The sequence below is a fragment of the Molossus molossus genome, unplaced genomic scaffold, assembly GCF_014108415.1.
Source record: "Molossus molossus isolate mMolMol1 unplaced genomic scaffold, mMolMol1.p scaffold_m16_p_11, whole genome shotgun sequence".
Lineage (NCBI taxonomy): Eukaryota > Metazoa > Chordata > Mammalia > Chiroptera > Molossidae > Molossus > Molossus molossus.
Genome location: NW_023425346.1, coordinates 49310570 through 49872613, shown reverse-complemented (window position 1 = coordinate 49872613; position 562044 = coordinate 49310570). Strand labels below are relative to the sequence as shown.

The 562044-nt window shown below is 41.2% G+C and overlaps 6 protein-coding genes across 10 annotated transcripts; 2 read left to right on the top strand and 4 right to left on the bottom strand.

Annotated features, from left to right (window-relative positions):
• Positions 1-24192: 24192 nt before the first annotated feature.
• On the bottom strand, positions 24193-44448 carry DHRS9 (dehydrogenase/reductase 9). 2 transcript variants are annotated; one of them, XM_036255007.1, is made up of 6 exons: positions 44262-44448; positions 36405-36465; positions 33164-33538; positions 31762-32020; positions 28560-28723; positions 24193-25265 (listed from the first exon to the last, which is right to left on the bottom strand). In XM_036255007.1, the coding sequence occupies exons 3-6, from the start codon at positions 33483-33485 to the stop codon at positions 25045-25047; spliced, it is 966 nt and encodes a 321-aa protein (XP_036110900.1). In that variant the 5' UTR covers positions 33486-33538; positions 36405-36465; positions 44262-44448; the 3' UTR covers positions 24193-25044. The 2 variants fall into 2 exon arrangements, with proteins under 2 accessions (XP_036110900.1, XP_036110903.1); XM_036255010.1 differs by lacking the exon at positions 36405-36465.
• Positions 44449-82654: 38206 nt separating this feature from the next.
• ABCB11 (ATP binding cassette subfamily B member 11) lies at positions 82655-155712 on the top strand. Of its 2 annotated transcripts, none has more exons than XM_036254511.1 (27): positions 82655-82730; positions 84256-84277; positions 86889-86940; positions 87737-87975; positions 100530-100617; positions 101726-101859; positions 103153-103324; positions 107148-107272; positions 108851-109025; positions 114517-114630; positions 116702-116812; positions 118748-118873; positions 120278-120481; positions 122023-122193; positions 122926-123127; positions 124051-124120; positions 128420-128522; positions 135712-135876; positions 138928-139032; positions 139118-139279; positions 143567-143770; positions 145088-145329; positions 148092-148248; positions 149370-149567; positions 152119-152325; positions 154273-154419; positions 155512-155712. In XM_036254511.1, exons 1-27 carry the CDS (start codon positions 82655-82657, stop codon positions 155710-155712), a joined length of 3972 nt encoding a protein of 1323 aa, XP_036110404.1. The 2 variants fall into 2 exon arrangements, with proteins under 2 accessions (XP_036110404.1, XP_036110403.1); XM_036254510.1 differs by having other exon boundaries at positions 124045-124120.
• A 9674-nt stretch (positions 155713-165386) lies between these two features.
• Positions 165387-172863, bottom strand: G6PC2 (glucose-6-phosphatase catalytic subunit 2). 2 transcript variants are annotated; one of them, XM_036254342.1, is made up of 5 exons: positions 172556-172863; positions 171836-171945; positions 169783-169894; positions 167521-167636; positions 165387-166741 (listed from the first exon to the last, which is right to left on the bottom strand). In XM_036254342.1, exons 1-5 carry the CDS (start codon positions 172771-172773, stop codon positions 166230-166232), a joined length of 1068 nt encoding a protein of 355 aa, XP_036110235.1. In that variant the 5' UTR covers positions 172774-172863; the 3' UTR covers positions 165387-166229. The 2 variants fall into 2 exon arrangements, with proteins under 2 accessions (XP_036110235.1, XP_036110236.1); XM_036254343.1 differs by lacking the exon at positions 167521-167636 and having other exon boundaries at positions 166640-166741; positions 172556-172826.
• A 10230-nt stretch (positions 172864-183093) lies between these two features.
• Positions 183094-193914, top strand: SPC25 (SPC25 component of NDC80 kinetochore complex). 2 transcript variants are annotated; one of them, XM_036254581.1, is made up of 8 exons: positions 183094-183185; positions 183941-184093; positions 184192-184257; positions 186883-187029; positions 188533-188637; positions 189552-189650; positions 191920-191969; positions 193865-193914. In XM_036254581.1, the coding sequence occupies exons 1-8, from the start codon at positions 183143-183145 to the stop codon at positions 193880-193882; spliced, it is 681 nt and encodes a 226-aa protein (XP_036110474.1). In that variant the 5' UTR covers positions 183094-183142; the 3' UTR covers positions 193883-193914. The 2 variants fall into 2 exon arrangements, with proteins under 2 accessions (XP_036110474.1, XP_036110473.1); XM_036254580.1 differs by lacking the exon at positions 193865-193914 and having other exon boundaries at positions 191920-192127.
• Positions 193915-201833: 7919 nt separating this feature from the next.
• Positions 201834-257942, bottom strand: NOSTRIN (nitric oxide synthase trafficking). The gene is made up of 16 exons (XM_036254624.1): positions 257880-257942; positions 247342-247427; positions 234237-234320; positions 231117-231179; positions 230853-230934; positions 228571-228633; positions 225716-225814; positions 220261-220386; positions 215096-215194; positions 214876-215001; positions 211099-211207; positions 210174-210256; positions 207197-207322; positions 205557-205671; positions 204350-204439; positions 201834-201997 (listed from the first exon to the last, which is right to left on the bottom strand). The coding sequence occupies exons 1-16, from the start codon at positions 257904-257906 to the stop codon at positions 201834-201836; spliced, it is 1542 nt and encodes a 513-aa protein (XP_036110517.1). The 5' UTR covers positions 257907-257942.
• Positions 257943-287714: 29772 nt separating this feature from the next.
• On the bottom strand, positions 287715-559006 carry CERS6 (ceramide synthase 6). The gene is made up of 10 exons (XM_036253461.1): positions 558673-559006; positions 476127-476232; positions 469948-470078; positions 408478-408535; positions 352239-352289; positions 347932-348024; positions 332123-332251; positions 329299-329405; positions 291537-291693; positions 287715-288451 (listed from the first exon to the last, which is right to left on the bottom strand). Exons 1-10 carry the CDS (start codon positions 558840-558842, stop codon positions 288311-288313), a joined length of 1143 nt encoding a protein of 380 aa, XP_036109354.1. The 5' UTR covers positions 558843-559006; the 3' UTR covers positions 287715-288310.
• Between the last annotated feature and the right edge of the window lie 3038 nt (positions 559007-562044).

Here is a 562044-nt window from a genome sequence, read left to right as displayed (position 1 = left end):
TCAGTTTTCATACATAGCATTCCTGGGTCTCTGTGCTAATATTGCACATGTTTAAAACAATGAATGAATGAATGAATGAAGAATGAATGAATGAATGAATGAGATGTGTACTACTGATTATTTTATGCATTTATTTGTTGCTCAAATTTTGAGTGCTCATTGTAATTACTTTGAAATGTATTTTGATTAGAAAAGCAAATGGAAATGATGCTGCTGAAAAATTTCTAATAAATGTGTATTTTATCAGACTGCTCTTGTGTGCTTTGTGTGTGTGTGTGTGTGGTACATGCCCCTAGTGGGAACCGAACCCGGGACTCTCTGGTCCGCAGGCCGATGCTCAACCACTGAGCCTAACTGGCCAGGGCTCTTGTGTGCTTCTTAAGCCCAGGTCATGCATCTTGTGTTCTGCTGTGCAGAGAGCGTGTGGCTTCCAGTGCTAGGGAACAGGGAAAGGGCTCAGAGATGCAGAGGAATGTCTAGAGCATTCAGCCTATCAGGCCTGGCGGGGGACCTTAGAAAGAAGAGTAAACCAACCTAAAAGAGGCTTCCTCTAGGTTCCCACCTGAACTCTCTGGATGGGCAGCGCCTCAAATTGCCTTTCAAAGTCAATCCCACCACGCCTTTCCCTTCCTCACACCCTAGGCTGGGAACCAGGTTCCCCATTTCAGATCCAAGTGTGTTCCAGAGCGTAGCGTGAAGCACCCACTGAGGGTCTGGGGGGTGGTCACAGCTGAAGAGGGTCTTGTTCAGAACTGGGATTCTGCTTCAGTGGGTGTATGTTGATGCCTTAACTCTGGGGTGTGAGGGCTGCCTCAGAAGCTGAACCCCAAGAGTGGAAGGAAGCCAGCTTGTGCTGGAAATGGTTACAATTCCCAGCTTTGTATTTTCTCTGGGGCTTTAAGCTTTAATAAGAAATCATTCTGGAGGATTTATTTTTTGAAAATGAGTTTTCCGCTTCAGTTCATTTCTGGGTGTACCCCAGAAAGGAATCCAAGCTGCTGCTGGGATCCTATCCTCTGGGGCCACCCTCCGGGGTGGCTCTCCCAGTTTGGGCTGTGCCGACGCCCGCCTCACCAGCCACAGCGGCTGTCCAGCTCCACCAGGTCAGGGCACTGAAAAGCTGATGTCACTCATCATTGCATCACATGAAGCAGGTGAGATTTTACTAGCAGACGTGCATTAGACCGCACACTGTGAAATCACAGCCGCAGCAGATGTGCCCACTGAAGGCTCTCGCCTCAAACCCGTCACCTGCTTCTGGGGTTTCCCATTGATCCTTTTCTTCTGCTCCCTCACCCGCCCGCCCGCTCACCTGCCCACCTGCTCCCTGCTCACTCACCCGCCTGCTCGCTCACTCACCTGCTCGCTCACTCACCTGCTCACTCACTCACCTGCTCACTCACTCACCCGCCCGCCCGCTCACCTGCTCGCTCGCTCACTCTGTGTTCTACCAGCACCAGATGCAGACAGAGGCAAAGTCCATGGCTTTAAAGAAAATGTGAGAGAGGAGAACGTTCTTTTTTATTTTTATAAATGGTACATATATACTTCTAATCCTTACCAGAGGATATGCTTATTGATTTTTAGAGACAGAGAGATCAGTTGTCTCCCAGCCTCCCATACATGCCCCGACCAGAGACCAAACCTGCCACCGAGGTATGTGTCCTGACCAGGAATTGAACCCGTAACCTTTTGGTGTATGGGACAATGCTCCAACCAACTGAGACACCCGGCCAGGGCAAGAGGAGAACTTTCAATTGAGAATTCCATCCATTAACTTGTTTTCTTCCTCTGAATTGGGACAGGACCACTATTATTTGATTTTCGAAAAGGAATAGCTCAGGCTGACTCAAAGATAATTAAGAACTACTTAGGCCTGGGGTGGGGGATGTGCAAGCTTTCTGGGTGTCCTGGAGAGACCCCTGGACCTGCAGCCTGCAGCCCTTGACTGCCCTTGACCTCCCAGCCTCTCTTCGCCTTCCCTCCTGCGTCCATCGAGCTCACAAGGATCGAGTTGGAACGAGGATAATGGATGATTACGTGTTTCCTTATTGAACACTCTTTTAAGAACATAAAGCATAAAATTGCTTTCTTCACATTTGTCATTTGCTTTGAAATGATCCAGTATGTGTTTTGTGGAGAGGACAAGGAGCAGAGTATACATACAAAGACATGGGCCCCGAGTCAGTGATTGCTGAGATGGGGTATGGGGTGCATGGGGTGCATCATACTGTTCTCTCAGCCCTTGTGTATGTTCGACATTTTCCTGAATGAGTTAGATACTCACATCTTTTGATTGTTACTGACCTCATCATCACTCATGGATCCCTTCTTTCAGGATCCAAATCACACACATTCACCGGTTACCACCATAGCACTCAGCTCAGTATTCTCACCTCTGTTCCAGGCACCAGGGATACAAATAATAAAAATAATAGCCAGTGGCACGTTTACCAAGTGCCAGGTTCAGTTCTGAGGACTTGACATGCTTTCTCTCATTTCGCCTTTAAAACAATCCTATAAGGTAGGTACTATTATCCCCGTTTTACTGATGAGGCAGAGAGTGGCTGAGCGTCCCAGCGTCACACAGTAGAAGTGGCGGGGCTAGAATGTAAACCCGGCCTCAACCCTGCACGGTGGCGCTTTCTCAAGGCCCTCACAGGCCAGTGGAAGAAACGAATCCCAATGACGTGGTTCTGAAACACAGGAGAGCGGGCAGTGCTCACCACAGATGTTCAAGATTGACCTTGATGATGGATTTTGCCAGCAAAGGAGTTCCAGGATGAGGGGAGGCAGAAAAGACAACGTGGGCTAAAGCAGGGCAGGGGGGAGACACACCGGTGTTTCTGGATAGCAAGGAGACCCGTATCAACACAGGCAACGGCGCTTGGCTTCAGAGCATGGAGAGGGGTGGTCACCGCAAATCAGCTTGGGAGGAGGTTGGTTGGGCCCACACTGTGGAAGGTCTTTAGTGCCTTGGAAAGGAAGGCCAGCGTGGGAGGGCATTGTCTCGCACTACCAGGGCTGCTCACCATGGCCACCGCAAGGGGCGGGTCCCAAACAAAGTCACCCAGGCAAGTCAGCTCGGGGAGGTTACCACCTGCTGGCCCCTGCAGCTGTGAGCGTGCTCAGTTGCACCTCGTCTGTGCCGCTCCTTCCTGGACATGAACCCAGGGCACTTGGTCTGAAAACCAACAAGCATCTGCACTCGCTTGGTGTCCATGCTACTCTGGGCTAAGTGGGAGGAAACAAACAGATGGGCCTCTAGAAACATCCGTAGCCATTGGGTCCCACTTAGCTGCAATGTCGCGTCATGGAATGCTGTCCCCGGCTTATGCAGACTAGAGAGAAAGGGCACATATTCCTGCCCCTCTGGTAACTAGTTTCCTTTAATGATAGTCAACTTTGCAACCAATTACTGTCATCACAGGGCCTAGGACATCTTCCGGCCGTCAATCTCCCTGCGCCTTACCTGCTGCTTCTCACCTGCTGCTTCTCTAAAGGAAGGAGGCGGCCCTAGGACCCAGAGTGAAAACAGGCTTATGAGGAAGCCTGGCACAGAGGGAGCCCTCCACCCACAATAGCCATGACGGTGATCATTTATTAAGTGACAGTGAAGAAATGAAGTTTTGTTTTTTTTTAAAGGAAATGTATTTATAAAAGCTCCTTGGGTGATTTATTTATTTACTTTTAATGGTCACCCGAGGACATTTTTGCATTTATCTTCAGACAGAGCAGGAGGGAGAGAGGGGGGAAGAGAGAGAGAGAAACATCAATGTGAGAGAGACACATCAAGTGGCTGCCACCCACACGACCCCAACCAGGGCTGGGGACAAACTGCAACCGAGGTACATGCCCTTAGAGGAACCAAACCCAGGTCTTCCTGGTCCACGGACCAACGCTCTAACCCCTGAGCCAAACCAGCCAGGGCTCCTTGGATAATTTTAATGTGCAGCCAGGGTTAGAACTACTAATCTAAATAGAAGTGGCTAAACTTCTTTAGATTTTAAATGAAGGATGTTATGGGGTGGTCGAGATTTTATCTGGCCCTTTGAAAGGGTGTGCGTATCCCGTCTGCAATGAGACTAGAGTGGAGCTGATAAAATGTCAGGTCTCCTCTTATTGTCATTCATGGGTGACAGGGAAGGTAAAACACACGCATGGACATGAAAGATGGCTGAAAACCAAGGCTGAGAAAGGCAAGGTGCCTGTCAGGTCAGGTCAGGGGACAGAGCCACTTCTCTTGTCCCAACAACCCAGGCGTGGGGCCTCCCACAAAATTCCCAGCGTCTGGCCCCAGACGTCCGCTGAATTAAAGAGCATGCAAGTTTCCAGACTCCTCCAGGCATTTCCTTTAGGTGCATCCTATCCTTTGGTTTTCTTCACCCACATTGTGGCTGTATATGTCCAAGCTTTCCTGGCACTAAAGAGACTTTGACTCCAAGGCAGGTAGGATATGGTCTATTTCCAAGAGGGAAATGGTATATTTACTCCTTCTAGGTTTTTGTTTGTTGAGTTTTTTATGTTTTGGCAAATTCTAAAAAGAAAGCATCTGAGAGCCAGCCTTTCATTTTAGAGAATCAGTGTCCTGAAGCTGTCCTTGGGGCAGTGCTTCGCCGGTCTCCCACGGCGCAGAGGGTGCACTTGGCAATGGAGACTGTTTGCAGCAGACAAGATGGTTACCCACCTTGTGAAGGCAGCGCCTGGGTGCAGGTGGGGCGAGTGGGTTCACCAGCGCCGGCCCTGGCCGTGGGCCTCCCTCCGTGCAGCTGACACAGACCCCGCCCCGGTGGCGAGCGGCACTCCCGGACAGAGCAGAGCTGTAACCCGCAGCCCAAGTGACCTTCAGCGGGTCCTTCCACCCCCTGCAGATTGGAAGCTTTACCTGGGAAATGAAGAGGTCGGGCAAGGTTATCTCCAAGTTCTCCTCCAACTTTCAAGCGTTATGTTTCCAGGCTTTATCTCTACTTCAATCTTTATTTGAGATATAGTTTGTTTCAGACTCACTGCTGCTGTTTCGGTAAGTTCTAAGCTTGATGCAGCCACTCCAAAGAAGGCAGATTCAATGACATCATCTCGATTTCTGTCCTCAAACCCCGACTCTGTCTGTCTGTAGGTGAGCTATCAGAGGTGCACTTTAGGGAGTTCTTTTTGGAAGTACGTGAAAGCCCGCCTGTCCACTTCAGGGCTGAAAGTTGCCAATCGGGGTTCCTGTTTGCAGGAAACACATGCAAACGTCATTTACAGTTCCAGGGCTCAGGGGCCTTTCATGGGGCCCGGGGCCCATACCATTTCCCAAGGCACGAGAAGGGACCCTAGGCAGAGGGCGAGAATGGCCCCGGGAGCAGGCAGCCACGTGTGAGGAACTAAGGACACCCTGTGGACTTCTGACGCCATGTGCGGCCCGTGAATGGTCTTTGGACTAAAGGACAAATGAACCTAGGAGTAAAATAAATGAGTCATGATTTTCCGTTGTTTGAAAGTTAAACTTGATTTTTTAGATTGTGGTAAAATGCATTTTTAATTAGCAGTCTAATATCTGGGGCTCTTTCTGTTTTTGTCTTTCCAGATGCCCTTAGAAGGCCGCCTATAATTACTTCTCAGAATGCGTCTAGACGCTGGCGTTAGTGTAAAGCCGCCAGTGTCGGTCCCTTAAGTAAATGGCCACCAAATCCCGGTTTAGGACTCAGCTTTGGGATCTTGGAAAGTGAATTAGAGTTGGAGTCACGGCTATTTCCCTAATTAGCTGGCTGACCTCGTACAAGCTGTTCACTTCTCTAACCTTGTGTTTTTTCCCTCAAAAAAAAAGGGTGATAGTGAACCCTACAGGGCTCTCTTGAAGGTAATATTATTTATTCATTCACTCAATAACTACTGAATAAGCATCTACTAGGTACCAGGGGATACTCTCTAACAGTAACAGCTACAATTTACTGAGCACTTTATAGGAAGTAGCTCATTGAATCCTTCTGGAAGCCTCATATCTAATTTTTTTTTTACCATTTTACAGATCAGAAAACGGAGATAATGAGGAAAGATTCTTTGTAAACTAGAAAGCACAACATAACATGCTTTAGCACAAGATTGTGACCTAGGAAAGATTTTCCTTTATTTCCTTATTATAATTCTGTGGCTTCTTAGTGACCTCCCTGTCTAGCAACAACAATAACGGCAGGTATTTACTGAACGATTATTACATGCCAAGACCTCTTCTAAGCACCTTCCAAGTATTAACTCATTTCATTCTCCCAACAACACTATGGAGTAGATCATTATCATTGCCACCATCCCCATTTTACAGACGAGGAAACGGAAGTAGGAGAGGTTAGATAACATGCACAAGGTCTTACAGCTATTAAATGTTGGATCCAGGACCCTCACTGAGCCACCTGCTCCCTGGTGTGCTCTCCACACCATTACACCACCCTGAGTTCTAACCCAGGCTGGCAAGGGGATACCCCGCCCTAACCCACACTGACCCACTCTCTCTCCATTCCCGTTCCACTCTGCTCTTCCTGCCCAGCAGCTTCCTAGTCTTCAAATCTTTCTTAACTCTCATCAAAATTCCTGTCCGAAGGAAGCTTTCAGTGACTTGTAGCCTACCAAGAGCAGAGAAATCAATTCCAGCCCACATGCATTATCATCTTGCCTTCAGTTAATACAAATGCAATTTAATAAAAACCCTTGGAGGAGAGGGCTTCGGTCACACGAGGGGCCTCCCTGTGCGAGACTGGCTTTGGGGTGCTCCTTCCCAGGTCAGGTGCTGGTTTCTCCAGCTATGAAGGGCCAAGCCAACCCTGACTGGCTGTGCCACCAGCATTACCTTATTCTTTGCACGAGGTGTTAGCATATAAATATATAACGAAACAACGCCCTGGTTTATTCTGTGGAGAAATAAATCTGCTAGGACAGGCTGACTGTTAGTGGTATGCCTCCTGCTGTGTCTGATCCTGTAAGACAAGACGCTTGTTGCTGGGAGACAAAAGAAGCAGATACATGTGAAAGGGAGCTCCTATCAGAACGGAAGGTGGAGTCAACGGCTCAGTGAGCTAACCCATCCTAATTTTTATTAGTACTTTCCTGGGCAGATCTCTCTTGAATCAAGTGAATGCATGCCTTCTTTTTTACCCTCACAGACTTTCTAAGCTCACCTCTATCCTTGTCCCACATTATAATCATCTTTGATTCTCTCTCCTATCCTGGGTGAGTATCTCGGGGTCAACGGCTAGCTTTCACTCCTATATCCATAGCCCCTAACTTTGCATCTGCCACTTAATCGACGCTAAATACACATCAGCTAAGCACATAAATACAGTCATGCAATGATTAATAGTGGGGATATGTTCTGAGAAATTCATTGTCAGGTGGTTTTGTCATTGTGTGATCAGAGGACGCACTTACACAAACCTGGATGGCATAGCCTGTTGCTCCCGGCTACACGCCTGTACAGCATGTTACTATACAAACACGAAATTAAAACAAGCGCAAGAGAAAGCGATGCAATAAGGTGACACAGTGAAGATGTATGAGGCGACTGCTGGCGTAGCACGGCACACTGTTTTATGGCCAACTTTTTTTTGTAAGTAAAGAGAGTACACCAAAAACTAATGATTAAAAGTACAGTAAATACATAAATCAGGAACATAGTCCTTTATTATTATCACCACTATTATGTACTGTCCATAAATGTGCGGCTACACTTTTACATGATTGGCAGTGCAGCAGGCTTGTCCACATCAGCATCACCACAAACACGTGACTAAAGCGTTGTGCAGTGACGTTAGGATGGCCACGATGCCACCAGGCCACAGGGACTTTTCAGCTTCATTATAATTGTGGGACCACGTTGCTAGGGGACGCCTGATTGTAAAACAATGGTTAAAGGCGAAGGCAGGAGAGAAATCCTTTCGATGGATCCGGAGCCTGCAGGGAGGGAAGTGACGCCAGGGGCTCACCCCCCACCCCACCCCCCAGGGCGGCTCAGAGAAGTCCGTGCAGGTGATGCTTTTTTGGTCGCAGAAGGTACCGTGTAAATTTATATCTTGACTTTTTTCTTCTAAGCTCTGGGACTTATGAAGGCTTTTACTGGAATAGAATGGTCAAATGTTGCTTAAAAGACATCTGAGGAGTCCGCCTTGCAGCACTCCAGGAGGATTGCCGAGAGGAGAGGAGCCGGTGGTGAAGACGGGCCTCGGCGCCCCAGAGCCCGGGCTCACACCCCCAGCTTCGTTCTGAGCCAGCGCTGTCTCGGGCTGTTACTGAGTCTCTAGGCACCTCGGGTTGTCACTGAGAAAAAAGGGGACGCGAGAGCAGCCGCTTCTGGGTGGGTGTGGCCACCAAGTGAGACCCTGCCCGGGAACGGACGCTCCCCAGGACAGTCCTGCGCTCACTGCTCTCGTGCGCGAGGACCGCCGAGGGGCGCTGGAGGCAGACCCCTCGGCCCAGGGCCTGGAGCCCCGCCAGGCCGCCGAGCATCTGAGCGGCCGCCCGCGCACTCCTGGGAGGACCGCAGCACGGGCAGCCCTCACACTCGCTCTCCAGAGGGTTCAGCTGCCCTCCTTCTGCGGCTCAGAGTGAGGGCGCGTCCCGGCACGGGGTCTGTGGCAGCAGGGCTAAGGCTGGCGCCTGGAGCTGGCTCCGAGAAGGCCCCAGCCTGGGTGGGGTGACAGGCTGAGGGTTCAAACAGCAGGAGCCCTGGAATGCTTGAGGGGGGCCATTAGGTCCTGGGGGAGGGGTGCCTAGGAGCGAAGGCAGGAAGCCAAACACACAATGTGCTTGGTTTGTTTTAGGAACTTTCCCAGGGCCAGCTCTGTACCCAGAAGAGGAGAAAGATGTTTTCTTCTTATGTTTCCTATATTCCCCTCCCTCCGGATTGTGTGACTTCTGTAGCCAAGTCACAGAAGAGGGCCGACTCCATTTAGTTGTACAGCTGAGCCACGTTTGGTTCAATGGGCTCTTGCTGACTGGAGAGGGATCCAAACCACCAGTTGACACATTGTTTCCATGAGAAATTTATTTTCAATTCCACACATATGATTAATGGGATCGGTCTCAGAATGAAACCCATTCTATACCCTGTCCTGGATTTGTCCAGACAAATCGGGGCTTGTTTCTGGTGGTGGGCACTGGGGCTTCTGTTTGCATAATAAAGACCTGGCAGGCCCCCGGGGAGACTGCAGGCAGATCTGACACTCAGCCCCTTGGCAGGAGGTTCTCTGATACATTGGGAGGGAAGCAAACTGCAGGCCAGAGACACACCTGCTCCTTAGCATTCTAGAAGAGTTCTAGTAGGAGAGGAACTCAACTTGAAGAGAGAATGAGGGCACACCAGCTTCTCTGGAGGCTAGCTGAATTCCAGCAGCAAGGGGCACCTTGAGAGTGGCAAGTCTAAGCGTTCATGTTCTCTGCCAGCCAGGCTCCTAAGGGGCCTTGGGCACATGCCTGGGGAAAGACACTGAACAGCAGGGATGGCCGAGGAAAGATGCGCAACCCTGTGGGTGTCCAAGAGACCCAGAAGGAGGTCCTTTATGGGCAGGGTTCTGTCCCCTGGGAGAGCTGATACAGGGACCATGTGGGGTGGGGAAGCGTGAGGATGACCAGGTCACTCTTCAGCAGTGGAGGACTGACCCGGTCACCCAAGGGATGCAGGCTGCTGGGAGAGGACCATGGGTAGGTGGCAGGACTGTGGGTCCCCTGGCTGCCTCAGGAACCCTGAGCCTCACCCACCCCGCTCGAGTGCAGCCTAATTGGCTCCTATCAGAACTACAGCTACTCTTACAAAGAAACTTCTGGGATACACAACTTTTGAAATGTGGGGATTTGCCCATGGGTTTCAGTTTGGGTTCTCCTCCAACCTTCCCTCTAATGAGGAAGACAAGGAAAGACTCTGAGGAGCAGGTCAGGTGGGCAAAATGGACCAATCAGGTTCTGTAAAGTAGGACTGTCCAGTTCGTTGCCTGCCTTTTCGTGGTCGCTGCGGCAAACCGATTTGACAGCGTTTCACCCAAAGGGCAGCCAGACGGGCTCCCCACAGCTCCTTCCCTCCTCCTGCCTTTAATAAGAATGCTAGGGCTTGTCCAAGGATCGGAGAAAAAGGAATGGGACGTTGGGGGCGGACCCAATGCAGAGATCCCAGCGCGCTATGGGGACCTTGTGTTTCTCTAGAACATTGTGGTTCTGTTTACAGATTACAAAATATGAAATTATCTTTAAAAAGCATGCCAGCATGTCCTAATTAAGGCCAACAACGAAAGCCTAGCAGGAAAGTTGCATAAGAGAAGTTAAAAGAGAAGTCTGACGCTTAAATTAACCAGTGGTTTCCACCCCACCGGCACCCTTGCCCCACCCCATAAAGCGAGCTGGCAGGAAAAAGGCACTTGTGTCCACTGCCCTGCAGGAGCTCAAGGCCCTGCGGTGCTGCCATTGCTCTTCAGGGGCAGACAGAAGGCCAAGGCCAAGGGTACCTCCCCTCCGCCAGGAGTTTGCTGTGCCCTACCGGGCTGGAGGACAGCTCAGTGCTCAGTGTTGCTTGTGATCCTCTGTGCCCTTGACAAGGTCTTTTCTGGTCCCTGGGTTCACTTTTCCCGTCGAGAAAATGTGACTCCTAATACCTGTCCCGATCTCAATAAGGAGATTAAATCCAAGAAACATTGAAAGGTGTTGAAGGCTCAGAGAAGGTTTTCGGGAAGGGTGTGCCTAAGAAGCAGCAGGTGCATAGTGTTTGTTTCACACAAAGGCAAGGTCAGGTGTGAAAGACAGGAGGAGAACTAGGGGCTGGGAGCTGGGGAATGTTGTTGGAAGGGTGTATGGGGGTTGGGGACACGGCACTAATCTGCCAGCCTGCAGAGGTGGGGCCTGGGAGGGTTTCTACTTTATTCGTGTTGGCATGATGGTCATGTTCCATTCAACAGGAAGGCTGCCTCTTCTTGGTTCTGCTCTAGCAGATACAATGCAGTCTTTGCCCCATCTCTCCCCTGCAGCTGATGACTCTGTCCTTACGGAAAAGCTGAAACCCCTGCTCACCCATATCAAGGCAAAGACATGCCCAACATGCTGATTCCTTTCAAAGGGTGCCAGGAATTTTGAAGATGGGTGTAATTCATCTTCTAAACACGTTTTTTGTTTCTTTACCATTCAGCTGTTTGTATTAAGTTTGGTCTGACAGTTGATTCGGGCTTTATTTAAATCTCCCTGTCTGCACAGGCAGGGTGGGTCAGTCTGTCAATACCTGCTGTGTGCCTGCTCCTGCCCTCAGGGTGGTAGTGACAGGGGAGCCTTACTACTCGTCCGTGCCTTGGAAAAGCAATGGATAACGATGCAAAGTCCTTTTTCATAATTATGTTTAGCCAGCAAATTCCCCAAACTCATTGTCACATCTTGTTATAAAGACGTGCCTGCCTCTGAGGTGCCTCCTTCCAAGCCCATCTCCAGAGAGCAGGCGAACAAAGGAAGGAGTATGGAAGCCAAAGTGATTATTGGGACCGGAGTGACAGGATGGGGAGACTGGAAGGAAATGATACGCACAATTAGCGGCCTGGCAAGTTTACAGACATTGCTCATTAAGCCTCCCCATGATTTCGCTGAATGCGTTGATGGGGGCTTTGTAGCAAACTTTAGCTTTTTTATACGTCTTCGTAGCAATGAAAATGGTGCAACGGAGGTTGATTGACAGAACTGAGTGGTGCCCATTTATCCATCCTGAAGCTTTTGTTAGACAGGGGAGGTGGAAACGTCTTTAGCACTTAGTGGCCCCTGCTTCTCCTTGAGACCCCAGCCGTCTTTCTGTCTCTTCTGAAAAGTGCTTTGGCTCCAGCACAGGAAGGTCAGTGGGAGAAACTAAGTGAAGGTCAGACCATTTTTTCTTTCTCTTCTATTTTTTGTTAGTCATGGTTAGTGGCTGAATATTTAAAAAAGATCCAAAAGCATGAAGTGGCAGACTTGAGTATCTGCATATTCATGTCAAACCTGTGTTGCCAGCACTGTGTTATTTCAAAGGGTGTTGCCAAGAGCCCAGTGTTGAAAGGCCTCAGCATGTAGGGGGCACCTGGGGCCTCTGCGTGGGGCTTTGCAAAATGAGAACACCCTGCCCCTCCCCTCCTTTCTTCAGCTCTCTGGGCTTCCCCGGGTAGAATGAACAACAGCTTCTCCAAGTGGCTGACTTCACCCATCCATGCTCCTTTCTCCATGAAGACATGTAAGCACAGTGCGCTGTGGGTACAGGGGAGGGGCAAGACTTTGGAGATGGGGGTTCTTTTCCCTTTATGCCTTGAAGTACTTTTGATCACCTTTTTAAAAAATTACATTTATCATTAGCTGCTTGTGATCTGTGTTATACTGGGTTGTCTTAGAGACTAGCAGTAGCAGGGCTGGGAGGAAAATGGTTTTTCATGAGACAGGGGACCTGTTCTTTGATGGTGTTCTCATAGCACTGAATCAGGGGCATGTTGAATTTAGATGGTCTAAAAGGAAGAATTCTCCATTAGGAAAAGCTATTTAAAAAACCACGAGTTTGTTGCAAAACATGGTAGATTTTGATCCATTAGAATTGATACTTCTTAGAGGTAGAGGACAGATTATGTTCCCAATAAAATAAGCAGGAACTGCAGGACCCTTCCTGGGAATCCCAGGGATTTTGTGGGCATCAGGCGCCCCCTTGTGTCCAAGTGGCAGCACTGGGCTCGCATGCTTTGATTCTGACCAAAACGGAGCACAGTTGCAGGAGTAAGGAGAGGGACTCTCACTTAATTTCATTTGTTCTTGGGGCCAGGGATGTTGGAGGGAGTACTAGAGGTAGGGAGGGAGTCGGCTTCGGGATGCGCCTTGGCCAGTGCCGGGAGCCGCCGCGCCCTGCACCCACACCGCTAAGCCGGCGGTGCCCAGGCTTTCTCGCCGGCACCGCAAGGAGACCAGGCCCACACAGTGGAAGGCGGTGCATCTGGGAATTAAAGATACTAGAGCCCAACCCCACTTTAGCTGCTAACAGACGGTGTGACCCTGCACTAAACACTTTCTGGTCCATAGCAGCACCTTCACAGTGGCGGCCAGAAGAAGTGTATTTGCAACTTGCTGTGGGGGTGAGAGGACCGGGGAGGCCCTCTCAGTGAACCCAGCCCCTCCCCTCTTGCCTGTCCCTCGTCCCAAACATGAAACAGCGCCCTTGATCCCATTCCCTCGACGCTCGACGACCCGGGCTGGCTCCATGAACACGCGATTTCCGTCTATAAAAATAGTGTAAAGGTTTGTGGGGCTTTTTTGCTGCTTTTATTGATTTTTACAAAGTAAATCTCCCTCAAACTTGACCCTAAAAGAGCTCATGCAACCATTTCCCGCGGAGATGGGGCCGTTGGCTCTCTGACAATGAAGAGAAGCGGCTGCGCTTTTGGCCTTCGCGGTGGGCGGTGCGCGGTGCGCGGTGGGCGGTCAGACGAGGTGCGAGGTGCGAGGTGCGGGTCGCTAATGGGCTGGCCGAGCTGCCCCGGACTTCCCGACGCGATCTGGCCCACACGTGCCTCTGGCCGCTCTGGGAGCCGAGGGTAGATTGCACTCCAATGCAACATCAACATATTTTCCTAACAAGTGTCACACCCTGTTTGGTTTTTAGTTTTCCCTTATTTTTATTTTGGGCAGCTTTCTATCACAGAAGAGTCCAGATGGATTAGAAATGCTCTTCCGCCTTTCATGTTTACTAAGGAGGCAGAAAAGAGGACTTGCTGGCAGCTTAGGTGGTAGAGCTAAATGTGCAAATAGTTGCCCTGGCCAGTGGTTCAGTGGTTAGAGCCCCCGCCTATGGACCAAAGAGTCCGGGTTTGATCCTGGCCAAGGGGCCCCAGCCCAGGTTGGGGTCCTGCCGGAGGTAACCAATCTGTGTGTCTCTCTCACATGGATGTTTCTCTCTCCCTCTCCCTCTCCCTCTATGTGAAAATCAATGGAAAAATATTCTTGGGTGGAGATTTTTTTTAAAAGGTGAAAATATTTTACTGACTCACTTCTCTTATTGTAGCTTTATCTACTTAAAGAAAAGGGGAGAAATTAGAACACATAAATAGATCACTTTGAAAGCTTGCCTTGTGTGTGGAGGAAGAGGCAACAGGGCACCCACTAGTGTCTGATGTACCAGGACTGAGTTTCAGGTCGATCAGGTGTGTGTGTGTGTGTGTGTGTGTGTGTGTCTTTGGGCTTGACATCCAACCTTTCCCAAATCCCTAGCTTTCTCTTCTGTAAAATGAGGCATTATGAGAGCCCCTACCATAAAGTTGTGGAAAAAATTGTGATAATGCATTATGGCACACATTTGCATAAAAAGTTTTCAATACATGGTATGTCTACTATTATTCATTCACACTTTCTGCGTTAACTTATTCTGGGCTCATACTGTAACCTTCACAAGCTTCCTTGGCAATTTACAGAAGTACAGGTGGTCTTACTTCACTTCCTGCTGAAATTGAAGAACAGTTGCTACTTTAACCATCTAGGGATGAGATACAGAGGGAGGTCTTAAGCAATCTTGCAACAGGACACTCTGCCAGCCCCCCACTTGGCTCTGAAAACAGAAGGTGCTGAGGAAATGCTTGTTACTTAGCCTAGAGCCACACACAATGCTGTCAGGACATATGCCAGCACTTACAGGTGCCGGCACCCTCCCATGTTCCCTCCTGCCAGCACACTGCTCTGAGACCTAAGGGGTGTCCCAAGTGGGGTGCCCCTGGTTTGCTCTTAGTTTGGGTTTTAATGGAGACATTTGTAACTAAGAGCCATAAGTCAGGTCCTCCAAGTGATGGTTTTGTTGTCATCCCCAGGCGCTGCTTTGCCACCTAAAGAAGAACCAGAACATCTAATTGTTACCCTGTTTATTTATTCCACAGTGTTCAAGTGCACATGATGGCTCAAGTTCAACACCCAATCACAGTATTCCCTGTGGTTTCCACTGCACTTCATCGCACTGTCCTAGGAGAGTACAAGAAGAAATACAGCTATGTCATTATCTGAATGAACAGTGAAGACATCAACAAGCTGATGGCAGCACAAAGATTTTGTATGAGAACCTGTTCTTGCACCAAGATGGTTGTGGTGGTTGCTTTTTAATAATGATAGCTTTCACAGTTCAAAACGCTATATGGAAGACCCAGTGAATCAACTTTACTGATAAAATATATAACCTCTCATTGCTGAGACTTGGGTGTTCTAACAATGTGCATGAGCAGGCATGAGCAGGCATCTGTTGCTGGTGGCTGCCTCTGAGAGGCTGTCCAAAGAGGCAGTGATGGCCCTCACTGCTACCCCCAGCTCTAGGCACTGGGTAAGTTGAGTAAGCTATCTGAGCCCTGATCTATGTAACCACTTTGCAAGGTTGTTGTGTGAGAATTAAACAAAGTAACAATGTATGCATGACAATGAACACAGTATGGTAGTTGCTCGGTATTTGGTAATATCATCATCATCATCATTTCTACAGCTCTTCAGGGATGATGCTGTTGGGCTCTTAGCCTTGTATTTTGTCACTCTCTGGGGTCAGTCTTTCTTCTACATAACAGACCTCTCTTACCTCACAACAGAGGAATATATTTCCTTGCTCTGTTCCCTCTAGTCCCTTTCCTTTAAAATGAGAAGTTGGGTCCAAGATCCGAAGGGCCTGTGACTCTGCCACTCTCGATTCTAACACCCTTCAAGTAACTGTCAGGCCAGTTCTCCACCTTCAGACTCAGTCCTCTGTGGTGACACACCTCAGGTGGGACTCTCCACAGAGTGGGTGCCAAGGGAATAGTTACCAGCAGATATTTTGAGTGGCTGGACTCCTCCCTTTCAGCATCGAGTGCTCTCTTGTAGGTCCAATCCCTTCTTACCACACCAAACTCATGAAATGAAGAACAGAAGCTGCTCTTCTCCTTGTCCTTGGCCATCGACTGAAATACCAGGCCAGGAGTGGCTGACCTACAGCCAAGTTCTGCCATGAACCTAAGCTAATTCAGAAAGTTGCCAACACCTTTGACAATGAAAAGGAAAATAACAATAGCTAACGTGCATTGAGCACTATGCTAAGCTTTGACATGAATTCATTAATTTAATTCTTATAACTGTCTGAAGTAGGCACTCTTGTTATTCCCAGTCTACAGATGAGGAAATTAAGGTTTGTAGAAATTGAGTAACCTGCCAACTGTGAAGCCAGTGCTAAGGGAAGAGATGAGTTTTGACTCCAGCACCTTGATCCAAGCATCTTTGTTCTTAACCACTCATGAAGCAATTCTGGACAGATTTACCACAGTTTTTAAAAGGTAGTCATCTGGGAAAGACGCTTAGAGATAAGCAGGTGGACTAGACAAGCTCATAAGGGTTTTCACTCCATGATTCTGCCAAACCAATGCCACATGATTGCCATCACATAACTGTAACAAAGTACCACACACTGGGTTGCTAAAAAACAGAAATTTATTGTCTCCCCATTCTGGAGGCCGAAGTCAGACATCAGGGTGTGGGCAGGGCTGACTCCTCCCAGAGGTGGTGAGGGAAGGGTCTGTTCCAGGCTTCCTTCCTTGGCTTGTAGATGGTGGTCTTCTCCCTGCGCCTCTCCAGGTTCATACTGTCTTCTCTCTCTGAGAATTTGCCTGTGTCCAAATTTCCATTTCTATGCAGACAACAGTCATATTCAATTAGAGCCTTCCCTAATGACCTCACTTTGACTTCGTTACCTCTGTCAAGACCCTGTCTCCAAGTAAGAGCACATTCTGAGGTGCTAGGGGTTAAGACGCCAACACATCTTTTTATTTTTTATTTTTGGCAGGGGGTAAGGTGGGGCACACAACTCATCCCTAAACTGTTTCCTTCTCTCCTTTCAATGTAATAATCAGCATTGTGACTCGATTTCCCCACAGCAGGGAAGTGGTTTACTCACCAGGGAATTGTCTAAGAGGTTTAACTTTTGGAATCAAACAGGACAACTTTGTTAATGGCTCATTTGCTACTCTCAGCCAGTAGTCAAATCTCTGGGCATTCAACTCCAAAACTAGAAAGAGCAGGTTTAAGAAAGAAAGCAAAGGAAGGTTTCAGTCAATGTCTAACTTCTAGAGCCCTTGACCGTTGATGAAATGGGATGGACTCGCAGTGAATCAAGCACCATCCAGGAGTTAGATATCCCCAAAAGAAAACATAATGTTTTCTAACTGTTTTCCTAAAAATGATCTAACCTGTCCGAGAAGAGCAACTGATTTTCATAACCATGTGTCAATGTTTCAGTGATTCCACTTGCAACTGTTGTGCGGATGAATAGCATTACACCCTTCAGAACTGCTTCCAATCAACACAACCATCTTTATCATTTTACCCAGGATAAGAACCATTCCTGCATTAAGTTAGAGAGGGAACCAGGGTATAGAGAATACAAACTGTAGTCTGCATTTAATGAAAAAAAAAAAAAAAAAAAAGACAGCACCATGATGTAATGACCTCATAGTTGGTTTAAGGCAGATGCTGAAGAAATAAAAGGATGGGCTCTCACCTGTCTACGGCTGGGCCAGGTTTAAACAGGAAACTGTGAACATTTGTTTGAAACACTTCTGCTCTTTCGTTCATTAAATTTGAACACGTTATAGAGAAAAGTGTGTGGAGTCCAGCACTGCCATCATTTGTGTGAAAACAGATGCAAAGGGCATATCTATGCATCAATATCTAGCGACGTCTCTCAGGAAGGACACACAAGGAGCTCCTAGCCAGCGACTAGAGGAAAACTAGGTTTTCACTGTATACCTTTTGCATAGTTTTATTTATTTAAACCATAGTCATTTTTTAAAGTAAGCACCTGTTTTGGATAACTGCACAAACACAACTAAACTGACCACTTCAGACATGCGGGTTGCAAGGTCCTCGGCAGCTTGAAGACCCTTCCAGCCTTCCCTTCCCGGCGCTGACCGGAGCTATCTCTGAGCACAGACTGACGTTTAGCTGAAGTTCATCTTGATGTCTATTAGCTCCGCCTTGAGCATTCATTCTCTCCTTTCTCCTTGTCATAGGCTAAGGCAAGCTTGCGAACCTTGAGGAAATAAAAGTTCAGGCCTTGTGAGAATGGCGTGAGGGACATTTGGCTTATTTATTCCTCAGGCTTTGGAGACTGGAAATTCTACACCTAATGGTATGTACCGTACGTTAGGAGAGCCTCCTGCCTCAAACATAGAATGTTGGGTTTGTAAGAATCTTCAAATGTCACTAAGTCAGCCACCCCGACCTCATATTGCTTGTGTCCCTTCCCAGCATCCCCACCCACAGAGCGGTCCTTCCTGTGCCTGCCCCCCGGCTGTGCTTGCCATTCAGTCAGGTTCTTACTGGCAAAATAACTCCTCCTTAAATGGTGCTAAACTGGACCTCTATGTGACTTCCACCCATGACCCTGGCCCTACCATTGTCTGCCACCTGGACCGAGTTAAATTCCTGTTTCACTGGGGGGCCCCTTCAAGTGGGCTGCCATGTCTCCCATCAGGTTCTTCTTCCAAGTAAATGACTACATAGTCTTTAGGTTTATCGCGCCTAACCTGGTCTTCGCATAACCTTCATCTCCTGGCCACCCTCCAGAGTGTCTGCGGCTACATGAGAGTGAGCTTCTCAGCAGCAGTGGCCAAGTGTTACCGGTGCTCTGAGCAGTCGCAAGTACGCATAACCATCACCAACCTTGCTCTATATGTTGGTCGTGTAAAATTTAAACCAAGATCAAAGCATCATTTACCTTCTCTTTTTGTTCCCTTGCACGGACAGGGTTGGGAGTAGGCAGTTACATTACACTATTGCATCACACTATTGACTCACTTGGCATAAAATGCCTCAATTATTTCCACGGTGTGGCTCTGAATCCCATGCTTGCTTTTTGGGGAACCCCAGGAAAACCCCAGGTCTTCCCCTATATCATCATCTTATTAACCCATGGTTAGAACTCACAGAAGCATTTTAGACCCAGATTCTATCATCTCATATTTCCCCGGTGGGTTTACAAGCCTGCCTCTGTGTCTTCATTTAAGTCAATGATAACATGTGCTCCTCTCAAGGACAGAACGCAGGTCAGATTCCATTACATTTTGCAGGTGAAGTGGCTGGTGGGAACAGGGGGTCCCAAGGAAGACATGCATGCTTAGAGAGTTTCCTGACCAGACACTTTTATTTATCTCATTCAGAACCTGCATTGAAATGTTTAAAGTGTGGAGACACCTTTTTGCATGAAGGAGATACTGGCTCACGAAGAAAAGCCCTGTTTGTTAGAGGGTGTTAGCAGCAGGGGCAGACACTGAGCAGGAAACAAGGAGCACCTGCCGTCCTCGTTTCTCTCAAGAGCTCAGGAGCCTGCAGAGCTGACGGGGTCACTGGCCAGGGGGCTTGTCTTATACTTTCAACACTCAGAATACTCAAGTTTTTCATTTAGGACAGCTCCACAGTCCCAGAATAAACTTTAAGAAAGCATTTTGGGTTTTAAAACCCACTGCCTAATTTATTTTCTTTTGGTTTTTATCTTCCCTTCCTCCCTCTCTCCTTCCCCCTGCTCCCTTCCTCCTTCCCTCATCCTCATAAACTGCGGCTGATTTTAAGTTGTCACAAATGATTTCTAGATATTAAAAAACTTTTGTTTTGAGAATATTTAGCTATTCCCTCCATGGGTTGGACTGTAATCTCCCATGTTCTTCAGAATTATTGGGAGTAATAGTTTGGAAAAGAGCCAAAATTAGTCATTTTTCTTAGAAGCTCCTGGAAGTTTTCCTCATTAAGTATGAGCTGGGTTGCCCACAGAAGTTATGGAGTTTCTGGAAATATTTTAAATCGAAGAGATTTCCTTCAGCCTGGATGTCTTGGACATGTCCTGTCCACAGGCAGAGAAATGGATAAAATGATCCCTGGTGTTCTGTGACCGCTGGGCACCAGACGGCTCAGCGTGGAGGGAGGCTCCTTCACAGTGTTGCCGGACTAACCGGTCATGAGACATCACTATGGCAATACTGACTATTCTGTGAGAGGAGGCTGATAGCGAACCAGGGGGAAGGGGCCCCAGTAGAAGTACTCAAAGGCTTAAGGAAGTTATAAGATTTTAAATGACACATTGATGGCACAACTAATGAGGTTGGCAAGCTTGATCTGAGGAACAGATTGTCCCCTTAGTCAGAAGGCTGATATATGCTGACTTCTGAATTCATTAAACTGATGTTTATTGAACACTGATCTAGGTGCCAGCAATGTCCACCGCAAGGGCATTCAAAGATAAGCAAAGCACCCTGGTTCTTGATTTCATGAGAGTTAAAATCTGATAGGGGAGGCCAATATTAACTCACCGACCACACAAATATATAATTACAGACTTGATGTGTTCCGATGTAAATTACAGGACACGGTGAGAAGGTATAAGAGCTTAGTTGGGATGAAAAGATGGTGTTCAGAATTTGGAATTGTACGGGCTCCCCTGAGGAAGAGAAAGAGATCTGCAGGTCAAAGGGGAACATTATGGGGAGGAGCATGGCCAAAGACCCTGGGGTGGCAAATGTGGAGGGTAGTAGCCTAAAATGAGGCTCAGGAGGAGTACTGGGCCTTGTAGTTCATGTCACGCATTTTAATCTTTAGCCAAAGTGCAATGGGAACACATGGAAGGGTTTAAGAAAGTGGTGGTGGTGAGAAGAGCAGAATGATCAGATTTCACTTTGAGCAGCTCTGACTGTGAGGGGAAATCAATGAAGGTACACGGAGTGAAGATGCTGTAGTTGAGATAAGAGCTGACGGAAGCTTGAACAGATGATTGCACTGAAGGTGAAGAGTAGAGGGACTTGAGATCTCCTTAGGAGACAAAGTTAACAGTAGCTAATTAACAGTAGGGTGAGAGAGATAGAAATTTCAGATCCGAATACATTGTGGATGTCCCTATAGAGCAATCAAGGACACAGATAGAATTTTGGATCAGATCAGAGGGAAAGTCTGGGAGATTCTCCTGGTCCCTCTAAACTAAGTGAGGAAGGATCTCTCAAGAGAGAGGTGGCAGAGGACAACAGCTCAGTTCATCGTGGCCATGGACCTGGAGAAGCTCCTCCCAGGCATCCTAAGTAGTGGCCTCATCCTTTGGCTGGTATGAAGCTCTGTGAAGAAAGGGCTCATATCCATTCTGTTCCATACTGCAGACCAATACTTAGCAGAATTCCCAGCACATGTGTCTCCAAAAGTATTATAGATGAAAATAATTTTCCCAAGAGCACCGAGAACACAAGCAATGGCAAGCTGGAGAGAGGTCTAGGAACTCATACCTCAGGCTCCTGGTGCAGTGACCTTCCGATGTCTCTCCCACCTTCCTCCCTGGACTTGTGTTTTTGTTGAGACTCCAAACACTCCACCTTTTAATTTAGTTTTAAAAGCTTTAAAAGTTGTTGGGTGACTATATTTTGAGGTGCTACCATATTTGGAAGCTTTTATTTAAGTAGGGTTCTTTTTTGGTTGGATGAAACAGGGAGTCACCAATGGGAGCTGCTAGGAGAAATGAGCACAGAATACAGGTGTGGCCAAAACAAAGGACATGACACCGTAAAGGCAGGCCCCAAAACAGGGCTGGCATGGTTGAAGTTCAGCAAATTAGGTTCCTGCAGATTCCAAGTCTTGGCGTACCTGGAGGCCTGGAAGGCCAGTGAGCAGCAGGCCAGACATTATTAAAGCAGCAAAATGAAGCCAAGATCTGGGAATTCAAGGTTAGAAGGAGCCCCAGCAAACAACACTGATGAACTTCAGCTCCAAGGACAAGTTGAGTGAAGGTCACCTAACCCACAGGTCATTAATTGTAACCAGAAGAAATCAGAGATAAACAGATGAACTGTCTTTAGAGCCGGAGCCAAGCTGTGGTGGACTTCACAAGTAGGTAGTGACAATACTTTAACTAACTTTGCTTGAGAATTTTTCTACCTGATTCTTGCTGTGATTTCCTTCATTTTCATGCAAAAAAGGATGAGTGTATTTTCCCTCAAAACCATGACATGTATGTCCAGGTGCACTGATACCATTGGTAATTTGATTTTCAAGGTCATCAGTATGCCATACACTTGAAAGAAGGAAATTACCTCATAATTAGGTCTTTCCAGAAAGGTGAATAAAAGTAGATAAAATTACTGATATATTTAAGTGAACATGGTTTTAAGCTGTAGATTTAAATATTTTCTTCACAATAAGTGGTGTGTGTGTGTGTGTGTGTGCATGTACACTACATTTCTCTGACTCACCCTAAATGGTATTACGATTGCAAGAAATGTTCACAGAAAACTGCAGGTCATTGAAAAAGGAAATAGAGGAAGATATAAAAAAAAAGTGGAAGCGCGTACCTTGTTTATGTATGGGAAGACTTAACATCATTAAAATGTCCATATTACCCAAAGCAATCTATAGATTCAATGCAATCCCCATCAAAATACCAATGACATACTTCACAGAACTAGAACAAATACTTCAAAAGTTTATATGGAACCAAAAGACCTCGAATAGCCACAGCAATCTTGAAAAAGAAGAACAAAGTAGGAGGGATCACATTACCAGATTTCAGGTTATACTACAAAGCCACTGTAATCAAAACAGCCTGGTACTGGCACAAGAACAGGCATATAGACCAGTGGAACAGAACAGAGAACCCAGAAATGGACCCAAGGCAATATGTACAATTAATATTTGACAAAGGTGGCAAGAGCATACAGTGGAGTAAGGACAGCCTCTTTAATAAATGGTGTTGGGAAAATTGGACAGCTACATGCAGAAAAATGAAACAAGACCATCAACTTACACCCTACATGAGAATAAACTCAAAATGGATAAAAGACTTAAATGTGACTCATGAATCCATAAAAATCCTAGAAGAAACTGTAGGCAACAAAATTTCAGACATCATACACAGCAGAATTTTTACTGACACATCACCTAAGGCAACAGAAACGAAGGAGAAAACGAACACATGGGACTACATCAAACTCAAAGGCTTCTGCACAGCAAAAGATACAGTCATCAAAATGGAAAGGCTACCCACTGTATGGGAGAGAATAATTGCCAATGATATATCAGACAAGGGGTTAATTTCCAAAATATATAGAATACTCATACAACTCAAAAAAGGAAGACAAAGAACCCAATTAAAAAATGGGCAGAGGAACTAAATAGACACCTCTCCAAACAGGACATACAAATGACTAAGAGACATATGAAGAAATACTCAACATTACTAATCATCAGAGAGATGCAAATTGAAACAACAATGAGGTATTACCTCACACCTGTCAGAATGGCCACCATCAACAAATCATCAAACAGCAAATGTTGGCGAGGGTGTGGAGAATAGGGGACTCTAGTGCACTGCAGGTGGGAATGCAGACTGGTGCAGCCACTATGGAAAACAATATGGTGTTACCTCAAAAAAATAAAAATTGAACTTCCATTTGACCCAGTGATCCCACTTCTAGGAATATACCCTAAGAAGCCTGAAACACCAATCAGAAAGAATATATGTACCCCCATGTTTGTAGCAGCACTATTTACAATAGCTAAGATCTGGAAACAGCCCAAATGTCCATCAGTAGACGAATGAATAAAAAAGTGGTGGTACATGTACACAATGGAGTACTATGCAGCTGTAAGAAAGAAAGATCTCTTATCCTTTGAGATGACATGGAGGGACCTGGAAAGTGTCATCCTAAGTGAAACAAGCCAAACAGAGAAAGACAAGTATCGTATGATCTCACTAATTTGTGGAATATAATGAACATAACAGTCTGAGGAATGGGGTAGTCCTAGGGATGTGGAAGTGGGGAACAGACTGACTATTTCTAGAAGAGGGGGTGGTGGGGGGAAGATAAACCACAGAACTTATATGCATGTATGCATGAACAACAGACATGGACAACAAAGCTGGGGAGAGGGCAGGGAGGGTGGGGGAGGGGGAAATCAGTGGGGGGAAAAGGAGAAACATCTGTAACAAAAATAAATTGATTAATTAATTAATTAGAAAAGAAAAAGAAATGTTGAATTCTGACATTTCAGGCTTTTCCATATAAATATTCAACAAAACTCTGTGAGTGATACCGGGTGCTGGAATCTGGGGAAGCATCCGTTTAGAGAACCATTCTTTGGGATGCTGCGTGGGTCTAGGGTCAATGAATATGAGCAAGGACAAGAGCTGCTCACACTGTAACTATAGGATTAAAAGTCTTTTATTTAGTTCTCTATCTTCATGGGGCTCCAGAGACACCTCAGATACAAATTTGCAACCATCTCAATTGTAAATTATATCAGGTATTTTTAGTCTTGTCGTATTTACAATCACCAGAACAGACTTAAATATTCCCTACATTTTTGTTCTTTGGGAATATTTGGTTGCTCTGTTGTTACCACTTTTCTAGCAGGTGGCTATGCGCATCAGTGTTCACAGCGCCTGGAGTGGGCTTCTATGGCCCTTAGCCCCTCTGGGGCAGGCAGGCTAGTCTTGGAGTCTCCCTGCCTCCACTTCTATACCCATTTCATTTTTCAGTTCTCTATTCCTTTTTCTTCCCTCCCATGTGCAGTCTTCCCTTAGCTTATACCAGTCACATAATGCTGCATTACTATTCCTTCTCCCGCCCCCATCAAAGCTTATAGAACTCAGTTCCGGTCCTTCCGAGTCTTATTCTCAGCAAGATAACAGGACAATCTAATCCTTTTAGGAAAGTATTCTACTATCTCTGAACATTTTGATAAGGGACAGATATTTAACAGTCAGGAATAAGGGAGGGGAGCGTGGGGTAAGTTGTGGTGAACATCATTTTGGATGAGAAAACCTTTCAATTTCTCTTACATCAGACCAAGCAGGCAAAACCTAAATACTGGGCAAGTACCATGCCTGCTCTTGTTTTCGAGGAAGGCTTGAGAAGGGATCCAGGGACATTGCCAGGGATGGTGGGATCACTTAATTATCAAAAGAGGCATGATGTAAACGAGTCCAGGTTGAATTAGATAAGGAATGAGATTAAAAAGGAAAAAGGAGATGTGTCCTTGATATCAGCCAAATGCATAGCCTGGGGCAGACATTTGTGGCCAGCTGAGTCACACCGCCCTGGGATTAGCCAGCGCGACTTTCTGTTTCAATAAAATGTCTTGCAAAAATGCTGGCATGTGAGACAGAGGTATCCAGAAAGTCTTGGCATCTTTTCCAGCAGCATAATGGGTCTTCGGGAAGAGACTTGTGAGGGCATGGTCCATGCACTCCACCACCAAGGAGAGGTCCATGTTCATAAAGGATGTAGTGCCTTTCAGTTTGTTTAGACCTGTAAAAAGAGGAAAAAAGTATATTTACTCTCTGGCGAGAGGGGAAGAGGAGTATGTGGAGGTTAGAGTACAAAGGGGAAGTTGTGTCTGTGGGAATTTTGAATTTGCCATTGTAACTGAGGCCCATTGTGATGGGTTTCTATTTCTCAGAATAGGAGGCAGCAATGCTTTCTTTAGAACACTGGCTCTCAAACTTGAGTGGGTAGCAGACTTTTCCAGAGGGCTTGTTAAAGCCCAGATTGCTGGGTCCCGCCTCCAGTAGGTGTAAAGGGGGCCCAAGAATCTGCATGTTTATCACGTTTCCAGGGGGATACTCATAGCTCTGATCCAGAGACCAAACGTGGAGAAGCACTACTTTAAAGCAACGAGAGCAGATGCTTCATAAAGTCAGTGAGGCTCCTGAGTCTAGGAAGTTGATGGGTTTGATTTTGAACTTGTTTTGAGGGGTACTGTGTTTACAGGGAATGTGTGTATGCACGTGTGTTTGTGCATGTACGTGTGTGCACTCATTCACCATGTGCCTCTATAATCCAGTGAATAAAGAGAGAATCAACCCGGCCAGTGTGGCTCAGTAGTTGAGCATTGGCCCATGTACCAAGAAGTAGCTGGTTCGATTCCCGGTCAGGGCACATGCCCAGGTTGTGGGCCAAATCCCCAGTGGGGGGCTTGCAGCAGGTGGCCAACTGATGTTCTCTCTCATCGATTTTTCTATCTCTCTCCCTCTCCCTTCTTCTCTCTTTATAAATCAATAAAGAAAAAAATTTAGAAAATAAAATAAAAGAGAGAATCATTACCCAAAAGCCCTGGCTCAAGAAGCTGAAGATATCCTGGTTGTCAGGTAAATGAAATGTTTGAGTAATGAGCTAAGATATTTTTGAAGAGGCGGGTGTGTTATCAAGGAATTGGTAATAACTCAGAGCATTCCTCCTGTGCTCTTAAAACATACCCGAGTGACGTCTTCTCGGGGAAATCTATTATTTTAAATCTTCCTTTCAACTCCAGGCCTCTGTAGCCACAAGTTGTTCAAAGAGCCTAAAAGAGGTTACCTAATAAGCCGTAGTGGCTATTTTAAACTCCTATTACTCCAGCCTGGGAACTGAAGAAAGGTGAGCTTAAATTTGTGGTCTACTTTGGAATCGTAAGTCTGGCTGATTTCCAAATCCTGACTTGGAAAACTTTAAAAAAGACAACCAGTGTTCAAAGCCAGTTGGTACCTCTGAGACAGGACACTTGAACCAGGAACAATAGAAAAATGATTTTGAGATGGAAGTTGCTGCTATACTCACGGGCATTTGGAAAGTATCAATGTCAATATCACATAGAGAGAGCTCTTTTAAATGAGCGTGTTGTTTCTGAATCTACTTAGAACCTTCAAAGCTGGTGAGTGAGAAACAGCATTTAATGGCAGTGGTTTCAAACCTATAGTGACATGTCAGCACTGGGAGGTTTGTCGACCAGATGTTCTAGTTGATATATATGTTTGCATTTCTGTCTGTCTCTCCGTGTATGTGTATGCGTGCGTGTGCATGTGTGTATAGTGGGTGGGGTGGTTAAGGGAGTCAGTCATTCTAAAAACCTGCCCGGGTCATCTGGTTTGGTCTTGGCTCCACTTTGGGAACTACTGGCCTTGAACCTTACCATAGTTGGCTGTCTTACCAAGCCCACTGACGAAAGAGGCAGGATCACAGTGTGGAGGAATCGAGTGACACACAGTTAGGTGGGGCAGGCCCAGGAAGTTTGAGATGGAGATGGAGCCCTAATACAGGAAGTTCGACCGGCTCCTTAATGCCTGTTGACATTATAGTGTGGTGCCCAAGAATCAATGGCAACATCAGGCTACCTGGGTTCACATCTAACACTACTACTTACCAGTTGTGCAACTTTGGACAACTTACTTCTCTGTGCCTCTGTTTCTATAAAATTAAGGTGGTATCTACTTCATTTGGGCATTTTATTTTTTGATTTTTTATTTAAGCATCTTAAATGAAAGTGCATGTAAAGCTCATAATAGAGCAAGTACACAGTAAATGCTCACTATATGTCATTCATCACAGTCTAATCTTTAGTATTATTCCTTTATCCCTGACTCAGTCTCTGGATTTAGTTACTTTTTCTCTCTCCACTCCCCATGCATTCCTGCTCCAGAACGTTTTTACCCAAATAATTCCTTCCTGTCCTTTAGGCTTTATTCAAACCTGACCTGGCCCACGAATGGATAAAAAAGTGGTGGTACATGTACACAATGGAGTACTATGCAGCTGTAAGAAAGAAAGATCTCTTATCCTTTGAGATGACATGGAGGGACCTGGAAAGTGTCATCCTAAGCGAAACAAGCCAAACAGAGAAAGACAAGTATCGCATGATCTCACTTATTTGTGGAATATAATGAACATAACAGTCTGAGGAATGGGGTAGTCCCAGAGACATGGAAGTGGGGTACAGACTGACAATCCCCAGAAGAGGGGGTGGTGGGGGAGAGATAAACCACAGAACTTATATGCATGTATGCATGAACAGTGGACATGGACAACAAAGCTGGGGACAGGGCGGGGAGGGAGGGGGAGGGGGAATCAGTGGCGGAAAAACATCTGTAACAAAAATAAATTAATTAATTAATAAAAAAGTAAAATAAAATGCAAAAACAAAAACAAAAAAACCTGACCTGTTCCATAATATCTTCTCAACCAGCTTTTTTTTTTTCCTGGTCTGAATTCTTTGGGCAATTAGAGACCACACCCTTCTAGGCTGTTGGGTTATGTCTAAGAGGTAAAGAAAGGATTACTTTTCTTTGTGCTGTACAGTTCATTGTTCTATAGTCTCACTTGGTTACTTTTTGCTGTCAGCTAGATTATAAACTAGTTAAAGGTCAGAGTCTGAGTCTTTATATTTTGTAACCTTCTTAAATCCTGGAACAATGTGGAGTGGTTGATTGGTTTTACCAAAAAGAGGAGTTTTGTGTAGAGGTGAAGACCATGGGCTCTAGTATGTCATGACCAGGAGGAGTTGTATTACCTTGGGTAAGATATTTCACCTTCCCAAGGCTCTCCTCACTACTCCTATAGTTTTATTGAGGAGCAAATGATATACATAATTTATAAGGTGCAGGTATAGAACTTGACACTTAGTAAACGTTCAGAGAAGGAAAAGATGACACTGGACTTAGTAGGAATACTTGATCCATAGTTAAGATCCCTATTACTATGAGAACCTTATTTTTTCATTTATGTTTGAGTCTCCTTCATGCTGTCGAAAACAACGAACCCCAGAGGACCCTGTGTCCACTCCAAACTCACATTTTTCAACGTAGCCTTCTCCGTATTGTTGTTTGATATCTGGAGACAGATGCTTCCAGATGGCAAGTTTTTTTTCAGCAGTCTTTACTGGATCTGATAATCCTGTTTTGAAAAATCCTGGTTCGATGCAAGAGACGTGCACGCCAAATGCTTTCATGTCCCGTCTGTGGAAAAACAACCACCACCCCAAGCCCCAGACCATTAATGATGTTCATGACACTTTCCTGTGAATCTTTTAGTGGAATCACTGAATCAGAAGCATCTCGTTCTACCCTCTCAGTCTGCAGATCTGAAGGTCAGGGTGGTGGAGTGAGGTTGGGTTTAGTGACGGAACAGGTAAGGACCTGGGTAGACCCAACTCCCGCCCAGGATTTCCCCTAAGCCACACTCTCATTGAATTGACAAGCATCTGGGCTAAGGACAGGTTCTTTTCAGCACTCAGGGTACCTGCTGTGAAACTGACTGATGACTGGCCTGGCTGGACAAGTTTACCTCCATTCTAGCAATGTGAAGAGATTGCAGCATAAATGAGGACATGCTGAGGGACATGACGTGACAAACCTATCCCATATGCTACTCAGCAAGCTCTTTTATCACGTCACTGCAGACGAAGAAAAGTCTGTGCATTTACTGGGCAACAGGTTTTGTATAAATCACGGTTCCCCTTTCTGTAAAGCAACCCAATATACGGCAAACCATTATATGGAAAATTACTTCCTATATTTAATTTATATTTCTACCAGGAATATATAAGAAAGTAATTATTCATTTTACAGAAGACTCCACCTACCACAAGACTTTTAAAGAACTATACCAGTCACTTTAAAATGTGATTTAATTTATCTTAGATTCTGGTGGGTTTTTTTGCAACACACCTATTGTTTAGTTTGAAGTATATTTTACAAAAATGAAAATTAGCTTGATTTTGAAATATTTTGAAGGGTATGTTGCTTGCATCAAAATAAACAAAGGTTATTTTTCAACTTAATTATATTTTACTCACTTCTGATCTCCTTTGGGTTTGGAAAGTAACAGTGCTGAGGATGTATTTGGGAAGACTCACTCCACCCCCTCATGAAAATAACATACTCAAGGGACATATGGTTTTAAATCACCCAACTAACCTTACCAGGTGAGCAAAACCAGTATGAAGCCAGTATGCTTGCTGTGCAAATGCAGCTTTAAAGAGCCCCAACCCTCTCCCAACAGGTCTGCTGCCCTGAAACCCTCCTGGAGCTGCCCCTGGACTGTGGTCTGCATGCCCAATACCATGTCTAATACTAGGTCCGTGACGTAGACATTAGCATAGTGTAGCTGCACTGCAATCCCACAAACCCTTCAGTTTAAATATATTTTTAAAAGTAAGTAAGTCTAGCCCTGGCCAGTTTGGCCCAGCTGTTGAGCGTCGGCCTGCGGACCAGGGAGTCCTGGTTTCGGTTCCTGTTAGGGGCACGTACCACACACACACAAAAAAGAAAAATGAAAGTAAGTAAGTCTAGAAGTATACTAAATTTTATTATGATACTGTTGCTGAAAGAGTGGCCACAAAGGGCAATGATGGAGACTAATGGAGGTTCTCCATGACCTTGCTACTCAAAATGTAAGCCCGGAACCATGGGCAACACTTGGGTGCTTGTTAAAAATGCAGAAACTCAGGACCCACCCCAGACCCATTGAATCAGAATCTGCATTTTGAAAAGATCGAGGTGATTCACATGCACATGACATTGAAAACGCACTGTTCTGGTATTATTGTGTTTATTTCCTGGAAGAATCAAACCTGGCAACCTGATCAAATGGCAAAATGGAGTTGCTCTATCTCTATTAATCTCAGTAGAATAATCTAACCTTTAATTAACAAGCTAAACCTAGATCCATGGTGTAGATCACCACTCTAACACGTAGTTCAACAAATACTAGTTGAATAAATAAATGGGTAAATTGAAGAAAAGACTATATGTAATTTTGTCTTTTCCCTTGCCTGTCATTGTATACTCAACTGGATACTTTCCATTTGCTTCTCTAGTCTCCTCCAACCTTCTGCCCGAACCCCATCCTGGAGGGCTGCCTGTATTAACTATATTTTGGCTCCTGTAGGGTACTGCCAACTGGGAGTACTGGAGGGAGGTCAGAGGGAGTAATGGGAAGAGGTTGGCTGGTTATTCCTGCTGTGATGTTGACACTGGTTAGTTTCATCCCTCATTGGAAGGTGACAGCCTCTATGCATCCAGGTTCTGGAAACTGCCCTGTCTTCTCCCTTCAGCCCCCTGGATAGAGAGGCCCCTGCTGCCATTAATCCCTACGTATTACACTCTCCTTTAGGATTTCCCTACGCAATGCCCATGTTTGCTAATAGTCCTTTAAGTAAACTCTGCTCCATTTACCCAATTTTAATGTGCTTCCATTGCCTGCCAGTACCTTGACTGATACAACCTCTTGCAATTTAAGAGCTTTGAATTGATAGGGATAGCTTCTGGTTCTCAGTAAAATAGATTAAGCATCCCCCCTTCCCCCATCTCTCCCACTAAATGTAGCTACAAAGCCTGGACAGAAAGCATGGAATGGCTATTTAAGAACTCTAGAATGCAGATGTTAGTAGGTGAGGTAGGGAAGAAGACCATATTTTGAAGTGCCACTAAATTACTTAGAAAGATATAATAACCAAAATAAAATATTTATTGGTGGGACTCAATAGCAGAATGGAAATAAAGGAAAGTCAGTGCATTTGAAGATAGATCATTAGAAATTATCTAATCTGAACAGCAGAGAGAAAAATAATTGAAAAGGTGATAAGAACATTGGGGATCTGTGGGACAAAACCAAAAGTACTAACATTTGTGCAATAGAGTCTCAGAAGGAGAAGAGACAGTGAATGGGGGGGGGGGGGAGTTTGAAAAAATAATGGCTGAAAACTCCCCAAATCTGGCAAAAGACATAAACCTACAGATTCAAGAAGCTCAGTGAACTTGAAACATTATAAACTCTAAGAAATCCATGCTTGGGGGCACTGAGTTGGGGCACTTATTTACTAAGTTGGTTCTTTGTTTTGAGCTCTGATGTTTTCTGATAGCACACAGCAAAATGATATGATAATCTATAAAATAGGAATCATTTAAAGCACTAAATAGAGTGTCTGGTACATAATAAATATTCAATAAATGTTAGCAGCTATTATTTCCTAATATATCAATGTTTGCTTTACCTTAAGCTGTCATTGAAGCCTTCTACTGCATATTTGGATGGAACATAGCCTCCTCCGCAAAATGCAAGACGACCCCCAATGCTGGAGACATTGATAACCCTCCCTCGAGCTTTTTTGACCAAAGGAAGCATGTTTAACGTCACACTGATGAGTCCGAACAGGTTCACTTCTATAGGTTCTCTGTAGTCCTCCACTGTCAGCCAGTCAGTGGGAGCCAGCACGCCAAGAACCCCAGCATTGTTGATCAGACCCCAGAGACCTAAACAGAGAGAAAAGAAAGGAGATGTGGTCGACTCATCCTTAATGAAAATACAGCCTCTGCTTTTCACAATGGTGCCATTTCCTCCTCTGTCGCACTCAGCTTTGAAATACTCTGCAGTTTGGGGAAGTGATAGCAGATGGGGTAGGAGGCTAAATTCAAATAGCTGAAGTCCTGTTATTGAAGCTAATATCTCAGTTATTCTGTTTTCGGTTCTGAATGCCAAATGCTGATACACAGTGAGAATTTTTGTTTTTTAATCTCAGATGTAGAGTAAATTGGTCTATTTTTCTTACCTTGCTAGATGGCAAGGCCAGAGAATATTGATGAACTGTTCTATATGGGCAAAGAGCAACAACAATCTACTTCATGTCTACTTTTGGTAGAAAAAAAAAAAAGAACCATCATTCACTTGGCTTATTTATTCTGGGAAACATTTAATATGTGCAAAGGTGTTTGGAATTCAAGTTTTAAAAATTATGTGGAGCCTTATCAAACCACTGGTTTTGAGGATCAGACTCATGATGAAGATGTGACAGAGCAACACCTTTGGTTTTGTTTCCTTTGTGGATCCATCAGATACCTTCCCCCATGAGACTTATTTCAAACTTCATTCAAGCCGACACAAGTCCTCTAGTTCAGAATGCTGCCATCTTAGCAGAATCTAATGCAGAATGAGGGCCAATGGCTCACTACTCTTCCGTGACTATCTAAGATGCCTACACTCAAATTCTCAGGCCATTTTCTGCCTTCACCACTTAAAATGTATATGCTCTGGAACCATTTTGTAGTGAGAAGCAGGTCTCAGGTATCCAGATGGCAATTTGGGGATTGTTCTCATATTCTCTTGCAGATTGTAGCCCCAGGGTTCTTTGCTGTGTATGTGGCTAGCGGAACACTTCGCGAGGGAACGAGTCAAACCTCCATCTCAGTTCCAAATTCACCCACTTGGACTTAAGACTGAGGATAAGCTGGGCTGTGTCTCTTGTGCACACAGAAAACTTGCAACCAGGAACTACTCAGGGGCTATCCTAAGATTTCTCTATCTTCTCCAGCGTATAATGGGTATCCAAACACTTTTTACTTAGTTTTAGTTATTTCGCAGCACCCCGTCCATTCTTCCCAGCATCCCATGTCATTCACCTTTTTCCCCAACGTGGCTTTTCACCCACTCGGCAGTCTTCTTGACATTGTCTGGGTCAGTGACATCCATAAGCACAGTGTGGAGCCTCTCTGAGGTTTCTGCCCTTAAAGCTTTTGATGCTGATTCAGTCAGACAGGCAGCAATTACACGAAATCCTTTTTTATCGAAAGTCCTGGCTGCCAAGTTTCCAAAGCCCGTGTCACACCCAGTAATGAAAACATACTTGTCAGTGACGTTTGCGATCTTTAGTTGTCTTTTATAGTTCCATAGAAAACCACAAAGGAGTAGGAGGAGTAGGAGGGCTAACACCCAGAAGAACATTGTTTTCCTGGATACAACAAGGTCACTTCTTTCTTGAACGATAAACTGTGGTCCTGAGTATGCAAAATTAGAATATTCAAATTAGAACCATCAAAACATGATAACCCAGGATTTATAAACTTGAGATATTTTAATGCATTTGAGTGGATAAATAGATAGTTTAAAAAGTAACTTATTTGATGGGGAAGATAGTCATTTAAGGGCTAAACCACTTCTCTAAAGTAATGCAAAAAATAACCAAGTAATAGAAAACATAAATCGGAGAGAGAAGAGCGCCAATCCTGACCGTTGCCACTCAATGCAGAGAGCATTAATGAGTGAGGCCACCAAAGAGTTCACTGAGAGAGGGTGAATAAAGGGAAGAGATTAAAAGAGAGATAATGGCCAAGGGCACAGCGTCCCAAACCAGGATCAATCATCCTCAGTTTCTGTCCTCTCTGGATTCCAGCTTCCTGTGAGAAAAAAAATCACATGTACAGAGGACAAAGTAAAACAAATTTGTACTTTAAAACTGTGAGGCTTGGACCATGGGTGCAGGAGAATGACCTGGAAAACCAATTTTTTCAGGGCTGGAGATAACCTTGGGCCTCAAATCCAACAGGCAGAGAGAAAACTGCACCTGCATCTCCCCTTAGCATAAATCACTTACATTTTTTTAAAGAAAATTTTATTTCATGTAAACTTACTGGAGCAATTTAAAACTCTCGCAGTTATTTTTGGGTTAAAAAAAACAATGTTAAAGAAACACTACTATATTCATTCTGTTGTCTTGACCATGTAAATGTATATGCCTTGAAAGTTCCACTAATTATCATACAGGGTTTGGGTATAAAATAATAGTTGTGGATGATTCAGGCAATTGTATCATTGAAAACAAGTATAATATTTATTTGGAAGTGTAATATCAAAAGTAGCACAGGGAGCCCTGGTCGGTTTGGCTCAGCAGTTGAAGCATTGGCCTGCGGACCAGAGAGTCCTGGGTTTGGTTCCCGCTAGGGGCATGTACAAAAAAAGAAAATAAATAATAAGTAGCACAGGGAAAGATTTCAGACTATCGTAGGATATAAAATTCCATATATAGTAGAATATCTGTTGTTTGCAAAGACAGCCAACACTAAACTTTTACTGTGGGTACTGACAGCCCGGGACGAGCAAGCCATTCGGTAGGAGGAGGAAGTGAATGAGAATTGTAGGGCTTTGCCTGCTAGCCTCAGGTCTGAGCATTAGGCAGCCCAGGCCTCCTAACTCACAGCTATAGGGCAGCCCCAAGGAAGGCGATGATCAGGTGCTGCCGCACGCAGGAACAGCCCTGGTCTTGTGTTGGCTTTCGCTGCCTCTGGAAGGAAGGGGGGTCACAGAGAACATCTTACGTGTGAAAGACCTTATTTCCTTCCACTGTGGGGCCTCAGAAGGTTTCCTCATATCTACATATCTTGTCCTGCGTCCACATATCTCTACCCTTGATCCCAATGCTCCCTTGGAATCAAGAGAGGCCTTAAGTGCCTCATAGAGGATGATGGATACATAGGCCCTGAGTTCAAGCTGAGGCCTCAGGGATGCTTCTGGAGTCATGGCTCTTCATAGGCACTGTGTTAAAAAAGTACTTGGAAGACAAGAAATCTTGTAAACTTTGCTTGGGTTTTCTAATTTATAATAATTTTCTGGCTTTTCCTTTTAATCATTTTTAAAAATTACTCTTTTTCCTGCTTGTAAAAGTGACTTGTGCGCATGCTAAAAAATATTTAGCAGATACAGAAAAAAAATTAAAAGAAAGTAATGATTATCACATTTGACTCTTGGTATTTTGGTAAATTTTTTGTAGTTTTTTATATAATATATATATGTAAATATTTTCCCCCTAATAAAGAACATAAACACACACACACACATAGCATTAAACATATACACATACTCATGTGCACACATACACAAAACTTTATTTCTACTGCTTTATAAGAAACAGATCATCTCAGATATAAAAATAACTCAATGTAATATATCTTCTTCGCTTCTCAAAGAAATTTTAGATTCTGCTTTCAATTTTTCCCTCTGACAAAAGATCTATAGTTAAAGAAAGAAAGGGTAACAAAAATTGTCGATTTATAAAAATTAGTCAGAGGTTAATATTAAAATACGATAGGTTTGAGAAAACTAGTTGATGCTTGTGGAATAGCTGTGGTTATTTTTAAAGCAGTCAAGTTTTAGACTACCCTGGCTTAATAATTTGGTGTCGTTTCCCCAAATTCTTCCTGTGTAGAAGTTACTGATTTGTTACAAATCAATCTCCATGTAGCAGGATTTCCCTTTCTCCAATATATAAATACTGTACATTAAAAATGTATAATTGGGCCCTGGTCGGTTTGGCTCAGGGGTTAGAGCATAGGCCTGTGGACCAGAGAGGCCCAGGTTCAGTTCCAGCTAAGGGCACATACCTCAGTTGCAGTTTGGCCCGGTTAGGGGTTGTATGGGTGACAACCACTCGATGTGTTTCTCTCACATCAATGTTTCTCTCTCTCTCTTCCTCCCTCTCTCCTTCCCACTCAATCTCAGGATAAATGCAAAAATTTCCTCTGGTGAGGATAAAACAAATTTTTTTTTTAATGTATAATTGGAGGTATGTGATTAATTCTTACAAAATTACATATGTAGGCATTTAAAAAAATTATAATTATAAATTAAATGAGTGTAGTGTTTTGCTTAATTCTGGCCTTGATAAATAATTATTGAATGACTAAATATTGAATATGTTCCCTGAAATGCATTTTGTAGGCTTCATTGCAATTCAAATCCCATGGAATTATTTGTGAAAGGCAAATGCACCTGGGGTTTAATGAGTCCTAGAGCAGGGATTGGGGACTTTCTGTACTGTCATGTTTGCCAGGGGCACCCACGAGGAAGACAACATGAAACATGGCTCACCTTCCTGCAGCCTCCCACACTGCGCGTCTGCACAGAAGTCTCGTTCGATCCTCTCAGCAACCTGTGAGTTAGACAGGACACATTATTTGCCTCATTTTATAGAAGAACTAACATTCCAATTAATAAATGCAAAAAGAATGATGGAATTAGAGAATCACCATTTGGCAACTGTCATAGAATCATTATTCAGGTATAAGATGCATAATAATTAAAAAGAAAAACAAACAACAATAGTAATTTCACAGTGGAGAAATCCAACCACCACCTGAACCAACTTGTATGTACAAACGCAGTGTAGAAGGCTGCACAAAGGTGAGCCATTGTTTCACTGTTTCTGCCTCATGGGTGCCCTGGCATTATCAACACTGAGAGGAAATCCCCACGCGTTGCTCTAGGACACATTAAACACCAAGAGTATTTGCCTTTTACAAATAATTTCCATGGGATTTGCATTACAATGAAGTCTACAGATTCCATTCAGGGAACACGAATATTTACTCATTCAATAATTATTCATCTAGGCCAGACTTAAGCAAAACACTACACTAGTTGAATTTATCAATATAAAATTTCCTTAAAATGTCTACATATGTAATAAAAAAGTAATACTACTGATTATGGGACAAACCAAGGTCATGTGCCTCCTGGCACAGCACACTCTTCACAAACCTCAGAGTCATGAAGGAAAAGAGAGACAGGAATAAAGTGTATCAGTCTGAGTCATTATAAGAATGACGGAAATCAGGAGTATAATATAGAATTAGGGCTTACATGAGTGTAGGAAAGGCCTGGAGAGATGAAGCCAAGAGATCGGGACACAGTGGTGTCAGCCTGAAGTACTGGAGCAGAGAAGCCCAGCTTGCAGGGAGGGTTGAGAAACCTCTCCCATCATGACCATGATGCAAGAGCTCATAAAGTGCTCTGCAAAGCCACCATGCCTTGACGAGGCAACTTCAAGAGCATGGTTTCCACTTTACTTCCTTTATTCTAAACTCTGTTAATAAACTTTGTATTATTATTTTAAAAAATACTGAGGACTGTTCCAGATGCCACACTGGGAAGGATGCAGAGCACTTCTGTGCATGACTGGAAGCTAATGTTGCATGGGACGTCTCTTTCCATTCTACTCAATGCATGGCTTGTACATGTCAAAGTCATGAAGGAAAGGAACAACGGAGGACTCTTCCTGGTGAATGGAGACGAAAGAGATGTGATAACCCAATGCAACATGTGATCCTGGACCAGAAAATAATTTTTTCTTTGGCCAGCCAGAAAGAACATTATTAAGTTACTAGTGATATTTGAGTGATAACTGTAGATCTGATAAATAATATTGCCTTATTATTAGTTTCTCAACTTTGATAATTTACTATGATTATGTTGAAAATGTCCTGCTTTTTAGGAAATACCCAATAAAATATTTAAAGATTAAGTAGCACTGTATTTTTAACTTACACTCAAGCAGTTCATAAAATAATAAGAATATTATTTTATTTAATAAATATATTAAAAACACATATATGTATATAAAGAGAGAATGAGAATATAAATGTGGTTAAATGTTAATATTTAAGAAATCTGGGTTGCTACTCTTTGAACTTTTTCATAAGTTCTAAATTGTTTCAAAATAGAAAGCTGAAAATCTCCCTTCCCTCCCCTTCCCTCCCCTTCCCCCCTCCCTTCCCTCCCCTTCCCCCCTCCCTTCCCCTCCCATCCCCTCCTCTTCTCTCCCCTTCCCTTCCATCTCCCCCTCAATCCACTCCTTCCCTAGCCAAACCCACTTTTACCTGGTAACAAGAAAACAGAGGAGCTTTGTAGTTGTTAAAAACAGGTTCACATTAAATTATGCTGTCAGGCCCTGGCCGGGTAGCTCAGTTGGTTAGAGTGTGATCTCTCTCTCTGTCTCCCTCCCCCCAGGCCCCCCTTCTCTCTCTTTCTAAAATCAATCAATCAATCAATAAGAAAAGAAAAGAAAAAAAAATTGTGTTGTTTTCATGAAGTTCACCTCTGGGCTAGAGGTCATTTCAGATGCTGGTGTCCTAGCCTACAGCCTGCATCCAAGGGACTGTCAACCTTGACCTAGAGTTTTTCAAAGCCAGTCCTTACCCTAAATATTACTGTTCAAAAATACTGGTTCTTCCTCAGTCCCTAAGGTTCACATTCCTTTAGGTCATTGGACCAAGTCAGCCACAAACCAACAGATACCTATGACCTCTAATAGTATTTTAGCTACAATGCCACCTCTGAGCAGTAGCCCTCGGTCAGAATCACTGGGAACATGACCTGTACACAGAAGGTGATTGATGGCTCATTGGTTCATTGACCACCGAGAAGTAAATGAGTAACAGTGACCAACAGGGCTGCCTCAACCATACTCTGCCCCTGTGGTCACCTCCACATGGCTCCCTAATCCCAGCAATTCAAAGACCCAGAGCACTGACCTTAATTGCTTGGGTTGTTTGCTTATATGGTGTCTTCCAATTTATCTCACAACAAACTGCTTAGTAGAGGTACAGATCTCTTGGCTCAAGGGAATAAGCACCCTGGTCTGTAACAGTCCTCTAAGCAGCTGGGCACTGGCAAGGTTGAGAGCGGAGTAAGAGAAAGCAGCCCTGCAGCCCCAGGGCCGCAGAGCATAAGGACAGGCGCTCCTCTGATGAACTGGCCACGGACATTTTTCTTTTTTTTTTTATCCTCACCCGAGGACATTTTTCCATTTTTTGTTCAGGTAGAGTGGGAGGAAGAGAGAGGAACAGAGAGAAAGAGAAACATCGACATGAAAGGGACACATCGAGTGGCTGCCACCCCCACGACCAACCAGGGCCAGGGACAAACTGCAACCGAGGTACGCACCTTAGCAGGAACCGAACCTGGGTCTCTCTGGACCGCAGGCCGACGCTCTAAACGCTGAGCTAAACCAGCCAGGGCTGGACATTTTTCTTAAGCCAAAATAAACAGTAGCCACTTTGTTAGTAAAATCTGGGCAGCAAGGACTGAGCCACCCCCACCATACACACACACACACACACACACACACACACACACAAACACACACACACACACACACACATAGGGTTAAGAGCTCAGGTCTCAGAATCGGGCAGGCAGAAAGTCCTGTCCAAGTTCCTGTATCATCAGAAGTTCTTTGGGCAAATTATTTATCATTTCTTAGCCTCTATTTCTCTATCTGTAAAATAGTGACAATAGCTACTTTGGGGAGCACCTGGTAAAATATAGTGACCAAGTGCCTGATACACAGGAAGGTCTTCATCATGACAGCGGTATCTCTGGTTTTCACTGTGAGGGGGCTGCTCTATGGACTGCTCATTTCTAGGCATGGTTCTGTCAGCCTCAGTACTTTTGATATTTTGGCCAGGAAATCATTTGTCCTGTGTATCACAGGATGTTTAGCAGCACCCTTGGCCTCTACCCATTAGATGCCAGTAGCCACCCCCACAGTTGTGACAACCAAAAAGTGTTTTCAGACATTTCCAACTGTTCCCTGGGAGTCAAAACCACCCACAGGTGAGGACCACTTGTCTAGAGCTTTCTTGTCTTGCGGGTCCAAAACTTCACAGCTCCCAGAACTACTTACTTTTCTGGAAACATAGTCATTGATTCCTTGGCTACGCCATATGGACGAGAATTTACTTTTTTATGGCCTTACCAGAATAGTTTTGTTGCTTATAAATATTACTCATATCCTGCTGCTGTCAGCATTAATTTTTAGGATTTAAAAAAAGCCTTTTTGTCATCAAGACGATAGGAGGCAATGAACAAAGCCAAATGAACATATGATGCTATTTTTGAACTTAGAAATTACTAAATTAGCACTCACAGCAATTGTGAGACCTACATTCTGGCTGAGTTTTTTGAGTTGGGGCCACTCCAGACTCCCCTGGGGGTCCCCTGCAGATGGCTGACCTGTTCACTCTACAGGATTCAGAATATGCTCCTAGACAATCCATGGTCCTTGGGCTTTGCAGGTGACCAAGTCAGGTAGGAATGAGAATAATGACTGTGATTTACTGAGTGCTTATGGTGTTCTAGGCTCTCTGCTAAGAAGTATAAATATTTATGTCACTTAAACCTTAGAATAAAGTTATCTCTGTTTTATAGAAGAGAAAGAAAATTAATAAATGCAGGTTAATTGGCTCAAAATACAGTCGTAGTGGTGTTTCCGGAACTGATAACTCAGCCACTCTATTCCACCATCCTGCTTTGACCCTCTGCTCCGCTGCCCCCGGATTCTCACTCAACCCTGGAAGTCTGGGCTTGTGTACACTCCTCCACAACACCAGTGCCTGGTGTGGTACTTGGCATTAGCTAAATACGTGTTGTGGCAGGAAAGCAGAAAGAGAGGAGGAGAAGAAAGAAGTTTCCACTGTAACCCCAGAACTCTGGCAGTAATTAGATTAGCTTTTGAGTCCTCTCTATCATCAGGGAATAATAATAGTAGTAATAATAATAATAATATTCATACTTCCCATTAGATAACTTCAAAAATTTTTGAAAAGTGTTCAAGTAATATTTATCTCATTTAACTGTCAAACTAATTCTGTGAGCTGAGTCGGGTGGGTATCACACATAAGGTTATTTGCCAGAGAATGGCTAGAACGAAAACTCTGGTCTCTGAACTCCTAAACTGTGAAATGAGAACTGCAAAGAGATGGACAGGTGATCAGTCAATAGGAGGAATGAAAATACTTTATCAAAACTCCCCACCATGCCATAAAGATGCAAAGGAACAGAGAAAGGAGAACAAGTTTTCTCTTTCATTTGCTGTGCAAAGTGCATACAAATAACCACCCAACAGCAGCTATAGGGAAATGTTGCAACCTGATTGCCGTCTCAGCTCACTTCTGCTTCTTCTTTCTCCTTCTGGCTTTCTTTTCCTAGTAAAAAACCTAAAATAAGATCCTTCGATTTCACTTCTTTCATTCATCTTCCTCTGCCCTTTAAAAATAAATGACGCAATTAAAAAAAACAAAAAACAAAAAATAATGTCTAAATGTCAGTATGGGGTATACTTTTTATAAGAAACATAGAGTTCTTTCTACACCACTTGATTTTATTTCCAAATAATTCTATGAAGGGCGTTGTTTTAGAAAGCAGCACTAAAACTAGTCAACACTGACAGGAATTTGTAGAATCTTTATTTACTTTTAATTAGTGGTAACTGTGACCTAAGTTGAATCACAAACTCAGTCATTTATCTACATCTAATAGGCAGCATTTAGCAATAGCTCTAACATACTCTCTTTTTGAGATTTTCTGGTGCAGCCTTTCTTAATACTGACAGCGGTCTAGACGCATGAGTCTCCTTCTTGTACATTTAAATATTGTAAACCTGGTTAACTTACACTGAATTCATTTTTGTGTTGACCTTTTCATTGAAGTAAAAAATTCTGTTTTTTTCTTTAAACCCAAATGTCATTTCCACAGGTTTCTGCTGTACTTTTATTGAATAAAAACCAAATTTGGGCCAAATGACACAAACTAAATGACTCATGAATTATGTTTCTGTGAAAAATAAAAATAAAAGTTTAAGTTAGGCACCCAGAAATCTAAAGAAAAATGTAAGATGGAGCCAGGGGTTCTACACGGAATATGCTTACATTAAGCAACGAACAGCCCTTTGCGGGTCTGATGACAACCACAGTAATAATGATTACGATGCTGCTCATAACAGTGGAGATGGTATTCATCATCACAGAACATGAAAGTCCCTCACGCAATGGGATGAAGAAGCTCCTGCACCCAGTCCCTTCCCTTGCGCCCTGCTTCCTTCAGGAGAAGGTGGCTCACGGCGCATGTACCTGGGGTCCTTTGCGCGGCGGGGCGGGACGGTGAGTCCTGGCAAAGAGCACCTGCTCTGCAGGTGCATCCAGTCTCCGCGCAGAGGTGCGCAGAGGTGCGCAGAGGTGCGCGGCCGCTGCCAATGCAGGGAAGACCTGCCGGCTTTATGTTCGCCGTTTTTATTCTAAGGATAAAAGTAACTGATTTTCTTTGGCCTCCTCTCAAAACTTCTAAATCAGAATTCACCATAATACCCATATTACTAATGAATTATTCCCAGTCCCTCCAAGGTTTATTACTTTGTCAGTATGCCTCCTGACAGTATTGGCAGGGTAAGAATTATTGTCAAAGCCATGGTTACTTTATTTATGGTTACTAAATTTAAAAAGTGCAAACTGGAAGATATTATATATTGTATTTTATGATAGTTCATAGTTATAAGGCTCCAAAAAGCTTAGAATACAGAGAGAATGCTATATACAGATGCAGAAAGTGTGTTCAAATATTCAGTATATTTCTTTCAATCACTGTTATCTTTAAGCAAAAGAAAAGAGCTGAGTTTTTAAAGATGGTACCTTAAGAAAGTGAAATTTGTTATAAGAGTTTTAAGACCAATTCCCATTTTTTTTGCATTTGAAATATATGTAATAATAATTTTTTCTTGTATTTAAAGATTGAGGTTTGTTCTAAAAATTGGGCAGTTTTTCAATCTCAAAAATACAATGCAAAGATGGTATAACATTTCAATTTTGTTTTATGCATCATGTAGCCAAGGACATTTTTAGAGCACCTAATATATGCCAAAGGATACTAACACCAATAAAGCACAAGCCTTACCTTTGAGCAAATAATGTAACAGAACATTTCAGGAACTATTTGTACAACCCCACATTGATTTTTAATCTAAAAATGTGTTTTATTGAAACTCTTCCCCCAGCTGCTAAAACCAGCCCATGGAGAGAAAGTACTGCAGCATCATTTGAATCATAAAGCCTTAAACAAGGGCTGCCAGGATTAAGTGGCAACAAGACCACTAAACTGACTTTCTCCTTTAAAAGAAGTCCAAGTGAAAACACACTTTAACTGGGACCTCAACCCAATCAATGTGTTTCAGGTAAAATACCAACCACCGGATCCTGAAATGGAGAGTGAAATCTGAAGCAGCTGATTGCCCCGTGTCCAGGAACCCAGCGCGCACTGGGAGGCATTTCCCTGTGTCCTTCTGACCTGGCAGGCATTCCCATGCAGCATCGTGTGCATGTGTGCATTGGCTACACTGGCATCTGCTAATATTAGTAAAGCAGGTAGATGCAGATCAGCCTTGCAGCTGGAAGCAAATGTGTTGTCCCAGTACGAAACTCAGCTAAGAGTCCTTCTCTTCTAGGAGCCCCTCCTCACTCGTTTCCAATTAACTATAAGATTCACAGATGGAATTGAATAGTCACAGAGAGAACAAACACACATAAAAATTTTTTTAAATCCTCACCCAAGGATATTTTTCCATTTATCTTCAGATAGAGGCAGAGGGAGGGAGGGAGGGAGAGAGAGAAAGAGAGAGAGAGAGAGAGAAAGAGAGAGAGAGAGGAGAGAGAGAAACATCGATGTGAGAGAGAGACATCAGTTGGTTACCTTCTGCACAACCCCGACCAGGGCCAGGACTGGGGACCAAACTGCAACCGAGGTATATGCCCTTGACAGAATCGAACCCGAGACTTTTTGGTCTGGGGGCGATGCTCTAACCACTGAGCAAAACTGACTAGGGAAGTAGACATAAATTTAATTGTAACTCTAGGGTGCTAAAAAACATTCAAAGAGGGACCTGCGGAGTTCAAGGCAGGGTCCTGGGTGACACAGAGATCACTTCTACTGTGAGACGGACTGGGTGCCCATCACTGCCTTCTAACGTATTACGTTTTTTGGTTTTTTTTTAATAGCAATAATTGACCACAGCATTAAAGATACCTTGATTAATTCTGTAAAAGTGAAGAAAATCAAAGTCAGTTTGAAGAATGACATGAGCAATGAAGGAATAAAGGACAAAACTGAGCCATCTGTTACCTCTTTAGAAATGAACTGGGATGTGGAGGCTGCTGTGGACTTGCTGGGTTGATTGTGATCTGTCCTCTGTGCTGGGGAAGGAAGAGTTGTTCAACCCAACCTTGACGGTCCTCTTGAGGTGGAGGTGCTCTGAGTACCTACATATGTAAGGAGGCCTCCGGTTTCCTCCTCACTCTGTGAGTCACCCTTGTTGTGACACTGGATGATGACTAAGTCTTTTTTCTATCAGTGTAGGAAGCCAAGAAACTGTGGGTCATGTGTTTCCAAAGAACAGCATCTTTAGCATATTAAATTTAACACCTTTCAGGAGGAATTTAAAAATGACCAATAACATTTAACTGTGAATACAATCTCTTGACTATATTCAGCAGCTAAAATACTGTAACACTGAAGCATTTTGTAATCTGCCTGGCAGATTCAACAGGGTTGAATTATGATTATTGTTCATAATCTCTAGGTCCTTCCCTTCCTCTCTCTCTCTCTCTCTCTCTCTCTCTCTCTCTGTCTCTCTCTCTCTTTCTGTTAAGGTGCCTTTACTGATTTAGTACTCTTCAGTACTAAGAGAGTTGGTAGGGGAAATGAGTCTCTGATGATTCTTTTTACCACTTTTTAAAAACTGGTGGTGAGCAAGGAGACCAAAATAATTTAATTAAACAAGGTTTTGAATTTATTTATGAGTCTTAATTTATTAACATTTTAAAGTATGACAAGAAGATCTTATCGAAGTAGTCATGGGAACTGAGATGGGAAAGGATGCCCCTCCCTTCCCAGAGTTGGTCAGTTTCAGAGTATATCACAGTTGATTTGGCCTATCCTGGGACTGCGAGGGAAAGTACTGAAGATACAGGTGATGAGGGGAAGACATGGTGCATATGCACCACCCCCTCCAGCCTACCACCTCCCCCTTGGCACACAGGCTGATGGACAGGCACAAGCTCCACTGGCTATTTAATTTCAGTTTTCTATACCAATTTATTGTTATACATCTCAGATTTCCCAGGCTTCTTCTGTGTTCCTTCTTCTTCTTTTTTTAATATAGTTTTCTTTGTTTACTTTAGAGAGAGAGGAGGGGAGAGGAAGAGAGAGATAGAAACATCAATGAGAGAGAACATTGATTGGCCGCCTCCTGCATGCCCCTCACTGGGGATCAGCCCACAGCCTGGGCATGTGCCCTGATGGGGAATCAAACTGGCAACCTCTTGGTGCATGGGTTGATGCTCAACCACTGAGCTACACTGGCCAGGCTGTGTTCCTTCTTTTCAAAATACAGTTTATTAAGGTTTAATTGGGGTGAGTAGATGAATAAACATATCTGTCTGGGTTGAGTCCAGACACCCTTCTCGCCCTGTACATCAAATGGGGATCTTTTTTTCTCCAAAAGAACAAAACAAGACTAAAATTTCCACAGGTAAAGATTTAGGGTACCAAAAAGGTGCCAAATATACTTTTTCCTCTTTAACATCCCATAAATCAAAGTAAGGCTTAAAGAGAAAACCTCTTAGAGAAATAACACATTGACTTAAATCCACATGAAGAAAGGTATAAATGATTAATATTGGACCCTCCTTGTGAGCAAGTGATTGTCACTGAGAGGTGCAGAGTTGCAGGCACCTGGATGGTCATGGAATGGAGAAGAGCCAAGGGCATAGAAGAGGCTCTAACATTAGTAAGTTTTGCTGATTCAATACTCTTGTCTAGTGCAGCCCTGTTTAAAAATTTCCCAATATGGATGAAAAAGTGGCCACATACTAAACCTGACAAGCTCATTGGAGGTCTGGGTCCAAGGCCCGTTGCTTCCGTGACAAAGGTTAATTTTTACCTTGAGTGAGCCTGTCTATTGTCTTTTTGCATCTAAGATAACATAGTTTTGAAATGTCGAGTCAACTCTTCTTCCAGACCCCTCAGGGCACAACCGCCCCACCATAGCACCAGACCACAGAAATCCTCATTGTCCTCTTGTTGCCAAATACCAACTCTAGGTGCTGTAAATGTTATTAACAACCCTGTATCCACTGATGTAAAAGAAGTATGTGTCTCTTTGCTGTATTACCATTATTTTAACTTATTTTTTGTTAATCCTCACCTGGGGATATTTTTTTTATTGCCTTTTTTTTTTTTTTAGAGAGAGAACAGAAGGGAGGGAGGAAGGAAGGGGGAAGGGGAAGAGGGGAAAAGATAGAGAAGTATCGATGTGAGAGAGACATCAATGGGTTGCCTCTTGCATGCATCCCTGACCAGGGCTGGGGATGAAACCCGCAATCCAGGTGTATGCTTTGACTGGGAATTGAACCCATGACCCTTTGGTGCCTGGGGCCTACACTCTAACTGCTGAACCACACTGGCCAGGGCTCTCTATCATATATATATATAAATTTTTTTTATCTTCACCCGAGGGAGAGAGAGGAAGAGAGAGAGAGAGAAACATCAATGTGAAAGAGATACATCGAGTGGCTGCCACCCACATGACCCAACCAGGGCCGGGGACAAACTGCAACCAAGGTACATGCCCTTAGCCGGAACCCAACCCGGGTCTCTCTGGACCACAGGCCAATGCTCTAACCGCTGAGCAAACCGGCCAGGGCTCCATTTTATATTTTTATCCAATCCCAGAGATTTCCTCCGTTTGGTTTCTCCCATCCCCTTACTCTACCACCAATGTATTTCATGCAACCTTTCCCACCTCTCTGCCTTTGACGCTCATGTACAAAATGAGCTGCAGAACTGCCATTCTCGAGAATTTGGTCAATACACTACGATGTTGCTTCCTGGCAATTGTCATCAGTTTGGCTAAAAAAAATAAAAAAAAATCTCATAGAAATTCTGTACAGGTTTAGACATTTGTTACATTGACACCAAATAGACTTTTAAAAAATCAGCTGTTTTGGCTGCTTTGTATATTGAGAACTAGAATTCTTGCCACGTCTTGATACCTCATTCCAGTGCACCCAGTTTGCAAGAGTTCAGTGTCAGCAGCCCTGGCACGGGGTTGGAGCATTTGCTCTCCTTGTCAAATGGTCCTTTTTAGGTGTTCAGTTAATGGAATCATTTGTCAGCAGCACTTTATCCAGACTGAAACCATGTCTGCATTCAAATTCACATCTTAAGTGCTAAATTTTCCTTCATGCCATTCCTTAATAAAGCAACCTATGAAAGTGCTACTTTGTTCAGAACTCTCCTACATTAGACTTCTGATCAACCAAGGTGATGTAAAAAATCCGGAACTGAATTGCCATTGTATTTTCTTCCTAATTCCTTTTAAAAACAGAAGATTGCACTGTGGATTTCATTCAAATGTAAATGTCAATGTTGACAATTAGATGGTAATTATATAGGGGCAAGTCTGGGTACTGCCACAGACAAAACGCTAAACATATGACTTTCTTTTTTTTTCTAAATTCATAGGTCCCCACATTTCCCTCCAATTTTTTGCTGAGGGTGCCTTCTCAGACACCAAAACACAAGGAGAAAATCCAGACTCATAGCTGTCTCAGATGACACACATCAGGCTTCTTAGTAACCTCACAGTGCTGGCGGTGGACCAAGCCACAGCTAATCCTGAAATGGGAGTCGAAGGGAGAGAAGCTCTTCCAGCCCCGGAGGCTGTGGTGGGTCCAAGTGCTGCGGCATGGCTGGTGTTACTCGTTACTCTTGTAAGGGCGCCGGGAGGGGTGGGGGAACAAGGCTGGTTATGGAGTGTGCCTGCTGACCTACCCCTTCCTGGCAAATAGTATAGTCCTCGCTCCAAGGTCACCCTCGGTGGAGTGCGTGTCTTTGAATAACTATGAATCGGTATTATCACTGTATATTTTTATTTAAAGATTTTTTGTTTAATTTGAAAAAAAATTGACATGACAGTTTACATTTAATATTTTGTATTAGTTTCTGTTGTACAGCATAGTGTGGTTAGCCACTCATATACTTTACAAAGGGTTCCCCCTGCTATTTCCAACACCCAACAGGCATCACACACACTTATTACAATATCATCCACTATATTTTCTATGCTGTACTGTGTATCCTCATGACCATTCTGTAACTTCCAATCTGTACTTCTCAATTCCTTCACCTTTTCACCTTGTCCCCCAAACCTCCTCCCCTTTGGTAACCATTAGTTTGTTCTCTGCATCTGAGTCTGTTTCTGTTTTCTTTGTTTGTTTATATTGTTCTTTAGAGTCCACATATACGTGAAATCATGTGGTATTTGACTACATATTTTAAAAAGTGTATTATTACTTCCTCCGTTTGTCAACAGCCAGCTCTCTTATTTCCACTATAAAGGTCTCCCTCACTCAACCAACAATGCCTTTGACATTCAAGCAGTTTAACTGCAAACGATGCCCTGAATGTGGAGCTGGGTCAACACTCGGAGCTTTGCTGCTCATTTGGGTTTCCTGACTCTCCCAACTGTAAAATGAAGCTGGGCTAATCTTTTGTTCCTCTGCTTTGTAAGATCCTTGGATATATTTACTGTTAGGGACCGAGTCCTGGGAACGTTTGTAAATTCTTTGAAGAAAGATTTTTCTTATTTGCAGAACCCACAACCTTTGAGCTGATTCAAACAAGAGGCCTTAGTTTGAAAGGCGGGGTGAGGAATATTATATTGGGAAGCATTGTCCTGAAAGGCCAACAAAGCAAGAGAGAAGACGGATGAGAATGGAGCTAAATGACCAGAAACACTAGGGATCCCTGGCAACGGGGAGACTTGCAAGAAATACGATTGGAAGCTTAATAAGAAAATTATGATTCTCCCACAGGGGAGGAGGTGGGTACTCCTTCTGTTGTGACTGTAGTCGGTGGAAAACAAGCTCTTTCATGAGATCTCGAAAAAAGCATTTCAAGGATCCACACACAGGAGATTGTGGTCTCCTGGCAAGATGTATTAGGGAAATCTGCCCCTGCACTTCCAATGTTTCATCTCCCTCCATCCTGCCATGGAACAGGTCCAATCTCTTCTTCAACAAGGCCAAGGAAAAGGCTTGGCCCAGAGTTTCTGCTTCATGTTTCTTTGGAGCCGCTCAGTCTTCTGTGGGCCCCAGGTGGCCACGAGACCTGCATGGTCCTGTGCTCCCCAGTGAAAGAGAGAAAGATCAAAAGGGTGAGTGGGGGTCTCTGAGAGAGACAGAGAGACAGAGAGAGACAGAGACAGAGAGAGAGAGCGCGCATTCTTAGTCTCCTGGGATTATAACCTTTTCAAAATAACCAATCAAGTTCCTAAACTTTCCAGGGCTTGCACTGGAGTCCACCCCCTATCAACTCTCTTTTAGACTGACAGCCTTCTATGGTTGAGTACCTCCCCCTGCACAATTTGACTTTATTGTGCATGTGCTTATGTTACTCCCTGCCCCTCAACAATTCAGGAGGAAGTTGTAACTTGCTGGTGAAGCAAACAGATTCAGTGTCCTCAGCTGAATACATTCAACAATCTCTGATTTCCCTTGCTCTCTTCCTTTTAATAACTGGCCAATGAGGGTAACATAACCATCACACCTACAGCATTGAAGAAAATGTTCCCTGGCTTAAGAATGATTCTCTTGCTAAATTTTCTGGTTTCTTCTACTCCAAAACAACTTTCTCCTAGAATTCTAGCACAGATAAATAACGAAGCAAATGAAATTCAGAGCAGATGATAACTACATCCTATTATGTAATGTGCTCACTTGGATCTATAAAGTGGAGAGCAGCTAGAGATAACTCAGCAGTCTGAGACAACTGTCTTCAGGCCCTGTGTGTGGGTATTCAGAACTGTTTGTTCTGTACCTGGGCTGTGTTAGGCTCATGAGATACAAAGGTGAATAGAAAGGGACTTTTCTATTCAGAACTCATTCATTAGGGAACCACGTGGAGCTTTTTCCTCTTTTTGAATAACTCCCGCTTCTTGCTGGCTCCCAGCTTGTGACTCTCATTGTCACTATTTTTCTGCTCCTTGTGACTGTGTTAGATTATGTGGGAAAGAATAATCTCGTCTTTAGCTGTGAACCTCTACAGCCTTTTATGAAAGCTATTTAAAAACATCTATTAAAATAAAAAATACGTATTATTGTTTTTGTTGTTGTTGTTAATCCTCACCTGAGGATATTTTTCCACTGATTTTTAGATAGAGTGGAAGGGAGGGAGGGAGAAAGAGAGAGAGAGAGAGAGAGAGAGAGAAATATCGATGTGAGAGAGACACATCAGTTGGTTTCCATTCACACAACCCCAACTGGGGTGGGGATCAAACCCGAAACCCAGGTATGTGTCCTTGACTGGGAATCGAATCACAACGTTCGGTCTGCAGGCTGACGCTCTAACCACTGAGCAAACTGACCAGGGCCATATTACTTGTTGATCCAGCAATCCCACTCCTAGGAATCCATCCTACAAAAACAAAAGCCTGTATATATGTATATATGAACAAGATGTGTCAACAAAAACCAGGAACAGCGTTATTGTCACTGGAAGTGTTGCTGGTGAGACGCCGATACCTCAGTTTTTGTTTTATTGAAGGAAAGATTTTAATCAAGAGACAAAATGCAGCAAAGTAAGTAAGAATTTATTGGCCACAGCAAAAATATATTTAGGAGAGTGAAACAAGGATGGGAAAGAAGCAACAGGAGAGCCTGGGCTGGGCTGCTTTGGCTCACTGGGGAGCCAGAGAGAAGGGGGCCTTAGAGACAGGTTCAGGGGCTAGATAGGGACGAGCTGCCGCTGTCGCACATTGCTCTTCTGGGTGCAAGTCTCGAGGGGTCCCTTAGAGGGAAGAAGGATGAAAAGAAATGGCGTTCTCCCCTGGGGGAGGGCTCACACTGGGTCCTTCGTGTTGAGGGTATTTACCTATCTCCTGTATGTGGGAATCTTCGGGGGAGGGGGTCTCAGAGTGGGGTCTCAACAGAATATTCATCAGCTTTGCCTGTGTACTCTTCCGGGGTCGTGGCCTCCACTGGTTGGTCGGAGCCAGGACAGGGCGTCATTAGTCAATGCAGCTGGTCCTGAGGCAGCCACAGAATCACTTGTCTGGTTTTGCTGCTTTTCTGGGCCTGGAGCTAAAATACAGTTGAAGCTTAGATGTTATCTTTAAGGAGGGAAAGTCAGGGGGTCTAAACTGCGTGACCAGCGATATGCTAGGAAGGAATGGTTATCCTGGGGTGAGGTTCTTGTTTTCCCAATTTTGCCCCTTGCTGGGCACTTGGGGCTTTCTGCCTGGCGACCTTCCGTATCTGGCTGAGCTCATGTCTGTCTGACTGCCCACCACAGAGGTGGACTGGTGAGCGAATCATGGTAGAGATACACATGAATATTGTTTTGTAGCCATTTAATACAACAGATTAGAGCTCTACCACTTGGCTTGGAAGGCTTTCCATGACCCCATATTTGTAAAGCAAATATGTGTGCATGTGTATGATGACGTTTAAGTGAACAAAAAGAAAGTATGGAGGGATACGCACTAGGTTGTTAATATGGGTCATTTGCAGACAGGTGGTGTTGGTAAGACAAGGACAGGATGAAGCACAAAAGAAAATATTTTTTTTAAACTGCACTGAAAATCATGATCCGACAGAACGCCAGGAACCAGTCCAGCTGCCTCCCCCTCCTCCCCCCCAAGAAAAACCACAAAGAAAAGGCTTGACTCTAATGGAGTGGCAAAGTAAGAAATGACCAAATCTGTGAGAATCTTTTATGAGTTTATTTGAGCCAAACTGACAACTGCTGGAAAGCAAAATCTCAACGGATTGAGAACATACTCAGGAAAATGGCAGTTTTACCATTTATTCTATACATCAGAATCAGGGGGACGATGGAAGGGGGTTACCTGAAACCCACTGGTGATAGATTAGGGGAGCAGGAGAAAGCAAAGCGGGAGATCTCTAGGATTGGATACAAGAGTAAAATGATAGACACATACATCTTTTACAGAGGCTGGCATAGGATAGTTAACAGTTAGCAATTAACATGATAATAATAACAATGAGGGGGTTTGTGGTCTCTGCTCTGGATGGTGGTTGTGCTTTGAGGGGTCTGGACAAAAGGAACATACTTTGATATTCCAAAGGTATGTTACCAGCTAAGTTATTGTAGAGGCAAACCAAGGGGGAAACTCTAAGAATAAACAACTTGATTCCTTTAATAAAAATAAATCTCACACACAAAATTTGAAGAAGGAATCAATTTGACTAAAGGAGACAAAAAAAATATAATAACCAACTGCAATATACAAACCTTTTTTGGATCCTGATTCAAAGGAATATACTTTAAAAAAACAATTAATTCACTAATGACAATTTTTGAGACAATTGGAAATTTAAATAATGGATAGTTGATTATACTAATTCTTGTTAATTGTTCAGATGTGAAGATGGTGTTATGGTGATTTAAAAAAGAGCCCTCGTCCTTGCCAGGGGACTCAGTTAGTTGGAACCTTGTCCCGTACACCAAAAGGCTGCAGGTTTGATGTTGTAGGTGAGGATTAAAAAAAACAAAAACAAAAGGACCTTGTTGTTTAGGTTCATTACTGAAAGATTAATGGATGAAATAACATGATGGCTGGAAATTGTTTTAAAATACTGAAGCTGTAGGAGGCGTGGATGCCGAAGTGTATGGGCCAGGATTAGCTGTGGGTTTATGGTGGGGCTGGTGAAGGGTACATGAGGATACTAATCTACTTTTATGTATGTTTGAAATATTCTATTATAAAGAGTTTAAAACATGATGTAACTACACTTAATTACTTATATTTAAAATGTGAATTATTAGTTTGAAAGCAAACTGCCTATAAACTAAATTGAATACAAAACATCACATCCTGGGAATGGCAGTGTTGTTAATGAGATTACCAAAAACAAAAAACCATGTTGTTATAATACCCTGTTGAAGTTGGTGGGCTGTAGGCACAGATAATGTCTCATAGTGAAGTAGGTCTGGCCCAATGCAGGTTAACTCCCCAGCCGTCAGCGACTCACTAGTGCAGTGGCAAATATTTGCTAAGCAAATGTCCCAAATGAACTTTGTGCCTTATATTTACAATGCACAGGAACTACTTCCTGGCTGGAAGCTTCTAAAAAGTTTACCTTCAACTTCTTGCAAACATTTTCTGATACTAATAAATATTCTTTTGTTAAGTGATTTTAAAAAAGTTGTATGATATTCCATCATATGTGTTTGCTTGGCTAACTTCCTATAATTGAGCACTTTGACTACTTTCAATTTTTCATGATCACAAATAATGCTTCAAAGGACATATTTAAATGAACATCTTTGCATACATCTGATTGTGTTTACTTAGAATAAAATCCTAAAATTTATACTATGTAAGCATCTTCATATGGTTAACGTTTACGATAGATTGTTTCAGTAATAAACAAGCCTCCTCCCTAACCATTCCTTTGTGTGTGGTTCCTTCCCATACGGAATCTGGGTTTGGCCATGTGACTTGTTTCAGAAAATGGGACATCAACAGGAATAATCCAAGGAGAGGCTTTAAAAGAAAGAGAACACCTGCCCTCTGGTAATGCTGCCACCAGCAATCTGCCAACACCAAATCACTGAACATGTGAGTGTAGGGCAGTGGAATTTGCCACCCTAAAATATGTCTCTTTGGCATAGGATTATTGTTGGCTGGTTATTTTTAAGAAACAGCAGACATAAAAGAAGCTCTGAAAATCAAGTTGGAAGTTTAAATAGAAGAAGTAGGTGGATGTCTGGTTGTTCCAGCACCCTTTGTTGAAAAGACTATTTCTTCTCCATTGAAAACTGAAAATTTAGTTTTTCTCTTTCTAGAATCTTTTTTTTTTTTTTTTTTGCTGTGGGCCCTAGTTGTTCATTAATGACTTTTCCAAGCTATTTTTTGTAACAAATGTATGTTTTGGTTGATCCCTGCAGTCACTATTTCTTCAGCTTAGTGGTCAGCTAGTTGTTTGATAGATATTTTCTTAAATGACTAGAGCCAGGAAAAAGGGACAGAAAATGGTCTCCAGGTCTTTGCAGATTGGCTCTGTGTTGGGCTACTCCTTGATGCTTAGTCACACCACTTACAACTTTGCATTAGCCTTCACTCCCTGCTTGTGCTGAGCCTAAAGATCAGCTACAAGTGATGCTTTCAGTCTTCTCTACTATTCTCTGTGCTTGCGTGATGCCCTGAACATGTAGATGACTTTCTAGATTACCTGGTATACTCAGGAGCTTTCCGAAGCCCTCATTACTGAGTCTCATCCTCCAGATTATTCTCCCTGGCTTTTGTCTTACCTCGTGTTTGCTTCAACTGTTGATTGTTGTCTCAGTGGTTAATCCTCACTTGAGGATATTTTTCCACTGATTTTCAGATAGAATGGAAGGAAGGGAGGGAGGGAAGAGAGAGCCAGAGAGAGAGAGAGAGAAACATCGATGTGAGAGAGGGATATCAATTGGTTGCCTCCCGAGTGACTCAGACAAGGGCTGGAGATCAAACCTGCAACATAGGTACATACCCTAGACCAGGAATCAAACCCGAGACCCTTCAGTCCACAGGCCGACGTTCTAACTACTGAGCCAAACTAGCCAGGGCTAGCTGGCAGCATTTTTAAGGATCATCCTCTACCCTGAGAAAATTTTAAGTTAGGTGAAACAAAGACAGCCTTCACATTAGTTCTTCAGGGAACCCCCAGACAGGTCAAAACAAACATGATTCCTTGGGAACAAGGTGTTCTCTACTCCCTCCAGTACCATGTATTTACTCTGGGGATACAAGCTGCCATCTTGAAGACCTACATCATGCTGGGGAGGGAGATGGAGATGGGGTAAGGGTAAGTTAAAAAGTCCCAGAGTTCTGAGTTCCAGTGGCTTTTCTCCTGGTTACATGTTTACTTGTTTGTTGTAAACCTGTGTCTATCTTCAAGAATTCTCATTTAGGTTGATCCTTATAGTTTTGCCAAATCCTCTGTTGTTCCTGGGGAGGTACAAACCCCCTGAGGTCCCTACTCTGCCATCTTCACTGATGTTACCAATCAACTTGAATGTTTGAATCCCTGTTGCACATCTCCAATTGGATAACAGATTGATCCAAATACTACTAATTTAACTTCTGTGGTCTACCATACTTTCTATGGTGATTATGAAAAATAATGACAAAATTATATTTTTCTGGCTTAATGTCTGACACTCTGATATGCTGAAAAGATGGACTATCTGAAAAACTTAGTTCCTAGAATCCACTACTAAAGACTCTTTTGGTTTTTATTATTTTATTTTTTATTTATTTTATTTTTAATTTTATTTTTGTTACAGATATTTCTCCTTTTTTACCCCATTGACACCCTCCTCCCCATTCCCCCACCCCATCCCCAGCTTTGTTGTCCATGTCCATTGGTATTGGTTATGCATACAAGCATATAAGTTTTGTGGTTTATCTCTTCCCTCCCTCATCGCCCCCTCTTCTGAAGGTTGTCAGTCTGTACCCTAGTTTCACATCTCTGGGACTACCCTATTCCTCAGACTGTTATGTTCATTATATTCCATATATAGGTGAGATCATGTGGTATTTGTCTTTTTCTGCTTGGCTTTTTTCGCTTAGGATAATACTTTCCAGGTCCCTCCATGTCGTCTCAAAGGATAAGAGATCTTTCTTTCTTACAGCTGCATAGTACTCCATTGTGTATATATACCACTGCTTTTTTATCCACTCATCTACTGATGGACACTTGGGCTGATTCCAGATCTTAGCTATTGTAAATAGTGCTGCTATGAACATGGGGGTACATATATTCTTTCTGATTGGTGTTTCAGGCTTCTTAGGGTATATTCCTAGAAGTGAGATCACTGGGTCAAATGGAAGTTCAATTTTTAATTTTTTGAGTAACACCATAGTGTTTCCCATAGTGGCTGAACCAGTCTGCATTTCCACCAGCAGTGTACTAGAGTTCCATTTTCTCCACATCCTCGCCAACACTTGCTGTTTGATGATTTGTTGATGGCAGTCATTCTGACAGGTGTGAGGTAATACCTCATTGTTGTTTTAATTTGCATCTCTCTGATAACTAGTAATGTTGAGTATTTCTTCATATGTCTCTTAGTCATTTGTATGTCCTGTTTGGAGAGGTGTCTATTTAGTTCCTCTGCCCATTTTTTAATTGGGTTCTTGGTCTTCCTTTTGTTGAGTTGTATGAGTACTCTATATATTTTGGAAATTAACCCCTTATCTGATGTATCATTGGCAATGATGCTCTCCCAAACAGTGGGTAGCGTTTCCATTTTGATGATTGTATCTTTGGCTGTGCAGAAGTTTTTGAGTTTGATGTAATCCCATGTGTTCAGTTTTTGCTTTGTTTCCATTGCCTTAGGCGATGTATCAGTGAAAATTCTGCTGCGTACGATGTCTGAAATTTTGTTGCCTACATTTTCTTCTAGAATTTTTATGGATTCACGGGTCACATTTTAAGTATTTTATCCATTTTGAGTTTATTCCTGTTTATGGTGTAAGTTGATGGTCTACTTTCATTTTTTTTGCATGTAGCTGTCCAATTTTCCCAACACCATTTATTAAAGAGGCCGTCTTTACTCCATTGTATGCTCTGCCTCCTTTGTCAAATATTAATTAAGCATAATGTCTTGGGTCCATTTCTGGGTTCTCTGTTCTGTTCCACTGCTCTATATGCCTGTTCTTGTGCCAGTACCAGGCTTTTTTGATTACAGTAGCTTTGTAGTATAACCTGATATCTGGTATTGTGATTCCCACCTACTTTGTCTTTCTTTTTCAAGATTGCTGTGGCTATTTGAGGCCTTTTTTGGCTCCATATGAACTTTTGAAATATTTGTTCTAGTTCTGTGGAGTATGTCGTTGGTATTTTTATGGAGATTGCATTGAATCTATAGATTGCTTTGGGTAAGATGGACATTTTAATTATGTTAATTCTTCCAATCCATGAACAAGGTATATGCTTCCACTTTTTTATATCTTCCTCTATTTCTTTTTCAATGTCCTGTAGTTTTGTGCAAAAGGGTCCTTTACTTCTTTGGTTAAGTTTATTCCTGGGTATATTAATTTTTTTTGCCATGATGGTAAATGGAATTGTTTTTTCAGTTTCTCTTTCTGCGAGTTCATCATTGGTGTATAAGAATGTCATAGATTTCTTGACGTTAATTTTGTATCCTGCTACTTTGCCAAATTCATTTATTTAGTTTAGTACATTTTTGATGGAGTCTTTAGGGTTTTCTATGTATAATATCATGTCATCTGCAAATAATGACAGTTTCACTTCCTCCTTTCCCATTTGGATCCCTTTTATTTTTTCTTCCTGTCTGATTGCTGTGGCTAAGACTTCCAGTACTATGTTAAATAAGAGTGGCAAAAGTGGGCATCCCTGTCTTATTCCTTTTCTTAAGGGAAATACTTTTAGTTTCTGCCCATTAAGTATGAGGTTGGCTATAGGTCTTTCTATATGGCCTTTATTATGTCGAGATATGATCCCTCTATTCCCACATTGCTGAGCATTTTTATCAGAAATGGATGCTGGAGTTTGTCTAATGCTTTTTAGCAACTATTGATATAATTCTGTGGTTTTTATTCTTCATTTTATTTATGTGGTGTATCACATTTATTGATTTGCAAATATTGTACCAACCTTGCATTCATGGGATGAATCCCACTTGGTCATGGTGAATAATTTTTTTGATGTATTGCTAGATTCGATTTGCTAGTATTTTGTTCAGGATTTTCGCATCTATATTCATCAGGGGTATTGGCCTGTAGTTTTCTTTCCTTGTAGTGTCTTTTTATGGTTTTGGAATTAGAATTATGCTGGCCTCATAAAACAAGTTTGGAAGTCTTCCTTCTTGAATTTTTTTGAAATGGTTTGAGGAGAATGGGTGTTAGTTCTTTTTTGAATGTTTGGTAAAACTCCTCCATGAACCCATCCGAGCCTGGGCTTTTGTTTGCTGAGAGAGTCTTGATTACATCTTTAATTTCCTTAGTTGTTATTGCTTTGTTCAAGTTTTCTATCTCTTCCTGGTCCAGTTTTGGAAGACTATGTGTTTCTAGAAATTTGTCCATTTCGCTTAGATTGTCAAATTTGTTGACATATAGTTGTTCATAGTAGTTGTTAATGATCTTTTGTATTTCTGTGGTGTCAGTGGTTACTTCTCCTCTTTAATTTCTGATGTTTTGTATTTGGATTGTCTCTGTTTTTTGGTGAATCTAGCTAAGGGTCCATCAATCTTGTTTATCTATTTAAAAAACCAGCTCTTTGTTTTATTGATATTTTGGTGAATCTAGCTAAGGGTCCATCAATCTTGTTTATCTATTTAAAAAACCAGCTCTTTGTTTTATTGATATTTTGAATTGTGTTTTTGGTCTCTATGTCATTTATTTCTGCTCTGATCACTATTTCCTTCCTTCTACTTGCTCTGGGTTTTCTTTTTGTTTGCTTTATAATTCTTTAAGTTGTGAGGTTAGATAGTCTATTAAAAATTTTTCTAGTTTCTTGAGGTAGGCCTGTAGTGCTATAAACTTTCCTCTCAGAACTGCTTTCGCTGAATCTCATAGATTTTTTGTTGTGTGTTCATTTTTATTGGTTTCCAGAAAGTTTTTTATTTCTTCCTTGATCTCCATGGTAACCCATTCATTGTTTAATAACATGCTATTTAGCCTCCATGTGTTCAAATGTCTTTGCATGTTCTTGTTCAAATTGATTTTTAGTTTCATGCCATTGTGATCTGAGAAGATGCTTTATATGATTTCAATCTTCTTGAACTTGTAGAGATTTAGTTTGTGTCCTATCATGTGATCTATCTTTGAGAATGTCCCATGTGCACTTGAGAAGAATGTGAATTCTGTGGTTTTGGTGTATAATTCTCTGTAGATTAGCTATTAAATTCATTTGGTCTAGTGCTCCATTTAGAGTTTCTGTTTCCTTGCTAATTTTTTGTCTAAAGGATCTATCCAGTGATGTCAACAGAATTTTGAAGTCCCCTGCTATGATTGTATTGCTATTGATTTCTCCTTTGAAGTCCTCCAGAAGATTTTAAATATATTTTGGTGCTCCTATATTGGGTGCATATATGTTTATCAAGGTTATATCTTCCTGTTGGATAGATCCTTTCAATATTACGTAGTGGCCTTCTTTGTCTCTAGTTATGGCCTTCAATCTGAAGTCTATTTTATCAGATATAAGTATTGCTACCCCAGCTTTTTTTTCTTTTCCATTTGCTTGGAAGATTTTTTTCCATCCCTTCACTTTCAATCTATGTGAGTCTTTTGTTGTGAGGTGGGTCTCTTGTAAACAACATATAGATGAGTCATGCTTCCTTATCCAATCAGCTACTCTGTGTCTTTTTATGCGAGCATTCAATCCATTTTCATTTAAGGTGATTATTGATATGTAGTTATTTATTGCCATTGTTGTTTAGTGTGGCTCCATTTTTCTTCCTATTTCTTCTACTAATCACAGGAGCCCTTTTAACATTTCTTGCAGTGCTGGTTTGGTGCTAATGTATTCCCTTTGCCTTTTTTTTTCTTGTCTGGAAAGCTCTTTACATGACCTTCTATTTTGAATGATTGCCTTGCTGGGTAGAGTAGTCTTGGATTCAGATCCTTGTTTTTCATGACCTTGATTACCTCATGCCATTCCCTTCTGGCCTGTAGTGTTTCAATTGAGAAGTCAGCTGAGAGCTTTATGGGGGTTCCTTTGTAGGTAATCTGTTGCTTATCTCTTGCTGCTTTTAGGATTCTCTAATTGTCTTTAATTTTTGGCATTTTCATTACTATGTGTGTTGGTGTGGGCCTGTTTGGGTTCTTCTTACTTGGAGCTCTCTGTGTTTCTTGAACTTGAATGCCTTCTTCCTTCACCAAATTAGGGAAGTTTTCTGTCACTATTTCTTCAAATATATTCTCTAACCTTTGCTCATTTTTTTCTTCTTCGGGGACTCCTGTGATGCGAATATTATTACGTTTCCAGTTGTCCCACAGTTCTCTTAAGGTGTCTTCCTGTTTTTTAATTGTGTTTTTTTTTTTTTTTTTTCCTTTTGGGTTTCTCATTGGTTGATTTTTTTCTACCCTGTCTTCTAATTCACTGATCCTGTCCTCAGCTTCCTCTACTCTGCTGGTTAGTCCTTCAAATGTGTTCTTAATTCCTGCTATGTCATTCTTCATTTCCACTTGGTTGGTTTTCAGTGTTTCTATATCTTTATTCATGGTGCTGATGTCCTTAGTCATGCTGTTAAGCTTCCTCACGATCATAGCTCTGAACTCTAACTCTGATAATTTGCTTAGCTGCATTTTATTGATCTCATCTTTGATAGAGTTGCCTTGTTCTTTCCTTTGGGATTTGTTTCTTTGTTTCACCATTTTGTCTATCTCAGTGGGTTTTGGAGCCTGTAAATTTTCCCTGTGGGTGTTGGTGTTCTGCTGTTTGTGGCTTCCTCTACTGGGTTTGGATGAGCGAGGGAGGACCCACATTAAACACCATTGTCAAGTCTTAATTTCCTGGTTAGAGTTTCTAGCCCAGAAATGGCACAGTAATTCTCTAGCTTTTTGCCTGGAGGCTATCAGTAGCAGTTACTTGAAGAGCCTTGGGTTCTCAACTGAATGAAAAACTCCCTCAAGTGCTCAGTGTAGGGGGATTTCCAGAGCGTGGGACAGACGCTAGTTGTTAAGGAGCCTCAATTTGCATTTCAATGGCCCACCTGGGTGAGGTTGAATCTCTGAGGGAGGGGCCACTGCCTTTCCCCAGAGCCCTGGGAAGAAGTAAGATGGCCACCGTCTTGCATGGCTACAACTCAGCAAAAGCTCTGAGCCCCTTTCAAATCCCGACTGTCCCCACACAGTTCCAGTCCCACCTACCCTCCCTGCTGGAGCCCAAGGTGAGTGGCTGTGGCTATTTTAGTGTCTGTCCCAGCTCTGTGCTGTGGTGCTGCTTGGAGTTTAACCCAAGAGTGCTGCTCACAGCTAAGGCCGCTGCTGTCTGTGGGCTCCCAGCCCCCCTCTCACGACTCCGCAATCCTACCAGGATTGAGTCAGTGTCCCTGGTTATACGATCCTCACAAGCTGCTTTTCTGTTGCTTTTTCCCGTCAATTTGTCTTCATTTTAGTTGTAATTCCAGTTTGGTCCTGGGAGACGGTCTGTGTAGCTTCTATTCACTCCGCCACCATTTTGGAATTCTCCTCTTTTTGTTTTTAATCTGCATTTCTAGAAGTTGGTTTTAATCTTTTTGGTTTATCTGCCCCTTTTTTTGTCCCAATCCTAAATGATGTAGTCCTTTTCTTCTTTGCTGTCCTATGGGATTTTATATTCTTCCAAGCCAATAAATACCACAGATACCTCAACAACTACAAAATTAATATCTCCAGTCTGGAGTTACTTGCTGAATTCCAGACTCAATTGCTACTTGACATTTATCTTTACTATCTCACAACATCTCCAAATAGACATATTAAAAACTGAACCCTTAATTCTTACTCTTGTAATTATTTTTCTCCCCAGATCTTACTCATGTTGCTAAATGACACTTCTGTCTGTCTAGTCATTTATTCTAAAAATGTTGGAGTTGTCCTTGACTCTCCACTCCTGCTAACTCACAAATCTATTACTTTTAATAATTAATAAATAATAATTAATCCTATGTGTATTTCTTAAAAGCAGCCAATTCTTAACAACTCTACTACCAGCACCATAAAATAAGCTGCCCTACCATAGTTTGACTCCACTCCAATACTCTCTACCTGTGCCTCTGCTTCCAAGAGTGCCCCCTCAAGTCACCTTGCAATTAGAGTGAATGTTTAAAAATGCAGATCCAGCCCAGCTGGTGTGGCTCAGTGGTTGAGCATCCACCCATGCACCAAGAGGTTGCTGGTTTGATTCCCAGTAAGGGCGCATGCCCAGGTTGTGGGTCAAATCCCCAGTGTGGGGCATGCTGGAGGTGACCAATCAATGTTCTCTCTCATTGATACTTCTATCTCTCTCTCCCTCTCCCTTCCTCTCTCTCTAAAAATCAATTGAGAAAAAAAAAAATGCAGATCAAACCACAGTAATTGTCTGCTCACTCATATCTCATTAACGTGGCTCACAATCTTGCATGACCAGCCTTCCGTCCTCCTGTCTAGCCATAGCTCACACCACTCTCTCCCTTTCTCACCATTTTCCAGCCACAGTGGCCTTCTTTTACTTACTCTATTCCATAAATTCTCTCCTGACTTAGGGTTTTCTATGACCTATTTTCCCTTAGCTTTTGTTCTCTTCCTCCCACCCTTTCCCTGGTCAATGGCCAGCCTTCTCCAAACAGTCCATCCAAATCCTTCTGCTCAACTTTCCAATAGCCTCTTGAACTTTTCCTTAATAGATCTTATGACCTTCATCATCATTTCTGTGATTATTCTTATGATTATTTATTTATTGGTTCTCTTTCTGACTATGAGCTTCATGAAACCATATCTTTTTTGCTCATCATTTCTATCCATAGTGCCTATCAAGATGCCAGGCTACTTGTCATTGATAAATACATATTTATTAAGTGAATAAATGAAAGAGGGGTGGATTAGGTGTCAGAAACAGTTTTATTCTGGTTCTTCCCAAGGGCTAGCAAGCATGAAGTGTTTCCTGGACACTTGCCCACACTCCAGCAGTGAGAGTGAACCCCTACTTTTGCTTGTTCTTCTCCTCTTTGTATGTATCCAGAATGTGGTCTGCTTTTTGAAACACTTTGCTGTGGGATGGAGGAACTGAATGCCAAGACAACCCGAGGGCAGGAGAGGAGATTTATATGTGAGGGCAAGAGAGGAGTCTTCTTTTTTATGTTCATGATGAACCAGCAATTACTAATAAAGAAGGAGAGAAGCTAGCCCTATTGGATTATTTAAGAAGTTCAGAAGGCCATGGCTTTATAAAAGGGATATACCAGAAATGTTATGATGATGTGAATGAAATAAAAATGAGAGCAAAGGACATTGGAGTTAAAATGAAATCTAACAACTAATTCACAAACCACAGCTACACCTTTGCAAGGGGGAAAATGGTGAGTCCAGTAGAATATGAAGAAAAGAGGAGGTGGTTTCTCAGAGCTGGGAGTTCTAAATAATTTAGGAATGCAGATTTAAAAGTGATGATTTAGAAGCAATGTTGGAAATTATGAAGATGTGTACACTTAGCATTGCTATGAATTTTATCCCTATTATATAATTTAAATGTGAATGTTTTGGACTTTAGGATATCGTAGGAGATATCAGAATTAATAAATGAGGTTCATGAATGAAAAAAATAAAGGTACTTTTTAAAAATTATACATTATTTTATTTTGTTCATATACCAGTCTGATCACACATGGTTCAAAAACACTCAAATGGCCCAGCTGGTGTGGCTCAGTGGTTAAGTGTCAACCCATGCACCAAGAGGTCCCTGGTTTGACTCCCAGTCAGGGCACATGCCCAGGTTGTGGGCCCAATCCCCAGCAGGGGGGCATGCAGGAGGCTGCAATTGATGTTTTCTCTCATGGAAGTTTCTATCTCTCTCTCCCTCTCCCTTCATCTCTCTCTAAAAATCAATAAAAAAATAAAACACTCAAATCATAAAACAACATAATCAAATCTGAAGATTGGTACTCAAGCATTATAACCAATGATGCCACACTTGTCTATGATCTCACTGATATGAAACCACATCCACACCTCAGTGGCCGCCAAGCCATTCAGCACAGATTCCTTAACTGTGAGCTGTTTGCGGCTACTGGTTTGAGCTCACTTGATTTTTTTTTCTTCATGCTTTAATTATTTATAAGAATAGCAGCAGGTGTGGAGAAACCAGCTCAACCTTAAGATTGTGCCAAACCGTGGCTAATCCAGGCCTAGAGTGAGTCACAGCAACATTATCAGCACCAGAGCCTACTCAGTGGTTGACCGTGGTTCCAGGATAAGAAGTTTGTCACCCAGAAGGGCTGACTGAAATGGACATTTCACAAGAAAGAGGACCAGGAAGATGTAGAGGAAAGAAAAGCTTCATGTTTTCACAGTAGATTTGAATGGGCAGTGATATACCAAGAATCAGGGTGAGGGAGAAGAGGGAAGTTAGTAAATGCTTAGGTGGGGGTATCACTCAGAGAGGTCACGAGAAGTCATGGCAGAAAAGATTTGAGATGAATCATTGAAGAGTCACTTAGCTGGACTGTTTGTTTCTCTTACTTTCTTGTGTTATTTTCTCAATTCCTTATGATCGTATCTTCAGCACGTATAAAACTGTGTGTGTGTTTGTGTTTTTCTGTGTCTCCTCCAAAAGTAACAATGCAATTTAGTTTCTGGAGCTCTCTAGGAATGTTCAGGGATATCAGTTAGCATACATCTAGTTGCAATAAAAAAAAATATTTTGGTAAAGGTGGCTTAAGTAATAAAAGCAATTATTTCATATGCTATGAAATCTGGAAGCAGTTCGTCTCAGGGTTGGTTTAGTAGTTCCGTCATATCATCAGAGCCAAGGCTCTTTCCATCTCTGCACCCTGCTATCCTCAGCATGTGGCTCTTCATTTTTTAGTATGTCACCTCCTAGTCACCAGACATAATTCCTTAAATTCTGACTTGGAGGCAAATACTGTAATTTAGAATACAATACGTGGTGGTGCGTTTGCTTTTGCTTGGTGTGTGCACACACACACACTCATTTATACTAAAAATAAAGACAAAGCCTTGGTTGGGTGGCTCAGTTTATGTGAGCATCACACAATACACCAAAAGTTTGTGGGTTCAATCCCTGCCCAGGGCTCATATGGGAGGCAACCAATCGATGTTTCTCTCTCACATAGATGTTTCTCTCTCTCTCTCTCTCTCTCTCTCTCTCTCTGCCTTCCTCTCTCTAAACATAACTTTGGATGAGGATTTAAAAATAAAAATAAAACATATTCAATAACCCAGAAGAAAAAAATTGGTAACTATTACTAATATATATGCCCATAATAACATGTGAGGGTCTGAAATTTCTGAGAATACAGGCAATACTCTTCTACACCCAATAAGGCGGTAAGGATGTGGCAAGTCAGCTAACATGGGATGGGTTGTGGTCTAAGGGTAAGAATGCCTGACTGTATCCTGAGAGAAATAAGTGTGGACTCCAACAGGAGGTCTGCTGAAACCACTGTGCCAAACGGGGACAGAGTCCCTAGTGTAATGGCAGCCACCTTGACATCTTTATCGGAGTTTCATGCAGGTTGAGACTGACTGCCAGTCCTTTATTTTATCTCACCTTAGTTTGAGGTTTGATGCTCATGACCGGGATCCCCTTGTTAATCACTCTTAATCATTGTTATTTAAAATTGTGACATTCCCACGTGCCTAGCCATGTGTCATTGAGAAGCATTGAATTAGTGAATCAGGTTGATAGCTGACTACTTAGAGCAGTGTTTCACAAGCTATGTTTCCTGATGTATTAAGGAGTGACCCAGAGTTAGTAAGAGTAGAAGTGGGGAGCTCAAACAGCCATTTACAAAATAGCAATAAAAATTATGTGTCTACCTTCATTTTTTCCCCTAAAAACTAAAAATATTAGTTTACCAACATCCACCTGGATGGAAAGCTTACATAGAGAACTACTTTTTGGATTTATGAGGCTATTAAATTGTCCAAAGACACAACTGACTGATTTGGTAAAACTGGTTTATTGCTGCAAAGGTATGTTGTATTAAGAATGAATTGCGGTCAAGATGGCTGCGTAGCTAAACGCGGTCTCACCTCCTCCTACAACCACATCAAAATTACAGCTAAACTACAGAACAACCATTATTCAAAACCACCTGACATGCAAGTCCTACAACTACGAAATTCAAGAAGCTACTTCGAGACTGGTAGGAGGGGTGAAGGTGCAGATGAGCTGGTCCCACACCCACGTGTGGCGGATAAAAATGAGGAGGACACTTCAGCTGGGAAGGTCCTCCCTGAGGAGTGAGGGGTCCTCCTCCCACACCAGGTGCCCAGCTCAGGGTTCTAGTGCCAGGAAGAGAATTCCCCATAACTTCTGGCTGTAAAAACCAGTGGGAACTGAAGCTGAAGGAGGCTGAGGCTGCTGGATCCCCAGGCAATTCCTCTTTAAGGGGGCCCGCACATGGACTTACTCGGACTTTCTCCTTCCAGACTCCAGCACTGGGGAGGCAGCTTGAAAGGCACCAGAGACATGCAGGGAAGAACTGAATTGTTTGGCATTGGGGCTAGAGCTGGAGGGGCAGCTTCCTCCTGGACAGATGTGCTGTCAGAGGCCTTTGTTCCTTTGGTGAGCCCTTCCCTGGGGTAGCAGAGGGCAGCCATATCTGGGACTCCAGCAACCTGGCTCACACTGTTTGCCCCTCCCTGGTGATTTCCTGAGGCCCTTCCCTACCCAATCTTCAGGCCCACCCAAGCTGTTTTCAGTGGCTTTACTATAGAATTGGTCTGTCTTGGATCCTGCTTCAGATTTTCCTAAAATCTCTCAAACAAACAGCATCTGGTCTCAGTGAACCCCTCACCTCTCACTAAGTGGCCCTAGGCCTAGCACTAGAAGCAGCCAGCCTTGGTTCACAACTTGGCTTTTCCTGGGTACCTCCAAGACCTCCAAGGAGCAGGCATCTGCAAATCTCTTTGTAGCTTATGCTGGGTGGCCCCGAGAAGAACACAGACAGAGGCTGACCTTGCTCCAGAGGCAGCACAACCAGTGGTCAGCTTCAGACCACATGGAAGCACCACCACCCAACCACCTCCACAAGTGACACACTCAAGGAGTGCAGTCAGTGGTTACTAGAGCCCTGCTGAAGTAAGTCTTGTTCTGTGTGTTGGGCCCCCACACTGCTGATCCTCCAAGGGAGTCAGAGGCCAGTGGTCAGTGGGCACAGCCACTCTTTGCAGATGGTCAGACTGAATAAATCTCTCCCCTTGATGTGCCAACAGCAACCAAGACTCAATTACAACAGAAGGGTGTACAGTCCACTCTAGTGGTGCACCTCGAGGGCCCAGCTAGGGTGATCAGGGAGGCTGTGCCACTGGACCCTACAGGACACCTACAATAATAGGCCACCCTATGAAGCCTAGAAGATGTAGCAACTCTACCTAATACATAGAAACAAACACAGGGAAGCAGCCAAAATGAAGAGACAAAAAAACATGTCCCAAGTGAAAGAACAGAAGAAAATTCCAGGAAAAGAACTAAAGAAAATGGAGATAAGAAATTAATCAGATGTAGAGTTCAAAACACTAGTTATAAGGATGCTCAAGGAACTTAATGAGATCTTCAAAGAATTTAGTGAGACCTTCAGGGGACTTAAGGAAAACTCCAAGGAACTTAGTGGGAATATTAACAACATAAAGAAGTACCAGTCAGAAATGAAGGATGCACTAATTGAAATAAAGAATAATTTACAGAGATTCAATAGCAGAGTAGGTGAAGCTAAGAAGCAAACCATCAAATTGGAATATAAGAAAGCAAAAAATACCCAATGAGAACAGCACAAAGAAAAAAGAATCCAAAAAAATGAAGATAGTGTAAGGAGCCTCTGGGACAACTTCAAGAATACCAACATTCACATCATGGGGGTGTCAGAAGGAGAAGAGAAAGAAGAAATTAAAAATCTATTTGAAAAAATAATGACTAACTTGGTGAAGGAAACAGACATACAAGTCCAGGAAGCACAGAGAGTCCCAAACAAGATGAACCTGAAGAGGTCCACACCAAGACACATCATCGTCAAAATGCCAAAGGTTAAAGACAAAGAGAGAACCTTAGAAGTAGCAAATGAAAAGCAGATAGTTACCTACAAAGAAGCTCCCATAAGACAGTCAGCTGATTACTCAAAAGAAACTTTTCAGGCCAGAAAGAAGTGGCAAGAGATATTCAAGGTGATGAAAAGCAATGACCTACAACCAAGATTACTCTATCCTGAAAAGCTATCATTTAGAATCAATGGACATATTAAGAGTTTTCCAGACAAGAAAAAGCTAAAGAAGTTCATCACCACCAAACCAATATTATATGAAATATTGAAGAGTCTTCTTGAAGGAGAATAAGAACAAAACTATGAACAGTAAAATGGCAATAAATACATATCTATCAACAATTGAATCTACAAACAAAATAAACAAGCAGAACAGAAATAGACTCACAGATACAGAGAACTTTTTGTTGCTTGCCAAATGGGAGGGGGCTGGGGGATGTATGAGGAAGATGAAGGAAGTAAGAAGTACAAATGGTTGTTAGACGGATTAACCTAAAAGGGAAGTGGGGAGGGAGGGAAGGAAGAGATTAACCAAAGAACTATGCATATATGCATAACCAATGGACACAAAAAATAGGGTGGGGAAGGCAGGAGTGGGGCAGGATTGAGGACGAGGGAGTCAATGGGGAAAAAAGTGGGGGACATCTCTAATACATTCAACAATAAAGATAAGTTAAAAAAAAATGAATGAATTGCCTTGTTTTAGGCTAGGGAGTAATAGATACCATTCATACCTTATTAATATAACGACTTGGCACAGATCACCATGACCTATCCTTGACTATTAACACCCCAACAAAGGAATGGTTTCCAAGACTGATGCCTCACTTTAAGAAGGGAGGTGTCCTGAGTGAAGCTGAGACATGAAAACCCAATCCACCCAAAGGTTCCAGCAGGCTTGAGCCTCTCCAGTGAGAAATGAGTACATTTGACTGTTCAAATGTCTACTCAGCACCACAAGCACAGCCACTTAAGAGTGAATTTTGTTTGCTTTTCTTCTTTATTTATTTCACCCATCCCTCTCCTTTCTCCTATTACTGATGTTCTCTCATAATTTTTTTTTTCTTTTTAGTATTTGAAATGATATGTGCCATGATGAGCCTTCAGGAATAGACAAGAACTACTACACTAAAATGAGTGTATTCTATTTTATGCCAGTTTGCCTCACTGGAGAGGCAAACCAAAACAGAAATGCTGACCACGTACTGAGTTCTGAAGAAGATTAAAAACTGGGGCGATCAATGCATGTATTTCATTTAGATAATTGCAAATTACAACTTGATAAGAGTGTGATTAAATGGTCTTATTTGGTGTTGTTAATTCTACAGAGGAGCATAAACATGTAAAATATATATTGAGGTTACTCAGCTCACTACTTCTAACTTTTGTCCCCATGATCATCTTGAAGAAATCATGCTTTGAAGAGCATAATGAAGTGTTGCATGTATCAAGAGTTTTACTCTAAATAACCCAGCCCATGAGACTTGGAGGGGTTCCTGGAGCCAAGGCCACACCTACCGGAGGGTTGGGACCGACTGCACAATGAGCAGGGGGATCTTGTGCTCTTTGCACTGTACCTTTCTGCTCCCTCTGACGAGAACTGAACTACGGAAGTTGTATCCTTCCACACGTCTTGCTTTATAAGCACAATACTCCCCAAGGAAGCTTTAATTTAGACACTTTTTTCTGCCACAAAAACACAACCAATTATCTTATGTCAAATATCTGGCTTTTCACAACTTATATTGATTTGCAGGGTGGTAATGACCAAGCAAAAGAGTCTGTCATTGGTGTATATGTGCGAGACTTCCGCTGGACTGCAGTTCCAGGTATAGACTGTCTGGGAATCATTCTACTGGCACTGAAACCCTTCTTTGTCTGTCTTCACTGACTTAGATGCCACTGTTTGCCAGCAAACAAAACACTTTTCCAGCCTCTCCTCCCAGCAGGCATTTGGTTCTCCGTGCTGCCAGGGTGTGTTCTATGACCTTGCCCATGCTGTATTTCTCACCCGGTCCTTCTCATGCTCCAAGAATCTGTTCTTGATGACTCCTGTCCCATTGCTATGCCATTTGTTTCATACCTAAGGTCTACCTTGAACATTTTGACATTTGATGTTGCTCTTTTATTTTTCTCTTAATTGCTTTTTACATTAAGCTTTATTTGCTCTTTAAAATGTAAACTTTGTCAAGGATGCTAACTGCATTGTGTACCAGTTGGTAACCAGCATGACACATGACACAGTGTCTTACCAATAGAAGAGGCTCAATAATTTCTTTTTGAATAATTCAAGAACTAAAGTAATGGTGACGTATTTTGTCTCTTCCACAGTGCTTAGAATGATCTTCAGAGCAGAGCTTTACAGATAGCTGTTGTCTGAATTCTATCTTTATGGTTTGGGCCCTCCCTGAAGTATTTTTAGCTAGGATTTTGAAACATGGTCCAAACTGGTCTACAGTGACCTCTGAGGCTCTACAATAGTGGTTCTCAAGCATGAGCATGCTGGGTGACACCCCTAGAGTTTCTGGTTCAGTAGGTCTAGGGTAAGCCCCAGACTTGACATTTCTAACAGGTAATGCTGATGCCTGCTTCTAGTAATCACACTCTGAGGGCCCCTGTCCTACTCCTGTGGCACTGATACCATCTACTACTGCTATCTTACTCTACTTCAGCGACACTGACTTCCTTGTGGTTCTTTAAACATGCCAAGCGATCCCCTGCCCTACCTGGGGCTTTTGCATTTGCTGTTCTCCCAGATGCTTATGTACTCACTCCCTCATCTCCTTCAGGTGGCTCCTCATATGCTACCTTCCCCGTGAGTTCTTCTCTGACCAGCTGATCTAGAATAGCAACACACTCACACCTTCATATATACAACACCCTCTGCCACAGCCCTTTCCACAGCACTTACGCCATCCGACATAGCATGCATTTTACTTGTTTACTGTCTACCCCTTGCCCCACTAGAATGTAATTCCTGAGGGCAGGGATTCTCATTTCTTTTGCTTTCCTGCATCTGAGATGTTAGAGCAGTTTGGGCACATAGTAAACACTCAAAAAGTAGTTGTTTTAATGGGAGGACAGCAGGAGCCATAACATTACTGGTTTTCAGACCAGAAACCATAAAGAAAACTCACCCACTGCTGAAACAAATGAGGAACGGTTAACTCTGTATCTCTGCCCAGGCCTGTCAAGGGGCCAGACTGAAGGAGAACGGGAAGACATCATTAACCCCCGGGGGGCTCAGGATAGGTTGCTGCTTTGTCGTCACTTTTCTGATCTACAAGATGAGGTGGCTGGAGATGAAATACAGCAGGTCCTGGAATCACATCATTTCAACCAGTGTCATTTCATTACAATGTTGATGAGAAAAAAACATTGATTCCCAGCCAGTGCCACTGTCTACGTGGAGTTTGCACATTCTCCCATGTCTGCCTTTTCTCTGGGGACTCTGGTGTCCTCCCACACCCCAAAGACCTGTATGTGAGGTGAATGGGTGTGTCCACATTGTCCAATCTGAGTGTGTGCGGGTGGGTGGCAGCACGGTCCTGTCCAAGGGGCTCCTGCCTAATGCGCTGGCTGCTGGGAGAAGCTCCGGCCACTCGCGACACGGAACTGGGGATAAGTGGGTTGGAAAATAATGATCTTACTCATTTTTATTCATCTTCCTCAAATGTACGTGGAGCTCACATTTATTTCAATGTTTAATAGCAGAAGTGTTTTGGGTCTTTATTTAGAAATTTGGTGATGTTTTTGTGACCAGAAATAAGCCTGAGGAGCTTAACTTTTGTTTGTATCAGTCTACGGTAAAAATTGGCTTCATTATACGTTGGTTCACTTGAAGTCACGGTTTTCAAGACCTATTGACCATGTGAAGTAAGGACTTACTGTCTCTGCAATGTTTCCAGCTCTGAAACTATGCTTTTATCTTCCCCTGGGTCTCCGTGCCACACGGAGGGAAGTCTCCAGACACCAGCACCAGTGAGCGGCTCCGCTCTGGTCCTGAGGGGGCAGTTTTCTCCTTTCACCCTTCAGCTGTTGTCAATAACTTTGCCACCACAGGTAGCAAAATTCTATTGAGAAATTTCTCCCAATCAAAGCTACAACCTTACAGCAGTGCTGCCTTTTTGGTTTTGTGTAAAGTTATTTCTTCTGGGTCCTAGTTGGTGTCAAACCCAATATTATTACATTTGTGTCACCTTACAAGTCATCCCATTCTAGGACTTCTCACACCGGGTCCGAAAGGGGAACATCTAGAAATCTTTCTTTCCTTTGCTGATCTTGATATCCTGTGATTTAAAAATATAACTATAGTAATAATATAAAGAATCTGGGACTAAATAATAAATCATCATAAAGACAAACAGAAGTGGATGCTGAATTTTAAATGAAAGTTTTAGATTGAGAAAATGTATTCTTATTGTTTAATACAATCTTATTTTCTGCAGACTGAGAAGCACTACAGCACTCACTGCATTTGAGAGCATGGGCAGAAAAGGTTAGCATAGCGTGGTCAAGAGCTCTGGTCAAGGCTCTGGACCTATTAGTTACAACCTTGAGTTACAACCATGCTTCAGTGTCTTCAATAAAGGTGATAGCACCTAACTTCCAGGGTTCTTGAGAAACCCAAATAAGGCAGCACAAACAAAACTCTTCAACTGAGCCATGTACCCAACAATGGCTTGACCACTGTTGGCTGCTACTCATCGTGGAAGGCCACAGTAAGGCACACTTAGGCAAGGGTTAGCTCAGGCACAGAGAAATTAAAAATATGAGCATTTTGAGAATGTGGAAGGATTAGCAAAAAGGAAGAGAAACAGATATGGGCAACACGAAACATTGGGGAAGCTATACATGTTTGTTGGGTTTAGATTTCTGTTCATCTGAACCTTTAAAAAACCATTAATCTCTACATACACAGGGCTTCATCTGTGGATGTAGCAGAGCTTGAGGCTACTGACCGCTCAGGCTGGGGTGCAAGGGTCATCGGAGCAAATGGCTATTTCAGGTGTTCTTTTAGGTTATCTGTCTCCAGGAAACTCTGGGGACCTGCAACCTAAGCACTTTCCAAGAACAATATTTCAAACCGAGCAGAGAAGTTGAAAGTTATTTTTTTGCCCTGTTATGATTTTAAATGACTTTTCAAAAATAAGGGCCTATAAAAAGCGTTGGACAGAGCCCAAATCACAGTGCACTGGCCCGAGGCCCCTTGCCTGTGACTCGCCTCCCTTTCCAAGGCAAATCAGCACTTTCTACCGCCCACTGACCACGCAGAGGGTTTCCTCAGCACACTCTGTGTTTGGGGTTATTACTTTGAGCATGCTCAACCTTTTCTCAGATGTCACTGAACTGTGCTTTAGGCTGGCCTTCAGGGCATTGACCCTTGAGTAAACAGATCATGTTCTCGAAAATCTTGACTTCTGTTCAATGCTTTATAATGATGAACACTGAAGTTGGAGAAGGTGGTAAAACCCGTTGCCTCTCCACGGTGGAGTTCATTGCTTCTTCTGGCTCCCTCGAGTGCACTTTCACAGGTAAGCGGCTTGTACTGTCAACGGCATTTGAGGACTCAGTTCTGCAAGTCCATTTCCTCTAACACTCATGTAGTGGGGCATCGTGTTTCTGATTTACTAAATGGTGGCCTCTTGTCATCTGACAAATAATATGACAGAGCTTGGATAAGAACTTGCAGAACACATGAATGATTTCATGATATTATATATAATACAGACGACATTTAGTTGCCATCTCATTTATGGTATTTTATTCATCGATTCTCTTGAGAATCTCTGTTGTACGGGAATGTGTTGTGAAAATGGGTGAAGAGATTGAATAACCTACCAAAAGTAAAGATGCCAGTGCAGTTTCTTAACTTGGCTTTATGAGAACATGATTCTGTTTGCACTGAGAAGCACAAATCTTACCCCGGAAGGCTGCCGTTGGTTTAATAAAGAATTATATGTGATTTAGATACTGAAAACTACGAGCCCTGGATGCCTGGCTAGAGGGGGGAAAGTTGGTTTCTAGTATCTAATTTCAGTTTGTAGGTTTCCCTAGCCAGTAGAAATTGCATGTTGCTGATGATTTGAATGCATAAATCAAATATCATACACACTTAAGACAGGGAATGAAGTGTGGTATTTCTAAACGTTCTGAGGGAGGAACAGCTTTCTAGACATTTTAGAGACACATTATAATGACTCTTAATATTGAGGTCTAATAGATGTTATAATTAAACTTAAAGTATTGACTTATTTATAAGCTCTTGTCTAAGAGAGTTCTTTCTGTGTGCACCTCCCCACCCCACTATCCCCACATAGGCCCCCCTGCTCCAGACTCGGTTGCCCTGTGCTCTGCTCGGGACCTCTGCAATGGTCGGGAGCCCCATTTCCCTGCTGAGGAGTAACTGTTTACACGCCCTCCCCACACCTGACTGCAAGCCCCTTGAATAATTTGTGTCCCACTACTAACAGTAGTGCTGACTACAAGATCATATTTTTCTTGCTTCTTAATATAAGTTGATATTTCTTTTCTCCTCTAATGATCCTTGAGAGAAAGAAATTGTTTGCTAGGTTTTGATGATGACAAAGGGGCCCAACCTATATCCCCAAATGTCAGCAGTGAAAGACATTTTAAGGGCTTTTTAGAAAAATAGAAATCTGTCTTGGAAAGTGACTTCCAAATTAAAGGGAGGCAGGAGCAGTTTGGCTTTTCTCTCTGAGGAGCTCAGGAGTGGGGGTTTGTGGTGCTGGCAGCCTTACAAGGTTTACAGAGGGGACGTCTTCGGAAGAGCAAAGCCAAAAAGACCATTCACAGGTGACGTGGGGTGGGGGAGGGCCACTCTGCTCCTGAGCCTGGCCCTGTCCCCTCGCTGTTCCTCCAGCTCCTCAGAGGCTGCTTGGGCTCCTCCTGATCATCTTGCTTTGGATGTAAAAAAAATCCTCAGCCTCTTCCTCCTGAATTCAGTCCAGGCAAGAGCAACATGTTTTAAAAATAGCATTTGGGAGAAAATAAAATGGGAAGCAGAACAAATCTCCCCAGAAAAAATCCAAAACCCCGAACACTGAGTCAAGAAGCCATTTCCTGTGACAAGGTCCAGGGCACAACTGGTGTGGCCAGGTCACATCACACAGCCTGTTTCCTTGGGAGTGATTTGAACTATATATGCTCCAGGGCTTAGTGAATGAGTGTGAGCTGCTGATTTATCTGGGGGGACTTCTGATCTTCCCAACATTATTTCCTTCTCTCTCTCTTTCTCTCTCTGGGTGTGGGCTTCGCAGTCTCAAGCCTTATCAGTTTTGGGGTTTTCAAAAATATGTAAATGTGATCAAACCCTTCTTTGGCCTGAAAGCTTTTATTGGTTCCTGCTGCCCTGAGGAGCAGGTTCCAAGCCCTCACTGTTAAGGATGACCAGGTCCCGAGGAATCGACCAGTCCCATCCTCCAAGGTTACCCCATCCACTTCCCCCCAGACTCTACCTTTTGTAGTCCTTAAACTTCCTGTACTGACCTCGGGTCTGGGCCTTTGCATGTGTTCTTCCCTGCCTAGAACAGTCTTCTTTCTCCTCTTCCTCGGCTAACTTCCCCTCATCTTCAACGTCTCATCCTAAATGCATGGCTTCCAGAGCCTTCCTTCACCCTCTAGACGAGGGCAGAGCTTCTGCTCTGGGTCCAGGAGATGCACATGCTTCCCCTTTATTCTTAGTCATGTGTGTAATATCTTATCTGCTGTCGCCTTCCCTGCCACACGATAAGCTCCACAAGAATAGGGCTGATGGGAGGGCTCGGGCAGCACACAGGTTTCGGTTGGGTAAATCAGGTCCTTAAAGATTTCTTCCTGGGCCGCAGGTTGTCCTTAGCTGACCTCAAGTCACAGGGGTCGGCACACATATTCTGTCAAAGGCTAGAAAGTACATGTTTTAAGCACTGGGGGTGGGAGGGGTGGGGTGGATATAGTCTCTGTCATAGCTACTCAACTCTGCCATGTAGCCAAAGAAAAAATGAAAACAAATGGGCATGACTGGGTTTTAAAACAACTTTATTTACAAAAATACGTTCTGGGCTGAATACTTCTATTGTAGTTATATCATTTGGCCTGGAAGTATTCCAGTTCCCAGGAGAAGTATTCTCACCCCTGACATATTTCTCCCCTCCTCCCCTCCCCTCCCCTCCCCTCCCCTCCCCTCCCCTCCCCTCCCCTCCCCTCCCCTCCCCTCCTCTCCCTCCCCTCCCCTTCCCTTCTCTTTTCTTTCCTTCCTTACCTTTCCTTCTCCTTTCCCTTCCCTTTCCTCCTCCTCCTCCTCCTCCTTTTCAGAGCGTCTGCAGTGCCCCCAGTCTCTGGTGGAGGTCAGCTCCCTCATCTGTGCTCCAGGCTGGTGTTTTGCAGTTACACCAGCAGCCTTGGTGCAATAGCCAGAGGTGGGCACTGACATTCTGTACTCTCAGGATATTTGATTTGTCCCTGGCATGGCTTGCAGAATCCTGCATCTCCTCCAGTTTTGACATCCTCACACCCCCGTGGCACAGCTCACTCAGCCCCGCCTGAGGTCTGTCAAAGTCCCAGGTTCTCCTGAGTGACATCCTGCTACTTCTCTCAGCCCTCTCTCTCCCCTCAGCAGAGATCTTACAGAGTGGTTTTGCTAATGTTCAAAGGTAGAAAAGTCTTTGCGATGTCTACCAGTAAAGGTCAGAAGACTGTCCTCCAGTGTGGGTTTCCATGTTGATAGTATTACATTGCATCAAAGAAAAGAAAACTTCAACCCAGGATGGTTAAACAGAGGCACATGTAGGACACAGGCTATAGGGTACATGCACTTCGCAAAGAGAAACACTGGTGTTGGCATAGACAAGTAAGAATTCTTGGGCAATTTCATGATTCGGTGGCCAAAGTCTGCCAGCCAGTGCTTAGAAATTTTGATTTCCTACTTTTTACTCCTAGATTCTCAAATTTATTGAAAGATGCGTTTTTCTGAAAGACCCTGGAGATTTGTTCCCTGAAGTTTTGGGGAGATTAAAGTAATTTGCTGCATCAAAATCCAGAGTGAGAACGAAATAGTACGGTGCCTTATTTTAAACCCCAAGTTCTTTTGTGTTGATCAAGGTAAAATTTTGGTGTTGTCAATTGTTAAGAAACCCTAACTAAAGCTTCCTGCAACATACAATACTCAGGTACCTTTCCCATGCTTCAGCAAGTTCAAGAACACATTGTTAGCTTAGGCACTGAGAGAGTAGAATTAAATGACATGGCACCTGCTGGTATTGATGGGGAAAAAGAATGTGACAACATCTAGCATAGCATCCTTAAATCATAGCATGCACCAAGTGAGGAGGAGACAGTCTCAAAACCCTGGAAAACAAATCTGTTTATCCCTGAAAACCAGACTCCTACCCTGTTTCCAGGGTTTCAGAGATTAGCACAGTTATTCTCCAGCATCTGCTATATGATGTTCCCAGGATCTTGTCTTATAGAAAAGGAATTAACCAGTGGGAGGAAACATGGTCCAATGATATATCAGAGTTTCATTCTACACCTATAATAATATGAAGCAATTCATGTGACATCTAATTCTGGAAACATTGCCTTTTCTGGAAAATATTCTAAGCAAGGCCTCGTTTATTTTTTCTAGTGATTTTGGTACCTACACCATTGCACTTTCCTAAACTTAGTATTATAAAATCGCCACTGACTTTGTGGTGCATGCAGGCAATGAACATTTTCAACACAATAGTCTTCAAAAGTCACCACTGCTTCCAAATTGGCCTGAGATCAGGCAGCCAGCCTCCATTTCTATTGAGCAACAGGCAGAGGCTGCGCAATGCATGCCCAGGAGCAACGGAGAGTAGACATCTTTCCAAGGATAGCTCCTTGTTGTATCAAAAGGGAACATGCCCTGGCCAATTTAGCTCAGCAGTTAGAGCATCAGCCCACGGACCAATGAGTTGAGAGTTCGATTCCAGTCAGGGGACAATTCGTCCCCGGCCCTAGTCGGGTCGTGCGGGAGGCAACCAGTCAATGTGGCTCTATCACCTCTCTCTCTCTCTCTCTCTCTCTCTCTCTCTCTCTCTCTCTCTTTCTCTCTCTCTCTCTCTTCCTCCCTCTTACTCTATCTGATGATAAATAGAAAAATATCCTCAGGTGAAGAATAAAAAAAAAAAGGGGAACATGGACTTCCAAAGTCCAGAGTGAGGCACCGAGTGCTGAAAAGAAAGCAAACAAACAAAAAATGTCCCAGATACTCAGCAGCTGGCCTGGCATTCACACCTAAAGCATGTTACACTCTTTTTAGAAATAAACAGTCTCACAGAATACAAATTGTAATATTCAGGGTTCTCCAGAGAAACAGAACCAATACGATATATAAAAAGAGATTTGGAGGCTGAGCAGTCTCACGGGGTGGAAGCTGGAGGCCCAGGGAAGCTGGTGAACCAAAGGCCGATGCTGAAGTCCCAGTCTGAATCTGGAGGCCTAAGAAGGGAAGCTCTGATGTCCGACAGCAGGAAAAGATGGTTGTCCCAGTTAAAGCAAAAGAGCAAATACATCCTTTTTCAGCTTAAAAAAAAGATTAACTTTTTATTGCTATATAATTGACATGTATATTGTATAAGTTTAATACAACATACTAAGTTGATACATTAGTATACTGCAATATGATTACCACCATAACATTAGCTAATACCTCTAGCAAGTCACACATTTATTATTTCTTTTTTTGTGGTGAGAACATTTAACATCTAGTCTCAGCAATGTTGAAGTATACAATACAGTATCATTGACTATAATCGCTAGACTGTGTATAAGATATCCAGAACTTACTCATCCTCTAGTTGCAAGTTTGTACCCTTTAACAACACCTCCCCAACTCCCCCACCCACCAGCCTTAGGTAACCCCCATTCTGTTCTCTGTTTCTATGAGCTCACATTTTTTACTTTCCTCATATAAGTGACATCATACAATATTTGTCTGTTTTTGTCTGGCTTATCTCACTAAGCATAATGCCTTCAAGGTTTATCCTATCACAAATTCATACATACTATCACAAATGGCAGAATTTCCTTCTTTTTCATGGCTGAGTAGTATTCCATTGTCTATGTATTTATTCACCACATCTTTATCCATTCATTCATTGACACACTATTATGAATAATGGTGGTTTTTATATCTTGATTATTATGAATAATGCTGCAATAAACATAGGAGTGCATATATCTTTTCTATATCTTGTTTTAATTTCCTTTGGATATATACACATTAGAGGGATTTCTGAATCATAATATATATATATATATATATTTAAATCCTCACTTGAGGATATTTTTCCATCTATATTCAGACAGAGTTGGGGGTGGGGGTGAGAGAGAGAAACATCAATTAGTTGCCTTCCACATGACCCTGACCAGGGCCATGGACCGAACTGCAACTGAGGTATGGGCCCTTGACCAGAATCGGGACACGTGACTCTTTGGTCAACACAGCTCTTTGGTCTGTGGGCCGACGCTCTAACCACTGAGCCAAACCATCCAGGGCAATATATATTTTTAATTTTTTGAGGAACCTCCATACTGTTTTCTTTAGTGGCAGCACCAATTTACATCTCCACCCACAGTGCACAAGAGCCCCCTTTCGCTACATCCTCAACAATACTTGTTATCTCTAGTCTTGTTGGTAGCCATTCTAACAGGTGCGATGTCTCACTGTGGTTTTGATTTGCATTTCCCTAATGATGAGTGTTGAGCATCTTTTCATTTACCTCTTGGCCATTTGATGCCTTCTTTGGGAAAATGTCTATCCAGTTTCTCCACCCTCAGTTTCACTGCGTTTTTGTTCTGTTCACGCCCTCAAAGGATTTAATGAATGATGTTCATCTACACTGGTGAGAGAGATCTTCTACTGATTCAAATGATAATCTCTTCTGGAAACACCCTCACAGACACACCCAGAAATAATGTTTTACCAGCTATCTGGGTATTGTTTAGCTGACTTAAGTTGACACATAAAATTAACCACCCCATCAACCTCAGGCAAGGCCACTCTGAGGCCAGGATAAAATGTGAAAAAGCAAACCCACTTCATAATTTTGCACAGGACAAAATAAGATCACTGTGCAGCCTACAAAATACCCAGCATCCCTCTTTGTTAAATGAATGACTGCTGTTTCTTTCCCCAATCATAACATTGCTCTGTCTTTCTGACATCATTCAATTTGCAACAAACCCCCACTCTTTTGCACCCTCTCCCAAATCACCTAACTAAAGCCCAAGTCCTATAATTGGTTCTTCCTAACCACCCTCTACTGAGACACCTGTGGTTCCCCACAGTCTGTTCTCTCTTGCTGCCACAAGTGACAAATCCAGATTGTCCAACTATAGGTGGAGTCTTGGTGGTCTTTGGCTGAAGGGCATGATGAGGCTATGGGGATAGAATCCATGCCATGCATAAATTCTCATCTGAGAATACTATTTTTAATAGTAAAATAGAGATCACAAAAATCATTGCATTTAGAAAGAAGGAAAATGTAAGTGAATCTAATGTACAGAATTGCTGAAGGTACGGAGAGGGAAAGGGAAGAGAGTAGGTTGGTTGATCAGCATTTTGGGTCCTTAATAGAGCCTGTGTTACTACAATTAACCTCAGAAGGGAGGGGCAGTCAGTGTGTGTGAGGGGCTGGGGGTGGGGAACTCAGTGGGGAAATTTGAAGGGCAAAGGGAACTTGAGCTACCTTCTCCATTTGTCCCAGCTGAAGTGCAGACACTGATTCATTTCATTTTCACACCAGTCCTGCAAGGCAGATAGTATCATCGCCACCACTCCCTGACTTGAAAGATGAAGAAATCTGGGCCTGGAGAGAATTTAAAAAACATATCCAATAATATAGAGTGAATCCATGGGCAGTACCAGGATCTGTGAAACTTAGAAATTCACGGGCAAGACACTACACCAATGATCTCTAAATAATGCCAAATATGCATACACCAGGAGAAAGAAAACTTTTTAAATAAAGAGCTAAAAATACAATTAGAGACTGCATTTTTAAAAGTGTCTCATTTTAAAATTAGGAGATGCAATATTGTAATTATTGTTAGAGTGGTTTTATTATTTTCCTATTATTAAACAGTATCTTTGCTTTTTGGAAAAAAAAAAAATTTCTTTTTTTTTTGCCCAGGCTGGTTTGGCTCAGAGGTTAGAGCATCGGCCCATGGACCAGAGAGTCATGGGTTCGATTTTGGTCAAGGGCACGTACCTCAGTTGTGGTTTGTCCCCGACCCTGGTCGGGGTTGTGTGGGAGGCAACCAGTTGATGTGTGTCTCTCAGATTGATATTTCTCTCTCTCTCCCTGTCCCCCTGCCCCACTCTATCTGAAGAAAAATGGAAAAATATCCTTGGGTGAGGATTTAAAAATGTGGGGTTTTTTTTTGGTTAAAATTGCAAAATTGACACAGCCAGCAAACATTGAATGTAATACTGCTATATTAAACAAATTTTGTTGTTGAATAAAATAATTTTGAATCTGGTTCATCCTGTTCTTTTGTTTGTACTGACCTCATAAACAACTTAATTATATCATCTTATTAGTGCCTTTGATATGATGTAATGAGAAGAGTGCTTCACCTCCATGTCATTCTTCCCAAAGTCCACAACTCTTGTCCAAGCTGACAAAAAAATATTACAAATATCATTTTAAGGAACATTTCACAAAATAACTGCTCAATACTCCTCAAACTTGTCAACATAATCAAAATAAGAAAAGTATAAGACTTTGTCAGAGCCAAAATGAGCTTAAGGAACTCGGACAACTTAATGTCTTTCTTTTACATCTTTACAGCACTTTGTACTACCGATGTTTACTCTTTGCCAGTATTTTAATGAATGGTTTTAGTACTAATTGCTGATCATTTTTCAAAATTTATTTATTTGGGTACAAAAGAATATTTTTCTAGGATTTTGAAAATCAGGAATGAATAGTAATTATTATTGAATACTTTTTCTTCATGTATCAAAATGATCAAGCATTTTCTTTTTTTTTTACATTGACCAATCACTGCATTCCTGGGATTAGCATTACTCATTATATGTTTTCATAAACTGCTAGATTATACTTAACATAATGTATTTAGTTATTTTAAATCTATTTTGAAAAGTTAATTATACTTTTTATAATCTTCTTGTGTTTTTGATGTCAAGGTTATACTTGTTTTATAAAATGAGCTGGAATGCAGTTCTTCTGGTCCACACGGGACTTGCTGTGTCCTGGATTGGGGGCCTTATTCCCAAAGGAGCAGTGAGGGTTCTCCGCCAGTGTTTGAGTGTTGTTGGTCAGACACGCTGACCCAAGAATGTCACCAAATGGTTGTGTCCTTCTAGTGGTTTTTATTTTTACTGATAAGAAAGAAACAAGAAAAGGAAGGAAGGAAGGAAGGAAGGAAGGAAGGAAGGAAGGAAGGAAGGAAGGAAGGAAGGAAGGAAGGAAGGAAGAATAAGCAGAAAGAACAGATAAATAAAAAGCAACTATTCATTCTTCATCCTGGGAAATCCATAATCAATGGTTTGGGTTTATGTTTTCTAATCTTGAGACTCTTTCATGGAGTTATTAATCACTTTAAAAATCTGCCTTTTATGAGATAGTTAGTGAAGGTTATTTCTTGAACCAAGTTGTTCTTTTATTTGGCTACTTTGGTTAGAAAAGAGATAATTGTCATGATTCTTTTATTTGATTCTACAGGGTTACTGGCTGCAGATTACTGTTAACATGTCTGACTCAGTCATTCTTCGCAGTGTGAAGAAATTTGGAGAAGAGAATCATGGTTTTGAGTCAGATGGATCATGTAAGTGGCCTCTTTCCCTCACTGTCTATTCAACAAAGAAGACAAGTGGAACAAGCTAGTGAGGTTTCAAGGGGGCAGAGAAAAATTATTGGCAATATTTAGAGCTGTTGCTGAACATGTTTCTCACCCATGAACGGGTGGCTCTCCCGAGAATCCATGTAATGGAATGTCTGAAGGTGTTAAGGTAAAAATGCACAAAGTATGGGAGAGTGAAGTATTTACTCTACAAACATCTCTTTCCTGGGCGAAGGAGGGTTGTTCCAGCTTTGGTTAGTATGATCTTTATTCACATATTGTGATTAATCACAGCAGTAATCATTCCATGAGCACTGCTCCCTGAGAGAAACTGTACCAGGGCTGTGCTGGCAGAATGGAAGAGCAAGTACCTAGCATGTAGTGAGCGCAGATGATTCTAAGCAAGTCTTATTTTTTAAACAAATCTTATGATTTTACAGGAGAAGCAACTGAGACTCGAATAAATTTTTTAAAACTTGACAAAGATCACATGACTAATAATGGAGCCATAATTCTAATCTAGTTCTGTCTGATTCCCAAACCCATGATATTAATCTCTATTTATATTCTAATGCCTCTGCTCTTAAATTAAATTAAATTAAATTAAATTAAATTAAATTAAATTAAAATTCTGGGAGAATCAGGATGTGTGGTTCCATGGTAATGGTTGACATTAGCACCTTGGATTCCTTTGACTGTGGCCACCCTACCCCAGACCCTTATACTTCCTACCCTCCCTCTGCTCTGAGCTATGCTGGGGAAAATAATATGTGCCTCAATCCTGTGGCTTCTACTGGCATGCAAGAGTCAATGGCATCATACTGTCCCGTTAATTTGTGATCTTAATTTTACATAGATAAATTCTGATGTTTCTAAAGAATCAAATAACAAATAAACCTTCATTTTTCTTGGTAGTTAAAAGAATCATATTTTCTTTAGCTAATTTAGAAATGTTGGTCTCACCCTGGCTGGTTTGGCTCAGCAGTTAGAGCATCTGCCCCGGGACCAAAGCGTCGTGGGTTCGATTCTGGTCAAGGGCACGTACCTCGGTTGTGGTTCAATCCTTGGTCCTGGTTGGGGTTGTTTGGGAGGCAGCCAATTGGTGTGTCTCTCTCACATCGATGTCTCTTTCTCTCTCCCTCCTTCCCATTCTATCTGAAAATCAATGGAAAAGTTCCTTGGGTGAGGAGTAAAAAAAAAAAAATGTTGGTTTCTAGTTAATATTCAGAAGACACAAATATTTTATAACCTGGAGAAAAGTCCAGAAATGTAGTCAAGCCAGCAGTCCTGATCCTGAAAGAGTATCTTCTTCATATATATGGAGAGAGAGAGAGAGAGAGAGAGAGAGAGAGAGAGAGAGAGAATTAAAAGAAAGGAGAAAAAAATCATTTTGCTATGTTTCATGAATAAAAATAATTTATAGGAATCATTTTTTCCAGAGCAAACTGTAAGTTATTATGTTGCATTTTGTCTTTATTAACTGCCTTATGTATTATTTTTATCCTGACAGATAACAGTGATAAGAATTCACAGTAAGTGACTATTTCAACAATGCATCTTTTCTAGAATAACTTCACAATATTGCCATAAAAAACACAAAGCAGAGGAAATTATGTACTTTGCTATAAAATGGGATAGATAATCCATTATTGTTCTATTTAAAACATTACTATAATTTGATTTCAAAAGCCTTGTAAAATATCCCTTCTAGATTAGGTCCAAATCTCTCCTGTGTGCCCAGGAACAGCACAGAATTTCTGACCTAAACTGTAGAAGAAAAGTTGGGCCCCCAAAAAAGTGGGTACAGGGGACGTTCCCAAGCCCCAAATTCTTCCCATAAGCAAAAAATAGAAACCTAAAATTTAATTATTAGATATTCCTCTTTAGTTTAAAAGGTAAAATTCTCATATAAAACAAATATCAATTAGTCACACTTTGGCATGAGGGCAAAATTAGATGGGGTCTAATTTAAAAGACAGAAGGAAGGTGCCAAGCAAGTTCTTGAAATAGAGATGGTAGAAGGGAGAGGTTGAAGATATTTAAGAAATTTTAAGTGATTCATGACCGAGGGAGTTGTTGGGTATGGTAACATTAGTTTTGGACTAGGAGCCTTGGGACCAGCCTGGGCTTAGAAGAACCACAGTGGGTTGGGAAAGATAAAATGGGTGTGAATGTAGATGAAAAGCAATGAAAGAATGAGCCGGAAGTTTGAGTAAATTCTTTGGTCTTTATTTTTATTTATTTTTCAGTTTACTATTTTTTAAATTGAATTTATTGGGGTGACACCGGTTAACTACATTATACAGGTTTCAGATACACAAGTCCACACACATCATCTGTACATTGCATTGTGTGTTCATCGCTCAAAGTCTCCTTCACCTCCTCTACCTCCTCACCCCACCCAGCAATCACCTGTGTCCATGAGACTTTTCTTTTTTTTGTTCTTTGGTTTTTAGAAAAGATGAATCTATCTCCTGATAGATGTGATCACGTAGAATGAAAAGAGTGAAAGTTTGATAAATCTGCTGAAGTGAACGGGAACCATCTCTGGAGGAATGGAGTACAGAGTGTGAATTGAGCTAAGGCTGAAGACCATTCTCATTCATTCATTTCACAAATACCAACTGAGTGCCTACTAGGTGTCAGGAACTGAAATTAGTGCCGAGGATGCAGAAAAGAACAGATTAGGCAAAAATTTCTGTCGTTGAGGAGCTTACATCTTAGTGAGGGATACATAATAAACACCATAAATAAATAAAATAGATAGCACGCTAGCTAATGATAATCTATCACTTTCTTTCTACAAAGGAAAAAGTAAACATGGAGTGGAGTTATGAAATGATGTGGGGAAAAGTTGAAATTTAATGACTTTGGCAAGAGAGGACCCCATGGAGAAGGTGACTTTTGAGGAAAGGTCTGAAGGAGGAGAGGGAATTGACCATGCAGATATCCGAAGAAAATAGCAAGAGAAAATAGCAAGTGCCAATGCCCAGGGTGGAAACAAATTTGGCATGGACAAAGGTCAGCACAGGGGTCAGGTGGCAAGAACTGGAGTGCAGTAAGGGGAGCCAAGGTCAGAGAGCCAGCTGGCCAGACCATGGAGGGCCTTGGATGTTTTGCCGAGGGCTTGGGATTCTACTCTGAGACGGAAGGGAAACTCCAGGGAACTGAGTGCTAGGCATGGCATGTGTTGGCATCAGTTCACATGGTGAGGATGTTGTCTCCAGCCAGCCTGGCAGCCTGGCTTCAGGAGAAGAGGGCAAACATGCTGGATAGAGGCCGAGATGATGTTTCTAAGGAAAGATTTGAGAAAAATGGCTGAGGATGATGTTAAGAGTGTGGTTCAATTGGCAGGAAGTGGGAGCGGGGATGCATGGGGAAGGAAGCAACATCTTGATGAGGTTTAGCAATTAGAAGTAAATGGAGAGCTTAAGGGACTGTATGTCTCAACTGAGATGACAAATAGTTGTGGAAGAGGTAAGCAAGTGAGAAAACACGATGCCTGGGCTGTCCCAGCATTCCACGGAGGGAGTACTTAAGGCAAGGTCCAGGGTGTACTCATGAATGAATGACTCAGCTGAAGTAGAAATCCTTGGAGTTGAAAAGGTCAAATATGGGTTAAGTATAACTTTATGAGAAATAAAATGAATAAATACTAAGGAAATATAACTTTATGGGAAGTTTAGAAGTTCGAGGGAAATTTTTCATTATATCAACACTATTTAATGTAGTTGTAAAAAATTTTAAGTGCTAGAAGGAAGTTTTAAATCAGCTAACCCAACCACCTCAATTTACCCACAAGGAAATGTATGTAGAAATAAGCCAAGGGTCAAGGCCGAACTCCAATAGTTATTTATTAGTATAACTGAGAGTAAGGAGTGCTTTTGATTTTCTTTCGGGGCCTTCAGAAAAACCTCAGTAAATCTCTTCTGAACATGAGATACAGCTATATTGAAATCTCTGTAAGAGGTAGATCTGAAGAACAAAAGCTTGTTTTTAAGATACCAGCTTTGGCAAGAATGTCTCAGCCAGAGAGGGGCTTTTTTTTTTTCAACTAAGGAATGACTCATTGAATCACCACCTAGGGAGAATTTCCCATGGTTTGGAAAGGATGGTCTGTAAATTCCTAATTTTTCTCCACAGGTTACAAAATGAGAAGAAAGGTGACAGCAGTCAAGTTGGCTTCTTTCAATTGGTAATAAAACTGTGCTGATTTATGACATGTGTTCTGCAGCCATGAATCATTCAGACATGGAGGAAATGTTTAATCTTTAGTCATAATGGCAGGTTTTAAACTACCGTGATTACTTTTGCAGTCATAAACTTTGTCTATGTGATAATATCCTGACTAGCAATTAGAAACATATTGCTAATTAAACACAAATCTTATTTGGTAGATCAGAAAAGTGTCCTGGAAAATAATTACTAAGTTTATAATGATCATTTTAGTGTGGAAAATCATCACATTTTAATAATCATATTCTGTATATTTATCCTTATGATAAGACTTTAGAAATTCTACAGTATAAATATTTTCCCCAAATTTGTTCAGGGTGGAGGCATTTCTAGGCACAAATATATATATATATATATATTGACTCTTCGTTGTCAATATTAGTTCTGGGAGCCAATTTGTGCTATTACTGAACATCCCACACTGTATAGATACATGGCAATAGTATTGGTACCAGTGACTATTCCCCCATAAGTTGTGAATGAATAGCTAAGAACTACAGTCAGCTCTTGAGATAAAGAAAGTGAATTCAGAGACCAGGAAAGAAATAACATGGATGGACAACATAATGGTCAAATATTTTAGATAGCTGATATGCCGTTCATTTTGATAAAATTAGTGAGAACTCTGTTATTCATTAAGGTAATCCCACAAAATTTGGTGTTACTTATCAGAATCTAGTAACTAAAATTAAATAGTCCTCCTACCTCTCCTGCTTTTCACCCATAGATGATCTCTGAATCCTTTGTTTTTCAAGTTTCGATTTTCTTCAACGACTGACATTTGGCTGATGTTTATGGGAGGTTTATGTGCATTTCTCAATGGACTAGCCCATCCAGGTGTGCTACTCATTTTTGGCACCATGACAGATGTTTTTATTAACTATGAAACTGAATTGCAAGAACTCCAGATCCCTGGAAAAGCATGTGTAAACAACACCATAGTGTGGACCAACAGCTCCCTCAACCAGAACGTGACAAATGGAACGCGTTGTGGGTAGGCTGCTATCGTTTATTTTTTACTTCTTTGTTCACATCTTAAATTGTAATTCAAAGTGTGTGAAGGGGATGTTTGGACTGAGATGGAATGGTATCCAATATAGTGAACAGAGACATAAATTTACCCATATTTCTACAAATTGCTCTGCCCTGAGGTTCTCCTATCCTACCAGGTTTTAAAATCCTTACGAAAAAACATAACTGGAAATTACCCATTAAATATATCTCCCAAATTTAACCACTTTGTAGACTATAGGGTTGAGGATGGACTACCAATACTTACTGCCAAAAGGAGATGATCCATGAATATTACTTGAGTCCTACGTCATGTCTTATATCCAAAACTTCCTTTTTTCTCTTTCTTTTTTCTAACTCTCTTCCCTCGTTTCTGTGGTTATGGCTAATGATTCACTAGATCCCTAGCTTTCCTCTATCGTGAGAATTTCATTAGTGTGCTATAGGCCTTGGGGTAGGGGCCACAGGTCTCAGTTAGTAGATGAGTTTCTATGGAAGAGTGGTGTGGTGTCATGAATAGCAGGCAGCCATGCTGAGTTAGCCAGAGCTCACGGTGCTACTACTGTTCTGTTTATGACTAGCCCAACAAGCCGCCTTGTAATCAGTGAATCCGTAGAGTACACAGGTTGACTGACTCACTGTTACGGCATGGACTTTGCAGCCTGCCTCACACTGCTTCAGGGCCAGAACACAGTCATTTGCACATTTGAACCCATACAATCAGGTTTGAGAACCAAGGGTAGGGCACATTCTGGCTAGAAAGACTCTTGAAATATCTTTCCCAGGTAAATTTATATTTTTCACCTTCATGTTAAATTTTTTCTACAGGCTTGATTCCAGATTATGAAAGAGCCTTCTAAATCACTGACTCTCTTCTATAACATTATCTACACTTATGGTATTTCATTCATTCACTCATTTAACCAATAATTTTTGAACACCAACTATGTACCAGAAATGTGTGTAAGCATCAATGATACTGTGGGTTATCTTAAGAGTCATGGTCCTTATTTCTGAGATGATCATTAAATCAATGACAATTCAAATAAATACATAGTTGCAAAGTGATTAGTGCTTGATAGAAAAGTATAAGATAGCCCAGCCAGTGTGGCTTAGTGGATTGAGCATCATACCATGGACTGAAATGTCCCGGTTCGGTTCCCAGTCAGGGCACACGTCTGGGTTGCGGGCTTGATCCCTGGTGGGGGCCGTGCAGAAGGCAGCCGATCCATGTTTCTCTCTCACATTGATGTTTCTATCTCTCTCCCTTCTTCTCTTTCTAGCAAATTAATAAAAACATATTTTTAAAAAGTATAGGATAAGATACAATATGCAGAATTACCCTTTGAAAAATACTAAGCCTATTTATTACAAATATATTTTCTAATGTCTAAATATGTATGTTTCTTATCTGAATTAGAAGTAAGACTGAGAACAGTTTGTATAAAAGAGAGGCTATCTCCAGTGACAGTCTTTTAAGTCTTTCACTTATGTTGGAGGACAGAGATGAACTGCTTTTTACAAAGTAAAATGACTACAAAATGTAAAATCAATCACTCCTTGCCTCTGAAGAAACAATGCACTCAGATGTAAATAGACCCAGATCATTCATAACACTCACAATGATACACTTTTTTCAAGGGAAAATTTCTAAAAGTATATTCTGTTATGTTTTAAAATTTGGAAATAACTGTTAGAAGGGCCAAAATTTGAGACATATCCAAAATTCTAAATGCTCATAAGTATTGATTTGATGAATTAAAGAATGAATCTACCTTTATTCTGCATCACTAGCATCCATTAGGAAGGAATTCACTTGGCTATCCATTGCTCATGCTTCATTCACTCTTACTGGGTCATGGATGCTAAGGTGCGCAAATAGTGCAGAGCAAATAGGGTTTTCAGAAGTTCACTAGCTTTAGCTGAATCCACATGATACCAAACATGTAAATGGACATTTCTCCTTTAAAAAAATTTTACATATGATAACTCATGTTGTGTAGACCACACCTTTCTTGGGATATTCTTTACTAGGCACTCCTTTGATGATTTAAATATTTTAATTATGAGTTAGTATGGTCACTGACATGAATACTGTTACATATCTGAATTAATATGTTTGTTTAGCTTTCATGTAGTAAGATCACTGAGAAAATGGAGTTGGGTGGGACAGAGGAGAAGGGAGAGGACATTTTTCTCCCTGTAAGTAGTTAATATGTCTTCCAAGTGGCCCAACTCCTTACAACTTCCTTTTTGAAAAAAGTGTATTATTAAAAGTACAATTTCTTCACCTTTTATAATAGGTCTATTGGTCTTGGACTATACAAAGTAACTCAATGATTTTATGAACATAAGCGTGCATGTTTAATGATAGGAGCTAACTTTTCTCTTTCATTATATTGGTTTCCACATATCAATTGTAATCTATTGGATGGAATTTATAGGCTAAAACCTTTCAAATGCCTCTAGTGGATAATGCTGAAAAAGACCATAGAACATTAGGCCTCCTGATTAGCTTATCGGAATTTATTTGCTCAGACTAATCAAACAATAAGGTAAAAGAATAAAAGAAGATGAGAACAGGGAAGTCCAATTATCACAATGCAGTTTACTTTATCCAATTAAAGTGTAAAAACTCAAATGGAAGTCACAGTCTTGTAATGAAATCATGGAAGTGACATACCATCATTCCCGCTATATTCTGTTGGTCACACAGACCAACCCTGGTACAATTTGGGAGGGCACTACAAAACAGTATAAATACCAGAAGACGAGAATCATTAGGGGCTTCTTGGAGGCTGACTACCACAGCCATTGGGAAGTTCCTGTCCTCAATTCCCCCACATGCATTGACGCAGAAATTCGAGTCTCTGTTTTCTCTTGGATTTCAGTCTATGTTATTAGCAATGTATATGTAGCTTATGCACTCAAGCACTTTTTTGAATTTAGACACTTTAAGACCACACACTTAAAAACAGCACATACCATAGAATTTACCCATTTAATGTGTAGAAATTAGTGTTTTTTGTTATATTCACAGAGTTGTACGTCTATTACCACAATCAATTTTAGAACATTTTCATTATCATAGAAAGAACCCCTATCCCTTTAGCTATCATTCCCCAATTCTCCTTCTCCTCTCAGCCCTAGACAACTAGTAATCTATTTTATGTCTCTGCAGATTTGCCTATTCTGGATATTTCACATAAATGGAAACATACAATGTGTGGTCATTTGTGACTAGCTTCTTTAAATTAAAACATTTTCAAGGCTCATCTATGTTAAATCATGAATTAGTATTTCATTTTTTTATTGCTGAATAATATTCCATTATATTGATACTTATCTATTCATCAGTTGATGAATATTTGTGTTGTTTCCACTTTTTGGTTATTTACATATAGTGCTGCTATAACCATTTGTATATAAAGTTTTTTGTGAACCTATGTTTTTATTTCCCTTGAGTATATACCTACAAGTGGGAGTGTTGGGTCATAAGGTTACTGTATATTTAACCATTTGAGGAACTACCAGACTGTTTTTCAAAGTGATTATAACATTTTACATCTCTACTAATAGTGTATGGAAAATCCAATACCTTCACATCCTCATCAACTTGACATTATCTATATTTTGATTGTAGCTCTAGTGGGCTGAATAATGGCCCCCAAAGATATGCAGGTCCTAATTTCTGAAATCTATAAATATTACCTTGGGTTATATGTTGTTAATATTATTATTATTGAGTTGGAAGTGTTCTTGTATTCTAGATATGAGTCCCTTATGCAATATATGGTTTTCAGAATTTTTCTCTCATTCTTTGGGTTGTCTTCATTCTCTCAATGATGTTTTTGAAGTACTGAAGTTTTTAATTATAATAATGTACAATTGATTTCTTTATTTCTTTTAATGCTTGTGATTTTGGTGTCATATCTAAAAAACCATTGCCAAAGGCAGGGTCATGAAGATTTATATCTATGTTTTCTTTTAAGCATTTCAGAATGTTGCTCTTATATTTAGGCCTATGTTCTACTTTGAGTAAACTTTTGAATATGTTGTCTGATAGGGATCCTACCTGATTCTTTTCCAGTAGTCCCAGCACCATTTGTTGTAAAGACTATACTTTCTTCACTGAATAATCTCAGAACCCTAGTCAAATTTAATTTACCATAAAGGTGATGGTCTATTTCTGGACTCTCAATTCTACCACTTGGTATGTCTATCTTTATGCCAGTGACATACTATTTTGGTAACTGTGATCTTACGGTAAGTTTTGAAACCAGAAAGTCTGAGTCTTTTAACTTTGTTCTTCTTTTCCAAGATTGTTTTGGCCATTATGGATCCCTTGGATTTTCATATAAATTTAAAGATCAGCTTGTTTAATTTCCACAAAGAAGTTATCTGAGATTTTGATAAAGATTGCATTGAATCTGTAGACCAATTTGGGGAGTATTGCCATGTTAATGAACATGAGATATCTTTCTATATATTTAGGTCTTCCTTAATCTCTTTCAACAATATTTTGTAGTTTTCAGAATAAAAACTTTGTACTTGTTTTTATTAAATTCATTGCTAAGTATTTTATTCTTTATGATGCTATTGTAAATAGAATTGTCTTAATTTTATTTTCAGTTTGTTCATTACTACTGCACAGAGAAACACTTAATTTTATATATTGATCTTGTATCCTACAACCTTGCTAAATTATTTATTTATTTATTATCCTCACCTGAGGACTTTTTTTTTTTTTTTTTCATTTTTATTTTCAGATAGAGTGGGAGGGAGAGGGAGAGGAAGAGAGAGAGAGAAACATCAATGTGAAAGAGACACATCAACTGGTCGCCACCCACATGACCCCAACCAGGGCCGGGGACAAACTGCAACCGAGGTACGTGCCCTTAGGGACCCTCTGGTCCATGGGCCAATGCTCTAACCGCTGAGCCAAAGTGGCCAGGGCTATTTATTAATTCTAACAGGCTTTTAACTGGATTCTTAATGATTTTCTATACAAGATTACGTCGTCTGCAAACAGAGATTACTGCATTTCTTCCTTTCCAATCTGGATGCCTTTTATTTTACTTTCTTACCTAATTATTCTGGTCAAAACCTCCAGTTCGATTTTGAACAACAGTGGTGATGCACACATTTCTTATCTGGTTCCTGATCTTAGGAGGAAAGCATTCTATCTTTCACCATTGAATATGCTATTAGTTGAGAGATTTTCATAGATATCCTTGATCACATGAAGGAAGTTCCCTTCTATTCCTAGTTTGCTGAGTGTTTTTAACATTAAGGGATATCGAATTTTGTCAAATGCTCTTTCTGCATCTATTAAGATGATCATGTGGTTTTGTTTATTTTAATATTGATTGGTTTTCTTATACTGAAACATGCTTATATTCCTGGGATAAATCCCACTTGGTCATGAGGTATAATACTTTTAATATGCTGCTAAATTTGATTTGCTAGTAATTAGTTGAAGATTGTTGTGTTTATAAACATAAGATATATTGGTCTGTGTATATATATTTTTTCTGGTGGTGTTTCTTTTCTGTTCCTGGTATCAGGTAATACTGAACTCATAGAATGAGTTGAGAAGTGTTTTCTTCTATTTTTTTTGGAAAAGTTTGTGAAGAATTGGTATTACTTCTTTAAATATTTGGTAGAATTAATCAATGAAGGCTTCTAATCCTGGAGGTGTTTTTGTTGTTGTTAAAAGCTTTTAATTTTTATTCAGTCTCTTTATCTATTATAGCTCTAGTCTGATGTCTTATTTTTTAAAAATCAGTTTCAGTAATTTTGTGCTTTCTAAGAATTTTTTGCCCTTCATCTAGATTATCTAATTTGGCATACAGTTGTTCAAAGTGTTTGCTTATAATTCTTTTTATTGCTCTAAGGTCAGTTAGTAATGCCCCTCTTTCATTCTAATTTTAACTATTTGAATCTTCTCTATTTTTTTCTTGGTCAGTCTAGCTAGTTAAAGGTTTATTAACTTTGTTTATCTTTGTGAAGATAAACAGCCAGCAGATGAGCGAATATAATAAAGATTAAAAAAAAAAACAAAAAAACACCATCACAGTAAAACAGTACAGAAAATCAATGATCATTTGAAAAGATCAATGAAGTCAACAAAACTTTAGCAAAGCTGATAAAGAAAAGAGGTGGAAGACACAATTATCAATATTAGGAATGAAAGATGAGATCACTACAGATATTGTAAATATTTCAAGGATAATAAGGAACTACTATAAACAGGTCTACACACTTCAATTTGACAACTTGGAGAAATGGATCCATTGCTTGAAAATAGAAATTACTACAGTTCATCAAATATGATATAAATAATTTTAATAGCTCCAACTATTAAGGAAATTGAATTTGTAATTTAAAAACTGCAAAAAAGAAATCTCTAGGCCAATATGTTTTCACTATAGAATTCTACCTATGTTTAAAGAATAATAACAGCCCTGGCCAGTTTGGCTCAGTGGTTGGAGCATTGGCCTGCAGACTGTAGAGTCCCAGGTTCAGTTCCCACTAGGAGCATGTACCTTGCTTGCAGTTTGTCCCCAGCCCCAGTTGGGGTGGTGTGGGTGGCAACCACCCGATGTCTCTCTCACATCAATGTTTCTCTCTCTCTCTCTCTCTCTCTCTCCCCGCCCCCCCCCCCCCTTCTATCTGAAGATAAATGCATAAAAGGAGGTCCTCGGGTGAGGATAAAAAAAAAAAAAAAAGAATAACACAATTTTATACATTATTTTCTGGGTAATAGGGAGGAATATATCCCAATTCATGTTACAAAGCTAATATTACCCTGATACCAAAACCAGACAAAAATATTACAAAACCCTCCTACAGATTACTATCCCCTCATGAATATAGATGCAAATTCTCAACACAATATTAGCAAACAGAAATCAGCAATATACAAAAAGAATTATACACCATAACCAAGTGGGCTATATTCTAGAAAAACAAAGCTTGTTTAATATTTGAAAAAACAATCAATGTTATTTACCATGTTCACAGGCTAATAAAGAAAACCGCATGATTGTCTCCATAGATGGAGTAAAAGCGTTGGAAAAATTCAACTTCTATTCATGACAAAAACCTTCAATTACAAAAAGAGCATGTATAAAAAAAATCCAACAGCTAACATTTACTTAATACTGAAAGATTGTATGCCCTCCCCCTAAGACAGGAAACAAGGTAAAGATATATAAAGATATATACTCTCACATCTATTATTTAACATAGTTCTAGCCTATACAATAAGGAAGGAAAGAGGTAAAAAAAAAAAAAAATACTGATATAATACTTAACACTACTGAACTGTATACTTAACAATGGTTTCAAAGTAGAAAAAATTGTGGGGTTTTTTTACTACAATTAAAAATGTGAAGATGTAAAGGAAGTAATACTACCAACTTTATTGGCAGCTGACATGATTTTCAACACAGAAAATCCCAAAGAATCTACAGAAATCTCCTAGAACCAATAAGTGAGTTCAGCAAGGTCGTAGAATACCAGACAAAGAAAATTCAATAGTATTTCCATATACTAGCAACAAAAATATGGGAACCAAAATTCAAAAGATAATGCTTATAACTGCTTAAAATTTTTTGCTTAGGTGTAAACCTAGCAAAACATGTACGGGATTTGTACACTGAGAATTGCAAACTGCTGATGAAAGAAATCAAAGAAAATCTAAATAAATGGAGACACATAATGTGTTAATCAATTGGGAGATCAATATATTGGTATCAGTTCCCCAAAATTGATATACAAGTTTAATACAATTTCTATTAAAATCTCAGCAAGATCCTGGCCAATTTCACTTAGTGGTTAGAGCTTTGGCCTTTGGACCGAGGGGTCCTGGGTTTGATTCCCCATGAAGGGTAAGTTCAATCCCTGGCCCTGGTGGGGGTCATGCAGGAGGCGACAAATCTATGTGTCTCTCTCAACACATCCATGTTTCTTACTCTCTCTCTCTCTCTCTCTCTCTCTCTCTCTCTCTCTCTCCCTCCCTCCCTTCCACTCTATCTAAAAGCCAATGGGAAAATGTCCTCAGGTGAGAATTAACCAAAAAAAAAAAAAAAAAAAAATCTCAGCAAAACTTTTTGTAGATAATAAACAAGATTACTCTAAAATTTATGTGAAAAGGCAAAATAACTAGAAGATCTAAAACAATGTTCAAAAATAAGAATAAAGTGTATGAAAACAATATATTCACTTTTAAGACATATTATATAGCTATTGCAATCAGGGTGATATGGTACTGAGAGAGGAACAGAAGAGAGAACTCAGACCCATGCAAATAAGACTAACTGTTTATTGACAAAGGTGGAAAAGCAGTTTAATGAAGGAAAGATAAAGTTTTTATCAAATGGTGCTGAAGTAATTGGACACCCAAAACATGCATCTATACAGAAATTAGCTCAAAATGGATTATAAACTTAAATGTAAAAAATAAACTCTAAAATGTTGGAAAAATACATAGGAGACCATTTCCAGGTCTTGGGCTTGACACCAAAAATAATCCATAAAAGTAAACTTTGATCAACTGGACTTTATCAAAATTAAAATCTTGTGCTCTGCAAAAGACCTTGTTTAGAGGATGAAAAGACAAACTACAGACTGGGAGAACAGATTTGCCAATTATATATCTAGCAAAGGACTAAGATCTAGAAAACCTAAACAACTCTCAAAACTCAGTGGTTAAAAAGATCCAGAATATGGGGAAAAGACATGAACAGACATTTCATTAAGGATATAAATATAGCAAATGAGCACATGAAAAGATGTTCAACAATATTAGTGGTTAAGGAATGCAAATTAAAATCAAAATGAGATATCAGAATGACTAAAGTAAAAATAGTGATAATACTCACTGCTGGTGAGGATGTGGAAGGACTAGAACACTCTTACCTTGGTGGGGATATAAAATCGTGCAGCAGCCATTCTGGGAAACAGTTTGGCAATTTTTCAAAAGCTAAATATACAACTATTATATGACCCAGAGATTCTACTCTTGGGGATTTATCCCAGAGACATGAACTCATATGTAAAAAATAGAAGCTTTATAGACACTTTATTTGTAATAGATGAAAAAGTGGAAACAACCCAGACATCCTTCAATAGGTGAGTGGTTAAACAAACTATGATACACCAACACCGTGGAATACTACTTAACAATAAAAAGGAATGAGCTATTTATGAAACATGGAAGAATTATGCTGATAGAAATAAAAGTCAATCCCAAAGTTTACATTCTGTGTAATTCCATTGAACATTCTTCAAATAACAAAACTATAGCAATAGAGAAGAGATTAGCGGTAGCCAGTGTTTAAGGGAGGAATGGAGCCAGATGAAAGTATGTGTGGGTGTCAAAGGGCAACATGAGAAATCCTTGTGGTGATGACACTGTTCTGATCTTGACTGTATCAATCTCAACATCCTGATTGTGATGTGAGCCTATAGTTTCACAGGATGTTACCACTGGGGGAAAACTGGAAAAAGGGCATATATAATCTCTTTCTATTATTTCTCACATTGCATGCGAATCTACACTTATCTCAAAATAAAAAGATTGAAAATAAACAAACAAAACATAGCTTCCTGGATGAGAAAAATGATTGTAGATTCTCTGAAATTAAGATCTAGCCATTCTGGCAGTATGCTACCTTAGTGAAGGGATGTTCTAGCAAATTTAGCCAGTGATAAGTCATTTATCCATAGGTCAATGTCCTTTGTATGAAGGAATACAGAGCCTCCAACACTCTGAAACTAGGACATGCACACATTTCTGCAGGATTGCAATGCTCAGTTTAGAGCTGACACAGATGTTCACTCTAATGTGTTAGTGCTACTATGTCCACAGTGCATGAGAACTGTTGAAAGAAAAACTCCTTGTGAAGCAATGCACCTTGTCATAACCACCTTCTATGGATTTTAAATGAAAAACCTATAGCTTTAGTAAAGATGAGACCTTGAGGTATAAATTGAGTAATTCAATCTTAAGATGAATTTATTTTTTTTGTAAAAACCAAGGTAAGAATCCTCTTATATTAATAATTTGTAAAATATATCTTTTCTTTTCCTCTGATTGTCATCTCTCTCTCCTCTTCTCTCTTTGACAAATGAGTCAGGGGGATCTTAATTTGTTCAAGTAGACCTAAGTTAATTTTTCTGTTTTATTTATTCATTTTTTTTATCCTCACCCGAGGGCATTTTTGCATTTATCTTTAGATAAAGCAGGAGGGAGAGAGGGAGAGAGAGAGAAACATCAATGTGAGAGAGACACATCGACTGACTGCCACCCACAAGACCCCAACCGGGGCCAGGGACAAACTGCAACTGAGGTACATGCCCTTAGCGGGAACCGAACCCGGGACTCTCCAGTCCGCAGGCCAACGCTCTAACCACTGAGCCAAACCGGCCAGGGCTAATTTTGCTGTTTTAAAAAAAAGTGCCCATTCTGGGCTCCAAATCACCTGCACAATTTGTAGACTCCTTTCCTGGATTTTATAATCACAAGAGCTTTCCACCAGGCAGATGATGAAGAGTTTGATGTGCAGTCAAAGGAACTAAGCTAGTCTGCTCTTTTCCTTCCTGTTGGTTTTTCTGATAGGTTTGTCCTTTTGTTCCAGAAATATTCTCAAGTAATCTCTAAAACTGATAACTTTTCTTCCCAAGAATAAAATGGAAACAAGTCAATCGTTTATCTCTGGGGTGCCTCAGGGGTGAAAAGTACCATACACTGCACATGTCCTCACCCAGGCCACTCAGCGATGACATAGTTCTCCTGAACTTTGCTCCAGCGGATCCTGGGGCTGGCTCCGTGCCAAGCTCTCTAAATGCACGTAGGTCTGTTTATACCTGGCAGCCGTGTTTTCATGGCAGGAACTTTATCATCTCTGTTTAGAGTGTCTGTAGAATGAATGCACCACAGGAAGTCTAAGCAAGATTTTTGACAAATGCTCATAGATTTCTGTGTTTGGACACCCAAATTTTATTTAACAATCAGAAAACTAAGAGCATGAACTCATTTATACATTAGAAGGCTTTACTCGTAATACTACAATGTGCACTCTATACAGACATCGTTAGCTTTTGTAAGAGCTTCTGATTGCGGACACTTACATATAAGTTTATGACTTTCTAGGTCTTGTTCATTCTCAGAGTTGCCTTAAATCATCACACACACAAAAAAAACCTGGGAATGTGGAGAATGTGGACATATTACCGAGTTTAAAGAAGGTCAGAGAGTTGACCAAGGCAGTTATTTCCCCTCCTCATTAGTATTTTGAAAGTCAAAACAAAATCAAGAAACATTTATTGAGTACCTACTGTGTGGAAGATATTGTACCAGGGTTCAGGCAATATGAGCAAGCAGCTTAAACCCGGCCCTTGCCTGCAAGGAGCTTGCAATTTACTAGCAAGGGGGAAAAAAAAAAAAAAAAAAAATATATATATATATATATATATATATATATATATATATATATTACTCAATATAAAAGTGTTCAATAAAGATATTGAATAATAGTACAAGGTGGCAATAAAATCTGTCGTGGATGATAGTTTGTTCTGAATTAAATAAATGATACTTCGATACTTGGTTTGAGGTCAGTAGAGAAAGAGAACAATTCAAGCTCGGTCACAAAAGAAGTCCTGATAGAAAGCAGAGAGCATGTAGAATGAGAACATCTATGCTGATTTTCTAAGGAAATGGACTCCATATCATTTAACTTGTCCCTGAGGATCAGAGTTGTCATCAACCAATATGCTCACTTTCTAATTATAAAATGCCTTATTTCCCAAAAGCTGTGCCCTCCCCTCTCTGCCTTGGCCCTGCCAATCCCAGACCCTCTGCTGCAGCATGATGGTTGTGCTGGAAAATGTGGCAGAGCGTTCTTGCTATTTCCCAAAAGTTCTTTGGCTTCAACCTTAGAAATTGCCCCAGAGAGTGAAGCTTCCTGGGCTGCAGTCAGCAGAAAGACTATGCAAATAAAAGTGTTTTTCTGCCTCTATGAGAAGAGGACATGCACATTCCTCAGTGTCCCTCTGAGACGGAGGACTTGAAAAGCTGGCGTAGGTTCCTAAATGAGGAACAGCAAGCCTCCTGATTTACAGCACACAGCTCTCTACTAGTGTCTGGCTGTTTAAACTGTTCTGCAGCTGTGAGTGCTCCATCGCTGCACAAGGAGCCTACGCGAAAGGGGCCCCAGTGGACAGAGCCAGGAAGGGGCTGCCATCTAGGGCCCCTGGGCTTCCAACAACTGCAGATTGACTATTTCACAACCCTAGTGTCTCTGCCTGTAAAAACAAAGGGGTTAAGCATCTTGGCTGTGATTGGTACCATGAGATCTACTTAGGGATTTTGTTGGGTTGATTATAATTCTACATGGATAAAATGCTTTACCCATATTTAATAGAAACTTATAATACATGTATTTTAAATTCCTCTGTATCCACAGATGTAATCTTTGGTAGCTTGAGCATACCTGTGAGTCTTAACAGTTTTCCTCTCTTTTGAAGGTTGCTGGACATTGAAAGTGAAATGATCAAATTTGCCAGTTACTATGCTGGCACTGCTGTTGCAGTTCTCATCACGGGATACATTCAAGTTAGTAGAGCCTCTGCTTTACTTCTTGACCAACATCTGGGTTCAAAGACATTACAGTGAAATGCAAAGTGTGCTCATCAACTTTTGCATTGTTCACAAGCCCTAAGGAGTACTGGATTTTTTTTCAAGGGGACATGAGAGAATGAGAAGTTTTTCCTCTCATTCGGAGAGGAGGATGTAAGCGGCTGTCTAGAGAGATGAAGACTGGATCTTTTATTTCAACATCTGTCCTTCCCTTCCCTCCCCACTTTACCCTCTCCTCCAAACTCAGGAATAGACAGTATGGGTGTGTTTGTAGAGGAAGAAGGAGTGGTCTGGAGAAAGCCGGGCATTGGGAGTTGGAGGAAAGCAAACTATTTTTTTTCTCTTTCATTGCTAACGTCTCACCAAACTGCATTCCAACCCAAATTCTGTAAACGGAATAGAGCACATTCTAAACTTAAGCCATGGAAAGACCTGGAGTTACTTAACCCTTATTAAGAAAAAAAGTATTTTTTTTTTCCACCTCCTGTAGGAAAAATAATAAACCTCCCCACAATTCATTCAAGAATTCCAGGAAGTTAGTGCTAGTTGAAGAGAGACACGCATCACTTTTTCCCATTCTGGCACTGGGAGTTTTACTGACATGCTACTTTGCTTGGTGGGGGGAAACTATTAGCAGATTGTCTGCTTGTGTCATAATTGTTAGCTTATTTTCTCTGAAAATCACTGACCAACAGCCTGAAAACTATGCATAAATGCTTGCTGGCAAGCCTCTCAGGGGAAGAAGTGGCATGCAAGACTAGTGAGTTAAGAGCAATAATCATTGTTGGTGCTGTGAGCCGTATTTTACACACGAGGAAAGTGATGCTCAGTAAGGTTAAGTCTGAAAGCGGCAGAGCCGGATTCAAACCCAGATCTCCCGGCTTCCCTGCTCCCAGCTGCTCTGCTCACCTCCACTGCTAGGAGCAGGTGTCAGCTCGCACCTCAGTGCCCAAAAAGAGGCGTTTCGTGAATTGTTTTCCTCCTTTTCTCAACGGTTACGTTGAAAGTATTTTCTTCTGAAAAGAGAAGGAATTAATAAGTGTTGTTAACATGGCAATGCTAAACATCTTTGCTCCATTTCCAGATATGCTTTTGGGTAATTGCCTCAGCTCGTCAGATACAGAAAATGAGAAAGTTTTACTTCAGGAAAATAATGAGAATGGAAATAGGATGGTTCGACTGCAATTCAGTGGGAGAGCTGAATACAAGATTTTCTGAGTAAGTGGCTGGTAGGATATTTTAATGTATATATATTTTTTTAAATAATAAAACTCTTATTTTTAAATTAAATAATGATTGGAAACATTTTCAGTTATTTTGTAATGTAATCTATTGGGGTGACATTGGTTAATAAAATTATATAGGTTTCAGATATACGATTCTATAATACATCATCTGTATATTATATTGTGTGTTTAGCACCCCAAGTCTCCTCAGTAATTCTCAATGAGCCCCGAGTAATTAGAACCAGTTCGATGGGATTAAACTTTGAAGTCCAGTGAAAGATGGTGTGTAGTGGAGTAAAGGTAAAAGTAGACTGAATGTTGGGACCCTTAGGTTCCAGCACTATTCTGCCTCTTACTGTGACCTTGGACAGACACATAACCTTGCTAGAATACAATTGTCCAATCGCTGTGTAATGGCTTAGGTCCTTTTTTTGCTATCAAGTCCTAAACCCTGTTTGCTCCACCTGGACAAGAGATTATAGTAATTATATTCAACCAATATTCCAGAGCACTTACTCTATGCAAGACATGAAGATAAACCACAGAACTCCTCATCTCAAGGAACTTACAGTCTAGTAGGAAGATAAAAGGTGCAAGCAAATAAATAGAGCAAACCCATATTGATTGCTTATTATAGCCTAGGAACTGTTTTAAGTGCTTTACATATAACTAATCCTCATTACTACCACTGAGGTAGGATTTGTCATTATCCCCATTTTACAGATGAGGAAACTGAGGCACAGAAAGGTTAACTAACTTGCCTACGAACAGCTTGTTTCGATTCAGGGTCTGGCTCTAGAATCTGTCCTCTTAATTACTATTCTGTTATAGCAGAATGCGATATTTGTATACACATACACACACATGTATACAGATTAGTACATTGGTATGGAAACACAGGAAGGAAGATATTACTTCTTTCTGGGGAATTATATAAGTTTTTATGAATTAGTTGGTATGTGAGTAGAACCTAAAAGAATTTACAGGTATAAAGAAGGAAAGAATGTCTCTTCAGGACAGACCAAGCATACTAGCTATAAAAACGAGACAAATAAGATGGTTTCCAAAAGCCTTTGCCAATGTTTAATGGACACCAGTTGGGAAAACTGGTGAAGGGCAAATTTGCTGCAGCAAATTTTCCAAGACGTGAGAGTCAGTTATGTTTCCCAAGGGCAATGGGGTTCAGAGGTAAGACTATTTTAGAAGAGAAAGATGGAGATTCCTTAGTAAAACATTTGAATGGACCAAATTCCATTTTAGTGATCAAAGCCTCTCTTGTTTCTAGTGATATTAATAAAATCAATGATGCCATTGCTGACCAAATGGCCATTTTCATTCAGCGCATGACCACGAGCATCTCTGGGTTCCTGCTGGGATTTTACCAGGGTTGGAAACTGACCTTGGTTATCATCTCTGTCAGCCCTCTCATTGGGATTGGAGCAGCTGTCATTGGTATGGTAAGAATGTCTTCTTATTTCTCTCCATGGGAAGACATCGGCTCTGAGAAACAGACGAAATTGTAAGCTCGAGGCCTTTTTCTCGAGTATGGTTAGTCAACGCCTTGATCACTAATTTAATTGATTATTCCTTAGTATCAAACAACATTTCATAAGTTAGGGATTAATGACATTTTAATAATATAAATATTATTGTATTAATAACAATAACAACTACATTTATTGAGCATTTACTGTTGGGCTAGGCACTATGAGGAACTTTATATACGTTATCTCTAATCTTTATGAAATCTTATAAACGGGTGGAGAACCCTTTTTCTGCCAAGGACTATTTGGATATTTATAACATCATTCATGGGCCATACAAAATTATCAACTTAAGAATTAGCCTGATGTATTTGGTCAGGCTAATTTGGTGAGGCTGTGATGTTAGCTGGTATTGATTTCGAGGCCTTGTATGGCCCGTGGGCCAGATGTTTTCCACCCCTGTATAAAGTATTAATGCCATTTTAAATATAAGACACAGAGACTCAGGGGGGTACTCTAAAGGGACTTGTCCGAGACTGTACAGCCAGTGACTGACAGAACAGGATTCGAATTCAAGGGAGACTGACTCCAAATGTCCACCCACTCTCCAATATGCCTATCTGGTCTCCCAAGCTCAGATGCTCCCCTCAGAAAGGCCCAACAAATATACCCATATCAGTAACAAGCACCTAAAAGAGATTTCTACAATCACAGCTGTGTTCTCCATTCCATCTGATCAGTTTCAGAGAGATTACCTGGCCCATTCTGAGCAGTTTCCCAGTCATAGTCTCCATCCCCCAGGTACACAGGCCAAGAAAAAGCATATGAGTCGGCCCTGGCCAGTTTGGCTCAGTGGTTAGAGCATCGGCCTGCGGTCCGGAGAGACCCGGGTTCGGTTCCCGCTAAGGGCACGTACTTCGGTTGCAGTTTGTCCCCGGCCCTGGTTGGTCGTGCGGGTGGCAGCCACTTGATGTGTCCCTTTCACGTCAATGTTTCTCTCTCTCTCTCCATCCCCCCCCCCATCACCCCTACTCTATCTGAACAAAAAATGGAAAAATGTCCTCGGGTGAGGATAAAAAATAAAATAAAATAAAAATTTTAAAAAAGCATATGAGTAGGAATTTGGGGTTATCCTAGTGAAAACACACTCCCAAGGACCAAGAAATTATTATGGTTTACTTTTAGAGCAGCCACATTAGATAGCAGGTCCTGGGACCAGGCACACTAATAATTTGCTGTAAATGAAAGTAGAATTGAGGTGCAAAGCTCACATTATTGAGCAACAGGTACCGATCTTCATGATGATATTTTTCTAGAGGAATATTCTCTACAACCCACTGGCTCTATTATTCAAACATTTCCCGGCTAACACAATAGCAAAGAGCTCATTCCACTTAACTAGATCACCACCTGGCTCTTTCACCTGGCTTAAGAAAGAAATGTTTAATTCATCAAAACTTCAGTTTCCTCATCTTAAAAACAAGGATAATAACTTCCAAAGTCATTGTGATGATTGAAGACAATCCATGTTATACACTCAGCACAGCACCTGACACAGAATTAACTACTAAAGAGATATTAGCTTTTAGTTTTTTCCAATCCACCATATCACTCAAGCTTTGCAAAGGTCTTTTCTACCAAATGCTTTCCGGCTGCACTCCAGAGAAGCCTCGGTTTCAGGGAGGGTCTTTGGCTCAGCCTCCAACTGTATGTAGTCATTTTGCTATGTCTACAAACATTTTGATTCATTTTTCCCCCTGCCAAATTCATTTAATCTCTTTCTTTAAGCCCATCATAAATTAATATTTACACTCTAATGGATCACATGTCATACTTTAACATATTGGAGACCAACAGCGTGGCCTGGTTTGCCCGGTTTTATTCAGGTTTAGGAGCACAGTCTCTCTTGTCTCAGCACCTCATCTGAAGTTCCTGGGAGTGCATCACTGATTTGCAATGTGGCAGCTCTGCACTGGTTTCTTCTTGAATTCAAGTCTGTGCAAGTTTGTGTAAAATGCTACAAGCGACTTCACTAGGCAAGACAAAAAAACGTGGGGGGGCAATATATGACATATTGGAAGTTTTTTTTTAATCCTCACCCAAGGATATATGTTTTTCTATTTGTCTTCAAATAGAGTGGGAGGGAGAGAGAGGGAGAGAGAGAGAAACATTGATGTGAGAGGGACACATTCACTGATTGCCTCCCGCATGACCCAGACCGGGCTAAGGACGAACTGCAACCGAGGTACATACCCTTGGCCAGAATTGAACCCACGACTCACTAGTCCTTGGGCCAACGCTCTAACTGCTGAGCCAAATCAAATAGGGCTGTATTGGAAGTTATTATGGGTTTTACTTGCCTTCAAATTTTACACTTACAATGAGAAACACGAGCAATTGTTAGATATTCCCAATCTATATTTTCAAAGCTCTTTTGTCAGTTTAATTGAAATATTCTGAGATTATTTAATGTGCCATCACCACAAAAACTGATAACATTTGTAACTACTTAATCATCTCATTGCTGCGCTGCCAGTGCACATTTGTGCAATAAGTTAGAAACAGCTCGCAGTAAAATCTGCAGTGTCACCCATAACACCCAACTTTTCATGTTGATGAAAATAGCCTCACTTTTTTTTATTGTTGCCTTTTCAATTCACAGAAGTTTTACCAAATGGGGACTTGTGAAATAAATATATTGCAATAAAATACTGCTTTTACGTCTTAGAATTGTGCTTAAGATTTTGTTTGATAAGAGTTTTACTGCTAAACATTTGGAAAAACTTGGAAGATAAAACCTCTTAGTGTGGGCACTATATGTTTTTTAGGTTTGCTGAGTGAGTTGATCTTCCACAATATTTGCTTTTCTCCCCCTTCTTGTTTCTTCATCTGTACCAGGATTTTCTTTGGTGGTTAATTCTAACTGGGACTCAATCTAAGTCCAATTTTGGAAAATGTAACTTGTTTAATATTAAGTGCGATGTCTTTTTATTTCCTTTCATGAAAAGCAAAGTTGTTGAGCCCCTACAGTCAAGTGAAAATAGTGTAGTATTTATCTGACGCTTTCTCCTGTGGAATTACCTCTGCCTCATCATGAGTTTGTGTGCTCAGTAACTCTCGGTCATTCTCTATTCTAATAATGTGAGATCTGTACTTTCCTCTGGTCCTTGCCTCTTGATGTTTGTCTGTGAATTGTGCAATGGTCTTTGGCCAGTAGCAATAAAATACGATCCGGTTTGACTTCATAACTTCACTACTGTAATGCCTGAGACACTGCAGTCTCGCAGAATGCCCTATTTGGGACTTACTCCTTGAGAGGGTTTTTGAGGCTTACTTTTTGTTGTTGCTGTTATTTATCCTCATCCGATGATATTTTTCCATTGATTTTTAAAAAAAATTTTTTAGGGAGAGGGGCAGAAAGAGAGAGAGAGGGAGAGAGAGAAACATTGATGTGAGGCACATTGATTGGTTGCCTCCCGCTCAACCTCAACCGGAGCCAGAAATCAAACCTGCAGCCCTTTGGTCTGTGGGTCTCTAACTGTTGAGCCAAACTGGCCGGGGTGGGGTTGACTTTTAATGCAGTCATTTTGGTATGTCAACAACCAAACACCTGTGGATGAGGCTTAGCATGGATCAAACTTGGGCTAAATTCTTCCTCCGTGGATGCTGTGACTATGAGAATCTAGTCTTGTTTTAGGCATACCACCTAGTGACTCACCTAAACATATCCCTGAGTGAGACTGACTTACCTAACTGCCTGGTCTTCACATTTTGTTTTCTTTTTTATTTATTTTAGAGTGTGTCCACATTTACTGACCATGAACTGAAGGCCTATGCCAAAGCAGGGTCCGTGGCTGATGAAGTCATTTCAGCCATTCGAACAGTAGCTGCTTTTGGTGGTGAAAAAAAAGAGGTTGAAAGGTTGGTGAATTGAAATAAATGTCTGCCACTTTCCTGAATTTCCTTCATCCAGCTACTCCGACGCTTCCTCGTTTTTTGTACAAAGTGGCAGGTTCACCTTGGTCTGTGGTACCCTGAAGGGGCTTTTGTTCAAGAGGTAACTTGGCAGAATAATAAAATCAATCCAAGCACTACAAGGACTCCGAGGTCATTAGCTATGTGGTTTTAAAGATGTTCGAGTTGATAAGTTAGATATTTATTTCAAATTCTGGTGCAATGTATGTATACATACTGTACTGCCTGCCGGACTACAACACTGTTCACTGCCTTTAAGGACAAGCCTATGATGCTCTAAAATGCAGTTTCATACATTTGTATTGAACACGTTTTTATTCAATGTGTCTTATTCAGCTACTCTACTACACACTCTTTATTAAGTCTCAGATTTCAATTTAATCAAACAAAATTTAGCATTGGTATATTAAGACCATCATTCTAGGAGATTAATTCTTAATGAAAATAAAAACCTAAATGAACAAAACAACACAGCTATAAAACAATTTATTTAGCTTATTCTTTCATTTATCCAGTATTTATTGAGTGCTTCCATGTGCCACGTTATAAAATAACCACCGACTTAATTAAACTCCTATTTCATGTGTTATAGATCTAGTACGATTATATCATTCTCAACTGCTACCAAATTCACCAAATGAAAAAGAAAACAGGATTTACAACCTCTAATTATCTCTTTCCTTCTTTTATTTTTCATTTGCTTCTTTTGGTTTGTGGAATGAAGTTCTCTTATTTCTCATAAAAATTTTCAGTGGCATGTTTTCTTCACTATGAAAGATATTATCTTCTATTGTTAATGAAACAAGCAGTGTAAGTGCTTAAAAAATGTAACAAACATAGGGCAGACCTTCAGTCTTGTTCTGTGAAATGTTAAAAATTCTCCATTAATTTTTTTTTTTTTTTTTTTTGAGACGTAGGGAGGCAGTTGCAAAATGCCCAAGCTTTAAGACAATGCACATGATTAATGGCCAGGTGATAGAACTGCTGAAACTCAGTGCTTGGATCGAAATGTCCACAGCTATCCATGTCCCGTGACTGTGAATCTGACCCATCATGTTACAACATAGCATTCTTGGTCACAGGGTAGGTAGGGGAGTATGTAAACGTAGATGAGATGGTGCAAACACTAATTTCAAAGCTGCAGGGGAGACAGTTGCATCACTTTCTGATAGAAAGCATGTCATGTGACTTAATAAAACAATACAAGCACAAGTAGTACTGGATCTCTCATGTCCAAACATTTGTGCTGAAAAATTCTTCTCTCTTGGGGGCAAAGCTTACCCCATTGTACTCATCCCTGAAGTAATCCAGGGCATCGTCCCTTCAACTGATGTCATTGCCAGGTTGAAACAAACTTTACATAACTACATAGAAGTTACTGTTTTATTTCCCAAAAGCTGTCCTGTGTTTGGATGCTTCATCATCATTGAGGAAAGCCACTGTGCTGCGTGATCTGTATTAAACACTCTAACTTGAGCTGCTACCGCTGCTGATGAAATAGACTCAGATGTTTTCTCTTCACAGGTATGAGAAAAATCTTGTGTTTGCCCAGCGTTGGGGAATTAGAAAAGGGATAGTGATGGGATTCTTTACTGGATTGATGTGGTGTCTCATCTTCCTGTGTTATGCACTGGCCTTCTGGTACGGCTCCAAACTCGTCCTGGATGATGGAGAATATACAGCAGGAGCCCTTGTCCAGGTACTTTGGTCATGATGACCAATATGGAACATTTCCTGTTGGCATCTCAGAAAAGCCCACAGTTAAGGCATTTTGTTTGTTTCTTTAGTGTCTGAGGGAGGAAAGTGTCAATGATTTGGTGGAGTCCATCTGCTGAAACAAGTAATACATATGCATTTTACAGTGAAGGGATGCTGAGCATTTGAATGGATGAAACAAGCAATTTAACGATTCTCAATTAAATGAAGATTTTATAGCTGTAAAACAACATATTTTTTTTCTGACTGAGTCCAAAAGATAATATGCCATGAAAATTGAAAGTCAGTGATGTATCAACTGAAAATTAACAGCTCATGTAGTTGAGCTTAACAATAGCGTCAGCTATGTGCTAATGGACATATTTGTGAAAACATAGTGAGTTACTAAAATGCCAAGCCAATAACATCCTCAACTGAACAAGTAATGCAAACACATGTTATTGGTCACTGTGCTATAATGGTGCTCTAGCTGAGGCCATGACTCTAATTTTCAGTGTCCTTTCAGTTGTTCTGTCAAGAATTAGTTACTGAGCATCTACTATATGCCAGACTCATACAAAGTACAGGGGATGCAATGGTGAGCAAAACAAATGTGATCTTTGCCCTGATGAAATTTATAGTCTGGGGGGGAGACGAGCAATAAATTCATAATGGCATACGTGCATAATGACAAAAGGTAACATGTTATAAAGGAGAGGAGAGGGACCCTTTAAGGTGAATAGCAGGAACACCAGGGGTGGTTGGGTCAGGGAGAGGGCTCCTCCTGCTCACGCTCCACAGCCTTTCCTGCTTAGCTCACAGGCACTCTTGTTACAGCTGAACTCTTGTCATTGTTTGGATCCTCAGTCACCCGCACTGTGCCAGCCAGGCCTTCCATGCTCACGCCATCTTTTATTCTCCTGTATGGCTTTGCTGGACTTTCCCTTCAGGGCACTTGAATGAAATCAAACGTTTGCTTTTATTTACGCTTCTTCCCCTCCTTCCCACCCTCACACAGTAAGCTCCATGAAACCAGCGAGGTAAAACATGCAATATATGTTTCATTTGGCCTAGTACTTATTTAATAAAGAATATGAATTTAAGTACATTGATTCTTAAATAAGATATTTTGGTTCCGGACTCTAGGTAGGACAGGCTCCAATTAGACAATAAACAACAACAAAAAACACCAAAATCTTGTACACCAGAAATTCGCCAGCTGAAAGCCTGAGGTTTCAGATGTACCGCTTTAATATAAATACATTTCTAGGGAAAGCTGAGTCTTACAAATAGAAATGATTATCAGAGGCCAAAATATAATTGTTCTACTCCACTGCCTTTTTCCATGAAGAACACGATACACTAAGAATGGGTTTTAAATTCAGTTCTTTGCAAGATGAACAGTTGGCAACCCTTGAACTTGGTTTATAAAAATTAAATATGATAGCACACGTTAGACTATTTTTGTAAACTTTAAAATGATGGTGTAGATGGAAAGTGTTATAATTATCATAATTTAACCACGTTCTTACCTTTGACACAGCTTTGCACATTTGAAAAGCCGGGCAAAGTATTGCAGATCTGAAATCTGACTATAAAGTCTCCTTTCCTTATCGATCTAAAGACTCTTCATAATTTTCAACATTTATCGAACTAGAGACACCAGTAGTTGATTTTAGTTCCACCTGCTTATATCTGCTCATTCTGCAGAAGTACATGCATTGAGAAAAGACGTCTTTCTTTTCATTCCATGCCTGCAAGGAGCGGACGGAGAAAATAAATTGGTAAATTGAAAATTAAATAATATCTTATTCCAGTTGGAAACACTGAATTTAAAAACCCCTTGGTAACACGCTCTAGCAGGAATCCAATTTTATGTTTTTGTTAAAAGAAAAACTGAGGCATCTGAAAACTTTTAGGAGTTGACGTGAGCAAAAATAGCACCAATTAGTGCCAAAAGAATTCGTTAGAAGGGCTTCCCTGGTAGAAGTGAGGGGAGAGACTGATAAAGAAGAGGTGGAAGCAAAACAAGGAAATTATTTGGTTGGTTATAGCTTAAGCAGTTGTTTTATTTGGAAATGCCTAATTGGCTGTTTGTGATAGATTGTCCTTAGCTTTTGATTTCTTAACCTGAGGCAGTTTCAGGTTTAGGTCTTCATTTGCTCCCGTAGGCTGCTGAGGCACAAAAGCCACCTCAGTCTAATGACTGCCTTGCTTGATTAATTTAACAGTTCTCACCTTTGAGTTTCCTGCCAGTTGGATTGTGGGCTACTCCGTACCTTCTGTAAATAATTCATTTTCTCAATTAATACTTCTTGAGTACTTCCTACGTGCAGACATGGCACACTGTGTGTCTCTAACATTTCAGCCATCAATTATTTATTTTATTTTTTAAAATTTTACTTTTTGATTATAATATACATTTAATATTATTTTGTATTTGTGTACAGGTGTACAGGATAGTGGTCAGACAATAAGCTCTACAAAGCGCTCCCTCCGATACTTCCAGTGCCCACCTGGCACCACGTATAGTCATTAAAATATTATTGACTATATTCCCTATATTAGTTATCAATTATAAACTCACCTTCTACTTCTAACCTCTACCTGCAAGCTTATTACCAAGTTTATTACATATGGTAATTTTATTAAATACCTCACTCAGTGCTTCACACCTTGTATACAATGAATAATGTTACTCTCTATTACTGCTATTATTTTTTGTTGTTGAGTCCAGAAACTTAAATTTCTTACACCTTGAGAAATTTTTCTTTGGAAAGGTGAGAGACATCCTTAAACAGTAGTAGCGTGGATTGTTCTCTCCCTCTCCCTCTCTCTCCCTCTCTCTCCCTCTCTCTCCCTCTCTCTCTCCCTCTCCCCACCCCATTCCCTCTCTTTTCCTTCCCTTTCTCTCTTTCACTCATGCGTGCACACACCTTTTTGCCTCTACTTCTGAGCAGCGAGCTATGGAGACAGAGTATGCATGGGTTAAATGTTTTAATCCACTAAACTAATTAACAATTAGGTTAATCTAACACATTTTGTGATGCACAAAATCATTATTGGCTGCATGGTAATTGGTCATAAATGGTAAGGAGTTCACATAAATGACTGTAATTGGTACCACTTGTACCCAGACAACGATCATACTCTGCGATCTATTTGGAAGAAAGATAAGAGGGAACTGAGTAGTGCAGAAGGCTGCTCTTTCATGCCCCTCTTAAGCTTCTGGACTCAACAACAAAAAATAATAGCAGTAATAGAGAGTAACATTATTCATTGTATACAAGGTGTGAAGCACTGAGTGAGGTATTTAATAAAATTACCATATGTAATAAACTTTATTCTGTAATTGATGTTATTACACTACCACTTAAAAATGAAATGGAGCCATGAGGTTATGAAATGTGTGCCCTGTGGTATGCTGGGATTTGAACTCAGATCTCTGTGACTCTGAGGCCTGACCCATTAACCATTGTTTTCTTGCCTCTGGATTTGTCTTCCAAGGTCACAGATTCCCTTTACTTTTGCACAGCACAACCCTAGGTAGATTATATCCCAGTGGTCCTTCCTGCCCTCCCTTTGACCCCAAACCTCAGTTTAGGACCATAGGGAGTCAGTCTAGATCTAGACCAGGAGTCAGCAAACTGTGGCTTGCAAGCTAAAGCCAGCCAGCTGCCTTTTTTGGTAAATGAAGTTCTAATGGAACCCAGCCACAGCCATTTGTTTAAATTGTCCATGGCTGCTTTTGTACTAGACAGCAAAGTTGAGAAATTGCTTCAGAACCCATGTGGCCTGAAAAGCCGAAAATATTTACTATCTGGCTGTTCACAGAAAATGTTTATTGACCCCTGAGCTAGGACATGTGGAAGGCCTTCTTTCCTCAGGTAGGAAGGCCTTGGATGGAGGTGACCTTAACTCAAATTACACCACAATCACAGTTCACCTTATCATTTCCTAAGTGCAGAATCTTGCTTCTCTCATCATCATCATTCCTATTATTTATGTGACTGAACTGGATTAATCACCTTTTCTGCATTATCTATTTAATGCTCATAACTATCCCATGAGGTATCTACTCTCATTATCCCTGTAACAGATAAAGAAATTAGTGTTTGAAAGATTAAGTAATCTGCCCATGGGAGGAACTGCCTGCCATGATTAAGGAAAAGGAACAGGAAGGACAGATGAAGAGTGAGGAATTCAGGGAGAAGCCAACAGGGGCCTGGCCCATACAGTCCTGGTGTGTGGAATGGAGAGGTGACTGAAAAGGGAGGGAGATGGCTGGGGGCTCCGAGAAGCCCCATGATCCAGCCATAAGGAAGAGAGAGAGCAGAGCAGGACTCTGGGAAGAATCCAGCTCATGGAAACCACCATAGACTAGGATCATTTGATTAACTGAAAAAGACAACATTCATGCAGAAGTCAACTTTTTCTTTTTCTTTTTCTTTTTTTTTTATCCTCACCTGAGGACATTTTCCCATTTTTTTGTTTAGATAGAGCGGGAAGGAGAGAGAGGAAGAGAGAGAGAGAGAGAGAAACATCGATGTAAAAGGGACACATCGAGTGGCTGCCACCCGCACGACCAACCAGGGCAGGGGACAAACTGCAACCGAGGTACGTGCCCTTAGCGGGAACCGAACCAGGGTCTCTCTGGACCGCAGGCCGACACTCTAACCACGGAGCCAAACCGGCTAGGGCCAGAAGTCAACTTTTAGCTCAGCAAATAACTGTAGTCCTTGATAGATGGTAGCCATGGAAACATCCTCCACAGGAATCAAGTGAACAGCAATCAATCTCTGGTTGAAAGGGTGGAGGGAAGGAGTCTTCTGCTTCTCCTAGTGGCCAGTGCGAGGAATTTTCTCATTACCTCTTCCTTTATAAACTGATAAAAACAGAGTGCTATTTGGTAGGAATATCTAGTCAGGATCAGGTAGCCTTTACCTAACTTAATGGGATGGCTGGGTTGGTGAGTCAAGGACAGCATCCCCAGTTCTGCACAGGAACCTGGCCACTCCACCTGCATGCAACCTCAGCAGAAGAGCCTGGGAGGTAGACAGAATGTCAGTCATGAGTGTGGGTTCAGATACTGCTGTACCACTTAATATATGTTGTGACATATGTTGTGTTAGCTAACCCCCATACACTTCTGTTTCCATAAACCTCTTTGTGAAGATGAACTGAAGTAATACAGGTTAAAGCACTTAGAAACACACCTTATTATATTGTTATTGTTATTATTATTGCTAGTAGTAGATACTACCAGCAATAGCAGATCTATATTGCATGTACCAATCTCTAAGACAATCAAGCTAATCATAGTGTCTTGATCGTTATAGAGACCCTTTAACCAGAAAAACTATTATAAGGCTATTCATATAATGAATCAAATGATCTCATCACTATTCTAACCCACTTTGTGTTGACTGAAATCATGAGTTCACATGAATAGCCCCAAAACACATAAACACTGTGTTTATCTCTTCTCATTTCAGATTTTCCTCAGTGTCATAGTGGGAGCTTTAAATCTTGGCAATGCCTCTTCTTGTTTGGAAGCCTTTGCCACTGGACGTGCAGCAGCCACCAGCATTTTTGAGACAATAGACGAGGTATGTAAAAGCCAAGAGTAAAAAGATCATTCGTAGGTCGGGGGTGAGAAGAAGAATGAACTGAGGAATTTAACCTCACTATTAAAAAATGTGGGGAATTACCACAATGCCCTAAATTCGGCAGTGCTTAGTAAGTGCTGTCATGGGCCGGACCCTTTCTGAAATGGGAGTGCAAGGGTGAAACAGAACCAACAAGTCCTCTGCTTTCACATCATAACCGAGAAGCAGGCAATAAGGAAGTAAGCACATTCAAAGATAAGATAATACAAAAGAGTACACTGAAGGCATTAAAACAGGTCAAAGTGGTAGCAATTGGGAGTGGGAAGGAGTATTTTCATGGTTCTGTGTGGGAAGGAGTATTGTAATTGCGTGATGGTGATGACGTCATTTCTGGGGAGGTAGTATTTGAGCTGAGAACCAAAGGAGGAGAGTTGGTCATGCAAAGGGAGAGTGGGGGTGTGCATGGGAGGTAAGAGCAGGGAGGGTACTCATGGAAGGAAGGCCTCCCATTTGGAAAAGAGCTTGGTGAATGCAAGAAACTAAAACAAGGTCAGTGTGATGAAACAGTGAGCAAGGGACAGAGGCTGGAGGGATGAGAAGGGCCAGATCATGTAGGACTTTAAGGCCAAGTTCATATGATTGGATTCTCTAAGTCCATATAAGCTTGAAAAGGACACTGGTAGTATGGTTAGGATTTTTCTGGTTAATCTATTGAATCATTGGAGGTCAAGCTAGAAGTCAAAATCCAAGAACAGAAGGGGTAGGTGGCAATATGTTCTTTACCGCTGAAAAGATGCCCTGGGCTAAGAGTCTGAGCCTGTACATCCAGGGTGCTTTGTGGGTTCCCTAAATCATAACAATGTATGAGGCATATAACCTGCCTAAGAAAATTCCTCATCACTTTATCTGTTTTGTATTTTGGGGTTTTATGTAATGGGATATAAAGAGATTGTTGAAAATCACATAGGCTTGTTGAGCGATCCAAATCCTATTTCATTCTGGGGTTGTTATATGCTCAAGTAAGATGATGAGTCTAAGGGCCCCTGAAACTATTTTTTAAAGAGTTAAGGCATTAAATAAGGTATTAAATGATTCATTATTACCTTTACTAGAGACCCAAGAAGAAAGTAGGTCACCCTATAGCTCCAAATAGAGATATGATAATGAGTTTTCCTCACTAGGGTGGGAGAGGGAAGAAGTTGACCTGGGGTGTTCGGGCAGCAGGAGATGACCCTCATTCTTGTCTGATTAACTGGAATGGTTAAGTCCAAGATTAGGCTCACTACTAACAACAGAGGTGAAAATCAGCAATTGATTGAAAGTTGGTAGTGTTTGAAGGCACAACCTGAGGACATTCAGTTAGTTTTAATAATCATATAATAGATACTCAAATGTTAGACCCCCAGCTTGGTTGACTAGTTGTGTGGCCTTAGGCAAGATACTTAACCTTTCTGAGATCCTTCAAGTTTCTCAAGTGAAAAAAATGGGCATATCATATATTGTTTGGTTATAGTGACAATTATATAAATGAGAAAAGCACACTAAAACACCTGGTTCATTGTCTTTCATGGTATCTTAATAATATAATTATACATAATAATCTTCATATGTAGATCAGTACTATATACAGTATTTTGTTAAACAATGTCATAGTAATATATCAATAACTAATAATTAAATTATATTAATTAATGAAATATAGTATTTTATTAATTAGCATCATCATATTTTATATTAATTAAAATTAATTATATATTAGTTATTTATATTATACATTATACCTTAATATATAATATAATACAGATAACATATATGTTACTATATAATATGGTACACAACATATATGTATTAATATATTATATGTAACATAATACTATTAATATATAGTAATATAATATCTTAATGCTAATGATTATTGTTACTATCATTTAATGTGGAAGCAACTGATCTTTAGCATATCTCTGCAATGTTTTACCTGGTTGTCATTTTCTCTTATGAGCAAATTCAAACTGAGATGGACAGTAAATGCGTCTAATACATGTTGCTTTATCCCTTTTATATTCTACTCCAGAAACCTGTTATTGACTGCATGTCAGAAGATGGTTACAAGTTGGATCGAATCAAAGGTGAAATTGAATTCCATAATGTGACCTTCCACTATCCTTCCAGACCAGAGGTGAAGGTAAGTGCCAATCTTGCCCCAGGAACAACGGCAGCATTTTCTTCTTCCATGATTTATTTCCAGAGCTACTAAGTGCTTGTTTTTCTGAAGCATGATTCAGTTTCCAGGAACATGGAACAGAAACACATTTCTCTGGATGTGTCCTTGGGTGTTGTGTCATTTCTCAGACACCAAGCCTCATTGCTTTGTGATAATGACAATGTGCAAGTCCCTCTGGTAGGAACACAGACGGGCAGCACGTTCCAGTTAGGTCACCTTTATGATACCCTGTTGAAATGAGTGTGTCAGGTCTTGTCACTGTAATTAGAACAATTAAGAAGTACAGCTGTGTCAAACTACCTGCTTGGAAACTGCAGGAGGTGGATACCCGGAGTGGGTAGGGAACGAAGTAGCAAAGGAAACTGTTGTCTACAGCTTTTCACTTCCTACCTGTAATTTCACCAGGGCCACTAGATCAGTCCCTGGTGCAAAGGGAATCTTGTGATATGCTCATATGTCACCTATGGTGAAGAAAATTTAGTTTTCCTGTACCTACTGAGCAAGTATCTTTAGAAGAAATTCACTCTACAGGAAAATTAGGATTTGTTCCCCTTGAACAAATTGGCTTTGAAATGAGACTTATTTCTTATTTTTAATAGAGTATCTCTAGCACCCTTTCTTGATAATATTTCTGTTATCCCCACCGAACTAAATTCCATGCAACTTAACTTTGATACCACATACTTATAATGTAGGTAAATACACACACACACACACACATCCATCATAGGTATATGTAAAGCATAAGTATATATATATTATGATTACATTTATGAAGTATATTTTTATTAATGTTACATATTACATATGTATATAAATATTAACTGTCATGACATATGTAAAAGTACTTATAGAAAAGAAATCACAAAGTAGTGTTCACTCAGTAAATATTTTTGAATGGATGGCTAAAAACTTCCTTTATAATATTTGTTCAGAATCAGGTCATAATAGCTGTGCAACAAATGCCAACTGAATTGAAACACAGTTATTTCATTTCTGTTTTGTCTTCTATTCCCAATACCAAGAGTTTGTTTTAATAAACTATTTTTGCTTAGACCTGTAAATATTCTTCATTCATACTACAAGTATATATTTAGCCTTGCTGGGTGCCAAAATGTACTGGGACTATAGTGATTAAAAAAAGAAAAAGAAGCATATCCATGGCCTGCCTGCCCTGGGGGAAGAGTCCAGTCCAGTCAGTACAAATTTGTAAGCCTGACCCTCTCGTGTGAAATGAAAGACACATGAGATTTTGTCACACAGAGGACCCAAACCACTTCTACATAGTAAGTACAAAAATTACCACTAAATTGGTGAAAATATCCAACACATGGTGATGAATACATTTTTTGCTTCCCTTTCTAGACTTACCAGCATTCAGTCTCAACCTTGACTAGAACTTTGTACCTAGCAAACACTTGTTAGATAGTTATTCATTCAAGCAATGTGTTCACGTACAATAGAAGTGTATGACAGCTTAAACTTTGCAAACTGGCTTATTGTTAATATGTGATCAATAAATTAGTATATTTTTCTACCTTCATGGCTTTCTTTCTCCTTAACTAATTGGGACAGTCTTCTTCAGGTATCCTAGTATGTCAGAGATGTTTTAAATTAAATTCTGGAACATTTAAGAGTGAGCATGGTTGATTTACTTTAACTTCAAGTGTTACCACACACCACTCTATTTTTTGACTACAGCTATCAGCTAAGTAACGAATAATGTGCTAAATGCTAAAACCTCCTCCTAGGCACTGTTTACTAAATTACTACTTGTACATGGATATCGATGGATATTGCTTACACGGCATAAGTAAACAAAAGCAATGTCCTCACAAAGCATCCTAACTTGTAGCCTAATTGCTGACAATATGAACATTGTTCTTTTCGCTGCAGATTTTAAATAACCTCAGCATGGTCATCAAACCAGGAGAAATGACGGTTGTGGTGGGATCCAGTGGAGCTGGGAAGAGCACAGCCCTGCAGCTCATTCAGCGATTCTACGACCCCAGTGAAGGCATGGTATGTGTCTTCCAGAAACAATACAGAGGATGGGAGAGTGCGAAGGGTGATAACTTAATCAAAGACAAAGACCTAGCATACACAGAGACCGTTCTGACGCACACGTAGTTGACTTAATGATTTTGATCGCATTGGCTGCACTGATTCCCTGCATGAGCGAGTTCACTGAATAACCAGTCCATTTGCTGAGGGATGGAATTGACTATGCAGATACATTCTAAGTGGCATTGCTGCCTCTTCATTGAACTAAGCTTTTCATTTATTTCTTTGTATTATAACAAAATTATTACTTTTCTCCCAAAGTTCTTCAAATGCTAAGTATTGGAAAGCTTACATGGCTGGAATGAACAGAGAACAGCTCTTGATTCTGCTTGGAGAAGTTAGGTTTCAAAAAAATTATATAATTTCACAAACTATGTAGTCTTTTTTCTCTTGTTCATTTGATGATAAACACAGACTGAAACTAAGATAAAAATATTAATACTTTCCACTCATTTATCACATATTATAATTAAAGTATTTTATAAAAATGATTACTTATTTTCACCATGATTGCCAAAGGTAAATGTCATGTTACGAATGAGAAGGAAAAGTCAGAGAGGCTGAAACTTGCCCCTGATTTTGAACCCAGATTTGCTGGATACCAAAGGTCTTTTACTTTCTAAATCATTCCCATCAATGTCTCTTTGATGCTTTGAGACAGAATCATTTGAGGACATATCAAATGCTTCAATGCAATGAGTTCTCTATAGTGCATATACTGTCACACTAACATGGCACACAACCTAGAATTTTCCTTTGTCACAGACATTTCATTCTCTGATTGGGCATTCTTTGCCACATACCAGCATAACTATCCTCTAAATATAAAAATCATGGTTTCTTGATGTAAGATTTTTATATTTTTGCTAATAGTAATTTTAATTTTCTCATCCCACTCACAGTGTCCATTACTGTTGAGCAGCAATAGTTCTATTTTGGTGAATATGGCCAGAAACTAAGATTTACAGTAAAACATATATATAAGATAGGAATCTGCTTATTTTCATTACATCTTTTGAAGTCCATTTTTGGGTCACAAGTCAAAACATAGTAAAAATATTCAAAGTACAGTGAATAACTGTTTCTACTCTTTATTGAGGAATTAAAACCTCTTGCCAATCATGTTAAATAAGGTGACCTTTACATCATTTGTGCTTCTCCAATGAATTGTCCTACAGCTTTATTTGATTTCAGGTACCTTTTGTCATTCTTATATAAGCAACCATATTATACGAGGAATTGTTTCTGTTATAACCTTGTTGGTCTCTATATTTTCTCCCCGTGGGTTTAGTACAACGTGGTATTATGATTCAGAACCCTGAAGGATTCCAAGAGATGTGATGTCGTGCTCATGTTCTCTAGGTGACTCTGGATGGCCATGACATTCGCTCTCTTAACATTCAGTGGCTTAGAGCTCAGATTGGAATTGTGGAGCAAGAGCCTGTTCTGTTCTCCACCACCATTGCAGAGAATATTCGTTATGGCAGAGAAGAGGCAACCATGGAAGATATAGTCCGAGCTGCCAAGGAGGCCAATGCCTACAACTTCATCATGGAGCTGCCACAGGTACCCCTAGCCTCTCATTCCAGAAGAAATCCCATGAGTTGTAGAAGGAAAAAAAGTTCTATGATATGCATTTCTTTTTATGTGAATCCTATATCATTAAACTCCTAATGTTGTATTTTAGTTTCATGCCTGGAAATGTACCGTGAGTGTTCCCTTTTGTTTGAAACCATGTTGTTAATCTATTAAAAGTCCAACTAGCTGGGGAACTTTCTTTAAAAAGCTCCTTTTGACAAAGATGCAATTTTCTTATTCTATGTATTAAGCATTTGTTTAAGCAGATGATAAATTTGTTATGTGGCAATAACTTGCACAATGCTCTTTCGATGTTTCCCATTGTTATTTAATTTTGTTGTGCTTAGGCAGCTAATATGTGTCCTCAGCACTGTACCCAACATATTCAAACATTCCTCATTTATCTTCATTATAAGCAGCAATGACAGCAAAACCAATTCCATGTGATTATATGGATTTTGTGACTAATGGGTAGCTGAGTCAAAGAAGAATTATATAGTGCTTACTACAAACCAGGCATTGTTCTAAGCATTTTACATCTGTTAATTTATTTAGCCTTCACAACCATCCTTTTAGGCAGTTACTATTATTCTCCCTAACTACAGATGGAGAACTAAGGTTCTGAGAGGTCAAATAACTTGTTAAAAGCAGGAGAGACAAGGTTCACCTCCAGGTAGTCTGGCTGCAGAGTCTGTGCTCTAGAATAATTTCTATTCTACATTCTAAATTGATTGTATGAATAGGATTACACCCAAAAGTATAACATAGTCTAGTGGTTAAAGCTTTAGCATCAGTCTATCTCCATACAAGTCCCAGCTTCTCTACTTGAAAGCTTTATAAACTTGGAGAAGTTACTTTACCCCCTTTATACCCTAGCATTTTCTTATCCATCAATTGAAGAGAATTAGTAGTACCTAGCTCATGGACATCTGTAAGAACTGAATGAGACATTATGTATAAAGCTCAGCTCTGTGCTTTCTTTATACATGGTAGGTGCTCAGCTCACATCGGCTAATAATGTGCTAGGCAAGAGTCTGACATGAACGCTTTGTTGGGAGGTTCCAGTATAATGCTAGACATGCAAGATACTCAGCAACTATTTGCTGTTGATGGTAATGACGACAAAGGTAGTTTGGTCTTTCATCCAACATAGGAAAATAGTCTTAGCATTGTGTTTTTCTGTGTTGTCTAGCTAGAGAAAAAAATACAAGATTTGATATGTGCTCTAACCCTCTAAAATGGATTTTCAAGACCCTGATCAACTTTTAGTTTGGCGAAAACATTTTATCTGAAGTTGAGCTAAACAGAAACACTTATACAGCCAGTGGACCTGGGAATAAAAGAACTAAACAATGTGTTTATCTTAAACATAAATACTGATGAGACCTGTTTCAAGAAAGGGTATTTCAGGGAAGTTGGACCTATGAAAAGTCATGCTTGAGGAGAAAGCTAGAAAGGACCTCATGATGGATCACTGTCAGGAGTCATCAAATTCTTCCCCTTCAGTTCTTGTGTCATTTTCTTCTTAGCAATTTGACACTCTCGTTGGAGAAGGAGGAGGCCAGATGAGTGGCGGCCAGAAACAAAGAGTAGCCATCGCTAGAGCCCTTGTCCGAAATCCCAAGATCCTGCTTTTGGACATGGCCACCTCAGCACTGGACAATGAGAGTGAAGCCATGGTGCAAGAGGCACTGAATAAGGTTTGTTGAAAGTCTGAGTTCATTTTACATGTGGAAATGTTTGTGTGGCTGTAGGAAAGGCTGCCCGTTGAGAGGAGAGAAAGAAAGGGAGAGGAGAGAGATGCCACATGAGTCAGTGTATCCAGTCTGACTGTGTAGAAAATATTGGCTGACTACAATATTCCTTACAGTTGAACAGAAGTCAGTTATGATTTACTTTCAAAAGCTGCACATATAAAATTTAAAATCTTTAGTCTAACTTAAAATCTGTGAGTTTTAAATTTCTCTTTTTTGTGTGTTTAGCTGTAGATGAATAGCAGCAACTGGACCAACAATGTGAGACAGTGTACTGGCCATTTTTAATGTCTGTACAGCCTATTTAAGGATTTTTCCAGGGCCCTGGCCAGTTTGGCTCAGCAGTTAGAGCATTGTCTTGCAGACCAGAGAGACCAGGGTTCAGTTTCCACTAAGGGCACATATCTTGGTTGCAGTTTGTCCCCAGCCCCGGTTGGGGTCGTGTGGGTGGCAGCCAGTTGATGTGTCTCTCTCACATCCATGTTTCTCTCTCTCTTTTCCTCCCTCTCTCTCTCCTGCTCTATCTGAAGATAAATGCAAAAATGTCCTCGGGTGAGGATAAAAAAAGTATTTCAGGGACCAAGGCTCTGACTTATTAGTCAATTCTGAGATGATCCAAAGGTCAATGTCAGCTCTGTCTTACAGTCTCATTTAATGGTGCACTGTGCATTGTTACAGATTCAGCATGGCCATACAATCATTTCAGTTGCTCATCGCCTGTCCACGGTTAGAACTGCAGATGTCATTATTGGCTTTGAACATGGTACAGCAGTGGAAAGAGGCACACATGAAGAATTGTTGGATAGGAAAGGAGTTTACTTCACTCTAGTGACTTTGCAAAGTCAAGGAGATCAAGCCCTCAATGAGGAGGACATAAAGGGCAAGTGCCTTTTTCATTATGCTTACACATTATATTAAATACTTATCATATATAATGCTTTATGTGTTCCTATGCATTTTAATATACACTGTCTTATTTGTTCTCTCAAAAGCCCTTGGAGGCATTATATAAATAATAAAGGAAAGAACAGGAGCTCAGGAGATTCAATTACTTGATCAAGTCATACAGCCCAGGTCTTCTGTGGAAGAGTATTCAACTCCATTTCCCTTTCTTCCCCATCCCCCCACATTTTGCAAATAAGAGGCTTCCTATAGTGTCCTCACACAGTAGGAGCTCTGTTCTTGTCCGTTGAGTGAATGAATCAATGACTAAAATGTTTTGTGCTTATTTTTACTAAAGTAAATAGATATCTCTGGCCCTAGGGTACCTTCTCTTTTTCAATCTGAATTTTCAGATTTTATGGTTTATCCCGATCTACATTATCAACTGCTCTATACTTTTTCTACCATACCACTTATGAATTTTTGAACTCCACTGGGTATAGCTGTATAGTCTGTAACTGCATATAACTGTATAACTATATACATTTAACATATGTGATTTATTCTGAAACATTTTTTATAAAACAATTAGGTGAGTCTATTATTTTTTTTCTACTTCTAGTGGGCTTCCCTTAAGTTTTTATGATTCATGCTATAAGGTATTTATTTCTATGGTGATAACACATGGGCTGTAATACATATATGGTTTGAAAGATTCGATCTTGATGAGTGTTTTGAAAACTTTTTCTTAGAATATGCTGGATAAGTACTGTTTTACTTAGTGCAATAAAGTCAATAGAGTGTTTTAGCATCAGATGTAGTAATGATGTGCTACGCAAACATAGTAAATGATTTTATTTTGATATGGTTCTGCTCATTGCATACACTAAGAAAACTCATGCTGTGTTAAAATAGGAAAAGATGACACCGAAGGTGCTTTACTGGAGAACAAGCAGACCTTTAGCAGAGGGAGCTACCAGGCTAGTTTAAGGTAAGTTCAAGCCATGGGGCAGATACTAAGGTTTTCTGAAGTTTTTAGGAGTCTTCTGCAGCTATGATCCATAGGCAGTATTTCAGGTACTACCAGGACAGCCCTAGGTCTTGTGTAGTAGGAACATACAAATGAATCCTTGGTTGCTATATTGATATTCCTGTTTCTAATTTATGGGTAGTTTTGTTTAACTTTAGCTTCTCATCTTATTGGGGGTAGGGCCATGATAGAAATGCTCTATAGGGAAAATGTTGTTTAATAAACTTAGAAAGGGGATTTTTTTTTTTTAAGAGAAAAATCTGTATTTAGTTGTTCCCCCCAAAGCTAACTGTAGTATGAATGGCCATCTTACATGAAGGTCAAATTTATTTCTTCAGCTATACTCTTTAATGTACTGAGTTGCAATTGAATTCAAATATTTCTTCTTCTAGAGCAACCCATCCAAAGTCAAATTATGCGTTACTTAGATGGAATAAGAAATGTATCTTTTAATGTTTAAAGAGGACTTTCCTAAACAACTACTTCTTTTTCTTTAATTTTAGCTATTTATTTTTCTGTGGATAACTATATGGGTAGTCATTCTCAAAACATTTTTTTTTTTTTTTTTGGTAGCATGCTATTAACAAGGCTGCATATTTTAGTCTTTCATCTTGGTTTAAGAGTTTTAATAAAATAGCTCTTTTGATACTAAAAGACTGTTAATTAAGAAGAATTCTGCTCCGGAATATTGTCTATATTTATAAAAATGTTATTAAAGACTTTTTTCTTAAGTTAAGATACTATAGTAGGCAATGAGGTGACAGCATCTTTCTCTACCATTTTCTTACCATTTCCAGATCATTTAATTCAGGGCAGCTCTCTGAGCAAAGGCTCAGTTACAGGAGTTGCTCATTCAAGATAGTTAGCTAATCATCTATTGAAAAATGGTTAAAGAGCTTAAAACAAAACATTCAGGTAACAACTTCAAGTAGTTCCAACACTAATTTATTTATTTTTAATATTCAAAGGATAGTTCACTAAGTTTATACTTACAGTGTTTTATTTTTCCTTTTGAGAACAAGACTATTCAGACAAATTTCATGAAATATTAGTTTTATTGAATTTATTGAATTTGGAAAAGAATAAAATTATAGCTTCAAGTTATTCTATGAAGTTGCCAAAATTATTAAGCAGTTTTTTTAGACACCTGGCATTATGTTTCATCATGCTTTTCTGATTGGAAGAAAAAATTAAATTCTAAGGATCATTAGAATCAAAACCTGAAGATCAACTAACTTCTTAAAAAAAAAAAACAAAAAAAAACTAGGCATCTCTTTTGATTATTAGGCTTACGGTTGCAAAGAGATGTATCTCATGGTTATGTTGACAAGAAAATAAATATTTTCTTAACTTTCCAGATGAACCAAATTCCACCTATTATAAGTAGTTTACTTACAGTCTATTATTAGGATCAGATAGCTATTTTAATACAAGCATTTCCTACTTGACCATTTGTTCTCACAGATTCTACATTTTGGTAAGATGAGAAATCCGGAAATCCAATCTACACACAGAAAGAAGCTAATAACCTCCTGCAGAGAAAGATTTATAAGTCTGAGTGAAAAGGATGGTTAAAAATATCTCCTTGTGTATGCTGACAGATTTTTTTTAAAAGATGACTAAGTAGAATGTGAATTTGTGTCTTATTCCCTTGCCTACAGTCTTTCTGAAGGCTAAGTCTCTCTTTAGTCATATATTTTAGGTTCAAGAACAATTTAATGGATGGTAGTAATTAATTTCCTAAATAGTGCTGTTGAGAGAAAGCAAGCATTTATTCCCCGAATTAGCTGTTTTTATTTGCAGAAGGGGGAAGGCAGCTTCTGAGAAAGGCAGCGGCAGATGTCCCAGCTTTCTGAACGGGGTGAGATGAATTATAACCCTGGTGTTTATGGTAGATCAGAGCAGGGACTGGCTGGCAGGTAGGACGCCTGCCTGGCTATCTCATTGGGACAGCTTATGCTAGACACGTGGAATGGTTTGGGGGGCTAGGGAGGAGAGAGAGACTTAAGAAATGTAAGATAAGCCCATCTGGTGTGGCTCAGTGGATTGAGCACCATCCAAGATTGGGAGGTCCCAGTTCGATTTCTGGTCAGAGCACATGCCTGGGTTTCGGGCTTGATCCCCAGTAGGGGGCGTGCAGGAGGCAGTGGATGGATGTTTCTCCCTCACATTGATGTTTCCCTCTCTCTCCCTTCCTCTCTCTCTCTAGAAAATCAATAAAAACATATTTAAAAAAAAGAAATGTAAGATTAAAGGAGTAGAAATCCAAGGGGACAAGAATATAGTTCTGTCATGCTCAGAACTGGAAGTTAGTCAGCTATATTTTGATGCCTTCTCTCCACATACCCCTAGTATGGCTTCTAATGCTTTGAGTTTTATTTTAGCCCCATGAACTTAAATCTCAGCCCTATCGTGTACTCTGCTCTCTCCAGGTGACACGTGCCTATTCCTTACACCTCTGGAGAGGACAGCTCCACCTTAGTTACCTGCTCCCCCCCAAAATGACTCCATTGCTGTAGAGATTAGGTCAGATTGGGAGGGAAATGAGGTGTCCCAGAAGAAGCCAGTTTGGTAGCAGGCAGCAGGGGTGAGGAGTGGCTTCATGCCTATTTATAATGAGGTTTGGCAAGAGTTTGAATATGCAGGAACAAGAAAGAGGGAGGAATTGAGATAAATGCACCTTGTTGGACCTGGGTGACTAAGAGCATGGCAGTACCATTAACAGAACATGGTAGCAAATTAGAGTAATTAAGTTGATGTGTTACTGCCTTTTCAAGAAGGCTAAATGAGCATATACAATAGGCAGGCACCACCTTGATACTAGTTTTAGTCTAGTTTCACCTGGACACAAATGATAGAGACTTGTGCATGGTTCTATCTAGATTGTACTAAGCAGTTGCTAAGGTCTCTTCATCTCTCTCTTTAGACCATATTACTTCCAATTAAGTGCTTGATAAGAAACTTTCCTTCTCCCAAGTTTTCAGCATGCCTTTGTCACTGAAAACTCTATTTGCAAATGAATGAAAACCTAACCCAACTTGGTTTAACCTTTAAAGGGAGAGAATTCCTTGACTTAACTAAATATTCCAAGAGGGATGCTTTGGCTTCAGTGACTTGTCCAAGTCTCTCTCCTCTTCTCAGCTCTACTCCACACCCCCCCCCAACTATTGGCTTTATTTTTCAAGAAACTTCTTTCCTTAAGAGTTTTAACATCATTGACAGCAGCTCCCAATGCTACATATTTTCATTCTTAACCTAGAGGAGAGCAGGAGTCTCCCTCCCAGAAAAACAGCCTGAACCAATCACTTTCTACATCTGTCCTGTACTAGGTATGCATAATGTGTGTTCCTGTTCTCTCCCCTCTTCCTGCTTCTGTTTCTCTGTTCTCTCAATCAGAAATGCTTTTTCGTCTAGCCTCCAAAACTCGAACTTGCCACCTCTTCCAAGAAGCCTTTCATGGTAACACCTGCCATACATTTCTTTTTCCTTTATATTTCCATACTCTTTATTCAAACCTGCCTTACAGCACTTAGCACATCCTTTCTCCATTAGGACTGGGTGTACATGTGTTGCTCTTCTATAGACTGAAGCTCCTTGAGAGGGAAGTCTGTGATTGACCGGTCTTTGTACCCCCCTCAGCACCGGGCGTTGGTCGGCATGATGCAGGTGCCCAATAAAGCTGTTGAATGAATGAATGAACACATCAAGCTAAATTACATTTCAATAAGATATTTGTTAATTAAATGCATCCCTAGGGGTGATAATAGCCTGGAGAAAATCTCACTAGAGGTTCTTTTTCCTTCTACTAGCTCATTTGTATCCAGGTGGTATTACTTTAAAGTAAACATCAGATGGAGGTTGATGGGGAGGGGTGGGGAGAGAGAAAGAGAATCAAAACTACAACTTACAACCAGAAGGGAAATAAAGGCAATGACCCATTGTCATTATAGCAATTAACAGAACCATGTGGGTTCAGAATGGATTTGAGTTTTACACCTTTTCTGGTAAACTAGCAGGACAACGTTACACCCTTTCTCTTTCTCCCTCCTGGGTCAAGGTCTAATTTGGGGCCCAGAGCACTGCTTAATTCTGCCCTAAGAATAGCTCTGTTAAGTCTAAACAGAAAGCTCCCTTATCTGCTTACCATGTGACCTGGCAAACATTTCTGTTTATTTGACATGTGTTGTAAATTTGGATACATGTTGAATCCTGTTCCAACCTGCCCACAATCTACAGCCTCTTTCGTCTTTTTATTTACAGAGCTTCCATCCGGCAACGCTCCAAGTCTCAGCTTTCTTACCTGGTACATGAACCTCCATCAGCTGTTATAGATCATAAGTCTACTTATGAAGAAGACAGAAAGGTCAGGCCCCAGCCACTCGTGGGGAAATGGAAAAAGTCTCTCCTGGGACTATTGTATGCCCTTTAAATCTAGAATATGAGTTTTCAAGGCCTGTATCTAGTAATATTTCACTGTAGGACTAAATGGGAGAACACACCAGGGCCTGATGGAAATTCTAAATTTTACACAATGTTTTTAAAGAAAGATTAATTAATTACTTTTAAGAATATGTGGTAACTAAAACCGGACTATTAAGGGTTAATTAATAGTTCTTAAATGTACCATTCTAATAAACACAGACAAATTACATGTACTTAGTAAATTACTCATTATGTAGATATCCTTTTACTTATTTATTTATTTTTAATTTTATTGGATTATGGTTGGGGAGCATGCTCTGTATGATAATGATTTTTTTTTTTAATCCTCACCTGAGGATTTTTTTTTCAAATATCTTCAGATAGAGTGTGGGTGTTGGGCGGGGGGAGAGAAACATCGATGTGAGAGAGACACATTGACCAGTAGCCCCCCACATGACTCCAACCAGGGCTGGGGACGAACCGCATCCAAGGTACGCTCCCTTGACCAGAATCGAACCCAAGACTCTTTGGTCTGTGGGCCGACGCTCTAATCGCTGAGCCAAACCAGCCAGGGTTATGTAGGTATCCTTTTTAAGTTTTTAAGAATATCTGAAAACTTTTTTCCCCCGATTTTTAATCTCTTTCTTAAATTGTAATAATCTAGGCAAAACTGTTTGATCAACAAAGGTATTTGATAAGGTTAGCCTTATACAAGTTATCACAAATTGTTTTAATTGACATATAATTATGTACAACATACCTTACAATATGATCCCCATGATAAGCCTAGTTACCATCTGTGGTAACTAATCAATACTGTTAATTTTAACATAATTCAAAACAACACAAAGATGACAGAGACAGGAGAGGAGCCAACCCACACAGCAATATACAACTTCCTTCCTCAGGAGGCATGTATCCGGAGCTGCGGGGCGCTAACCTGCACAGAGTGACCGCCCTCCTCCTCAAAGCCTTTCTTAAGCATTGCACTTGATTCTTCAGCCCTGACACGCTCACTTGTGATCCCTCATTCTTCACTTGACTCATTTCATGGCACTTTTCTTATTGAATTTTATTTGAGGTTGTGTTGTCTTATCCCCTTACTAAACTATAAGCTTCTTAAAGTTAGTGACTAGATAGCATTTTGTTTGTATCAACTTGGGCACCTTACCCAGTGCCCTGCACCTAGTAGGACAGCAGAAGATTTCAAAACTAGTAGGAAAAAAATGGAATTTCTACAAAAAAATTAAAGCCTAAATTATAAAATGTATCAAAGCATATAAGTCAGAGACTGTTTTAAGTACAAGCACATTTATTATGTATGATAAAATTTCAAATTGTCTTTAAAAAGTTCAACATGAGAATTCATTTTGAAAGTAATTGTAAGCATTGGTTCACACTGACAAATTTGAAAGAAAGTACAGTACTATTTATGGTCTTATGACCAAAGGATTCTTCAGGTTCTCTTTTGGTTTCAATGTATTAATAATGAATAGATAGAGGTTCCACTATCTAATGGAGTTGTTTTAAGTACATTTCATAGATGAACTTTTTTTTTTTTTGGAGTAGCAAGATGAATCCCAGTGAGAGAGAACATTTAGCTGGCATACTTCTTGCTGTGCTTTACCATAAGGACACAAATCCTCTTCTAGTTCAAGAAACGGGTATTTTCTTTACATGCATGGTGCTTCCACTAATAACTACAAGAAACATTAGGTAAGGCTTTTAATAGAGCCTTCAGGGAGAAAAGAACCAAACATGACATTGAAATTTCAAACATAGCAGCACCAATCATATTTAATTTTTGCATTTTTATGTTTTCTTTCTAGTTTCTGGGTAAGCATAAACAATAAAAGCAGATGAGTTAGGAAGCAGAAAAAGAAAATCTGATTTTGCTGTTGTTATTGTTGAAGCTGGTAGATGGCTCAGCGTAGCTGCAGAAAACAATCAGATGCCTGGGAGACAGATTCCCATGGAGTTCTGATGATGCAGGGAAAACTCAGGAGGGAGTCACTGAAACAAAAGGAAACAAATCAAGTATAGAGATTAGTTTTAGAGATATAAAAAATGCTCCATATACTAGTGTAGTCATTAGCATTGTCAACGAGAATGGAACGATTAAACTTGATTCAATGTTAACCAGTATAATTTTCAAAAGAGCCCCTTTAGATTTTCTCTCTCGTTCAGGGAGAGAAAAGAAGGAGGAAGAAAATGCCAGGGAAACCATGTGATTTTGCTGAAGCTCCAAAGGGAAAAGATCTTAATGCTTCTATTACTACTGCTTGCTTGTATGATAATTATATGAGTCTTTTAGATGTATTTATGTATTTTTAATGTATTTTTATTTTTATTTTGAGAGAAAGAGAGAAAAATATATATTGAGAGAGAAACATCCATCTGCTGCCTCCTGCATGCCCCCCACTGCCTGGGCATGTGCCCTGACTGGGAATTAAAGCCGCAACCTCCTGGCGCACGGGTCAGTGCTCAACCACTGAGCCACACCAACCAGGCAAGAGTCTTTCAGATTCAAAAAGTTAAGTTGTTTAAAGAAAAAAACAGTGAAATTAGGGTTAATACATGTTAATTTATGAAATTTCTAATCCCAGTAAATTTTAAAGTATCTTAAATATTTGGGTTATTCTAATTCCAAGTAAATTTTAAAATATTTTAATAGTTAACTAAATTCTGCAAACCCAAGCACTGGTGAAATTCTCCTTTTCCCATTTTGATGTAGAAGCTCTGACCTTATCTTCTGTTAACTGGGAAATATTCTCTTATGTTGCAGTGCAAAAGGTTTAATTACATGAAGAAGTTATCTCCACCTTGTAGTCTCTTAGAGTTTTGACTGAAAACTTAGAAGAGAGAGCTTCCTAAGTCTGTGTTTCCAAACTCTAAGTGGTGTGTCTGACTCAAGGTTTGTAGTTGGCTGGGAACCGAGCTGGACTACAGCCCATTTCTCCTCCCTCTCCAAGCCGCACTTTTGGCTCCCAGAAATGGTTCTGATCTTATGTTCATGCTGATAAATTCAGTTTAGGATTAGGGGAAACCTGCAAGCTGGAGGTTTCCGTCTCTGATATTTAGGCATCTCTTTCAGGGAAACTAGAAGACAAGGTAGAATACAGGGGTGGGCAAAAGTTGGTTAATAATAATAAATAATGCAATAATAAATAACAATACTACGAGAATGAACTGTGTCTTTCCATACTCACAGCTGTAAATCTACCTTTGCTCACCCCTGTATATATGAAATCAAGTCAAGCTTGTTGGAGAGGGGAAAAAATTCTCCCTACCCCTCTTGGCTCTTTGGGCTTTGTCTAAGAATTAAATTGACCCGTAGGGGCTCTGTAAGAATATGAGGCCCAAAGACAGTCAGACAAGTGAGGCTTATCTGTCATCCAGAGCTGAAGAAAAGTGATTAGGGGTCTGGGCCTTCAAAGGTCAGGAAGAAGTTCGCAGGGAGATAAGAAAAGCAAATGTTTGCTGGGCTGTGCAGAGACAAAGGGACACAGGGGGAATTTTGAACAAGCAGGCCCTGCCGAATTCCCCTGTCTCCAAACCCAGCTCATATTCTTTGTACTTGTCTCTGATGATATAGCTCCCTTCCTGGGACAGGCCGTCCACCTACATTCTTTTAGGCAGTTAAGGGGGAAATAGAAAGCTATTCCTGAATCTTTTGTTTCTTAAAATAGCCTAAAATAATCCTCACGCCAAAAAGATATATTTCGGGGTTGTGAAATCCTGTTCCCCTGAAGTGTCAAATATTAGAAACCCATCACTGCATCATAGCTACCTTATAGGATAGGGTTTAGTAATTTGGTTAAAATGTACAACAGAGACAGGATCCATAAAAATTACTATTAGGATCAATTCATTTGAAGAATCTCTGCTTCTTTGTCATAGTTACCATTTCTAATCATCAAAACTTAAAGTCAACATCGAGGCAGAAGACCCCCGTGATTTGTCCTGCAGAAACCAGCGTAACAAAGTGTAGACAGAACGACATAAAATTTAAGTAGGAAGTTATATTTTCGCCTAATCTATACTAGGAGATGGAAAGAAGGAAACTGGGAAAAGCCCTGGGTCTAGTATTTAACCATCAACATAGTAGGTGAGCAAACAGTATATATTTTTTAAAATAAATGTTTTGTTGCATGTAAGCACCATGGGCATAAAAGCTTCATTCATTCTTTCATCTAATAAACATTAATTGCATGTTTATTATGTGCCAGGTATTGTGTTAGGGATGCAAGGATGAATGAGAGCCACTGTCCTTCTCCTTGTTGGCAGGTTACTTCTTTACATATGATAAACCAATGAGCACCATGCAACTTGACATTGATACAATAGATGCAGGAACTCTGCAGCAAGGAAACACATTTTTATTATTTTATCTCTTTGAGTTACTGCTTTGCCACGAATTTATTCATCTTTCATTTATTCATCTTAATTCATCTTTAGCTTTCTTTGGATGAGTAAATTTGTTGTCAGCTTTACAAAATCAGAGAAGAACAATCTGTACATAGTGACCTTAATTATATTTTGTTTTATTTTATTCTCCTACTGTGCTTTTAGCATTGTCAAATTAAAGTGAATCAAAAGTCAATTACTCAGGGGCAGATTTTCTAGCTTTTGCATCATTCAGTCTTCATAGCCACATCTTTTTTTGGGGGGTTAGGGTCAGTTTTCTTTAAAATCAAACTTTTAGTGAAAGTGGACAAAAGAAAAGTATTCAAATTAATTAAAATTTGCTGCTTGTTAGTTTATCTTGGAATGAGAGCTACGAGGAACATTCACTTCATATTGCTTATAAATGTTTTACATAGTGTTGTTTAGGGTTAGAGAAGGCCAGAGACATTTCTGTCATGTAAGGTCACGTGTGGACCATTCTGTGGGGAGGAGGTTGCAGAAAATGTTGGAGTTTAATGTTCTAGCTGATACTCACATAATGTATAATCATGGAATCCCAGACATTAGTGCTGGGAGGGGTCTTGGAGATTATAAACAGTACCACTGAGGATCTCACAAAATGGGCTTTATCACCAGAGTTAAGAGAGGAGTAATTTTTAAAACAGACTCATACTTAGGCTTACTAAATTAGAATTTCTGGTGACGGGCCCCAGGAGCTGATATATTTAATCATAGATCCACAGGAGTCTGGCGTGCATGCAGATCTGCACACCAGCCATGCTGAGAACTGTAAAGGGTCTGCTATTTTGCTCTATTGCAAGTTATCAAGTTAGACTGACACAATATCATGGATGCCGGCAGGATACACGACAGCCCTGAGTCAGAGTCAAAAGATTTTGTCACAGCAATAGTGGTAGCCAGAGTACAGCATTTACCTCACTGGTTCCCTAGTCCAACCCTCACTTTCCATAAGCTAAATTGTGTCAAGCTCCAAGGGCATTGAGAGTTTGCATCACTATGGCAAATGGCCTTTTTCATGGGACATCATGAAAGCAAGGGAGGTCTCAGCTCCTGACCTGGGAAGCCTGGTCTGTGGTGCAGAGGGCCAGATGACACCAGTAAACGAAGGGAGGTATACCACAGGAGAGGAATCTCAGGCTTAAGGAGCCCGACTCTTACAGTGAGCAGTAAGCACACCTGCCCTTTTCTTGGGGTGGAGACGCCATCTGTGTCCTCCAAAGAAGGCTATTTGCTATACAGACATCCTTAAAAAAATAGTCTGAACAAAGGCAATCAGTGCTTCTGTTCACAAGATGTGCAGAAACACGAGAGACCTATAGAGGACTGTCTCCTCAGAACAACTAAGTCCAACTCTCTCATTTTGAGGATTAGGTAACTGAGACCCGAAGAGCTGAAGCATTGGGTGATATATCCCACTGCTGGCTCATCCAAGAACCCCGCTCTTTCTACCCTTGTTCCACTCAGCTCTCCTCTCCCCCTTTCTTCCTCTCTGGCATTGATTCCTAGAGTTAGTAAGTTGTCAGAAATAAAATCATTGACCAGAAGGGTTCACTGTGTGAGTGAGTAGTAATGACAAGTGCAAATGTGGAGGACAGGCGAAGAGAGAACTGGAAATGAAGGCAGTAGCATCCATCCCCAGCGAGCTGCCGCCCTCCACCTGTCTGGCTTGCAGTGATAATGATGTAGACATGACACAGGCTTTTATTTAAATTGGATTCATAATATGGTTATCAATTTTGTAAGCAAAAGGAAAGCATTTGAAGTTCCTTGCTCTTGTCTTTTCCTGACCCTTTTGGGGTAATTACATGTTCATGAAAGAGAACACTAATTAATAGTTTTATATTCAATTTGCTATAGATATTTTTAGTATATTTTAATGGAAAACATAAAAAAATTATTATAAGTCTATATAAGCCACCTAAAATTCTTTCTCAAATAAAGTGAGCAATAAATTTTAAAGTGTTTGAATAAATGGCCTATGACAAGACACTGAGTCATATCTATAGCAAGGAAAAAAGATGGTAAAAATGAGGTTCTGAATATAGTATTTGCCTTTAAGAAGATAAAAATTTGCTACCTCTAACACTTTAATGGCAAATAAATAGATCAGAGTAGGGAAATAGTAAAATGATTTTCACTTCTTGTGAAGAAAATGTGAAATTTAGAAATCCAAATAGATTACACTTTACTTTTGGGCACCAATTAAGGAAAACCTTACAGAAAACATGTAAATGATAACTGTTAACATCACTTCACAAATTTTAAAAATTATTTTACCTCATTTAAAATACACTGGCTTACCTTAGGAGCTTTGACATTTATGGAAGACGTGGAAAATTTCACAAGTCTGCAAACTATAACACAATTTTTTAAAAACTGGGGGTCTATTTTTTTCAAAGATCCAACATATGTATTACTCCCCAAGAGTTCGTACATATGCAGTTGTGAAGTGAGAACTGTGAACTCCCTTCCAGAGGAGTAGGTCCTCCAGGCTCCCTCCTTCCAGGACGGCAGGTCTCAGGACCATTCCTCACAAGATCACAAATCACATCTTCTAGATCTTTGCGGTCACTCATAACCAATCAAACCATGACTCTTATGTCTGTGAATGCCCAAGGTTCTGCTGTATAAAAAAGGGAAGTATGTGAAAAAGCATCCGTGTGTACATTTGGATGATTAGTCAAACCCTCTCTCCCCTCAAGGACAAGAACCTCCCTGCGGAAGAAGAAATTGAACCTGCCCCAGTTAGGAGGATTCTGAAACTCAGCGCTCCAGAATGGCCCTACATGGTGGTGGGGTCTGTGGGTGCAGCAGTCAATGGGGCAGTCACACCCCTCTATGCCTTTTTATTCAGCCAGATTCTTGGGGTAAGTAAACAAGCTGGACTCGCTTTCATCTCCTCACCTTTCGTTCTTCCACCAATTGTCATGTTTGATAGGTTGGCTCTTTAGTGTGTTTAGTTTTTTTTGTCATCTCTAAAGAATTAGAAATGCCTCAAGAGAAGCTAAGCACTGTCCTGTGGGCTGGCAGGACACCCATGTAGTCGTGGAGTCCGTAAGAGCTGCACTAAGGCTGCACACTGAGTGTTCGAAGAGGGCGGTTTACCTACATGCAACCAAATCCGAATGCAGTCAGGTCGTGGAGCACTGCAGAAGGCTTGTAGGGCTATTTTGATCCTGCTGAACAGCTGAGGCACCAAGTTTTACTTATAACAGCAGGTATTATGGTAGATTGTATAATGCTCTGCTTTTCTGCTGAATGTATCATTGAAATTGGGAGGTAGAGAGAAAATGGGAAAAGAAGAGAGAAGTAAATTAGAAATGGGAAAAGATGAAATGTATTTCAATTTTTCACTTTCTAGAAGTTCTGATATTCTCCATCTGGCTTCATTGCTATAATAAAAAAAAATAACTACCAACATTAATTAGACACCGTCTATACACTTTCTATAAAAAAGCTCAATAAACTCTCCTAATCACCATCTGTGGTAGGTATTCTTATCATTCCCATCTCACAAAGGAGTAAACCAAGGCACAGAGAACTTAGGATGTGGATCTAAGATTCAAATCCAAGCAGTGTGACTATAGAGTCAGGTTCTACTAAAACCTTATCCCTGCAAAATTATTTATCAAAATGTATCAAGTTTTCTTAGTTGGAATTTATGCGCACACACACACACACACACACACACACACACACAGTCTTGTGAGGTCAATAGGAAGGCAAACCTAGAATCTAGAGAACTTGATTCACTTTCTGTTCCAGGTAATGTAGGCATTAGGTGGTGGGACCGGGACTAGAACGCAGCCTTTCGGAAGTCTAGTCTAAAGGATTTGTGAGCACACCACACAGTCAGAACTTAGTAAGAGTCCTAAGTTTTAGTTCTCTCTCTCTCTCTCTCTCTCTCTCTCTCTCTCTCTCTCTCTCTCTCTCTCTCTCTCTTTCTCTGTTTCTCTAGTAGAGGTCCTGCCCAGAAAAAATGTCCCACAGGCATCAGTTGTACAGAAAGACCCAAATAGTCCACAAACAAAATTAAGTGAAGTGTATAGGGAGAGTCCCAAAGCTTCGGTTTTCACACTGCCCCCCTGTGGTAAGTGAGAGAATCATGTTCATTTCAGAGAGTGGAAATTCACTCTGGTGAATTGAAGTACTGGTTATGTAACACCTTTATGCTGAAAACATTTTAAATCATTCATTTATGTTCCCTAATGTCTACTAAGTACAATATCCTAAAATAATAGAAATTTTTGTTCACTCAACAGATATTTGTTATCTGTCCTAGACACGGTGCTAGGAACTTGGAAATGCAGTATCAGTTCTAGTATCTTCCTTATGGAGTTTCGAATCTATGAAGAAAATAGACAGGTCTTTACTCTGTACTCTCCGTATGCACTTGGGCAAGTGGCTTCTCCTTAATGAACCTCAGTTTCCCCATCTGCTCTATGGGGCAAGAAAATGTGCCTCACTGAGTCAGTAAATCTCATTAATCTGAAACTCTTCCTCCCACTTTGGAATTTGTGATAGAATGGGACACTTTGGCTTGGGGAAAAAAAGGATCTGTTAATGGAGTAGTATACATTGTTTTCAGGAGATTTCTTTTACGTATGGCAAACACTCAATAAATATTTATTGAATAAACAGTTCCCTTTGAGCTTTATAAGGTATACTTTTTCCCCTGAACTCTCATGTAGTCTGACTTAGGAAGGTTTTGTTGTACCTATAAAACCCCTTACACTGCAGGGCAATGTCATCAGAATATACAGCTGTCCTCTCCATCTTCTTATTGCAATAGCTTGGTCCCCAATTCATCACTTGAGTGTATGTGTGTAAGTTTATAATATAGTTACTTCTGAGTACAGTTTACTACTTATTATAGGCTAAGAATACCCACTCACAATTTTTGTGGTTTTTTGAAGGAGTGTTTCCAGTTTCTGGTGGTGTAGAGGCAACAACTTCACCCTCAGATAGATGGAAACTTTTTCTCTCCTAAACCAATTTCAGTCAATTCCTTGATAGCCAGTTGCTTTCTTAATGATGCTGTTACTTGGATATATAATCTATACAATTAATGACAGTCAATGTACCTGAGTGGGAACATCATCTATATTGCATCTATTATTGAAAAAAGGCAGAGGTCATAAAAATTTGAGTTTTGTCCCAGATAACATTCTCAAATTCTTATTTCCTTCTTCCCTCCCTCCCTCCATCTCTTCCTCCCTTCTTTCCTCCCTCCCTCCCTCCCTTCCTTCCTCCCTCCCTCCCTCCCTCCCTCCCTCCCTCCCTCCCTCCCTCCCTCCCTTCCTTCCTTCCTTCCTTCCTTCCTTCCTTCCTTCCTTCCTTCCTTCCTTCCTTTTCTTTGCCTTATTACATAAAGGAGTTGAGGCATTTCATCTTATTTTTCATCATATCAAAAGAAAACCAGCCCTGGCCGGTTTGGCTCAGCGGTTAGAGCATCGGCCTGCGGTCCGGAGAGACCCGGGTTCAATTCCCACTAAGGGCATGTACCTCGGTTGCAGTTTGTCCCCGGCTCTGGTTGGTCGTGCGGGTGGCAGCCACTCGATGTGTCCCTTTCACATCTATGTTTCTCTCTCTTCCTCTCTCTCCCTCCTACTCTATCTGTGCAAAAGATGGAAAAATGTCCTCGGGTGAGGATAAAAAAAAAAAAAAAGAAAGAAAACCAACACAATTGCCTACATCAAGCAAAGAAACAAGACAAAAATTCTGTAAGTCATAACCATTGGTTTTCACGCTCCAGGCTTACTTCCCCACAGGGAATTCAAGTACACTTTGACTTAATTACTAGTATGTTTAAAGTGAATTCATTTTTAACTCGATGTTTAAGAGAATTTCTAAAAGAAATTTACTTTTGCTATTGTTTGTAATAATAAAGTTACTTCCTTGCTTACTGTCTTGCAAAGACTTTTTCACTTCCTGATAAAGAAGAACAAAGGTCCCAGATCCACGCCGTGTGCCTGCTTTTTGTAGCAATGGGCTGTGTATCCCTTTGCACTCAATTTCTGCAGGTAAGACATTTTATTTCTAAATAAGTGATTTAGCTGTTTCCCTCTTTTTCACATTAACATATCACTAAAGACTCTCATGTTTTAGGGATACACTTTTGCTAAAGCTGGAGAACTCCTCACAAAAAGGCTACGGAAATTTGGTTTCAGAGCAATATTAGGCCAAGATATCGGCTGGTTTGATGACCTCAGAAATAGCCCTGGAGCACTGACAACAAGGCTTGCTACAGATGCTTCCCAAGTTCAAGGGGTAAGCTATGGGCAGGGTGGGGGTTGTGTACTGGGCATGAAGTAACTGGAGTTTGAGCCTTTGGGCAATCACGGGACCTCGCAGGATTGAGCTGCTCAGAGCCTCATTTCCCAGCATTTCCAAATCTAAGAAACAGGCAGTGCCCAGAATCAGTGTTACAGTATGAGTCAGATATGTTGGGGTTTTGCATTTCCTCTGAGTCTCGTAATTAAGAAGGATTTTTCTGAGACTCTTAGAACATTTTTAGGCTCAAAGACCCAGATTCCACAGGACTGAATAGCAACCCCCCGAGGGGGAAGCAAAGAGTGTGTGGGAAGAAGCCTCCTTAGCTTAGCACATCCTTCATTTTTCTTTTGTTCTCAAAGTGTAATCATTGGATTATACTCAAAGTATAATCATTTTTAAAGGTTTAATGTGCATTGTCTTACTGCTTAGAGAAAGTCTATACCAATTTCGCTCTCTTACCCAGAGTATTCTAGCGCCTAGTTCACCTTACTCTGGAACTTAGGTTAAATACACAAACCACAATTTTTTCTACTTTTGTGTCTTTCAGTCTGCAAGGAGCTCTGAAAGGTTATTCACTCTCACTAGAAATCAGAGGGTAGCATCTAATCGTCTCACAAAAATTTACCTATACTTTTTTTAAAAAAAAGATTTTTAAGAGATTTTCTAATATATTTTTAAACTGAGAATACTTAACCTGGTCAAATTTATTTTAATATTGGTGTAAGGTAGAAATTTGGCTTTTTTTCCCCCCTTCAAGATGAATAGAAAATGGTCCAAAAGTATTTAATATAGATTCCATTTCTATTGATTGAAAATTCTCCTGCCTGTTGTGAATAATATCAACTTTCGATATACACTTAGAACTACTATATGGGGAATCTCTATTCTATTTTGTTGATCAATTTTATTTATTCTGTGCCAGAACCCTCGTGTTTTAATTATTATAACTTTATAATGAGTTTTTATCATCTGGTAAGGCAGATCTCTGCACAATAATTTTCTCTTTCAAAAATTTCATTTTGATTCTGATTAAACACGCATACACATATTCACTCGCTCACAGATTGCTTTGTGGAGGTACTAAAAGTTACTAAGAGAAGCATACAAACAAGACTCTTTAGTTTTTAGCAAGATTTATAGCTATATTAATATATCTTTCTATCTTGTTCCTCTAATATGTGTAGTACTTCTAAAATTGATAAGAGAACATAAATGGATTAATAAAAAAGGTTAAAAATAGGTATATGGACAGGAAATTCCCTGACCCCCAAAAAGAAATGTAAAAGGTAATTAACAAGTGAAGCATTGTTCAACTTCACTAATTGAGCCACACTAATAAAACAATAAGATGTCATTTTGCACCTATCAACTCAGTAAAACTGTCATGAATTATAACTTCCTATATTTGTGAGGACCAGAAGAAACTGGCATATTATATTGATCAGAGTATAAATTCTTTCAACATTTTTTAGAGAGTAATCAGGTAGGTAAACCAACTGACCAAAATTTATGCATAGTAAATTCTCTCCTATTGTGTGACTATGTGCATTCAAAGATATTTTTTGTATTGACCAAAATTTTAATCAAATTCCTTGAAAACTACTTAAATATCTTCCAATAGGAAAATAGTTGAATAAATTATGATATAATCATACTAAAGAATATTAGGTAGCTATTTTTAAAAGTGCCATATATAATGATCTGGAGGGATGGTTATGTTATACTAAGTGGAAAAAATCAAAATACAAAGTAATAAGTAGAGTATGATCCTTTTTTGGATAGATAGATAGATGATAGATAGATAGATAGATAGATAGATAGATAGATAGATAGATAGATAATAGATAGGGAGATAGAGAGATAGAGAGATAGAGTGTCTTTGGCTACATTACTGAAAAAAATATTTTCTTTATTGATTTTAGAGGGATAGGAAGGGAGAGGGAGAGAGAGTTGGAAATATTGATGAGAGAGAACATCAGTTGGCCGCCTCCTGCATGCCCCCAACTGGGAATTTGACCCACAACCTGGGCATGTGCCCTGACTGGGAATTGAACTGGCGACCTCTTGGTGCATGGGTCCACACTCAACCACTGAGCCACACGGGCCAGGCCAAGTAAGACATTCTTAATTTAGATTTTACTCCTGTCTTCAAAAGAGTTAATGCCAACATATGGGAATTTTTTGACCACAGAGTTCATATTCTGTTTGAGTCTTCAATACAGCATGAAGCTGCAGATTATTCTTGAATAGCACCTATGGTTACCTAATAGCTTACTTTTGGTTGTTGTATTTTCTTTGTCTTAAATAATGCTCAAATCTTTTCAATTTTGATAAGCAGTCCTGTACTTGTACCCACCCATGTATCTTCTACACAGAAGGCACCAACCTTTGGTCATATTTGCATAGCTGAAAGTAAAATGAAGACTTGGAATTATTGAATACTTTTGACTAGTATAAATAATAATTACCACAGTGGTCAGATATCTGCATATATTGAGACTGAATCCATTTTGTTTATCTGTGTTGACTAAACAGCTATATATTATGTCTGTATGTAGCTTTGTACCAATGAGCAGGCTAACTTTAGTGCAAATCAAAGTGGTGTATTTTAAGAGTCTTGTATGAATTTCAAAATAGTAATTATAGAGCAAGCATCAGTCTTCACTGAATAATAAATCATATTATCACAAGCCCAATGCCTGGGTATTTTCAAGGAAGCCAAGTGCATAGATACCTGATAGACATGCAGCCCATGCTTAGGGCTGAATTAATCTCACACGGCCTACTCTAGCTCTGCCAGCCATGAAATGAGATCAGTCAATAGATGAGTTCTCGAGGAGCTGGGAATAAAATAAACTTTTATTAAATCAGCCTTCAAATGCATTAGGGGAGCCCATTATTTAAAAGAACCTACCTTTTTAAACATAGAGCTACCATATAACCCAGTAATTCCACTCTTAGGTATATATCCAAAATAATTGAAAGCAGGGACACAAATAAATATTTATACATCAATATTAATAGAAGAATTATTTATTATGGCCAAAAGGTAAAAACACCCAAGTGTTTATCAACAGATAAATAGATAAACAAAGTGTGGTCTATATGTACAATGGAATATCATTCAGCTTTAAAAGGAATGATTCAGCAATTCCACTTTTGGGTATTTATCCAAAGAAAATGAAAACACTAATTTGAAAAGATACATGCACCCTTTAATTGCAGCATTATTTACAATAGCCAAGATATGGAAACAACCTAAATGTTCATCAACAGATGAATAGATAAAGAAGATATAATACGTATATACAGTGGAATACTACTCAGCCATAAAAAGAATGAAACACTGCCATTTGCAACAACATAAATGGACCTAGAGTGTATTATGCTGAGTGAAATAAGTCAAAGACAAATACTGTATGATTTCACTTATATGTGAGATCTAAAAGACAAAACCAGTGAACAAACAAAACAAAACAAAACACAAACAGACTCACAGATACAGAAAACAAACTGATGGTTGCCAGAGAGGAAGGAGGTAGACAGATGGGTGAAATAGGTGAAGAGAATTAAGAGGTATAAACTTCCAGTGATAAAATAAGTAAGTCACAGGGATATAATGTGCAGCACAGGGAATATAATCAATAACACTGTAATAACTTTGGATGGTGACAGGTAGAAGGTTACTAGACTTATCATGGTGATTATTTCTTAAGATATTTAAATGTTAATTCACTGTGTTGTACCCCTGAAACTAATATAATGTTGCATCTTAACTGTACTTCAATTAGAAAAAGAAATAAAATTCTGATGCATGCCACAACACAAATAGGTCTTGAAAGCATTATGCTTAGTAAAATAAGCTAGACACAGGAAGATATTGTATAATTTCACTTACGTGTGGTATGTAGAAAAGGCAAATTCATAAAGACAGAAAATGACATTGAAGTTGTTGGGGAGATTTTCTTCTTGATTCTGATTTGATTCTCTTGGGAGAGGGAGGCATGGGGGTTCTTATTTAATGAGTACAGACTTTTTGTTGAAGATGATGAAAAAGTTTTGGGAATAGATGATGGTGATGGTTACACAACACTGTGAATGTATTTAATTCCATTGAATTGTACACTTATGAATGACTAAAATAACAAACATGTTATATATTTTTTATCATAAAAATTTTTTTAAAAACTATATTCTTGGTATAAAGGAGCCTTTTCACATAACGGTATTTGGTAAAAGAGACTGTGTGTCTGAGGTTGCTTGATTGCTTTTGGTTTGCAGGCTGCCGGCTCCCAAATCGGGATGATGGTCAATTCCTTAACTAACGTCACTGTGGCCATGATCATTGCCTTCTTCTTTAGCTGGAAGCTAAGCCTGGTCATAGTGTGTTTCCTCCCTTTTCTGGCTTTATCGGGAGCTATACAGACCAGAATGTTGACGGGATTTGCCTCTCAAGACAAGCAGGCTCTGGAGAAGGCGGGGCAGGTAATGTTACAGTCCTGCTTTTTAGACCAATTATGGCTGAGTGACTGTCACGTAAACTATTAAGAATGAGTGTGTAGTACAAAGAGACTGAGGAAGCTGTTCGCCTACAAACTTTTGTGGTTAGCAACCTCCCACTGGCCCTTTGCCCATGTGCCCGTGCCCAGAGGCTGTGACAGTGAAGCTCTGATACAGAGTGTAAAAAGGTGTGGACCACTGGGGCGTGTGCAGTTTGGTTACATGTTCAATTCCCTCTCAAAGAGTTATTTTTTCCCATATCCCAATTTGATGTATTCTCATTTGCAAGAGCAGATTGTTCAGTTTTCCATCTGTTCAGTTTTTTTAGCTCAGTGGTTTCCCCAGGTCAGGCTCCCCACACGGAGAGGAGTTGTCATCTTTTTAATGCACACACTTTTAATTTCCACACGTTAGTGTCTGTTAGGCTTGTGGTAAGTGTCTTTCCTAAGTAGAACCGTGAGCTACAGCTTAGATTTCAATTACACTTAGAGTTTAGTCATGCATTTTTAAAAGTATGTTCTAATTAATATCTGGTTTTCAGGGGCAAATGAGGGGATGGCGGCACGGACATTTATTAGGTATAAGAAATCATGCACAGACACATGTGCACACCCGCACTCTTTCAACAGATTGACCGTAATCTAGGTTTTTTCTCTTTTAAGAGGGAGAATGTGAACACTGCCGAAGCAGGCAGAAGCCAAAAGGATTTTGTATGCCAGTGGTGGAAAGCAGTCCACCTTTGTGTCTTTTTTTAGGACAGGACCCTAATTCAGAAACAGTGGTTATTTACCCTAGAGTGTGGATTGAAACAAAGTGAGAGTATAGACCCAAAGATAAACTTTATACTTAATGTTAATTTATTTTAAATAATATTTGGTCAGATTAAGTTTTTAAGAAAATAGAAGCTAAAACATTAAATTTATATTATTAAATAACTTTTTGTCTCAGGAGACATCTAAAGATACTAAGTTAGACATTTTAAGTGAATTAACAAAGACGCTAAAAAGCTCTCGAAGATAACCATGTGTATATCTCCCCTCTCCCTGCCTTCCACAACAAGTGGAGGCCACAAAGCGATGTTGGTATGAAGCAGAACTTGAGTTCAAATGGCAGAATGTCTCATGGTCCAGTTGAGTTGATGTCCAGCAACTTTGATATGTTCCCAGATGATGGTTTTGTCTCTGATGTGTAGTGCATTCTGCCATTTACACTAGATTTAATTCTAATTCATATAGCAGATGAAAGGTCACGAAAGTCATTATTTCTGCTCTTTCATTCCTAAGACTCTTTTTCATTCTTCAGATTACAAGCGAAGCCCTCAGTAATATCCGCACTATTGCTGGAATTGGAAAGGAGAGGCAGTTTATTGAAGCATTTGAGAGGGAGCTGGTGAAGCCATTCAAGACAGCCATTCGAAAAGCAAATGTCTATGGATTCTGCTTTGGTTTTTCCCAATGTGTTGTGTTTGTTGCTAATTCTGCTTCCTACAGATATGGAGGCTACTTAATCTACAATGAGGGGCTCCATTTCAGCTATGTGTTCAGGTGAGCAACATTCTGAGAGAAATAGCTTGGTTCTATAAGTTAGCTTTTGCTGCTTAACAAACCATCCCAAACTTGGTGTCTTAAATGGCTGGGATTTATTATTTCTCAAGATTCTTTGGATTCTCGGGTGGTTCTTCTGGACTGGGTCAGCTCAGTCAGGCATCTGTCTCCACAGGGCCACTCCAGGAGGCCAGCTCCTTTTCTTTGCAATATGGTCTCAGAGTTCCAAGGGCAACAAAGAGAGCAAGCCCTGGTGTGCAAGCCCTTCTCACGTCTCTGCATGCAGCACATTTTCTATTTCTTTGGTCAAATAAAGTCATACAACTAATCCCAGATATAAAGAATAAAGAAATGAAATCCACCCTTTTTTTTTTCTTTATTGATATTAGAGAGAGAGAGAGGAAGGGAGAAGGAGAGATAGAAACACCGATGAGAGAGAACATCAATTGGCTGCCTCCTGCATGCCCCCCACTGGGTATTTGGCCCACAACCTGGGCATGTGCCCCGCCTGGGAATCAAACCAGTGACCTCTTGGTGCAAGGGTGGACGCTCAACCAGTGAGCCACACTCGCCGGGTGAAATCCACCTTCTGATGAAAAGATCTGACACGTTTCTCCTTCATTCTCACTCTGCTGTCACACTCACAGCACTTCTGACACCTGATGGATATCCTACAATTCAACTTCATTCTGACTCCATGTGCCTACAGATAGTGTCAGAGCCCACAGCGAATGACACAGTCCTACAAGACTGCCGATCACCCCACCCGTAGATCCCTCAGACACTCTACCCTTCCCTGGAGGTGAAATGCAGGGGGAGAGACTGAAAGTTTCACCCCTTAATCAAATGATTGCTTCCTCTGGCATCTGCCCCATCCTTGGGTCACCTAGGGGCTTTCCAAACAGCTAAAAACACCTAGATTGCTCTTTTTTCTTTTCTTTTTTTTTTTTATCCTCACCCGAGGACATTTTTCCATTTTTTGTACAGATAGAGTGGGAGGGAGAGAGAGGAAGGGAGAGAGAGAGAGAAACATCGATGTGAAGGGACACATTGAGTGGCTGCCACCCGCACGACCAACCAGGGCCGGGGACAAACTGCAACCGAAGTACATGCCCTTAGCGGGAACCGAACCCGGGCCTCTCCGGACTGCAGGCCGACGCTCTAACCGCTGAGCCAAACTGGCCAGGGCCCTAGATTGCTCTTGAGATACAGGAAATTCCAAGGGTTTAGGTGTTCTGTGTTTCTTATTATAAATCACAATATCATAGGGGAGTCATGTTGCAACGGGGTGCATACATAGTAATAGGATGAATTAACCATTTTCATAGCTACATACTGGCTAATGCTGAGAAAATCTAGAGGCCTTGACTGAGATAGTTCAGAAAACTGCCTTATTTGAACTCTACTTCTTACCAGAAGAGCACGTTTCCAGCTGACTCCTCCTAGGTGGAGACAGGAAGAGGTGGTTCAGGGGAATTGTGCTCCTTTCTTGTAGCTGGTGCCTGCTCTTCTAGTAAGGTTAGCTTTGAGTCCAGTTTCTCACATCTTTGGGTGAGAGCCTAAAGGTGTCAGGGAACCAAGGGCCATGTATATGGGTGTGATGTAGCGGGGAGATATGGGGGTAAGGCAAAATGGTCTGAGAAAAGATGGTATGGAGGGCATTCAGGAAAGTGGTTCCAACAGAAATCTGTTCTCTCGGGTTCATTCTCAAGTCATGAGTTCTGTCTTCTTGCCTCTGATAATCAGTATGGAAGATGTTTTTGCCCTCCTGCCCCATTGCGCTGACCCCAACCAGGAAAGTCTCTTTTCTAAATGCTTGCACATTTAGAGCTACTAACTTAAATCCGAAATCACAAACAGTTGACTTGTTTAGTTTATGGAAGATTTTTGAAGAATTGTTTGCCAACACATAAAAATTCAGAGACTACAGAAAGCTCCTAATTTCTATCTTCTCTTTAAAAACTGAAAGATCACCCTCCACCATTTCCCATTTTATTCCAGTTGTTTTCCATTGTTTTAAGCTTTGGACTGGACTCCTAGAGATGTTTGGGTTTGCAAGTCTGGCTCAAAACAATGTCTGCTTGTGACCTGAACAATAAAACACACACCACTGCTCCCTACCACTATGGAGGCAGAGCCTCTGTGCTTGGCAGTGCAGGTGGACAGCTTTGCCAGGTGCCCCTCATATCATAGTGTGTATAGCAACAGAGCTGTTTCTTACCGTGTTTATCTTTCATTTATTCATTTACTCATTTGCTCATTAACTACACACATGTTAAATATAGTTAGAGACTGGGCCAAGTAGGAGGATACAAGCAATTATATCTTTCCTGTGCTGTCTGAAACATGAATTACATGCATGCTTGGTATAGATTGATGCATTTATCACCAATCACTCTCTCTTATGCACTTATGATAGACTTAAAAAATGTTATTAACCCAATCTGGTGATTTTTCATGCTCTCTTCTTCTTCTTCTTTTTTTCTTTTAAAGAAGTCTTTTCTCGAACATATTTTTTTAAAAGAGGCTATTGTAGTTGAAGCAGGGTTTGGAGATCTGAGCCTCCCTCATTTAATCCTCCCCTAACTCTTTTTTCATAGAACACAATTTGAAAACTGCTAATCTCTCCAATCCCATCTTCCCAAACAAGTCTAAAGTAACCTGCCCAAAGCTGCTCAGCTCTTTGCTAGCAAACCCCTCTGCCTCTTGGGCCACCACACCAACCATACCACACCCCTGTCTACATGGGTGTCCAATTTCAGGGTGATCTCTTCAGTTGTACTGAGTGCAACAGCTCTTGGAAGAGCCTATTCTTACACCCCGAGTTATGCCAAAGCTAAGATATCGGCGGCACGCTTTTTTCAACTGCTGGACCGACGACCCCCAATCAATGTATACAGTGGTGCAGGTGAAAAATGGGTAAGTACTGAGGTGGGGGTACAAGAGCAGTGGGGGAAGGTCGTGCACACTCATGTAAGTGTGTATGCACAACAGCTATTGGGGCTGATCATACAACAACACTTAGCTTCTAAATTCCTGCAGTACATGAGTTCATTCATATGCACTCAGAATGGACAGATTTATAAATGTAAATAAATGAAGTAAATTAGCATTAAAAATGACTCATAAAGCAGGCATTTAAAGAAGACAACAATATCCAGTGACTGGTAAATTCTGTGTACTATAAAACACACTTAATTCCAGAATAATGAAGCTACCCAAACACCATATTTTCTACTGATGTTCTGGTATGGAATGTAGAAAAAATAGGTTTTTTTCTGTCCAATAATATTGATGTAATTCATGTTTATCTGGGTTCAAGTTTTAGTTCCTTCATATGGACTGCCAGAAAATTAATTTGAGCTTAATAAAATAGCTTTTTTTCTAATTGATAGTCTCCACAGGTGTTTTTTGTTCAGGAGACAAAACAAATCTAAAACTAAAACTAAATTTAGATTTCTAAAACTACATTTAGAAATATTTTTAAATTGGCCAAATGACCCGCTTCTCCTTCAGCTTCAGCTCAATACAAGTAAAGTCTCTGTATGGGCTATTAAATGTCTATCCATTTCTAGAATCCATAATTTAGATAGTACAACTGAAGGTGTCCATATTTGCAATACAGGGCTTCAGTAAGTTTCTAAGTCGCTCCAAGTGTAATGCTATAACTTTGAATCTTTGAGGAAATAAAGATATAGGGGTTGGGGCAGTTCCTGGCTTCTGTGATGTAATCATATATTCTAGCTAGTCTCTTCCATTTGACATTCTTCCAGAATGTCAAGTAATGGATGACAAGGACATCCCCTTACGTTAGAATGGGAATAAGAGCTCAAATGTCTTTAATTCCACTGCTCCAGCCTTCCTTTGTTCTACACCTGCTAGAATAGGGAATTCATTAAGCTATTGTCTTTATACCTGGCACTTTGGCAGCATGGCATTGAAGGTATCTTAAGTAGGGATATAAAGCTCAGATTTAGGTGCATTTTCAATATTCTAGATTCTAGTAGGAATATATGTAATTCCAATCTTTCTGTTCACAGGACAACTTCCAGGGGCAAATTGACTTTGTTGACTGTAAGTTTACATATCCTTCTCGACCTGATATACAAGTTCTGAATGGTCTCTCGGTGTCGGTCAAACCCGGGGAGACACTGGCATTTGTGGGAAGCAGTGGATGTGGTAAAAGTACCAGTGTTCAGCTGTTGGAACGTTTCTATGATCCTGACCATGGGAAGGTGGTAAGCAAAGCAGATGCTTTAGAGAAGTTTACTTTCTGCAGAATATCTCTAACCCCTGAAAGTGGTCTTCAAGATTGCGCCTTGCCAAACTCACTCTAAAGCACTAGCCTTGGACACTCACCCCTGTGGATTGTTTTCAGTACCAGTCATGTGCTGGTTGACCTGATTCTACCTCACAATTTCTAATATTATATTCCTCCCAGTTCCAGATGGCCTGCTGACCAGTTAGGCAAAGAAAACTGGGCACACTGCAAAGCTGGAGATGAGCGTATTTAACAGAAGCATTCGCTTACCCGTAAATGGAGCAGAAAGTGCAGACTAATCAGGAGACTAATGACTGGGAACGGAAAAAGTGGGGGTGATAACAGACACAGTGATAGATGAGCGAGAAAGGGGACTTAGCGTGAAAAAATTAGAGACAATCCTGGTTCAAGATGCTTAAGTCTAAATAGTATAAGGAACTCAAATGGTAATCATGTGCCATAAAGCTTTTATGAGATTGTTTGAAAGTTGGTGGATTCTTTTGTTGCTTATTTTCTACAGCATTTCTTCTCTTTTCTCTCCTCTGTTTGTTTGTTTCTAAATAATATGTGCAGAGGAGTACAAAATAAAATAAGAAAGATTGGTAATGAAAAGCAAGTGAAATATTTAACTAATGCATTTCTGTTTCTCTTCACCACCTGTAGATAACATCTCTTAAATTCTCCCTTTCTAAGATGAGACTATTAGCAGTTCAACCCTTATTTTCGCTTCTTCCTCCTTTTACCTGTCAAGTCCTAATAACTACACTTTTATATGATCAAGAATATAAAACGCTACATTCGTTTATAACATTCATCTCTCATGCTTTCACTCTAGGCTGGTTCTAAAAGTTGAAAATCAATTAACAACTTTTATTATGATTATGCAAATAAATAGTGTTTATCACTTAGTCAAGTTGTGATGTATATTAGCATTACATTTTCTTTCTTGTTTTTCTGAAAGGCTTTTTTTTTTTTTTTTTATCCTCTGCCTTGTAAAATCTTTGTGTTCTTCCAATATTTTTATCTTGCTACCTATTCTGAGGGACCTGCTTCTTTCCCTCATTTCTGCCACTGCCTGGGCTAATTACAACCTGTACATGCTGAAAATTGTCTCCTGTGAATTTCCTGCAATATTTTCTTAGATTAGGTGCTTCATTTCCTAGTCTCTATATCTTCCTCTCTCTTGCTTTTCACTCTCACTTTGTTAGAGTGCATGCACAGTAGTTTTCCAACATGTGATTCAGAGGCATGGGTCTGAAAATGATTTATTGTGCTCCACACTTGATTGATTGTTTCATCTTAATATTTTGAAAAAGGCCTTTTTTATTTCCCTGGATAATTTAATCTTCATTGAGGATAGATCATATTTTGAAGAGAAATGCTGAGAAAAACACATACATTAAGTATATTTCTCTGAATGTACTCTGTGAAAATTCTGGTCACAGGTAGAAAGCAATGCCCATGAAAAAAATCAATATAATCAATATAATTCCTTGCATTTCATGGGCCCAATAGATTTTGTCATCATTGTAAAATATTTCCATAAACATTTTTAAGTAGAAAAAATACCACCTTTTATGCAATTTTGAAAAATTCTCTTTGCTCTTAAGGAAGACACCAAATGCAAGCATTCAACATTTTCAACATTTATTTGGAGGCCAATGATGAGCAGTCTGCCTTGGGCCCTGCAGGAGAGTCTAAGGAGTGTGAAGCATGTCTCCGTCTTCTGGGAACTTACTAGCACATGCACAATAATGAGCAAACAGCTCCAGCATTTAATTAAGTATTAAATTGTGCTTTGCAGACTTTAAGTACTATGGAAAATGAGCAGAGGAAAATGAGAGAGGGCTAATTGTTAAGGAATGCCTTATGTTTTTTCGAATAGTGTTTGCTTTTCCCATTGCTGAGATATTATCTACAATATAATATGCTCACACTATTTACCCTAGTCTTTTTCAGAAATCATAGGGCCAAATACTTTACAATAATATGTTAGACATACTGTATCTTAACTATTCTAGGGCTTTAAGTGAACTAGCTCAAATGGTAGATATATGAGTTCTTATACTTAACTGCTTGACTAGGGGGTGAGTTCCTAAGAGATTATATTTTCTTCCTAAAGCAGACAAAAGATGTTGACTGCGTAAGTGAATAAATATACCCCTTTCTTACGTGGGTTTATTATCTCACTTATGCGGAGGCTAGTGTTCAGTAAGATCACAGAAACAGGTCTGATTCTTATGTTGTCCAATTTTATAACCCATGGGGTCTCAAACTGAGTAGTTCTGCAAACTTGTAGAGGATGTCCTGCACCAAAGCATAAGGGGAATTTTTTTTAAAAAACTAAATACTGTCCTCAATACCTTTCTCATTTGTACCACCTGCAGAGCTAGAGTTTGGGAAGCAAACAAAACCATAGTCTGATCTTAAGCAAAGCAATGTCCTACATAACACTAACTCTAGAATATAAACTTTCCTCGATGCTAGAATTCTAAAACGCAATGCCCTGGTTGTCACCCCGTTGGCAGATGATAGATGGGCACGACAGCAAGAAGGTAAATGTCCAGTTTCTTCGCTCGAACATTGGAATTGTTTCCCAGGAACCAGTGTTGTTTGCCTGTAGCATAATGGACAATATCAGGTATGGGGACAACACCAAAGAAATTCCCATGGAAAAAGTCATAGAAGCTGCAAAGCAGGCTCAGCTGCATGACTTTGTCATGTCACTCCCAGAGGTGAGTACCACATCAGAAGGACTCCCTATGGGAGATGGTGATGGCGTATATAACCAAAGAGTATTATAATTTGGGCTCGAAGAGAAGGTCAAAGGCAACACAATTTATTTCCCAATGCCTGGGGTTGATCTCAGTTTTTCAAGCAAAATAAATATGCCTCATCAACATTCTCTTTAGTTTTGGAAAGTATTATATTATCAGGTGCAAAGGATGCTATAGAACTCGTTGTACATAAAAGCAGTAGCACATTGAGCATCAACTTAGCATAGTGAAAAAAAGTCCTGAGGTTTAAAGCAGACATCGATGTGAATCCAAGCTCTGCCATTTGCTAGCTGTGTAACTTGGGGACAATTACTTATCTTGTCTGAGACTCAGTCACCTGCAAAATGCAAAAGATAACATTAAAATGAAAGAATATACATAATAGCCACACAAAGAAAGCTGCTGCTGTTATTATCATCGTCGTCCTAATTTCATTACTTGGCAGCATGCACAGCAGCTGTGGGGTGAGGTGCCTCTGCCTTAGTGTGTCACACTTTTCCAGAGCCAAGTTTGACTGAGCACAGTATTGACCCTGAATTTTTCCATCAACCAAGAGTCTCTCTTGGCGATTGATTACAGAGAAAATTAAGACATGGACACTGAATTTTAGCAGCCAAATATTACAGTTAACATTTTCCACTTCTTTCTTTTAAATACCACTGGGACATTGCTTTTCTTTGCAAGTGATTCTACGTTTTGTGGCAATTGTGCTGGGCTTTTTTCTTTGTTCTTTTCACAAAGACTTCTAAGTCTTAGGCTCCTGACCTCATCTAACTTGGGTAGCCTAATGTGGGAATTACTATTTGCTGTATCCTAAACGCAAAGCAAAGCTCGTGTCCATGGGAAGATTCATGTATTCCACAAATCTTTGTTGAGCAACTACTCATTTTGTGGGAGACACTGGCTTCAAGTTAATTTATTGCCTCTTTCTCATATAGACTTACTTACAATACCTTTTACTGAGCACTTTTTCTCAGCAGTTAAAGTAAGACAAAGTAGGTTATTACGTGTCTCACTTGGCTTGGTTGAGCATTTGTCAGGAGGTGAGGGAGGCGGAGGCAGACCGAGTATGATCAAGGGCAAGGGCTCAGAAGCTAGACGCACCCGGACTTCGATGTGACTCTTGCTGCTTTTTATCTGTTTGTCTTTATACAATTTGCTTACCTGTGTGTGCATATGTTTTGTCATCTACAAAATAGGGAAACAAACAATTTTTGTGAATATTAAATGATAATCTGGCTAGAATAGTTAGCACAATCACTGATGCATAGTAAATATTCTACAAATGTTAACTATTCTTTATATAGTCATACCAGGTATCTAGCTAGGACTTTTTTCTTTATAATTTCACCTAAAACTCAGAACAAATACTAGTTATTAATATCTGCATCCTTCAGACTAGTTTGTACCTCAAAAAAATTTAAATAATTTTCTCATGATCACAGAGCTAGTGAGCAGTGGGGTGGAGATTCACAGCCAGGCTTGTGTTCTGGGATGATGTCTCCTCAGCAGGGGCTGGACTGGAAGATTACCCGCAAGGTCCTTCCATTCCGAGGATTATTCTGTCGTAGAAAGATCTTCCTGAGTTTGAAAATCAAGAAATCTTGAATCAGGGAGGAATCTCACACACAGGGAGAAAGAGAGAAAAAATACAAAGCTGAAAGAAAAAATACAAAGCAGAGAAGGGTATATAAAGTCCCCTTGGTTCCCAACAAAAAAGGTCACAAGATCCACATTGTCTAAGATTTCTAAATGGATTTGACATCCCATAATGAAGGACTCATTCTTTTCAATTTTATAAAGCAGCAAGTTACTTCAATTCCCAGAGGGGTCACTGATGGGGACTCCGTGCAGCATAGGAGCAGTGTCTGCTACTGGTTTTCAAATGTATCATGCTTTTTGCAGAAATATGAAACTAACGTTGGGTCTCAGGGGTCTCAACTCTCTCGAGGAGAGAAACAACGCATTGCTATCGCTCGGGCCATTGTGCGAGACCCTAAAATCTTGCTGCTAGATGAAGCTACTTCTGCCTTAGACACAGAAAGTGAAAAGGTAGGTATTGATTTCCTGAAGTCTTGGATCACTATAAATGAGTTTTTTCCCTGTAATATTTGTCCTTGTAAAATGGCACTGTTTTCAATTTTCTGATTCATTAACAGTAGAAATTGCCAATACTTTGTGGAGACAAGGACAATAATCTAGAGCAGTGATTTTAACCCTTTTCATCTCATGGCACACATTAACTAATTACTAAAATTCTACAGCGCACCAAAAAAATACATATTTTTTGCCAGTTTGACAAAAAAATAGGTGTAATTTTGATTCATTTGCATCAGACGGCTATTGTTGTGTTGGCTGTTGTCATTTTTTATTTGACAATCTAAGAGAAAAGAGGTCAGTGCCCCTGACTAAGTAGTCAGGTATTGCATGTTTAACAATTCTTGTGGCACACTAGTCAAAAATCATTGATCCAGAGAAAGTGATTTAAAATAGGGTTCCTTCAAATATAAATTTTTTTTAACTTTAAAATAAAAATTGTTTTTAAGATTCTCTAGTCTTGGTGACATTTGTTCAAGGGCAAATAATTAACTTTCTTAAGTAAAGTAAAATAATCTAGGTCACCTGTTGGGCATTTTAATTTTTATATTCCTAAAGTCATGTGGCAGAGCATACAACACCAAATAAGAGGCTGTATCTGATACGCAGTTTGCATGAAGGGAAATGCAATCGGGCAAAACACAATTATGAAATTTAACATTTATTAACTCCTTAGAAACTGGGATTCCACTTTGGAGACAGCTAAAATGTCCTCAGTGAAGAACAAAATCAGGAATGGTCAATGACTGCTACCTTCCCTTGCTTCCTGGGTCTCATTAGATCAAACTAGACCATCGGGTATTTTGAAATTGCATAATGACCTCATAGTTTGATTGAGTCTCACTTCCCTGAAATTCTTCAGCCTAGGGACTGCAGTGCAAACCCCTGATGCATTGTATTCAGCAAACACTTCTTTTATGCCAAGCCTTTGGGTTTAACCCCTGACTATAGCAATGTTCCTCAGGTGGTATTGCACAGAACTCTTGCAATGGTGGGCCAGGGAACATGCATGTATCTTTGCATCATCTTTCTACCTTTTCTTTGCAGACAGTGCAGATTGCCCTGGACAAAGCCAGAGAAGGTCGGACCTGCATTGTCATTGCCCACCGTTTGTCCACCATCCAGAACTCGAATATTATTGCTGTCATGTCACAGGGGACAGTGATTGAAAAGGGGAGCCATAAAGAACTGATGGCCCAGAAAGGAGCCTACTACAAACTAGTCACTACAGGAGCCCCCATCAGTTGACCTGACTCCACACGTGGACGATGCACCAATGACAACGTGCTGTGGGTTATCTTTTTCTTTTTTCCTTTAAGAAGACATGATGATTATTTTACTTTTGCACATACTGTCACACACTGGGATCCAAGCTAACTTCTAATGACCTTCAATAATAATTTAGTTTTAATTGTCTGTATATAGAAAATGAAAGGAAGTAGGTGCAGTGTGAGTGAGCAGCCAGTGAGGAGCAGCTTCTCCGGCACCGCCCAGTGATTTCTCTGTGCGGAGCCGGTCCCCATTGTCACATGGCATCAGTGAGAAGTCTCGGAGTAAATGAGACTTCGAACTCCTCACGGGCAGAGGAGGTTTTTATTTTTTCGTTTCTGAGCCCATAATTTGTCAGCCCTGAGACAATAAAAGTGGTAAATGTTCCTTCTTCCCACTGGTATAGAGCAATGCCTTCAAATGGAAATACTATATGAGCTACTGATGTAAATCACATATATAATTTAAAAATTTCTAGTTACATTAAAGAAAGAATAAGAAAAAAGGTGAAATTAATGTTAATAATATATTTTATTTAACTCTATATATCCAAAATATTATCACTACAACATGTAATCAATATAAAAATTAATATTTTAAATTATTTTATCATGTTACTATGGAAAACAATATGGTGCTACCTCAAAAAATTAAAAATTGAACTGCCATTTGACCCAGTGATCCCACTTCTAGGAATATACCCTCAGAAGCCTGAAACACCAATCAGAAATAATATATGTACCCCCATGTTCATAGCAGCACTATTTACAATAGCTGAGATCTGGAAACAGCCCAAGTGTCCATCACTTGGATAAAATGGATAAAAAAGCAGTGGTACATATACACAATGGAGTACTATGCACCTGTATGAAAGAAAGATCTCTTATCCTTTGAGACGACATGGAGGGACCTGGAAAGTATTATCCTAAGCGAAACAAGCCAAACAGAGAAAGACAAGTATATGATCTCACTTATTTGTGGAATATAATGAACATAACAGTCTGAAGAATGGGGTAGCCCCAGAGATGTGGAAGTGGGGTACAGACTGACAATCCCCAGAAGAGGGGGTGTTGGGGAAGAGATGAACCGCAGAACTTACATGCATGTGTGCATGGACAATGGACATGGACAACAAAGCTGGGGACAGGGCGGGGAGGGAGGGGAAGGGGGGAATCGGGGAAAAAAGGAGAAACATCTGTAACAAAAATAAATTAATTAATTATTTAAAAATTTATTTTATCGTGTTGAATATCCAAACACCAATATGTATTTACACTTGCTACATATTTCTGTCCAGACTAGCTACATGTCAAGTTCCCAGTAGCAACAGGTGACTAGAGGTCACTCTATCAGACAGTCAGGGTTAGAGAATCCAGGTTCCTGTATGTCGTGGTCTGAGCCTCAGTTGTTCCTCTACAATGTGAGTCTTATAGAAACATGAGCTCAGCCCTGGCCAGTTTGGCTCAGCAGTTGGAGCATCAGCTCACGGACCAAGGAGTCACAAGTTTGATTCTGGTCAAGGACACGTACCTGGGTTGCGGTACCTTGGTTGCGGTTCATCCCCGGCCTGGTTGGGGTCATGCAAGAAGCAGCCAGTCAATGTGTCTTCCTCACACTGGTGTTTTCCTCTCCCTCCCTCCTTCCCTCCCTCCCTCCCACTTTATCTGAAATGGAAAAATACCCTCAGGCAAGGGTTTGGTTTTTTTAATCATAAAAACATGAATTGTTTCTTCCTTGAAATGTGTTTTTATACTGTACTCAAAAACTTTGGAAAACTTGTTCAGACAAAGATCTAAACATAGAAGAGTTGATCTCTAGATCTTTTGTCTAGAAACTCTTTTTCATGTAGTTACTCTATATCTATTCTACATGTGTTATTATGAAATTATTTTAATGAAAAGACACTTTGAATTCAGTGGTGTATTCAATGCATGCAATTTGGGGCAATTAAACGCTCACTAAAAAAAATGTAGATTCTGAAATATTTTGATACTATATCCAGAAAAAGAAAAATACATAGCATCATAATTAAATATGGTTTGCCACATATTTATTTATGAATGATGTAAATTTCTTATCCTAAGGAAGTATTAGAACATGCTCATCAGGTTAGTTTAAGATCCCTCCTCATATTTCCAACTAAGGGATGGATTTATTAATGTCTCCTCTGCATGTAGACTCTCTCTGTAATCATGTCACATGAGGATGTCAGTGGAAATGTAAAAATTGCAAATTTTATTGCTGTTTTCTAACACATTTTGAGATAAATTTACACATATGTGCCATTATAAAATAACTATGATGTTCATTTGTATTTGCTCTAAATTTCCAGATCAAGTGAGTTAATTTCACCTACCTGTGAAATGAAATGGCAGATGAAAGTAACTTAAACAAACTGAGAAACCCAATTCCAATTTCTTTCACACTGTGTTCAATTAAATGCCCAATTAATTTAAATAGATGGACTGTAAATAAAGCAAACACATGATTATCATCTAATTGGCACTGGCCAGCATTATAATGTGCTCATTAGTGAGTTGTATCGTATCCTAAGGCTCATAATGAGTAATCAGGGTGCACATGATTGGCATATAGCTCTCTGGGTACAACTACTCAATGCAATAAATCAGCACTTGGACAAAATGTGCAGCAGATTAAGGAAGAAGAATACATAGCCAGCTGGTGAATTGGCCAATCCCTCCTGTTTGTAATTCAGGTACAGCTTCTATTCTCAGATACAAAGAGATAAATGTGAGGACAACAAAATAGCTGGAGATAAAAAGGAAAATGTTCACCTGAGGTGACCCAGAACAGTACCTACCGGTATTAACAATGATTACTGAAAAGAGAGGAGATAATGCTATCGTATTGGTTAAGACTATATATTTCTGATATGCCAAGTATGGAATCAAAGTCAGAGACAAGCAATGTTTTCATAAAATTCTTTGGAAGTTACAAATTCATTTAATCATTTAAATATACCTCAAAGATAATCATTTAAATATACCTCAAAGCATTTTATAATTTAGAAAGCATTTTGCCTTTATAATCTTTGTACATTATTGTGAAACCATCTAGTAGGCTGCAGTCACTGTTACGTATAAATGGCAGGCATCATAGGCTAGCTTACTGACACCCAAACCTACGCCCCTTTCCCTTGCTTCCCTCTACTACAGAACCTTCCCAGATTCCCTTGTAGCTAGGGTAGGCCATGTGACTCTGTTTTAGTCAATGAAATATAGGCACAAATATCTCTAGAGGCTGTCCCTTCAGGATCAAAGAAATCCTGTTTTCTTTCTTTCTTCTTTCCTGAATGCACAGCAGCCACGCTGTGGTCACTTGGACACGACTGTGAACAGCAGAGCAGGAAAGTGAATTGAGCCTGATCCCTGGACATCCTTGAGAAGCTGCCCCAGCCTGGGCTTCTACCTCCAGTCAGCAGCTACACAAGAAAAAGACACCTCTCACTCGTTTAAGCCCTGCAGTCACTCTTTGTAGGAGTTGTTAATTTTGGATTAACATAATTAATAGATACAGCTAGATTTTTATTAATAAAAAATGCTGAAACACAAGTATAAAGAAAATAATGCAATATTGAAGTATTGATTTGTGTCTAAGTGATCTTAAAATATGACCTTTACATCTAGAGGTTTTGCAGAAATATTGATTAAAAGAAGGAATAAATCAGAGTCTTTTTTTTTTTTCTCTTTCAAATGGCACTGCTATGAAAAGGAGATATAATTGGATGGAAATCTTCATAGCTCATTCTAGTGATTTTCCAGGAACATTTCATGTACCCTGGTTTACATATGCTTTAAGTGAAGAGGTTTTTACTTAAGGCCTTGGTGTTTTGTGATTATGCTTTCTCATCCTCTCATATGATCAAATTGGTGTTAGACTAGGAACGATCCAAACTCCATTGGCAGCATACAGCCAGAGTTGAAAAGAAAGTGATTCTAGAAGAGAATGAATTTGAAATGGGGTGTGTTAGAAAAGATGGGGACTAATGTTACCAGCTAACCTATAACCGGGTATAGTCTCAATTCAATGTCTCCAAGTCCACAAGCCAGAGATAGCCCTGGTGTCCACCCACAGAGAGAAAAGAAAAACCTGGGCAGAAGGGGCCCTGTTTGAGCCTAAAAAGATCTTAGAAGCTATTTGGAACTGGATCTCTAACTTTCATTTAGCATGGTCACCCTCAAAAATCTTGGCATCGCATAGTTTGATGTTAGAGTTGTACATTTAAGAAACAACAACCATGAAGAACTAAAAAGTAAACTTTATGTGTTTGAGAGATCCGTAATAACAAACTCACTAAAGTGATATTTCAAATTTCTAGACAACTTCCTTCACACAGTGCAGGAACTCCAACTCCCTACTCACTGAGCAAACTTTTTCTTCTCATTCAGCCTGTTATTATATATAACCCCTTAGTGTCTCTTCCAGCAAGATGCTGTTCTTCTTCAGGGTGTTAAAAAAAAAAAAGGAAATGGACCTGGTAATTTAATTATAGTATTTCTTTTCTAAGATAGGTGAGCAGAAAGTCTATGAATATTCTCATGTTAATAATTTTGCCCTATATAACATCATTCACATTATTTCATGTCTCCATGCATCTCTTTTCATAGCTATAAAATTTAGATTCTAACAGGAATAGAATTTTTTAAAGACTGAAATATATTATATAAATATAAAATTGTTTCTTTAAAAGCAAATTACCAAATGGGAATACTCTTTAGAATTTACAGCCTCATTCATTGCATGTGAGTAAAATGTAATATGCCTGGCTCTTCTTCCAATTTCATTGAGTAAGATCTTGAGAGTTGCAGAATGTCAGCGCTGGAATAAATCTTCCATTCTAAGCCCACTGTATGGTCCTGATTTGAGAATTAGTCCATTGAACCTACCAATGTTAGAAGGCCTCCCAGCATCACAGTGGTTAGATGCAGAGACAGACTAGAACCCAGGTCTGATGACACCAGTCCAGAGTGCTTGCTGCCAGACTCCATGAAGGCTTTTGTACATCTCTCTGTCCTTGAACTTGCTAGCACCTACCCCCTTGTGACCTGATACCCTTTAAGATCTACATGAGGATGTGTGGTACCACCACCTCTTGATTGACCGGTCAGCATGAGCGGGGCATCAACGTGCCAACACTAGCAGAATAAGATGCACAGTAGAATCTCACAAACTCAGAGACATTTACTTTCCCTTCGCTAAGCCAATCCAGTCTTTGTATAGAACAATAGCATTTACCATTTCTGTTATTCAAAAAATTGTTAAAAGACAGAGTTTAGAATGATTCTGCAGAAAAAGAGATCTCGAGGGCCAGATGCTTTTCGTGCAGTTGTGAAGCTTGAGGGCAAGGGTGTTGTCTACGGAAGGCAGGGAGGGGTGAGTGCACTGTCCACCTTTAGAAAACTCCTTCCGCTGCTGGCAGAATGTATGAATGAAGATGGCAACCTGGCCAACACTGTTCATAAGGCACAAGCTGCATCCAGGAAAAAGTTACATCTTTGAACAGAAGTTAGAGTGTGATTGGCCCAATTGAGGTGCGAGGGCAGTTAGAGCTACAGGAGGAGAGAGGCTCTTATTAGTTCTGGATTTCTTTTCCAGACACGCATATGCCTGCTCCCCCTGCAGAGCGTGCGGATCCCCCCAGGGGAGCGGTTTCTGCCCTCACCGGGGCTGGCACTGGAAGTGGGTGAGGTGCTGCGAGAGCGAATGCCCCTCCTGGAGTCCCTGGTTGTGCCACAGCCCACTCAGCAGGACCACAACTGCTGCCCCTCACCCGTCACCTTCCCCTGTCCTGGCAGCCTCTTCGGAACATAGGGCTCTGTGGCTCTTAGGGCTCTTGTCACAGTTTTTTAAACGGAGGCAGATTCCTTTCAGAAATCACATGGCAAAATGTTGGAAGAAAAAAGAATCTAAGAAATTTTAAAATTCAAAATAGAAAATAATTAATCAGCTTTACGCTAACCTTTAAAACCCCAGTCTTTGAATTTTCCCCCCTTAAGAACAATCACTTCTGTGCTGCCAAAAGAAACGAGATGTGATCTCTTCTAAGTCATTAGTGTGATTTCCATCAAAGAACAGCAAAGACAGTAATTAGTACTCCACATCAAATCACCCTCAAATTTGACAAAACCACATTTGTCCTTTGCAGAGCTAAAATAAAGCACTTCTAATTCTTAGAATTTCTCCACGAGTTGCTGTCATTAAGCAGAAGATTCTGGAGCTGTTGCTTCTTTTGGAACTTTCTTGCTGTTAACATTTTTAAAAGAAAAACCAAATAAAGGATTTAAAAAAAAAGTTAATAGGTAGTAAGTACCACATTACCTTTAGTGTGAAATCGCCATTGGAAAGCATTAAATGTAAGGGGACGGGGAAAAAATTAGAAACACCACCTTAGTTTCTTGGCAACACTAAGGTCCAGTTATTCATCCAGAAAGCTGGTTGCTATTTTCAGAGTGACAGGACAGTCAGTCAACGAGGGCAAAATTCTCAGATGCAAGCGGACCCTGGTAATTCTTTTTCAAGCAGTTTCTCAATAGCTACAGAAGCACTGGTGTCCAGCATGCAGATATGGTAGACCCAGGCAAACAGGACAACTTGGTCAGAAAGTCATCCAGCCATCCAGCATGGTAAAACTTCACCCAGCTCTGTGGCCCTATGAAGGTTTCCAGGACCCGGCGCAGGGAAGGGGACTCAGACTCCTTGCTTTGAGGCAATGGAGTTAAGAGTCCCGAGAGACCAAGGCGGCTAGAGCTCACAGGACAGAGGGAGGGAAAGGAGCTGCACGGAGAGAGTCCCAGATCTATAGAGGGTCTCCCTGAAAAATACAGCAGAGCCTACTATTCACATTTTATAGTCACTTTAATCCTTCAAGCCCCAGAAATGCTCAGTGTCAGTTACCCTACAAGTTACATTTTCTTTATGAATGTGTAAAGATCACAATGGGATTTACCCATCATCACTATTGTTTTTTCACCTGGAAAATAACATCTGTGAGCTAATCAAGAGCTCCCCGGGCTGCCAACAAATCAATTTTCTCATATGAAATAAAGCAATGAATAACGATTCATGTTGTCTCACAGGAATGTGGTACAGGTGATGATATTTTGAAAAACACTTTTATTATTTTTCAGGGAAAAGCATTGTGGGACTTGATCTGTGCTATCCAATCCAGTGGCCACTAACACATAGCTACTTAAATTTAAATTAAAAGTAAGTAACAATTTAAAACGCAAATTCTCAATTGCATTTGCTGCATTTCGAGAGCTCAGGAGCTATATGTGGCAGCAGATGGCCGTTTGGACAGCACAAAATACTTCCATCAATGTAGAAAGTCCAATTGAGAAATGCTGGAATATACACTTTTAATGTACTCAAGAAATGAATCACATTTAAAACCAAGTTTTGTTTTGTTTTGTTACTTTCTCTTATACCAAGGCTTTTCTGTATCTATTAATTTAATCTTCGATTTATTTGCAGATTTTGAATAAATATGAAACCTTTAGAGATACAACTGAGTTTCAAAGGCATCTTATAATAAGTTTTTAACCACCCTTCTGGTATACTGAACTAGGTCCAAAGAAGGCACCAATTTAACCTTCTAAGACAGATGTCCAGCCACTAGGTTGTCAAAGGAAAGGGACCCAACACTCTTCTTGATAGCTAGTTTCAGCAATAATAAATTCCTTTGCTTTTCTCTTCAAATATGTATTTGGACAGTTTTTCAAGTCACTTGTCTAGATTTTTCTCATCCTGAAAGTTCATGATGTTGACATTTGTCTCCTGAATATGACGGTGTGTAGACAATTTGAATGCACGGATGTAGTAACAGCAAGTCAAATGAACTAAATTCCACTTACTTTTGGCAAATAAATCGGAAGCAGAAGAGTCTTTTCCATCATTATTAAAAGCAGATTATTCTCCAAGGCTGTGAGAAGCTGCTCCTCTTGCTGCCTAAGCAGTTTCGACTGCAAAAGCCATTTGCTTCCATATGGATCCCTCCAGGAGACGTCAACTAGAGTAAAGAGGGAAATCTCACCACGTGGGGATGCCAGGGCTTTATGGCAGGTAAGGTAGAGCTTTGGGAATTAATTCCAGAAAACGAGGCCGCACCATGGTGTATTCCCCTTCTGAGGATTGTGGATTATCCAACAGACAGCACTCACTGTGGGTGGCTGAAGACAACGGAGAGGGATTTATGATGGAGTCATGCATTGTAGCAGAATTCCTCAGCTATTAGCGCCCAGCTTCCTTGGGCCTTGGTAAGGGCAGGCTGAGACTGTATTAGGATGGAAGATTCTTCAATGTTAACATTACTAATCTCAACAGAAACTTTGAGAACGAGCTCTTCTCAGGAATGAGATCTCTGACAAGTGCAGAAGAATAAGTGCTGAGGCATATACATCATGACGTGTGAAAGGCTTGATGTGACTTTCCAAGGTCACTCCAACTGGGAGGCTGGAACCAATGAACAAGGCTCACACGTTAAGAAGCATTCTTCTCTCTTTCACCCCACATGTCACATCAACATGAGACACATTTCATTCTTAAGATAATGTTTCTTTAGTACGGCATAGGAAATAGAGTCAATAATATTGTAATAGCTATGTATGCCAGGTGAGTATTGAAAATATCGGGGTGAACACTTTGTAAAGTATATCATTGTCTAACTGTTATGCTTTACACCTGAAACTAATACAAAATATATTGAGTGTAAACTGTAAGTGAAAAAGAAATTTTTTAAAGATAATATTTCTTCATACCTCAGCTTTTTGCTTAGGAATCACCCAATCACCAAAATCAAGTTCAGTTACTTTTTAAAAAGACAGCTATTAAGTGTGATTTGTAAAAGCAACAGCATATACTCTACAAATACACCTAGAAATGGACCAATAATTTCTTTGAGTTTTAGAGGGTTTGTTATCCTCAATACATTGTCAAATAGCACTTGCTCGAACTGTTATGTTTTCAGAAACATGCATGGACTATTTAATGTCATCATCTAAAATAAATCATGCATTGATATCCTTGAAAAAGAGTTACATGAAACAGATCACAGGTCAATAAGATATGTAGCAAAATCTGACTCAAAATGTAATTGATTGAAATAACAGAGTTAGCAACCTAAAGTCCAGAATTACTGGGTCCAATAAGAAAGGAAAAAACCTTACTGAGAAATTCATAGTATAACATTAATATTGCATCAGTAATAATTTTCTAAAGTAAACCTGTAGATTTTAATAATAGTTCAGTATATATAGAAGTTAACCCAGCTAACATTTAATAGTTTTTCTTGTTGGAGTATGACCTTGAAGAAGGCACTTGATTTCCCTAGTTTGGAAAATTGACTCCTAAAGACAAAGTATGTTAGAGTACAGAGATAAGCCTTTTGGGTCCGGCTAGCATGGCTCAGTGGTTGAGCATCGACCTATGTATCAAGAGGTCGCAGTTTGATTCCCAGTCAAGACACATGCTCAGGTTGTGGGCCCAATCCCCAGTAGGGAGTGTGCAGGAGGTGGCCAATCAATGTTCTCTCTCGTCGGTGTTTCTCTCTCTCTCTCCTCTCTCTTCCTCTCTCTCTAAAAATCAATAAAGAAAAAAAATAAGTCTTTTGGGGGTAAATAATGTTCTAAGCAGACTATTTTCAGCAGCATTTATTGAAATATTAGAAATCACTTCCGTAAAACAGAGACCAAGAGTTGTGCAGAAATTCAAGTCTACAGTGGCCTGGCCTGTTTCCTTTCCCTTGGATATGTATCCACACCTAGAGCCATCGCTGGCCCCCTCGAAGCCCTGCGTGCATGGTTTACATCAAACAGGACGTGGCATTTTAATGTTATTTTTGGAAAAATAGCTGATATACATAGTAATTGTTGTAGAACCTACATAACATCTTACAAAGTATTACCTATTGAAAATGAATAAACAAAACATAGTGTAATGCAAATATTTGTCAGAAGACTTGGGTTCTAATTCCTGCTCTGATGGTAGTGGGACAACAGTGAGTTCTTTTACCTGACTGAGCCTCCAGGACCTTATCTGAAAACTGAGGGGTTAGATTCGGCTGTCACTGAAGAGCCCCCAAGAGCCAGAAGCATCTGAAGGTGAGAAAGGTATCGACACTGGCTCCTGTGGGGACGCTGCAGACTGTGATGGATAGTGCCTGCCTCCCCTTGGGGACAATCTGTATCCCGCTGGGAATCCAGGTTCTCTATTGCCATAGCATCAGATTTTTCCAGAAACTAACAGAAATTCAGATTTCTATATCAAGTAGCCTGGTTTTTAAATGTTGACAACTAAAGAGAGAGAGAGCAAGCACTGCGAAGGCCAACCTAAAAATACGTGAGGGTGGGAGGAGGCCTGTGGGTGCCCTTGTGTGGCCCTGGGTTGAAAGCCCCCAGTCTGCCCCCGCTCTGTGGTTCCACTGCAGGACAGAAGAGGAGGAGCCTCCTGGGCCGACAGAGCGCTAACTCTGCACAGCTCTAGTTCATCTTCTTTTCGCTTGGTTGCATCAGCACATGGATACAATAGGGAATCAGAGCAACCACAGTCATTGGGATGGATGCACTTTTACAGAATGAGAGCACATAAAATAAATGCTCTGCGTGAGTGGGGATCTTGATGAAATGGTAGAGCTGGAGTGTGGTCAACGAGGCCACGACACAGAGCAGCCGGAAGCTCCGCTTGTAGCCATTTTCCCCTCGGCAGCTCCTGAAGAACATCTCTGAGTTGATTGCAAAGCCCAAGCCAAAGAGGACCCCGAGGTTTCTCACGAGTCCAGCAAAAGGCGTGGTGTCAATGTGGATCCAGTCGGGGTTGGCACACCACTTCTTGGCTATGGGCACGGACCACAGCAGGTCAATGTCAAGCAGTCTGAGAAACAAGTAAAAGCCAAGAGCAAACAGGAAGAGGAAGAGGTTGGTCTTCAGGTATGTGCTCAGGCTGGCCGTTTGGATGCCTGGAGTGTGTTCAAAGGCCTCTGCCACAAGCATGCCTAGGGATTAGAAAGAGACGCTGAAGGTGACTAGTTGCCCTTGAGCTCCCAGTGAATCATATCTCCCTGCATTAAAGAATTTAGCTGTAGTTTCCAATGATAAAGGACATTAGACACCTAGGTTCTATCCATTTTCCAAAGCCTTTCCTAAAGTAGTAACTAAACATACACACTTGCCCTATGGTATTTCACTATCCACATTAGGACGGGGATCTTTCAGGAATCCATGGCACTGAGTGACAACCCACTTTACAGCAGAGCACTGGCCTAGGTGCTTGCAATTAATATTTCCATTGCCACAGCCAACTAACTTAGAGAGGCTTTGAACAGCACATGGGGCTGAATGGCAGAAACTCTATCATGGGGAATGCCGCTTTAGGAATACAGAGCAGCTGCTGTATGAAGTTCATAGTCATGTCATGATCATTCCAGGTGTTTCGGAGAGAGTGGCAGGGTACACAGGTTGAGGGACCGTGATGACGTCCCTCCAACCAAGACACAAGCAGGTTGTCTGAAGTGGTGGTTTGAGAGTTGGACTTAGCTCCAGTCACACTTCAGAGAAGCCCATCTCACTAAGAGGTTAACGCGAGACTGTGCATTGGGTACGAGCTGGATTTGAGAGGTGTGTTAAACCACTTAAGCTCTCAGGGTAGCATTCAGTATCGGTGACTTAACAGAAGTACCTAGAATGGGGAACTGATGACCAGGAAGAATCTGAGAACATAAAATAAATGAAAAGCTTTCCAATGACACAATCAAAAGTAAGTGATCATATTTACCACCAATTACTCCAAGAATAACTTGATGAGGAAAATGTGTTGCTATGAATACTCTGGAGATGCAGACACTGATTTGAATCAACCAAAAAAGACTCCAAAGAAATGACCAGGTCAGTCTACGATGGAAGAATAGATAAAAGTGTAAGAAGCAAAGAAATTGTATTGCTCATAACATTAGGCGGGGGGCGGGGTGGGGGGGTGACAGCAGAGGACCTGAATCAGAGAAATCATCTGACAAAACAGCTTGATTCTAGAGTCTTATTTTCAGAATGTTTCCATGTGCTTCACAGGATTTGAAAAACTTTAACAGAAATGTCTACATTTATTAACGCATTTATAAGTGCTTTATCCTGAGAGTTTAATAAATATTATAAAAGGAAGCGAAGTTGACATCTTAATAATTATTTTAATGGAATAGGGGGAATTCAAGTTTGGGGAATTACTAGCATCAGAATGATCAAGAATGAATTATGGATATTGTCCTCTCTGTTGTACATGCTTCCTCTTTACTCTCTCTCAGCCTTTCTTTGCTTGAAGAAAACTCCCAGGGCAGCTATAGCTCTGATGAAAAGCACATCTGCATTTTATCAAGGGCACATTTTCATTGGGTTTAATTTCAGACTCTCAAAGGAGTCCTGATTCATTGTTTTTTGAGATATAGAAAATAAGAAATAAGGAAATTAACCTACAGATTATGTACTTTGGATTAGAAACAACAAAGTAGGCCCTGGCTGGGTAGCTCCGTTGGTTAGAGCGTCATCACAATACGCCAAGGTTGCAGGTTCAATGTCTGGTAAGGGCACACACAAGAATCAACCAATGAATGCATAAATAAGTGAAACAATCAATCTATGATTCTCTCTCTCTCTTTGTCTCTCTCTAAAAATCAATACATAGAAATAAAAAAGAAAAATATACAAAAGCATAAAATACTAAAATTAAAGCAACACTCATTATTTTAATTTAAAAAAAGAACTAGCAATATTGAATTCTAAGAATTTGGGGGGTTCTCAGTGGTTTGTTCCTGGTAATCAGACCAAACTTTGGTTATTGAAAAAGGAATAGAGAGAAATGAGACTTCCAAAGAGGAAGAATAAACAAGAATTTGGTAATATTAAGGTAAGGAGTAGGTTCTAAATAAATTTTGATGAATGATGTGTTGTTGCAGTTATAAAAATTAAAAAAGGGTTATGGGAATTTTTTTAGAAGAAACAAACATTTTTCCAGGTTTGGAAATTGGAGAAAGAAATAACCTATAAGAAGGTAAGCCTTATCTAGATTCCTACTTTGAGAAATAGTCTATGGATAGGAAATGCTAATTTCTTTACATTTAACAACTTTCTACTGTGGTTGTTTTGGCTAATGAATACATTAAGCCATACAGGTCACAGTCTCATTAGAATAAAATTTGAATGTCCCCAAATTTCTTTGGTCATTTCTTTCATATGTTATCTATAATACTACTCTAAAAAGTAGAATATATGATGGAAATGTTTTATTTTAAAAGAATTTTCATATAATGGCATATGTTATCATGTTTTTTAACCAATTAACAGACAAATCTTATCTCTGGTAGCCTAATAATTTATGATTAAAGTGGTGCTCAGAATTGTTTTAATGATAAATTATTTCAGGAAAGAAGAGAAGGAAACAGCTTAATTCCTACAAAAATTTTGAGTAATTTTATATTAAAGTTCAAGGCCTTTCTAAACATTACAAATCTACTAATATGAGATCTGCTAATATTCCGATTTAAGTTTGCCTCTAGAATGTTTTTAATTAATAAGGTTGCAACGTCTTTAAAGCTGGAATATGTTATTGATGTCAAAAACATTGGCTAGTCAAAGAAAGAAGCATAATTATACTAAATTAACTGATGCATTCAAGGGGAATGATGCTTCTTAAAGTGTCTAGTTAATCTTACAGCAAGAGAATGTACATGCAAAATGTCCTTATGTAATTTTAAATGACTTATTTATGAGATACCAAAGTGACTATTACATTATGGAAACCCAAAGGCATAGTTAGCAAATCATTAATCAATTAAACATTTTCAACCCTGTAATGTGGCAATAACTGTGAGATAATTAGGACATTACCTTAAAATACAATATTAATTTTCTATTCACTTGCTATTTCGTTTATAATAGAATAGAAAAAGCACATTTCAATATCTAAAAGTATACTGAATGAATTTTTAAAAGGACACTCTGTGTTCAAAATTGTTATATTCCAGTGCGACAGAAACTGGACAAAGCTGACCTGTGCAGAGTGGTAGATGACTTATCCATTCGACTGACAGTGTAGCTCAGGGCAGCCGTTACCATGACATACCAGACACATGAAGAGCCCATCGCATGACCAGATGGACTTCCTGCAAAAGCAAAGTTGTCACTTCTTTTGAAAGGTAGTTAATAGAGTATCATTATCAGAGATGGACAGTAAAAAAGCATATTAGCCATGAAAATTACAAATTACTCAGAGAAAAACCATAGCACACAGGCTATATGTAATGTTTAGACATAAGTAGAAATTTAAAAAAAAATGAGCCAAATTGAGCCTCAAAACACTACTTCAAAATTTTTTCCTTATTTTTCAAGTTCATCAAATTCCAGAAATTAAAATGTTGAAGGCTAATTACAAACTCAGGGTGTAACACCAAAATCTGCCATATGTCTAGTCATTGTTCATATCCAATTGTTTTAAATTGATGATAAAAATAAAGTGCTTGTATTGGACCTTAAATCAGTTCATTTTCCTTGGTCTGAAAAGTCAAATATCTAGAGGATATGATTGCTACATCTGATTTGCCAGTTGACTGCTACACACTAGCAGCTACCTCTATGCCTATCCTATGACCAGTAGCTTCATGAAAGTCTTTGTTTGGCATGGAGATGCTGTAAAGAGGGCATCAGTATTGGCAGAAGAAGCCTGGAGACAGCTAGCCTTTCTACTCCTAGAATGTCTTTCCCCTGAAGCTTGAAATTTTTTTTAAAAAATCACTTTCCTTTGATATTCTCCCTGAGTCTTTACCAAGTAGAGATTCATTCAGGTTAAACACCAGTCCCTTTTTGAAAAAATGCTAGATTAAACAAAGACAAATCTATTTCTTGTAGATCTATTTATTTCAAATCTATTTCTTATGCAGGAATTTTCAGAGCCTTTATATGCTTAGAGTTGTAAGTCTCTAAGGAGTGAATGTAGGATGCAATATATCCTTCTCCCCTCCACCCATGAAAATGTTTCATAAGATAGAACACATGCTGGAAAGTGATGGAATAAAACAAAGTAGCATTTCAATCATCTCAAAGGTTATTCATTCATTTATTTATTCATCCATTCATCCATCCATCCATCCATCCATCCCACATTGATTTCACAAAGATAAAATATACACCATCCCCATCCTGGTGGAACATAGCCTACTAGGGGAGCCAAATATATAAAGAATTAAGTATTGTAATATAACAGAACTTATACATTCACTATTTTCGGAGTTAGTTTCAGTGGATGTCAAATATGAATTTTCAGCTATGTAACAAGCTATAATATGAAGTATTATATATTGTTATATTATACTATAATATAACACAGGTGAAGTATAATATAACACAGTCTTATAAATTAAACCAACAACATGTAGTCTTCTTTATATATATATATATATTTCAAAAAATATTTTTCTAGTCTTAAACTCAACTTCCACAGTAAAGATTTTACACTCATACAGAGTCTTACTTATAATAAAAAGGAAAGTGGCCCAAGAAGGCTACTTACATACTATATACACAAGAGAAAAAAAATAAAGTGTAAAGAAATCATTCTAAGATCAGAGATATCTTTACTGGCCATAGTAATACCAGGAAATCCTAACCTTTCTTGAGAAAGCTTGTCTATTCTTTCCTCATTTGTGAGATTTTTCAGAAGACCTACAGTAACTTTGAAAGGTACTCAGCAGTAGATAAATAAACATTTCTAGGATTTTAATATAGTTCTTTGGCAAATTGTTTTAGCTAACATTTTTGTTTGTTTTAGTATCAAACCATTTCATTCTTTCAAAAAATAAATGCCAAATATAAAAGTATTTAAGGCATATTCTCCTAACTTACCCTTTTACAAATACACAATGAAATTTGATTGCTCATAAAACTTTTTCTCTTTAGCAATTTTTATGCTTATGAACTTTTAGCATCCTCACTCATGATATTTTCTTTAATATCCTGTATATGATATCATACACTTATTAGATGATAATCATACATAATGACTCCCTGTTGGAATATCTTTATAACTTGAGGCTGCTATAATTACTTACCTGGACCTGTTTCGCATGTAGTGGGAAACTGTTCAAGGCATGGACTTGAGCGATTTGGGTAAATTTGAGTTTCTTGGATCCACCAGTAAGGCCGATGACCAAACAATATCCTGTATTTGAAGAAATATGAATATGCATATATATTTAAATACACAGCTATTACCTAAATGGAGACTAGCTGTTTTCTCCTACGAAATAAAATGATTTATCAGAGGGTTGATGAGGAAAATTCATGATTAAGAAACTTTGAAAAACTTGGGTTCTGCTCTCTCTCTCACTATAGAGAATGACACAGTCATTTGGAGTTTGAGCATCCTATTTTCAATAAAAAACAAAGACTTTTTTTCCTTCCATGCAAAGTCCTGTGGGTGCTTTGGGTACTTAGACTGGGAATATCGAAGTGGTCCCTGGACTCACCAATCAGTTCAGTGTGGTACTGCTCATTTAACTAACCTCTTGGTTAATCACAGGTATGTGTTACAGGGTTTGGGGACTTACTTATAAATTAGTATACATTTGTATATGAATGTACATTTGTATGTAAGTATATATTTCTATCACTTTTGTAAGTTCTATTTATGAATACATGTTTCAAGTTACCTAATATGTTTGAAAGATTTTCCAAGTAAAACTACACACATCTAAAATGTGACCATTAAGCCAAAGCTACAAATTTAAGAATAAACATTAGGAAAAAATGAAACAAAATAGAAGTCTTACCATTTAAAAATAAGATTGAACCAATCCCCAATGACTGCTACCCATATCATCTTAGTTCCAACTGTCTGATTAAGTTGAAACCAAAGTGGAAAATAAATAGAAAAGATATTCCGGGGGTCTCCAACATTGGACATAAAATTTAGATAATTGTAATAAGCTCGGTAGTCCTTCTGCAAATGCTGAATAATGAGCACTCCATTCCTATGAAGGAAATCCATCGTGAACGAGAGACAATCCTAAACATAGAGCGATTGGAGCTGAAGTGCTCTGGGTCCCACCATTTTTATACGGTACCCTTGTGGCGTGTCCAGCCATTACTGCAACATGTGACGCTGACCATCTGTGGAAAGGGCACGTCTGCCCTCGTCTGCTGAAAAGCTCATCTGTTTATAATTTTAATTGGAGCCAAAGAGGTGAAGTACATGCTGATCTGTGACAAGTCAAGGGGAAATTTGGGTAAAGATACAATGAATTTCTTATGCAACCTCCCTAAGTGAACAGTTGGATTGTGTTTGCTTGAAATTTTTTGCACAGTTCATTTCCTTCAAGGGTAGAGACATTAGCAATTTCTATGCTTGGCTAGAAGACTATGCAGATAATTACTGCATGTCAAATAGCCCTTAAAGCTATGCATTTTAATTTAAAATAGACTGTGGCTGTTTGACTATTTTATTGGGCCTTTGAGAAAAACAGATGAATAAATATCTGGGCATGAAAAATTTATGTGATAACGATTATTTTCTTATCACAGACTTTAAAATAAATTTTTTTATTTTTCTTTATTAGCAAAGAGAATGATATGATATATATATGGAACAGAGAAGGAAATACATAGAATATATGAAATCTAGAAGGAAATGTGTTGCTTTTTAATTACAAGGCAAGAAAGCACAGATGGAGGTCACTTTGCTAATAGACCTGTGTTAGGAATGAGTAATATTATTATTGACCAGAGAATATAATTGAGCTCATTGGGTGTGCTCATGTGAAAGAAAGATAGGAATAGACTTTGGGCCAATCAGGAAAATGGTTCCTTGAAAGCAGGGTGTTCAATAGAATTACATGGGACACACCCAAACATGTAGATTGGGAATAAACAGAAGGGCAGCCCAAAGAGAATTATGGATCCAAGTCAAAAGTGAGAGGCTGGCCTAGCCGGTTTGGCTCAGTGGTTAGAGCGTCGGCCTGCGGTCCGGAGAGACTGGGTTCGGTTCCCAATAAGGGCACATACCTCGGTTGCAGTTTGTCCCCGGCCCTGGTTGGTTGTGCGGGTGGCGACCATTCGATGTGTCCCTTTCACATCGATGTTTCTCTCTCTCTCTTCCTCTCTCTCCCTCCCACTCTACCTGAACAAAAAATGGGAAAATGTCCTCCGGTGAGGATGATAAAAAAAAAAAAAAAAAGTGAGAGGCTGGATTTAGAGAGCCAAATTACATCTTCAAGGATTCCTGTGAAAGCAGTTAAGCCTCTCCAAGTGGCAGATGGTGGAGGTAGTAACCATACTTACCATTCAGATTGTTGTCTTTGCTAATCACAGCTTCTTTTACTGGGAACCTCTTCACAGGCTGTAAATATCACTTTGGACTTCTCTTGGAGTCCTGCCCCATCATTTAACAGCACCATTGTTAGGGGGATCCAATGTCTGTCAGTACCTTCCCAGGCTCTCTTAGCGCTCCTGGAGGAAATGCCTTGACTAACCATTAAACTTTTTAGGGTGATTTTTTTTTTTTTTTAATGCCATACCTTAGTCCTTCTCCAGACAAACTAAATTTCTGGACTCAGACATTGGTATTTTAAAAATACATTTCTAGTGATTCCAATGCACAGTCAGGGCTGAGATCAACATGATGAAGAAATTCATTCTCTACCTGTTTTCCTTTCAGCCTAAGCCCCTCTTCTTGCCCCAAGACAACCTGGAAGAAACTTCAATGACATTTAATATGTTAATGATTGGATATAAATGGATTTTCCTGTTAAATCTGATTTTTGCGCTAACTGATGTATCTTGTCAAGACTTCAGAGAATCGGTTTCTGGAGTAAATTTAAAAACCTAATCTAATGAGAAATTATTCAGCTGGTATACAAATTCAGTAATGTGGGCCAGAGGAGGTGAAGCTACAGTGACAACTGAAATACACACCTCTTAAAACACGGCATGGCGATGGCAGTTTTCCTCGCTGTTTTCTGTGATGCTCCCCTGGAAGGAGCTTAAAATACAGCCTGGTTTCTGGGAATAAGAACTCTGGTTTGACGGCACCATGCTCCTTCGTCATTCTTACCATTTCAGGAGGAGGGAGACGAGGAGGTAGTCAGCCAGCAGGGGCCCTCCCCACACTGTGCCCTTCCTCCAGGCAGCCCGCGCATGACGCCTGCTCTCAGCTCTCCCACGAGTGTGCTAAGCTGATTCGAATGATGTATGTGTTGGGGTAAAATTAATCGTGCTGAAAACTCAATTGTGCATTAAAATTTCTTGCATTTATGCTGTTCCAATTATTTAAAATACTCTGTTTTATTATCCTTTAAAAATACTCTTATTATCTGATTTTAACTCCACAGTGGTACAATAATCCTTGTTTTAGTGACAAGGAAATGGACAAGTAATCTTCCCCAGGTCATTTCTTTAGTACAGCACTTCTGTTTGAAGACTAAATTTTATTTCCAGAGTAATGCTTCTTCCTAGACGAGGCTGTATCCAGGTTGCCTAAGGCCAGCATTGGTGAGATGTAAACCAACTGCAAAAGGAATAATAGCTGATGCTATAACCAGCTTGTTTCAAATGCATTAAACTACCCAGACCTCCAATTCAAATGTGTCATCGTTCCAACTATAAGGCTTTTCTGTGTAGTCTTGTGAATCGGTTGTTACATAAACACACCTGGCCAGCTGCCAGACTGGTAGAACTTCATAGATATAATCACCACTTTGAATTTCTATTGGATGGCTTATCCCATGATTTGACAGCAAAGATACTGTTGTTATGGGGGTTTAGTGGCTACTGTTACCTTCCTAATATCTTCCTGGGAGAAATATCAAGTGGCACTATGATGGGCACCTCCAAGTTAAAAGGTGGCTCTGATTCCTATTCTCTTCCGATGGCCCTGGGATCCAGCAGACATTTTTTTCTCTGGAAACAATCAAGTATGGAAATAAGTGAAGGCCCCCCAAATGAGAACAAACAGAGTCTATTTATTCTGAGCTTGCTATGGCAAGATTTGGCCACCATCATTTGCATTTGACAGACTCAGAAGCAGGCAGGGGATCAGGAAAACTCTATAGTGAACACAAGGAAGCCTCGGGTATGCTCTGGTTAGAGGTTGTTGGCATGGGCAAGAGGAGCTGGTTTAATTACAAGCAGAGCATCTTGTGTGATTGGCTAGAATGCATATTTTGCCTTCTCTGGTTGATTCTGACTTGGAAGGAGGGGCAAAAATATAGTGAATCTGGCAATCTTGACCAAGTCCTGACCATTCTGGGCAGACTGCTGTAGAGGTTGTGGATCAGAGTTCTAGTGCCATATTTGATCTTGTCATTGTCTATTTGCATATTCAATTTCTCAGAAGGAAAAATGAATAATCATATGTCAGAAGTAGTTTGTGTGCCATCCAACCAAGAAATAAGGCAATCTCTTGTCTATCCTGTGATTTTTATCATTCACTGAGTTAAAATGAGGGCATACAGTTACTTACCAAAGAATAATCAATTTATTCAGGTATACCACTACTCTATTTGAGGTTTTAACCTTGACTGATCAGTTTGTGCTACTGGCTTTTTGTTTTCCACATTCAGGTTCTACAATTTCCATAATCTCTTTGATGAGTCATAAGGAAGAACATTACTTCCCTTTATTCTTTTTCTAAGAAGTGTTTGAGTTATGTATTTCATAATTTTCTTCAGAAATGTCTAGTTCTCAAATCAGGGTGTGAAGAATATCAAATACATTTTGTCTTACAATGAAAAAGTCAACTTTATGCTCATTCAATGCTTCAGTCTGTGGACTGTGTTGAGTTGGCGGCACATGCGCTCTTCATCTTAGGCAGTTAACTTAAAGAGACTGTCTTGGCTATCTAAATTCTTAGATTTGACTTTGAAATCACATAATTATTTACATAATTATTAATTAAATTAAATTTAAAAAGCAATTTATACAATATTTAGAAAATGAGACAAACATTAATAATGAAAATAGTGTTTAGTTGACCATCATACTTGTGAGCTGTTCACACCTATATGTGTTTTATGATTTTTTTCCTGTGGGAGATCTCTTTGTGTTTCCTTAGTCTTCCTCAGTTTGCATTCTGTCACCAGAGTTGTTTGGGGTGGGGATACTTACCGGTACTTTTTCTATGAAGGTCCAGCAGGAGGGAGATAAGGAGGTTGATTCTTTGGGGTACTAAAATAATCTTTGAGTGGAGTTTTTTTCCCTCCAATAACAGAGCCTGCCTGATATGCAGAATCATTTCAAAGTCAAGGTTGTGAGAGTTCAAAGTCTCTCCCAAATCACCAAATGATGGGGCAAAGCCATGTTTAAGCTACAAAGATCAAGATCCCAAAATGAGTAGATCTCCCTCTACACTCCTCCTTTTGAGGTTGTCTATCTCAACATGTGGCCCATGAACCAGCTGCATGCAGATTACCAGCCCCACCTCAGATCACAGAGTCAGAGTTTTTGGGAAAACGGTCCAGAAATGTGCATTTTACTAAGCTTCCTATGTAGTTCTAAAGCATATCAAATTTCTTGGAAGGAGGACAGAGCTTTCCCAAGATTCTCAGGGGAATCCCTGAACTGAACAAGTGCAGCATAAGGTTCACTGGAATCCCATCCACTGTCCACAGAGCCTTAGTCCAAGGAGCCCTTCATTTCCCCAGTTTCTTCAGAATTGTCTTCAGTACGCCAGTCTCCCGAGCATAATTTGCTTGCCTTGATGACCTCCTTCTTTGTAATTATTGCTTTTTTAAAAATCTTGTAATACTACAGCCAGTCTCAAAACTCCATATGGTTGCCTTGTTTTTAGTTAATTTCAATAATTGAATAATTTCAGTTCTTTCCAGAATGTCCTTATTTTGATTCATTTAAGATTTTCCCAAGGTTTTGACTTATAGTGAATCCTGCCTTTTTAATTTAAATTGCAACCTGTAAGACATAACCTAGAATTTCTTCAATATGTTTGTCATACTAAATATCGCATAATCATAAAATATATGCTTATCATAAGAGGAACTATTCACATCTGAGTTATAGTGCTCACCTCAATTCAACTCCGCAATGTTTGACTTTAGCTTATGTCACTGGTGCAGTGGCAGCAAACAAAACATTGGCCTTTAATGATGTCTCTGTTCATGGTCATTATCCTTTTACTACAAGTTTATCTGCCTTGTCTACAATAAATTGTATTTGAGGTCTCTCCAGTGTCACCTTGTGTAATGGATTTATTTCAGATCAAGTTTAGACCCCAGGGACTTTCACAGAATAATAACCTCCATTCTGGCTAGCATCCCAGGAATATTGGCATTCCATAATGATACTATTATAAGTGACCCAGCTACAGTGGTTCTAGGTACCCCAGCCATAAATCTCATAATGTAGTCTTCTCTGGAAATGTCATAACTTTTTGTCTTGGATCACCAAAAGACCCAACAGAGTTGCCCATTGATCAGTACTATTAATCTTCTTCATGGCAGAGTTAAGATATTTTGTAGCTTGGTTTATATGTTATAGGTGGCTTACAGAGTACCTAGTGTGGTGAGGCAGTGTTTCTCCAACTTTAGCGTGCATCAGAATCACCTGGGGGGCTTGTTAAAACACTGATTACTGGGACCCACCTCCAGAACTTTTAATTCAGTAGGAATGGAGAGTAGTCTGAGACTTTGCACGCCTAACAAGTTCCTAGATGAAGGTGATGCTGTTGGGTGGAGAACCTCACTTTTGAGAAGCACTAGTGCAAGACATTGATTCTCACAGTGGGCAAGATAACTCATATATCAAGGAGCTTGTGGTCTTACAGGGAAGATAACATATTTACATAAATAACATAAAACTGTGCTCTTAGGGGCTGACAGAGTAAGCAGAGAAGAGAAAAGGTAGATATAACTTTCTGTTTTCAAGGATAGGGAAGCCTTTGTGGATGAAGTGGCAAGTAACTTGGATTTGATATGAGTGGGACCTAGAAATCCAAAGCTGCAGGATGAAATGGAGAACTATATCCCAGTTGAAATACACTGCATTTAAAAACAGGGGAAAAAAATCCCCATTTTTGAGACGTATGAGACAATTGAAAATTTTTAAGTTATTAAAATTTGTAATTGTATCATAAATGTCAAAAATTGTGTTTAAAGGTTTTAAATGCAATATGTTAATTAACGTCAATATTTTTAGTGTAATAATGATATCATGGTTATGCTAAAATGAGTCTTTATCTTTTAGAAAGACATACTGAGATATTTATGGGTGAAATGACATGTTGTCTGGGGAAGTGGATGGATGTGGATAGAGCAGATTGGCCAGTGGTTGATAGTAGCTGGTAACAGGTTCATGACAAGTTCATGACGTTATTCTACTTAATTTTGTGTATGTTAGAAATTCTTTATAATACATGAAAGAAAAGGAACTGTATGAAAGAATAGAAGATCTAAAGTAGTGCAGGGCTAATTGTTTATTTCTACTAGAATATAAACAGTGTAGAGTAAACAATGGAACAATAAGGATAAAATAGTAAATTGAAACATTTGACGATTTGACTTGAATGCCAGTAAGGAATATCGGCTATATTTTTAAGATAATGGAGGAATGCTGAAAGTGTTTCAGACAGGGAACTAATATGACAAAAATGCATTTTGAAAATATTATTGTGCAAGCAGATTGGGAGGGCAAAAGTCTGGGGGTAAGAACCAGGTGGTAAAGGTCTAAATAGAGATCTAGAAGATATGAAAAGGGGAGGCTGGGGTAATGAGTATATAGACAAAGCTGTTGGTGATGGCAACCAGTGAACTATGAAAGAGCCATGGCAGATTTCAAGATTCTAAATTTGAAGACTAGGAGAACACCAGTGCCACCGAAAGAAAGGGGATATTTAACAAGAAAATGGTAGATAAATTTTGTTTTGCAATATTCCTAGTGGGGAATTCATGTGATAGGAATAGCAGATAGCTACAAATATGTGATTAGAATACAGAAAACCAGGCAAACAGGGTTGAGTCTGAGAAATGTCTATATGAGATGGGATGATATTGCCCTGGAAAATAAGTTAATGGGAAAAGGGGGTCAAGGACTTTGGGAAGCTACTAAATTTAGGGATTCAGAAAGAGGAGAGAAAGGACTAGTAGAAAGGTTGAGGCATAAAACTTCACATTCAGGCAAGTATTTTACTTAGTGCAGTGATTTTTAATCGGTGTACCACAAGAATTTTTAAAACATGCAATACCTAACAATTTAGTCAGGGAACTCTTTTCCCTTAGATTGTCAAATTAAAAAATAACAGCCAAAACAACAATAGTCATATGATTTGAATGTTCTGTCTTGAATCATAAATATATAGGTCACATAACAGAATTGCATCTTATTGGTCACATCGCATAATAAGGTTGCATTTGATTGTTTAAGTCTAGGTATCAGAAATCCTTATATACAAGCATAGGCACCTGATTTTTTAAAATGTCAATATGGAGCAAAAGGGTAGGTAATTACTATTATTATTATTTTCTTGTAAATCAATTTAAAATTATACCTATTTTTTTTCGGATTGGCAAAAATTATATTTTTTGGTGTACTGCAGAATTTTAGTAATGAGTTTATGTGTGCCATGAGATGAAAAGTGTTGAAAATCGCTGGCTTGGTGGCATGAACTATTCTGCTCACAACAATTAGACCACAATTTAATTATGATAAATTTAAAACAATATTCTTTGTGTATCCATGCTCATAGCAGCATTATTCACAATAACCAAACGGTAGAAGCAACCTAAATGTCCATCAGTGGATGAATGGGTAAGCAAAATGTGGTATATGCATATGTACTAGTCAGGATTCTCCAGAGAAACAGAACCATTATGTGAGTTTATCTGGCTCATGTGAGTTTATCTGGCTATTCCTGCCCACTCATAATTGGAGTCAACTTAACCAAACTGGCCAATAAAGAGAACAGAAAAATGAGTCAGCTACAAGATGGTCGCCTTAGTCTAAGAGATGGAGTTGCAGCCTTGTGTCAGTTCGGAATATCTCAAAGCCTTGCTAATGAACCCTTTTTCCATTTTGCTCATGGATCAGTCATGCTCTGCCAGATTCCATCAGGAATGCATTAGAGAGATTGTCCAAGCATTAAGCCAAGCTGAGGAAATAATTTGTGATCTTGAACTAGTGATGGCCTAAAAAAATTACTAAAACTGTTTCCTTACAATTGTTAAAATTGCAGTATCCATTATGCTGAAACTGAAATTGTTGAAATTGTGAGACACTGACTAATCATTAAATGGATAATGCTGAATAACCATACCTAACTTATTAATTCAACTTGGCTTGGGGTGGAAGGGATGTACAGGCATACCTTGTTTTATTGTGTTTCGCTTTATTGTGCTTTCTAGATACTGTGTGTGTGTGTGTGTGTGTGTGTTTTAATAAATTGAAGATAAGATTCTCCACCAGCAAAAAGATTACAACTTGCTAAGGCTCATTTAGCAATAAAGTATTTTTAATTATGGAATGCACATTGTGTTTTTAGACATTATGCTATTGTACACTTAATATACTACAGAATAGTGTAAACATAATTTTTATATGTACTGGGAAACCAAAAAATCTAAGTCTTGCTTTACTGTGATTGATATTCACTTCACTGTGGTGTTCTGGAACCAAACCTGCAATATCTCCAAGGTATGCATGTACTCTGTACTTAATCAGACATGGCACTGTTCATGTTTCCTTAAAATCAGGATTCCACAAGTTGTGTGATTGTCTTATAATGGTATCTATATGCATTGCCTTAGCCAACGTTAGTGTTCAATTGCAACAATTTCTCTATTTCTTTGCTAACTTAGACTTTGTTCTATTTAAAGCCTTAGTTATATATATTTTAATATGACAACCTATTACATAGAAAGTAGGTAGGCTATAAATAATAAAAACAAGAAATCATTTTTGAGTACTTATGTTGTAGGGACCTATTCTAAGGCATTTGTATTTATTATCTATCTCTTCTAGTCTTCAGATAGGGTCTGTGCAGAGGATATTATTATTATTATTATTATTATTGCTACAGTCACTTTAGAGATTAGGAAACTGAGGTCCAAGAGACTAAGTAACTTGCCGACAGTCACACTTAGTAAAGCATGGAGCCTGGATTTCAAACCCAGGCAGTCTTATTACAGAGTGGGAGCAGTTAGCCATTGTGTAACTTATTAGAGAAGTAAACTTCCTACAGGACATTAACACTTGGTTAATATCTCCAAAAATATTCTCTAAAATTTAACAGATTAAAATAATAACTCATCATGCCTCTGATTCTCCACAAACCCCCTTCCCCAACATACCAAACCTACTGTGAAGACCATTTCAGTTCTTCTAGTACTATCTACACTCTTTCAAACATCTATATTAGATACCAGAGGTATCTGACTACTCCCTCCCCTTTTCACTTTAATCTGCAAAACAGCAATAATCGAGGGCAGGTACCAAGAATTTTGACTATTAAAAGTTTTGTGTCATTGTCTACTGCGGCAGATACTGCCCTTTAATGTTTCAGATTTCATTTACATCTTCAAATACAGAGAATCAGAAAATTCTGGAAGTGTTAATATTAAAAGCCAATAAACAGTCATTTTCCTTTTTTTTTTTTTTTAATCCTCACCTGAGGACATTCTTGCATTTATCATCAGATAGAGCAGGAGGGAGAGGGGGAAGAGAGAGAGAGAAACATACATGTGAGAGAGACACATGGAGTGGATGCCACCCACATGACCCCAGCCAAGGCCAGGGACAAACTGCAACGGAGGTCTGTGCCCTTAGCGGAACCGAACCCGGGACTCTCCGGTCCACCAGCCGATGCTCTAACCGCTGAGCCAAATCAGCCAGGGCAATAAACAGTAATTTTCCTGCCACTTTCCAGTGAAGAGTTATTAAAAGATGAGACCAATTTAAAAAATAGTATTTTTGTTAGTTTTTAATTAGCTTTATTTCATCTATGGTGGTATCAAAGAAGAGAGTATATACTTGGTAATAGAATACAATTAAAGTCCAATATTTATATTTGTTGCAGAAACCTATATTTGAAACTGATGAATGGCCTGTCTTGGGGACAAGCCCTCCAGGAACTATTAATACTTTCCTAAACCAAACCGAGGGTGGGGCTATGTCTCAAAAAAAAAAAAAAAAAAAAAAAGAACTACAAATCCCAGAATGCCATTTCACCCATCTCAGCCGCGAGAATCTGGGAGGGCTACATCAACCAACCTCTTCATTGAAAACCTATGCTACCAGCCAATCAGAAGGCGAGCGGGCGCTCGAAATCGGGAGGCGGAAGGCAGGCGTAGGTTTGAAATAAAAGTTGGCGCGGCGGAGGGAGGTGGGTCTGCAGCCCCGCGGTTTGCTGAGATCGATTCATGTCCTGCGCGGGCTCCGCTGCGGGGCTCAAGCCTCCCGGAGGTGAAGAGGGGCGTGGGGAGGGCTGAGCCCGACTCCCGATCCGCCTGTCGCGACCGAGGAAAGTGGATTTGGGGGCGGATGTGCGTTTTCGGGGCCAGCGTTTGAACCGCGCGTCCTGTTGTTTGTGGGTCTGGGCCTGGCGGCGTGGGCAGCGGCACGGCCGATCGAGAAGGCTGTGGCTCCCTGGGAAGATTGTAGGGCTTTTGGGAAGGTTTTAGCGTTCCGGAGAACGGGTGGGACCTGGAGTCGTACATCGAGGCCCGGGGGGCTAGGTGACTGTGCAGGTCCTGGACCTCACTCCCCCCCCCCCCTCCTTTTTCTGCTGCCTTCGCCGGTCCGGGCTGGGGCAGCTGGCGGGTAGAGGTGTGCGGTCTCGGCCCAGGGGAGGGGCCGGCCGCCCGGGGCTTGGCGATTCAGGCTGCAATTGAAAGTGTCAGAGTTGGGAGTTTCCTTAAATGTCACCAATTCTACTTGTGAGAAATGTAGTCAGAGTCATTTTCCCAGGGTCTCAGAGCCTGTAAGTGCCCAGTGCAGTTACACTACTAACGAATTTCCAGGAGGTAAAGGTTTCCTGAATCTTGTTGCACCTTAACCACAGTTAAGCCCAGGTGGCTTGATCTGCCCTGGAATATGTAGAGCTAAAAGTTGCTAAGCATTTCTAGCAAAGGTCAAACTGCAATAGTATAGTTGATTGGAGTATGTGCCTGATGTGATTGAAGTAACTTAATACAATGTGTGTTCTATTTGTTTTGTAGCATTGTCTTACAAAATGGTAGAGGATGAACTGGCACTGTTAGATAAAAACATAAATGAATTTTGGAATAAATTCAAAAGCAATGTCAATGACACCTCCTGTCAGATGGTGGCACTAAGAGATACCTACAAGGACATCAATAAAGCATTTGCAGGTACCTAAAATTAACTTGTAACATGCTGTTTATGTTGTTCTTTGTTTTTTAGTGTTATTTCATCTGAATAGAAACATCAATTTCAATTTCTCTTTCAGAAAAGCTGTCTGTGAAATTAAAGGAAGAAGAACGAATGGTTCAGATGTATCTAGAATATCAAAACCGTATGTGAAAATCTGTAGATCCCAGAGTTTTGTTTAGATTAAACATTTTTATGAAATCCCTGATACAAGTAAAACAATGTATTCTGTGTGTGTACGTGTGTGTGTGTGTGTGTGTGTGTGTGTAAACCCATTATGTATCTATAACCCAGCTTAATAAATAGAACATCCTGTGTTTTACCTTCCTCTTCTCCCACCTTCCAGACTAACCTGTCAATATTTTATTTGGTATTGTGGTTTTGAATGTTACATAAATGGTATCATTTTGTATATATTCTGTCCCTTTTTGATAGTCTTTTTTTTTTCTTAATTAATTTTTGTTACAGATGTTTCTCCTTTTCCCCCCACTCATTACCCCTCCCCCTCCCTCCCTGCCCTTTCCCCAGTTTGTTGTCCATGTCAACTGTTCATGCATGCATGCATATAAGTTCTGTGGTTTATCTCTCCCCCACCACCCCCCTCTTCTGGGGATTATCAGTCTGTACCCCACTTCCACGTCTCTGGGACTACCCCATTCCTCAGACTGTTATGTTCTTTATATTCTACAAATAAGTGAGATCATATGAAACTTGTCTTTCTCTGTTTGGCTTGTTTCACTTAGGATGATACTTTCCAGGTCCCTCCATGTAGTCTCAAAGGATAAGAGATCTTTCTTTCTTACAGCTGCGTAGTACTCCATTGTGTATATGTACCACAGCTTTTTTATCCGTTCGTCTACCGATGGACACTTGGGCTGTTTCCAGATCTTACCTATTGTAAATAGTGCTGCTACAAACATGGGGGTACATATATTCTTTCTGATTGGTGTTTCAGGCTTCTTAGGGTATATTCCTAGAAGTGGAATCACTGGGTCAAATGGAAGTTCAATTTTTAATTTTTTGAGGTAACACCATATTGTTTTCCATAGTGGCTGCACCAGTCTGCATTCCCACCAGCAGTGTACTAGAGTCCCCTTTTCTCCACACCCTCGCCAACACTTGTTGTTTGCTGATTTGTTGATGGCAGCCATTCTGACAGGTGTGAGGTGATACCTCATTGTTGTTTTAATTTGCCATCTCCCCGATGATTAGTGATGATGAGCATTTTTTCATATGTTTCTTAGCCATTTGTATGTCCTGTTTGGAGAGGTGTATATTTAGTTCCTCTGCCCATTTTTAATTGGATTATTTGTCTTCCTTTGTGGAGTTGTATGAGCACTCTATATGTATTGGAAATTAACCCCTTATCTGATATATCATTGGCAATTATGCTCTCCCATACAGTGGGTAGCCTTTCCATTTTGATGATTGTATCTTTCGCTGTGCAGAAGCTTTTGAGTTTGATGTAGTCCCATGTGTTCATTTTCTCCTTTGTTTCTGTTGCCTTAGGTGATGTGTCAGTAAAAATTCTGCTGCGTATGATGTCTGAAATTTTGTTGCCTACAGTCTCTTCTAGGATTTTTATGGATTCATGAGTCACATTTAAGTCTTTTATCCATTTTGAGTTTATTCTCATGTAGGGTGTAAGTTGATGGTCTAGTTTCATTTTTCTGCAAGTAGCTGTCCAGTTTTCCCAGCACCATTTATTAAAGAGGCTGTCCTTACTCCACTGTATGCTCTTGCCACCTTTGTCAACTATTAATTGAGCATATTGCCTTGGGTCCTATTCTGTTCCACTGGTCTATATGCCTGTTCTTGTGCCAGTACCAGGCTGTTTTGATTACAGTGGCTTTGTAGTATAACCTGAAATCTGGTATTGTGATCCCTCCAACTTTGTTATTCCTTTTCAAGATTCCTGAAATCTGGTATTGTGATCCCTCCAACTTTGTTATTCCTTTTCAAGATTCCTGTGGCTATTCGAGGCCTTTTTTGGTTCATATGAACTTTTGAAATAATTGTTCTAATTCTGTGAAGTATGCTGTTGGTATTTTGATGGGGATTGCGTTTGAATCTATAGATTGCTTTGGGTAGTATGGACATTTTAATGATGTTAATTCTCCCAATCCATGAACAGGGTATGTGCTTCCACTTTTTTATATCTTCTTCTATATCTTTTTTCAATGACCTGTAGTTTTCTGCGAATAGGTCCTTTATTTCTTTGGTTAAGTTTATTCCTAGGTATCTTAACTTTTTTGCCGCAATGGTGAATGGGATTGTTTTCTTAGTTTCTCTTTCTGTGAGTTCATCATTGGTGTAGAAGAATGCCATCGATTTCTTGACGTTAATTTTGTATCCTGCTACTTTGCCAAATTCATTTATTAAGTCTAGTAAACTTTTGATGGAGTCTTTGTGGTTTTCTATGTAGAGTATCATGTCATCTGCAAATAATGACAATTTCCTTTCTAATAGTCTTTGGCGGTAGGTTTTATTTCTGTATTTGAAGGGGGGGGAACTGCAAAGATCATGATCATCTTTTTTTAATACTTGGTTTAATTTAGTATATTTTTAAAAAATTTTTGTCTTTTCATTTCTGTTTTCAAAGACTAGATTAGGATTTTTTTCTTTTTAAAATTTTTTAATCATTAGGAAATACTTGTCAATTAAAACGTGCTGTATTAATCTTATGAAAGTCAATATTTTGGTCTTACCTTGGATACGTATTTGTGAACAAAGCATGTATGTTCTAGCTAATACTGTGTGCTTTTTACAGAGATCTGCAGACAGAATAAGCTCATTCAAGAAAAAAAAGATACCTTGCTAAAGTTGCTTGCTGAAGTAGATGGCAAAAAGCAGAATTTGGAAGTGCTGACTGCAAACATCAAGGATCTTAAAGAAGAATATGCTAGGAAGACGGAAAGTAAGTTTTCAGTTGTACACATGTTTAAAACATCAATCTAGCCCTGGCCTGTTTGGCTCAGCGGTTAGAGCGTCGGCCTGCGGTCCAGAGAGACCCGGGTTCGGTTCGGTTCCCGCTAAAGGCATGTACCTCGGTTGCAGTTTGTCCCCAACCCTGGTTGGGTCATGCGGGTGGCAACCACTCGATGTGTCCCTTTCACGTCGATGTTTCTCTCTCTCTCTCTCCCTCCCACTCTATCTGAACAAAATATTGAAAAATGTCCTCGGGTGAGGATAAAAAAAAAAAAAAAACATCAATCTAAAATTCAAAGTGGTGCTGGCTCACGTATCTTGCCTTCTCTCCAGGTTATTGCCAAATAGATATTATTCCCTAGGGGCATAGCCAGCCTCTCATATCTGTAAGGTATCTATGGGAGACAGTAGCTCAGTGGGTTTTATTTTCTGTTTTACATAAAGGTTCTTTTGATTTCTAATATAGCCAGAGTAATAATGAAATTAATATGGGAGTTAAGCATAGTGGAGACAGTTTCACTAAATAAGATTTGCCTGGGAGAAACCATAGTGTAATTTAGGTAACAAATTTATTGATCACACATCCTCTGTCAGGAACTATTGAGCACTCTCTTTACACTGGAAAGTCTCTGTCTAAAAAACCTTTATACTTAAATGTGTGCTTCTGACCATAAAGGAGTCTTGTTTGCCCACAAATGAAGTTATCAATTCTCAAATCTCTTGAAAATAGCAAAGTTCACTTTGTTAATGCTTTTTCTTATAGAATTTGTATGCCAGTCTACATTATTTTTCTCATCTGCTATGTATTACTTAGGAAATAATGTGCTAAGTTTACAAACAATTCTAAACTAGCATGAAATAAGGCTGACTTCTCATGAGAAATAGTTATATTTAAACGAATAGAATATTTTCCCTGGCTGGTGTGGCTCAGTTGGTTGGGCATTGTCCTGTGCGCGCCAAGAGATTACCAGTTCAATTCCAGGTCAAGGGCACATGCCCTGCTGCGGGCTCGATGTCCAGTAGGGGGCGTGCAGGAAGCAGCCCAGCGATATTTCTTTTTCTCTTTTCCCCCTGTTCTTTCTCTAAAAATCAATAAATAAAATTCTTTAAGAAAAAGAGAAAAAAGAATAGAATATTTTCCAATGAAACAGTTTCTTGGCTAAGCAGGAAAAAAGCAAAATAATGTAAAGGAAGTCTATTTCTCTGCTAGCCACGCAAATCCTGGCCTATGTATTCATGCTGCTAAGTGATACAAAAGAATAAAACATTCCTCTTACTCCTTGTACATATTTTCTCACACTGTTTTTCCTTACATCTTAAATGAACAGAAGCCTCTTTTGCTAATTGATAGAAAAAAAATTGAATAAATGTAAGCAGATTCATTTGTCTGGCATGATTTTTATAGTTGTTTTCAAGTTTTTAAAGAATTAATTAAATGAACGCTAAGTGTCATTTACAATATTTGATAGTGTGTATGCTCTTTTAATCGTAGCTATTTCCACTGCTAAAAAATCTAGTGAAGAGAGGTTGCAACGGCTACAGAAATCTGTAGACATGTTTAAAGATCGACTTGGACTAGAAATTCGAAAAATTTATGGTAAGTATGTTAATGTAAATAAAGCATAGGAAATTAGAAGGTGTCTCTTTTTTTTTAAGTAGAGGAGAATTTAAAAGAGCATTTTCAAAGTAAAATATTTCATGTTTTAAAGTAAAATAATGACTACATTATTACCTTTTTAGGAAAAAAGTTACAGAATTTTTATCACCATAACATAATCACTAGTGCCTTGGTTATGTATTATCCAGTATTTTAATACATATATTTTTGGCATGGTTGCCAACATGCAAATAACTTTTGTTCTTTGCTTGTACTGGTATTGTATGCTTCACATTTCTCCAGTTATTATAGCCTTCACAGTGGTAAATTTAAAATGGTGGTGTAATAATTTATTTCTTTAATGTATCATTAATATATGTATTGTCGCTAACTTTTGGATTCTGCCTGTTTTATAGTTTTAGAAGTACTACAGTGAATATACATTCTTCCATTTCTTTTGTATAATGTCCATGGAATTGGTTCAAGAATGTAAATATTCTAGTGGCTGTTACATGTATATATGCCAATTTACAGCACTACTTAATTGCATTGGGAGTCTCCAAGATTATCATCAGATTTGGTGATTTTCCAGAAAGACTTGGTCATGTTTAAACTACAATATATTTTAAAACTAATTTGCAGTATGCATTTGGAGACATTGGTTAAGTGAATTTACAGGATGGGGCAAAAGTAGATTTACAGTTGTTCATATGGAAAATAATACAATAATTAATAAATAATAATACGAGAATAAACCCTGTATTTTGCCTACACACAACTGTAAATCTACTTTTGCTCCACTCTGTATAAACATAGTGTTTAATTATTGATCAGAGACAGAGGTAAGCACATCCCCATCGAAAGCTTTGGCACAACAAAATGTTCTCATTAAATAACTGAATCTCTTTTTTCAGGTGATAAGTTGCAGTTTATATTCACTAATATTGACCCTAAGCATCCTGATAGCCCATTTATGTTTTGCCTGCACCTGAATGAAGCAAGGGACTATGAAGGTATGCCATCCTCTCTATAACTGGTAAACATTGGCACCCCAGCCCTTGCTGGTTTGGCTTAGCGGTTAGAGCATCGGCCTGTGGTCCAGAGAGACCCGGGTTCGGTTCCCACTAAGGGCATGTACCTCGGTTGCAGTTCGTCCCTGGCCCTGGTTGGTCATGTGGGTGGCAGCCACTCGATGTGTCCCTTTCACGTCGATCTTTCTCTTCCTTCTCTCCCTCCCACTCTATCTTAACAAAAAATGGAGAAATGTTCTCGGGTGAGGATAAAAAAAAAACATTGGCACCCCAAAATGTTATTTGAATCAGAATATAAAGTAACATGAATGAAATAATATTCCTACAGTTATTGTTTTCTTTTCCAGCCTTGCTTTTTGGGATATTGTCTTCTAAAGGCTGTGACTGTAATAGTAGCTTCTCTTCAGGATGGCTTAGTGCGTCAGTGGCAGAAAAGTCTAACAGACTAAAGATCTCTGTAGTTCATATGCAGGTGTGGATTATCCTTTCGGAGAACTTAAAGCAAGTCTGTAAAGGATATGACTACCTGAATATGAATACTATTATAGTTTATCCAAGTAGGTGGTTTTCAAACCAAATGTAAAATCATTAGACTCTGGTATTTTTTTTTTTTTTCACCAAAGTCAATTTTACAAAATTATTCCATCCTGAAAAATTCTACATGTTGATAATTTAGCTGAGTTACTGATTCTCCAACACGCCAGATGGTTTTTGGTTTATAGGGAGTATATATGATTGGTAATAGTGTGAACAAGAACAGAATGGAAATATATTTCTCTCTTTTTTTATTCGTTTGATTCCCCTTTTAAAGTTATTACTTTATTGGAATTCAGGAAATGGTTCTCGCTTTTGATACCTGTGTTCTCATTGAAGCTTTACAGGAGGCACAGGGGATCGGTTTAGTTGGCTCTCCAATGTGCCCTGATGACTCAATTCCTAGTCTGATGGACTTCATATTTTAGGAATCATATTCATGCACAAATGTTTGGCTTTTGTCTCTCTAGATAAATATTTCCTAATCTAATGAGTGCTAAATTTTAAAAAGCAATCCTCCCAATCCTCTTACTTAGCTTCTAAATTTTCTCCAAATTGGATATCCTCTATTACTACATAGTGTTATAGTATTTGATAGTGTATTAAAATAGAATCTATAGTTTAATTTTGAACCAACTAGTATTTTCTCTTTTTTTCTCTACTTTGACCATGGGCCTTGTTTCCTAAGCAATTTCTACTAAAGAGCAGGAAACCTCATGTGGTCAGATTTCTCCCCCCTGAACAAAGGACACGATTGATGATGGTAGAGAATGCTGGGTCGTTCTTTCCTTGGACCAACCTCTCTGGTTGCTTGCTCCCAATATGTACTATCTGGTTCAACTGCATGTGATAGCCATACTGTTATTTGTGACTTTGAGTATCATTGTTGAGTAGGCCCTGTAAATACCACTTTTGGAATAGTGACCACATTTTCTAATAACCTCTATTTCATTTGTGAAACTTCAGATTTTCTCCCCCTTAATTTGTAAGTTATTAAGGATTGGCATTGAAAGTTGTTGGGTTTTTTTTAATTGATCCGGTGGTTAGACACTAGAAGTCAGGCCAAAGTTCTAGAGAGAAGACTGACTTAACAGTTAAAAAACAACAACAAAAAAAACCTGTTAAAATAGTTTAGTTAGAATGCATAGGGCCCTGGCCAGTTTGGCTCAGCAATTAGAGCGTCAGCCTGTGGACCGATGAGTCATGGGTTTGATTCCAGTCAAGGGCACGTACCTCGGCTGCGGTTCTGTCCCTGCCCCTGGTCGGAGTCGTGGGGAGGCAATCAGTAGATGTGTCTCTCTCGCGTTGTTGTTCCTCCCTCCCTCCCTCCCTTCCTCCCACTCTATCTGACGAAAATGGAAAAAAATATCCTTGGGTGAGGATTACAAATTAAATAATAATATAAAAAAATGTATAGGAAAGATAATGAAAAGTGACATTCTGTTCCTTATTGCTTAGCTCTTCAATCCCTTGACTGCCATCTGTTTAAATGTAAAGCAAGATTGTAGTACAAAGATTTGAATATTTAGAGATTAAGCAAGAGGAAATGTCCAAAAGATAGTTAGGATATGAAAATCAAGTGTATCTATCATTCTATGCTCAAATCAGTTCAATAAAATGGAATTAAAATGATTTGAATCAGTTGAAAGCATCTAAATTGGAAAAACTTCTCTTCCATAAAAAACCTCATTCAAATTGTTTTCTTTTTTCCTTCTAGTGTCAGATTGTGCTCCTCATCTTGAATGCCTGGCAGAATTTCAAGAGAATGTAAGGAAGACCAAAAATTTTTCGGCCTTTCTTGCCAATGTTCGGAAAGCTTTCGCTACTGTGGTTTATAATTAATGTATAAATAGTATATAAAAATTGGTGGGGCTCAGTGGTTGAGCGTCGACCTATGTACCAAGAGGTCACTGTTTGGATTTCTAGTCAGGGCACATGTCCAGGTTTTGGGCTTGATCCCCAGTAGGAGGTGTGGGAGGCAGCCAATCGATGTTGGTGCTTCTCTCTCTCATCCATGTTTCTATCTCCCTCTCCCTTCCTTTCTCTCTAAAAATGTCAATAAAAAATTTTTAAAATTATTTTAATTGAAATCTTAGGAAATAAAATTTATAGTCAAATGTGTTGTTTTTTTTAATGAAAGATATATATACACACACACACACATAGTTGATCTTTGAACAACTTAGGTTTGAATTGCACAGGTCCACTTATATTTGGATTTTTTTTCATTAAATGCACAGTCAGCCATCTGTATCCCTGGGTTCACATCTGCAGATTCAACCAAGCATGGATGGAAAGAAGTATTTTCAGTCTGCAGTTAGAAATCCTCAAATACAAAGGCTAATTTAAATTATACCCGAATTTTCAACTGTATGGGGATTGGAGCCCTTAACCCCTGCAGTTATTGAAGGATCAGCAGTATATATACCAAGGACTTGGCTCAGGGCTCTGCTCATGTGGCTGGAATCTATCTGGAAGAATGCTATGGACTGGAGTAATGTTCACTGACACATCCTGGAGTGCAGATCGGCTTTTAGGAACCACTGGTTTGTATTATCTCTGCAGACATGAAAGGCCAATAAACTGCCCTAGAGATTGGAGCATGTTCTACTGATAATGGTCTTACCTGTTTTAGCATGGGCTTGTCTAAAGGAGCACAGTGAGCAAAACTATGTAGTTTTCCTAGGCAGATCTTTACATTTGGCCTTATTTTTCACATACCTACATTTAAATGACTGCATAAAACCATATCAAAACCCAACTTTGGTTTGTGTGGACCTGGCTTGATTTGGAGCTCAAATTATAGCAGCAGGATCCATTTCTCAGCTGTTTATTTCTGTGCTGAGGCTCCATTTGGTGGACCCCAGCAATTTCAAATTCATCTCAATCCCCAAACCACTCACTGATGATAAAGGGGGTAAAATACAGGCTTCAGATTAGACTAGGTGTGCCCTGAAATCCAGGTGTAGAGGTAGACCGACTACAATAATGAGCTAAGAGTAGGGATGTTATAGTTCTCAAAAGGGTAAGGGAGATTAGATGTTTGACATTAAAGAAATAGCAGTTACTGCAGTATGCATATACCGAATTCCCTGCTTGAAATATATCCACAGGGAACAAACAAAACAAGGAAAGATCTTTATTTATTGAAATTAAAGACCATATCTCATACCACAAACTCTTGATAGGTTTTGAACCACACAGTGAAAAGGCATTGGCATGGCTTGACTCATTAAGAAATTCTGAAGGACCCCTGTCACCTGCAAGTTAGAACAATGATGATTGGGGGTGAGAGAAAAAATGGGGAGCACCCTACTTGGGTTTTATTTCTCAAGGACAGCCATTCTAATGATGGTGGAGGTGAGACGAGATCTGGGGACGACCACATAGCAGGAGAGTCACAAAAGGACAGTGTAGGAACCAGCTTTGCTGCTGAGATCCAAAGTCAAATGGACCAAGAAAAGCTCACTAGCATGCCAAAAAAGGGCTTTAAACCACGGAACTTTATAGTGATTTGTTTTCTCAGCTTTGATTCATTCCCAAACTGGAATTGGTTAGGGTTGACTACCTTAGAATAATGGCTAATACTTGACAGATACATACTCATTTATATTCCCTTGAAAACCTGTGTGATAGATACTACCCATAACCTTGTTCTGCAGATGAGGAATCCAAGGTGACAGAGTTAAAGGAACTTCAAGTCTCACAGCTGGTGAGTGGTAGAGTTGGGGTTCAAACCCGGGTGGCAGCCTGGCACCTAGTCCATGAGCCTCCCCAGAGGCCACCCGATGCCTGTGTATGTTACATTGCAGGGAAAGCATGGAAAGTCGAAGTTCTTAATGAAGATTCTAAACTGAATTTCTGTAATGTAAACAAGCTTTTGTGTTTCTGTAGAAGTATAATGATTAAGGGGGGAAAAGGTCAACTGTCTTGAAAGCAGGGAAATAGTCTTTGCCTGGGTCCTTAGAAATAGCTTCACTAAAATGACAAAACGGCCCAGGAAAACGATGAGTATCTAGAGTTTTAGGCGCATAGGCCTCGTCACCTGAGGTCTTTATGGAAGTGCCGGCTGGACTTGTACGTGTCTTTATCTGTTTAGTCTAATATAGCGGCCTTAATTTTTGAGTTTTACTATGTGCCAACCTAAGAAGATTCTGGAGCTAATATTATTAATATATTAGCTTAAATTTTAAAGTTGATACTGTGGACAAAAAGGGGGGGGGGGCACGTTCTATGGAAAGTAACCTCACAGGGTGGTCTGATCATAAATTCGTTACTGGGCAGGTCAGTGGTGGATAGTCACTTCCCACGCCTGTAATTTTTTAGAAAAAGGTTTATCTTTGCTTCAAGAATTTCTGTCTATTGTTTCTGTGCATCTAAGATAACACACCTTTGAAATAAACCTCACCACTCTATCAAGAGAGTACATAATCTTGTTAACAATCCTGTAATCCAATCCCTGCTTTGCTTCAGCCTCCACATAATCTTCCTTAAGTACCCTCCTTAATTCCAGAGGAGTGAAAGAAGCTCACAGCTGTTATTTTCTGGAGCATTTGTGATCTTGCTCCCCAATGTATGTTGTCAGTTTGGCTCAAATAAACTCATAAAAATTCTCCACAGGTTTGGATGTTTCTGACATCGACAATACATTATGAAAATTATGCTTTGAATGATTATCGATACACATGAAAGGCAAACTTGCTTTATTTATCCATTTTATCTAGGAAGGTATATTATAAAAATGAAATAACAATTTTAAGCATTTAAAATCTTCCTGATATGGAAATGAGGCATAAGATTTTTTTTAATAAGAAACAAATATGCTCATGTAGTAAAACACTTTGAAATGGATCCAGATGAGGTCAACTAATCTATCCACATTTTGTAATAAAATGGAACAATGAGATTTTGAAGATAAAACTCAAAATCACTAATTGTTTAAGCTAAAAAACTAATCAGTACAAAATCGGCTAAACTGTTCTAATAGATTGGAAATTTAATTTCCAGGCTAATGAGGATCAGAAAGTTGCTTCTCTTCTACTTCAGAAAATGCCTGTACAGAGACAATGATGCTTTAATTTATGTGCCAGGGCAGCAAACTGCCTATTTGGCTATCACTAAGCATAGTGTCCGGCACATAGTAGAAGCTTGATACATACTTGTTAATGTTGAACACATTATGTAGACCCAATAAAAAATTACTTAATAGGAAATCAAAAGTTACACCTTGAAAAGGAGCTGACTGTTCAGTAATACCTGCAGCATGTTGCTGAGATGTTCAGTAATTTATAGAAGGTAAAGATGTTTCTACCTGTAATTCTTGACTTAATGATTAGTTAATAGCATGATTCTTTCTGAATAAAGACAAGGGTTTTATCTAGGTAGAAAAAAGAGTTGGCCAGTTAAGTAAGTAAACTAGAGGATATATGTGATCTATCTAAAATCAGTTCCTGTCCGGCCAGTGTGGCTCAGTGGTTGAACATCGACCCATGCACCAAGAGGTCACCAGTTCGATTCCCAGTCAGGGCACATGCCCAGGGCACGATCCCCAAGGAGGGGCATGCAGGAGGCGGCCAATCGATGTTCTCTCTCATCGATATTTCTATCTCTCTCTCCCTCTCCCTTCCTCTCTCTCTAAAATCAATAAAAAAAAATAATAATTTAAAGTAAAATAAAATAAAATCAGCTCCTTTCTTGGTCTTGTTAACTAGATTGCGATGTGGAGTATGAACAGTATCTGGTGTGCATTGATGTGAAGAATGTCTAGAATTTAGACACAGATTCTCTCCTCCCCTTGGTAGCTAGGCAAGCTGAAAGTAGCAGCTGAAGATAAGCTGTACAAATGGAAAAACTGCAAGGAAGAAGTTAGTTTACTCGGCTTGAAAGATTTTATAAGAATTTGGGAAAAGAGGCACTATTTAAGATTCAAAGACATGATAGGTATAATAGTAAATCATAAATACTCCAACTCGGTTTGTGAAAAATGGTGTCTTCCAGCATGAATACAGTAGTGTGGAAAATGTGAGAATTAGGGTGTGCTCCAGTCTTTGATCTGTTAAAATTGATGTGTGGTCCTGGGCCAGTCAATTAACCTTTCTAATCATTATTTTTGTCGTGTGGCCATACTGAACGTGGTGTAGTTTCCCAAACTTGCCATTTTACTTTTGTTCATCAGACCAAGAGGGTGGGGATGGGGGAGAAAATGGCAAAACAAAACAAGTTAGGAAAAGGCACGCTTCAAAATGCAGATCAGTAGTTGCCTGGGGTTTGGGCTGGGGGCAGGGATTGACTGTGAAAAGGAAAGTTTTGAGGGTTCTGAAAGTGTTTTAACACTTGATTGTAGTGTCCATAGCTAGACTATACATTTAGCAAACTCAATAAACCGTATTTAAAAGGGTAACTTTATTGTACCTAAAATATACTTTAATAAAGCTTTTAAGAAATGGAAAATAATCCAATTCTACCATGACATGTGAACTATTTTGCATTGCATTGCAATATTTTGTTTCCATTTTTTGTCTTTTCCACTGGATTGTGAACTCTTTTAGGGTTGACCAAGTTTATTTTTTGAATCTTTATCATTAGGCTACTCTTTGTCACAATTAGATCCATACTAAAATGTTCAATGAGCAAGTGGTTGAGTAAATGCATAAATAAATGAGTGAGTGAGAGATGAGTTGGGCTACATGATCTCTGAAATTGCTTCCTGTCTCTGCTATTCCAGGAGTCTAACCTTTATATGCTGTGGTATCCATTCATTGTTTAAAAGAAAAACTTACTATGATCTTAGAAAAATTAGGAGTGACATTAAATTCCAAAGCATTTGTATGATGTAATAAAATTCACTTTTTATTTTATTTATTGTATTTAGGAACCTCAATACAATCCTATGGTTTATTCCAGCAAGTTCAGCTTATCTAATGTGGCTAAAAATATTCTGACTAATCAGATATTCTGTTAAGTGTATTAGGACACCATCAAGAATTATAGAGGTGGAAGAATACACATTCATGTATAAAAGAGTAGAGATTATAACATTTTGGTCTACAATTTAGGGCACAATATTTCAGGACTTACACTGTATAATAAAATTACCTAAAACAGAGTATTATATACTTTTAAAATACTTTTAGGTGGAGCATATTTTCTCCAGTTCAACCCATCCCCACCACTTTTCTTAAAGTGTGACTTCAACCTGTTTCATTTGTTAATTTTACCTCTCTGGCCTCTGAAGGTATTACCATTGCTTTTCCACCTTGAAAGTTTAGACTCGGGGACCTAAATCGGGAACAGTATTGATTGTTAACGGTAAGTGAGAGATGCAGAATAGAGTTTAGATTCTAGGTACACACAGACGCTTTCTTCTTCCTTTCTCCTAAATTGTAGATAGCTTGTTTCTTCACCTGACCAGTTTCAGGCTGAGAAACTGGATCAGAGACAGAAGACCCAGATGGGTAGCGTGGAGCCTAACTGAGCCATGTCTGAACGCAATGGTTAGAGTGGAGAGAGGCTGAGAAGAAGGGAGAGATTGGGAGGATGGGAGCAAAAGGGTAGAGTAGAGAGTACAGGGGAATGGACAGAGAGGAGCAGGGGGAGCTGTTTGCTTCTCATTCCCTATTATCAAAATATGGCCCATCCCATACTTCCTTTTGCCAACGAGGTACCTAGTAAGCGGCTGAGAAAGAAGAGGAAGCTTCTTTTTTCGAGAGAACGTAATGTAGGCCAAAGCATTCCTTCTTCCCTAGGCCAATGAAGAACCCGAAAGGAAAAGTTACCCTTAGCTACTGCAGCCTCCACAGTGGGGAATGACTACTCCAGGGGCCCCAACACCACTCACGTTAAAAAACATATTGGATCAAAAGGGGAAGATGTTCTATTTTTACAGCCAACTTCCTGAGTGTATGGTTTTTCTCCCCTTTCTCCAGTGTGTCTGCTGTAGTTTAGACACTCTTCTCGGGATTCATTCAAGTAAGCCAGTGGTCCTCAAGAGTAAACTTGCATTAGAATCGCCTGGAGATTAGAATCACCACAGATGGCCGAGTCTCTGACTGAGTGTGACGTGGGGGGTGATCATTTGCATTTCCGACATAGTACGAGGTTATATGGGTGCTGCTGGTCCAGATGAAAATTTGGCTCAGACCTCTACTTGGTGAACCACTGGAGAAAGCACTTACCATTTGCCCCGATGTCCCGAAAACTCAATATACAAGCCCGTTGAAATAGATTAGTAACATCTGCCACCTCGTATACCTGGCTAGCCCAGCCCCAGTCCCTTCTAGCCACTCGCTGGTGTGACTCCCTTTGTTGTCCCCAGGTCTCTATCATAAGACCTGAGCCTTGGAACCAACGTCTTTCTTTGGCCAGTTCAGGTCACTTCCTCTCCTCAGTTGGCTTCTCCTAGCCTGTAGATCCTTTGAGAAAGAGTTTTTCACTCTAATTTGTCAAAGTCTCTTCACTCCCACCTCAGGCCAAAGTTCCTTCCTCACCATTGCTGTGACCTCTGATCAGGTTAGTATCCACTTGGCTCTTTCCCTGGCTGCAGGCACCGTACATCGCTTAGTTTCCCCGAATTGAGCTCCCATCTGCATGAGCACAACCTGGATTCTCTAGTTCACTGATTCTCACTTCTGCCCCTGTTGCTGCTCAGCCGGAGGTGGGGGCCAGGATCCTCCTTCAGGATCACAGCAGACAGGAAGCTCCGATGCTCCTTCCATGTAGCTGCATTCTCTCTACAAAAGGTTCCTGCTCTTCTCTGCTTGTCCCCACTGTAGTTCAACCTGGAGTCCCACTTTCTCATGCCCTACGCCCCCAGTGCCACCTTCCCAGGGTTACGCATTCTGTTCTTCCTATGTAACACAGCAAATGACAATAGGGCATGTTATTTTGATTTTAATACACTTCCCTTGCTCCAAATCAGGCTTATTGCCCCACAAGGCCATCTCGGCTTCAGGAGAGGAAGGGTTCTTTTTTTGGAGGAGGGAACAAAGTTAGATTATGCTCAAATTATTATTATCAGTTAAAGCTTTATATATAATACTGTACAATAAAATTTACTTTATCCCAAACTGCATATTATATTACTCTTTGATGAATCTGAATGGATCATAATAGTCATTATGAATATTAATATGGGTAATTCAAAATGAAAAAAAAAGGAATTAATAATCATCTGGTTGATAGTGTGATGGATATGTTAGCCTTTAAGTTACTAGAAAGGAGCTAAATTAGAATAGTGCCTTCTGATGGTTTCCGTGAAAATCTGGCTCAGACCTCTCTACCACCTATATTTCAGGTTGTCAATGTTGCTAAAGACTTCCTGACATATGAAACTGCTTAGTGGAGTATAATTATAAAAGCCCAAATAAGAGTTTAAAAATATTAGTATTGAAATTATTTTATTCTATATGGAAGACTTGGGCACATCACTAATCTTCACAATATGTATTTAATTTTTACCAGAATCTAAGGGCACCATCCCCATCTAGCCAATCAGGAAATTCTTGCCTAACTAAAAAGATCTTTAGATAAAAGTTGTCATATCCAATATTTGTATTTTATCTAGTTTAAGACTACAGCATTTCTTTGAAGTTTAATAATTATACATCACAGCTGCCAAAAGAATGTGTAGCAACATTTTAAAGTAAGAAACCCATTTATGTTTTTACGAAGTAAAACTAATTTGTGAAGAAAAAGGAGTCTTTTTCTTTGAAAATTACTTTCAAAGAGTTTCAGGGTCCAACCACCATATCATCACTTCCTCTATACAAATGATCCAGTGTAGGCTGCAGTCAATCGCTACATAATTTTTTATCCATCAAGGCTAATGGAAAGAAAAAAGATGAAAAGGAAATATAGCTTCAAAATCTCTGTTCATGGTCTAATGGCCTATTATTCAGCCCACTTTCTACATGCAGGAAGCTGTCATTAATACGCCATTAAGGATGACATTAAAACTTCTGATCTGTTCTCTTAGGCTGTAAGTTATGCCTCACATAACAAACTTCACTTGAGCTCCTTCAGGTCTGATATCTGTATCTATAAATATCTCTGTGTTAGGTGTATCCTATAGAAGTATGATGTGCATAGTATAAAAATATATGTACCTTGCTTTGAAAAATTCCTTCTTTAAAGTATAAAATCTGATGTATTGAAAAAAAAAGAGGTAGGGGATAGGAGGGAAATGCAATAGATTTGACTCCTTTAATGGCAGACTCTATGTTTGAAACAAGTGTAGACACCCCCAGATGTTTCTATCAACACCATGACCATGACCTTCCATTGAATGGAGTGTGATGTCCAGGCTGACTGAGGCCATTTTCTGAAAGATGCTGCTGTACCACATCTCCCCATTCTAAACAGTTACCCTAGAAAAAGGTTTGGGACGACCTCTCTCATTCCCAACATTTTCCCGTTATATGGCATTTGAGAAAGCAGCATAAATCTTTTCTCTAAATATTCCATTTGACAGTGACGATTGGTTTCTAAAACTTTCCATCCAAACTAGACTCATTAGCATTTGAAGTACCTTTCACCAGGAAGTGGTTGGGGTATTCCTTTCATCTTGACCTTGTTGGGAAGTGCAGAATTCCTGGTTTCTGAATTGGTACAGTGAGTTTCCAAACAGGCAGGGAGACACAACATATCAGGCACCTTCTCCTTTCTAGCCCTTCCCCATCTGCCTTGCTCTTGTTCTCAGGTCTCTATCCACCTCTGACTCACACCTGACCTCACTCTAAGAGCAGTTCTGGTTATGGAAAGGGGGTATATAAGAGGTTGCTACATCAGGAGGTCACTGGCTCAGGATGGAACTCCATTCCACCCTGAGATCAACCATTTAGTATGTAGACCTCTTGTCCACCTCCTCACCCACTTGTGATCACTCAGATTCTTGACCTCAGCTCCTGATCCTTTATTCTACAGTCTCCTGACTTGGGTTTACATCTCTAGTGTCTTGCTTGCCTGTCTTCTGCTGAACTCTTCTTCTTGGACTTAATCTATAGTCTTCCTCATCTCCCAGGCCCTGTTTGACCTTTTATAAACCAACTGTGGCCTGTTGCCACCCAAGTCCAGAGGGAAAGGACATCTGAATCCTTGAATATGTTGTGCTGCCAGAAAACTATGTGACTTCATTCAAGTGGCTAAACCCTCCTTGAAATCTGTCTCTGTCTGTGACACCAGGGGCTGTATTGGGTCATCTCCAGGGTCTCTAAGAACTTGAAAACTCTGGGAGCCATGGGGCTCTACCCTGCCTCCCTCCATCTTCTGACTTCATTTCAAAAAATAACCAAGACTACAAAATACTGTAACATGCAGGTAGGACTTCGTTACCCATCTAGAAAGATAAACTTGGCCCAGCTGGTGTGGCTCAGTGGATTGAGCATTGTCCCATGCAGTGAGAGGTAGTTTGTTTGATTTCCTGGTCAGGGAACATGCCCGGGTTGCAGGCTTGACCCCCAGCAAAGGGGTGTGCAGGAGGCAGCGGGTGGATGTTTCTCTCTCACATCGATGTTTCTATCTTTCTTTCCCTTCCGCTCTCTCTAAAAAAAATAAATTAATAAAACATATATGAAACAAAAAGAAAAACTTGGAACGATCACAGCATTTACCTTTATTTGCATCACATTGTATAGTTTACAGTGTGTGTAAGGCGGTATGTTGAGAACCTTGTTTTATGCCCGTGTACCCAGTGTTTGATGGGAGCTCCTCCACATAAGCAGCAGGAAAATGGCCTTTTTTTCCATTTAAAGATCCAAACCACCATCCTTCTTCTTTCTTGTGTATAGTCACAATGTCACCTGTGAAAATGCACATTGAGTTAGACAAATGGGTCTCTGCGATTTGAGCATGTGCCTGAGCCCATTTGGTGAGACAGTTTCGAGAGAGTCTGCTTTCAAGCAGCTATGGCGGCGTTGTTTTCTGCAGGTGATTCAGATGAAGCAAAATGTATGGACCACCTCTGTACGGAGCAGGCATAATGCAGAGGATATTAAAAAGAGTACATAACGGAGAGCTAAGTTATGGCATAATATAATTTGATTAAAAACAGAACCACACTGAAACATATGTCCTCCTCATGCTGGCTTACTGATTATAGCTGATGGGTTGTCACCAAACCCTTTCTCGCTGTCTGTGCCGTAAAGGTTTCTTATGTTGGTGGCTGCGATAGTTTGGTACGCTGACTACTGCTACCAGATGTTTCTCTAGAGCAAGACAACCTCTCTCCATTACATGTGCCAGCTTCACAGTTCAGAGTTCCACCTTTGCACAGAAATATAACTCCTCATTCAAAATTTAGAAAACTTTACTAAAATACCAATTTGAAGACAATACTTTTTTTTTTTTAAGCTGTGATTTAAATAAACAGAATTCCTAAGAAACACATGGCTCTTCTCTAATTCCCTATTTAAAAAATACCATTCCAATATTAATGACCTTGAAGTTCAGCTTGGTGCCCTGGCTGTCCCACTCTTTTGAGAGAGTCCCCCTCTCTCGGCTGCTTTCTGCACATCAAAGCGGAAACGTCACTTCCTTCAGGATCCCAAAGTTACTTTATCTTGAGCATCATTCTAAGGTAATATTTAGTCTTTCTTTCTTTCATTCTGTTTCCCAGTCACTTTTCTTCTTAAGACAAAGGAGATTGTTAACCCCTCTTGTATCTCTCCTCAGCCATAAGTCACTATTTATTCTCATAGGAGATCATTTTCATTTCAAGTTCACTCTCTAATGAGTTTCTCAGGTCAGCCGATTGACACCATTTCCTAACAGAAATTCAAACGGATAATTTAAAATCTTCCTTCCAGTTTCCTTAAGCCCCCAATGTCTCATTTCACTTATAGAACCCACTTAGGATATGAGGTGTAAGTAGGCTTTGCAACTAAGGAAGAACCAAAGACATACAAGATGGTCCATTTACTGTATAACTGTGTAACTCAAACTCAGGACCCTGGGCTCGAAACGGCATCTGGGAAATGTGGTTTTCACGTATACGGAAAGTGGGAATACAGCATTTCATTCACGCACCCACTGCAGTTAGCACCCTCAGGATGACATAATGAGTAATGAGGTGACTTCAATAACATTTAAAACCTTTAAATAAAGACAGCATTGACTTAAGAAGAACGGAGGAGAGGATTTCCTTTTATTCTTATCTTTACTTATTTCTGCATTAGAAGGAAAAGCAACTGCCTGGAGAAATCTGACTGGCAAACTGCAAAGGAAACACCCACGAAGCAGTAGCAAATACATGGTGTTCCTGTTTTGGCTGCAAATTCCATCTTCATGTTCCCTTGGTTCTGGGTGCTGTGTCCTGTTCATGGAGAAATGCTTATTCCTATGACACAACCCTTTCTCACTAACCTCTTCATCTCTAGGTCTCTGCTTTAGCGCTCACATCCAAATGTGGTTGCTAAATGGACACACAGAGAAAGTTGAGGATGGAGGTGTTTTCTTGTTTAATAATGTCGAGGTCTATAGAACCCATTATGTAAAACCTTTCCACGTGAAACGAAAATCTCTGACACAGAGAAGGGACTCTGCTTCCTTAGATTGGTCATAAACACTTTCCTAAGGGGTCAGTGGGAGAAATAGTGAGCTGGGTGTCCTTTGCCCCGGGTTCTAGAACTTGCTCTCACACTAAGCCATGAGAGGTCCTTCACCTTCCTCCGTGGTTAGCTCTTTGAAAAAGAAGATGGTGGGGGTCACGTCTGGAATGACTTTCCATTACTGCTATTTGACCCCCGTGTAGAGCTGTGACTAAGTATGACTGAGTCTCAGGTTCAGGTCCTGCACCAACACTGCCTGTGACTTTAGCCAAGGTACTTGTCCTTTCTATCCTCAGTCTCCTCAGCAACAAGATGGGAATAAATAGCAATACACACTTCAAAGGGTTTTATGAAGAGTCAATTGGACGATGTGCTTGCAATAACATCTGGCACACAGTAAACACTGAGTAGATGGTAGCTATTTTTATTATGTGAGCTTTATTTTGGATGTGTTTTATCTTTCTCTTCTAAGAAGGGTGACTGTAAACTTGAACTGAGTTGACATGGTAGTAACATTTCAGGCTACTGTACTAAGTAAGACAGGTTTTATCCAAGTTAAGGATTTCAACAGGGGAAAGCAGTTAAACATTTGAGAATGATTCTTACCTATTTCCAAATTCAACTCATCATCTTGCCTGGCTTGAAAAGAATATAAGGCTTTGCAAAGACTGTTGCCATGCTGGGCCACACCGGAGGCTGAAAGTTGGAGCGAGTTATAATTAACAAATCTGTGTCAGTAAGCGAGAGGAAAAGGAGAGGGAGCTCTTTAGTTATTTAGCAGCATGGTGCAGAGCTTAAATACATTAAAGTCTTCTCAAAAGGAAAGTTTATAATTTTATATACGATTTGTTTCTTGATTCAGGAACCATTTATGATTTACCTACTACGTGTATGGACTATATATATTATATAGTCAACAACTATATCATACTATAGAGAATAAGTCTGGAGAAAAAAGTTATTGTAGTAATAATGATGATAATAAAGACTACAATTTTAAATGATTTGCTTCCCACACAAACTTAATATCAGTTGGCTAATATGTGTGGTACGCATGTTTTACTGTATGCATGTTTTGGAAGACATACACAAGTTTTGCCATTTGGGTTCAGACAGAGGACACTTGCACTTCCCATCATCCCTCAGTACTCGCAGAACTGTTTCTCAAACAATGCAGTGGTGAGTCTCTAATATACCATATAGACCATAATGTCCTGAGTGTTTTTGTTTTGTTTTGTTTTGTTTTTGTCAATTTCTAATCAAGAAACTAGAGAATCAAGGTTATGGTACTTGTAGTTAAACTCTGAGGGACAATAATGTGTGTGTATGTGTGTGTGTGTGTATGTGTGTGTGTGTGTCAGTGTGTGTGTTGAAAAGTAAAAGGTAGTAGGGTGCGGATGGACAAATGACTAAAGTCAGGTAGCTGAATGAAGAGGGTAAGAAGGCCCTGGGATCAGCATGTTTCTGACCTGGAGGTTTGGAGGAAGCCCTGAAGACCGAGCTCAGAGCTCCTCCCATGGCTTAGGGGTGGGTGCTCGTGTGCACAGCAAATTGCAGACTCTGAACAACATGGAACCAGTCATCTCATACTGTAAAGTTCTTTTCCCAACCCTTCACTCTTCTTCACTGCTTCACACTTTTTGGATTACATCTGCACAGAAAGGTACACATTCTACCAAATAAATGAGTCTTAATTTAAATGTGGATTTCTTTGAGCTGACTATATCAATGAGGCTCTGAAAAGAAAATGTAAATATAGCAATGTGCTTTACTGATAGGACTTAGGCCAAAATTGTTCTGGGCATGGGATTACCTGTCGATGGAGAACTTGGATTGCTCTGCCCACCAAACGATGCTCTTCTCACAACATTCTCTGATCTCTTCATCAGAAAAGGTCGAGGTATTCTTACATAACTATGTGTCTGCTGCTGTTCAAACAATTTTTTTAAGTCATTTTTAACAACACAAGTATTCATGAAAAATAATTCTACTGTAGCTGTTTTCCTTAGGAATTTGTTTCTTTTATTTTTTGGAGGAGGGTACAAATAAAGCATTAACTACATTCTTAAACCCTACTATAGAGTTTTCTTGTATCTGAAGCCTTAATGTTTTCAGAATTAGACAATTACCATATTTTATAACCTGTATTTGCAGTTCTGACCTGTACCTATGGCAAAATCATAATAGTCACAGCATTATCCAACAAATTGAACTTTAATGGGCTTTAATGCAAATCATGGCTCTGTCTAAATGATTGAGACCATTTCCTTCCTCCTTCCCTTCCTTTCTTCTTTCCTTCCTTCCTCCCTTTCTTTCTTTTTTGATTGAGACCATTTTCCTGTTAGAGTCTCTTAGAAAGAAAATTATCCCTTCATTACAAGATGGTTACAGCACCCCCTTCTGATAGGAAGTGGAAAACAGCTAATAGCAATAGTTAACCCACGCATATTCACATATTCACCATCAATTCCTAAAGAGGGGAACACAGGGCCCTGGCAGGTTTTGCTCAGTGGTTAGAGTCCTGAACTGAAGGGTCCAGGGGTTGATTCCCAGTCAAAGGCACATACCTGGATTGCAGGTTAGATCCCTGGCCCCATTCAGGAGGCAACCAATCGATGTATCTCTCTGACATCGATGTTTCTCTCTCTGTCTCTCCCCCTCCTTCCTTCCTTTCCACTCTATCTAAAAATCAATGGAAAAATATCCTTGGGTGAGGATTAACAAAAAAATAAATAAATAACATTGAAAAATAAAATAAAAGAGGGTAACACTGGGAAAATACATGTATGTGATTTTAAAAATTGTGCTCATGCATTTTCTACATTGCATAGTATTTTATTTTTATTTTTTTAAGTTTTGTTTTTTATTGATTTTAGAGAGAGAGAAGAAGAGAGAGGAAGAAAGAGACAGAAACATCAATGAGAGAGAATATCAATTGGCCACCTCTTGCATGGCCCCCAATGAGGATTTGGCCCACAACCTGGGCATGTGCCCTGACTGGGAATCAAACTGGCGACCTCTTGATGCATGGGTCAACACTCAACCACTGAGCCGCACCGGCCAGGCTACATTGCACAGTATTTTAAATGGACGAGACTAATGCATATCATAAATCTTATAATTTAGGTCTGTATGAATACTAAAATTTCAATGTAATAGAAATTTTACTATAAAAGCACTTTAAAAGGATAACGTTAAGGTATGAGTAGGAAGCGAAAGGAATTCAAAGGGCTTTTAACCACTCATATTCAGTATACAAAGAACATATTCAGTTGTGTTTAGCTCTGTTACTCCACTCAAAAGGAATAAAATTAAATTTATCTTAAAATTCTGCAGCTGAGATTTGGGGCATATGGAATATATAATTATTAATAACAGCCTTTTTGCTCTTTCAAAACCACTTCACCCAGCAAGCCTAGTCAAGAAATTATAACCAACGTCTTAAATTTTTACCTTTTCTTTCCGCTTGAAGATGAAGTTACTACAAGGATGGCTGGGTTGAGGTCTTTGCTCAAGTTCTGCTAACACTGATGACAGTTTATAGGCATTTGCTTGCAACAGGTCTAGTTTCAAATTGGTCTGTGGATACATCATTTGGCCTTGTGAGTAAATTTCTAGAAAACGAGGCACAACTGCATGGGTAAAAGGATATCAGGATAACAAAATGACAAAGGTGTCTGGAAAAATACATTCAACTCATATGCAGATATACACAGAAAATGCTGAGAGGAAAAAATGGACCCTTTTCCTAGAGGAAAGACTTAGTTGTTGAGTGTGTCTTATTCTGGACTCTTGTGCACAGGGTAAACCAGAAAGTCGATAGATGTATTGCTCAGAATTTGTAGCAATGAATAGCTTTACCCAATTTTCTTATGAGGAAGGAGAGAGGGAATAACAAGTGTTGACTGCAGAAGGTAGACTCCGGGAGGCCTTGAGGAAAGGCAACTGAGGCAAAGGCGCTCCACATTGTGAACAGAACTGACTCACAGCAATCGAATCAAACTAAAATGATGCAAGGCAGGGTTTATTTATTTACTTTGGTTGATGCTGCTCACTGTTTTTCTTGAAGAGATAAGGTCTTATATTATCCAGAAAGTTCACAGTAACACTTCTGGAAGCTAGAGGGTATTTGATTGTAAAAATAAAGATTGAAGCTCAAGATACATACACTCTTAGGCTCTTCTTGTTCTCTATTTGACCTTGAACTAGAAACTTTATAATGACTTCTTTGTCAGGCTGTGTCCAATCAGGGTAAATCAAAGAACAGAATCTACACATGAGAAGGGGCCTGCTTATCCCATCTCCTCCTCACCATCACCTTTCCGTTTCCCATACATCCAGCATGAGGATTCCTAACCCTAACATCCCTGCCAGACCCCGCCAATCAATGAGGGAGGTCTCTATCCTGGGAACACTCGCTGCACTGAAATCAACCCCCATACTCCACTGGACCTAGTCTGCGTCAGAGAGCATCACAGAGCAAGTCTCGTCCCCCTCCTAGGCACTCTTTCCACACCTGCAGACGATACCTGCAACCGTGCCTCAGAGAACAAGCCTTGCCAACATTTTTGCTTCAAATATGGCGCTTTCAGGACCAAAAAATAGTGAATTAGAAGAATTGAATGAAACGGAGTGTCCTCTTGAAAGAAAACCTCCCTGGGTGATGAAAAATCTACCAATATCGCAAGTTTGCCTCCAGCAGATGTGGGGGTGTGTAATAAAATTACAAGGACACTTGACACCTAATCCTTGAAGGCGTGTACTCGTTCCTTCACTAGATACAAACAATGGGGTTTTAAGGGTCAGAGCCTCTCCTTCCTGGCATCCTCCACTGTGTGAATCAGTCCAGTTGTGTCCCCAGCTGACTCTAATACATGTTCTACACTGGTGATGACAATGATAAAATTCTGCTCAGGAACAACCAAAGAAATAAGATTATACAGTCATCCCTCGTTTATCGTGGTGCATCCATTCCAGACTCTAGCGGTTGCACCTGGCGTTGAAGGATTCCTGGGGCTCGAATCCATAGGCCTACAGTCCATCCGTACAGTAATTTTCATTGTAATTGTAATGCAGGGGTGTATAATTGACTCAGAAAACCGAGAGCACGCTGTATCATTTTCACTGTCTCAATCAACCTTTTAATGAATATATTTGAAAAAACCATGATAGAGTGAAGCTACAAAAGTCGAAGCATGAAGTGGCGAGGGACGACTGTAAGTTAACGCCATCATAAAGTGCTCCAAATGACCTTATTTTAGTAAATATTTGCATTGAATTAGTTAACTAATTTTGTGTTGTCACAAATGTCTTAGAGTCTTTTATAATTTCATAAAAATGGTAGCCCTGTGTCATTGCAAGGATGTTAGACCTCCGTTTGCAAATGCATAGAATTCAAGCTTTTTTTTTCACAAGAGTGTTAGGTTTGTTTCTGCAATAGCACCCCACTAAAGGAAGCCTGTGCTAAAAAATAGATAAACTGTGCCTGGATACCTCTGTCTATTTTTTCCAAAGAACTACTGAAATTGCCTGTTTGGACAGAATTATTAGGTAGCTACTCACAAGAGAATTAGTTAGGTTATATCAAGGTAAGAGAGGCTTGTCCAGTTTCCTGTATCTTCAAAACATTGAAAACATTTTTTTTTATCTCTTCCTGAATTTTTCTCAGAAAAGATAACTTACCAACTTCCTCTCACTCTAATCACAGCAGAAAACCCCGAATCTTGCACACATGGGTAATAGCATTTGTTTGCTTTATTCCTATGTAAACCTCACAGACCTTTATAACTGCCTTTTTAATGTCGGTTCCTCCAAAGTTGCCACCTTGTCCATCAATCCCTACATGTTTCTTTCCCCCTGTTATTCTCAAAAGACCCTGATGTCAGTTGAGGAATGAATGGAGAACAGCATTTTAATGATAATTAGTTTTTCAACTCTCTGCACACTGTGCTATCATTTTCTAAATACTCGTTAATTCTCACAGAAACCCTTTGAGGTAGGTACCAGTATCCCATTTTACAGATGAGAACACTGACGTTATCCCAGGTCCCGGGAAACAGCAGAGCTAGATAGATGCAAATACAGGCCTTTCTGAATGTAGAACCTGCATTTTTGGTCACAGTTTCTTTAAATGGGTTAAAAGTCCCAATGGTTTCCAGACCCTGAGAAATGATTCTATTTTGGAGAATTCTATTTTAGGCACAATTTTTCCCCCCCTGGGAGGAGACTAAAGCAAACATTTCTAAATAGTTGGATTTTTCCAGCTCTCTCAACTCCTTGCCAAGGACCTGATCCTACAAGCCCTCTGACTAGGTTGTTCTGTGTCATGCGAAAGGAGAGGCGAACAGAGGTCAAATGGGCCGGAAAGCAGCATTCTAGAAATGAGCCACTCATCACTACCTCTAGGAAACTGCGCTCTTGGAATGTTTACCTCGTCCATTAAGGCCGCTGTGCTTCTCTGGATCTCTGGGTCTGAGGAGTCGCTGGAGTAAGCTTTCAGCATTCGCTGGAGTCCTGAAAATGAAATCACGCTCTCAGTCACCATCCTCCTGTCCTGGGCGACACGCCTGGCAGGAGGCCCCACTCCACGGGAACCCAAGCCCAGAAGGATTTTCTGAATGGCTGGAGCTGTTTCCTAGGTAGTTGTTACTCCATGTTACTGACAGGTGACCTGACCTTCATTTAATGAAATGTGAGAAATGCTGGTTGATGCTTAAGGAGTCTTGACTGTTCTTTTTCCAAGATGCGTGTATGAATCCTCCTTGTTGACCCATTCGTGATGGATTTCTGACATTTACCCTACTCCCTCCCCACCTTCACCCACATTTACAGGTGAAAACATTTCTGCTGTCTTGGATTTCCTGTCAAGTATTCCCATAATGGTTTCCATAAAATCAGCTGTACACATCACAGTCAAAAGTGGGAAGTCGTTTTTATTATCTGTGTCTCTTTAGAGAGGTTTCCCATTCTAACAGGCCCCCCTTCTAAGTATGGGATTTAATCTGAATGCTTTTTACATCATTTAGAGGGTTCGTTTAAAAGGAAACAAACAAGAAAACCAAAACCCTGTGCACAGGTTTACTGTGTTTTATACCAAACAAATTGCCCCTCATTCCAGCCAATGCCAGAAACACAGTAAAATGCTGCATTTCAGGAGAAGGTGGGGTGGGACTTACAGGGTTCTCACAGACAGACCAAAATCTCATTTTCAGTTTCTTGTTCTTGCCTTCCTTTTTAAGACTTTTTTCTTTATTCACACAAATTAGGTTTGAGACATGAGTCACCAAAAGCAGAATCACCCAACTCTGAACAGAAAGACTTTCCTGGTCAGGCCGTTCACAGAGGGAATCACACACCTTCCCGGTCGTTCAAGGCTTTTTCAATATCTCTTTGCAGTCTCAACAGTTTTGATTTTATTGAAGACTTTTGTCGGTCCTTATTCATTGCATTGTTGGGATCTTCTTCCTTTTCAGGGAAAGAAAAAGATATTTGACAATTTAAAGGGGAAAAATGAGTTTTCTCTCCTAGTTGTATTGAGACGTTCACTGACTGTATTTCATTTTCACAGGATAGAAGAGAAAAGTTAAAACAAAACAAAACAGGTGACCTTTGGTTTTATACAGATTGTTCTAGACCTACTTAATGAGAACACACCTCCTGTTCACAACTTGTAAGTACATAGCTGAGCACTTTCTTTAGCAGAACAAGTTATTCTAGGAGGATGTGCCTTACTATAGCTATTTCATAGCTTCTTGATAAGTAAATCTATTGTATACTTTTTATTTTTTATATATTTTTGTTCATCCTCACCCGACAATATTTTTCCATTTTAGATAGAGTGGAAGGAAGTGAGGGAGAGAGAGAGAGAAACATCGATATGAGAGAGACACAACAATTGGTTGCCTCCCACATGACCTTGACCAGGGTTGGGGATTGAACCTGCAACCCAGGTACATGCCCTTGATGGGGAATTGAACACAAGACCCTTCTGTCTGTAGGCCAACACTCTCACTGCTGAGCCAAATCGGCCAGGGCTGTTGATACTTATTGTTCTCTATTTATCTTTATTCAAGTTAGAGCCCTTTAAGTATCCTCACGTACTATCATGAATATGCCACAAGCTAGTCTGCTTCAGGAGTGGAACAGATATTTATTGTGTTCTGTGTTGCTGGCTATTGGGAATGCATGAACTAAAACACAAATGCTGTTCCCAGAATGGGTTTCTCATTTAGTTAGACCTTGAAGCACAACATAAGAGACCTGGCAGTTCAAGGCCACGTTCATTCATGAATGGTGCGGGCAAGAATGCATGGCCCACCAAGGGCAGGGCATGGGCACCAAAGCTTTGAGGAGGCTGGAAGACTAAACCAGGATACTTTGGTCAAGGGTAAGGAAGACAAAGGGACCCCAGGCAGAGGAGCTGGCCCAAGTGAAGGACAAAGGGAGGGCTTCATGAGATGTATCAGGAACAGTAAACAGACCAGTTGCTTAAGCAATAACAGTGGAAGAAAAAGGGGTCTGAGTAGTTTAGGCCAGAGTTTTGGGTAGAAGTAAGGGTTTTATCACATACGCTATGAGAAACCATTAACAGAATCTGAACTTTCACATACATATTTCAAGGGTCGAATAAAAATAAGAATTAGGATGTCAGGGTCAGGTAGGGTGGCAAGGTGGCTGAACGGAGAGCAGAGGGAGAGAAACCTGTGGGGGAAAGGAAACTAATGACTGAAGATGGAAGGAGTCGGGGATTCGGGACTGATCCAATAGGGAAGAAGACAAACTGGGGTCCCCAGTGTCGGTGCAAGGTCAGCTTTACATCAATGTCATGAAGAAAGGGGAGCTGAGGATTTAGAGCAATGTGAACAGCCTTGATATAAATGTAATGTACAGATAAATATATTTCATTTATATATTGTATATTATGTATTATAAAACGTTTCCTAATAGCCCAAGCTGACGTCACACCCCCAGGTGAGTTCTGACTAAACCACAACGATGCCTAACTCCAAGCCTCAGTCCTTACTTGCTGGAGGGATGCACATTGTACCTGGCTCACATACTGTCCAAGACTTCATTCAGTCTGCTTGGGGACACCTACTGTTCAAAGTATATAGATCAAAGGACAGATCACTACAGAGCAACTTGAGGATGGAGTATATTCCTATCGTTTAGCTTTCTTAAATTCCTCCTCTCTTCCAAAGATTGGTTAGAAAGGAGATTAATACTGGAGGAGGCATATAAAACTATGGACACGATCTTTGAACATGGCCTTTACAGTGACCTTATAGATATTTTCACACTGGTAATCAGCCCTCCAGTATTTGTCTTCAGATTGTTCTTCTGTCTCACCTCTTGTCCACGTAAATTTCAGAGCACTAGATAAAAGTCCCTCTGTACGTACTGCCATGACTACAACTTCAGACTCTGGGGGCATTTTGCTTTAGGGATATTAAGAAAATGTTATTCACTTATTTGAAGATAGAGTTCATTATCTTAGACAACAGATATGTAGTCGTTAGTGCTGATGCACTAAAGTTTCATGGAAACCAAAAATTTCATGGGCATGTCAATCAAAAATAATCCACCATGGCTGCCTCCTTATTATTTCAATAAAAGCCTAGACAAATTTCTGAGGAGAATGACCCTTATTTTATTGACAGGTTAGTCTTTAGGGACATTTTTATCATCCTTTTAAGAAAGTAATAGATATATTTTATTGAATATACTCCCATCTCAGGGATCACCGACATGATTTGGAAGAAAAAAAAAAGAAAGAGCTTTCCTACTCCCATCTCTACCTCTGTTTCTGCTTTGAAAAGACATTGCTATTGCTGATTTGCTTTGCTTTTGCCAGAGTAGGAAGAGTATTCAATTAAAAAAAAAAAAATAGCTGCCACTTGAAAAGTGGGGAAGGGGAAAGCTGGTCACCTTCCCAGCTCCTGGATTCACTGCTGGGCCCAGATCGAATGGCCTTTCTCTCTCCTCTCATATCTTGTTCCCAGAGTGTGGATCCTGGGGTCCCGACTCTGGCTACACTCTTAATCGTGTAGGAGGACATGGCCAGTGGGTTGGTTCTATCTACAGAGAAAGACACACCGCCCAATAAGAACCGTGAAAGCCTGAATGAAATCTAGCAGAGGGCCCAGGAAAGAACTGCCAGGAACGCAGAAGACAAAGCATGCACTCCAGCATAGCAAAGAGACAAGATGTCTGGGCTCTCACCAGGGATACCGATCTGTTTTTAGCGCAGATGCCATAGTAGAGTCACCCAAATGCCCTCAAAATAAGCCTCTGTAATTTGGTCCAAGTTTTTCAAAGAAAAGCACAGTGAAGAATGTTGATAACGATTCCCACTTCCTAGGAGTCATGCCTTTGTGGAATCCCCTCAGCTGGAGTGTGGGCTGTACTTACTGACTTGCTTCTGACAAATAAAATACGATGAGATGTCTGTCACTTCGGAGATTAGCTAATACAAGACTATGTTTCTGTCTTGGGCACTCCGGCTCTGGCTCTCGTGGATGTAAATTCTGGGGGAAGCAGGCTGACCCACTCGGCAAAAGAACAATCCCTCCAGCCAGCTGTGGCCAGGACTGGGGGCTGCCATCAGCCATGCAAGGAAGCGTCAAGGGGTTCATTTCCCATAGAGGCTGGAAATGACTGTGTCCTGCCTGACACCTTGATCACAGCCTTGTGAGGGACACAGCGGCTCCCAGCTAAGCCACCCCTGGATCCCTGACCCACAGAAACTGAGATAATAACTGTTTGTTTTCAGCCATTATGTCTGGGGGTAATTCTTTATGCAGCAATAGACAACCAAGATGAGACACAGTGGCTATTTGCCGGCCATGAAACACGTGCTCCTGGCGTTGCTCTCACAGGACACCAAGTACGAAGATTCGGTCAAAAACCTTGTTGGACTGTCTTCCCTTCCAAAGAACACCAAAGACATTGGTCCATTGCCTAGTTTATAAACCACACTGTTTTCATTTCTAAAAACTATGGAAAAAAGTAGTATTTTCCATTTATTAAAAAAAAAATTTCTTTTACAATTGTTTTCAATTTTTTTTTAATGCATCCCTCAGTACTCGATTAATGCTCCCCATTCATGAAACTTCCTTCCATCCCATACTTACAAAGTAATCAGTCAGTAGGAACTCGGGTTTGTTTTCTAGAGATGACACGGCAGTTTCTTCCATCAGAGCCTGGATGTCTTTCTCAACGTCTATCTTGCTGACAGCCCTGTGGATGTGCGTGTGGCACTGCAAAGCCAAGGGAGCAGGACAAGGGTGCTGGGGACACGGTCCCTGCCAGTTTCCCACACAGACCAGAAATGCAGAGATCTTTACTACTCACTGTGGTCAGGGTCCGGCCAAAATCAGAAATATGTTGGGTGTACTGGTTTAAGTTCTTGCATAAAAGTTTAATTCTTTCCTTCTCCAGCTCCAGGATGTTCTGAAAGGAGAGAAAATTGGGTGATATCAGCCAGTTGTTACACAAAACTGATGCCACCCATCTGAGCTAAGTGTCCATTTGTGCCTCTTGATTATGTCACATGCAAACTGGGGTGGGGAGATTCTCGGGACAGGAATGTGATTTGATGTATCTCCTGTTTATCCTTCACTAGAATTTTTTTTGCCCTAAAGGCACAGAGGTGGATGTCATGGGTTACCTGACATTCCAAAAGAAAGGGTAGAAAAGAATCATTTCAAAAGCATTTGTGAGTTCCAGAAAAAGAAAGAGAAGCCCAGTAAAACCCATGTCCATATCTTCAAAATGTAGTCAGAAACTAAATATTTACAGACTTGTTTACAGCGCGCAGAAGGCATTCTGCTGGTTTCTACAGGGGCAAAGATGATGAGGCGCAAATACTCTGCTTCAGGAAATGACTGGGCGAGAGCAGAACCCCAAGTCTGATCAATTCATAATTCTGGCTTAAAATAAAGCCTGGGGTCAGACGGTGGCTTCTGAAGGTGGGAATATAGCCTCCTCGTTTTGTGTGGGATGACGAGAATTCCACTCTTGGAGTTCCATAACTTTTACTTGGGAAGGGTAAATAAGAAAGGGAGGTAGGTCACATGGGCCTTGTCAGCCCTTAACACTTTAGAAAAAGTTAGCTATTCGACTCTTGCCAATCACTGCTAGCTGAGTTGCTGACCAATTGTTTTAAGGGAGTTCGAAGTTCAGCAGCTAGGCATTGTGGGAGAAAGCAGGGTGGGTGGAGTATGCAGAGGATTCCCAGGCCATGTGGGAGCAGCTGGGTGTGTGCCCAGAGGACTTCGGCTGTGACAGAGGTGGCAGGTGTCCAAGACAACATGCTCCTCATCTTGTTTTTGTAAGGAAGAGGCCTGGGCATTCTTTCTTCATCCAGAGGATTGGTTTCTCCCCTGCCTGCCATGCGACCCCACCCCCACAGCAGAGAGCACTCAGCAGTAGTCTTGCATGACTACTTTGAACAGATTGGTGGGTAACATCACCACAGGAAGCAAGAAGCATGGACTACATCTGAAGGCCTCTGACAGGGTGGGGGTGGGAATCACAAAGCTTATTGGCTGCTCCCATCAGCGGGCACACCTGCAGGGCCCACTGGCCTGACCCCCTGTGGTGTTTCTTTACATTCCGGTGAGAAGGCTGCATTCACATTCTGTTGATATTTCATCTGTGGTATACAGGCACTTAAAAGTTTAAAAATTTTATGTATGTTTGCCAATTGTGGTAAAATGTACAAAACATAGACTGTACCATTGTAACCATTTTTAAAGGTACAGTGCAGTGTCACTAAGTACATTGTTGGGCAACCATCACCCTCATCTATCTCAGACACTTTTCAGAAAACTGTGTACCCATTAAGTGGTAGCCCATGGTTCTCCTACCCCCAGCCCCTCTGACAGCCACCATTCTGCTTTGTGTCTGCTATGAGTTTGACTGCTCTAGGGAGCTCATATAACAGGAATCATACAGCATTTGTCCTTTTGTGTCTGGCTTATTTCATTTAGTGTAAAGTCTTATCCTGTAGCATGGGTCAGAATTTCCTTCCTTTTTAAGGCTGAATAATATTCCTTTGTGTGTATAGACTGCATTTTGTTTATCGGTATATGGCCACTCTAACCCTGCTGTGCAAAAGGCTGAGGTGATGACCGTGAACATCTTTGTCAATCACACGCACATTTTGATTCTGTGCCAAGTGTCCTGACATTTGAATCAGAAAGCCTGGAGCTCTGCCCCCAGGACCACTTCTTTGTGGAGTCAGAGCTGGCACACGTTTTGTAAGTCAATGGGAGCCAAACGTCTGTTTCTGGTGTTGGTCTCCTGGGTCTTTCTCCAAAACCGCAGGCACTGGCCATTTGAATGTGGCCGTGTGCCCTCTGTCTCCCACATACAGGATTAAAAGCACTGCAGAGCAGCCTATAAAACATACTGATTCTTCAAAGGGCAGAAACCATATGCCTCCTAACAAATACTTAACACAGATTCTGCTCAGTGGTTTGGATCTCAAGTGGGACAGTCTTCAAAAAGCAAGAGACTTGACAGCACAGAAAAAGACCTAGGAAGCAGCTGTCCTAGTTTAGCACCATGGTGAGCAAAGGACAGGAGAGAAAAGAGAAGCCAGGATTAGGAACACATTGTATCACTGGTGGGCAGCTGCTTCCAGCACCAGTTTGAGACTAGAATAACCAGTGTCTCTTGATGGAGATGGTAATGTTTAACAGATTTTAATTACATTTCAGGGAAATCATGAAAATGATCTATGTTTGCTCATGAAAAGAGGCTGAGATAAATTCTACTGCGCAAAGAGAAAATCCGTATCTCCCTTAATGAATTATTGCTTTCCATTGTTTATTTGTTTGTTAATAAAATAGGCAGCAGAAAAGCAAGATAGTCTGGAAGACCTAAAACTGTCCTCCTGTGCTATGTAGCATATATGAGGAAGTGTGGTCAGAGTTACCAAGAAACAGCAGATTTACAGCTTGTCTGAGGCCCAGGCATCAGGATAATTCACACTCTTCATTCATTCTTTCCAGTTCCTGCTGATGTCCTGGCCTTTCCGATTCTATTACCCGAGGAGCTTGGAGGGACTGCATTTTCATCCAAATTGTTGTCATAAAACTGATCAAAGATATAGGATCTTTATAGAGCAGGAACTCTCAAATTTCGGTATGCCTAGTCATCACCTAGACCTCGTCCTAAAATCGTTCAGAGGATCTATGACCCATCTGGTCTAGGAAGGTCTTAGGAATCTGAATCATAGGTAGCTTAGTGCTTTGAGACATTGTCCTGGGGCCAGAAAACATATTTTTTAATCATTTACAATTCTTCCACCCAGAAATGACCACTGTTAACAATTTGATGTATTTCAGTCTATCTGGGTATGTGTGTATGTATCTTTCTATTTGTCTATCAGATTATTTCAATTGGTATCTTGATTTTTTTCCACTGAACATTATACATAAGCAGTTTCCCAAGTCATTAGTCTTCACAGACATCATTTTAATTAATAGTCCATTGTAAAGGATAGTGCAGAATGTATGGATTCATTTAGTCATCCCCCTAAATGTTGAACATTTGGATTCTTTCCTTCCTTTCTCTTCCAATGTATTTTGACCAGCAATCTGTGGTTTTTTTTCCAGCTACTTTCTTAATATAGACTTACAGAAAGGTAATTATGTGTTTCAACAGGGGTTCTAGATGAGAATTAGGCCCTACTGGCCTACGGCATCCATTGCATGCAATGAGTTACCATCTCCTCTCTGCATCTACGGTGGTACTAGTCACCACCATCCTTAGGAGAACTGAAAGCAGTCAATAGAATTACTTTCTGTATTCCATGGTTCTCATGAGGAACACTGGTGGAGAAGGCAAACATTTTTAAGGTTTTTGACACATTGCAAATGGCTTTCTAAAATAATTTCTTAAGTACTGTCAGTACCAAGCAATTGATTCTTGGTAATTCTTGGTAGTGTGGTTATTATATTTCAAATTGTATTATATATTATTTCTAACAACTGAATTATTTCTTCTTGGAAGTCAGGAAGTATGGCTTATAATAGCATGGTTATGAAGTAAAAAGACTGATTTTGACATGTGGATTGTGGAACTGGTTCCATGATTTCATAGCCACACTAAAGACTTTGTAATATTTCTCAGAGTATCTAGTGAACTGCCTTGTACACAGACCAATGAATGCTCTCCGAAAAGATTTATAAATTCAAAGGGAAAGTAGGAAGGGGTGAGGGGGCACTTCACAGGACCCTACAATGAATTCTTACAACCACTTTTATAGAGGAATGATGGGGGCGGGTGAAGGGAAAAATGAAACTGAGCTACCCTGGTTTTCTCATTTCCAACTCCCATACTTATAAAAATTCTCCTTTAATTCAAATCAGCTCACTTTTGTTATGTGTCTTTATTAATGTAACACTGTACTTATGAGTTTGTATACAACAGAAGATAGAGAATACACTGTGTGATATGTAAGTCAATGATGTGTTGGTATATCCAAACCAAGGAAATACCAAGTATGGGAGTAATCTTGGTTAGGGTGAGGCAAGGATGACTTGACAGACCCCCACACTCTTAATTAGAGCATATTTTAAGAGTAATTCATTTATCAATAGGTATGAAGATTGTGTGCAACTTTTTTCTTGCTATGCAGTTATAAACAATTGTGTAATAAGCATTATTATACATCACCCTTGGTATACAGGTCTAAATTATTTTTTAGGATATATGTTTGAACAGGGAACTGCTGTGTTGTGGGTACATGCACTTTCCAGTTTTATTAGATACCATTAAATTATTCTCACTAGAGAGGTACAAAGATTTTTGATTCCTAACAGTTCTTATTTGGCATTACTTCATATCATCACTGTAAAATTTTCACCAAATGTGCTGTAACCAAGAAATAACATTTTAAACAAGGAAAAAAAAGTAAAATTTTGCCAAATGAATAAGCATCTTTTCTTTTGTTCACTAGTAATTTGCTTTTTCCCTTCTGTGATTTTTTTCCTTTTTGAATTTTATTGGACAATTGAATTCTTTCTTTACATGTCTTCTCTGCTGCAAAACTGTGCACATCCCAAGTATTGAGATGGTACTTTATTCATTGCTGTATCTCTCCAGTGTCCAACACAATGTCTGACATACAAAGGAATTCTAAAATGAATACTGTATGAATCAGTTTCCAGGCCTAAAACTCATTTCTGAGTACCAATAGGTAAACCTTACTCTACACTTTCCTTCGACAGCACTTACTGAAATTAGCTGAGTGTTATTGTTTTCACTGAGAATTTAGGACTGAAAATTCCGGCCAATGACACTCAATAAATATTCACTGGTTATTTTATCCATGGAGGAATTGCAACAATGAGAAGGAATGTGGTTTGTCTACGGTCACAATAGGAGTGAGGGTCATAGTTAAAGACAGAGATCATCAGGTCATATAACTGTAGATCTGATCTCCATTTTCAAGGCCACACAAAGCTCCACTAAAAAAGAAAAAAAAATGTGAATGCATAACTTACCTGGTAGCCGTTTTCTACTGTGTTTTCCCATTTCAGTCTAGTAGAACAGCTGGCCAAGTTTTTTTGGTAGTAATTTTCATCTTCTTTTGTCAACTTCTCAGTCGATTTTTTCAATTTATTGAGGAGCTAAAGTAAAACATCAGCGTCACATATTCATTAACACATTTATGAAAGCCCTTTGTAATTCCACGTAATTTCGTTCATCCCAATGATACGCTTCTCATCTCCCAGCTAAAATCATGGAGTAGCTAGAGATGACAAAGTCAAACATCTTCTTCAGGAAAAAGGAATGTCAGAGCTGAAAGGAAACCAAAGGGCCTTTCAGTGTAATTCCTTCCATTTTTAATATGAGGAAATCAAGGTCCCTAAACATGATGTGATGTGCCCACCCGTGTTCATCAAGTCAAGGTGTGGGCTAAACAACAGGCGAGGAGAAGCTAGCATAGATCAGGAACCTTCAACTCAAGACTGTCATCTCCTAACAATTCCTATGGTCTTATTTGGTAAATCCTCTAAGTCCCGGCATTTCTTACCAGGACGGGTAGAGATATGAGCAATCATATAACTTCTAGAATTAGGATTAGGCCTGGCTATTATCCAGTAAGTTCCAATAACTTAACTTTCAATCTATAAACTCTGCAGTACAACTTCAAAATCAAATTTAAGGATTATAGTCCTGCAGGTGAATTACTTAACCTCTGTGAGCCAGTCTTCTTATCTATGTGATGGGAATAGTGATGCTCCTCCCTCACTGAGTGGCTTTGAGGATTCAAGCAGGTGATGCAGGTAAGGCACTTGGCACCCTGCCCAAGACCTGGGACAGCACAAGTTAGTGAGTATTGCTGTTCCTCGTGAAGAGCCTGAGCGAGACACATGCCAATGAGCACGAGAAGTTAAGGACAACTTGACAGATGCCTTCCTTTCCTTCTGCTTCCTAGCAATCTGCTCCTTCACAGAGAACCCCCTCTTGCCAATCACCAAAATTGACCATTCGGATTGTGAAATCTTCTGGAAAATCGAAGTAATACAAAACTCTCTGGACCAGGGTAGCTGAAATTGATTCTCAAAATGCTGAGACAAGTAATTTCGCATCTCTGAGAAAGGAAGAAGTTGTGTTACATGAATGACTCTCAAACTCTAATATGCCTAGAAATGACCTGAGGTGTTGAAAAACTGCAGATTTTCGGGGTCCCACCATAGCCATACTGAGTCAGTAGTTCTCCGGTGGGATCAGGAGATCTGAACGTCCACTACTTCCTCAGACGATTCTGATGCAAATGGTCCTCAGACCACAGTTTAAGGAGCACTAAAGATCCCTCTAACTTACAGTAGTTTAGGAGTTTCAAGAACAGAGATAAAGGCTTTTAAGAATGACCCTCTTTATGTCTAAGGACACTCTGACTAACGTTTGGGTAATGAAGAACATTCATCCAAAATTCTGAATATTAACACCACTTACTTTATTATTCCAACTGATATACTAGCCATTCAACTGTCCTTCAGCTCTGATGTATGACTTACACAGGACACATTTGCTTTTGTATATAAAATGTAATGGACCACATTTATCTATGGAAATATGAGCTTGTACATTTTAATCTGATAACAATATAGTGTAAGGGCTGAAAGTGTGCCTTGGCTCTTCTTTGCTAAATCATGTCCTTAGATTCTTATTGAGACTACTCAGACCTCCAGCAATGAGAACAAAGGTACTTTAGAGATGGCCACTGCCATTCATCAGCCTACACTATATAGCTATCGACCAGAAGTTTCTGCTCAGCAAATTTACCTCAAATATCCCCAAATCAATATAAAAGAAGAATGTAGACTCCTATATTCTTATTTAAGGAACTTTTCAGGAAACTTTACTAAAATTTGTCAAAGACTGCCTTCTTTTTCTTTCTTCTTTCCTTTCTCCTGGAACAAAAATCTCATTCATTCATCAAACATGTATTGAGTGTCACAATGTGTCCTGTACTAGGCTCTGGAAACAGGAAATGGGACTAGACAGGCTCCTTCTCTAGTCAGGGACCCACACTACTATTCTCTGTGCTAGATCCCAGGACAATATGAGTATTTAGGTATCAGTGGGGCACGAGAGAGGCACCCAAACTGGTCATGGAATTGAAATGACATGTAAGCTGAGACTTGGCACCTAGTGGGTGCTCACAGAAACAGTCCTTGTGTGAATAAACCTAAAATAAAAGTGAGTTGGTGAGCATGGCATGGCACCCAAAACATTTTTTTTGGTGAGGTTAGAGCACACAGTTTGAGAAACACTGTAGCAAAAGATGATGCTGAAAATTGGACAAGGGTCAAGGCAGGACCACATCAAGGAATTTGTACTTTATTCTCAGGTCACTGGGAAGACTTTGAAGGCTTTTAAAAGGAGAATAATATGCTCAGATTTGAGTTTCAGAAAAGTCAGCTTGACTGGTATATGGGAAATAGATAGAAAGAGGCAACACTGAAAGTCAAGAGACAATTGGTCAGTTACAGGGACCTAAGCAATGGCGCCGGTGGCCTGGGGAGAGGAGTGTCAGTGGAGGAAAAACAGGTCCATAGATAAATTCAAAAAGTATTTGGCTTAGGAGTTAGAATTGGGAGGATATGGGGGATGGTGATATTCAAAGATATAGAAAACACAAGAGTAAATAATATTTTTGGCAGATGGAAGTAATGGTTTCGATTTTGGATGCTGAATTTGATATGCCAAAGTGTAGTTCAGAGACTGGTTTGAGCTGAAGAGAGAAATGTGGGCATCGTCGGCATATATATTCTAGTTGAGGCCATGAGAGTATATTCACCGAGTGCCAATTACTTTTTGAGTACCTGATTCGAGAGTGCTCGTCGGCCACCAGAGATGCCGTGTTGAGTGAAGCCGAGTGGGGCTCAGGACAGAAACCTCCAGGGTCAGCAGTATGTAAAAGTCAGGAAGAAGGGAAGTCAGTAAAGAAGATTTTTTTAAAAATCGCCAGAAAAGAAAACCAACAGAATAAGAGCTTGCTGAGGTTAAAAGAAGAGACCGTTTCTGGAGTGGAGAAGTCAACCATGCTTAATGCTTCCAAGTTCAATAAGGTAAGAACTGGAAAGTCCCCGTCGGCTTTAGCAACAAGGATGCCTTTGTTTTCGGCAAGAGCTCTCTCAGTAGAATGGTGGCGAAAGCAGACTGGGGTGACTGGAGGAGTGAGCAGGAGACGAGGAAGTGAAGACAACACAGACAACTCTGTCAATATATCTTAGTGTACAAAGAAGGAGAGAGAATAGTATCTGGAGAGGAATAGAAAGAGGGCCATGGAAAGTTGTCTCCCCTACTCTCCTTAAATTCCCAAGATGGGGGGAGTTGAGAAGGCCGATGGGAAGGAACTGTTGGAGAGGGGCATGTCCTAGACACAGGGGAAAGGGGAAGAGTCAAGAGAAGCATCTCGGAGAGAGAGGATGAGATGGGAAACAGAGCACGTGCAGAATCGGCCTATCCCATTGCACATAAGACACAGCAAGCAGGTGGCTGTGCTGCCTTCTATTTTTTCTGAGAGGTAGGAGGCAGGACCGGCTGCTGAGAGTGGGCGGTGAGGATGGAGGTGCAAGGAGAAGGGAGGTTCAGATCAGCTTCTGGGGAGAACAAGGCCTGCTGAGCAGGAAAACAGGAGGAATTGCTGCATAGCATAGAAGCAGCTCAGCTCAGGCTGGAGATCATGGGCACCTCTGTGTGAGGTGTGAAAATGAATGCTGCTTGAGCTGTTTGGCTTTAGTACTAAAAAAAAAAAAAAAAAGCTAACAGGTAAAGCAACGAAGACGCCTGGGGGTCCTTGATGTAATGACTGCCAGGCTTAGGGTTACAGAATCAGCCGGAGGAGGGCTGGGGAGAAGGGCAGACTTCGACCTCCCAGGGAGGCTTCTAATGAGGGAAGGAAGAGGACATTCACCACTTAGCTGCCCATGCTCTTCCTTTTGCTATTGCTGGCGGGCAATACACAGCAGCCTTTACTGTGGGCTTTGAACGCCTATGACAGGTCCTGGTGCTTAGCATTTTAACAGACTGTGGGTTCACCTTCTTGAAAGCTGTCTCATTATTCAATACTTGTTATGATTATTTCAAATTGGGAAAACTGGCATGTGAAAAAATAAGAACCTTGTCAAATCTTGCTAATAATGAATGTAAGTTATTAAACTAAGAGTTTCTTCAGATGAAATAACAGCGTAACTTGGAATAACTAGGTTCTTCTTCTCTTAAGAATGTTTTGGGGTACAGGGGTGCTGACTGCATTTCCTTAGAGGGACTCCATTTTGGGGGGAAGATACCGATGATTTCAAAGCTTTCCAATCTCGGCACATACTACAAGAGGTGTGTGAGATAATCTGTTGGGCTTATTTGCGTCCATTTTTGCCTAAAGCTTCCTCTTATTTAACATATGAATTGACAGTGGTGCCCGCACATGGACGGTTGTGGATTCTGAAGTGTCCCAGAGCATGAGTGGGGTTTTACAATATGAGAAGGTGTCAACATCCCGGGACATGTGGCCATTGACATGTGTCTGCGTCACGTGGATTTACAGATTTATTATCTAGCTATGATTAGGCTAATACACACACAATGCACAAGTCTCTTAAAAAGGTTTCTGTCGAGCAGCCATAGTTTGGCGCTAACACTAACAGTGTGAGCACGAGGAGGCGGCAGGAAATGCCAGGAGCGTTCTCCTGCTCCGGGTTACGAGCGCGTCCTCACCCCCGTGAGGGGGCAAGCACGGCCATGAGCTAGTGAGACCTGACAAGTAGGTGACCAAAATTAAAATTATTAAGAAGACTATCAGAAATATGAATTTATGTTTACTATGATTAAGGCTGAATGCTGCCCCAAGTGTGTGTTTGTGCCTGGAACTGTCAATGATGATGTAAAGATCTGATGACTGGCTAATCATTTAAAATATGAAAATATGATTTCATCTTTACCTCATCCTTCACACATTTCTACATTTTTCATATTTTATAATGTTCATAACATATTAGTATAATATATAAAGTACTATTATTACATACAACATAGGTAAAGTATATTATATAATAACTCTGTGTGTGTGTGTGTGTGTATTTACTTATATGGGGTGAGAGGTGAGAGATGTTTAGATAACAGGGTTCCTGTCCAGCCAATGTGGCTCAGTGGTTGAGCGTTGACCCATGCAGGAGTCACTGGTTCAATTCCCGGTCAGGACACATGCCCAGGTTGTGGGCCCAATCACCAGTGGGGGGCATGCAGGAGGCAGCCAGTCTATGTTCTCTCTCACTGATGTTTCTATCTCTCTCTCCCTCTCCCTTCCTCTCTCGCTTTCTCTCTCAAATAAATAAAATTTAAAAAGTAGGGTTCCTATAAAAAATGTGGACGCTCTTGTATTCATAACTACAGGCAGGGAGCCCAACACCTCCAGCCTCAGGCACCCAGCTGGCCATGGTGCATTACCTTCTGCTTCTCCCTGTTGGTCACCGTTTGCTTGGAGCTTTCTACAAGATGGAAAAGTGCTTCATGCTTCCTGGTACTCTCCATTAACTTCTTTTTTGCCTGGAGTGAAAAAAAAAACCCACAAACATAAAGAAAAAAAAAAAAAAGGAGCAGAAACTGATATCAAGAGAAAAGCTCTTCTGTTCTGGAACACGTTAATGTGTATGTGCTAGCTTGAATGATTGTGTATTTTTAATTCTTCATTTCTGCCCTCACCTCATAATCTGCCTAAAATATTACAGCAGCTAATGTTTTGCCCTGAGAACCACTGTATGTATTTTCATTATAATGGGCACACTCAAGAGGGTTGTACATTTTGCTAAATTGCCAAAGGCCTGCAAACCTCCAGAACATTATTCTAGCTAACGTGATGGGAGGGAATGGGTTTTCCAGCAAAAAAAGAATCACACAACAAACATGCAAGATCACCTGTGTCATTCTTTTGAATCAACCTGGGCCACAGTTGAGGTTGTTTTAAGATGCTTTCTTAAAACTTACAGCAAAGGGGACATTTTGCTACCTGATGACCAGGCTTGAGAGCTGGGCATTTGCCTGGCACCTTGCGACATGCTCTGCATTTGTGGGAAGAAAGAAACATTCAAAGTCCCCCTATTCTATTGATGCCTCAAACCTCAGAACAGGTTATGATTCAGGCGATCATTTTTTATTCTACGCCGTTCCAGTTTGGCAGGAGGTGATGCTCCAGAGATCAAATAAACAGCATTCAGAATGAGTTGTATTCAGCCTGTTTCAGAAACTGGGTTGATTGAAAGACTGTATGGTTTTTCATCTCAAGATTGCAAAAAACGTAAAACTAGATAATGAAGGAAAAGCTTGGGTTTCTCCTTCGGTATCATAGGCAAAGGCTTCTGAAAGTCTCTAAACGTGTGTGAAGTCTCTACAAAAGGGAATTCAAGGAGCCAGAAGCTCCTAGACTCTTTTCCTCCACCTTCAGCCAGTCACGTGCCCACCGGTAAAGGAAAGAGCGAGGCAAAAGCATTGGTTCTGGAAGGCTTTTTATCTGTGTCTCCAGGACAGATGGCACTTCTTGCTGACACGCTCAACCCGTTGAATTGTGACTGGGGAGAAAATTATTGTAGCTCAAAAATTTTATGTTCTCTAATTTCTCTGTCACTCTTTATAAAAAATAAGATCGTTTTTATATGGAAAAATTAGTTGAGAAAAACCGAAAGATGCTCTTAGTTCTTGCATTTGCTGAGCATGGTTTCTCTCTTCTGGCCCATGATATTGACTCTCCTGGGAAAGCTGAATATTTAGAGCATGGATTTTTAAAAACAAATTCTGTTTAAGAAAGCTTATAAAATCAAGAGCAAAAGTAAAAACAAGAGACTGGATGCTGTTTATGAGACTGTTAAATATGTATTTATGGCCCTGGTGGGTTTGGCTCAGCAGTTGGAGCGTCGGCCCACGGACCAGAGAGACCCGGGTTCGGTTCCTGCTAAGGGCATGTATCTTTGTTACAGTCTGTCCCCGGCCCTGGTTGGAGTCAGGCAGGTGGCAGCCAGTCGGTGTATCTCTCTCATGTTGATGTTTCTCTCTCTTCTCCCCTCTCTCCCTCCCACTCCATCTGAAGATGAATGGAAAAATGTCCTCGGGTGAGGATAAAAATAAAAATGTATTCTAGGTGTGATTCTCACGAGCCTCCTTTTATCAGTACTACATTGTGGGCATAGGAATTCATTTATCTCAAACATTTCTTATTAATGTCTTGGATCCCATGGGGCCTTTGATTGCTGCAGAGTCTTCTGCGGCCACACTGAGGGTGTGGCTGCCTGTTTCTGAGGGCGTCTCCGGCTACTTATACAGACGAGGGGCCGTCTACCTGGGAAGCTTCTCTCTGGGGTCTGACACTTTGGAGATTAAAAAATAGAGAGAATTTCAACTTCTGGAGCACACGTCCTTTCAAAGAGGGTCCTGAGGTTTTCTTGGAGATTCCCTCTCTAGCCCTTTCTTCTCAAAATGGATTCCTCTGAAACTGGATTGTTTTAGAATAATCTTCTGCGTGTGTAGATATGGGCTCCATCTGTTATTCTTTCTGCTTAAGAACCTATCACGATACGCTCTAAATTCTTACCCCAGATCACAATTTCGCTCCTTAGAGTCCACTGACTATTTCCTGCACATAAGTTACCTATTAACTACATTTAAAATTACTTGGAAGCAAGAACCACGTCTTGGTACAGTGTGGCCCACAGAGGCGGGCCATACAGACGGGTGGCATCACCGTATCTGTGCATTTCCCTCCGGGCGGCGCCACCCACCCTCCAGTGCTCCTCTCACTCGTGGATGAATGACCAACCCAAACGCAGGCAGCACCGGCCACTTGCCCTAAGTTACAGATTATACACACAGGCAGGCCCTGCAGTGAAATGATTAAGAGTAGTGACCCTGGAGTCCAACAACTTGTAACGCTTCTTGGTTAGAGCATTAATCAGCTCTGTCACTTTAGGCAAATGGTTTACCTCTCTGTATCTGTCCCCCCACCCATCTTTAAAATGGGACAGTACAGGTCACACACCACAGTGGGTTGCTGTGATGATTAAATTTGTAATGTATCGCACTTGGCACACAATAAATGCTACGTGCGTGTTGGCTATCAGTAATAACCATGTTTAGAGCCCTGCTCTTCCATTGGTTGCGTTGAAAAATGTATCTACATAATATCTCAAGCAAGAACGTGTTTTCGTCCTGTTAGCACTTAGAGATACTAACACTGGAGCTCATGATCACATGTGTGCAGAAGCAAAAAACATCAGTCCTAAACATTGAGTTCACACAGAAAATATGTGTGTTACCTTCATTTGTTGATTCCAGTTGCTAATGAAAAGATTTGCTGTCTTTTCAACTTCATTATCAAGCTTTGAAGAGAAAAAAAGAAAAAATTGCTGTCCTGTGGTTGAGTCACATTATATTTTACGGTGCTGGCTTGTCAGCTGTAGCACAATCACTGTCACAATTCATGGACATCTCGAAGTTCTGCAGTGGACATATTTACTGGGAAAGGTAGCCAGACTGTCTATTCCCCCGCCAAGAAGCTCTTGACAGAATTTAGCCTGAATGCATTTGGTAAAATAATTGTTTCTAACATATAACTACATGAAAACAACATACATGTGTACAGTCTGTGTGGAGGAGCATCTTGCATAGTTTGGTGTTGTATCCGTCTCATCACTTCCTCTTCAGCATCCTTCCACGTGGCCCAGACTTTAACACCACGAGAATCGGGATCAGCCCTCGCAGTGCTAATTTCACTAAGAGTCTCATTACCTCTGAAGTGAATATTGTTTTAGCTTCAAAGAGATAGAATTCTTCATCGTAATTAATTTTCTTCCCTACTGTAAACAGCCACCGGGACAGTAGCATTAATGATGAAACCGGATCCCGACAACCCCCTCAGGAGGTCACACTTACGCTAGGGCAGAACCTTTGTCCCTGGACCACTGACGTCACCCCCACCCCCACCCCAGATCAGCTGTGGTCAGCCACTTGGCGATCTAGCAATACTGCACTGGGATTTGTTTCCAGTTGGTTCCATTTGGAATATATGCTTTATTGTAACAAGCACAGTGAAAATAACTTTATGCTTTATGCCATTTTTTGCTCCATGTTTGTGGCTGAAGTGTGGGAAGAGTTCACTTTTGAAAAAATTGTAATCTCTCTTTTGTGTGAGAGCAGGAGGAGTGGGAGGGGCAAAGCGGAAAAGAAGATTTCAAAGCGGAACAGCAGTTCAGAGGATCGGGACATTAATACCTAAGGCACCGGGGTAATGATCAAAGCTCGGTGACAGATTTACGGTAAGTGCTAAGAAAATGCTAGTAATGATCATACGATCATATGATGTAAAAACATTTATTCATGAATGAAATGTAGACTTGGGTTTGGATTTAATTAAGGTGGTTTGCAAAGGTAGATGATTCTATTGCTTCCTAGTAATTCTTGCAAATTTCTTCCATCCCCCTAGCCCTCAGTAGAACATCCGTTCTGGTAAAAACACAGATATGTCCACACAAGCATCAATTTCACTTCCTGACAGAGTTTTTAATAAGTTTGAGTAAATTTTCAAAAATCGTTTTTCTTCCATCAAGACATTTGCAAATCCCCTCATCTTACCGACTTAGTACCTTTCAAAGCTGCTTTATCTGGCTGCGATCACTCGAATCTCCCCTTGGCCACAGCCCCTGCCCTTCACAAGGATCACCTATTACTGCTCGGAACTTCTCACCGGCACCTGGTCTTGAAATAGTGAACCTGATCCCCCCTCCCCCCAGAGCTAAGCAACTTTTATGAAACACTCCTCATGTTGCCTAAAAATATATTTGAAAGTGCTTAACAACTGCATGACACATGAATAAAAGAAAAACGAGCACAAAAGAAACTGTTTTGGCAGGAAGCTACCCAAATAGGCTAGAGAACATGATATACAAGAGGAGCAGATGCCCCTGAAGGAATTGCTTAGCTCTTTTTCTTCACGTGCAGGCTGTTTGAAGATTTATTCCTATTATTGCCTTTACCTAGTCCCAAGCTGATAAGCAGAGAACAGCATTTCTTTTAAATCTGCTTATATATTTTTTATTTATGAAAGGATTATCTATTCATCGAAAAACAGTGGAAATACAAAAAAGTATAAAAAATGAAATACAAATGACCTCTAATTCCACATTAACAGTCTGGGGAGGTTCTCTAAGGTATTTTTCTTTGCATATATACACACATATTTATTTTACAAAATTGAGGTCATATTGATAGTTTTTTTTTTCCATCCTGCTTTTTTATTTAACACTCTATAATGGGGGGGGATCCTCATGGCTTTAAATTGTTCTTTGATAAGATCTTTAGTGGTTGCATAGTATTCCATTGCTTGAATTTATCGTAATTTATTTGAGATGATGAAGAAGTTCCCAGTTTTTCACCATTACAAAAATGTTTCAGCAAACATCCTCGTACATAAGTTTTGGGGTTTGTTTTTATTTTTATGACAAATTTATGAATCCTAGTATCATTTTTTGATCACCTTTTATTTCTCGAGCCAAAGACAGAAATCTGCTTAAACAGGGGAGAAAGAAAGATTCCGACTCACTGATTTTCTCTTCTTCTCATGTACACTCAGGACTTGATGAGTGGGTTTTACTGCCTCCAACTCAATTGCTTTGCTAAGTTTTCTGGAAATGAAACATAAGAGACACACAAGTATAGGATTAGGATTTATATCTACTTTCCAAATTATTTTCTGGGGAAATAAAATGGTGTGTTATGGCAAGTTTGAAGTGGAGGATGGTCGCGCACACACATTAACTATTCACGACTCCCTTGGGGTTGGAGCGGGGCTGGGTGGGGCACTCACTGATGCAGGTCCGCCGCAGACTTCATGCCCTCCGAGACCCAGGCCCAGGCACTGACGACACAGCTGGGGGCACAAACAGGGACAAGGTGCGTCATTCTCCCAGAAAGTTCATGCATCGCATTCAGCCATTGCACTCATATCCCTAATCTTATTTCAGTTTCCTCGTGGGACTAACTGCTGGCAACATTATTTATTTGCACTATACTCATTACACAAACTGCTATTTTCAGTCATTTGTTATTGTGATTTTCATTTTCTATTTCATGTCTGTAGAAAATCGGGAAATAAAGCAGCCAAGGCCGAGAAGGCAGTTAGAGCAAGCAGGAGGCAGCATGCTAGGAGCAGAAGGCCCTTAAAGACCATTTTTCAGGATCCTGATTTCACAGATGACAAACTGAAGCTCAGAGAAGTTAGGTGGCAGAGGATTTGAGCCCTGATCACTCCTGCGTGCTGCTCTCGGGGTCGGGGATTCAGATCCAGCTCCCTGTTGGCTTTTAGGACAATTCAGATCTTTTTTTTTTTTATCCTCACCCGAGGACATTTTTCCATTTTTTGTTCAGGTAGAGTGGGAGGGAGAGAGAGGAACAGAGAGAGAGAGAAAAACATCGACGTGAAAGGAACACATCGAGTGGCTGCCACCCGCATGACCGACCAGGGCCGGGGACAAACTGCAACCGAGGTACGCGCCCTTAGCGGGAACCGAACCCGGGTCTCTCAGGACCGTAGGTCGATGCTCTGACCGCTGAGCCAAACCGGCCAGGGCCAATTCAGATCTTTTATGGTCTGTAGCAGTATCTCAGTTTAAGAAGGATGACAATGCATGGTCCTTAGCACAGAGGGAGGATTAGGAAGTGTGATACTATTTTCTCCTATGGAAGGGGCGTAGCTCACAGCAGCCTTCAAAAGTTGGAACGATAAGCAAAATTGCACTAATAACATCAGGTACAGAAGACTGTGTAGCCTTTGATGGAGGGGGAGCGGACAGCTCAGTGCCTTTATGGAAATCAGGATGGTGCAGATGTTTTTGCCTCCAAATGACTTAGGTTGCACCCAATAGTCAGATAAGAGGAGAAGTAGATCAAAGGACGCCAGATTTTCTGCATAGCCAAAGCCAGGCACAAAACCAGGCACAACAGCGTATTTATTGTATGCTCCAATTATAGGAAATGCCAAAGACAAAATGAATCTATATATTGACAGGAAGCAGATAGGTGGTTGCTTGGGACCAGGTGTGGAGAGGGTTGCAAACAGGCATGAGGAATCTTTTGTGTGATGAAAATGTCTCTGAGTTGATTTTGGTGGTGGCTACATAGTGTATACATTCATCCAAATCAACCAAACGGTACGCTTAAAACGGGTACTTGTTATTGCATGCAAATTAAACCTCAACTGAGTTGATTTTTTAAAAAAGGAAGCCAGCCCCGGCCAGGTGGCTCTGTTGGTTGGAGGGCTGTCCCATACACCAGAAGTTGCAGGTTCCATTCCCAGTCAGGTTGCATTTGATTCCCTGTTCAGGGCGAACACAGGGCAACCAATGAGTGTTTCTCACATCGATGTTCTTCTTCCCCTCTCTCCCTCTCGCTTTTTAAAATCAATAAAAACATATCCTCAGATAAAGATTTTAAAAAAAGGAATCCAAGCACACTTTGGGGAAGAGAACCTGACATTTTGCCTCAGAACAACAGAGCAGGGAGCAAGGGTGTGGGCTTTAGCGGAGTCTGTCTAAATGCACACGCTCCCCTTAGTTTCTGGTGTGAGCTTGGAGGGATCACTTGATTTCTCTGACCCTTACTTAGTTGAACTTTTAAAATATAAATAATGTGGATTATTTATACAAGTACCTAACTCAGATCTGGTTACTGATAAAAGTTCAATTAATGTTTATTATTAAATATTATTGCGCTAATCCTGGTTAACCAAACATTCTCGACATGCCAACTCTCTGGGAGTACAGGCTAGATGCTAGGGCTGCAGTACAATAAAACACACCCCCTCCACCCCTGTAGACCTTTTGTTCTTGAGGAGGTAATTAGAATCAAAATCATAATGAACACTTATGGGACTTTGGCTCTGTCCCAGGTAGTAAACACACTTCTTGTATTATCTCATTTAATTCTCACAGCAATTATGTGAGGTAGGTTTTATTTTCTCTTTAAATAGACACTGAGAGGTAAGGTACATTTTCCTAATTCACCTTCCTGGTACATGGTAGAGCTCGAATGTAAACCCAGGCAGGCTAAATGAAGTCTATCTCTACTCAACCACTGTGCTGTACTGACTCCTTTGTAGTCTACTAAAATACCATCCTAAAAACCAAGCAATTTCAAAGTCAATATTTGCTGTTACAGATGATGCCTAAAGAGGAATAAGGATGTGAATTCCCAAAGTATTCCTTTTTTTCTTTTCCTCTCATTCACCACCAAAGAGGCTTTTGCAATGGCATTGCCAGTGTGGGCTCACATCTGCAAGCGTTAGTCAAAAATCTTCATAACAAATGATCACTAATAGGCCATTCTTTCTTCTCTCCCCTCAAAGAAGGAATCAACTTCCTTCTGAAATGTATTCAGGAAGATGGGAACCAACATTTTTTCAGCACCCATTGTTCTGATCTCTTCCCATACGTTTTTCTCATTTACTATGCACCCACCCCATACAGACACATGCACACACACAATGGAGACTATATCACTATTCCATCTAATAATGGAGGAAATCAAGGCACAGAGAGGCCAGATTATTTGTTGAAGGTCAGAGTTGAAATAACTCTTTTTGACTCCAAGACACTCCAACTTAACACTGCTAAGTTAACCATCATCATCGAGACCTAGTACATAGATGGACTGAGGAGTCATAAAGACGGGCTGAACCCAGCTCTGCACCTCCTTATCTGTGTGACTCAAGACCCTGTCTGTAATAGGGACACCAGTAAGACTTCTCAAGGGTTTTGAGGGTTAAGTGAGTGTCTATAAAAGCATTTAACAAATAGTAAGTGCCCAAGAACTAGAAGCCATGCTTGACATTATGTACCGGCCATCTTTATAACAGGAAGCTGGAATTGAACAAATGACACTTTTTGTTATCTTCAAGAATGATTTTACCTTACCTCTTTCATATACTTACCTTTTCTTTGTGTTCTGTAATGCTTTGCTCAGCTTAATTGCCAGTTTCTGAAGTCCTTTGGCATAGTTAAACTCCAAGTTTGCCCTGTTGGCAAAGAGATAGTTAGGATGCGCTGGCCAGAAATCAAATACCGCCCCCTTCCCCCACCACCACCCACACACACAAGGAAGAGAACTCAGGCTGACATTACAATGCCTACATAAACAAGAGACTCTCTATTTACTAGAAAGTTCCTCTTATCTTAAACGTGATCCTTAAGGCTTTCTAAGAGGCTCCTACAAGGGGAGAGAGTTTATTTACTTGACTTTCTTGTACACTAGTATTATGAGTTGAATTGTACCTCTTTCCTGAAGGTGTTGAAATCCTAAACCCTAGAGCCCAAGAATGTGGCCCTTTTTTGCAGACCACCAAATTAAGACGAGGTCGTCAAGGCTCTTATAAAAAGGGGGAATTTGAACATGTAGACAGACGCACACACACAGGAAGAACGCCACATGAAGATGAAGGTAAAGATCAGGGTGATGTATCTACACACCAAGGAATGCCAAGATTGTCAGCAAACCACCAGAAGCTAGGAGAGAGGCACTGAACAGATTCTGTCTCACAGACCTCAGATGGAGTCAACCTGGCCAATATCATGGCCTCAGATTTCAGAATTTCTGTGGTTTAAGCTACCCAGTCTGTGGTCCCTTGTTACAGCAGTCCTAGCAAACTGCTCCAGCTGGTAGGGAACAAAAGACTTCCCTACTTATCCTGGGACATTAATACTATCAGATTAGCTCTAAATTATAGTGGATAAAGTAATAAATTATGATGGTGTTAACCATTTAGCTTTCTAAATGCAAAGGTGCTAAGGAGGCTGACACAAGATTTAGAAAATGAATGGCTATTACTTTTTGTGCAGGACAAGACTCAGTGGGGAATCTGGGCATGCCCTTCAGAAGACAGCTCCTTGGTTCTTTTGGATAGATTGAATCACTCTCATCTTGAACTGATTTTACCATGTTTTACTTATCTACAGATAAAGTGAAAATATTCTTATTCATCTCACTTTTCACTGAAGAAAATACAAATGTAGAAAATTAAATTCAGTTTATATTGTTTTTCTTTTTTTTGTTGTTAATCCTCACCTGAGGATATTTTTTCCATTGATTTTTATTTATTTTTTTTTTTTTTAATCCTCATCCGAGGACATTTTTCCATTCTTTGTACAGACAGAGTGGGAGGGAGAGAGAGGAAGAGAGAGAGAGGGAAACATCGATGTGAAAGGGACACATCGAGTGGCTGCCACCCGCACGACCAACCAGGGCCGGGGACAAAGTGCAACCGAGGTACATGCCCTTAGCGGGAACCGAACCCGGGTCTCTCCGGACCGCAGGCGGATGCTCTAATCGCTGAGCCAAACCGGCCAGGGCTCCATTGATTTTTAGATAGAGTGGAAGGGAGGGAGGGAGAGAGAGAGAGAGAGAGAGAGACAGAGAGAGAAACATCAATGTGAGAGAGATACATCAGTTGGTTGCCTTCCATATGACTCTGACCAGGGCTGGGGACATACCTGCAAACCAGGAACGTGCCCTTGACTTGAAATTGAACCTGAGACTCTTCGGTCCTCAGGCCAATGCTCTAACCACTGAGCAAAATCGGCCAGGGCTATATTATTTTCCTTCTTATGGACCAGAGAGGTTTTCATTGCATATTTTTCATTTTTTAAATTCTACTTTTATTATAAAATATCATTAGAATTATGTATGACTTAATTTCATTTGTGATACAGTCCCAGAACTCTCTAGTAACTAATTTCACACCTGCACTCCCTCCCTCCACACAAATTAGACTCAGTGTTATAAACTGGACAGGCAAAGACAGCTCTCTTTCATGAAATGAAATCCAGAGATTATGAGCTATTGAACTATTGCTAAATTTCTATTTACTTTTCCCTGTTAGTATAGCTGTGTTCTAAGAAGTTTTTATTCTTCACCACTTTTTGAAAGAACAAAGGCCATTGTAGGATGCATATCAAGGTCACAGTGCAAAAAACACCCACTTGGTATCAAGACTTGCCCAAGTGTGAGGAAAAGGTTAAGTCAAGTATTTTAAAGTAATAAAGCTGATGAATAAATATCTCATTGCAGGTAAAAACAGATATATCACTCTGGCTCAGCAGTTAGAGCATTGGCCCATGGACTGAAGGGTCATGGGTTCCATTCCCAGTCAAGGGCACGTACCTAGGTTGCAGGTTCCATCACCGGCCCCATGTGGGAGCAACCAATCAATGTGTTTCTCTCACATTAATGTTTCTCTCTCGCTCTCTCGCTCTCTCTCTCCCTTCCTCCCTTCCACTCTATCTAAAAATCAATGGAAAAATATTCTTGGGTGAGGATTAACCAAAAAAACAAAACAAAAACAAAACAGATTTCTCTGCTCTAGGAATATGTTTCAGTTGCTGGAGAGATAGTGGAGAGGATGCTGGTCAGCAGCAAGCTGGGAGAGATCATCATGCTTGATGAACTTTAATCCCAGGAGACTGCTACCATTCAGTGGGGTGGCTTTAGGCAATGTAAAGGGAGTAATTTAGTCCTACATTGGTAGTTTTGTGATAATTAAAATATGGTAATGAGCCAAGCTTAGGAGGGACTCAAAAACTGGAAAGATTGCTATTGACCTGCATGACCTGACCCCTGGTTTCCTCTCTGTTTTCCTGTCCTACAAGTTTTCCCCTTGCTCACTGTACTCTGCTGGTGGCCATCCTGCCTCAGGGCCCTTGCACTTGCTGTAGCTTCTGCTGAGTATGCCTTCTGCTACACAATCATATGACATTCTCCTTCATGTAAACACCATCCGGACTTGCTCGAACATCACCACCTCAGTCTACCATATCTAAAAGCATCCTTGTTACTATCCCCTTACACCTTTATTCATGTCTTAGGACTTATCACTACCTTAAGTCACATATTTTTTCAGTGTACTTTGATGAACACCTCTAGAATGTAAGCTCCGTGAGGGTCTAGAATTTGTTTTGTTCATTGCTATATAGCTAAGTCTAGAACAATGCTTGGTATGTGTGTAAATGAATCAATGGATGGACTTTCCATCAGGTGTTTTTTTTGTTTTGTTTTTTTTAATTCTAATTGCCCTGCCCTGGCCGGTTTGGCTTAGTGGTTGGAGCATCGATCTGCGGTCCAGAGAGACCCAGGTTCGGTTCCCGCTAAGGGCACATACCTCGGTTGCAGTTTGTCCCCGGCCCTGATTGGGTTACGTGGGTGGCGGCCACTCAATGTGTCCCTTTCATGTCGATGTTTCTCTCTCTCTCTCTTCCTCTCTCTCCCTCCCACTCTATCTGAACAAAAGATGGAAAAATGTCCTCGGGTGAGGATTAAAAAAAAATTCTAATTGACCTGACTAGGGATTGAACTGCAACTCAAGTATGTGCCCTGACTGGGAATCGAACCAGGAACCATTTGGTGCATAGGATGACACTCAACCAACTGAGCCACACCTGCCAGGGCTCCATCAGGTCATAGTTAGAATGTCTAACTGGTTTCTGCTACAAGTATGTTCTCACTTCATCACTTTTGAGAGCTTGAAATTGCCAAACTATTTGGATGTATTCCTACAAGTCTCAGCCCTGACATCAGAGCACACGGCTTTCTAGCACTTGGAATAGCTAGGCACAGAAATCCTTTCCCAGTCCATTGCTAAGCAGGGGCTCTTCAGAATGTTCCTCCCCAGCAGTCTTTCTTGGAACCAGCACATAGAGCATTACATCTGCTGAAGCATTCGCAGTCCTCATCTCACAGCTGGGCACCAAACAAGTTCCTAATAAATATTACCTTTTCTAATATGATTATTATCACGTACCCCAAAGGATCTCTAAACATTCAGAACACCCCAGATGTACAGAGACGGGAGGTGTGGGGGAAAGAACCCACAGCCTGCTCATCCATCAGCTCCAGAACAACCGGAATGCCTTCCAACAGGGAAGGTTAATGCTGGCAGACACGGCCTCTTCCTCAGAACTCAGTTTCACTTTTAGAGTGTTCTTGCAGGCTGTACAACGTGTTCCGAGGCTAAACAGAAATAAAAAGAACAATACCCGGAAGGAAGTGCTGTTTTCCTTTAAATCACTAACTTACTCAGATCTACCTGGGGGAACATGTTGGGTTTTGGTGGCAAGAAAGGGAGAGGAGTCCAGCCGGTGTGGCTCAGTGGTTGGGCATCGACCCACACACCAAGAGGTCGCCAGTTCAATTCCCGGTCAGGACACATGCCCAGGTTGTGGGCCTGATCCCCAGTGGGGGCCAATCAATGTTCTCATTGATGTTTCCATCTCTCCCTCTCACTTCTACTCTCTCTAAAATCAATAAAGCTCACTTTTAAGCTATTGCTCTTCTGAGTTGAGCCTGGACATCTCTACTCCTGAGCTCCAGGATTTCTGTTGGCTTTTGCTGGAGCACAGGAAACCAGCCTGAAGAGTCAATAACCACACAGCATTTCTTGCTTTGGAAGCTTTCTCTTTATATACAAATGTCTTAGAAGTACGCAACAGGGCAAATTTGTGTACATTTTTTTACAGGTTGGTAGATAGTTTATAAATGCCAAGCTGTGCTCTCCTGACAAATGTGTTGCCTATGTTCTTGCCTATATACAAAATTGTAACATGCAACATTTATTCGGCACTTACAATATGCCAGGCACCATTCTAAGTGTTTTAGGTGTTTCCTCATTTTATCTGTGATAACTCCCATCAGTAGGCTCTCTTACTCTACCCATTTCACAGAGAGGAATAGCAAGGCTCCAACAATTCTGTCAGTTACTTGCCAGGGGTCACCATGAAGAAGTGAGAGAGCTGGGATTCAAATCTGGCAGACAGGCCGGAGGACCTGCCCGCTTAGACACTCCAATCCCCTCTGAAACCGTAGGGAAGAGGCTGGAGATGGAGAGTTTCTGGGCAGTCAAAGATAAGTACTTTTAAAGATTGATGCCACCTCTCCCTTTGCCTTTAGTTGCAACGTTTCTGAATCACCATAGCTCCTGGTAGCTTAGCAGCCTCAGTGCAGACGATGAGTTTCCCAGGGCTTCCAACAACACTGATGCTCTTGAAAGGTGTGCTCCCAAAGGGGGAGGAGGAGGTGTTAAGGGTCCAAAAAATGAAAAAAGAGGGATCTGTGATATCAGCTGTCACCAAGATAGCCCACTATGACGGGACTAAGTTGGACAGAGCTTCTCTGAACATCACTGTCATATCCTTTGTCCACTTTCAATACAGTAAAGGATTTTAGAACTAGCATTCAGGTCAACCAAGCAAAGCAGACTGTAATCATCTCCTTTCACATTCTATTTATTTAAAAAAAATTTTTTTCTTTATTGGTTTTAGAGAGAGAGGAAGGGAAAGAGAGAGACAGAAACATTGATGAGAGAGAACATTTGACTGGCCGCCTCCTGCATGCCCCCCACTGGGGATTTGGCCCATAACCTGGGCATGTGCCCCTACCTGGAACTGAACTGGCGACCTCTTGGTGCATGGGTCAATGCTCAACCACTGAGCCACACCAGCCGGGCTCCTCTCACATTTTGAACCCTAATGACTATTTCACAATCCTTGGCAGAGTACTTCACAAGTCAGAGGGATATGAAATGAACTAGGGTCGGCAGGATGGGTGTGGGTACATGGGGAGTGGAACACTGTGGCTGGGCTCCCTTTCTGGCGAGTTTACTTACAGACAAGAGGTTCTCAGGCCTCTGGCCCTGAATGGTCTTTATCTTAACAGAGGTTAATGGCCACATTTCTCCCTGGAGAAAATGGTTCTCAGAAGTTATGTTCCAACAGGCAAACATAGAGAAAGCTGTCATTTATACAAGTCAGAATGTTTGTAAATTGAACAAACTCTGCCATGTGGCTCATCTGTGCTTATGGTCTAATAAAACAGTATGTCTATATATCCTTTCAGAATTCTCGCCAAACAGAAATGAACTGACTCCGGTGTTTTCTCAAGGCAGAGGTGGCCATGCGCAGCCCCTCCGTGCTCTGTCCCCCAACTGCTCCGCTCTTTGAAGGGAGCTGCTTCATCATGATTTCCAGCCTAAAAGGGAGTCAAGAGAGGCAGAGCTCATTTCAAACTGAGACCTAGAATTTTCATTCCCTCATTACAATAATCAGAAACATGCTTGTAAGAACATTGTGCTTCATGTTCCAGCCCTAGAGCTACCTGATGAGAATTGAGAGTCCTACTCCACACCCTTGTCGTGGAGCATGTGAAACTGATGAGGTCTATATCTTTTTGATGGGCAGCTTAACTGCAGAATAGTCCAGTGAATTTTGAAGATCCTGGGCCAGAGAAATGGCATGCACTGACTTTTAATCCACTTATGTTTGATTACCTGTCAGCACATGGAGGCAAGTTAATAAATTTTCATTGGTAATAATAAAGACCAACCATTAAGTCAAAAACCAACATTCGTTTCAGAATTTAAAATAAATTATTCTTTTGAAAGAAAGGAAATTAAAATGTAAGAATATGTGACCATGTAATCAATTTTAGAGTGTCCTGCTCTAATAAAATTAAGATTTTAAAAAGTGGTAAAAAAAATAAATAAATTGTAGCTGTGTCTAGAAAGAATTAATTTAAAGAGATATGTGCCACTATGTTCATTGCAGTGTCATTTACAATAGCTAGGATATGAAAGCAACGCAAGTGTCCATTAGTAGGTAAATGGATAGAAGTCATGGTACATATATACAGTGAAATATTACTCAGCTATAAAAAAAAGAAAATGAAATCTTACCATTTGCGATAGTGTGGATGGACCTAGAGGGTATTATGCTAAGTGAAATAAGTCAGACAGAGAATGACACATATTGTATGATTTGACTTATATTTAGAATCTAAAAAACAAAATAAACAAACAAAACAGAAACAGATTCATAAACACAGAAAACAAACTGATGGTTGCCAGAGGGGAGGGGTTGGGGCTGGGTGGAAAAGGTGAAGGGATTAAAAACTATAGATTGGTGCCCAGCTGGTGTGGCTCAGTGATTGAGCATCAACCCATGCACCAAGAGGTCACTGGTTCAATTCCTGATCAGGGCACATGCCCAGGTTGTGGGCCCAATCCCCAGTGTGGGGCATGCAGGAGACATCCAATTGATGTTCTCTCTCATCGATGTTTCTATTTTTCTCCCTCTCCCTTCCCCTCTCTCTCTCTCTAAAAATAAATAAATACCTACAGATTGGTAGTTACAAAATAGTCAAGAGATGTAAAGTACAGCATAGGAAATATGGTCAATAATACTGTAATTATTATGTATAGTGCCAGGTGGGTACTTGAAATATTGGGGGGATCACTTTGCAAAGTATGGTTGTTTAACCACTATGCTATACACCTGAAACTAATATAAAATTATATTGAATGTCAACTGCAATTGGAAAATAAAATTTTTAAAAAGTAATAAATGAAATGGATCTAAGGCTCTCTCAAGCTTGAAAGCAGCAAGCGACAGAGCCCTTCCTTCATCACGATGAAGAAGGAATTTTAGTAATCCAAAAATCTTTGTTTGTAATATCCCCATCTCTGGTCTCCTAATTTCCACTAGCAACAGCTTCTGGTTGGGGGCCTTGTATGCTGACATTTTCCACCCAAGTTTTATCAGTTTGTTTTTTGAAAGACAATCACCAACTTATCTTACAAACAGGCTATATTTAAGAGCTAGTTATTAGCAATTTGAAAGACATTTTTACGTGAAAGCTTTGTTATTCAAGCAGCTGGGTTCTCTGGCTAGCCCACAACACCACTTCATCATTAACGATTGCTTCAATCCTGGCTCCTGAACACAGTAGAAAAGAAGGTGGAATGGAAGGATGAGCCCAAGAGAACACCCTTCTGGGAGCCTAGCCTGAGAGTCCCACTGAGTCACTCTTCACTTCTAGCCCAGGGAATGGACAGCTGTGGTAGCCTTAGAACTTCAGATTCTCTGTGTCTGCTAATTCCTAAACTGGGTCTATGAACTCACTGTTGTGGGGGAAGTCAGCTAAAATGGACAAGAAGGGTAGTTTTGAGCACTTTTTAACTAGAAAACAAAATTCTATGCAGAACCCACCATATTGTATAAATACTATGTTCTAATTAAGTGGGAGCAGGAGGTGGGAGCTGAGCCCCGCCCACTTAACCATCTCTCCCTGTGAAGTGTCCCCACAGACTGGTGTGCTACTAAGTTTGAAAGCCACTGGGCTTGATGGCCGCTGATGCTCCTACCCACGGAGGACCTTAAAAGGACCCACTGAGAATGATGGGCATCCCACAGCAGTGTTCCAAACTGCCTGTCCACTTGGAAGGTGCCCTTACATGGAGCCGGGGTTGGGCTGAGGTAAATGGTCTCTTCTGTGATTTTATTATTCTTTTCCACCTTCTATTCAAAATAATATTCTATGTACTATGTAAGAAAATTTTTTGACACACTCATTTATTGCTCTTCAGAAATAACCTAACTTAAGCATCTTAAAAGTTGTGAGTGCCTGAAGGTACAGAGTCCCTTATACATGAATGCCTTTGTCCACTCAGTGAATATTTCTATTGAACAGCTGCCTGCTCTGTGCCAGACAGAGAACAACGATGTAGGCGGTAAGAGCTGTATCAGAGGTAAGCACCAGCTCTACACATCTCTGAGGAGCACTTTTTTGAGACTGGGGGCTGGTGTCAAGGAAGGCCCCTAAAAGGGGATGACTGAATGCTAAGGATTGACTGGAGCCTGTCACTGATAGTGAAGAAGTGTCTACAAGGCAGAGGATGTAGCCTGCACAAAGGCAGGGACCCATGATGAGGGGTAGGAGTGGGTGGGAGGGATGGCAGGGACCCTTTGGGAATGACTGCAAGTGTTTCAGAAAGATGGAGAGGAACATGGGTCATGGGGAAATGGAGAGAGACAGACTTGCAATGAAGGAAGGACCCGATCTCTTCTATAAAATACTATGTGGGCTGAATTTTATACTGAAGGTGATGGGAGTCTTTGAAGGGTCCTAAACAGGGTCATGGCAATAAACTGGAAGATGAATTAGAGACAGAGATAGAGCCCTAACCAGCTCCCTCGATGAGGCAATTTTGCTTGGATTAGAAAAAAAAGATTCTGTGAAGAGACACAGCTCTGAGCCAGGGTGCAAGACTCAAGGGTTGAGAATGGGTCAGTTTCTGCCTTCACTAGGCCCCTCAGCCCGGAGCCTTTGTGCAGTGTACAAGCTGCCCAGCCGCCAGGCAGTCCCCTACACAGAAGAAAGGGGTAAGATATTTTTGCCAGAACAATGGCAGAGGCAATGAAAAGAAAGCTATAAGGTACAGGAGGTGTTTAGAAAAGAGCAATATGAAGACTTGGTCGTAGCTGAGATGGAAGAAGGAATCATGGGTGACTCCCGGGTATTGGGCCTGACTGGGCAGGCAGTGGTCCCGATCACCATGGCAAAAAAATCCAGGGGCACCAGCTTTGGGGGAAAGCTAATAGACTCTGATTTGGATAGGCTGACTTCATGGCTTCATGGGACACCTCGATGAAAGTGTCTAGTAGACTGTGGGATATATGGTTTGAAGCACAGGTAAGACATATTGTCTAGTAATATACATGTGGGTGTCATCAACATGCAAAAAAGAGCTGTGGGAGTTAAGATCACCTAGGCTACGGGTGGAGTAGAAAAGGGGAGGGTTTACCAAAGATTTCCGTGTCATCATTTATTCCTTTGTTGACAACATCTGCAATGAATCATAGATGGAACAATGACCAACTACACTTTCTTCTTTGTTTTTTTATTTCTTTGTTTTATTTAATGTCCAGGGCAGTGGTACTTGCCTTTTGAAAACCTGATCTTAAGCTTTCAGAGGAACAATTGATTTGCCCATCAAAGCCTGTTTAAAAACTAGCTGTGAAGGTTCAGGGAACCAAATCCTCATCGTTTCTGGGAATGTGTCTTTGTCTTTGAAAATCTGATCTGTAATTGTGTTAAAGTGAACCCAATGACTTTGGCATGAGGCATTCTAGGAGCTGCTGCATGTCTCTGGATAAATCTGAGTTGCTACTAAAAAAAAAAAAGGACACTGAAGCAACTAACTGGATTAAAGAAACTAAGCATGACCATGAATTGCAAAATTTCCAGGAAAAATGGTGTTTCAGTAACAACTGCATTTTTCTATCACCACCAATTAGAACAAATGCAAGAGGGCAGCTGAGCATGGAAATGAAAGATTCTCTGAGCTCACAGGCTTGATTGTGATGCTGTCTCTTGAACCATGAGCTGAAACAGACCACGTTCCAAGGACAGTAAAGACCTTGTTCCAATGATGTGTTAGTAATAGTAAGAAAATTAACCCTTAGCCATCTTTCATTTATTTATTCACTCAAGCTACAAGTATTTACTGAATGCATTTGATGTGGCAGGTACCCGTAATTCAGAGAAGCCCCATATCTTTCATGAAGCTGGCCACTGGATACGCCTTTATTATTTTCTATGTCATACCCCTCAGTAGAAATGCCTCCCATGTTTTCCAAGAGTAAGCTTTATTTGTCTATACTCTAAATATCGGGATAGTTTCTTTTAAAGAGTACTGGTGTTCCAGGTATTTTTCCAACACAAGGGAAAGATATCATTAATTCATATGTAATAAGTCGACTCATTTAAGAGGAAAAGAAGCCCAAAGCTCATGTCTGGATAGCTGGTGGGAAACAGCTTTTTACCTGTTGCATATCTAGGGAAATAGTCACTGAATCCACAGAACGGGGAGAGTGAAGGCAAGTGTAACATCAGTTGTGCTGTGATCACTCCTCCATAGGACCATAGGAAGAGGTCAGTTCAGAATCACTTCCCATGGGAAAGAAATGGCCCAACCCTGGCACATGTGGTGGCCTCTGTCCTTTTCAGCTGACATGTAGGAATATCTTCTAAAAACAATGTGCCACATATTCATAGATTAATAGGGTTTGTGTTCCTCAGAAAACAGTTCTCCCAAAATACCAACTCTTCATGTGGATGAACATCCTTCAGGTTAACTACATGATCAAACAGCTGAGCAAATTTCAAGCATAAGAAGACATTGCCAAGTGTACGTACAAAGCAACTCAAAAATGGCATCTTGGTTAAGGGAAAATAAGTTAGTTGTACAAGGCAAGCTTTACAAAATGTTCAGGAAAGTATCTATTACACAAATGACCTAATATTAAGATAGTTTTTTGGTCTGAGTAAAACACTAGATTCCCTTTTCATATTGGTGCTGTGTGGCTTTTATCCCACAGATGTGCATGTAATTTTGCTAACAAGTAGTATGCTTCAGATTTTCCAATTCTAAAATCTGTTCCATAAGGAAGTGAAACTATAAAAAAAGATACCTTTAGGTACCCAACTATTTCTCCTTCATTGCTGCTTGTTTGCTTCTCTGGAATATGTGGGTGGAGGGTTTTGCACCTGAATAGGTCTGGGACAGATGGGAACCCTAGGAAGCAATTTCAACAGAGACACGTGTAAGAAAGAGCGTTCTGACTCCATGCACCGTAGATACATCTGTGGCAGGGTGGAGATGCAGAGAGACCTGGGTAAGGCAGTTTTGGAATAGTGATTCCCCCAAATTTGTTCAGTTCATTGTTGAGTCTGTTTGCTGAGCGTAATTCATCACCTCTCTTCTGTCTTTACATCTCTCTAGCAGGTGCTAATGTTGAACAGGGGACACCAAATAATCAAGGTCCAGATGACTGCAACCCAGATCCCATGCATAGCTAATAACATGTCCTGATTCTTCCTGATCTGCGGGAGGGAGGTGCTCTCTAACCTAGGCAATGGGTTGAATTCGTGTAATAGTTAACGGGTCTTATTTTAAATAAATTCCTTTGAGACTGATAAAAATACTTTCTTATAGAAGAACTTTTCTCCCAGATTGGTCTTCCCTATTCCTCTCACAGAATCAAAGCAAGAAGCAACTGCTCACTTAAGAATTTTTTCTTTTTGACTTTGACAAAGCTGGCTCTTTTCTTTACAAGAATCTGCTTGAGCTCTCCCTTGGCCCTGGTAAAGCTAGTGTTCTCCTCTGTTCCTGACCTACCAGTGCGGGGTGTCATCAGCCCACGTGCCTGTTCCTATGGTACGCATGCAATCATTTAAAGTTGAAATGAGTTACCTTAAAAAGGATCAACAATCTAATCTGAAGGTCTCTTTAGAGTTGTTTATTACTGACCTACCTAGACATAGGAAAATGGCCTACGTCTTTATGGCCAATTCAGTCCTTGGCTTCTCTACTTTTTAAAAAAATATATTTGTATCGGTTTTTTAGATAGAGAGGAAGGGAGAAGGGGAAAGAGATAGAAACATCAATGTGAAAGAGAAACATTAATGGACTGCCTGCTGCACACCCCACACTAGGGATTGAGCCCACACAACCCGGGCACGTGCCCCTATTGGGAATCGAAGTGGGACCTCTCAGTCCGTGGAAGGATATTCAATCCACTGAGCCACACCAGCTGGGAAGGTTCTCTAATTATAAGCATACATGTTTGTAACCTTTTAACTGAGTTAAGTGTGCTCATTTCAGCACAGTGAGCAGCTTTACAGGTGATCACATCTAGTATTAAAAGAAGATGGTACTGAAAATGATGGCTCTCTTTTCACCCCTTAGAACAATGGATGATTAGAATGACTTTTCTAATCATTCATCGAACATTTACAGAAGAGGTCAAAAGGCCAGGTTGTAAAAGTGCAGCATACAAAGGTAAGACAAAGCTTCCACCCTCATAAGGGAGACAGATACATCAGCTAATAATTGCTCTCAGTGTGAGCACAGCCATGGCATATACATCAGGAAAATCGGTGAGCCCCAGCAAGGGGTGATAAACTCAGTCTGAGGAATCAGAAAAGACTTGACTGGACCTTCACAAGCAGAATTACATCCTGCTGTGTCCTGACTTTTATGGTACCCGGGTGATAGATGTGCAATAGAGAAGAATCACTCTTCAAACCAATCTCTCAAGGACCAAAATATAACAGTGCGTTCTGGAAAGTAGGGCAGCTCGTATTCACGGCTCCGGTCCCATCACTTGCCACAGCTAAAGAGGAAGAACTGCTTATTGAAAACACACACTTTGTACCTTTGCTGAAGAATGGATGTGACCTGCTTGCAGAAATTCTCTCCATTTTGAGAAAACTCCTTTAGGTTCTTGTACACTTGATTATACTGAAAAAGAAAAGACGCACAGAAGGATTATGGGCACCTCCAAAGACAGAACTCCTGTAACCTCAGAACGCTGCTGTAGTGGTGACTGTCACTGTAGGTGGTCATGCAGCTGTGGTCTGCACACCTTTTGGGTGGGTTCTTAAAATAAGGACTAGATCTCTCGCCTGGATATGAAAGATTCTGGAGAACTTTTCAAAAAATAAAGTTTGTTTATCTGTCTCTCCCCTAGACCAAATGCAAACAGTTCAGCACTGGGGGACACTTGGACTCTGGCTTCCTGCAGGCCTGTTGTTCCCAGGAGGTTAAAAGTACATTCCGAAATACATCGAGTACTCAGCCATTTTGTGTCTCTCCCACAAATTCCAAAATAATATTTCTAGGTCTTATGACAAATCCTGAACTGTCAGAGTGAGTATTTCTTGGCTGACATATAAAAATGTAAATGAATAACTTGTTAATAAAAATGTGTCCTAATCCCCTCTCTGTTTCATTCAACTATAGTAATAAGAATGTTGTAACAACGAGAGGAACATTTTGATTGAACCACACCTTTATACATTTGCTTCTATCTGAATTTAGCCTTCAGGCTCAAGAATTCTGATGGGAAGTTGTCATTTGATTTAGAACAATGGCGTCCTGAAAACTGTATTTGTAAAGGTAGACCTTGATGACAGTAGATTTTAAGTGCCCAAATGGAGAAAGTAAATGTCAACTGATTCTGCCGCTTTCCTGACACAGAATAAGTGAATTAGGAATAAAAGAGTTTCAAACACACTCTCAGTTTCCAACTGGGAGATGCGATAGAAGACTGCATTTTTCAAAATACGATTTTACACAAGAGCACGCACATTCTGTGTAGGTGAGAGTTGTGCTGTGATTCTGCTCACGCGACGAGCCAGCCTCTTCCAGAACTCAACTGTCCCCAGCAGCAGGGGGCACCGTATTAAGAGAAAAGGGAAGAAAACTCCCATTTACTGAGCGCCTACTATGCATCAGGCACACTCACATACCTGAACACTCAGGGCCATGGTAACCGTTCAGTTGGCACAGTAGCACCTGGTGTATGGTGTAATCAGAGTAGCCCACAGAGGACATAGGTCCACAGAGGAGAAAGGACCTAAAGTTTAACCCAGAAAGCCATGGCAGGATGTGGTAGACACACAGTAGCAGCAATCAGTTTCATTGACACTGCCTGGGACACGAGGCCAGTGGTCAGGGAGCAAAGCTCTTCGTGGTGAACTCCTAAAGCAAGGCGTGCACAATCAGGTGCCGGCAGGCAGTGGTCAGGCCCCGGGGGGGGGGGGGGTAGCGAGCTTGCAGTTGGGGCTGCCACACTGCTCTGGCCCAGGATGGCCAGATCTTCCAGTTGGTCCAAAACAGCTGAAGTAAGGATTGGCATCTGAAATATGACTTTAAAAATATTGTAGCAAACAATTCACAAAATTTAAAACTCTGCAGAGCAAGCAAAACATACCTGTGCTGAGGTCCAGCTGCAGGTTTTCTCATAAACAAATGATTCTCCTGAGAGTCATGAGAGTAAAATCACTATTTGGCAACCAAGCTTCCTCTTGTTATTCCCATAAAACTAACTTGTCATCTATGAAGGATGCGATACTAAAAGCCTTGCACGTACAATGGAAAAATTTTATTGAGCATTTTAATAAAATGTTTAGCTTTTTTTGTTTACTCCTCTGTTAACTAAACATTTTCACTAAATTCCCCTAAGCCTTTCGTTTTCTTCCCATAACACCAAATAACATCCCATAAAGCATAGCTACACCTCATGAGAAGAAAATAGATCAATGTTAGCAGGGCGCACGCCCCAGGAATAGAGTCATTTCCCAGCCTCTATCGCCCTTAGGTGTAGCCATGGGACTAAATACTTCTCAAGGCTTGGGCAAAAGTTTTGCGTGGGGTTTCAGTGAAGGGTCTTCCCTTTCTTTCCTGAATCCTGGACTTAGAAGTGATGACTGATGCCATAAGGTGGTCTTGAGGGTGGATGCCATGTGCTACGATAGCAGAGCAGATAGAGAAAAAGAGCCTGGGTCCCTGATGGCTCAGGAAGCCACCATACAAGCCCCCAACTCTCCACTTTTGAACTTATTTTATGTGTGAGAGTTGTTGTTTTTTTTAAGCCACCAATTTTAGGTTTTTAAAATATGCAGCTGAATATATTTCTAACTCATACACAGTCTTTCAACTTTTATTTTCAATTATGAAACATTTTTATATTTCATAAAGTAATGATACCGATAATAATAGTGATACACATTTAGTACTCACTACATAAGTTATAGAGATATTAGCAGTTTGCTTCTGTTCTCTCTTTAGACAACTGTTTTTCCTTTTCATAATTTATTTGGCTATACTTGGGCACTTATTCTTCCATATGGACATATCTAATTATAATTTCTGTTTTAATCTTCACCCGAGGATATTTTTCTATTGATTTTCAGATAGAGTTGGGGGTGGGGGGAGAGAGAGAAACATCAATGTGAGAGAGACACATCGATTGGTTGCCTCCCACAAAACCCCAACCAGGGTAGGGGGACTGAACTGAAACTGAGGTATGGGCCCTTGAACCTCTGTCTCTTTGGTCCATGGACTGTTACTCTAACCACTGAGCAAAATTGGCCAGGGTTCTAATTACAATTGTTTTTTTTAAATCTCTGTTGGTATTCTAATTGCAATTACATTGTGTGTGTGTGTGTGTGTGTGTGTGTGTGTGTGTGTGTCATTTGGGGAAAATTGACTTTTTTATGGCATCCCATCCAAGGACACAGTAAGTCTTTTCATTTGTTCAAATCTGACTTTAAGTTTAATAAATATTTTTACAATTAAAAAAAAAGAAATGTTGCAAAATATTATCTGTGTTTGTTTTGTTTCTCTTTAGGGTTAGGATTAGGGTTAGGTTTAGAGTGAGGGTTAGGGTGAGGGTATGGGTGAGGTTTAGGGTGAGTGGTAGGATTAGGGTTGCAATCTACACTGTGTATTTTTTATGTAATGTCCCATCTGCTTCTGTCTCCAGCAATGTAGAAACAAAGACCCGACAAACACCAGAGCAAGGCATGCGCTGGAGGTAAGATCTGGACTCACGCTCGCGAAGGGAGGCTTTCTGCTCTCCGACACGCTAGGGCCGGGGTGGGCGTGGGAGAAGACAAAGCGGAGCGATGGAGTGGAGGACTTTGGAGCGTTCAGAGTGGGAGCAAGGACTGAAACCTCCCATCCGGAGAACCAGGAAGGAAGGAAGGGACGCTAGAGGACTGTCCCTATCACTTGAGGACAGTGTGCATTCCGTAGTCCTGGGGTGAGGAGAGGGGACCTCAGGTACCATGTGTGAGGATGGGGTCAGTAGGGGACACCTTGCCCCTACCCGAAGCTGTGAACAGAACCACTCGAGAATATTTCTGTGCACTGGTCTGCAGGGGCTGCTGCATAGCCCACGTTTATCAAGCCATCAAAACTCTCCAAGACACATTTTAAAAATAGGGTCTCCAGATGTCTGGTTCTAGGAGGCCAAACAACCGTGAAAGTTTATAGGCCAGTGATGAAAACTCAATTGCCTTTGGAGGAAGTGGGAGCCTGTGGCAAATAGGAGAGTTCCTGTCTTTCCCAAAGATGTTAAAATTCAACTTTTTAAAGGAAAAAGCTGTTCAAGTAAAGCACATCTTATGGCTTCCGTTGACTCTGAAGATGGCAGTTTTCGATTTTGGAAGATGATTTCCTGTTATTTAATAGACTAGTACTTCCTAAATTGTTCACATTATGGTACACCTAGGAAATGACATTTGTACCAGACAGTGTAATAAAGGGATAGAGTTGTTCCAGGCAGAGACAACTGGTCCATGAGCTCTGCCTGCCCCACCCCGCCCCACCCCCAGCCACACCCTGCCAAGGAACTTGTGTCTCAGATACACCTGTAACCCATTTCCCAAGCTCTGGTGCGCCCGGGCATCATGCACAAGTCCGGAGCTCTTCAATTCATTCCGTTGTTAATTTAGTGATCACATAAGAGCAGGATGTTGTGCTTGTAATAGCAACAGTGAGAATCTTTATCTCTGACCCTATATATACTGTGCTGGACATGCCCCGGCAAACCCTGATAAAGGTGGCATCAATAAGTGAAGGAATTGCTGAAAATACTTCCATTATTTTAGCATAACCCTTTATTTAGAAACAATGATTCTGGACCTTTCATCGTGAACCATCTACTCAGAGTTGAAGACAGAAGCTGTGAAAAGCAGACTTGCATAAATATCAGAGCAGAACCCAGAGACCATCCTGTCCAGAGTGTGTGTGTGTGTGTGTGTGTGTGTGTGTGCGCGTGTGTGTGTGATCGGAAATATAGGAACATATCTGCTTTGAAGGGATGAAATCTCTTGGCCTTGGCTCTGGCTCTTCCTCTCTTATCCCTCCATCCTCCCCACCCCACTCTCATCCACCAGAGAGACTGGGATTCCACGGAGCACAGTTTGGAAACCACCAAAGTCAAATCCTTTTTTTTTTTAACAGTAAAAGGTTCAAAGAGCTAAACAGAAAGAACATCTTTAATTAGAGACAGAACTCTAATTAGAAGTGTTAGGCAAGCAAATCAATGGCAGAACCCATAAAATATATAATGACTAATCAGTAAACTAAAGTAAGTTTACCCAGAGTGCTAGTTCCCTTTAAGTGTTATGAGCAGCACAGAGGTTTCGCCTGATTTCATTACACTGCACAAGAAAGGTTTACTCTGGTCACAGTGATGTGGAAAGGGAATTTTCCCACCACTGAGCTTTCGAATACCTCACTCCACACAACACATTCATTCCAGGAGAGACACTACTATTGATCTTACATCTCCTTGTGCATTTATATTAGCATGTTGCTTCTCCTGGGGCGTCATTAATTACTAGACAAAAACATTTTGGCTTTTTTTTTCTGACTGGTGGTAGAATATTTGGGATCTTTCTAAACCTGTACAAAAATAATAATAATAATCCCTTCACATAGACAACTGGTACCCACAGACGTTTCCTATTCAGTCATTAGGAAAATGTTTCTGCCCAGCGCTTGTAAGCAGATTCTGTTGTGAAAATACTGTCGCAACAAAAAACAAAACAAAACAAAAAAAACTTAGTAATCTAGGCAATTGTCACATGAAATGATTAGCATATGATTTGTAAACCATATAAAATGCTCTCTATGAACATGGCCCTAGCTGTTTTTTTCTGATTTTCCACAATTTGAATGATTGAGAAGGTTAAATCAATTATTGTAGAAAATTTCACTTTTATTCCAGTGCACGTAAAGAGGTTTTTTTTTTCATTTTTTAAATTTAATTAATTTATTTATTTTTGTCACAAATGTTTCTCCTTTTTCCCCCACTGATTCCTCTCACCCCTACCCTCCCCGCCCTGTCCCCAGCTTTGTTGTCCATGTCCATTGTTCATGCACACATGCATACAAGTTCTGTGGTTTATTATATCTCCCCCCACACCCTCTCTCTTGGGGATTGTCACTCTGTACCCCACTTCCACGTCTCTGGGACTACCCCACTCCTCAGAGTGTTATGTTCATTATATTCCACAAATAAGTGAGATCATATGATACTTGTCTTTCTCTGTTTGGCTTGTTTTGCTCAGGATGATACTTTACAGGTCCCTCCATGTTGTCCCAAAAGATAAGAGATCTTTCTTTCTTACAGCTGCATAGTACTCCATTGTGCATAGGTGTCTATTTAGTTCCAGCTATTTTATCCATTCGTCTACTGATGGACATTTCGGCTGTTTCCAGATCTTAGCTATTGTAAATAGTGCTGCTATGAACATGGGGGTACATATATTCTTTCTAATTGGTGTTTCAGGCTTCTTAGGGTACATTCCTAGAAGTGGGATCACTGGGTCAAATGGAAGTTCAATTTTTAACTTTTTGAGGCAACACCATATTGTTTTTCATAGCGGCTGCACCAGTCTGCATTCCCACCTGCAGTGTACTAGAGTCCCCTTTTCTCCACACCCTCGCCAACACTTGTTGTTTGATAATTTGTTGATGGCGGCCATTCTGACAGGTGTGAGGTGATACCTCATTGTTGTTTTAATTTGCATCTCTCTGATGATTAGTGATGTCTCTTAGCCATTTGTATGTCCTGTTTGGAGAGGTGTCTATTTAGTTCCTCTACCCATTTTTTAATTGGGTTCTTTGTCTTCCTTTTGTGGAGTTGTATGAGCACTCTATATATATTGGAAATTACCCTTTATCAGATATATCACTGGCAATTATGGCTCCCATACAGTGGGTAGCCTTTCCATTTTGATGATTGTATCTTCTGCTGTGCAAAAGCTTTTGAGTTTGATGTAGTCCCATGTGTTCATTTTCTCCTTTGTTTCTGTTGCCTTAGGTGATGTATCAGTGGAAATTCTGCTGCATATGATGTCTGAAATTTTGTTGCCTACAGTTTCTTCTAGGATTTTTATGGATTCATGAGTCACATTGAAGTATTTTATCCATTTTGAGTTTATTCTTGTGTAAGGTGTAAGTTGATGGTCTAGTTTCATTTTTTACATGTAGTTGTCCAAATGGTGTATTTATTTTTTGATAATGATGACACTCATAGTGTTAATAAACCATGATAGTCCACTTCAATCTAATTAAGCAAGCATTTGCTGGATGCCTTTCACATGCCGGGCTCTGTGCTAGTGCCCTCCTGTGAGGTAGTAGTTGAAGGCACTGCCCTCTCACTGGGGGATGACTCACGTTTATTCGGCATCTGTGTAATGTTGGAACTCAGGCTGTCACAGATGGACTTTCCAGAGCACACCGACTTCATCCTCTCCCCCTTCTACTTTACAGACGAGGAACAGAGGCCCAGGAAGTGTGGAAGGGCGTGTCACACCTCTCACTGATGCACACACGAGGTGGTCTAGGCCACAGGCCGTCCATCCCAGACCCAGCCTGCCTCCCCACCTCTGCAGGGCGGCAGAACCCCAGGAGCCGCGGATCACTGCACCAGCAGCACCCCAGGAGCCGCGGACCACTGCACCAGCAGCACCCCAGGAGCCGCGGACCACTGCACCAGCAGCACCCCAGGAGCTGCGCGCGGACCACTGCACCAGCAGCACCCCAGGAGCCGCGGACCACTGCAACAGCAGCACCCCAGGAGCCGCGGACCACTGCAACAGCAGCACTTTTCCTACCAGTGCTGGCAACATCTGTGACCCAGGCTGAGCCACCAAGATGGGAGCTCAGGTTGACATGTGAACCAGGCTGGAGGAACAGCCCTGCAGCCTGGTGCTGTTTCACCAGCTGATGAAATTAGGGGAGGGTCTGACTGCATGGATCCCGGAAGGCCTGCTTGGACAGGTCCCTCCTACACACTGCGGGAGTGAGTGAAAGAAACCTTGCTTACAGCTTTTTGTGTGCCCTGGAATTCTATGGCTTTGTTTCATAGGAAGGCACTACTTTTTTTTTTTTAATGATTAGAATATTTCATTTGGAGATAATTCGATCCTGTTTATTTCCTTGAACGTGGGTTTAAAAATGATTTCACTTGGCACTACTTTTAGGGTTAGAAGCTAAACTCACCGGGATGCAGGCATCAAGCCTCAGGGGCAATTCTTTCCCTTTTCAAAAACAGAACTTAAAAAATCTTCTTCAAAGAAGCTCTGATACCTCACGATGAGGTCAAAGCCACACACAGTGTTTAGACCATCTTCGTGCTACCCAGTTGGCTAATTTGATCACAGACACTGCCCCAGCGCTTTGAGGTTGAATGGCTCAGCTCTAGGCCTAGGTTGTCCGCCGTTGAAGCATAACCTAAATAAGAGATTAAACTTTTTTTTTTTTTGTATCATGGTCCCTTTGGTGGTCTGATGAGGCCAATTTTATTCAAAATAGTATTTTCAAATGTATAAAATAAAATAATAGGATTACAAAGAAAACTAATGATAGATAGATGATAGATAGATAGATAGATAGATATAAACATTTTAAAATCATGCTATTATGTGTGCTTTTTAATTAAGAATTACCCAAACTTCTAAACTACATTGAGTGTGAACAATATTTCTAGATATTTGCGAACAACTTTTAATATCATATAAAATATATGTGATTTTTCTTGGTTATAAAGTGGCAGACACTTCAGTGGTGGTACTGGGTTACTGCTTATATTCAAAATTAAAGGAAATTCAAAATTTCAGTTATAAACTAGTGCAAATAAAAAGATCATGTTTTTCTCATTGAAATTCATGCAACCCGCTGGTTTGGATACGTGGACCACTGGGGGAGACTGGGTTAAGAACTGCAGCCAAGCTAAGGCTGTATGAATTAACCGTGTTCTGTGCAGCCCTTGGCACTCATGGAATGGGACATTTTGCACATGGTTAAAGCTTTGGGTTCTTTTATAAAACTATCCAAGTGTTTCATACAGCATTCGTTTACTTAACAAAATGCATTAATAGTAACAAAACCCATCCCTATGTTTCATTTTGTTCCCAAACTGCAGCCTCATCTTGGCACAGGACTGTGCCCCAAGCATACGCAAAGACTGCACCCGGAAATTGAGTTGGACTCTTGAAGAAGATGAAGCACATGAATAAAGCCTCCATGGCTGGGGAGGATTGAGAATCCCTGATGGGACAGCCACTTCCTCTGGACTCCCAGACCACTTCTGGTGGCACTGGGCCATAGAGGTAATGACCTTCAAGGTAGAGGAAAGGTAGGAGTCCTTGGGTCAATGGTTGGACGTCAGGAAAAGGGCTCTTCAGCATGTCAGGGAGGGAGCATTAGACGCACAATGATGTGGTTACGGGTGGTCTTGGGGCTGCTCAAAAGAATACATTTCTCCTCGCCTCTGGGCTAAAGGCAGCCTTAGGAAAGGATGTTAGGATTTCAGCTTATTTTTTTAACTTAGTCAGGCCTAAGTGTCCCTCTCTTCTATCTCACTCTTCCCTTGGTCTTATTGTCATCTTTGGTAGCTGTTGGTGCCAGGTTTTTCCTCTAGGAATCCAGCCCCTGTCCCACTCAACCCTCCTCATGCAACAACACAATCAAACTGTTAATGGTGAGAAAGGAGTTAACATTTTAGAAGGGAGCAAATGCAAGGAGATAAAATAAACAAATGGCAAGTAGATAAACCATAAAAAAAAACTTTAAAAAAATGATCTGTGCCCGGCCGGTGTGGCTCAGTGGATTGAGCATCATCCCGTGGACTGAGAGGTCCCAGTTCAATTCCCAGTCAGGGCGCATGCCCAGGTTTCAGGCTCAATCCCCAGTGGGGGGCGTGCAGGAGGCAGCCAATTGATGTTTCTCTCCACATTAATGTTTCTATCTCTCTCTCTAAAAAATCCATAAAACATATATATATATACATACATATATATATATGTATGTATATATATATGTATATATATATAAAGTTATCTGTGCAAAAGATTGGAGGAAATTAAAGGGGAAGGGTTTCTTTCTTCAAATCTATATACAACCATATTGCTTTTGTTTTTTTTACATTAGACATTACTTTTGCATTTAAAAAGTAAAAGCAGGCAGAGGCTGCTACTGTATTGTCATTATTACTATTACTAGCCATTACGATGTCATCTCATTTCTCAGATCTGACTCCTGAACTCATTTTGTGGAGCAGCAGTTACAGGTCCTTCTCTAAGCCTGTGCTCTCCACATCCAGTGGGCTTTTCTATGGCTCGATTGCAGTCCTATTTATCTGCTTTTCCGCAGTTTTACTTTTAAAATAAAATACTTGAAAGGCCCCTTGCTTCTGTTTTTAGCGATTTTTGCTTCTTGGCCCCAGATTGGGATAACACAATGGCAGTCCTTGATTACTTTATTTCCAAAGTAATATATCTTCCTCCTCTTTATTTCAGTTGTTCCTTATTTTGTAAATTACATCCCTGTTAGTGCTGCTAACACCTCACAAGTCTTTGGACTTTTGACTCCCATTCTATTTTTGGTAACGCTCCCAGGGCTGAACAAACATATTGGTAAACCTGTCTGAGAACTACAACAGGCTGGACAGAATGGGGAGTCTAGCCTTCCTCCTGCAGGAGTTGGCAATTCTTGACTTTCTAAAAGATATGAGAAAATATGCAAAAATCTTCCACCCTAAATCCCTTCTCAGAGCCCAGAACTGGCTGCAGAAATTCTGCGTGTCTGTGGGCACCACTGGCGTGTGCCTTAAGAATTTTTTCTACACAGCCACCATCTGCATGCAAATGTACCCACTCTGGGTTTTTCTAAGAATATGAGAATAGAAGATGACAATGACCTGCCTAGGCATTTGCTAGAAAAATGAATTGAACCAAAGAAAAACCACGGATTTTTGTCCCACAGCCAATATCGAAACACATTTAGTTCCTGAGCATCTCAAACTCTTTACATTCAAATACATTCCTACATAAACCGACCCCTCAGCAGCTTTCTCACACACAAAGATGCAAACCACAGCAAGCTACTCACCGAACAGTTTGTGAGGGGGTCCCTCATGCTGAAATGTGTTTCGCGTCTGTCCTTTTAAACTATGCTCCAGCATCCAGCTTTTCACGCTCAGGACACACTGCCCTCTCAAGGTTGGGTGTGCCCTAGACTTCCTGGATTCAGAGGACCTAGAGTCCTTGTCAAACACGCTGAAGAGGAAGTCCCACCCTGGACTTTCATCCGTTTGTTTACTGAAATAGCAGGGAACTCCGGGTGAAGAGAGCTGGTGTGAGATGGTGAGAAAGACTTCTGTGAATACTTAGAGGGCAGGAGACTGAGTCACCCTGTGAGAAAGCCTGGAAGCTGCGACGTGTCCCCAGAATCCACGCGCTCCCGGGGCTGATGCACACTCTCTCAACGTGCTGTGCTAGTGACGTTGTTCAGTCTCTGTACCTCATGATGCTTGGATGTGTTGAGGCCTTTTGGACCTGGGAGGGCCTGCCCCTTCCAGGGTCAGCTAATTCCTAAAGATGGCAGACAACTTGCTGTTGAGCACATCTTTGATATGCAAACAACCAAGCCAGATCCCAGACCCTCTCCCCCTTCTTGAGCTAAAGCTCACAAACCAAGTCCATATATCTCCTGCACTAACTCACCCCAGCTCTGGGTACCACACCTATATAACTATACCCACAGTGGAAAGTATCTAGAAAAGGCCACCCAGGAGCTGGGATACTTTAACCTCTGGGGGCCTAACTCAACCCAACCCTCATTCCCAGCCCAACATGGCCAAGAGGCTAAGCTTAAGAAGAATTTTTCGATGCTTACTCAAAAGGATAAACAGGACTAGAAATCAGCCATCAGCAACTTATTTTTTTTTTTTTTATTGCTTTCTCTGCACCTGTGGTTCTAGTTATTAATCCTTAGATTTCCATCTGATGGCCTGTTGTGTTGTAACAGTCACTGGCTGACAGTGAGCAGCTTTGCTCTGACTGGAGCCCACTCCCAGCTCCCATTCAAAAGGATCTCCATCAGCAGAGCACAGTGGGACATTCAGGGTTGTCAGGTGGGCCGGCTCCATTCATCTGCCATGGGTACGCAAGCTCCAGCCTAAGGTCCTTAGAAATAACAAGTGGGGGAGGGGTGGTTATAATGAGAAAAGAGAACTTGCCCTGCAAGCAGAGTGGAGTTGTTACCAGCAAAACGACACCAGAATATTACCAGCAATGGACCTCAGTTCAGCAACCTTGGTTGAACTGAATTCTAGCTAAGAGAGATTTCAGATCCAAGACTCAAATAACAAGCAAAAGTTTATTTAGAAAGTCACAGAAGTAGAAGAAGTGAGCCATGGGAGAAGTAAGCCAGCTAGGCTGTGGCGACTCAGGAAACAAGTTAGAGGCAAGGCAGGGGTGTGCTGGAGAGAGAGGGAGCCTGGCTGGGTCTTCCCCTGAGGGTTTGTATCCCCTCTCTAAAGTCAGAGACCTTAGGGGAGATCCCAGGGGAGGATTTCAGTAAAATATTCATCAGCTTTCTAGACTGGTTTTCAGGGTTGTGGTCTCTACTGATTGGTCAACACCAGGGCGGAGGGTCATCAGTCATGCAGCTGGTCCTGATGCCAACCATGGCATTGCCCCTCCTGGCCTTGCTGCTTTTCTGGGCCTGGAGCAGAAACACAGCTGAGGCCTAGATGTTATCTCTAGTTTGACCCAGATTCCGTATTTATGGTCAATAGACCCAAGGCTTTGTTCTTAAGATTATTTGATGTGGGTCAGAATCTCATTGTCCTGAGGGCTTAATGCTTAAGGAAGTGGTTGTGCAAAGGCTTGTATGGGAGTCATATGAGGCTATGCTCTGGCCCCTTTATCCTCCTCTAAGGGGGTCTACCACATGACTAGCGACATGCTAGGGGAGGAAAGGTCAGGGGAGGGTCCAAACCCCATGACCTGCAATATGAAAAGTCTCGAGGTCTAAACTGCATGACCATCGATATGCTAGGGGAGGAAAGGTTACCCTGGGGGCGAGGATCCACTCTACAGTTGTTCGTTGCTAGGCACCGAGGGCTTTCCCCTCTGCTGGCCTTCCATACCTGGCCCACCATCCTTGCTCTGCTCATGCCTAACTGCCTACCACAGAGAGCGTGGGTCCTTGCTCAGGGACCACCATTTACACACTTAATACTGTTCTCCCCTTAGCTTCTCTGAAGGAACCTCATCACTGGAAGTCAAGACACTTAGCAGTAGCCATCGATGGGCTGGAATTGGACAAGACTACCCGCAAACTGAAAGATGTGTAGAGACAAATGATAAGCTTAGGTTAATAGCATGTCACTCAGACTCCCCTGCACGAAGCAGTTGTAGATAAACCGGGCTGAAGCCTTAGTTCTAGGGCCCAGGGCATCTCAGTATCTTCCCCCTGATTCTTGCAGCATTTGACCTCAGTTCAAAATGGAGAGATTGGCCTCCCTTGAGAGTTTCCACAAGAAAAGTCATCTCAACAAGCTTACTGTGGTGTGTGTGGCCCTAGTGCAGACGGTAGGACATCCCTTCACTCTCACTCCACGCGTGTCTCTCCCAGCAGGCTGACCAGCTGTCCCGGAGCCCCCCTGATCATCTGCTCCATGGAAACACCTCCATCTCCACACAGTAGGCCTCTCACAGACTGTTGAAAGGGCAGCAGGGGTTCTGGCTCAATGTAGACGGAGAATTAAAGTGTAGCTATTTGTTGAGCTTCTTAGAAGGGAGTTTCAATGTGCAAACAAATGTTGATATTGGAGATCAGAAAGGGGGTTGCATCACTCATCTTTTGTCACACTAATGTTATATATTAACCAGAAAACCCAATGGCTTCAAATGACAGACAATTTGATTCACAAGTCTGTGGTTTAGCTGGGGGGTCCTTCTACTCTTCCTCGTTTCACTCGTGAAAAAGCAGGTCATCTATCCAGCTCTGCTGATTTGGGCTGAGCGTGCAGGGAGGGGAGGCTTCTGGGCTCTGCTAGTGTGGTTATGGGCTAAGCAATTCTTTTTCATCAGCCAGCAGTCTAACCCGTTCTCAGGGCTGGCAGAAGAGCCGAGGGAGGGAGTGGAACTCAGGCCTGGAACTGACACACTGTCACTGCAGCCACAATTCACTGGGGACAGAAGCCTGGGAGTCCTAGCCAGCCCAGATTCAGGGAGTGGGGAAATTCCACTCCTTCATGGGAGGAGCTGAATGTCTCATAACAAAGGGCAGAGAGTTGGAATTTTACATGAAGTCTATTACAATGGTCAGTCAATATTTGTTCTTGAGTGACTAAAGAGATAAGGAAGAAAGGGCAAAGGAAGAAAGGGCACTGGAGGGGGTAGCTGATACCTGTCCTCCTCCCCTTTCCCCAAGTCAGCCTCAGGGCACACGTTGGGAACTTCAGAGATTGAGGTTTGGGAGAAAAATAGGAGGAGTTAAAGTCACAGAGAGTCTAGATATAGATTTGGAGATGGGTGGTTCTCCCCTCTGCCCCCACATCCCATCCTAGCTTACTCTGCCGAAGAACACAGCAAAGCCCCTGCCCTGGCGTGGAAGGCAAGAGGAGGAAGTAGTGGAGCAGGTTCCCCAGCAGTGTCTCCAGCACCCCAGGCGGTGGCTGGCCAGTGCATTTTGGCAGGGAGGCCAGAGCAGGCAACTTGAGCAAACTTGTCCTTGCTCATGTGAGAACCCCCTGGCCCCCTGACTCCCAGAACTGGTCCAGGGACCCAGGGAGAAGGAAGGCAAGTTCCTGTATGAGCAAGGGGGAAAGGAACTTTGTGGTTCTGAAGTTAATATTAACATCACTTTTTTTGTATCTACAGATTGTTGAAAACTATATATAGGGAAGCGTCTCAAAGAAGGTATACTGGACTTGTTTTCTCAAAAGTTCAGTGCCCAAGGCATCCTTCGGAGGGAGGGCTCTGTCCTCAGGTTTTCTCTGGCCATGTTTCTGCCCTGCACTCCTTCTCTGGCTGTGTTCCAGTCCAGGCCTCTAGCTGGGAGTTATGTTTGACTTCTCAGATCCCAATCTTTCTGCTTCCTTCCCCAGTTTACCATCAGCACTGGCCTTCCTGGCATGACCTCTCTGCAGAAAGAAAACCCGCAATGGACTCCCTGGGATCTGGCCTAGAGGCCATGCCAATGCACCCACCCCTCCTGTTCTGGGCAGCCTCCAAGGGAGTCAACAACACGACGACACGTTTGTTAAGTGCTTATAAAGAGATGTTGGGTATCAATAAGTTAGTAAAAAACAGGAGACCAAATGTAATAGAGATTAAGGGCAATTCAAAACTTGGCTTAGCCCTGGCCAGTTTGGCTCAGCGGTTAGAGCATCGGCCTGCAGTCCAGAGAGACCCGGGTTCGGTTCCCGCTAAGGACATGTACCTCGGTTGCAGTTTGTGTCCGGCCCTGGTTGGTCGTGCGGGTGGCAGCCACTCGATGTGTCCCTTTCACGTCGATGTTTCTCTCTCTCTCTCTCTCCCTCTCTCTCCCTCTCACTCTATCTGTACAAAAAATGGAAAAATGTCCTTGGGTGAGGATAAAAAACAACAACAAAAAAACAACTTGGCTTAGAGATTTCTTCAGTAGACAAAGAATGGGAAACAGCGCATATATTAAATTAATGCTATTAAATAGCTATGTATCAAAAAGGGATCTGGTTAAATACCTTACAGTAATACAAGCTCACATTTAAAGGACTTATCATCTGAAAGGTATTATTTTAAGTGCTTTACAAATATTAACTTATTTAATCATAATAGCAATCATTTGAGGTAGATATATATTTTTTTTCTTTTTGGTTTGGTTATCGATTTTATTTTTTTATTAATTTGATTTTGTTACAGATGTTTCTCCTTTTCCCCTTCTTGACAACCTCCTCCCCATTCCCCCCGCCTCCTCCCCAGCTTTGTTGTTTATGTCCATTGGTTATGTATCCATGCATATAAGTTCTGTGGTTTGTCCCTCCCCTCCCCCCCCACCCCCAGGCTTGTCACTCTGTAACCCACCTCTATGTCTCTGGGTCAATTTTGTTCATCAGTTTGTTTAGTTCATTATATTCCACAAATAAGTGAGATCATGTGATAGTTGTCTTTCTCTGCTTGGCTTGTTTCACTTAGCATAATACTCTCCAAATCCTTCCATGCCACCTCAAAGGATAAGAGATTCTTTCTTCTTTCTTTCTTTCTTTCTTTCTTTCTTTCTTTCTTTCTTTCTTTCTTTCTCTCTCTCTCTCTCTCTCTCTCTCTCTCTCTCTCTCTCTCTCTCTCTCTCTCTCTCTCTCTTTCTTTCTTTCTTTTTTTCATACATGCCCCTAGCCGCTGGGGCCTAGCAGAAACAGAACCCAGGACTCTCTGGTCCTCAGGCCGAAGCTCAAAATGCTGAGCCAAACTGGCCAGGGCCGAGATCTTTCTTTCTTACAGCTGCATAGTATTCCATTGTGTACATGTACCACAGCTTTTTTATCCACTCATCTACTGAGGGACACTTGGGCTGTTTCCAGATCTTAGCTATTGTAAATAGTGCTGCTATGAACCTAGGGGTATATATATTCTTTCTAATTGGTGTTTCAGGTTTCTTAAGGTATATTCCTAGAAGTGAGATCACTGGGTCAAATGGAAGTTCAATTTTTAACTTTTTGAGGTAACACCACAGTGTTTTCCATAGTGGCTGCACCAGTCTGCATTCCCTCTAGCAGTGTACTAGAGTCCCCTTTTCTCCACACCCTCCCCAACACTTGTTGTTTGATGATTTGTTGATGGCAGCCATTCTGACAGGTATGAGGTGATACCTCATAGTTGTTTTAATTTGCATCTCTCTGATGATCAGTGATGTTGAGCATTTTTTTCCTTTGTCTCTTGGCCATTTGTATGTCCTGTTTAGAGAGGTGTCTATTTAGTTCCTCTGCCCATTTTTTAATTGGGTTCTTTGTCTTCCTTTTGTTGAGTTGTATGAGCACTCTATGTATTTTGGAAATTAACCCCTTATCTGCTGCATCATTGGTGATTATGGTCTCCCATATAGTGGGATCCCTTTCTGTTTTGATGGTGATTTCTTTTGCTGTGCAGAAGCTTTTTAGTTTGATGTAGTCCCATGTGTTTATCTTTTCCTCTGTTTCTCTTGCGTATGACATCTGAAATTTTGTTGCCTGCATTTTCTTCTAGAATTTTTATGGATTTATGAGTTACATTTAAGTCTTTTATCCATTTTGAGTTTATTTTCATTTATGGTGTAAGTTGGTGGTCTAGCTTCACTTTTTTGCAAGTAGCTGTCCAATTTTCCCAACACCAATTATTGAAGAGACTGTCTTGATTCCACTGTATGCTCTTACCACTGTTGTCAAATATTAATTGAGCATATTGTCTTGGGTCAATTTCTGGGTTCTCTTTTCTGTTCCACTTATCTATCTGCCTGTTCTTTTACCAATCCCAGACTGTTTTGATTACAGTGGCATTGTACTATAACCTGAAATCTGGTACTGTGATCCCTCCTACTTTGTTCTTCTTTTTCAAGATTGCTGTGGCTATTAGGGGTCTTTTTTGGTTCCATATAAACTTTTGGAGTGTTTGCTCTAGTTCTGTGAAATATGTCTTTGGTATTTTGATGAGGATTGCATTGAATCTATAGATTGCTTTGTGTAGTGTGGACATTTTAAGGATGTTAATTTTTCCAATCCATGAACAAGGTATATGATTCCACTTTTTTATATCTTCCTCTATTTCTTTTTGCAATGACCTGTAGTTTTCTGTGAAGAAGTCCTTACTTCTTTGGTTAAGTTTATTCCTAGGTATCTTTTGCTGCGATGGTAAATGGGATTGTTTTTTTCTTTAGTTTCTCTTTCTGTGAATTCATCACTGATGTATAAGAATGCCGTCAATTTCTTGATGTTAATTTTGTATCCTACTACTTTGCCAAATTTATTTATTAAGTCTAGTAGATTTTTGATGGAGTCTTTAGGGTTTTCTATGTACAATATCATGTCATCTGCAAATAATGACAGTTTCACTTCCTCCTTACCAATCTGGATCCCCTTTATTTTTTCTTCATGTCTAATTGCTGTGGCTAAGACTTCCAGTACTATGTTAAATAAGAGTGGCGAAAGTACCCTGGCTGGTTTGGCTCAGCGTTTAGAGCATCACCCTGCGGTCCAGGGAGACCCAGGTTCAGTTCCCACTAGGGGCACATACCTCATTTGCAGTTTGTCCCCAGCCCTGGTTGGTCGTGTGGGTGGCAACCACTTGATGTGTCCCTTTCACATCGATGTTTCTCTCTCTCCCTCCCACTCTGTCTGAACAAAAATTGGAAAAGTGTCCTCAGGTGAGGATTAAAAAAAAAAAAAAAAAGTAGAGAAAGTGGGCATTCCTGTCTTGTTTCCATTCTTAAGGGAAATTCTTTTAGTTTTTGCCCATTGACTATGATGTTGGCTGTAGGTTTTTCATATATGGCCTTTATTATGTTGAGATATGATCCCTCTATTCCCACATTGCTGAGCATTTTTATCAGAAATGGGTTTTGGATTTTGTCTAATGCTTTTTCAGCATCTATTGATATAATCAAATGTTTTTTATCTTTCCTTTTGCTTATCTGGTGTATCACATTTATTGATTTGCAAATATTGTACCATCCTTGCATGCCAGGTATGAAACCCACTTGGTCATGATGAATAATTTTTTTGATGTATCGCTGGATTTGATTTGCTAAGGATTTTGGCATCTGTGTTCATCAGGGATATTGGCCTGTAGTTTTCTTTCTTTGTAGTGTCTTTTTCTGGTTTTGGAATTAGGATTATGTTGGCCTCATAAAATGAGTTTGGAAGTGTTTTGTCTGCTTGGATTTTTTGGAATAATTTGAGGAAAATGGGTATTAGATCTTCTTTGAATGTTCAGCAAAACTCCCCCATGAAGCCATCCAGGCCTGGGCTTTTGTTTGCTAGGAGTTTCTTAATTACATCTTCAATTTCCTTTGCTGTTATTGGTCTGTTCAAGTTTTGTATCTCTTCCTGGTTCAGTTTTGGAGGCTGTGTGTTTCTAGAAATTTGTCCATTTCTCCTAGATTGTCCAGCTTATTGTCATATAATTGTTCATAGTATGTTTCAATGATCCTTTGTATTTCTGTGGTGTCAGCTGTTACTTCTCCTCTTTTGTTTCTGATTTTGTTTATTTGGTTTCTCTCTTTTTGTTTCTTGGTGAGTCTGGCTAAAGGTCCATCAATCTTGTTTATCTTTTCAAAGAACCAGCTTTTTGTTTCATTGATCTCTTGAGTAGTTTTTTTAGTCTCTATGTCGTTTATTTCTGCTCAGACCTTTACTATTTTCTTTCTCCTACTAGCTCTGAGTTTTTCTTTTTGTTTACTTTCTAGTTCTTTAAGTTGTAGGGTTAAAAAGTCAATTAGGAATTTTTCTTGTTCCTTGAGGCAGGCCTGTAGTGCTATGAACTTCCCTCTCAGGACTGCTTTTGCTGTGTTCTATAGATTTTATGTTGTTGTGGATTCATTTTCATTGGTTTCCAGAAAGTTTTTAATTTCTTCCTTGATCACATTAGTAACCCATGTTTAATAATATGCTATTTAGCCTCCAAGTGTCTGAATGTTTCTGTGTGTTTTTATTGTACTTGAGTTCTAGTTTTATGCCACTGTGATCTGAGAAGATGCTTGATGTGATTTCAATTTTCTTGTATTTGTAGAGACTTGCTTTGTGTCTTAACATGTGGTCTGTCTTTGAGAATGACCCACGTGCACTTGAGAAGAATGTATATTCTGCAGCTTTCGGGTGAAATGTTCTGTAAATATCAATGAAGTACAACTGATCTAGTTTGTCTTGTAAGGATTCTATGTCCTTATTAATTTTTTGTCTAGAAGATCTATTCAGTGGTGTCAATGGCATGTAAAAGTCACCCACTATGATCGTGTTGCTATTGATCTCTCCCTTGAAGTCCTCCAAAAGTTTTAAAATATATTTTGGTGCCCCATATTTGGTGTGTATGTGTTTACCAGGGTATTATCCTCTTGCTGGATTGATCGTTTTAATATTATGTAGTGACCTTCTCTGGCTCTTATAATGGCCCTTGTTTTGAAGTCTATCTTGTCAGATATGAGTTTTGCTACAGCAGCTTTTTTTCCATTTCCATTTTCTTGGAAAATTTTTTTCCATCCCTTCAGTTTCATCCTGTGTGAATCTTTTGTTGTGAGGTGGGTCTCATGTAGATGGCATATATATGGGTCATGTTTTCTTATCCAATCAGCTACCTTGTGTCTTTTGATTGGAGCGCTTAAGCCATTTACATTTAAGGTAATTACTGATAGATAGTTATTAGTTGCAATTTTAATTTTATGCCTGTGTTCCTCTCTCTCTCTCTCCCTCTCTCCCCTTTCTTCTTCTTCTTCCAACAATCCCTTCAGCATTTCCTGCAGTGCTGGTTTGGTGGTGTGGTAAATTCCTTTAGCTTTTTTTTTTTTTAATCTGTGAAGCTCTTTATTTCTTCTTCAATTTTGAATCATAGCCTTGCTGGACAGAGTAGTCTTGGATTCAGACCCTTGCCTTGCATTACTTTGTATACTTCATGCCACTCCCTTCTGGCCTCATTGTTTCTGTTGAGAAATCAGCTGACAGTCTAATGGGAGCTCCCTTGTAGGTAAATTTTTGTCTCTCTTGCTTCTTTTAAAATCCTTTCTTTGTCTTTAATGTTTGCCATTTTTATTAGGATGTGTCTAGCTGTGGGTCTTTTAGGGGTTCATCTTGCTTGGGACTCTCTGTGGTTCCTGAACTTGTGTAACTTTTTTCTTCACCAGTTTAGGGAAGTTTTCTGTCATTATTTCTTCAAACAGGTTCTGTATTCCTTTCTCTGATTCTTCTCCTTCCGGTATCCTGATAATGTGAATGTTGTTATGTTTTGTATTGCCCCACAGCTCCCTTAAACTTTCCTCCTGCTTTTTAAATGTTTTTTCCATTTGCTGCTCTATTTGGGTGTTTTTCTCTACCTTGTCTTCTAAGTTGCTGATTCGGTCTTCAGCTTCTTCTAATCTACTATTGAACCCTTCTAAGGTATTTTTTATAACAGCTATGTCATTCTTTATTTCCTCTTGATTTTTATGCATAGCTTCTACCTCTTTATGTGTAACTTCTACCTCTTTTTTTAAGCTGCTGTAGTTTCTAGTGAGCTCTTCATAATTCTCATTAAGTTGCTTGTAGTTCTCAACAAATTGTTTGAGCACCCTTAAAATCATTGCTTTGAATTCTTTATCTGACAAGTTGCTGTTTTCCATTTCCTGTAGTTCCTTTTCTGGTGATTCCTCTTTTTCTTTCCTTTGGGTGTTGTTTCTTTGTCTCCCCATTTTAGCTGTCTGGTTGCTCAAGACCCGGTGAGAAATATTTGGATGTGTAGGCAGTTCACTGTATATCAAATAAGGCTACTGTGCCTCCCAGACTATTTTGTTGTGTGTTGCCTCTTGCCTGCTGTGGATCCTGGAGGATTGACTACTGGGGGCTGGTATTAGTGTGTCCTGGTAGGTGCTGCTGCTGGATCACATGGGCCCCCATGGAGCTGTATTCCCAGCTGGTCGCTGGTGCCACCTATAGCTGTATAGCCCAGGCCCTGTCGAAGTCACGCTCCCTGCCCACACTGTGGGCAGCTGTGTTGCACAGGGCTCACTGGAGCCCTGACTCCCTGCTGATCTTGTAGGCAGCTGGGTTGTACAGGCCCTGTTGGAGCCCCCACTTCCCACTGATCCCATAGGGAGCTGGATCGCACAGTCTCTTCTGGAGACCCGGCTCCACGCTTACCTTATGGGCAGCTGGGTCACACAGGCCTCTCTGGTGCCCTAGCACCCTGCAGATCCTGCGAGCAGCTGGATCGCACTGGTCCCTCTTGAGCCCGGCTTTATGCCTATCTTGTTGGCCGCTGGGACACACAGGCCTCTGTGGAGCCCCAGGTCCCACCACTGGCGGCTGGGGAGTGCTGCTGCCCCGTGGGGCTCAGCTCCTGCTCAGCCTTTGCTGTAGATTTTGGGGATGGGTCTCCGCTGCTGATCTGTTCTTCTGTTGCTTGGGGATGGATGTCTGCTCCCCAGCCTCTGTTGCTGTGGTATGTCTCGACTCTGATCAGGCTGCTATTGCGGGGGATGGTGCCGGGCTCCCAGCTGTTTGTGGCTTCTGCGACTGGCAGTCTGACAGCTCCACTACTGTGCACCGGTCTGTGTTGACACAGGGTGTCCACTTGTCTGATGGTGCCAGGTGCACTGGTGGGCTCAGGTTGCTGGGCCCTAGCCGCTCCCACTGCCTCCTCCCAGGGAAGACCCGGGATCTTCCAAAATGCTGGGACCTCCCTTCGGTGCAGGGAGAAGCGCCCTGAAGGGCCGCCCACTGAGGTAGCCGACTGCTCCCATCCACAGCACAGGAACCTTCTGCTCTGCGTCTCTGCACTGCTCGGGTTTGGTCGTCCACCTTCAGGTCCTCTCACACTCTCTCACACACTCGCTCCCTCTCTCATGCACCCACCCTCCCTCCGGTCCTACCTATTGCCATCTTCCAGATATATATTATTTTGATCCTTATAATACACACAGGGAAACTGAGGCACGGGTTGGTTAAGTGACTTACCCATGGCCACATGGTTGGTAGTAGCATAGCTGAGATTCATCTGCCACTAGTGTTCCCATGTTTAAATACGATGCTGTACCGCCACCCAACCCACACCGTGGGGTACAAAACATCCCAAAATGTGGATGGTGCATAAAGCATGTAGTTGTATGTACTGACTTCAAAACAGGTTGCAAAAGAATAAGTATGACTCCAGTTTGGTTCATATATAAGAAAAAAAGATCTAGACACAGATATAACTAGGCAGACAGTAGCATATCTCTGAAGGTCGGGATTATGGAGGACTCACCATCTAGGTCACATACTTCTGTGCAATTTTAATATTTTTCAAAAAAACATGTATTGCTTTTGAAACCAAGAATAACAGTTATGATAACTTTAATTTCTAAGAAGGGAGCACTGATCAGTAAAATGCTGCCAGTAGGCCTTGTTCCTATCTCCAGGACTTAGTGGGCTGCTGTTCCTTCAGCCTGGATGTCTGTCGGCCTCGCTGACATTTTTTTTTTTATCTCTAATGTCCAGCTTTTGTCATTTTCCCCAGACACAGCAAGTACACTCTTGCCTCTGTCCTACTATCTACTACACACACCTCTTTGATTTATTTATCCCATTATGTTGAAATTACTTATTTAATGGTGTGCCTCCCCCACTGCTCAGTGAGCTCCATATAACGAAATACATGGAGCAAAGTAAACGTTCAATAAATAATTGTTTTCATTAGATTGAATTAAACGCTACTGAGAAAACGACCCCATTAGCTAGTTCCCCTCTATTGACAAGACAGGGAGTATTGTTTATGGGTAGGCCTATATCTCCAGTTCTCAGGAAGCAGAATTCAAAACACCGAGAGGGAAGATAAGTGTGACCTACTGGACAGGAACTCTAAAATGGGAAGTGGCTGAAATGCACTTGGGAGTCTCTGACACTCTGATTAAAAACGGCTTAGACAAGCAGGAAACTGAGAAGGAATCAGAAGAATCTTAGGAGATCACATAGAGAACTTTTGGTTAAAAAGATACAAACAGAGGAGGTAAAAAGAGTCTTGGGGCCAAGGATAAAATTAGAGTGTGGCCTAATGCTAAGAATACATTTGGGAAAGCCGGAGTCTAAAATGAGCCAAGTTCTGCAAGGTTTGCCAAAAGCATCTAAGAGAATTTTCACTATATCCAAAGCATGAAGAATGGAAAGGGACGGCACCTGGGCTTGGCCAGCTGGCCCGGGTTCTGATGACAGGTGAGCAGGAGGGCTTGGCGAGGCTGCCCGGTTCCAGAGGTGAGCTTCGGGCAGACAGTGCACCCCACCTTCACAATGCTTTCCTCCCGGGGCGAGCATCTCTCACATCTTCCCAAGGCCACCCCACTCTGAGTCCTGGACGAAGCCTAGCCCCGACCTATTTCATCTGACAGAGGACCAGTTCCGTCTCTGCTGCCATTTCAAGCATGTGAGAGCCACAGATAGGATCTGCAAGGCATGACATCGCTCCCACCAGTCACCCTTGGAGGGGAATGGAGAAACAGTCTCACTCTAGCCAAATTACTTTTTATTTTTAGTCTCTGGTGGCTGCAGTAATTAGTTTCCTTAATTTCCATATCTCTTCAAAGCTGGAAGATACATTTGTAAAGCCTTGCCTTAATGCATATATATATATATATATATATATTACACACACACACACACACACACACACACACCTTTGTCCAAAGCCTGGATGGAAAAAAAAAACATACACACACACAATTATCTAATTCAGAAGCATTAATGGGTGTGTAAACTGTAGCAGGACCATTGGGAGCACACCCAGATCTTGTTATTGTTAATAGCCAGCCTAATTTGTAGCATCTAAAGTAACTTTTATGCTGTTCTTACTAATTATATTGTGCTTTTGAAAACTGCACAAAATGAGCTTTTTACCACCTTCTGCTTCATAAAAATTACCTAATTTTTAACTCAAAGTCCAAATGGCCATAATTAGCTTACTTTATATATACAAACCAGCCATGGCTTTAGGGTTGAATTTTCACTGTGCACGTCAAAGTTTCATATACATTAATTTAAAATTTCCCGGTGTTAATAGAGAATAAAAATGAAATCAAATAGATTAATTTGCATAAAACAAATTAGCATCAATTTACTTTTCCCTAAAGAGCCCTAGGAAGTGAAGACTAATGGACAACTAATTAACAATCAAGTCATCCTACAGCCGTGATATATGGCTTTACCTTCCAAAGAAAAAGCATAAGAATCAGGATATTTTACAAATACAGATTTGCCCAAATTACAGTATATCTTCATTTGACCACCTGTGTTAATATCCATGTGCCATTACTTACATTTTCTAAGCTCCTCTAGGACAAGTCTTAGGGATTTTAATTAAACACACACTAGAACATCTGACATAGAATCGCTGTAGTCACCAGGCATTTTTGCATATGCAAATAAAGTACCACAGCAGGATTTATTTGCCCTTTTCACTTTGGTTATATTTCCATGTTATAAAATCATCGATTTGCAGTTATTTACTATAAATCACTGCCAGGTTACAGAGATGGAATCTTAGAGAGTAAACAAAAGCATCCCGAATGGTTATTTATCATAGTTCCCGGGCAGCAGGAACTGGGGAGCTGGGGGAAGAGAGGGAGATTTCTCTTCGCTCTGTTTCCTTTTGCACTTTTGCAATTTTATACTATGTGCTTGCATCATTTATTCAAAAGCATAAACTAATGTATTTTTTAAAGCCATTGCACACCCTTGGGACCGAGGGCGCACAGTGTATAAATCCTGTTTTCTAGGAACCTAGCTTCAGTGAACCAGCCCTCTGTGTACTTATTAAAAATCTTCTCCTCCTGTCTTCCTACTCAGATTATTAACCCCTTAGTCAGCTTTCCCTACAACTCTTCGAAAAGGTTCTCTGGAAAAATCATGTTTTTTTTGTTTTGTTTTTGCCTCTCTGTAGCATTTTGCACAATTGATGTTCATTCATTCTCTCAGTATATAGTGAGGTCAGAAGTGGCATTGTCTTTGCATTGAGGGATACAAAGATGAACCAGCTCCCTTCTTTCAAGGAGCTCAGTGTGTCGAAGGAGGTTACAGTCCACTGTGATAGGTTATATAAAAGAGGTCTTTACAGAGATGTGGGAGGAATTCCGAACAGGCATCCAGCTCAGCCTGGTTGGGGAAGGGGAGAATGACGAAACGTCGGCAAGAACGGTCACGCTCGCGGAGGCTTGCAGGGCACGTACTAATTGCCCGTGCATAAGAGAATGTGTTGCTGTATTCAGAGAATTATGACTCCCTCAAGAGTGCCTTGAGCACAAAGTTTGTCTGGGATCTTAACAGTTAATGAGGCTGGAGAGACAGACAGAGGCGGACACAGTGGCCTGCTTGAACTTTTACCCAAATGTAATTGGAGCCATGTAGGGGTCTTTTTTTCATGTAGAAATTCGAGCACATTTGCAATATTTATATGTGCACGTTAGACTGATAACTGAGAGCAGTATGAAGACTCTAAAAAGGGCTGAGATAAGAATCAGGAAGGGAGGGAGCCTGTTGCCGTGAATTGGGAGATGAGTGATGAGACATCAACACGAAGAGGAAGGGGTAGAGTTTTAAGAGGGAGTCAACAGGACGTAGTGATGGACTGGGTTGGGAGTGTACAGGAAAGGAGGGGGAGGATCTAGAGAGAAGCCCCGGCTACTGGTATCCTCTTGGGACTCCCTTCTGTGTGGCCTCCACAGGAAGCACTACAGGGCAGGAATAAATAGTGTAGGCATCAGAGTGTGGGAAATGTGGGTTCAAAAATTGGCTACATTATACATGATTTTATCAGTTCTATGGAAAATTTCTTAATCTCTTTAAGGTTCGGTTTCCTGATGTCAAATGGAAGAAATAATAATACATACCTCATAACAGAGTGTATGTAGTTGATGTTCAGTAAATACTAGTTGCTATTACTGTTATCAATTATCATTTTAATTTTTGCATAATAAATTAAAGCACTTTCAAAGATGATTATATATTATACGTGTAAAATACTGAAAAATGCAACTACTGTGGCTCAAAAACTTGTGAAAACTAATATAACTATTCTACTCACCAAACAATTTAAAGTTCTCTAGACGTTTCAGCTAACCTACTTTTTTCCTTCACTAAACTTCTCCTTAATAAGCTGAAGTGTTTTGTATCACTTTATTGCTCTTGGAATTCAAAGATGGCATTCTCATTTTCAAAAAATAGAACCTCCTGCATCTAAACATCTGAAAATTTCACGTGAGACATTAATAGAGTTTTGAAAACAAATATATATTGATCTCAAAGTTACACATTGCAAGTTCAGTACACAAAATTTTTTTCACGCCGGAGTATTTTAGTGTGTATTTCCTACAAACAAGGAATTCCTCCAACAAAACCACACCATAACCAACAAAATCAGGAAATTAACATTAATTCATTATTACCACTTACTCCTCCTTTCCACCGATTGCCCTAATTCCATTCTCCACAGTAACAGGGTTCCATTTAGTTGTGTCTCCTTAGCGTCCTCCTCTCTGGAACAGGTCTTCAGTCTTTCCTTTGTTTTCTTGCCATTGACATATTTGAAGACCACCAGCTAAGTACTTCATAGATCGCCATCCAGTGTGCATTTATCTGGTATTTGCTCATGAGTAGATTCAGGTTATACATCTTAGGCAGCAATGTCATAGAAGTGATGCTACTTTCTTATTGTAGCCAATCAAGTGACTCATGATTTCATTTGTTCCATGACTGATGGTGTCCATTTGATTAAGATGGTGTCTGCCAGCCCAGCCGGTGTGGCTCAGTGGTTGAGCATTGACCCATGTACCAAGAGGTCACTGGTTCAATTCTCAGTCAGGACATATGCCCAGGTTGTGGGCCAAATCCCCAGGGTGGGGCATGCAGGAGGCGGCCAATCAATGTTCTCTCTCATCGATGTTTCTTTCTCTCTCTCCCTCTCCCTTCCTCTCTCTCAAAAATCAATACAGAAAAAAAATTTTAGGATGGTGTCCACCAGACTGCTTCGCTGTGAAATTTCTTCTTCTGCCTTTGCAGTTGATCAGTGTATTGTGGGGATGCTAGCACCTTGTTCCTCATCAAACTTTCAGTTTATTTATTTATCAATATGTTTGAACTCACTGTGTTCCCATGCTATTCAGTGTATTAGAATTTGTTCCATAATATAATTGTGACGCACAAAATGCCTTAGACTTGGCCCGGGAGAGACCCTTCAACTGCGTTCTGTGTCCTTACACTGTTTTTTTTGTTTGTTTGTTTGTTTTGTTTTGTTTTTATCCTCACCCGAGGACATTTTTCCACTTTTTATTCAGATAGAGCAGGAGGAAGAGAGAGAGAGAAACATCAACGTGAAAGGGACACATCGAGTGGCTGCCATCCGCATGACCCAACCAGGGCCGGGGACAAACTGCAGCCAAAGTACATGCCCTTATCAGGAACCGAACCCCGGTCTCTCCAGACCGCAGGCCGACACTCTAACCACTGACCCAGACCGGCCAGGGCTCCTTACACTGTTTTACCATCGATTTTGAGCACTTTCTTGCTTTCTGGTCCAACAAGATATTTTATCCCAACATGTACTTTCCTGACTCAGCCCTGAAACAGCTACTTCCTCAAGGAAGCCTGGTTCTTTTTAGTGGAGAATGGATTTAGGATGGATTTAGAAACCAGGACTGGGGGCACTAGATGTTCTTGTTAGGGAGTCACTGATTGTAGGCCCTGAGGTGGACAGCTAGGGACCATGTATAAGTACACTCACATATGCACAGCTAGACACATATATTTTGTTATCTATCTATATAGTGAAAACCATAGTTCACATGGATAGCTGAACGTTTAATTCAATACCACCAAGTTCATTCAGTGTTCTCTCCTTCCATGTTTGTAACTCCCTTTTCTAACAGTGAGAAACTGGCCTTCATTACGCTTAATACATTTACATATTTGATCCACTCCCTGCGGCGGCCAGTTTCTCCCGGCAGCCACTCTGACTTCAATGCTCCAGGCTCCCTAACCAGGCTACTCCTCTGCAGAGATGTCCTCATCGTCCTGCTCGGGCTCCACACCTCATGCCAGGACGCCTGGCACGGACACGCTCTTCACCCCACCCTGATTCTCCATCCTGTGTTGGCCTCGGCAGATGCCTCCCCGACCCCAGGTGGCAAGGTCTTAGCCCTCAAGGTGCTGACAATCAAGTGAGGGAAGAGTGTGATAAGCACTCGGACGGAGTGAAATGGTTGTGCCTCTTCTTCTCTAGGAAGAGCATTACATTCCAAGAGAGTAAAGTTTCTGGGAGGAAGTGATTTATACATTAATCTCGAAGGCCACACAAGAGTTAGCTAGATGCAGAAGAGGAAAATGACCTTCGAGGCAGAGTGAGCAGCATGGTTAGGTACTGGAGACATAACATGGCATGGTCCCTTCTGAGACCAGGGACTTGACAGCAGGGTTGAGAAAGGCCACGAGGAGGGATGAGGATGGAGTGGGAGGTGATAGAGGTCAGGCCACTAAGGGGCTTACACACTGATTCACATGATGCACTTTGTCTCAAATGCCCTTTCCCTTCCCACTAGACTCATCCAAATCCTATCCATCCTTCTTGGCTTTCTCCTCGAAACCCTTTCTCACCTGATCCTGACATAACCTTTTTCTTTTCTGAATTTTCTAGCCATTACTATCCTAACAATACATGTGATGATAATAATGATGTCTTGTATCTGTGGAGTAATTACTGTTTTCAGAGACTTTTACCTTTATCACTAAGTTTGCTCTGCATAACAGAACAGGTGTCATTTCTTTGAGAACTACCTGGAGCCACTGACACCACCACTGCTGGGCCCTCTCCACGAGGCTGAAAACTCTCCCAGGCCAGCAGTTGCCTTGGAGGTGTTTCTGCCTCTTGCAGTGCCGACCACAACGTCTCACGGAGAACTGGTGCGCAGTGCGTGTCTCGATTGACTTTCGATATGCATTTTATTGAATTCATTAGCATTGCAATTCTCTGTTTTTAGATAGCACAATATCAATTGTTTTATACACTCTCAGGAATGACTTTTAAGTGAAACAACTAAGAAATGTAAGAAATGAAATGACATTACTGTAAGTTTAGTATGGGCTCTTTTCTATGAACCATTTAGTGGCCTCAACTGAGAGAAAAATAAGACACTGATTACTCTGAAAAACTCTAAGGAATCTTTTGAACTCATTTTCGATGGTATGGCTCCCAGTGGCCTGGCATCTCACACATGACTGGCTTACTGAATAGTTACTAGTATCCTGGGTCAGCACAACTAACAGGAGCAAAGAGTTTAATCCTGGCGAATCTAAGCAACTGCTATGACTCAGAAAAAGTAGGGCTGGTAATTGCCCTTTCCTTCCCTATAACTTCCTCACTCTGCGGACCCCATCCCTTACCCACTCCTAAGAGAATTTCCCTCTGAGTTTTTCAGCCTACTCTTAAAACCCAGATCTTTTAATAACTAGTCCCACTATCCATATATCTTCCATCTTTCTAGTCTGCAATGTATTTAATTATTCAATTGTTTGAGTTGATTCCTTTTAAGCCTGGGTCCTTGCAAGCTCCCGGCAGGTTAGGTTGGGGAAGGAGATGTGTGCTTTGTAAGCTGGAATAATGCCGTGAACTTGGAAAATTGAGTCAATCATCAGTGTATTAGATTTATTGAAAGTCTTCCATAAGAAGGGCCATTGATTTGGTGTATAGCACTATACAATATGATGTTGAAAAGAGGAAAAGTAGAATAAAAATTATAGGGATAAAAATCCAAGATCTGAAGGAAAATTAAAGGAGGTAGAGAAGGAAAAAAACATTGGAGAATTCAAATGCAATAGAAATCTGGGCAGCCCAAGTCTTGAGAAACAATTTTGAAGAAGCATAATATACCAGGAAGATACGTATAAGCTTTGAAATTACTCAGCTCTTCGATCAAATCTCAACTCTACTGCTTGCTGACTGGGTGACAGGAGGTCAATTACTTCTTGGAGCCATAGTTTCTGTATCTATAGGTTATGGGTGACTGTGGTGGGCTAGTATCTGTTCAGCAACTGGCTCATTCAACAAACAAACCAGCAAACCAACAAAACCTTGCTTTGCAGCTTTTGCTAATTCCCATAAAATAAATATGCTCACCATGGCTGATTTCAAACTACCAGTAGTTACTAAACTGAGTTGGGAAGAAATGCACCATTACATAGTATTTTCATCCTGCAAACACAGTAGGTATAAATACCTCAAAAGATGATAGTAAAATGTGGGGAAATAATTAGAAAGAGAAGTTTTTTTCTTTATTGATTTTAGAGAGAAAGGAAGGGAGAGGTAGAGAGAGATGGAAACATCAATGAGAGAGAACATCAAATGGCCGCCTCCTACATGCCCCCCACTGGGGATCTGCCCACAACCTGGACATTGCCCTGACCAGGAATCAAACTGGCGACCTCTTGGTGCATGGGTTGATGCTCAACCACTGAGCCACACCAGCCGGACTTGAGTATTATAGTTTTAAATATCATTTTAAATTGTAAGCATATAATTTTTAATAATGTCATTTAATAACACAATTTCAGAAAATGTAAGAATCAGCTCAATCAAGCTTGGTCCAGGTATGTGTTCTAGTGTTGTTGGCTGAAGTTTAATATTAATGAATTAACTATACATGTTGAATAAAGTGTCTTTTTTAAAAAGCACACAAAACAAAGTTTTGAATTGATTAGTTGATGAAATCATTGTGACTAGAGGCTCACAATGTATTTTTTCTTGAAGCAGTGGTTCATAGCAACTTTACAGAACTGCTGTGAATGAAGAGCATCAACTTGTATCTGCCTTTTAGGGGGTGACTCAACTGACACAACTCTGCACTTACATTGCCTGGTACCCAGCCAGAAAGCCCGAAGAGGTCTCTTCTCTTTTTCATTCACTTTCCCTCTGCCGGGTAGTGCTATGCTAAACCAGGCAGGTGCCCTCAGATGCAACCAGAAGTTATGCGACCTACAAAGCAAGTATTGTTAATGTTGGATGCTCGCCTCTGCCAGAGAGGTGCTTTGGAAATTCAGGCATCCATCAGTCGACAGTCCTTGAGACAGATGCCTTTGAACTACACAGAGAAAGGTGTTAACAGTAACAACAGAAAGAACTATATTCAGTCGGGAAGTTTGCCTTTCTCCCTAAGGTTCTCCCCTGGCAGATAGTTGCCAATTTGTCATATTTTTTTAAGTTACTTTCCTTGAAGGAACTTAGAGGCTCTTCCTGTCCCAGGTTTTAGTATCCTCACAACAAAACCTTCTACCTCCCCCCCTCTGACTTGCATTGCTGACCATGGGTTGAATGCTCAGTAATGCTTAGCCCTTTATTTCTTCCAATAGCCACGTGCTCATCATCTTGCCTTGTCCTGTGAAGCCCACACCCCTGTGGACACCAATGACTGACCCACTCCAAGTTGGAGTCATTTTCTTCAGTCATGGTTAGAATGGACATTATTTAGCCCATGTTCTTTCTCTTCTTATTAAAAATGATAACTGATCAAATTATGCTACTCCCTGCTTAAATCCCTAAAATTTCCCCATTACTCATACCCTAAAACTCACCCTTCTGACCGTGGGATACAGGCCCTCTATGATACGGCCCCTGCTACCTTTCAGATGTCATCACCTGCACTCTCCCCTTTGTTCACTTTCCTCCACCCACATGGACCTTCCTGCTGCTGTTTGAACTTACAAGCATGGAGCCTTAGTGTTTCAGGCTCCCACTGGCTGACCTGCAACCACCCAAGGTCCTCCCCCCCCTGCTCCTGTCAGTCAGGTCTCAGTCCAAGTCACCTGTCCGTGAGGTGTCTGTGACCACCCAGTCTGAAGAGTCCTGGCAGTCTCCGTGCAACCACCTTGTTTCTTCATTACTTTTGTCCTTTGTCACCACGTGAAATTACTTTGTACCGCATCCCCCAGATTCATGTGAAAGTCCTAACCTCTGATTCCTCAGGAGATGACTGTATTTGAAGATAAGGTTTTTAAATGGGTGATTAAGGTGTGGGGGGAGGTGGTAAAGGTAAAAGGGGTCAAATATATGGTGACAGAAGATTAGACTTTGGGTGCTAAACACAATGCAATATACAGATGATGTATTATATATAGAATTGGGTACTTGAAACATGTAATTTTACTAACCAGTATAAATAAATTTAATAAACCATTTTAAAAAGAGGTGATTAAGGTACCTTTCCCATTTATGTATTCTATGTGCATACCCCAAAAGCCTCGGAAATTATTGTGCAAATGAATCAGTGTTGATTGCAGAAGATGGAGAATTTTAACATTCAGCCAAATTATGATACCCTTGAAACTTTGTCTTGTCCCTTTTAGGGAAAAATTAATGTAATAAAATTGTTATTAGTGTTTAGAAATAAAAGGACATGATTCAGGTAAAATGAGGCCTTTCAGGTAGGCCCTAATCCAATATGACTGCTGTCCTTAAAAAAAAAAGAGAGAGAGAGAGAGAGATTAGGACACAGACGGATGTGCAGAGGAAAGACCGTATCAAGACATTTTAAAAGTGATGTCATGGAGACAGGACTCAGAAGAAACCAACCCTGCCGACTCCTTGATCTCGGACTTCTGGTTTCCAGAACTAAAATAAACCACCTTTCTGTTGTTTAAGTCACCCAGCCTGTGGTGTGTGGCTATGGCATCCCTGGCAAACCAATACTGCTTGCTTCTTTGTTTCATTTTTTCCTTCTCTTACTGGAGGAGTGTAAGTTCCTTGAAAGCAGGGACCATCTGTGTCTCATTCACCCTCTATCCTTAGCGCTACAACAATCCTCAGCACCTAGCAGGCTCTTTATACATATTTTTTAACTGGTTGAATGATGCAGCCAGGGACCTGAGCCTTTGTTGCTTATCTTTGGCTATACAAATACTTCCATTATTCATTACGTTGAAAAATAAACAAACCTCTTGCCCAAAGAATTGTCAGTGCCAGAGCCTGGCGTTTTCACCCCCGTTTTTACAACTCTGGCTCACTCATTCTCCAGGTCTTCGGCACCCTCTCCTCTCACTTCCTCTCTGTTTTCCGACCCTTCTCCAGCCTCAGTCCTGCGTCTTCCTTCCTTGATGCCCTTCGTGCCTGGGTCTGGGAAGCTGGTAGCGCAGGTTGCTTCCCTGCCTGAGCCTGCCAGGAAACCCCTCACACTCGCCAGAGAAGCAGGCGCCCACTCGTGGAAATGCTGGGTTCACAGAGCTGGAGAGGAGGTACGCCTTCGCGCCGTCTTGCTTCCCAGCAGATGGAACATTAATTGCTAAACGCTCATGTTCCTTTCTCCAACGAACATTTACTGTGCCCTGTTACCCCGGGGGCCCCGAGGCTGCCGGAACACCCCCGCTCTATGCTGCTTGTTCTGGGCGCGCCCTGCAGCTCTCGCTGACCCTGCCACCTGCGGCTCCCTGGGTTCCCGCGGGCGGCTCTGAGGTCGGCCGGGGGGCGGCCTGGGAAAGCGGGAAGAGACAGAAGTCAGCGTATTTGCTCCCCACCCAGGTTTACAGCCCCCACAGGGTGTCCTCTCCTACAAGCTCCCTGCTTTCCTGGCCTCTGTTAGAGCCAAGGGTGGCAATGGCTTCCCATGTTTGCTGGACCGGGTGCCTCCCTGTCCTGTGCTCGATCTTCTGACCCCCTGCCTCTGAGAGGAGCCCTTTACTGAAGAGGATTCTTGTTCCCTGCCCGGACTCGGACGGACATAGGCTTTAGATAACTTTTTGACTTGACTGTTTAGGGATGGCATAACTTTTGTGTCCTCACGCTACAGCAGCTTTGGGGGTCATCGAGGGGGTGGAGCTCAGGTGGTCAGAGCGGTGGTTTTGAGGGACCACCTACCTGCACCCTGGCAGGCCTGGCGCAGGCCCCCGCCCGCTGGTCTACCATCGTTCCCCGCCGGCGCCACTGCTCCTGGGGAAGCAAGTGCAGGGGTGGCGGAGCCGATGGGGGCAGGAAGAACAAGTGCCCAGGCCGGATGTGGCGGGCTGGGTGGCCGGCAGCAAGGGAGGGGCCAGAGAGGAGCTGAGCTGCCCCGCGGCTGTTCGGACACGTGCCTGCAGGCCCGACTGGGCTGTGCTTCGGGGGCAGAGTCCACGGCTGCCCGAGTGGAGCATGTGCTGCTGTCGTGTGCCTCAGAGAACGTTTGGTCGCTTGATGTATTAGAACACCTCACGTTTGGAGTCAGATTGTTGTTGGGGGTGGTTAAATATTTGAGCCTTTTTGTGGGGTGTCTGCTTTCTTTTTCATAACACTGGTGGTGGCGGTGGTGTGTCTGGGGGAATGTCAGTGCTGTTTTCATTGCTCTTGAGATTCTAGAGACATAAGCTTAGAGAAGGAGGCAGCTGGGGAAGACAGAGGTACATGGGGAACACAGAGGAGGGAGAGAGTCTAACGAACTGGCCCAGACCAGACCAGACGGTCAGCCAGGCTTCTATGAGGTGCACGGCCGAGCAGGGACACTGTGTGCTCTGCTTTGGAAAAATCAGTCCAGTCTATTTGAATGGATACCTCTATAAACCATATTTTTTCCAGAATGAAGTACTACATAAAATTTAACATTGAAGTTCTTATAGCTTGATTTTCAGATACTATATATATATATATATATATATAATATATAACATTACTATAATGTGTGTGTGTGTGTGTATAAAACATAAATGTTATGACTGTTAAATGAACATTTGTTAAGTGGATAAACTGAGGTTCAACAACAGATCACAAAGGAAACTGTAATAGAGAGGTTTATTATTCATTCGCCCTGAGGAAGTACAAACCAGGCCTCGAGGGGCCACATGGGGAGGTGAAGGCAGGCTGCAGACCGAGTGACAGGACCTGGGGCACATGCCTTTATTGGGGCCTGTGAAGGGAGTGCTTTGGGGTTTCTGGGCTGAAGCTGGGGTGATCAATGCCAACCAGAAGAGCAGGGTTTTGGTAACCCCACAAGGGTCTCATCTGAGGGGCGCATAAGGCATGCAGGTGCTGGGAGGCAGGGGAGACTGCTGATTGCAAGGGCTGTTGGGGTCCTATCAGGGGCTTAACATTTGCTTGTGACCCTGTGGGCAGCCACCCAGGGCCTGCACCGACATGAGGGGCTGGTTCCACTTCAGGCCGCTTGGCCAAATAAAATAGATGCCGAGGTAACAATACCATGGAGTAGCTTAGCTAGTCTTGACAAAATAACATATACGTAACACATAAATATAGCATGTTTGCCCAGTAATCATAGTGATTATTGGAGTTTGAGGAGGCTTGCAAGAAACCGGCAGGACGATGTAAGCCCTGCAAGAAGTCTTGCCTGGGAAGGGGCGACAGCACCAGCACCAGCTGCGAAGCGCTCGCGGAAAAGGCCACCACACTGTGCTCTTAATGCTCATCTTTATTATGAAAATGTTTCCAAAGTAAAATGATCCTCATAATAACGACTGCGTCCAGAGATCAAGAATGAATAATTATATTTTCATATAAAAATCAGCAAAACACAGTAACAGTACATAAAATAATTCTACTTGGCTAACAGCACACCATTCCATTGCTGACAGAGATGCTCAAGCATCGAACCCGTCTGAAGAAAAAGGTTTTGTCATCTGTCCAATTTCTCACTGCAAGAAGAAAAGAGTCAAATCCCCAAACTAACCACCTCCCCCTTGCATGACAACAAGTGCTAACTAAGGAGGTAACTGTGGGGGCCAATGGGAATCAGGAGCTGGTGGCATTGTGAAACTTTTGGAAATGGAACTTGGACGGTGTTTCCCATGTTTAAATTAATGAAGCTCTAAGTTAAAGTCCCAGAATCGCCACATACACTATACTTATTATAGAGCTAATTTCTCTTTGACAACTGATCTTTAAGAACCCCTAATTTTTAAAGGGCAGTTTCACAATGACAGTTTAAAAAATTACTATTGATCCAAAAAAAAAAAAAAAATCTCTATAAAATCCACTTTTTCCCCCCACTGAACATAGAAATCATACCAACAGCTATTGTTTCTGATTTCCAGGCCATGCAAAATATACCAAAATAGGAAGTTGCTCTTTCATGGACCTGTGTTAAGAAAGACAGGCTTATGTGGACACAACACTTTCTAAGAAAAATGGCATCAGGCAGAGAAGGAAGAGTGGGTACAGCTGATCCAAAGGCTACTGGGACACTGGGAGCAGACAAGTGACAGTATCCTGGCTTCCTTTACGAAGCTCCAGGCGGCTGAGGCATGTGACTGCATGAGACCAGCAGACCCCTCGCATCGTTTCCTGGGCAATGCTGAGAATGCCTAGCCTTGTGGGGACACCATACGATATGGTGCAGAGATTTAAACATTTCTGGCTGCAGAGATTTAAAAAAAAATGTCTTTGATCTAATGAGGTCTTCGCCTGTGGCCATTCTGTAATGTGTTCCTTTCAAAGGCTTCAGGTTAAACTCAAGCTGGAAATACCCTGAAAAGACCAAGGTTCTCCTTTGGATGCCTGCAGATGTTATTAACAGGTACTTATGATGTTTTATGTTCTTTGACACCATTTTCTCCGTGAAAGCACGTATCAGGTATGCTCCCTCAGAGCCTATGTTAGAGGAGTTCCAGAAGCATGGAGTGCAAGAGGACAGGCCTCCTCAGCATCTACTGAGAGCCCCCTAGGGGACAGCAGGGGACCTGTACACAAAGGCAAGCCATGGGCTCTCCTCTGGACTCTTACTATGAAGAACTAAAATGTGGCCACGGCGAACCAGTGTTAATTACTATTTGGTAATTTGAGAACGGCACAATTTCATTTAACCAACAGAAACTTACACTGACTCTAAGGACAATGACATCTTTATTAAAAACATATGTTGCTGCATTTTGCATGACTTTAAGAACTCTTAATGATTATTGAGAGTATTCTTCCATGGACAAAATGCTACACAGCAAATGCAATAACTAGAGATAACTGCATTTTCTCTTTCCTTACAAGTTATTTAGAGACTGAAAGTGCCTTATCATCATTTTATCATCAGGCTGACTTTAATCTGATTTTTTCTTATTTGAATGTTAGAAACATTTCAGGACTATTATTATTTATCAACAAAGCAGGAAATCAGCCAAAGACAAGGAAAAATCAAATAAGCTAACTGGAATCTTAAGACCTCAAAAAGCACATGAAATGTAAACATACAACCTTTTTTTTCCCAAAGGATTTCTTGAACCTCTCTGGAAATAACAGCATCATCACACATACTGATAAACAGAATCTTTTAACACCTTTGGAATTATTCTGAATACTTTTATACTTCAAATTAAGAAAAAATAGTCAACTATTCAGGCAACTTTGGCATTAACATTTCCAAGAAAGGGATAAAAATAACTATCAAAAAAAATCACGAACAAATTGGGAATAATTATAGGTGTCCATAACATTCTTTGTCAAGAACTCTTGCCAAGACTCAGATAAGCTGAAATAAAACCTCATTTTTACTTATACTTAAGATGAAATCATTCAATTTGCTCAAATTCAAACTCTATCTCATATATACTCAGAATGGAAAGTTTGGCAATAGAACTGAACATTCTGAGGTTCAATCACCATTTTGGCTACAGGTGCGCTAACCTTATTTCACTAAAGAGTTATTTATCTCACCCAGCTGCTTGCTTTATTTGGAAAAGCAACCTTTCTTCTTAGTTCGTCTTCATCAGGTACATTTCATTATCTGATGGTACCTCAGACCACCATTACCTAGCAGCCTACCTGGAGTTAGATGTTAATAAAATCCCGGGGTGAAGCAGCAATCATACATTTCTTCTAGCATACAGTTTAATAACCCAAAATACTGATAGTCATTCCCTTGTTCTCGACATTCATATCCTTCCATTTAGAAATGAGAACTGTATTTGGTTTATCTGCTGACCTTAGGCCCTCTATGATCTTGACTCTGCCGTATTTAGCTCTGAGGCTGAGAGATGGGAAGGATTCTGCAACTCCCGGCTGTGTGGGTAGCAGGAACAGCAAGTGGAGAGAGAGGCGGGACGTTTCGATTGTACACAGTGAATGGTTTTTACGAAAAGAATATAGATAAGAATGATTCAGTGATATTTTGGTTTTATCACATTTTTTGAAGAAACATACATATACATACATAGATCACACATTTATATCATTTATTGACCCAAGGCCAAAGTTCTACTCGATTTTCTACTTTGTTCCCCTACTACGAAATCTTGAAAGCTATAACATTAGAGAATAAAATACACTTTTTTCTAGATTCCTTCCTACATATCCTTTGTACCCTGGGGAAGTCTGGATGTGACCAGGAGGAAGAAGATATCAACACAGGCTGAGTTAATGAATGGGAAACAACACTCACTGCCCTACAATTGAATTTACATGATATACTTCCAAAACTATGGCCTGGCTCAGGTAGAAGATATTTTTTTTTCTTTCATCCTTATCAGGCCACCATGGAAGAGCAGTGGACAGAGATACATTATTCTTCACCTCAAGAGGCCTACAAACACCATTTTGATTCATCAAAAAGAACTCTGCCCTAAAATGTAAAGCAAAATAAAAATCTGTAGCCCCATTGAGGACTTTGTTAATTTAATGCCATCAGTCAGAGAGACTCCAAGTACTCCCAGTCCTCCTTCTAAGTGACTTTTGGGAAAAAAACAAAAGATTGTTTAGGTTTGTCTTTGCTAAGGACAGACTCAAGTTACTTCATTTTATGCAACTCTTCTTTAATAATTTATAGCTGATCTTTTGAAATTGTTCTTCTGTGCTAGAGAGTGTTGGATAATCCGAATTTGAACACACTGTTGTTCTCTGGTTTATCTCCCTCATAGAGAGGGCTTGCTCTACACACTAAAGCAGGGTTCAACCCACCCTTCGCTTCCGTATTCAGTTGGTAAAGACATAAATTTTCACCTTCTCAAAATTTGTCAGCTATACACTCTTGCTGCATCTTAGCAGATGTTCAAATGACTGACAAGTACCTTTGAGGACTGATGATTGGTCTTAAAAAGTCAAACCATCCCCCCATGACACTCCGAGACATAGCTGTTTTGTGACATGAAATAAGGTTTTACATAACGAAGTAGTTGCACTGGGTTTCACTCAGCAGGCAGACATATTTCCAAGCCTCTCTCGTTATTACTATGGACCAAACCAGAAACATACTATTTTGTAACTAGGTGGGGAGAGATTTACTATTACAGGGTGAGCTTTTTGGTTGGGAGCATTTTTTTAACTGCAGGTTGTACACTGTGAGCACACAGCTGTGACTTTCCCGCCGGTGGAACAGGGCGCAGGGCCCGAGCAGCCCGTGCACTGTCTGGTCTTCAGTGTCATCCTCTCTGCCTCGAGTCACACATAGATGTCACCGCATTGTGTGTCTCCACTCATTTCACGTGACAGTCTTTTTGATTTCCGAAGTATTTGGGATACCGTTTTATTCCCTCTTACTAAAAGTTGGGGGAAAGGAGATAATCTTTGGTTTGTGTGTATGGTTTTCTGATCTATACATAAACAACACTGCCATTGAGGGGACAAGGGACACTTATTTGTCAGGAGTCTTTCTCGTTGCCAGTATCATCATTGTCCAGTCGATTTTTTGTTTTCCTGGTAATAGCTTCATTTCAGTAAAGATTCCTGTCAAGTGAGCAGTCCTGAAAGAAGCAAGCCAAAGGACAGAGTGCAATGCTGCCGAAGGACAGGAAAGTCACTCTCAGTTATTTTAGGGAAAAAAGACAAAGGGAAGAGTCTTTTTTCCTCTGGCTTTATTTTACTCAGAAAAATAAAAACGCCAAATCAGATACTAGCTACGGCACTTTCTTTGAAAGCCGGTGCATTAAAGTGCTTTGCACTACAGGGGACTTTGGCCAACTCTTGAAACTCTCTATTTTCTGCTGCAAATTATACTCAGCTTCTTTTTTTTTCATGACGTGACACGAGCCTGTGCTCATCACAGGGGCCGGGGTAAAGGCTGGTGGCCATCAGCTGCTCTCTTTATGCTCCTCTCAGGTCGTGAAACACAGTCCAGACAGTAAGAGTGATTTCTTTGTCACTGTGACCTTCAGCAAATGTCTTCCTTCAGAGCCAGGGCACAGACCTCACAATGGAGAATGAAAAGATCTCTGTAACCTGCAAGGTGAATCCCCAACCAGCTCCCACACGCACTGAAGAAATCTTGGCTGTGTGCACAAGAAATGAAGTCTCTCCAAAAGCAATGAAATACAAAACAGTTTTTTAAAAGCCCTCCCATAACTGGACTCTTTCATTTGAACTCCTACATGACCGTGACGAGTGACAATGAAAATACCTAGCTCATCCAGTTTAAACTGCATGTGGGGAGAATGGTCACCGAGACGGGGCACTGACAAAAAGAAAGCAACCCTATCTGGAGCTGCACGAGAACCTTGCGCTGGATTTTGCTTGCTCTAAGGTAAAGGAAGCTGATGTTCCCAGCAACTGGGCTACAGCAATTCTAAGAAAGGGATAGAAGCAGATGGAGCACCTCCCTCACTGTGAACCCAGGGAGTAAAAGGAGTGAGAAAATCCTCTTTTGTCCACAGATTTACAAACAAATACAAAAAATAAATAATATCCTAAGACAATACAAATGCAAATACTGTTCCCTTGCGTCAATTACATACAGCATGCCTACATATAGAGAATGATAATTCTTCTTCATTCACAGACTGGACATATGGCAGTGCACTATTCAAAATGCTTTGATAATCCTAATTTTTGTTTCTGGTGCTGAGATATTATGAAAGGAACTGCATTTGCAACTTATTAAATACTTCCAGGAACAAACAGTTCACTTTGTCCTGGACATGTAGTTTTGAGTAATTAATCATCCGCGGAGCAGGGGCCGCTCAGGAGATACCCGTTGGTCCCATTGGTGGTGGCTGCAGGGTGGGGTTTCTTCCCCGGAGGTTCTGGGTCCTCGTCTGAGCTAGACTCAATGTCACTCCGATCATCCTTGGACACCTGGGGAATACAAGAAGGTGGGTGTAACCAGCTCCTAAGGAATCAGTCAGGTATGGCACGCTCAGAATCACATGCAGTCATCACACACAAAGGAAAACAGGTCCAAATGTTAAAAAATGGAAAAGCATAAAAACTTTGCTATTGTAGTAAGTTCCCCATTCCTGAAGATATACAATTTGGGTGACCAAGCCAGTTCTGAAGGAATGTAGGTAGATTTAGGTATCACAGCAGGCTAGATTTGCTGACCTCTTGAAGGTACCTTTCTGTGTTGAGAATGTACTAGACACGACATTCACTTCCTTCGGCGAAGTGGCCTACTGTACTACTGGAATGGCACTGTAGGAACTTGGTACAAATGAGTCCATTTACACTCTGATGATTACAGTATCTTTGGAAATCATTTAAAGTTAGCTCTTAAGTAACTACACTAATGGAGACATTCACTAACTCAGATCATCAAACATCATTCATATTGGCTTTATAATGCAATGTTTCATGATTTAATTTGGTTTTCTTTTCTGTCTGCTAGAATTAAGTAGAAGTTTTTTTTTTTTTATATGCTGCATAGTAACCAATGGCAGTAGGGAGCATTTTGAGAACCTGCTGGGTGAAGTTTGGCTTTAAATATTTCCCAAGGAATATCTACAGAGTGAATCCGCAGGGATTGGCTCCTGTCATTTCAGGATTCTCCAGCCCTTCAGCCTCAGTAAGTAATAAGGATGGTCATGTAAGACATCAGATATAAATCTACACATTACCATCAAAAAAAAAAAAAAAAAATCAGATTCTCTAGCACGGAAGTAACTTAGGGAGAAATTTAGGATATACCCTACTACTTTTAATATTAAAATAGTTTAAACCTCCTACTCTGTACATCTAAATTATAGTAAGTATTTTGCCCCAAAGGCCTTAAGACCTCTGAGTAACTGAACACCACTTACTCACTGTCTGAGTGGGGTGGCAGTAGGGACCTGGTGGCCCGGCTTCACAGAACTTTCCCAGGCTCGTCACCTGTGATTCTCTTGGAGAATCACAAAGTTGGCAAAGTCTCCTGGGTAGTATATCAGAACCAACTGGGGGATTTTTCACATCGCACCATCTCTGTGCTGCCGCTATTCCGCAACTTGAACCCAGTGCCCTTCCACATGTAGAAGCCACCGTTACTGAGAAAATGTCACCTCTGTTACATGGTGACATACAGAGATGACTGAGGGAATAGCATAACAATGGACCTCATTCCAATGCCCTCTGAGATGAGGCTAAACTCACAAGTACCATCCCTGAGGAGATTAAGGTGCTAAACCACGAAAACAGCGAGGTTCTGAGGATACTTTAACCTAACAAACACGGGTCACAAGATGGCACTTCAGTAGGGCTCAACTACATTTAGAAACCCACTGGTCACACGTGCAGCTGCTAACAGGAAAGCAAATTCCAGTTTCAGAGAGTGATTAATTTACATTTGCATGACTAGTAAGATTATTTTTAATTGTAGTTTGGGGGGAAAAATCTATGGCTATGGTACCTTCAAGGAAAGGAACAATCTAGAATATCTCAAAATAACCCACAAAAGTCTGAGTCCATAACCTATGGCCATGAATCTTATAGCCCTCGGTGAGCAGAAATGGCAATTAAAATATTATGAAGCCTGAGATCTGGAATAAAATTAATAATTGTCTCTTTGTAAAGTTGAAGAAATAAATCGGAGAGAAGACAATAGCTCTGCTGGAAACAGCAATGCAGTAAGGACATAAGTGATCTAACCCACAGTATCCTTGTATCTTCAGTTATTGTTATCCCACTGACAGTATTGTACATGTTGAATTAATTTGTATCCACATGACAACAGGAGCATTTTAAAAATAGAAATACATGCTCAGTTTAAAGAGTAAGAGGTCACAGAGGGAGGAAAAATAACTTCTGCTTCTAAACAATGTATTGATTAGACTATTTTGGATTTATATAATATGAGCTAACACTGAGACCTGGCTTTATAGAGCATGACCAGGTGTCCCGAGCCTGCTGTGGAAGAGTCAGCTCTGTCTTCCTCACTGAGGACAAGGTGGTCAGTGAAGTGCTGCCCGGTGGCCAGGGCAGACCAGCCAGAGGAGCTCATAACGCTCAATACTTGTTCTGGACCATGTTTCTCCTCTCCCCAACTTAGTTCTCTTTCTCCTACTTCACTTGTGGTCTATTTCTGGTTTTTTTTTTTTTTTTTAGCTAACAGGTTAAACACTGATGAAAAAAATATCCTCTCCTTGTCTGTAGGATCATGCAAAGTTTAGCAACACGCAAGCTCATACAGAAGGGCATCCACGGAGCTGCTCCCGGCATCCTTTGCAGCTGGTGGGAGCCATACCTCCGTTAGAGCCTCCAGCCAGTGCCCACAGATCAGACAGAACAATGTGCACGGACACAAAAGCATCTGAGCGCCCCTCCAACAGGCAGGCCAGCGTGGCACCCAGGACAAAGACAGGGAGTCGTGAGAACTTACATGTAAAGGGTTCCACCTCCCAGCCTTCCAGGGTGGCAGAAGGAAGAGAACAAACAACGAAAATAAGAAAATGTCAAAGAGAATGATCTAGAAAAGTCACTGCTCTACACAGAGGGGCTGAGGCTCAAGAAGCTTCATTCAAATCAGCCTTATGAGTCCATGTTTTTAACCAAAGGGATTCAACTGAATTTTATTAGGAAAGGCATACGTGAGTATTCTGCGTCAACCCTTCTCGTCAAGGAAAGACGTGATTCCGTTTCTGTTCAGTGAAAGTATAACCAGAGAGGGACCAAGGGAGACAGAGAGAGGGAGAGAAAGAACACAACAAATAATATATCACTAAATCTAAAGTCATAAATGCAGACCCGGGGATTCACCATCAGTACAGCAATGCTACCACTTGGAAAATGAACTAAGTAGAAGAAAATAATTATTCAGTTTGTGTTTCTAGGAGGTTATGCTAAATTTTGGGGGGGGGGGGGGAATCAGTTTTGATGAAATTTGAAATAAGAAATAATGTTCCTGTTAATTCAGAGCTACCAAGAAACATAATTATCTGGGACATATTAGCAATGGTGAATTTTATCTTACCTTGCCTTTTGAAATAGCTTTGCAAGCTATTTTTATGATCAAGTAAGACCAGAAGCAGTTCAAGCCTTGTATTAGCAACAGCAGTAGGTTGAAAACCCACCAGGAGGGATAAGGTCCAACGATCTCCCAACTTTCAAATAGTGTAGAATTTAACACCCTAAGGAAAAGGAGAAAGGCATCATTGAACACAACTTTTCACTTTGCCTTCGGAGAAACCCCAGGGCCTGCACAGAAGCAGAAAGTCAACAATATCCACTAACCACTCCCTCCCTGCAAGGCTGACCAGGTGTGCTGAAGAGTCACCACCTGAACGAGTCCCCTGTTGGCAAACATTTATTTTGATTCCAGTCTGAATAGTGTACGTATGCTCCCTCTTTACTTTTGTTATCATTTCTTCCATTACTTTTCATTAAGTTTTCAGCTGTGATTCTACCTCTGCTTGCCAAAAGGCTTTTGAAGTTGCTTTTGGTCTTCAGAAAAGTGAGAAATGCCACTCAAGAACACTACACTGCAAGGAAAAAGGGTAAATTAATTCCAAAAACTCTACTTACATTTAAACCATACGCCTAGTACAGTGGGAGCTAGAATATACTAAAGACCGATTTCCTGTCCTTGAGTGGTTTATAGTCTAGTAGGGCAGCCCTTAGAGTGTTCTTAATTTTATAAGCCTTCCCTTGGGAAAGAATTGACAATTGAAAGATATCATTTTGAAGTGATGCCTTGAGATGAGTATTGGAAGGATTTATTTTTATTTTTTTATTTTTATTGATTTTAGAGAGAGAAGAAGGGAGAGGGAGAGAGAGATAGAAACATCAATGAGAGAGAACATCGATTGGCCGCCTCCTACATGCTCCCCACTGGGGACTGGGCCCACAACCTGGGCATGTGCCCTGACCAGTAGTCAAACTGGTGACCTCTTGGTGCATGGGCTGATGCTCAACCACTGAACCACACTGGCCAGGCGAGTATTGAAGGATTTAAACAAAATTATTAGAATATATTAGAAAAATTATTAGAGTATGTTTTAAGAGTATGCTCTTGAGGTAGGCAAAAGTACTGGAAGTTACTGGTTCTCTCTGTAATGTACCACCAGGACCAGAATGCAGCAGCCCCCTGGCAGGAACATGAGAGCTGGTTTCAGAGTTTGGCTCTCGTTCCTGCTGTGTCTGCGCCTAAGACTTTAGAAGTTGACTCCTACATTCTGGATTCAGATTTCTGCCACAGAGAACAATACCCATGGCATTTTGGACTCCCTCCTATTCCCTTGCTTTCCACCCCAGCTTACTGTCGGGCTGGTTTGGCGATCTAAGAGTGTCGCAAACACTAGTCTGAGTGTACTTCCACCATCTGCCACTGCAGCGCTTCGCTGGGGTCTTACCGAAGAGGTCAGGTGGACCACGGGTGCTGGCTAACGGGGAGGGATGGAACAACTCTGAATTTAATACACAAATCACTCTTACAAGAACAGGAGGCAGATATACAGATGATTTTCATAAGAGTGTAATGAGTGCTTTGAGAGAGGTTAAGAAAAGTACTTTATGAATTCACAAAAGAACCCCCCCCCCATTGCAATTGGGATAAGATATAAGAAAAAAGAAGAATGAATGAGTAATAGACATAAATAGGTTCCCCATTACCAATTTCAGAAACCCACGTTTACAGACCAGCACAAGAAGAACAGAGCGTATCTAACCTGACACACTAGTTGTCTCTCAAGAACAAGAAATGTGGATATTAAAATCCTAAAGTCAACAGTATGGAATTGAATTTGACAATTCATTGAAAGTTTATTACTCTATTCTATAGTAGTATTCATTCTGGTGGAGGGGGACCAATATTAGGAAATCTATTAATATAATTTGTCATATATCCACAGACCAAATTGGTACAAACCTACTTATTTCAATAGCAGTGGAAGACATTTGGTAATGTTCAATTCTACATTGCTGGTATTTAAAATCTAGAACTCAAAGGACTTATTTAATATGACTTTTAAGCAACTCAAATCAGCAGTAGTCATCATATTTAAGAAACTTCCATTTTTTGCCTCTATAATCAGGAACAAACCACAAACTGCCAACATCACTACTGTTATTGAACACTATTCAGAAAGTTCTGGCCCGTGAGCATGGTAGGAAGTCAAGGACTTCAAATATGTAGATGTTAAATCTTTGTAACTATTTTAAAAACAGCAAACAATCAAAATTTCTAATATCAGGAAATGGTAAAATAAATTAGTTTTCATTCTTAATAAAGAAATTATAAAGTCATCTTAAGTATTAAAGATGTTTCAAGAGTTTCTTATGATAGAGAAAAATACATATAATCTCGACTCCATGAAATACATATGTGCATGTATACATGCAAAAAGGGGAATACTACTTCCTTGAAACGAATTAATCAAAGCCATTACAGACTTTCTCTGATGGATTAGATTGTATATATTTTCCTCTTTACATTCTTCTATTTTCCAAATCCATGCCAAATAATTAGAAAAAAAATACAAGTTATTTGTAAAAGGGAATAAATTCATGCCCATGTTCTTGCCTTGTTTATTATAACAATAATTTTGCTTCAGAACTACCTCCACTTCTTGACATACTATTTATTTTGACATCAGAGAGAAATCAGTTTAATTTGAACAGAAAAACATCCTGTAGAAATAGCAACAATGTCTGCATTCTGCTCTTCATTACAGGTCAGCCTTTGTGGGAGTGTAGTTTGAGGACCTTCCTCACCACTACGATTTGCTTGGCTTAATTTGAACAGGGCGTCCTGCAGTCGCTGGGGACGTGGCATTCACATTAATTTCTGCAATGCTGCATCAGAATTCAGAGGCTTTGCCATGCCAGTCTTGGTGCCTCTGAGATGCAGCTCGAAAGTAATGGGATTTCTTTGAAAACCGAGCTGGCTGCCTGCAGAGACACTTGGAAAATACAATCAGTGCACCAAATGGATACATCTGCTAGTGAGAGGCTCAGTATGAAAAACAATGTCCCCCTGCCCAGTTTGGCTCAGTGGTCCAGAGAGACCCGGGTTTGGTTCCCGCTAAGGGCACGTACCTCGGTTGCAGTTTGTCCCCGGCCCTGGTTGGTCGTGTGGGTGGCAGCCACTCGATGTGTCCCTTTCACGTTGATGTTTCTCTCTCTCTCTCTCTCTCTCTCTCTCTCTCTCTTTCTCTCTTCCTCTCTCTCCCTCCCACTCTACCTGAACAAAAAATGGAAAAATGTCCTCGGGTGAGGGAAAAAAATAGAAAAAAAAACCAATGTCTTAGGAATTTAGACTGGGGAAAGAGAGACTGGACTCTGAAACAGGACCCAGGAAACAGGGCCTTTTTTAAAGTCACTGAATATTATGAATATAACTGTCCGTTTTGGGGGGGCAAACTATTAAAATGGTGATTATAGAATTTCACCCTTTCTCAGAGGTTAGGGTTAGGAGTATGTACCTCAATGATGCCATTGCAAATCTCTGGTAACAGAGTTCCAAACGGTGACTGTTCTGAGGGGGCATTTCTGGGAGGGGCCGCGAGGGAGGCTCCTGGACTGCTGGAAACATCCTATAGCTTGATCCACATGGTGATTATATGGAGTATACAGATGTAAACTTTACAAAGGTAAAAACGTGGCAAACTGTACACGGAAGATTTGTGTACTACACTATGTGTGAGTTATGTCTCAATAAACTAAAATGGAAGAGTCTTCTGTGGGCCCAACACTGCCAGTTTGCAAATTCTGGTTTGCATAATTACTATATCAATGTCCCTCCCCCCAATACTCTGTGCTCAACATGTGGCTTCTAAGAAAATAGACACTGCCCCCTCCCGTAATAGTCAGCCTACAGCATCAAACCTCCTACAGCTGCTCAAATAAAGCGGTGGAGAGCTCCGGGGTAGGACGCCAGAAAGGACCACCTTCCTCTTCCGCAATGCTGGGCTCACCTAGCCACTAGATGGCACATCACGCAGGGACGAGGCTCGCTCCACTGGGTCTGTTCTGCCAGAACCGTCTGCCCAAGTGTGAGTCCCAGCACAGAAGCCACTGGATCTTCTGCTTCCAACCTCCCTTCTAAGAATCCTGTCTAACAAGGGAAGGAAAGGCTCCAGCCTGCACTGCCTTCTTTCTGCAAGATTCTCAAAAGAAACGGATGCCTACAGGGCCAACTGAGCTCCTTGCAATTCACTGGTGACCTGCCGATGCACTGGCCAGCACCCCCCAAGGGCGGAGTCTTGATGGGCTATTTTAGTGGATGTTTAATGAATCATAAGAATTTAATCTGACTATGCCCTATAGTTATTTTCTCTCATGCTTACCTTTTATGGATGCTTTGTCTTAAATTTGATTATCACATTATACAGGCTACATAAGGCGGGGGGAGGGAGGGAGGGAGGAAACATACATTCATGCAGAAGAGACAAAGTTTACAACCTTTTTTTCTTTAAGCAAGGAAAACACCACAGTCTCCTTTGAATAGGCTATATAAGGCCTTCCTCATTCACATTCTAAACATCAATGTGACATTGCTTTCCCCTTTAGCCTCGGGATTCGGGAAGTCTCATAGTCTCACACAGCACAGTGTAAAAGGATCGTCAAAGGCATCTCATTCAGAAAAGCTACAACCAGTGCTCCATGTTTTCACCCTTATCATGACAGTCATCTCAAAGTTTAAGTTGGTTAACTTTCCTTTGTAAAGACAGGAGGACAGTCTCACTTTCAGTAGATGTGCGCATGACCACAGCCCACGGCACACCCAGACTTTGCCTGCGCCCCTTCTCCCCTCTTCTCCCACCAAAGACCTGCCTCTGAGTCTTGGATGTGTATTTCTGGAATGATCTATATAAAAAACACAGCAATAAAGAGATTCATATCAAATATCCAAAGAGAGCCAAGAGTCAGATGTCACTTTGAGGAGCACTGCCTAACGCCAGGGAGGGTACCTTAAAAAGACAACTTTGCTGTGTGGTCAAAATGAGGGTGTCCTTTTCTTCAGAGCTTTTGAATGGCCTTGACCTTGCTTTTCCAGACAAACCTCAATATATTTTGTGATGTGTGTCTCTCTGGCACATTCTTTTCACTTGCTCTACACAAAACGCAAATGAAAAGTCAAGTCTACCTAAAGATGATCAATAATCTCCCAGCATGTTTTGTTCATTTAAAAGTAAATGCTGATAGAAAAGCATTGAAAATGTACTCTGAACAGAAACCATGAACACCCGAGAAAGTGTCAGGTAATTAACGCACTGTTAGAAGCAACTCTTTGTCCTGGTGTCCTACGGCAATAAAAGCTCTAGCACTGAGCAACACTTTGGCCACCGGCTGGGTAGCCCAGGCTGCCGCAAGGCTCAAAGCCCAGCTTGCAACGTTCTAGTAACCAGACAGCCCACCCGCGGCTCAGATTTCTCCACGACGCGTGAATGTCAGCACGTTCTCTATCAGGAGGATGGTTTCACACAGAAGTGATTTCTCTACCCCTACCCAGATGATAAACTTGAGCATGATGAGCCTCTATCTTTCACTGAGCAACGGGCATATCAGTTCTGCTCTACTCCCATCTGAATACCACATAGGGTCAATTCATTTATTTTTATTTTTAAGTCATAGCCTGCCCAGACTTAGATATTGGTCTCTTCTATCACAGGAAGTTTGTAACTGGTGACTTCTTTGGTGGGGCAGATGTTTTTCTCAAATTTAGTCACGGCCCTCTTGGTACCCCATTTCCTGTCTGGCTATCTGAATTCCCAAACCCCTCTACTGCCTGGTCTGCCCTCTATGTTCCTGACCAGCCAACAACCTGAGTGCCTCTAGCCAAGGCCATGTCCTTCAGGGTATATCCTGACTCCAACAAGCTTGTTCTCAACTCTGGGCCTGGCTCCCTGTTGCCTACAAGCCCTTAAGGCAGCCTTTTACCTGGTTCTCTTTAAGTGCTCGTATCGAGTGATGACTGCGTTGAGCACCGTGCAAACACACTGTGTACATTGTTTTACTCAGTCCTTTCAACATCCCTGTGAGGTCCCTATATAGGAGAATACTTATACTAGCTGGCATTTACTGAACGTTAACTTTATGCTAGGAACTAGGCTCAGGCTTTATACAAGCTAACTCATTTAATCCTCATGGAATAAGCCCAATGGGACAATCCTACTTTTTTTGAAGTGGGTACTATTACAGTGTATCTGTTCTACAGGTGAAGAAACTGAAGCACAGGAAGTGTAAATAACTTTCCTAAGGTCAGATCTAGCAGGTGGCAGTGAGCTGGGGTTTGAATCCACCTGCCTACTGGTCGGGGCCCTCAGGTCCTACTATTCCTCAGCTCACTCTTCCCCCAGCTCTCCCAGGCCTTTCTCAGTTCTTTGGCCTTGGCCCACCGCAGAGCCAACCCCCGGCACGTCTGACAAAGTGCACTACCGCGTCCGCTGCTGTAGCTCCTGCGCTCCCCTCGGCCCTCAGTCCCTGCTCTTTCTCCCGTGATTTGTATCTCCTGGGCTCCTCATCTGGTTTCTGGTAGCCTCAGGACCCATTTGGGCTTATGTAACGTTTCCCCCACTTTGGCCCACCCCATGCCACCCTTAAGTCCCCATGGAATGATCTTCATTACTGCACAGCATCTAATGCCTGTCACTATCGCCTTGTCATGTATGTGAACTATTTAAGATAGAAAACCAAAGACCTAAATTCAGCTCAGAATATGACAGAGCCAGCCCTGTGCCCGTTGCTTTGGTTTTCTCTTTGGAAGGGTTGTGTATCTCCAAATATTCTTTACTTCAAGAAAAGATTCGATGAGGCTGAAGCCTGCTGGGCAGGTAGGAATCTCAGAGACACGGAGACTCCAGGGACGCACCCTCCCAGTTTTCTAAGACTATGAAACCATCCTCACCCCCTCAGAGGGGCGGGGCGGGAGGCCAGGCTCTGAAGCCTCCCGAGCCTGCGTGGTCTTCCCTGAAGGGCTGCTTTCTGCTCCCGTCCTTTGTAGGAACCATTCCTGACAAGGCCGAGGACGGGCTGAGTGCTTCTGGGCCGAGGTGGACCGGCCTGCTCACAGCTTGCCCCTGGGTTCCTTGCCTTTTCCATTCCCTGAGGGGTCCGAACGGTGGCTTTTGTAGCAGTGAGAGAAAACAAAGACCGCACACAGAGCAAAGAGGAACTCCGGTTACCGTCGAAGTTCCTGAGTCTAGTCAATGAACTCAGTTTAAAGCAGAGAAGCTGGACCGTTCACGGGGTTCACCGAACTTGTTGTGGAGGAACCCCACTGGCTCGTCGGGAAGCGGGGAGGGCGGTGTAGTGGGCAGTAGATCTCTAGGGCTTGGCCACCTACAGCAGGAACACTCAGGGGCTGGTCAGGTCCCTGGCTTTCGGGGAGTCTCTTCTAGTTTGGCTCCCCGTACAGACTGTGGCTGGAGCCTGGGGCCATTTGTATTTTCTCATTAGCTGTGTAAATAGCAGTGTCTGCATGGGAAATACTTTTCGGTGGGAAGAGCCTGCGGGGCGGTGGTACGCGGGAGGGCGCGCTCTGGGCACTGCCGGAGAGGGCGGTGGGCACACAGCGCCATCTCTGTGCCTGTTCCGGGATGGCCACGCAGAGATTTAACACGAGCCTCTCTAGAGATGCGTGGTAACAAAGCATCAGTAAAACATGTCACGCTCTCGTCCACTGAAAAATCTGTTTTAAGAGAGCCAGGATAATACTTTCATTTGAGAGATGTTTGCAGAATATTTATGTTGATCAGACTGAATCTCATTACTAACCTGTACAGTTGACCGGGCAGTTATAATACCAACACTGTGGCCTGGAGATCAAGATCCCCAAATAGGATTTAATTTTCCAATGTCACAAGATTGCATTTTTTGTTTTTAATTTAAACACCTTATCTCCTGGTCTCCTCTCCCTCTTTTTTTTTTTTTTTTTTTAAATATGTATCAAAACAGAGCTTGCGTATTTTTAACAAACCTTTCAGCAAATAAGAGCCGGGGGGAAGTTGAGCAGCCATGGCGCAAAGGCGGGCGGGCTGGGGAGACTGGAGGGATGCCACCCTCTGCTGCCCCACACCCCGTGAGAAGGTTCCGGCAGTCTTGGCTCAGGGAGGAGCTCAGTATTTTGTTACTCAGGGGTCAAACCCAACCCATCTCACTCCGAAGCGACGAGAGTCCGTCTTCTAGAGGTAGCAGAACCTAGGTCAGCCCTACCTTCGTCTGCCTAGAAGCCTGGTTATGAGATTTTGCTGCCATATCATGGAGGCAATACAATTTTCCAAAATGTTCTGAAAACTGAACAAATAATAATTATATATTTTCAAAGGAAAAAAAACATATCTCCTCACTAGTGAGCGTGTCCTTTGGCCCTTGAAGACGCAGGGACTCTCACCTGGCATGCACCCACTGGCCGGTAGGTCCGAAGGTGAGCTCGGGGGAGGCTGCTGTTCCTGGTCAACAGACCCTCCTTCCACCTCCTGACTTCCTTCGCCTTGTATCTCACGTCTTTTTAGCGCTGAAACTTGGACAGAGGTCCTCTGGCTCTCTGGGTCACATCTTTCTACATGGTCTCCCCAGTGGGTGACGCCAGCTTCCCACCCCTGGGGGTAACTCAGACAAGCGAGGGCCCTGCTGGAAGTGCTCCTGCCCTGCCTGCCCAGCCCCCACTCCTGGGCACCTGCCCACCAACTCCTTCCCTTCCAGCTGCAGGCGGAGAGAGGGGTGGGGAGAGAAGAAAGGGGAGGGTGGTCTCTCCCTCCTCCCCAGGTCTAGTGAGTTTCTCCTCTAGCTGGCTCTGGGTGGCATTTCTAAACCTGTAAGGAGCTGCATCTCGTTGGCTTCTACTGACCTTATCTCTGAGAAGTGTTCCCCGTACTTTTTCATCTCTGTTTTATTTAAATATTTCCTGGGTTAATCTTCCATTTTATCTTAGAGAAACGCTCTGAAAATTTTGGAAGTGTTGCTTTGAAGGGAAAATGCATCGCAGGCTGCAGTTAGGGACACTGCACACATTATCTCTATTAGCCTCTGGCTGGCAAGAGAGACACTAAATGTGTCTTCGACCAACACGGGCCTCTCTGGAGTACGTCTGAGTTGATAAAACCCAGTTGGAAGATGCTGAAAATCTATAGAAACAAATCAAAAAGGGGTGGGAGCTACCCTAGGAGAGTGAATACAGAGATTTAAAAGAGAGAAGTTCACTTTGCAGGCTTCAAATGTATGAAAGAAAAATAACAAATATGAAACTGTATGTACTGAATGCCAACAAGGCAACCGCCAACAAAAACATTTATAATCATAGCATTCTGGTTAAAAAACAACTGAATTATTGACATGATTTCCTCAGAACAGACATGCTTGGGAGTATGAGGTTTGAACTGAAAGTCAAGGTACCAGGGTTCTGGGCTAGGTGCCTGCCTTTGCTGGCCTGTGAGGTTGAGTCTCCACCCCCGCCCCCAGGCTAAGTTTCCTCAACTATAAAACATAGGTAAGGTAAGATAATTACTAAAAGGTCTTTGAATGCTAACATAAATAGCATTATGAATTCTTATGTTTTCAGATTTACCTAAAATTTTACTTTTTCTGATTACTTTCTCCATGTGTAAGGTACTTCATATGTACAGACGTGCTCTTCTCAAATAACTCATAATCATTTCTCTAAATTTACTAACCAGACAACTAACGCCAAGAAAACAAGAGGAAAGATTTCACTTTGCTTTGTTTTACTTCTGGAAATATGGGGAAACACAATAAAGTAGAAAATAAGGCAAAAAAGCATAAAACCCCATCTTTAGGAAGAACCGAGGAAGGGTACGGGCCTTGAGCAGGTGTTCTGTTTATGACGTCTGCACAGCTCGGCCTCCGCCGCACACTGAACCGGCCGCAGGGCCTCAGCTGTCAGCAGCAGCACCCTGACAGCAGACAACAGCCACAGGGATTCCTGAGTAAGCACGCGGCTTCGGTCTGCTGCAGCCACCAGGATACCCCACCAGCAGCTTCTGTACATACCCAGGCGGTCAGGAACACATGGCTGGGCATGGCTTGTCAGTAAAAGTGAGAGTCCCCAGCCCTTGGCTCTCATTCCCATTCAATCCAGCAGAGCTGAAAGCTATCAAACAACCAGTTTTACAATGATGCTCTCTTTAACTTTCAATCTGTGGGCAAGGCTTGAAGCATAAAGTGTGAGTGTGTGAACTCCATGCCACTGGACACATACTAGTGTCAAACACAATCAATATTCTTTTTTTTTTTTAAATCCTCATCTGAGGATACTTTTTCCATTTATCTCCAGACAGAGTGGGAGAGAAAGGGAGAGAAACACTGATGTGAGAGAGACATATCGATTGGTTGCCTCCTGCACAACCAGGGCTGGGGACTGAACTGCAACTGAGGCTAATGCCCCTGACCGGAATCGATCCCGCGACTCTTCAGTCCACAGGCCAATGTTCCACCACTGAGCCAAACCAGCCGGGGTGCAATCAGTATTCTTAAGATCCTCCTCCGTCATGACCAAAACACAACTCTAACTTATGGTGAACACAAAAATGATACTTGCTAAAATTAAAATGGCACCTGGGTCCCCCTCACCAATCTATGCAACTATATACCTGAGAGAGAAATTTTAAGATGGATACGACTCAGCATCTGTACTCAAAGAATTAAAACTAAGTGTAGGAGAATCAAATACATTGATTGTTAAGGTAGAATATTTTAAATAGAATAGGTGTTCCAGCAAAGCCAGCGTTTTAAGCCAAGGTATGTGAAGGCTGGAAAAGCAAGGGGTATAGACAAGGGATCGTGGAGAGTTAAGCTGGGCACCTAAAAGGGGTTAGTGAAAGAATGAATGCTAGTTGGCATCACTCTGTGGAAGGTCTTTGTTGCTGGGGAGAGAAGTTTGAGCTTAGAGTGGAAAACAAGAGAAAATCCTGGTAATTTGGGGATGCGTCGGTGCGGGACTGGATTAAGGCCTTGATTTAGAATGATGGTACAGAAGCCGTGAGAGTTTGGTTGGTTTCATCAGGACAGAGGGACTGTGGGGATGCTGGGTAGGAGGCTACTGCAGAGGCCTTGCCAAGAGGATATGAGGGCCTCAGAAACAAAAGCAAAGGAAAGCATAGCACCTTGGAGGAATGCACCTCTTTACCAACACTGCCCAGTAGTTCTAGTTTATGGAAACAAGTACCCCAGAATGGGGCAGAGCGGTGGGAAAGAAGAAGGAGCAGGAAGAATGAGATCCCTCACGTGCGAAAGAAGCCCTGCTTTGTGGACTGAAGTGGCACTGGGCCAGGTAGGAGCGTTTCTACCCACCCCCGCCTGTCATCCAACAGTGCTCCGGGTTCTAGCGCATACCGCACCTGGACGATGGCAGCTGCATCCTAAACCACACCCTCGGCCCTTCTCTTCAGGAACGGTGATGGGGCATTTGTAAGAATGGCTTGTTAGTTTTGTAGTAAATACGAGGTTTCAGTCCATATTCCGGCCCCAGAGTCTTTACATCTGACACTTATTGCCAGGACCTCACACTGGAGTTGGCCATGAGCATCCATTCTGAGTAACGGGCTTCGATCAGGGTCACTGCTGTCATCAATTTTTAGACCAGTGACACATACCTACCTTTTGCATATATAACATGAAAGCAAGCAAAGGTAGCAAGGAGAGCTTGGTTAATTATTTGGTAACCTAGAAAGTTAAGTGGAATTAACTTCATTTTTATTAAGTTTGTGCTATATGCCCAATACTGGGGGATACACACTAGTGGGCCTTAAAAACTAATATAATCTAGTTGAGGAGCTTGGGTTGAAATAAATCAGTATATTCTGTTTGATGGGTAATGTTACAATATGTGTCAAAGTATGTACATTCACCCAGCCTGTGATTCTCTTTCCAAACATTTGTCCTAAGGAAGTAACAAGGGATTTATGAAGAGATTTAGCCACAGGATATTCATATAAATATAATTTATAACAGCAAACCACTGGAAACATCCTAAATAATGTCCAAAAATAGGGCACTAATAAATAAACAATGACTTTCTCATAAGATGGAACACTCTGCAGCCAATATGATTTGTTAGATGACTATTTAATAAAATGAGAAAATGCTTCCAGTACGACATTAAATGAGAAAAGCAAAGCTATAAAACAATATGTGCAGAATAATCTCATTTGGGTAAAGAAAAGATGTCCTCTTATGTATATAAAATGTTAGAAACAAAGACATCAAACCATGAACAGGGGTTATCTCAGAATGATGGGATTGGGGTTATATATTTTCTTCTTCGTTTTCCCATGTTCTAGAAATTTTCTATAATAGTTATCGATAATATGTATTGGATCACATGAATAAATATTAGTTTAAGTTAAAATCTGAGAAGACCATATGAGAACGAGAGTACCTTGCCACGCAGTAAGAAAAGCCAAAAAACAGTCTTAACTGCGGCAAAGAGCACCACGGACTTCCGCAGAGCCAGATGGAGTTCCCAAGGGCCACCTCCACTGAGTCTCAGAGCCACGGAGGGGCAGCCTGACTTGGCCAGATGTGGTTCGCCTCGAAGTCCCAGCTTGCCGCCCAGAGTCGGCGGAGACGGCAATCGGTAACACCTGTCTGTGACCACACCAGCTACTGCCCTCTGTCCCCTTAGTGCGTGGGAGAAGGCGGGGTTCCCTGGGAGTTCTGAGGAGGGGGTGCTCAGGGAAGAGCAGGGCACACCAGGGGCAGGGAAATCCCTGCCTGTTTCTAATAGGCTTGTTCACGCCGCTCACTCCCAAGACAGATGCTTCAATTCCACTGAACACAGGAAGCCACTCTCTCGAGTCATTCACGGTTGTAAGTGTGGGGATTCGGAGAGGACAGAGGGGTCAACTCACACACATGTCATAAACACAGTGAATCCCTTCTATCCCTGGAATGCAGGTCTGCTGGCATGTCTGGAGCTGTTTCTGTCTGAGTTCCCAGTATTTCAAGTTTAATAACTGGCCCAAGAACTGTAAAACCTGACTGGTTTCACACTCTCCTTCTGTTACTTTATCTCGTGATACTGTGAAAGAAATCAATTTGCAAGATACAAGACACAGCTTGTGGAAACGGTGGTACAATCCCTACAGTCTCGCCTTGAGGGGCAGGGGGCAATGGAAGAGAGAATGGAGCGAGGGAAAGGACAGAGAGGAGGGGGGGTGAAGGGGAAGAATGGAGGGATGGGCTAGGGCAGACAGAGAAGAGAGACAGGCACTATGAACTCTACAGCACACCAGGTGCTGATAAGATAATGGGGGCTACTGATCACGCCCCATTCCAAGAAAACTGAGGGTAGACACGGTCTTCGCTTCAGCAGCCCACAGAATGTCCCTGCTGGACACAGTTATTTACAAGTCCAGACAGACAGGGCTGCTCCTCACACTTGCCTTGCAACATTTACACTCATAGGCATCATTTGTCAGTGCACTGTGCCATGATAATTGCTTTTGGCCTGCTTACTGCCAAACCTTTTGTTTTAGCAAAAGCATTAGATACACAACAGAAAAAAGAATGAGAACATTAGGGCCCTGAAAATACAGTTATCAGAACGGTAGGCGTAAAGGGGATGAAGCCTCACACTGGGCTAACACAAAGTGACTTCTGAAGCCATTTCAAGTGAACTCCATCACAGGCAGAACTGAAGCAAACTGCAATACCAACAAAATGCTAACGCTATGCATTTTTATCATTACCTACCACAGACTGTTCTTCCTCTGCAGAGTAAGACAAATGGCAGTCAAGTCAAAGCTCAGATTATTTTCTCTAAAGCTCTGACTGAAGTCGGGCCCTTGATAACTGTGAAGCTGCCAAGAATATGCTCATCCTTTGAAATAGATACTGTGCTGAAACTGATGTTCTAATGTGCCAACTGTGTTATTTACATGACCCTGGCACCGAGGAGCCAAAGCTTAGAATACTATTATTGCTGCTCCTGAATGCGGCACGGCCACCTTTATGGCCCTTGGATGTGTACAGTGACACACCTGTAAAGTGTGTGCACCTGAGTTAGGGGCTGTGGTCCTGAAATAACCATTTCCTTTGTTTCTATGTAACCTTTGGTCTCATTACCACCATGCTGTAATCAAATAAATGAGCACAGAGCCAAAACCATGCTTGCGATTCCCGGTTTGGTTTTCCAGCTAAGTTTGTCTTATTTTGTTTTGTTTTAAATGTTCCTACACACACACACACACACACACACACACACACACACGTATATATAAAAAATATATATATACACATAGCTAATTATATAGAGAGATAGCTATAGGTCTGTCTATCTATCTATCTATCTATCTATCCATCTAAATTGCCTGCTTGGCACCTCCTCTTGGGTATTTATGAGGCACCTCAAAAGCCATATTCATATTCTCCCCCCCAAGTCCTACTGCAAATAACACAACTATCACTACTACTGCCACTCCCATTATTAAGCATTGTAACTCCAGACATATACTATTGTTTCCATTCCCAAATTTTGCAGAAGAGGTTAGAGTGAATAATATAGCCAGAGTCATACAGAGTGATAGAGCCATGACTTGAACACATTCAGGGTTATCCAGAGACCATTCCATTAACTAACATCTCCTTTCTCAGTTAATGTCTTTAGCCCCTACTGAGTTACTTAAATCAAAACTGTGGTGTCACCCTCTATGTCTCCATCAGCGTACCCCTCCCCTCTACATGCCCTATCAGTCTCCTAAATTCTTCTGGAATCCATTTACTTCAGTCTACCAGCATTACCACAATAGTACCCTAAAAATCATCGACTCCTACCCAGGCAGTTACAGCAACAGGCTTCTAACCAGTCCCCCAGTTAGACCTTGTTTCAAGGTATCAAAGACAACAAGACTATGGGAGCAATGAAATCATGTAGCAGTACTTGGTCAGAAAGTGATTATCCAGATAATCTATGAAATGCATATTTTTATTTTTATTTTTTTTCCTCACCAGAGCACATTTTTTGCATTTACTTTCAGACAGAGCGGGAGGGAGAGAGGGAGGAAGACAGAGAGAGAAACATCAATGTGAATGAGACACATCGAGTGGTTGCCACCCACATGACCCCAATAGGGGTCAAACTGCAACCAAGGTACGTGCCCTGAGCGGGAACTGAACCTGGGTCTCTCTGGTCCACGGGCCACGCTCCAACCGCTGAGCCAAACCAGCCAGGGCAAGATATGTATTTTTAAAAATTAGACTGTCACTCTGAACAATTTCAAAACATTTTCTCAAGTCTCAAGTAGACCCATGAGCCCCCAGTGGCCAAGCTAATCCAAATTTATTCTTAAGATGGCAGCTTCCAATTCATTTTTCAAGGAGTTCTTCTCTGACCCTCAGAATAAGTTGGATCCTCACAGCAGCCAATACATCTTCATAATGCTCACCACCGTAACTGCATTTTTATCTTAATGTCTGCCTCCCTAATGGAAAGGGCAGGGCCAGAAATGTTTGCCTTTTCATTAATGGTCTCATTACCTACTAGAATGTTTGGTAAATTATAAGTTTCAAATATTTGTCGGACAAATGGAATTTTTCTATAATTAGAATGACTAATACTTTCTAACTCTGATAGTAGTATGCATCATGTAGAAATTTCAGACTATGTAGAAAAAATAAAGTAAATTCCTTTAAATTTTTTTAATTGTCCTTGATTCATATTTATTTTCACCTGTAGCAAAGTTTGCATGAAGTGCTGTTTGAACAATGTGTATGTTCATTGAAAATCCATGGGATTTCCTCCTTATCAGGTACCAAATATGCTTAAATTATGGAAAAGGACACACAGTGATCTTTTCTTCACTCTTTTCTTCCATACTGGACTTTTCAAAATCAGATCCTAATTTGACCCGGAGAGTTTAAGGCACATCCCTCTAAATGTTGACTGTTCCAGACTACTCTCCTCTCTTACATTCCTTCCCGCTCTCTTCATGCCTTGCTAGACAACAGAATCAGTGCATTATATAGAATAAAACTGAAGATTCAACTATTTATGCTTAACAAAAATTAAATTAAATTAAACAGCATAAAATAATGAGAACAAAAGAAAAACTAATTTAAATAATGTAGAAGAATCCAAGGGCCCTTTTCTTTACTCACTTGAGTTGGGGACATGAATCTTTTGTACCCTTGGGCATTCTCAGTTTTTACCTTACTTGCCTTTCATAGTGAGACAATTTTGTTGCATGCATACTCAATTTAGGAATATATACTCCATTTTTACATATGCTCTAACCTTGGAACCTATCTTCTGAGTAAATTCTATTCCATTTCATATTGTGTTTTTCCCTCTTTGCTTTTGCACATGGTGTTACCTTAGGATGGCCTCCCATTTACTATGTATTCATTCCTCAAGGCCCAGCTCAAACATTACTTTCTCAGTGAAAACTATCCTTGTGTTCCTAGTCAGAATCAATCAAAACTTCTACTGTGTCCCTACTCTAAAATGGCGTACCTCTGTTGGCTACTTCTGGCTGCCCCCTGTGGGTAGACTAGTTGTCCAAGGTCAAAGGTAGATTGCAAGCTCCTTGGGGTATGGATATCATATGCATTTTTGTACCCCTGGTGGTTAGCCCTGAGCCTGAGTAAGCCTTTCATAATTTATACTTTGTTAAAACACAGAATCTCATGAAATTTACTTTGACCCATACCTTATTAAAACATCTGTGATACATGTTCTAAGTTATAATATTCTGTTCTATGCTTCCTTCAAAGTCCATTCCTCACTGGACTGTTTGCTTAATATAGTCAAGTTCTATTCTGAGGAACAACAGTGAGTCTTAAGCTAGAGTTTAAAACTTTTTGAAGTTCTGAACTTCCATAGTCTTAGGAGAGCACACCCATCATGATGTTAAAATATCAATTATAGCCTGGCTGGTGTGGCTCATCTCGGTCGGGGCACATGCCCAGATTGTGAGCCCGATCCCCAGTGGGGGCATGCAGGAAGCTGCCAATTGATGTTCATTTTCATTGACGTTCTCTCTCATTGATGTTTCTCTCTCTCTCTCCTTTCCTCTCTCTCTAAAATCAATAAAACAAAAATATTTTTAAAAGATTTTTAATCAATTATATAAAGAATAATAATTTAGATGCATCACCAGAAACAAAGTATCTCTTTCTGTTTGGTTCCTGATAAAGTGCCATTGTTTATTGCTTAATAATCACCACCATCTGTCACTTAAAATTTTCATACCATCTGTCACTATTGCATGGCAGAGCCAAACCAATTCCTACCTCTTCTTGTTGGTTAGATATAACGAGCTCTGCAGATAACTGCTAGCAGACAGCAATGTTGTGACTTCCATACCCAACTTTATTTGTCACAGGAAGAATCCTATCTTCAGTCAAACAATTCATAATATGAATTTCTCATTTTGTATATATAAACTAGAGCTAAATTTCATAATTTGGTTTTTAACTTCTATTATTGAAAAATTTAAATATGTAGATGAGGGGGAAGAAAACAGTATAATGACCCCACCACCTCAATACACACTCATCAGCATCTTCAACAGTGATCAACTCATGGTCAATGCATTTTCATTTATATTTACCTCCCTCTGCCTGCCTACTTTGGATTACTTTGAAACTAATCCCTGAGACCATATTATTTAATCTATAAATATTTCAAAATCTTTTTTAATAAACCTAACTACAATGCCATTATCATACCTGTTAACAATTTACATTCACCTGTTTAGCCCATTTTGATCCTGCTGCAGAAATGGAGCTTACTGAATATTTCCCTGTAACCAGCTCAAAAGTTCTTTATAAATGGTACACAGGCTAGTCAATTATTACAAGGCTACCTCTAGGGCAAAGAAAACAACTCATTTCCTGAATGGTGCTTAATGTTGAATTCAGTTTTTGGAACAGAAATGCATATCATTATATTCCTACACACATGTCAGGTAAAGAACAAAGGCACTGGCATCCACACTACCACATCAAGCTTGACAGCCATTCTTCTTTTTCAGCCTTGCCTAGGGTCACAAATCCAGATAATTTCATGCTGAATTTCAATTGTATATCTGAACAATTGGTTTTAGACATTGCAACAGTCCATTTTATAATCTCACATCCCTCCTAATAAATTTACTGTGAATATTGGTTTTAAAGGATCTGAAAGAGGTAGTTCTTAAGAAAAACAAAAACAAAGTAAGTATGCCCTGGCCAGTGTTGCTCAGTGGTTAGAGCACTGGCCGAGTTCTGAAGGGCCAAGGGTTCAATTACTGGTCAAGGGCACGTACCTGGGTTTCAGGTCTGATCCGTGGCCCTGGTTGGGGCACATGTGGGAGGCAGCCAATTAATGTGTCTCTCTCATATCTCTCTCTCTGACCCCTCCCTCCCTCCCTTCCACTCTCTCTAAAAACTAATGGAATGATTATTCTCTAGTGAGGATTAACAAAAAAACAAAAACACTAAATGCCATATTTTTTCAAAAGATCACTGCAGAATTATTTTCTTTACACGGCAGAGAAAAGGGACATTTATAAGATGAAGTATCATTCCGTTAGCCTAATATTGAATTTTTCATTGTTGGTACTCAGTCTCTCCTGGGAACCTCTTAATTGAACCGGTCTTCAAAGGTTTTCATTGTGCTTTCCCTCCGACCCTCTTATAGATCACAGACACATTCACAGTGAATACAGCTCTAATGGAAGATGTTGTCATCCCATTATTCAGTCTGGTCTTTGTCACAATTGCTCTTGCCTCTGAAGGGCTTGGCATGCTATCAGGTCGACAAAAGGTCAATGTACAAAGACACAGGAAGCATCGCTCTTCACAGGGAACAGAAAAACAGTGGCAGAAAGAGATGGCACAGCCACCAGCTAATTGCCTTTGCATCAATTCTAGACTAATTCGCCCAAGCATTGAGTCAGATCCACACATTTACCCAACAAGGACCAGAGGCAAGAAAGCCCAACAGAATTCTGTGATGGCTTCCTAGGGCAAGACAAGGGTGAGGATCAAGGAGCCTGTGGCGTGGGTCAGGTCCTAGTGACATGGCCTTCATGTTGCTACCTGTCTGTCAGAGTTGCATCCATCTGAAAGCCTGCAAGAAAAATGCTAGCTCTCAGGACTCGAACTAAATGCTGCAGCTGAATTACTCGTAATTTTCCCTGTTCTATTTTGAATAGTTAGACTTTTTCTTGACTTAAGCCTTATTCCCTCAAAGAATCCTCCTCTGTCTCAGTACCCTTACCTAAAGGCCGCTGTGTCTGATTCTATTGACACATACGCCCTTATCTACACATATGACCCAACATTTTCAAATGAACTTGAAGCAGTGCTGTATAATACTTGAACTTCTCAAAGTACATTCTCAGTTGATACACACACAAACTCTGCAAGGCTTGTTACACCTGCTCCCTGTGGAGGCAGAAAAGTAGGGAGGAGAGTGGTGATCTGATCAGGTTCACTAAGAGTAAATTAGCATCTAAATGAAATTTTCAATAGGATTCTTAATTCCTAGTCCAATATTATTTCCACATTATTTCATTTATGAGGCTATTTTAAAAGCATTTAGCCTCCAGACTATTGGGAAGTAGTTTTCCTATATCCTTGGCTGATGTGAATTCAATGACATTCTATACATACATTCAATACATCTGTCATTATCTGATTCAATTGGGAGTAATGGTTTTAGTCACTGAAAATTAGTTTGAAGAGGACAAGAATTAAAATGATACATATGCACGTTAAAGTTATAATGTGTATGTATGTATATATGTGTGTATGTATATATACATATATGCACTTTCATTCACCTTTTTTTTTTTTAATATAGAACCAAGGGTTTTCCTTTTGAAGATGGGTTCTCTGGTTGACTTTTCTTACATACACCATTCTTAAAATGCAGAGCTTACAATTTCCCCTTTGGCTTCTTTAAAGTGGAGTGAAAAGTTCAAGTGACTTGGAAGCAATCTGAGTGTAGACGCCTTCTGCATTTTTATGATTTTCCTCCCAGTCTTTTACAGTTGCTTCATCTACACTTAATTTAACAGCAATTTTTATATACTTTTTAGTTTTTACTTAATTTTTATAGTTTCAGAAGAAGCCATTTTGATTTTACACTATGTTAATGTGTTATTTAATATTTTATTATATTGAGTAATAAAACACATGTAAGTGGCGTAAAGGGTTTGCAGACGACCATCTGACTCTTGGGAGGCATGGGACTCCACCACGGAGAAGTTCTCCTGCACCCACCGGGCCCATCGTGAGCTGTCTGAGCGCCAAGGGCGCGCTCCACTGGGGAAAAGCGGTGTCTGTCCACCTAGGGAGGAGGCAGGTAAGTAGACGATGGCTCAGTGTTTCTGTCTAGTCTTTTCCTGAGAAGCAGAGTAGTTTGGCAGGAAGAACATTTAGCAAGAAGACTGGCTCTGAGTCTACAGGGCTTCGGGAAATTATTTCACTTTATTTGGGATTCAGTTTTCTCATTATAATACTAAGAGAATAAATAGGTAGGGGTTGCCTAGAGCCCTGGCCATGAGAAGGATTCTTAGGCCTGGGCTCAGCCCAGTGGAAAAGCATGCCTTGACCGATTGGTAATTCCTGTGAAACCAGTAACTAGCTAAATGGAAATTCTATAGATAAACTGGTTTGCCTTTCCTCAGTTGTAGGGAGAAAAATTCTCAAGTTCAAGTTTTCTGTAAACCTTTGTTATTTACTAAAATGAAAAATTAAAGAAAAATGCAAAGAAATTATTGATCATGCTTAATTTGAGTTTGTTTTTATCCTAGGCATGTGTACTGGAGGTTATAATTTTCTGTAGTGTATGTATTATAAAGCCATTTTCTGCAAGGAAAATCATTTAGAATTGGAATCATGGCATTTTAAAAATGACAGTATGGCCCTGGCTAGTGTGGCTAGTTGGTTGGGCATCATCTCATGCACGCAAAGGTTACTGGCTCAATTCTTAGGGCACATGCCCGATTGTGGGCTCGATCCCAGGTAGGGGGTGTGCAGGAGGAAACCCATCAATGTTTTCCTCTTACACAGATGTGTTTTTCTCTTTCTCCCCTTTCTTCTCCTTCTAAAAAATTAAAATAAAATAAAAGACAATATTTCATAGTGTTCTACAAAGAACATCAATATTTCTAGGTCTTCACCCCCTAAACAATTTGAGAATCATTGGTTTAGAACTGTAGTTCTCAACTGGGGCCAATTTTGCCCCCTGGAGACATTTGGCAATATCTGGACACATTTTTGGTTTTTATAACTAGTGTGTATATGTGTCACTGGCATCTAGTGGATAGAGGCCAAGGGTGCTGCTAAACATCCCATAATAAACCAGACAGTTCCACAGCAAAGAATTATCTGGTCCAAATGTCAATAGTACTAACATTGAAAAACTCTGCTTCAGAGTTATGTTTATGAATGACACAAATACCGATCGAAGGAACACCTACATCTGAATGTCTTAAACTAGTTCTGCTGAAGGTTTTAATGTCTACGTCGATTTATTTTCAGAAGGCAATAGGAAAAAAAAAAGATCTCACAGAATTTTAATATACCTCTACCTCCCCATTTAAAAAAGTCCTTCTCCACTTAGTTTTTGAGAATAAGCAGGTTGAAAAGTGCCTACATTATTATGACACAATGCCCGCCTTCAGTTTATAGTTCAGCTCAAGTCATCAACTAAGGTGCTCCAAGTTTCTTCTGTGTTCCACAGAAAGTAACTCCACGCTTACAAAGACAGTCTGCTCATCTGTGTGGTCAGCGATGTGGGTGGGAGCGGGGCAGGTCTGTGACCCTAGTCCATATTCCAGTCAATCCCCTGGTACCACGCTGAGCAAGTGTGTAGGGGTCAACACACTTACCATGTTCTATGATATATATGGGGTAATAGTGAGCCATCAGTGGAAAATCAATTTATTTAATCTTCCTCTACCCCCTCTTCTTTCCTTCTGAACTATGTCAGCTTAGAAAAATGATTTCCAAATGCTGTTGGTCTCTCTAGCATTCTGCACTCAGAAACCATTTCAGTCCAAGGATTACACTTGTAGAGGCCTGCATGAAGCAGTCAGATTAAAAATGTTTTCACAGACAATCTAAACGAAAAAAACAGATTGGGGATGTCACCCCCACCCTGGACACATCTCAGAAGCAAACTGTTTCTGTATAAGGAAGCAGAAATAACTAAGGTGGGTACAGTAATTCATAGGCCAAATCTATGTACCTCAATTGAATTCGTTATTGACTTCATATACATTTTTGGGAGGTGGTGGAGAGGAAATGGGGAAGAAGTTTGCTATAAGCATTACATCTTAAGTCATTAACACTGAGAACAGAGCTAAGTAGTCCAATATTGACTAAATAATCAAAGTGCTGTACTGTTCAGCTGAGGAAGGGTGAGACCTAAGATCACTCTTGTTGACCTAAAGAACACATCCTTGGTAGAGAACTGGTCTGTTTGTGTCCAGTGAAAGTGTTTAAATGCTTTGATTTGTGGTTGACTGATTTTTAATTTTTTTTTTAATTCACAGGCTTAATTTTTAGTTTTTAAAAGATGGTTCCACTTTCTGCTTAAAGAGCTGAAATTCTCCAGTGGCATTTGCCAGGATACTGACTATGTATAAGTGGGAGAATTTATTTTTATCAACAATAAATGTCTTGCACTGTGAAAATAGCAGCTTGACTCCCACATTCATTTAGCAGCAGGAGGCATGAAATGGATTGACCCTGTCAAATTATTCCTGAAATGTATTGCAGATGCATACGGTTAGATCACTAAATATAAACCTAACTGCTTCTTCCTTTTGTTTTTGTCTCACTGCTAAGCAACTTTCAAAAGCAAACTGTTTATATAGGATGAGTTCTTTCTCATCACTGTTCTTCAGAACAAAATTAAGTTGAAAGCAAAAGCAAAGTATGTTCCCCAAATACAATCTGGTGAACCCTGTTGACTACTGGAATTTTTAACTGATCGACTGCCAAATGCTGCCATTTTGATGTGTGTGGGTCTCTGTTTCTGAAAGATTCATTCATTTAGATGGTTCGGTATTAGCTTCCTATTTACAGTGGCATGAATTACACCAAGGAGGTGCGCTGCTGAGGGATCCCTTCAAGAGAGAACTCACCAGCTCTGAGCTGTGAGGGTTCAGTTAGCAGGTAGGCTCCAGAGACAGTGCCTTCAGAACCTGCCAGTGTTCCAGCTGAGGCAGCTCCCAGCCAGGACTGGACATGCCAGAGTAATGGGGCCGGGCCTGCTCCAGTGAGCAACCATTGCTCTGGAGTTCTCTCTTGGGCTGGCCAACATGGTCAGAGCTACATCGCTATCTAAAGCTCCACTCCTGCTTCTTTCCCTTTTCCTACCAAACCTCTGGCACTCCTAACTCCATCTGAACATGTGCTTCTCGGGGCACTGACTGCTACACATCCTTTAGATGTGGCTACCAACATGGGAAGAGTCAAATGGTCTATGCTGAGCCAACAGCCAGTAAGTCAAACACTTCCTGGGGACCTTGTCCATTGATACTAACAACTCAGTTCATAGATTGTGTTGTGATTGCCCAAACTGGTATATCTGCTCTGCATGGGCAGTAGCAAAATCCCTCTGTTGTCCCTGGGGTCCCAAACCAGTAACCACCACCATCTCCTGGAACCCTTAGGGTTAATAAAAGTACACGGCTAGTGAGAATCTCAAAAGAGGATTAAGCTTTATTCTCTGTCAGGCAATGTAGAAATTGGTTAGGGAAAAAAAAAAAAAAGACGTTCATCTGAACAGAGGATGGCTGCTTGGAAAGATATTAACTGCTACTTCTCCATGAGATGTGGGGAGTAAGCTGATGAAAGGAAAAGCACCAATATGAAAGTGAATCAATGTAAACTCGCTAATTTGAACCAATGGTTGTTTTTAAATTATGTGTGTCAGAGGTCCTGCCTCCACAAACAGGCAAAGTATGCATCTCTTGCATCTGGGTGAAAGTATGTCTCCACTCCAAGCACCTCTCTGCCTGCTGAGGAAGGCACAGAATCTGTTAAACCCCTCCGATAGGAGAACGGAAGAACCCTAGTCTCCTTCTGTGATAAAGAACGTGAAAACACAAAGTAAACTCAGGAAGAAAAATAAAAACCATGAAGCAAATATACAACTTCTAAATACCGATTCCTTCCTTTAACCTGGCTCATCCTGAGAACCGCGGAACTTCCTCCGCAGGGTGAATCCCATGGCCAGGCACGTCAGCAGAGACCCTGAGCACAGAACACAGCTCTCTACCTGCCCGGCTGCAGGCTGGCCACTAACCCCGCAACAATCCCTTCCTGCTCGAGCCCACTCATTTGCTTTCTTCATTCTATTCTCAGGCTGTACTGACCGGATTTAGAAAGTCAGAGAAACACTATACCCACTTTAAGTTCTGAGTATAGGAGGTCATCCCATTCACAGAAACACTGCCACCAAGAAAGAGTCATTGAAAGTGAATTTAAGACTATACTTTTAGGGATCATTTCTATAGTTTGTTAAAGTGAATTCACACAGCCTGGCCAGTGTGGCTCAATGGTTGAGTATCAACCGTTGAACCAAGAGGTCACTGGTTCGATTCCCGGTCAGGGCACATGCCCAGGCTGTGGGCCCAATCCCCATTGTGGGGCATGCATGAGGCCACCAATCCATGTTCTCACTCATAGATGTTTTATCTCTCTCTCCCTCTTCCTTTCTTTCTTTCTCCAAAATCAATAAAGAAAAAATAAAATTTAAAATAAAGTGAATCCACTTAAAATAAAATATAATTTCATAGATAACAGTGAGTAAAAGGGTCAATAAAGCCTTTTGAGAATTAAGATAAAATTAATAAAAATTAATTTATTTTATCATCCATGTAATCCAAATTAGGTTATAACTGCAACCATGTTCTAATTTTTAGAATAAACTTAAATCATATATTGCTTGGGAGGGTTATATAACTGTCCTCAAAACTGAGTGGTATGGTATACAACTTTTTTCTTTAAATATGTTTTTATCGATTTTTTAGAGAGAGAGGGAGAGAGAGATAGAAACATCAATGTGTGAGAGAAACATCAATTGGTTGCCTCCTGCACGACCCCTACTGGGGATCAAGCCCACAACCCGGACATGTGCCCTGACGGGGAGTTGAACCAGGACCTCTCAGTCCACAGGACAATGCTCAACCACTGAGCCACACCAGCTGGCAGTATATGACTTTTTTTTAAAAGAAGATGCAAGACCATTTGAGGGTTTCAACGTTTTTCCAAGAGTCCCTCATAATTCCTTGAACTTCACATGTTTATTTTTTGAAGTACTTGTCATGCCACCATCCTTGTTGATTTTTCCATTTCTCAGCTGTTAAGGGGTCTAGCAATTCCTTACTTGGCAATGGCTTTGGTGTGTTTTAAGCAGAGCTCCAGCATCACTTTCATCGACCTCATAAAGTCTTGCATATCCTGCACCATGTAGCTGACTTGTGTTGCACTGACATTCTCTTTCGTCTCACTAGACTGCTGAGAAAGGCACCGATGGCCTGAGAGGAATTCCTGAGAGGGCGTTCATCCTTACACGGCTAATTCGTTAACATGTGCTTTCTTGGAGCGATGGACTGTTCTTCCTTCTATAACCCCTCATCGCTGGAAGCCACTTAATGAAATCCCAGGTAGCCAGAGCCTTTGGTACTTAACTTCAATTGCTCCTTGAATCTGTTGTACATACTTTCAGACCTAGTATATTAAACTGGAACACATTTACCATTAGGAATCTGAAGCCTAGAGACACTGAGCCATCCCAAAGTCAGGTGCAGAGCCAAGGCAAAGGCCACAGTTCGCCTAGTTCATGGCTTTATTGTTCAGACTACACTGCTATACTGATTCCCTCTGTGGAATGAATTACAGTAGAGAACACTAGTAAAGAAAACAGAAGACATATTTCTATTCTTGACCATAATGAAAACTCATGGTGGCCCTGGGCAAGTCCTTTAGCTTTTCTGGGTTTCAGGTTTCTCTGAGGTCTTGTACAACCAGAAATAGTTATGGTTATTGATTTGGGACCTCAAGGATACCAGGAGAATTTTTGCTACTACCCATTCAGAGGGCAGACATACCAATTTAGGCTATCACAACACAATACATAAACTGAATTATTGCTATTAAATGGAAGTGATTTCAGTTCACTGACCATTGGCTCCAAGGGCAATGAGGTCCCGACAGCTCTCTTCTCATTACCCAGAATCCCTCACCCAAATCCAATGCAATTCCCGCATCTTGTCAGGTATGACTGAGGCTTTCTTGTTAAGAAAACTATAGACCATCAGATAATATCTTTCTATCACATGCATACTCCCTGCACTCCAGTCTTTCATTCTCTTTTCTCCTTTGCCTCATACTTCAGAAGGACAAGTTTCCTCCTTTCAGAGGGTCATCATCTTTCCACCTGGCTGTTAATCCTCTGGGGCCCTTCCTGCTTGCTCAGTTCTTTCCTTTTTCTCCTTCTTCCTTTTCATCATCACCAGTACTAGCCGTCTCTTCTTTTACACAGACTCAAGGAACCACGGCGCCTGAGAAGTCATCTTACTGGAACCAACCCCGGATGCCTGCCTCTCCTCCTGCCCGTCTCTGAAGGCGGGGCTCACTTTTCTAACTCACTAACCTACAAGCACTCTTTCCCCTCTGTTTCTAAAAGAAAGCACAGGTGCCCGGTATCCTATAAAAATTTTTATTCAATACTGCAACCAAACTAATGATCATCTTACTTCTTTCCTTCTATACACTGCAAACTTTTTAAACAAGTCATCTATGTCCAATATCTCTTCCTGCCCACACTCACCCCCCTGCCCCCAGAATCCCTTGCAGGGATACTCTACAAACATTTCTCATTGGTTAAAATATATAAACATGACTTTTTTTCTCATAGGTTCAAAGAGAAGACCTGAGAAACTTTTCCTGAGGACAAACTACATTAGTCACGAGACAAGATGACTATCACACGTGTTTGTTTCCATCCCGGTTCTTGGGTGAGGTCACTATCACCCGCACCTGCCCTTTCTCTATCCCCATGTGTCCATTTAGCTTAGAGCTGTTTTCATAATCATCAAAGGCTTTTGTTACTGCTGGAAGAATTCAATATCAACGTACTTAGTCTCCCTCCTGTGCTGGAGCTGAGCTATTTATACCTTAGAGAAAAATAACTTTATATATTGCTATTCAACTATTAAATATTCACTTGGTTAAATGACAACTCCAGTAACTAACATACCTTACTGTCAAACATTTTTTCTTTCTTCTCCGAAAAGACAGTGCATCATTTTATTTATTTATTTTTTTATTTATTTTTTTTATCCTCACCGGAGGACATTTTTCCATTTTTTGTTCAGGTAGAGTGGGAGGGAGAGAGAGGAACAGAGAGAGAGAGAGAGAAACATCGATGTGAAAGGAACACATCGAGTGGCTGCCACCCGCACAACCGACCAGGGCCGGGGACAAACCGCAACCGAGGTACGTGCCCCTAGCGGGAACCGAACCCGGGTCTCTCAGGACCGCAGGCCGACGCTCTAACCGCTGAGCCAAACCGGCCAGGGCAACACTGCATCATTTTTATTGCCAAGAATTTTTCAGATGCAGAAACAGCAAGGAGCAGCAAATCGTCACTGTACACCAAGACAGGGACACGGTGTTTGTTTGAAGAAGAAAAACGACCCTCTCTTTCCTCTTTGCTTAGGGGGAAATAGTCTGGATGTCTTCTGAAATCGACTGGCTATTTTTCAAGGTGCTAAAGACACTGTCCCGGGAAGCAAATCCTGAGCATGGAGAGAAATGATGGTGTGCATGTTGGTGGCCCATCTGCAGTGTCAAGACTCTCCAGGTATGAAAAGTGTCAGCAAAATACAGTTTTCATAAAGCTGTTAGGTTTTCACGTAAATGCAAGGGAATTGCCTTATCTGAAATCTGAAAGCCATTAAGGTCAACTTATGCAGAAAATACATCATTCAGTTTAATTCTTTTTGCAGCAGGCAGCAATCAATAGTCTGGGCACTTTTTAATTGCTAACAAACCCCATGAACTCATGGAAGCATCTGCTATGGTATCTACTTGATGTTGATAAGAGTAGGCAAAAGTTTCACTAATGGTATATATAAATAAAATATACAAATATCAATAATATATATTTACTTAAGATGGAGACATTTATATCTATAAATATGTTTATATATGATATATATTTATGTATGATAAATATATAGTTATTTAGATACAGGTAAACAAGATAGATGTTTATATATGGTAAATATATATAAAACACACATATAAAATATCTATCCATCTGTCATATAGCTATCATACACACACACACACACACACACATAATAAAACACCACTTTATTTCGCCTCTTTTAAGAAAAATAGGCCAGAAGATAAAAATAAACAATGATCCTAGTTGTGTATGCAGTTATTTTCAGAATAAGGCAAGCTTTCGTCACCTTCTGCAAATCTTTGAAGAATGGGTAGAAATCAAGCTTATAAAGAACAGTCACAAGGTCATAAGCCAGTGTATCGGGTGTGGGCCCCACATCCAGTCCCCTGCACTAGCTGTAAGAGACAACATTTTGGGCAAATTACGGTCGGGGAATTGGAATATGTGACTTAAGAGAGGAGGGAATTTAAACAAGCATGACTCTGGCATTCAGAACATTTCTCCCCGGTTTGGGGACGAGACGATAAAAAGGACGATATTCTTTGGCACTGAAACCAGTGAACCTACTCCCTGCCCGGGAGGCCGCCTTGATGAAAGAGCATTCTGAATGAAGACCTAGAATAAGCCATGGAGAGCTGTGAGGGGAATCAGCAAGCTTTCAGTGTACCAGGTTCCGGGATTGAAAGAGACAAGGAGACTTGGTCCCAGCCCTGTTGCAACTCACTCCTGAGGGGAGAAGGTGACAAGGAAATGCACACTTGTCAAACCATAGCACAAGAACAGCGCTTCAGGAAAACACGACGTGATTGCGACTGCGAGGGGGAGACTCAAAGCTAGAATTGCATTTCTGAATGGGGTGAGGGGGGCACAACTGGAAACAAATGCAATCACGTGGCCCGGGAAAGGAAAGAAGGTCAGGCTCCATGAATAATTCCCTCCTGAGAGAGAGACATCAAGCTGTTTCTTCTGTGCTTCATCTCAGCAGCTTTAACCTATTTTGTGAAGCACCTGACTTATTTCTGGAAGAAATTGCAGACTTGATATGTAGGAAAGGGTTCTGACCCTTCCAAAGGAAGCACTGACTTTGCAAATCGTGTTCCCAACACAATGTAGTGTTCTGAGAAGGGGGGGTCATTGAAGAGACCCGCACACCAGGAGACATCTCCTCCGTGTCTCACAGAAGCTCCCGAATCGACCGAATGGGACATGTTCACATGGGACTTGAATTAATCAACTTAAAATATTCATTGCTTTACCAAGGTCTTTGCCCTTCAGTAGCAGACAAGAGATAAAACATTCTTATGTATGTCCATGGGAGAAGAACAAAAACAATGGCTGAACTAGAATCTTGATCAATGGAAGTACCCTGGTTAACATCATGACCAGAAAATGTTCCTTATTTTGCTTTGTTTGTTTATTATTAGTCAAAAAGCGTAATAAAAAGTCACTGAAAAAATATTCTACTTTTATTTGATGGTTTGCAATCCTGTGCTGCTTCAAGGTAACATCCTTACCACCACCCGTGACTGCGGAGCACAGCAGGTGAGCAGAAGCCTGGGCTGGAACACAGGTGACCCAGGGCACTCCCTGGAGGCTCTCTGGGGAAATAATCCCAAATATTTCCTTATTTGATTAGCATAGCAGCCCAGTGGGCATTAAGATTATGGTTCATAGACTAGCCCATTTCATAAAACACACTTCACTATATTTACACTTCCATTAAAAAGGCAATCTAAAAATGTTACCTAATTAAAATAGTACTTCTTTATCTCTCAGAATTGAAACACATCTGGAATTGTTTCGGTCTGGCCATTTCTGTATGCCACTAAAACATGAAGTGTATTCAGACCCATTTCTTCAAACAAGTTTTTTTTTTTTTTTTTTTATCCTCACCCGAGGATATTTTTCCATTTTTTGTACAGATAGAATGGGAGGGAGAGAGAGGAAGGGAGAGAGAATGAGAAACATCGACGTGAAGGGACACATCGAGTGGCTGCCACCCGCACGACCAACCAGGGCCGGGGACAAACTGCAACCGAAGTACGTGCCCTTAGCGGGAACTGAACCCGGGTGTCTCCGGACCGCAGGCCGACGCTCTAACCGCTGAGCCAAACTGGCCAGGGCCAAACAAGTTTTGATAAATATTTCAATGAATGCTTCAAAAGCCATTTCTTCATAGCCCCTAAATATATAACTCAAAGGTCACAATACCATGTATTAGCAACCAACAAATCAGATTACATATTTATTTTTCTGACAGGTCTACTTAAAGCACAAGTTGGGATTGTATGGGCTGCAAAGTTGTGAAAGACACCAGTGTCCGTGAAAATTAAGTGTAGGGTTATATGCTGTCCATTTAAAACAGGAGTTAAGACAGCTAAATTGGGTTGGTGCAAGCGGCTCTGGGAGATGCAGTTTGCTACAAAGCTGACCCTGGACACCCAACCTGACCCTGATGTGAGCCAGGTGAGAAGTCCCAATGGTGGCTGGGACAACTGTCCAGGGCCCTCAGACATCATTATAAACGACTATGTTGGAATGGTGTTCTCTTGCTCCCTGTTTTGGGTCATCCCATGGATGGAGGGAAAACGCTCTATTCTTTTTCTTTTTACTTCTCCTTCTCTTGGGCAGGTGCTCCTTCCCACGCTGGCTGGGACCCCTCAGCACCTCCTCTCTTTGCGCTAATCTGGAGCCACCTGCCGTAAGGGCTCACCACACCCTGACCAGCCTCTGAGTCACAATCTGCATTTTCAGCACACCCACTTGTTTTGTGATTTTCTTTATATATATATATATCTGCCTCCAGTACTTCCAATTCTTTGACATTTAGCATTTTAAATTAGGCATTTCTGCTTTATTATCTTCTGAGGACAAAGGCAGTTTTTATGAAACTGCACAATTCTGTTTCTGTGAATTCTGTCTGAGCACGTTGATTCAGTGACTGGAATGCTCTCGCTTTTGAAACTACTGAGTCACTGTCATCTTTGTCTTCTTTGACTACACATGTGGGCTGCAGAGTCTCCGTCGTGACAGTACCCAAGTGCATGGGAAATTCTGAAATTTCATTCATGCAATTAACAAATATTTTTTAATGCCGTGCTGTGTGTTCCTGGGCTCAAAACCTAATCAACATCTATGTCCCTAACACCCACACTGTGCCAGACACACAGCGGGCTCATGGTGAAGTGCACTGAAGAGATCTATAAAGAAGTGGCTCCCCCGGCCAGTGTGGCTCAGGGGTTGAGCATCTACCCACGCACCAAGAGGTTGCTGGTCACATTCCTGGTCAGGGCACATGCCCAGGTTGTGGGCCCCATCCCCAGTGGGGCATGTGCAGGAGGCGGCCAGTTGATGTTCTCTCTCATCGATGTTTCTATGTCTCTCTCCCTCTCACTTTCTTTCTCTCTAAAATCAATAAAGGAAAAAAAAAAAAAAGAAGTGGATCCTTGCCTATGTGTTTGCTCTCTTGTTCTTAAGACATGAAAGGTTAAATGATAATACATGATAAGCTCTATCCCCACAAGGAACAGGGTGACTCCAGGGATGCTGGTGATGCTGTGGTTCTGTCTCCTTGGCTCTACTGCCATCCCAGAGGTGACAGTGAGAGGTATGGATGAAGTTCTGAGAATAAAAGGACACATCCAGGGCGGCCTCCACCTACAGTGCCATAGAGCCCTGCACACTGGGATTCTGCGAAGAGGGTTCTGGGATGGCTCAGGTACTGGTCCAGACGGGGATGTAGGCAATGGGAAGGCAGAAGCTGGGCCCAGGCTGAGCTCAAGACTGTTGAGAGGGGGCTTCGTATGGACAGAGAGGCAAGGTGACAGGAGAAACCCAGGGGCCACAGTTGGGGGGGCGGGGAGAGTGCTGGAAGAGAGGACCAACCGGGTACACAACTGCACTTTATAAAGTGTAAGCAAATGGAAAAGAGCTGGCCTGGGTTTTTCATCTGTTGTAGTATTTTCCATAAAGCATCACTTTCAAATAAATGAGGCCCTTGATCAAATATACAATTTTCCAATCTCTCACCTTGGCATTAGATTTTATTACAATACTCAGATAATTTTAAAACAGAGGAAATTGTCACACTGAAGTTTTTCCATAGATGGTATATAAACATTTTATAATACTTTGAGAAAACAGGCTTTTAATCTTTTTCTCTTTGCCCAGCAGAGGATTCTCTGCAGTGACTGGGAGGAAGGGAAAGATTACTCAAGACATTAATTCTGTGTGGCAGGCGTTACTACATATCACATTTTTTTGTTGACTCAAGTCACAAGTAGAACAAGCTCCCTTGAGAGCATGTCTGCCCCCTGGCAGCCCTACATGCGATACTGAGAACAGCTGTGTGCTTTCTGCCTCCGGTAGACCACACTTCTAGAAAACAGTCAAAGGCTGCATACGTGACTACCTCTCTCCATTGCCTACTCATCAGACTAATATTTAATGGCCTAGCTCAGGAGTTGACAAACTCCTACAGAGACCCAGCTGGTAAACAGTTTAGGGTTAGCAGGCCATATATTCTGTCCTAACTCCTCAAACTATTGCAGCAGAAAGCAGCCAAAGACAATACGTAACAGATGGGCAAGACTGTGTTCCAAAGAAACGTTATTTTTAAAAACAGGCAATGGGCTGATTTGTCCTATAGGCCATAGTTTATTGACTCTTGGTCTAGCCCTTCAATTTTGAAATTTTAATAAAATTATTATGTTCACATGAAGAGATAAATATCTCAATAGACATTATTTTCACTCAATTCTATCCCACCTTAAAAAGGTACTTACTGATAGTAATATATGTATTATCACTGCCAAACTGTTATTATTGACAAATACTTAACAGCCAAAGATTTCAGGTTCATATTGTATCTTTAAAGTATATTTAACACAAACCAGCACCAAGAATAATTTCAGAGAAAATCTACCAAGGGATTCCAGAGAACAAAAAACCAACCAATCAAATAAAAAAACCAGCTTCTCCAAATTTGTGAACTCTGAGAGTAATCTTAGCAGATATTCAGAAAAGCATGTAATAGCCACACTACCATATGCCTCTGGATGAATTTCCAATCTCATTATGAAAAATGGTAAGAATGGTCTAGAAGCCTCTGCAATGTTTTTTTCTTTATAATTGCAGAAACCTCCAGTAAGTACAAATCAGCAAATAATTCCCCTATTTTGTAGGAGAGAGAACAGAAACATCCTGAGAAGTCCCGTGCATCTGCCTGAATAGCCACTGACCATCTCAGGCACGTATCTGACTAACTGTCCTGTAGCCTGGGGGATGGCATTTGGTGGGACATGAATGGGAATGCGGAAAGTCATCACCAGCCCATGGGAAGAGGCTCTGGCAACAGTGGTATGCCGACTGCTGGCTGGGTAATGGCTTCTGAGTCTGTGACCTACAGCGAAGAACTAGCCTGACGTATACTTGCATTTTAAAAAATGCTGTGAGCCCTGGCCGGTTTGGCTCAGCGGTTAGAGCGTCGGCCTGCGGTACAGAGAAAAAATGCTGTGAGACTCTGCGAGTAGCACTGGTTGTTTGTGGTGGCTGAGGACAGGGGTGGCCGCCTAGGATCTGAGGGAAGGCGACAACCCTGTGCATGCTCATTGTGTACTGCGAACAGAATGATTAAAGCAAGATTTTTTGATTCACTGAAGAGAGAATTTAAAATTTTATTTCAAAATACCTATGGTTATGGTTCATTAATCTATACTAATTGGAAGTTATAAACTGTAAAAAAAAAAAAAGGTTTAGACCACATGACCACAATGGGAATTTCCATCTTTAAGAATTTATTTTTAAAGTGCTTAATATTTATAAAGTGCTTTACAGTTATAGATCACTGCTATAGACTATATTTCATTTGATCCTTAACATTTCCTGGTAAGGTAGGTGGAACAACTGCTATTATTGTTATTTTTCTGATGAGGACATGGGTGCAGAGAAGTTGGACACCTGGTCTTCAGACACACAGTGAGGGGAGAAGCGTGGCCCAGAGCAAGCCATCTTTCCTTTGACTGCACCACGCTCCTTCCCTTTCAAGAGCTTTGTGGACTTGCCCTTTTTGTTACCAGATCCTAATGTCCGGTCGAGAGATGATGATGCTTATAATACAGCGTCGTGGCTGGGGCAGAATAAGGAAAAGCTTTTTTAAATGACTCCTTTTTATGTAACAACTACCAAACATATATTTTATCAACAGCTTTTTATGGCCCGCTTCTTAAAGAAGATAATGTTTATTATGTTGCAAGAAGAACAAGTGGAACTTAGTAAGTACTTGCTGAATTGAATGGATGGCAGGAGACCAGAGTCCAGAGAAACCAGGTAAATCACTGACTAAATGAATCGGTTTTCTCTGTTTAATAAGGGAGAGACCGCACTTATTCACTTCACAATGATTTAAGGAGCTCAACTAAGAAAACAGATGAGAGACCACCTAGAATAAAAAGTACCTAATTCACTCAACAAGTATTATTGTGTAGCCACTGGGAGCAAGGCATTGTAAGAGATGCTGGAATGAGACTGAGCACAATCTATGCCCATTGAAGACACAGCTTCATAAAATACGGAAAATTGTTAGGAACTTTAGGGCTTACACATAGATAGAGTTGATGACAGCCACATGCAAATTGAGGAAAATGGTAACAGTTTGCAGTGATGGATAGGCCTACTGTCAAAGAGGATCAGATCACTGACCACCCAACTACAATGCAAAGGCTAACTTATGCAGACCTTTGAATAGCTGCAGTAACGTGAAACACATACCCAATTTTGAAGACTCAGTACATAATAAAAGAATACAATTATCTTAATTTTTTTTAAGTATCTTAATTTTTAATCTGGATTACATGTTAAAATGATACTGCTTTGGATATAGTGAGTTAAAGAAAACAAATGGGTGTCACATTTTTATTTTTTTAATGTGGCTACCAGAACATTTAAAATGACAATGAAGTCTGAATTGTATTTCTATGGGATAGTGCTGTTCTAGAAGGGTATACTGTAACCAAAAGAGGGGTCTGGGCAGTGCATGGTTCTGAAAAGGCTACTCACATACATGCTGTCTTTGTGAGGCAAGACACAGATGGACCGAAGACGCAGCAGAGCATGAACCAAGTGCTATTAAACCCTCAAACTACAGACGTTCAGATGGCTCACCTGAGAACACAAATACAGTCAGGAAAAACATGGAAGGTATAGCTGGTGATTCCAAGGTGACTGGATTAAAAACTAAAAGAAGTAGGTAGCACAGAGAATAGTGTTGTTTCTTCTTCCAGGAGAAGCACGCATATTGAAGGAGAAATACGTGTATGAAATTGCCTGTTAGAACTGAAGTCCAACTGCCTCCAGCACCTTCCTCCCAGCAGCCAGTGACTGTCACAGACATACTCTATCTACGCTTGCTTAGCTGACAGAACTCTGTAATACACCTGAACCAAACGATTTAATACTGACAATCCACTTGTATTATTTATCTCCAGTAAATGGCCACAATAAACTAGTCATCTCTAGGCCCCCGAAATTATAAACCAGAATAGTGAAGGGACCTGGAGGGATTCTGCTCCAGTGCTCCAAGGAAAGCCCTATTGTCTAACTGAATGTCAGCTCCCATGCCAGCGCGGGTTACAGAGTAAGTGCCCAGTACATTCACTCAGTACATTAGAAAGGGTAGTATCCTGGGAGGTTAACAGTCCACACCTACGCAACGTGGAAAAGGCGGAGACCGGGATTTTTAGACCGGCAGGCTCAGTGTTGCAGATGCATCATCAAACACAGGAGGGTGAGTACCGAGAAATAAAGCGCCAGGAGCCAACAGAGGTCTCCTAAAACCCAGTCATGCCAGATGGTCCCCATCTTCCTTTTTCACCTTGCCTCTTCATGTGAAGAGGATGTCTTAAACACGTCTTCTAAAATCAAGAGTAAGTCTTGACTTTCATGAGACCTTTGACCTTTCATAAGTCTTTTATTATACCTCAGAAATGTGGAGAAACGGCAGGCATGGTGACAGCAGTTTTCAGACTTTAACAAATAGAAAAATCGTAAAGAAGGGCTGGTGGTTGGGAAACAGAGGTCAGCCTAAAGACATTCCTTAGGAGTGTATCAGGAGTTCATCTGAGGCAACTTTTGTCTTCAGTGAGCTGGGGGACACATGAAAGGCAGACATGCAAGTAGCATAAAGGTGGAAAGAATAAATACAGCACTGGATGTAGTTCAGAAGACCCTAATGTTAGGAGTTATAGGAATAGCATATTTGAAAACAGCATGATAAAATCTAACGGGAATGAATTAGTTTGTATAAGGAAGCATACAAATAACTCATAATTAGAAACAAAAATATATAAAAATGAAGTAAACTGAGGATGAGGAAGACCTGGTCTGGAGGCAGCTCAGGTGTGGACCAGGTCCTCACTAGTACAGGGAAAGCGCTTCTCAAAGCTGGAAGGGCCGTTCTAATACAGCCTGTTTAGTTCTCTCGCATCTGCACCAGCCAGTCCCCACTTGGGGCATCAAGACAAGAGGAATTCTGAGAAACAAAGGAGAACAACAAGCTGGAATGATCGAAGGGACTGAAGATGCCTTCCAGTAAAGAGAAAGCTTATAGAGGGTCTACTAGAGGTCTTCACATTTTTAAGAGTTTTCAGCAAGAAGTGGTAGGGTATACTTGTTTTCCAAAAGGCTCGTTTTTAAGGAGGGTAGTGCTCACAGATCTCTTTGACACTCGGATAAATCATGGGCCCTCCCCACCCAAGAAAAAAAAATTGCACACAAATACATGTTTTTCATACAATTTCAAGGGGTTTTAAACCAGAGTAAGAACCTCTAGCTTAGAAGTCAGAAGAACCCAGGTTTCTGTTTCATAAAAAAGACTATTTCTCCCTTGACTTCTAAAGCAATGCTTCTGATCAGGAAAATTGATAAAGATTCCTACCCCGGGAAGTGGGAGTGCGAGAAGAACGTGGAGCCAGTCACCCAGAGTCCCTCCCAATTCCAAGATGCCCTAATCCGCAAGGAACTCTCCACTCATTCCACAGTATTAATGGAAGCATATAAAACACTGTTTGTTGTTGTCATTCATGTTACAATTTTGAATACTAACAATACCAGTACACTCTAGTAACTGAAACAGGTTTCAACACCACGTTTCCTTTATTAATTCCAACTTGCGCAGCTGAGGTTTTGAATCATATTCTAGACTGGATCCAAAAATGGCAGACAGCTTTCTGCGGCTTCAGAACCTACATAACCACATCCTTCTCTCGCTAACCTGCGGGGAACATCAGCAAAGAGTGCAGCCCTCTCCTGGAAGAGGAAATCAAGCTGTTCCTTGAGTTTTCTCCCTCACTTTTTCCCCTCAAAATAATATCATTTATTAATTAAAAAATTTTTTTCAATTATAGTTGACATACAATATTACATTAGTTTCTGATGTAGAACATAGTGATTAGACATTTATGTAACTTACAAAGTGATCACCCCAATAAGACTAATACTCAGGGGACACCATAGATAGTTATTACAATGTTACTCTGTCACTTCCTTTAAACAAAGTATTTGGAGTAAATTCAAAAGGAAAATGACTCACGAAGGCTATTTGGAAGGGTGGCTCTATCAGAAAGAAGACTGACATACTTACCAGAGAGGAAATATACCCAGTCGTGTGGTGATAAAAACCATGGCGAACATAACAAACAGGAGATCACAAATTTTCTGAAACTTGGCATAATTGGCCATTTTGGCAGCCTATGAAAGGGAGAAATATGACATATTAATTTAGTTAAATTGATAAATAAAAAGCTTCTTTCAATATGCATGAGTCTTCTCTAAGTTATAACTTACCAGATGCGTAAAACTGCCTGCTACTTTGAAATGTCATGCATCACGCATCAGTGTTTGTAAATTACCCATAAGTCAAGTGAAATGCAGCATTAGCCACAAGTAGAACTACTGACTGTCACAGATTTAATAAAATATTCAGCAACCTGAAAAATTCAATTATATGGTTGATTTCAGAAAAATAGGAAAATAAGAAAATTCTTGCATTATGGATGATATTAGCAAGCCAAACATACCAGAATAGGAATTTGGTATAACAGATCAAAATAGAAAGTGTTATGTAATCCTTTAAACTTTTAATGAGTTCCAAACACTGAGACCACAAAATTTATACAGAATATATGAAGCCTTTCTGTATTTTATCCCCTTTCTACTTAAAATTTTAGGTTTTCTTTAACAGGCATGAGGAATATTCTGGGGAGACAGTTTCTTGGCTTATTCTCAAAAAATTTAGAAATGGAGAATGTGTCAAGATCATGTCTTTTCAATGAATCCATTTAGGTATAATTTTCAACGTTACATTAGTGGGTCATCTTCTAGATGAAAGCCACTAATGTTGAAAAGTGTCTGTAAGAAGTACTCTAATATTTATGGTAGTGATTTAAGTAACTACTTTTTCTATCATAAATTAGTCTAGGAAATAAATCACATCTGTCTCTCTACCATCTACTACTTATGGATGATTTTAAGTAAAAACAGGTGACACTGAAAACATAATTTTGCTTGATCATTCTTTTTGCATTTTCACCAAAAATTCATAAGCACCACCCCCCTCCCAGGGTTATAAATTGAAGATGTTTTCTGAATTCATCACACTATTTTCTACTTTTTGAAAAGTTAAATTAGCTGGGTCAAACTTGAAAAGATTGTTGACAGTATCCACAGAAGCTATCATTTAATAGCTTTAAGTAAAACACCAAGCTATCAGAGAACTATATTCCTAAGGAGAACTATCAATTATCTGAGTGGAAGCTTTTAATTTCATGAATATTTTGGGTATGAGACCACAAATTATATTGAAGAAAAGCATCTTCTGCCTCCTTCTCGCTAGGTAGTCATGTAGTTGTTCTTTTGTATTCATTCACCAGTATTCAATAAAAAGACATTAAGCATCAATTTTCTGGACACATCTAAGCCATAGACCCCACTTCAAAGAATTGACAGTTAACATATCTCATTATTTGGATGGACTCGAGCAATATTTTATAATAGCAAAGAGGATCCAGGTGATGAAGAACATTGGCTTTTAAGCCACATGGCTGGGATTTCCGGATGATTTTTCTTTTCTGGATTAAAGTAGTACATGGCGATTCAACCAACACTTTCTGAATCGTGGCTCTGCCAAGCGTCACGCCAGCCATTTTCACAGTGATCAAGCTGGCAGATCGTCCAGGACTGATTTCAAAACTGTAGACTGCTGTATAAATTTCTACTTTTAAGCATGCTTAGGATTTAACCAAATGGTAACTGATTTCCAGGGGACTGCCCTTATACTAACTATACATCTCCTTTAAAAAATATGTGGACTAGAGCCTAGCTTGAAGCACTTAAAAATCTTAGTGCCAAACTATCATCTGACATATCCTAGCCCATTAGGATGACTTTTCTGTTTCATAGACTTATAGGAACCAAGTTTTTTAATAAAGTGTGATATCTACTTCAAACCTTTACTAACTGCCTTTATAGTAGATTCAATTTTATGGTGTGGGAAATTTCTGCTTATATTGCAGTAACAGATCAGTAATTGAGGGCACCTTTATTCTCTATTCTCAATGACAGTAAATGCTTCAAAGGGGCAGAACTGTGGGTCAACAGGAATGAAAAATCAGAATACAGATTCTAAGACCCACTTCTACATGGAATTTGTACTCTGGTAAGTTTATTTTTGACCAGTTACATAAATGTCTTCATATAAAGTGAAGAAACTTTTATTTAATTATATAACACTACTGAGTGTGTAATTAAGAGCAAACAGTACACCAAAATTTTGCTGCGGATTTTATCCTTTCATATATGCTAGAAGCATTTTTCTTTTCTTGCTACTTTAATAATTCTAAGTGATAATGGTTTAGAAAGTTAATCAAAGTGAAACCAATATATCCTCACAGACTTTTTTACACTTCTATGCATGGAAAACAATTTTTATGTATAATTTGCTATGTGTATACACTTTTCACTGTAAAAAATTAGGATAATACATATACTGGCAATAAAAACTATGACCACCAATTGATTTCATCAGGATGTACAAATCCCATTAATAACTAAACTGAATTATGTACACTTTGTGGATAAATCAGTATGTAACTTATAACACCAGAAATAAAACTTATACAAGTAATAATTTTCCTAATGTAAAACATTCACTTAAGTGTGGAATAATAAAGGTGTTCACTATTCTATTGATAAAGAATGCTGACATGATGAACATTTTTTATACAAAAAGTTACACACTAATTTTAAGTCTCACTTTTACCAATTTCACCTACAAAGAAATACTCTGCAGTTTCAAAGTTGTCATATACTATTGTCCCCAGCACCATCTAGCATAACATAGAAGTGATAATCTTCAGGACTTTTAGAATTCTCGATTTTGTACTCTAAAGGATGAAAAAAGCTTTTACCTCCAGGAGAGCATCCGCTGAATCGTGAAGACAGAGAACGAGGGTCCCTACTCGGGCCATGTTGTTGACATATGAAAAGGTAATCAAGAAAATAGACACCAGGTGATGTAGGAACATAATGCCAAAGTCCTTGGGGAAGAAAAAACAGTCACTTTAGGGCTTAGTGGTATCACAAAATTCTCATTGATCTAGTCAACCATCCAGCCAATCCTTTCTGGGGCTCTTCAAGGGCCTAACACTGGGAATACTAAAACGTGTGAGATACAATTCCTAGCCTCTGTGAGTTCATCCTATCGCTGGAGAGACACATAGGAAACCGTTGATCGTGGAGAATGGAGTAAACGCCAGGACTAAGGCCAGATCATAAAGAATGTTTTGTATCAACTCAAGGAATTTGAATCTATGGGAGAAATTACCACAGGATGTTAAGCAAAGAAAGATACTCCTTGGATTAGTACTTTAGGAAAATCTGTTGGTTAGCAGTGCAGGTCCAACTGGACCACTTCTCTGACTACTTCTGCATCTTTCTCCTGGAATACACTCGGTGGGATAGTAAAACAAGAATTGTAACATATTGGCTTTTCTGATGGATCCTATACAAACAAGCTCTGGATTTTAACCACAGTCATTAAAAAAATTTAGCAAAAATAATGGAATATTGGCTATCCTCATTTTGGTAAACATCAAGGGAGCTACTTCTTGGCCCATGTGAAAAGATTATCTTTCTCAGATACTGATTTATCTCTTGACCCTCTGGACGTGGTTTCTTGTGATACGGAATTTCTGTTGCTTAGAAATATAGTCTCTCTCAAAGAAGGTAAAGGGGGAATAAATGGTGATGGAAGGAGACTTGATTTGGGATGGTGAACATACAATACAATATACAGATGATATATTATAGAACTGTACACCTGAAACCTATATAATCTGATTGGTCACTCCAATAAATTCAATTAAAAATAATTTTACTGGTATCTTTACTCTTATTTATTTTATCTTTTCCCAGAGTAAACTTGAACTTCTCAGGGATTCAAATGCCAGCACCGGCTCTAATGGTGATCTACCCAAAGCCTTAGAGAAAGAGGACCATTCATGTTGAGACAAAAAAAAAAAGCCAAAATGAAAGTTTATTATGAAACTGAGAGAGACCAAGAAAGAGAGCAAGTGTGATATCAGTAGTGGTTGATATCATACAGTTTGGAGTTTGAAAGGTCAACTTCAACGATTTTTAAATGGTTTTAAAACATTTAAACAATGGTCTTTTTTAGATCCTGAAAATAAGTGATAATGCACAAGATAAAATATTGCTCCTACTAAGTCCTTTGGCCATTTATTTCATCATATAGTTCCCATATTGAAAGCATTTCCAATTGTTTGATTTTAATTTATATACCATGAATCTATGGATATTTTTAGTGTTTAAATTCCCATGATACAGAACTCTTAAAAATGTCTCTCTATGTTTTATAACATCGAGCTTTAAATGAAAATGATGAAATAAAATTAAATGCGTATGTTTAAAAAAAAGCCACAGTGTTTAAATGGCTCTGTATACACTTTGGTGAACATGTCCAGAGGTTACTTTTTCTACATTAGAAAGTGCCAAACTTTTATTGATAACCATACATATTGATGTATTACTAGTACTGTAAGCCCACTAAGCTCTCCCTTAAGGTCGTTGATAGGGTCTGTGACTTTAAGCAAAACAACCTATAACAAAACCAATTCTACCACAGGCTAATTGATATAAACAAAAGTTAAGTTCCTAGAGCATCTCACTGTTATAATGAAACAAGTGAACAAACGGCATTATTCAAAGGCCTCTTGTATTACTTTCCTAAACCAGGTCAGATAACTGTTTAAATGAAGTGCAACTATTTCTCTTCTTTTCAGTGGCCTTGGCCATGCTGCACTGCCGGCGAATACCACTGCTGGAAGACGCATGCCTCTCGCAGCAGATGATTCTCTCTCCCCGCAGTAGAACCGCAGAACCCAGTCTGCAAACTGCTGCGGCCTGAGCAGCTACCACTCCGCTCCTTCCTCCAGAACCACATTCACAGCCAGCTCTCAGCTCGCTGGCAGAGAGAAGTGACGGCCACGCTCCGCGTGTAATTAGTGATGATGTATATACTCAGTTGACTAGTCTTCCAGACTTCTCCTGATTTTCTGTTTGGACAGTATCTAGGATTTTCCTAAATCATTCAAGCTGGACAATACTAAAAAGCCTTACGCATACAATAAAAGGTGCTCTGACAGTGTTTCCCACTGGAAGATGAAATTTCTTCTCTCCAGGCTGTGACCCAAAATGTATTAGGTTCCATCATCTACCAGACCATAGCTATTTCAAAACAATGCATCAGTTAAAGTGGAGCTACCCTATCAACTGAGATTTTAAACTGTTTCCTAAACATAATTAAATGAAAACATGCAATGCTTAATTCAACAGTTCGGTGAGTATATATTTGCCTGTGCTTATTAAACAGATTTTCAAGTCTAACCAGCCAAGTACCGAACCAGAACAATACTTTCCACATTTCCCATTGTTCAGCCCTGAATGATTGCTCTTGATTCACTGAAAGAGAACAAGCGTTTCTCTCTGTTTAATTTTAAAATAAACATAAATTGATTAAAATTAAAATTTATATTTTAATCAATCCACTTATGGAGAATTACAACCATTTTATAATTAAGTTTCTGACCTGTGTCTGATATACATTTCATTAAAAACCACAAAGCCCTTGGCAATACATCAAGGACCCTCTCAAACAAGAGCCTTGTTTTTCCAAGTTTGTTTTGTGAAGACAACGTTGCATATAAATTCCCTGGTCCTGGAAAACATGTTATTGAGGGACTCAGAGTTATGCTCATGGCAGAAGACCAATTCTCATTACATAGTCCTATCTGCTGATTATGAAAAAAAAAGCATGAATAATGAATTTTGTCTTACATTTCTGCTTTAGAAAAGCATATACACAGTGAAATACCTTTACCAAAAGCAATGCAGTAGTTATTTTATATGTCATCCACATCTCACCCTGACACATTTTTTTCAAGTAGACACTGAGTCTGGTCCAAATAACAGTTTTTGAACAAACTGTCAATTTGGACTTATCAGTACAGGGTGGAAAACTCCCGTCCTCGTGTTTGTTACAGCTGAAAGTGACTGGTGTGCACGCAGACACACACGCGGCGGCAGGAACCTTAGCATTTTAGGTTGAGAACGGCTCATTGCATTTTTGGTAGCAGCAATCGGGTAGAGAGATTGTGAATTTTTGGTGGTCCTCAAGCTGAAGATTCATTTCAGAAGCCCCTATTCAAAACAGGTTAGCCTGGCAACCTGCTTCTGTGGTATGCCCAACCTCCTGCCATTCTGCCATGTTGCAGCGATCCCCAAGGGTTCCTTCTCTGTTTCCTGCCTAACATTTGCCCCATCTCAGCACTCATTCCAGTGGCGTCTTCTATGTTAATTATCAGAGAGAGATTAAAAAATGAGGTGTGGTCTTGACTCAAACTCCATTAGAATAAGTCTGTAATGAAAGAATTCAAGGAAGTGCCATCCCTATTAATACCCAAAGCTGGTAAGATAATGCTGTGTGTGTGTGTGTGTGTGTGTGTGTGTGTGTGTGTGTTTCCTTATTACATTTCCAGATAGCATTTGGAAAACCTAAGACAGAATCTCTAAGTCTGTTCTTTGTAGCTTGCACATCAAAAATTCAAAAATGCCTGCATGCAGGTAATATTCCAGCTATTTGGGCTCCATCCCCAACTATGAGAATGAGAATCAGCATCCTTAACTTAGTTCTCCAGGGGAATTTTATGCACAACAAAATATTAGGCAGGGGAATCACCCTCTCATTAAGACATGTTCTAGAAGAACATGTCTGATGTTCAGTAAGATGATCAGGCTGAAGAGAGTCTTTGAATTAATACTGTGTATTCAGGAGGCACCAGAAATTCATCTTCATGTGCATGTTTACAAATGCAAAATGAGCTCAGTTCTCAAAAAAACAAAACAGAAAATACCGCAGACAACAAGAAACTTGTTCTTTAAGTTCTTATTTGTTTGATCAAGTCTAATACTTTTATGCAGTTTCTTTTGGGAATAATCTTTGCAACAAATAAAGAAAAACACTGGCAAGCCTTCTCAACAAAGGAATAAGAAGACCAAGATCTTAAGCGATAACTGAGTTAGATGTGCACGGATGGTCAAGAACAGGAAATACCTCTGAACATCAAGTGAACGGACAGGCTCTACTCTCTCAGATCAAAAGACATGCTTTAGCTTTCCTGAATTTAATAAAATTAATAATATAACTAATAAACTTAAAATCTAACTCATATGAATGGAAATCAGATCATTAGTACCAGGTTATTCCTTTAACAGATTTTTAAACTCTCTACGACACAGAAATTCAGCAGCATAATTTAAAGCTAATTTCATTCTATGAAAACTGCAGCAATGACAGAAATCTCTCATTTCTTTTTTTTTTTTAAAGAATAGTTTTCTTATGTAAGCCTTCAAGGTACATAGAAACGTATGTGACTTTCAACAGAGTAAAGTGCTTTCTTTTTTTTTTAATTTAGAAATGAATAACAGTCTCCCTATTTCTTCACTTGCGATTGTGCAGTTGGGGGTAGAACTCCCAGACTCTGGGGGCCCGGCTGTGCTGGAAGTGGGTTTTGGGGTGTAAAGCGGGCAGAGGCTGCTCAGGCACCACCTCATCTCCAGATGAAGGCAGATGGAGATGGGAAGGATTTCGGACAAAGCTTACAGATCAGAGTTAAACACTTTTCCCACTGACGGAACATGAAAATACAATAGACTCTCAACCTTAGGTTATGGGTAGCTAAAGTCCTGATTACCAGGATGAATATATACATATAAAACCTCTCAAAAAGTAAAGAAACAAGAGACTGGAAAACTGGGTCTTGAGACAATGACTGAAATGAAGTATACTCAGGGTGATTTATAGAAATCAGTTGATGGTGATTTGTTCCATATTAAGCAATTTGAGGAAAATTACACCTTCTCTTACCAGCGCCTGATGTGAAAGGTTCTCATGATGTATGTAAATGTCAACCTTGGGTATCTGCAATCTCCCACAATTTATTTGGTTATTATACTTAAATGGCCTTGAATTTTGGCTCACTATAAAGAGAATCGGTTAAATGTGTTAAAGAAAGGTATTTCCAATAATGAGGTTCCTGAAAAACTGTAACTAAAATTTACTTTTATTCTCATGCATAGCCTGTGCATTCTAGGGTAAATATTTATGGGAAAATTTGGAAAGGTATGAAAAAGTATGGTTTATTTGGGAAATGTTTGTTCAATTATAAAGTGGAGGAGTCTTGGCAGGTATAATTCAATGATCCCTTCTCTGACATTCAGCCCATGACCAGAACTTCATCCACACGAAATCTAGAGTCAAATTTATTCTCACACGTTTTCCTAACAAACTAGCTTTTTCCCATACAGATTTGGGTCCTTGAGGTAGATAACTGTCACATACAAACATTCTAAAGACAGTAAGTGCCAAGAAATTACTTAAAGGCTTTATATTTACTGTTGTTACTATCAAAATGTTTTTAAAATATGTGCTGATATGATGTAAATATCTCTACTAGCCATTCTGAAATCTGACATCCTCACTGTCTGCCAAATATGCACATCCACGTTACTCTACTTCAGAGCATAAAGAGGCACCCTATGGCCCCCAGGCCAAATCTGGCCCTCCATTTGTTTTTGTCAAGAAAGATTTATTGAAACATCACCACATCCATTTGTTTAATTATTGTCTGTGGCAGCATTCTTGCTACACTGGCAAGTTGAGTCATTTCAACAGAGACTATATGGCCAGCAAGTTTAAAATATTTACTATATGGCCCTTTATGGAAAGTCTGATGACCCTAGCCTACAGCCTCATCTAAGGGCATACCACGGGAAACCCAGTCCTGTTATCTGAGATGTGCCAACTGCATACTCATGCCAGCTTCATCACATTTTTTTCAGATAAAGAATATGCAAGAGATTTAATTTTCACAGCTATTCTAAAGTAGCCCATAAAATATGACTTTCAAAATTCAGATACACTCTAAAAAAGAAGTGTTGACAGGTTATCTCCATCACACGTCTCACGATAAAATATAACTTCAAGATGATTTGAAAATCAAGGAGTTTTCTGACCAGCTTTTAAAACCAGAGCTGTCTGGATGCAACAGACCTTCCCCTGCTGCTACATGTGCCATTATTTTATAGCTTCTGGGAACTTACATTATGGAGTGAAGAACTGCTGGAGAAGCAATGTTTACCCAATCTTTCTCCTGTGCAACATTTATGGTACCATTTCAAGATCAAGAATTCACAACCTCCTTTCTACTATGAATTATTTAGTTAATATTAATCTTTAATTGATGTTAGTACTGTGGCAGGGGATGCAATAAAATTTTATTTGTACAACAGAAAACAGTATAACAATGTCACCAATTCCCTTCCAGGGTGCCTGGCCAAAGCACGGAACTTAATTTGTGCCTCCCTGGAGCACCCTCTCCAAATGCACTCTGCTTTCGAACGATGTAGATAGATATTTTTCTTAATTATACATGCATGTCTTCTTTCTCATTGAACTTTGGGTCTTCAGAAGTTCTCCATCACTACAAGTCTTGGCAAATTAAAAGTGCCAGGAGACAGAGGTCTTTCTATACATTTTCTGGGTGCTGTTTAAATTACTCTTGGTCCAGCCACACTGATTTGTACAGCTTTTAATGCTAAAATGTTGACTGCTGAGACATTTTAAATATACGCAATGTAACAATCTTCAGCGATGCACAAGTTAAGACTTCATTCTCATTCTCTCTCTCTCTCTCTCTCTCTCTCTCTCTCTCTCTCACACACACACACACACACACACACACTCCTTGAGGACACAGGCAATCACAATACTTATCAAGTAAACTCGTTCGGGTTGAAAACACCCAGAATGATCAGTAGGGGGCAGACTGTGCTCAACTAAAATAAAAAATATCCCAGGACTGAAAATCCTCCTATTTACTTTCAATGTGACGCTCAAAATGACAATGGGCAATCAAGGGCTCAGTTTTGTGCTTGAGATGGTAGGTGGAAAAATTTTCCTGCAGGTCTCACTGGGTTGGGATAATGCTGTAAGTTGTCAGGAGGGGTTCAGAGAAATCCATGATCATCATCAGCCTTATCTTCTCCCTTCTAATTCTTTTCCCTTCAGCTGTCTTGAGTTCTCCACCCACCTTTACAAACAGACAAAACTGCACCTGTAGGATTCACTCTTCAAGTTACTTCTTGTCCTGAAGCAGGCCTCTGGCCATGCGGTTTTGGTGGTGGTGGTGGTGGTGCTTTTTTGTTTGTTTTGGTTTTACCTGGCTGGAAGGCTTCTGTTTTCTTTCTCCCAGCCCCCCTCCACTTTCACTGCCTGGGGAACTTCTCTCTACCTGGTGATTCGCCTGCTAACTCTCAAGCTCCCGAGGTTCTGTCTGACACTGTGATTTATTTTGAACAACAACCCTGTAAGGCAAGTGCCTTTTATAAAGAAACTGAGGCACGGAGATGCTACGTGATTTCTCCAAAGTCACATAATGAAGACAAGCTAGAGCCAGATCTGAATCTGGTTTTGTGTGACCTGGAGCTCAGACTCCTGTCCAGCAGGCTGCTTCTCAGAAGCAACCGTTGAGGAAACATGGAGGGAGGAGGCCAGAGAGAGAACGTGTCTGAAAACCCGTGTACATGAGAGACTAACAAAGAGAACAAGGTCCACTTCAAGGAGAAGGGACTGACAGCAAAGATGCAGGATCAGCCATGAGTGGAAGAGGTGCCCCTTGTTAGGAAGCCAAAGGGAAGGACGTAGATGGGTCTGTTTATATTTATGGGGATAGAAACCAAGTCAAGAAGACAGTGGTATAATAAGCCAAAGTGGGTGTTTTCCCAAGGTCCCTAGGACAACTTGTAGGGAAGTTCCCAGAGGAAGCTGAATGACTAAATCTCCCAAATGAAAGTGGAACCTACCAAGTGCCAGCAGTACCTCCTAAGACAGGGTGGGAGTCCTGAGGTCTGGACTTGAGGACCCAGAGCCCCAGACCAGCAGCACTGTGTGGGTCCTGGGCCCTTTGCACCTCACTGGAAGAGGAGGTCCCTGCCTGTCACCCTCCCACCTGGACAGCTCTATGTGGCATCTTAAGATGCTATGAGCCTCTCCCCTGGCAAGGAACTTGGGAGCTTGACTGTCAGAGTAAGTTAAGACAGACTTTGGAAAAAATCCCATAAAACATTTCTTTTCTAGACAATGCTGTTCTGTTGTTGTCCCACCAGCCTGCACACAGCACTGTGTTGAAATGCTTTGATGACAGGTGGTAGCTTACTAAAATGAGCTGCCTCTGCTTCCCTCCTGCGACTCTGAAGACATGGCAGTGTGAAACACAAACGAACTGACAAACCATGACCGAGAGTCAGGAGCATCTGCCTTGGAGGAAAATTAGCTTCAAGAGCAGGATACTGCCACTCCAATCACAAGTGGACACACAGATGAGCAGCCGGCACCTCTGCAGAAGAGAGGTTAAGTGGCCGGCCTGTCTGTCCGGAGTAGGTCTGTGGCTACACAGGGAGAACTCAACACCTTCCTCCATCCTTCTCGGGTTTATCAGATGTCCTCTGGTGTGATTTCAGTTTTTCAAGAAAAAAACGGACGCACTGATACAATCCAAGGCACTACCCGGGAGTCACACTCTTAGGAAAGACTCAAAATAAGCTAGACGAGCAGTTCTCAAATGTTTTCATCTCAGGACTCTTACATTCTTAAAAATTACTGAGGACGCCAAAAAGGGCTTGCTTATGTGGGCTATACCTATCAGTATTTACCACATTAGACATTAAAACTGAGAAATTCTAAATGTAAAAACGCACTAATTAACTTATTTTTGAAGTTCATTACTTGGAATTAATATAAATATTTTTACCAAAAATAACTACATTTTCCAAAATTTAAAAATACATGGCGAGGAGAGTGGCATTGTTGTACATGATTGCAAATCTCCCAGCTGTCTGGCCTAAGACAAGGGAGCTGGATTCTCACAACTGCACATACGTTCAGTCTGATGCTGTGTTACTGTGACTGAAGTAGGTTAGAAAAATCCAGTACCACATAGTTTGAAAAGGAGCAGTATCTTGACAGTCTTTTCAGACAGTTAAGGATATTTTTCTTTGACGCTGCACCCAAACTTGAGAAGCAGGATATTCCTCAAGGTTAACTACAATGTGGAATTTAAAACCAGATCAATAAACTTTTCATATTCTGTTACATAAAACCCTTTGCTTTGTCTTGACCTTCGAATGGATCTTAAACTCCTGCATGATTTTGTAGCATCACTTTAGTCACTTGGAAAATACTGGTTCACTGAGCCAATGAAACATTTTATTATACAATATTTAAAAAATCACATTCATTAATACCACTACCAATCTCATCAGAAAAGTTTTACAGTGTTGACATGCTATCAAGCTCGTGCTGATGAACTCAAGTTTTCCAAAAATCAAATTTTTGCTTGAAAGCTTGAGTTTTATCATTGACAACAACAACAACAACAAAAAATGTCAACTGTCTTCTTGAAACAACTTGACAAGCTCACTCTGCACTTTCAAGAAAATGTCTACTGAAAACACAAGTTGTCATAATCATGGTCTGTCAGTCATTCTTTCAAGTAAAAGTGAGATTCTGTGGGAAGAAAGTAGCTAGTTTAGCTGACAACACAAGGCACTGACTGTATGTGGCTTTCTTGAGACACTACTGTCCACTGTTATGCAGAAGCAGTTCTTTATGCTTATTTCCCATTTCATCACACAAAATGCTTTTAAATGTACACTCAAGAATGCAAATTTAATAAAATTAACACTTTTTACTGTTTCGTCAAGAGCATCCTCAAGTAAAACTGACCTGTGTTCTTCCTGCAAGCATGTGGCAAGGAGAAATACGATGGTTGCTAAGACAGTCTGGTGCCACTACCAGCAATTTTGCCCACTGTTACTTTTGCATGATCATTGCAAATTTCTTTCTTTTTTTTCTTATCCTCACCCAAGGACACTTTTGAACTTCAATAGAGCAGGAGGGAGAGAGGGGGGAAGAGAGAGAGAGAGGGAAACATCGATGTGAGAGAGACACATCGACTGGTTGCCACCCACATGTCCCCAACCGGGGCCGGGGACAAACCGCAAATGAGGTACGTGCTGTTAGCAGAAACTGAACCCGGGACTCTCTGGTCCGCGGGCTGACACTCTAAATGCTAAGCCAAACCAGCCAGGGCACAGTGCAAATTTCAATGCAGTGAGAAAGGCAAATGACATCTTAGTATTATTTTGAAGGTATGTGACCTTGCAGATCCCCTGAAAGGTCCCAGGGATCTCCAAGTGTCTGCAGACCACACGTTGAGAACTGCTGATCTAGACAGATTATTTCCAAATGTTGTTTTAGGAACTGATAATGAGCCATATTATTAGTAATAACTGCCCCAGTCAGGACAAACTAGATTCTGTGGCAATCATTAACAAAGCCCCTGAAGTCTCCGTGGTTTAAAACACAGGCTTATTTCATACCCACTGCATGCTACCACTTGGCTAAGGGTGGGGGGTGCACTCTGTTCACCACAGTCACTCAGGGCCCAGACTGACGGAGCAATCTCCGTCTCAAATGTTACCACTCACGGTACTACAGGGGAACAGTTAGAGCGTCTCACACCGGCAATGTAATACTCTGGTCCAGAAGTGACTCGAGTCAGCTCTGCTCACAGCCTACCAGTCACATGGCCTCACCCAAGCACAAGAGAGGACGTGGCTGAGACGTACAATCCCCATGTGCCTATGGGCAGAGGCTGGCAGCATCTGGTGAGCCGCACTGAAGACTCCAGTGATGGCTAACATGTACTGAGCACTGTGAGCCGCGCTGTTCCAACGGCACGCATCACTTTGTGCTGGCAACGCTCCGCTGAGGTAGGTGACATGAACTCCATTCTCTGGATCAGAATATCCATGGCACAAAGAGGTCAAGCGACATGCCCCAGGTCACACCAGATTAGGAGTGGGGCTGGACAGTTGGCCATGTCCAGCACCAGAGCCCATGCCTTTAACCTCAAAGCCACATTGCCCATACTTTTGCCAACTCTAGAAAAAAGAGAGAAAAAGAACTTTTTCATATAATGATACATTTAAAGGATTGTCCTTTATTACAAGGTGTTCTTTCTCCTTGAAAATGTGAAAATGTCCTTTTCTTTAAGAAGTGATGGTTATAAGTGGAAGAGGTACTAGGAAAAAAGGTTGCCAACCTTAAGTTAGTTCCTCTTCCCAATTATTTTTGTTCATTTTAATCGACCAAAAATATTAAAATCGGTGACCACTACAGTTTGGAGGTTTTTTGTTTTGTTTTGTTTTAGCATTTGTTTTGATTCAACCAAGTTTTGGTCATTACATGCCCAACAGAGGTACTGCTCTGAGCTCTATTTGTCAAGCATTGTAACTAGATGGTTTCATGGACAGTATTTCATTTAATTCTATGTTATACTGCTTGCCTCCTCATACAGAGACTAAAGCACGCATTGTCTTTTACCTTGAATCCAACTGAAGCAGGAAACATCTGGAGTACAACAGGCCCCTAAAAAGGTGGTTAAGCACCCAGCAGCAATGGATGTCAATTATTCTTTGCAAAAGTTACCAGAGAGCAAACTCAAGTCCATCAGTGAGTTTCTGGATAAAATTAATCCCCATACCGCTCTCTGTCAGGAATCTTTTACAAGATGCAGTTTTTCTCTCAGGTTAAAGACCAGCAGAGCAACAAGCTGATTTTACCAGCTGGGCTTTGGAACTCGGCCATGGATGATTTCCTATGGAGGACTCCAAACACGAGCCCGGCTTACTGGCCGAGGGCCCAGGCCTCCGAGTCCAACAGCCGCTTAGTTGAAAGGGACATAGGGCTTAGACACAAGCAAGCTGCTCTGAGCTCCAACACAGTCGTATTTATTAGTTTCTCTTAGAAAATGTAGATGTGCAGGAAAAATGCTCATTGCGAACAGGTGCTAGAAGCAGAATTTTAACAAAAACGAAGCCTTGGGAAATAAGAAATGCTTCAAGCAATGTTTCATACCAAGAATATACCTGTTGTTTTAATAAGATACAGTAATAAATTCTCTTTACAAGAAAAAGAAGGAAGAAAGGAAGCAAGAAAGAAGGAATGAGAGAGGAATGAAGGGAAGCAAGAAGAAAAAAGGAAGGAAGGAAAAATCCTGAAAAAGATTTACGTATCTTGGTAGCACATAATAAAATATTTGAATTGTAAATCCAGATGTCTACATCTTGCCTAGTCCCTTCCAGAGAAGATTAACAGTATATCTCATCCCTGACCGAGTGAGTACCAACCCTGGACATGATCAAGAGAGAGGCAATGCGCTCTGTCACTACAGGAGTGAAAGGCTCTCCTTTCATTTTCAAACTTCAGATTCTATTTCAAGACAGAGCAATAAAAAAATCTTTTAAAAATATGGCAATATTAGGACACTTCTACAGGGGAAGAATTTGTGATTATAAAAACCATTTTAGAAAGACTCATGAACCCACTGTCAAAAAAATGATTTCTAAATCTCATTTAGGGTACTGATTCTAACAGTTTGAGGTATGCATTTGGATCCACTGTTCATAAACCCTGGTCTCTATTTGTTTTTTTTTTGTTTTTTTTTTTTAGAGTGGGAGGGAGAGAGAGGAAGGGAGAGAGAGTGAGAAACATCGACGTGAAGGGACACATCGAGTGGCTGCCACCCGCACGACCAACCAGGGCCGGGGACAAACTGCAACCGAAGTACGTGCCCTTAGCGGAACCGAACCCGGGTCTCTCCGGACCGCAGGCCGACGCTCTAACCGCTGAGCCAAACCGGCCAGGGCCAACCCTGGTCTCTATTTGAAAATAGCTGTTCACCTGGCTGGTGTGGTTCAATTGGTTGAACGTCATCCTGTGCACCAAGAGGTCCTGGTTTCATTCCAGGTCAGGGCATGTGCCCGGGTTTCAGGCTCGATCCCCAGTAGGGGGCGTGCAGGAGGCAGCCCATCCATGTTTTATTTCTCCCTCTCCCTTCCTAGCTCACTAAAACTAATAAAAACATATTAAACAAAGAAAGAAATAAAACGGCTGTTCAAGCACATTGTTGTTTAATTGCGAAGCATAGGAAACGTTTTCATAACTCTTCCTACTAACAACACTACAAAGAGTCTTCAGAAGTTGATTTCCATACTCTGTTCTCAATGAGTGTCTTCAAGTATTTCTATTCCCTAATTAGGAAGCAGGCTCTTCTTTAGAGAGTTTGGTTAATAGGTGCAATCTAGAAGGTGGGGAGTATATTTTGCAGCCAGAACATTCCATACAGCCTTGCTGATGGCCAGCACGGCACATGCTCCCCGTGGTAGAGCAACGCGGAGGAAACCACCGAGGACTGCCGTGAAGCGAGGTGCAAAGGGGAACAGCAAAGCTGCAGCTCACTAATGAGAGATGTGAACAGAGGCACAGGCCTCCCTTATTAAAACCTGCGCTGAGAAATGCTCAGCCTGGCAGTGGCCATATTCCCATTTTGCACATGAAATAAGAATTAGCCAGCTGCTCTAGGAACATACAAAGGTGCTTTGACTAACTGAAGAAGGGAGAGGTGCCAGGCGCCTAAAATAAGCCACCGGTGTTAACGGAGACAAAAATCTATAATTAATTTGTAAAATTTGACAATAAGTACAGGCCTGAGATCAATTCCATGAACCTCACTGCGAAATCGCCCTTTTTGTAGGCGTTTTCTACGCTGACAGAAAATATGTTAAAACCATACAAAACAATATAACCCACTTAGAAATTATAACTATTAAGATAACGGTCACCTGGCCTGAAACGATGAAGACTCTGTCGGTCCTCCTGGCTCACTGAAAAGACACGGTAAACGCGTGATGAGAAAGCTCACCCGCGTGCGGGGGCCTCGGACTCTGGTGCAGCCGTGTTGCACTAGGCTAGGCTCCCGCGAGCCTGACAGTCAGCCTTGCAGTCTCTCTGACTCTAGCTGGCATCCCTAATTCTCACTAAGCAAAGGAGGAACCAATACAAATGGCAATGGCTGCAAAAGGCTTCCTACCCCTCATGTCAGGAACAGGGCAAGACAAGGCAAGAACTGTGTACCCGTCTAATCTGAGAGTGAATCACAGGACTCTGCTCGGTCAGCTTGGGCTGTAATCCGTTCCCACCTGCACAACCTTGAAAGACGTACATAAACTTACTGTACATAAATTTTCTCAACTACAAAATAGGAAGAATATTCAAACCTCCTTCTTTGTTAAACACACATTTTGTGTGACTCCCTGCAAAAAAAAATGTTCCTTAAAATAAAATAAAATGCATAGCATTCAGTCTTAAAAAGGAATGTAATTTTAATGCATGCTACAACGGGGATGAACCGGAGGACATTACGCTCCGTGAATAAGCCAGCCACAAAGGGACAAATATGGGCTGATTCCACTTTTATGAGGTACCTAGAGGAGTCACAGTCACAGCAACAGAAGGTAAAATGATGAGTGCCAGGGGCTGGGGGGAGGGGAGAAAGGGAAATGGTTGCTGAATGGATATAGAGTTTCAGTTCTGCAGGCTGAAAAGACTTCTGGAAGCCGGCTGCACCACAGTGTAGCTGAACCGCGCACTTAAAATGGTTAAAAGGGTAAATTTTACGTTTTGTATATTTTCCACAACTAAAGATTTAAAAAATAAATGAGTAGAATACACAATGAGCCTGGCCGGTAGGAGACAAACAGACTAAAGTACTGACTACAGGAATGAAGACAGAGATCCCACTGGCACGTGGTTATGGAGGATCTTTGAGCGTTCCCAGAAACTGATCCAGAGCGGTGGGTGCGAGGAGTACAGGAACCACAAATTATAGGTGTGGGTGAGTTATCCGCTGGGCCTAAGCCCCGGCCCTGCCAGGGGCCGCCTACCTCTGAGACTCAGACACCTTGCACCACTTTTAGGCTGCAGAGCCACACAGATCAGAAAGCCAGCCTTCAGCCAGCTGTGGGACAATGAAAGGTGTGTCCCCTGGAGCATACAGGTATGCAGAGCACAGGGGTTGGGGGGGGCGTGGGGGCTGAGATGCAGGCCAGCAAACACAGCTTTGAAGGAAAGACCCAAATATAAAAGTCTGGAGAACATGGCATCGTGAAAAACAAATAAGCAGCGGATAGTCCAAAGTGCCACAAGCGTCCAGAGGCTGGTAAGATGAAACTAGACCGAGTGGGTTTAACACTGAGGAGGTCCAGAGTACCCTCTGCGAAAGCCAGTGGAAGGGAGGGCTGAAACCCAGGTCACAGCTCACTTAGGAATGCTGTGTTTTCATGCTACATAGCCCTTCCATTGGAGAAAAATTTATTCTGGAGGGCTAGAACACTGAGCTTTTACTCTCTCCCAGGAACAACAAATACAATTTTTCTTCTTTATTTAATTTGGAGAACAGAGGGACTTGTGAATCAGACGGAGAGAAATTACTGCTGTCGGGACTCATTGCTACATATTTTCAGAGAGAAAAGAAGACTAGGGAAGAGTTAAGAGTCAAGGGGAACAAAATAGAAAACAGTGCAAATAAAAATGGAGAATTTTATGTATCAAAGTAGAAAGCAGTCCTCACCTAGCACTGCTGGGAAAACAGAGGTGAGCACCTGTGAGATTCTACACCCACCTGCCAAGGGCCATTAAAGACAGGTCTGCAACACTTTACAACAGAACCCCACTTACCTTTCTTTTGATATCAGTGAACTGGGAAAACATTAAAGACCAATAAAACGACAGTTCCAGGATATAATAGTAGTGAAGGTCAGTTGTGAGTGGCTGAGGATCAAAGAAGAAAAAAAAAAGGAAAGATTAATAGTTAACAGGAAACCCCACTTGTGTCCCAAACATCTCGAGCTCATTGTGGAAAAGTTACATGGTCTTCTGCCCCCACAAATTCTAGCCTCATTCTCTTGGTGGATAAGGGGGATTGAAGGATGCCTCTAATCAGCAGCCTGCTGGCATCAGTTTAATCTCCAACCAGAAAGTGTCAGTCAGTATGAACATTCAGTACCCAATTCACTATTCACTTTAACAACAGCATTTATGGTTCTTTGACACGAGTGAGTATTTGTGAGATTCCTGAGGCAACCTGGTAAAACATTCTAATGCATATACAAAAAGAATAACTCTGGGTAACTGCTGTGAGATTCCATGGCACAGGGACAAGGGAGGTGGGTGACAGACACTGGAGTACAATATATGTCACCGAGGCATAGTTTCAAGTTCTGTATTAATCTGATCTTTCTTTCAGTATATTGCAAATACAAAAAACAAAAATAAAAAGACAATTCAAAAACATTTCTTAAAAGATCAGACGGACAAGGAAGCTGCCAAGAGACACTGGGCTAGGCACCCAGCCAGGAAACCTGAGACCAAGTCCCCCCTCCACAGCTTAGGAGGGTAGAAAACGTGGGCTTCCATTAATGTACTGTAAAATGGAGGTCACACTTGTTCTATCTGCCTCCCAGGTCCAGGAATGGGGAGAAGTTCAGAGCGGCAGCACAAGTCAGGAATATTTATTCTGCACACAAAGCCATAAAAACAAAACAGTGTTTTTAAGAAACCATTTCAGCAAGTTGTTTTTGTTTATTGAATTGTAATGAAATGTCTTACTTCACCAGAATATCAAAGACCTTTGAAGCTCATCACACAAATATATCTACACCACTACACAAAAGGTAATAGTATATGCAATAAATACAATGCCCTGTAAACCAATAGCAGCAAAACAAATGACTTTCTCGAGAAGCTGGTACTCACTTAACTACTGACTCCGCCAGTTTTACACTAGGCATCAAGGAAAACAGTTGTCCCACTCACTGACCGTTAGCAACAGAACACGAGAGAGGACAGGATACTCTGCCACCAGCAATCCTAAGCTCTGGGCATCAATGTGTTTATCACACTCAGTACCACACTGAAGAGAATATATTTCCTACTTAACTGTCCTTTTAAAATCCGCAATGAGAGATGGTACTCAGGTCTGACATATGGCAGCAATAAAGTTTAGAAAACAGAGCGCTGTCTTTAGGACCCTTGGAGCCAAGAATAAATTTCAGTTTTAATGAGATTCACTTTCTCATTGCATCACCACCTGGGCAAATGCCACCGTGGGCTGTGGGGACAAATGAGAGCCCTCAGAAACTGCAGAGTTCATAAGACAGCGTCGTATTAGAATAACTACCATAGTTGTTGGAATCCTTGGCAGTTAACAAAGCTTACGCGTGTGATATTCTCTTTGACTCTCATAAAGGTCCTCTAAAATTAGTACTATCATTGTCTAGATTGTACAGTTACAGGAAATTACTGTCAGTTAATTCAGGCTGGGAGGCTGATCCCAGGTCTCACATTGAGGGAGGCCCTGTGATCGCGGGGCTAGGCCTTCTCATTCACCGCTTATGCTCTTTATGACAGGCTGTACGAGGAAGCCAAGTCTGCATTATTTTAAACCAAAAATACACACGTGTGTTTAAAAATCATTGCGTATGAAATAAATAATATAATATACATACGCATGCATAATGAGCAGTGTGTCTTTGACAAAACTGAAATATGCCACTAATCAATCTTTCATCTAAAAATCTGCTCAATTATTTATTATGTGCTAAAGACTTATAATAAATCTGTTTCACAAGCGTGACCCATGTTTAAAAGTGCTCTTAAGGTATGAGACTGACTCTGAACTACAACTTGTACATTTACATTTATGTAGATATACTTACCCACGAAGTGTTATAATTACATGCATAATAATTATGTGCTGTTTAATATTTTTCCCACACACACAAAAAGACAGCTGCTAATTTTCTTTCATTAGTATAAGGGATGCACCAAGAGTGACCACTGTTGCCCTGCCAGTGTGGCTCAGTGGTTGAGCACTGACCCATGCACCAAGAGGTCGCCGGTTCGATTCCCAGTCAGGGCACATGTCCAGGTTGTGGGCCCAAACCCCAGTGGGGGGCATGTGGGGGTTATGCAGGAGGCAGCCAGTCAATGTTCTCTCTCATTGATGATTCTATCTCTTTCTTCCTTCCTCTCTCTCTCAAATAAGTAAAGAAAAAAAAAAGAAATAGTATTTCTTAAAAAAAAAAAAAAAAAGAATGACCACTGTTCCCATGAGAGGTCACAACAGGTCCTAGATTTGGGGAGTTATATGCCAAATCATTCATTGATAAGCAATGATGTCTTATTAGTAGAAGACGATTTTTATCTGAATCCCCACATCTGGTATCTTTCCTTCTACACTAAAGAGGTTTCCTATTTTATAGAATAACTGCATACACTCGACAGGCCCTCACATTTTCAGGTGGAATCTCTAGTTCTGTCTACGAAACAGGCAGCTACATTTTGAGCTCCTGCCCTAGCAACTCATTTGCTCAGAAATAAGCAGTTTCTCAGCTCCAGCCATTAATGTGAGAGTTATTTCAGACCACATTATAGTTACAAAGAAGAGTGGGTGTTCCATTTCACGTGGCGTTTGTCTCAAAGCCGCTCACATGACGGAACTGACCTCATGAACGCGGTGTCTGGAGCAGCTGCCGCACCGACAGTCGAGTTAAGACTTCTGGGAGGCGTTGATGCATTTTTATAAATAGAATTCTAAATATGTATGGACTTTTCCACTCATTGTACCATGACAGGACACAAAGAGAGCTGTAAATGACAATATCCCAAGTATTTAAGGTAGTAAAACTGCAGTTGGGCCTCAGAATTACAATTGTATTCAACAGTGACTGGGTTCCAGTGCCGTTCTGGTCTCTCTGAAATGACCACGGAATACTCAGCTCTCTCGAACCGTGTCATGCTGCTTAATTACATTATTTTCTAATCCGAATAAACTACATGAAAGAGGTGAAAATGCCCACTGCAATTCAACATGTCCCTAATCTTGAACTTTAAAAAAAAAAAAATGTTTTTAGTGACTTTTTTAGAGAGAGAGAGAAGCATCATTGGCTGGCTGCCTCCTGCACACCCCCTACTGGGGATCCAGCCTGCAACCCAGCCATGTACCCTGATTGGGAATCGAACCGGCGTCCTCTTGGTGGACCCTCAATTTACTGAGACACAATGGCTGTGCCCTAACCTTGAACTTGCCTAAGGAATATCCAACACCAGTTTGCATCCCATTTAGACACTGTGGGGGTTAGAGAAGGCACAGGGCATGCCTGCTCCTCATGAACCCTATGCCCACCAAAAAGGCCATAAGCCTTTAAAAAGATAACCCCAAAGAATCCCACACTCAAAATCCAACTTGCTTATCATGCGTATGTCTCTTTATCGTGTCACCAAAAACTACCTAGTTGCATTTGGTTCCTATCCCATTTGATCTAGAAACTTTACAACAAGAAATTTCTAGAGAAGTCCTAATTTTGATATTCAAACAGTAACTGATCTGGGGGCCTGCACACATGCTAATATTACTGAATTCATGGACAGAGGCAAAGGTATACCAGTGGGCAGGCATCTGAAATACTCTCTTTCTGGACTACAATTTTAATCTCATTTTCAATGATGCCTTTTTTGTCTCTGTGTAACGGTGCAAACCCATTTTTCTGTGCTCCAGAAAATGGTGTTTGATTTGCATAGCGAGGCGGCCCCAGGCCACGGCTGCACTGAAGTCAGCACGCCTGCTCCACTGCACGTGGCTTGCCCACCTGGTAGCGAGACGGGCCCCTGCTGTTATCAGGCTGACCTCAGTAATTGGAGGCAGCTCAACTGTTAGAAACTGAATCACCCACCTGTGGAATGGATGGTATCTCACTCTCCAGCAAATGCAGCTTTCCACACTCACTCCATCTGCTAAAGCAATTAAGCTCTGACGCTGAACTTCACTGAGAACACAAACTACCTCCCTCACTAGGCTACTGGCAGCGCCACGCAGCAAGGCTGGGGCAGGGGGCCAAAAAGCAAGGGACCTGCCTGTAATCAGAAAACTCCCCTAAGGAAGACACTACATGTGTGTAAAACCCCAGACAGTAATGGCTCCTCACCTGGTAGGGGTAGTTGTACCAGCAGTGCCTTGTGTTCCACAGCCAGGGTGTCTAAAGAAATGACAAAGAAACATATTTTACATGTTTTGGAAGAGAAGCAGGATGAGATGTTTATCACCAGTTCTTCCCAACTCCCAACATTTGGGTTTTCGATAATTAACCTGTGTGAGAACTGGAGGATTTAGGAATAAGATATTAAAGCAATTAGTATCCCATTATATACTCTCTCTGGGTAATCTACACTCAACAGGTAGTGTTTCAGGCTACTTCTGGGATGGAGTCCTAGCTGGCGTCTTAATATTTTGCTGGTCACATAGACACATTCCTGCTATGTAATGAAACTCAACAGGAGGGCCCTTCAGGGGTCTCACCTAAACCAGATATTAATCATCAATCTAATTGTTATCAATAAACAATGAGGACAGTTGGTACAAACTACCCTATAACTCCTCCAGCCCACTGTTTACAAAGCAACATCATGAATCAACTGTTCCATGCCTTCACTGGGGTTCAGTAACAGGCAGGCATACTTCCTGTTTCAGTAACACATTTCAAACTAATTCCAGGCCTAAGGGAATTAACTCCACCCCCTGACTCAAGGTCAAAGTCTTTCAAAGACCAAACAATCACTCTTAATTTGACAGCAATCACTTGCCTTCCAACACCGTATAATCAGGTAGAATAGCGAAGTGTACACACAGATTCAAAATGTTTGTAATAAACAGGAAGGTTTGGCGAAGATTTAAAGAGGCTGCTGAATAATCCAATAATACCAACACAAACTTTTCTCATGTTGTATTAAGTTTGTAACTCTTTTGCATCTCAAATCTATAGCTATCAGCACTTTGTGGCATATATCTATATACATTTGAAATACATCTGTATGTTTCTTATTAAGGAACAAAATCACCAATCCAACCCACATGTGTTTATGCATGTCAAAAAGATAATAATGTCACTGGAAGATTAGTGTCAGATGTATTTGTACTGACCTAACCACCTCCTTACTTGTCCCAGTCACTATAAGAACTGCAGTGATAAGGCAGTTGTCTCTCTGAAAGTGACGTACAAATCCTTTCACCCTGGACCAGTGAGGATGAAGATGTGAAAGAGAAAGGGGCTATGTAATAAATCTGACAATTTCAGTGACTGAAATTAACCTCTGATCATAAATTCCTAACTGGCAGGACAGGATGGGTAGTCACACCCCAGGCCTATAAAAGGTTTGCCTTTGCCTTAAGCAAGCCCTGTCCATTGTTCTTGGGCATCTAGGTTAAGGCACCTTTGAAATGCCAGAGTAATCCTCTTTTCCACACCCCTCAGGGGTGGAGCCACCCCCAGGGGAGCACATACTCTTGTTAACTATCCTGTAATCTGATCATGCCCACTTCCCTGCCTCGCTCTCTCCCACCTCAGGTGATCTTTTCCATGCCCTCCTGAATTCCAAATCTGAGAACTGCAGAGCCATCCTTCTCCAGAGCATTTGCAATCTTGCTTCCTGGCACATCATCAGTTCGGCTCAAATAAACTCATAAAAATTCTCTACATGTGCGGACATTCTTATGTCAACAAGTATGGTGATGATGATATTACCTAATAAAATCTGAGCCCTCCCATGTCCATACACTTTTTAGAGGGATTTTTTTCCACAGTCTGTTACTTATTTAACCAGTTAAAAAGTTCATCTTTAGACTGCCCCACAGACTTTTAAAGGATCTTACATATGAACACACTTTATCCTTACAGTAGTAACAGTATTTGCCTCATTCTACAGATAGGTAAGTTGAGGCCTGGAGTCCATACATAACTGCGCAGGTTAAACAGGCAGTGCCAGAGCTGGAAATCCAACTCAGACTGTCTGGCCTCAAACCCAAAAGTAACCACTGTCACCCTGCCTCTCATTCTGGTAGAAACTGGACCAGACCTCTGTTTGGGTAGCCAGATTGAAATAAAAAGCCATTCCATGCCCTAAAACTGCAACCGCTCAGGGATCTTCGCATTCCCCTTCCATGTGCATACTACTGCTTCTCCCTCTTCTTTCCTGGTTGTGCTGTTTTGGCCTGTTCAATTCTGTACACATCAGGTCATCTCAACACCCTGGCTGCCTGAGCTGTCTGTCGTCTGTCTCCTCTATTTCTCTTATCCGTAATATTGATGTTCAGTACTGACCTATCTCACAGGGTGATTGTGAGGATCAAATGAGACAGCATGTCCAAAAGTACTCGGGATGCTTTCCAAGTTTAATATGTTACTGATTTATAGTTACATAAACAATACATGTCTATTGAGGAAGACAGAAAAAAAGTATAAACATAAAAAAGAATTTGAAGTCTCATCACTATTAACATTTTAATGTCCAGCCCCTTTTTGGACTTTTTTTCCTATGTAATATAGATATAGATATAGGTAGATTTATTTTTAAACACGCAAGAATTAGGGAAGATCGCCGAGAGCAAAGATGTGTCACTGGAGCCCAACGCTAAGATCATCCACACCCTCGTATTCCCAATCACTATGCTCGGATGTGAGAGTTGGACAGTGGAGAAGGCTGATGGGACAAAACTGGTTCATTTGAAATACGGTGCCGCGAAGAGCCCTGCAGTGAACAAGTGGGTCCTGCAAGTGAAGCCCGAGACATCACTAGAGACAAGAAGGACAGAACTGAAGCTGGCTGCTTCGGGCCCATCGTGAGGAGACAGAGGCCTTCGGAAAGACAATCATGCTAGAAGAAATAAAAGACTGCAGGAAAAGAGGGGGGCCGAAGATGAGATGGATTGACTCCATTAAAGGAGCCAGAGGCAGGGTCTACAGGAGCTGAGCAGGGCTGTTGAGGACGGGACATTGTGGACATCACGCATTCACACGGTCAGCTCGAGGGTGCATTAACACATACACGCACACGTGCATAATTTCTCAGTGTGGGCGCAGCACACCGACATCTATTTTAAAGTGTAGCACAAATGTTAGTCATTACCTTTCTCTCTGATAAAGGTGGTTATTAGCTCCACTATTAGTTGAAAGTCCCAGAGGGACAGGTATGTCATGCATATGTGTATCCTCCCAGCATCTGCACCCAAGTTGACAGTTCAGCATTCATGGACCGAATGCTAATGAAAAGGAATACAAAAGTAAATGCAAGGCCTGTAACACACCTGGTAGTATTTTTCTGACTTCATCAGTCCCAAGGACTGATAGGGGTGCTGTCATGGGACATGGGTGTGCGATCTCTAGATGCAGTAGGTAGCCCTTCCATGGCGGCCGCCCCTTGCAGTCACAGTCAGGAGAGGAAAGGTGTCGTTCCCACGGATCCAGGGAAACCCATCGTTTAGTGCTTCCCTTCCTCTGTAAGCTTCCTGGCTCACTGGCTGTCTTCGAACATCCAGGCTTTTCCCTGTGTGCATTAGATGTGCATCACCTAGACTTGCTTCTATTACGTGTCAATACCTGACTGACCTGCAGAAACTGTGGGTGAGTCTTTGTCTCTCGCTGGGGCCCTGCCTACCTGCTGAAGCAGGAGCAAAAGACGTTGTGAATTTGATGGAGCTTCCAGGCCCTTGCTCAACCCACAAAGCTTGTTGCCCAAACATTTTTAAAAGTTCCTTCACACACAATGCATGTTCACATATACCTCTCAGCACTAGATATTAATATCACCTTCTACCTGCACACTACATTTTTCTAGGACCTCAGGTTACGCCCCCCCCCCCCCCAAAAATACTCTTTGAGACGGGTAGAAAAAATATCTTTTCCAATATACAGATGAAAAAACAAGCCCATGAGAAGGTGATTCTCATAATTTTTAATAGTTCAACACTGGTACAGGAATCTGGACTGGCTGCTTAGAATTTAATGCACTCGATCTAACTTCTTTCATTTGAATTGACACCATGAAGCTATAATTTTAAAATCAAAATGTCTATGTATCTTTTTTAGATTTCCATATTCATATCAAAACCTTTATATTCATCACACAAATTAAAGGAGAGCAACATAATTAAGAACTCAAAAAGCTGCAATATTAGATGTCAAAAAAAAACAACAACAATGGTGATGAAAAAATACACTAAAACCCCTAAGTTTAAAAGAGTGAGCCTAGCAACTTCCTATATAATAGCATAAAGCTCTGTACCTAGGACAGTGCATGGATATTAAGCACATTTCCTGGAAATAGACACGTCTTTTTCACATGGCATTACGATATCAAGGAATGTTATCAAGGTTGAAAAGTCTAAAAACCCAAGGATTCTTTAATCTTCTCATTCGAATAACTTAGGATTCACTGTATTCCCCTTCATCCATGTACACTTAAATAATGCTATGAAGCAGTACAGATTTTAATGTCTTTTATACATATCATCTCATTTAATTCTCACAACAACACTGTAAATGCTCCAGCTAACATGGCCAGCAGATGCCATCAGTGACAAAAACAAGCTGGCACGAAGCTTCAAATTGGCAAAGGCAGGTTCTGATTCAGTGGGTCTGGCTTGGGACTGAGAGTCTACATGTGAAAACAACCTTTCAGGAGGTGCTGATGCTGTTGGACCTTGGAGCACATTTTGAGAAGTAAGGTGCTAGGGGAAATGAGAAGGGTGAGCTCATCTTCTTAGTACTTACCTGTGTCAGGCAACTTGCTAGGCACTTTGTTACAATATTTCACAATCCTGTAGTACTAGGTGAATAGATTAACAGACTACCGAAAATCTTTACAGTAGCCATTTGAGGCAGAGATTGCCAGTAAACCAATATTTAGCTAGAGACAATGCTTCTGAACCAACCTTCCTATTTGATACAGGCATCGGTTTACGCTCTGGTGGAAGGCATGTGAGCAGCATTTACATGTTCCACTTTGGGATGGTGCCCCTAGAAGTTCGTGTGAATGAGTACTTCTTACCCTTTCTCCATTTCGGTCAGAGGGAGATAATGAGAACTGGGGCGGTCACCTTTGACCCTGAGACCTAAGTTTCTGTTGAGGTTGGTATCGGAAGTCTCTTACTAGCCCTGGTCTGGCTTATGTCCGGATTATATGTATGTGATAGATAAATTTCTATCATTTCCCTCATATCTAAGCTACTGTATTGTCTATTTTTTAAAATATACATACAGTAGCATACTCTATATTCTCAATATATGCCTCAAGGTAAGTACCATTAATTATTTTAAAGACAATTAAGCAATCTCAAAGAGGTACCCTAATTAACTGAAGACTCCCCAGCTGGTAAGTAGAAAAATTGGACTTGAAACCCAGGACAGCCAGATTCCTCCACTGTACCTTCCCTGAGGTACCCTGAGCATTCAAAGAATGAGTAATGAAAGAATAACATCGTGGGCATTTGAAACTGATTACCCTAAAATTAGTTATTACATAAAAATTTTTTTTTTACAATTAAAAAGCTTGTTTACTCTATGAAAGAAACCCCATATCCGATGGATAACCACGCTTCTCACTTCAAAAGCTCCATGGTTCTCAGTCACTAACAAGATCCATAGGCTCACTCCCTGCTTTTTTCTTGGTCAAAAGAAATCATTCAATATGTTGGGGTTTTTTGTTTTGTTTTGTTTTGTCATCTGTTATGAACTAAATTGTGCGCCCCCCTCCACCCCACCCCACACAATTTCATATATTGAAGCCCTAAACACCTAAAGTGACTGCATTTGGAAATATGGTCTGTAGGAAGTAAGTAAGGTTACATGACATCAAGGTTGGGGCCCTAAACTCATGGGGTTGATGGTCTTGAAGGAAGGACCCGAGAGGTTTCTCTCTCCTTGCTCAGGGGAAAGGCCATGTGAGGACTGCAGTGAGAAGGTGGCCGGCCAGGAAGAGAGCTCCCACCAGAAACAACCCTGCCGGACCTTGATCTGGAATTTCGAATTTCCAGAGCCAGGAGAAATACCTTGCTGTTCCTTAAGCCACCTGGTCTGTGGTATTCTGTTATGGCAGCTTGAGCTAACTCGCGCAGCATCATGAGACAATGCTTGAGAAATGGTACTTAATAGTTATTAAACTACACACCAACTCATTTCAATTTAAGAAGACGTGCAGAGCATCTGAGCAAGACAAAGACAGACTATAACACAGTAGATGAAAAATGACTTCTAACATGTGGCACCTGAACCGCAGTGTATAATGGGATTTTTCATTGTCTCATGCACACGTGCTCCCACATCACTGAGACACAACTGGGCAACGAGAGCATCGGTCGATCATCGTGTCCCGTGGAGGCTTCCGTGGCTCTTCTTACCCTGAGCAAACCCAACCTCGGCACCAGGGAGGAGGTCAGCCTTCCTGCTGGCAGCCACCCTGCTGCCTTCGTTTGCATTTTGACCACATGCATAAGACCTGCGTGCTATTTACTCCATGTTTATTTTAAAGGAGAAAACTAGAGAAGCCTTTTTAAGTGTCAGTAGACCTGCGCTTTTATGGGGTTTCTTCTCGTATCCCCTGTTCTGTAGAAGTTTCACAGTGAACAGAACTAACAAAAATAGATCTGAGCATTTCACTTCGCCATCTGGAGTTAGGTAGGTTTCGTCTTACATTTTTAAAGTTCCATTTGACATACTTCTTAAAAATAATAGTTTTTAAAAATCTACCTTTCAGTTTCCATACCACCTATCATGATGATGGATCATCATCAAAACTCAAGGCGGCTCTGTTAAGCATAAACCATTAAGAGTGAATCCTAATACAAACTATGGGCTTTGGGTGTTAGTGAGGGATCAATGTAGGTTCATCAACTGTAACAAATGTACCACCCTGGTGGGGGATTTGATGATGAGACTATGCGTGTTGGGGGTGGTGGGAAATGTCTGTACCTTCCCCTTAATTTCTGTGAATGTAAAACAGCTTAAAAACAAAGTCCTTAAAAAGAAAATCAAGGTAACTGGGCTATTTTAGATCAATGATGCTTATAATGTTACTGTAAGCTAAAGGAATAATAGCATTTGAGATGAAAGACCAGAGAAAAGGATGCTCGGTTAACTAGGCAAGCATTAAATAATTAAATAGAAATACATATGAACACATACATACTTTTTTTCAAGAATCAGTAAATACCTAAACACTGAATAATAGTTTCTTTGAATTAATAACTATTTTGATTTAATATAAGAACATGAACATATAAAGTAGTAAAGACATGCTGTTGCCTCATCAAAGATGTTACGGGTATATGGGTCATTATCCAAAGTCAACATCTTAGAGGCTAAATTTCGTCGTTTGCTATTTCCATGCAAACTCCTACATGGCTTTCACAAAGCCCAGCTGAGACAGTAACAGTCAAGGGATATGATCTAAGAGGCATCTGCATAATTTGTGCAAGAGATATATGGAGTCTTGGATTATGCTTTAAAAAGCCAGGAAGTGTCCTGGTCAGTAGCTCAGTGGTTAGAGCAACGGCCCGAGGACCAAAGGGTCTTAGGTTCAATTCCAGTCAAGGTCACATGCCTCACTTGCGGTTCATCCCCAGCCCTGGTCGGGTCGTGCGGGAGGCAACCAGTCGGTGTGTCCCTCCCCCATCGATGTTTCTCTCTCTCCCTCTCTCCCTCCTGCTCTATCTGAAGATAAATAGAAAAATATCCTTGGGTGAGGATTTTAAAAAAATAAAAAATATCGTCTCAAAGGATACAAGATCTTTTTTTCTCATAGCTGCATATTGTTCCATTGTGTATGTAGCACATAGAAAGGAGTATGGTTCAGACTGACAAACCTCAGAGGAGGGGGTGGGGAGGAGAAATGAGATAAACCAAAGAACTTATATGCACATATGTGTAACCAATAGACATAGACAACAGTGCCTGGGGGGGGGGGGTGATAGGAAGGAGGGTGTCTGCGAGGAAAAAGGAGAAACATCTGTAACAAAAATTAATTAATAAAAAACAAAAGAAAAATTAATAATTAATTTTTAAAAAAATTTAGGAAGCTAGCCCCCCTGAACTACTCTGAAACTCCTTTCACTGAAACTACCCTGAAAACACTTGCACTGAGTTATATTTCAACCTTTTACCTTCAGATTATATTGAGGATTTATTGTAAGAAATAAACACAGAAAAATGTTAACATGTTTGCAGTGGGATTATACTGGAAAGGTTGCCGCGGAGTTACCCCAAGTCAAATGTATAAGTTCCACATAATATTTTTCCTTTTAAGTTTAGACCTCGGGGAAAAAGGACTTCCCTTCTGTGTATGCTTCCTCTTACCAAGTGAGAATTATGTCACCCCATTATCTTTTTACGTTGGTTTTAGAAAGCTGACATCTAATTCTAAAGCTCCGTCATAGCAACTGTGATTGTCTTTCAACATCTTTGCTTATTTTTCCTTTTATGCATAACTTTTATGTTAATATCTATATTAATAATATTACATAAACATTGAAAATTCTTTTTAGAAACATTCAACTATATGGTTTAAATCAATTAATATAAATCAAACCCATTCAAAATGATATTTAATACACATTGTACAATAATTCAGAATGCAAAGAAGTATTTCATGCTTTGTGAGTTTAAAAATTGAGAAACAAATTGTGTTTGGGCTGAAAAGAATGAACCTGGAAGATGCTGCTGGTCAGTGGGGAGCTGTCTGGCGTACTCCCAGAATGCAAGAGTATCCTTCCCTCTTTTCCTAGGTCAGTGGAAATGTTACTATAAATCTACAAAGCAGACTGGCGACTCCTCCCTAGAGGCCCCTGGCATCTGCGTGAGCTTTCAAAGCTCTCCTGATGTGCAAATGTAATTTGGACTTGAGCCAGAGGCATTCTATAAAGATAGCAGCCTTTTCTATTGATCGGGCTTTTAAAAAGATGCAGGTCCTCGAGACCCAGTCAAGCATGTGCCTTCAGCATACTCAGCAATCAGCTTCGAAAGTAATTGCCAAGAGGCTGAGCACGCATAAATAGAAGGTGGGCACCGAGGTCACAGGGCCTCTGTGAGGGTTTAATCGGAGGAACAAAGAGAAATGCGAGTGGCATTTCCATGCCTCCTAAGACCTTCCAGCCAGGGGTCTGAACTTTTTCTGCCTCTGCTTAGCCGAGGGATGCCACACACACACCTAACAATAACTGTGGCTGTGGTCTCGCTCATCGCTCCCACTGACTCGGAGGGGACTCTCCTCCACACCCAGTGGGAACCACTGCAGGGACTGACCAATTAATTCCATGATTGGAACGAAATTAGAGATAAAGGAACCAGATGAAGGAAAGAGGTGACAAAAAATGAGGTGAAGGCTTAAAAGGAGGGGGAAATGGTGAGAATGTCGACACAGGGAGACATGGAGAGAGTAAGAGAGAAGGGAAAGGGACCAGTGTAAAATTTGGGAATGAAGCCAATGAGAGTGGCCATCAAGAAGCACAAAATTAGTCAAAAGATAATTTAAAGAAATTATTTATAACATATTATAAAGTATTACTATTTCCAATAGGTAAAGAGAACACAAAGATTTATTAAAATATCAAAACACCCAATAAGAAAAATGGGGAGAAGATACGAACAGGAAACACAATACAAAAAATATGTGGTCAAAAACATATGCACAAATCACAGACTTCTGTTTTACCATGTTTGGAAAATATTTGAAGAGTTTAGTACACAGAGATCAGCAGTATATAGAACTCTACAAATTTAAATAACACCCTACAAATTATTTTAAAAGTTTTTCCCTTTATTGATTTTAGAGAGAAAGAAAGAGAGAGGGAAAGAGAGATAGAGACATCGATGAGAGAGAACATCAATTGGCCTCCTCCTGCATGCCCCTCACTAGGGATCTGGCCCACAACCTGGGCACATGTCCTGACCAGGAATCAAACCGGTGACCTCCTCTGGTGCATGGGTGGACGCCCAACCACTGAGCCACACCAGCTAGACACATCCTATAAATTGAATTAACCATTCTAAGGAGTAGTTTGGTCTTTAAAATCTGCATAACGTTTGACCCAACACTGATTGTAAAAAAAATTAATTGGACCTATATGTAAAGGCATTTGTGCATGGATTCACACTATCACACTTTTCCTAGTAATACAAATGTAAATAAATCTAGCTTCAACAATGTAGGCTAGCATGTGCTTAGACCTGTTTCCATGAGAGCAGATTCTGACGAGGGTACAGATGCAGGCTGTTTATGTGAGAGGAGATCCCAGGAAGCAGAGCAGAGAAATGGAGAAAGTGAGATAGATCGGGAGATAATCCCCCATGGTGTTCAGGCCCAAGCTGATTGCTGCTGCAGGCATCTCAGTTCCCCTGGGGGCCTCTGCAGGACACACAATACATATCTCATAACCCTCCCAACACAGGGCCAGATGGGGAAGCGGGGCATTTCTCCACCAACTCCCATTCCCCACTGATTGAGGCGTCAGCATTTATTTTTTCTTTATTGCTTTTTTTAGAGAGAGAGATAGAAACATCGATGAGAGAGAACATCGAATGGCCGCCTCCTGCACAACCCCCACTGGGGATTGGGCCCACAACCTGGGCATGTGCCCTGACCGGGATTGAACTGGTGACCTCTTGGTGCATGGGCTGATGCTCAACCACTGAGCCACACTGGCCGGGTGAGGCTTCAGTATTAACTGCTCCATATTTCTAGGCTGTACCTTCCTGTGTTTAGGTGACCTTTGTGGCTTTGGGAAGAGCAGAGCAGAGATACAGCACAGCTTGCACCTGAGGTGGGACATGGTCACAGGTGCATGGAACTGTCCACCACAGCAGACGGGCTAAGGGGATGCAATAGGCTTATTCATATTTTAAGTTACAATTAGGCTACATGCAGAATAAATAGTGTACCTTACGTTTAAAGTAAACATATATTTAGACACATACACACCTCAAGTGTGCGCATGAAAAATGCCTGGCTATATTTACAAAAAGTTAATTAGTGAGTATCTCTGAGTAATGATTCTCTTGGGTGATTTTTACTTTTTTTCTTAAATGTTTGTATATCACAAATTACACAATTATAATTATATTTTTTCTGCACTGAATAGGTCTTATTAAAATCATAAAAAGCCAAAGTTCACGCACTCTTAACAGGTCTCATTAAAAAAACACATTTACTTCCTATACAAAAACAACATTAATAGCATTAATAATATATTGCTATCCTCAAATTATTCAATAATTCTAATTAACATTAAACTAAAAGCTAGTATATGAAATAGCTGCCTTCAGAGTATTTACATGTTGACAGTGATATTTCAGGTATAAACAAACCATTAATAATTTAATTCTAAATTCTCAATTAAGAGGAAGTAACATGGGGAAATAAGATGAGCAAGTAACATAGCATAAACCTTGTGTTCATCACAGCAATGAATAACCATTTTGCCACCTGTCTCACCCACTCTTTTTTATTTATTTTTTGTTAATCCTCACTCAAGGATATTTTTCCATTGATTTTTTTTTTTAGATAGGGTGCAAGGGAGAGGGGGAGAGAGAGAGAGAGAGAAACATCGATGTGAGAGAGACACATTTATTGGTTGCCTCCTGCACAACCCCAACCAGGACCAGGGATCGAACCTGCAACCCAGGTACAAGCCTTTAACAGGGGATCAAACCTGAGATCCTTCCATCCGCAGGCCAACACTCAGCCGCCGAGCCAAACTGGCCAGGGCATGTCTCACCTACTCTTACTTTGAAGATCCCCATCAAACTCTTCCTTACCACTTTTAAACCAATCTGCCTAGGCCCTCATATCTTTCTATGAATATTATTGTACCCTCTTCACTCACTCACTCTTTCAAGTGTTTATTGAGTGGCTACAGTGAATTAGGAACTCTGCTCGGCATGAAGATGCAATGGACAAGTTCTCCATTCAGGCAGAACTTACCATCTCCTGGGTCATCCAAACAATTATATACCATAGCAAGGGTATCCACAGGATGCAGATAGGTGGTACATAAAAAGACACCCATCCCAGTTGTGGAGGCTGAAGTAGGAGGGGAAGGCTCTGCGAGGAGGTGCCACAGTAGCTGAAGGACAAGCAAGTGGGAGATGGGGAGGAACTGTCAGACAGAAGAACACGAGTTTCTCTCCCTTTCAAAAGTCATGCCATATTGCCAACAATCCATTTTCCTAATCATCCATTTCTTTGCATTATTCCCTAGAGGGTGAGAGAGAGAGAGAGAGAGAGACAGAAAGACAGAGACAGAGATAAAGAGAGAGAGAGAGAGAGAGAGAGAGAGAGAGAGAGAGAGAGAGAGAACCTCTTCTTCTTTTTCAACTGAGAAAGCAAAATGCTTCTGCCAGCTGTCCATGCTCCTGTAGGATGGCTTGGTCCATGGTGACCATGCATAAATCCACTCTACTCAATAAGCATCCCCTGCTCTCTCCAGGCCAAGCACCTTGCTGTGTGTGTCTACTAATTCCATTCCCTGTGCCTTGACTACTTGGTCTCCTTGTCTGCCTGCCATCTGCCATCTCCACCCCTCTGCCTTGCTGCCTCCTGACTAATCTTCTAGGCACTAGTTTGTTGGTCTCCTGCCTCCTGAAATCATTTTGTGCAGCCTTTTGTGGGTCTTCCCATCCAACAAACTCCAGCTTTTTTGAAAAGTATGTAGTCCATAACTTCGTTGTCAATGTTCAAAAATGCCTATTATGTGTCACTGTGGTTTTACATTTTTTGGTATTAATTTTCTTAACTAACTGTCAACTTTTAAGGCGAGTTCTAAGCACAGAAAAGGCAGCAGTATATAGGATATGGGTCGTGAATAAGAAGAGCACCATGGATCAGCGGAAAGAGGCTAGTGATGAAAAAGTAAACTGGTGGTTACTGGGCCCCCTCCTGCTGTCAGCCTCAATGCTAGACCCACTCGTCAGTTCTGGCATTGCTGTGTGACAAATGCTATAAGGAGAACAGACCCTCGTGGCAGAGAATCAGAATTCAAGCTTCTCTCAACCATGTCCTAGCTGTGTGTGAGTCAATAATCTCTGCACAATCTTTTCAAGTCAAATAGCTGTTTTTCATGAGAAGATGCAATTTTGTCACGTAGAAAGAAAGAGAGCAAAAGTGGGACTTGGAGCCAGATGCGAGAGGGAAAGGGGGGAATTCCATCGTAAGATCCCCTGACATACACATCTAGATACATAGAGAGCCTTCACTTTTAATCCTATGAAAACAGGTGCTACTCCAATGAGCTGGACTGCGGACTGCTGTTCCAGTTAGTGACTAACACAGAAGGTCTGTCTGAAGAGTTTCTGTGTTCCTCACAAGGACTCGTGTGGCTGCCGGAGCCACACAACCTCCCAGAAGGTTCAAGCCCCACGAGGAGCAGAGGGCTGGTAATAAAAGGGTCCTCACCATGTAGAGAAAGGTCTTCTCACGCCTATCTTCAACGTTTGTTCGGGACAGAGAGAAGCAGTGATATGAAGGTACAGAAAACGTGAAAAAACAAAGCAAGGAGCTTACAGTGAAATGTGAATACAAACTTGGCTCTTCTTTTTTAAATCACAAAGGCTTGTTACTCTGAATTGATGGTATGTAGACGGTTCCTTTCAAATGAACAAAGTGAGACTGTCACTTCAAGAAAATCAAATGATAATACTTGTTGCTGATGATGCGATTCAAGCTTTCAAGCAAACATTACTATTCTAGAAAATACACAGAGGCTACTATATGCCTAAGAGCCTCCCATTACTTGAAAACTTTTCTGAGGATATCAGTCAAAACATTAAAAAATACATTTTTTTATATTTATAATGACATGTGTCAACATTTGAAAGATCTATATAACTCAGTAAAAAAAAAAGAAAAAATTTCCATATGACCAATTCCTGACGTTAAATAATCATGCCTGGGTAGAGGGGAATGACAGGTCAATGGATGCTAATTTAACCAAGTACAAGAAGTTCATTGACATTAAAGAAATGACTTCCTGTCAAGTTTTGGTGCAGTATTAAACAAGAATATCTACAGGTTTCTGGAAAATACTATTAAGATATTTCTGCCATTTCCAACTACATCTCTGTGAAGCCCAGACTCTCTACATATACTTCAACTCTCACCCCCCAAAAGAACCTCACATCATGACAGATTGAATGTAGAAGCAGGGGTGAGAATCCAGCTCTCCTCCACTAAAACCAGGTATTAGAAAGGATGGCAAAAATAACTTTTGTTTTAGAAAACATACTTTTCTTAAAATGTTATTTGTTACCATGTAATGATTTATCCTTGCTATTTGAAAATAAATGGATACATGTTTTTAACACTTATCAGTTTTCATTTCTAATACAAGAAATACTGATAGATATGACCAATAAAAACAAAAAGGTCTTTAAAATCCTGAATAACTGTCATGAATGGAAAGGGGTCCCGAAACAAATGAGTTTGAGAACCACTGCACCAAGAACAGCAAATCAATGAAGTGGAATGAACCCGGTCTCGAAGACCATGGGAGCAGAGCTGCCCTCCTGGCCTAGGCTGCCACACTGGGGCTGCCACGTGAGGCTGCCACACTGGGGCTGCCACGTGAGGCTGCCACACTGGGGCTGCCACGTGAGGCGGCCACACTGGGGCTGCCACGTGAAGCAGAAATGAACTTCCATGTTCTTGAAGCCACAGTGCTGCTGGTGCTCTTTGCTACGTGACTGCTGGTCAGTCTTCATCCCGACCAATTCAAAGCACATGTGACAACAGGCACGCACACCGGGAAGAGCCTCGGTTCTGAGGGAGTGAGTTCCTTTACATGTACCCACTGAATAAACACTACCCAGCACATCAACTATATCTACTGTCCAATTTGATGTATTATCTCCTCCGCCCTTCCCATACTTGAAGACACAAAAATTAGTCCCTAGAACTGAATCGGGTTGGGGGCGGGAAGATTCTTTTCCTCAAGGTGATGATACCCAAAGTTTAATCAGATAATCCAGCGTGGTGAGAAGAGAATAAGGGTTGCCCTTTGAGACCACAGAGCCTCAGAGACGTTCAGGATTTTCATGTTATCATTTCTTTAAAAGTGAATTCACCTCGAGCAAGTGTCTATCTATTTAAAAATCATTTCCCGAAGAACACTTTAAAGGAATTATGTAAGAGAAGGGTGAAAAGCCATAGCTCACTCTCTCTCATTTAAAAATATTGGGCACTTTATGTTTGATTTTTCTTATGTATGAAATTTGGCTTGATTTTTAATCTTGCTACTATGTCTGTTGTATTATATCCAAAAACCTACAAAAGGTCATATTATATGACTCATGAATCCAAATATATTAAATATAAACAGTTTTATGTTTCCCAAACTCCTAAGCAGTCATTAATCTTTTATCTAGATGTGGCCATTTTTGGCTATGGAAGATGTGTATTTTACATGAGTGAATATGTTAGAAGAAAAATTTGTATTGTGCTGTTATTATTTGAGAATGCTGCAGGGAAATACAAAAATCGGACATCTGCAAAGCAGACAAATATCTGTAACATTCAATTATATCAACAGGGAACTCCACTTTAATGAAAGGCAGGAGAATTTAGAAGTAGAGAAATAAGCCCAGCTGGTATTGCTCAGTGGTTGAGCATCCACCCATGCACCAAGAGGTCACCGATTCAATTCCCAGTCAGGGTCATGCCCAGGTTGGGGGCCTGATTCCCAGGGGGGTGGGGCATGCAGGAGGCGGCCAATTGATGTTCTTGCTGATCAATGTTTCTATCTCTCTCCCCCTCCCTCTCTCTCTCTAAAATCAATAAAGAAAAAAAAAATTTTTTTTAAAGTAGAGAAAGAAAAGTTTCTTAAATTTCTAATCCCTGTAATTACTGAAAGAACACAAGATAGGGAAGAGGAGATCAGAAAGGACACAAGAGCCTGCTGTCTGGCTTCAGTCAGCACTAACCAGCTGGGCGACAGTGGCTAAGTCAGTTCACCCATCTGGTTGCTCGAGTGTGAAGTTAGTAATTGGATTGCATACTTTCTATGATCACGTCAAGCCCTAGATTTCACCTCCCTCTTTGTCGCCTTTTCATCGCCCAAAGGTAAAATCCTAGTTGTCCATGTTCTGATCATGTTGCAGACTCTGATACCCTGCAAATGGAAACCCAGCATCAGAGGGAGACACCCCTTTTTCTTCTTCTTGAAAGGGTTCCAGTTATCCACCGCAATTTAGATTTTTTGAATCACTGACAAAATGAAGTCACTCTTATTCAATCCAATTAAAGCATTATTAGTAATCAGTATAATAAAAAGTGAAATTTGTCCAATTTAATGATATTTGAGTAAGTCATAAAGTGGGTAAATGCTTTCCAATGGGTCTTCTGTCTGTGAGGTGCCAGTTTTATATTATGTTTGGTATTAAATATTAAAATTTTCTAAATTAAACACTGATGAAAATTTGATGATAATATTTTACTTTAGGAAATAATTACCCCTTTTCCCTTACAGCTACTTTCTGGTATTAAAATTCAGAAGGGAACTCACAATTCAGTTTATCATTACTCAATACTAATAGGACAAATGATCAAATTATACCCTTTAAATGAGTGGTACATCCTTATATATTATTTATCTTCTTATTAGGGTAGAGAAAGTATCCTTTCAGTTGCTGAGTTAATTACAATGAAGAAATAGATCTTTATGCAGCTAAGTTTTGATCATCAGTTTCTGATTTTAATCAAACCTGTCTTTGTGCCTTCCCAGCTTCTGGTCTTCCAAAAATGTGTAATCATTTGGGGGGGGGAAGGGGTTGCAAGATATAAGTAGGATAGATTAATGCAACTGAATTATATCAAGGGGCTGCACCAGCAATGCAGAAGTAGTCTGCTGACTACAAGATAAAGCCTTCATCTGTATGAAGAAGGTGAGCTCTTAAAATCAATGAGACATAAGGCTGGGTGATTAATTAATAGAATTGGCACGATACTGAAAACATAATCTAAAATTATCTATTTACCAGGAAGTAAAGTAGCCACAAGACAACCAAACTTTCTATGCAAGTAGAACCAGGTTCGTTTTTATCTTCTGTTGTATTTTTGAAATGCTTCTTTGCTTTGTTTACCTAAACATGGGATGAATGTCTGAGTTCACTGATGTCCGAAATGTTAACCCATCTATGTTTACTTTCTTGTAGTTTGGTTCATGCTCTCATAGGCTTGTACTTATTACTTGCTAAATATCTGATTCTTCAGGCACATACATCATCAATTATAGAACATGCCTGTGCAAACAAGTGAAAAACAAGGTTATTTACTGGCAATGCTGAAAAGGCCATGAAATCGAACCAACCTACAGCCATCGGTCTGCAGGCTAAGGTACACACATGCCTTCATGGCTTCAGTTTACAATCCCAGGGGCTACAACTCAGAAAACATGTACAAGGCCATCTTTAAATGGGAAAGAGCCACAGAAAATGACATTTTACTTGCTCCAGTACAATCAGCGTTAGCATTTCAGCTGAGAAGGCGTACTATTCTGTTATCATTGAGAAGTATTACCTAGCAAATTCACATGGCGCTAAGGTGCAATTATGGGTTCTCAACCTATGGGTCGCAACCACTTTGGGGGTCAAATGACCCTTTCACAGGGGTCGTCTAAGACATAACAGTAGCAAAATTACAGTTATGAAGTAGCAACAAAAATAATTTTATGGTTGGGATCACCACAACGTGAGGAACTGCACTAAAGGGTCACGGAGTTAGGAAGGTTGAGAACCACTGCTCTAGTAGATGCATCATTGAGCTAAATGACAGCAGTATTTTTGTTCTTCAATTAAAGTTTCTAAGATACTCTAACTGAAGGGGTTTTGCCACTGTACATGTATTTTCAACTCTACAGGGATATCTCAGTTTGGAGTGTTAAATATTACCAGTGACCAATTCTATAAGTACACGTTGTACAAGGTAAATTGAGTGAGAATCAAACAATTTACCTTCTGATTCTAGAACATCCACCTGGGAAGAAGTGTCCCCTGTTTTCATATACCATTGTTCAAACAGAAATAATGTACATTCTTACCTAACAGTATTATAACAGAAATGTCCTATATGTAGTTACTGTTCCGAGGAACAATATTTAACCCAAGACCGAATTTGTAACATCAAACTATTTCATATTGGGACTAACTGTGATTATATCCCTGAAAAAACAAGAGGACCCCCAAGGAGAAGAAAATGTAGTTAGTTCAAATAGAAAGTCATCAAAAACTGCGTGAAATATAGGAAAAACCGGCACTGGTAATACAAGTTCCATTAGTAACAAGACAGAACTAGAAGGTCAGCTGGATGATGGATTTCCTTAGTTTAAGATCATACTCACCTACATGATACTACTTAAACAAGTGGTATAAAAATAAATGGAATGCTGGACCATTAAGTTCCTAATACAGTCTTCTTATGAACCATGCAATAAAATCCCCTTATCCCCTTATCCTGTGGCAGGCCGGTTCTCGCAGTGAAAAAACAAACCGAAAATCTCCCACAGAACTTACTTTCTAGGGGAGGAGACTGCCAATAAACAAGATAAATAAGCAAAAACAAACAGCATGGTATATATGATGGGTTCAGGAGAGAAAATCCTGCAGGAAAAGGGATATGAAATGTCAAAGGATGTGATGAGGAGATGACATTAATAAACGGGCCGGGTAAGATGTTACTCAAGTGGTGATTTTTGAGTAAAAACCTGAAGGAATTCACTTGTCACTAGAAGTTTGACTTGTCTGTCTTGACTACATTAGCTTCTACCTTTATTTATATGCAAACAAGGAAGCCAGCCACACAGCGGTGGAGAAGCATGAATGAGGGTGGAAGAGACAGACGGTCTGCTTTTAACGCCGTAAGAGGAAGTGATCTCCCCAAGGCCTCTGGCTTGGTGAGCTGCTGCAGATGGTGGTGTCCACCCATAAGATGGGGAACACCAGAGGAGGAGCCGAGGGGAAGGGACGACACTGAGCTTGACTGTAACCTTGAAGAGCTGTTGAGATGGGTATGGGATACCAATGCAAAGTCCTGGAAAAGTTAGAAAACAGCTTGGAAATCCACGTTCACTTTTTCTTCTGCTTTAAAAAAACAAACCGTCCGATGACTTCGCACTGGCTACTCAATAAAGCCCAGTCTCCTTACGATTTCAAGGCAATTTACAAACTTGGTTTTGACCTAACTTTTCAGATCTGCCTTTTAACATCTCTGTCTCTGCCCACAAAGCCCAACCAAACACAAACACAAAGACAAACTTTATGTTCAAGTCACACACAGCTGTTTACAGTTTCCACCAGACAAGCTCATAGAAGCCCATGCATATTTCTTTCAGAACACATATCCACTGCGAGTATAATGGTGCTTGCCCCACTGGACAGAACTATTTGAGAGCTGTATCTATCATCTGGCTTATCATCGATGCAGATAAGTACTCCAATACTCATTTAACTAACAGAGGCTTCCTCACCAAACCTCTGCGTGTTTGCTTCTTCTGTTTTCCTTATCTGGAACACAGAAAGGAACCACTCATGACCCTGAGTTGTCAGGGCCGGGTGAATAACACCGTGGGGATGTTCATCTGCAGAAAACAAATCAGAAAAGGATAGAAAAAAATTGCCAAAAAGCTGGCTGATGTAGGGGCATTTTTTACAAAGAAAAGAGGGAACAAATACACTCAAGCCTCTGATGCTTTTATTTCATGCAGCAAAATACATCAGGAGTGTAAACTATAGCTCATGTTCGGTAAAGGAAGGCAGGAGTATGACAAGGAGAAAATCCTTGGGATGCTCAAGAGGCAGGCCGGGCTGGATGAAGAAGAGCACAATAGGAATCCTCTCCCAGCCACCAGAACACAGCAGCTGCAGCCTCACTTACAAAACAGCCCGTCTGCAGACCCGAGAGGTGCTGTGCCCACTCGTCTCCCTCAGCTGTGCTTCAGACCTGGACAGTGCAGTTAGATGAGGTCGGGGGCTTCCCTGCATGCGGGTTTGCTACATGCCACTAGGGCAGCATGGACTGTACCATTTGTTAGACACAGCAAACCCCATGCAGACATGTATCACTTAGCGTCCCTTTTGTAATACAAGAAAAGAATGCCATGCCGTGGCACAGAAAACAGAGAAGTCTTATGCCTGCCACAAGGGAAAATTTCTGCCGGCTTTCTGTAGCACACATTCTTATTTTTGCTGAAAATTAACAAAGCTAATTGAATGTGTGTAAGTTGCCTTTTAATTAATGTGACATGGTACAATAGTAACACAAGATGTGTGTTAGGGGTATTATGAAGTACTAACAGCATGAGAACTAAATTGAACCTTTGTGGAATCATTTATTCATATTTTATGTGTGTGTTTCAGGTCTTTTAGACATGCCATCTAAATATGGTTTGAGGAGACTTTTAAAGAGAAGAGAGTCTGAAGAAGGACACTTCAAGCATCACTCATTCCTCCCTCAAAATGCTTCTGTGTTGGTTCCTAATGCAGGATTATTATAAAGACACAAAATGAACATTACATGACCCAGAAATCAACCTCCTTGGCATTTACTCAAATAAATAAAAAACTTAAGTTCACACAAAAACCTGTACACAAATATCTAGAGCAACTTTCTTTGTAATTGACAAAATATGGATGAAACCAAGATATCAATAGGTGAATGGATAAACACACAGACAACACAAGGTGTTGAAGGGAGGGGGGCAGTAATGAAGAGAAGGGACATCTATAATGCTTTCTACAATAAAGATAAATTTTAAAAACTGTGGTACATCCATACAATGGAATATTACACAGTGATTTTTTAAAATGAGCTATGAAGCCACAAAAAAGATATGGGAGGAACCTTACGTTCATCTCGCTGACTGAAAGAAGCCAGTCTATGAAGGCTACATATGTATGTTTCCAACTATTTGACATTCTGGCAAAGGCAAAACTATGGAGACAGTAAAAAAAAATCAGTAGTTGCCAGGAGTTAGGCGGTGAGGGATGGACAGGCAGAGCACAGAGGATTTTTAGGGCAGTAACACTAACATCTGTACAATATTATAATGGTGGATACATGTTGCTATACATTTGTCAAACCCACAGAATGTACAACACTAAGAATGAACCATAATGTAAACTATGGCTCAGCACAAGTACACACTAACGCAAAATGTTAGGAACAGGGGACACTGGGGGGAGGGAGAAAGGGAGGGGCATAAGGGAAATCTATACTTTCCACTCAATTTTCTCTAAACCTAAAAAAGCACTAAAAAATAGAGTCTATTAATTTTTTTAAAAAGAGAATATTATCTTAAAACCTTCAAGTCATTTAATAATTAATTCAAAACAACACTTTGTCAACAGAAAAAATAAGCAGCTTGAAAAATAATACAGCATATTACATAATTCAGAGTATAACTCCTTGATAAGTGACACAATCTATTTCATTTTAGGGAGGATTTGCTGAGTGACCACTCTATGCCAGGGTCACTGTTGTAGGTCCATGGCGCACAGCAGTGAACACACAAAGATACCTACCTGACTCCCAGAGCTCACCTTCTAGAATGCAGTCAGACAGAAGAGAGCTCACACAGGGGTCACTCAAGGCACACTACTGATCCCAACAGGATGACATGTACCTTGCATTTCAAACAGGAGGGGATACTCTACCACCTCAGCAGGAGAGAAAAAGATTCCTCCCCACCGAGTAACTGCTCAGCCAATGGGAGACTACCACAGCTCAGCCAATGAAAAGTCACTATACTTCACACTTTTAGTTTCCTCCAATGCGGTCTTCCTTTACAAACCTCCCACCCCACTACCATAAAAGAGCATTCCCCTTCTTTCTTGGGACTTGCACATGGTCCATCATTAGACTGCATGTCCTGAATTGTGATTATTTATTGTTTCCCAAGTAAACCCATTTGCTGGAAAAATATCTGGCTGTTTATCTGCTTAAGGTCAATAATGTCAATGTGTTTGGCAGGAGACGCCAAAGACTATAACATATTCCCTGCCCTGTGGAAGCCTGGAGTGGTGGACCCCAGCCCTCAGAGTTTGGCCTTTTTTCCAGGGTTATGCTAGTTCAGCTACTCCCTTCAGACACTGCCCTGTAGCCAGCCTTCCACCAGTACTGTTTCTCCTTTTAATACACCCCTTCCTCTCCCACCATTTCATTTGTTATTTAATGGTACTAGCCAAAAGAAGTCCTTGTGTGAAATTCAAAAATCACCTAATACAATATACAAGATAACAAAGTATATGAAATGTATTGGCTCCAAAATGATTTTTTAAAGTTGGTAAGAGAAAGAATATTCTAATTAGCCAAAATAAGGCCAAAAGCCAGATTTATAGGAATATGAGAAATTGTGTGTAATTTTAAAAAATAGAGATAGCATTGAATGGTACACTGAGGCTCAAGGATCTCAGCTGAAAACAATTGTTACTGAGAACTCTGTTATTGTAATAGTCTGTCCTGATGCTTTGCCAGCTGTTACAGAATACATACTCTTAGTTAAAAGAAATAATATATCTGTAAGCCAATCAACGTACATAAATTTTTGGTAAAAGTAGTCTAAAAACTATCCTTTGATCCTTGGCAATCTAATACAAAGACAGTCCAAAAACAACAACAAAAAAAAAGGAGCCGAAATGCACCAGGCAATGAGAAGCCCATAGTATTAATGCTTCTGCATCTTGCTACTTTGTGTACTTGGCTCTCCACAGGGATTCTGGTTTTCAAAGGTCTTGGTGATTCTTAGCTAAATATCCTGATAACTTTACACTGCTGGCCCTGAACATACTCAAAAAAGACCAAATCTAATTCCAAATCTGAGTAGAAATATCAGGATTAAATTTGTTCTAGAGAAACAATAACCCTCCGAACTACTAGTGAGTAACTGGAGGAAATACAAGCAGAAGATACGAAATGTAAAGTGCCTTCTCAAAACCTTCAATGGGGAAAAAGGCTTTGTCAGAGACGGAAAATGTGACCCACTGTGCTCCTTTCCATTCATTGCCTATAACGACAGCCTGTCTACAAACGGTACATTTGGTACTTGGGCAATTATTTATAATTAATTGACATCATAATTCTCCAGATGATACTCTAGCAGGTAGTCATACATGTTTAATTGAAATGATTTCTTAATCTTCATTTCATTAAAAAATATAATTAAGAACATCAATGATAGAAAGTCTAAATAAGCATTTTTCTAGTGTGTTCATTGTTATGATACAACTATACTTGGATTTAATTTGATTTCTACTCTTCCCTTCTTTTCTTGAGTCACACCTGCATCCTCCCAGGACATAGGTACCTCAGAACTGCTGATGCTAAGAAGCAACCCAGATAGCCCTGACTGTATATGACCCTCAGCCTCCAAACCCCCTATCTAGATAGGAATCTCTTACATGTTTATTGTCTACAGTTACAATGCAACTGTCTTTGTTCTGTTACATGAACATCAGAAGACACTTCTAATGATCACGCCTCTTATGTTTAAACATCAAATTTCAAGGGATCCAAAGCATATACTCTAGGAGAGGTGGTCAATTTTGCAATTGCTCTAGGTTAAATATTTTCATTCTGTAGTGCCGCAAACTTACCTATTTTAAAAAGAGAAAGATAAATTTTCTTTCAAAGAATTCAGTCAAGCTAAATCAAAAAGAAAATAATAAAAGAAGACAATGTAACTAACAACAGACTGTGAAATCTTTAGAGAAAATGGATACCCAAACATAGTGACAGCATTGCCATTTTCTCAACAGAAGACATGTTATTTAAAGATTTCCAATTCCCATGAACATATTTGAAAGTCAGAAATAATATAGTGGTCAAAATACATTACAAACAAAATTTTCTTAACAACATATTTGTTTTATATTTCTTACAGGGAAAAAAAGCTTCATTGTGACAAGGTATTACTAGTTATAGGCGGAAGCATTACCAAGAACCTTATGAAAAGAATAAATTCTTAGAAAGTAAGGGGAACACACTCATTAGATGAGAATTGCCCAGGCATGGTATGGTAATATAAAGTTAGGTTCTCTCAAATCTTTAATTTGAGGTGAAGAGGAGGAGGAGGGTTAAGGTAGTTTCCGGATTCTCTTTCTGTAGATGCCATAAAAGCACAAACTATGACTTGACTGTAGTGTCCTCAGACCCAACTCAGTGGCCCACACATGGAGGCAATAGATGTGGTGAATGTTTTGCCTAGTGAATTCCCCAGCTAGCCATGTAAACATATACAGATTTTTCACTTATATTCCATAGTCATTTAAGGACTTGTGCCCTTGCCGTTTTATTAGTAACAGGAAGCATATGCTCCTCCAAGCAGACCATTTAGTCCATCTGAATTTTCTCCTCTATTAAACAGGAAAAATATGTTGTTGTTGTTGTTAAATTTTGTGTTATAATGCAAAATTCGGGCTCCATTTGGCTCTTTTAAAAGAGAATGGCATCACTTCTTCATCCATGTTCTCTCATCTGGGTGATTGCCTGAATTGTGTATAAATGTTCACTCTGTGCTTGCTGGTTGCTGTGCCCATCATCAGGGACATTATAATCACCAAGCCACAAGCCAGGTCTGCAGAGTTCACAGTTCAGGTGATTTTTAAAAAATGGTAAGATAGTATTACAATTAAGATAAGGTACCTTAAGGAGGGTTAATTCTATTGCATACCTTGGAGAGATGGGAAATGGTGATTGATGGGTTAGTATTAATCTTCTTTTGTTTACACATCTTATGATAATTTCTCTAGTTAAAATAGGAAATTTTAAAAAATGTGATGAACAATGTATATTAGCATAATTTTATTATTTTAAATAATGCAGCTATATGCTCTTTATACATAAAATATCTTCACATATTCAAGAAGCCATTTAAAACCTAGGGGTGGGAATTGATGTGGTGGAGAGGGAAGGAGATTTTTCATTTTTATGGTCTTCTATACTATTGGAACTTTTTTCCATGTGCATGTATAATATGAATTTAAATAATGACTTTGTCAACACGAAATGAAATAAAGAGCAAAGGTAGTGACAAATTGAAGGCAAGGTTGACAAAACCATCATGACAAAGCAAAGGTGGGCTACAAGTATGATGGTTAGTTTTCTAGTGATCAGCTCAAAGGGGAAGTTTACAACATCCAGGAAATAAAGGGAGACTAATTTGCTCAGGGAGTTCACCGATTCTCTTTATGAAGAACTGAGAGGAATTTCTCCTAGGAGTCCTCACAGAGAAGATGTTGTGCAACACAGAATTTCCTCCTATTTTTCTCAGCATATGCACAGCAACGGGCTTCCCATGACTTCTCACACCGACTCCCAACAGAAACTGATGGCGACACACCAAACGTTAATGCACGAAAGCATTTTATTGTTGTTGTTGTTAATCCTCACCCAAGGATATTTTCTATGGATTTTTTTTTTACATAGAGTAGAAGGGAGAGAGGGGGTGAGTAGGGGAGAGAGAGAAATACTGATGTGTTGGATTGATTGGTTGCCTCCTGCACAACCCCAATGCCAAGAATCAAACCTGCAACTGAGGCATGTGCCTCTGATCAGAAATTGAACCTGTGACCATTTGGTCCATGGGCTGATGCTCTAACCGCTGAGCCAAACCGGCCAGGGCTCCCTCCCTTCTTAATAAAATGGCCCTAGGACCTGAAAACAAATGATGGCTCCTCCATAAAATGTACTATAAGAACTTGGTCAAATTACTTGACTTTTCTGTGCCTCAGTTTCCTTACCTGCCCCACAGGGTTTTGTGAGAAATGAATGAGCACATACACGAACTTTAGCACAGCGCCAGGCAAAGAGGCAAATACACAATCCGTGCAGCTATCTGCACGTTCGGGCCTGCGTGTTCTCTCACGGACGCCTGCAGCAGGGCACTGAGCACGCCCAAAGTGGGACCGCGGCACCTGCCAGTCCGCGGACTCCGATGCCCCAGCACAGAGCTCCCTCTTCCGAAGACAGTCAGGAGCCTAGCATGGAGCTGGGGCCAGAGAGGACCCCTACAACTCCTCCTGAGGGAGGGAGTAATCAGAAACAATGCCAGGTTGTTTCTCAGAAAAGGTGATGAGTATGTTCCACCACACCAAGAGGAAGGCAATAGAGGCCTCAGTTTTACCACATGGGGCAGCTCAAATCTCTTCCCTGAAATCCATTCAAGGACCCTAAAAGAGCTGACCCGTTGCACAGCTACTTATATTTTGTTTATATAAGTATTTATATTGAGTATAAAGTATGGACCAGGCTGTGCTCATTTAATTCTTATAATAAGACTCTTAAGTAGGTCCGATTATCATCTAACTCTACAGATAATGAAACCGAGGCACAGAGAAGTTAAGTAACTTGTAATATGCCACACATCTAGTAAATGACAGAACCCAGACTCCAATCAGGAGACTAGCTCTTAACTGCAGCACTGTATTATACCACGTATTACATCCATCCGTTCAAAGTCACAGAACAGCCACTGCAAAATGACAAAGGTTTACTACAGAATAGCTTTGGTTTCTTGCAAGATTTGGGCTCTGTCTAAATAGTAAAATATTAAATAGTAAAGGAAAGCTTGTTCCATACCTTTGGGCTGCGGGGCTGGTAGTGATGGGCATCAGGGGAGGGCTTCTATCCAGTCACTAATCCCATCATGTCAAGATGCAGAAGCATCAGAAAATGGCCCCGAGAAATGTTTAACTGCTCCAAAAGAAGTCCACTTCTACCAGCTCTGCCTTTTATGGCATGCTATGCAGGTGTATGTAAGAGTAGACAGCACGGTCTATGCTCTGTTTGTCCTTCCGCTGGACTTCTTCAAGAGGGAATAAGAATTCTGACAGGTGTGTGGGGAGCACATGTCAGAGTCCAGTGGCACTTTGTGTAGCTTGTTCTGAGTAATCCAGACATTTGTAATTTGCCAAGCAAGCAGATGGTGTAATATTTGGATGTAATATACAATATGCTAAAGGGAAAAAGTCTGTAATTTCTAGGGAACAGCAATGATTTAGAATGCCCTTACAAATACACGACAGGCCAGATGTGCTCATCTCCCGTATCAGACTCCAAGTAAATTCCCGGGGCACAGAGATGGTACGTTTTTATCTCTACATGCCTAATACAAGCACAGGGTATGGCACATAGCAAGTCTTCAATAACTGTTTAGTAAGCCAAACGGATTGGAGGCACCCCGATTTTTCTCTAGACTGAGGAGGGAGATGGGGAAATCATATCCTCACCCTCATATTCTCCACCTTCTAACTTGAAGAGGAACATTTTTACTCCCCAAGCAAATATGAAGTTGACTACAAAAGTATTTCTAAAGATTAAAACATCACTGTTATTTTAAAACATAATCTATACCAAAGGCAAGTTCCACATACATTATTTGGTTAGTTCTCTAATATAACTACTACTTGTTTTGAAATTCTCCCTGATGTTAAAAAAGGGCAGGACAAAAACCAATGCAGAGTGCTTTTAATTGTGATAATTTGTGTCATGGATTTTTACAGCTTATAAGAAACACTTAGCTTTGATAGCATGAATTTTTTTGTGTGTGTGCCAAAACTTGAACACCTCATCTGACAGATGGCCCTCCCCAAAACATCAGCCATTTGAAGTCACTGCCTTAGAAGGACCTCACACAGCCACTACTGAAAAAATAGAACCAACAACATTCATGGTATCTTCCATAGGCTCAATGACCAAGTTGGAAAACCCCACTATTAAGGATACATTCCTTAAGGATAACAAACACCATCTACTCACTTAAAAAAAGAGAAAAAGAAAAGTCAACTGCCCTAGGAAGAATAACAGAAACCATCATCAGCTACCAACACACAGGTGTCACCGACTTCCTTAAACACAGCTGAAAGCAAGGACCTTATGGAATTTTTAAAATTTTAATAGAAGATTTAGGGAATAAATAGTTGCCTAGTTGCAGAGATTACATACTTAGGATTTTCTTAATACATTTCAAGTCATCAAAAATTCTGCCCTACTGTTTTGTTTTTTTTTCTTTATTGATTTTAGAGGGAGAGGAAGGGAGCACTAGGGAGAGATAGAAGCATCGATGAGAGAGAGCATCACTTGGCCGTCTCCTGCATGCCCCCCCACTGGGGATCAGGCCCACAACCTGGGCATGTGCCCTGACCGGGAATCGAACCAGCAACCTCTCGGTGCATGGGTCGGCACTCAACCACTGAGCCACACCGGCCGGGCTGCCCTACTATTTTATAAACTATCAAAATATCTGCAAAATCCCATCACACTGATATTCAAACTATACCTCCCAGAACAGAATGCCTTTTGCTATTTTTAGAAAAGCATAATTTTTTGCTCTGGCCAGGTGGCTCAGTTGGTTAGAGCATCATCCCATACACCAAAAAGCAGGTTTGATTCCTGGCCAGGGCACATACCTAAGTTGCGGGTTAGATCCCAGTCGGGATGTGTATGGAAGGCAACCTATCTATGTGATGTTTCGCATGTCGATGTTTCTATCTCTCTCTTCCCTCCCCTTCCTCTCTCTCTAAAAGTAATAAAAACATATTCTCAGGTGAAGATTTTTTTTAAAGAGCATAATTTTTGACTTCCGGTCAAGATGGCGGGTAGATAAACGCAGTATCGCGTCCTCCCACAACACATCAAAGTTACAACTAAACTACAGAACAACCATCATTCAGAACCACTTGAAATCAAGCTGAATGGCAGTCCTACAACTACGGAATTAAAGCAGCAGCCACATCCAGACTGGTAGGAGGGGCGGAGGCGCGACGGGCTGGTCCCACACCCACGTGTGGCGGATACAAATCAGGAGGACACCTCGGCTGGGAAGGTCCTTCCTGAGGACTGAGGGGTCCCCGTCCCACACCAGGTGCCCCGCTCAGGGTTCCAGTGCCAGGAAGAAAGTCCCCATCACTTCTGGCTGGAAAAACCAGCAGGAACTGAGGCTCAGGGAGGCTGAGGTGGCTGGAGCCCCAGGCAGCTCCTTAAAGGGCCCGCGCACGGACTTATCAGACTCTCTCCCTCTAAGCTTGGAGGGGAGGCAGCTCGAGGGGCGCCAGAGACATACAGGGAAGAACTGAGCTGTTTGGCATTGGAGCAAGGACTGGAGAGGGGGCTTTCTCCGGGACAGATGTGCAGTCAGAGGCCTTTGTTCCTTTGGTGAGTCCTTCCCTGGGGTGACAGACACAGCCATATCTGGGACTCCAGCAACCTGGCTCACACTGGTAGCCCCACCCTGGTGATTCCCTGAGGCCCCGCCCCACCCAACTTTCAGGCCCACCCAAGCTGTTGTCAGTTGCTTTACCATAGGATTGGCCTGTCTCGGATCCTGCTTCAGGTTTTCCTAAATTCTTTCAAACAAGCAGCATCTGGTCTCAGATAGCCTCATACCTCTTGTTAAGTAATACACAGAAACAAACACAGGGAGGCAGCCAAAATGAAGAGACAAAGAAACAGGTTCCAAATGAAAGAACAGAACAAAACCCCAGTAAAAGAATTAAGCAAAAATGGAGATAAGCAACCTAACAGATGCTGAGTTCAAAATACTGCTTATAAGGATGCTCAATGGACTTAGTGAGAACCTCAGTGAACTTAGTAAGGGCCTCAAGGGCATAAAATCGGACCAGTCAGAAATGAAGGAGGCACTAACTGAAATAAAGAATAATTTACACACATTCAATAGTAGAGTAGGTAAAGCCAAGAAGCAAACCATTGATTTGAAATATAAGGAAGCAAAAAACACCCAATCAGAACAGCAAAAAGAAAAAATAAAAAAAAATGAGGATAGTGTAAGGAGCCTCTGGGACAACTTCAAGTGTGCCAACATTTGCATCTTGGGGGTACCAAAAGGAAAAGAGAGAGAACAAGAAATCAAAAACCTATTTGAAACAATAATGGCAGAAAACTTTCCTAACTTGGCAAAGGAAACAGACATACACGTCCAGGAAGCACAGAGAATCCCAAACCAGATGAACCCCAAGAGGTCCACACCAAGACACATCATCATCAAAATGCAAAAGGTTCAAGACAAAAAGAGAATCTTAAAAGCAGCAAGAAAAAAAGCAGTTAGTTACCTACAAGGGAGTTCCCGTAAGACTGTCAGCTGATTTCTCAAAAGAAACTTTGCATGCCAGAAGGGAGTGGTAAGAAATATTTAGAGTGATGAAAAGCAAGAACCCACAACCAAGATTACTCTATCCTGCAAAGCTGTCATTTAGAATCGATGGCCATATAAAGAGTTTCCCTGACAAGGAAAAGTTAAAGGAGTTCATCACCACCAAGCCATTATATGAAATGTTGAAGGGTCTTTTTGAAGAAAAAGATAAAAAATAAGAATAAAGAAAATGGCAATGAATATATATCTATCAACAATTGAATCTACAAACAAAATGAACAAGCAGAACAGAAACATTCTCATAGATACAGAGAACATTTTGTTGGTTGCCAGATGGGAGAGGGGGTTAGGGGAATGGGTGGAAAAGGTGAAGGGATTAAGAAGTACAAATTGGTTGCAAGACTGAAAACCTCAAAGGGAAGGGGGATTGAGGGGTGGGAAGAAATAAACCAAAGAACTTATATGCATAACCAATGGAAAAAGACAACAGTGTGGGGAAAGGCAGGAGTGTGGAGAAGGAGGTCAATGGGGGAAAAACGAGGAACATCTGTAATACATTCAACAATAAAGAAGATAAAAAAAAAAAAGAACATAATTATTTTGGTCAATTCATGTGTCCCTATTTTTGGTTAGAAAATAAAAAATGTTTTCCGTGTCCCCAGGAAGGTAGGTATGAGGTCAATATCAATGGGAAAAATGAGGGTGCAAAACAGGGAGGTCAGATAACTCTAAAAACAAATAGTTTCATTATTTTCCTCCCATCAGCCTGCTAACCTCATGAAAACATTCATGAGGCAATACCCTTCTTCCCCAATTGTTTTTCCCTTTGTCCTCTATTTCACATTTACCAATTTGCTCTTTTTGAACATATCAGACAAACCATACCCTCTTGGTATTTTAATAAGAGTTACTAAAGTGATGGAATGAGAAGGCATTTACTTATCAAAATTTCCATTTCCTTTAAGCGTAAACACTGGTTTCTGGTACAGCTTGTCCACCATGGTTAGGCTCAGAATAGCTTCCCTAGGGAAATTAGCAACCTGTCCATGCTCTGCCAGTGTCCTGACATTTCCATTTGGAAAGTACATTCAATTACCACAAAGGACCAAGTGTAAATTAGGAAGCAGTGAAAACGGTATAATAAAGATAATTTCAAATTCTCTTCAATATCTTAATGTATGAAATATAAAAGAGTACACTGATTTTTCTAAAAGTTCACAATACTATAATAAGCCATACAGGCATTTACAAGCAAGTCCTGCACCTGTTCAGCAACAGGTAAGACAGGGGAACAAGTGAAAGAGTTGTCATCATATAGCTGGAGGGAACTCTTGGAATTTTGCCTCTTCAGTTTTACTTTCTGAACATTGACTCTATATACTTTTGATTCTACATTTTATCAATTTGTAAATTTTTTTTTTTTGCTCAGGTTGAGACAGGTTCTTTTTTATTTAAATGTATGTATAATCATAGGTCTAGGTCTTTTACCTGCTACAAAGGAAGGAGAAATCCAAAGCCAGAGGAGTTGAGATGTATCATAAAGACCCATCTATGTGAGGAGGACATAGTATCCAGAATCTTAAACTCCATTCAAACCTAGACACCTGAGACTTCAACTCCAGAATATGCACTTATCACTTTAAAACTTTCCCATATTTCTCGCTTTGTACACCAGTCAATTCAGGATGAGTGCTATCATCATGTTTGGATCAATGACTACCACCATCAAGGCACACTTGCTCTTCCTAACCTTCTGGGAAAGGTCTATCAACCCCAAGAAGACTAAAACTCAATAAGAAGCCCACAAGCCAAGATGGTATTTCCTCCCGGAGGCCACAATGCATAGTGTCTGTATTATTAAGGGTATTTTTGCATAGCTGCAGTGTACAGCATGTTACATCCAACTTAGAATAAGCAAGCTTAGCTACAAATCTTGTTTGTGCTTAGACTGTGTGAAGAGGGATCATCTGTTACATCAACCTCCTTGGCCCTCATATCCTTCATTTATCACAGAGTTCTTGAGATTATCAGTAAGAATGTATTGTTGGTACTTTGTAGAAGTAAATGTGTTCTATAAAAGCATGAGCTAGGCAATGGGATCATTACTAATCTTTAAGAAACAGGACTTGAAATGTCATGACATAAAATATACTTTTACACAAAATGGTACCACTAACTGATGGCCAGAGTGTACTTAGAGCTGGCTTTTCATTGATGTCGCCACCATGATTCATCCATATGCTTCTATATGTCTTGCCCTGTGAGTTACTGAACACATTTAAAAAACTTATAGCCAGCTCACAGACCCTCATGACAGACAGGCACCTATAACCTAGACTTCAGTGACACCTATTCCTATGATTACAAACAAAACCCAATTAAACTATTTTACATAACACTTTATATGATATTACTATATAAACTTGTAATTTCTTTCTCTAAGCTCTGATGTCGTTTGATCCTGAGATGCATGAAGAATCTGAGTTTAGAGTTAGTAAAGGTTTTCAACTTTAAAACTCATTAGAAAGATATATTGGGAGAGGCCCATTACTGTCGGGCTGACAATGAGAATCATCTCCTCCCAGTATCTATTCTTTCCAATATTAACATGGTGACAGAAGAGGCCATCTGACAACTACTTCCAAGCAGACAATTTTCTAACTATTTATTAAAGAGAAATGGTTTCCATGTCCCAGTGCATACTGCTAAGTCTGGGATTTGTAAATTCCAACTGGCTTACTGGTTTGGGCAGAATTTTACTGTCACGGTGGTTAGCTTTGCTGGCATCAGATCTCATTTCTCTGCTGCAACAGTCCACGGAAGAGATGTCCTGGATTAGTGATAAAAACCAAAATAACAGTGATAAAAATTTTAAAACACTCATGTGTAGTTGATAAACCTAAGGACTTAAGAGATCATTGAAAACAACTCATAATTAAACTAGTGTAGCACACTACAAAAGGTCCTCAGGACCCAAACTTTTAAGATAAGATTTTAAGATATTCTCTTTCAAAGGAGAACTGTAATTCTTCTTCTTTGTATTATAGAAAAAAACTTCCACCTGCACATGAGTTTTATGAACAGCTCCCAGATGCAATCACAATGGCCATTATCTGTGTCGGACCTACCTAGTGGAAAAATGTATCCCATCAACGAAAGTGGAGCAGCCATTGGAAACGGTAGCTGTGGTGAGCCCCCTGGGGTGGGTGCGTCTTGAGGTCCAAATCTCTTCCCTTCAGGGTTTCATTTGAAAAATAGTTATTTACAAACAGAACATTCCACTATGCTTCCAAGGGACTTGCAAATCTTGAAATGATTTTAATTCTAGTGACACTATTGTTAAAAACATTCTTTCATATCTGCCTTTACTTCCAATGACTTGATGATGCTATTACCCAGTTACCCTTAGAGAAGACAGACTTCATGTCCACGTTGCTCACGTGTCCGAATATACGGCACATACAAAGGTTGCATATTGCTGGACTAAGATGTGTATGAATATTGTTATTATCAGCTGGAAAAAGAGAACATCTGACCATGGAATGAAAATAGATGTCCTAGTTATCTTTCCAACTGACTTTTCATTTGCTCTTCAAGGAACAAAACTGAAAGAGTGTGTGTCTGTGTTTTTATGAGACAGAGCAGGAGGGAGAGCGCGATTCCTGTGAGAGACACAAAAGGCTCCCTGTGTGCTTAATGCAGGGAGGGTGAGGGAAGAGCCACCTCCCAGGGTATTTCTGTTGTTGCTTATGTCAAAATAAATGTGTTTCCTCTTATTTTATTTTTTGGTAGCCCAACCCATTACTTTACCTATCTGTAAATGTTCTGTTCTATTGAAACTTGAAATACAACTACTATAAGAATGGTTAAAAAAAACAACAATGAACAATTTTTTTTTTTTTAAATATCTCAACCTGTTTATTTATCAGGTAAGGTCTCAGGACTTGGAAACCATTAAGGAATTATGCAGTTTATTAAATATGCTTGAGTTTCCTTTGAGAAATAAAGAACTTGCCCAGTTGGTGTGGCTCAGTGGATTGAGCACCATCCCATGGACTGAGAAGTTCCAGTTTGATTTCCAGTCAGGGCACATGCCTGAGTTGCAGGCTCAATTCCCAGTAGGGGGCGAGAAGAAGGCAGACAATAGATGTTTCTCTCTCACATTAATGTTTCTATCTCTTGCTCATTTCCTATCTCTCTAAAAAAAAATAGCGATAAAAACACATTAAAAAAAATAAAATAAAAATAGAGAGCCTGATCTCAGATAATGGCTACCTGACCTAATCTCTATGATCAAGCAATAAATTAGTAACTAAACTAACATTTAGTTTTTTAAATTAAATTTATTAGAGTTATTCATAAACTTGTTTCTGTCTTTAGCTGGTATCCACTTTCAGAGGCAGTGTTTTGATTCACCACCTGAATGGAGGCAAAAATCCAGAGGTCAACTGGCAGCAGAGAGTAAACATTTTCTAATTAATGAAGCTTCTGGCCACAGACCCACAGGTGACTCTATTGACCACCTTTGTTCCACCTCGCTCTCCTATTCGATTAGCATCGTCACTGCCCGCCAGCAAATGCGACTACAATTTACGGTCACTTACAACCATGTTTTTAACAGGTCTTACACAAGATCTGATTAGATGAGGGTTGTTGTGAAACTGCAGAAAAACAAGGTGAGATAACATACATGGAAGAGACTTGTAAACAAGGTACCATACAGAAGTGCTTCACCAGCTAATAAATCATCAATCACCACAGTGGCAGGGCCCTATCTTATGAACTGCCTGATAACTGGCATATCACCCATTCCTTCAGCCCTCGCGCACCGTTGGTGGAGATGCAAATCGATGCAGCCACTGTGGAGAGCAGGATGGAGTTACCTCAAAAAATTAAAAATGGAATTGCCTCATGAAGCGATTCCACTTCTAGGTATATATCCAAAGAAACCTGAAACATTCATTCGAAAGAATAGTTGCACACCTATGTTCACAGCAGTGTTATTTACAATAGCCAAGATTTGGAAGCAACCCAAGTGCCAAGTAGATAACATATCTGTGGTAAATTTGCACAATGGAATACTATTCAGCCATAAAAAGGAAGGAAATCTTACCTTTTACTACAGCATGTATAAACTTAGACGTTATTATGCTAAGTGAAATACGCCAGTCAGAGAAAGACAAAAAAAAAATCCGTATGATTTCACTTATATGTGGAATCTAATGAACAAAATAAATAAACAACTAAAATAGAAACAGAATCATAGATACAGAAAACAGACTGACAGCTGTCAGATGGGAGGGGGGTGGGTGGAAAAGGTGAAGGGATCAAACAGTACAAACTGGTAGTTACAGAAGAGCCACAGAGATGTGGATGACAGTGTAGGGAACATAGTCAAATACTCCAGGATGAGTATGTGTGGGGCCGGGGCGGTACCTGAAGCAGCACGTGGACCACTCTTGTAAAGTACATGATTTTCTAACATCTTTGTTGTACTTCTGAAACTTACACAGAATAATTCTGACTGTAAACTATGATTTAAAAAAAATTTTTTTTAAAGACACATATTTGAAAACAGAACCAGGGCTTGTATGTGCTAGACCAGAATCAGATGGAAGTCTCTAAAAACCCTAAGTTACTTCTTTCTTCTTCCCTTTAATTCACAGAACTCATTTATTATAGTTCCAGAGGCAATGGAGGAGATAGTTAACACGAGTAAAATGACCACTCTGGGAGAGGAACATATTGTTTGGCCCTAACAGACCGTCCTTATGGGAAGGAAGAAAAAGTGCTGCCTTCATAAGACATGAACACTTAGGTAAAAACAGAGCCGAGGCTGCCATACAGAAGTGCATCACTGCAAAATACCACACGCCCAGCCCCTCTTCAGTCACCTCAGTGCTGCTGTATATAAGGTAGTTAGCAAGTCTAATTCTCATCACTTAAGAAAAAGTACATCACGAATTAAACTCTTGTCTCTCAAGAAGACCTCTCCATTCCTTTACAAAGAGAAACCCTCTCCCAAGTATCCCTACACACCTTTCTCTTACCACCCAATCTCCTCGTGCTACTTACTCCTCACTCCTGCCTCCCCCCACCCTCTGCCCTGTCCACAGAATTTCTGCAATCCCGAAAGCAGAGGACATTTTTACCCGACATTGTTCAAGAAGAGTGATACTTGAGATATAAGACAATGAATACTCACCGATGCTTTTTATAAAGATGACTATTTCGGAGCAGGAAAGAAAAAAACGCATATTCAGAACACAGAAATTCTGTGGAAGAGATTTTCACAACGGAAAGACCACACTAAGGCACTATGCAGCTGCCATCAGCTCCGACCTAGTAAGCAGACCTCTGGCCAACCCTCATTCCAAAGTCACCGGAAGTCAGACGAAGTAGATAAAAGTAACTAGATACTGCCTCTGGGATGTAATAAATAGATAAAGGGGGGCAACGATACTTTCAGTTGCCCTAAGATCTCTCCCTATGAATGAATTTAGTGATGATTTGAGTTCCTGGGGAGTTGGGCTACGTCATTTAAGGAGGGCATTGATATTTGATGGTAGGACCAAAGAAATGCAAAGGAATTGTCTGGGGCGGGAAGTTCTCAGTGTTCAGAGCAGCAGGGAAGGCTGCGGGAACAAACTAACCAGCTCTGACAAGGGTTTGATGGCACAGACAGACATGACAATAGAGTAGAGGGCACTTCTTCCTCTGGCACTTGACTGGGGCTACTGAACACTTCTTGGACCATGTGACTCCTGTTCCTTCCCTCTTCTCTGAGACAGCAACTCCAATGCTGCAGGATGGAAGATGGAAATTCGGGCTACACCTTATCCTACCCAAAGGGACACATGTTTCTTTAGCTCTTACCATCTGTTGTCCTAACATCAGAATTAAGCCTGGAGCAAGTAAGCAACCACAGTCGAAATATTAGCAAGTGCAACAGTAGATCCTTTTTTATTTTTTATTTAAAGAATGTTTCTTTTCCTCCCTTTTCTAGTTTGAAATGTGTCTCATTTCTTATTACACCTTACTTGACATGACTTGGCCATTGGTGTAATCTCATCTACCTCACAAATAGCAGATCTGGCTCAACAACTGGTTATTACTTATTTCTGGGAACTGACCTAGAGGTGCTTAAAGTAAGGAGAGAGAAGCACATGGGCAATGATGTGACAAGTCCAGCAATAAAAGCCTTCAGAGTCCACTGTGGGGACATGGTGCTATGTCATGGGCGAGGCAGAGACCTAGGATAGACAGCCCAGTGGGAGGAGAGGAAGGGGAAGGGGAAGAGGAAGGGAGAGAAAGGGAGCTGAAGTCAGAACAAAGATTTATGTAATTGGCAGGAGTCAGCCAGGTCAGGAAGGGGTGACATTATTTATGTCTATATTTATGTCGACCGCTGGCACACGGAGTTGTTGTCATGGAAGGCAAGCAGATCTTTCCTGTTACAAAGTGGCAATGTTCTACTTTCTAGTACAGGAAATTAAAAACTTTTCTCCATAGAAAAAATACAAAAATAGGATTTCTGAAAACCCAGTGCTATTCTAATTTTAGTAGATATTACACACTTTTAAAACTAAAAATATTCTTGCGTTGTATCATTTCTCTTCCATTCTTTCTTGTCATACGATAGCCCCATTAAGACATAACGGAATGTCAATGAACAGGTTTGCTCTTTTTAGATTTGACCGATCATTGAGACGGAGCATTTTTTACTAAGGGAGTCATTTAACAGTAATAAATGTGGGCACAGAATCACACAAGCTGGGGCTGAATGCCAGCTCTGCTGTTTCCAGTTACTTAACCTCTATGCGACTGTTTCCTTTCTCTTTTAAAGAGGGTAATAGCGCAGACCTCAGAGGGCTAGGGAGAAGATCAATTAAATTCCACAGTGCAGGGCTCAGCACAGAAGAGCACACGGCAGGAGGCTGAGGACGCGTGTGGCTGCCATGGCTGCGTGTCCTTCTTCCCCATCCCCTCAAAGTCAGCTGCCTACCCACCTCTATCTCAGGGCTAAAATACATTTTAAAACTATTTGTATTAGGTACTCGGCATACCATTTTTTACAAAGAGCAGTTCTGTCTCCTACCCAAAAAGTATTCCCTATTTTCAGCGAAATGTTGGTATCTTTTGCTAAGTAAGTGCTTTCTACATCTGTGGGAAAAGATCATGACAGAAAGAACTATTTTTTTTTTGGTCAGGTACTAAGGAGTCATCTTCTTTTTTAAAGTTTCGCTTTTTCTTCTCCCCTTTTATAGAAGTCACTTTTAAACACACTGAGAACATTCTGCCTGTCTCCTCTTCTCTCTTTTTAAACATTCAACACTAACTCTTCAGTACTGGACGCTTTCGTAACAAGCAGGAAATGCTCACCTGCCTGCAACCGAGCTTCTGCCGACCGTTTGGGTGTGCCTGACACAAAACCCACAGACACCCGAGCGCGGCTTCCACCCGTGCGAGCCAGGGCCGGGCATAGCAGCCACTGTGACAGCTGCAGCGGCCAGCACAGGTCTCCCTGCCTCCCCTTTTGGCTTCTTCTAATCCATTCTTCACACTGCAAACCGCTGGCCTTTCTCCGGCTCGAGTTCAATCACCTGTCACCTCTTCATTCTTTCTTTCCTAAGTTTCCTGTGTAGAAGTTAAATCCTTGACCTGGCAACTGTGGCCTCTGCCCACGTGCCCCATTTGCCCCCCATCACCATCAGGCTGGCAGTCTCCCCTCTTCTACCCCTAAACACACAGCTCCCCTCAAGTTCCAACCGACTGCTGTCTCTTCTTTCCAGCCACTGTTCTTCCCTTTACCCGCTTTGTCACTGTCATCGGCTGAGGCCTCTTTCATCTTTCATCCTCAACACCATGTGCTGAGCTCAGTCTTCGCTGAGAACCTTGTCAAAAATGAACCCCCTCCTTCTCTGACCTTAGGTCTGTGTGTACCACCATCACGGTACTGTTACCATGTGCAATCTGATGCCACATGTACTGTGAGCAAGTCGTGCCTTCCATTAGCCTGTAAGCGCTTTAAGGACGAGGGATACATGATTCTCACATAGAAAACTTCAGATTTTATGCCATCCCAGTTCTTAATTAAAATAAAAATGTTGTTATAGAATTTAATTCTTTCCCATGATTGTTTAACATAATAGAATAACATGAACCTTTATTGCAGAAGCAGACGTGTTACCCGCAAATCATCTCCAGCTTCATATGAGAGGCAACGCAGAAAGACTCCGACTTCAAATGTGCCAAATGGTGCTCTGGCCGGTTTGGCTCAGCGGGTTTGATTCCAGTCAAGGGCACGGACCTCGGTTGCGGTTTGTTCCTGGCTCTGGTCAGGGTCGTACGGGAGGTAACCAGTCAATGTATCTCTCTCACATCAATGTTTCTCTCTCTCTCTCCCTTTCTCTCTTCCTCCCATTCTATCTGAAGATAAATAGAAAAATGTCCTTGGATGAGAATTAAAAAAAAAAGAAAAAAGAAATGTGTCAAGTGGCATTTCTCTCTGGATATACTAATGAATATACTGGATACACATTTGTCTCTGGATATACTGAGACAATAGGAGAGATGAGTACCAGATTTTCACAGTATGGTAGGCTGGTTAATTACTCCAAAGATATTCGAGTCCTAATCCCTGACATTTGTGAATGTTACCTTATATGGCAAAGCAACTTGCAGATGTGATTAAGGTACGGATGTTGACATGGGGAATTATCCTTGTTTATCCAGCTGTGTCCTAACTATCATCACATGTCCTTATACAATGAAGACAGAGGGGCTTGACTACAGAGAAGGAGAAGGCACTATGATGATAGAAGCAGAGGTTAGAATGATGAGCTCTAACGATGAAAGAAGGGGCCACAAGCCAAGGAATACAGGCAGCCACAGGGAGGCGGACAGTCAAAGAAGCACGTTCTCCCCTAGGGCCTCCTGAAGGAACCAGTCCTCCCAATACCTGGAATGCAGCCCAGTGAAACTGATTTTAGACTTCTGACCTTCACAGCTGTAAAAGAATATGTGTTTTGTTAAACCACTAAGTTTGCGGTAATTTGTTACAGCAGCCACAGAAAACTAATACACATGGTAAGTGAGGATTTAGCATTTCTGGGCACCACACTAGAACACAGTAGTTCTCAAAGTGAGGTCCCCAGAGCAGCACTACCATCGTCACTACCTGGGTACTTGTTGGAAATGCAAATTCGAAGGCCTCCTGCAGACCTACTAAATCAGCAGCTCTTCGGGGAAAGCCCAGCCCTCTGGGATTTAACAAGCCCGCCAGGTGATTCTCAGGCACCTTCAAGTGGAAGAACTACTCCTGGAACATTTTCTCTTTGACCTTGGTAATCAACAGGATGTTATTCATTTAAAAAGGATAAAAAAGGTCTAACAGAATACCACTTCTTTGAAACAATGGCCATGAGAACACAATGTGAAAAACAGCAAGGACTTCCAAATATACTGCAGCTCCAAAAAAGTTTTTAAGTCTTAAAATAACAATAGAGGCTATTCCCAATAGAAAGTCTATGTTATCTACGCTTAAAGGTTTAAACCAGCAACAGTCAAGCATGAATACATTCACTGGAGTTAACTATTAAATAACATACTTTTTCATAGCAGGCAAAATAGAGTTAAAGCTAAAGGAACTATAAATTAGTACTTTTCACAATGCCAATTTCTCTCTTATTCAGAGGGAGCTCATTCTGTACTTCTATCGATTTCTTGGCCTAGAATTATCGCATTGAGTACATGAGGATAAAACCTCCAATGTTATAGTAATTGTAATTTTTTAAAAATTCAAATGTCTGTCAGGAGGAACTTATAAAAAGAAAAGAACAGCCTTGGCCAGTGTGGCTCACTTGGTTGGGTGCTGTCCCTTTGCAGGTTCAATCCCTGGCAGGGGCTGTGCAGGAGGCAGCCAACAGATATCTCACTCTCACAGTGATCTTTCCTTCTTTCCCTCTCCCTTCCTCTTGCTCTAAAAATCAATTAAAAATCTTAAAAAAAAAAGAAGAGAGAATACCATGTTCAACATGATACTTAAAAATGGCCATGAGATACAACTTTTACATAATATTACCATATAATATCTATTTTTTAGAAAGCCAGTTTTCATAGAACATCTACTTATTGAATGAATTAATGTCACTTCTTGATAAGAGATTATCATAATAATTAACTAGTACCAAAAGCTAAAATGTACTTTTAATATCTATATTTTCATCTAAAGGGCTACATATGTAACCTAAGTAATCTATAGGACTGTGTTTTTCTTTTTAAATTTTTTTTCTTTATTCATTTTTAGAGAAAGAGAAAGGGAAAGGGAGAGAGAGATAGAAACATCAATGAGAGAGAACATCGATTGGCTGCCTCCTGCATGCCCCCCACTGGGGATCAGGCCCATAACCTGGGTAGGTGCCCTGACCGGAAATCGAACTGGCTACCTCTTGGTGCATGGGTCGATGCTCAACCACTGAGCCACACCAGCCAGGCAGGACTGTGTTTTTCTTTGTGGTAATCAGAATTGCATTATGTAGTAATCAGCTATTTGATCATTCAAATTTTGCCTGTCTTTGTTGACCACACTCCATGCTTGTCAACACTTCTTGAACTACAGAGAAATCAACTAGAGGAGGCCGTTCTCTGAGGTTCAAGGAGTGGTTAACAAGGCATGGTCAGGTGGGAAATCATTTTCCTGTCTAGGACCTTGTAAATTAAGTCAAGAGGGCCCAAATCAAATTGCATCCATAGTATTTTAATTTTGTTTTTACATGGCCCTTCTTCATAATTCACATGAAATCAAGATAATTAGCAAAGTACCACTTCATCAATTTCTTTACAGCTTCAACTGCTAGTTTAAGAAAAACAGCGGAGGTGAGGGAGAGAGGAGCCATGATCACGAACAAAATGAAAGAGCTATTTCTTGATTCATGCTTCATATACCAATGATGCATGTGCCAGCGTGCATGTGTGCACACGCAGAGCATTGCAGGCTGGTTATTATCCACCCTTTGGTATTGAATACTGGTGTCAAATAATTTTTCTGTTTGTGCTGCACACCATTAACCCTATTAAGGAACTCTGTGTTATAATATTTTATATACCATCCTTTACTTTTAACCCCTAATCAAGGATCTTCTATGGAGAGAAACACACATACACAAAGGAGAAGCTGGCAACTCACAACAGGACTGTTGCTTGGGAGAACAGATTGTGTTACTTACACTGTGGTTACTAATGCCCCCTAGAATCCAAGTCACTATAGAGACATTTCCTAGAATAATACCAATGGATGGCCTTGAGCAATATGGCCCTTGACGCTATCCTGGACAGGAAGGGAGCGGGAAACACAAGTGGTTACATTCCACTCTACAATTTTCATCATACCACCAGGACACTTTATGTAAAAAAGGGGGGATAATACCTGATCTTTCCATTTGGGGACCTGAGAATCAGTTTGATGCTCTCTGATTACACTGTTAACACTGTAGTAATGGAATCCCTTACACATCCTGAAGCATCCTTCAGTCACCTAGCAGTGAGATCCTGGGTATCAGTCACCACAGATTTACTGACCAGATTGCTCTTTTAGACAAAAATATTGGAACTGTCCGACCAACTACTCACAACTAACATTCTAAGGGTAGACCTGGTTAGATACACTAATCATATAAGAGGAAGTATTAATGCTACAATTTTATGTACTAATCACATAAAATGTACTAATCATGTAAGTTTGGCCAGAATTCAACATATCTGTTCAGGGAAAGCATTAATTTTATTTAATTTTACTGCCAATCCTATGTACAATACCAGTGGGTATTGCAATGAGAATTCTCAGCTAATTTCTATACTTGATTTCAGTCATTCATTTTTACATTCTTTTCCCAAAACTTTCAAACAAAGGTATTACAAAATAGCAAAGTGGCATATTTTTCATATCATTACTCAAGTTTCTGTGAACTCTCTTCTGCAGTCTTAGGAGGATATTATGTAATATGTGGAAATATACCTGGAGTATGAGGCTCTGTCATGAGCAGCTTATAGAACTAGATGGAAATAAATTTGAGATGAAAGCACATTGATAAGACACTTCCTACTTAAGTAATGAATGACATTATATAGTAATAAGAAAGATAACTCCTATTACTGAATACCTTCCATGGTTCAGGGATAAAGCTAGGTGCTTTACATACATGCAATACAGCCTTGCAATATATGCACTAAAGTAGAGATATAAAAGGTTTTAACTTATAAGTTTTCCATGGCAAGAGGGATCTGTAAAGAATCACGGCTGGTAAGACGAGGTACATGACGAGTAAGGTCATTCTTTGGGTAAAGAATGAGCAAAGTCACTCTGAGTAAGTGACACTACGTAAGTAAATCTGGTGGTAGCAATGTACCCAGCCTGAATAGGTCCAAAGTGTTTGGAGCAGTGGAAAAGCACCAGAGGCTAGGGAACAGGTTTGTGTGTGTGTTTTTTCCTGTTTGCCTTTCTCAGAGGTGCTGGGACCTTTGCTAGGTGCAGTTTCTATGGGAAGCTAATGGAGAAACCTCAAGATTAAATCAATGGGGGGCAAGAATACACAATGGGAAAAGAATAAATTTTCATAAATTGTGCTGAGAAAACTGGATATCTACATGCAAAAGAAACTGGACCCGTATTTTACACCATACAAAAAAAAAAATCAACTCAAGATTAATTAAAGCTTTCAACATAATATCTGAAACTCCTAGAAGAAAATTTAGGGTAAATGCTTCTTGATATTGGCCTTCGCAATGACTTCTTAGTTATGACACCACAAGCACAGCCAACAAAAGAAAAATAGAAAAATGGGACTATATCAATCTAAAAAGTTTCTGCATAGCAAAGGAAACATTTAGTAAAGTAAAAATACAACCTACAGAATGGGAGAAAATACTTGTAAATCATACATCTGATAATGGGGTAATATCCAAAATATATAAGGAACTCCTACAACTCAACTACAAAAAACAACAAAATTACACACACCAAATAACCCAATTTAAAAATAGACAAAGGGTCTGATTAGACATTTCTCCAAAAAAGACATACAAATGGCCAACAGGTATATAAAAAGATGCTCAACATCATCAATCATTAGGGAAAATGCAAATCAAAACTGCAATGAGATATCATCTCACACCTGTTGGGATGGTGTATGAGTGTGTTTTTTAGTTTGGTGATGATGTGGAGAAAAGGGAACCCTTGTGCTCTGTTGATGGGAATAGAAATTGGTGCAGCCATCATGCTATGAAGATTCCTCAAAAAATTATATGATTCAATAATACTACTTCCAGGTATATACTCAAAATAATTAAAATCAGGATCTCAAAAAGATATCTACACATTCATGCCCACTGAAACATTATTCACACAGCAAAGAAAATAGCAAATAGGAAACAGCTTAAATATCTATCAATATATGAATGGATACAGAAAACGTGGTATGTGCATACAATGGAATATTTAGCCTTTAAAAAAGAAGGACACCCTGCCAATTGCTACAATATGGATGAACTTGAAAATATGCTAAATAAAATAAACCAGACACAAAAGAATAAGTGCTATGTGATCCCACTTATATCAAGAATCTGAAATAGTAAAACTTATAGAAGCAGAGAGTAGAATGGTGGTTACCGGGGGATGGAGAGAAGGATCTGGAGAGGTAAACATAGTTTTATTTACACAAGATGAGTAAGTCTTAGAGATCTACTGTTCGGCATAGTGCATATCGTTAACAACTCTGTGTTATATACTAAAATTTTAAGAAGGTAGAGCTTTATCTTGACAATTCTAATAAAAAAAAAAGGAAGGGAGGAAACTTCTACAGGTGATGGATAAGTTGAAGGCACTGTACATAGGGATGGTTGCATGGGTAAATACGTATCTTGAAACTCATCAGGATGTATATACATTAAATATGTATACCTTTTTGTATGTAATCATATTTCAATGAAAAATAATGACATTAGATAAATAAGAATAAAACTTATTAAAATCTGTTTAATTGACAGAGATGTCTAAAAAGAGATGACACTCATAAGTATGATCCCTACCTGGAATTTGAAAGTGAGGGGCAGAGAAGGGTGAGGTGGGACTACCAGGGAAGGAGCAGAGGTTGAGCAGTCATGTTGGCCTGCAGCGGGTTACGGCAGAAAAGGAGGAATAGGAATGGTAGTGTCAGAGGTCAGGCTCTACAGGCAACAATGAAGGATATAATTTCACAGCAATTCATAGACAGATGAGGCTGGAGGGTGGAGGTAACTGAAATGACTCTCTCCATTACCCTTAGTTCCCAAGCGACATTCCTTCACTACTTTGAGAATGTGAAAGGAGGAGGGGAGGGAACTCAGAGAAGACCTGGGGAAGAAGTAGAGTTAATGAAATGAGAGGCTGTGGGTGGGTCAGGGAGGAGGAAGGATGCCCCTTTCACACAAACACCAGGTATCTTTACAATGAGCACTTGCAGAAGAACCGAGCCCTCTTTAACACCCAATCTCTTTAATGCACAGTCGGGTCCTTCCCAAACACGTTTCCAGTTTTGTACCTCAGTTTCCCCTTCTTGTCATTTCAGATAGACCCTGTACTTCCACAGTTTTCCCACTCTGTACTCTCCATCTAGGAATATTTTCACGAACCCCCATCCTTGTCAACCCATTCACTAGGGCTCAAAACAAATACTACTTCTCTGTGTAGTTTTCTTTGATTTCTTCAACTGGACCCCTTTCCCATGCTCAGACAGAACCCTGAACTTCTACTATTTTTAACAAAGTCTCCTCTCACAGGTACTTACAGAGAAATTTTAAATCCCCAACCATATCATAAGATCCTTAAAGACAGAAGCATGCCTCCTCTCTCATATCTGCCACTAGGTTTTGGCATAGTGCATGTTTAATAAATGTTAACTAAATTGAAATAAATTCCTTTGTTACTGATTCCCAGGGAAACGAAGAACAGTAGCTCAGAGATTCAGACTGCCTCACTGACTGATTTATCCACGATTCTTAGAATCATCCCCATCATAGGCGACGTGCTCCAGACACCAAATGAAAGAATGAGCAGATGAATAGAGCTCAGTATTTCCCATCAGTAACAGACAGAAGCTCTTGGAAGAGCCATGAATGGAGTGCCCTTTAAATAACAGCTTTTGCTCCTCCAATGTCCTGTGCCCACGTCCCCACTCAACAACACGCAGTGACAGGATGATCAGAAATCACTATTAGCTTTTATTATTTCTGACTGAAGTAGAACTTGCATACAAGAAAGTGCACAAATCTAAGTGCACAGGAATTTGGTGCCTGTCCACCTGTGTATATACCTATACTGAATGTCTATGTATGAATACACTATGTCACCAATGCTCATATCAAGACCTAGCTTTCCAGCACTCCAGTGGGTTCTCTCAGGCCGACTCCCTCCCCTGTAAAAATACCTCTATCACTATAAATTAATTTTGCCTAAAAAACATTAATCTATCCTTTTCATTGTTCACTGCCTTAGGGAAGCCTGAATTCCTTGAGGACAAAATAGCCATCGTCTCTCAGCTTTGGAATAGTCATTCCAAGGTGACTGGTATCACCAGGCTTTGCTCAAAAAACCCTACACAATGACAGCGATGGCCTCTAGCAGGCAAGCCTATTCTCATGTGCATTAATAAAGGAGAAGGGGGTAAAATAAAATACACTAATCTACGTGTCTCACCTAACTGCGGACTCTAGCTGACCCAGTATTCAAAAGCTCTCTGAACCAGTTTTTCAGAGCTACGTGAGGTGCGATAATCAGAGCACGGGCTGGTCAGGTCAACATGCCCTCTGCTCTGCCCTACATCAAGTACTACGTATTCCCACCCCACTCCAAACACACACGACTGCGTCTTCCCCGAAGAGACAAAATACCAATTTCAAAAGCAGACGAAGGGCGCCTCATTACTTTTCCCAGAAAGCTGTTGTTTTTAAGCAAAGATCATCGGGTTTATCTCATTATTGCTCATAAGGAAAATGTTTGATTACAATGACCATTGTTTGTAAAAGCCATCAGCTTTCAGATTTTATGAAAACAAACCTTAGTAAGAATAGCGCTTTCCTTGTTGAATTCAGGAAAGGGTTTTTCCTCGGGTGTCAGATGATGATTCAGCTAATGCAGAGTGAATGTGCAGGTACAGATTTTGATTCATGGGTCGATATTTCATATCAAATTGCCTGAACCCTTCTGAGAGTGACTAGTTTTCTATTCCCCATGGAAACAGGAGAAGAACACGAATGCAATTCAGTTCTCAGGCACTGCCTTGAGCTGGAGGACGCTGGCACCACTAGCTTTGTTACAGCATATAAATGAGAAGCAATGTTTTCATCGTCAAGTTCAGCTCTAAACTTTTGAGACATATAAGTTTATGCCTTTAGGGGACTATCTAATAATGAATGTCATATTTAAATCAGTGTTATTTTAGTAGCCTATGACATATAGTGTTTCTTTACTTCTAGAGTTTCTACCAACTTGGTATTTTATTAAGTGAGCTGAGAGGATAAGATTCATGGTTTGATCAAGCATCCAGTCCACAAACCCTTGTATAAATAATTACACAGAGCAAGTATCACTCAGTAAGGCAGCAGTCGCCACTTGTACTTGGGAGTTGACACAAGTACTTTTTCCTCCCACAAAAATCCATTTCAGTTTCATGAATGCCCGCAAATCCTACGTCGTCTGGAGAAAGCCGTTGGTGTAAATGTCATTCTTTCCAGACAAAGCTTGCACGCAAAGCAAAGACAACCTGGGTAAAAGGCTCCTCAGTGCTCTTTAGAGAAAATTTTACACAATCAAAATTAAACTACTGCATCTCATTCAATACAAAACCGTAAGGTGTAACCTCAGTGTTGACAAAATGGTTTTATCATCTGAACACATTTTCATTTATCCTAGACAATGATCAATTTCACCTAAAACACATCCCCCAAAATGTAGAAAAGACTGAGTTATCCAAATCAGCTTCTTACTGTGAAGAGTATATTAATGGTTTACTAGTCACAGTGTAGGAAGGAAATATGTATCATAGAAGGAGAAAAAAATTATGTTGCATAATTACATTGGATTGTGTAAAAAGGGACATTTATACCCAGTCTGAAAATTAGCAGACGGTTTCTGATGAGATCCAAAAATACTCAGAATGCAGCAAGCCACAGATTCTCAGCTTGGTCAATATGACTTCATTTGAAAGGAGATAAATAAGCAAGTATGGTGTTTAATTTGGGCCTTTTAAATATCATCACTAAGTTTAACTGTAGTCTTAAGGTAAAAATGGTTATAAGACAGAGCCTTGCTTTTTTTGTTAACTGGCCAACCCTGATCAGTCCAGTAGATCTACTGAGTCAGTAATGAAGCCTGGGTACTAGTAGGCCATTTGCCCAAATTACTGGATTTAAATCTCAGCCCTCCCACTGACTAGTGCTAGGTGACCTTGGGCAAATCCTTTGTTAGCTTTGGTTACTTCATCAAAAAGGAATGAGGAGTTATACTGTGTAGCCCATAAGAAATGAATGCTGAGTGATCAACATAATACCTGGCCCACAGTGAGTGCTCAGTACCATGTAGCTATCACCATTATAATTATGATTATAATTCTCATCAGTGATTCAAAATTTCACCCTAGCTATGCACTAAGCCAATCATATTTCCAAGTCATTCACCCAATCCAAAAGAGGTGGGACTTCCATTGTGAAAAACGTATTTTTTAAGGAGCTATATTGAATGAAGGATTCCAAGTTATTATCTAATATAGGCCATGTAAATCTGCTATGGAAATAGAACTTGAATCTTACCAGAACCCCACCAGAGACTGAAAAAGCTCCTCAGAACGGGTACGCCAGTTCCAGGACTCTGGGCGATGCGATCCCGTGAAGGGAGCTCGGGGAGGAGTCAGGGGCTAGGGCAGGACTAGGCAAACATAAACAGGATTTTTTCGACAAAACTTCTGTATCTCTCTGCCATTTATATGAATTCAACTTTTAAAAATGTTTTTCCTTTTTAAAAGTTGCAATTGCAGGCTCTTTCATAACCCAAGTATATCTAAATTTATGCCATTATTTCTGTTTCAATTCTACATCTTAGCGTTAATTTTTTAATAGCAGAGAAAGTAATAAAGACATTTTGAGAAAATACCTATCTGCAGTTCATTTTTACCTACTATCTTCCATTTATTTATATTATCAGAGCAAAATGTACAACGGAGTATGTTGCTGATTTTCATGTGAAGTTATACTAAACATTCTATTGGTACTATAAATAATATAGTCACTTTACCATTATTATTTTAAATGGTTGCATGCTTTTTTGTCATTTTGATAGAAATAATTTCAATAACTCTACAATATTATACATTAAAATTGTTTTAAGTTCTGTTTTGGATTTGCTATAATTTGCATATGTGTGTATCCATATATATATCATTTAAGTTGTACTAAATAACTTTACAAATGTATTTTTTTGATTTTGCACAATTCTTTCCTCAGGATAAATTCATAAGAGTTGAGCTTCTGAGTATATGAACATACTTACAGTTATTATTTTAAATAACCATGTTGCTTTCTAAACAGATTGTATCAGCTTACTATATTAGCTATTGCAAATTCTTCACTGAGTTATGGAGTATGAGTCTTTAAAATGTTATGTTAGCCCAAGTTGCTGATTTTGGAGATGTAGTGATGAAATCCCAGAGAGACTAAGTGACTTGCTGAAGGGGGTAAAACTGATGAATTGCCAGGTCTTGTGACGCCTTCTTAAGGGCCCTCCCTGTATTACATTACCTTTAGTTTCTTACTGACTTCAAAATGTGCTCCTCAGAAAGAATGCCAGCCACATGCCAACACAGACGGGCAAATAACAGGTATAAGGAAAATCAGGAAAAATTCAAGAAGGTAGATGTGCACAGAAGGGGAAAAGGAAGATACAATAAGGAGAAGCATTGACGGACAACTTCCTAAGGCCATTCCAGATCATTTCCATTCCAGAAAGTGCATTCACCCATTTGAAAGCATCAAATCTTGGTCATGACAAGGGCTCTTACTTGACTAGTAGCACAGTATTTAAAAGTTTCATGTCAAGGGATTATAGAAGATTTAGGCGTACAGTTAGTTTCCCAACAGAACCCACCTCTCAATCATTAATAATTAGTGTTATGTCTTACATTTCTAAAGTGTCCACAGCACTCCTACACACAAGCTGAGGAAGTCAGGCAAACACCCTTTTCTCATTTTACCGATGAGAAAATGCAGTGTCAGGGAGCAAATTTCCCATTAAGCATAACCGGCAGAGGTACAATCAAACCTCCATCCAGACTTCCAACTTCATGTTCTCCTTCAGTGATGTGACTTCTATTTCTCACCTGAGGATATTTTTCTATTTATCTTCAGACAGAATGGCGGGGGGGACATCAACATGAGAGGGAAACATCGACATGAAAGGGATATATCGACTGGTTGCCTCCCGCACAACCCCAACCAGGGCCGGGGACAAACTGCAACTGAGGTACGTGCCCTTGGCCGGAATAGAACCTGGGACTCATTGGTTTTTGTGACGCTCTACCGCTGAGCCAAACTGGCCAGGGCATGACTTCTATTTCATAATAAGGAAGATGAACATACTAATGCAAGTAAATGAATGAATGAATGAATAAATGTTACTTGAACTGCTAGATTTTTTAAACTTCTTCTAAGTTGTTGCTGGTTTTTAACTGACACAGAAAATGTAAAGACCACAAGACTGCCTGGGTTCGATTTCTGTCTCAGGCAAGTCTACCTTTTGGAATGGTTTCCTCTTTTCTGAAACGAGACATTTGAGGTAGTTGATCGTTAGGCCCCTTTCCCAGTGTTTGTGTCTGTGTCGTGTGCAATTCTTATAAAACTGTTAGGTCAAACCCTAAATGTCAGGTCTCCTTCAACAAGTGACACACTCCAAGCAATTTCAAAATGTTTTCAATGACACAAAGAACAAAATTTAAAATAAACACATTCTAATAGCTGGACAAATTTTATTTCTGCTATCAAAATAGGCAAAAGTATGGCGATACGGTTTCCCTTTCACAGAGTCCAAGCTAGCCAAGAAGCAAAGAGAACACCTTGAAACAGGGCCCCTGGGGAACGCTTTGTGGCTGTGTCTGTGGGACTCTGAGAAGCACACCAGCTGCAGGATGAAAGGCTATTCCTTGGTTCAGGTGAGATCCTCAGGCTAAGAGAAGGGCAGAGTGCTCCTTCGGCCAGAACACTTCTCAACGGTGGCTTTTCAGCCCATAGTCACCAAGGCAACAAAACAAGTGACAACTTGCACATTTTTTGAAAGTAATAAAATCAATTGCAGTAAGCTGTCAGTACACCGCAGAATGCGGCACGCGGGGAAGACTGGGGTAGTTATTAAGACACTGCCTCTTGGCTCCCGAGAGGGCTCCACACACCACACTCCCGCTGGCTCTAGGGGCTGGCGTCCTGCTGAGTTCTCCCTCCAGGAAGGACTAGAGGGAGGCAGGATGGCAGCTAGAGGAAGAAGGGATGTGCTCCTTTCTGTTCTGCTTTCTGTTCGTGTCCACCCCCCGCCCCCCAGCAATGCTTCAGTGTGTGGTTTTCCTCATTTCCAGAACCAGTCTCATCGTGGTGCCTCAGAGACTCCACCTGGTCGGCGTCCCCTCCGCAGAGGTCTTCGTCTGACTCCATGGTTCCTCCTTCAAGCTTCTAGGTTTTGAGAATCCATCCTCTTCCTGTAAGTCCTGGTCCCCAGAGAGGAAGCTTCTTCCTGCCTTTACTACTGCTGTAATACTTCAGCGCAGGGCTAACCAAATGTACAGACAGTGCTTCACTAGAATGCAAATTAGCCACACCATTAAGCACACTGTGTAGTTCGGCCTACTCTATTCATAGGTAGACGTTCTCAAAAAAGAAGTAATGAGCCCAGCTGCTGTGGCTCAGTGGTTGAGCACTGACCCAGGCACCAAGAGGTCACCGGTTTGATTCCTGGTCAGGGCACATGCCCAGGTTGTGGGCTCGATCCCCAGTGGGGGGCATGCAGGAGGTGGCCAGTCCATGTCCTCTCTCATCAATATTTCTATCTCTCTCTCTCTCTCCCTTCCTCTCTCTCTAAAATCAATAGAGAAAAAATTTTTAAAAATAAGTAATGAGTTGATACATTCTGATCAAGCTCCTACCACAGACGGCTAGCAAACGGTCAGCACACCGATTACACAGAGCAGCACAGTCGTAGGTCTTCCTCCTTGGTCAATGATTCTGCTTATTAGAGTCACTCCTAGTATTTCCTGTGGTTTCTGTCTCCGAATAAAACACTGACTGAGACAGAGGTTAGGTATAGGTACATTGAGTAAATTCTACACTTTAATTATAAGCATGCATGTGTACAAAATGAATTTGATATAAAATGTACCATATGATTAAAAAAAAAGGAAATATATTAGCCTAACATGTAGATTATAAGAAAAAATATTTACCTATATCCCACTTGTACATATATCTGCACTGCTTTCCTGTGGTACGATATTTAAAAAAATAAATATAAAAACTCAAAGGAAAATATTCAGAAAACGCCATTCAACAAAAACTTTTTTTTAAATTAATTTATTTTTGTTACAGATGTTTCTCCTTTTTTCCCCACTGACACCCTCCTCCCCATCCCCCCACCCCATCCCCAGCTTTGTTGTCCATGTCCATCAGTTATGCGTACACGTATATAAGTTCTGTGGTTTATCTCTCCTCCCCCCAACCCCCTCTTCTGAGGGTTGTCAGTCTGTACCGTACTTCCATGTCTCTAGGTCTACCCTGTTCCTCAGACGGTTATATTCATTATATTCCACAAATAAGTGAAATCATGTGATACTTGTCTTTCTCTGCTTGGCTTATTTTGCTTAGGATAATATTCTTCAGATCCCTCTATGTCATCTCAAAGGATAAGAGATCTTTCTTTCTTATAGCTGCATAGTACTCCATTGTGTATATGTACCACTGCTCTTTTGTCCATTTGTCTACTGATAGACACTTGGGCTGTTTCCAGATCTTAGCTATTGTAAATAGTGCTGCTATAAACTTTGGGGAACATACACTCTTTCTGATTGGTGTTTCAGGCTTCTTAGGTTATATTCCTAGAAGTGAGATCACTGGGTCAAATGGCAATTCAATTTTTAATTTTTTGAGGTAATACCATAGTGTTTTCCACAGCAGCTGTACCAGTCTGCATTCCTACCAACAATGTACTAGAGTCCCCTTTTCTCCACACCCTCGCCAACACTTGTTGTTTGATAATTTGTTGATGGCGGCCATTCTGACAGGTGTGAGGTGATACCTCATTGTTGTTTTAATTTGCATCTCTGATAATTAGTGATGTTGAGCATTTTTTCATATGTCTCTTGGCCATTTGTATGTCCTGTTTGGAGAGGTGTCTATTTAGCTCCTCTGACCATTTTTTAATTGGGTTCTTTGTCTTCTTTTTGTTGAGCTGTTTGAGTACTCTATATATTTGCGAAATTAACCCCTTATCTGATATATCATTGGCAATTATTCTCTCCCATACAGTGGGTTCCTTTTCCATTTTGATGGTTGTTTTTTCTGCTGTGCAGAAGCTGTTGAGTTTGATGTAGTCCCATGTGTTCATTTTCTCCTTTGTTTCTGTTGCCTTAGGTGATGTATCAGTGAAAATTCTGCTGTGTATGATGTCTGAAATTTTGTTGCCTACATTTTCTTCTGGGATTTTTATGGATTCATGAGTCACATTTAAGTCTTTTATCCATTTTGAATTTATTCTTGTGTAGGGTGTAAGTTGATGGTCTAGTTTCATTTTTTTGCATGTAGCTGTTCAATTTTCCCAACACCATTATTAAAGAGGCTGTCTTTACTCCATTGCATGTTCTTGCCACTTTTGTCAAATAATAATTGTGCATAATGTCTTGGGTCTATTTCTGGATTCTCTGTTCTGTTCCACTGATCTATATGCCTGTTCTTGTGCCAGTACCAGGATGTTCTGAAGTACCTTCTTTGCATTATTTCTGCTTTTGCCCCCATAGTAAATTTTTTCCCTGCCAGGTTAGCTGGGCAAATATACTGTCCACTCCAAGGACATGAATATAAATACATTTTCAATAGTCATTAAAGTAAATATTTAAAGTTCTACAATAGAAACAACAACTACTAAAATTCGGTCCATTTTGCTAACCAAACCAAAGAAGGAAGTCATTTAGAAATCATGCTGAGGTCAGGGCAGATGGGTGGAGAAAATACTGGAATAAGAGAGAGCAGTGTGTTTCATTTCAGTTTCACTTTAATAAACGAACTGTGTGACCTTTGGAACCATGCCACCTGTCCTCTTAGGGTTTCTGTCTCCTCGGCTGTGAAATAAGAGGGTTGGACAAGAGGGCTTATGAAGTCCTCCAGAACTAGTTCAGTCCCCTGATTCTGTGTGCACTTGCCTATGACTAAACTAAACAATACAGTTCATCCACCACTGACTGCGTCTTAAACTCTATTCAAGGGAGAAACCCCAAATACAAATAATTCAACCTGAAGAACAGCATCTACTTCTTTCTCCATTCTTTAAGCGTATGTTACAACTAGGGACAATTTGAAAGCGAACTGGGATCACTTAAGGAAAAACAATTTTCAAACAAATGTTCTATTGACAGGCCCTCTTACAGCCTTGTACAGAGCCACTGAGGCCCTGGGGATTAAAAGTATTCTCATTTCACGAAGTTTGTTTAGGGACAGAGTGAAGAAGAGCTCAGTGTCAACGTGTTTCCTGTCCTGGTGACAGCTGGTCCAGCTGGCTGTGTGTGAGCTGTCGTAGCAATGGTGCTGTGTGCAGACCTGGGGGAAGGGCAGAAAGGTGCGCCTGGTTCTCACTATCTCTTCTCACTCACCATCAGAACCCTTCCCCAGCGGAACCCAACATGACTTCCAACCTTGACCTCAGTGAGCAAGGCGGCAGGCTCATGAACACAGCTCCGCATGGCAGCCAACGAGGCGCACAGCCCGCTCCTCTCCCGAGGTAAAGAGCTCTGGGCGGAACCACGCGACATCATTCTTTCCATCTTCCCTAAATAAGCAAGTTTGGAAACTAGAACAGTGGGGTTCCAAAATAAGCAGTTTCCACCACATTTGTTTACCCACGTTGAGAATGTCTTCATACTTAGAAAGCCTACAGAATAAAGCTCATCCTTTTAAATCTATTCAAATGGCCTCTGGGGCATGTAATCTTAGTAAGTGAAAAATAAGTGTAGTTACTAAAGGAAAAGACAACAAGTAAAAAGAATACTTCCTTTAGGAAAACATGAGAGAGGAAACAGCCACTCTTTATAATAGAATTTGCCACAGGCAGACAATAGCTTATAACTCAGACTTCAAAAATAAAAATGTATTTGCCATTTTCACATCAATATTTACATGAAAATTCAGTAGTAAGGCATACCATTTGGCAAAATGCCCTATTTGGGGGGGAAAACACTAACTCTGAACTAAATAAAGAGAACATTGATATAACTTTAAAGGTTAATAATATAAAATATTAAAAAACTAATTTCCCATTTTTTGCAACAAAAAAAAATCACTATTACTAATATGTGCATGGCTATGAGAAGATACGTCTTCGTGAGTCTTGACGTTAAGCAGCCGAATTGTTAGTAGTGACATTAAGCATCAAAATACCCAGGACGACTATGGCAGCCAAGGGAAGTTGCTCCCATGGACACAGGAGTTGTAAGGCAGCAGGAGAAACACTATGAAGGAACTGAATTTTCTACCAGCAGACGTGGTTACCCTGTTTATAACCACGAAGACACTAAAATATAATTTCTACTGGTGAAGACTACAATGATAACATACATTACAACTGATTTTTTTCAAGTTGCATGGTGTGTGGAGTGGAAACTAACTTCTTTCAAAGCCTCAGATGGATTTTATAGGCTCTTAAGCCCACAAGTAATAAATAACCAACTAGAGTGGCCAGAGGATTTAGCAACATCTTTCACTGGAAAAACAAATTGTTCTCAAAAGTATGTTAGGTATCTGCCTAAAAATGACTTACTATAAAGAATAAACTGCAAACATTTGTGTAAGTCAAAGAAAAATGCACAAGTAAGTCTTAGGAAGCCTGTTATGATTGTGTAACGTATTACTACTTTCACACTGAAAATAAGCAAGATCTAGGTTTATAGTTACATAAGAATTATATAAAGTAACTTGACAGATCATACCTTTTTCAGGAACCGGACTCCATAGGTAAATACATAAAGGTAAAATGAAAATCTCCACCTGTAGAAGGTTAAAAAAAATTCTATGACATTCCGTTTATATATTTCACAGCATATCCTGATATACATGAGTGAAAAAGCCCACTATATTTGCACCCCCCAAACCTCCCCCAACCTAAGATTAAACTTAATGAGCAGTTTCAGTGCTAGCTGAACACATACGCCCATGTGCATAGCTTACTGCAAGTATTTTAAATATTAGTAATTATAGTCACAACTTAAATTTCCTTTCACTTAGTTAATGTATTTGCCCATTTGCCCACCTTCTCTCCCGTGAAATTCCTCTTGTTAATCATTCATGAAGGGATGTATTTCAACAATATGAAGCTATATAACATAGTTTTGAATTCTGTCTGATTTAGATATTAACTTGATTTAATTGAAGTTCATATTGGTTTTATTTTTTTTATCCTCAACCGAGGACATTTTTCCATTTTTTGTTCAGATAGAGTGGGAGGAAGAGGAAGAGAGAGAGAGAAACTTCGACATGAAAGAGACACATCGAGTGGCTGCCACCTGCACAACCAACCAGGGCCGGGGACAAACTACAACCGAGGTACATGCCCTTAGTGGGAACCAAACCCGGGTCTCTCTGGACCGCAGGCCAATGCTCTAACCACTGCGCCAAACTGGCCAGGGCTCATATTGGTTTTAAAAATAAAAACTTTAATACTTTTAAATCAGGTAAGATATTTTTCTTTGTTCATCTTTCAAAGATATTAATCAACACCTTTGTGGATGTTACTAAATAAAGAAACCCACCTGGAATCTAAGTCATCCACATGATGTACAACTTAATGATAACCATATACCATTCCAAACTGCAGGTCCAGCTGTTAGACTTTCACTTTTTTTTTTATCCTCACCCGAGGATATTTTTCCATTTTTTGTACAGATAGAGTGGGAGGGAGAGAGAGGAAGGGAGAGAGAGAAACATCGACGTGAAGGGACACATCGAGTGGCTGCCACCCGCACGACCAACCAGGGCCGGGAACAAACTGCAACCGAAGTACGTGCCCTTAGCGGGAACCGAACCTGGGTCTCTCCGGACCGCAGGCTGACGCTCTAACCGCTGAGCCAAACTGGCCAGGGCTAGACTTTCACTTTTTTAATGAGGAAACATTTTGAAGTTCTCCTTAAATTTTAAATGATTTATTTCAATGTTCAAGTCTTTTGACAATATGACTTTATTTATATGGACTCCACATAAATTAGTTAGATACTACAAAAGCACACTGATCCTAGTGCTCAATTCCCAATTTTATTTCTTGTATTTTCTGAGTGTGAATAGCTGTGCCCTTGAAAGCTGGCTAGATGTCACTAAATAGTGTTCCTTGGGTTATGTTATCAATGGTGTTAAAATACTGTGAGTTATAAGTTGTAAATTAACTCAAAGGAAGAAGTGACTAGTCAACTTCAATTTGTCAGGAGGCAAATTGCTTTTTGTGTTTGCAAGCCGGGTAAACATTTCAAATAAGGTGGTGGGGGGGAGGGGGGTTGGGAAATGTTATTTTAGGAGATGATTTAAGTTATAGACAAAATTTCCTGGAAGACATGACAACTACCTTCAAGTAAGAGGCAGAGTAAGACCCAAGAGCAGACACAAGGGTCCCTCAGAGTTTTGTTCCTGCATTGAGTGACTCTCCAAACATTCTGAAACTAAAGTCAGAACTAACATTTAAAGAAGAGCTTAGAACTTCAGGTTGAAAATCTTCAACTAAAAATTTATAAAGCCTGAATGAAGTAAGAAACAATAAAACCTGATGGAAGCAATACTTCTTCAACGAGAGCTTCCAAACAATGTAGAGAAGCAATGATTCTAAAACCTCATATAAAAGCTTTCTTGTAAGTAAAAGTGGTTCATTTACTTACTGTAGAATCAAAATCAAGGACTTAATTTTGGCTGTTTTTGAGTTTAATTAGTACACAATCTTACATTGATTATATTAGTTTCAGGTGTACAATCGATAGCTGAATGGATAAAGATGTGGATATAATACACACACACACACACACTGGAATATTGCACAGCAATAAAAAGAATGAATTCTTGCCATTTGTGACAACATGGATGGATCTAGAGGGTATTATGCTAAATCAAATGAGTCAGGCAGACAAGGACTTAATTTTAACCCCTCTCTCTCCATTATCAGTACTTTGGTGGTGATGGGGAGAGTGTGTGTTTCTTTTTGTTTGGGTGTACAAATTCTAGATCAGAAGCCAAGGCCAGGAATGGCCTCAAGGGCACATAACTTGTGCAAGTCACACAGGGTCCCGTGCTTGCTTTAATGCTTGTCTGTCACTCTCCTGAAATTTTTAATCATTGTTGAACAAGGGGTCCCATTTTATTTTGCCTTGGGCCCTGCAAATTATGTAGCTGGGTCTGGTTAAGACACATAGATACTCCACATATTGGACAGATCTATTAATATGCCCTGATTTTAGTTCCATCTCTACAATGGGAAAGTAGGTTTATATTATATACTGCTTTTGATGGCATTCGGTATCAGAAGTAATCCCCAGTTCTTTCTATTCTCTCACTCCCTATTACATTAATCCAACATACTTCATGGATTTGCAGGCCACTTTTCTGGCCCCTGAAGGCAACTAAATTTTCATTTCCTAGATCAAATGATTTATAACAGCTGTATCAGCTCTACGACCTTTATTAATAGGCAGTGGTCAGGCTGTTTTAATGTAAAATAAAAATGTCATGGAAATCATTGGAATTCCTACAATAATTCACGTATCTACATTTTTATTTCATCACAAAAATGACCCAGCTTTCATAAGACATAGGTTCTAGTACAGAAACACAGATGCCTTCATCATTTGAATAACAACTTGTGATGAATATTTACAAGGAAGAGTTTATTTCCATAAAAATCTACATAAAGCAAAATTTTCAAGCATTTTGCCACATGCAGAAAGTACTTATTTTTATTTGAGTAGTTTCATATAAGTTAAAATTTTAAATGGTGTCTAGCTACCAGCCACTGATAAAGCCTCTCCCAACTTCCCAAAAAAGTTTCTATAAAAAGACAGGTAAACAAAGGTGTGTGCAACCACAGCAAGGAAGGAATAACCTTCAACCTACTCCAAGAATCAGAGAAAATATTTTTACAGCAGGAAAAAAAGAGTAAGTTAGATTTTTAAAAATGTAATAAAAGGCAACAGGAAACAAGCTGTGGGCCTTTAAGGGAGCAGGGACATCTTTGTACATCCTTTCTCCATTTTCTTCCATCTTGTACAGTATAAAAAGATCTGTATAATTCAGAAACTTAGTCGGCTCTCTGGCATGAATGATGCTTTTTGAGAAAGCAGGTAATTCCTCCACCCCATCACTGTGTGACTGCTACTTTCAAACAATGAGTGAGAAGAAAGGGAAATACTTAGTATCCTGGGAGATTCCGTTTCAGAAAAGCAGATTTATGGACCAGATGATACGGTAGCACCGCATTCTGGGTATTAGATTCTCATATAATCCACATACAGAATAACAGAGAACAAGGCACTGGAGATAGCTGCTTCAGATAGAACTCTTTTAGTCCAGTGAGAAGGCAGCAGGGCCTAGAACCTGCTACCACATCTACAAGAGGGCTTTGCAGGCAAACAGAGGCACAGAGTGAGGCCAGGCACAACCCAGGCACCCTTTCTGTGACTGATCTAGATGTATATTTCCAAATTCAGGAATAATGAAGAGAGCTCAATATCATCATAGGTCTACTAAGAAGTACTGCATAAGTAAAGAGCATGCTAAAGATTCAAAGGAAGAATTGTCTCCTAAAAATGACTTCCTAGAGGAATCAGAAGTAAATTTAAGAAAAGTATTTGGCTTTGTTAATACGATACAAGATATGTCCCTGAAAAATGAAACTGGAAAACCATAAATCAATAAAGACTATTGGGTAAGATAAAAAGAGCTTACAGGTGAAATAAAGAAGCTAAAAATTGGTGGGGGGAAAGTAGATACATACTGTGTAAATTAAATCATTGATGCAGAAGATAAACACCCAAATAAGGTCAGAGAAAAGAACCAACAGATGAAAGAACCCCCCAGATCTGGAGGGCCACAAAAAACAAGTCGAATTACAGTTGTTTCTGAGAAAACACAAGTAAAGAACTGAAATAGAAATAATCAGACACACAATTTAAGAAACTAAATTGGTAAAAAGGACAAAATCATGTTCCAAACAATATACAATTCAAAGCCACATTCTGACAAAAATTTTGAGTCCTAGAATTAAAATTAAATAAAAACCCTTTAGTATTCAGGCATAGAAAAAAAACAGGTCAACACATAAATTAAACGAAAATAAATCATTCAAGGAACAAACATCCAGCTGGTCTTAAACTTCTGTGTATTAAAGAGAAGCCCTGGCCGGTTTGACCTAGCAGTTAGGGCGTCGGCCCGTGGACCAGTGAAACCCGAGTTCAATTCTTGCCAAGGGCACGTACCTCAGTTGTGGTTCATCCCCGGCCCTGGTCGGGTCGCGTAAGAGGCAACCAGTTGATGTGTCTCTATCACATCTATGTTTCTCTCTCTCCTCTATCACATCTATGTTTCTCTCTCTCTCTCTCTCTCTCTCTCTCTCTCTCTCTCTCTCTCTCTCTCTCTCTCTCTCCTCTTCCCTCCCTTCCTCCCTCCTTATCTGTCTGAAGATAAATGGAAAAATGTCCTCGGGTGAGGATAAAAAAAAAAAAAGAAAGAGAAGACTCACTCAATGAAAGAAAGCTGCTGCTAATCAAACTGCCTTTCACTTCTAAGAGAATATGAAAAATAGTCTCCCAAATCTAATGGCTCTAAAAATACATTAGTCATTAAGCTTTCTTTAAAAATTACTCAGGCCTATTCTAATCCACTCAGATACAAATAAAAATTAAGAATGTAAAAATAAAAAACTAGGATTAGCAATATAAATAATTGCCCTATATTTCTTTGCTAAATTAAATACTATTGCCCTGGCAGGATTGCTCAATGGTTAGAGCATCAGCCTGCAGATCAAAGAGTGTCGGGTTCGATTCTGGTCAAGGGCACATACCTCGGTTGCAGTTTGGTCCATGGCCCTGGTCAGGGTCATGTGGGAGGCAGCCAGTCGATGTGAGTTTCTCACATCAATGTTTCTTCTCTCTCTACCTCCCTCCACTCTGTCTGGAGATAAATGGAAAAATATCCTCGGGTGAAGATTTTAAAAAGAAATAAAAATAAAAATAAATGCTATTCTTCTTAAGGGATAATTTAATATAAAATATATAATAATAATCAAGAAATGAACCTGAACCCTCAGATTAATAAAAACGAAATGAAGAAGGGAAGCATTAAATTTATTCTTTCACAGGGAAATTTCAAACAACACTGTAGCTATAAAATCTAGTTAAAGAATGTTCCTTTAAAAATGTAAAGATGGCCCTGGCTGGTTTGGCTCAGCGGTTAGAGCATCGGCCTGCAGTCCAGAGAGACCCAGGTTCAGTTCCTGATAAGGGCTTGTATCTCGGTAGCAGTTTGTCCCCGGCCTGGTTGGGTCGTTTGGTGGCAAACTCGATGTGTCACTTTCACGTCGATGTGTCACTTTCATGTCGATGTGTCACTTTCATGTCGATGTTTTTCTCTCCCTCTCTCTTCCTCTCTCTCCCTCCCACTCTGAACAAAAAACGAAAAAATGTCCTCAGGTGAGGGTAAAAAAAAAAGAAAAAAAGAAAAGAAATGTAAAGATGACTCTTGGTTAAAAATAGCAAATTGAATGCATGAATTTACCTCCGTGCCTCTATGAATGTAATACTAAACAGGCAGAAGAAGGATTTTGTTAAGAAAACAAACTCATCAGGACACAGAAAGCAATGGGCACAAACACCCCATTCTGGAGCCTGGGAAGCAGAAGGTCAGTGTCAGCCTGGTCAGCAGAACAAGGGGCTGGACCCGGAGCTGTTGGTGGAGGTGGTAGGAACTTCTACTCCAGCAATTTTCAACCTTTTTCAACTCATGGCACACATAAACTAATAACTACAATTCCGTGGCACACCAAAAAATATATTTTTGCCAATCAGACAAAAAAAAAAGGTATAATTTTGATTCATTCACACCAGACGATTTTTGTTGTGTTGGCTGTTGTCATTTTTTTATTTGTCAGTCTAATGGGAAAGAGGTCAGTGCCCCTAACTAAATAGTTTTAAAAAGTCCTGTGGCACAGCGGTTGAAAGTCACCGCTCTATTGGAAACAGAGCCCTCGGCCACGCTGCTGCTAAGCGGCAAAACCAGGACACAAACCTAAGGTCGCACTGAATCTAATGCCCGCCCTCAAGTTCCACAGAATTAGACTGCACTTCTTGGCCTAGAGAAGTCAGTGTGTTCCACTACATTTGTTTGGACATGGAAACCTTTTATATCCCTCAAACCTGAGAAATTAAATGGAAAGGTAGTAAAAACGCCTACCCACTGAATCTGGTTTATTGTCCTTATACAACAAGGTTGAAATGGCTCTTTGTTTAAACCAAATCTAATAAAATGTGCCATTAAAAAAAGCAGGAAATCAGAGAGTTGAGGTCTTGTGTCTTGCTGCCAGGTGTCACCCAAATGGTACAGGGGCCCTAGTCTCTAAGAAGATGGAAGCAGGAGAAAACACCCAGAGTGGCCCCCTAGACTCAGCTCAGAAAGCCATTTGAGAGAGAGCGGGGCATGCACACGGGCCGTTTATCTACATTTCTGGAATGCTGCTTCTGGTCCAGGTGCTGTTCTGAGCACCGCACAAATGGGAAGTCATTGAGCGAAACTGTTCCACACAAGGTCAGTACTGTTGTCATTCTCTCTCTCTTTTTTCAGATGAGGAAACAAACACAGAGCAGTTTACCAACTTGATAAATGCCACAGCTAGCAAGAGCAGGAGCCAGGACGGGAAACAAGGCCGTTTGGTCCCAGGGTCCCGGCTCTTAACCATGAGGCTAGGTGGCCTCTTCCTGGGTTTATACACTTGAAAATTAAAGACAATGTACTCAGCTAAAATGATGTTTCTCACTGAGGAAACATGCATGGAGGCCACCTAATAATAGTCTCTGTCCTGATGAATAGGAACTGGCTGCTTTCTACACTGGAAATAGGGAAGGACGGCATCGGTTCTGTTTTCAATACCGGGGCAGTTAAAACAACATTGAGCTTGTCAACTGAAGTCAACAGTAATTACCCACAGGGCCCTTCTCCATCTTCACCACTCACCCCTGCACCTGCGAAAACAGGACTCCTCCCTCGGGATTTACAGCAAATGCTAGTTATTCCATGAAGTCACCTTGTCTAAAAGTTGCAACAAGAAAACCATTGCAATTCTCTGATGATGTGTTCCTTACCTCTGTATATCCTCTTTTTAAAAAAAATCTCATCTTTGATTACAGCCACAAACCTCTGCCTTGACTGTGAGTTCCAAATGGGTAAGACTAGGTCTTATTTATCTTTCTGACAGAAAACAATTTTCGTTTTTGTGAGAAATAGCTCCTAAATTGACATCTGAATTTTTACTAAAGGTATGAGTACTACCTCCATTTATTTACTTTTCATTTATTTTAACCAAAATAGTCCATCAAATAATTGTATCCACTATTCTGTACAAAACATGCATAGGAAAGGAAAAAGACATGACAAATATAGCTAATGCAATTTTTTAAATAATCGATATAAAACTTGGAATCAAAGAAGAATCAACTCTGAAATGGTTTAAATAATGAAAAATACTGTTATTGAGCACAAAACTAGGATATACTATCAGAGCACAAAACAATGAGCAGTATGGAGTTTCTTTGACTCTGAAACGGAATTTGTTAATTTTGAGACATTTCTTATGTTAGGTGTTTCAGCATCTAAACAGAAAAGGGTTAACTCATTTCTTATCAATACATGAAGAAGAAAAGCAGGGCTTATTATCTTTGCTTTCCTAAAGTTTAACACTTAATACAAAGCAAGCCACTATAGCCTGCAAGTTACTCCAAATGAAGAAAACGATGGAATTGGATAAGTAGAATATAATTTGAAACAAAATTAGAATAGACTTTATGAGACTGACACTTTAAAATATATAAATCTATCATTTTATCTCTAAGCAGAGAATAGATGAAATTCCTATTTTTCTACTGGAAACTCAGAACTGATGACTTTCGTAAGATATAAACAAAGCTACCAAAGCTACCATAGGAACATATTCCACCCATATTTGTCACTTCAGTCGGGTTTCTGTGCGACAGCTGACATGACCACTTCCATGTTTGAGGTAAACTAACTAGTTTCCAGCTTGATGGCGAAAGTCAACATTATGAAGTGAACAGCACTTCTACTTACTAGGTATTCTTAGAGGATCACCTATTGATTTTTATGAAACAATAATAGCACTTTGTGCCTGGTATCATCATCGTAAGAGTCATGTATGTATCAACTCACTGGAACCTAGGAGCACCCTAGGGGCAGATGCTACCATCACTCCCCTCTGACAGGTAAGGAGAAAGAACTGAGGTAGCTTGCCTAAAAACACGATCGGCAAGTGGTGAACTTGGAAATCAAATCCAGACAAGTTGATTCATGAGACCACGATGCTCGCTACTAAATATTTCCTCTTTAACACCAAAATTAAAATAAAACAGTTTTTATTGTAAAGAGCTTTACTCCCCAGCTCTTTCTCTCATCGTATTGCACAAAATCAGGGGGATCACTGACAGCTGCCGTCCCCATTTCAGCTCCTTCTCTGCAAGGCGGGGGGCAAACAAGACTTTCTCTGCGGCCCCCCTTGCTCTCCACAAAAGGAGAGCACACACTCAAAGTGCGATGACTTCACTAGAATCCCGCTTAGAGTTGCTGTCATGAATGAATGCTGCTTGCCCTAGCGGGAAAACAGCTCAGGGGGGCAAGTCCTGGTAGGTGTTTTATTATCACATTAGTCATCTCTGTGCACATAAATCCATCCCATTTTTTACTTCCTTGAACCTGGGATTATTCTGAATGGCTGGTAGGAACTCTGGGGTCTATCCACATCCTTAGTCTAATTTTTTTTTTTCCTTTATTGGTTTTAGAGAGAGAGGAAGTGAGAGGGAGAGAGAGAAACATCAATGAGAGAGAACAGCGATTGGCTGCCTCCTGCATGCCCTCCACTGGGGATCAGGCCCACAACCTGGGCATGTGTCCTGACCGGGAATTGAACCAGCGACCTCTTGGTGCATGGGTTGATGCTCAACCACTGAACCACACTGGCTGGACACACATCCTTATTCTATAGATGAGAATATTGGGTCCAGAGAACTGTGCATCTTGCCTACATCCACAGGTGACCTGGTGAGAGAAAACAGGTCTCTCCATTTTCACACCAGGTCTTCTTCATCTGTACCTTGTGGCTTTGTGGCCTTAAAATCAAGAATGGAAATGGATAACTACACTATAAGTTTCAGAAAATACCCAGCAGGTGCCTGATATACTGCCTAGTCTCCGAGGAGGCAGTATAATGTTGATTAGTGTATGGACATGGAATTTCACAAATTAAACCTAAATTTTTTACAGAGTCATAGATTCCAAACTTCTATTTGTTTGTTTGGGTAGCTAGTTGGTTGGTTGGTTGGATTTTGGGTTTGTAGAACAAAATAGGGCCCAACAATTATTTAGTAAGTCTAACAAAGCCTTCGGCTATCATGGAATCATGCTAAAGATGCAGACCACATTTCTTTCCTATTCCTCAGGCTTTTAACCAAAATGCCTCCCTGCAATGATTCGTTTTCTTCACATTTAGGATGCAGTATTGTGAACTGAGCAATAGGCCTGAGTCCTAGTTAACTAACTGACAGGTTTCAAAAGACGTAACATGGTTTCAGGTCAGCGTTCTTTTCAAGCTGTTACTGGGACACTAACTTTATTACGTGAGCACAACAGAGATGCTCATCAACTAGGGAGAAAAATGTTATTAACTCTAGTTTGAAAGACATCCCAAATATCTTACAGAATAACATAAAGATGAAATAAAAAAAATTTTTTGGAAACTCTGATATACAATCTAAATCCCCAGGATAGTTTTCCAGATTAGAAGTCCAATAGCACACTCTGACTAGGGGGAAATGTGTTACTTATTCATAGATGGATTATTCAGACTTGAATTTCAATCTCGAAGTAAACATTTCCTGCACTATTTCTACCTCCATCAATAATTAACCCCGTGACTCCAAATAGTTTTCCTTGTTTGCCGAAGGCTCGGGTGTTGCTCTGTTCGAGAAACAACAGACACCAGTGCAAAGTCACTGAGGTTGGAGCTAAGTCAAACCTAGTCACTTTTCATTCTCAGGTGAACTGTGAACTTAATTTGAGCAGAACAGTTTTCACTAAATCACTGATTTAAAAAAACAACAACAACTGCTTAAACAATTATGTTAAGTTTGGTAATAGGCAAAACAAGGCTATATATCTCATGAGTGTATATACACACATACGCACATACACATATACATGTGGCATGAAAACAATAAAATATACACCGCGAATTCAGGATAGATAGCACCTGGGAGGCAGAGGAGAGCGAGGAGAGGGGTTCAGGGACATGCGAATGGTTCTGTAATATTTTAGTCCTTTAAAACAGGATTGGATAGAGCTGAGTGTGTCTGTTATACTGGTCTCTGAATTTAACTTTTTTTTTTATTATAAAAGGTAGTGTAGCCCTGGCTGGTTTGGCTCAGCTATTAGAGCATCAGCCCACAGACCAAAGAGTCTTGGGTTCAGTTCCAGTCAAGGGCATGTACCTTGGTTGCAGGTCAGGCTCCAGCCCTGGTTGGGGTCGTGTGGGAGGCAACCAGTCAGTGTGTCTCTCACATTGATGTTTCTCTCTCTCTCTCTCCCTCTCTCACTGTATCTGAAGATAAATGGAAAAATATCCTCCAGTGAGGATTTTTAAAAAAAGGTAGTGTGGATAAAACTATGGTCACTGAAACATATTAAGTGGCTATGTCTTTTCCTTCTCTCACACCTAGAAACCATCAATGACTTGTTCTTTAAGCCATCACCAAAGCATCCTTTTCCAAGTATCAAAATTAATTTTATTCTTTTCCTGCCGTTACATTCATATGTCTAAGGCTACATTGACTTTGGAAGTGATTCAGATATCATATGCATTTTATACTTAGTTCTAATCTACTGTGCTCAGTTTCTTCAATTCAACTACTTTAATTTGGATATGGGCTCTTTTATGCTTTGTCCATCTATTGATTCTTTAATTCTTTATTGGGATCCATCCTTCTGTCTCCGTGTCAAGCACCCAGCCGGGTAGAATTCAGCATCTCCCTTCCCATCAGTCTATCCAACACCAGCCCTAGCCTCCCACAGTCTACTCAAAATACATCTGCCAAAAATCAAGGTCCACAAATTATACTTCTGTTAGGTCACTCTGCCTAAAAACTACTTCTCATTGCTCCTGGAATTCCCTGAATATAGGCTAACCTTATCATTGTGAGCTTCAAGTCCATTTACACTCAAGTTTGAGTGGCTGTGATTGGTGGAAATAAAAAAGATAAGTGACCCTTTGGTCAACTAACACTTGTCTAGGGTAAGGGAGAAAAAAAAAAAGGAAATAAAACCAAGATTTCTTCCCTGTTGCCAAAAATAAATTTAGTCTGCACTTGCAGATGCCACAATTCTTAAGTGTGCGGTTGAGGCAAAAACAGCCAAGTGTTTGCTATGACCTCGGTCAGACGGATGCTGTGTGTCCCTTGGACAAGTGCTTTCCTCGCCTCCATGCACTTTGTTTTTTCTTATCTGAAAGCCAACTGAAGAGGTATTTGTTCAGCACAGACGCTGGAACTGCACGGGGAACGAGAAGACAGGAACTCACGGTGCTTAGGTTTTCAAAATGTACGTGCGTTACTTTCAGTTTGGGAGAGTCCTCTCCCCTCTCTGCTGTCCCGGGTGCTGTCCGTGTTCCGCGGGGGCCCCGCTCCCCATCTCCTGACTGTACGCGAGCCAGGGGCAGGCCGACCTTTCACAGGGACAGGTGCCGCCCTCACTCATCCCTCAGTCCTGCCCACAATTAGTCTAAAGTGTCTTGGGTTTCCTCATCTGAAAATGGGGACCAAGACACCTACTTGTCAGGGTTGTCAGAATTCAGTGAGCAGTGGGAAAAAAGATTTAAAAACAGCGCGAGATGGACGGAAAATGGATGCTAGGTTGCTGACGAGGCTCACTCCTGATGTACTTGTCCCGGCACACCAGTCTCACCATGCTAACATGAAAATCACGTCTCGCCTCCTGGGCTTTTTTTTTAATCTTTTTTCCCTGACCTCATCCACCCATCTCTCATGATGCCCCAGCTCCTTTGGCCCATTCACCAACACACTCTCCCCCGGACATTTCAGATGTCTATGAAGAATATATATGTGTACGTGTAGATGTAGAAATGTATGAATGTGTATGTACACAACTATGTACATGTATGTATATAAGTTAAATCCATACATGTCAAGCGTCTTCCAACTGGAAACAAATATAAGTACATATGTTTCTGACCTAATACCTACTACTCGGGAGGAGGATGTTCTTGCTCCTTCCTCTTACAGAGAAAAGGACATTTCAGACTGACAACTGTCATCACTGTTTCCCCCCAAAAGGTCAGTCAACCCACACTTTTTCATAACAGAATACGCCATTTCATAAAACTGAATCCAGTTACAACACACACAATGAAATTGTTGACTGACTTGGTGAAGTCAAGTGAGTTTCATGCTGATTGAAAGAGGGATGAGTTGCCCACACACCAGCTGCATTCATATGGCAGCACCTCATGCTCATGTTTTAAATAACCAGGACCAGCCCTGGCCAGTTTGGCTCAGTGGTTAGAGCATCGGCCCAAGGATGGGAAAGTCCCAGGTTCAGTTCCTGCTAAGGGCACGTACCTCGGTTGCAGTTTGTCCTCGGCCCCGATTGGGGTCGTGTGGGTGGCGACAACTCGATGTGTCTCTCTCACATGGCTGTTTCTCTCTCTCTCTTCCTCCCTCTCTCCCTCCCACTCTATCTGAAGATACATGCAAAAATGTCCTCAGGTGAGGATAAAAACAAATAATAAATAAATAAATAACTAGGGCCCTCTTTTCACTACGAACAGGGGGACCCAATGAGACCGAGCTACCCACTTAATGTTTTAAATATTTTATTACTTACGCCCTGGCCGGTTTGGCTCAGCGGTTAGAGCGTCGGCCTGCGGTCCCGAGAGACCCGGGTTCGGTTCCCGCTAAGGGCATGTACCTTGGTTGCAGTTTGTCCCCGGCTCTGGTCAGTCGTGCGGGTGGCAGCCACTCGATGTGTCCCTTCACGTCGATGTTTCTCTCTCTCTGTTCCTCTCTCCCCCTCCTACTCTACCTGAACAAAAAATGGAAAAATGTCCTCGGGTGAGGATAAAAAAAAAAAAAAAAAAAAAAAAAAAAAAATATTTTATTACTTTTTAAAATTTTTATAAGAGTTTATTTGAGCCAAACTGATGACATATGCTGGCAGCAAGATCTGAACTGCTCCCCTGAGCTGCCCACTTTCAAGCAGCTTCATGATGTCTCGTACCAGCCACTATGACACATGAGCTGTAAAGCTGCACAGTAAGTCCTGACTTAACACCGTTGCTAGGTTCTGCAACTGCAAGCTCAATGATGTATAACGAAACCAATTTTATCATAGGCTAATTGATATCAGTAAGACCTACGTTTCTACAGCACGTCATCATTATAACAAAATGATGTTGAACGAGATGACATTATCTGGGGACCTGAAGTACTTAGAAAATGATACGCATGAGAGTGACGACCAGGAAGCATTGTGGTCACCTTCTGATAGTGCCAGGGTGATCTCACCAAGTTCAAGTCTCTCTTCTGGGGAGGCAATCAGACCAAGGTCTCTTTAAACTCTTAGACTTTGAGTCTCAGTCACACTTTCGTCCTGCACCATTTGACAAACCGGCCATTCTGTTTGGGTTGAATACCTGCTGCTTTGCTCTTCCCCTCTTTGGTCCCAACTCTGCCTCTCCTGCCTCTTGCACAGATACCCCTGCTCTTCTCCATTGTCAGCGATACCCAGGGTTCCATCCTCAGCCTCCTTCTCACTCCGCAGGCTCCCGCAGGAACTCGCCCACTCCCTGTTCTGCAGTGTCTAACCTGCTTTCATAACCCCGGATACCCAAATGCCAGAACTCTTCACCAACATAGGCGCCAGTGACTAAAAATTCCAAATCAAACTTTTGTTATCTTTCTTCCAGAAATCTACTTTATTTCTGTCCTCCTTATCTGTTCAACATCATTATCCACTCAGGTTCCTATCATTGACTCCTCCTCCTTCAAACCCCTGTCTGTCACCAGTCATCAGATCTCAGGTTCTACCTTGGAAACAGTCCTTCCATTTATTCCCTTTGCTCCATCCCCTCGGCCTCTGCTCTCGTCCAGCACCTACAGTTATCTTTCTCTCAAAAGGCGGGCTAGCCTTTGCTGAGCTCCACAGACAGGCCCGTGAGCCAGCATGACAGCTGATTAACCTAATCATGAGACAGAGACCAGCCACGCAGTGCAGAATGTTTGCTTTGGCATGAGTGAGAGTTTCTCTTCCTAAAGGCAAATCTATACAGAAATCCAGAGTATAATCACGAGACTGATTGCAACACATAGAAACAGAACAAGAAGTGGTGATCTTAAGATGGGCCTAAGGCACTTTCACCGAAGGACAAGTCTTACCATTCCCGAAGACAACACTGCTTTTCCCCAGCACTTAGTACACTCAGCCAAACCGTATCTCAGAAGGCCCTCTACAGTGGGGAACTTACAACATCTCGGTGCTCCGCCCTTCCCCTAGCTGGGTGAAGCTAATCAAATGCTGCCCAAACAAGCCTGGAATCACCTCTTTCAGGAGACTTGACAAATTTCATTCCTGATCCATCACATGTTGATTCTATCTTTTCTTTTCTTTTTTTTTTAACCTTACCTTAACCCTATGTTCTGCCTACAAATAATATCTCCCAGGTGTCAGGGCTGCCTTTTCTCTCCTGAATAACCCACTCACATTTATGCCTCAGGACCTTTGTCATATCTTTCTTTCCTCCTAAGACTTCTTTTCCTCTCTATCCAACTCATCATGATCTTTCCGAAGTGTTCTCTGGTCTCTGCCTCCCAAGGCAGAAATATCTGTCCCCATTTACATACTGTTCTAATATACAGATCATCTATATTATAGTTAGCTTTGATGTGACCAACAACCAGTTGGAGTTTTGGCTTTGCATGAAATATCTGTGTCTTAGATCCACCTAAGACTCCCACAGGGAGGCTGCGTTCCCAGGGCCAGGGCTGGAACACAGACCCACAGTTCCACTCCACCTGGGTGAACCAGGGCACTCCCTTGCCTCTATCACCGGATCTACAAAACAAAGATAAGAACACCTGCTTCAAAGGGTTGGAGTGAGGATCAAATGAGATGACACTTATAAAGTACACAGAATAACAGTTCAACACATGAACAGTGTTCAATAACTCAACTATCATTACTAATTTTTTTTTAATCCTCATCCAAGGATACTTTTTCCATTTATCTTCAGATAGAGTGGGAGGGAGAAAGAGAGAGAGAAAGAGAAACATCCATGTGTGAGAGAGAGAGAAACATCTATTTGGACCAGGCCCAGGGATCAAACCAAAACCAAGGTACCTTCCCTTGACCAGAATCGAACCCGAGACTTTCCAGTTTGTGGGCCGATGTTCTAACAGCTGAACAAAACCACCAGGGATCATTACTATTTTTTTGAATCCTCACCCAAGGATATGTTTTTATCAATTTACAGAGAGAGAGGGAGGGAGAGAGAGAGAGAGAGAAACATCAATGTGAGAGAGAAACATCATCCATTGTCCTGTACATGCCCAGACCAGGGATCAAACCCACAAACCTGGGTATGTGCCCTGACCAGGAATAAAACCCATAACCTTTTGGTGTAGGGGGCAGTGCTCCAACCGACTGAGCCACACGGCCAGCACTATCATTACTATTTTTTTTTTTTTTTTTTTTATCCTCACCCGAGGACATTTTTCAATTTTTTGCACAGACAGAGTGGGACAGAGAGAGAGGAAGAGAGAGAAAGGGAAACATCGATGTGAAAGGGACACATCGAGTGGCTGCCACCCGCACGACCAACCAGGGCCGGGGACAAACTGCAACCGAGGTACATGCCCCTAGCGGGAACCGAACCCGGGTCTCTCCGGACCGCAGGCGGACGCTCTAACCGCTGAGCCAAACCGGCCAGGGCTCATTACTATTTTTATGTGGCGGTATATGACAGGTACCCATTAAATGGTTTTTGAATTAAGTATTATAACTAACTGTATGAGCCAGTGCCCGTGGTTGGAGAGACAATTAAACTACAATATGACTCTAGAACAGATGTTTCATGTTAGAGTTGAAGAAGATACAGTGGGGAGGGAGCCTTCATTCTGCTGAATCAGTTAAGCAGTAGGTCATTTAATGAGAGACTCTTTGTTGCTTCTTTATTAAATGGATGTCTCAGGATTTAGCTGACTTCTGATTCCTCCCTTGTTTACAGTGTTGAAGTTATTTAATATTTAATGTTACAAAACCATTTCAGATTGCTACGACACTATGTCTGCACATTGTACCAGGAGCTCTGAAAATGTCAAGAGAGAAACATGCTACGTGAAAAGTACGGCAGCAAACTTCCCCCGCAGTGTGGGGTTGTAACCTGGGGGATGCGTGAAGAAACCGACCTCTGAGGATGTACCGATGAACAAAATTGAGTTTATGTTTATTCGAGGGTTCTTAAACTCCTTTGACTGCAGAAGTTTTACAGCCTCAAAATTAAGTATCTAAACTTCAAGGTCATCATCTAAAATCTTCAAACCCAAAGACCCTAAGGAGGAGCTGCAAACTCAAGCCCTGTGGGAACAGGCAGGTCAGGCAGACGGGGAGATGGTCCGGCTTAGCTCTCAGTGCTGGACGATGGCGACCGGCAGTCAGCGCCAGCTGGCAACGCGACAGGGGTGCCGGGGGCCATGGCGACTTCAATGGCCCATTGAAATAGGGGCCAGTCAAACGTCCAGAAGGAATGCAAACTCAAGTGTTGCCAGGTTTTTCCATTTTTCAGAGAAAGCTGGCAATGTGATATTTCAGATACTTTATATGAAATCTGATTTTTTAAATAAATGTTGGCGATTCATTCAATTAAAAGTAAACTATCATACAGGCCAAACAAAATACTTCTTGCAGGCTGGATTCCACATGGAGTCACTAGTTCACAATCGTTGATTTAAGCTTTTTCCTTTTGTATGTGGCAGGGATGGGTGGGATATGTTATTTCTAATGTCACTCTCTAAACTGCATGAATCAGCCAGAATGGAATTCTTGAGGCATAGAATTCTCGTGGGTAAAATTTCACCCTTATTTTCTAATGACCTAATGAACTCGTGTTCAGTTCTTGGAAACCGTCCACCCAACAAAAATGGAGAGACGTCAAACCAAAGAAATTCTATTTGTAATTATGCGAACAAACAGATGACCATTCACTAAGGAAGAGATATTGAGGATTTATTAAACGCCAAGACATGTTACTAGATGCTGGGGATATAAATATGAGTAAGTCACGGTCCCTTCCTCACGAAACTGGTCTGCAAGCTGTTTCTCGAGGGGATACAGCCGCAAACCTAGGAAGCTCACCTGTTCTAAAGTCATTCACATTCTCTGTCTGTGCTTCGCGCCGGTGACATTCTCGGAACAGTAACCTCTTTGTCAAGGTCATTGTGCCTGACTGCCACCGGGGAAAAGTGCCTGAAAGTCCAGTCTTTCGACGTCAGGTCTGGAACTCTTGTTAGATGGAGATGGTGTCACAGCCTGTCCCTTCTCTGGGTGAGCTGGGGGGTGGGGGGGGGGGGGAGGCAGTGGAAGACCAGGCAGAATACAAACCCAACAGAAATTTCTATTGGGCCCAGTAGTTTCCCCAACGTCCAAATCCACTGAAGACTTTTGCAGTAACATAGAGAGGAAGAAATGAACAGGGCATCAGTGGCTAAAACACAAGGGAAAAGGAACTGTCATTAAAATCTGGAAGTCCCTTCACCGTGTTCCTGGGATCATGGAGGAAGAGCTCAGGGGATGGGAGCTAAGCATGGCAGGGCCCATTCTGATACCTCTCGGAACCTGAAAAGGACTTGGGGATAAACAATTCTTGATATAAACGTGGATCAGAATGTTTATATCAAGAACATAAGAATAGCCCGGCCAGTGTGGCTCAGTGGATTGAGCGTTGTCCCACAGACTGAGAGGTCCAGGTTCGATTCCCAATACAGGCACATGCCCAGGTTGCGGGCTTGATCCCCCATAGGGGGCGTGCAGTAGCAGCTGGTCTGTGTTTCTCTCTCATGTAGATGTTTCTCTCTCTCTCTCTCTCCCCCATCCTCTCTCTCTAAATTATCAATAAAAACATATTTAAAAAAAAAAAGAATAACCATATCCTTGCCCCAGCCGGGTAGCTCAGCTGATTGGAGAATTGTTCCATAACCAGAATGGTTGCAGGTTCGATCCCATCGGGGCACATGAGGGAAGCAACTGATCAATATTTCTCTCTCACATCAATGTCTCTCTCTCAAATCAATAAACATATCTTTGGGTGAAAATTAAAATAAAAAAAGAAAACTATATTCTCATATTTTCCTTTCCATTCCGAATAAAAAGGTTGAATAAAAATAGAGCATGTTCTAATTTATTTGTCCTCAAGCAGCTAGCCTGCGCTTCAGTATCTTGTGAGAGTTCACGCTCTTAGGCAATAGGCAATACCACCCCATCGCTGTTAAGTGATGCCTCACTGCTTCCACAGACTTTTATGGCTAGTTCTGATCCTCAACTCTCCCCTCCATAGACCCTAGCATTCTTTTTACATCATAAAGGGAAGTCTCGAGGGGAAAGCAAATTCTTTAAAGGGATGAGTGCTGGAGGGGGTGGGGAAGAGGAAAGAAATAAAAAAGGAGCAGTCTTATTCCTTGACCTGAAAGAGTGAAACCCTTAGACTATCCTCAGGATGAAACCAACCATCCAAGATCACCTCTTCCCCTTTATTGGCATCCTTAAGTCACCGTTGGCAGTCGTATCCTAAATACAAACTGTAAAATAAACAGATACAGGCATCAGGCAACCCTGGAGCATCCAAAGTATGTAAACCTCCCAAAGGTGTGACACTACCACCAGCCCTGCCACTGATTAATTATTACAGGGACTCCACAAATCCCTACGAAACAGCCTGGTGAAATAATTTAAATGAAGAAAAATATTGGAAACTAATTCCATGTTATGAATTCACAATTCACATTTCAAGATTCATTGCTCTTCAAAAGACAACATTAAGAAGAGACACAAAAAGACTGGAAGAAAATGTTTGCAAGTCATATATCTAATTGTATCCAGAATATAGAGAGAACTCTTAAGTCTCAATAATAGAAGACAGCATCATTTTAAAAAAATGGTCAAAAACTCTGAATAGACATTTCGCTAAAAATATATGAATGGCCAATAACCATATGAAACGATAATCTCATTATTCACAAGGGAAATCAAAACCACAATGACATACCACTTTGTACCTACTAGAATAGCTATAATCCAAAAGTTAACACCATGTGTTTTCCAGAATATGGAGAAATGAACCCTCACACATTGCTGGTGGAAATAGAAAATGATATAGCCACTTTGAAAAAGTCAGAGAGTTTCTTAGAAATTTAAACATAAATGTACCACATGGCCCAGCCATTCCTCTTTGTTATCTATGCAACAGAAATAGAAACAGTATTATAGAAAATTCGTTTTCTTGAATGTTCTCCTGTTCAGGTCTGAAACGCCAGAGCTGAGAGCTAAACATCATCCCAGTCCCAAGAAGTGACAAGCAAAGTCACATCCCAAACTCCACTTCTTTTTTTTTTACTTTTTTGTATTTATTGATTTTAGAGAGAAAGGGAGAGGGTGAGAGAGATAAAAACATCAATGAGAGGGAACATCGATTGGCCGCCTCCTACATGCCCCCCACTGGGGATCGGGCCCATAACCTGGGCATGTGCCCTGACCAGGAATCGAACCGGCAACCTCTTGGTGCATGGGTCGATGCTCAACCACTGAGCCACACCAGCTGGGCCCAAACTCCACTTCTTGATGTACACACAAATAACCAAAATCCTGAATTTAACTTGGTTAGATTTTTCCCTGTTCTTGATGTTAACTCATGAGATTAATGAATTCAAGTTCATTTATATCCAATAACCGCATTGTGTGCATAGATCTTCTTCTTCTTTGCTCCCTGGGAGAAAACAACATATTTGGATTCTTAAATTAAACTCTGAATACAAGCACTGTATAATTCTGGGTGGTCAAAAATGTCATCGGACTACATATTCCTCTGTAAAAAGGTCTATACACCTAGGCAGGTTGATCTGGGTGATTTTTTATTTTGTAAAGCTATACAGACATGGATTAACCTAAAGCTATTGCTTCTCGCAATGGACTAGTATTATTTTAGCACTTATATATTTTTTAAAGATACCAAAATTATAGGGTATACAGTACTATAGCAGGCAAATAATTCAAGTATCTTTTTTCTCAGTTGCACTCAGGGATACATTTATTAAATACCTCTATGGCCTTTAATTTTTGCTAAACTTATTTTTAATATGTCACTTGATCTGAAATAGACTGTGAAAATCGATTTACTTATACTTTTTAAATGAAAGACAAAAAGTCAACCCATGCTTGCATTATGCAATGCCCTTGGCACGTGTGGCCACCACGTTCTTTACTTTTACTATTACTATCAAAATATGTACATAGCATGCTGACTGCCTCCCAGACCCTGTCTAAATCAACTTGATTGGTTTGGCATTTCATTTAAGGTATTTATGACTTTGTGGTTTAGAAGGGCAATAAACCTTATTTACTTCATCTGTGCTGCCTTTTCTAGAGCCATTTAAACTACTCTATTTCTGAATTTTCAAGCTCAGACTTGCATGCAAACATGAGGCCTGTGAATTAAATCTGTTTTTAAAAGGTATTAAATTAAGACCAAGAAATTCGTGTTTGCCTGAGAAATCTTCGTTTCCTCCCCCATAAAATGGGAGCGCTGGAGTGTATGAACACTACTACTGGGAGACGTTTCATCAGCATTCACCCTTGGTCTTTGCCTTCAGGAAGCAGAGGTCAACAAGCAACCAGCAAACGAGCATGCAATGCTCACAATAAACACACATGAACTTTAAACCATGAGTTAACATCAAGGAAAGAAAGAGATGAGCTGCCCTGAAACTCACAATGATACTGGGGCTGGCTTACAACTGTTTCCCAGATTAGGCCATGACCTTATGTGGGAGCCTGTGCCAACATTTTTTATGGAATTCTAGATGGTAAGAGAAAGCCACCTGTTATGTCAGCTGACAATGATATTTTTATACACCTTTGTGAAGGGGAGCACATCTAGCCAATCTGCCTGGTTGAGTCATAGGGCGTAGGCTGCAGCGTATAAGTGCTGGGTGGTAGGGAGTGTGCAGAAGCCGCCAGAGAAGCCTGGGGTTCCGTGGTAACAATCCCACATTTGCTCTGGAGAGAAGGGGAAATCAATCCACCAGGTCTGTTTGAGTGTGATGTTTCTAGACACACTGAAGATGTTCTGTAGTACACTGCTAAGCAGATGGGGTGGTGGTGGTGAACTTTGCCTCATGCCATAGAAAAGTAAGAACTAGTCTTGGCTACTATTTATTTGTGAGCATCACAAAGGCATCAGATCAATTTAATTCAAACCCAAGATTTAATGAACACAAAGTACTAGATTAGGTACCACAGAAAACGAAAAGATGCCTTTAAGGAATGTTAAGTCCAGAGCCTCCAGTCAAGAAGTGAGATGGACTAAATATACAAGTAAGCACAACTCAGAAAGGTGCCTTTGAGAAGGAGTGAGATGCCAAGCGGCCGGGCAGTAGAAACCCTTCAACGCTGAGGGGACCCGTGTTAAAGGCCCAGAGCAACAACGCAGACTTGGAGGGTTTCCTGCTTATAGAGAAGCATGGTCACTTCCTAACTGCAGGGTGAGAAGCTGGCTAACTTTGCTCGTGACTAGGCAGACACCACTGACATTTCTAATGTGAGAAGGGAACGGAGAAAGAGGAAGGGAAGCCAGGACATCTCCTTAATGCCTTCCACGCACAAGTTATAACACAGTATGGGCCCAACGAGGTAGGCATCACTGCCTCACTAGACACGTAGGTCTCAGAAAGCCTCCTCTGAGCTGAGGGGAAGCCAGGTTTTCACACAGGTGAATCTGACTCCAAAGCCCACGTGAGTCCCAAATCCCCACAAATAAGTTGCCAGTATTTGAAAATTCTATTACTAGAGAAAAGGAAAACACACACACACACACACACACACACACACACACACACACGGAGTAATGGGCTATAAAATGCAAATAGTCCTGTGTCAAACCACACAGAGAGTAAATAAAGCATCATCAAGTATTCAAACTCTTGCTAAATTAACTTGTAAGACATTTGAAAGTATATCTCTGAAGGATAATAGAGGATTGGCTACAGGAAACAGGGCAAGAACCAGACAGAGATTTCTGTGTCCCTCCCACATGCTGAGTCCTTGGTAGCAAGAAGGTTCTGGATGAAAGGAAAGTGGTCAAAGTACAGTAAAGACTCATCTCTCTGTCAAATCAGTTTTGATGTAGTAGAAGCAATGTCCCAGCAGCTAACATAGGCATTTTGTTCACATAGCTAAAATATCTCTAAGTCCAAAACACAGCTAGCTTTCTTCCTTCCTTCCTTTGAAAATCCTTTAAGGGAAAGGAATTTTCTTCCTAATTCCCCAAGAAAATAAAACTTCACCTATTGGTCACAAACACATTCATCACTTTTGCAGAATGCCATGCCCACAATCACCTACTTCGTTTTCCTCCTGCCATTCTGAACTCAGTCCTTGCTTCCCAGATATACCCTCTACTTTCCTGCTTCCATGTCTTGGCTCTGTTTTCTCCAACGGAAACCTCCATTTATCACCATGCTTCCTCCAGTGCCCAGCCCAATTCCCAACGTGACGTGCACATGCCCTCTGAACCCTTGAAGGGTTCACTTTCTATTTCTCTTTTTGCATTTACTCATTCTCCTTTGCCCTGGAGTTACTTTTTGTTCTTCTTATGCTTGCTACCAGTGTGGCTCAGTGGTTGAGTATCAACCCATGTACCGAGAGGTCGCCAGTTCGATTCCTGCTCAGGGTACCCCTTGAAGGGAAAGAGCTGACTCTATGTCACCAGCTCCACTCCGTGCTTACATTTGGAATACAACAAATATTTGGGACATTGAAGTCAATTCATCCAAGGCTGTCAGGTTGCACATGCAAAGTTTGAGACAATGTCTTAATAAAATAGTTTCTTTATAGTCTAAAAGTTTCCATATGGTCCTCAAACTATATACAATTTTTTCAAATATATATAAAACTACATATAAAGGTCTCAAACAAATGTTACACAGATCTCCAATGAGTGTAAGCAAATGCCCTCTTTCCTGATGTTATTTCTAAAGAACTTCAAAAAGTAATGACTCATGGGAAGCATTTCTACAATAATCACCTCTGAAACACATTCATAACGATATTTCACATGTCTCTAGAAGGAGTGGGTGAGAAACTGGATTTCAGGGGATAGGAAAAAAAAACTAACTCTGCTATAATACCAGTATTTTTCCTCCACCCAGAGAAGTAGCCTGTTTCCTGTTTCCCATCTTCTACATGGTGACCTGGGTCAATTTACTTAACCTCTCAGAGCCTCACTTTCCTTAGCTGTTGAAAAGAAAACAGAGGACAAGGAAGAGGAAGGAATCCCTCTAACTCCTTAATCTATACCTCAGGTTGTTATGACAGTGGAATTAAATAACACTCACGGGTTTCTTGAAAATTACAGAGCTAGCCCGGCTGGTGTGGCTCAGTGGTTGAGCATCAACCCATGTACCAAGATGTCACTGGCTCGATTCCTGGTCAGGGTACATGCCCAGGTTGTGGGCCAAATGCCCAGTGGGGGGCATGCAGGAGGCAGCCAATCAGTGTTCTCTCTCATCGATGTTTCTAGCTCTCTCTTCCTCTCCCTTTAAAATCAATAAAGAAAAAAAATGTTTAAAAAAGAAAATTACAGAGCTATACAAATGTCAAGTTAACTGCTATCACAACCTGCCCACTTAGTCTCCTCAGCATCTTCTGACACACGCTTCTCCTGCTGGAAGCCAGAAAAAGGTCTCAAGAGAGGAGAATTAGTTGTGGTCATTTCCAGTAAGATTCTTCTCCTGTATAAGCCTCCTCTTTCCAATTTACCAGATTATCCTAAGAAAATGCTCAGATTTTTCGTTCATTTTCTTATGTCACACCACTAGGATACTTGACATCACTTTAAATGGAAATGAAGATACAAAAGGTCAAGAGAGAGAGCTACAATGGAGAAGTGAAGTTTAATGAACGTCTTGTATGCAAGGTCATTACTTTTTTTTCTGTACTGGTTGGGGAATTGAGACCAATTTTTCTATTAATTCTGTAGTTTTATATTTTATGATGGCATTTTATTCTTGGATTGCCACTTATTAATTATTAAGGTTATATAAGCACCATATAATAATCATTAGCCTACTGAAATCCCTATTCTTCTGTAAACCACCTCTTTGCAGCTACCTGTCTTTACCTTTGAAAAACATGTATGAATAGATAACAAAATAATAATCAGTTTTGCTAGATGTGCAAAAAAGAGGAAAACCCTTTGGTTAATTACTGTGCCACAGACACCAAGGATTTCTTTTCTGTCCCTTCAAAAGAGAGAACAGCCATATATTTTCTTATATATGACACAGTCTCTTATTCATAGAGTACTCCCTCAAGTACTTTATTTTGAACAAAGAAGCATTCTTTGAATGAAGACAGCCAAGTCTGAAACAATCTCATGATAGTGTGGGATGCTTAGAAAGATCAGCTGATGAAATCTGCTATTTTAAGAAAGCAAAGAAATTCACTAAACGTAGTTATTATGTATAGGGTTGTGACCTCATAACTGTTCGTATTAGGCGCCACTGTAAACAAGCCTTTTAAAAATAGTACAGAAAATGGTTACATTTTAGAGATATTTAACATACACCTATAAATAGGGGGCCTAAAATAAGTCTGAAATGTGGGTGAGGGCCTGAAATAAAATTTAGAAATAACCTCATAATACAGATGCCAGAAACATGAAAAGTCCATGCAAATGAGATGGAAGAGATTCACGTGCAGTTTAGTGAGGAGATTAACTGTGGCATACCACACTAAGTGGCTTCAAAGGAACTCCAGTGACCTTAAAGACATGATGTCAAAGACTCAGGCTGGGAATACATTATTTCATCAAAGTGAGTAGGAAAACGATTATTTTTAAATAAACATACCAATTATTCATATATATGTGATAATATTCCATCTCCAAAAGTTTATATATTCAGTTGGCCACAAAATATTTTTTATCTTATTATTGGGAACCAGACCTGCCTTCTACCTTGGCCCATCTATGGTATCTGGCAAAAAAAAAAAAAAAAAAAAGGCTAGTTTCCCAGTACTGTGAAAGTGAGCCAGTGGTTAGGATACGGAATTCAATGCTCAGTTACTGGAGTTCAAGAAGTAGCAAAGGAAGGGGGAAGGGAGCACTGGATTTCCACGAGACCACGTAGACTATCACTTTTGCTGTGAGAAAAAAGTTCTCACCCTCAAATTTTCTATTTGAGAGAAAAAAAATCCAAATAAACAAAGAGAGTTGCACTGACTCTACACTTGCTGTTGACTACGAGTCCTGTGCACTGAGGGGACAGAGCCGCGCGGTGACAGTCCAGGGTCGAAGCCAGGTGAAAGGCACCAGACGGCACTGGGCGCTCCTCCTTTGCCCTCGCGTTCCCCACTTGCACTGTGCTGGGTGGAAGCCATCCGTCTACATGTCCTTACAGGACTCTGGACGGAGGTTGGAAATCAGGTAAAAACTGGCCCAAGGGCCCCACATCATCTGGTCTCCAGCCTGTTAACTGTCACTTTGAATGAGCCTGTGATCAACGATGACGTGAACACCCTCAACAAAATCCCAAACCAAAGCCACTCATTTGACAGCAAACTGAGTTGCCTCCCTTCGTGACTCATGACTAGAATCCAGGTCTGTTAGCTGTTAACTTATCAACAAATATTGACTTTTTTGGCAGTTCTCATAATAATTTTTAAAATTTTTTATTGATTTGGGAGAGAGCAAGAGAAGGAGGGAGAGAGGGGGGGAGAGAGAGAAACAAACATTGATTTATTTTTCCACTTATTGACGCATTCACTGGTTATTTCTTCTATGTGCCCTGACTGGGGATCGAACCTGCAACCTGACGATGCTATAATCAACTGAGCTACCCAGCGAGGGCCTCATAATAACAATTTTAGAAGTGTTGCTATTGTGGGTCCCTTTCCCTTACATCTGGAAGAAAGTATGAGGCCCACTTAAATCTACTTACATTGAACAATAAAGTCTGCCAAAAAGAGAGAACAATAAATTCTCTTTAGTCTCCTCCAGGAATCTTAAATAACTATTCAAACAGCAGCAGACTGATTCGTCAACAGTGAGGCAATGTTCCTGAGTCAAACATTAGGAGATACTTTTTAATGTTTGTATAAAGAAAAGGTAAAAGTGACAACAATTCAAACCATTAAAATTCATATGCTGTGATATATCTGAACATCTAATAATTACATTAAATGAGAGAGACTCTTCATAAGTATCTTCTACCTCATATTAAATTTAACATTTCAATGCTATGTCATTCAAATCAGTCAAAGTTGGCATTATAAATGATCCAATGCCAAGAGATACAGGATTTAAAAAAAAAAAAAAAGAATCAAGGGAGAAATAAATGAATGCAATTATGGCATGTAGGCACTTGTGTTTGGTTCACTGATTTGTAAGTCCCCAAGTGCCTCAACCATTAACTTAACCTTGGTCTAAGAACTCTCATGCAGAAACCACATGAAAGGAAAATAGAGGCGAAAATCTCAGACTAAACAATTCCTCTCTTCAGGCTGGAAATGTTCTCCCAAACATCTCCCCACCTGACAGTCAGGAGCTGGGAGTGCAATTATTCAGAAGCGCTGCATGTAAACACATCTGCTCCTTATCCTCTTGTATAACGTTTCCCTCGGGGAGAGCCACAGAAACTGCATCCAGCAAACTTTCCCCAAAGCCACCATGCAATGACTTGGCAGCATGGGCGCTCACACATGGGTGGCCTGGCCTCTCGGCATCCTGATCCCTGGCATCCATCAGTCATCCGCTGGAGGGCATCTTGAGAGACTGACAGTTAAACTCCAACAGAGGTCAATGACCACTTCATTAATGATGCCTCGTTGAACTTGTGAAGCTGTAAGCCCACAACCTTCTAGCCCTGGAACAGCACTAGGCTACTCTGTTCCTGTCAAAAGAAGGAAACAGTTTTTAAATAAACAGGCCCTCCCTGAGTCAATCAACAAACCACCATATATTCCTTGCGCATGTCCTGCATACATGGGCAGTCTATCTGGGGAGAAAACAATTCCGATAAATAAAACAAGCAGAAAAATAATTCTAAATAGTAGTTAATGGCTAAAATGAGTAGAGCTAAGTATTAGTACAGCAGGAATTCAGGGGGACAAAAGGTCTTTGGAGAGATTCATGGGAGAAAGCGTACTAGGGCGGGCTCATGGTAACAGCAGGACTTGGCCGGGCCTCGGGGACAGGTAGGACTCACAGCGGGAGGAAGGAGGAAAAGCAGAGCTAAGAAGGGGACCCAGAATCAGCGGGGGTGTGCAGAAAAGGATGAGGGACCTGTTCAGAAGGTGAAGGGGGGGCCCTGTGAGAGCAGGTGCCTGGGCTGGATTCCAGAGGCTGCAGGGGCGTGGCCACGGGCGGCAGGTAAGCAGAGGGTGAGAAGGACAGGCGGGCTAGGGGAGGGTTGAGTAGAAAACAATAAATAAAATGTTAGGAAAAGAGATATGTGTGATTATCATCTCTCACCCTCCCCACTAAAATGTCACTGTTAGTTCACCATATTGCCAGGGCACAACACAGGGCTTGTCACAAAATGGCAGAAATAACTAAAGATTATTGAAAGCTTACGTTAGCCATATTCGGTAGCACTTGACGTGTATGTTAATTGCGAGTTACTAGTATTTCCTCATTTGATGAACAAGGAAACTGAGGATCATGGATGTGAAATGCCTCGCTGGGGGTCATATAGAAACCGAGTCCTGGGGCCTGGATTTGAACCCATGTCTCTTTTACCCCAGAGTTCGATCTGGGAATGGAAGAGCCACCCGGGCAGGGCAGGTGCTCTGTCCGCCGCTGCAACCCCAGGGCCTGGAAGAGAGCCTGGTGCAGAGCAGGGCACAATCGACAGTTTTGAATGAATGAATGAATGAATGAATGAATGAATGAATGAATGAATCTTCACCACCACTCACCTTGCCTTACTACAAAATAACTATTCTTATTATGAATTAGTCACTAAATGAGGCAACTGATTTACATATGACACCAATAATAAAAGATTCAGGAATTTTATAAGCACTGCCTTAGCAATAACACATTTAAGTATAATAACAATATTTTCACAAAGCATACTTATTTTTATATTAAGGGGAAAATATTCGAGAAGTTATCCATACATACAATGAAACAATCATGAACATTAACATAAGCCCAAAGGCACAGGATCTAAAATTACTTTGAGAGTATTCATATATATATTTATTTAATCCTCACCAGAGGATATTATATTTTTTTTTCCATTGATTTTTAGAGAGAGTAGAAGGGAGGGAGATGGGGAGGGTGGCGGGGGGGGGAGAGAGAGAGAGAGAGAAACATCAATGGGAGAGAGACACATTGTTTGGTTGTCTCCCCCCCACACCCTGACTGGGGCCAGGGATAGAACCTGCAATCCAGGTATATGCCCTTGACTAGGAATCGAACTTGTGACCCTTTGGGGCACAGGCCAATGCTCTAACCACTGAGCAACACCAGCCAGGGCACTTTGAGAGTTTTTAAATAAAATAAAAACATCAGATGGCTTGCATTAACATATGCACATGCATACATATATCTACACATATACATGTATAAAAGTTTAACAGCTTAATTCAAACACTTTTATTTAGTAGTGATTTCTCTGACAACATTATTTATATGATAGTCTATTTAAATTACTCAACCTAAGTTAGAAATGCCAAAAATATCAAATGAAGCCATACCCTTCCAACAAAAAGATAGGCTTCACTGTTCTATTTCTTTTCACTATGACCATGACCTCTTTCAGTTGCCCAGATGAAAGAAATTTCACAGCAAGAAAGCTCTTGGTAATTCGGACAAATGCAGTGGGTCACATATTTAGCCGATCTGTTGGACTCCCTGAGGCGGCCTTGCCCAGCTGAAATCTCTCCCTGTCTGGGTTCCTGTCATCTGCTCAGCTCTGGAGTTCTCTCCCAGGGACAGTACTTGTTTAACAAATTTGAGGCAGCCAAGTTCTTTCGTCTGGCTAGGTCTTTCTTCAACTCATGTCTGTGAGAGTCAGCTTCTAACTCTAGGAGCTAACATAAAACATACATGTGCTTTTACCCAGAAATTTCATTTTTACTAACTTATTCTGAAAAAAAACAAAAACAAAATATGCACATAAGAATGTTCCTTGAAGCCCACTTTCCAATGGTTACACCAATAAAGAAATGAGTAACAAATTAAGTTTCTACCAAATGCAGTCAGGATGAAGTACATCTGTATGTACTAACCTAGAAAGATGTCATTAATAAATAAGTTTGGCAGAAGGAGTACCAGAATAAAGTGCAAAGTATGAACACTTTTCTTTTATTTTTAATTAAAATTTTTTTCCACCCTCACCAGAAGATATGTTTATTGATTTAAGTGGAAGAGAGAGAGCGAGAGAGAGAGAGAGAGAGAGAGAGAGAGAGAGATAACAATGTGAGAGAGAAAAATCAATTGGTTTTCTCCCTTACTTGCCTTGACCAGGGATCAAACCCAAAACCTTTTGGTGTACAGAACGATGCTCCAACCAAGCCACCCGGCCAGGGCAACCTTTTAAAAAAAAATACACACACACACACACACACACACACACCATGTCTGGAAGGAAACACACCAAACTTATGAAAGGTTACTTTGAAGGCATGCATTGTAGTGGAGCTAGGGGGAAGCTCAGTTGTTATCACAGACACTTCTCTATTTTAATTCGCTGAAATGACTGTATAATAAGAGAGGCTATGACAGCAGGGTATTAGGAGCTCAGGCCCCAGAACCAGACTGCCTGGGATCAAATCCCAGCTCCACTGTTTACTAGTCACCGTATCTATTCCTCTTACCTCTTCTTTCAAATTGAGATGATAATACGATCTCCCTAGGATGTTAACAAATTAAATAACTTAGTACACTTAAAATCAAAGGTGTTAACTTCATACATATTAGGATGTCTACTATCAAGAAAGAAAGAGAGAGACTGAAAGTGTGGGGGGGGTGTATGTGGAACGAACAAGCGTTGGTGAGGATGTGAAGAAATTGGAACCCTCTTTCACTATCAGCGAAAATGAAAAATATTGCACCCTCGACGGAAAACAGTGTGACAGTTCCTCAAACATTACAAACAGAATTGCCATATGACGGCAATTCCACTTCTGGATGAACATCTACCCAAGCAAATGAAGACAGGGTCTCGGACAGATATTTGCACACCCATGCACACAGCAGCATTACTCACAATAGCCAAGGGGTGGAAGCAACCAACGTGTCCATCCAAGGATGAATGGGTAAGCAAAATGGGGTATCTACATAAAGTGAAATATTATTCAGCCTCAAAGAGGAAGGACATTTTGACACATGCTGCAATATGGATGAACCTCCAAGGACATCATGCTAAGTGAAATAAGCCAGTCACAAAAGGACATGCTGTGTGACTCTACTTACATGAGGCGCCTCCAGCAGTGAGATTCACAGAGACACACTGTAAAGTGGGTTCCAGGGGCTGCTGGTTTCTATCCCCTAAACTGGTGTATCCCAGGCACCACCAAAATAACATTGTCATTATTACACAATAGGCTGTCCTCCTCAGTAGCTACCATAGAATATGATCCCCCTGGTCATTTTTAGCATAATCGCATGAGATCACAGAGAGGGGGAACTTGAAGTGTAATATACATCCCAGTATGGAGAATGCACAATGAATCGTATGGAGAAACCAGAACTGAAGGATATATTGATTCAGATTCAACTAACATTTATTAAGCACTCCTAGTGTATCAAGAATGTACCAAGAAAGTGGACACATTGTATTGTTTCAAGGTCACCACTGCCCTCTGAAATATATAACATTATTCCTGTGTCAGGACACAGGCTCAGACTATTAAGTGATCTCCTCAGGGGCATGTGCTAATTAGGAGGATGGACAGAATTCAAACCAAGATTTCACAATTCCAAGAGCAATGATAACAGGTGAAAACACATGGATAATAAAACAAAAAATAAAACTGGCTTTAAATAATTACTACCTCTCTACTGTTGGGTAGTTCTACAGGTAAACATTTCTGATAAAATCTGTCTGTCGAACTTGGAAGCCCAGACAATCTTCTGAAACTTCCTCAAGGTATATACAAAGGAAACCAAGGGACAGCATATCTTTTATATATTTAATGCAAAACTTGATTTGCAATTATCCCAACCTTTCCATTTCCACTGAAATAGAATGGCTTTTGTCAAATAAATACATGAGGGATACTTTATACAAATGTTTTTTAAATGTGTTTTATAATGAGCAAAGGAAAGCAATGTGGTTTTTCTTGATTTTCTTGAACTGTAAGTTGGTGTCATCTTTGAATATCTAAAAGATAAGCTTGGTAAGCTTCTCTCTCTCTCTCTCTCTCCCTCTGTCTTTCAAGTATCTTTTTCGTTGTTGTTAAAACAACAAGCATGGTAGAAGATCCAGGGTAAAGCCCCTGTGTTTCCCTTTCTGACTACCTAACATTTAATCCTAAAAATGTCAAATTCAAATAATGCCTGGAAGGCCCTGGTCAGTTTGGCTCAGTGGTTAGAGTGTCAGCCCACCGACCAGAGAGGCCCAGGTTCGGTTCCTACTATTAGAACGTACTTCAGTTGCAGTTTGTCCCCGGCCTTCGTTAGGGTTGTGTGGGTGGCAACCACTTGATGTGTCTCTCTCACATCGATGTTTCTCTCTCTCTCTTCCTCCCCCTCTCCCTCACGCTCTATCTAAAGATAAATGCAAAAATGTCCTGGGGTGAGGATACTAATAATGATGATGATGATAATAATAATAATAATAACGACTGGAAGGGGAAGGAAGTTATACAAAGAGACAGACAGTCCCATATTTGCAAAGGATAGGCCACCTTACCTTCTTCCCTGGTGGGCTATAAGTGTTCTTTTTTTTAATTTTAATCCTCACTGGAGCATATTTTTCCATTGATTTTCAGATAGAATAGGAGTGAGAGAGAGAGAGAGAGGAACATCAATGTGATTGGTTGCCTCCTGCAGAACCCCAACCAGGGCCAGAGATCGAACCACAACCTAGGCAGTGCCCTTGCCTGGAATCAAACCCTATACACTCTTTGGTCTGGGGCCAACACTCTAACCACTGAGCCAAACTGGCCAGGGCTGGAAGTGTTATCTTTATGAGCCTCTGGTTTTTCCCTCTGGCAAACTAGGAGCCCTGTACTTCCAATTTATTTCAAATACTTTTCCTTTTCCTCAAACCCTGAAGACAGAATATAATTATAACAGTGACCACAACCACCTCAGAGATAGTTGCATCCAGGGAGCCCTGCTATGCCACAGGCTCTGTGGAACACCTTTACCAGCCTGACCTCCTTCACCCACATTACAGGGGGAGAAAGGGAGTCACGGGGGCAAAAGTGGCTTCCATCTCGCAAGTCGAGTCCCGTCTGACTGCATAGTCTGGGCGCTTGACTACAAGGTCACGCTTTTCAGTGGAGAGAGAGTGACTGCAGAGGAATGTAGAACACAGGTTCCTTGGGCGCTGACACTGTGTCTAGTCCACCACTGTCTCTCCTGCACCTATTATCCAGCACACAATAGGTGCTGATGAATATTTATTAAATAAACCAAATCACACCAAAATAAGATGAGTGACCAAGAATATTGTCTCAGCCTCACCACCCAGACTCGGGCAGGTGCTGTTTGCTCAGCATCCTGCGAGCACTGTTATGAATGGCTGGGCCCCAGAGAAGCAATCAGTTGTATGTGTTTCCTGAAAGGGATCAAAGAACACAGGCCACTTGCACATTCACTACCACTTTACTGAAAGAATCAACCACCCCTGGTAGCACAGCAGAGATGGATTTGACTTTTGTTTTGTTTTATTCTTAAAACAGGAGTTGAAATCTCCGTCTGCCTGTCTCTTCCATTTAGAGCGTTCCAAAGACTGACAATGTATGCAGCCACTATCCAGAGATGTTTACTTATGTATTTTCTACTTCCTTCAACCATTTCCAAGGACAATAATCTAAGCTCTGCTCTTAATCATTTTACTTTACGCCATAAAAACAACCAAACAAAAGAAACCACACAAGAATTCTTGCAGCTGTTTGTGTCTGTTAACGTTTTTGGGGAAAAAAAATAGAAGACAGACCTCAATCCAAATTAACCATAGCTAATTGCCAATTAGCACCTCTTCACTTCAATGAAATGCCTTGAAGTATGTGAACAGATTTTAAGACAGATAGTGTTACTCAACCCCAGTGACCAGTATCATACCATCATCTACTCTCACAGAGTCACTGCAATAAATGGAAGAGCTGAAGAGGTCCCCGGTGAAACAGGAAAATTGTGTAAAAATAGGAAATGTGGCCAAATTTAGTCTCAGTAAGGCCCACAGAAACTGTGCATTTATGTTCCTACGATTCAGTCACAGAGAGGCGGATCCAGTTCACTGTCTGTCCCTCTCACACATGCCACACATGCCACACATGCAGACCCCACTGTGAAGTTTTCCGGACACGTTACTACAAACCCAACTGCGAAGGGTCTGGTAGTATCTCTACAAACACCAAAAACATGGTTGCTGAAAGACCTATAAAAAACATTTCTCTTGCCCTGGCCAGTTTGGCTCAGCGGTTAGAACATCGGGCCCGTGGACCAGAGAGACCCGGGTTCGGTTCCCGCTAAGGGCACGTACCTCGGTTGTGGTTTGTCCCCGGCCCTGGTTGGGTCATGTGGGTGGCAGCCACCCGATGTGTCTCTCTCACATCGATGTTTCTCTCTCTCTCTTTCTCCCTCTCTCCCTCCCACTCTATCTGAAGATAAATGCCAAAAAAAAATTTAAAAAATCCTCGGGTAAGGATAAATAAATAAACATTTTCCTTTTAAAGACACAATCTCACCTCAGCTCACTGGGAGTACCTAGAATGTCTGTGACTTCATATAAAACAAAAATCAGCAATGCCTACAACTTTAAAGAAGGTCAACCCTAAGAGCAGCTTTGATAGAAATTGCTTCAGAATTCAACTTCAGTGAAATTTATTTTTAAAGTTACCATCTCAGTGGTTGTGAGGAGGAAGAAATATGTGTCAGTCATACACAGGTTCTGACTCCTGTTATGTATTTCAGTTAGTCCTGAATGCCATCGATAGTCTGTGACTTTAAGTGAAATGACATATAATGAAGCCAATTTAACCACAGGCCAGTTGACATAAAAAGGAGTTGAATTCCTACAGTGTCTCTGTGGTTGGCTAAAGACCTGGCAGCAGTAGGCTTTGCCCCTGTCCAGATAGGGCTGGGGATGTTTCTTGAACGTCAGGACTAAAATGTATTTTTCCCTCACACCTTTCTTAGCAGGTTCAGTTCTCAATCCCTTTCCTGGCAAGTCCAAAGGGCAGGCCTGTGCGTCCCCATGCACGACTTACTCACACCTGTCTGCTTCCCTCCCCTTCTCTACCCACCCACGTGCCACACTCTCACCAACGCATATTTCTAAGGCTCAAAATTATACTCAAGATTCCTGTCCTACCCTGGACAATTTGGCTCAATGGTTACAGCATCGACCCCCGGACCAAAGAGTCGTGGGTTCCATTCTGGTCAAGGGCACAGACCTCAGTTGTGGTTCGATCCCTGGCCCTGGTTGGAGTCGTGTGGGAGGCAACCAGTCGATGTGTCTCTCTCACACTGGTGTTTCTCTCTCTCTCTCCCTTTCTTCCTCCCCCTCTATCTGAAGATAAATGGAAAAATATCCTCAGATGAGGATTTAAAAAAAAAAAAAAGATTCCTGTCCTCTGAGATTTTCTGCTTAACACTGCTCATTTGATCAATCTGTGCTGCATATAACCAGCATTCTCCAAACCAGCTACATTTGATTAAATTAGCATTTGCCTGTGCATTACTTTGTGAAAGCAAGCCTTGCCTACACTGTTTTCTGGTACATAGCAGACAAAAATCATTTTGTCAAGCATTGCCCAATATACACCAGAAAACAATGTAGGGCAACCTATACCTTCCTGGTCTCTGAGAGGCATGTCCTTCAGGATTTCTCTAACACCCTAACCATACCCTGTGAGTACTGAGCAAAGATGGCTGTTTCAGTGGCTCGTTGGGAAAGTTGTTGTGTGTAGTTTTAGGGAACTGCTGCAGTTAACACTGGGAGTCACAACGCATTTCACACTGACCTTGTTTGACTTCACATCAACATTACAATGATGTATCACTAAAATACAAGTTTATAAAAATATTAGTGCTCAAAATCCTTTACCTATCACATTCAAAACATCTCTATGCATAGCCCACAATTTTTTTTTCAGTAGGTGATATGTGAATATTCCCTTTCTCAGAAACAGTAGACTTGGCTATTCAAACCAATCTCTTGCTACCCTGACCTATTAAAAACAACTACCAGCTTGAATGTCAGGACTAAAATCAGCTACCAAAAAAAAAATCCCTAAAGCATTAGAGGTGACATGTTAGTGAGAAGCTGTTAGGACTAAGGACACTGAGACACCTCAGTTCAGCACCATAGTTCCTTTCCCCCAAGCTATCTGTCACAGCCTGCACATCTGGGTCTCTGTTTTGGCAGCCTCCTAAAAGAAAGGGAGGAAAAATTCAAGGCCCAAGATCCCATCCAAAGTAGGAGATATAATAGGGGACACTGTCCACATTAAGCTGGGACCCCAAAGGATTACAACCACAGGATGAGTGTGAACCACACATAAACCCTATTCCTACCCCTAACTTTGGGGAACTGCTGGGATGGTTGCCTTGGCACTGAGAAGAATAGGAGAAATAAAAGGAAAAGAAAAAAATTCCATGAGAAGTTGTCGTCAAAGACCCATGACCGTAACTACAACCTAAATTCACTATGCCTTGGTGGTCCTGGAAATCTTAAACCATGGACTTCGTCTAAGGTGATTCTGGACTGGTAGTAAAAAATGAATAAATGAGTAAATAAAGAAAAATAAAAATGTTTGATGGAAGCATAAGCATAAACTCTCTGGAGAAAGGTATCTTCTTCCTGGGCCTCAAGAACCACCCCCCAATTTTTTTTTTTTTTTTTTTTTAAGAACAAAGAGTAGCACACAGTTAAGGCATACAAGGAAAAAAGGTACCATGCATCAGAATCAGTAATGGACCCACAAATATTGGAACTATTAAATACAGATTACAGAACAGCTACGCTTAGTCCATGTCAAGAAATGAAAGACCAGGTAAAACATATCTGCAGAGAATAAGAAACTATTAAAAGTAACCAAGCAGGTTTTTAAAAGACCATATACAACTTCTTTTTTTGTGTGTGTGTGTGTTAGGTGCCCCTAGTGGGAACTGAACCCAGGACTCTCTGGTCTGCAGGCCGACGCTCAACTGCTGAGCCAAACTGGCCAGGGCCACATACAACTTCTACAAATAAGAAATGTAAACACAAAAAAGAAGGAAATAATAAATTAGAAAGAGTTAATAAGAGAATTAGTGATTTGGAAAATAGGTCAAATGATATCTAGCCTATAGTCAAGGAGGGGGATGAAAAACATGGGAGAGAAGTTAAGACACATTGAAGACAGAGTGAGATGGTCTAAAATACATTTCATGATAGTTAGAGAAAAAGAAAAGAGGATAGGGAAGAGGCAATATTTCAAGATGTAATGGCTGAGAATTTTCTGCAACGGATGAAAGATAGCAATCTATAGATTAGAGAGGCCCAGAGAATTGAGAAGAATAAATTTTAAAAAATAAAACAAAAAACTGTACTTACAGATAGCATACTGAAAGTACAGGTAGACAAAGAGAGAAAAATTTTGAAGCATACAGAGAGGAAAAGGCATTATCTTTAAAAAAAAAAAAAAATGGCAGCCTTATAGCCAACTTCTCTATAACAACAATGTAAGCAAGACAGTGAAACAATATCATTGATGTGCTGAAAGAAAGTAACTGCCTAGCTAGTATTCTCTACTCAGAGAAAAAACTTTCAAGACTGAGGGGAAAAACACATTCACTTTAAGATGACAAAATTTAAAAGATTTCATCCCTACCAAGCCTCAAGGACCTTCAGACAGAAATTAAGTGATTCCAGATGGAAGGTGTAAGCACAACAAAGAATAAAGAACAAAGAAAACAGTTAATACATCTGTAAATCTAAAAGAACATTGACTTTATGTTCTTTAAGGTTAATCATGTCTTTAAGATTAAAAAACACAGATAGAATAAAAGATATGACAAAAATAACATGTCAGCACTGGGTATATGGAAATAAAGTATTCTAAACACCTACGATTTGGGGGAGAAGGGTAAAGAGGGATTAGCACTGATTTTGATAACTTAGGTATATCCATTGTAATTTTTAGAGTAAAAACCAAACAATTAAAAATGTTGCCTATAATTTTAAAACCAGGAGGAAAAATGGGGTGAAAATAATACATCCAGAAATTAAGAAAAGAGAGAAAAGGAAATGTAAAATGGACAGAGCGATAGAAAACACAAGCTAAGCCCTGGCCGGTTTGGCTCAGCGGTTAGAGCGTCGGCCTGCGGTCCGGAGAGACCCGGGTTCGGTTCCCGCTAAGGGCATGTACTTCGGTTGCAGTTTGTCCCCGGCCCTGGTTGGTCGTGCGGGTGGCAGCCACTCGATGTGTCCCTTCACATCGATGTTTCTCTCTCTCTCTCCCTTCCTCTCTCTCCCTCCCACTCTATCTGTACAAAAAATGGAAAAATGTCCTCGGGTGAGGATAAGAAAAAAAAAAGAAAACACAAGCTAAGACAGAGGTTTAAATTCAAAAGTAATGATATTTATTAAGCATCCATGAGCTTCATATCTTCCAGTAGAAAAAAAGAGAACAAATATTTTCAGACTGGATTAAAATAAAATCCTACCATATGTTATCTATAGAAAACACATCTACAATACAAGAATCCTTGGGTTAAATAAAAATTTGGGTTAAAAAAAAAATTGGGAAAAGATATACTATGCAAATACCCAATAAAATAAAACTGGTATCACTATATTACTATGAGACAAAACTGACTCCAAGGTAGAAAGCTTTATTGGATATAACAAGAATCACTTCATACTAATATAGCATTCAGTTTACCAAGAAGTCATTATAATTTTGAATGTATATCAACCTAACTGCATAGCCTAAAATACCTATAATGCAATAACTGACAGAATTACAAAACAATAAATAAATAAAAGAAAAATCCATAATCTTAGTGGGAGACTTTAAAGATTTTTTTCTCAGTAATTGAAAAATTAAGGATGTTTTTCAAACCGGTGAGAAGACAGAAGATTTGAGGATCATGGTTAAAATCCTTACCAAATGGAAATGTATACACTATAACCAGTAATTACAGAATTCGTTTTTTTTTAAGTAGACAAAGAACCTTAGTAAACACTGACCATATACTGGACTTAAAAAAAATCTCAATATATTTCTAAGGTGAAAAATCATGTAGAGGATGATCTCTTACCATGAGTTATAAATTATTTAAAAATAACTTTAAAATTCGCACATATTTGGAAGTTAAAATCACATCTCTAAATAATTACTGAGTCAAAGAAAAAATATGCTAGAAAACAGAAAATGTTTTATATAAAATAGTAATAAAATACAAATATTAAAAATTGTGGGATGTAGCAAAAGCCAAGATAAAAAATGTTTATACTTTAAATATATTTATTAGAAAAAAGATCTGAACAGACACTTCATAACTCAGTCTCATTATCAATGAGAGAAATGCAAATTAAAATCACAAGAATGGTAAACAATATGAAGTTTACAAAACAATATGATAAGTGAAACTTAGAGAATGCAGAACAACAGAAACTCTCGGACACTTCTAATGGGGTGTGTATGATCCTGTTAGAAAACAGACTAACATTATCTGTAAGTGTGAAGATAAGAATATATTTTCAATACAGGACCACATATCTCATTTTTCCTGGGATAATCCCACTTTACACCTATTTCCCTGGTGTCCTGTCAAGTTTAGCATTTATCTTGCACAAAATTGTCCTAGTTGGAATATTAATTTGTGGTTATAGGGTAAGCCCAAGTTTTCCAAGTAGTTATATGGTAGAGAAACTCATGACAGCTTTATATAGAAGAATATGCATAGCATTATTTCTTATATTAGCCCCCAACCGGAAACAATCCAAACATCCAACAGTGGTAGAAGCGATGAATACATCGTGGTACGCTTACCCAGTGAAACAGCACACAGCGGTGAAAATAGTACGCAGACACAGATCTGCAAGGGTATACCTTGGAAGCGCACCGCTGAGCAAAGAAGCAAGGCACAAAAGAAACGGATAGTAGGATTTTACTCATATTGAGTTTAAAAATAAAAATAGGCAAAACTAAACTATGTTGTTTTGAATATTATTTCACTTATATGTGGAATCTAAGAACAAAATAAACAAAATAGAAACAGACGCATATCTGTTAGAGGGGATGGTGGAGGAGGGGCTAGGTGAAAAAATGAAGGGATTAAGAAAAAAAAAAAAAAAATTAGAGAGACAACAGATTACCAGAAGGAAATGGAAGTGGGAAGGTAGGAGAGGGTAAAGGGGAATATATGGTGATGGAAGGAGACTTGATTTGGGGTGAGGAACACACAATACAATATATAGATGATGTATTATAGAATTGTACACCTTAAACCTATATAATTGTATTAACCAATGTAACCCCAATACATTCAAGAAAAAATAAAAATAGGCAAAACTAAACTGTTGTTTTGAACTATATGTTTAATGGTAAGACAGAGTAAAAGTATGAAAATGATGATCACAAAAGTGGTGTGGTATTTGTTTCTTGGCAAGAAAGGCACAGTTGTATCAGGAAGGGGCTCTTGGGGGCCTCTGGGGAGCAGCAGCCAGACCATCAAAGATGGGGACAGAACATTCCAGGAAGAGGACACGGCCAGTGCAAGGGCCTGCAGGCAGGGATGACCCGGCAGGCACATGTCCCCAGAGCGTCATGCGTGAGGAGTGGGATCTGAGAGGGAGACAGCTAAGACCCAGATGATGCAGAGCCCCGCCCGTCAGGGTGACCTGTTTGGATTTTACCCCAGAGCAGAGAGAGGGAGAGAGGCAGTGCTCATGGGGGAGCTCCAGGTGGGTACACCCGTGCCAGGCAAGGGGCAGAGTGATGAGAGGGAATCTCAGAGGAGAGGGCACCTGAGCTGAACTTCAAAGACATGAGTAAGAGTCAAAAGCAGAGAAAAAGAGGGTGTGGCGGCCCTGGGACAGCCGTGCAGACTCTGGAGGCAGCTCCCTCTAACCAGAGCCTACATGCAAGGAAGGGACTGAACGGGAAGGACTGGTGAGCCTGCGACCTGGAGACGCTGGGAGCTGGGCAGGGCCGCGGGAGCACCTCTGCAGGCCCAGGCCCTAACTGGGAGGCATCGTCCTAAAGCAGACTACGCATATTATTATCTTGTAACCCACATCCCCTATTAATGTCTTGTCTGTTTAAAAAAGAAAAGTTTTTAGTTTTTATAACTTTCTGTTTCAGAATTACAAGGAGATGGCAGAATATACATCATTGTTGAAGCTGTATAATGGATACACGGTCACTTATTACACTATTCTTTCTTCTTTTGTGCCTATGTATAAATTTCCTTATTAAGAGTTAACATTAGCTGAAAGAATTGTTACTTTGTAGCTATTAAAATGAAAACTTTATTATATTTATATATAAATCTTTGTTTTGAATCAAGCCTTTAAATCCTATCTTGCAGACATTTAAACATTTAATAATTGTAGAGATAAAAGGATTTTATTTGAGATCATTATCAGAGACATAGGATTACTTTTTATATCAAAAAAGTTACACTCGTGGGATTTTATGAAAGTGCATCCCTCGCATTTTTTGTTGTTTTTAATCCTCACCCAGGGATACTTTTCCATTAATTTTTAGAGTGGAAGGGAGGAAGGGAGAGAGAGAGAGAAACATCATTCACCGGCTGCCTCCTGCACATAGGGCTGAGGATCGAACCTGCAACCCAGGTACGTGCCCTTGATTGGGAATCAACCTGAGATCCTTTGGTCCCTGGGCCGATGTTCTAACCACTGAGCCAATCAGTCACAGCTCCCTTGCATTTTTTATTTGCTTATTTGATTGTCTTCCTAATGAATTGCTTATTTGTTTAAGATTTTGTTAACAGGTACTGACATTATAGTAAAATTACTGGCTTACGAAATCCTACTTTTAATGGAAGAAACCCGGACCTAAAATACTGAATGAAGATAGTGTGCAAAGTATAAACAGAAAACACTGGCAAAGAAAACAAAATGCTGTGCTTTTTGGGGGTGGGGTTCTGTTTTCTCTTATCTCTTATCTATATGCAGAGTTAGAACACTGGCTGGCTGGCTGCAGGCATATCTGGATGTGTTTTTTAAAATTAAAAGCATAAATTAAATTAAAATACCTAATGCATCCAATCATCCAAAGCTCAAGAGAAATCCATGTGGCTGCTTAAAATCTCCAGCATGTGGTACAGAATTCCTCAGGACAGAGGGAGTATGGAATGGAACATCATCCAATTTAACAAGAATTTACTACCTCAGCAGCTCACAGGATGAGGAACTAAAAGACACAATAGTGCTTTATTAAGATAGGGACATTTTCCTTAAAGGTAACCATGCAAAACTGACTCTGTGGGTCAGGTTTGTTCCCTGAACATCACTGAAGTTACAGACTGACTGAAGGACATCCTGACTTGTCCTCCCTCCCCTAGGAAATAGGTCCTGTAAACAGTGGATGGGAAAATGATAAGGAAATGGTAACGATAAATAATGGATACATGTTCACTGGTTGTCTTCGTCAGCTTAGGCTGCGATAATAATATACTCTAGACTGAGTGGCTTAAACAACAGACATTTATCTCTCACAGTTCTGGAGGCTGGAAAGTCTAAGATCAAAGTGTTAGCAGAAGCAGGCTTTGTTCTGAGCCTCTTCCAGGCTTGCAGATGGCCACCATCTACCTGCGTGCTCACATGACTTCTCTGTGTGAGCCCAGAGAGAGAGTAAGCTCTGATGTCCTCCTTCCTCTTCTTACAAGGCCACTGATCCCATCATGCAGGACTCACTCCCAGGACAGTATCTAAGCTTAATTATCTCCTAAAGGCCCCACCTCCAAACACCATCATACTGAGGATTAGGACTTCAACATGTGAATTTTGGAAGGACACAGGTATTCAGTCCAGAACATTGGTTAATACCAGTTCCACAGGCTGGTCTGATAAATATCTGCACGAAAGCTATCCCAAGTGGTCCAAGCCTCTCAACTCTGCTTTCAACCTAATTTTCCATTGAAGTAGTCAGTACTGCACTAGGAAGGCTCATCCCAGCCCAGCAGCTTTCTGGACTGGAAGAGGGGCACCTGTGGGGGGCCACACCCTTCCGACACCGACACCGACACCCTTCATTCCTAGAATAGGCCATCTACTGATGCCCCACCGCACACACAGATACACACACTCCACAGGGACATTACAGATGCACTTCAGACAACTATTTCATACTTCCTCCTCTCTCCACAACATTCCAATACCTCCTCCTTCTTCTCCACCGATGACCCTGTTTCCTGTTTCACTGAGATGATAGAAACAATCTCTAGACTTGCCAGGAGCTCTCGACAGGACTCTGCACCCTGGCCCAGGCCCTCTGGCTTCCCCGTTACCACCAGTGCAGCCTGGGCTCTTACCTAAGGCAGCTGGCACAGTTCCTCCAGCTCCTCCCGCAGCGCTGAGGACATGGCTTTCGTCATCTCTCTGCTCGCACATCACCCATTTCTCCCGCTCCACTGGGTCACTCTCATCCCACATGCCTTCTCCAAGTACCGCCCTCTTCCTCTGAGCCATCCTTTTACAACAAACTTCTTGAGAGCTCTCCACATTATAATTTTTCTTCTTCCATGTTCTCTTGTACTTCTTAGATCTGCAGCTCCACTCCCAACGATTCCATCCCACCTGCTCTTATCGAAGGCACCAATGACTTTTGTGACACCAGTGACCAAATTCAATGGTCGCTTCTCAGTCCTCAACTTACACAACCCATGAGTAAGGTTTGATAGGGTGGATCATGAACACCTTCTCTCGGCTTCCTCCTACCCCCTCATCCCTGCTATCAGTCTCCTTGACTAGGTCCTCTCCAACTCTGCCATCGCTGGCCGGGCAGGCTCAAGGTTCAGTCCTCGGATGTTTTCTCTATTTATCCTGACTTCAGTCTCAGGGTTTTAAATACCATCTGTCCCTGGACTCCCTATTCATATATCCAGCTGCCTACGACATCCCTCCAACATGGACATCTAACAAATATCTCAGACTTGACCAAAACTGCGACCACAAGCTTGTTCCCAGATGGGCTCCTCGCTCACCCTGCTCAGCTCCATAAGGGGCAACTCCTTCCTTCTAACTGCTCAGGTCAAACACCTGAAGGTCACCCAGAATCCTCACGTTCTCTCACACAACACAACCAATCCTCGGCAAATTCTGTTTACTCTATGTCCAAAATAAATTCTGATTTGAAACTTAGAGAGAAAGACTATTGACTCAAGTATGGCATAATGTGAATCTGGGTGAAATTTATACAGAATTTCTTTTTTTTTTAATTTATATTTATTGTTGAAAGTATTACAGACGTCCCTCCTTTTTTCCCCATTGACCCCTCCTCCCTGCTCCCACCACACACCAACACACCCCCTGCCTTCATGCACTATTGTCTGTGTCCACTGGTTATGCATATATGTATATACATTCTTTGGTGTATCCCTTTCCACCCCCACCCCATCCCCTTCCCCCTGAGGCTTGTCAGCCTGTTTCCTGCTTCCATGTCTCTGGATCTAATCTGTTTGTCAGTTTATTTTTTTCATTAGATTCCACATATATGAGATCATGTGATACTGTCTTTCTCTGACTGGTTTATTTTGCTTAGCATAATACTCTCCAGGTACCTCCATTCTGTCTCAAACGGTAACAGATCCTTCTTTTTTACAGCTGCATAGTATTCCACTGTGTAAATGTACCACAGCTTTTTTATCCACTCATCTACTGACCGACGCTTGGGTAGTTTCTCAGCTATTGTAAATAGCACTGCTATGAATATAGGGGTGCATATATTCTTTCTGGTTGGTGTTTCAGACTTCTTAAGATATGTCCCATTGTTCAAATGGCAGTTCCATTTTTAATTTTTTGAGGAAACTGTACTGTTTTCCATAGTGGCTGCACCAGCCTGGGTCAAATGGCACTTCAATGTTTAATTTTTTGCGGTAACACCATATTGTTTTCCATAGTGGCTGCACCAGTTTGCATTCCCACCAGCAGTGCACTAGAGTCCCCTTTTCTCCACACCCTCGCCAACACTTGTTGTTTGATGATTTTTTTATGGCGGCCATTCTGGCAGGTATGAGGCGATACTTCATAGTTGTTTTAATTTGCATGTCTCTGATGATTAGTGACATTGAGCATTTTTTCATATGTGTCTTGGACATTTGTATGTCCTCTTTATATAGAATTTCTTTATACTATTCTTGATATATTTCTATAAATTTAAAATTATTTCAAAATAAAAAAGTTTAAATGAAAGATTTAAGAGACATATAATGAATGAGTCTTAATAAGATTCTATCTGGAAAAAATATGGATGTAAAAGGAGATCTCTGGGAGGAAAACTGGGGTTATCTGAATATGAAGTATGTTTTAGTTTGGTGTAATATGTTATTCTGTTTACATAGAAAAACATCTTTATTTTACAAAGATTCATGCTGAAACAGAAAGTCTCATGATGTCGATAATTTACTTTGGAATGGTTCAGCAAAAAAGTATAGGTAAAGCAAATATGTTAAAATTGATTAATACAATGGGTGTTCACTAAACTACTATGTTTCTTTCTTTTATTATTTTTATTTTTTTCATCTTCACCTGACGATATTTTTCTATTTATCTTCAGGTAGAGAGAGAGGGAGAGACAGGGAGAGAGAGAAACATCAACGTGAGAGAGACACGTTGACTGGTTGCCTCCCGCACGACCCCAACCAGGGCCGGGGATGAACCGCAACAGAGGTACATGCCCTTGGCTGGAATCAAACCCGGGACTCATTAGTCCGTGGGCTGATGCTCTACCACTGACCAGGGTGACTACTATGTTTCTTTATGTTTTAAATTTTTCAAAAGTAAATTTTTAAAGATCCTGAACTTGAACTCTTATGATTACTTCCACTACTACTACCTCAATTCAAGCCAGCAAGAACTCTGCCTGGATTACTGGTCTCCTTTGGCGGCTCTTACCTCCTCACAATCCATTCTCAACACATCAGCCAGGGAGAACCTGTTAAAATGTTAATCAGACCAGTGCTCCGCACCTCAAAGCCCTCTGGGGAGCTCCCTTGTCAGAGTAAAACACCAAAGTCACTCCAGGGGTCTAAAGAGCTCTGCACAGTAATCTAGGCACCCCCTTACCTTACCTTCTCCTCCTGTTCTTCTCACTACCCCTCAACCGCAATCACCCCTGACCTCACGCAGGCCAAGTATACTCCTCCTCATGGTATGTGCTCTGTTGCTCCTCTGCTGAATGAGGTTTCTTCACCTCCTTCAGGCCTTGGCTCAAATGTCACCTTCCCAGAAACGACTGCCCTACAACCCCTACATACTCATCCCCACGCACACTCCTGGTACTTCATGCCAACTGATATCCCATATATTTTACTTGGTTGTCTGTTGTCTCCTCCCCGTTGACATGTAAACTATTACAGGACTGCCTGGTATACACTAAGCACTCAAAATATATTTGGGCATTACATGAAAGAAAAGACATGGCAAAAAGTCTTTAGGAGGTCAGTAACTTTAGAATATGTATTCACTCATTTTAAAAACATTTACTGGGCACCTTCTATGCACAGGCACAGTCCAGTGCCGGGTATTCAAAGAGAGGGAATATGGACTCTTTGCCCTGAAGGAGTTTAGTTCATTGTTCAAGAGCAATGAACAATTATCATTATTATTAAATAGATACACCAAAGTGGAAATTGTCAGTTCTACTTGGGAAAAAGAGAATGGGAGTATGATGCTTCCTTCAAAGTGTACATGAGACCACACAGGTTACAGTGATCTGTTCCCAGGTCTGTCTTGACTGGGCACTAACCATAGTACCTAGCGTGACTTTGTCGCTCAGTAAGTGCCCACGGGTTGCCAAGTAGAGGTGAACTGAGGTCAGATATCTGTCAAGTGAATAAGTGAATAAGCAGGGAAAGGGTACCTTATGGGGAGTGGGAGACTGGATGGGGGGTGACAGCATCAGCAAGGGCCAAAACGGGGTCTGGCATGGCACCTCCACCCATGGCATAGGCCAAAGAGAAATCGGTATTTATAAACCCTCATGACATCCTTAGGAAAAGCTAAAACTTGTTCAAGAAGTGAGTCCACACAGAGATGGTCCTGCTTTGTTTCAGTGGTAATTACAGTGCTTACTGAGGATCATTAGTGCTAACATTTATTAAAGCGCTTGCCAAGTGTGAGTGCCTTACATGTTAACAACTCTATGTCCCCCTTCAAATCTGACGTCCTATTTTGACCCATGTGAAGCTTCAAGAAACTGAGTCTGAGCGAACTGGAAAGCGGTAGAGACAGGAGGCAGAGCTGGCACCCTAGACCCCCACGCCCCCTGCGCCCTGTGTGCGCTGACTTCTTAGCCTAAGACACAAACCTCCTAGACCCACCACAAGGGCCTTGCCCGGCTGTTCTGCACATGCAAATTGTGGTCTCAAATTACTCAGCCCTTTAAAAATCAGAAAGCCAGCCTGGCTGGTGTGGCTCACTGGTCGAGCACCAACCCATGTACCAACAGGTCGCCAGTTCAATTCCCAGTCAGGGCACATGCCCAGGTTGTGGGCCAGACCCCCAGTGGGGGGCATGCAGGAGGGGGCCAATTGATGTGCTCTCTCATCGATGTTTCTCTCTCTCTCCCTCTCTTTTCTTCTCTCTCTAAAAATTAATAAAGAAAATAAATAAATAAGTCAGAAAGCCGGAAAAGGTGTTCTTACTCTGATCTCCAAGAAGCTTTTCGTTAAAGAAAGGAAGGAATAAAATATTTAAATTATGAGTTTTAGTTCCTCTAACAAAAGTCATCATACTGGACCTACCAGATAATTACATCTCCAGACATTTGAGCATTTGATAGAAATAAAGCTTGGATAAAATGCATAATGGTGATGTAGTCCCCTAGGGTAGAAAGAAAACTGGGACTGGTATTTCAGTTCATTTTGCCAGCCTCTAATACACAGCAATTCAAACCAGTCAAAACTTCTCTTGAGCTCTTACTATGTGTTTAACATGTTCCAACTGCTTTAAAGGAATTATTTTATTTAATTCTGTCATGTTTTTTAAGATTATTAGCCCTGTTTTACAGATAAGGAAACTAAATTTTAGAGAGTAAAGTAAAATAGTGCCATTTACTCATCAAAGGATGAGGTCCTATATTTCCACCTAGCATCTGATTAAAAAAAAAAAATCCAGCATTAAGTAAATGCTAAAAAATATTTATTGAACCACATAAGCCCTGGGGGAATAGCCAGAAATAAGGACACTCAGAGCCATGAAGTAAGGGAAGCTTTAGATTCTAATGCTCCAGGGGTTTAGCTAGGTTTCATGCGAACGCTTCATAATTCATGATAAAACAATCTTTTATTTTGAATCAGTCAAACTGAAATGATGCCCACAGGTTCACGTCTTATTTCAGAAAATCAATAACAGCTGAAATCAGTTCACATTGGACACATTTCCACCACTAAAATTAATAATGGGAGAGAATATAGTAGATGAGAACTACAGTCTCAGTGAATAATGAACAAAATAGAAACAAGAGTTTCCGTCGAAAAGTACATATAAAGAACAACTTTGGAGGAAATTCTGTACTTTACTTCTTGAGCTCTGTATGGGCCTGTCAACTAGTACTACAGGGACAGGTATGAGCCTCTCAACCTTATCTCACAAACCATGACATGAACCACAGACCCCACACGCTGAGAATTTACTTGGTTTCTGCAAACAGTATCCCGATCTCCAGATGACTGGGTTGGACCTGATGTAAGTGGAAAAGCTGACCCCCCCCTCCCCCAGGCCCTCACCTATTGCTATCCCCACCTTCTACCACAGAGAAGAAAAGGAGACCTCAAAGGAAGAGCAGTAATGGCTCTGGGTGGAAGCTGATTTCCACAGGGAAGGAGCCCCAAATAAGGGCCCGCATAAGAAAGGAATCTGCACGCCCGGCGACTTTGTTCCGCCTCACAGTAACAAACACAGGGAGGCCTCATAGCATAAGCCTCACTGTAGGAAGGTCTGGCACAACCCCTTCATACACGGTCATTTGTAATTCCACGGACACACCAGACACACAATGTTCCTCGGAAGATAAAAATTCTCTAAACAAAATTCAGTATTTCATATACTTTAAAATTAATTCCATCTCCCAGATCCATCATAAAAATCATCTTCAAGAACTCTCTGCGCTGACCAATTCTTAGATTTGTTTATCTGAAATTTGGTTTGCGAACTCACAAGAACTCATTACAATACGATGACTCAGCCTTGTCCCCAAGGACAGCTAGACGGGCCTAGAGCTTTTTCTAAATGGTGGTGTCTTTTTCTCCTCCTAAAAGGAGCACTAGAAAACAGCAATTTTGTCTCTTTTACTTTTACATCCCTCAGCACCTACCCTTGCCACACAAAGGTCATCCGTAACCATTTGGGAAACTGAGTGAATTAGGTCCTGTAGGCACATGATTTTTTTCCCTGGATTTTCTAGGACACTCTTGATTTCAAACATTCACTTGTCCTCAGATACACACGGCACACTCATACTTTCCTGGCTGCATGTCCTGGTTTGTTCTGCTTTTGAATGCTGGACCTCGACGGCAGAGTGGCAAGTTAATGGCATACCATCAGCATGGGTCTCATACCCTGCTCTTTTTTCTGTAAAATATGACAGTTGGTGTAGCCAATAATGAGGTAATAATTTAACTTGGACTTCTTTCTTTTTCCTTTGGATGTTTAATTTCTGCATGTTTGTGTGGGGGAGGGGCGGAAAGGGGGAGAGATCACCATGCCCATGCACTGCATTCCGCCCCTCGGCAATCAAGATAAAGGCTGGAGGGCAGAGCACACAGGGAGGTGCCTGCTCAGAATCATCTCTAGGACGTATCTACCAACGAGAGAATCGTGCTCAATGAGCCAGTGTGTTTTCCAACAAAAAAAGGAAAGGATTCAAACTCCGTCATACACGGGTATGAGGCACTGATAATAAAAGACAAATCCATTCTTAAATGAGCCAAGCACTTGGTAAACATGGGACTTCTGTGGCAGCAGGCAGACGAGAACATTCTAGAGCAGAAGGTCAGATGGCCCTAACTATGCAAGAGGAGAGGGTGGGAAGAAATGCCCAGGGCCTTAGCTGAGCTTAGCCCACACCTGCCTCTGGCTTTCCCTCTCCTGCCCACCCTTCCTGTTGACCGGGGTTCCTCAAGCCCACCATTCTCCTCCGGCAGCTTCCACACCCTGGAGAGTCTCTGGCAACCTCACTCTCTTTCTCTATCTGCCCAATGTAATCATCCTTAAAGGTTCAGCAGTGTCACCTCCTCCAGAAAGCCCTTCCTGCCTCCTCCCTCCCCACCTCAGTCTTCCCTAGGAGCTTATTTCAAAGGCAATAATCTTGAGCTTCTGCTAATTAAATGCAGTCCTCTCATCCCTAGAGGATCAATCCAGTCCGTAATCCAGATAATCAATTCATTCAGTAGACATGTACGGGGTCTTACAGAGCACCAGCCCCGTGCTGAACTGAGGGGATAAAAAGATGACGAAGCCAGTCCCAGCCGTCAAAGGCGTTGGGCAGTTTAATAGCAGAGAGAGATACAAACGATGAGAACAGCATGTCTCCAAGTGCACTGGTGGAGAACGACTCCAAGTGCAACCAGTGTGCAAGGAGAAAGCAACAGACGTGAATTCTGGTCGCTCAGAAACAGCAGGGACCAGGGAACAGACAGGAGACCACGGTGTGCAATAAAGCACCAAGTGCCCGATTCCGGATCTACTCAGAATGCGGGACATCTCATGATCTCCAGCTTTCTCTAACACTGTGCAGTGGAAACAACACAAGCCCCCAGATTTAGGCAAATTTGGGCACAAATTCCAACTGTCACTTACTAGCTGTGTGGCACTGGGTCATTATCCCCCCCCTCTTTGCTTCATTGTCTGCGTGGGTAAGAAAGGCTTTTAATACTTAATATGTCACAGATGGCAGTTGTAAGGATCAACTACGAAGGCCCCATTACAGTATCCGGAATAAAATGTAACCTCAGTAAACATCTCTTTCCCCTCCCTGCTCAGGGTCTAAATCTTCTATCAGCATTAGGTGTCCAACACATCTGCAAGAAAACCTATTATTCTATAAACACATGCAAGATGAAAATATGCGATGTCATTACATCTGGGGCTAATCCCAGGGAGTACAGATGTTATGAGAACCCTGAAGAATTAAGTGGACTAGCCAAGCCTTGCACACCAATCTTCAATGCCAACCCTGCTCCAGTCTGACCTGTGTGTCACGGTGCTCCAGTGCCTCACTCCCCATGTCCTCCACAGAACTGCATCGTTAGCTTTCCACACCAACGATTTCCAACCTTCCTTTTTCATCTCATGGCACACATAAACTAATTACTGAAAGTCTGCGGCATACCAAAAATACACCTCTTGCTGATCTGACCAAAAAAATAGGTATCATTTTGATTCATTCACCCCAGATGACTACTGTTGTGCTGCCTGTTATTGTTTTTTTGTTTTGTTTTGTTTTTTGAAAATCTAAGGGAAGCCCTGGCTGGTTTGGCTCAGCGGTTAGAGCGTCGGCCTGCGGTCCAGAGAGACCCGGGTTTGGTTCCCGCTAAGGGCACGTACCTCGGTTGCAGTTTGTCCCCGACCCTGGTTGGGTCATGTGGGTGGCAACCACTCGATGAGTCCCTTTCACGTCGATGTTTCTCTCTCTCTTTCTCTCCCCCACACTGTCTGAACAAAATATTTTTTTAAAAAATGTCCTCAGGTGTAGATGAAAAAAAAAAAAAAGAAAAGAAAATCTAAGGGAAAAAGGTCAGTGCCCCTGACTAAGTAGTTAGGTATTGCACGTTTCAACAATTCCTGGGGCACACCAGTTGAAAATGCTGTTCTACATAGTCAAGCCCTAAGAGCAGTACGTAGTCTCCCACCAGTTGGCGACTGCTATGCGATGGTATAGAAGTAAAAGAAGAAACACTACCCTGATCTCAAGTCACTTTCTACGATGCTTTAGTTCTCTCCCGTCACGACAGCCCACTGGACACTGCCAGCAGCTTGACTTGCATTTAAAATAAAAGCAGTTGGCCTTAATTGCTTTTAATTAAGTTTCACATCTCTTTATGAATTTGGATTTGGGGAAACCTACAAATAACCCCCAAAGATCTGCTTTCCCAGTCATCACTTGGAATCTGCTCCAATCTTCCCAAAGGGGAAATGGCTGGGCCTCCTGGGGCTCTGTCCGAGCCTGCCCCCACTACCACCTCTTACACACCAACATATCCACCCCTCGAATCACGAGGTGCTGTATTCCAACATGGAGAGTCATGTGCACTGCCCCCACTTTTAAGACAATTACAGTCAAATTAGTTATGGTTGAGGTTATTTTAAGCGTCCTGCCTGCCCCTTACCAAGAAATGCGGCTGCCATGTGCTAATCACGGGAGGGCAACAAGCCAGAGGGAAGAGGGCAAGAGAAGGACAGAGAGAGCAAAGCACATCACATTCCCAAGAGGAAGCAACAAAGCGCTTCCTTCTGAACAATCTAAAGTTAGTTCTCCTGGTGGCACATTAAGATACAAGACCCAGCCCTGGCCGGTTTGGCTCAGCGGTTGGAGCGTCGGCCTGTGGACCAGAGAGTCCCGGGTTCAGTTCCCACTAAGGGCACGTACCTCAGCTGCAGTTTGTCCCTGGCCCCTGTTGGGGTCGTGTGGGTGGCAGCCAGTCGATGGGTCTCTCTCTCACATCGAATGTTTCTCGCTCTCTCTCTCCCTCCCTCTCTCCCTCTCGCTCTATCTGAAGATGAATGCAAAAAGTGTCCTTGGGTGAGGATTAAAAAAAAAAAAAAGATACAAAGACCCAGAAATCCCCATGGTCGGGGCAATAAGGAAAAGGCCCTCGAAATGACCACATCACTTAAGCATCACAGGTTATCAAGCTTCCTATGCGAGATATTGACCAACTTGACTAATAAGGAGAGTCCGTTGCCCTTGTGAGTCCACAAGGTCAGACACGGTGCTTCTTCCACCTCCCAGGCCAGGCATGGAAAGATGCGCGTTATCACTACCTCTCCTTTCATCCCAGCGTGGCCGTGTAAGGGAGTCCTCCGTCCTTCACAGAGGCGGCGCCTGGGGCCCAGCAGAGGTGAGTCCTGTGGCTCGAAGGCAGTCACTGTGTGTTCTGACACTTCCCATGCGGAGCTTCAAAAGCCTTGCGGCTGGCGGCACAGCGGGCGCCGCTCCCGCTGAAGAGGGACAGCCTTCCTGCCTCGCTGTGTCCTGGGGCAGACAGCAAGCCCAGGGCTCGGGCGCTCTGGACCCAGCCGGGTTTTGTATCTCTCTCTCGAATGTAAACAGAGCCTGAACTGACAGCCCTGTGAACTCACGTGGATTCTGTCTCCTTGGGGTCCCCCAGAATAAAAGAGCTTTGTTCTCAATGGAGAAGCTGCTCTCCTGGCCTCTCCTGGCCTCTCTCCTCCCCAAACGACAAACCCAGAGCTGCCTGCGGCAGGCGGCCTGCCTGGGGCTCGGAGGGGCCACACTGCCGGGCAGGGTTTGGACACCATACCAGCCATTTGCTGTGCCCCTGCTCCTCCAGCTGGGCTGACACTGGCAGGGTGGCGATGGTGACAGCAGATAACCTGCACCATCCGGCCGGGCCACGCCTTTCTGCACACTTCATGCACATCGACTCCTGTAGTCTTCACCATGACCCTGGGAGGAGGCACTCTCTGCCCCTTTTTGACAAAGAAAGAAATGGAAACTTAGGGTGCCCAACCATCAGTCCCAAATACCCCACAGAGAGAAGACTGGAACTCAGCCACCTGCTCCAGAGCTGCCCCTGCACCACCACCCTGTTCCATTTATCTTGCTGCAAGGCTTGTTACGAAACCACGGATGTCTTCCCATGTTACGTGAGTATAACATGAATTTCATAATTACTTATGTGTGATCTCATCTGCCAGACGCTGTCGGTAAACACAGAAAACTACGCTGAGTTCACCCGAGCAGTGCAGGAATACACCACACACACACACACACCCCTCAAACATCACCAGGCGTCCTCAGCTCACACATGCTATGTGACACACCCACCGGGTGGCACGACATGCTCTCCGAGTTGGGATCGGCTGCCTTCCTCTACTTCACAGCCACGAGGTGCTGCAACCTTTCCGGCACTGCTACAGACAGAACTGTGCCTCCCAACATTCATAGGTTAAAACCTTGACACCCAATGTGGCTGTATTTGAAAATGGAAGCAATTGAGGTTACATGAGGTTCTAAGTTTGGGGTCTTAGTCCAACGAGACTGGTGTCCTTATACGAAGAAGAAGGGGCATCCAGGGTGAGCGTGCACAGAGGAAAGATCATGTGAAGACACAGGGAGAAGGTGGCCAACAGGAAAAGCCTCAGGAGAAACCTGACCTGTGACAATGTGATCTTGGACTTCCAGCCTCCAGAACTGTGAGAAATCAACGTCCGCGGTGCGAGCCACCAGTCGTGGTGTTTGGTTACGGCAGCCCCAGCAAACTGATACCGAACAGCAGCTTACAAGCACACCTCAGGTCTTTTTCGAGGTAAAGTGCCATATCTGTGACAGTCTATTTTTTTTACCATTGAACGTGTGTAAAACTATGCTACTGTTTTCATGAGGTTCCTAACTCTTTTTTTTTATGTTGCTGATGACGTTTTTGAGTGTTGTGTCCTGACTCCTTTCTCTCAGAAGCCATGTGTTGCTTTGTTTTGTGTTGTGCAAGTTCGTGTGGTGTGTGGCAATTTTCAGGAATGCACATGTCATATTATATATAGCACAACTGACTGTACTGACCCTCGGGGCATAATGACTTATGAATCCTGAAGAAAAAGCATAAAATATAATGTTTCTATAGTCTTCTCCAGACATTCTGATGAGGCAGGCTCTATTCAAACCCAAAAACTCTTGAGAAGGGCAGACCCCAAACTTAGATATACAGCATATATATGTGTTTGTGTAGACCACAATCCTGCATAAGTAGAAAAAAGTAAGAATTGATTTCTGCATGGTAGGCTTAGGAGGGTTTTTCTCCAAATTTTACAAACATTATGTGTACTTTTAAACATTTCCTATAATCAAAGTTGATTATAATGAATGTCATGATTTTGTTCTAAATCAAAAATAAATCTTTTAAAATAGATTGAACAACAAAGAGAAATGATGTATAGATTCAAAATATGGCAGATGAGAATAAAAAGGATATTAGGCCTTAATAAATTCTGTTATTTCTCAATATACTCTGTCCTTTTTTTTTTTTATCCTCACCCAAGGATATGTTTATTGATGAGAGAGAGAGAGAGAGAGAGAGGCATTGATCAGTTGCCTCCTGAGTGTGTTCGACTGAGAATCGAAAATGCAACCTAAGTATGTGCCCTGAATGGAATCCAAACCACAACCTTTTGGTGTACGGGATGATATTCCCACCAACCGAGCCACCCAGCCAGGGCTACACTCTCTCCTCTTCATTAAATAAACTCCACGTTAAATAAAATGATTGGGGAAATGATCTACAGAGCCTTAAGAAATGGAAGATTTAAAGAAAATTGACCAACAATACGGAGTACACAGCCAGCTTGACCAAAGTACAGCCTCTCTGATATTTTTAGCAAAAATGTTTCTTCCTTAATTAGCCAGTACCTATGAATTAGAGGCCTAGCCATATGCCATTGAGGAATGTGAGAATCTTGATCTAACTGAGAAACCCGAGTTCACTTGCTGCAGATGGTCGACCTGGAGTGGAAAGAGGGGTCGGTTTCCGAAGCTTCCTCAAGGCAGAAGAGAGCACACTGTCCGCAGTCAGGTTCATCCCCCTTCAGAATCCTCGCAGGGAAGTGACGCTGCCTGAAGAATACGAATACCTCCAAAGAGGGCTTGCCTGAGCTCCCTGGACCTGCACAGCATTGAGGCACCGTGTCAGGGACATGCGAGATGAGGCATCCTCATGTACAGACCGTCCTTCTGCTTCTGTTACCCGGCGACTCTGAGCCTCGGATTGCTCTGCCTGGCGCTACAAGACCACGTCTCTTTCCTGACACTCTGAAAGAACTGTTGATAACACCGTACTCCTAAAACACTTAGCAAATGATGGCTCGCTGGCCAAATCCAGCAGGCCATCCGTCTGCATCCAACCCAAGAGTTAAGAAAGAATTGTTTTACATTTTTTAAATGGTTGGGAAAGTTTTTTTTTAAGAAGAATGCTTCACGACAGTTGACAATGATGACTTCGAACTCGTTTCCATAAATAAAGTTTTATTGGACCTAGCTAGGCACAGCTGCATTGTCTAGGGCTGTCTCTGTGCCGCAACAGCAGACTTGTAATTGTGACAAGGTTCGCGGGGCCTCAAATATGTACTTTCTGGCTATTTACAGGAAAAGTTTGCTGACTTCTGCTCCAAAGTTAAAACTCACTTGAATACAAAAAACATTTAAAATAGTCGAGAACAGTCTTGAACACCAAGACAAATTTGAACAATAACAAGGCCAAACTACATACTTTAGATGATGGAAACTGATCATCAATCTAGGGACAATCTTGTATTAATGAAAAATAATCATCACCGTCACAACAGCAACAAAACAACTCAACTCTGTACTACTGTCCTCTAATTTTATGATTAATTTCCCCCAGACATATGATCAGCATCGACACAATGCTGATCATGTATCCCAGTACTGAAAAAAATGAAGATGTCATTTTTCTAGACGATAATACTTTCTTATTCTCCTGTACTAAAACCACATCAATCTCCAGGATGGTGGACTTTGTAAGGATGCTCACATCATGATCTGATGGAGAAAAGCATAAAAAAGGAATTTTCTCTTGGCAAACATTGTCCATCACCAGAGTTTGGAATAGATGGAAGATTCTAAAACAGTTTATAAATATTAGCTTTTTTTGCAGGTGGCTGAACCATAAAAACTTGTTGAATACATTCACTATACAATTTCCTCAGACCAAAGACTGATCAGAAATAAGGAATTTGAGACTCAACTTGCTGTTCCCTGTAAAACCCTGATCCTTTTTGCCCTCAATTATTAGGCTCCACTTTCTTACGGAGGTCATAAGACAGCACTGCTCATTTGTCAAAGTAAAACAGCTACCTAAAAAAAGCGGTGACCAGTTGGGCAACTGATTAAGCCACTCATTTCGTGTGCTGAGTTATCCTTAGTTCAATGGAATCACACATTAAGAAGATCACAGGGCTTCTTTGCAGAAATGAAGTCACAATGTCAAAAGGTTCCCAGATTTTGGTCATTGTGCTACCACCGAACAGAAGCATCCAGACACCGCAGCGTCGGGGGTAATTTTAATCAGCATCAAGTCTAAAATGGAATTCCTAAACAAAAGACAATTTGGGGTCCTCATCATCTTCAGCAAAGCTCCATATGGAGCAAACTTCCATCCAAATAAATACTACTAATCTGTGAAGTTTGTTTTTGTTTTTTTTTCCTGTATTTCTTCTATATTTCCAGGTTATCAAGGGGGAGATTTATCTGTTCAGTCAATTGGAGACTGCTGAAATGAAAGCCATATATAATATTCACTCCCGGTTTTTGCATTTAAACCTACTGTGCAATATTCAAAACTACTGAGCACAGGTAGGGCATGGATGAGAGGAAAGCCATTTATTCTGAAAATTTATCTCTGCACCTTCCTGTGTCATCCTGCAGATACTTGCATTACAGATATTTATTTTTACGTTTTCCTGATGCCATTTACATTATCCTAAGAAGGCCAGGTTTCAGCAGCCTCAACGCATGAGCCCAAAGCTAAGTGGCTCCCATTCAGAACCACGTCTCCTAACACGTCTCACATGACATCTCCTTTATAACTTCTTGACTCCCTCGCCAAAATCTCTCTTTCCATTTCCAAGAAAGACTGAAATGCTTCTGGAAGAAATATCCGTCAAAACGAACACAGCTGTACATGACTGACATCAGCATGAAGGGGGAAAAAAAAATCATGTCAATGTTTCAACACATTACTTGCTGAACAGCTTCTCCTACTCGGTCCTCCTTCGTTCAATGGGTGTGCCCCAAATTGGACCCACCGGCAGATGGTTACAAGCACTGTCTGGCATGCATCTTGGTGCATTCTACATCGCTGATGGCTGAAATACAATTCCCCTGCAGGGATTCTGTTTTTTCTAAAATAGTAACTTATATAACCGAAAAACTATAGAATCTTCCCATCGGGGCCCTAGATCTATGAGTTCCAAAACTCTGTTGTCTTTGCTTTTCTTAGTAGTTTGAACAGCAGTCATCTCTTCTCAGAGATTAGTGCTTCTTCACCAGGGATATGTGTCATCGGTATTCAGGGTAGTTCAAGATAATGCATGTCCAGACCCCAGCTGAGTCCCCACACATAATCAAACACACTGGGACGGGGCTGGGGCATGTGTACGTAGTTTGAAAAGCTTGCCAGGTTTTATGACGTGCGCCCCTGGTTCCGAACAGCTTTCCCAGATTGTTTTTAAACTGGGATTAAAGAACTGTGACATACCTGTGTGCATGCACGGAGCAGGATCCTCCTGCCTCAGTCTTCGTGCTGCTGTCTACACGTCCTTCTTTGCCATCCCAATCCTTCCCCCTGGCTTCTGCTTTGGAAGTTGGCTTGGAGCTCTCCAAAGCTCAGTAATTTCCCCAGATGAATTTTACGCTAAGTCAGTATGTTAGACAATCTTCATTTTGGGGAGCAGGATGCCAACTTAGATCAGCAAATCCTTCCAGAACAATGTCATCTGAACATACAATGCTTTGACAAATAACGATTCAGCAGAGTCTATATGTTGTGGTAAATGCTGAGAAGAATGCAAGAAAAACACGATGTTCCTGTGCCCTCGGGGAATACACAAGATGTATTTAGGGTGAAGATATACAGATAAGCTAAGAAAAGATAAAGAACCACCTAAGAAAACAGATGATTCGGTATGAAACGACTTAGCAGGTACAATAAGGACTAAGAATTCAGGACACGGAGCACTCCCTCTGGACCCAACGGTCAGGCCACATTCCTGAGAGGGCCTGGAGTTTGAGGAATGGACGTGGGATACACGGGCGGGGCAGAGGAGAGCAGGTGTTCCCAGTCAGGAACACAGTGTAAACCAAGGCAGAAATGAACGAAGTACAGACAGTGGAACCAGCCCTCTAGAAAAACGGGGTCAGACTCCACCAGGCTAAGGAGCCTAGTACTGATCCTACAGCTGGAGAAAACGCATTAAGGTTTTAAAACAGCAGACTGTGGAGATCATAGTATTTTAGGAACATGTAATTCCTTTGGCAGCAAACAAAATATCTATGAGTATGAGATAAACAGAGAGACCTATGGAGCCACTGGGCCTGGGGCCACGGCAGTGGCTTTACAAACGGACCTCAGGGGCTGTCTGTCTCCAGCCTGTGACAGAAGGGAGGCACACAACCCGCAGCAAAGAGAAGTCAGAAGTAGAAGCAAATCGGAGTTGCCCGTTGGAGGTGCACTGGACACATGGCTTTGGAAGAAGCTGGTGAGAGGAAAGAACGTCTACACCGAGGATGGCAGGTAGAATGAAGGCAGGAAGAGGCTGAAGACTGAACCTGGAGAAGTGGCCCGTTGCAGACCACAGAGAAAACACAGAACAGGTGATGCCGACGTAAGCCCTCAGAAGGGCAGGGCATTCTAGTGGCCACTCAGAAGGCAAAGGAGAAGAGTTTCCAAAGTCCTCATCACAGCCTTCTGCAACAGAGGTGTCCAGCAACACCTGTGTGTGCTCTAAGCCACCACTGAGCTTCATCCTTTAATCTTTTGTTATTGACTATGCATGTCAGTCATTTAGCACACATATCTGGTTCTTTTTTAATACCTGTCATTGACTCTCACATATTCAGATATTATGTTTTATCTGACACTATGGTAAATAATCTACCTGAGGGAAGAGGTCATAATTGATACTTTTATGCACCCCCCTTACCCTACATTGTGCCTTCACATTGCCATGCACAATCATTCAGCAATATTTTTAACTAGTTGTAACTGATCTTGGTGAATGTGGTATGCAGATAAAGACCGGCTGGATTCAAGGAGATGACATACACACTGCTACAATGTTGGGTTTTGTCATTCAAAGTGTGGTCCACGGGCCAGCAGCATAGCCTTGGCACTTGCTAAAAACGCAATCCCGACTGCCATCCCAGGACGACTGAATCAGAATCTGCACTTTAACAGAATCCAGGTGACGGACTCCTACACATACTGGTGTCGACTCGGCATAGTGTAGTCAGGGCTAGCCCTGAGTTACCAAGGGAGTCAGTGGGAGTTGGAGCAGATGGCACATGAGTTTCAGTATGTGGGCATGTGCTCAGACCCACTTCACCCCTGCGCAGACCCGCCGCTCAAGGGTGGAGCCCAGGCCCTTTGCACATGTGGCAGGACCAGGCCAGGAAACAATCCCAGCGTCTGAGCAGGGGCCCAGAAGCATGATTCCTCCCTCCATAAACTGCCACTAACTTCGGTGACAGGAAGGGCTTTGCAGATAGTATCTACTAGGCTGTTTTTCCATGTTTTATAAATGTTCTGACCTCCTAAAGACCCTGGTGCACCCCATAGTTTTCCAGCCCTAGGATTTATGATATTGTTTCGCCTCTCACTCATGCTCCTATAAGATTAGGTTTCCCTCCAAGCTTTAGATGACAATTGCGAAAATACTTTTGGGGCATAATGGAAAGCTAGACCTGAAAAGGTAACTTTAACCCCAAACAGAAAGAGCCCACAACAGAAGGAGCCACACCGACAGCACTTCTGTTACATGACCGGGTGTCAGGAAAAAGTTCCCAGGGGATGGACACCAACTAGAGGCATGAGGCAGAATCTTCCCTTTAGGGGGACATACTCAAAGCTTCAATATTCCTTTCTCTATCTTTCCTGTAGGGAAGTGTATGGAGTGTCACTGCTACAAAATATCACTGTGCTGGAAGAGTTCTCTGTGGGTCTTCTATTCCTTTTATCAGCTTCATTAGTATATAATTTACCTACCATGTAGTTCACGTTTCAGAAATGGAAGAGACTTTCATCCCATCCCCCACCTTCGATCAATGCTTCATTAAACTCACCCAGGAATAAAATACAACCATTTCTTAAATCTGCAGAAATACAGGCCATCACCATGACCCTCGGATAATATATCCTAGAATCTCAGCTTTTATCAGCGGAAAGAACATCACGACAAAGTCCATTCTATTAAAATTCAAACTATGAACATAATAATCTTTAGGGCTATATTTCGAAGGTGGCTGATTGTAAACCCCACTGTAGGCTCTGCAATATGCCTACTTTGTAGGAACTCCATGCAGAAGCCAACTTCATTTACTGCATCCAAAGAGGAAACCACAAATTCGTACCAACCCCAGTTTTTTGTGGACTATGTTTCCTCCAGATGGCATGCTTTTTAGGGGCTGCCTTTACCAAGCCTTTATTTTTCACCTCTGGGATGGTGTGAGTCACTGTACAGATTTTTCTTTCAAAAAGAAAAACAGTAACTTACATGCTCTCACAGAACCGCGTCAGTGTGCTTGGCTTCTCCTGGTTGCGTCTTTGTCGAAACCAGCGCTGAATGCTGCGCACATCCCAGTCCAGCTGCTTGGAGAGGCCTTCCAACCTCTTCTCATCAGGATGCTGTGGAACAAGGTGCCAGGAAAATCATTTTCATCTTCACCATAAACAGATCTGCCCCTGTCTACCGCTCAGATCTTTTTTCTTCATACACTATCTGCTGCTGAGATTTCCACATTTGCCACTGAGGATGTAGGCCTTCCATTAGCAGCGTGAACATAAAGAACCACTTAGGACAAGGAAAGTTATTCATTGTGAAACAACAGTGAAAAATCTGAACCTCGCTCTGATGCTTGTGCTTCCCATCAACACAGATTCAATGGGACAGCCACCTGGCTGAGTCAGCTCTATTCGCCTTCCAGGAAAGGAGATTCCATACAAAGTTCATCAACCAAGTTTGCTGCAACAGAGAGGCAAAGGCCACCTTACGTGAATTTGCAAAGAGGCTTCCTTGTAATATTTTACTTTCTCAGGGGAAAAAAAAAAAAAGCTATACCCAATTATCATAGATCAGGATAACAAAAAGCTTGGAATAATCCCCAAATACCTCACCTTAGCCTGAAGTACCAATTCCACTACAAAGCATGTTTTCTCTTCTTCTCTTTCCCCTCTCCTCTGTCCTTCACACATTCCTTTTCTATTCCTTTTCCTGGTCTTTCCTTCTGACCAGATCCCCACTGAACCTTTCACAAGGACTGCGCACCACTTTGCAGACACAAGTGTGGTGAAGAGGACAGAGACGCTATTGATGCCAGCCATGTGATGGTCGCTGTTGTCCCTCACACATTTCTGCAACATTAGGAGACCACAGACACAGGCTCAATGCCTCGCCCCAAGGACCGACCTCTCTGGGCCTCGGTGTCCTCGCCTGTTTAAAAAAACGGGGGTTAGCCCTGGCCGGTTTGGCTCAGCAGTTAGAGCGTCGGCCTGCGGTCCAGAGAGACCCGGGTTCGGTTCCCGCTAAGGGCACGTACGTCAGTTATGGTTGGTCTCTGGCCCAGGTTGGCCGTGCGGGTGGCAGCCACTCGATGTGTCCCTTTCACATCAATGTTTCTCTCTCTCTCTCTCCCTCCCACTCTATCTGAACAAAATATGGAAAACTATCCTCGGGTGAGGATAAATAAATAAAATTTTAAAAAGGGGGTTATTTATCCACCTAAGTGAGATAGATGGTGGTGAGGACCAAATGTAAAAAATGTATGTAAAACTCAGCACATGTCAGTTCTCCCCTTTCCTGTCCTTGCCCTCTCCCCAATAGCTTAGAGAGCACCCTTCACAAATGATGGGAGGGCGACCTGCCGCACAACACAGCTGCACCAAGTTAGTTCCATTCTCTACCTTTGCTTTCGTATTAAGGAGATGTTAATGATCACAGGAAACACCCAAAAACGGGAAGTCAGGCTGACTTTCAGCTTTCTAGTTATAAGATCCTGAGTTAAAAGGTTTCCCATGACACCCTTTAAGGCATCTCAATCAATTCAAGGTGTCGGACACACAGGAAACAGCCCAGGGCCTTGGCGTTGTGACTGAGCTTATAAAATGCGCCGCGCTCGTGTTTGTAAAAGTTATGTGCCAACATTCGGTAAGGCGTGTACTTTTCGATTAGGCGTCATGATACCATCTGCACTCTCCTTTCATGTCTCTCTTAATTAAAAAACAGGGGAGAGATAAAATGTACAGCCTAACATATACCTCGGATACACCATTTTCCTAGAAGAATTCATTTTTCTTTTCACCTTGTTTTCTACGTTTCTTGACTAGGTAAAACATTCACATGGTTCACAAATTTCAGATTATCCAAAGTCTCATTTTCCTACTTTGTACCTACTCTCTTCTTCTTGCCAGGTAACCAGTTATTAAATCAGATTCTTTCCAGAGTTATTTTATACAAATATAAGCAAATCTGAATATATATTCTTATATCCTCTCTTGTCACATAGATGGTTGCAAACTACATACATCATTCTGGACTTAGGGTTTTTCACTTTACAATGTGTCTTGGAATAGCTCCATTATCAAAATATAAAGAACCCCTTCCTTCTTTTGTAGAACTGTAAGGATAGGCTGTAATTTACTTATCCACTCACCTACGAATGGCCATGTACTTAGCTTCCAAACTTCTGCTACTATAAACAATGCTACATAAATAATCTTGTCACGGGTCGTTTTATACAGGCGTTTTATATACGGGTATAAATTCCTGAAAGTGAATGTTGAAGATCAAAGGGTCTATGAATTTGCAATGTATTTAGATGTTGAAAAATCACCCTCATTAATACTTTCTCCAACTAATACTCTCATACAAGCAAGAGTGCTCATTTCCCAAAGCCTCATCAACAGAATATATTATCAGATTTTAATTGTTTCCCCAATTTAAATTTTTTTTACTCTCACCCAAGGACATTTTTGCATTTATCTTCAGATAGAGAGGGAGGGAGAGAGGGAGGAATAGAGAGAGAGAGAAACATCAACTGGATGCCACCCACACAACCCCGCACAATGGGGCTGAGGACAAACTGCAACCAAGGTACATGCCCTTAGCAGGAACCGAACCCAGGACTCTCTAGTCTGTGGACTGACACTCTAACCGCTGAGCCAAACCAGCCAGGGCTTCCCAATTTAAATTTATATAATTTTTGATATCTAGAAAGTAGTATCTCAGTATATTTTTAATTTGATTTCCTCTTTTTATGAGAGAAGCATCTTTTCATGCGTTTTAAAAACCATCTGTATTTCATTTTTAAGAACATTCTTTTCATATCTATTGTCCTTTTTTTCCCCTTGATTTGCAGGTATTTTCTTTATTGATTTGTAGCATTTCTTCAATTATTTTTTCATTTCTTCCATTAAACCATTGTGTGTACCACAGGCTGCATACCTGTGCCAAAGCGTCATTTGTACTTTATTATAAGCTGATGGTGGTTTTTTTGCCTGTGTTTTTTACTTGTAGATGTTTTTTTAAAAAACATATTTGAATTTATCAATTGTTTCTGTTATAGCTTCTGAATCTGGGTCATAAGCAGAAAAGACCTTTCTATTCAAATGTCCAAGGAATTCTCCCACATTTACAGTTTTGATTCTAATATAGTCATAGTTTTGAGTTTTACATTTACTCTGCAGTGCATTTGGTATACAGTGGGAGGTATGAATCTAAATTTCTTTCCAAATGGCTACCCAGATAGCCCAATACCATTGTTCATCTTTTTTCCCATGAGAAACCGAATCTCTTCTTCCATTGTTTGATTATGTTTGTGCATGAATATGCAGTTAGGTTACTCAGAAATCCTTATTTATTTTTCTATATGAACTATAGAAGTAGCTTGTCTAGTTTCAAAACATAAACAAATGGTCAAACTAGAAAACCTGTTGGTAGCTTTAGTGAGATTATACCAAGTTCCTAAGTTAGCATAGAGTGAATTGACATCTTGACTCAATGTGTCTTCTATGTCCTTCAACGGTGTTGGAAACCTCATACCTTGCACGTCCTTGTTACATTTATTCCTAGGGATGTTATCATTTTTGGTTTCTATTGTAAATAAGGAATTTTCTTATATCTTCTAACTGCTTACTGTCTGCATGTATATATGGTTACTAATTTTTGCTAACGTTTCATATTGTTTGAGGTTAATTTTCCTTGTATATGGTCATATAATAGCATATTACTAGAACGGTACCTCTAGAAACAAAGGAAGTTTTCAGTGCCTGTTTTCACCAGTACCTAGAATATAATAGACCTCAATACTCCTTGAATGAATGAAGAAATCTTCTCAGAGCCTTAGCTTTATCAGCTCCTTCATAAGTTTATGCCGTGATTTTCTTTCTCTTATCTATTTGCTAATTAAATACAAAACAGCACAGTCTAAAACAGTGGTTATAAACATCCCTATCTGTTCCAGACTTTAGTGGGAACGCCCCTTTGCTTCTCATTAAGCAAGAGGCCAGATCTGGGCCTGATATACGAAGTATTTATCATCTAAAGGAAACCACGCTGCCCTAGTTAGATAACTTTATTTTCATCAAAATGAGGTTAGGTTTCAGGATCCATGGAGATGATCATGTACTTTTTCTCCTTAGATCAATTAATGTGATAAATTATCTATATAGGTTTTTAATACTGAGTTCAGGGAAGGAAGGCCTTGCATTCTAGAATAAATGTGTTTGATGATGACGAATAATTTTTTTTAATGTGCAGTTATGTCTGCTAATTTTTATTTTGGATTTTTTATCAATATTAATATGTACAATGGTCTCTAGTCTTAGTTTTTCATGAAATCTCTGTCAGACTTTGATATTAATGTTCTATTGCTACATAAAAAGCATGTGGGTGGTTTCCTTAATTTTCTGTGCTTTGGGATAGGTTAAAATAGCATTGGAATTTTCTGCTCTCTTAGAGGGTGCTATAATTTTCTTCTGAGAGCATCTAAGCCTGGTACTTCTTTGCAGTTTAGCTCTTTAGTTTACACACACACACACATACATATGATGTGAATTCTAGGTAGTAAATTATATTTTCCTAGAATAATTTCCATTTTATCCAAGGTTTTATTTTTTATTTGCCATGTTAATAGAAATATATTTCTTTTTCTTTTCCTCCATGTCTGTGATTGTTGATTATTATGTTGTAAATTTATTCTTTTTTTTTTTTTCCTTATTTGCGTTATCTGACTTTCTGTAAAAAATTAAACGGATAAGTTACTTTCGGATGAATTTTCCAATCTACAGTTTTGCTAACTCAATTTCTATATTTATCTTTATTTATTTCTTTATTTTGCTTACCCTCATTTATTTTGTTTTATTTTTCTATGGCTAAGTAAGTGGTTACTATATTTTACATGCACATGCGTTGTCATGGGCGCACTGCTTTGGTGTAGTACACATACATGCGTAGTGATTTCATCTCACTATTCTCTAAGGATTCTGAAATTCTATTATCATTTAAGAGTTGACCGAGAAAGCAAGAAGCTTTCTGCATTCTGATTTCTAGTATTATTGAATTGTGCCTATTTTAAAATTTATTATAGTTTTGTATGTGAAAGGAGGTAAAATTTGGTAAATATTTAACAGGTACTTAAAAACAGTATATATATTCCGAGTACAGGGTTCAAAATGTACCCCTTAGATCCTCCTCATTAATTGTTTTATTAGAATGTCTATATTCTGTTTTATATTTTATTCACTTGATCTGTCATACCCAAGGTACATTTAAATGTCTAACTATTAAATTGTTTCTATTTTTCATTCCTTTTTCCTGCCAGATCCCATCTGAAAAGCCTGAGTAATTCTCCCAGGAAAATGAGCCATTTACTGTACAAACACACACTCCTCACAGAATGACACACTCCTGTGTTTTCCTCGCTTCGGCTCTGCAGCAGTAAGATAAGAGATGCGTGAGTAAGAACACATACTTGGATGCTGTGATCTGCTCTGGTTTCTCATGGCTTTAGATCAAGGGTTCCTGATTTCTTTCTCCGCCCCTCTTTGTTCTCAGGAGACAGCAGCTGGGGGAGGGAGGGCAGTCTTTCCCCATCTCTTCCCTCCCGCTCTCCTCTTCCCACTCCTAGTTTGGACTTGAACTCTCCCCACAGTGATCGCCTCTCCTCCCATTTTCCCCACAGTGAACCTCTAACGCTAACTCCCCTGACCCCCAGCTCGCTCCCTTGGGCACCTCTTCTCACTGTTACTACGTACCACCCCTGCTGGAACCCACGGAGGGGGTGTACACAAGTGACACAGTTTTTCACCTCGACAAAGATTCCTCCGCTCTCCTCAGTCGCCTCCACAAAGTCCCATCCAACTGTGACTCGTCCTGTTTCAAGTCACGTGGGTTGCAACGAGGCCCGGAGTTGGCCTCACCACTGTCTCATTTACACTGTGCTTCAGACAAGCTTCTGCCACCCCCTGGGGAGCAAGCACACGGGTCTCACACGTGCCCACGTTTATTCGGCGTCTACCCTTCTGTCCAGTTGCAATGGCTGTGTGCTTTCCGGGAGCACACGCTCCGGCTCGAGGACCGGCCACACTTTGCTCCCAGACCCAGGAGAGCAGGGACTGACGGACTTCAGACCGAGACCTGCGGCCAGGCCCACGCACATCCCAGAAAGGGGGACATACCTTCGTGATCGCAGTGAAGACCTTCTCCAGGATGGCGTTTGGCTGGGCGATCTGCGGTCCATTGGCCTGGATGTTGAGGGCTATGGCACACGGTTTGGCTATAAACCTTAAAAAAAAAAAAAAAAAAAAAAAAAAAGTCATGTTATTTCTTTCTATAACTGTTCTTAATGTCACCAGTTACCCATTACTCAATTTGTTCCAAAAATGGCATTTTATAGGTGGAGTATGCCAATACTAATGTTGGTAACTATAAAACATACATAACAATTTCCCTCTTCTTATTCCCCCAGCAGTAACTATAAAAAAGAAAAGAAATCCTTTTTAAACATTTAAACCTCTTGATCCTCAAGTTCTAATGAGACTGAATGGATAGAAAGACTATCAAACAACAAACATAAGTGTATAAGTGAGCAAACAAACAAACCGTGATTTGGGAATGCCTTACTGACAGCCAAGCAGCAACAGTCATGTTATACTGCCACAGTGAGAAATGTTTGCAAGCACCTAACCACACATGCAGAGAGTGTGCTTTCGATCATCCCGGTCATAAATCTGACTGTTTTTGTTTCTACAATCAAAGTGTTCTATATGCACCCCAGTTCTTCATGGGTTCTTAAATTTTTCTGCTTTGTGGTATTTGCTTCTTAATGAAGGGTGCAGAACAGCAGGATGTCCCAGACAAGTTAAAAAGTTTGAAATGATGGTGAGCATCAGCTACACTGTTTTGCTCCTATGTAAATGACTGTCAGGAATGGGAAGACCTCACTTCAGTTCCGGCCACGTGTGACATGGGAGTGAGGCACGGAAGGGGGCAGGCAGAGGGTACAGGACCCAAAGGTACAATGACATGGGTCTAAACTTTTTTTTCTTTGTCAGGAGAGAGCACGAACACAGCCCCCACTACCACAAGTTGTGCAGTCAACTTTCCCTCCAACACTTTTTTAAAAAGAAAAAAGTATTTTTCAACTTTAAGAGTTCTTTTGTAGTAAATGTTCAAGAAACAAGGCTCTTAAATGTTCTTTTTCAGTGTGGCATGTAACATTCTCTACTAATATAAAATAATAATAATTTAATATAATATGAAAGTATCATCAAGATTAATTTCATGCTGGTCAAAGGCAGCAAGTGATAAATGTACAAAACAGATCATAAGTAAATGTTATATTTTTAACAATAATTGATGAGATTATAGACCAGTCATCAAAGAAATTTAAGGGTCAAGATATTTACTCAACAGAATCTCTTCAAAAGCAGATTCCTCACCTTTGCTATCATCTTCCAGAAACTTACAAAAGCATTTAAAAAAGGTTATTTTAGTATCAATTGCACAACACCATGTTCTACACTTCTCTCCTGTCTCTTTTTAAACTTCAAACTTAAAAACCCAGTGATCCCACTTCTAGGAATGTACCCTAAAAATCCTGAAACACCAATCAGAAAGAATATATGTACCCCCATGTTCATAGAAGCACTATTTACGATAGCTAAGATCTGGAAACAGCCCAAGTGTCCATCAGTAGACGAATGGATAAAAAGGCTGTGGTACATATACACAATGGAGTACTATGCAGCTGTAAGAAAGAAAGATCTCTTTTCCTTTGAGACAACATGGAGGAACCTGGAGAGTATTATCCTAAGCGAAACAAGCCAAGCAGAGAAAGACAAATATCACATGATCTCACTTATTTGTGGAATATAATGAATATAACAGTCTGAGGAATGGTATAGTCCCAGAGACATGGAAGTGGGGTACAGATTGACAATCCCCAGAAGAGCGGGTAGGGGGAGAGATAAACCACAGAACTTATATGCATGTATGTATGAATAATGGACATGGACAACAAAGGTGGGACAGGGTGGGGAAGGGAGAGGGGGGAATCAGTGGGGAAAAAGGAGAAACATCTGTAACAAAAATAAGTAAATTAATTAAAAAATAAATAAATAAAGTGTGTGCCACAAAAAAAAAAAAAAGAAGAAGAAGCAGCAACCAATGAATGCGTAAGTAAGTGGAAAAAAAAACTCTGCTCTTACTTTTGAGAACTAATGCAATAGCATCTTGAAGGGGGCATATCCCTTGATCATCAAACATTACATTTTGACCATCAAAGTTATTAAATAAATATCATGCTCAGGGAATAGATTTTTAAAGCAACGTCCAAAGGTTAGGTGGAAGCTATCTCCTGCTGTCAGGCTGTGGAGCCCGGCTGCAGAAACTCGTCTCTCTGTGTCTTGACATTGTCATACATAAAAAATTATAATAATTACGTACGTATATAAATTGTATGTGTACACAAACATGTGTTTAAACATAATGTTGAACATTTACCATATGTTGAAGCATAATGCCAGGCAGCCTCCGTGTCTAAGATCACTGCCGTTAGCTCTGCTTGCTTTCCTGTCCTCGCATTTACACAGCAGGGCTTTTCTGGGCCAAGTAACCCACCGGGCTTCAGCTACGCTGTGCCAGGCCATGTGCGGCCAACAAGTTCTAAAAGCACCAAGCAAACAAGAAGAGACCAGAAACCAAGACAGGCACTGAAAGCGACAAGGGTCTCATGTCAAGTGACTACTTTTCTCAGTTCGCCCTCCCGTCCGCTTGTCCTTGCATCGTTATTAATGGCACGACCTTTACTGACAAAAGCATCCCTGTTGGATATATTACTACAATAATTTTTTTTAAGTGTCCTCATCTGGACAATAAATTGTAGTGATGACTGTCATCATGCCATCAGCACCCTTGTTCATCTATACCTGACCTTCTCTCAGGACCCAAAACTTTGCAGCTCCCCTATCCACCCTCCTGGTCCTCTCCGGCGCCACGCCCACCCTTAGTGCAGGACAGCTGGTATGAACATGCGCGTCCCTCATCCATGTGTGTGTAGCCTCCGTGAAGGCAGGAATGGCCTTACTGAAAGTCCTCATCTCCCAAGCCTAGCACACAACTCATTTAATCCTTTCTCAGCCTGATGAGGCAGGATTATCATTGCCTCCACTTTGTGGAGAGGATCAGAGAGGTCAGCACCCTCTGCCTCCAGGGGAAGGGAAGCACAGGACGGTGTATTTCTTTCCCAGGAAGGTCAATGTGATCATCAACTCCCCGTCTTGATGTACTGGCCAGGCTAAATCTCAAAATCTGGGGATAAGCAGGGAGGGGTGTGGTATGAGGAGCGACAGACAAATTTAACAGAATCAATTTAAAGACTGAAACTCTTTACAGTTTAAATGGCTCATGGTGGGGATGCCCAATAAATCAAACCACGTGAATCCTTTGGAAGAAGTTACTATGTTATAGATTATTTTTACGTACATGCCTTGCATACATACTGTGGGTACTCAACAAATATTAGATGGACAAATGAATGATTAAATCAGTTAATTCAGTGGTAGGTAACCTTACTATCTTTTCTATAGACACTGTGCATTTTAACTCCCTTAAATACCCACATCTCCTTGGAGTCCTCATTTGGGACTAGGAGCTATTTCTAAAATTCTCTATATCCCCTCAAGTCAAGGCTGCCCCAACACGGCCTCCGCCAACACCTCACCAGGCTTTTTTTTTTTTCCCCAATGTACCCAGTACAGATAGCCCAACACTTAATATCTGAGATTTTAAATTTTTCATAAATAGGCAGAAACATTAATTTCAAATCCCACATGAGAAGAAAGAAAAGATACAATTTTTATCTTCCAAATAGTACCCCTGATTGTGTAAAAATACAGAAATCTTGTTTGTGTGTATTCTCCAAAGAATTTGTGAATCACTGCTAGCGTTTTGCTTTTCAGAGAACATATCAGACACCAAATAAAACCAATGACATAACGACCCACTGTCATGGTCCATTAGAGAAAAGCTAGATTTTCCCCCAACATTAGCTCTGACAGAAGGAAGTTCAGAAGAGCTGTCTTTCATAAGGGTTGTCTTAAAAGAGACAGCGAGAAACAGATGGCAGGGTAAAGTACCTACAATTATAATAGTTGAAAGGAAATATGTATTTTCAAGCTTTGAAAATTACCTCTGTCTGAAAATGCTCACTTAATTACTTTGTTATCAAAGGCAGCAACACCACCTTCAAAGGATCAAACATCTATAAAGTACTTTCATGCAGTATAACATACTATTTGAAAGTAAATACAATAAGGATGCAAGCTTTGAGGAATATTAGTCTCAATTTACAAGCAGAGAAAACACCTAATACATGCCTACTTTTTCATTCTCTTTAACAACATGTATTACTATTTTTAAACATGAACTGGACAGCTCCGCACAGAGTGTTGAGGTAAGTTCTGGGCTGTGGTGTGGCTACAGGTATACAAAAAACAGGAAGTGATTCTTCCGCTCAGACACATTAACAATATGGGAAAGGAGATTAATTTGAAAAATTAATGTTCACAGGGTATGTCAGTTCTAGTTACTTAATACTAAATAATCACCTTCAGTGGGGAGCTCGGACAGAGACTTTTAGTCCTTTCTAACTCTAGAATTTTCTACGCTTTTCAAAAATAATTGAAAGGCTATGGTGGTAGATACACAGACCTGCACATGATAAAATTATATAGAATAAAATCACACACACACGTACAAGGCTAATGGGAGACATTTGAGTAAGTCCAATGGAACGTGTCAAGGTCAGTGTCCAGCTGTGATATTATACTACAGTTCTACAAAATGCTACCACTGGGGGAAATTGGGTAAACAGTACATGAGCTCTGGTGTATTACTTCTTTTTTTTTTTTTTTTCATTACTGATTTTAGAATGAGAGGAAGGGAGAGGGAGAGAGAGAGAAACATCGATGAGAGAGAACATTGGCTGCCTCCTGCATGCCCCCCACTGGGGATTTGGCCCACAACCTGGGCATGTGCCCTGACCAGGAATCGAACCTATGACCTCTTGGTGCATGGGTCTATGCTCAACCACTGAGTCACACCGGCCAGGCTCTGGTGTATTACTTCTTACAACTGCATGTGAGTCTACAATTATCTCAATAAAGATTTCTATTTAGAAAAATAATTGGAAGGTGCATTCTGCTTTTGATATGGAGAAATGAGCTCCTTATACATTGATTTTTCATCTTTAAAAACTCCAAACAACAAAATCACAGATGGGGGGGGGGCTACTGTACACAAGTAATATCTAGTATGAGAAACTTGTAAAAATTTGGTCAGGATGTCAAAGAGCAGAGGCCCATGGTCTCCCTTTCCCCAGATTCTCTATTCCTCATGATTTCCTCACCCTCTTGATTTTCTTTACAAGTTCTCTTTATTTAGGCTCCTTAGCTACCTGTATTCTAAACTTGAGACGTATATCTGGTGAAGATCACACTACCCTACCCTCTAAAGTTTCATCACTGACTTCTTCATCTTTGCCAGACATCGCCATGCACATTGATCAGGCATTCTAATTTGGTACTTATATACTGTCAATAAGTATAGTAGGAAGCTGATTTATTAATTAAATAATATGAATAAATTCACCTTAAAAAATCTTTTCTAAATATGCAGTATGTGAGAAAAAAATATAAGAGTGAAACCACTGGAATGTTGCATGATAGTAATTTAACTTGCTTGTTCGTTTTCATTAACAGTTTTCTCTCCTTACTGGGATCCTCCCACTCCCAAATAATCAGTAAACTTCATATAAAAATTTCCTGTACAGGCCCTTATAAATTTTGACTGAGTCCCTGAAAGAGGAAGAAATTCATGAGAGAGAATTGTATTACTTTACAACAAGAGAAAACCACCTTAGTTGAAGGAACTAGTATGATATAAAAAGCAAGCAAATAAATAAATCTTTGTCCTAGTCTCTTTTTTCATGTATGTAGAATTTGAAATAAAATTTTTTCTAAGAAAAAATAACCAACTCTATCCAACACATCAACCCCCCCCCCCCATAACAAAAAAGAACGACTTAAGGGCCTGCAGATGGAAATAAAAGCAAGTAGACTTTCGAAATGAGTCCAAAGCTGGAGCAGGAAGGCAGCAGACCTCTTTTATATTTATTTTACAGCTTTACTCTGAGATCAGACAATCACAGCAGCAGATAAAACGTTGGTAGGAAAACACACTCCCTAACTACAGGAAGCAGGGAAGGTACCGGGGGAAATCAGAGAGACTACAGAACCATGAAAGGGAAGAACCAGAGAAGCTGACCACTGATCCTGTGTGTAAACTGGGCATGATTCAGGCCGACCTCGGAATCACGTATGTGCAAGGTAAACCGAAGGCGGCAGGAGCGAAGCTTCGAAGAGCTGGACCGAGACCGAAGCCCTGTCCACCGCAGGCACGGCAGGCTGCGATCCACTCTAAGTAAATTGTCTGTTAGCACAAAACATCGACATTTTTCAGAGCAATGTAAACAAAAAATCCAGAATTTCTACAGCGTAACTTTCACAATGTCCAGGATACAATCTAAAAATGTTGAGGAAGAGGGAGGAAAATATAACTCAATTTTAGGGGGGAAAATGCAAAGATATTCAGTGAATTTAAAGATAGGTAATATAAACTATGCAATCTGAAAAACAAAAGAAAGAAAAATGAACAGACTGTAAGGACTTGTGGAATAATTTCAAAAAGGCTAACGTATGGGTGATTGGAGTTCCAGGGGAAAGGAGATAGGCTAGGGAGAAGAAAATATTAAAAGAACTAATAGTGACCCTGGCTGGTTTGGCTCAGCGGACAGAGCATCAGCCCGCGGACCAGAGAAATTTGGGTTTGGTTCCTGCTAAGGGCACGCACGTACCTCGGTTGCAGTTTGTCCTTAGCCCCGGTTGGGGTTGTTTGGGTGGCAGCCAGTCAATGAGTCTCTCTCACAATGATGTTTCTCTCTCTCTCTTCCTCCCTCTCTCCCTCCCGCTCTATCTGAAGATAAATGCAAAAAAAATGTCCTTGGGTGAGGATTAAAAAAAAAAGAACTAATAGTGAACAACTTTCCAAATCTGATAGAAGACATAAAGATACAAATTCAAGAAGCTCAAGAACCCTAAAAGAGAGAAGTTCAAAAAGAGGGAAACCTAGATAAGCCATAGTCAAACTGATGAAAACCAAAGATAAAGAAAAATATTGAAAGTCACCACACCAAAATGGCCCATTATATAGTGGCCCATTATAGACAGAGAACAGTAGTTTGAAAGTTGAGGGACTTGTCAGACATAATGGAGGCTCAATGACAACGAAACAACATCTTTAAACTGCTGGAAACAAACAAAAACAACAAAAGAACTGCTCTCCCAAATTCTACACCCAGCAAAAGTATCCTTCAAATAATGAACGTGAAAGGAAAACTAAGGGCATTTGTTTGCCACCAGGCACCCACTTCAAGAAAACTAAAGCAAGTTCCTTGGGCTGAAAGGAAACAAAACCAAAGGGAACTTAAATCTTCAGGAACGAATGGAGAACATCAGAAATGGCAAATGTATTGTTAAATATCGAAGTGCTCGGAAGGTCTTTGAAAGAAATCACAACCAATTAATAATTGATGAAATACATCCCATTATGAGAAATAACATAAGCCCCATCCCAGGCTCTACTGGAAAGAAACGTAAGCGTGGACAAGTGGACATTCAGGAAAGAAGGAAAAGGAGTAAGTGACTGGTTCAGTTGCCTGCCTGACTGCCAGCACTTTCATGGACTCCTACATTCCTCAGCAACGGTGGGGGAGGGGGTGCTCACGGCTAGGGTCACCGCAAGTACCAAAAATTTTAAACTTCCAAGAAAAGTACAGGTTGGATTTTGGTGCATGGGTTATGTGGGTGCATGTTTAGATACACATGTGTGCATGTGCTTGAGTGAGTAGGCGTGTGTATGTAACTGTGTTCTACAGTCTTACCTAGGATTAAACTTTTTCAAGAAAACAAAGAGTGGAAGGAAACCCAGGATGGAGACGCAAACCTGATACTTGTTAGCGGTTCCTACGTGTCAAGTACTTTGGAGAATAAGCTTTTTTAAGCCCAACAACTATTTGAAGTAAATATAAGTCCCATTTTACAGAAATACAAACTAAATATCAAAGAAGTTTGGGATCTTGCCCAAGGGATCTTGCCCAAGGTCTTAAAGCTTAAAGTAAATAGCTCAGACAATTTAGAACCAGTCAATCCTAATACAATCTATTCATAAAAAGAATGTTTTCCCTTTCCCTAAAATAATAAAATATAAGTTGATTAAAGAAGCATTGTTGCCCTGGCCAGTTTGGTTCAGCAGTTAGAGCGTCAGCCCAAGGACCGAAGAGTCGTAGGTTCGATTCCCAGTGAAGGGCACGTACCTGCGTTACAGGCTCAATCCCCCTGCAGAAGGCTACCTATTGATGTATCTCTCTCACATCAGTCTCTCCTCTCTCTCTCTCTCTGTCTCTCTTTCCTTTCCTCACTCCTTCCTCCCTCCCTTCCACTCTACCTAAAAATCAATGGAAAAATAGCCTCAGGTGAGGATTAAAAAAAAAAAAAGAAGCATTGTAAAAACCCTTGTGATATGATCATACACTTTACTCAGTATTCCTACTTTTATGAATTTATCTAAGGAAATCTGTCAAACAAAGAAAAAAAAGCCATACATGTAAAAATTTTCGTGCACTGTTATTTCTAATAGGGAAAAATGGTAAATAGCTTAATGACCCACCAACAAATGACTCACTGAGCACCTGGATATGCCAGCCCCGCTCTAAGTGTTGGGGATACAGCAGCGACATAACCCCTGCTCCCACGGACCTGGCATTCTAGCAGGGGGCAGAGAGGACATACAGTAATGTTATGCTAGAAGGTATTATGCTAAGTGAAATAAATCAGCCAGAGAAGGACAAATACCATATAATTTCACTTATATATGGAATCTAAACACAAGTGAACAAACAAAACAGAAACAGACTCATAGATACGGAGAACAAACTGGAGATCGTCCGATGGGAGGGGATGGGAGCTCGGTGAGAAGGTGAAGGAATTAAGAAGTACCCACTGGCAGTTACAGAACTGTCACAGGGATGTCAAGTACGGCATCGGGAATAGAGTCAATAATATTGTAATAACTGTGTGTGCCAGGTGGGTACTAGAATTATTGGGCGAATCCCTTGGTAAGTTATATAAATGTCTAACCACTAGGCTGTGCACCTGAAACTAATATTGAATGACAACTGTAATTGAAAAAAAAAATTTTTTTTAATTAAAACTAAACTAAAATAAAGTGGCATGTGTTCTGCCAGATAATAAAAAGTACTACAGAGAAAAATTAAGCCTGCTACGAAGGATGGGGCTGCAGGTTTTCATACTTAACAGACTGGTCAGGGAAGGCCACCGAGAAAATGAGAAGGCTCCTGAAGGAAGTAAGGACATAGGCTAAAAAGAAGAGCGTGGAAAGAACATTCTGGAAAAAACAGCAGCTGAGGGCCAAGGCACCAAGGAAGGAGCAGGACTGCTGTGTCGCAGGCACATCCGGAGGCCAGTGAGGCTGGGGCGGGGCCGGCAGGTGGGTGAGGGCGGCGCCCGGCAGGTGGGCGAGGGCGGGGCCGGCAGGTGGGCGAGGGTGGCCCGCGCTGGCAGCGCATCGCTGTGCCTGGGCGGCTGGAAGGACGCTCGGGCTGGGGCAGGAGGCCGCTGCGGGACGCTGAGAAGATAACCTAAATGACTGATTTCTATTTTAAAAGAACAGCTCACTGGCTCTTCTGTTGGGGACAGACTGGGGGAGCAAAGGATGGGAGCTGAGGCCAACGGGGGAGGTTACTCTGGTTATGCAGCCGAGCGAGGACGGTGACTGAGTGGGAGTGGTGGCCAGAGGAGTGAGCGGTGATCACATCCTCCAGCCATTGAGTTGGGCCCGTGGAGTACACCAGATCCAACACGGGATGCGAGAGGACTAAGGATGATGACAGAGCACCTGAGAGGTCAGAGTTAGGCTGGGGGGTAGGGGAGCGCGAGGTTAGCCTTACCAGCCTTACAAGTGGAGATGTCAAGTGGGCAACTGGATAGAGTATCCTGGAGCGCAGGAGAGGCGTGGTGAACATGCAGATGGCATACACATGCATGAGACTAACGGAATTACCTGGGCAGTCCGTGTAAATAAATAAATAAGGGAGGAGAGTCAAGACATAAACCCTAGGGGGACTCCAATGTTTAATGTCTAAACAAGTTAGAGCACAACACCCATGAAATATTGTAACTCTTAAGAAGGGTACTTACATCAACTACAGGATGGGGCCAAAGTAGGTTTACAACTGTTCATATGGAAAGGAATGCAATAATGAATAAGCAATAATAGAAGAATAAACTGTTTCGCATATGCACAACTGTAAACCTGCTTTTGTCCAACCCTGTATGTGAACCATAAGAATTTATAATACAATGGGATTCTTTTAAGCATGTTACATATAAGAAAAGGATAACTCCAAAACAAAGCATGTGACAGTATAAAATCTGAAAAGTAACTGTTAATGTGTTTTATCAGAGAAATTTAGCATTGTACTTCTTTTGTGTTTCCTTTACTGTTGGGAAAGAATAAAACCCAGGTGAGAAGGGTGGGGTGGTTCATCAGAATATAATGAACCTAGCAGTCAAAGAGTATTATGGACAGGGCCAATACAATTACAAATTCTACATAATCTGTGCTCTCCAAGAGCTCAGAAAATGCTTAATTAACCATCAAAATTCTACCGAGCCTTCATTTTTGTGACTTCTATGGATTTTAAAAGTGGTGTACAGTACAGAATGTATAACAGAAAGCAATCACCAGGAATGCCATCATGCAAAGATAAACATTATGAACATTCAAGCATTTTTCTGCCACCTCCCCCCTTCACACACACCATTACATGTTTTTATACCCTGTTAACTATATTTTTATTAAACAAAATTGCATCGCACTGTATGTATTTTAGTAATCTGCTTTATTTCCCAATTTAGAATATTTCTCCCAGGAAATTACATATCCTGGTAAAACATGGTATTTAATGGTTGCATCAACTTAAGTTGATCTTGTCAGGAAGGGTCCCACGGTTTTTGAAGACTCTCAGGAAACAACCGTGGGACCCCTCCTGACAGTATAAAACAGTGGTGTGGGTGGGGGCAGTTAGAAGAGGGTAAAGGGGGTATAAATAGTGATGGAAGGAGACTTGACTTAAGGTGGTAAACACATAATACAGTATACAGATGATGGACGGTAGAATTGTTTACCTGAATATATTATATAATTTTATTAACGGTAGAATTGTTCACCTGAATATATTATATAATTTTATTAACCAATGTCACTCCAATAGATTCAATGAAAAACAGAAACTCAGCTGTGGCTGGTGTTGCTCAGTGGTTAGAGTGTTGGCCCACACACTGCAGGGTCACAGGTTCAATTCCTGGTCAAGGGCACATACTCGGGTTGCAGGTTCCATCCCAGGCCCTAGTCAGGACTGCATTCAGGAGGCAGCCAATCAATACCTCCATCTCTGTCTCTGTCTCTGTCTCTGTCTCACCCCCCTGCTTCCATTCTTTCTAAAAATCAATGGAAAAAACATCCTCCAGAGAGGATTAACAACAACAACAACAAACTGTGGTTCAAAGTGCTAAAATATTACCACAATGTAGAGCAAACAAAGGTGAATTTGAAGGATTAAATTCTTCAGAATGACCACTGAAAAACTAACTCATCATTACAGGATAGCTATCCATTCTTCCATGTGGTTGGTCTCTACCACTTAAATTTTGAATCACCCTTACTAGCTAACATTTCCAAAGTCTCAGAGAAATCATAATGTTTAAAGAGGAAAATCTCTAGACTCTTTTCTACATCCTGAATTTTTCCACTTTTAAAGACTTTTGATGATCAGTAGAAAATGGACAAAAGATTCAAAGTAAGCAAGTGGCAGAAAAGAAAACAGAAATATCAATAAGCATACAAAAAGATACACAACATCCTCAGGAAAACGCAACAAAACCATTTTACACCCTTCAGGCTGGATCTGATCATGTGAAATACAGCAGAAGACATGGGGAAACAACAATGCCTATAAACTGCTCATGGAAGCTTAGTAAAAAACGCATATAAGATAAAAATGCACAGTTCACAAACAAACATAAGCAACAATGACCAGTAAACATGAAAAGATTATCATCCTCAATTTAAAAACCTGATATCAAAACACTGTATCATTTTTACCTGTAATATCTGAAAAAAATTTAAATTTTGATAAGTTCCAACATTGGCAAGAATAAGGAGAAACAGCTACTCTGGTAAACTGTTGCTGGGTCTCTAAACTGGTATAATCAATCTTTGAAATGCAACTGACCAGTATTTGGCAAACTGTTAAAATGCATAAGTCCTTGTGGGTGTTACTAATTTTATACCCTATTCAAAATACACCCTACAGATACACTGGCATTTTTTAAAATAAAGTTTATTGCAGTATTGCTTGAAATAACAGCAAAAAAAAAGACAGGAAACAAGTATTTGTCAGAAGGATACATGTGAAATATGGCACATTCATACAATGGAATTCCATGAGGTTGTTAAAATAAGGTTGATCTATTGTGGCACAAGATACAACAGTATATATAAAATGCAAGATACAGAACAAGTATAATATTCCATTTCTATAGATAGAAACACTTTTATTGGGAAGAGTAGCAAAAAAATGTTAATGGTGATCATCTTTTGGGGTTAAGAAGATTAATTTACACTGTATACCTTTCTGTACTGTTTTATGTTTGTACAGATGTATGCTTTATATTTATTTTAAAGGTAAACAGCATTTAAGTGCTTTCAATGCATATCTTACAACATGGGAAAATGATCAGAAGCAAGAGGGAAAGCAATATTTATATGATGATTACTTATACATAAATTTCTGGCATATGAGGAATAGAGTGAAGAAATAAAATGGAGTCACCACAGTCAAGCTGCTAAATTACTAAAATCAAGTAGGTTGAGGCATGAGGAAACAATTCTATTCTTATTTTAACTGGCCTGGGAATTTAAAGTGTTTTTCCCTTTCCAGTGCAGCATCAGTGCCTGGATATACATGAAACCTCCAGATAACCTTCTGATTACCCCTGCAGGACAAGGAAAGAATGTTCCCCTATGCACACTGCCTGAAACAAAGTATGCAGACCGCCAGTCATTTAGGAGATTACCATCTCAGACCAATCCGGAGACTAAGAATGTGGAACTGACTCTTCTCAAGAATATACACTTTACTATAAGAACTCAGCTTTTCTTTCTTCTTGGGAACACTCTGAGTATTGCCTACTTGTGTTTCTGGTTTGCAAACCCTAAGACCCTTGAATAAATCTTTATCATTTATTTCTGAATAAAACCTCCTGATTCATTTATGCTCAGTTGATACATATATAAGTTGAGCATAAATACTGAAAGGTTAACCCATGCCTATTGCCAGGCAATAAGGTTGTGGTTTACTTAAACATTCTTTTTTATGCTTTTCTATATGTTTCAACATAGAAAAATGAGAATGCAAATTTTTAATACCATAAATAAATATGTGTGTGTGTGTGTGTATCTTTAAAAATAGAGATGAAGAGGATGATCTCTATGCCAGCTAAAATTCAAAACCTCAAAGACACAAAAATCAAACATGAAATGCCCTGAGACAGCTGTATTTCAGCTAATTCCCTGAAGCTCTTCAAGCAAAAGATTTCACTGTGACTGAGACAAGGGAGAGATTAGGAAAGGAATAAAAATAAAATGCCATTTTAGTGCCTTGTCAAGGGACGAAAAGGATAAAATTCAAGTCAATGGAAGCACCATGAGATATAAAACTATGAAAAAATTAAATCAAGAACAATGTTAACAACATTAAATAAGTAGCCTGAGAATTTTGAGATGCCACCAGGGGAAAAAAAATAATGCTTGCCTGTGCTTGGAGAGGGACACATAGAACGTCTCTATTTCCTTACCTATAAAATGAAAATCATAATTACGCTCTGTCTTATGTTGGAGCATACTTCTAAATCATTGGCCTCTTGAGACCAATTGAAAAGGGATGAAAACAGGGGAAGATGGTATGCAGACACACTGGTGCGCGCAGAAGATAACACTCCTCTTAGGACAAACTATGAATTTTTACAGGTGGAATCATATAGTGGCAAGAAAATTCCTTTAGAGCAAACCCCTATCCCAAGTGAATCTGCTGTGTGCTTGCAGTGTTGGAAGTTGTTTGATATTTCTGAACCCTAGTGAACACAATTATGAAATGGAGACAATAAAACCTACCTTGCAAATGTGGTGTGAGCACTGACTGACATCACTGTGTTCAACATGAGGAAAGTATTCCACAAGTGCTGGCTAGTCTGAGATTGTTACTACAAGAAGCATACATTTCACACATTAGGAGGACCTCTAGTCTGTGCTGGTTGGAAACTCCCAGAGGAAGGTTTTTTTGTGGCGGGCAGTTAGACAGACATGAGCTGCACAAGGACGCTAGGTCAGGTACAGAAGGTCACTCGGGTGGAAAGCCCTGGGTGCCTAGCAATGGGCAAAACTGGGAAAACAAGGACCTCATCCCCAGGGTGACCTTTCCTCCCGGCACATCTCTGGTCAAGCAGTTTACACCCCCTGACCTTTCATATCACTGGTCATGTGGTTTGGGCCCTTCCCTGACCTTTCCTCCCCTGGCACGTTGCTCGTCACGCAGGTCAGGTCCCCTTAGAGTGGGAACGAACAAGAGGGCCGGAGAATAGCCCTCAAGCATTAAGCCCACAGGACAAAGAGGTTCTGACCCACCTCAAAAATACATCTAGGCCTCAGTTGTGGTTCAGCTCTGGGCCCAGAAAAGGAGCAAAACCAGACGAGCGAGGCCATGGCTGACATCAGGACCAAGGACCCCCTGACCTGACACCAGCCAGTCAGTAGAGACCAAGACCCGGAGAGGACACACCTGGAAAGCCGATGACTAGTCTATTAGAATCCTGCCCTGAGACCTTCAGACACATACCCTTAAGCCAGACCACCCAGCCCAGCTCTCTGGAGAGCACACCCAAGCCTTTCCCCATCTGAGTTTCCCTTGCCTCTCTCTCTGCTAAGCTCTTTTGCCCTCTGTAACTTGTTCCCTGAGCCCACACAGCTCAGCTGGTTCACTTCTCCCACCTCTGTGACTTTCTAAGTAAACTTTCTCCTATAATTTGAATCTTACCTCTTAATTCTTTCTTAGCCAGAACTCAAGTACCGAGGTTGCTGAACCAAGGTCCAGTCTGATTCCACTGGTCTAATACCTGGTGCTATTCGGCCACCAACAGTTATAGGAAGAACATAAAGATGACAGAAACTCACAAAAGAGCCAGAGATGTAAGACCTTGGTCCAGCCTCCTTCCTCCAGGCCAGATTTTCTTCTCTAGAGAAATCATTCAAAAATTTCCTTTGGTCATGAAATCTCCCTGTACATTTCCTCGCAACTTCCTATGAATCTATAATTATTTCAAAATAAAAAGTTTAAAAAAAAAATCTCCCTCTGGTGTCTTATTTTAGTTTCTTTTTTACCACACTTGACTCAAAATGTTCTTCCTGCATCGTATTCCTTCTTGCTGAAATGTAAACCCACTTCCTCTTTGCTCAACCCTCTGGAGAGACAATGCCGTCACTAACCTCCTCAAATATTTGGGAGAATTAAGTCATCCTGCACTCCTCTCTCTAGAATAAACAGCCTGGATCCCATAAACCTTTCTGCATCCATCTCTTTCTTTTCTAACTTTCATTTTTACTTTTTAGCATTTTAAGGAGTATTTTCTGAATCTAACTTTATTCTGTTCTTTGAGGAAATGGAAGAAACCCCTAAACAACAGCTGCTTTTATTATTAATAATAATTGGGCCCTGGCCAGTTTGGCTCAGTGGTTAGAGCGTCGGCCTGCGGTCCAGAGAGACCCGGGCTCGGTTCCCGCTAAGGGCACGTACCTCAGTTGCAGTTTGTCCCCGGCCCTGGTTGGTCGTGCGGGTGGCAGCCACTCGATGTGTCCCTTTCACGTCGATGTTTCTCTTTCTCTCTTCCTCTCTCCCTCCACTCTATCTGAACAAAAAATGTCCTTGGGTGAGAATGAGTGAATGAATGAATGAATAAATTGGCAGAGACTTTGTTGTTGTTAAAAGAAGTCCACAGCAGTTTTCTAAAAATTGCAGCTAAATCCTAAATAGCTGTAGTAAAGAGACCTGTCAGTCTAGTCTACTCCTGCCTTACCACAGGTGCAGCTCAAAGACCCTAAGGCCACCAGGTGTCATAAACTGGGAGCTAAGGTCTTTGGAAAGCACAAGCTGACCTGAGCAACATCAAAACTGTCTCCTTGCTCTGCGTTTCCAGGATCCTGAAGAAAAAAACAAACGCTAGACGTGTGATATTGCACCATGAGATTATTTCAACTCTGAGAAACACAGAATCTTGTCGTTAAATTCAGAAAATTCTAAGACGGCGTGTCTTTATCTTAATAATAAAAAATATACCCCTTGCAATTTTGCATCAAATAAGATCTAAAAGGCATTAAATATATTTATAAGAGGGAAACCTAGATATGGTGTTTACATATGAAAATACCCTTGTAGTCAGGAAGGTCTTTAAGACATGACCACTAGGCATAAGCTGATTTTTTTCATAGCATTATGATGCTAAAAGTTAGGTCTGGGAGTGTTCCAAGCCTTCCTGTAATGCATTAATCCTTTAATTCCATTACACTTGTCAGCCGCCTCCCCATTCACAAGCACTGCAACACTTTATCTCAGTCAATCTCCAAAATGACCCCAAGGGATAAGCAAACAGATTTTATTATCACTGTGTTACAAAAGAGGAAAAGAGTTCATTCAATGTTTCCACATTGTTCCCACTTAATCTAAAAACTAACGGGTACAGGTGTTCATAACCCCTGTTATTCTACCCCAGACTGCACTCTCCCAATGTTCCTGACTGGTTTTAGCTCCTTACGCAAGCTCATGGATGTCTGAACCTCTCTTCTGGTCTGGGTATCAGTACCGCAAGGCTTGTCCGCAGGTGACTCAAATCCACGACACTGGGTCATCAACCAATGACACCTGCTTTCACTCCTGGTCCACCGCTGAGGATTTCTGGGGGTGTGTGCAGGTAAACGTGGACAGTGCCCTTTAGTCTGATGGTGGATTACTAATAACACAATGACTTTATGGGATCTCAAAACAGAGTCAGCAATTCTCGAAGGAGAGAATCATAAAGGTTTTCATTTAAGCTTATGATCTGCCAGTATACTAAAATATCCCCCAGAAACATTTGCCAGCCTAACACCAAATTTTAACACCAGCTACCCATCGAGTGCCTGTTTCACAAGCAAACACGACTGAACACAGACAGAAGGCAGCGTCCTTCACACGCTAAGAGGAAGACAGAATGATCGGGAGAGCAGACTCTCACGATCAGCTGAATCGGGCGTGTCTACTACAAAATGGTAAAAGTCGGGTGACAGCACATGGGACGCACTGAGCACAATGCCAGGACAGAGCAGGGCTTCGGGGGACTGGTCCGATTACCCTTCACAGTCCCACCCCGTTATCACTTACGGATTCCGAAGTTCTCAGAAAACTGCTTCACACACAGAGTCTGAGTCCAATGACAGCATCACGATGTTTACTCGACCATCGTAATAGTTTAATTCAAGGCCTTATACTTTTTGTAAGTACTCAATCTCTTAACTTCATCTGACTTCATAATTAGTATCATCCAACAGTTAGAAGAGGGGGGACACATTATCGTTCCCAAACCTAGAGGCAAAGTGGACCCCAAACACACAACTCTTCCCAGTGGTTTGCTGCTCTTCCCAGTGGGTTGCTGTTCCCTATTCTTTTTTGTTTTCCTCACCTAAGGACATTTTTGCATTCATCTTCAGATAGGGAGAGAGAGAGAAACATCGATGTGAAAGAGACACATTGATTGGCTGCCACCCACACGACCCCATCTGGGGCCGGGGACAAACTGCAACCCAGGTACGTGCCCTTCCCCGGGTCTCTCTGGACTGTGGGCAGACGCTCTAACCACTGAGCCAAACCGGCCAGGGCTGCTATTTCCTATTCCTCTCTCGTATTTGACATGCTATCCCAGGATTGAATTGTGTTGTGAAAATGTGAGCCTAACAAATTGATTTGCAAAGGAATTCGTTTGCAAATCCTTCAAGGTCTTCTAGGACCTCTGCCTAAGTCAGCCCCTTCCGGCAGCAGCGGGCAGCGGCTTCAGGCGGCCTTCACGCTGGGCCGCAGCCTAGCCAGACGAGTCCTCCGGGAGCGTGGAGCCATGAGGGGCCATCGGGAAAACAAAACCGTGAGTTGCTTTTCACAGAGAGAATGAAACAGAAGGACCCAGTTAAATTGGTACAGGAGTACTAAAAGACACAATGGCAACCCTGAGAGGTCACAGAGGAAGCCCTGGGTTAGGGCGAGGGAACAGGGTGTAGAGGCTGGGGCGGGACCTGCAAAGTGCCGGACCCAGACCCCTAAGGGGCGGGGAGGGCGTGCTGGGCAAAGAAACCAGAATCAATTGCTGAAAACAAACCACCTCCACTGGTGGAAAAACTGCGGTTGAGGTGACACTTTCTGGAAAGGAAAAGCATGTCTGGTCTCCCTCCTCCAGCCACGCACCCCGTCTGGCACCCTATCTGGGCAGAAACCATAGGGGAAGTGCCGGCATAGGAGCAAAGAGGTTTTTAGGGCCTCAGTCCTAATGCCCCCAACAAAATTAGAAGGGTGGGCTTGTGGCTGAGAGCTGCTGGCTCAGTAATCGGCACTGAGTGTTCCTCCCAGGTTCTGCTTCTTCACTCTGGGGGTGCTCCTGCCAACTGGGCATCTATCTTCATTTGACTGCTGCAGCACGCTGGCCGATAGTGTGTTGGTGGCTGCTGGAAGAGAAACTAAAGAGATACTGATTGGCCAGGACATTTATTTTCTCCCTCTCCCATTCAAAACCTTCTCTGTCTGCCCCTGGAACATGATGTGGGGACATCTGCATTCCAAAGAATCTGCTACTTATTTAGGAAACATCAGCCTAGGAAAAGAAGCTCAACAGCTTTAGGGACAGGCATCCCAGGTTCCAAGCATGTGACCACTTACATAGGAGCTGTGAGATATTACCCTGATTGTTTCAGCACCAAATCAGTTTTCCTGTGATGCCATTATACCATCGGGACCAGATGGCTTTGGTAAGAATTAAATGAAACACTGATGTCAAGTCTCTGGCAGTAGGCAGGCAAATGCTGCTTTCCTTCCTTTGTATGAGAAAAATAACATAGCAAAAGGTTAAAGAGCTGTTAATAATCAGCTTCCCTTTCCTGAGACCTTCATCTTACACTTACAGTGAGTCTAAGAACTGCTCTTGATTCTATGAGAATATCCCCTTAAAGACAGAAGACCTAACCTAAAAAGTGATAGAAGCTCACTAGATTAGAATCAAACCTCAAGTAAGAAGTAGAGACACAACCCCAAAGGCAGCAAAGAAAAAAACACAGCTTACTCCCAGGGAGTAAATAGGAGAAAACAGTAAAATACACACTTGGCTCTTGATAGGAAACAGGCAGTTTTTTAAAATGCAACTTTGCATTATCCAAGCAATAGATATAGAAACATGTTATTTTAAAAAATTTTTATCCTCACCTGAGGTTTGCATTTATCTTCTGATAGAGTGGGAGGGAGAGGGGGAGGAAGAGAGAGAGAGAAACATGAACGTAAGAGAGACACATCGAGTGGTTGCCACCCACACAACCCCATCCAGGGCAGGGGACGAACTGCAACCCAGGTATGTGCCCTTAGGGGGAACCAAACCCGGAACTCCCCAGGGCTGACGCTCTAATCGCTGAGCCAAACCAGCCAGGACAAAGTTTATTTTTTTTTAAAAAAGATCAGTAATCTCTTTATGTACTGTATTCTTTCCATGACCAGGACCCCAGTGCCATCATTAGAGAGCATAATGAGTGTACATAATGGGATTAAACCTTCAAAGTTCTTTGATGGGAGCATTTATGAGAAATAACCAAATCTGCAAGTACGAAATAACCAAATCTGCAAATACACATGAGAGCTCAGTTGAATAAAAGGACATGAAGGTCATTTCCATTCAAAGTTCTATAGTGGATTCAGGGAGGCATTTTCCAGATGGGAAAAGGCTTTATAGTTAAATGGGGTCTTATTTAAACACCTGCAGAGAAGGTTCATAAAAATGTTAGTAATTATGGTGTGATAATTGTAAGACAAGGGATTTTACCATGAAAAATGTTTTAAAGCAAAAGTCAACTTTCTCTTTGTCACCTTTGGGGATTTACAAAATAAAATAATTTCATAGGAGCTCAGAGTTGTGTCCTCTGGTCTAACTGCCCACTAGATGTTTAAATTTCCTCAGGTTTCACCATCCCTAATGGGTTCATTAGCCATGTTCCTCCTGCCATGGACCAGGAGCATGGACATTTCCTGAGAGATGTCAAAAATGCAGAATCTCAGTCTTGAACTAACTGAATCGTTGTTGCCTTTTAACAACAGTCCCCAAATGATTGCTATGCACAAATGCTCCTAGTTTGATAGGTGTGTTTGAGCTCAGTGCTTCTGCGAGTGTGGTTCCCAGATCAGCAGCAGCATCACCTGAGAAGCTGTTAGAAATGCAATTTCTCAGGCCCCACCCCAGCACTGCTATATCAACTATTCTGGGGGTAGGGTATAGCAGCCTGGGTTTGAACAAACCCTCCAGGTGATTCTGACTCATGCTGACGCTCGAGAGCTGCTGCGTTAGCCTAGACGTGAACAGACTGGTCTTAAAGGAATGAACAAGGAACTCTTACACCCACAGCAGCCTACTTCACCGACGGCAGCACTTTCAGGGAATTCCTCCTTATAAATGCCTCCCCATAACTCTACCCACTGGGCCTTCCTACCAAGAGGAATAAAGACAACAAATTGCAACCCTTCGTCCCCATGACAGTCCTACGACATTCAAACACAGCTAAGAAGTTCTGACTCTTCTTTTCTACAGACAAAATGTCTACATAGATAAGGACACAGACAGGCAGGTACAGCATATGGAGTTTCGATATATAATATACATATAAATAATACAGTAAAATATGTTAATATTCTATAAAAAACATATATTACAATTAATTTCGTACGGCATGGTAAAGGCATTGTAACGATTAAGTCCTTTTCACAGAGACATGCATGAAACATATAATTATACAGTACATGCATAAAATCTCATATTAAATCAGAAAAGAGTAAAATTAACATCTCCCTCATTCTAGAATCAAATGTCAACAATCAGGAACGGTATTAACACTAAGTTTTTGGCAGCCCCTCATTCACTGGGCTTATTTTCAATCCAATCCCTTGAATATAAAAAAAAAAAAAAATAGTATAATTTTTTAATCTTTTTATTACATAGGTTTTTGGTGTGTTTTTTTTTCCTTCTGCAAATACCAGTCCCAGTTTTCCCCACCTGACTCTGCAGTCTTGCTGTTTGACCAAGGATGGGGCAGTGTTGCACAACTGGATGGAGACATTAAAGAAGACGGAGACAGCCCTGGCTGGTTTGGCTCAGCGGTTGGAGCATTGGCCTGCGGTCCAGAGAGACCCGGGTTCGGTTCCCGCTAAGGGCACGTACTTCGGTTGCAGTTTGTCCCCGGCCCTGGTTGGTCGTGCGGGTGGCAGCCACTCGATGTGTCCCTTTCACATCGATGTTTCTCTCTCTCTCTCCCTCCCGCTCTATCTGAACAAAAAATGGAAAAATGTCCTCGGGTGAGTATAAAAAAAAAAAAGAAGAAGACGGAGATAGCTTTCTTTTGCAAACACCACTTTTCATTTCTTTCTTTCCATGCAGACAAATTAGTTCAACAGCTGCTCTCACTGTACCAAAACTAACTTGGTACGGTTTATTAAACACCACGCGAACCACCAGCATTAGAAGCCTACCACAGTTCATCAAACTGCACGAAGCTAGCACATCGCACTGAGAAAACTGGACCTGTGACGTGTGGTCCTCGGCCACTTCCTTTTACCTAAAAAATACTACCTGCACCTGCAGATTGCAAACAACAGACCTCAGAAACACACACGCGTTCAAAGTTCAATTTTAAGTACTGTCCAGGGTGGCTCTCGGACATCGGGAACCCCAAGGAGGGAAATGTGAGCACATTCCCCGGCGGAGGCCGTCTGCGTGGAGAAGCGCACAGCACTGCACTCCACACACAATCGGCAGGCAATCGGCACACAGGAAGTTACACTTTATGCATTTGCTGCCGACGCAGTAATGCAGCTACCACCACGGCATACTGGGCCTTCAAGCACTTTCCGCTGTTACCACTGATTACTCTCCTGGGACACGTGCTATACAAACCAAAGGCTTTTGACTTTGCAGATGTCTGAAGGTCACTGTCAACACCTGTTGACAATGTCAATGCCCTTCTCAAATGTCATCTTTCCCAAGATTTTCTAAACCTCTCTACTTCTCTCCAGATTGTGCTGTCACAGTGTTATATCTGCACCTCTGACCCTGTTCTTACTCCACAGCTCACTATGGTCATTTAATCCACTGACTTCTCCCCACCACCAGGGAGTGAGATTCTCGATGACCAGGGCTCACTCACTCTCTTCTCCAAAAGCCTGGGACATGCTACCACGGTATCCAGTGTTGTTCTCCCGTGTACCCCTCCTTTCATGCCAATAAAACACCTCATTTATTTAGAATGGCTACTTAACCATTATAACTGATCTTGGACAATCATGAAAGTCAGATTCTTACTCTCCAAACATTTGCTTTCTCTATTTTCCTAGCGGCTACTGAAGGTTAGAGGTAACTGAGTAAAATGGTCCTCCCTGATGAATGACCTGTTTGCTTTTTCACTCAGCCTCTTTCTTCCTCTTCTTTCCATGTTGTTAAAGAGCAGTGTTTGGAGCAGCGGCAGCTGTAACAGGATCAAGAGGTAAGAAGCTTGAAGACAAAACCCACAAATGGCACAGCGGAAAGGCAGAAAGAGCCTGGGTCTCTCCCGCCTTTGGAAAGCTACTGCACCCAAACTATGTGTGTTCCACCAAACTATGTTCAAATGGCTTTTTCATTTAGTCAGTGTCGATCAGGTATTGTTACTTATACCCGAAAGTATCACTAACACAGCTATTATCCCTGGCATATAAAAATACTTGAATATTTATTAACACGTATTTAACTGAGTTCAATTCATTCATTCTAGTAGTTAGAAAATACACAAAACCTCTTGGTAACTCACTCCTACCATTCTCTCCCACTTTGTTCAAAATTTCGCCTACATTACTGGGGAAAACCACTTCCTAACTGCCGCTGGGTGCTAACATAGCACTCAGCTCACTAATAAAGTTATTTTTTAAATAAGAAGGAAATGTTTGGTCAGATTAGACTTACAGTAACACATAAAAAAAGTATTGTAATGTGCAGTTCTGAATGACACTGCTTTAAAACATTCTTTATAAATTTCAAAATAGCCAATACTTTGCCCTAAAGGAAGTAGCTGGAGTATCAGAAATCCCACAGAAGGCTGTTCCTGCACCCAGCCCCCCGCCTCCTGGGCTCATGACATAGGTCGCAGAAACTGAGATCATTGCCACAGGTCTGTGGTGCCTTCCCAGTACTCAAGACCAGTGCTAAGCAGCTGCGTCAGAACATCAAGTTGCAAAATGCTGAATTTGATGACAAGAATCCAAACGAGGAAAAGTCACCCAAGAAAATCATTTTCACAATACATTCTCCAACTGTGTTCTCAAATGAATCACTGCCCAGCACAGGAACCTTAGAGATCCACTTACCCAAATTGGCTTTTGTTGAGGGAGCTAGAAGGGCAAGAACAACCTCTACATGTCTCATTTTTTTACGTCTGAAAAATTGCTTCTACCAAATTATAAACTTCTATTTCCACTCAGAGAAAAGGACGCTCAGCGAGGCTCCTGAGGGACCGGAGGCTTCGGAAGGCTACTCCATTTTTAATTGAGATGTTTCCATTGTTCCTGTCAGTGATGAGTGATCTCTTGGCTCCCAGAGCTTGGAAACCTTCCACAGGGGAGCTTCCAAGCTGCAAGCACAATTCTTTTCAAATTCTGGTCTTACTAATGTAATTTATTGGTTTAACCTGACAACATCTCATCTTTCACCCCTGACTCAGTGAGAAGAACCCAACACATGCTGTCTGGAAGGCCTCATTTCAAATGCAACTAAAACATCCCATTAGCAATTTTCTGGAACTGCCGCTTGAAGTTCTGTTACTGTCATCCCCCCTCCCCTCACTTCCGTCCCCCCTCCCCACCCCTCGTCCTCTCCCCCCTCCTCTTCCAGCAGCTGGGACTTGCCAGTCTGCAAAGCCCCTGTTGCTCTCCTTATCTCTCTGGATCCTCTGACAGATCTATCTGGCCTATCAGGTAGTCACTAGACAGTCACTAGCTGTCTCTGTTAGAGAGGAGAAAAGTACGACTCAGTTCTGAACCAAATCAATGGGGATAAAATAAGGGCTTCAGTTTCCCTGCTGCCCCACGTTGACTGTTAGATTGGACCATTTGCTTACAAACTGCCGCTCTATCCGGCTGTACCAGCATCCGGGCTGGTCCAGCCTGGGCAGTTACCTGGATCTCCTCCGCTGCTTTCCAATGCTATACCCGTATAGCCTCACTATTCTTAAACTTTATTTACCAGATCAGATTTATTTACCTAAAGAGTTAAGCGCAAACCAATTCTATCCAACTAGATTGAGTTATCAAATGAAAATAGAAATCTTACATCTATAGGGAACAGAAAATAGTATTTTATTTATTTATTTTTTTAATTCTCACCCAAGGATATTTTTCCCATTTATCTTCAAATAGAGTGGGAAAAGGAGGGAGGAAGAGAGGGAGAGGGGGGGAGAGAGAGAGAGAGAAACATTGATGTGAGAGAGACACATCGACTAGTTACCTCCCGCACAACCTCAACCAGGGCTGGGGATGAACTGCAACTAAGGCTCGTGCCTTTGACGGGAACCAAATCTGTGACTCTTTGGTTTGCGGGCAGACACTCTAACAGCTGAGCCAAACCAGCCAGGGCTAGAAAATAGTATTTTAATGCTTTCATAAACATGGGCAAAAAAATTACATTCATATAGCAGAAAGAAAAAGATTTTGGAAATCTTTCCAAAATGTATCTTTGGTATGTCATTAACAATGAATCATAAATATCTGTTTCTCATCCTAGAAGAAACCACTAGCAGAAAAATCTCAAACATTTCACATAGCATAATTTTCACCAATACATCACCTCGGGCAAGAGAAATAAAGAATAAAAATAAACAAATGGGACTATATCAAACTAAAAAGCTTCTGCACAGCAAAAGAAACCAGCATCAAAATGAAAAGGGAAGCCACTCTCTGGGAGAACATATTTGCCAATGATACATCAGATAAGGGGTTAATTTCCAAAATATATAGAGTACTCATACAACTCAACAAAAGGACGACAAACAATCTGCACCCAGCTGGTGTGGCTCAGTGGTTGAGCATCTACCTATGCACCAAGAGGTCGCCAGTTTGATTCCCGGTCAGGGCACATGCCCAGGTTGTGGGCCAAATCCCCAGTGAGGGGCATGCAGGAGGTGGCCAATCGATGTTCTCTCTCATCAATGTGTCTATCTCTCTCTCCTTCTCCCTTCCTCTATCTCTAAAATCAATAAAGAAAAAAATTAAAAGGAGGACAAAAAAATAAAAAATTAAAAAATGGGCAAAGGACCTGAATAGATACCTCTCCAATCAGGACATTCAAATGGCTGAGTGACATGAAAAAATGCTCAACATCACTAATCATCAGAGAGATGCCAATTAATGAGGTATCAACTCACACTTGCTATAATGACTGCCATCAACAAATCATCAAACAATAAGTGCTGGCAAGGGTGTGGAGAAAAGGGGACTCTAGTACACTGCTGGTGGGAATGCAGACTGCTGCAGCCACTATGGAAAACAATATAGTGTTACCTCAAAAAATTAAAAATGGAACTGCCACTTGACCCAGTGATCCCACTTCTGGGAATATATCCTAAGAAGCCTGAAACACCATCTTAAAGAATATATGGATCCCCATGTTCATAGCAGTGCTGTTTATAATAGCTGAGATCTGGAAACAACCTAAGTGTCCATCACTGGATGAGTGAATAAAAAGTTGTAGTATAGTTGCACAATGGGATACTATGCAGCTGTAAAAAAGAAGGATCTTTTATCCTTTGAGACGATATGGAGGGACCTGGAGAGTATTATGCTAAGGGAAATACAAGCCAATCAGAGAAAGACAAACGCCACATGATCTCACTTATTTGTGGAATCTAATGAACAAAACAAATTGATGGAACAAAACAGATCCAGAGACATGGAAGTAGGGAATAGACTGACAAACCTTAGAGGAAAGGGGTGCAGCAGGGGAGATAAACCTTAGAACTTACAAGCATAACCAACGGACACACTATAGTGCAGTGACGGCAGGGAGGGGGGCACGGGAGTGGGAGGAAAGGGTCAGTGGGGGGAAAGGAGGGACATCTATGATACTTTCAACAGTAAAGATAAATTTTAAAAGTAAATAAATAAAAACTTTGAAACCATATCCTTTGAAAATAAATCTTCCCACTTGCCAATATATTTTTCTCTTTGTGGCAGGGTATTGCCAAGACTGTGGTTTATGATGTGTGGTCACTAAGACTATTTGAAAAATGCTACTAAGGCCAGCATTCCAGTAAATATCAACCAGAACCAAAACATAAACCCATATTAATGTACACAGAATCACTGCTCACAGTTAACAAATATGTATTGAATATTTCCTACAGTGGTTCCAACACTGCTTTACCTCACTGTCTCCTGGAGCATTGTATTTATTTATTTAATTTTTATTTTTTGGTTAATCCTCACTCCAGTGTATTTTCCCATTGCCTTTTTTTTTTAATCCTCACCCAAGGATATTTTTCTATTTATCTTCAGATAGAATGGGAGGGAGGAAGGGAGAGAGAGAGAGAGAGAGAGAGAGAGAGAGAGAGAGAGAGAGATCCATGTGAGAGAGTCACATTGACATGTTGCCCCCCACATGACTCCAACAAGAGCCAGGGATTGAACCAGCAACCCAGGTACATGTCTTGACAAGAATCGAACCCGAGACCCTTTGGTCTGTGAGCTGACGCTCTAACCGCTGAGACAAACCGGCCAGGGCCTCCTGGAGCATTTTAAACAGACTGATGACTCAGCAGCACTGGAGCTGGGCTGAGCATGAGCTTTGTCAAGAGCTCCCTGGGGACTTCCAGTATGCCAACAGAGTTGGGAACTGGCTGGGGTGTGCAAGGCACATGGGGAGAGAAAGCAGTCTTGGAAGAGAATACTAACGGTGAGGCTCAGAAGATACTCCCCTCCAGTGACCAAAAAAAGAAACTTAGAAAGACATCAGTTCTGTAGGGACATAAACTGATCACTTCCAACATGTCATTGCTTAGTGACAGCTAGAACTGTGGGGCTGCAAGGAGACTAGTGGTCAAAGGCCCTAGCAATGCAGTAATAGGAACATCAGGCAGAGGGGCATTGTTTGAAACCTGGGGATTACATCACACAGCTAGGGGAGCTCTGGGTACCCAGATTTGCGTCATAAAAGGGCAAGAGAGCATAGGGAGGAGGAGGAGGAGGAGGAGGAGGTAAGAGGCAGGGAGAGAAAGAAACACATACATATAGGTTTCCAAAATAGCATGTAGTAAGTCATTTAGGCATTCACTATGAAATGTTCAGAAATCCCACAGACTCCAAGAATCATTTCTCACATACAGGCAAAGCTGTTTTTATGTCTTTGGAGGAAGTGGTTTAATAATGATCTAAATCTATAATTAGTTCAACCATAATTTCAAAAGACACTGAGCACTACGCAACTGTTAAGAAAAGGAACTAGCCCAGCCAGTGTGGCTCAGTGGATTGAGCGTCGTCCCATGGACTAAGAGGTCCCGGTTTGATTCCTGGTCAGGGCACATGCCCAGGTTTTGGGCTCAATCCCCACTAAGAAGCATGCAGGAGGCAGCCAATCAATGTTTCTCTCTCACACATTGAAGTTTCTATCTCTTTCGCCCTTCCTCTCTCTCTAAAAAAAAATCAATAAAAACATATTTAAAAAAAGAAAAAAACAAGAAGAAAGGGAACCAAAGAAGTATTCCCCACCCTCCAGAAATGTATTGTATTGCAGCTCCAAACAACCAAAGATGACACATTTAGAGCTTTATAGCACAGAGAAGGACAAATAAAGCTGAATTTTCAGATCTGGGCCCCAAACTAGATTCCCAGTGGAGAGTAAGTGAATGATGACAGCATGAACGACAATGACTAAATTATGACCCAGGCCTTAATGTCCTCTAAAGCGGTTACACGTTCTTAAAGCAAAGGAAAGTCATTCACTGCAGGACCCTCCATAGGAACCACCTCCCAGCCGCGCTGCCACCAAGCACCATGAGGCCACCTCTGTGCGCTAAGGACATGCACCTTAATTTTCTCTTTAGTCTAACAGGCATTTGTGGCGACACTATTTGGGTCATGCCTGCCAAATAAAAAGTGGAAAGAACACCTTTCCCCAAAAATGTTAGAGATTATCTTCCAACAGATAATCGAGAAGGGAATAACCTCTGACATCCCCACAATCTCTGTGTTTTTGAAATCAATCCCAGTTCCAAGGAAACGTTTTGCAGGATCTTTAACAGCAAAAAAGAAAGATACGTATGTCTCTTCCTTTCCATGGAAGTTGAGGTTATTTTTACCCCAAGAGCCAGAAACAAGAGGCAGTCAAGGCCTCGGCCCTGCTCCAAGCTGTGGCTGACATTTTGCTTCCACAAGACCACTCCCGTCCACTTGCCTCTGTGAGCATCTCTGACCTTGGCGAGCATCTCCTGAGCTTGACCTTTACTAGGAAAAGAAAGTGACTGAGCAAGGGACCCTATTCCGGTTCATTTGGACTTATACGAAAAACTTCCGAACTGGTATTTCTTCCTTTTCTGCAAATCATAAGATTTCCAGAGGCCAAACAACCTCATCAAACCTTCAAGCTCATTAGCTAACAGTAAAGAGAGAAGCAGAAAAAGCTCAAGTGTGCACTTTTTCTTTTCCTCCTCTTGGAGGACAAATTACTCTATTTTGATAGACCTGAGAGCAAGAGGACAAAGATAAAAGAAGCCAGAATTCAATTAAAAGTGGCACTTTGTCAAGATCTGCTCAGAAATGCAATGGGCTGTTCTGACCCGGGAGCAGCAGCAGGTGTGGAGGTGAAGGACAGGCGTGGGCTTTATCGGTGGGCAGAGTTGTCTTTGAGCCCCGGCTCCTTCCAGTACATGGTCACATATCAAATAACAACTTGAATCGTACTTTATTTCTCAACTGGGAATAGTTATCGCAACAGCTCTGGGCCAGGCACTCCTAAGCTCCATACACATACTAACTCAGTTAGTCCTCAAAACAACTCATTTCACCAATGAGGAAAGAGAGGCACAAAGAGATTAAGTAACTTATGTGCCAAGGTCACATGGCAAACAAATATGGAGCTGAGATTCATTCAATGGTTCTCAACCTTCCTAATGCCGTGACCCTTTAATACAATTCCTCATGTTGTGGTGACCCCGAAACAAAATTATTTTCGTTGCTACTTCATAACTGTAATTTTGCTACTGTTATGAATCGCCATCGGAAATATGTGTTTTCCGATGGTCTTAGGCGACCCCTGTGAAAGGGTCGTTCGACCCCCAAAGGGGTCGTGGCCCACAGGTTGAGAACCGCTGATTAGATGGTCTTGCTCTAGAATCTGTACCTGTCATTGCTACACAGTTGCTCTATAAAACTATGAGAAGATTAAATGAAGTAATGGACACAGCACTTGAACTAACACAGAGTCACTCAAAAAAGGTAGCTGCTATTGTAGTTAATTACCATGGATATAAAAAATATATATATAGTTTATTATAGTATTATATGATACATACAATTATATTATGATTATTAAGCTGCCTGATGTTAGACAGGTTGATACAGAAGCTGAATGTCTTTCCTGAGTGATCTGTAAAGTTTGTTTCCAGTCTATGACTTGATTCCTCGCTAAACCAAGCTGGTTCTTTGAAATTGGATCTATAGTCTTCCTATGAGCCAGGTCCCACAACCCCATTACCATCTGGCAAACCTCTAGCCAAAGAAACTGTAGGTAGTTTTGAATAGTCTGGAAACCAGCCCTGCAAAGAGATTCAACTATTGAAAACGGAAGACTTGGCCCATTGTTTAAAATTTCAAGATGCAGCTTAAGCTGGATTCTGAAGTTCCAGCTCCACTTGGAGGCTGTCCAACGAAAAGAGTTTGAGTTCTTTATTTCCTTTCTGTGATACATTTTATATTGCAAGAGACAGACATCTCCAAGAGCTGGTGTTCTCCGAAAAAGTCAGCAGAGACAGGATCTCTGAAAGGTAAAGAGTAATGTTAGCTACGTTAAAAATTCTCCAACAAAATCACTTCATTACAGCTTCTCTTCTTGGCACAACTTGTACTTTTAAAAATAGGAGCCTGATTTCACAAGCAAGTTGGAACCTACTGATCCTGACTTCTAAAATACTGCATTCCTTCTGCTGCTAGTAATGCTCAAAGTATGTCTGTTAAAATTACTTGTCAAGCTGTCCTTTTAACAGGGCCAATTACTTCCCTCCTGAGACAAAAGCATGAGAACCAGAAGCTGTGGGAAATGAGAGAATTACTATATTACCGAATGTTTAGCCATGAACTTAAGAGTAGTCCCCACTTTGGTCATCAATTCTCCGTCCCCTTGGTAATTAGAATTCTAATGCTTACAAAGTTGTTAGTGTAGGACACTCTATAAATTTAAAAGAATGTTTATGTCATAAAGTTTTTCCCCACAGAGACTGCATGGTCCAATTATCAAAAACAACATGTAAGGAGAACATCAAAAGTTACTTTCTTAATTTATATCCTGGGCTTGGACAGACATTAATAACGTAAGCAATACAATCATGTTTTCACATGTTAAAACTATAAATGTCAAAAAATATATCATTGTCATTTCTCTATTATTAAATTGTGGAGTTATGTCCCTGTGATGCTTAAATATAGACAACTGAACTATTCAGTAAAAAAATAATTAAATGAATTCATGTTCATGGTAATAATAATTTAAAGATTATTCAAAAAAGAATCTAAAACACTAAATTTCCATTGTATTCGTATTGTCCAGCTTCCAGTGTCAGAGACCAATTAGAAAGCAGTTTAAATTATTTTTCCACCAACAGACAGGTGTGAGCAGACACACACATTACCGGCGTCCACCCGTGGTGGTGGAGGGAGCTCAGACCCAGAACTCGGGTTTGCATCGGTCTAGTTCTGCAAAGTGAGTCATGATATTTTGGCCAATCCATTTACTTCACTGTGACTCAGTTTCTTCAACTATGAAACTAAGGTACTGGATGGTCTCACAGGCCCCTTCTAGTTCTATTACTGTTCTAGAAGGTTCTCTCATTCTCATTCATTACAGAAATTGACTTCTACTAAAAACAGACCTATTTTCACTTTCCACGACTTATTGTTTCTCTTCAACTGAGTTGTTTTCTTAAAAAAAAAAATACACACACACACACACACTCACATAAAAACCCAAGAGGCAGATTCTTCTCCTCTATTCTGTAACACCTGTTTCAGTGCCTCTGCAGATCACATTTAGCAAGCAATCAACTCTTGCCCAATAAATAATAAATATATTTTTCCCTGAGCCACTTCAACTTGTAATTGTTTCCCATATTTCCAGGTAGAAAAAGAAAAGACTGTGTAGTGTGTATGTGTGTCTAGTCCCCCAGGACTGAAGGGCGTGTGGCTGATTTATGCCCTTTTCCTTTGCCCAATCCTGAATCTCATACAACCGATAAACTAGAGAGCTATGACAAATGGTTTGATCCACTTAAGTCTAGGAAGAACAAGCCAGATCAGTGGTGGAGAGTATCTTGTAACAGTTGGCAGCGATGGAAAAAAGAAAGGAGACACCCCGAGGAAGAGGCTGATCTAGGGATCGGGTCTACCTTTCCAGGAGTTCTTGGATGGCTACATTTCTTTGGGAATTTTTTAAGGCCAGAGAGAGCAAATACTGGTTTAAAAACTGGCCTGCTATACTATGACTGTTAGTAACTAAAATGCCAAAAAGCTTTTAGAAAAACATTTTAATTTTGCCAGACTCCTCAAGGGGCAGGGTCTAACTGAAAATGACAGCACTAAGTAGCTACCCTTTCCCGCATTTCTCAGAAATTGAGCTTGAGGATGACCACGGCAGCGCCGAGCACAGACGGTCTCCAACCTTGTGTCTTAGCACTTGGTGGAGGGCAGCGGGACGGGGGAGGGAAGGCAAAGCTGGGGACGGTACAAGAAGATCTCTGATTAAACGGCTGCCTCTCGCACTCCCCAACTGCTGGTGCAGCTCCACCTCTTACCAAAGGCCCGAGGCGGCTGAGCCAGAGGAAAGGGTAAACAGAGGCAGAGATGGGAAACAAGGGAAGATGAAAGGAGCGAAGGAATGGACTGATGGCGAAAGTGTGTTGCTAAGAAATAAAGATGGTCTGTGGAGAAGCGACCGTAGTTACTAGGCTAGGTCATCCTCATTCATTATCTCACAAAAACCCTCACCACCGTTGAAAGATGTGTATTTTTCTCCATTTTACAGACTGGAAAACTGCAGCTCAGGGAAGTTAAAAGCCTTGCCAGAGGTCGCACAGCATGCAGTGCGCTCGGGTGGGAATTCACCCCATTGTCTTAAGTCAGGGCTCATCCTGTCCAGAGCAGGAAAGGAAGCAATGACTGCAGAGGGGAACCGCCTACTGCAAGTCAGACATCACATTACACTCTCCCCACGGATCACCTGCGCAACAACCGTGCGGTAAGTGCTCTGGGCCTCCTTTTCCCAATGAGAAAAGGTGAGCCTGGAGATGCTACTGTGTGCAAGATGGTAACAACTGGTAAGTGCCAGAGCCAAGATTCAAACTCAGACCGTTCCTACTCCAAAGCGAGCTTCATGCTGCATTTCTCGAGGAAAAGACCACAAAATTACAGTGCAGAAAGCTTCTGCTTACACAGGACAGACATAAAAGTGTTGCCTCCAAGTCTTCTCTGCGGTGGCTCTTCCATCCCTTCCTCTGGAGTGGGCTGACAGCAGCAGCCTCGTGTCCTCAAGAGTCAGCATCACTCAGCGCTCATGAGGCAAACATTATACCCAGTGACTTCTGCATACGCAGAAGGCGATCTGGATTCTGCTTTTATCCAGGTCCTTGGGGCAACAGGCCCTCAAAGGAAGGATGGTCTGATCAGCTTCTCACAGAGCCCACATCCCAAGAAAATATCTCCTTGAGCCGGGGGGGGGGAGGGAGTACAGAAATACACATCTCACTAGCAAGACTGGGAACAAATTCTATCGCAAAGAAGGTTCAGGAGGGATGACTAGATCGCGGCCTGTTAACTCTAACGATGCGACTATCAGTCAAGCCCAGCGCAGGAGCAGGGGGTCAGGCCCATCGGGGCGGCTATAAAAACTTGGCACAGTGCACACAAGAGGTATCCCCCATAGAAATATACTTTTACCTTCACCACAAATGTTGTTGTTGTTGTTTTTCTTCAGTTGGCATAAAAGAATGCTCTCGTCCGTGGTCATTTCATTATCAAAGTAGAAAAGCATATTAACTTTAAGTGACTCTAAAAATCCAAAACAATTTCCCAGACACCAATAATAGAAGCAACCATGAGAGATAAGAGATGTTGTTCCAGGAAGGCAACATCTATAAACGGAAAACCTACACTTACGAGGCTGTCGAGAGAAGATGGATGGATGGATCCCCATTTCACTCAACCTTTTGGAAATCATCAGTTTAAAAGGTTATAACTGAGGAGAAAGCCAGGAATACAGAGGTATGTTTAAGTTCTGCTGTTTCCCAATGGTATCCGCAGAGTCATTTATTTTTCTAAAGAACTGGGAGCCTCTGTCTACAGAAGGACACAACAAATGCTGTGCACACTGTTTGAGAAAACCAAGTGCCAAGAATGGGAGAAGTGATCTCAAGCTGGGTAAGTGCACAGAACAGCTACGCAAGTACCTCGAGCGAAATGGTCTGCTCAGCAGCAGCAGCAGCAGCAGAAACAAAGCCAGGACCATGAAGACTGGTCCAGACACAAGGAACCAGGTGAGCCAGGCCCCTGGCCAGGGCTCGCCCTCACTGGGCCTGTGCTCCAGTCCTGCAGCCCCTTGGCCACGACACAGGGACCCCCAGAGCAGCACCATGTACCTTCTCCAAACACTGCCAGACCTGGGAGTTCTAACACAAACACCCCAGCAACGGGCTCTAGCAGCTTTCTGGTCCAGCTTGGACCCCACACTGCATGACTTACTTTTATCCCTAACTGTCCCCAATGCCATCCCAGTTAGGTAAACAGGTTGCAGCCATTTGCCCTTCAGATGGCCCGTCCCTGGGATTCCCTCTGGACCAACCTGAGCACGGCAATCTGGCCAACTCATTGGAGCCCTCATTACGAAGGGCAGCTATGAATTTCAGGAGCCCTTAAGGTGGGGCTGACTCTCCAGACTTCAGTGATTGTGGTATCTGAAGACATGGAACGGACTGCATACTAAAACTCCTACTGGTCCTTAAAGGCACCATATGAAAATTATATATTGTTGCCCAGCCAGTGTGGCTCAGTTGTTTGAGCATCAACCCATGCACCGAGAGGATGCTGGTTTGATTCCCAGTAGGGGCACATGCCCAGGTTTCATGCTCAATCCCCAGTAAGGGGTGTGCAGGAGGCAGCCAATCGATGTTTCTCTCTCATTTGGTGTTTTTATCTCTCTCTCCCTTCTTCTCTCTAAAAACTCAATAAAAAAACTTTTTAAAACAAAAAACTATATATTGTTGTGATATTTACCCTCGTGGTGTGGACCAGAGTATATTTGTTTTCATGGCGGTATAGTATTCCATTATATAAATAACCCACAGTCTATTAATCATTATACTATTGGTGGCAAAACTTTAAAAGGCAGTAATGAGCACCTGTGACTGACTCTGAGAATGCAGATGTAGGAATGTACTGAATGCATGCACAAATGCGTGTTTATTACTGATAAATGCAAACAGATTTCAAATGTTCCATTGCCATAAAGATCATAAATCTCTTGATCATAAACCTTTCTCACTCCTACGCTGCGCTGCCCCTTTATAATACTTTGGAACTCTCTATATATTTTCCTTCTTTTGTGTAACGGTTAAATGGCCCAGAATGTGTTTTCTGCTCTTTCTTACATTCAGAGTGCCCAGGGCTAGAACTTGGTAGGCACACAACAGTGATATATTCAGTGGAAGGAACAAAGGGAAAAGGAAGAGAGAGAGGGAAAAAATCTGATCAATATAAGCTGGAGTCTTCTGAAATATATCATAACAGAGAAAAGCTTTAAACAGGGCCTTAAGAAAAGGAGTATAAAAAGCATTTTTAAAACATGGTAGGTAGCCCTGGCCAATTTGGCTCAGCGGTTAGAGTGTCGGCCGGTGGACCAGAGAGACCAGGGTTTGGTTCCCGCTAAGGGCACGTACCTCGGTTGCGGTTCATCCACCGGCCACCGTTGGGGTCATGTGGGTGGCAACCAGTCGATGTGTCTCTCTCACATGGATGTTTCTCTCTCTCCCTTTTCCTCCATCTCTCCCTCCTGCTGTATCTGAAGATAAATGCAAAAATGTCCTCGGGTGAGGATAAAAAAATGAAAATAAAGAAATTAAAAAGTGGTAGGTAAAGCAGCGTTTTTAAAGGCATGGGAGCTGCCTTAAGTATGTTTAGCAGGGGAGGAGGGCTGGTTCTGGAGGAAGCTGGAAGATCCAGCAGCCAGAAGAAGTTTCTGGGGTCCTCACTCTGCACCCTAGGTGTCTGAACATCAACCCTCTGCTGGAGAGCCCACCACACCCATCTGCTACGACCTTGGAACCAGAATGCCTGGGATTGGATCCCTGCCCTTTACCTGCTGTGTGGCCTTAGGGAAGTGACTTGCCCTCTCAGATCCTTAGTTTACTCTACTGTGAAGTGAAGGTAAAATACTGCTCACCTCACAGGGCCCTGTTAGCATCAGGTGAGTTAACACACATAAAGTTCTTAGAATGCTGTTAGCACAAAGTGCTCAATAAGTGTTGTCTACTGTTACCATTTTACTGTTGTCTTTATCTTTTACACAGACTCAAGGCTTCACTTCTCTCTGCAACTTTTCCTAACTCCTCGGTCTGGCAATACCGTCCCCATCGGTGTGCCCACGTCACTGACCACAGCGCTTCCGTATCACTTCAGTGCACTTCAGCTTACGTTTGAGTTTAGGTGTTTAAGGGCAAGGGCTATGCTCTCCCTGTAGTTCAATCCCCAGTGCCAGAATTAAGGAATCAACTGTATCACCAAGGCAACTACTTTGAAGTTTGTGTATCATATAGGAGTGGGGTCGGGGGAGGATGATAGAATTTTAGAAAAGGAAGTTCCTAGAGAAAAATTTACGTACTTGGTCCCTTTGGGCCTAAACTTAGCTAAGGGTGTGTGCGCACACGTGTGTCTGTGTGTGCGCACACGTGTGTATGTGTGTGTGTGTGTGTTTGCTTGCACGTGATCTCATGCACGTGTGTTACGAAACGGGCTTCTACAGAAGAGTACGGAGTCACTGAACAGATCACAGACTCCTACAGCACGGCAGGCCGAATCCGCCTTCGGTGAGCAGATGTCATCTCACCTAGACATCCGGAGTTCTCCACAAATGCAATACGCTCCCAAGGAAGCAATGCATTTTCCACTGTGGTGGGAGAATGAAAGGTGGCCCGTCCTCTGATTCTCATTCCTTCAAGAGATGGGGGTCCGTGTTCCCTCTTCTAGGACCTGGGAGGCTCCGAGGCGGCTTGGTCAATGGGACACGTCAGAAGTGGTGCTGTGCCAGTTTCTGGCCCAAGACTTTATAGACTATTCCCCATGCAGTGCCTCCAGCGGAAGCCAACTACCAGGTGAGAAACCTACCGATTCGGAGACTGTCATGCTGCGATGATGCCCTAGCTGCCGCATGGAGACCACATGGAGCGTGTCCCCGCCTGTCCCCGCTGTCCCAGCCCAGAGGTGGGACTTGAAGGAGACTTCAGATATCTCTGGTCTTGGACCCCATCACCATGAGGGACCCAAACCAAGAACCACCCAGCTGAGTCTTTCAAGACTGGGACTATGAGAAAAACGACAAACTGTTGTTTTAAGCCACTAGGTTTTAAAGTGGTTTAAACACTCATCATTGGAAGCATTCAACCAAAATGTATCTGGTCACAGGGAGATTTTACCATGGATTAAGGCAGGGACTATACTACCTATGGGCTCCAGTACAGACTTGTCTAACACATTCCTTGATTTTACATATTAATGCCCAGCAGTGAATGGCAGATCTGGAACCAGAATCAGATCTCCTAACACTCATGAAGATTGTAAACGGGTTGTTTTGGCTCTAGTTTGATTCAGTTCCTGAACCCTACCTTTCACAAATGAGAAAACCCTGAGGCATGTATACTGACAGAGTACCCCTGTGTACATGTCCCTGTGTACACCCACCTACCATAAATAAAATCTATTCTGTTAAAATTAAAACAAACCTTCTTAATCAGAATTAAAAGAATAAAGTTGAAGTATTCCTCTCCAATGTAATAAAGCTCATTTTGAGAACACCCACCCAAAGTTATGTTCAGAATCAGTGAGAAATAAACCCAGAACACTATTTATTTACATAAAAGACTATTTGAAAGGGAGAAATTTCAGGAATATAAACATATGTAGGCTACCAGAGACATAGAAAGGAGTATGGTTCAGACTGACAAACCTCAGAGGAGGGGGCCGGGGGTAGGGAAGAGATAAACCAAAGAACTTACATGCATGTATGCGTAACCAATAAACATAGACAACAATGCTTGGGCGGGGGTAGGGGGAGGGATAGGGAGGAGGGTATCTTCGGAGAAAAAGGAGAAACAGCTGTAACAAAAGTAAATAAATTTTTTTGAAATAACACACAAAATTTTTTTTCTTTTCATTTTATTTTTTAATCCTCACCCAAGGGTATGTTTTTTGTTTGTTTGTATTTTTAATTGATTTTAGAGAGAGAGGAAGGTAGAGAGAGAGAGAGAGAAACATGATGTGAGAGATAAACATTGATCAGTTGCCTCCTCAGCCTGTACACATCCCAACCAAGAATCAAACCCACAACCTTTTGGTGTAAGGGAACAACACTCCAACCAACTAAGCCACCTGGCCAAGGCCCATTATTATGTATGTACTAAATTTACCTAGTCCTATTCTCTAGAGTGTTTAAGGCACATTTATCAAGAACATCACATTGGAAATATCTAACGGTTACGAATCTGAAAGAACTCTCCTACAGAATAATGGAAGAAAGGAGAGGAGGGGAGAGAAACAGAGAACAAAGAGATCTTTCTTAAAGCAGAAAGCCAACTAACAAATGTAGCAGAATAACGGGAATAAGAAGCACCCTCTGGCAACTGTCACAGAGGTGGTTTAGTCAGGCAGGGGTGGTCAGTGGATGTTGCTGGGCGGGAATTTGATGAGGAACAAGATGTTGTCAAAACTCTTTCAACAAAATCCTAATCAACTTCAAAGAGAAAAACAGGAACTTTCACATGAATAAACCTGGCATACAGCAACATGACCAGGTGACCCAGGTCAACACGGCCGTGGCAGCACGGGCTGGCCTCTGCACCCGGTGGGATGCCCTGGGAGGAACGCAGCATGACTCTTGTGTCATTGCACCCAGATTGCATTAACTGAGCCAAGCCAGGAAGAAATATCAGAAATGCTGACACCCTACATTATTAAAGGCCTCTGCTCTTCAACACTGTCAAGGGCACAAACGATAGGGGAAGACTACAGAGATCTTTCAGACAGAAGGAATTTAAAGAGGCTTGGAAATCAAATGCAATACATATTCCTAGACAAGATCTCGGACCAGAAAGGGAAAACAGCCATTGTAGAGTGGATCATGTTGAAATTGCACAGTGAATGGTAGTGTTATACCGACACTTGCTTCCTGATTGTCATTGGTGCACATGGTCACGTAGAAGGTCTCTGTTTGGAGGAAACACGGACTGGAGTGCTCAGAGGGTCTGGGATGACATGTCAGCAGCTTCTCTCGTAAGGTAAAGAAACAGACTAATGATCATACTCACCTACTCACAGAGCACACACACTGGAGCAAATACATTAAAATATTAAAAACTGGGGCTCTGGCCGGGTGGCTCAGTAGGTTGAAGCATCATCACATACACCAAAAAGTTACAGGTTTGATTCCCAGTCAGGGCACATACCTAGGTTTCAGGTTCAACCGTCGGTTGGCCAATCAATGTCTTTGTCTGTCTGTCTCTCTCTTTCTCTCTCCCTCCCACCTTTTCTCTCTCTCTAAAATGAATTAAAACATATCCTCAGGTGAGAATTTTAAAGATTAAATTAAAAAAAACAATGTTAACAATTGGGGAACCTGGGGGTACAGGAGTTCTTTGTTCCATTTGGCAATTTTTCTGCAAGTTTTACATCACTTCAAATTTAATTATTTAAAACTTAACCCACTGGGGAAAACATATGGTATTAAAAGGCAGGTAATATATTTCATTGGAGAAATGAAAGACATGAGCCTAACTTTAGCCATGAAACCTTCTAGGGCAAGTTAGCATTCTAATTGGCTCAAATCTATTTTAAATGAAACAAGTGTTTTATTCCTTAGGAATGAATGTTACCACATTTTTGGCCTTCCAGTAACATCCTCTTTTTTTGAGGAGTTGGCACTAAGTCAAAGAGAGTCAGTTGGTTAAACGCATCAGACAGAGCAAAATTGGGAGCAAATGGTCCTAGAGTCCCTATGAAGTCTCGTCCATGAACCCAGTGAGTCTGACTCATCAGCTGGATGCAGAGCTTTTCAAAAGCAGCAACTGGACCTGAAGTGTCTGAGATAATTGCTCCCTATCTCTAACATCCTCATGTGTCTCCCTCAGTCGGCAGGCACCCTATAAATAATGTGCCACCAACAGCCAATTGCCGAAGGAGAGACTATTCCTTACAGAGCCTTTCCCTCATGTTCAAAGAGTTGTACAAAAACATTCACTCCTCAGTAAGTAAACAGATACATATAACACTCTATTCATAACACAGAATTACTGTTTAGCAGTTAAGTTTTCAGTTAGCAATAATCGCGCCTCGGATGAAACTCATTGGCTATGTGCTGCCACTGTGTAAACTGTGTATAGCAGTTAAAACAAATCCTCAGATCGACATCAAAGGATGCCTCGGAAAAGCAGGTTATACAATGAGAACTGTAGCCCTTGTGCCAGTTTTCTCTCTGTGTGTCTTTAAGCCAGGACATTGGTCCTCTACATTTGTACTTGAACTCAGATCGAAATGTATACCATCATGTCTCCTGGGTCCTAGCTTGCCCACTACACATCTTGGGACTTCTCAGCCTCCATAATCATGTAAGCCAATTCCTCATGATAAATCTACCTACCTATCTACCAACCTACCTACCTACCTTCCTACATCTCTTATTGGTTCTGTTTCTCTGGAGAGAACTTACATAACCCTTAGGCCAATGTTTTAAATACTAATAAGATAATACTGTATTTAATTCACAAGTGCATACCTAACGAGGCAAAAGTATAAGTAATAGAGTAGAACAAGAGTCATGATGGTGGCTGACTGTAGGATGGGACAAGGGAATGAGACTGGAGATGAAGGACCAAGTGAATTTTACCTGTGATGTTCTATTTCCTTTATGAAAAAAAGTTGACCTAATGATGTTGATACAGAAGGGCTTGCTCAGGATAACAACACACTGACTCATTTGCAGGCCATATAATGCAACACAAAATAGTGGTGTATACCCAGAGTCTATAATCAGTCCTGAATGCATAGCCAGCAAGCACACACTGACATGAGCTGGCAAAAGCCTCACATTGAGCAGAATTCAGTTCCTGCAGTGGTTGATACGAGACTTTTAATGAAGGTACTTGTCTTAAATCCTTTAAAACTTTGCAAATTGTTGTTAATTTTTTTTTCTCAAAGTAACTCATAAAATTAAAATGAAGATTTCCTGATCCACTGCATTTCTCTGAAGCTCTAATAACTGGATAAGTGCTTAATTGGCACGTTTCCGTTTCCACGATGGCAAGCTCATTTAAAAAAACTGTACAGAGAATTTTAGAAAGACAGCCCTTTAGATTTCAGCTTTAAAAATGCTAATTGGACACTCTAATGAAACAGGCATGGTTGGTGCCTACTTAATTTTATCACCTACCTTAACTACCATAACATGCTCACCACCAACTACAGAATCAACCCACCCACAAGCATTCACTGTGCAAGTGTTACGTGGCCAGCCCAGCTTATCCTTTTTTGGAGGGTGGAAGGTTTACATGTATCAGTATTAATTGCCCATCACTGTCCTATTACTACAGGAGACCTAAAGCACTCTAACAAATGAACCTTGACCTAGTCTCTTATCACCTAATTGGAGAGATTAAAAACACAAATCAAAAATAATTGTGTGCTAAATGACAACAGTGACCGTAAGGGTAACCAGTCACTGAGCGAGGAAAAGCTCACAGCGCAAACAGGGTGAGATGGACTCAGTGCAGACGACGACAAGGGAGGTCACGCAGAGGAAAGCATGAGCCATTTAGAGGCAGAAGTGAATGTAAATGGCAGGAGACGGGAGTTGAGCCTGAGTGAGCGAGTTCATGGGAAGCTATGGGATACGCAGACGGACAGGCAGAACTAGAGCAATTTGGACTGCATGCTAAGCATCTGGGATGCCTTACTGATTTTTAGGATGGGGCCTGACCTGATGATGGTAGGTTTTAAGAAAGATCAATTTAATACAATTTCTGAGGGCTCTCCATCTCAGAGAGTAACATCAAAGTCCTTACAGTGGCCTATATCATTTGGACACCTGTTCCCTTCTGACTTCACGTTCTTCTTTCATCTGCCAGCTATTCAGTTCTACTGGCCTCCTTACCACCCCCACATGGCAGCCGTGCCCCACCTCAGGGCCCTTGCACACAGGGTCCCCTCCACTGAATTCTCCCTCAGATATTCTCCTGGCTCGCTCCCTCCCTTCCTTTAGGTCTTTACTCAGAAGTTATCTGCTTGGGAATATAAAATAGTACAGCCACTGTGAAAGATGATATGGCAGTTCCTCAAAAAATCAAACATACGCCCTGGCCGGTTTGGCTCAGCGGTTAGAGCGTCAGCCTGCGGTCCAGAGAGGCCCAGGTTTGGTTCCCGCTAAGGGCACACACCTCAGTTGCAGTTTGTCCCTGGGCCTGGTTGGTCGTGCGGGTGGCAGCCACTCAATGTGTCCCTTTCACGTTGATGTTTCTCTCTCTCTCTCTCCCTCCCACTCTATCTGAACAAAAAAATGGAAAAATGTCCTCAGGTGAGGATTAAAAAAAAAAAATCAAACATACAATTACCATACAAGCCAGCAACTCCACCTCTAATTATAGCCCCGAAGACCAGAGAGCAGGAACTGAGAGCTACCTGCACACCCCTGTGCACAGCGGCATCAGTCACAAGAGCCCAAGGGAGGAAACAACCCACATGTCCATCCACAGGTAAATGGATCAACAAAGCATGCTGCATACATACAATGGAATATTACTGAGCCTTAAAAGGAACAGAAATTGTGGCACACACTATGGCATGAATGAATCCTGAATGTCACGCTAAGTGAAATAAGCCAGGCATGAAAGGACAATGTCTGATTCCACATATATGAGGAACCTAGAAGTCTCCATTTTATATGGCAGAAAGTAGAATAGTGGTTACTAGGGGCTGGAGAGTTTTGTTTAATGGGTACAGCATCTCATTTGGGGACGAGGAAAACCTCTGGAGACAAATAGTGGCGATAACTGCATAACAACTTGATGTACTCGAGGCCTCTGAATTGTACACGCAAACATCATTGGAAGGGTAAAATTTTATGTTAAGCACATTTTACCTCAATAAAAAGAAATAACTTTTAAACAGTCACTTTCTCTGTTATCCCTCCTTCCTTTGAAACTACAAGCCTCTTTCCAATCTAGCATCCTTCAACCCCAACCCCCTCCCCGGCCTCTTTCCCTCCTCTGAGCACCAGCACCCACAAACACCTATGTCTCTACTTATCTGGCTCCCTGCCCCCACCCCCACCCCTGCCGCGGGCCCGGTGCGCAGAGCGGCATGGGCACACAGAGCACTCTGCGTGCTCGCTGAACGCGTGTGCACCTCCCGCCAGCGGACCAGCCCGCGCGGGGCGCTGGAAGCCAGGTCAGCCACGCACAGGCTGCGCCAGTCCAAGCTGCAGACGATGAGGCCGGGCGACGGCATGTCTATTACGAAGAAAGTTTAAACCTGAAAGGCACTCAAAAAAAAAAAAATCGTAAGGTCTGAAACCAGATTGGAAAAGAAATGGAGCAGAAAAAGGTGTCAGGATGGGCTCTATTTTGAGACAAGAAGAATGGAAGCACCAAAAGAGAAATGGGGACAGGAAGCCAGTTTTGGTAAAACATAACCACCAGCTGACTGTCGGAGCTCGAGGTAGGATGGGTGTGACCCTCCCCCCAACCCCTCAGGACGGTGGAAAGGAATAAACTCACCAAGAGAGCACAGTTCACAAAGGGGGAGCAAGGCTGCAGGGCGTGACTGGTAGACACACCCCAAGGCTCAGGAAGAAAGAAGGAAAACGGATCAGGGCCCACAAAAAGCCACAGAACCCCGGGAGCCAGAGAGGAGTGCTGAAGAGGAGAGAGAGGTGGACCAGGACGTCACTGATCACCTTAGAAGAGGGTTTCAAATGCTGGGGAATCTTTCAGCAATAAGGCTATTTTCAGATTTGTGATGTTTATAAAACTGAAGCCAAGTAAAATAAAAATTAAAAAAAAAAAAATTTTTTTTGAGGTTTCCTCAGCCAGGAACGAAATGAGGAAGTAGAGAGACTGGCTAGAAGAACAGCTTCCTGAAGCGTGCAGAGTCATGACACCAGAAGCCTTCCACTTAAGATCAGCTGCAGTTTTCCACCGTGGCTCGTAAGGACCTCCCTAACCGATCTTCTCCACGTTCCCAAGCATCCTCAGATTCTGGTATTTCAAAGCCACCATCATCCCTCCTCTGGATTTCACCCGAGTCTCCTAGCGGATTTTGCTGCACCTAAGCTCCATCACAGCAGCCAGTCAGTGACGTCACTGCCGCTCAAAACCACTGCTCAAAACCAAGCAACGGCCTCCTGGGGACCCGCAAGGCTCTACATGGTCAGCTGCCACACACACCTCCTGCTCCGCACATGGCTCAGCCTGCTGCAGCCACAGACCCCTCCTTTTCATGGTCAGCTCCTGCAGGTACTGCCTCAGGGCCGTTGCACTTGCTGTTAGCTCCCCCCCTTCAGGTCTCTGCTCAACAGACAACCTACGTAAAAGCACCTCTGCAGCATTCCCACGTATTTCTGTATCCATCTTTCTTTTATTTCCTTCTCTCCTTTCCTCCTTTACTTCATCATCGTTGTTATTATTATTATTAATATTTAAATATATTTTTATTGATTTTTTGCACAGAGGAAAGGAGAGAGAGATTGAAACATCGATGTGAGAGAGAATCATCTATCGGCTGCCTCCTGCAAGCCCCCCACCAGGGATGGAGCCCGCAACCCAGGCATGTGCCCTGACCAGGAATTGAACCGGGACCTTTCAGTCCATGGGACAATGCTCAATCCACTGAGTCACACCAGTCAGGCAACTTCCTTACTATTTTTTATCAGTGCCTGAAATATTTTATTTGTTCATGGTTTACTGCCTTATGGCACATAAAGGTTGTTCAGTCAATATTTGTTGGATTTTCAAATCCAAGTCAATGACTTCTATTCCAACTAGACAGCAGTGTTTCTAACATACGACTCAGTCACCATCTTCATACTTAGAGTATCCTCTCTGTCTACCATACTGTATTTATCTAAAAACGTATTCTAACGGGCTCTCTTCAGAGTAAGTTTTCCCAGGCTACTCGTGCACCCTTCAGACTGTGATTCATAGACCTTTACTTATACTTTAGACACAATGATGAAATATCCAGGTCTGATTTCTCTGCCTACACTGGATTAGAAATGACGGTTTGGATAGAAGACCTTTACGGGCAGGTGCACTGCTGCCATGAGTTAACATTCTCAGCCTGAGAGGCAATAAGAAAATTATAAATAGCAGTGATAAGGTACGTACACACAACACACCCGTGAAAATTCTTAGCACAGAAAAAAGCCTACTAGTTTACACACCTCACTCTTTCACACACATTATGTGTGTTGGAAATAATGGTTGCAAATTGTCAGAAAAAATTAGACTCAATCCATCAAACTCCACTTAGTAGCCATGAAATTGAAAATAAAGTTTTTCTTTTAGTAATGGCTTCAATGAACACCTCAAGCTCATCTAGAAAATTCCTATGTGAAAGGTATGTTTTCTGATCATGCTAGATTCCTCTGAAATCTAGAGACAAGAAACATGACATAACTAAATGATATACAAATACCAATATCATATAGTTAGTACCTTCAAGTTTACAAAGATACAAATATGTTTATGCACATATTTTGTATACAATAATATAATTAATATATATAGCAATGGAACACTCACAGCAACCCTGTGAATAGGCAGGAAACTCTCAGGGAAATGAAGTGACAGGCCCACCCTCAATTCGACACATGCTGTGGGGTGATGTCCCAGGTGCTGCAATAGTGTGAGGACCTCACAGACAGGACCCCCCGCCCCCTCATGGAGTCAAGAGGCTTTCTTGTCATTTTCATCTCAAACCCAGAGCACATGCTACCATTCCACTATAGTGGTATCTGGGATAAGAGAACCTTTGCTCTGGCACAAATCTTGGGTTTATATAATATCTTACTATTTCATGGTGCTGTTCTGCAAAGAACATTATGACTTGCAAGTTCTCTGTCAGCCAAATAACCTTTTAAACCATTTTACTAATACTGTTACAAGTGTGTCAAACGAGGCACCTATAAGAGTATCCACGGCAGCAGGTTTTGTATAAGGAGAGAATGGAAACAACCTCAGTGCCCTTGGGTGGGAGAGTCACTGAGTAAGTGGAATACTAAGGAACTGGTGCAAAGAATGGAGCAGGTTCCCGCACCCACATGGGACCCTCTCTAAGATACACAGTAACTGAGAAGAACACAGTCTGGACAGAAACATGGTGCTAGCTTTCATGGGGGCTGTGAGGGTGAAGGAAAGTTGTCTGTTTATAAAAGCAAAGGGTACCAACAGAAGGGTGCACATAGCAAGTGGTGGCCTCGGGGTGGGCAAATGGGTGGCAGGGGACAAGACAGGAACGAAGACACACATTTTGCCAAATACTCTTTGTACCTATTGAATTTTTGTAGTAGGTGAATGTAAATAAATAAAATAACCACTGGAGCCCTGTCCGGTTTGGCTCAGCAGTTAGAGTGTCAGCCCTTGGACCTAAGCATCGTGGGTTCGATTCCCGGTCAAGGGCACGTACCTCGGTTGCAGGTTAGATGGTTCTATCCCTGGCCCCGGTTGGGATCGTGCAGGAGGCAACCAATCGATGTGTCTCTCTCACAGCAATGTTTTTCTTTCTCTCTCTTCCCCCACCCCCTTCTTCCCACTCTACCTAGAAATCAATGGAAAAGTATTCTCCAGTGAGGATTAAAAAAACAACACACACTATAAATTCAAAATGCAAACAATAATGATCCCCTCAATGGTTTGTGAGACAGATTAAGATAAATGTAATTTATCTTAATTACATTTATTTATTTTTTAAATTACATTTATGTAAATGTAAAAACACCTTGGGGACAACAAAGCAATAGGCAGATATTAGTCACAATTACGTTGGGGAAAGAACTGCTTTTTAGATTCCCAATGTCAAATCTTAGTGCTCTTGACGTCATGCTCAAAACACAGAAATATCTGCTGCAGCAGATTCAAGTCCCACAAGGGAAAGGCCCTTTGCCCCTTCCTTTTGAGATGGCTGGTTTTTTCTGTTTATTTGGTGTTGTTGCCTTTGTTCGTGGTTTTAACAGGTATGCTCTGCTTCCACACTTGGACCCTGGAGCAAAGGCAGAGCCCATGTCCTGGGGACCAGGGGGACAAGCACGACCTGGAAGCGGCAAAGCACCCAGCCTGTCTATCTCCTGCTGCACGAAGCCCTGGAGAACCCAGGTGGTTTGCTACCGATTTGTCTTAACATAAAACCCTTTAGAGAGGGTTAGAGGAAAAGAGGTCACTTTTTCCCGTTCTACTAATAAAATGAGAGAATTGGCTTTGACTAACAGAATTCAGAAATCTGAGAGTCAAACTACAACAAGTCTGTTTCTCGGTCACTTTGTTCCACAGGAGGCCGTTTTACTCATGAGGGATCAGCAAAGGGTGACAAGTGTCCCGGGGAGACGCCAGCAGGGGTGCCTTCCACCCAGGAGACCGAGAAGACCCCCTCCCCCATTCTTTCATCTAACAGCCACTGAGCAACTGCCATTTATTTTGTTTTACACGTCAGACATGTGTTCTAATTTAAGTATTAACTCATGTGATCCTCAAAATAACCCTAAGAGAGAAGTACCATTTTTGTCCTCATTTTACAGATGAGGAAATGAAGCACAGAGAGGTTCAGCAGTTGGCCCTGGGTCTAAGAGCTAATAAATGTGGGAGCTGAGGTCGTCCGAGTCCAGAGTCTAGGCTCTTGGCCACCGAAGGCACAAAGCTGAGCCCTGGGAACCTACTGGGGAACAGGCCTGACCTGTCTCTCCCCGCCCTCTGGGGACTTTGCCTTCTAGCCAGCAGGGACTGGTGAAGAGTAAACAATATAAAAAGATTTAATTACAGGCCGAAACCGGACAATGCAGAAGTGATGGGATATCGCCACGCAGAAGGGTAAAGGATGCTGGAAACAGCACGGAGCTGGCGCTGACCCCTCATAACTAGCAAGGGACGGATCCGGCCGAGGTGGGCAGCGCTGGCTCGGAGGGGAGGCGGAGGCCAGCAGTCCTGACATCTGTCTGCTCGGCAGTAACAAACTACTGACTTTCTTCTAGAGTCTTCCCATGTGTTGCAGTCTTTTTTGCATTCAATCACTCGAATTCCCTCTGTACATGACACTATGCGAGGTTGAAGAATGTATCTTGAGTGTCTTGTCAAATGCAGGAGACATACTATCACTCTGGCAATGGCCATTCAATACAAAGCCCTCGGCTCACACGCGGACGGGAGTGCGGGTTGGCTAATGGCATTCATCGAAAATTGATTCCTATCGTTTGGGGTCTGCAGCTGCCCGGTGCTGGTCACTGAGGAGTTAGTTAAGGAACTAGGAGGCAGAAGAATAAATATATATCTAATGACTTCATTCTAAGGATCGGGATAGGTGTTTTTAGACGTTACCTGATTTAAATAGCTAGAAGAGGTCAGATGCTCCAGATCAGGCAGGTCTGAGAGCCTGTTGGGGCTGACTTGAAAACTACTATTAGCTCATTTTAAAAGTGCTAAAGGAAAATGGAATGCAACCAAAACACAATTTCAAGAAAACAGACATTTTGTAGTCATTAAGAATTATGTTTATAAAGAGTTTTAACCAATGGATAACTATTTGTATTCTAATAATATTTATATATTCAGAAAAAGAGCAAAGAAATGGATAAAGTATAAGCTCCCTATCATACATTTATTTTTACATAGAAAACATTTCTGGAAATACACAAAAAGGAATAATATTATAATGGCTCTCACTAAGGAGTAAAAAAGAGGAAATTGTAACATTCACTTTTCCGTTTCCTACACATTTTTTTTAATTTAAACAGAATTACCTTTAGGAAGAGGTTTTAAGTGATGTGTTAAAATGGTGAAAATTCTTTTAGGCTGTAAAGTTATCTTAAACAACAGGTCAATAGTTTTTAAATATAGAATAATTTCAACTTTGCTCCCCTCCCAATAAAAGAAACTAGAAAATTCTGAGACACTGTTAATAATAATTGTCCCGAAAGGGTCAGTTTTCACTTTTGATAAGGTTTTCCATACATGTATATATAATATATGTCATGACTATAGCATAAAGACGAATAGAAGAGGATAAAGGAACCTATATGGTTGTAAGGTTTCTACATTTAAGTTGTATAATATCAACACTAAGTAGAGTATGAAAGTTTAGGTATGTATATTGTCACCCTTTAACATCCAACAAAAAATACTTTTTTCCAAAGAGATAGAGCCAAAAAGCCTAGAGAAAAATGAAAAAGATCGATTCAAATTATTGGAGAGAAGACAGGAACACATAGCAAAGGGGATGCACAGAAAACAAATAATAAAATGGTATTTCTAAATTCAATCATATCAATGATGACACTAAATGAAATGATCTAACACACTCACATGAAGACAGAGGTTCTCAGAATTTTTCAAAATAATAAGAAACAACTACATGCTGCTTACAAGGAAACCCATTTTAAAATAGAAAGACCTAGATAGATTAAAAGTAAAGGATGGAAAAATATACCATGTATACAGTCATCAAAATAAAGCCAGAAAAGGCTATATTAATTTCACGTATATTAATTCTTGCCTCTCCTAATCTTTAATCCCTCTATATTAACACAGATACTTACAGAGGCTATTTCCTCATTCCTCATAAGATCATTTCCAGACTATTAATCTACATTTGTCAGTGATTTACAAAATATACCAGCATACTCCTCCCTGCTCTTTATGAACTATCTAAGACAACATTAATGCAACAGTTTATTAATACACATTATATAGAACATACCTAATATATATTTGGAAAATGTGTTAAGCTCCCTGTGCATAGAGAAGATTTGATAGGCTTTAAGAATGGCATGGGATTCTCGCTGAGATTACAGTTTAGCTGGTTTAGAGAATAATGCTGGAGAAGAGAAAAGTCATACACGAAGCCTGAGAAAAAAGTATATTTTCAGAAGCAACGAAATGTAGATTTTGAGAAAGCATGCTTAAAGGAAGCATATGGCTGAATAGTACGTAGATAAGCCTCTTAAAACTGTATTAGACTTACAAAGATTCACAGCCGTATTAAGCGGATGATGCCTCTGACTATATCTCGCATTCCAAGAATGAAATAATGCTTTGTGGCTTATACCTGATAGATGTCCTTTTAATCAATATTTTGTATCTAAACAGTCTCACTATGAAATTATAGCCTGATGGGCAGTCCCCACCTCCCAACCCCTTCTCCACCAGTCAATTTTTTAAGGTGACAGGGTAAGGAGAGACGGAGAGACAGACAGGGGGAGAAGGGAGGGGGAGGGGGAGGAGGGCGAAGAGGAGGAGATGATTATACAAGGGGGTGGAAACGTCTGCAATGGAAATTCATCAACTGTCCAAAACACACAGATCAGGGTCTTCAACACAAAGTTTTCAGTAAAAATTAAAACTAGGAGGTCAGAGTGATTGTTTTAGGAAAAAGTATAAAATGAAAGCAGAGAAGAGTGAAGAACTGAACACTGTAGTACACGCAGACGATCATCACCCTCCTCCAACCCATGTGTTTTCACATATAGTATGTGATTTACTTTTAAAAAATCTCTCTGCTCTATGTAAGAGGAATATTATTTCCACTGTACAAACGAGGCAACAGACAGACAAAAAAATGTTTTATCAATACTGGCATCCCTCACTTTTATGATGCAGTTCATTCCTGGAAACCACAATAAAAAATCATTAAGTGGACTGTGTGGAATTTATTAAACTCATTTACTAGAATAGGTTTGACTTTAGCAATGAAACCTTGTGACAAATAAGTGAATAAAGACAAGAAGTGAATTACGGGTCCTTCCTTTCACTACATCACAGGGATGTTAGGAGGAGTGAAATGCTAACTATATGAGCAGGAACCGTGAGCAGCTCAGGATATAAATACTGACCTGCACAGAGGAGGCTCCACAGAGGAGAGGCGCAAAGCAACAGCTACATATCTGCAGTTAAAGACAAGGCAGTAGACTGACCAGAAACAGACCACACAAAAATAGGCAGCTGCTCTTTGACAAAGGAGCAAAAGAGATACAATGAAGAAAGGATAGCCTTTTCAAAATGAATGGTTCTGGAACAACTTCAGATTCTTATGCAAGAAAAAAAAAGACTCTACATACAGTTCTTACCACTTTAAAAATTTTTAAGTTGCCCTGGCCAGTGTTGTTCAGTGGTTGGAGCATCAGTCCATGCACGTAAGGGTTGTGGATTCCATTCCTGGTCAAGGGCATGTACCTGGGTTGCAGGTTTGATCCCCAGCCCCAGTAAGGAGGCAAGCAATCAATGTGTTTCTCTCACATTGATGTTTCTCTTTCTCTCTGTCTCTCTCCCTTTCTCTCTCTCTAAAAAAAGAAAAAGAAAAAAAAAATTCTCAAGTGAAGATTAACAACAACAATCAAAATAAATGAACTCACAGTGGAACTAAATGTAAAATGCAAAAACTATAAAACTTCTAGACGGTAACATGAAATAAATCTAGGTGACCTTTAGTTTGGCAGTGGCTTTTTAGATACAGGATCAAAAGCACAATCCATGAAAGAAAAAATTGATAAGATGGTCTTAATTACAATTAAAAACTTCTGCTCTGCTAAACACACTGTTAAGAAAATGAAATGACCAACCACAGACAGAAAATCTTTGCGAAACACATATCTGATAAAGCAGTGGTACCCAAGATATGCAACGAACTCCTAAAAACTCAACAATCAAAAAACAACCTAATTAAAGAATGGGCAAAAGATCTGAATAATACCTCACCAAAAAAACAATATACAAATGGCAAATTAGCATATTAAAAAAATGCTCAAGATCATATGTCATTAAGGTGTTGCAAACAGAAACGATGACATAGCATTACACATCTATTAGAATGGCTAAAATCCAAAACACCAGCACTGGAGCTGCTAATGCTGGTGAGGACCCGGGGCAGACTCATTCCTTGATTGCTGGTGGGAATACACAATGGTACGGCTATTTGGAAAGACAGTTTGGTAGTTTCTTATAAAACTATACATACTCCTCCCATATAATCCAGCAATCATGCTCCTTGGTATTTACCCAAAGGAATTTAAAACTTACACACACCTACACACAAATATTTATAGCAGCTTTTTGCACAACTGCCAAGACGTAGAAGCAACCGAGATGTCCTTCAATAGGTGAATGGATAAACAAACTGGAACATCCACACAATGGAATATTATCCAAAGTTAAAAAGAAATGAACTATCAAGCCACAAAAGAGCATGGAGGCAGATGTGTTAACTAACCTTATTGTGGCCCTCATTTCACAATCATACATATATCAAATCATCATGTTGTACATCTTAAATTTACCCAATGTTATATGTCAGTTATATCTCCAGAAAAGCTTGACAAAATGAATGAAATAAATAAAAACAGTACATCATCCTAGTCTGGATACTGTATTAGAGAGCAGAGAATGTTATGGATAATAAAGACAGTAATGGGTTCAGTTTGTGGACTGGAATACAGACAGCAGGCTGGATAGAGATGAGGGCTTGGTAACTGTACACTGATTGTATAGGAGAGTGTCCTTATTTTTAGGAGGTAATTGGGTTAAAAAAATATGAATAACGTGTATGTATGTGAAGAAAGATCAAGAGATAAACAAATGGAATAAAATGTAGGTGAACCTGGGTGAGAAGCATACAAGTATTCTCTGTGCTATTCTCACAATTTGTCTTGAAATAATTTCCAAATAGAAAGTTTACAATAAAAAAGAAAAAGGTATAGGAGAACCTTAAACACATATTACTAAGTGAATGATAGCTACATACTGTATGATTCCAACTACGTAACATTGTTTTGTTTTGTTTTGTTTTTTTAAAATAAAAAAAAGGCAAAACCATGAAGACAGAGAAAAGATCCAGGGATTGGGGCGGGGGTCAGGGGATGAATAGGTGGAACACAGGGGAGTTTTTAAGGCGGTGAAACTACTCTGTATGAACTGTAATGTCAGATACATGTCATTATACATCTGTCAAAATCCACAGAATGTACAAAACAAAGAGTGAACCATAATGTAGACTAGGACTTGAGTTAATAATAATGTATCAATACAGGCATGTCAATGGTAACAAAAGTACCACACTACTGTAAGATGCTACTAATAGGGGAAACGGGGGGGGGGGGGGGATGAGTGGATGCCTGAGAACTCAGCACTGTCCATTTATTCTTCTATAAATGTAAAAGTGCAGAAAAAATTTAAACCTATTAATTTTTTTAAAGCAGAGCAGTATATCACTTTTTGTGTTTTCTGATTTTTACTTATAGGTCAAGATTTTTAAATGGCACCAAAGGATACTTTAATTTCCTCCAATTTCATAAGCTAGAACAGTATTGTAAGGCAAAGAGCTGATAGAGAAAACCAGCTAATGAGACCTGCCTGTCATTTTCTACACCTTCTTTTCTCATTAACTTCCAAGATGCCTAGTTGTTCACTTGTTTATTTTCATAAAGAAAATGCATTCAATTCCACTGTGAGCAGTGATGAAGCATTATGTCAGCCCCCAAAGGATGTACCTGTGAAAACAACCCTGTTTCACAACCCCTTAAAGCTGAGGCCAGAGAAATTTGGGACAAAAAGATAGTAACTCCTCTGTTCTTATCTGAAAACACACACACACACTTACCTTAAAAATAGTACAAATTCTTCCCCAAAACATGACCACAAGTAGTTAATTAACTATTTCAGCTGTTAAGGGGATGAGCTCAGTTCCGGAAAAGTTATGATTATGTGTCTTCAAAAAACCTAGGTTCCTGCTGGTATGGCTAAGGTAGAGAGGTGTTTTCATTTCTGTTTCTTAAGATGTGTACAAAGCCCAGTGAAATTAACAGTACTGTTGTGTTAAATGACATGTAGCATTTTCTCCTGATTGTACTTTTCACAACTTTTAGCTTTGAACATAGTGATACAATGTTTTGAATACACAGAGATATTCTAGACCAGTGGTTCTCAAAGCATGGTCACCGGAACTAGCCATGTCAGCATTATCAAGGGACTTGTCAGAAATGCAGTTCTAATCCCCATCTACTGAGTCAGAAATTCTGGGCAGGGAGCAATTTGTTTTCACAAGCCCTCCAGGTGACTCTGATGCCCAGTGAAGTTGGAAGCCATGATTCCAGAAGTCTGTAAATATGGAAACAAGTCTTACCTTTATTTCTCCAAGTTGTCTGGAACCCATTACCAAGTTTATCCTGGCCCAGGCTGCTCTTCAGGCTCCTAACACTAGAATGGCTGCATACGAATCTCGTCTTTGGATCTCTGCCTCTCCACCGTGCAAGGATGGGACATTCGTGGGTTCCCTAAGGCAGGAGGATGATCCCACCCTGTGCCAACGCTCAACCAATATATATCAAAGTCTGTTTTCTCAGTGAAAAGAAACTGAAGTCTCTCTCTCCAAAGGAATGGCCTTTCTTAATAAACACAATACCTCCAATTTAGGGTTATCCAATATAATTTCCAGTTTACAAAGCACCTCCAGATGGACATAAATTAGCTGCCACAATAACCCTGTGAGGCAGATTCTCCATCCCCCAGCCCCTAACATTTGGCAAAGGAGGAGGCTGAGGCTCAGAGAACTCTGAGGAGCCAGTAACCAGGCTAAGAGCAGCCTGCCGGTCCAGGTACCCCGCCTCCACTGTTCATACCAAGCACAGCGCTCGAAGCGGTCCACATAAAAGAAACAGCCCTGTGATCGTGGGTGAATTATTCAACCTGCATAAGCCTCGTTCCACATCCATAAAGCAGAAGTAAAAGCAATGCCTGCCTCAGAGTTTATGTGAGGAATAAATGAGATAATCCACATTACACAGTTACATAGCTCAAAACACAGTGCCTGGCATGTAACACCTGTACAATAAATATTAGCCGTAACTTATGGACTGTAATTACTGACCCTACACCACCAGTCCAGCAATTTAACAATGCAGCCACTACTACTGCTCCAGAGAATTGGGCATTTTTTAACCTATTACAGTTTTCCTTTACTCCTGCCTTCAGACTTCTTATACTGTTCAGACCATCACATGTTGAGTATTTATGCAATAGCCATGATCCCATCATCGACTGGGTTACGACAGAATTTTAAATAGATTAAACAGTCAGCCCTGGTTGGTGTGGCTCAGTGGTTAGAAGTCCAGCCACCCTGGAACGAAGGATCCCGGGTTAGATTCCCCATCAAGGGCACAAATCTGGGTTGCAGGTTTGATTCCCACCCAGGTTGGGTACATGCGGGAGGCAACCAATCAATGTCTCTTTCTCACATTGATGTTTCTCTCTCTTTCTCTCTCCCTCCTTTCCACTCTATCTATGAAAAAAATAAAAATCAGCCCTGGCCAATTGGGCTCAGCGGTTAGAGCATTAGCCTGCAGTCCAGAGAGATCTGGGTTCGGTTCCCGCTAAGGGCACATACCTCGGTTGCAGTTTGTCCCCGGCCCTGATTGGTTGTGCGGGTGGCAACCATTCGATGTGTCCCTTTCACGTTGATGTTTCTCTCTCTCTTTCTCTTCCTCTTTCTCCCTCCCACTCTATCTGAACAAAAAATGGAAAAATGTCCTCGGGTGAGGATAAAAAAAAAAAAATCAGTGGAAAAAATGTCCTTGGGTAAAGACTAACAAACAAAAATTAAATTACATTGAATTAAAATAGATTAAACAAAATTCATATTTTGTTAGCAACTATTCCAAACATCACGTTTAATTTTTACTTCCATTTAAAGATTAGCTCTTACAAAGATAAACCAGATAATTATGCCAAGTGTACACAGCCTTCATCCCCATGAGCCTCTTGGAGCTCGAAAGAAAACAAAAGGCTTAAATAAGGCTGGCAAATTGGAAAGCTCGTTTCGGCTCCTTGCCGCTAACTTGAGCAAAGGTAGTCTGAGTTTGCAGTTGTATAAATGAAAACCAGAAACTCCTCTCTGAGCACATCCTTCCTGATATCCATGCCTGATTACAGCCCTTTGACGTTGACACAGCTGAAATCAGGATTTCTGCATGAATTACACACCACAGCAGAACAGAAAGAAGACCACTCAGAATATGACTCATCATACAAAAGGAAGCTAAAGGCACAACTTGTACTGTGCATTTTCTGGGAAGCGAACATTCCTGAATTAGGCAGGAGGCACGTGGTGAGGGTGCCTTCAATTATGAAAGGCACAGCAGCAAAGCCCACTAAGATAATAACTTCAACAACTGCACAGGCTCACTCCCTTGTCTTCTGGTGGCTTCTGTCCCGACTTCCAAGTCCATTGACCTAATCCACCATAACTAACTATTTAAATCCAGTGAGCAAATGAGAAATTAACATTCATTTCAGTCGTCAACATAAACCCCGCAAAAATTCTAAATTTAAAACCTCATTTAATTTTTCCCATAAAGCACAATTATTCAAGTTTAAATGTCATAATTTATTTCAGCATTTATATGTTCCAACTTTGAATTATACAAATCAAAATTGTTTGCATGTATTGGACTTCAAAAGCCTGTACAACAATTTTTTAGTGCCTTTGAACAATATTGTTAATTATTCCTCTAAGCTTAGTCAAAAATTCAACTTCAACTTATATTGTATTATTCCATAGGGAAATAACTTCTAAACTGAAACTACTTCTAAATCAAATGTATTCAGCTCTGGCTGGGTAGCTCAACTGGTTAGATCACTGTGCTGATACACCAAGGTTTCGGGTTCAATCTCCAGTCAGGGCACATATAAGAAGCAACCAATGTATGCATAAATAAGTGGAACAACAAATCAGTGCTTCTCTCTCTCTTTCAAAAGTCAATAAATAACAAAAAACAAAACAAAACAAAAAAAAAGGAAAACAAGTGTATTCATGCTAGTACTATTTCAAACTCATCAAGACCCAAGATAATAGAGTTCATATTTACATATGAACAGCTTATTAACTCAGTAAGAAAATCCATAGTTGGGGAAAACAACTGGTTTTTCAGCTTGGCCATGATTCCAATGTCATCGATTGTTACTTATGTAACAGATCAAGCATTTACTTCTCAACACTGAGGTCAAAAGCAATCAGTGTGCAGGATAATGAAGTGAAGCAAAGCAATGGAAGTTGGAGAGCTGTGTGATGTTCTGAAGGTCAGCTTCAAATTTAGAGCCAAAGATGATGGGTCAGGAATTACTCAGAAATTATGTTACTCAGTCCACTCAACATTTTCACCTATAAACCCCAACCAGCTACAACGGATCCCACCTGACCAGGAAATCGAAACACTTCTGAACAAAGGCAAAAAACAGTTGGTCAGTGGCTAAGTTGACTCACTGCAGATGGCTTGTAACTGTCCCTCTTGCAAATAAGCTCTTGAGGTCAGGATCCCCAAGCAGGCACCTCTCGGAACGGGGCTCAGGTTGGTGCTCAGCTTCTACTGAAGTGATGTTTCATTCCTACCTGCTTTTTGCTACATGCCGCCTGTGAGACTGGCCTTCTAGCTACTTCCTTCTGGCTCACGATATGTACGTGGTCCTTATTCTGGCCTGTCCCTTGGAATCCATAGCCTATGCAAGAATTCTCTACAGCCATTTATGTGTCCAAACGACTCTGGCTTATCCGCAGTTCCCATTTTCCCTTTTATTCTGACTTAGATACATATCTACTCTGTGAAGAATGACTCTCCCCAGCCCTAGCTTCTCACCCTAATTTTACTGGCCCACACCCCAACATCACACAATTAAAGCTGTGCTTTTGAGACAGAGAAGAGTATCTGTCTCTAAAAAAAAGCTCACAGAGAGCAAAAGCTCAAAGGTGTTTCCATTCCTCTAAGCTCATGCATCCTTTATCCTCCACTTGGCTGAGTCCCCGGAGATCAGTTCTCAAGGCACACCGGTGGCTCTGGATGTGTACCTAAGCAAATACACAGGGTGGGGCAAAAGCAGGTGTACAGCTGTGAGTACATGAAACATGGAGTTTATTCTTGTATTATTATTTATTAATTATTGTATTATTTTCCGTGAGAACAACTGTATACCTACTTTTGCCCCACCCTGGAATCTTAAAAGGTAAATAAAAAACATGAAACTGGGAGTTAACATATCTGTAACTCAGCCACTAAGCTCACAACAATGTGTGATTCTGGTGAGTCATTATCCCTCTGAGGTCTGTTTTCTCAACTGTAAAGTTAAAAGGGTTTTGTAATCTCAAACTTTTCTTCCTGCTATGAAATTCTATTACTTTTTTTTGCAAAAGTAATTGTCAAATGAATTCCTAGCCTTAAGATATTACCTACTTTCATTTACTCATGCCATCTCTCTCTCTACCGCATTAGTATGGACAATTGAAACTCAATTACATGCTACAAGGGAAAGACACTGGGGAAGATGCCCATATAAACCGTTTTTCTAATAGCATGTCTGAGTGAGCAATCCAATGCTCCTGTTGATTAAAGCACTCTGAAACACACATTCATATTAACTTCTCTCAACGGTTTAAAGAAGCAGAACCCATTGGCTGAGTACCTACTATGGGGCAGGGATTTTGTTAAGCACTCGAATGCAATTAACTCTGATCTTCACAATCTGAAAGTTAATATGATCTCCATATCTTAGGATCTAGGAGATTCTTCAACTTATCTACACAGCTCCAATAAGTGGTGGTAGTTGAATTCAAATGCAAGAGCTGTGCTTTGGACTGGCCCACTGGTGAGGAGCTGAGGAAGCATTTAATATCCGATCTTGGGTAAAGGTGATCACAAAACACTATATTCATGCTATATAACTTTCTATTGCATTTAACAGGTTTTATTTACACTGTACTGTACCCTTCTTAAAACGATGAGTGGAAACAGACATCCCTAGGAATGGCTTCAAAGTTGTTATATGTGAGAAAATCTATAAGAAAAAATGTTTTATATATATATACATACATACATGCACACACACACACATGAAAAAGGTATATCTACTTCATATAGTTAAAAAATCTATTTAGAAATAAAAATATGTTGATGACCCTATCATTTTGAATAACTAAACATAAACATGGACTGAATAAAAATGAAGTTTAAAATAAATGAAAAATACAGAAATCATTTAACTCAGAGTTTTAAAACTCTGACTTCTAAAAATGGAGAGGAATCAGTACTACCAGATAGTGAGAGATATCATAAAGTTATAATAATTAAAATACCAAATGCAAAGGAAATTCAGTATATGATAGAGGTAGCATTTCAAATCAGAGAGGAAAATATGGACCATTTAATAAATCATGTTAAGGCAACTGGCTAGCCAAGGGGAGGGGTAACTAAAGCAAAATTTTCGTGTCTGACACCAAAATTAATTCAAGATGGGTCAAGGATTCAAACATTAAAAAACCCATAAAATACTAGAGAGACTTTTCATTAAATAAAGTAAATGTGTTTATCGCTAGGCCTTCTTGAAACTTCAATAAAATCACTATGACGAATAAATGAGGTAAACTTCCAAAAGGACAAAAGACAGTGATAACAGGTGAGACATCGCCCAGCACTTTGGAAGATGGAAAGCAGAAGAGAGAGTGGTGAAACCGATCCCGTCCCGTGGAGACAACTGGAACCTGACGGCCTGCCGTGGGGAGTCAGAGGAGGTCCCCCTCTCATTCGTGTGTAAGAACCACCTGGCGATCCTGAGCGTGTTGATTCTGATTCTGCAGGCCAGGGGTGAGGACGGACATGCTGCTCTCCCGGTGCTGTGGCCAGAGACTGCTGGTCTGGGGAACAGCGAGGCTTTGGAGAACAGAATGCCACAGACGTCGGAGAACTGGGGGCACCAGCTACCTCTGCAGGTTGGGAAGCGGAAGGGCTGGCCCCAGGTCTATGTAAGGAACAGGCAGACCTCCTGATTGGGTCCTCGCAGCCAGGTGGCTGCTCTCCCCAGCCCCAGCAGAGGAAGGGTGGTTTACACCTGGAGAGACTGAGTTACGGAGGATCTACCTTTGGGACATCGATCACAGTGACCAAAACATGGGACTAAGTCTGCGATTTTCAACCTTTTTCATCTCATGACATACATACACTAATTACTAAAATTCTGCAGCACAACAAAAAATATATTACATATTTGCCAATATGACCAAAAACGTAGGTAAAATTTTGATTCATTCACTCCTAATGGCTATTGTTGTGTTGGTTGTTGTCATTTTTTTATTTGACAATCTAAGGGAAAAGAGATCCATGCCCTGGACTAAATAGTGAGGTATGGCATGTTATAAAAATTCTTGCGCACACCAGTTGAAAATTGCTGGACTAACTGGAATCTGCAAACCAAACAGGACCTTCAGAACAAGGGCAGTGGGCTCACAGCCTTTAGGGGGGTAAGGGGAGGGTAGCCATCTAGGGACCTGACCAGTTCAGGGAACGTACTCTTCAAGGGAAAACAGTGATTACTTACACCCCATAGAAATTGAACTCTTCAGCCCAGAAAAAAAATCATACTTAAAGTTAAAAGACAAATTAAACAAAAACATAAGAAAATATTTACAATATACATGAAAAGTAGCCCATTTATTTTTGTATAGAGAGCCTTTATAAATCAACAAACACTCCCCAAAATGACAAAAACATCAAGTCATTCACAGAAAAGTTTAAACAAATGGCTTTAAAACATATGAAAATGTAATTAATTTCACTTAAAAATAAAGGTAAATGAAGATAATATTTTTCACATAGTCAACTGGCAAACATTTGAAAGTTCAGTTACATATCACGTTAGAGACTTTCCTTAGTGAGAATATATGTTAAAATTCTACATAACTATTTAAGTGAAAGAGTACAAAAGCGCATATATTGTTTGTATTAAAAACACTGACAAAGAGGTATTCATATACGTTTGGATATGTACTTAAAAAGTTCCAGAAAATAATTGCAAATGGTCGTCTTTGAATAACATATTTTCACTGAATAACATATTTTACTCTTGGACGGTTTTTCCACAATAGGCATCTGTTGATTTTTTTCTATATCAGTTTCATTCCCAAGAATTACACTGGGCAAGGTGATGATAACAGGAAGAGAGAGAGATGGTCTGGAGAGGAGCATAGTTAATTCAGTGGCTAGAAACTGAGATTCCCTTTTCTGTCCAGGAATTGGTTTGGGGGAGCTGAGCTAACATCTTCTGCTACTCTTTCTTTCTGTCCCTGAAAAATGGGAATAATAATAGTAAAATACGAGTTGATTATCGTTTATCATTATAACCCTGACACATGGACGGGGACTGTTTATTGAACGTACTTAGATATCTCTCATTTATGTAAATGCTGTGCAACTCATTGCCTCCAGGTTCCTCCGCCAGCAGGAACGGTGAGTCTGGACTTGCATTTTGAGAAGGTAACTGGACTCCAATGTCTGACTTGGAACCTTGAAGCCACATGCTGCAAGACCAAATGTGACTCTCAGAAGTATAAACACTACCAAAGCGGGGCAGGGAACATCTGCCTCACATGAATGACTCCAACAACTTGATTTATAAGCCAATGTGCTTAACTCTAATTTTCTTTTATATATATATATATATATATATATATATATATATATATATATATGTTTTTATTGATTTTTTAGAGGGGGAGAGAGAGAGATAGAAACATTGATGTGAGAGAGAAACATCGATTGGCTGCCTCCTGCATGCCACCCCACTGGGGATCAAGCCCACAACCTAGGCATGTGCCCTGACCGGGAATCGAACCGGGACCTCTCAGTCCTTGGGACGATGCTCAGTCCACTGAGCCACACTGGCCAGGTCTTAACTCTGATTTTCTAAAGCCATGAAATATTATTAACAACTATTTAACTACTTCTTGTAAACTTATGATTTCCCAGATCAAACCCTTGGACACAACTTCCATGAAATACCAAGCAAAATATTGCATATAATTGCCCACATGTTCACATGTTATTCATTAAACTATCTCTTCTAGTTATGTGTGTGTGTGTGAGAGAGAGAGAGAGAGAGAGATACATCTCCATTATATTTAGTCATTAAATTTAAATTTGCAGTCTTCTCTTTTACCTTATAATTTTACCAAATCCATAAACAGTAAGTTTTCTACAGCTTTGAAGCTATACATTTCGAAAAGATAAAAACAAACCAAAAACCCATAGATTCCACAACACAAAATTCATTTTTTAAGAGTTACTTTGAAAACGCCTCCCTAGAGTGTCTTAATAATTAGACAATAGATGTATGTTCAAGTAATTAAGAGTAGTGTATCATAATAGCTGCAATTTACTCTGCGTGGTACAGAAGAAAAAAAGAGAGAAAATACGATAAAATGTTAACAATCACTGAATGTTCATGGCATCTTTTTTTTAGCTTTCCTATATATTTAAACATTTTCATAAAAGTAAAAAAAAAAAAAAATTTTGAATAGCTGCCATTTTACAGGCATAAGAACATAACCTTTTCCTAAACAGAAAGGCAAAACAAGAAAATATGATGCTTGGGAAGGAGGATGGAGTGGGCAGTCAGCTATACTGAAGAAAATAATCTAGTTCTAAGTTTAAAATCTTTTCTGGAGTTCTGGGTCTTAGTTACTTGTCAAACCTTACTTGTCACTTGGTGACTTGTTGATTGGAAATGTTTCTACTGTTAGAATAGCTGAATCACAAGGTCACAACTCATATAATAAATTATTCGGAAATCTTATACAAAGAAAGATTTCCCTCCTTCATGACTTCTTGCACAAAGTAATAACATTTAATATACCTGTAACTGACTTTTATTTTTGGTAAAAGAATATAACAGAATGCTCACCATTCCCGTTAGCTAAGAAAATCTAAGGCAATGAGTTGGAAAAGGTGTAAATATATGAGATATATGTTTGTTAAATAAATGGTTACAATAGTTGTCATGAAAATCAAAATTATAAACTTGAATGAATTTCTCATTGTATTTTATGATTATTATTCCCACATCTCAGGTTTTAAAAAAAAAGTGGTAAAAATGTCTTTTCATGGTAGATATAAAATGTCTTTCCTAGCCAGAGCCTCAACCTGCTGTTCTAAGGACAGGCCATCAGTTAAAACTGCTTTATAGATGAGGACAGTTTGTCAAAATTACATCAAATTTGCAGGAGGCTAAGTCAGGTTGGGGAGGTTTTTTTCATACAGTGTTGGGAGGAATAACTGGTATAATTTTTCTTAAGAGGCTCTGGCAGCATTTGTTATCATTTCAATTTTGTACATCCTCTGACCCGGCAACTCTATTTCTATATGTTAGTTTACAGACATACACCCAAATACGAAGAAGACTGTACAAGAACAATGCCATGGCATCATCTCTAAGAGCATCCACGGTGACACAGCTGAATGGACTAGGACACAGACAAACAGTGGGATGCTGTGCCGTCAGCTTGCAAAGAATCGAGTGGCACTACATCTATACATTGTAAAACCTTCAAGGCATAATGTTAAAAATAAGTTTCCAAACAGGATTTAGAGTATATCATTTGTGCCTTAAACTTTCTACTTCCGTGGTGAGGGAGGGGTAAATTCATCGACAACGTTCCGGAAGAATATCCACCTCAACCGCTAATACTGATCACATCTAGGAAAGAAAATGGGATAGAGGAAACTGACAATGAAACATTGTTGCTTTTTTTCCTGCAATGGGATTATGTGCCTATGAGATTAAAGACTCAACACCAGGTAATTTTTTTTTTTTAATGATTTTAAAAATGGAAGACGTGGTTGCATCATTTTCAATGTTCCAGCTGTTTTGGATCCTAGCGTTACTAATTATGTAGACACCAACACATTTAAAAATGCACAAGTAAAAATTAATACATTAGAAATTAAAAATTGGTTACTGCTGAGACAAAACTACACCAAGAGATTCACTGTATGTTGTGTTATTATTTTTCCAACAAAACTGGGGTAAAAACCTCAGAAGTTCCCTTTAAAACTAGTGTGAAGACCCCGTTGTCTCCAGCATGCATGGTTTGGAAGAATACTGTCATACCACATCCCCCACAGCTGTCGTAAAGGCTTTGAAAAACCTGCACCTCAACTGTAGTGCCATGCCATCTGAACATTTAAGAGCATATAAAGTGGCAGTAACAGAATACTGAAGATTTTATCAATGAAACAGGGTATTTTTAAAGAAAACTATTCTATTATGCTATGAGTCCAAAAACAATGGGAGATTTTAACAAGCTTATTTTAAGGTACCCTCTTTACCAAAATAAGCAGAATGTAATCTAATATTTTCTGTGTTTGGGGCCTAAAAGGCATGGGTGGTAGTAACCTGAAAACCTATGCCAAAAAATTGCAAAATAAAAAAAGCAGAAAACCAACAAAAAAGAATCATCCACAGGAACACAGAATCACTTCAAACAAAAATGTTAAAGAAATTGCAGGCCACGTGATCACTTTTCAAGAAAAGAATGAGCACTCACAACACAAAAATAAAGTTAAAAAAGAGATACTAGGGTTCAGAAAACTGACTACAAAAAGGAAAGAAAGTAGAGAAGGCAGCACAAAAAGGAGAGATGGAAAAGAGATGGACGCAACACTGAAGACAACGGGACAAACACGAGTGAAGAGGACACCTGGTAGGTGGAATGAGGAGAACTAATAAAACCACTTGGAAAAAAATATATTGAAATGATTAGAGGAGGTGATGGATATGAAAGAGAGACTAAAAAAAAAATCTAATTGGTACTTATAACTGGTATTCCTGAAGAAGAGAACAAATGAAATAGAAGCTATACCCAAAGATGGAATTGGAGAAAACTTTTATTATGTAAGAAATAAAAGATTAGATTCAAGTAGGTTAAAAGATACGTGTTTTTAAGGTGAGTATAATTTTAAAAATACAAAGCACAGCCAGTCTTAAAGATACTCTTTTCAAAACAACTACAGTATTTCTACATTACAAACAAATACTTGGCTATGTTCAAAATACATGGCTTTTTTCAAACCCCAAGTGTATGATAGCTCTGATACCTTTGTCTCAAACTACAAATCTTCTCAGACATTCTACATGCAAGGGGCAGGATACAGAAGCATTTCAACAAACCTACACACGTAATCCCCTGCTTAACATCCTTAATTTGTTGCTGTTGTTTTAAGACATAAGACACTGTATTTTTGACCTTTTATTAATGCCCTTCTTTACAAAACATTCTCACTAATTAAAGTTGGAAGGTAAATGGGTGTTCTGACTCCAGTTCTTTCTCTCACTCACTGTCTCATACCCGCTTCCCATTCCTATCTAAATGGGCAAAAACTGAAAAGGAGGAAGCTTTGGGGCTGCTAGAACGTTTCTTGAGCTGGGTTCTGATTAGAGAATACATGGGTATATTCACTTTGTTGTGATAATTCAATGAGCTGTACGTCTAAGTGTTCTTTTGTGTGTGTTTCTTATGTATGCTACACATACAGAATAGAAGTTTATGTTAGAAAAGGAAAGCACTTTTCTAACAATTCTATAAGAATGTTTTTAAGGAAGTGATGGTTGCACCTCTGAGTGCTGGGTTTACTTAGCCGAACCAGGTTCCACAAAGATGGGATTTCAAGCCAAAGTCAGGGTTCCATGCTCCCTTTTGTTGTACACGCAGAGCAGAGTCACTCTGTCTCCCACTTTCTTACCCTCCCCCTAATTCTCTCCACAAATTTAAAAACTTACTGGGTTTAGTTTCACTTGAAAAGATAAGTATAATCTGTGTCGACTTCCAAAATGTATCATCGTCCACCACTGACCTTAGCAGTTCCCATTCAGAGCCACTTCCTGACATTTGTAGGGTGGCTTTTAAAACAGAGCGGTAAGAAGTTTCGAGCAGCTAAGTGCATCCAATTCAGAAAAGCTTTAGACAATTTGAAAGGACTGAAATTCCTTAGACGTGACCCCTGAGTAAAGACCTAGACTCTGGCTGGGAAAATGGAATCAGGATTGATGGAGAGAAGGCCCAACCAGGTCTGATTCTGCTTTGAGTGCAAGATTTCGGTCTCATCTTCAGCTCTGAACAAGGGGAACACTGCTTGCCAAACAGTCAACTGTTGCTTTACACTGGCGGAACTTAGTAACCAATTCTTTTTTCTTTTTTTTTCCAATCAGAAAAAAAAACAGAACAAAAAACTAAAACCATACAGTTATTTTTGACCACAGAAACAACCTTTATTCCATATTATTATTACATATTTTTTAAACACTAAAAAATTAAAGTTAGCAGTGTGAGACGATAGCTCTTATTAACCGTCCTTCTAAATGGATTTGGCCCAAACTCACTATGCCCTGCGACACAACAGCGGTCACCAGGGCTCGGGACCAAAAGGTAAGGGGGTCAGGTCAACCAATCACGAGACCCAGTTACCAGGCTACCTTAGATTTGAAGTCAGAGTAGGGTCTGAGCAAGAGAAAGAGGAACGCAGATGTGGGAGCATGAAGCCAAAAGGAGCCAACAGTTAACAGGAAGGGTAAGCCACGGTCTTGTCTAGTTGCCCTCTACCTGATCTTCTATGGCTCGACTTTGTGCCTAGGTGTGGACAGGTGGGGCCAGCCGGACGGCACAGGTCCTGACACAGACAAGCCTATCTGCTTGGAGACACATAGCTGAAAAGCCTGCCTCAGAGAGAGGCGATTATCAGAGACCTGGAATTTCCCACCATTGCCCTCGCCCAGCTCTAAGATCTAGTTCACTGCAGTGTTTGCATCCAGAGCCCGGACTCTCAAATAAACCACAGGTACCTGACACTAGCAAAAGTAAGATTTACACACTGTAAAACCCAGCAAACCATGCACAGTGAAGGAACATACACTGAAAACCACTCGCCTGCCCGAACACTCTGTAAAAATAACTGCTGGTTACCGCCACCTGTACCATGCCTGGTTTGGTTCCTTCCCCCAGCCCTTCACAATTCTGCAAGCAGCACTGAAAGTGGGGGTGCACGCAGTACATTTCCCCTATTTCTTTTGGTTTTAACATATGCTTTCACATGTTTATAAATACAACTTTTATCCTTCAGATAGATCTTCAGCCTTCTTTTTGCTCTCTTCAACTATTTAAGAGACTAAAAGTCTATCATCTTCCTAAAATCGATTTTGGTATTTGCTCTTTTTTTCCTTAAACTTCTCCAACTTGCCCTGGCCAGTATGGCTCAGCGGTTGGAGCATCAGCCTGTGGACCAGAGAGTCCTGGGTTTGGTTCCCGCTAGGAGCACATGCCAAAAAAAAAAAAAAACACAAACAAAAAACTTCTCCAACTTTGTGGGTTTTTTAATGATTTAGGTAACTTTCGTGAGTTCTGCCATGCTTCCTCTAAAACTTTTAAATTAAAATATAATAATCATTAAAAAGAACATAAAATGTGCGTGCTTAGCACACCCAGGATGAAAATGAGAGGAAACAAAGCTACAGCTGGTCTCGGTGCGGCCAGATGAACGTGCTCAGGAGGATTACCATGCCAGGAGCTGGCCCTGAGTAGGTGCAGAAAAAGTTCGGCCCTCGGCGGCTTAATGGGGAGCCTCTGAATCACCTGTTAAAAGCCACGTGGTGCGCTGACAGAGGGGCAGGCGCCACATCTCAATCACCAGGGCCGCCGCTCCTCACAGCCAACCTCACTCACCTTAGGGAGAGAAAGAGGAGCCCGTGTACAGTGCAAACACCCTGGCTGGGGACCAGACCAACATGGGTTTAACAGGGCAAACAATCAGGTGGGGTGACCGAATGTTCCAGTTTTTCCTGGACTGAAGTGTTTCTGGGACAGTCCCAGACTAACCAGGAGCAGCTGGTCACTCTACAACAGCACCGCGGGGATTCCTCACAGCAGCCAGGCTCTGCTAGGACCTGGGTGGGTGGCCCAGGGCAGGTCATTTCATCTCGGTAGGCTTCTGCGTCCTGATATGCAGTATGGGAGGCAGAGATGACAGAACTCCTGAACCCTAAAACAGTGTCTGGGAGTGGTGTTCCAAGAGGTGGGGGGGGGGGTGTACAAGTCGTGTGCCTTGGTGAAGAGGGGTATTTTTTTCACTCTATCAATTCTAAGGTTGTTTTTTTTTTTTTTAATTTATTTTAGGAGGGGTGGGAGGGAGAGAAAAACATCGGTTTGTCATTCCACTATTTGTGCATTCATTGGTTGATTCCAGTATGTGCTCTGACCACAGATTGAACCCACAACTGTGGTGTATCAGAACAATGCCCTAACCAACTGAGCTACCCCTCCAAGGCTATCGGTTCTATGTTTAGAATTGGCTTCATGTGGTGCTACTAAAAAGAAGGGCAACATGTAGTCAATTTTATTGAGGTTTTTTTTTTAATCTACAGGTAATATACCCCTTATTGCAATCACCTGGGGCAGACCTCGCCCCCCACCACTGCCCACTTTGGTACACCACTGGTGTCTGACACATGCTAGACTCACGTGTTTTTGAATGAATGAGTCTTTAACTTCCTTTCTAAGAAGAAAGTCTGTAACTCTGTTAAACTATTACTAAATTAAGTACAGGTAGTTTTTGTAACTTAACAGCATGTGGTTTCATCTTTGCCTTACTTCCTCATTTAAAAGTCAACCCACCACAAATGTCACATTTGATCATCTGAGATGCCCTCTCTCAATACCCAAAAAAATTAACAGGCTCATTAAATTATTTACATGGCAAACTACTTACTAAATATACTGAGGCCGGGCAGAGCTAGCAAAGTACTGCCAGTGGAGAGCAGCTTCAAATCCCTTCTAAACTGACTTGGCCAGGTCAGTCCCACTCACACCAATGGAAGTTCAGATTTGAAGGGTGTAGACTGGGTTTTCTTAAGGAAAAACATACATCTATTTATTATTTTCAGCTCACTTTGAATGTCTACATCTTCATAAGGATGCTAGGCTGAATTTCTCTTTTCTTAAGGATCAAATGAAGACAATCCACTGGGCTTAAAAATTCCAAAATAAATCAATACTGTCAGACTCAAGGCTTTCCTTCATCTGGGAGGCTTTTAGCAGACAACAAATATTTCTGAGCAATCTATTAACACACAACCTCTGCAAAGTGTCTTACACGCGTGAGGTGGATAAGGTCCAGTTCTGCACTAAGCTAGGGTTATTTAATGCTGGCTACAATTGGAAGAATCAGAATTTTCCTTGGGAGAAGGATGGGAAGATAATAGGGAAAGTAAAACCCAGATGATTACACTGGCAACCCCAAGCAGTGGAAAGAGGAATGGCATCCATCATACATGTCCATGACATAAAGGAAAAGCCAGTAAAAGGTTTTAAGAATTTAATGGTAAATTCTTATTTGGGGAAATCAGGGTTCCAACGAACACTCAGAAAGCATGTGTGTGTGCCTTTAACAAACCTAAAAAGCAGTAAGGACCAGGCCCACGACCTCTGCACTGCCCTGAACACAGGCTGAAGAGCACTTCCTTTCATCCTCACAGCAACCCCGTCGGTCAGTGTCGGATGGAAACAGCCTGGAGAAGTTAAAGAATTTGCTCCTACATTAGTAACTAGTTCGGTGGTATGGCCAAACTCAGTCCAGGTCTGAAATCATTATAAATGGCAAATCTGATGTTTGCCATTACTGGTGGTTGGAGGCCACATGCACTAAAAAAAGGGACCAACAGGGCCAGATGGGGCTGGGCGGGGATACGGAAGGATATCTGCATAAGGCCTCCCTCCCGAAAGGGAGCTTCCTGAGAACTCTCACCCAGTAGAAAGCCATCTCCTGGGCTATCTCCAAAGGCACAGCTTCCGGCTCTAAGTGGTACGCAGTTGCCTTTCCCACGTCTAAAATCTCACCTTTAGAAATAGTTTTCTGCCATGAAATACAAACAAGTCTCTGGCCTATAATCCACATCACTCTTAACAGTTGAGAAGAACAGGCTAAGTAGCATTTTCCTCTTAAACAGGCATAGTGCTGACGAGATTGGAGCTTCAATGCCTGTCTAAACTCCAAACCTTCCCTCTTCAACAGAACAAGTAAATCCTCCAGTTCCAGAATCAGCTACATAAACAGTTCTACTGCCTCCACGAGCTGCGCCCTCTCCCCACCCCTCTCCCCATACACACCCAACACATGAAACCCCCTTACAGAATGTGATTTCTCAAGCAGGTGCGAGATCGTGCACTACGGTGCACAATGTGTATTTTTAGGAAGCAGTTTTACTGAGTCCCCTTTAAATACTTTTTTTGCAGACAGTCCTCCAATATCACCAAGTAGGCACATTCCCCATTTTATAAGCAAGGAGACCAAATTTCAGAGAGTATGCTACGATTGCAGAGCTTATAAAGGACAGTGTTTAGGTTTAAACCCAAGTTCCATAGTCCTTTTGATATTCCATCCACTTTTAACTCTAGTGAGGAATATACATTTCTAATTAATTGCAATAAGTGTAGAAAACAGTAGCATCATTTAAATGCAGTCACCCTGCAATCTACCCCCACACTCAAAGATACGCACTCACCCACTGACGTACAAAGCGCTTATATTCTCTTAATCTCCATAATGCCTAAGTGACCGATTGCTTGGTTCTCAACTTTCCTTCACTCAAGCTATTGTGTCCAAAACTGCCACTCTGCTTAAACCAGCAAGTCACTGTATTCTGCTTTGAAATGGTGATCTATTAAGACAAGATCTACAGAGCCACTTAGACTACCTGGCAGCCTGCACTCTGATACTTGCCAAAGTGTGTCCCTGGGACACAATGCTGGATGGTTTTCTCCATCCCCCACCCCCAACTCTGAACTCAGTGCTGCTCCTCTGCTCCCCAAATGTGCCTGTGTTTTTAAAGGAGCTGTCTCAACGATAATAAGAAGGAAAGAAGGAGAAAGAGAAGGAAAGTGGGAAAGAGAAAGAGATGGGGGCGAAGAGAAAGAGAGAAAGAAAGGAAAGAAACAAACAAACACAATCACAGCTTCAGGACAGCACAACAGCTTTGTAACCTGAACACCTCAAAGATAAGATGTGACATTTATGTAGACACTGGGAAAGTCACAAGCTGTTGGGACGCTGTGTGAAAAGGGCTGCCCAGAAAGGAACACAGCTTTCCAGCAATGAAAGCCACTGTGTATCTCCACCACCCACCCCTGCCAGATCACCCCCACCGCCAGTTCTGAGGCAATACAAGCAAAGGGAGGAATGGGAAGCGGGCGTGGTACAAGAGAAGGCCAGTTGGAAGGCCAGGAGTGAGAAAAAGAAAGTTCTCCTTTAAAAAAGAAAAAAAATACCGCCCCAAATAGTCTCACAGATGAATTGTGGAAAGCAGGTTTGTACAATGAGCAAACAAACCATTAATATACAATCTGAAAACTACTTTTCAATAATATGTACCTGCCAGCGCTTGACATCAATTGCCGTATGGTAAGCAGCATATAAGTAAAATCACATTCAAATGTTCAAGTGTTTAAATCATGTGTGTAAAAATGGGTGTAAAGTTAAATGGAAAGATAGGGAGGAGGGTCAGACTTGACCTTCCACGGCAAGCTTCCCGGATGTATCTGTGGCCCAGGCCATACGCCTCCAGACCTTGATCCCGTCATACTGGCTGGCTTTAAGCGGGTTGGGAATTCAGTAGGGTGCCTGTACTTTAATCCTAGGGAACTCAAACTGTACACTGTGGTTTTCCAGAAACACTTAGGTCTCCGTTTTTGTACATGCTCATTTATTATTAGTAAATTTCCATGTTAGCAAATGGACTGAAGGACAGTGTTTGGTCAAAGAGCCTTCCAAAAGGCCCAGGTAACCCGAGTGCTCTCTGGACTTTGTTTTTCCATCACCCCTCACCCCCCACCCACATGTGACAAATGATTCTGGAGAGAAGAGGGGCTCTCCTGGGTCCCAAGGGGATTACACATTTTAAAACAAAGAAGCTGTGCTTAGTGGAATGAAATCAAGAGGCTGGGATGTTCCTAACAAGGAAACGGTCAAGCCTAGAAAATGAAACCAGTTATTTCTAGTAACTTTTTTTTTGTAGTCAGCTAATCTTCTTTGTTATTTTATTATTTTTTCAGTGTGGTAAAATACACGTAACATAAAACGTACCATCTTAACCAGGCGTTACTGTGCAGTCCAGAGGCATCAAGTACGTTCATGTTGTGCAATCATCACCGCCTCTATCTCTACAACTCTTTCATCTTGCAAAGCTGAGACTTCCATGGGACAACGCCCCATTTCTTTCTCTCTCCAGTCCTTGGCAACCAGCACCCTACTTTCTTTCTCTATGGATTTGACTATTCTAAGTACCTGGTAAAAGTGCCATCATATGGTGTTTGTCCTTTTGTGTCTGGCTTATCCCACTCAGCACAATGTCCTCAAGGTTCGTCTATGTTGTAGCATGTGTCAGAGTTCTCTTCCTTTCTAAGGCTGAATACCACTCTATTGTGTGTGTGTGTGTGTGTGTGTGTGTGTGTGTGTATCTATATATATATCACATTTTGTTTATTCATTCATCTGTAGGACACTTGGGTTGCTTCCACCTTTTGGCTATTGTGAAAATATTGCTAAGAACTTAAGTGTACAAACACAGTTGACCCTTGAACAAGAGGAGAGTTAGGGGCACTCAACCCCACCCCCAGCCTTTGCAGTCAAAAATCTGCAGATAACTTTTTTCTTTTTTTTTTAATTATTTTTTTCTTTTATTTATCTCAGAGAGAGAGAGGGAGAGATAGAAACATTGATGAGAGAGAACATTGATTGGCCACCCCACACATGCCCCCCACTGGGAATCGGGCCCACAACCTGGGCATATGTCCTGACCAGGAATCGAACCAGCAACCTCTTGGTGCATGGGTCGATGCTCAACCACTGAGCCATATCGGCCAGACTGCAGATAACTTTTAACTCTCCAAAAATTTACTCCACAGTTGTCCCTAGGTATCCGTGATGGATTGGTTTCACGACCCACCATGGATTCAAAAATCCATGGATGCTCAAGTCCCCCACATAAAATGGAGGGATCAATGCATAACAGTGGCCCTCTGCATCCTCAGATTCCCAACTGCGGATTTAAAACAGTACAGGTATTTACTGAAAAAAGTCTGCATACAGTATAACTGGATCCATATAGTTCAAACCCAGGTTGTTCAAGGCTCAGTTGTATCTGTTTGAGACCATGCGTTCAGTTCTTTTGGGCATATACCGGAATTGGAATTGTTGGCTCATAGTAATTCTATTTTTAATTTTTTTGAGGGACCTCCATACTGTTTTCTATAGCAGTTGCAACAATTTGCAATCCTGCCAACAGTGCACAAAGGTTTCCTTTTCTCCACATCTTCACAAACACTTGTTGCTTTTTGATGGTAGCCACTTTGACAGGTGTGAGGTGATATCTCATTGTGGTTTTAATTTACATTTCTATGACATTGCGCATCTTTTCATATGTCTCTTGGCTATCTGCATGTCCTCTTTGGAGAAGCATCTATTCCAGTCCTCTGTTCATTATTTAATAGGATTGTTTGGGGGGTTTTTTGTTTGTTTTGGTCAATGAAGTTGAGTTTTTAAATAAATTTTGGACATTATCCCTTATCAAGTGTATCATTGGCAAACATGTTCTCCCACTCAGAAGCTTGTCTTCTTTTGTTGTTGTTGATGGTTTCCTTTGCTGTGCAAAAACTTTTTAGTTTGACATAGTTTCATTTGTTTTCTTTTGTCTCCCTTGCCAGAAAAGACATATACAAAAAAAATTACTAAGAGTATAATATCAAAGAGTTTACTGCCCATGTTTTCTTCCAGAAGCTTATGGTTCAAAGTCTTACACTTAAATCTTTAATCCATTTTAGCTTATTCTTGTCTGTGGCATAAGAAGTCTAGTGTCACTTTTGTTTGCATGTGTCTGTCCAGTTTTCCCAACACCATTTATTAAAGAGACAATCTTATCCCATTGTATAATCTTGCCTTCTTTGTCATAGATCAATTGAACATACAGGCGCAGGTTTACCACTGAACTCTCTATTCTGTTCCATTGCCCTATATGTCTTTTTATGCAAGTACCATGCAGTTTTGATTACTATAGCCTTGTAGTATAGTTTGCTATCAGATAACATAATACCTCCAATTTTGCTCTCATTCCTCAAGATTGATGGGGCTATAGGGGTCTTTTGTGGTTCCACCTCACTTTTAACCAAATAGAGAGAAAATATAAAGAAGTTTAGGCTCTATCTCTAAGTTTTCCTTCATAAAAACTCATTCATTCTTGCCCTGGCCGGTTTGGCTCAGCGGTTAGAGCGTCAGCCTGCAGTACAGAGAGACCTGGGTTTGGTTCCCGCTAAGGGCACGTACCTCAGTTGAAGTTTGTCCCCAGCCCCGTGGGGTCATGTGGGTGGCAACCACTCGATGTGTCTCTCTCACATCCATGTTTCTCTCTCTCTCTCTCCCTCTCTCCCTCCTGCTCTATCTGAAGATAAATGCAAAAGTGTCCTCGGGTGAGGATAAAAAAAAAAAAAAAAACTCATTCATTCTTAATTGCTCAAAATTCCTCTGAGTCCTTTCTCTCTGCTTCATTCTCTATAATAAAATCATGATATTATCTACTTCATGCAAAAATGCATCCCTTCCATAATGTAGAAGCTTTCTCCCTAATGACGATGTGGCTCAGCTGGTTGAGTGTCATCTCATGCACTGAGAGGCTGCCAGTTCAATTCCCAGTCAGGGCGCATGCCTGGGTTGTGGCCTCAATCCTCGGGAAAGGGGGAGGGTGCAGGAGGCAGCCGATCGATGGATGTCTTTCTCATCAATGTTTCTCTCTCTCTCCCTTTCCCTTCCTCTCTCTCTAAAATCAATTTTAAAAACCACATTTTTGAAAAGCATATATATATATGTATATATATATATACACACAATATGATTTCATGATACTTGCTTCAAAATTTGAGATCACCAAACTTATTAGGAGATCAAGAAACCTAGTTCTAGCCCTGGCCGGTTTGGCTCAGCGATTGGAGCGTCGACCTGCGGTACAGAGAGACCCAGGTTCGGTTCCCGCTGGGGGCACGTACCTCGATTGCTGTTTGTCCCCTGCCCTGGTTGGTCGTGTGGGTGGCAACCACTTGATGTGTCCCTTCACATCGATGTTTCTCTCTCTCTCTCTTCCTCTCTCTCCCTCCCGCTCTGTCTGAATGAAAAATGGAAAAATGTCCTCGGGTGAGGATAAAAAAAAAAAAGAAACCTAGTTCTAAATGCCTACCTAGCTGTGTAACATTAGGTACATTTCCTAAATTCTCAATCCTTAGAGTCATCTGTAACATATTGGGAAAATTAACATCTACTTCACAGAGTTTGGTAAATGAAGTAAACCATATAAAATAATCAACTTATATTAGAAAATAAATATTAGCTGTTACTATTACTTTCAAAATTAAAATAGAAAGGTTTTCATTAAAAACTGCACTCCCGCCCTGGCCAGTTTGGCTCAGCGGTTAGAGCGTCGGCCTGCGGTCCTGAGAGACCCGGGTTCGGTTCCCGCTAAGGGCATGTACCTCGGTTGCAGTTTGTCCCCGGCCCTGGTTGGGTCATGAGGGTGGCAGCCACTCGATGTATCCCTTTCACGTCGATGTTTCTCTCTCTCTCTCTCTCCCCCCCCCACTCTATCTGAACAAAATATCAAAAAATAAAAATAAAAAACTGCACTCGTTAGCAGCAAACATAAAGCAAATGGTGAGCTCCAAGTCACAGCCTCAGACCACGTGCCCTGGCACTCAATCGTCCATGGCAGTACTAACGAGCCACCCCAAAAAGACGTTGTGAGAGTCACCATTTGGTGTTCAATCCTGCCATAGCATAGGTACTTGGAGAAGTCAATGAAGATTATGTGGCAGAAAAGAGTGACAACCAAAGAGCTTATGAAATATTTTTTATAAAAAAGAGGGGGCAGGTGGAAGAGACCAGAAAATAAAATCTTAGGAGTCAAGATTCCCAGGGCATCACTAATGTGGAAGGACCCTTGTTGCTACATGTAGCGATCGTGTTTACCTCCTATTTTCACAAATAAAAAGAAAGAATGGTTTCCTAAAGGCATTAAGTGATACAAGTAGTTACTAGCAAACAAAATCTGGAACCTCAGCACCGCAACTCAAAATGTGTAAGAGATGAACTGACCAAATGGAGATGGGAGGGGGTCAGCACAGTTTTGAGAGTTCTGGCTTTGTAAGAAATAGATACCCAGGAGCTTTAGAAAATCTGGTTTTGCTTGTGGATGGAAGAAGACCTGTGAGTGCGTGTAATAAACATTTAAACTCTTCCATGTACAACATGGACCGAGGCTGCAGTGCTCACCAGCAAAGTGTCATCAGGTAGTAAATCGGGTGAGGAGAGCCTGCAGCAGATGCAGCGATTCCTTCCAAAGCCATGGGGCTGGTCTGATGATGAAAGTGCACCTAGCACTCCATTTTCCTTCCGCTGCCCCTGCCCTTCCCCATCACAGAAGAGAAAGCAGTTCTGAAATATCTTATAAACCGGGACCCAGAAGGAAAAAAATCTAACCCTGTCCAAACAAAGCTCAGATACTCTCAAAAGAAAAGTCACAGGAGAACTCAGAGTGTTAATTTCATCACCCCTGGATGACATTAAATCATTTGTGGTCATTTAAAGTGATCTCACCTGCCTTCCCACCATTCTAAAGCACTGTCCATTAAGAGTAACTTTATGCCTTTTATCCATAAATCAACCTACTACAAATAGCTCAACTACTGCACCCTGTAAAGGCAAACCTTTTATTTTGCAAGATGAGAAAGCTGTACTAAAGTTCTGCAAGGAAAAAAAAATCCCTTTGATTTTAGGTTGTTTTCCAACAAAATACCCATTGTAATCCAATTTCCCAAGTCAGAAATTGTAGGAGGTAACCTGTGTGTCTGACCCCAACTCTTTCCTCTTACACCAGCCTGGCAGAGCAGGTATCCGTGTTTTAATCTGAACCATGCCATCATTTAACAAGTGCAAAGGTACATTTACAGGGTTAAATATGTAGGACTGATTGCATGAGAAAAAAATGAATTCGTATGCAAGTTACTCTCAAACACTGCGTTGGTCCATTCAAAATGCCATAACAGAATACCATAGGCTGGGTGGCCTACAAATAACGGAAATTTATTTCTCACAGTTCTGGAGACTGGGAAGTCCAAGATCAAGGCACCAGCAGATCTGGTATCTGGTTCACAAACAAGTATCTTTTTCTGTGTTCTCACATGGTGAAAGGGATGAGAGAGCTTTCTCAGGCCATGTTTATAAGGGCACTAATACCATTCATGAAGGTTCCACCCTCATCACCTAGTCACCCCAGCATACCCACCTCCTAATACCCTCACCTTGGCAGTTAGGATTGCAATTTATGGATTTTGAGAGAACATAACCATTCAGCCCACTGCATACTCTTTTAAAACATATCTGATGATAATCAGCCTCTTCATTACAAGTACATTATAGGAACGTGCTTCAGTAATGAAATCCACCTAACAGCCCTCTGCTTCCTGGCAGTCATTCTCTCACACATGTCCTCTCCCTTCTAAGCAGCAGGAGTACAGTCTCATTCATTCTCTCTCTGTCTCCTCTCCCCTCTCTTCTCCTCCAGGACCTCAGCCAAGGCTGCTGGCAAGGCAAACAGACTAAGTATACCCACAAGAAGAGCCCACTGGCCAAACATAGCTGAGACACTGTTGTTCATTAAAGGTTTGGGGGCATAGATCATTATTTGACTGAATGAGACTGGTGTGAGCCTCCTGAAGAATGGCAGTTCTCCCACAGCTTGCCACTCTGAGAGCCAAACTGACAGGATTGAGCCTCTCATTTCTTTCTTTCTTTTCTTTTTTTCTTTTTTTTTTTTTCGACGTGCCCCTAGTGGGAACCGAACCCAGAACTCTCTGGTCCACAGGCTGATGCTCCAACCGCTGAGCCAAACCGGCCTGGGCAAGCCTCTCATTTCTTTTCTTTTTTTTTAATTCTCACCTGAGGACATTTTTCCATTTTTTTGTCCAGGTAGAGTGGGAGGGAGAGGGAGGAACAGAGAGAGAGAGAAACATCAATGTGAAAGGGACACATCGAGTGGCTGACACCCGCACAACCGACCAGGGCCGGGGACAAACTGCAACCGAGGTACGTGCCCTTAGCGGGAACTGAACCCGGGTCTCTCAGGACCGCAGGCCGACGCTCTAACCGCTGAGCCAAACAGGCCAGGGCAAGCCTCTCATGTCTTATCCAGCCATCACAAGAAGTGCCAGGTCTACACTGGTCCATCTGAAAAAAAGGTCTGAGGACAGAGCAATTGCTTTGTCTGCAGAATCTTCTCTGTTAGCTGTTCCAAAATTCTGTAGCTTTTTGGAGCACAAATAAGATTAGCCCAAATGATTCTTTTCACTCAAATCATGCTTAAAAAATACAAGAAACAAAATCATTGGCTAGAATATTTGTATGAAAAAAAAACAAAAACCTTTATTCTTAGATGACTTATTTTTACCTGCAAAAAAATCATGCTTAGCCTCCTCCAGAGTTTGCTGAGATAATAATTAGTAAGCTACAGGAATCAGATCACTGGGAAGCTGAAAGGATGCCAAAGGCCAGCTGCTTCACCGCACAGATGAGAACATAAGGCAGAGAGAAATTAGGTGCCTGCACCAGTAGGTAAGTTTGACTAGAACTTGAATGTTCTGATCCTCAATCCATATTTTCTGCATCTCTCTCCTAAACCCACAAGGAAGAAAATGCATTAGCATTATCTTTTGTGACAATAGCTTAAAGAATTCTTTTATTCCCAAACAAATTCAGCAGAAGTTTAATCCCACATTTATCCATATCATAGCAACACACTTTTTTTTTAATTAAATTTGGAAAAAAGCATTCATTATAATATCAAAGAATGGACTCCTGAGCCTAAACAAGCATAAATCAAGAAAATTAATCAAATAGATGATAATGCCACATTATTAAATTATATTTTGTTCCTTGTCATCAAGCTAATAGCATAATACAATAGTGCTCACTACAATTTTCGTTCTAGGAGAAATCATACAGTTTTGTCTTGTTTTCACAACAGACATTTTACTGTCGATTAAGACATATCTACAGTGTCCCTTCCTGTCCCTACCAATAGCTAAGTGTAGTATAAAGGCTATGCTTAATACCACCAAGCTTTGAGCTATTCACAGACTCAGCCAAAAGTCAATGAATTGAGACTGCTCTGTTTTTAACCAATCACGCCGGGCATCCATATTGTTGTCCATATGGTACTATAACATGGCACTGTTCTGGCCACCAATGTCTCCGCTGTCAACACCCCAACAGTAAGGGTGAATACAAAAAGACCGAACTGTTTAACTGGGCAAAGGTCCAATTCAGTCCATTCTTTTTTTTTTTTTTTTATCCTCACCCGAGGACATTTTTCCACTTTTTGTTCAGATAGAGTGGGAGGGAGAGAGAGGAAGACAGAGAGAAACATCGACGTGAAAGGGACACATCGAGTGGCTGCCACCCTCACGACCCAACCAGGGCCGGGGACAAACTGCAACCGAGATACGTGCCCTTAGCGGGAACCGAACCCGGGTCTCTCTGGACCGCAGGCCGACGCTCTAACCGCTGAGCCAAACCGGCCAGGGCCAGTCCATTCTTTATAGAGAGAAATACCTAAGACTGAGAAGAAGGAATTCAAATTCATAATTTTAGCCTCAACAAGGGCATTACTAACTCCATTTAATGGAAATAAAGATTTTGCCTTGGCCAGTATGGCTCAATGGTTAGAGTGTCAGCCTGAGGACCGAAGAGTCTTGGGTTTGATTCCTGGTCAAGGGCACATACCTGGGTTGCAGGTTCAATCCCCGGCCCTGGTGGGGTCATGCAGGAGGCAACTGATCAATGTGCTTCTCTTGCATAGATGTCTCTGTCTCTCTGTCTCTCTCTCTCTCTCTCTCTCGCCCCCCCACCCTCCTCCTCCTCCCTCCCTCCTTCCCTTTCACTCTCTCTAAAAATAAATGGAAAAATATCCTCAGATGAGGATTAGCAACAACAACAAAAGATCTTGGATAATCAGGTATTTATTTCATAGATATGTTCTTAGCTATGAAATCAATGACAATAGAAAAACAAATAGGAACCTGAGAGAATTATTTCTATTATAAAAGCATTTCATTTCACAGAGGGATACACAACAGGCTCCTTTAAATCATATTATACATTATAGAACACCGCAAAAGAAAAAAATATTTGCACAACTATTAGATGGGTACTGAAAGTGAGTCATACCAGTGATAATATCGACTGGTTCAGTAACGTTGATTCAGGCCCTTGATGGATGCTGAGATGAAGGCCAAAGGCTGGATGCCAGAATGTGTTATTTAGGTTTGAGAAGAGGATAAACATGCAGAACTTGTAATTCTGGATACAACTATACATTTGGATTTTTAAAGAATTGAGTCTGAATGGTTAAAGACAGTTGTCACTGCTATAGCAAGAGACAAAATAGACACCCTTAGAAAAGTCAGTAGCCTCCTGTGATGTGTAGGCCACACTGAATTATCACTTTGAACATTAACCATAAACTTTCACTTTCCATACAGGCCATTCAATCACTTGTACTTGAATCAATGGCCTGAATGGTCACTGAATCGATGATATGAGGACATTTGCTGTGACTGATAGTAGAAAGCAGACGACTCCTTTGTGAAAACACTAAGTCATGGGATTGTGCAAAGGAAGAGAAAACTCTTCAGGAAGAGGAAAAATGAACTTCCAGTTTTCAACTATCACATTGTTTTTTAATTATTATTTTTTTAAGGCAGAGAAAGTCTAAGTATAAAGCTATCTCCATTATCTAATTTTCTTTTTCTCCAACATAATGAACAGCCTGGAATCAGCTTTCTGCATACAGATCATCAGGTGACATGCTTTTGTTTTCCAAAACATAAGACTACACATCTCTTTCAAATGCATTGGTAGCTAAAAGTGATCCCAGCCAGAATTTATCAGTCAGAATTGATTAGATATCATTTGGCAGCTGTGTGGAACCCCTACTGTGTGTCAACACAGAGCAACCTGCTGTTCCTGGGAGGCTTTTTGGGGGAAAGATTGCAAGGGTAGATATGAATTCCTGTTTTCTGTAAGTAAACATTTGCTCTAGAAGCAACTCTAAACCTGCAAACACACCCACTTTTTCACAGTAAGTCTTAGTGCTAGACAGGATCAATGAGGTAGCTGTGCTGGATTCTGATCATTTAAAAAAGGTCTTTAAATCTGTTCCCTTGTGCATGTCAATTTCTGCATGGAACAGCTCACTTAGTTCTTAAGTGACAATATTGCCCGCACCTTTCTTAAACAAAAGATACTTTTTGTTCACATGACTCTTTGTTGTCATTTCCAGCAACAAATGATGCAAAAGACAAATTCTAACACACTCAATAGCGGTTTTTGACAAACAGAAACAGCAAACAAAATTAACAGAGCAAAGGCTGAAGACACAAACCCAAGGTGAGTTGGGGGCCAGGGAAGAGAGAGGGAGTGGAAGTGAGAAATGGAGTCTAAACTCTACTCTGTGGTCTAAGAAATCAAACCTCTTCTGACGAAAGGGGCGAGTGGAGAAGCAAGCAAGCGGTGGTGAGGTTTTCAGTTGAGAAAAGTGTGTGCTTATTACCCCAGCTCTGTTTCATGAGACCCGGAGAGCCATGGCAGGCAAAATCTAGTTTAGTGACCAAGACTGGGTCAATGAAAGTAGCACAAGTTTGTTCTTGACCCAGTGCCGCTACCCAGCCAAATCCGAGGATAATGTCAATTCTTTAAAAATGTTTAAATGCATGATGGTACCAAAACAAAACTATGGTTATTCATAGGAGACATCTATCGATTTAATATCATCATTCTGCAGGCTGTGCACCCGTCCTGTCATATCCCCGTGTAAAGAAACAGCTAATGGCCTGGAGTGGTGGAAACCTACAAACTATTGTCACCTATTTCCCTAATACTCAGTGTCACCGCTGGAAACCAAATAGCGGCCAGAAGCCCGGAGTCCCTGACAAACCCGTGTATCACGGTCCCAACATTCCCGTGTGCCTGGGTGCGCCGACTGGCATCGCGCGCGGTTCTTCCGCCCTCCCGGCCGCGCGTCCGGAACGTTCGTGGCTGTCAGGTGGCGGCGGCGAGCCCCGGCGGGCCAGCCCTGCCGCTCAGCGCGGCGTGCTCGCAGGGTGGAGGGGGACCAGCCCCGCGGGGTGCGGCGCGTCCCACGGCCGGCGCCTCTCACCTTTGTTCGCCGGCCCTCGCCGCGAGGAGAGAGCGGGCCAAGAAGGAGTGCGCGGAGCGACCCCAGCTGTCCCGGCCCCTCCCGGGCGCCCGGAGGAATCCGTGGGCAAGCCAAACCCCTCTGGATTCCTGAACGGCGCCGGGCTGAGAGGTCAGCAGCCCGCTCCCGAACACAAAGGTTGGGAGGCGTGAGCGCGAGCGCTGGGGCGCGGGTGCGTGAGCCACAGAGCAAGCGAGTGTGCGTGTGCGCGCGAGGGTGTGCGTGTGTGTGTGCGCGCGTGTGTTAGGGGGAGGGGAGGAGCGCTCCAGCCCTTCTTACCTCTCGAAGAGGAGCCGCACCATGAAGATGCAGAAGGCCAGGGGGAAGGCGAGATAGAGGTCCTCAGCCTGCGGGAAGGTGGCTTCCTCCGTGTTCTTCAAGTCCGCCCAGGTGACATTGTGCGGAAGCCAAAACCTCTCGTTCCAGAACCAAGCTAAGATCCCTGCCATCTTGCTTTGTCCACTCCTGTGCTGGCCGCCGTGGCCCGCCGAGCTCTTTGCTGTGCAGGGAGCCGGGGATGCGCGCGCTGCTGGTTCGAGCTTGTGCCGCCACCGCCGCCTCCGCGACCGCTGCTCTCGAAGGCTCGCGGCGAGCCCCGGTTCTCTCCTCCCTCTGGCCGATCTGGGTAAAGGAGCCGCCTCGTCCGTCACATGGCATCCCGGGCCGCTCGCCCTGATTGGTTCCCCCTCGCGTCAAGCATCTAGGCACACGCGGCCAGCTCGCCCACGCCGGGAGGGAAGGGCCCAGGCGCTGCGCCCCGGGCGCAGGGGCATTGCTCTGGGGAGTGCTGCCCAGCCCTGCGCTCACCGTATTTTTGCTCTGCGTTTAGGGCAGCGATTTGGAGCCGACCCCCCTCATCTGCCCCAGCCCCAAGGCGAGCAATTGCTCGCACATGCTCAGAACGCCGGCCCCTGCCCCACTGGAGTTTTAGGGGTCTCGGTCCGCTTCCCGCGCGCCTGCAAGCAATGAAGAGGCAAGTGGGGGCCGGGGCGATCTTCAGAACTACCCCTGCACTGAGAGAAAATGGCAAAAGGAGACGTAGGGGGCGCAAAGAGCAAAGGAGGAAGAAGTAACAGGGAAGGAGCCGTCCACTCTGGCTCTTGGTGAGGGAGGGTGAAAATCAGGAACTGGTGGCAAGAGTGGTTTGGCAAGAGCCCTATACGTCTACTTCACGCGCGCCCCCCTTTCTCCGCCCCCCACAGCCATCTCTGACCTTCTGGCCTCCTTATACTACTGCTGGGCACCACAACCACTTCCCCCAGGGAACAAGGCCCTATTATTTTAATTTATGAGGTGGTAGGAGAAATTAGGCACTTAATTGCTATTTGATGATGATGGTGATGATGATGATAGCAACTGCAGCGTTCTGTAAAACTGCTCCCTCTAAAGGAACCTCTCAGAAAATGCCATCAGACCACATTTTGGCTTCACAGATCTGTATAGAACTTTGCTATTTGACAGGCTCATTATCAATGCCTTTCAAAACTGAAACCTTTAAGACATTAGGCCTGTAAGACCTAACTAACTCAGGCACCTTCTCTCCCACAATATATTTTCTCATCAGTTCAGGAACTATGTATGGATAAGTTCCGTGGTCCATGAAGATACATTGTTCCTTTTTCTCACACTCATTCATTTTCTTCCTGGTTCTGCCAGTAAGGTTGACTGGACCTTTCCAAGAGGCATATAGACAGGCCCTTGATGCTCTCTTGTTTACTCTCCCTCTCTCTCCAGCTACCACCCTCTTTTCTTGCCTTCTCTTTAAAGCAATACTCTAAAGAATTACCTATATTTCCTGCTTTCAGTTTCTCTTCCCTCCATTCCCTTGTGAACTTCCTTTTGGGCATTTGCCCTTCCCTACTGCACTGAACTGCTCACAGTCACAGTGATGCCCATGCTGCTAAACCCAAAGGTCAGTTCTCCACACCTCTTGTCAGTAGCATTGGCCAAGTTGTTCATTACCTGACTCTTGAAACACTTCCTTATCTTTGCTTCCAGAAACCACATTTTTCTGCATTTCTCCTACCTCATGGCCACTTTTTACCCAGTCTCCTTGCTGGCTACTTCTCACCTTTCTAGCCCCTTAAAGTCGGAGTGGCTTAAGAGTCTGTCTTTTGTCCTCGCACTTTTCTATCTACATTAATTCACTCTGTGATCTAATTCAGTACTGTGGCTTTCAGGTTCATACTAATGGCTCCCAAATATATATCTCTAGCCATGAACTTTTCCTTGAACTTCACACTTCTAAATCCACTATCAATTAAACAACTCCACTTTAATGTCTAAGAGAGATTTCCTGTCTAAACTACTAATCTTCCTCCAACTACTAATTTTCCTCCTGTTGTCTTGGCTCAGGTCAAACACTTGGAGTAAACTTTTTGCTTTACTTTCTCAAATCTCCCTTCTAATCCATCACGAATCATATCTGCTTCATCTTTAAACCAGAATCACACTACCTCTCACCACCTCTTCTGCTACCAAACAACATTTCTTTTTTATTTCTTTTTTTATTGTTGACACTATTATAGATGTCCCCACCACCCACACCCCCTTTGCCAGCCTCCACCCAGCCCCCACCCCCCACTCCCTCTGGCCATCACCACACTGTTGTGTGTCAAACAACCACATTTCTCACCCGACTTACCCCATTAGTCTCCTAACTGTGCCAGAGTGATACTGTTGACATCTAAGTCAGATCACGTCTGTGCTTTAAGCCCTACAGCCTCCTCATTCACCCCCAAGTGGAAGCCAAATCACTTCCATGTTCTAAGATATTTGGCCCCATGTTAAGTCTTTGACCACACCTGTTCTCTCCTCTCTCTCCTCCCTCTCTCGTCCTCTTCTTTGGTCACATTGGCTTCCCTGCCCTTCCTGCAAAACACCCAGCATGCCTTAGGGCCTCTGCAATTGCTTTCCTCTGTCTCTGGAACTTTTCCCCCCTAAGTGTCCAAGTCTGCTCTTTCTAGAATGCCACTCAGTGAAGCCTTCCCTGGCCACCTAGTTAATCTGCAGCCCTCACTCCCCGCCCACTCTTCCCATCCAACTTTCCTGCTTGGTTTCCCTTCAAAGCATATGTCACCCTCTAGCACAATATATTTTTTACTTATTTCTTTATTGGTCTCTCCACACACACTGAAAAGCTAAATACACACTGATACAAAGCTAAAATGTAAGCTTCATAAGTTAAAGATCTGTGTCTATCACTACTCTATTCTTACCACTTAAAATACTGCCCAGCCCATAGTAGGTACTCGATAAACTATTGAATCACTGAATCACCATTATTCCAACCTCACAGAAATCATCTCTAGGAGAGGGGGAAAATCTGAATAAATCATTTTGTTAAATGTTTATATATGCAGGTGAAGAGTGTATACATTGGGCATAAAGAAGGACTCAATTGACCAGCTAGTGTGGCTCAGTGGATTGAGTGTCGTCCCAAGGACTGAGAGGTTGCTGGTAGATTCCCAGTCAGAGCACGTGCCCCGGTTTCAGACTCAATCCGGGGCAGGGCCGGGGGGGGGGGGATGTGCAGGAGGCAGCCGATCAAATGTTTCTCTCTCACTTCGATGTTTCTATCTCTCTCTCTCCCTTCCTCTCTCTCTAAAAAAATCAATAAAGACATATTTTAAAAAGAGAGAGGGATCAATC

Excerpts from the sequence above, each read along its gene's own strand:
- DHRS9 (XM_036255007.1), bottom strand. The coding sequence starts at position 33,485 with ATGTTCTTCTGGGTGTTAGCCCTCCTACTCCTCCTACTCCTTTGTGGT. Across the intron at positions 28,724-31,761 it reads GGCTTCAATGACAGCTTAAG|ACGGGACATGAAAGCATTTG; the intron begins GTAAAGCAAACA and ends GTTTTTCCACAG. Across the intron at positions 25,266-28,559 it reads AGAAGGCTACGTTGAAAAAT|GTCTAAACAAACTGAAAGGC; the intron begins GTGAGTTTGGAG and ends CTCTTTTTACAG.
- ABCB11 (XM_036254510.1), top strand. The coding sequence starts at position 82,655 with ATGTCTGACTCAGTCATTCTTCGCAGTGTGAAGAAATTTGGAGAAGAG. Across the intron at positions 103,325-107,147 it reads GAGCAGCTGTCATTGGTATG|AGTGTGTCCACATTTACTGA; the intron begins GTAAGAATGTCT and ends TATTTATTTTAG. Across the intron at positions 107,273-108,850 it reads GAAAAAAAAGAGGTTGAAAG|GTATGAGAAAAATCTTGTGT; the intron begins GTTGGTGAATTG and ends TTCTCTTCACAG.
- G6PC2 (XM_036254342.1), bottom strand. The coding sequence starts at position 172,773 with ATGGATTTCCTTCATAGGAATGGAGTGCTCATTATTCAGCATTTGCAG. Across the intron at positions 171,946-172,555 it reads TTCAATCTTATTTTTAAATG|GATATTGTTTGGTCATCGGC; the intron begins GTAAGACTTCTA and ends CTTCAAATACAG. Across the intron at positions 166,742-167,520 it reads TATTCTTGGAGTAATTGGTG|GCATGCTTGTGGCAGAGGCC; the intron begins GTAAATATGATC and ends TCTAATCCCTAG.
- SPC25 (XM_036254580.1), top strand. The coding sequence starts at position 183,143 with ATGTCCTGCGCGGGCTCCGCTGCGGGGCTCAAGCCTCCCGGAG. Across the intron at positions 188,638-189,551 it reads AGAAATTCGAAAAATTTATG|GTGATAAGTTGCAGTTTATA; the intron begins GTAAGTATGTTA and ends CTCTTTTTTCAG. Across the intron at positions 189,651-191,919 it reads TGAAGCAAGGGACTATGAAG|TGTCAGATTGTGCTCCTCAT; the intron begins GTATGCCATCCT and ends TTTTCCTTCTAG.
- NOSTRIN (XM_036254624.1), bottom strand. The coding sequence starts at position 257,906 with ATGAGGGACCCCCTCACAAACTGTTCG. Across the intron at positions 230,935-231,116 it reads TCTGCGGCGGACCTGCATCA|AAAACTTAGCAAAGCAATTG; the intron begins GTGAGTGCCCCA and ends TTTCATTTCCAG. Across the intron at positions 215,002-215,095 it reads TTGGCCGGACCCTGACCACA|TGCCACACGCACATCCACAG; the intron begins GTGAGTAGTAAA and ends TTGGCTTTGCAG.
- CERS6 (XM_036253461.1), bottom strand. The coding sequence starts at position 558,842 with ATGGCAGGGATCTTAGCTTGGTTCTGGAACGAGAGGTTTTGGCTTCCG. Across the intron at positions 470,079-476,126 it reads TCTTCACTGCGATCACGAAG|CATCCTGATGAGAAGAGGTT; the intron begins GTATGTCCCCCT and ends CTTGTTCCACAG. Across the intron at positions 291,694-329,298 it reads CTGGGTATATTTCCTCTCTG|GGTGTTAAATTCTACACTAT; the intron begins GTAAGTATGTCA and ends CCTTTTCCTTAG.